This window comes from Mirounga angustirostris, unplaced genomic scaffold (genome assembly GCF_029215605.1).
Source record: "Mirounga angustirostris isolate CCGP_5_RB_7025 unplaced genomic scaffold, mMirAng1.0.hap1 SCAF_2, whole genome shotgun sequence".
Classification (NCBI taxonomy): domain Eukaryota; kingdom Metazoa; phylum Chordata; class Mammalia; order Carnivora; family Phocidae; genus Mirounga; species Mirounga angustirostris.
In genome coordinates this window covers 110,399,655-110,976,370 of record NW_026991710.1, presented here as the reverse complement: position 1 = coordinate 110,976,370, position 576,716 = coordinate 110,399,655, and the positions used below count along the sequence as shown (strand labels likewise).

Here is a 576,716-nt window from a genome sequence, read left to right as displayed (position 1 = left end):
CTCTGGGGAGCAGGAATACCAAAGGGTTAAACAATGAAAAGTGGATCAGTACAAATGCCATGGAGATCCTGGTGGAGTTGAAGGATTATTGGAATGAGGTTACAAGAAGTAAGCTAGAAGAATAGGTTATTGAAGGCATGAAGGTGAGATTATGGATGGATTACTATTACTGTATTTAGGACAGATTCTTTTGCATATCTGGATATCTCTTCAATAAGTCCTCAGTTTTTCATTAGCCTCCAATCCTAGTTCCTCCCACAAGTGACCAATGATCTACTTCAAATAATATGCCATTACATAATGATTCTACACAAAACTCCCCTTGTTCTCTATTCTTTCTGTTTAACAGCTTTCATCTAATTGCTTCCAAATTTATACAACCAATACTTTAGAAAATTTGAGCATTCGATCATTTTCAAACTCACTGTCATAGTTCTACCATTCCCATCTTCTTTGCAAAGATTTATAGCCCTTGTTCAAGACCAAACTCAACATGTTTCACTTTTAAGAATAATTCCTGTCCACTTCATTGCTCTTATTTTCTCATGACTCTTATACCAAGACTTTGTTAGATCACATTTTCCATATGACATTTTGTAAATATTCATCAAATCATATAAATGAACATGCTTTTTAAATTCTTAAATTATATTGTTAACTCAAGTGTATCTTTGGTCCCTAGAAGAACTTAATTCTAGTTTAAGCAAATAGACATCAAAAGAGTGCTTCATAAGTGACAGAAAAACTCTAGAAATAAAATTAACAAAGTATTCTACTAATATCTAACGTTATAAGGTTTTTTACTCTCTTTTTAACTCAGTCTATTCTTCACTGTGATTTTGATTATGGTTAATCATAAAATACATTATACGGACGTCAACTTGTCAACTGGCTAAAGAGCTAAACACAACAATTTCCTTTTTTAGATGGAGTGTGGAGAATTACCCATTAATAAAAGGAATAAGAAGTGAGAAGCGCTACATCCCCACTATTGTTGCTCATTTATTTATTAGGAGTATACAAATCACTTTGCACCTTCATATTTTGTGCTAAGTCCCAACACTGATTACTTAGGGAACTGGTAAATAATAATGTTTTCATGTAAGAGCAAACTGATTTACCATTGTTTGGCATAAAGAAGCTTTGACACATCTTTTTGTTAAGATTATTTGAATGTTTATTTGGACATAACCTGAAAAAAATTAGTAACATACATTTACACACTTTTACAACTTGTTTTTGTGTTGATATGCTTCTTATTTGAGTTTTAGAGTAGTTCATATTCCTAATTACCTGTTTTCATTTTTATTCTTTAGTGCCTTGTACTATGTCCTCTCATCCATATATATTTTTCCCTCTCTTTTTCCTTCAATTTCCTGAACCAACTCTACTCTCCTCTAAGATTCATGCCCTTAAGGTATTGTCATTAACCTCAGATATGGGACATTGTCAAAAATGCTTTCTAGAAAGGAAACAACTTTGTCATTTCATTAGAAAATGTTCAAGTGTGTTTTGAAAGTTTTCTTACTTTAATCTTCAAGGTTATTTTATCTTTGGGAGTGTAAATATTCTATTTCAGGATGAAATTGTACAGATTTCCTCTGCAAGGAATTTCAGCTTTGATTGCTGGTTATGTACTTAGGTTGATAATTCTCTATACCAGAAAAAATGTTAATCATAAAAAAATTAGGAGGATATAAATCTTCAAACTGGCAATGATTTTTCAGAAAGCTTTAGATATTATACCATTCTCTTTCTTCTTACCATTATTTTCCCCTCTTATTGTGACCGTATCATTTCTGCTTACTGGTAAGAACTATCATGTTACTATCGTGTCCTCACAAATTGAGCTGTTGAAAAGATGGCTTTATTTGCCATTCATAGCAAGCCAAATGTATCCCAATTAAAATATAGCTGCACATGTTCTGTCTGTGTTCTAAATTTTGGGAATTATTTGATATATTTCATCAATGATGACAAGAAAATTAAAATGCTTAAATCTTGTGTAAATGAATCTGTAGGATGAGATATTTAAAAATAAAACTTCAATGAATTGGCACAAATTAAGAAGCTGGAAATAGCAATATAAATATAGCATGTGCTATATTGAGAAATATATATAGTGTTAGGTAAAATATCTTCTCTTCAAAAAGTCTGTGTTGTTAAAATATACCAGGGAAGCCTTTCAGTTAGTAGAGTCCACATATTTATTTAATTTAAATGGAAGAAGCTCCACTTTAAGCATTCTAGATCAAAGTATGTGTCTTGGATTAAACAAAATACTAGCTCATGGAAGGAAAATAACATTTATTCAATAATTATGCCAGATTTTCAATACTCACAGCAATCCAACAATATTAGACATTCTCTAGCTAAGATTAAATTTGAGTTTGACTAACCAACATCATCATGCTTACTCCAGTGTTCTAGCTTTCTATAAAGTACTGATCCAGCAACCTGCATCAAAATCCTCTGGGAATTCAGGTTAAAATATGTATCCCTCAACCTTACCACAACAGTCTGAATCACAATCTCTGGAGGTAGGGAATGTTTTAATAAGCCCTGGGGGTGACTCTGTATATCCAATGTCTAAATATCACTGCACCATAGCATGCTTCTGCAATATTACCTGATTTTGTGTCCAATAAATAAAAGTTCTCACTCTCGATTGGTACAAAGATCTTGGAAAATTAAATCCTACACATTATCTATTTTTAGGCCAGTACTTGGGTGCTGCCAAAATCAATGGAATAATTGGAAAACTGAACTGAGAAAGACTTTCCCTAGAGAAGCTAAGAGAGTGCAGCATAAATAAAATATCAGCCTGTTCAAGGTAGACTGTTCTAGTTTACTGATACACAGGACTCTCTTGTCAAGCATCACATTCTGTTACTAAAGTAGTTTCAATGGAGTCCACCATAGTCACTGTTGATATCTAATGGAAAGAAAACATGCTATGCAAGGGCCACCAGTTCATCTCGTTCCCAGAAGTTCATTTTATTTTTTTTAAATTTTATTTTATTTTATTATGTTATGTTATGTTAGTCACCATACAGTACATCATTAGTTTTTGATGTAGCGTTCCATGATTCATTGTTCATTTTAATGACAATGTTCAGTCAGTCTGGTGTGAATCCAGCTAAAGTCCAGTGCCATTATAAGATGTGCCATAAACACATTATAAGAGCATACACAAAAGCACAATAAAAAAAAAATGTTGATTTGGGGGAAACAAGAGAAATGGAGAGATGCTATGGCTCTGCCCTCCTTGAACCTAACTATGTTTTTTATCCAGGTGGTAAAAATATAAATAATATCAAGAAGAACAAGGTTTTGGGATAAAAGAATATCAGATATAATCTCTTTTAGCTTTGTACACAGAGACAGCAGAACATTCAGAGAAAAATTTGTCAAAAATGAAGCATAATGCAAGGTCATAGGATTTAAAGATACAATAAAAATGCATCTTTATTATACAATTTCTACAAAATATTCAAAAACACTAAAATAATAAATATTTTCCCAAATGTAGAAGCTTTTTCACAGGACAATCATTGATGCCTATAATTATTCAGTAAGTCTAGAAACACTATCAGGTGAAAAAATATTTAAAAAGAATCTATATACCAGAAAATGCAAGATTTTTAAAATTTAGGTTTCTAATATATTTATAGAATTTTATTTTACTGTAGTTTATTCTACCATCATATTAACTAGGTGATTCAAAGATCATCATCATTTTTTTCAATGCTTAAAAATTTCTGTCCCCATCATCTTTTAAGTGATAAAAATGACTACTTTGATCTAAGATTAAATTACACAGCCAGAATACCGGTGTTTTATATGTGCACCAAAAAATTTTGAGAAAACAAAAATATAAATAAGATCACATTTTTTTCATTTGTAAGCTAAGTCATCATCACACATATATAATACTTAACAAAATTCTGGCTTCTAATCACAGTTATGATTGTTTCCTGGGTGCAACAGAATCCAAGAAAGAAGATCTATTTACTTAGGTTCCATCCCACCATGTATCACCTAGATACAAGGTCCTGTGGCAGAAAAAGATCAGTAAATGTTAGGGAATAAAAAAAAAAAATGAGTGAGATCAGATAATGAGCTAAATAATATTTCATCATGATTCCAAAAAGAATCAAAATATTTTTTCATCAATTTATAAAGTGAATTGGCAGAGAGCAGAAAAAAATCCCGGAGCTTGAACTTCCTTCTCTTATAATTACCTTCTACTTATAAGAAAATACAAAGAATGAAAAAAGTACTGGAGAAAGGAAAAGTAGGGTGGTAACTGCCCATGCCTTGGAAGAGTAGTTTTAAAACAAAATGCTGGGCACCTGGGTGGCTCAGTTGTTAAGCGTTTGCCTTCGGCTCAGGCCATGGTCCTGGGTTCCTGGGATTGAGTCCCACATGAGGCTCCCTACTCAGCAGGAAGCCTGCTTCTCCCTCTTGCACTCCCACTCCCCCTGCTTGTGTTCCCTCTCTCGCTGTGTCTCTCTCTGTCAAATAAATAAAATCTTAAAAATAAATAAATAAATAAAACAAAATGCTCTCCATCCTCTCTTTCCTTTTTAAAAGGGAAGATAGAAGAAACAAATATCTCTATCCCAGTCTTGTTTGGATCCAGTTAAACATGTGACTATTTTCTCAGTTATTGACTGTGGTTATTGAATTTTGAATCTAAAATTAAAATATTCAGAATTAGGTTAGTAGAATTCCTAAACTATATTTATAACTACCTTAATTCAATAAGGCTGCTATAACAAAATACCATCAATCGGATGGCTCGAGTAACAGACATTTACTTTTCACATGTGATCAAAGTGTCAGCCAATTCCCTTCCCGGTGAGAACCCTTTTCCTGGTTTGTGGGTGGTCACCACCTTCCTCCTATGTCCTCACATGGTTGAAGAGAGAAAAGTCTTTCTCCTTTTTTTATAAAGCCACTAATTCCATCATGAGGGCTCTGCCGCCATTACCTCATCTAATTTTAATTACTTAACAAGAGACCACTTCCAAATACAGTCACATTGGAGGTTAAGGGCTTCAACATAACTTCATGTATCCTAACTATAGATTCTACCCCCTATATTTGCTATAAATGGAGTCATTACTACTATTATGATTTGCTTGTATCTATTCTGCTATAACCCAACCTCAGTACAGTTTATGCTGCAAAATTACACTTCACATCCACTAACCAGTATCTTTGTGGCCAAGTTTCTATTTATTTAGTATTTATGGTAAGACCTGTCGTTAGATACCAACTCAGTTGTTGTCTTTTAAATTTTATCCAGAATATCTACATCTTTCATTCCCTCTGCCCCTAATATTATAATTCAACAAACTGTTCTATGCAGCAGAGTATAGTTCATGGATGATTTTCCTTCCTGCATACTGCTTATCTACCTGAACTTTCTCCTCTTGCCTCAGACTCAGACATTCTCTAGTAAGACTACTCTGCTTCAGGGCACTGTCATGTATCTAGATCTAATAATCTCTGGTCTTGGTTTTCTTTGCTATGAAGTTTGTTCTGAACTTCAGCTAAATATTATTTGCTTAACATTCTTGATATGAAAACCCCTATATTATTAATAGACTGCAACTTATAATAATCGTTGCTATTATAAGCCACAACTCATAATGGTAAATACTGATTTTCACTTTGTGGCAGCATCATGATTCCAGAGGCACAATTATATGGAGACAAAAAGTATTGGTTGAACTTAATCACTCAGAGTAACATAGGTAGGTTAAAATCTTCATATAAAGCCAAAAAATGATCCTTATAATCATTAATTAATCTCTGCAAAAACTACCGCAACTTCTAATCCTTCGATACCATCTTTTCATGGATATCATCTCCATTAGAGCACACACACAAGAGTTTAATTTTTTTTTTTCCTCCTTTCATTCTTTTTCTTAGATTTGATATTAACACTGCCCTATGGTATGTTTGAGAGTTGCTAAGAGAGAAGATCCTAAAATTCCCATTACTAGGAAATAAAAAAAACTAGTATCTATGTGAGGAAATGGATATTAACTTATTGTTAACCTATTTTGCAATATATGTATGTCAATATATCAATAGATGTATGTCAAGTCATTATGTGATACACAAACTTATACAGGACTGCAGGTCAATTATATCAATATCAGCAAAACCCTTAGAAATGGTAATACCTCACAAAACATTATGGAGCCTTTACTAATATAATCTTTCTAATAGTCATGGATGGGCAGACTTTGGAACAATTCCAAAGAATTCTTTGGAACTTCTTTGAAGTTATTTTTCTTAGCAACTGTATCTTATTTAGGCCTTTTTATCAGTTCTTCCAAAGAAGACCTGAGTGCAATATCTAATATAATACTAGTAAATCGTCATTTATCCAGAGTCTATTTTGACTTTCAACATTTATTGGCAGCACCCTTGATACGGATTTATCACTAGTCAAATGAATCTAAACAAACTAAAAAACATTAACTGTATACCCAAAAGAGATCTTCAGAATCAGCTACTGCAGGCCACAAAAGCTGTGGCAAGATTACTTCAGGTCAGTTACCTAACTGTACTTCAGTAGTTTGTGAAATGATAATATTAACCAGAGTTACTATATGAATGAAACATAATAATGAAAATCTATAAACTGAGTTTTGAGAATTTTATACATTTCGTGATCCCTTCAGGGCCGTATCTTTCATGATCAGCTTCAGCGTTGTGAACATGACTTTTTCCCAGGTACTAATGTTTACTGAAATATTCTGAATTGACCAAAAATTAATTTATGCCGATATCAGTTGTTTGTTTTCAGCTGCCGAGCCTTTGATTTAACTGATCCCTTCCTTATCAGCCGAATCCCTAATTGTAGTCTGGTTTGATGCCTCAAGTTGTAGTTCACATTAGTTCACATTTAGTTCCCAACTCATGCCACTTAGTTGTCTCCTTATTTTTTGCAAGTTCTCCAGTTTCTCTACTCATCCTATTATCAGATAACATTATCTGATTTTTATAAATTCTAAACCTCATATTCTCGTATCATTTTTCATGTCAAAGTAATTTTTATGTTCTACACTTAACAAGTACCAATTTTTTTTTTTTCAAGTACCGTATTGTCAGAACTCTTGCTTGAAAGATATGTAAAGGAATTCTGAGGTAAATAGGACAGGAATTTATTAAAAAGGATATGTATAAACTTCCATACTTCCAGCTTCTACTCAGGATGCAGTGAGTTGAAAAGGGTTTCAATCTCAAACTGAAACAAATAAACCAACAAAAATTCAGCCAAACCAAAAAATGCACTTACTTTTTGAACTCACTAATTCATTACGATCATAGGCTGACCCACTGATATGTAATGTAAGCAGAGTCCGGGAGGTAAAGCCCTGGTTCACCTGGGCTGTTAGTAAGAAGTATTTAGAAAAATTCAGCTAAGGTAAATAGTAACTTGGTAAAACCAGTTGAATGCACAATGGTGAAAGAAAGTGTAGCCTCTGAGGGAGAGTCCCCAGTGTCTTCTAGGCTTTTACTTCATGAATCTTAATGGGGCATACAGAAAATATTGGGGAACTGCTAAGAAAATGTCCTTTCTGTCATGGATCTGAGGAAGAGGAACATTAGCTCTTTGTAGCAGATGCATGAAGCAGTGCAATATTATTTAAAGTTATGTTCAGACCTTAAATGGACTAAACTAGAAATCGATAACAAAAAGATATCTGAAGTGCTCCAAATATTGGAAAATTAAACACAATTTTTAAAAAATTGTGGATCAAAAAGTAGGCTTCAAGGAAAGTTAATAAATATATTGAGCAGGATAAAACTTAAATTCAACATATAAACATTTGTGCGATGCAGTTAATGTAGTGGTTAGACGGAAATGAAAACTATAAATTACAAACACTAGATTCAAATTGGTATATTTGTTTCTCACAGAAGTAAGGCTTTAGCAATTTTAAAACTGCTTTACATGATTTAAATTAACTAAACAAGGAGACTAATAGATTGAGGTGACTCTAAGGCCATGGCAGAATATGTAAGCAAACCAAAAGCTAAGCCTGTCAGTGACTCAAGGGTACTAAATTGAAACCTCAGGAAAACCGTAAACAGCTTAGTACAGCTTAAAGTTACAGCTGATCAATAATTTTCTTACTTCACTTCCACCTTTTCTCTATAAAATCTCTCTGAGCTCCTGTCCATGGAGCTCCTAGCCACTTCCACTTTGGCACTGGAATCGATTTTTTGCTCAAATAAACTCTTCAAATTTTTAACATGCCTCAGTTTACCTTATATATATATATATATATATATATATAGTGGATAAGTAAATATAGACCGTGAAAACCAAATTTCTTTTTTTTTTTTTAAGGATTTTATTTATTTATCCATGAGAGACAGAGAGAGAGAAGCAGAGGGGGAAGCAGGTCCCAAGGAGCAGGGAGCCCGATGCGGGACTCGATCCCAGGACCCCGGGATCATGACCTGAGCCGAAGGCAGACGCCCAACCATCTGAGCCACCCAGGCGCCCGGAAACCAAATTTCTAACCCTCAGAAAATGAAGTTACAAATGAGCTATGAGGAATGCTGAGATGAAGCCTGTGCCACTGAATGAGAAACAGAACACAGTTTCCTAAAGAAATCGATGATGGACTGTTTTTGCATGTGAAATGTAGTATATATGTTATGAAAGGATTCTTTAAATAGAATAGATTTGCTGGGTGCCTGGGTGGCTCAGTTGGTTAAGCGACTGCCTTCGGCTCAGGTCATGATCCTGGAGTCCCGGGATCGAGTCCCGCATCGGGCTCCCTGCTCAGCAGGGAGTCTGCTTCTCCCTCTGACCCTCCCCCCTCTCATGTGCTCTCTGTCTCTCTCATTCTCTCTGTCTCAAATAAATAAATAAAATCTTTAAAAAAAAAGAATAGACTTGCTACCAGAAAACTTAATAATAGTATGGAAAACTATAAATTACATTCACTAATTCTAAAGAGGCCAAGAAATCCAAGATTATATTTATAGGCTTCCTTGTTGTGTAGCTTTCCATTGTTTTTGGCCAATGGAGGTGCCTAGCAGGAAACTGGAGGGAGTGATGAGTCCATTCAGAGTATGGATTCACCTGAATTCTCTCTGTAAATTCCCATTATCTAGCTGTGGGTATCCGATGACCAGATGATACTGCTTCTCTGAAGGAAGCTATCTTTTTATTTGTCTCCTTATCAGGGCTCTGGCTAGCTTTCTCTTTCGCTTGGTTTTGGGCCCTAGGGAATATTAATAGTTTCTCAGTTACTATCTCAGAGTTAGTTGCCACAGAACTAGGAGATAACTATTAAGAGATTTCAGGAAAACAAGCAAAACTCTGAAGTTAGAATAATGTTTAAATTAGGCACTAGAAAATTTCTTGGCTTCTGTGATATTAAGGACCTTAACTTATCAATAAAATCTCCTAATGTTAAATGTATGTGTTTGTAGCAAGTACCTAAGGCTAGTAAATGAATGAGAGCTATTAATATACAGAAAGAATTAACAATATTTTTCAGACAGAGGACAAACGTTTATTAGTTAAAATATGGTCTATGGAAAGATGCCAGAGGGCATTAAAAGAATAAAGAATGAGAATGAAATAATTTTGTAAAGAGTGGTATAATATTAACAGATATTTTTTATGTTAAAATCAGACTCATCCAAGCTCTCTTTATAATTTTCCCTTCTGGGTATTTTATAAAATGTCAGATTGGAATACATCCTGGTTTTCCTTGTCATAGCCCTTTCTCAGAGATCCTCTTCAACCCAAAGTTCCCGAAGAACGGGCAGTAACCACATGACTCTGTCCCTAACCTTTTAGCCACAGTGGTTAGAATGCTCATTCCCTTGATGGGAGGGAATAGGCAACATCATTTTTTCCATTGAACTTTTTTTTTTTTAATATTTTATTTATTTATTTGTCAGAGAGAGAGAGAGAACACAAGCACCGGGAGCGGCAGAGGGGAGGGAGAAGGAGACTCCCCACTGAGCAAGCCTGACACAGGACTTGATCCCAGGACCCAGGATCATGACCTGAGCCGAAGGAAGACACTTATCCGGTTGAGCCACCCAGATGTCCCTCTCCATTGAACTTTTAATTAGGACTCAAATAGGCTGTGTCATTTGTCAACATGACAGAAAGAAACAGATATGTAGAGTAACTTATGGACACCAGAGTGGAAAACTCCCTGCACACTGAGTGTTGTTTGCTTTAGAGCTTTCCTGGTTCTTGCCATTCCTCAGACTTGACTATTAAGTTGCTCTGAGTTCCTTGAGAACTTTTGCAACAACCCTTCCCCCAAATTCTCTGTTCGTCGGAATTAATTTAAGCAGTCTTCTGTTTCTAACTATATTAAATATATATACACATAGAATTTAAAATTGACTTTATTTATATTTAGAATTGCATTGGGGCACCTGGGTGGCTCAGTCAGTTAAGCTTGATTTCAGCTCAGATCTTGATCTCAGGGTCGTGAGTTCAAGCCCCACACGGAGCTCCACACTGGGCATGGAGTGTACTTAAAAAAAAATTTAAAAAAGTAAGAAAATATTTAGAATTACATCTAAATTGTAACTTTAAAATATTGCATAATATTTCATAAACTGGTATCTCATATTTTATTTGTACCATGGATACACAGTCTGATACCTACTTGTGTTATTTTAGATATTGTATTTTTAATAGAGTCTGTTAATCTTTTCAATCATTTTCTCCACGTAGCTCTTAAGAGTAGGATCCCTGAATTGAAGGACTATAGCTTACTTTTACTTTGTTTATATTATCATTCTGATTTCCATTTTTACACAAATTAAACACACCATTTTTCTATTCAGGCTTATGTTATAATAATATAAAGAAATATAAATGATCTTTTAAAAGTCAGGGACGCCTGGGTGGCTCAGTCGGTTAAGAGTCTGCCTTCAGCTCAGGTCATGATCCCAGGGTCCTGGGATCGAGCCCCGCATTGGGCTCCCTGCTCAGCGGGAAGCCTGCTTCTCCCTCTGCCTCTCTCTCTATCTCTCATGAATAAATAAATAAAATCTTAAAAAAAAATAAAAATAAATAAATAAATAAATAAATAAAAGTCAGTTATTAAGTTTGGAAAAGGGGTGTTTAAATTTTGGCAAAACATTCCAGATTGATGTTATAATATTAAGAATATAAAATCTGTTTTATCCTCAAGTACTTACAGTAAAAAGTGACCTTATTTGATAGCTGTGCATACTAAAAACCTAGAAATGCTTGGGATGTGAAATACATGTCTTTTTCATTTCTTTATATTGTATCTATATCATTGGAAACTTAAAATTTTGTTTTTATCTGGAAGGTTAACCGACTTGAAGCATTATGTGACATTTTTCCCCACATAATTAGAAGTTTAGGAGATACTTAAACTTGTCAGTGTCCCCCATCTTAAAGATCTGTATTTTAAAAGATCTTATATTCCTCTCTATTTATTAAAACATATTCTATCAGTTGAGAGAACAATAAATGTCTGTTCTAGTTAGGCATAATAAGACTGGATGAAGATATAACGTTATTTGAATCAAATTTGTATCCTCTCAATTATTTTTATTTTGTAGAATGGTTCAAGAAGGGCTGGATTTCTGCCAAGAGTTGATATTCATTAGAATTTTAAGACATGTTCGATATGTATTTCTGGCAACTAAGAATATAGCCATGTTTGATCCAAAATGGTTTTAAAATAAAAGTAATTTGTGGGACACCTGGGTGGCTCAGACGGTTAACGTCTGCCTTTGGCTCAGGTCATGATCCCAGGGTGCTGGGATCGAGCCCCGCATCGGGCTCCCTGCTCAGTGGAGAGCCTGCTTCTCCCTTCACCTCTGCTGCTCCCCCCGCTTGTGCTCTCTCTCTCTCTCAAATGAATAAATAGATCTTAAAAAAATAAATAAATAAAATTTATTTGTTTAGTAATGATAAATATGACTTCTACTTTTAACTTCTGAACATCACTAAAGTCATCAAACATTCTCATATTGATTTTTGATATACACTAGAAGCTAGTCTAAGTAAGTCACAAAATAACTCAGACTACATATTCCATTTAGAGTTGAGGATGTTAAGGTCCTCCTTATCTACCTAAAAGGAGAGACAGCAGGGATTCAGAGACTTATGTTCAGTTTCTGAGAATCTGACTCTTTACGCTGTGTAATAAAATGGAAATACCGTGCTCATATCAGTCAAGTTATGAATGTAAAGATAATAACATGACAGTGTTAATGAAATTTGGGTCTCCTCCAACAGAGCTGTTGATTCATGATTGTTTGTAAAGTCATCAACAGGTATGCTGAATTGGAAAATGCATTATTGTATTTACATACCAAGAAAAATAGGACTGAGAGAAAACGTCTTTAAAAAAATCATGATTGTAAAAATAACGTATATTAAAACCACACTCTTTATAGCATCTTTTAGTGGAATTTTCCCTACTCAGATTTTTGTCTACTATAAAAGCTTTATTGATGTTCCATATGAGATTATAACTCACATCAATGAGCAGTATTTGGAAGGAAAACAACTGTAAGTTGAACCAAAAGGGATCAGGGTCTCTGTTCAATTTCTGTACTCTAATTAGTTAATGAATTTCATTTGAATTGTTAGAGGCTTTATAAGTACAGTATTTGAAGACATCAGAGGCTAAATTCTCCCATTACACACTCATCTGTAACTATCTCTAATTTCAGTGGAAGTTTCCATATAAATAACTTGGAGTAGAATTTAGATCTAGCAAATCGGATCTAGGAAAATTCAGTAAATTGTTTCTTTGGGTGTGTGTGTGTGTGTATGTGTGTGTGTGTTTAGTAAATGTTATGTTTTTTCTAACTAATTACTTTTGTAATGAATTTATCTAACAGTGTTTTATTACAAAATGTCTGTTTCCTGATGTCAGTGGATTATTACAAAACAGAGATAACCTTACGTCTTTGATCTTGATTAATTATCAAATATTTGGAAATAATATCTTTTTACCTAAAGTTAGTGGAAGAGTGAAAAAAAACTATGTTAAATGTATTTAATGGCTTCAAATTGTGGAAATAAAGTCTTTCTTGGGATACACTTACTAAAGCAATTTACACACATTGGGTCTAATTCAGGACAGGGCAAGTATCTTTCCATATAAAGTGTTCAGCTATATATGGGATTAAAATTGACTAGTTCAGAGATGTGGATTACTTCAGTGATCTAAGTGATAATTAGAGGTTGATTGAGATTTGTTGAAAGCCATAACTAAGGGTATGACATCAGAGAACTTCTGTTGCATTTTGCTTCTTTTATAATGATAATTAGCATTTTTTCTCCATAGAGTAATTTTTTTAACCTGGAACTGTGTCATGTATTATTCTTGATCATTCCATTCTCCATATTTTTCAAGCTGTTAGTTTTACTTGAGGTAAATTGAGGGTATACAAAGAAATAAAGAAAAAGAGAAGCACATGTGGTAAAGACCAGCATGGTTACCTACTTTTAACACACCACACTTTGGGTAGTATTAATTAATTATCATTTATTTTTATGTTTCCATTAAGGACGTAAAATATTGTTGTTATCATTACTTTGCTTTAAAAACAGAAATATTAAGTTAGAGTTACTTTAATTGCATACAAAATATGGGGATTACTGTCTCTCTTCTAAAGATATAGACAAATTTCCTTTATAACAGTTAAAATAAAAATAATTACAGGGGCGCCTGTGTGGCTCAGTCAGTTAAGCATCTGCCTTTGGCTCAGGTCATGATCTCAGGGTCCTGGGATTGAGCCCCATGTCTAGCTCCCTGCTCAGCGGGGAGTCTGCTTCTCCCTCTGCACCCCTCCCCACTCATGCTCTTTCTCTGTGTCTTGCTCTCTCAAGTAAATAAATAAAATTAAAAAAATAATAATAATAGGGGCGCTTGGGTGGCTCAGTTGTTAAGCGTCTGCCTTCGGCTCAGGTCATGATCCTAGGGTCCTGGGGTCGAGCCCCGCATCGGGCTCCCTGCTCCGCAGGAAGCCTGCTTCTCCCTCTCCCACTCCCCCTGCTTATGTTCCCTCTCTCTCTGTGTCTCTCTCTGTCAAATAAATAAAATCTTTAAAAAAAAATAAAAATAAAAAATAATAATAATTACATGTTTCATGCTTTCAGTATTTCATAGAAATTTGAAAATTATTCAGTGACATTTTTAAACATTTACTTTTTATTATGAAATATAATGCACAATAACAAATGTACCACAACAATTATGTACAGCTTAACAAATATTTATACAGTGAGCATCCATATAAACATAGCTCAGGAAAAGAAATGGAATTTTGGTTCCTTGTGTCAAAGAGATGTTCCTTGTTCACAATCTTCTCTTATTCTCATTATGCTTACTTTTGTTCTGCTTTCATTATAAATATTTCATTGCATTACTTAGTTTTCCACCTATATAAAAATCCAAAGTGTATTTTTTCTATTTAAAAAATATAAACATAGTGATAAATCTGAATGTATGCTTTTGCCTTTTGCTTCCATAGTTTAACATTATGTTCCAGAAAATCACGTTGTTGCAGGAAAGAATGTAGCTGCAACTTGTTTATTTTATTCTAATGTAATTGTCAGTGCTCTACTGTACAGCTCTTTATTTATTGTTTCCAGGTCTTGGATAGTACCAACATTGTTATTATAAGAATTCTTATACAAGTACATTGTATATATATGCACACATTTCTCAAATATACGTGCGTGCACACATATATATAGACATATATGTGCGTGTGTTTGTAGAGAGAGAGAGAAAGAGGGAGAGAAAGACGGAGACAGACAAAGGGAGAGAGAGAGAAGCTGGTATGTGGAGCATGTGATAAATTGCCACCACACAGCACTTTTATAGTATGCCTGTGATCCATGTATGACCTGACTTTAAAAATAGGGAAATATCAGAAGAACACAAATTAAGGGACATTCTACAACATAATTGATCTATAGTTTACAAGAAAATAATTTGGTTTTTGCATGTTAAGTTTTATAAGTTATTATATATTTTGGATACTGAATCATTTATCCAATATGTCATTTGCTAGTATCTTCCCCCATTCTATGGGCTGCCTTTTAGTTTTGTTGATTATTTTCTTTGCTGTGCAGAAACTTTTTATTTTGATGAGTCCCAATAGTTCATTTTTGCTTTTGTTTCCCTTGCCTTAAGAGATGTATCTAGAAAAAAAGTTGCTACGACTGATGTCAAAGATTTTACTGCCTGTGTTCTCTAGGATTTTTATGGTTTCAGGTCTCATATTTAGGTCTTTAATTCATTTTGAGTTTATTTTTGCTTATAGTGTAAGAAAGTGGCCCAGAGTTTCTTTCTTTTGCTTATTTCTGTCCAGTTACTCCAACACCATTTGTTGAAGAAACTGCCCTTTACCTATTGGATATTCTTTCCTTCTTTGTCAAAGATTAATTGACCATATAGTTATGGGTTTATTTCTGGATTTTCTGTTTCATTGATCTATGTGTTTATTTTTGTGTGAGTACCATGCTGTTTTGATCACTACAGCTTTGTAATAAAACTTGGAAGTCTGGAGTTGTGATGCCTCCAGCTTTGCATTTTTTTTTTTTTCAACATTGCTTTGGCTATTCAGGGTCTTTTGTGGTCCACACAAATTTTATAATTGTTTGTTCTAGTTTTGTGAAAAATGTTGTTCGTATTTTGATAGGGATTGCATTAATGCATAGATTGCTTTGGGTAGTATAGACATTTTAACAATATTTGTTCTTTTTTTTTTTTTTTAAAGATTTTATTTATTTATTTGACAGAGAGAGACACAGCGAGAGAGAGAACACAAGCAGGGGGAGTGGGAGAGGGAGAAGCAGGCTCCCAGCTGAGCAGGGAGCCCGATGCAGGGCTCGATCCCAGGACCCTGGGATCATGACCCGAGCCAAAGGCAGACGCTTAACGACTGAGCCACCCAGGCGCCCAATATTTGTTCTTCTAATCCGTGAGCATGGAATGTCTTTTCATTTCTTTCTGTCATCTTTAATTCTTTCACCAGTATTTGCTAGTTTTCAGAGTGCAGGTCTTTCACCTCTTAGGTTAGGTTTATTCCTAGGTATCGTATATTTTTGGTGTAATTGTAAATGGGATTATTTTCTTAATTTCTCTTTCTGTTGTTTCATCATTGGTGTGTAGAAATACAACAGACTTCTGTATGTTGATTTTGCATGTGTGACTACTGAATTTGTGTATCAGTTCTAGCAAATTTTTGGTAGAGTCCTTTGGGTTTTCTAAATAGAGTATCATGTCTTCTGCAAATAGTTAAAGTTTGACTTCTTCCTTACCAATTTAGATGCCTTTTATTTCTTTTTGTTTTCTCATTGCTGTGGGTAAAAATTCTAGTACTATGTTGAATAAAAGTGGTGCAAGTGGACACTCTTCTCTTGATTCCTGACCTTAGGGGAAAAGCTCTCAGTTTTTCCCCATTGAGGATGATGTTAGCTATGGGTTTTTCATATATGGCCTTTATTATGTTGAGGTATGCTCCCTCTAAACCTACTTTGCTGAGGGTTTTTATCATGAATGAATGTACTTGTCAAATGCTTTTTCTGTGTCTACTGAAATGATTATATGGTTCTTACCTTTTCTCTTCTTCATGTGATGTATCATGTTGATTGACCTGTGAATATTGAATCACCCTTGCAACCCAGGAATAAATCCCAGTTGACTGTGGTGAATAATTTTTTTACTGTATTGTTGAATTTGGTTTGCTAGTATCCATGCTCATCAGGGATATTGACCTGTAGTTCTGTTTTTTAGTGGTATCGTTATCTGGTTTTGGTATCAGGGTAATGCTGGCCTCACAGAATGAATTTGGAAGTTTTACTTCTTTTTCTATTTTTTTGGAATATTTGAGAAGAATACGTCTTAATTATTATTTAAATATTTGGTAGAATTGGCCTGGGAAGCCATTTAGCCCTGGACTTTTGTTTGTTGGGAGGTTTTTAATTGCTGATTTAATTTCTTCACTGGTTATTGGTCTGTTCAAAGTTTCTATTTCTTCCTGTTTCAGTTTTGGTAGTTTATATGTTTCTAGGAATTTATCCATTTCTTCCAGGTTGTCCAATTTTTTTGTCCTATAGTTTTTCATAATATTCTCTTATAATTGTTTATATTTCTGTGGTGCTGGTTGTGATTTCTCCACTCTCATTTATGATTTTATTTATTTCAGTACTTTCTCTTATTTTCTTGATAGAGGCTTATCAATTCTATTGATTTTTTCAAAGAACCAGCTCCTGGTTTCATTGATCTATTATTATTTTTTTTAGTTTCTATATCATTTATTTCTTTTTTCCTTTTTTAAAAGATTTTATTTATTTATCTGACAGAGAGAGAGAGAGCACAAGCAGGGGGAGTGACAGGCAGAGAGAGAAGCAGGCTCCCTGCAGAGCAGAGACCCTGACACAGGGCTTTATCCCAGGACCCCAGGATCATGACCTGAACAGAAGGCAGATACTTAACTGACTGAGCAACCCAGGCATCTTTCTATATCATTTATTTCTGCTCTAAACTAATTTATTACTTCCTTCCTTCTACTGTTTGAGGTTTTGTTTGTTGTTCTTTTTCTACCTCCTTTAAGTGAAGGTTAGGTTGTTTACTTGAAATTTTTCTTGCTTCTTGAGATAGATCTGTATTGCTATAAAGAAAAAAATATCTTTAATTTGATAAAGAACATTGTACATATCTTAGAAAGTGATTAAGACAAGCAGATTAAGTAAAATACATTTATATCCAAATAAATAAAATAGCTATTATTTTCATGGAATATAATTTTGTATGAAAAATATACAAATCATCTAGAGAATATAAATAATATTAAGAAGTGAATTTTAAAAGATTGTTGATACAAGATTAATATAGAAATATATTTCTATATAGTAGCAACAAATTAAAATAGAAGTTAAAAACATGATGTATATTAATACTATGTTATATAAAATACTTATAAATATATTTAACAAGAGCTATGACAGATTTCTGTACGCAACATTAAAAAAGTATTCTTGAGATAGTTTATAGAGGATCTAAATAAATGAAGAATACAACATGTTCATATGTTGGATGACTTGATATTTGTAAAACAGTGTTGTCTTCTCATATTATCTGGATTTATTGCAAATCCAATTGAGTATCAGAAAGATTTTTTAATGTGAAAATTGACAAGCTGACTCTAAAATGTTTTCGAAATACAAAGGACCAAGCAGCAAAGGAATCCTGAAGAGCGTAGCTGGAGTATGTACACTGTCAGATATACCAATAGCCCTTATAAAACTACAATAATTAAGACACTGTAGTATCAGCTGAAAGACATAGAAGTAGGTTAATAGAGCAGAATGGAAAATCATAAGCAGATTCATTCAAATGCAGTCATCTGATATATGACAAGGTTCACCATGATATGCAGTAGAGAAATGTGAGACTGTTTAATAAATGAATTGGTTAAGTGAAAGCAATATCAGAACAACAGTGAGTTTGCAGTGAATTCTAGATCTACATATAGAAGATAAACAGGATATGTTATGTTAGTAGAAAATATAGGAAGTCAATTCACATTAACTGCACAATTAGACACTAATCCATACCCAACTGAATGATTAAAATGAAGAAGAAAATACCGGGTTTGAGAGAGGAGCAGAGCAACTGGATTCATAAGCTTTGGGATAATTACTTTGTAAAGCTATTTGACAGTATTTACCACAATAATGAGAATGAACATCATGAATGAATCTGTCAAAAATGACATTGAGCAGAAGTCAGGCACAAAAAGGTATGTTCTGTATGAATCTCTTTATATTAATTATGGAACAAATAAAACTTACCTGTGGTCTTGAGAGTCAGGATGAAGTTTTCCAGTGAGTGGGCAGGTTAAGAATCGGAAATATGTGTGAGGATGGTGGGTTCTTCTGAGATGGCAATAGAGTTCTGTTTACTGTTTACATTGGTATATACACTTTGCATAAATTTATTGTAGTCTTGTGATTTGTGAATGTATCTGTATGTATGTTATACTTTTATAAAGAGTTTGCTTAAAATTTTCATTTTTTTATTCCTAATAATGGTCATATTATTATTTTGTTTTGCGTCTCTTATATATTTGTTATATTGTAGGCATTAAGCTCATATTTTTATAATATTTTAGAATTATGATTATAAACATGAGTACACAGGACATCATATTGAACCAAAACAAGATTGGTAAACTTTTTACTACAAAAATTTAATCAGTAAATGGTAAACTAATAAAGTATTAGAATTATATGTGATTATGTATATCTGCATTTCTCTATATGTATATCTACATCTCTATCCCTATGTTTTAATTTACCAACCAACTTCTATCATCTACCTATCATCTATTTATATTTTTAATTGTTATATATCTTTTAATAAATGTGAAAAAATCATTAAGCCATTTTATGAATTTAGGGGCTGTGTCAATAGAAACTGGATTTCAGAAGCTCATTTATAAACATCTGAATTACATCCATAAATAAAGTAGTTTCAATATCGGGTAGAAAGTACACTGGGTACAGAGCAGATGCTCAATAAGTGTTTGTTAAATATTGAGAGAAGGAAAGATAACAAACTTTCATCTCCATATAACTATTATGTATTCAAAAAGCAGTGTTTTAAAAAGTCCAAGAAGAAATTCAGAGAAGGTACAGTAGAATCACAAACCTGACAACAACAACAAAAAAACAAACAAATGTTTTTTTGGTAAATCCTGAGATCTTTACATAGAAATAAAGTAAATTGAATTATAATATGCATATGGTATTTTAATCAAAATGTAGATGGAAAAGAATGTCTTGGGGCCACAAATAGAACAATGTGAGCAGATCAACACAAAGGAATTTTTGAATATAATATAATATGTTCACTCTTTCTCCCTTGGGGTTCTAAAATACTCATTAAATTTCTCTTAAAATAAATTGAAACTGGGGCACCTGGGTGGCTCAGTCAGTTGAGTGCCTGGCTCTTGATTTCAGCTCAGGTCAAGATCTCAGGGTCCTGGGATCAAATCCCATGTTGGGCTCTGCACTTGGCAAGGAGTCCCCTTGAGGATTTCTCTCCCTCTCCTTTTACCCTCTCCCCACAACCCGCTCATACTGTCTCTCTCTCTCAAATCAATCAATCAATCATAAATAAATCATAAATAAATAAATTGAAACTTTTAGAGACATTTTAAAGGCTATTTCAAACTTTTAAAAATTCTTCTGAATCTTCTTTTGCCTTTACTTTAGATGCGATATATAAGGTGGCAGATGATTTTAATCATATCATTTTGTTTATTATTGACTGTAGAATAATCTATTCCTTGACAATACCTTTGCCATTTGATTCTTGCATTATTCAAAGAATGAAAAGTTTTATAATTAGATAACCTATGGTAGAGTTACTCTGAAAATTGATGACCTCAGAGCTCATCTTGAGATATGGAGTTGAGTTGATCACTGGACAGATTTTCTCATTAGTCAAACATCAGTGGAACTGCATCTAATCATGGTAATACATCATGTACATCTGTGTTCTTTGTATAATTTTGAAGTTTCGAAGTACTTAGGATGTTCAGGTATATGTGCCAATTATTCTTTTACTTTGATTTAATCACCTCTGTTTCTGGCATATACTAACTAGATTTTTGAAATTTACTAAAGTGTTAATTTAAGCTAAATGAATCTTTAGCATTAATAAAAAAGGAATAAATTTCATTATCCTGAGTTTTTATGTTATAGAGTACATTCAAATCATCTGAAATATTTATTTAGAATGTACATAACAGGGGCGCCTGGGTGGCTCAATCGGTTAAGCGTCTGCCTTTGGCTCAGGTCATGATCCCAGGGTCCTGGGATTGAGTCCCGCGTTGGGCTCCCTGCTTAGCGGGGAGTCTGCTTCTCCCTCTGCCTCTGTCTGCTCCTCCGCCTGCTTGTGCTCTCTCTGTCTCTGACAAATAAATAAAATCTTTAAAAAGAAAATAAAATGTACATAACAACATATTTTATTACAGTGGTCTCCTGGAGAGAAAATGTTGAACCAAAGGTGATATACATCTGGTATTCTTATGACCACTGAATTATATGAAGTAAACTGAAAATTCCTTTACTGTATTAAAATTTTTTAATTTGATTTTTTCTTCGGCAATTCATAACCCCTTGTAAGATATATGAAAAATTTGCTTATATTTCTGCTCTGATTCTTATGAAATTACAAAATAGTCATTAATATTTCCTTATGCTCTAGGATGGTTGCTTTTCCTTAGATTAGAATTACAGTATTTCTCTTTACTCCAAGTTTTAAATATGTTTTATTTTGACCTTCATACTACATATTAATATATAAAATTTGTTCCTTTCATCTACATAATGCATTACATCCTATAATTACACACTTATATGATCCTTGTGGAAACTTAATTTTTGATACTTTGAGTCCTAACATGAGCTAAAAAGATAAAAAAAAAAATAGGAAAGATCTATCTCTGCAATGATATCTTATGTTTGAGTTAATATTTACAGCTTTGTTAATGTGACAAGGTATAATGAAATTATAAAAAGTCAAGTACAGACTTGAAATATATCAAAGTTATGAAGCATGGTATCATAATGTTCAATTCATTTGTGTATTATTATAATTCTGATTGCTCTCTCTTATGACAAGCAGTATAATGAGAAGGAAAAATGCACAAAATTGATTTATTCTGAAGACAAAGATAATAATGAAATGAGATGAGAACATACACTTAAAATTTCTAACTTTGTCATTGTGTAGGTTGTACAATTCTGTACTTCATGACTTTATAAAATAAAATATTCTGACTATTTTTTTATTGTGATATGATTCAAAAACAGAAATTGGTAGGATCAAGAATTGGTACCTCTAATGGAGTACATCTCATTGATATTTTTTTTCCTACAGAATTAAGAATTTTTTTTGCAAAGTAATGCTATAGATATTCACATACATACAGTATTTAAGACATGGAATTTTACTATAGTCTGGGTTGGTGATTGTATTTAAACTCTAAACATATTTATATACCTGGAAATATTTTGTTACTTGATAATAGATTTTTTATATCTTTCTTTTATATTTTCATGGAATCAGTATTCTCCAAAAATATTTATTTATATGAGTAAGAGGAGTAATAGCTAATGATTTTAATGCACTAGACATTATTTTAATTGCTTACTTAATCCTCAAAAACAGTCTAGAGGGTGGGTTGTAATATAATCCCTATTTTACTTAGCTACAGAGAGGTTCTTTTTTTAATGAAAATTATATAATTTTAATTTTAATTCTTTTTTTTTTAATTTAATTTTATTATGTTATGTTAGTCACCATACAGTACAGAGAGGTTCTTAAACTAGGTCACAGAGCTGTTTGACAGATCCAGGATTCAAACCAGAAATTAGAGTTTCAGAGTCCATATGCTCAGCCACTCTCGTATACTCCTTGCAGTGAGCAAGGATTCATATCAATGGTCTTTTCACAGGCACTTTATCATATGTTGAGATCTGTGATTACCCATGCTGAATTATTTCAAAATTCTCTACCTTTATTTTACTTTTTAGTATTAGGATGAGCTATGATGACCATGGAATGAAATGTCTCTTACTACATTTCTATAAGAGAAATGACATCACAGATATTTAGATTATCCTCTAATGGCTCTCACTTGCCTTAGAGATGTTCAGAAGATAGAATAGATGGGTATTTCTCTACTTTTCAGGCCTATTAACAAAATGCAATTCTGAGCCATTGTAGACACTGTAATAGACATATTGTTAACCATCTTTTTTTTTTTTTTCCCCACGAGTGTGAGTTCATCATTTATATGGTGACTCCTAGGAGTTGTTACAGTTTATATTTGAGCAAGGTGTGCTTGGAAAAAAAAAAAAAAGAAGAGATTGAGGTTATAAAAGCTCATTTTGGAAGCAATGTATTGAATCATTTTGGAATTTATCAGAATAAGATGCGAAAAGCATTCTCTAACCATATAGATGTCACCTTTTGTAGAGAGAGATTTTTTCCATATTAATTCATGCAAATTTTGAGTCAGAAAGTCTTTTCAACTGCTGTGTGTGTGTGTGTGTGTAAAACACAGGGGTTAAGGGCACTGACCCCTGCACAATTTGCATATAACAAAATTTTGACTCCCTCAGAACTTAACTACTAATGGCCTACTATTGACCAGAAGCCTTACCATAAACATAAACAGTTGATTAACATATATTTTGTATGTTACATGTATTATATATTCTATTCTCACAGTAAAATAAGCTAGAGAAAAGAAAATTTATGAAGAAAATGATAAGGAAGAAAAAGAACATTTATAGTACTGTATTATATTTATAAAAAAATCCATGTGTGGGACAGCTGGGTGTTCAGTCAGTTAAGCGTCTGCCTTTGGCTCAGGCCATGATCCCCGGGGTCCTGGGATGGAGTCCCACATCGGGCTCCTTGCCTAGCGAGGAGCCTGCTTCTCCCTCTGCTGCCACTGCCCCTGCCTGTGCTCTCTCTCTCTCTAACAAAAAAATAAATAAATAAATCTTTAAAAAAATATATCCATGTGTAAGTGGAGTTGGCAGTTCACACCCATATTATTCAAGGGTCACCTACATATATATGTTATGACAAGTTATATGTTCTCCATAAATTTGTCGTAGAAGAAAGTGGCATGGAATTTGTTTAAAAAAAAAAAAGAAAATATTGTGATTAAACAAATGCTATAACTAATCCATGGTGCTTTATATGGGTAGTCAAGAGTCTTCATTTCTTACTATTTTGTTATTATTATCTGTAGAGACTAATATATGAGTCACTACTAAATTAAAACTATTCTGTATTAGTTCAACACTTATATTGACAGGTATACAGGCATACCTCAGAGATATTGTGGTTTAGTTCCTGATCACCACAATAATGCAAATATCACAATGAAGCCAGGCAAATGGATTTTTTGGTTTCCCAATGCTTGCAAAAGTTATGTTCACACTATACCGTAGTCTGTTAAGGGTATGATATCATTATGTCTAAAAAAAAAAAAAAAAAAAAAAAAAGGGCATACCTTAATTAAAAAATACTTTATTGCTAAGAAATGCTAACCACCATCTGAGCTTTTAGTGAGTCATAATCACTAATCACAGACTACCATAACAAATGTAATAATAATGGAAAAGCTTGATATATTGTGAGAATTACCAAAATGTGACAGAGACATGAAGTGAACAAATGCTGATGGAAAAATGGCATCCAAAGATTTGCTCTTTGCAGGATTGCCACAAGCCTTCTATTCAGAGAAAATGCAGTATCTGTGAAGTGCAATAAATACATTAGACAATATTTCCTGAAACATTACACAGTAAAAGAGTATTTGTTCACTGTTATGGTGCAAATGGCCAAGCAGGTATCAGTCCTCTAAGCCCTTGAGAAATGTGCATTACTAATAGAAGTGTGACAGTCCAAATCTCCATGCCAGCTTCACCTCTATAAAAATGTATGAAAATGCATTTATAGTATTTTAAACTTGTTTCTGAGGGGACTGAAAAAGAGGATATGTGACTTACAATTTCATCTTTTTGAGTTATTTAAAAAAGCCAATAGACTTCACACTATTTTGTCTGCATGCACAATAGCATTCACGTACTTATTTATCAAAAATGTTTTAGAAAGAAAAGAATTGAAAATCTAGAGAGCAGACTTTTAACAATGATTTAAAGCAGGCCTTTGCCTACCAAATTTCTCTTATACTTTCATAATCAATTCTTGTGATCGTGACAAAAATGATATTGATATAGAAAGAGTTTTAGGCATTTTGGAGAGATTCTTTTAATTAAGGTACCGTTATTTATTAATTTCAACAAGAATATTATTTTGCATTATACAAAAAAATCTCAAAAATTACCTAGAAGTTCTTAAGACTATGGATTTGGATTTGATATGATTAAAGTTAGAAAGTATATAATGTGACTTTGGTTAAGGTTTAACTCAATCGCCCTTAAACTATTTATGCTTCAGCTACTGGGAAGGAAAGATTTAACTCTAAGCTGCTTAGCATTTGTTTTAAACATTTAAAGGATGTCATTGGTTTCTTGTCTAATGACAGCAGAGCTTCAAATAATTTAAGCATGAATACAGTGTTGTAATTAAGAACACAGGATATTAGCACAACTGCATAAATTACAATAATGGTAATTTATATAAAGTTGTCATGCCTTAGTTTATTAATTTTTAAACTGTTGATTATAACACCTATGTAGTATGTCTATGACTATTACATGAATTAGTCATGCAAAATACTTAAGGCAGAATCCAACACACAAAATTTTATTTATTCTGCCTGAGACTTTAGATTCTCTGTGCTATTTATTGTAGTTTCTTTAGTATTATCCTCTTACCAACTGAGTGACCCACACAAATTTTTGCATATTATCTACTATTTGTAATCTCTAGGCCTGGAGGGAGTTAAAGTGAATAACCAAATATATAGGACAATAATTTTGAAATCCAAATCTTTGTAATTTTATGAGAAAAACAGGTATATAATAAAATTAAAAAAAAATTTCCTCTTGATCACATTAAAGTATTGCGGAAATCACATTTTGTTTAATTTCTTCTTTTTTGTATTTTTATACTCTAATTGCTGACTAATATTATGTGGATATTTCTAGAAAATGCAGAGTTAACAGCCTGTATTTCCAGAATATAACTGTGGTTCTTTTCATCTCTCTCTGTCTCTATGTCTCTCCCTCTCTCTATTTTTTTTTAGTGTGTTTAGTGGTTTATTGTCCTTTTGGACATATATTTTCTGAAAATAAGTCTTTTGCTTATTTTTATATTAAGTCAAATTTTTTAACATGGAGGAGTTTTACTTTGTTTTGTTTTGTTTTTGAGGTATAATGGACATATTATATTATTTTCAAGTATCCAGCATAATGATTGGATATTTTCATACACTGAAATGATCACTACAATAAGTCTAGTTACCATCCATCACTATACAAAGTTGTAAGATTATGTGTGTGTGTGTGTGTGTGTGTGAGATGAAAACTTTTAGGATTTACTCCCTTGGCATCTTTCATCTCTAGAGTATTACTGACTGTAGTCATCATGCTGTACATTGCATCCCCATGACTTACTTATTTTATAATTGGAATTTGCACCTCTTGAACTGCTTCACACATTTCACCCATCTTGCAACTCCCCCCTTCTAGCAACAACTTCTGTTTTCTGTATCTGTGACTTCTACCATTTTGTTTGTGTATTTTGATTTTTAGATTCCACATTTAAGTGAATATATGGTATTTGTCTTCCTCTGCCTTATTTCACGTAGAATAATTCCCTCAAGGTCTATGCATGTTGTCCCAAAAACAAGATTTCATTCTTTTTTATGGCTAAGTAGTATTCCATTATATATATACGTATATATGCCACAAACTCTTTATCCATTCCTCCATTGATAGACACTTAGGTTGTTTCCATATCTTGGCTATTGTAGATAATGCTGCAATGAACCTACGGGAGCATATATCCTTTCAAATCGGTGTTTTTTGTTTTCTTTGAACAAATATCTAGTAGTAGAAATGGTACAGTGGCTGCACCAATTTACATTTCCACCAATAATGCATAAGTCCCAGGGCTGGGGTGCCTGTTGTGGGGCACACAGCACCTTGCTCGTCAGAGAGAAGCAACTGCTTAGTGAAATCCTCCCAATTATGGGTTGCTGCTCTGTGAGTGGGGTTTGGGGGCTACTGTACCTCTGCCTCTCCTACCTGTTTCAGTGTGCCCCTTTTATCGTGGAGGAGCTGTTCAGCTAGTTTTTGGGTCCTTTTCAGAGGGAATTTTTTCATATGTAGCAGTGTATTCAGTATCTCCATGGGAAGTGAGTTCAGGATCTTCCTATGCCATCATCTTGGACCCTTCATTACTTTTATAGGCAGGAAGTTTGTGATCCTCTGACCACATATCGCCAAGCACATCCAATCTGTTACTTTTGCTAATACTATGGTGTTCCTCACATCATTTCAACTTAACACATATTCATACACATTTTTTAGCATTATTCATCAGTGATAGACATAATGCTGCAAATTCTGCAAATTAATTTTCTATACCTTACTATAAAGCATGCACTAGAAGTATCTTCAACAATCAGCTAAAATTACAAAATTGTAAGGACATATCAAGGTAATACTTAACTGATGTTAAATTCAGGGTAAGAATATACACCTTTTATTCCCTTATAAAATTATTCTTAATAATTTTAACTCAAATTGTAATAATTGTTCATATGGTAAACTTTCAATTGTCAATTTTCAATTTTTATATCCTTGCAAAATTTAAAAAACTAAGCAAAACCCTTTATAATGTTCATTATTTATGTTAACTTATTTTTTTATAAACACTTATAACTAAAAGTTTTTATCAAGACATTTTAACAAGCAAGTGACAGGCAAATCTGTCTCCCACGAAATGCTTTTTATACATACTTGGAAATGTGGAACTGTATTAAATAGTATTTTTCAAATTTAAATTCAGGACTTAAGACAAGTTAATTCTCTAGAGAGATTGGAGGGGGAAAGTAACATTTGGAAGCAGCAAATATCAGGAGTTGGATAAAAAGATTAAGAAAATAAGGTTGCATATGAGTTAGAAATACGATTTTTCTGAAATAAATGATCTTAAGTTATGTTTAAGTCATAGTATTTTTATTTTGTGGGGAGATAACTCTTTAGAAGTAAAGAAAACAAGTTCTAAACAGTCCATTAGCCACCCAACTAAGTGGCTTTACTTCATCATTGACAGGAAGTATTCCGTGATTTTTATTCTACCTGTAGGCATGCACTTTACTAGCATTGCACCTTAAAAAAAAAAAAAAAAAAAATCTACTATAACCTAACTTGTAATAATTGTCTGTCATAATGCAGCATTGATAGTTTCTATTGTTAAAATATTTTTAATAAAAGTACTACATATACTATGGGAAATAAAAGCACCAAATGACCAGTAATCATAGGTAATACATTCATTCATTCATTTAGCAACTTGCAATATGGTATCACCATGAACTTTAATAATTAATAAATGCCCAGGAATACCAAAACAAACAAAACATGTTCTTCAATAGTTTATGATCAAATAAGTCAGAGTTCTACAAATAATCACAACAAAATAGTAAGAACTAATATATATATATATATATATATTCATTCTAGGTGCCCTGAAAGGACTCAGTTTAACAAATATTATAACACTTACAAAATAACAGGATATATAAATCCAGGTTTATTTATTTATTATCTTCTTTTTCCTATGTCTCTTTCTCTCTCTAGATATATAGGTATAGAGAAATAGATTATATGAAAAAGGAAGTTTTTAATTTTTTTTTTACATATCTTTTGCATGCTTATTTAATCTGATTCTCTTGTCTCTATTCTTCATCTAGTTAGTTTTCATTTATTTAAATTGAAAAAGATTTAATTCCTTCTCCTGGTAAGCTAATAGACTTGCAGGGATACACATAAATACAGTACAATAAATGTGTTACAAGAAATGTGTTGCTGGTAAAGCTCTCAGAAACAGATACTATGTTAGATTTTGTATCAATTTGTCTAAAATAGGGGAGGAAGCAGGACTGGGCAGAAGACTAAGTAGAAATGTAAATACATTTAGTTTGAAGAGTCTGGGAGACATGTAGGTTTACCTTAACGTAAAGCTCAACATAAAGATATTTATAATCAGTTTAATACTAAAAAATGAAGTGGGAGTCTAAGGAAAAGGACACAGGTAGCTCTGTGAAATGAGTTACAACAAGCTAAAAAGAGCATTTCAAAGTTTAAGAGAAACAGACAGCCTGGAAGAATCTTCCTAGGATCCCAGCCAATACCGGGGTTTGGGAAGGCTGTGTATGCACACCAGGCTGTCCCTACAGGGGCCAGCAGGGTATGGGCAGATGTGAAAGCACAGATTCATCAGCAAAAGGTAGAAGACTCACCATCACTAGGGACTTAAGCACAACTTGACCAAATACTGGCTGAACGTTCCGATACTCTGAGGTAGGGACAATGCCTAGGACTTAAAATCCCACATATCCCTGAATCCGTAAGTCAGTGTGAATAATCAAGACAGGCTTCTCAGGAGTAATCAAACAGGGGAAATTGAATCTACTAATAGACATTAGAGTGGAAGAGAGAGAGGAAGAGGGAGAAGGAGATGGAGAAAGAGAGAGAGAGAAAAGTAAAAGCCCTGAACTGTGATAGCAGACTCCCAAGTTATCACATACCCACTGGTCAAAGGCCAAAATCTAACCGGTAAAAGGGGCTTATGGACAAGAATCTTTGATCAATAAATGGCTTAGCTGTTCCAGAGCTAAAATATAAAAACAAGAAACATCTGAGGAAGTGCCTCAGAGGCTTTACACTGTGGGGGAAAAAGGCTTTCAGAAAGTTACTTCAGCCAAGTCACTAAACAAACAAGTCACCAGAAAGACAGCAACATTAACACAAAACCCGAAGGAGGAGAGAACCTACGGAATTATTATCCAGAGATGCTAAAATATGTTATCTAAAAAAATTAGTTTTCAAGTGAAAATTGAGACATACAAAAAACAGTAAAGTGTCATCTACATAGGAAAAAAAATGAAGTCTATGAACACTGCTCATGAAGCAGGCCAGATGTTAGATGTAGCAGACAAAAACTTCAGAGGCATAATAAAGGCAAAGTTGTCCCATGTTTATGGATGATGAGAATGTTTAATATTATGAAGATGTCAACAGTTCCCAAACTGGCCTTCAGATTCAAGGCAATCACTGTCAAAATCCCAGCTGGCTTTCCACCCCCCCACCCACCACCACCACACACACAGAAATGTACAAGCTGATCCTAAAACTCATGTAGAATTACAATGGACTAGAATGGGCAAAAGAATCTTGAAAAAGAACTCACTGGAGGACTCACACTTTGCAATTGCACAACTACTACAAAGCTATGGTAATCAGGTTAGTGTGATACTGGTATAAAGACAGACAAGGGGATCAATGCAATAGAATTGAAAGGCCAGAAATAAACTCTTTTGTTTATGATGACTTGATTTTTGACAAAGATGCCAATAAAATTCAATGGGAGAAAATTGAATTTTCCACAAATGGTGTTGGAACAATTGAATAGTCAAACGCTAAAGAATGAAGTTTGAATTCTATCTCACAGCATTTATGAAAATTAATTCAAAATAGAGCATAGGCATAAATGTTAGACCTGAAAAAAACTGTTAAGACTCTTAGGGGAAAACATAGGAGAAAATATTTGTGACCTTGAGTCAAGTAATATTTTCTTAGATATAACATCAAAAGCACAAGTGAAAAAGTAAAAAAAATAAAATAAAATAAAATGGACTTCATAGAAATGAATAGTATTTTTAATAATAAAAATAATAAACTACGATTAAGAAAGTGAAAACACAACCCACAGAATGGGAAAAAATTATGAATCATATATCTCATAAGGGACTTGTATCCAGCATATATAAAGTACTCCTACAATTCAATAATAAAAGACAACCTAATTTTTAAAATAGACAAAGGATTTAAATAAACATTTCTTCTAAGAATATGTTTTAAAAGCCATTCAGTACATGAAAAGATGCTGAAATCAGAGAAATACAAATCAGAATCATAATGACATACTACTTCACACCCGCTAGGATGGCTATAATAATAAACAGAATACATGTTGGTATAAAATTTGAGAATTTTGAACCCTCATTCACTTCTGGTTGGAACATAAAGTGGCACAGCCACTTTGGAAAGCAAGTTGGGAGTTCCTCAAAACCACGTGACCTAGTAATTCCATTCATTTTTATATATCCAGTAAGTATAAATGTATGTCCACATAAAACCTTGCACATGAATGATCATAGTCGCATGTTTACAATAGCAAAAAATTAGAAACAGCCCAGTTGTCCTTTAACTGATGAGTGAAATAATACAAGTGATGTATATCTACACAATAGGATATTACTGAGCAGTAAAAAGAAATGGAGCACTGATACGTATTAAATACAGATGAACCCAGAATACATGCAAGAAGCTGCTCACAAGAGATCATGTATTTTCTAATTCTATTTCTATGGAACCAAGGCAATGATGACTTCATAGAATGAGTTAGTTATTCATATTCTCATTTTGTTCATATATCATTTTCCTGCCTATGTTAAAATCTTCTTTTAGCTCTTTTAGCATGTTTAAAACACTTTTTTTTTTTTTAAAGTTGTCTAGTAAGTCTAGTCTAGTCAAGTCTAATGTCTTGGCCTCCTTAAGGATAGCTTCTATTGATTTATTTTATTCCTTTGAATGGGCCGTACTTTCCTGTTTCATCATACGCCTTTGATTTTTTCGTTGAAAACAAGGTATTTAAATTTGTAGTGTGGTAACTTTAGAAATCAGATTCCCACCCTACCCAGAGTTTTCTTGTTTTCTGTTTGTTTGTTTGTTTGTTTGTTTGTTTGTTTGTTTTGCGGGGGGGTATTGATGAAAGGTGTCTCTGTGCTTTGGGTCATCCTAATGTGAAACCTTAAGGATTTTTCAGCTCTTCTCTGAGACTATGTTTTTGGTCTTGTGCCATTGCTTTTTAAATTCCACCATATATGTGGCTGCTTCTGTACATACTAGTCCTTAAATGTCTGGCTCCCAAAAGGAGAAAAAGAGAAAAAAAATAAAGGAAAAACAGATGATGCCCCTTTGTATTCATGGAAACTTTCAGCCAGTAGAGGGCTGAAACTATGGTGGCCAGCCTCTACAATTGCACTTAATAATCAAAAGCCATAATAGGCTATATTTGGAGGAGGACAAGGTCTTCATTGCTCAACCTGTCTCCAGCAAACACACGAGAGACATGGGCATGGCTACCTGTAGGGGGCTGGAGGGCATGGGATGGGTAAAGGCTACTATGCTGAAAGCTGAAATTGATGGAAATTAAACACAATTTGCCAGCCAAGTTTCGCCTGGAAGTTGCCAGTTACAAGTAAACTCCAGAGTTCCAAAATAGTCAATTTGACAGTTTCTGCCAGGATAATTGTTATCTAGGTGGGAAGATCAATTCTTGGTGCTTCCTACTATGCTATCTTCTTACATCACTCCCCTTGCCAACTTCTTGATTGTAGCTTTTTGTGACATGTGGAACCACAGGACCCAGCAAAGCTGTGCCTGGATTCCTAACCCACAAAAATGGGGAAGTACTAAATGGAATAAATGTTTGTTTCTTCAAGCATCAAAGTTCTAGATTAATTTGCTACCCAGAAAATAGATTATTAAAACACATGCTTCTGTTATACTTATATATGATAGTATATAAGTGTAATATACTTATTATAATTATTTTTATACTTAGTGTATTATATATACTTAGAATATGGTATGCAATTATAATATATATCATATAGTTATTAATATATATTATATATTTTATAATGTATTCAATATAATTAATATATAACACATAGTCCTCATTATATATAATGTTCTACCCCATTATTATATAACAATTAATATAATAAATATTTAATGTAATTACTAAATGTTAGTGATATATCATAGAAAAGTTGTTTAACTCTTATTTTTCTTTTTTAAATCAAAATTATTAAGCAAGTCTGATTTGCCCAAAGATTCACCTTAACTATGTGAACTTGGATGCTACACTGTATCTGAGGAAGCAATTAATGTAAAAAATTTTTTTCTTAAAAGTCTAGCACATTTGAAGCATAAAAAGTTCATTTTTCACATTTTCTTTTTATTTATATGATATTTTATTTATGTAGGTGCTTAGTTATCTCCACAAACCAGTCAGAACACATAATCTCATTTATTAATACCTATTAGAAGTAAGAAAATCTTCACACTCAGCCAAGCAGAGGTAAATACTTTTCTGAATTGCTGATATCACATACACAGAGAGCGAGCTTGTTGTAAACTTTAGCCATAGGTCAAAAGAAAACACGAAAGCTCACCTAACCAAATTTCAGAGTCGTTCTCCTTTCCAGTGAGCATGGACATCTTAACTGGTTTTTATTCACAGGTAGACAAATATCTCAACAAATGATAAGCCTAAAATACTTAGATTATCTTTTATCTCATCCATTAGAGACTCGATCTCCCCATTCAGTGAAAAGAACACCTAATCCTCATTACCCCAAACTCCCAATCACCACTGCCACAGATAGAAAATAACTTAGCACCAAATATTTGTGAATCGGGAAAACACACTCACACACAGAATCATTACAAAACACACAGACATAAACACACAAACAAAGCGGAGAATCAGCAAAGTCATAACTCTACTGCCACTTGGAATTCATTTTAAAAGCCAAGAAACAGCTTTATACATCAGTGAAGATATATAATGAATGTATGTCAAGTATTTTATTCAATTTGTAATGGGGAAACCAGTTAATGGTTAAAATCAGTACACATGAGAATTTGCCTTATGGAGATTTATATTCTTTGTTGGGCAAAATTGAGATCTACGAACAGGAATCATCTGCATTTTCTGTAGGCAGGAAAAATCTCCATTGTTTAAGTTTACGATAATTTAACTTTGACCTTACAGGGTTATAAAATAGCCTGGACACTAGCAAATCAATCTAAAATGTATACCCCTGTAGAATCATAATCTCTGGAGGATCTGCCAGAAAATGCTCAACATTCTTCTGAAAAGACACCCAACTATTTCTTTTGCCTATTTCCACATTTTTATCATGACTGATAATGAACGATTTAAATGGGTAAACTTTGATGAAATGAATTTGTATATTATTAAGAAACACCTAATGTGGAGAAACAAAGCTACCAAAAGGAAATGGAATTTGCCAACCCTTAATTAGCTCTTTGTTAGTTAAGAAACTATTTTGTCAGTATTAATTAAGAACATTCCCCTCATTTTCTCCCTACTAAGTTTTCCAAATACGTACGGTCAGTAGAGATGTGCACATGTTTGCTCTGGTAAGTTTAATAGCAAATAGGTACGCCCAGCACTCACATTGGTGCAAATACTGAAAATGTTTATTTGCTCTGGGAAGCACACTCTATAGGAAGAGGACAAAGGGTCTTAGAGCACTACAGACCCTCTTCTGTGACAGTTCTCTGCTCTATGAAACCGGATATCACCAACCTTGTATTAGAATCCCAAGGGTCAAAAGCTAGACCAAATAACTTGAATTTGATTCAAAGGGAGACAGACGCAGATAGTGAGACTACCGTGTTTGGCTAAGGCTTTAACTGATATATAAAGAACTTAATATAAAAAGAATAGCTGATACAAAGACAAATGTTAATGAAATATCACTATAGCTGGTAATCAGATATGACAAAAATCATAAAGGTGGAATATGGTGACTGAAACTAAGAAAATACCTGTTAGAGGAAGTTGCTTGTGAAAGAGAAAGAAGTAATCATTTGAATAACTACATATGTAGAGGACAAAAAAAAGTTGATTCTAAATTAACTATAGTGGGGGGTCCCTGGGTGACTCAGTTAGTTACACATCAGACTCTTGATTTCAACTCAGGTCATGATCTCAGGGTTGTGAGATCCAGCCCTGCTTGTTTGGGCTCTGTGTTGGGCAGGGATCCTGCTTGGGATTCTCTTTCTCTTTCTCTCTCCCTCTGCCCCTTCCCCCTCCCCACCCCACTTATGCACATGCATTCTCTCTCAAAAAAAGAAAGAAAGAAAGAAAGAAAGAAAGAAAGAAAGAAAGAAAGAAAGAAAGAAAGAAAGAAAGAAAGAAAGAAAGAAAGAAAGAGAAAGAAAGAAAGAAAGAAAGAAAGAAAGAAAGAAAGAAAGAAAGAAAGAAAGAAAGAAAGAAAGAAAGAAAGAAAAAATGAAAGAAAAAGAAAATTAATTCCAGGGGACAGGATATCTGATAACTCTACTATTTTTATTAATCTGAGAATATTTGCAAAATAAAAATAGTATTCCATTCCTCTAGGATTTAGAAACTTTGGAAACAGATGTAAACTTACACCCAGAATTATTTCTCAATATTCTTAAATAATAATTAGTTTATTTAAACTCAATGCTCTATGGTCCTGAAGACGCATGGTCCTAAACATTATTTAATATTTATATCAAATATTAAGTATTTAAATGATTCAACTGTATATACCATCCACATACTTTTCTTTCTTTCTTTCTTTCTTTTTTTTTTTAATAGGAAGAATGAAATATTTTGCAACCAGAATACATAATTTAATTCTGGTGATTTTTAATATAGTTGCCAAATTTGGCAAGTAGTTTACTATTTTGAAGTGACAAAAATTTTTTTTTTTCTGCAATGCAGTTTGAAAACATGTAAAAAACAAGAAATAAATAATATGTGCATGCCATAAACAAGAGACTGAATTCAGTTCCTAAAAGAGGTTTGCTTCATACAGATCAGGAATCTATTGATTTTTAATTTTAATTATTTTAGACTGTCACAGAAAAATAAGTCAGACTGGTGAGAAACCAAGCGACACTCGCAGAAGTGTGAGAACTCGGGTTTATTTTACGCCGCGGACCCAGACAAGCTCAAACTCGAAATTCTGGGCCGGGGTGAACGGGGTTGCAGAGCTTTTATAGGGCAGTGAAGGGGGTCAGGTTCCAAGGTCTGTGCTGACTGCTGGTAGGTGGGTTTAAATTGGGGAGAGGGGTTGCTTTAGGCGGGAACAACAGGGCAGCAGTTAAGGCAGTGCAGGAAGCTTGTGGCCAGAAACCTGGCTACAGAAGCAGAAAGGGCTGGTTATCTCTTGCTCAAGTGGGGCTTCTGGTTATCTCTTAGTATTGCTAATAACTTTCCATCTTCTGGGGCCTGCCGGCCTGGGCCTGCTCTGGGTAATTTTCCTCTTCAAGATTATGTATACATTCCCCAATATTCTAGTTTGAATCACTCCTTACTTCCTTAATTGTAATAAATTTCACTAGCTTGCATTTCCTTCTTGGACCCTATAATGGTTTGCATTTGATGCTTCTGCCTGAGGCACTTCTTTTCTGGAAGTAAATAATTACAAATAGATTTGGAGAATGAGAGTGTCATAGTGTCCCCATCCCACTCCCCGGCGATTACATAGATTTTTGAGTTAGGAAGACTGGTATGAACTTTCACTCCCCTCCAGATCACAGAATAATAATAGCAGTAATAACATCTAGTACATGCATATTCTCTACCAATCTTCTGTGCTGGGCTTTATTAGTAGTATGAATTTATAAATAAGGAAACTGAGACACTAATTACTTTTTCAAGTTATTAAGTCATACAGTCGTGATTCTAACATGGTTAACTGGACACAAAGGCCTTTGTTCTTCAGTACTTCTCTGTTTGACCCCAACAGATAAATCACCCAATGGTAAAAAGCAATCTTAGTAATAATTGCACATATATAGCATTTATGTTTTGGTGACTTAACTAAGTACTCTGCAAACATTATTTAACCATTATCCAAACTTATGAAGCATGTATTTTTTTTTTTTTTTTATTATCATTGTCTTTATTCTACTGATGAGAAAACTAAGGGACAAAGAAGTTGTGAGCTAGTTCAAGGTCATATAGCAGGTAAGAGACATAGCCAAAATTTTAATTCATCCAGTTTAGCTCTAGAGCCTATGTTCTGAGGGTTATCTTTATTTTAAGACATTGCAAATAGTTGTGAAGCAGGAATATGTCGTAACAGGAAGATGTCCTATAGGTTATTTATTACTTTAATCTCTGAAGATACTCATGTGCAAAAATAGGTTTTCTAGCCTAACAATGCTCTATTTGTTGCTGGAATGTGTAGCCTTTATTTAAATATGGAGTACTGTCTCACATTTCCACTTTAGAGGCATTTCTTTCATTCAAGGAGAAACTCACTTAAAAACGCAAAGCCTTTAATTTTAGAGGCACTATGGAATGTATCATCCAAGTGGGGAGTAGGTATCTGATAGAGTTAGGCAGGAGCATAGGTTTGTCTTGATATCCGCTTACTGTCTCTGGGCCCTGGAGAAATAGATAACATCACTGAGAACTATCAAGTTTACATTTTGTAAATAGAACAGAAAGGTGAACTCCCTCAGGCTTACATTATCTGTCTGGTCCAAGTGAATACAAGTAAGCAAGATTAGCGAAATTGGGTTAACCAACTCATCCCAGTTTGTTTGAGACTTTCCCTGTTGTACTGAAAATTCTCTGCCCCAAAAAGTCCCGCAGTACCGGGCAAAACCAATATGGTTTTTAACTAATGAATTGGGCTGTTCTGAAGGCAGGTAAGAATAATAGTGGAGTTTACTACTTTCCTAGCCAACCTCCTCAAAGTTTGTAACTATGGGGACTATGAGCAAATGCCTGTCAGGACTCGTAAACATGTACTAATGTGATTAGATGCACTGGAAATTGAAACAGAAATGTTCCTCCTCAGAACAACAATCAACGTGCTTTATTATCAAGTAGTCTTCATATGGGCCATTAAATGTTTTAACATTTCCACCAGCGTCCATGGCCAAGATAATTTGCTCACTAACACGATGAAAGAAATAACTTTATTTTTGAATTGTTGCTACCTTTATTTTTGTGTAATGTCTTATCATAAAGAGATAGAGGGGAATTAAAACCATTGCAAGTCTCACAATAAGCCTTAAAGGAAAGTGTAGATCATGCTTCCTATCCTTGGAAATGCAAAATTAACTATTCTTCACATTGCATAACATTATCATAATATTAACATTCTAGCCCCTTGTAAAGTATTTTGCTGATTTGAGGTCTTAAATTCCTTGCTAGATCTCTTTAATGACTTTAGTTATGTGTCTAGTAAATGCGTACTTCTTTATGGGGGTATTGCGTAGATCTCTATTTAACATACAGCTAACCTGAAAGGGCAATTGTTCAATGATTTATATCTGGGTGATTATTTTGCGGCTAATAACCTGCTTCTCTAAGGAATAAACCTGTACTTTGAACCATGATGATTCTTAAATCAAAAGTAGCAAAACCTGTGGGGGGAAATGACATTTATAGTTGAAAATATTGATTTATGTATGCCAGAACCGGGTTTCAGGTTATTACATTTCACATGTATGAAATAAGAAAATGAGTTCCCAACAGTAGACACTATTATTTGGAATGAATTGGACTTGGAGAATTAAAGGAAGATAGTCAATATACCTTACACCTCTACTGTGAATTTCAATCTTAGGTTTTCTTTTTAAAAAGAAACCATGAGATAATTTTCTGCAAATAATGATACAGCCTCTATAAATAATGTCTTCAAATGTTACATTGAAAGGTATGCAATACTAATGATAATCCCATGTCATATTTTATTTAATTCATTTCAGTTATCCCATGTAGCTATTACTGTCATTAAGCAAACCTGGTTATTAGGTTTTGGTTTTAGTTTGGTTTGGTTTTTTGGCCCAGGCATGAACTAAACACTAGCTGCTAGGGGCCAAAACCTCTATGTGAGGAAGCACAGATTATGGCTGGCTACTCAAGGATAGCATTTGCACATTTGAACTTGAACCCTGTTCTAAGCATAATATTGATGAGGGAACAGAAGGCAAGTTGAGGACAAAGCAGAAGCTGACACCCCACAACCTCCCTCCCCGCCCCCCCCGCCCCAGATGGGATATATGTGACATTCCTCATACATTCCTGGTGCCCTAAAGCTAAGGAGAGGAAAAAGAAATAGTTAACTTATAGAGATCACAATTCTGCAAGACTGGAGTCTCCCTCAGTTTACAGATGTCTTAGGAATCTACAAGAACAAAGCGTTTCTATCAACAACTTAGCTTCCAGAAGAAAATGTAGATACAATTAAATGTCCTTATAACCTGCAACCCATTGACAGATCCTTGAAGCAGGCAGAGTGTAATGTTCCTCCAGGAAGCTCCCAACTATCTTCATGTTAATGCTTTGCTAGAGGGAAAAACAACCTTAACTTGACATTGGCAAGGCCTCTGGTATCCTGTGAGTCTTCTTTAACATATGAAAATCCTTTAGAAAACCTCCCTTTTCCTTACCTCCCCCAACCCCATAGTATATAAAGTCACCCCTCACAACCCTGGTGCAGCAGATCTTTCTGCCCACGGGTCCTGTCCCCGTGCTTTAATAAACCACCTATTTGCACAAAAGACGTTTCAAGAACTGCTTCTTGGTCGTCGGCTTCAGACCTCACCCCACTGAACCTCGCCTATATTCCAAAACCCCATCAATATTAGCAAAGAAACCATCTTACCAGGGAGAAACCATTTTACCAGGGACAATTCAAATGTTTTAGGATACAGTTAACTATCATCTATACTTGAGAATTTCTGTTGTAGTTAAATGATTATTTAAGTAAATACAATAAAAAACTTGCTAGTCAAAGTCTGCTAATATTTTTACAGTTTGATAATATTCAACACAGTATAAATTTTCTAACAAAATTATGTGTAAGTCAGCAACCACGTTTCACTTAAGGAGGTCAATAAATTTATTTGAAGATGTTTTTCCATCTTTAGATGGATCTCTTAGCAAAAGATGTGCATAAACATCATCCTTAAAAAAGAAATAGATATCAATAGAAAGAAGTATATCACACTGATCCAGAGTTTTAAATTAATCACTCCTCCATTTCTGTGTAATTTATTATTAGAAAGGAATTAAAGACTTTTGTTTGTTTTTAAGTTTTCTGACTTTGAGGGGCATCTATTTCATTTAGGACAAATTGTAATATAATTAGTAGTTTAAAAGGAGTGAGGAAGGAAAAAAAGAAAATATAAATTTACTTTTTGAACACTTGTTAAGAGCCAAGATTTTTACATGTTTTCTTTAATGCTTAGAGAAACCAATAAATCAGACATAATATTTGTTACCTTTAAGTATGAGTAAGCATGCTTTAAAAGGGAAACTAACTTGCTAGAGGTCACATATTTTATACAAGACAAACAGGACTCAAAACATGTTTTTTCAGACTCCAGAGTCCAGTGTTTATTTCCCCAGCAACCAGCTACAGTCTTTGCATTGTCATGATTTCAAAGAATTAATCCAGATGTATACATTTGAATATGCGTCTCATTGCAAGAATTTAGAGCTATGTCTTAGAATGAAGTAGAGGATATGCAGTTCCAACCATTTTTCTTTCTTTTTTTTTTTAAGATTTTATTTACTTATTTGTTGTTTTTTTTTTAAGATTTTATTTATTTATTTATTTGAGAGAGAGAGAGAGAGAGAAACAGCATGAGAGGGGAGAGGGCCAGAGGGAGAAGCAGGCTTCCCGCTGAGCCGGGAGCCCGATGTGGGACTAGACCCCGGGACTCCGGGATCATGACCCGAGCCGAAGGCAGTCGCTTAACCAACTGAGCCACCCGGGCGCCCCTATTTACTTATTTGACAGAGAGAGACACAGCGAGAGAGGGAACACAAGCAGGGGGAGCAGGAGCGGGAGAGGGAGAAGCAGGCTTCCCGCGGAGCAGGGAGCCGGATGCGGAGCTCAATGCGGAGCTCGATCCCAGGACCCTGGGATCATGACCTGAGCAGAAGGCAGATGCTTAACAATTGAGGCACCCAGGCGCCCCTCCAACCATTTTTCAATGCAGGGAGTTTACATCTGCCAGTAAATCCATTTTCACTGGATTTATCAGATGCAACAATAAAGTTCAGTCATCAGAATTGCAGTTGTTGCCCCTCATCCATGGTTTCAGTTATTCCCCCCACCCCCCCAGTCAGCCATGGTCTGGAAGCAGATGACCCTCCTTCTGACATATCCTCAGCAGGTCAATAGTAGACTAATACTGTGTCACAATGTTTATGTCATTCACCTCACTTCATCTCATCATGTAGGCATTTTAGCATTTCATATCATCACAAGAAGGGTGAATATTGTACAATAAGATATTTGAGGGAGACCACATTCACATGACTTTTATTACAGTATATTGTTATAATTGCTGTATTTTATTATTAATTATTGTTAATCTCTTGCTGTGCCCAACATATAAGTTAAACTATCATAAATATGTATACATAGGAAAAACCATTATATGTACATTATATATATATTCAGTACTATAAAAACTGTGCGCTTATATATCTATATATCAAGATATAAATATATATGTATATTCAATACTATTCCCAGTTTCAGGCACCCGCTGGGGGTAAAGGAACTTACCCCCATACACATAGAGAAAGGGGGACGACTGCACTGGAGATTTCTTAAGGCTGAACTGGGAGGCACTGAAGTATCCCCTACTCTGCTACAAAACTGTCCTGTGCACTCCAAGCAAGGTGATCTCATAGAATAGAATGATGTGGAAACATTTAGTAGGTAAAGGCAAAATAGGCAAAGGCTCTTTTTGCATATTTTTTTCCCAGCAAACATAAAAAATTTGTATTTATTGATACATATTTTTGTGCTTGTAAAATATGAGCCAATACTACATGAATAAATTCAGTGTATATAGAGTAGATAAAAAAATATCTATGCTACTATATAAACTATTGTTTCTGGAATCAAAGAGGAAAGGAAATCCTACCCTTCTTTTAGTACTATTACCCAAAAAGATCAAACTTTTTTTTTTTTTTAAGATTTTATTTATTTGAGAGAGAGAGAGTGCACACAAGCTGGGGGAAGAGGCAGAGGGAGAGGGAGAAGCAAACTCCCCCCAAGCAGGGAGCCCGATGCGGAGCTCAATCCCAGGACCCTGAGATCATGACCTGAGCGAAGGCAGACGCTTAACCCACTGAGCCACTCAGGGGCCCCAAGATCAAACTTTTGAAGAAATTTCTATCACAGACATTTCTGTCTGCTACTAAGTTTTAAAGTTTCAAAGTCACAACCACCCCAAGCAGCTCTTGCCTTAGCACCTTGTCTTGTTAAATATACCTACAAAAAGTGTCAGAGAGACTGACAATATGTAAGTTTTCTTTCTTGACCCTGACTGAAGATAACAGGGTAGAGTTGAAATATGTTAAGAATTACTCTTAAGAAAAATGAGTGTGATTTTGTGTAAGCTACCTAAATCCTCTCAGCATCAGTATACTCATTTGTAAAATGAGCATTGATATATACCCTTCAAGAGTTTATTGTGAGACTGTAATGAAATAATTTATTACAGTATCGAGCCTAGAGGTTGTCACAGACTATTTCTGTCTTCTAATATAATTTTCTACCAACCAATTTATGCCTGCATTTCATTAAAATATACTGGCTACTTTAGGTTTTCAATTCAGATATTAAATATTTCAATGGTGAATGTTTGTAATTCATTTTTATAACTATTTTACATTGTAATATTCAAAATACATATAGCATAGTTATAACAAACTTATTAGATAATTTAAAATGATTCATTTAGGCGGTCAGTGAAACTGTTGTTACTTCACTTCTATACAATATAAACAAATAAAGAGGTTGATAATCAAAAACAATGAATTTTAATTTATAACAAATCTTATCATCTTAGGAAAAAATAGAGTGCAGCAACTTGCAATCATATATTTATGCTCTACCTTGCTTGTAAGTAATCAAGTTTATTTTCGTTTAAGTTACCAATGTAAGACTATAGTGTACCTGATTTATCTGTAAGAAGCCATTTGAGGAAGTCCTTATTCCACTCTCAAAATGAATCATGCTTGTAATATCTGAGGCAATGAAAGGTGATAAATTCCCAGATTTAACGCCCATGTCAGTATCTATGCTTATAGTCATTTCTATATTCACTGCATAAATTCTAAGAATCATAACCAGTAAGTATCTTCAATAAATCGACAATTTTCAGTTTTCACGTTTTATCATTTCACATTGTATTAATTTTTAAATTGTTTATTATTAGTATTTATTATTTATGGAATTATTTTTTTAAATCCCTCAGGATACCATTTGTTCTCATATCATCAATTGCTACTTACAGTTTATGATAATATATGCTTGGATTATACTTTATTTCATTCTCCCATTTATTCTTTCATCTATTCCTATCAAATAACATAGTAATAGAAACAAACTCCATAGAGAAAATTTGATGTCTATGTACCACACGCATTTGTAAGTATCTTACAAGTGCACAACAGCTTCAGAACTTTCCTTTGGGTTTGCTTCATTATTTATTTGAGGTTCTGTTATTAGATACTTAGACAAATTAGTTCATTATCTATCCTGCATGGATTGAGTCCTTTTCATTATGAAGTGTTCCACTGTATCCCTGGTAATATGTCTTGTTTTGAAATCTCGTTTACCTGATACAAACATTCTTGGGTGGTATTTGCCTGGTATATTTTTTCCCATCTTTACTTTTACATTATCTGTATCTGTATGTATTTAAGTCACTTTCTTGGAAAAACATGTAGTTTGGTCTTTTTTTTTTTTTCCTTTTATCTTAGAATGCTGTTCATATTCATGATGCCACTTTTTGTTGCTGTTTGGTCTTTTCTCTTATCATTACTATGACGTGTCTGTATTTTAACTAGTATGTTTATATTTGCACTCTTCGGGATGATAGCCACTAGCTACATGTGGCTGTTGAGCTTGGAAATGTTCCTGAATTAATTTCTGAGATACGTGCTATAAGTGTAAAATGCACTCCATACTTCAGTGATGGAGAATAAAATGCAATAATGTCATTCCTGATTTTTTATTGATTACATGTTGAGATAGTAATATTAAACAAAATTTTAAATATAAAAATTCGATTAACCTTTTCATTCCTAATGTGTATAACAGAAATATTTAAATTATATTAGTGGCTCCAATTATGTGCATATTCAATAGTTTTGGTTTAGGCTACTTATATTTAGGCAAATGATTTATCTTTCATGCTATTTTTGGCTTCATCTTACTTCTGTATATGCTATAAAACCCACAATAAAAGTCAGTTACCTTTTAAAGACATTAAAAATAAGGAACACCGTATCTTGTATAAACCCATATATTTGCCATTCATGGTATTCTTCATTCAATAATGTATATACAAATTTCCGTTTGGGACTATTTTCCTTTTGCTTGAAGGACCTTTTAAAACTCTGTGGGAGTGCAGGTCAACTAATAAATAATTCTCCCAGATTTCATTGCTTTAAACTCTTTTATTTGCCTTCATTTTTGAAAAAAACATTTTTTTTACTGGGTATAGAATTCTGAGTATGTACTTCTTATATCTTCTTCCTTCATATATAATGTTTGGTTTTAGTTTTGGTTTCTGACTGCTTTAGTAGATTCTTTTTATTAATTGTTTTCAGCCATTTCCTATGCTTGCTGTGGTTTATTTTATGTCTATTCTACCTAAAATTATTTTACCTTTTTGTATTTGGGATTTTATAGTTCCCACTATATATGGAAAATTTATGGTCATTATTTCTTTAAATTTTTTTTCTCCACCTCCTCATCTTTTATCCTGGAATTCCAATTATATGTATGAATCTCCCAGGTCACTACACGTCTATTTTCTTCGTTCTCAGTCTTGCTTTTTTATTTTGGATAATATCTATTTGTATGTCTTCAAACACACTGACATTTTCTTCAGAAATATCTATTTTTTCTGTTAATATTTCCTGTTCATTTTTTTGGGGGGGGGCGCAGAGGGAGAGAGAGAGAGAGAGACTCTTAAGCAGGCTCCACACTCAGCATGGGGATCCTGATGTGGGGCTTGATCTCACGACCCTGAGATCAAGGCCTGAGCGGAAATCAAGTCAGACGCTTAACTGACCAAGCCACCCAGGCGCACCATGTTCATTTTTTAAATAAGTTATTTTATTTTTCATATATAGAAGTTCCATCCATGTCTTTTCTTACCTTTTATTTCCCATCTCATTATGTTCAAGTTTTCCTTTACATCCCTGAGCACAGTAATAATATTTATAATAGAATTTTTAAGGTCTTCTCCTGCCTATTTCGTCTTCTCTGTAATTGCTATTAATTTTTTGTCTGTCTACAGACCAATTAAAATATAATTGCTATTAATTTTTTATCTGTTGGGTGCCTGGATGGCTCAGTCATTAAGTGTCTGCCTTCCGCTCAGGTCATGATCCCAGGGTCCTGGAATTGAGTCTCACATCGGGCTCCCTACTCAGCGGGAAGCCTGCTTCTCCTTCTTCCACTCCTGCTGCTTGTGTTCCTGCTCTTGCTATCTCTGTCTCTGTCAAATAAATAAATAAAATCTTTAAAAAATTTTTTATCTGTTTATATTTTATATTTTCCTGCATCTTTGCTTGCTGATTACTTTTGTTTGGATGTTATACATCATAGATTTTATATTTTGAGTGTTGTACTCACAAAGTATGGACTTTGTTCTTGCACACACATAAATTAGTGAAGATCAGTTTTATCTTTTAGAGACTTACTTTTCAGTATGTTTAGATGTGTCTATAGTACTCTTTACCCTAGGTCTAATCTAGCCCTGGTACTAGGGCATGGCCCTTTGTGGGTGTCTACTCAATGCCCTGTCTTTATGAGGTTTCTTGTTTCTTGCTGCTGGGAATAGAAACTCTCCCTAGCCCCACACATCTGAGAAAAGTTTGACCTACTATTCACGAGTGGTTCTTTCCTTGATCTTGGGGAATTTCAGGCCCTAGTTTTATGCACAGGAGAGTACTTAAAATGCAAGCAGACTCCTCCTCAAATCTCTGGCACTCATTCTGTGTTTAGCTGTCTCCTTTCTGGGACTGTGCCCAGAATACTCTAGCTTCTAGTCTTTATCAAAATAGGAGCTTTGTCTTTTCAACTTAGAGAGACTGCAGGGCTGTTGGGGTTTCCACTCCTCTGGCTATTGCCTCCAAACTGTCCCTAGACAGTTTCCCTTCTCAAAGCTCAGAAGCTTCTGCTACACATTGTCCATTCTGAAGACAGTTGTTTCCTATGTTTAATCCAGTTTTCTGAATAGTCTATTTGTGGTGGGAGAGCAATTCTTTTTGTCATTAATCCCTTATGAAAGAAATGAAATTTTTCAATTTTTCAACCATAAGATTTTCACTAACTCTATCATGAGATGACATCCGCATTTAAAAGAATGTTATGTGTATCTAACACTTTAAGTTACTTTGTAACAGGACGGTTTTAGAGATATTAAATCAACACATATCCAGACTACAGCAAATTTTCACATCAAATAGTGCTAATGATAATATGTGGTAAATTTATAACAGTGATTATCCAGTGGTGGTAGCCAGAATCAACAGAAGTTATTGAAAATTATTTTTATTTTGTTTTACATAAAAAGGCTTTGGACAATGCGTCTGTTGGTTCCTCCTACACCTACCTAATAGTCTTTCCTCACTTTTCCCTATTCTCAGTCCAAGTGATTTTATTCTCTAGGAAAAAGGAATATTATCAATATTTGTTTTAATTTTTTAAATAAGCCTGATGTTTTGCTTTTCTCAAACCTACTTTTTTTAATTTTCAAAACCCATTTTACGAAATAAATAATTTAAATTTCTTTAAATATTTATTTATTTATTTTAGAAAAAGAGAGAAAGAGAGAGAGCACGAGCAGGGAGAGTGGCAGAGGGAGAGAGAGGGAAAGCTGACTCCCCGCTGAGCAGGGAGCCTGATGCAGGGCTGGATCCCAAGACCCTGAAATCATGACCTGAACTAAAGCCAAGAGTCCAAGCCTTAATCAACTGAGCCACACAGGCACCCCTCAAATAATTTAATATTGACTGCTTCTTTATATTATCCCTCTACCTCTCCAGACAGTTTCTTCTCAAAGTACATTTCCTTGTCCCTTATAAATGAAATCAGTCTGACTTACCAATCACACCACTTTTTTTATTTCTTTTGTAACACATATACCAAGGCACAAATTTTGTTTATTTCTTATTGTGTATTTGCTGATTGCCTGCAGTCTACCCTTGATTATAAGCTTCCTGAAGACAAAGACTGGGTCCGTCTTCTTTACCATTGCATGCATAGTGGCTTTTATATTACCTGGACAATAATATGTACTCAACAATTATTAGTAACATAGGTTAATAAATGAATAGGAAGAATCATAACAGTGTAACTTATATAGCAGCCAAAGTGACTCTGCTCTTTAAGATATACATAAAGTTGACTTAATTCCCACTCATGCATTACTGGAAGCCACAGGACTTCCTGGACATTTCTAAAAATTCCCAAGGAGTAACATTATCAGAGTCTCACCTAGAAGGAGAAACCTCTTGCCTCTGCTGAATTAATTTAATTTAGGGCTATTCTCATTATTCCACATGCGTTATTATTTTATATTCACCATTGCCCATAGGGAGAAAAGCATTTATTTTTTTTTTAAAAGAAAGCATAAAATAGTATAAATTTTTAAATAGCACATGTATATACTTTTGCTGAAATAAATAATGTTTGTAAAAGGCACAAATCTTTGTGGATGGTTTTAGTGGATACATAGATGAGACCTATAGCTTGTCAACTACATAGGAAATTGAATATTACACATATCTGTTCTTAAAAATTTGCTCAGTGTTGGGGCGCCTGGGTGGCTCAGTTGGTTAAGCGACTGCCTTCGGCTCAGGTCATGATCCTGGAGTCCCGGGATCGAGTCCCGCATCGGGCTCCCCGCTCGGCAGGGAGTCTGCTTCTCCCTCTGACCCTCCTCCCTCTCATGCTCTCTGTCTCTCATTCTCTCTGTCTCAAATAAATAAATAAAATCTTAAAAAAAAAAAAATTTGCTCAGTGTTTTGCTCAAATCAACTTTTGCCCTCCCCTGTTGCTATATGTTGTTTTTCCTTGCTCTCTCAATCTTCATGTGTCTTCTCGGTCTTCTTCCAGTGCATCTTAGCCAGAAAACAACCAGCTAAACAACCAAATGACTAATCAGTCAACCAACTGAAAAACCCCAAATCCTCCTACGTTTTTAATTAAATGAAACTGACTAGTTCTAGTACACTGCTCTCAATTATAGTCCAGACTTCAGTCCTCTTTCCAGGTGTCCAAAGAATCTAAAATCTCTGCTATTACTGCTTAGCACATTACCAGATTTTAATTTTCTATACAAAGGCCATTCTTTTTTTTTTTTTCTTTTCAGAGACCATTCTTATATGCTTTTCCAATCTGAGTAATAGGGACTGACTCTTTATTCCTCTAAATTTAATGCAGAAGTGGCTACAGGCCACATCAGGCTTTTAACAAATAGATCATAGCACGTTTAAGGTAGCTATTATGGGAAAAAGCTTAAGGAATTTGTTAAGACAGGAACAGATAATTGCAAAATGTTACAGAACATTTAAAACTTAAAAAGGAAGGAATAAAGAAAGGATAGGAATAAGGAAGGAAGGAAAGAAGGGCAAAAGAAAGGAAGAAAGGCAGGATGAAAAGAACAGAAGGAAAAAAACAAATAATAAAATGTTCTCATATTGCCATGCAATTGAAGTGAGTTTAGCATTAGGTTTGGACAACAAAATGGTCAGGGCTCCATGATTGGATTTAGTATTCCATGTGAATTTAAATATTTATTTAAATAAATAAGAATGTAAGCATTTATCATTTGAATGGTGTTTGAATATAATTAGAAATCATTTTCATTTACATATTCATTCACATACTGATTCAAATAAACAACTATCCCATAAAGTATTAATTATATAAAGCGGAGTATAGCATATAATTAAGATGTATAATATTAAGATTTGCCATAGGGTTGGCTAGTGCTTTGAGGAACATACATGTATCATGAAAAGGTACAAATACTTTTTTTTTTTTCCAAAGAAATTAAACTGTACATGTACTATTCTCAAATTTTAGGGATTTTACCACTTGGAGCAGGAAGCTTGATTAATCAAAATTAGAAAATCTTTAAATTTATACCCAGCTTGAAAGCTTTGAATAGAATGAATGGTGTAGTTAATCAAAAAAGTCACATGTAAATAATACTCATAAATGATACTGGATGATACGGTGTGTCACCAGAAACACTCACCTCCCCCTCAGGACTGAGCTACCCTTTTGCTGGCTGCCAGGAGTATTGCCTGCTGATGGTCAATGGATCAGGCCCTCTTGGCCTGCCTTGGCTGAAGGGAGATGCTTTCCCAGATGCCAGCCATGGCAGCATGTAGATCAGTTTTGTTGAATGGCCATTCCAGTATTGGCATAGGACAAATAAAAAAAGTGACCATTGTGTCAGGATGGAGGTTTTTCGTGGACCCCACGTACGGGTCCCCATTACCAAGGCTGGTAGCTCTTTTCACTGCTGAATGTCCTGCTTGCCAGCAACTGAGCCCCTGATTATGCACAGTGCCTCAAGGAAATCACCCAAGCCCTTGGTGGCAAATTGATTATATTTTCTTATTCTACTCCAGAAGGGAAAGCAATTCACCTTGATCAGAATCCACATATATTCTTTTGCCTTTTTTGCCCATGGAGTCTTGGAAAGCACTACTATCAGAAGATATACAGAGATTTTGTTACATTGGAACAGACAGGATTCTGTCTAATATCACATGGGATCAAGAACACACTTAACACCACTCTCAGTGACTAACTTTGGAAGTATTATGTACTGAATGTTGCTGTTCCCCCAAAATTTATATATTGAAGCCCAATTCTCAGTATGGTTGTATTTGAAGATAGGGCCTCTAAGGAAGTAATTAAGACTAATAAAATCATTAGGGTAGGGCACTGATGTGATAGAATTAGTGTCCTTAAAAGAAAAGACACCGAAGAGCTAGCTTTCCCTCTCTGCATGCATCACTGAAGAAAGGCCATGTGAAAACAAAACGAGGAGGCAGCCGTCTACAGGCCAGGAGGAGAGTTCTCACCAGAAACTAAGCCCTGCCAGAACCTTGTTCTTGGACTTTCCACCGTCTAGAACTGTAAGAAAATAAACTTTTGTTGTTTAAACCACCCAGTCTGTGGTATTTTGTTATGGCAGCCCAAGATCACTAACATAGGTCATCCCTACATTTCTAGGCTCTGCAGTTTTAGAACTCCTGTTTACTATGGGGGGGTTATTTCAAGGTCCCTTTTAAAACTTTAGATAGGACCACCAATTATAACAAGAGCCCTGCGAGCAAGGAGGGTAGACATCATTCTGGTAGGGAAAATTAAGCTTGATCATCACAAGGAGGAAGGACTGAGGCTACACAATGGGATCTGGTAAAAATATGTTTGGCACCTTTACGATTCCTTGGATCATCTTTTGGAATTCTCTGCCCAGTTGTGATGTAAATGGACAAGTGCAACAATCACGCCTGGGTAGGGCATGGTGACTAGGGCCAAAGAACCCTCAGGAATAAGAGCCTGGGTAAACAAATAAGGTAAACCTTCTAGCCCATTGAAACTGCTAGTTAAGTGTGAAGGATATAGAAAGGGCAATAGAGAAGGGAGATTATGTGCCGGTTGCAACTTCCAGACTAGCTAACCATCCTCTTGTGAGTTTCCCCAGAAAAAGTGACCAACTAGAATCCTAAACTAGTTGTTCCCAGAAGGGATAAACTGATGATACGAAGTAAGTGAATGCTGTGGTTGACTACACGATTCCTTCTTCAGTCCCAAGGTACTAATTCCTTTTCTGAAGACTAAGATTTCTCCCTAGGGTGTGCCTGTATCGAATAACTGAAAGATGCCGGGATCAAAAGAGACGATTCAGGAAATCTCTTAAGGGTCATCGCAACTGCATAACTGCCCATGATATGATGAAGCCTATGTTGTACTCAGTTACAGTTCAACATCTTCTGGCTACTCCTGCTTCCTTCCCTCCTTCACAGGTATAGTTCCCTAGATAGTCCCTAATATTCTGGCTATGTAGAAATTTCCATCTCTAACAACCCAGAGTAAATAGTAAATAATTTACATGTTTGATGCCTTTAGATTTGGAAGAGCCCAATAAATAGTATCCATCTTCTCTCTCTGAGTTCTAAAGTGTCAAGAAGCAGAAATAGGACTCAGGCAGTTAGAGATCAAAATAGCATTTTCCTTTTGAACTGAAAATGACAAGTTTATAACTTAAATATTTGGCAGGAAAGGGCTTCCTCATGCAACATTCACAATTAAGCAGTTTTACCTTCTCATAAGTTGGTTGGATAATTACAGGCTTCTTATTTTAGATAGAGTTTTCACCATAATTTAAATTTATGCAAGAGAGGAACAGAGAAGAGTGTAACATCTTTGGAAGCAAATAACCTCAAAGAAGAAAAGGAATAGCTGAGCAAGCAGAGATAGTTTAAGCCCCTACATTTACGCAATTTTATAATTTGTTCCTTATCCCCTTAGAAAAACACAGGTAACTCTTACAATTTTTTGAAACAGAAAGCTTGACTTAGATGTAAGATAAAGAAGACAATTGTACTGACCCTGATTTTTCAGGTTTGGCAGGATCTGTGAATATAAGTGTTGACTCCCATAAATAGAAAAATCTTTAAAAATATTTTATTAACCTACTTATTTGAGCATAGGAGTTTCCCATGTGCATCTAGGGGTTATTCTAATCTTCCACTTCAATACACATAGTTATATAGCTTGGTTTTCTGTAATAAATTTGACCAAAGCTTATCACAATACAAGAAGATACTCTGACCTCAACCTACATCTTAGTTTCTCCCCACAGTAAGACATAGTAATGAAGTTCTAATGCCCTTTTTTTCCCTTGCCTCAGCTTTTTTCTTTTTCTTTTTATTATTACCTAGACTGCATTTTTAAAACAAACAAGCAATACTAACAATACTAATTCATTCATTCTACCTTTGTAATTTTTACTTCTTTTGGATTTAGTTCATATCCAAGTTATTCAAAATTTTAACTATTACTTGAATAAAAATAATATGTCAGTTCATAGTTGCCTTTATTTTTCTTGATGTCAATTAACATTTATTTGCAGCACTGTTTAATTTTTTTTTCACAATTTAGCTATCGTATTTAATCTTATTGCCTCCTCTGTATATTAAGGAAGCATGAACAGTGAGTGCCCAATCAAAACTTACTAAGTAACTGAATGTTGGTTGAATGTGTGATATTTCCTATGATCTTGAATTATTAAAGTCGAAGTATTTGCTGTTGTTTGGGGACATTAACTCTGTAATTAGGGAGACAAAGGGATTTCTAGGTGAATGGTATATTGGAAGGAGCCACAGTGTTACCACCAATATTTGCATATATGAAAAAGCATCAAACAAGAAAGTATATTTTATATAATATTCTTTGAGAAACTACTAAAAAGGAACCATTTAATTAATATAACTCAAAAAAGGACTTTCAAATATATATTATCTCTAAATAGTGGAATATTACAGTTAGGACGGACCAAAGGACACTATACTATAGTAAAAATAGTGTGAGCTTTGAAATCAGATGATTTATCTAGGAATTAGGTCTCAACTCTTCTCAGCTGTGTCACCTTGACAAGCTACTTAATTCTTTGTTATTTTGTTTGTTATTTTCAAAATGGTAATAATAACTAAAGAAGATATATGAATGGCAAATAAGTATATAAAAAGATGTCTTGCATCTAATGTCACCAGTGGGATGCAAATTAAAACAACAGTAAGATACCACTACACACCTAATGAAATCGTCAAATCCAGAGCTCTGACAAAAACCACATACTGGTGAATGTGTGGAGAAACAGGAACTCTCATTCAATACTGCTGGGAATGCAAAATGGCACAACCATCTCAGAAGACAGTCTGGCTGCTTCTTGTAAAATTGAACATACTCTATTATATGATCCAGCAATCATATTCCTTGGCATTTACTCAAATGAATCAAAACCTATGTCAAAAAAAAAAAGATAGAAAGAAGAAAGAAAAAGAAAGAAAGAAAGAAAGAAAGAAAGAAAGAAAGAAAGAAAGAAAGAAAAAGAAAGAAAGAAAGAAGAAAGAAAGAAAGAAAGAAAGAAAGAAGGAAGAAAGAAAGAAAGAAAGAAAGAAAGAAAGAAAGAAAGAAAGAAAGAAAGAAAGAAAGAAAGAAAGAAAGAAAGAAAGAAAGAAAGAAAGAAAGAAAGAAAGAAAGAAAGAAAGAAAGAAGAAAGAAACCAAAAAGCCAAACTGTACATGGGTGTTTCTATCAACTTTCTTCATAACTGCCCAAACTTGGAAGCAACCAATAGGTAAATGGATAAACCTGGTACATCCACACAATGAAATACTATTCAGCACTAAAAAGAAATGAACTATCAAGCCATGAAAAAGACATGGAAGAATCTTACATGCATGACACTCAGTGAAAGAAACCAATCTGAAAAGGATACATAATGTAATTCCAACTCTATGACATTCTGGAAGAAGTAAAACTGGAGAGACTAAAAAGACTAGTGATTACCAGGAGTTAGAGAGGGAGAGATGAATAGGTGGGGCATAGAGGATTTTTAGGGTAGTAAAATATACTCTGTATTATATATAATGGTAGATACATGTCATTATACATTGTCTAAACCGATAGTATATACAACACCAAGAGTAAACTGTGGACTTTGGGTAATAATGATGTGTTAATATAGATTTAATAAATGAACCACTACAATGGGGGATGTTGATATTGGGGGAGCCTATGCATGTGTTGGGGCAGAAGGTAAATAAAAAAATCTCAGTGCCTTCATTTTGCTTTGAACATAAAACTGCTGTAAATAAAATCTTACTAAAAAATGGTATTCAATGGGGCGCCTGGGTGGCTCAGTTGTTAAGCATCTGCCTCCGGCTCCAGTTGTGATCCCAGTACCCTGGGATCGAGCCCCGCATCTGGCTCTCTGCTCCGCGGGAGTCCTGCTTCTCCCTCTTCCACTCCCCCCTGCTTGTGTTCCCTCTCTTGCTGTTTCTCTCTCTGTCAAATAAATAAATAAAATCTTTAAAAAAATGGTATTCAAAATGCTGTTATAATAATTAGATGTAATCGTTTTAGTAAAATACCTGGCACAAATTAATTGCTCAATTCAAACTCAACTAAATTATTTTATATTCTAAATTAATATCCTGTGAAGAATAGGAAATATGTTGGTCACAATCTTTTTATATTTTTATTTCATTGCAGAAGTTTTACTCAAAATTCCTGAAGCCTTTCTATTTTAATCCTGTTATATGTAATACTCTTTGAATGGTCAATGTATTAGCTATTATTTTCTAAGTAAAAACAATTGTTATCATGAGCAACATGATAAGAAAAGTTTAAGGAATGTGTAAATTTTCTAAAATGAAACAGAAATCTTGAAGATTATTGAATTACATGTTATAAAGATCTATGTTATCAAGAGCTCTTTGGTATCAAACCAAAACTATCAATCTGAGAGAGTGGCTTCCTCTTTCAAAAATAATTGGAGATTAAATTTGTAATTCAGAATTAGTTCATTGTTTTGTGCTTGTTGTAAAGTTATTTTCAAACTTCGAAAGCTTTGGTAATATTTCCACATTTTCAGATGAGTAGGTTTGCTAAGGCTCAAACTGAGTTAGGTCTGGATTTTCTTCTTTCTAATGTTGTTTAAAGATGGAATAAGTCTTTTGTGTCTTTTAAATAAATATTTGTCACCTTAGAATTTAAATTATCATTACTCATGTTATTATGACATGAAGATATAAATACAGATATGTTTAAATATATATACTATATGTAATGTATATGTACAAAATTATTTTTCCAAACTTTAATATTGTAATAATATATTTTTTAAATTTTCCATTACTACTTTATTGCATCTTTCATTATAGATTGGGTTCTATTTCCAAGCTATGTATTTTCCCCTTATTCTTTATGACCAGTTGCTCTGAAAAGTGGCTTCAATTCATCAGAGCTGCATATACAAGACGTTTGCAATATCACTTTGCTGCTCCAGCTGTTATGGGGGTGGACTCTATTTTCCACCCCTTAAATTTAGGTTGGCCTGGTGACTTGATTTGGAAAATAGAATGGAAGAGAGTGTTTGGTGTGCCAAATTTCAGCCTAGGTCCAAAAAGTCTCTTGGGTCTCTACTTACTCTCTCAGACCTGCTTCCAAATTTGAATAAACCAATACTGGTTTGCTGGATTATCAGACAATGCTGTTAGCTCAGCCTATATCAGCTAATACAACCAAAGAAACAGCCAACCATTACACATATCAGTGAAGTTATCCTAGCATAGACATAGAGGGTTGACTCATCAAATACATTAGTGACCCCAGTCCAGATTATTTGAGCCTGTATAAGTTCAGTAGAACCATCCAGTTGACCTATAGACTCATGAGCAATGGCAAATGCTTATTCTTTTAATTCTCTAAGTCTCTGTCAGTTACAGTTCAAGAAATAATGGATGATGGGTATTAAAGAGGGTACGTTCTGCGTGGAGCACTGGGTGTTATATGCAAACAATGAATCATGGAACACTACATCAAAAACTGATGACGTAATGTATGGTGATTAACAACAATAATAAAAAAAAAGAAATCATGGGCAGGGTTTAGGTATTTTAAAATCGGAATAAACCTTTTAAGTAACTTTTGGTTAAACAAGTCTTGATACTTGGTAGGATTGGAACCTTATCTGGTACTCATTTTTCAAGATTGCTATAGGAAATTACTTATTTACTCATCAAAATAAATATTAGTTTAATTGTATTAAGTTATTTTATTTTAGGAGTGTATTTGTTTCAGGTTCTAAGAGGGAATCTATTGTAAACCAAGTTTGTTGGAATCAAAGATGAAATTATTTATTCCGGTTTGTTCAAAGATTTTAAATTCCTTTTTTAGAAGGAAAAGAGATCTATATAGGTGGCAGTTTCTATTATAATAAATTATTTAGAGACAGATACTATAGCATATATCTTAGTATTATCTAATTATATTTCAGTCATTCATTTATTCCCATCTATCTATCTTATCTTTATGAAGAAAAAAAAAAACACCATGATCTGGATTTTCATGCTATTACTATGACTGAAATAAAATTTTGAAGAATATCCAGTAATATAATTAATATGATCATAAAATTTTAGAAGTGAAACAAAGTTATAATCCATCTGCCTTAGTTTGCTGATAGTGAATTGTTCAGATGTCAATTGATTTGTATTAAGTTTAAGTAGCTATTTAGAAACAAAGTCATAACTAAAACTAAAAGCTTATACAGTTCACCTGATGTTCTATGTATAAATATAAGTGTTAAGAGAGCTACTCCAGGCAAAGTAAATCCATAACCAAGAGGTAAGAATGTCTCTTTAGCTAATTCATTAAACCAAAATCTAATACACAAATAAGTCCTTAATAAAATAAAACCCATTTAAAAAAGGAATACGTTATATGAACACAATTAGCAGCAGTGAAAAGAATTCATAGTCCTCTGAAGTAATTCTGGAAAATGAAAAAATGTGCTCATAATTTTCTTAGCACATATTACTTTAGTTAGATTATTTTTGTTAGTTATATACAAATCTTTTATCTCAAGAGTTTATTTCATATCACTCTAATCTCCTTTAAATGTACAAACGTAGTCTTTAAGACATATATATATATATATATATATATATATTACAATCACTCACAAATTGTCATTTTTGGTTTGTACGAGTATCTGATTTCATATATGCAATTCAAGTTGAAATTAATTTAAGGAATATTACTTTGAAGGCTACTAGTAATGTTACCTCATACATCAGCAACATATTTGATAATAACAAATAAGGAAATATTTAATAATCCCAATGGTTACTTAAATACTTTCAATTTAAAGTTATCTGGTATATATCATATCCCCAAATTTAAGATTGTCGGATCAGACAAAAGTTGTGGGTAGTAGCAACCATGTAAGCTTTTGTCTTTTTTTTTTTTTTGGTTGTTTTTAAATTCTATAATCTCTCTTTACGTGAAGAATTAATCATGTCCATTTGCAATATCAGAGTCATTTTTATTCGTAAACCTATCATGGTAGGACAGAGAGTAGACTAATAGCTTCAGCACACCCATAAGGTGATAACTGAAATTAACTCTTAATGATTAATAAAAAGAGAGTATCAGTGGTGTATCATCTACTTATATTGTTTAATCAGTACCCCATTTCAAGAAAGATGCAGTCAATAAATCAACTTGGATAGGTCATTGGCAATTTATCTATTTTGTGGGGGCACATTTCTCCTTAAAACCTGGCTAGTACTTGTCACACTTCCCATCTCCGACTGGGTCCTGCTATATTTGGACAACTCTCCATGAGAAATGTTCCTGCCTTCTGATTCTGAAGAGCTGTCTGCAATCTTTTTTTTTTCCTTCTTCTTCAGTTGCCATAACCCACTGTAGTTTTAAATTAATCTAGTATAAATGCCTGCTTTCATCTGAATATTTTTGTCCCCCCAAAATTCATATACTGAAATCCTAATGCCCATTGAGATGGTATTAGTCTGGGCTTTTGGAAGGTGTTTTTGTCATAAGGTGGAGCCCTCACGAATAGGCTTAGTGGTTTTATAAAAGAGATCCCACCGAGCTTTCTAATCCCCTTCCAGTATGTGAGAATACACTGACTAGTCTGTACCCCAGAAGAGGGCCCTCATCCCTACCATGCAGGTATCCTGATCCTGAACTTGCAGCCTCCAGAACTGTGAGAAATAAATGTCTGTTGTTTGTAAGCCACCCAGTCTGTGTTAATTTTGTGATAGCAACCTGGATGCACTATAAAAAAATGCCTGTGCAAATTGCATCTGAATTGGCCGTGTGCATTAGGTGACCGGATTGCTTTCCTAAGTTTCAACTTGCATTGCTAAATAAATTTTCAGAATGACAATTTCCTTCTTCCAAGGTCATTTTTCATCTTTTCCTTCTTTCTTCTACCTCTTCTAATCAAAATCTTATAAACTGAGGTTTATTGTGTGATAAGTTGAACTGATTAAAGCAAGTTAAACTATAATATTATGTCACATTTCACAAGGAGGACTTTAGAATGCAAATGAGTTGATCTTTGACATAATGCATAAAATAGACGATTTAAGCGCAAAAATCTAATGGCAGTTCTCAATCGACAGATACTACTTGCTGCATCGTTCAGTCAGGGTCACTGATGAAGTTGTATGCAGTCAATATTCATCATTCTCTAAATCAGTAAAACTGATTAATATCAGCCCTGTGCTGGAGACTGTACTAGATAATGAGATAAGAGCTTTAAAAAAATGCTCATTAGACATGATAGTTTAGTGGTAACAACCAACCAACCCACCATTATTACACAGCAACAGTAAGTATATAAAATATATGCAAACAGGGTATCTCAGGAGCTCAGAAATTATGCGCCAACTCAGAATTGCCCTCAGACAGTGAAGAATAAAAAATTTGGAGGTCTGTATACGAGTAGAGGTTTGAAAGGAAAATAGGGTTACATGAAATGATGTGAGGGATATGGTGGGGATGATATTCCAGGTAGCATTTTTGTAACACACTAGGATCTACATGACACACCACTTGCAACCCACTTTAGGAAGTTGCTCAGCAACCAACAGAGGCCCATTTAAAGCAGAAAAATTACTGACAGTAACTTTTGAAAAGCTACATAATCTAGTCATATAGAAAGCCCTTTGTATTTTCTAATAATCTGTGTATGTGTTAAATATAGTTCTAAAAAGTTATTTTATTACTACCTATACAAATGAATAAGGAAATTCCACAGTATCGTGCCACCATATATCTCTAGAATTTATTTTTACTTTGTTGCTTTCAATTTTGGAATAATTTCTGAATCTGAAGTTAACATAATTTATTTTATTACTGCCTATAATATCCCATTGCATGCTTTATTTCTAAGTATTCCTAAAGCTTAGAGCAATTGCAATCCTCCACATGCTTCACATAAGAGGACATGAATATAGTCCCATGAGAGCTAGTCTAATGCTTCTACTCATTTCAGTAGAGTTGCCTTTAGGCTATGATAAATACTTTTTTATTTCTAGCTTTTGACACCTGTGATAGTTATAGCAGGTTTCCTTCAGTCTTAACGAAAAATTATTGTGCTGAATTTTGAAAATAGTTAAAATGGAAGAAGTCCATAATTAATTATGAGACAGCTCTTTATTGTTCAAATAAATTTGTAAGTTTAGAATTACAGAAATAAAAATTTTCTGGGCTACACTGCATAACTAAGTCACTGCATAAAGCCTCTGCCATAGTCAGGAGGCTAGAATATCAGAAAGCTGCCTATAGCTACAACAGCAATAGGTTAAGAACATCAGTCCTGAATATGATCCCTACCATCAAAACTATTCCTTAAAAAAATCCTTTTTTTTTCCATGTATATCAACAGGAAATAAATTTTGAAAGGGTATTATGGAAGAGGATTGGAAAGAGATCAATAACATCTGAAATAGTAGCTGTAAAGGGCAATGGGAGATGTTGTTTATAAACTTACTCATTCTGTAAGGAAAGGAATTCTGGAAGGGCTAGGGGATCAGTATTAAGGACCAACACATGATCTCTCTACAGTCAACTGCTTTATTTATCCAATTTCATATATATCCCCTTTCCCCATATTTAATCTTCCTGATAAGAACAACAACAAAAATAAACAAGTATAATGCATTGCAGTTACATCACCTATAAATGAAACAGGCACCCAGAAGTCTCATAAGTCACTGTATCTTACCTTTAGGTGGTTTCTCTTCTGGTTCAGTCATAGTTCCATTTGATAGTTTATAACCTCTCCACTAAATTCATATTTAAACAAAACCGGCACATGTGATTAAAAAGAAAGAACCTTGGGGGGGTGGGGCAGGCAGGGGAGATAATAAAAGAAAAAACTTAGTCAATGTAAAGAGATATGCAAAAAAGCAAGGAAAAAATCATGAGTACCTCTGCCAGTCTTCATTTCTTTCCACCATTACCACATTACCTCTGTCAGCAACCAGCATATTGAGCTGATTCTTCAACACTTGGAGTGAGTCAGATCTTTGCCCTTGCAGTGCTTGCTGGGTCTGCATGCATTGTATGTCGCTGCTCTCCATTAATATCTATCAGGGGACATTGATAATTGAAGCAATTAGAAGCACTTTAAGAAATAATTGAATTCCATAAATATACCTCCATTCCCATCTTGGCAACGATATCATTATTTCCCCTTGATTATCAGGATCCATTTCCCAAGCCAACCCCTTCCTCTTCCTGTTTTATTATGATCATTTGGAGTCCAAAAAGGCCACATGACTATATCAACAACTCCTTCAATGTAACAATTGTTTTACACCTTCACATAATTGTGTCCCCTTTGGCCAAGACCTCCAAATAAACTAAGTCCAAAACAGTAGAAATAGAAAACAACAACAAGAAAATTCAAATAGCTCATCAGGTGTAATACATGAGATGCCTCTCCCATTTCCTTGGTTTGGGAATCATATACATTGACTACAAAAGAAAGATCATTCTATGTTAGCTGTTAGTTTGAACAAACAGTGTATCTCCGAACAGCGCTGTTAACTTGCAAGATGTTTCTGAGTGCTGACACTGTAAGAGAATTTTCAAGAGACTGTGCTACCATTCCGTAATGGTAGTTGCTTCGAGGTTAGTGTGGTACATGGTACAGTGAATCTTGTGAATACAAGCTCATTTTCTATATAAAATAAAGCCCACCTTTGGGACACTATTGTGTGGAATATAAGGATGGTGTGTTAAGTATTTATAAGGTCTGTATTTGTTAATTCCAGGAGAATTGTGTTGGTGAGGAAGACTAATAAAAATAAAGAACAAGGGGGGCGCCTGGGTGGCTCAGTTGGTTAAGCGACTGCCTTTGGCTCAGGTCATGATCCTGGAGTCACGGGATCGAGTCCCGCATCAGGCTCCCTGCTAAGCAGGGAGTCTGCTTCTCCCTCTGACCCTCCCCCCTCTCATGCTATCTCTATGTCATTCTCTCTCTCAAATAAATAAATAAAATCTTTAAAAAAAATAAAATAAAGAACAAGGGAAAATTACTGTGTCTGCCTTAGTAGAAAGAGACCAATATACTTGACTTGGCACTCAATGACAGTCTAGTCTTCTTGAAATATGTCATTTGGGGAATTTATCATTTGTCAGAGCTAGCAGATTAGACACTTAGCAGTAGTAATAGACTGATCACCAATGAGAGAGAAAAATCATCAGAATGTTGATCCAGTGCATAATCTCTATTCCTGTCACTACAGAAAATTGCATGAGCCATTTGACCAGGCATTGAGATGGCTGGAGAAATATGATTTCTATCAAGAAATCATACTGTTCACCTGATTATTGAGATGTTCTTCAAGATATGAAACAAAGATATTAAGCATTCATATGGAAACAAGCATTTTCATAGCCTGGATGCATTTTTGTGAGGTTCTTCTGAATATATCTACCTGCATTTTCTTATTTTTTTAAAGATTTTATTTATTTATTTGACAGAGAGAGACACAGCAAGAGAGGGAACACAAGCAAGGGGAGTGGGAGAGGGAGAAGCAAGCTTCCCACGGAGCAGAGAGCCCGATGCGGGGCTCGATCCCCAGACCCCGGGATCATGACCTGAGCTGAAGGCAGACACTTAACGACTGAGCCACCCAGGCGCCCCTCTACCTGCGTTTTCTGTTACTGATTTAGGCAAGTATCTGATAATTCACGAAGACAACTAACCAACATCCAAAAATCACCATAGATCTAAACGACCAATTATAATATTTCTTTCCTGGTAATGAGGACACCCAATATACTCTCTGAAGTCCCTTACTCACTTGTCATTCAGGATTGCCTTAAAATGGGACTGACTGACAAGTAGTAGTCACTTTACATCAAGGAATTTCTGGAATTTCAATCTCATTTTTATGAAACCAGCATTGAATTTGTTTTTCATCTACTGCTTTGATCATTAGAGCCACTCTCAGAAAAGCAAGATAGTATTTTAATATGTCTAGTATATGCACTCATATTGGTGGATTTATTCTGCTCTAAAATTGTCATTCCCTGTTCTAGAAACCTCAGAATCGATTCCCAAACACATTGTTCTCTTTATTCCCCTAATAGACAATGAAATCTTGCATCTCTGTAGTAAGTAAGCCTTTCATTCAAGGTACGACTTAATAATTAGCCCTGTGTACTATTTTGATTTCTGGCCTCTAATTTAAATCTGGAACAAATGAAGGGTGACATAGGAAGACCTGACTTGCTCTTGCAAAGCAGTATCTTGGATGATTCATCAGTCGGAGAGGAAGGTTGGCTTATTCCAGCAGGAGATCCTTGGTGGGAGTTGCATATTTCAATGTACTCTGAGTCATCTACATTTCCTAAATGCCATTATTACAATATTGGGATCCATTTACCTCCCTACATTTTCTAACTTTCAGTGAAGATACCTGGCCAATGGAATCTACATCAAAGTTCACCAGCCCACAGAATGAGACTTGGAATCTCATTTTCAGGGACAGCAATCCTTTTGTTATAAGAGATAAGATAAATCTTTTATGTTAGTCATAAAAACCCTCCATCTTTTGGTTTTTGGCTTTGAGATAAAGAATTAAAAACTGGTATACTTCATTGTCTTTTTTCTTTTAAATGATTTTCCTGATTAATTAAAGAATCCAGACTTCCCATAGTCTTTTATTCCTTATTCAACACCCCTAATTTTTTTTTTTTTTTTCAGCAAAGATCTGGTCCTAAATCTTGCTTTCAACACCTTATATTACTTAATGATAGGTGCCCATCAATGATAATAGTAACTAAACACAGGGTTTAATGGACTAACTTTTCCCTCACTTTTATCCTGCAAACCTAACAGCAAATTCCAACTTCACATTTTCGTGAGAACCTGTGATTGACAGCTGTTATTGATATCAGTTATTTAATTATTGAATGCTTTTAGTTGTTAGCAACAGTACTATCTTAGCTATTTAAAACTGTAGCTACCTTATGAAATCACTGCGAAGGTGTAAGCCCCAGAACAACTACCAATCCACGCTGCAGAAGAGGACCGCCAAGAGTACTGACGGCCGGCCCATGATCAGGAAGTTGCACATCTATAAAGTGCTGTTTGTAACACCAATTCTCCTTTGCCAAGAAGAAGAAGCTGCCAAATTTGAAGCAATCTCTAGGATCAAGACGTCAGTATATGTGATCCAAAATCACATTTGTCTTCCGTAATCAACATCTTCAAAATGGTTACTTCATTCTACCTGGAACGTAATCCTTTCTCAAAATTTGATGGCTGAATCTAAACCCCACTGAAAATCTTAATTAGGAAAAGGTCAAGGAAATATAGTTTTACCCTTGCATACTCTACTCCTGTACTACAGGTTATGTTCAAAAGGGATCAAAGTAAATATTGATTGAACCAATCCATAAATTAGTGTCACTTATTGTATCTTTTATAAGTTTTGTCATTTATATGCACACATTTTAAAGTTTGTTTATTTTGTGGAATAGTATATAGTTTGTGAATAAAAGGAAAAAAGAAAAGAGTAAATGTATCTTTCTAGAGATTAATAAAAACTATTTTTAGGTAGGTCTTTGTTAATTACTTAAAGAAAATGGAAATAATGATATGTGGTCAGTTAGAAGAATTTGTAAATAGGAGACTATTACTTTTTAACCTGATTCATAATTTGATATAAACAAAAGTCCAGGATAAAAAATTGTCATATTTTATAATTTCTAGTATTTTAATATTTTATACTTGCAATTTTTATTACATCACTAATAATTACTCAAAATTATTTTATTTGTTAACTATAAAAGGTGAAGAAATCTGTCTACAGTGTCATAGTCTATAAACTTTAGCAAAGTATTGCCAAAGGCATATATGATAAAAATGCTGTTTCAGTTTGTTGGAGGAGAAGATGGAAAAAGAAGTCAAGGGTAAATAAGGGTCATAAAAGAGATAAAATATAAAATTCATAGAATAACCAAAACAGAATACAAAACTAAGTTTCAGAAAATATTAGGGGAAAAAAGATAATAAAAGTGAAAGGGAAAAGATAATAACAACAGATAATAAGGAAGGACAATAGTTTGAGAAAAGGCTTTCAAGTACTGTAAATGTGGCCTTGATAATTTATCAAACAGGAAGAAAGTAAGCAATATTTGCTTGAAGACAGAAGGAAAATATACCTTATGAAAGAATAATTAAGAGGGTTTTTTGAACTTAACAAATTATATATATAAAACAAAAAAAAGGAAAGTATCAATAAATATATATTACAGAAGGAGAAATGGGTGAGATTTCTTAATTTATAACAGGAAATATTGGGAACTAGTATTGTCCTAAGGAAACACAGTATCTAAGTTCAGAGCAATCTACTACTCTTCCCACCTTCCACCACTTTGTTAGCAAGACTTTATTAGGAAAGAACTACTTCATTTGAGGTTGGGATATATTATTAGCCTACATATAGAGAGTTTGCATGTAGAGGTTTATAATTTTAAATAGGAAACTAGTATTTGCGTAGGAATGATATTAGTGAACACTTACCATTGTCTTCAGAGTGTCTCTAATTATTAATTGTATGAAGGACCACAGATCATGTGATGATTATTAATGATACTTTACATTGATACAATCCCTTTCAAAAAATACTTTCCCATAAATTATCATATTCAGTTCTCACAACAATCATGTCTTTTTATTCCATTTACCAAAATCAAAGGTAATCTCTAGGACATTTCTTACTCTCTAATATTTATTAATAACAAAACATTGTACTGAGTTATGTTTTCAAAATTTTGTTTTCAAGAAGTCCAACCCCCTTCTGTTTGACCAGAGTTCCAAATTAAGGTTAATGGCTTTTCCTCAACTATTCTTTTGCTGCTAAATTTTCAGATTATTAGAGTTTATAAACATGTTTCATGTTATTGGCGGTTCTAACTAGTGGTTTAAAAAGCATTATTTTTAAATACTTTAAATTACATTTCATAAAAGTATTGTTTTTCACATGTGATCTAAATTGACTTGAAGACCTACTACTATCCTAACTGTAGAAGAAAAAAAATGAATAAATTCGAACATACTAAGATATAGTAATTTATTTTCATTCAGGCAAACTTAAGAGTCTTGTATAAGTGAAGGCAGAAGAGCAGAAGGGAAAAAAAAAAGAAAATATAGATAACTGAACTACAATTGTCATTCACTTACTAATTGCACTCCTTAATCTCACAATGTATTTTTTTGTTTTACCTCATTTATGCAGTAGTTGGAATCAACAAGGAGTACAAACTGTGTCAAGCGCTATAATCTTGAGGTTTGAGGATGCAGTTCTGATTTGAGGATGCAAAACACTTTGAAAATGAAAATACGATTAGGGTACTAAACCTGTTGAAAGAGTCCTGTGTATTTCAGTGTATCAGGCATTCCCTCAATTTTGACTGTTCTCTTAGCATCGAACATTTGTCTTGGGATTTTCATTTTTTTAACAAAGTATTTTATTAGTAAATAATCAAAATAAACTGCAAATTAATTTTTTTAGAACTCTGCTTTGCCCTGTGAATTTTGCCATATTCACAGTGAAGGTGGCATAAAACATATGTACAGTGAATAGAGTTCTCATTTTAAAACATGGTGAAGTTGGGGAGACACCAGCAGTAACTCATCACTCTTTTTCTCACACTTTACAACTAAAGTCACTCTTTCAAGGACAGAATGCAGAGTGCTCACTGGTAAAATGAACTACAGTTGGGTGTGAAGGGCCAAGGACAGCTGCCTTCACATGCTTTCAGGTAGTTTTGTGGGGGAATTGGGTATTATTGCCCTTTATCACTGGTGTACTGGACATTAGTGATGTGATTCATGCTATAACGTGGTGCATACATTAAGCCACAAGACAGGTGTCATTGGGGAAATAGGAGAAATCATTAGATGCAAATGTGAAACGTGTAGGAAATAGAGCTTGAATAGTCCTGTCATGCAGCCTGTGGAGACTAATCTGAACATCTCATGAAAATGGTTTTGCTTTACATCCCGGTCTGTGTGTGTGGATGTGTGCACATGTTTCTTTTCTCTCTGATGAATAAGAGAAGTAGAATAACTGGATCCCATAGTGACTAAATTCTAAGAGACTGCCAAACTCTTTCCCAAAGTCGTTGCACCATTTTACATTCCACCAGCAATGTGTGAAGTTCCAGTAACTCCACACCCTCGTCAGTACTTACTATGCTCAGTCCTTTTATTAGCCATTCTAGAAGGTGCATTGTAGTGTACTATTGTGGTTTTAATTTGCATTTCTGTAGTGACTAAGATGTTGAGCATCTCTTCATGTGATTTTCCATCCGTATATCATATTTTCATTTGTTGATTTGACATTCTTTTTTTTTTTTTTTGATTTGACATTCTTATATCAGATATTGGTGTACTTTCTGTTCAAGTATTTTGCCCATTTATATTGGATTGTTTTTCTCTTTATGGTGAGCTTTAACAGTTCTTTTTTATATTGTGGATACAAATTCTTTACCAGATATGTGCTATGTAAATATATGGTCCTACTTGTGGTTTGACTTTTTAATTCACTGACTAGAGAATGAAAGGGCGTTTTAAAAATTTGATGAAGACTATTTACTCATGATTTGTTTTATTGGCTTTGCCTTTGATATCATATCTAAGAAAATTCTGTTAACCCAAGAGCACACAAGTTTTCTCTGTTTACTTCTAGAAGATAATTTTGATGAAAATTGACATCTCATTAATATTGAATGTTCCTGGGCGCCTGGGTGGCTCAGTTGGTTAAGCGACTGCCTTCGGCTCAGGTCACGATCCTGGAGTCCCAGGATCGAGTCCCGCATCGGGCTCCCTGCTCGGCGGGGAGTCTGCTTCTCCCTCTGACCCTTCCCCCTCTCATGCTCTCTCTCTCAAATAAAAAAATAAAATCTCAAAAAAAAAAATATTGAATGTTCCTGCTTTCAAGGTGGGAGCTGTTTTGCTGGTTGCTTTTTCTCAACGTTTCTGCCTCATCCTCTGCTTTAAGGTTTGCCTGTGGGTCAGTGGCTCTGTGAGGGTTTTTTCCTTCACCCTTTGCCACTTTTCTAGCTGTGAAAGTCTATCACTGGTGCCTGAATGCTGGCTGGCTGTTGTTGGAGTAGGACTGTCTTGAACAAGTGTCAGTCTCATGTAGTCCCTGGTGCCCCGGGGATGCTGAGCTGGGGTTTTCTCAGTAGTTTTTCCTCCTCCTCAGTTGGTAGGACATCGTTTCTGGCCTGGGCTCAGGACCGTTTTCTGTCCTTCCCCCATGGAAGACAGTTTTGTCTTTCCTTTCCTTTCGCATCATCCAGTCTTCACTTGTGTCCTGGGGACAACAGTGTTTGCTATTCTTCCCCTGGCAGCTTAACTCGTAAGTCCTGGAGGGGAGAAGAATCTTCATCAAGCTTCCTGCCTTTCCCACGGTAGCACCCACATCCCTCTTTCCGGCCTACATGTGGTTGGAAAACTATCTCCAGTCTCCTGCCTTGTTCTCAGTCGTTCTCTTGAGTTCCCAGTAAAGATTTGTGAGGAAGGGCCCCTGGTGTCTGAGGCTCCCAGGGTCCCTGTACTTTCAGGCTAACCCCCTCTCAGCCTTTTGCCACTTGTTAAAAATTTACCTTAATGCATGTTAATCACTTGCATGGTGGTTCTTGCACACTATTTCTCTTTGGAAGTGCCTACTATTAAATCAATTTATATTACATGGTTTAATTTAACTTTGGGTATTTTTGTACATGAAGTTGATGTAAGTACAAAAAAATACTTTAGCATTACACTGCGTGCTTTCTTTCTCTGTTACCCATTATCAGTTGGGTACTGTGAATGCCTGAAATATTAAAGAACTAGATTAGATGCATAAGCATCCTAATATTGTCTTGATTTTTTAAAATTAACTAAGTCTTCTTATTTTCAAAAAAGTTAAAAATCTTTAATTAAATTATTTAATAAAATGAGCACTGACACTTCAACATCTGAAGCTTTTTTTTTCAGGTTTTATTTACTTATTTAAGAGAGAGAGTGTGTAAGAGAGAGATGGAACACAAGGGGGGGTTAGAGGGAGAGGGAGAAGCAGGCCCCCCACTGTGCAGGGAGCCCCATGGATCCCAGGACCAGCAGGATCCCAGGACCCCGAGATCATGACCTGAGATGCTTAACCGACTGAGCCACCCAGGTGCCCAACATCTGAAGCTTTTATCAAATTGTAGTGATTGAAAAAATAATTTTGAAAACAAAGACATTGAAATATATTGCTAAAAAAAAAAGACAAACTGAGTAAGATAAACAAAAAGTACGTAAGGTTTAATTTTGAAATTCCTTGAATACTTTGAAATATCTAGACTTGTGGAAAGAAAATTTTCACTGAACCCCAATTTTTTTTTATTTTTTTTTAAGATTTTATTTATTTTTTTTACAGAGAGAGACACAGCGAAAGAGGGAACACAAGCAGGGGGAGTGGGAGAGGGAGAAGCAGGCTTCCCGCGGAGCAGGAAGCCCGATGTGGGGCTTGATCCCAGGACCTTGGGATCATGACCTGAGCTGAAGGCAGTCGCTTAATGACTGAGCCACCCAGGCGCCCCTGAACCCCAATTTTTAATAAGATTAATTTGTAATTTGTTCCTGAATATCCTGACATCAAGGACGCCTATGATTTTCTAGCAACCCAATTCATGAAACATTCAATGGAGTCATAGAAACAAGTTATTTGATGAGTTTCAGGCCTCTAAAATATTTTTTCAATTAGGCTTTCACTAATAAAATATCTGAACAGAAATATTTATACACATTAATGTTAAAATATTAGAAATGAAATTATTCTCCATTTAGCAACACCACTATGAGTTTACTTGGTATTTTAGTATCTGTATACAAACATTATATCAATTAAAATACTGTGGTCAAAACAAGAAAGAACAGAGTCATAAGAAATTAAACATAATCGCACCTTTGAAAATTTCAGATGATTTTATTAAATATGAAACCTACTAAGACTATATTAAAAAACGTTCTTCAAATACATAGTAATTCAAGATGTTTGCAAAGTCATTGTATAAGAATCTGATTATAATATGTGAATAATACTAAAAGAAATTATTCTTATTACATTTAAATGCTCAGGTAATCAAACTAGGAAGTTCTATCTTATTCTGTTTAAGTATACATTATATATATTTTTTAATTTTTAATTTTAGAAAGTATTTTAATTTTAAAATCTTTTTAACAGAATAATGCCATATGTTCATTGAAAATATAAAACCACTTTTGCTCAGTTAATGAACATTGTTAAAATTACATAACTTAAATTATTTTTAACTTCCATTTCCCTCTCAGAATTTCTAGGTTTGAAAAATCAATACTTTACTGAATCTATTTATAGTTTCTTTGATAGATAGAACATATAAGTAAAGAAATGGTTTTATTATATCATGAGCTAAAGGTGTTACAAAAGACATGGGAAAGGACGATGGTTATAGATGTAAGTGGAGGAACAAGCAGAGTGTGTCTCAATTTTTACTATGTCTGAAATCAGACAGAATATAGCATCACCCCAGAGACTGCCATGTAGCCTAGCAGGATTATTTATTTATTTATTTTAACCAAAAGACCTGGGATTAAGCAATATTCAAATGGTCATGAATGAATGTGTTTTGCATTTATCATTTTCATAACCTAGATTCATCCAATTTATAATGTTTAATTCTAGATAACATAGTTATCCTATCTATCTATAAAATATCAGTGGACTTTAAAGAATATTTTGTATAGGGGGCACCTGGGTGGCTCGGTTGGTTAAGCGTCCAACTCTTGGTTTTGGCTCATGTCATGATCTCAGAGTCCTGGGATTGAGTCCAGCGTTAGACTCCACATTCAGTGTGGAGTCTACTTGTCCCTCTCCCTGTGCTCCTCTCAACCCTCTCTCTCTCAATTATATAAATAAAAAATCTTTTTAGAAAAAGAATATTTTGCATATATCATATGTATATCATATGTAGGTTGAAATAAAATCATTCGGTTAGAGATATATAATCCAAATTTTCTTAAATTCATCTTTCTAAGATTAAGGAGATTGAGTGTCATAATAGTCAAGTAATTTGCCACGGACTTATTTGGCTAGTAGAAAAAACGATTATATTTTAGGACTAATGGTCTTCTAGACCAAATTATTCACAATAGCTTGACATCATTTTCCTCTTCATATGTTTGCTTTTTAAGCCAAAAATTTCAAGGGAAAGAGTACTCTGGGACATAGTTATTTATATAATTTACCTCAAAGAGCATTTCATTCATATATACATATTTTATTATATATATAATGTATAAATTAACTTAAAGATTTAGAGGCAACCTCTTTTGAACAAACAACAATACCTATTTTAATATAATGTACACCATGAAAGAAGTATAAAAATAAGACAGATTTTGGGTGGGAAGGGGGCCAAGGCCAAAAGAAAAGAACTAATCTGAAAGGCCAAAGAATGTGAGCATAAATAATTTTTAAGTGGGTATTTGTAAGTTGAAAGTTAATTTAAGTAAAAGTCATTCAAATTGTATGAGAAGTGAATGAAAAATGAGAATAGGAATATAAAGGAAATAAGAAATTGAGTTATCCAATAAGAAAATGATTTATTCTTTTATTTGCATGTTCTCTTTCAAGAAAATAATGTTAATAAAAAACTGCATTTATTAAGGTCATATTAGAGTATAATTAAACAGTTCTTCTGTGAGGGGTTTTATAGTGCTAGCAGATAAGCAGAATATACTATATGCCTGCATAGTAATTTAATTTAAAAATTTTGAAGGAAAATATAATGAACTCTCATATATATGTTTAACTTATTGGTAATGAAAAGAGAATTGTTTTTCTTTGGTAAGTCAGTACTAAAGCAATAAGTAAAGACTTAAATATTTATACTCTATTTGCAATAACTTCATTGAAATAGAATTCTTTTATTGATAAACAGACATAATCTTAAAAGGTAGATATCTCCGGGCGCCTGGGTGGCTCAGTCGTTAAGCGTCTGCCTTCGGCTCAGGTCATGATCCCAGGGTCCTGGGATCGAACCCCGCATGGGGCTCCCTGCTCCGTGGGAAGCCTGCTTCTCCCTCTCCCACTCCCCCTGCTTGTGTTCCCTCTCTCGCTGTCTCTCTCTCTGTCAAATAAATAAATAAAATCTTAAAAAAAAAGAGGTAGATATCTCAGGTTCAGTGTTGGGCAGGTATATGTACACCTGTTTCCTACTAAACAATATTGTAAACTTTCACACAACAAAATATTATATAGTGAAATACATTTATTTTTCTCCCAAATAAATTTATCTCTATGGCATAGGACATCATTTTAAGAATGGAAAATGTAGCTCTTGCCAGATGAGCCATGTAGCATATAATGTAGGTTTTGTAAAACATAAAACATTAACTGAAAAGCTTTATAATGAAAGATGGCTGCATTTATAGCAAACATCAATATACAAAATGGACTTAAAATATATGGTAGACAGGTGTGTGGCTGACTTGATAAATAGCAGCTGTGATCTATGTGGTTTTTTAATTAAAGGATTAAAGAAAACCTTTTCAGTTCTAACATTTCTATTTTTTTGACTTATACATTAACTAAAAATAGCGGTGATTTAGCAAAATTGTTAATTCAGTTATTTCTTGATTAGCCATGATAATTGGCTATAGATATCACACCAATAGAAAAAAGTCATGGAAAATATCTAAAACAGGCCACCTTTCTTAAAAGAGCTTTTCTTTTTGCTATGAATAAGAACTGAATAGAATTTAAGTATTTGAGGCACAATGCTAATTAACAATAACATATCCCCCAAATTAAGATCAATATGAAAATGAATCTAAAATGTCTCAGTTGATAACCAGTCAACAGCTACCATTTGGGGCCTGTTTATTATATCCAGTCACTAAGCTAAGTGCTTTCAATGGATGACCTCATTTAACTCTCAAAACAATGCTGTTGCACATGCTATTACAGTCCCCAGCAGGGAGACTGAAGCTTAGAATACTGAATGTTATGCTCCAGGTCATGTGGCTAGTAGGTTGAAATGCCAGGATAAATATCCTGGCCCTGTGGCCCTATGATTTCACAGTTCTACCCTCTTAACCACCACTATCTGCTGCCACCCATTATTCTCACAGGTTCCTAATGTGGTGTGTGGTGGAGTCATGCAGTTCCAAGAGAATGGAATGATGCCTTTGTTTAATAAGAATACTAGTCTCACTGGGGAGGGTGTGTGCTCTGGTAAGCGCTGTGAATTGTGCAAGACTGTTGAATCTCAGATCTGTACCTCTGAAACAAATAATGCAATATATGTTAAGGAAAAAAAAAAAGAAGAAGAAGAAGGTAGCGGGAGGGGAAGAATGAAGGGGGGGAAATCGGAGGGGTAGACGAACCATAAGAGATGATGGACTCTGAAAAACAAACTGAGGGTTCTAGAGGGGAGGGGGTGGGAGGATGGGTTAGCCTGGTGGTGGGTATTGAGGAGGGCACATTCTGCATGGAGCACTGGGTGTTATGCACAAACAATGAATCATGGAACACTTCATCTAAAACTAATGATGTAATGTACGGGGATTAACATAAGAATAAAAAAATAAAAAATAAAAAATAAAAAAATAAAAAAAAAAGAATACTAGTCTCTATCTGTCTCATTGGTAGGTCTGCAATATTGAGGACAAGATTTTGGGCTTATTCTCGTCATATTCTAGGCACAGGCCCTTTCAGCAGATGATGTACTTCCAAAATATCTCGCATGAAATGTGAGTATGTTCAACATGACTCTGGGATACATACATATATAATTAGATTAGTAAAACTACCACTCAAAATATGAAGCAGATTATGATAATGATGGGGTGGGCAGGGTTTGTGAATGGAAGGAGATACCTTTGCTATTTTTTTTTTTTTTAAGATTTTATTTATTTATTTGACAAAGAGAGAGACACAGCGAGAGAGGGAACACAAGCAGGGGGAGTGGGGGAGGGAGAAGCAGGCTTCCCACCAAGCAGGGAGCCCGATGCGGGGCTCGATCCCAGGACCCTGAGACCATGACCTGAGCTGAAGGCAGACGCTTAACGACTGAGCCACCCAGGCGCCCCGATACCTTTGCTATTAAAATTAGGGTCTTCCAGGGCGCCTGGGTGGCTCAGTTGGTTGAGCGACTGCCTTCGGCTCAGGTCATGATCCTGGAGTCCCGGGATCGAGTCCCACGTCGGGCTCCCTGCTCAGCAGGGAGTCTGCTTCTCCCTCTGATCCTCCCCCCTCTCATGTGCTCTCTCCCTCTCATTCTCTCTGTCTCAAATAAATAAATAAAATCTTTAAAAAATAAAATAAAATAAAATTAGGGTCTTCCTTGTAAAATGAGGATAATAATAGTATTAACTCAGAATTTGAAGTATAAAATGAGATACTATATATATATATATAAATATTATTTATGATGGGGAGGATTTTTTAAGTTGTGGACATTTTTATGAACTGAGGTTTTAATGTGTTTTTTTTTGTTTTGTTTTGTTTTTTATCCCTACCTCTCATGTATCACTTTAAAATCTGACCAAGTGAAACATTTTTACATGTATTTTTATTTCAGGAAGAAAATGCTATTGTGGTGACTGTTATCACCAGGAAGAATCATAAACAAAAGATGTTTTTAGAAAACAATCATACACTGCATTTTAATTTTTATTTAGCTATCAAATATTATAAGGATAATAGGTATTATAGACATGATTTTGTAAACAATTTCTTACCAATTCAAAATGATCTTTTTATTATTGAATTTTAATTTACTGTGATTCTAGGATAATATTTCGGTCTTACAGTCTGTTTTATTTTTATTTTATTTTTTAAAGATTTATTTATTAATTTTAGAGGGAGAGAGTGCACGTGAATGGGGAGGGGGGAGGAGAGGGAAAGAGAGAATCTCAAGCCGACTCCTCCCTGAATGTGGAGCCCGATATGGGGCTTGATCTCACAACCCTGAGATCATGACCTGAGCCGAAATCAAAAGTTGGACACTCGGGGCGCCTGGGTGGCTCAGTTGGTTAAGCGACTGCCTTCGGCTCAGGTCATGATCCTGGAGTCCCGGGATCAAGTCCCGCATCGGGCTCCCTGCTCGGCGGGGAGTCTGCTTCTCCCTCTGAGCCTCCCCCCTCTCATGTGCTCGCTCTCATTCTCTCTCTCTCAAATAAATAAATAAATAAATAAAATCTTTAAAAACAAACAAACAAACAAACAAAAACAAATAGAGATCCTATAGAAATTAGTATGAGACCCTCAATACCTAAACTAGGGAACTTAGTAACAGTGTGAAAATATAACTGTTAGTCTTCATCTGCTTGAGGTACCAAACTAAAAACTACCCAAACATCCATCAAGAGTAGAATAAATAAATATATTGTAATATAATATATTCATAAAACAACATATTAAACAGTAATGGCGATAGAAAACTACAACAATATACAACAAATTAATCTCACAAATGAAATAGAGAAAGAAGTCAGACACAGGAGAATATATACTGAACTATTATATCTATATAAAGTTTTCAAACAAACAAACATAATCAATACTGCTAGAAGACAAATTATCATTAGGAGAAAGAGTAACTGGAAGAGTATTTTGGCAGGCTTCCGAGTTCTTGTCAAATTCTATTTATGGGTCTGGGTTCTGGTTACACAGGTGGGTAGATTATCTTTAAAATGATGTTTAATGGGGCGCGTGGGTGGCTCAGTTGGTTAAGCCACTGCCTTCGGCTCAGGTCATGATCCTGGAGTCCCTGGATCAAGTCCCGCATCGGGCTCCCTGCTCGGCAGGGAGTCTGCTTCTCCCTCTGACCCTCCTCCCTCTCATGCTCTCTGTCTCTCATTCTCTCTGTCTCAAATAAATAAATAAAATCTTTAAAAAAAAAAAAAAAAGAAGGGCGCCTGGGTGGCTCAGTTGGTTAAGCGACTGCCTTCGGCTCAGGTCATGATCCTGGAGTCCCAGGATCGAGTCCCGCATCGGGCTCCCAGCTCAGCGGGGAGTCTGCTTCTCCCTCTGACCCTCCTCCCTCTCATGCTCTCTGTCTCTCATTCTCTCTGTCTCAAATAAATAAATAAAATCTTTAAAAAAAAAAAAAAAAGTTGGACACTTAACCAACTGAGCCACCCCAGCACCCAGTTTTACAGTCTTTGGAGTCACACTTCATGCTGCAAGCACACAAGTGCTCATTAAGCTAGCCAGCTGGTTGATCGGCCACAGGACACCAGTTCAAAAGAGACACTCAACACATAAAAACCAATGCAGTAGAAATAACGTTTGTTTTACGATTAATCTGAAGTTTTAAAATTACATTTGAGTGCATTTTAGAAAGGCCATTTATCTATGTACACCTATTTAAGAAAGTTACATTGTTGCATTAAAGCATTGTGATACTCTAAGACTGGTTAATTAAAAGAGTTTTAAATTTCAAAACACCTTTGCCAGTACGTTTTAGTATGTTTTCCCCCAAAATTTAGAAGTGAAATTTAACTGATGCTACAGGCTGATTTTCTATCCAAAAAATCCGCTTTCATTTTGCAATTCAGAAAAACCTGCTATTGTGCACTGCAGTGACAACTGACTAGATTCTGATTTCTAATTCTGAGGCAGTCGAGACTTGAACTTGCCACAAGTCTCTTCCCTGGATGGAGGAAGTTACCACTGCCCTCACTACTTCTTAGCTCTACCATCTTCGCCTTCTCTCCTGGGACTCCGCTCAGGCATGATCATCAAGGGATAGAAGAGGCAAGGTCATTAAGTAAAAGCACTCATCACTCTCACCACATTTCGCAATCTCGTATTTCTACAAGGAAAAAGTATGCCTTTACGTTGTCCTCCATAGCGGTATCTGTCAAAGGAAGAAAGACATTCCTTTGTGGTGGTTCGATTACAGGAAGCTCCACAACTACAAATATTTTATATTGTCCTTTGTTTAGCACCCCAGCATTTTTGCAGCCCTTATACACCGCAGAAGCACTCCTCATAAAGTTGGAAAGGACAACAGGAAGAAGGCCTTGGGATAGGAGGAATGGGAAGGAAACACCTAATGAAACATTGCCTACAGGTACAGTCTCCTGAAAGTCAGTTTTAGAAAAAAGTCTATATGGAAGTTAAGGACCTGGAAAGTTATTCCCACAAAATTCTGTGCCAATGTACTATTCTCCTGCTCCCCAGGAGGGTATATATCATAATTTGTAAATCGTTGCATGATCCTGTATTGACCACTGAATAACTTGAGATCAATAACTTGAGACAGTGTGAAAATAGAGCTATACTCAGTTGATTCCCTAGAAGTTCTGTTTTTAATTGCATTTAATGTAACTCAGTTCAGTGTTGTTAGTAACTAAAAAATGGATTGTGATTAATATAATCAAAAACTTAAAATTTTTAAAAACAAGTTGATACATTATTTTAATGTTTATTTTGTTTTCTGGGAATTATTTTTATTTCCGAAAATTAAGTTTAAATGAAAATATGAGGCAGAGTTTGCGCTTGAATTCAAAAGATGTCTGGCTTTAAGAAGGCTGGCTATATCAATAATAGAAGTTTTGCTGGGAAAAAATATCAATATATGAGTCTATATGTATCATTGTTTCATTTTTGAAATCAAATGAACACATGTAACCATTTATATAGAACTACAAAAAGGAATATATTTCATAACTTGTATTTAAACTAAAGTAAATTTCAATATTCACGTATTCAATAAACTAGCCAATAGCAAAAGTTTAAAAATATGGTTGAATGAATATAAATAGTCTTTTTTTTTTAAAGATTTTATTTATTTATTTGAGAGAGAGAGAATGAGAGACAGAGAGCACGAGAGGGAAGAGGGCAGAGGGAGAAGCAGACCCCCTGCTGAGCAGGGAGCCCGATGCGGGACTCGATCCCGGGACTCCAGGATCATGACCTGAGCCGAAGGCAGTTGCTTAACCAACTGAGCCACCCAGGCGCCCTGAATATAAATAGTCTTGCTTGGTTACATCAAGACAAGTTTACGAGCACTCACGGTATTGTAACTGTCCATCTTTTTTTCAGAGCAAATTTTAAATTAATTAAGAAAAAGTAACATGTTCAAGATCATGACACGAAGGGGAAGGGTAAAATTTATACCCTTTATAATCTTCATTTAAACTAAAGGTCGATACAGAGTTGACAATACAAAAACAACTAGAGCCACAGGGAGAACAGAAACCCCAAGGGTTTGCTTTGAACACAGGGCAGTTTATGCTTATCTAGTTTTATTTTGATATGATTTTTGTAGTCACTCACGGAAATAGTATAGTAATCACAATGTCTAATTTAAAACTGAAATCATATTTAAATAATTCATAAAGCAATGCTTTTAAGTTAGTTTGAAAGATAATCAAGTTTCAACACCACTTGAAATGCTTTCCTGTCCCTTAAGTCATCTCAGTCTCAGTCTGCACTGTTCCTGACCAAGCCTAGAAACACAACGATGAATGGTGTTTTGCTGTTGGTGTGAGGAAAATGCAGCCGAGAAAATAAGGGGAAGCATTCTTTCTCACAAGGAAAATAAGTGTAAACACTGTCTCATCGGTGTGGGTATTTGATAGCTCACCTCTGTCAGATTTTTAAAGATTTTTCTCATAAATGGATTTAATTTGTTTTTGAAAAGTAAGTGGGATTTGCTGTTTCTCTTGAAATGATTATTATTTTTCCCCGTGTGCAGTTTTTCCACAGGGGAATGCACAAGATGACCTCTGAATTCTGTAAGATATTGCTGTATGCTCTTAATCAATTCCTTTCAAAATGTGGTTTAGGTTGAGAACCATTTGAGAACTTTTAAAATGAAATCAAGTCACCTGAGAATTTAACATACATGGGAACGTAAGATGTGACAATGAAAAGCTATATATAATAGAATAAAGTTAATTATTTTGGTCAACTCGTTTGTTCAAACTAAAATGATAGTATTTTCACTCACTTTCCAATAAATGATTCTCCCTTTTTATGGTTCTTATTTGTAAACTCAAGGAGTGAATAAACATTTGTTCTATCTTAATTTCAAAAACAAAATAATCTAAATCTTTGGTGCATTGTTTACTTGGATTTTAAGCATATGTTCCACAGAAAAGGTTTAAAACCTTTACATGATAGATTCTTTTCAGTTGTATGATTATAACTATTAAGCTTTCATTAGCTCCTCCTTATTGATTTATCTTCAGCTATTTTTTTAGATAGTTATATGGCTTTTCAACTGAAAGTTATTTTGTGATCTAAGGAAACATCAAGTTAAAAATGTTCTTTTTTTTTGAAGATTTTATTTATTTATTTGACAGAGAGAAACACAGCAAGAGAGGGAACACAAGCAGGGGGAGTGGGAGAGGGAGAAGCAGGCTCCCCGCTGAGCAGAGAGCCCTATGTGGGCCTCGATCCCAGGACCCTGGGATCATGACCTGAGCCGAAGGCAGACGCTTAACGACTGAGCCACCCATGTACCCCAAGTTAAAAATGTTCTTTAGGGCGCCTGGGTGGCTCAGTTGGTTGAGCGACCTGCCTTTGGCTCAGGTCATGATCCTGGAGTTCTGGGATCGAGTCCCGCATCGGGCTCCCTGCTCAGCAGGGAGTCTGCTTCTCCTTCTGACCCTCTTCCCTCTCGTGCTCTCTATCTCTCATTCTCTCTCAAATAAATAAATAAAATCTTTAAAAAAATAAAAAAATAAAAATCTTCTTTATACCTCCTCTCTGAGAATTTAATCTGCTGAAATTTTATCTTGTTTTAATTCATTGTTTTAATTATTTTGTAGTTCAGACCTTCTTGTTTTTATTTGCCTTATATACTTTCAAACACTTAAATGTATCTGAAGTATATAATGCTTAAGAAATTATTATATTCAATAAATAATTGCAGCCATATACAAACCTTGATATGAGTTACCGCATATTGAAATTGTGATGGTTAAATTTATATGTCAGCTTGGCTTGGTTATGGTCCCCAGCTGTTTGGTCAAACAGTAGATGTTGCTGTGGTGGTATTTTGTCGATGGAATTAACATCTACAATTGGTTTACTTTAAGTAAAAGAGATTATACTCCATAATATGGGTGGGCCTCATCCAGTTAGTTGAAGGCCTTAAGAACAAAAACTCAGATTTCTCTGAGAAGAAGAAATTCTGCCTTAAGACTGTAACATGGAAATCTTGCCTGGATTTCCAATCTGCCTGTCCATTTTACCAATTGTAGACTTAAGACGACAACATCAACTTTTGTCTGACTTCCCATCCTGCTGACCTGTCTTACAAATTTTAGGTTTGCCAGCCCCCTCAGTCAAGTGAGGCAATCTTTAAAATAATGTATTTTTAAAATAAAATAAATCAATATATGTACATATGCCTTTACAGGTTCTGTTTTGTCTGGAGAATCCTGACTGATACAGAAGTTATAAATATACATAATGAATATTAGAAGTTGAGACTTAATGTTGCATTTGTATGCAATTCATCTTTGTTATGCAAATTTCTTATAAATTCTTACATATCACAAGCTAAAATATGATATGGATTTCATTTCTATAGACAATAGGTGGATCACATTCAAGTCTCCTTGCTCCCACGGCATCGTCTTTTAGCTCAGTCAACTTCTAGCTGAGATGGATCAGCACCATTTCCTGTTAACAGTAAAGATTAAATAAGTGCTTATACCTATCTGGTACAACTTTAATCTCATTTTCCAGCATAAGGTGGAAGCCATTGCAAGAAGACATCATTTGCTATATTTCTAGAATGTAACCAGAGAAAAATGTGAATGAAATGTTTTAAGCTTTTCCAGGAAAACAGAAATATTCAAAAAAGAAAAAGAAAATGTACTTTACAACAGTTAAAGATCCTGGAACCCCATTGTTCTTGCTTTGGTCTTGAGTTTTGTAAATGTTAACCTTGTATATATATATATATTCAAGTAAATTGGTGGGCTAATTATATAACATTAGATTGGCATTTTTAAAGCAAATTTACATATAATGCCAAAGGATATCTCTAGAAGAGATATGGATTTATTTTTTTCCAATCCTGCTATAATGTAAAGCATGTACTATACCTGAGGAGGGGGGGAAATCATAAAGAGCATACTTTTACAGTACTGACTAAATCAACGTGGGTGAAATTCATTCTAAGACTACTTAGAAAAAGCTAAATCCTGATGTTATTCTTTAACTGTACATAATCTAAATTTTCTAAAAAAAAATAATTATTTTCTAAAAAAAATAATTATTTTCTAAAATAAAATTTCCTGGCCAAAATATTAGCCTTTTGTTAGTCTCAGTTATACCAAGTACTATCAAGACCCTTAAATATGATCTCCAACTTGTTTTTTGCCTTAAGTCTAAATACTGTCTTCTGTGTACCCTGCATGTTTGGAGAATAGTATGCATATCTTTTTTTTTTTTTTTCTCATGCTTTTCTTTGTTGTGTATTCAAGTTCTAAATCAGTGCCTTACAGGGTTGTTGTGGAACACAAAGTGCTTAGAAGAACTTTTCACATACTAAGCACTACAAAATTGCTTTCAATTATTATTATTTAATTATCTCCCTACTAAACGTAATGTGCATTGGTACTAATTAAAATTGTAACCAGACTTCTGGTTTCTGGTCCAGCATGTAGAGAGCTTGGGAGTCAGCACTCTGTCCTATTTGATAAGTAAAAGCTGAACAAACTAAAAAGTCAACAGCCCTTCCTAGATCCATTAGTGAAGTGATGTCGCATGGCAATCTGCTGCCCCAAAATTGGAGAGACAGACAGATGATACAGAGAATCATAAATTACCCGAGCAGAAATCCCCACAGGAACCAATACTGGGTTAGGAAAACCTGAACTATAATTGACAAATTGTTGTAGGCTCAGTGAAGACAAACCTGAGGGTTAAAAAATTCAAGGAAGATGAGTCATAGGGGCTTCTCACACTTTTGTGAGCTTTACCTCCAGAAACCTAAACTGGTTCTCATACAGACTGTCATAGAAAAATCCCCTCATGCTTCCAGTAGGAGAAAGGAAAAAAAGAATGATTTTGAAATGCACCAGACTATTCTGTTCTTTTAACAAGGCTTGCCTTTAAAAGAAACTGTTTTACCAGAACCTAGATTATTGGGATTTAACTGATCTGGAAGGAGGCAAGTACCAAATTCTAGTCACCTCTAGCTATCCTGCCCCACATGAGGGGATGGAGGGAAACTGAAAAGTGCTTGTGAAATTCAAAGTCAGGAAGGGGCATAAACTCATCAAAACACAGTGACCTGGTCATAGGATTGTAACTGTTTCCCACCAAATAAAGGCTTATTTACTGTATTTCCTTTACCCAGTACATTTTGTCTGGCTCTCAAAAAAAAAAAAAAAAATTGCAAGCATATTAAGGTGGAAAACAGACTGAAGAGATAGCAAACATCAGAATCAGACTCACACATGGCAGAGATGTTGGAATTATCAGACTGGGGATTTAAAACAACTATGATTACTATACTAAAGATTGTAGTGAATAAAGTAGACAATATGCAAGAACAGATGGGCAAAATAAGCAGAGATGTGGAAATTCTAAGAAAGACTCAAAAAGATATACTAGAAATTAAAAACACTATAAAAAATGGAGGATGTCTTTGATGGGCTCATACATAGATTGGACATGGCAATGAGGAATGACTCTCTGAGCTTGAGCATATATCAAAAGAAATGTCCAAAATGGGAAGAAAAAGAGAAAAAAGAGTGGAAAAAAACCCCACCAACAACAGAATATTTAAAAACTGTGGAACAATTACACAAGGTGTAACATATATGTAACAAAAATACCAGAGAGAGGAAAAAAAGAAAGCAGAAATGTGTGAAGCAATAATAACTGAAAAATTCCCCAAGTTAATGCCAGATACTTAAAGCACAGATCCTAGAAGCTTAGGCAACACCAAGCAGAAAAGTAGCAAAAAAAAAAAAAAAAAGAAGAAAGAAAGAAAGAAAGAGAAAGAAGAAAGAAAGAAAGAAGAAAGAAAGAAAGAAAGAAAGAAAGAAAGAAAGAAAGAAAGAAAGAAAGAAAGAAAGAAAGAAAAAGAAAAAGAAAGGAAAGAAAGAAAGGAAGGGAGAGGAGGAGGGAGGGAGGGAAGAAGGAAGGAAAGAAAGAGAGAGAGAAAGAAGAAAGAAAGAAAGAAAGAAAGAAAGAAAGAAAGAAAGAAAGAAAGAAAGAAAGGAACCTAGTCATATCATATTCAAACTGCAGAAAATCAAAGAAAAAGAAAAAAATCTTTATTTTTAGTTATTCCTTATTTTTTATTTTTAGTCCATTTTTAATTGAAGTATAGTTGACATATAATATTACGTTATTTTTAGTTATACAATATAGTAATTCAGCAATTATATACATTGTGAAATGCCTACCACAATAAATGCAGTTATCATCTGTCACCAAAGTTATTACACCATTATTAACTATCATTCCCATGTTATACTTTTCATTCCTGCGACTTATTTATTTTATAACTGGAAGACTATATCCCTCAATTCTTTTCACCTATGTCACCTATCCTCCCAACTCTCTCCCCTTTGGTAGCCCTCAGTTTGTTGCCTGTATTGATGAGTCTGTTTCTCTCTTGTTGTTATTGCTGTTGTTTGTTTTGTTCTGTAGATTCCACATATGAATGAAATCATATGGTATTTGTCTGTTTCTGTCTGACTTTTTCATTTGACATAATACCCTCTAGGTCCATTCATGTTTTTGTGAACAGCAAAATTTCATTATTTTTAATGGCTGAGTAATATTCTATTGTGTATATATATCACATTTTCATTACCTATTCATTGATCACTGGACACTTAGGTTGCTTCCATATTGTGGCTATTGCAAATAATGCTGAAATAAACATAGAGGTGCACATTTTTTTTTTCAAATTAGTGTTTATGTTTTCTTTGAGTAAATACCCAGCAGTGCAATTATTGGATCTTATGATATTTCTATTTTTATTTTTTTGAGGTATCTCCATACTGCCTTCCCAATGTCAAAAGTTTTGAAGGTGTGGCTTTGCTTCTCCTTTCTGCTGTATTTTAAAATGTGAGAGGAGAGAGATAAATTGAAGACGTTGTTAAGCAGAAAGGAATCAGAACTTGAAGATTTGGAAAATTCTCTGCACATATCCATACTGCAAAAAAATGAGAAAGCTTTTTTCTGAAGAAAATAGTAAGAATGTTATTGAACAACCATTTGGTAAGGAGATTAGTATGAGTGTGAATGAGAGATCTAATCAGCCATCACAATAGAAGTCAACAATAGAGATGAGATTATGGCAGCCAAGATACTATCAGTTTGGACCAAAAGGAACAGAGATAGGAAGGCTTTCATACTTCTGGGATTCTACAGTACTGGACAATAGAGATACTTGGCTAAGATGGTGCACTATTCTTCAAGAACAGGGGGGAATGGCACCATAGGTGATTCGGAAATTATCAGGGCTGCCTCCTCAGTTTTAAAGGATGGGGCCTCTTGCTTCCTTTCAGCAGGCCAGGCTACCACCACCAGAAGCGCGAGGGTTGGGTTGCCCAGCAGCACCACAGGGGAGGGAACTCCCAGCGGAGCTGTGGGAATAGAGCCATCACATAAGGCCCCAGGAGTGATGTTACTGCCCACTGCCCATTAGAGGGCACAACATCTAATCAAAGAGGATTATTTTCCATATTTAAAATTGAATTTGCCTTGCTTATTTTGGATTTCCATGAGACTGATCCATCATCCCTTTTTTCCTTCCAATTTCTCCTTTTTATAATAGGAATACATATGTTATGCCTGCCCTACCGTTTTATTTTGGAAGCACCTAACTTGTCCAATTTCATAGGTTTGCAGCTGGAGAGGAATTCTGCCTCTGGATGAATTGTATCTCCAATCTCACCAATGCCTGATTTAGATGATATTTAGAGACTTCGCACTTAGACTTTACAGTTGAAGCTGGAATGAGTTAAGACTTTTGTGACTGTTGGAATGGAATGAATGTATCTTGCAAAGAAAACAACATGAATTTGGGGGGATCAGGACTAGAATTCTATGGATTGAATTATGTTCTCCACAAATTCCTATGTTGAAGCCTTAACCTTTAATATGATTGTATTAAGACCTAGAGTACAGGAGGTAATTAAGTTTCAATAAGATCATAAGAGTGGGGTTCTAGTCTAATAAGACTGTTGGCCTTATTAAGAATCTCTCTATTTTTTTTTAAGATTTTATTCATTTATTTGACAGAGAGAGAGAGAGAACAAGTAGGCAGAGAGGCAGGCAGAGGGAGAGGGAGAAGCAGGCTTCCCGCTGAGCGGGGAGCCCGATGCGGGGCTCGATCCCAGGACCCCGGGATCATGACCTGAGCCGAAGGCAGCGGCTTAACCGACTGAGCCACCCAGGCGCTCCAAGAATCTATTTTTCTCTCTCTTTCAATCTCTTGCTCTCCATGTACACTCAGAGAAAAGACCATGCAAGGACAAAGCATCTGTAAACCAGTAAGAGAGTCCTTATCAAAAATTGAACCCTGACAGAGCCTTGACCTTGAACTTTCTGGTCTCCAGAACTGTGAGAAAATAAATTTCCTATTGTTTAAGCCACACGATATGTGATATTTTGCTATGGCAGCTTGGACAGACTAATGTAAAAGGAAATGATACCAATCAGAAACTCAGATCTAAATAAAGAAGTGAAAAGCATAAGAGAAGGAATAAGCACAGGTTTAATAAAATCTTTTATTTTTCTTATTCTTAATTGATCTAACAGATAACAGTTTCTTCAAAATAATAGCAACAATGTATTTTACTATATATTAATAGGCAGTATACATATAATATACAATATATTACATATAATAATTATTATATATATTATGTGTATAATATGTAATATAATGAAAGTGAAATGAATGACAGCAATGATACAGAGATAGAAGGGAAAGTTTAGGATTATTTTGTTACTAAAAGTACTTGCAGTTACTCCAAGGTGGTATAGTGTTATTTCAAAGTAGTCTTGATTAGTTGTAAATATGTATTGCAGATTCCAAGACAACTCCTAAAAAAAGTTTAAATGTATAACTGAAATAGTAAGGAGAGAAAGTGGAATCATATGAAATGCTCAGTTAAAACCACAAAATGCAGAAAAGAGTGGAAGAGAAAAATAGTAATAAAGAACAAGAACAGCAAATAGAATACAGTACCAAATATGGTAGAACTATAGATGAATGTTTGCGTCTTCTCAGAATTCATATGTTGAAACCTAATAATGTGATGATATAGGGAGATGTGGCCATTGGGAAGTGATTGGATCATTAGGAGGGGATTAATGCCCCTTGAAAAAGAGAGCAAAGAGAGCTTCCTAGCCTATTCCAACTTGTAAGGACACAGTGAGAAGCCAGCAATCTATGAACCAAGAAGCAGGCTTTCACAATATGCTGAAGCTTGGTACTTGAGCTTGGTGAAGTGTGAGAAATAAATGTTCGTGATTTAGGTTATTTAGTATATGGTATTATTTAATATAGCAACCTGAGTAGACTAAGACAGGTAGATATAAATGTTGTTATATCAATAATCATTTTAAAAGTCAGTGTCTAAAAGCATAATTAAAAAACATTGTCAGAATGGATCAAAAAAGAAAACCTAACTGTATGCTGTCTATAAGAAACCCACTTTAAATATAAAGATACATATAGACTAAGAGTAAAGAGAACTATAATATATATCATGCTGAAAGTAATCAAAAGAAAGTGGGAGTGACTACAGTAATTTGAGCCAGAACAGACTTCAGAACAAGGTAAATGATCAGGGGTAAGGAGAGGCTTAGAAAATATATTGGCCAGTTCTCCAAGAAGACATAATTCTCAATGTGTATGCATGTAACAACAGAGCATCAAAGTATTTCAGGCAAAAACTGATTGGAAAACTGATTGAAAGCAACGAGAAACAATCTTAACTATTCTCTAAAACCTATCATAAATGGCATTTTACCCACAAATATTTTCTTCTTCATGCTTCTTTTCCAACTATATGTGGCCTTACTACTTTTGTTTCTCATGTATGTATCTCATTTTCTTGTATTGACACAGTGAGAATAGTTATCTAAGAGTAGCTTCTTGAGACCTAGATGTATGTCCCATAAAAATGCTACATATTTGTAGGGTTCTAGCTATAAGAAACAGCTTATAGTTGAGAATGAGGTAGCAGTGTAGTAAAAGATATAAGTAGGCAGTGGGGATAATCCTCAAGTAGCTGGCTAGGTAAGCATTTGATCTGAGACCTCTTTGTCTCCAAAGGTGGATCCCTCTGTCCATATTTGAGGGAGAGATTCCAAATTGTCTGCAGCTTTATCAAATTCAACAATCGCCTTACAAAGTTTATATTTTAATCTTCATCTATCTTTAGATTAGAATTCCTCAATTCCTCACTAGTTCTTTGATTTAGTAGGTTTATTAAACCTTTGACTGAAGTTTATCTTTTTTCTCAGATGATTATACAAATTTTTATATAGACTATTACATGTTGAACGATTTTTAGATGTTTTATATAATCAAATTTATATTGTCTATATTTTCCATATTTTATAACATACTTAGCTAGATCTTCTTACTCTTTACTATATGAGGTCACTTATTTTTCATATTATTTATTTATTTATTTATTTTTAAAGATTTTTATTTATTTATTTGACAGAGAGAGAGATAGCGAGAGCAGGAACACAAGCAGGGGGAGTGAGAGAGGGAGAGGCAGGCTTCCTGCCGAGCCAGGAGCCCGATGTGGGACTCGATTCCAGGACCCTGGGATCATGACCTGAGCCGAAGGCAGACACTTAACGACTGAGCCACCCAGGCGCCCTATTTTTCATATTATTTTACATTTTCATTTTTTACACTTTAATTATGGATTTATTTATAAACATTTTAGAGGCAAGGTTATTCTCTAATGATACTATCTCACACATATATACTGAGGATTCTTCGAGCTGTGTTGTCATCAATTATTATTTATCAAATTGTCTAATTCTTCTTTTTTAAAACCAAAGATATTTATCTATGACAATGTTTTCAATGTAGACTGCCAGGTAGGAATGTTTCATGATGTACTGTGGAGCAGAATTCATTTAGTTGTAAATAATGGGTAAAGCATTTCAGAAAGCTAGGATTCAAGAAGTATATGCACACGGGGGGCTCCTGGGTGGCTCAGTCGTTAAACATCTGCCTTCGGCTGAGGTCATGATCCCAGGGTCCTGGGATCGAGCCCCGCATCAGGCTCCCTGCTCAGCGGGAAGCCTGCTTCTCCCTCTCCCACTCCCCCTGCTTGTGCTCCCTCTCTCGCTGTGTCTCTCTCTGTCAAATAAATAAAATCTTTAAAAAAAAAAGAAGTATATGCACATTAAAATATGTAGAAATGCTATTTAATAAATATAAAAACAGAGCACAGTCAGAGTACAAAGCAATGAGGAAGTATTTTTGAAGGCTGACTATGTCAATCATGTTCTTAGTGAGTATGCTTTTATAGGTTTTGAAAATGTATGGTACTCTAATAGATCATTTTGCAATTAATATAGACTTTGTTGTTTGTAGTTTGTTTTTGTCATGTATTAGAAAACTAAAAAAAAAAAAAAAAAAAAGTTTTGAAAGTTGAGTTCCATTTCCAGGCTGACAGTTAGCAGCTCACCAGTCCATTCCCCCCAAAAAACAAAGTGGAAAAAAACCATTAAAAGCAAAACAAAAATCCAAACTATTCTAAATCTCTGGAAATTCCCCAAAGGCATATAGTTAATGAAAAAGTGTTTTTTCCAGAAAATCTACTAAAACCTGATATGGTCAATGAGATATTTGAGCCACCACCCACTCCAATCTGCCCTTTCCCATCCCAACATCTCAGCTTGATGGAGGCTTCACTCAGGGTAGAAATGTCTGAGAAAATGAAGATAGCCCTTGATCTCCCCTCATGCTCCAATCCAGGCTCACTGTATCTCTCCATGAGTGGCAGGTCTCCAGCATTTCTAACTCAAAGTTGAAGAGGCTACATTCTTGGTGAGTACAGCTCAGAGGACAGGGTGTTCCTTCTTCCACCCAGGCCCTACCCATAGGACAAAATCCCTCCCCAGGCAAAGCAGTTCAAGTATACTGGGGCCTCACCTGATCTCCTCCCAGCTCACTCATAGAGTGACTCTCCACACCGAGAGAGGCAGGGGGAGGGAAGCCAAAAGGAACAGAGGCTACGCCTGGCCCAGAACCTGTAATAGTGACTCAGATAATTTGCCTAGGACAAGAAATCTTTTATAAAACAAAGGCTCTCCACAAAAGAGTGGTTATTTGAAGCAGAGTGTGGAAAGTGCAACCTAAATGCACTCTTGAAGGCAATAGCTCCTTGCCGTTAAGAGCAAAATGTTATACCATAAGCCATCCAGTTCACCAGAGAAAACTAGGGAAAGAGACTGCAAAGAAGAGCCCTCCTGGCGTTAAAATGTCAAAGACACCTCAAAAACAACTTCTGCCAAAATATAATTGGCTCAGACTACCGAGCAATTTATGTCCTAGGGTATTGTCAGTAGTTCAATCAGTGAGAAGTGGAAGAGCCTAAGGGGCAAGGGTATAACACCAAATAAAGTAGACAGCTCACCAGAGAGATCAGGAAAAGAGAAAGTCAATATTTGACTTCTAAAACCACTGCCATCTGGGCGCCTGGGTGGCTCAGTTGGTTAAGCGACTGCCTTCAGCTCAGGTCATGATCCTGGAGTCCCAGGATCGAGTCCCGCATCGGGCTCCCTGCTCAGCAGGGAGTCTGCTTCTCTCTCTGACCCTCACCCCTCTCATGCTCTATCTCTCATTCTCTTTCTCAAATAAATAAATAAAATCTTTAAAAAAATAAAAAATAATAAATAATAAATAAATAAATAAATAAATAAATAAATAAATAAATAAAACCGCTGCCATCTCCAACCTAAGCCATTAGCAAACCTAAGTCTGCTTTCTCTAAGTAATATCAAAATCTTCACACTACAGGGAAATAGCAAAATAGTCTAGCTAAGTCACAAAACAAACAAACAAACAACAACACAAAGAATGGCAGAGGGAAATAACTATCCAGAGTTTCTATAATATATTATCTAAAATGTCGTTTTTAAAAATAAATTATAGGACATGCAAGAAACAGCAGCCATGCATTAAAAGAAAAAAAAAATGGCAATAGAAATTGCCAGTAGTAGGGACCAGACATCAGATATAACAGAGATTTCAAATTAACCATTGTAAATATTTTTAAATTGGAATATACCCAAATGAAAACTCTGGAATGAAAAGTACAATAATTGACTTAAGAATTTGTTAGAGGGGCTTACAGTAGATGAACTGGCAGAAAAAAGAATTAGTGAATTGGGATTTAGGTCAATAAATAGTAAGCAATCTGAAGAACAGAGAGAAAATAAATGAAGAAAAATAAACAGAATCTCAGAGAAATGTGGGACATCTTTAAGTGCACCAACATATGCATAATGGGAGTACTAGAAGGAGAGGGGAAAAAAAAAAAGACCAAGAACAGATACTAGAAAAATAATGACTGATGAAAAACAATTTACACATCCAACAAGCTCAGTGAACATCAATTAGGATAAATGCAGAAAAGATTCACACTCAGACATATCATAGTAAACATGCTGGAGGTCAAAAACAACAACAACAACAAATCTTGAAAGTAACAAGAGAAAATCTACTATGTATAAGGGAAACCCAGTAAGATAAAGACCTGATTTCTCATCAAAAACAATAGAGATCAGAAGACAGTGGGATGACATAGTCAAAGTGCTGAAAGAAAAAAACAAAACAAAAAACAAAAAAAACAAGTCAACCAAAAATCTTATATACAGCAAAATACCTCTCAACAATGAATGCAAAATGAATCCATTCACAGATGAAAGCTAAAAGAATTTGTTGCTATTATATCTGCCTTATAAAAAATACTAAAGGAAGTTCTTTAGGCTATTAGCCAGTATATCCAAATGGAAATTTGAATCATTACAAAATCAAGGATCACTTCTAAAGATAATTATTCATAAAGACAGTACAAATGCATATTTGTTGTTCTTTCCTTAACTGATTTAAACAGGAATTGTATAAACATAAGGGTAGAAAGGCGCCTGGGTGGCTCAGTCGTTAAGCGTCTGCCTTCGGCTCAGGTCATGATCCCAGGGTCTTGGGATCAAGCCCCGCATCGGGCTCCCTGCTCCGCGGGAAGCCTGCTTCTCCCTCTCCCACTCCCCCTGCTTGTGTTCCTGCTCTCGCTGTGTCTCTCTCTGTCAAATAAATAAATAAATAAATAAAATCTTTGGGACGCCTGGGTGGCTCAGTCGGTTAAGCGTCTGCCTTTGGCTCAGGTCATGATCCCAGGGTGCTGGGATCGAGTCCCACATCGGGCTCCCCGCTCTGCAGGGAGCCTGCTTCTCCCTCCGCCTCTGTCTCTCTCTCTGTCTCTCATGAATAAATAAATAAATTCTTTAAAAAAGAAAAAAACATAAGGGTAGAATTATAATGTTGGCCCTATAACATAAAGAAAATGCAATATATTTGACAATATGGGAACAGAGGAGGTTAGTGGGAGTAGAGTTGTAATTGGAGTAATGAAATGACACCAGATGGTATTTTTAACCCAAATAAATAAATAAATAGAATCAGAAATGGTAAACAAAGTAAATATAACAATTTCTATAAATATATACTTGCTTCCCTTTTATTTTTCAACCTCTTTAATAAAAATATTCAGAGTAGTAACTATAACAATGTATTATAGAATTTGTAACATATATATAAGGTATATACAATATATATTATATACATGTAAATGTATTCATGTATATATACATATACAAATTTTATATGTATATTATTTATATGTAAGAATTATATGTGTGAATACACACACACATGCACACACACACAAATATCATTGAAAGAGAATTCAGCAGACAGCTATATAGGAATAACATTTCCACATCTCACCGGAATTAAGTTAGCAGAAATCTGAAGTAGATTATGATGAATTAAGATGTACTTAGTAAGTCTTGAAGCAACCACTAAGAAAATAACTGAGAACATAATGGAAAATAAAGGGTTAAGAGAAAGAATTAGATTGGGATTGAGTATTTTTTTCCAAAAAATGTTCATTCAGTTTTTGTTTTCCATAGTACATATCATATAAAACATTCACATTTAAAATTTAAATAGAATTAGCAGAAATGTTCGTAAAGAGTGAATTTTGTTTTTAAATATTTAAAGTTTGGATGATGTTTTGTATCTAATATAGTTCATTCTGCACTTCTAATTATGTTAAGCTGATGCAGTAACCATCAACCGTCAGTTCCCCTACAATTTTCTTATCACAAAATTTTATTTTAATTAATTTATTATTTCATGCCTTGCATCTCTAAGTAGAATTTGTGGGAAGTCATGTAGCTGTTAGCATGATCTTTGAGTACTTACATGGTTGAGAATGTTTTTGGGGGGTTTGTGTTGGGGGGTAATAATGGTGATGGGTTTTGTTTTGTTTCATATTTTTTAGGTAAATCATAATCCTGAAATTATCAAACTTTAGGGTAAATATATATTTTATCCTATTATAAACTTGTAGTTTTCAGGGGCACCTGGGTGGCTCAGTCGGTTAAGTGTCTGCCTTGGCTCAGGTCATGATCCCAGGGTCCTGGGATCAGGCCCCACATCAGGCTCCCTGCTCACCAGGGAGCCCGCTTCTCCCTCTCCCTCTGCTGCTCCCCCTGCTTGTGTGCTCTCCCTCTCGGTCAAATGAATAAAAAAAATCTTAAAAAAAAAAAAAAAAAGAAACTTGTAGTTTTCAGTGGAGAGGGCTTGTTCCTCTTTTATTAAATTTTTTCCTAAGAATTTTATAGTTAATGATGCTATTATGAATGTTTTTATTTCGTTTTCAACGTATTTATTTCTGGTTATGGACTGCAGTTGATCTTTCTATATAGACCACATATTCTGTATCATTTTAAAAAGTATTTATTATTTTTCATATAATTACTGTAAATTTCTTAGAATTCTTAGAATTTTCTGCCTACATCATCATAAAAAGACACTAGAGACAGTTTCTAGATATATGTTCTTAAACTTCCAAGTATTTGGAGTTTTAAAAATATTTGCTATTGATTTCTACTTTAGTTTAATATTAAAATGTAGGTTTTTGTTTTTGGAGTGCTTTTGTCTGGCTTTAATATCAGGGTATGCTAGCATCATTATATATAGTGGGAAATAATTCTCTTCTGAAAGAGACTGTGCAGAATTGGTGCTGATTCTTCTTTAAACATTTGGTCATAATCTCCTGCAAAACCATGTGGGCCTCTTGATTTCTGTTTTGGAGTGTTTTATTAAAGATTTAATTTACTTAAAAGTTGTAAGATTACTCACAGTATCCCTTTCCTATTGAGTGAATTGTGATAGTTTGTGTACAAGGAATTGCCCCATTTTGCCTAATTTGTCAAATGCATATGTGTAGCATTATTTGTAGTATTCCCATATTGTTGTCATGTATGCAGGGTGTGTACTAATTCCTCTGTCTCATTCCCGAAAATGGAAAATTTGTTTTCTCCCTTGTTTTCTTTTCAGTCTTGCTGGAGGTTTCTCACTGTTATTAATCTCGAAAATATACCTATTTTATGGATTTTATCTATTGTATTTCTGTTTTCAATTTCACTGATTTCTGCTCTTTATTATTTCCTTCCTTCTGCTTGATTTGAGTTTATTTTGCCCCTCTTTTGCTAGGATCTTGAGGTGAGAACTTCAATTATTGATTTGATTCTTTTCTAGTGTAAGCATTTGGTGTTAAGAATTTCCCTCTCAGCACTCGTTAAGCTATGTTCCACAAATCTATTTAGTGCAGTGGATTGTTTTTAATATCCCTGAAACTTTCTTTTCAACCCACAGGCCATCTAAGTATGTGTTGTTTAGTTTCCATGTGTTTGGATATTTTCTTGTTATCTACAGTAACAGATTTCTATATTTTCATGGTGTTTGGAGAACATACTCTGCCTGATTTTATTTAACTTTGTTTTTTACATTTGTTTAGGTTTGTTTTATGGTCCAGGATATGGTCTGTTTTAATATATGCCCTGTAGGCACTTGAAATGAATGTGTGTTCTCCAGTACAATGGAATGTTTGATAAAAATCAATCTGTATTCTATACATATCAATTAGATTCTCTTTTTTTGATGGTGTTGCTAAATTCTTCTATATCGTTCATGATTTTGTGTCCAGCTAGTCTAACTCCTCAGAAAGGGGTGTTGATGTCTACCATTATAATTATCTACTTGTCTATTTCTTCATTCAGTTTTTGCTTCATGTATTTTGTAGCTCTGTCATTTGGTACATATTCATTTGGAATTGTTATGTCTTTTATGGATTAACCCTTTTATCAGTGTACAGTATCCATCTGTCTCTGGTATTTGATTTGCTCTGTATCTACTTTACCTGATATTGATATAGCCTCTCCTGTTTTCATCAATGTTTATATGATATATATCTTTTTCTATTGCTTTACTTTTAATTTGCCTATCCATATTTGAAGCAAGTTTCATGCAGATGGCATATATTTGGGTTATAGAGTTTAACCCATTTTGACAATATCTGTCTTTAATTGGTATATTTAGACAATTTGCCTTTAAAAATATTAACTACAATGTTGAAAATAAAATTGAAAAGACAAGTATTGTTCTATAATTTTAAAATCAATTTTACATTGATACTCATTTTTTTATTAATAGCATAAAATTTTCATTTGTTGGAAACAGAGTCACTAACTTGATTTGAATGAAGCAGCATTCTGTAATTGAAAACATATGGGATAAGAAACCAGACCTGAGTTCAATTGAATGTTTTGTTAGTATAATGTTTTATCACATTTATATGTATTATTTAACATCCTAAATCTCAATTTGTTTTTTCCTAACTAGTGTGTTTTAAAGACCAAATGCAATGTTTGAAAGAGTTTGTAAACTGTAAAACACTGAATATATTACAAGTTACTATTAAGCCTAACAATCTGTCCAAAGTCAAAGAAAACAGTGTCTCAGTCTGGTCTAGAACATGGGGCTTTGCCTTCTCAGCTTTTACTGTGAAAGCTGTTTTTCCATTTGAAATTATGAAACACTTCTGCATTTGTTTTAAGGTACATTTTAGCTATTTCAATTATGCAGTATGTAATTTTAAAAAAGAATTCATCATTGATTAATATTACTTAAGTTTACTTATATTTACATAGAATTACTGAAAAAATCATAAAATAGCATGGCTTATTATTTTTAAAACCTCAAGAAGACATATCAAAAGTGCATTAGGTAAATTGTTTACAATCTTACCATTTTTATTAAAACCCAAATTAACTAAATCCCATTGTTTCAAATTCAAAAGTACAACTGCATAGAAATAAATGTGTACTATATGTTTAATATTATATATCCATATGTCAAAGATTAAAAAGATAAAAGACAAGTTACCAAGTGGAAAACTTGAATTTGAGAAAAAAGAATAATAAGTCCCATGATAACATAAAGAAGACAAAAAAATGTCAATCTAGTTTAGTGATAGGATATTTCATTTTCTCCACAAAAACCATAAAACTTTTGAAAGGTGTAGGACAATAAAATATAAAATTATGGGTGAAATAAAGAATTATTGACCTTCTGTGTCAGAAATCCTAATAGGACTGGTTCTATCCAATTTCAGAGAAGATGTGCAGTTAGTAGATTAGAAACAGCAAAGCTACTTGGTTCAAGTGACCCCATGATTAAATTCAATATAACTTAGAATAGTGACCTAACTGCTATATCGAACTAAAGTTTGAATTCTCAAAGGCATATTTTCAAGGTGTAAGAAAAGGAATGGAGAAAGTGGTCTAGGAAATAACAAGATAAATCTGTAACGAGTGAGAATAGCTGGAAAAAAAAAATTCAATATCAGCCAAAGGAGCTAAAACATACAATGAAAAAGAAAGAAAGAAAGGAAAGAAAGGAAGAAAGAAAGAAAGAAAGAAAGAAAGAAAGAAAGAAAGAAAGAAAGAAAGAAGAAAGCAAGCAAGCAAGAAAGAAAGAAAGAAAGAAAGAAAGAAAGAAAGAAAGAAAGAAAGAGAGAAAGAAAGACAATACAGGCACAATAACTTTACCTGTGCAACCACTTGCAACTTACATATTACTTTAAGGTGAATGAAGTGTTCCTCTGTTTTTTTTTTTTTTCCTTTTTGTTATCCAATGATTTATTCTCTTTGTGGTCATCACATATTTATGCTAGCAATAATTAAATTCCATATTAAATCAGGCCGTATGCTCTTTCCCTGAAGAATAAATGCAGGTTAACAATAATTCTTATTGGATCGTAAAGCTCTTCCTTAGGAAATGGAACAAAGAAATTATTCCCTAAAGCCTATCCAAAGGATAAACCTCACAAGTTTTATTAAGTTGTTAAATAAAACAGTAGGCAGAATTGGGAAACTCAGTAAATGAAATAAAAAAAATTTAGAAATGTAAAAATATTAAATTTTTATTGAAGGTAAAATCGCATTATGATGTGCAATGATGCCTGACTTAACCAATACCTGTCCGAGCAAGTATCCATCAAGTAACTGCTGTTGCCATATAACTAGAAGTCCTAAGTAGAAGTGAGAATGGCTGGAGAATGCTCAGAAGTCCCACAAAACACAACTTTATTACCCTGCTTGAAATACTAAAGCAAAGGGTATGTGCTCACATAATCTAAACTCATCAAGAATCAAATAGTAGGGAACCTATAGGGTATCCTTTTCAACAATACAGATCAGCTAAACTAAAAACTTAAATTCATCTGATTATTTATCAATTCCTAAGAACAACTGAAGGTTTTTTTTTTTTTTTACTCTAGTGTACCAATATTATGAAAACCTATTTAGCCCTTTGATTCTAATTACTGTAACACCTGTGTTCAAATGTCAGTGTCCAACTTCAGAGCTTACCTATTAAAACCAGTTTTGTCATTTCTACTGAATTCCTTTTTTTTTTAATTTCTTAATTAAATTTTGGGAAACATTTATATTTTTCTTCACAACTTTATTCTCTTTTCTTTTTCTTTCTTTCTTTCTTTTTTTTTTTTTTTACAACTTTAGTCTCTTTAGGAGTAGTGAACAGCAAGTCATGACTTTGTAATTTTACAGATTTTTTTTCAAAGTCCACTGAAGGTATACTTGATGATTTCTTAACTAAACACAATTGTAAATGATTGTGTTCATAGAGATGAATTAGTGATAATTGATCTACAAATGAAAGATGATTTTATAGTTTCAGGGCTAAGAATAATCAGAAATGTTCTTCTTGTAGTAGTTCCATTACATAAATAATAGAATCTGAATTTGTGGGGGAATTTTGCTAATCAGAACACATCATTCTACGCCATGCTTATGAATACTCACTATTCAAGAACTATTTATTTGCAGTCTCAAAGCAATGTATAATTTTGTCCACATTACAATCTTATTGTATTGGGATGATTATTACATTTACTCACAGCATAATAATCTGAGAATATTACCCACAGAATAAATTGAGAGAGAAAGAGAGAGTCTAAATCACACAGTGTTGGCAAAGAATATAGATAGACCTTATTTGTTTAAGCAGATTCTTGCTAGGAAGTATTAACATTCTGAAAGTCCTTCTTGCAGTATCATTTGCATGCCACCTTCATGATTTTTGCTCTATCTATGTATCATCTATATGGTTACTTATTCAATATTATTATTTAGGTTGACCCACTTTTTACTCCCAAGAAAATCCACATATGAAAATTCCACATCACTATCATGAAAGACAAAGCAATATGCCTTGATGTAAAATGAGGATCACAGTAACATAAACATAATAAAAGTGTTATTAAACTTAAAATTGTAAAATTATATTTTAAAAAACTCTTATGCTAAAAGTAACTTATTTTTTGTAAAATGATCCACTGTCAATATTTCTTTTTTTTATTATTATGTTCAGTTAACCAGCATATAGTACATATTTCTAATTAAAAATGAAAATATTTATGATTGTTTAATATCAGCTTTACACTACTTAGTTAGAAAAAATATAAGAGGTTTCATTTTATTAATTAGCATACTACCTAAGCTGTGTTATTAGAAAAATAAGACACCTTAAAATGATCTAAAAAGAGAAAAGTTTATCTAACTCTATCTCAGTGCAGGTCCAGGGCAGATAGTGCAATTGGCTTCTATCTTTGGCTCCAAGATTCCTGTTATACTTGTCAATCAACTAATGAGAAATAACAGGTATAGAGAACATCCACATGCTTTTAAATCCACGTACCTGAAGTGGCACACATCATTTCAGAATCTCACATCTTATTGGGTAGAACTTAAATTGTTAAGGGAACCTTGGAAAAGTATTTTTTTTTTCAGTTTTTTTTTTTTAAGGTTTTATATATTTATTTGAGAGAGAGAGAGAGCACAAGTGGGGGAGAGAGAGAGGGGGAGAAGCAGACTCCACGCTGAGCAGGGACCCTGATGCAGGGCTCAAGGCCAGGACCCTGGGATCATGACCTGAGGCGAAGGCAGACGCTTAACCAATTGAGGCACCCAGGTGTCCCTGGAAAAATATTTCTAGCCTGACGACCACCTGCCCAACTAAAACTCAAAAGAACCACTGATGGACAACTAGGCAGTTAGACTGAATAATAATTAAGGCAGTTAGACTTAATAATAATTAAATAATAAAATAATTTTGTTATTATAGTCATGAACAACACAAACTCACACGTCAACAGAAAGGGTAAAATATAGTAAGTACTTTTTCTAAAAAGTCACATATTGAGAATTAAAGTTTTGAGGAAAAATCATTCCATTGTACATTTTTTTCAAGATTTTTTCTGAATCAGTCTCCAAAACCTGATCTTTTGAATGTGCTCAAGTATTTAGTTATATTTTTAAAGTGGAAGGAATGAAGTTCTTTTACTCACTGTTGCCATGATGTTTGGGAAACATTTTAAAATGCCTTTTAGGCACTCTCAAATGTTCCTTCATAAAATTCAAATATTCTTCAGAGGAAAATAACCTTGTCATTTAGAAGAAAACTTTACTTTAGAAAGAGACCAGCTTAATATAATTAAGGTTTATAAGCTGTGGTTCCATATTTCTATCATTCCATTCTTACTTGGAGAGCCAACACAGAGAGATTGCTTTGTATGGACACATTAGGACTTTCAAATGGGCAACTATATTTAAAAATATACAGGCTTCAAAGTCAGTTCTACTTAAGCAGGTAGTCTTGCATAATGAATATTTTTCCAGGGAAAATTGAAGTTCTTCTCTCAATTAGAAAATATAAATGAAAAATTTAGAATACTACGCATAGTAGCTTCAGTTTGAAAAATAGATATTTGCAGTCACTGACGGAGTCTTTATAAACTGAGAAAAGATTCAAGAATGCTGTCACCTGCACCAAAATTAAAAGCTGGAAAGATTTATCTGCTTAATTGGAGACAATGATATTAATGCAACAGAAAAACATATACATACAATGCCTATAGGAAATTAGACGTACTGAATGTTCCTATTTATTTACAGATCACTTATTACATAGTGCTAGGTTATGCAACAGGGACACAATAAAAATCTTAAGAAACAGTTCCTGACCTGAAAGGTGGTAGTTTTTGTGGGTGAGTGTCATTAATCAAATAAACAAACTAATTTATGTAAAATTACAAATGCAAAGATAAAAAGGCTAACGGTGCTATACGAAACTGTATTATTTCCAGGAATGTTTGACTTGAGAAGGACACAAGGCATCCCTCATTGTGTAATGAATGAGGTTAGATATAAAGAATCAAATAAAGAACTAGGTGAAGTTAGAAGGTGAGAACACTCCAGACACAATAGTGTCTCTCAAGTTCTATAATATTTGGCTTTCAAGTACTATAATCTAGATGTAGGTCAGATTTTAAATCATGATGAAACAAAAGTTCTGATTTGATAATTCTAGACCAACCACTTTGGCTAGATAAATGAGATTGAACTATTTTTTACCAATCAGTCTCCATTGCTAGACATGAGTGTAGGATCAATACCACAGAAAATTCATAAATGTTATCTACTGATTAGTGGCTGGTTCTGCCAAAGAAAATATGGGTATGTTATAAAGGGAAAAAGAGGAATAATGGAGGCTACAGGGTCAACCATTTATTCATCACTACAATTTCTTCAAGTCTTTAAAAAAAGTTAGATTTCTCTCTCATTTTGCTCCCTTACCACTTTGAACATTCTATGGCACTAGAACATTGCTAAAATTACTTGTCTTTTACATTAGAATGTAGATTTCTCAAATGGAGGAAACTATTGATGATGATGATGATGATGATGATGATGATTTACCTCTTATTTATTTTCCTATTTGCAAATGAGAATAGATTTTTATGCATATGATATGTAGACCTCAAAAGTTAATCAAAGACTGTTATTAACGGAAAGGAATGTTTTACAAAGCTGGGTAGGCTTTTTCTAGCAAAATCAAATGCCAATCATTTACATAGGAAACAAAGATATTTATAGAGACTGTGCAGCATGAATACAGTATTTTTTATGCAGCAATATAGATCATTATAATCTAAATTTAAGATTTTCTCAATGTATTATACTTATGCTGTATGAACTAGCTGGAAATCATGAAAATTGCCTTAGAAACTGAAATGTATTAATTCAATTTTTTTCATCAATATGCTAATATATTAGCTCTTTTGGAAAACACTAAGAAATTGTTACAAAACCATTTTACAGAGCCATAACATTTTCAGGAAATGTTTGTTGGCTTTTGTTTCTACTTTCTATCAGGGATACTGAATATAGCATTTTTAAAAAACGACCAGGCAGTGTAAATTGAACCTATGCAAAGACATATGATTCACTGAGTTTAATAGAATTTCTGTTGAAAAAATAGACAGATATGACTTATAGCACACTAGAAATTATGTAATACCTTATGATATTAACAATCACAAACATAATGTAGCTCAGGAGATACAGCCAAAAAAAAAAGGTATTACTAATACTTTTATGATTATGTGCAACCAAGTTAATAAGTAGAAGGTAATACTTTTTATATTACAGAATGGTTTCTTTTCTTATTTTTTTTGAACTAGATATTTACACTCTAGAAAATCATATTCCCTCAAAGAAAAGAGCAAATATTTACATTTATAGAACTCTTTTCTCTCTCAATCTATTAAAATTTTAAAAAATAAACTAAATATATTAATATATACTTTAAACAGAATTATATTGAAACATAGAAATTAGAAAATTGACACTTTAAAATTAACTTTCAGTTCTATATGTGCTTTGTAATATACCTAAGTTTTTTGGTTTATTTTGTTTTTCCAGTGTGTATGTATGTGTGGGTGTGTTTTGTCATCTTTATGTTAACTCAAGAACCATGAGGCCATCAATCAATCTAAATTAGTATTTTACCATCTTTAAATTGTCTCCCTCTAGATAGATAGTTGATAAGTAGGTAGATAGATAGATAGATGATAGATAGATGGTACATGATAGATAGATGATAGAGATAGAGATTTGCAGATATATCCATACATATATATATGCACATACATATAGATTACAGGCGCCTGGGTGGCTCAGATGGTTAAGCGTCTGCCTTCGGCTCGGGTCGTAATCCCAGGGTCCTCAGATCAAGTCCCGCATCAGGCTCCCTGCTCAGCGGGGAGCCTGTTTCTCCCTCTGCCTCTCTCTCTTTCTCTCTGTCTCTCATGAATAAATAAAAATATTTAAAAAAATTAAAAAATAAATAAATATATGGATTGCATATGTATACATAATTACATGTGTAATACATAAATACATGTATATATACATACAAATAAATGTATTGCATATGTAATGCATGTAGTTAGGTATTATGTGTACATATGTATATATGCACATATAATGTATGTGTATATTAATACATACTATTAATACACATAAACCTTTTTTTAAACATTGCAATTAGTTATTTATTTATCTGCCTTACATTAATCCAATAGCATGATGTGGATTGATACTAAAACTAAAAACACTTTACTGTTATAAGACAAAAAAATTATTTCAGCCCAGTAGCTATAGTGTCAAGTGAAATGACCTCTTTATTTTTTGTACTTAATAGATATATATGTTTTTTAACTTTCTGAGACTAAAGAGTTAGATTATCCTAATCCATAATGGGATCATTTTCTCATAGTAGCTATGCCAAAAATGCATGAAGACTGAGACATAGGATAATATATGCATTTTGAAAGGTGACATGAGAAATCTGGCCATTTGTACAAGAGCTTACCCCATACTTGATTTCATGACCAGCTTTCTTTTTTTGCTACAATTCCTTAGGTAAAAGAGCAGGAAACAAATGAGAATATATGCTTTCATCACAGCACCTTAGCATGTGCTAAATTTCTGTTGGCATGTGACTTAGACCTACAATTTCAATGTAGGTGTTGGGTTGGTAAAGAATAAGCAAGAGAAAAGTAAAGCATATTCTCTAAAGATGAGTTGTCAGGATGCAGAAATACATATAAGTAAATAAACAGTGGACTGTAATGTTGTCCAAGGGCAGGGAGAGCAGCCTGGGAAGTAGGAGCCCCAACTGTGCGCAGTGGAGGTGCGGCTGGACCACAGACACTCTAGTGGGGACATAACTTTAGAAACTTTGAGTTTCAAAATTTAAATGCATATTACTTGAGTTAAAAATCAGTTTACTTCCTGATTTTCTTCTAAGAAAAATCAGTCCAGAAAAGGAATATTAGATTTGGTAATGCCAAGCAGGCACAAATAAAGTAAATTCATTGCAAAACAAAATAAAACAAAGAAACGAAAAAAACTCACACGCAAAGAACCTAGAAGATAAGGCAGTTTCTTTACAGTTATAAAACTCATTGTGGTGACCTTATACCCTATTTCCTCATTTTCTGTATTTTTCTGAAAGGCACAGAGACCTCTTGTACTGCTCCCTAGCTTTGCTTCCAGCACTGCCACACTCAAAGGCTATTTGTACCCTCTTCAAACCCATTACTTTATGTTTTGTTTTTTTTTTCTTATCTCTCACCATGGCTTTGCTAGGTTAGTGTGACTAAGAATGTAATAATTTCCATTTTACCAGAGTACTACTGAAAAAGGTAGAAGTATAATTTAAGTCTCATTACAGGTTGAAAAAGATTTATGTAAATGCAATTCTGTACATATTTTCAATTGTTTATCAAACACATTCTGAAATGCTAGGAGCCCCTCTAACACTTAGAAATCCCCCGCTTAAAATTGCTGGTGAAGTTGGTTGAAGTATCAGCTTGGCAGTCTTGACAGATGTCTTTTATGTGTACTTGTGGCAAACATTATTCTTATCACTGTAATATCATTCTGAACTAATTCACTTCATTGTTGAATATGTTTCTTAAATTGTTGTATAGTTATAGTTGAAATGAAAGTAGTGACAAAATTTGAAGATTTATAAAATACATGATTGTCAAATTTAAAAAAGGGACATCAAAGAGCATTTTCTCTGCCAGTCCTCACATAATTTCTTTATTTACTTGCTCTCACAGCAATGAAAAAGCATTAGAGGGTTTTAATTAGAGGCGTAATTAGGCATAATTTTGTACTTAAGACTACCTTTCAGACTTGTTTTTAGAGATGGACAGAGATTGGACTGCAGGGGAGAAAGAGTGGAGGTGGGTATAGCATTCGGCCATCTGAAGAAAATAGCCCAGGTGAGTGATAATGAATGAATAGTGGCCTGAATGAAGGTTGTGGCAATGGCGGTAATGAAGAAATTCTATATTTTAAGAAATATTTAAGAGGTAGGACAAATATATCTTTCATATTAATTTTATATGATTTATTTGGGGGGATGACAAGAATTATATCTAAGCCTAAATAACTGGATAGATGAATCTAGCATTTAGTAATGTAAGAAGGAATTGGGTAGAAGCAAAGTTGGGGGTGGAATGTAGAAACCGAGGTTCTATTTATATCATGTTAGTTTTTAGATACTTTTGGACACACAAATGGAGGTTTTATTTTTTTATTTTTTTTAAGATTTTATTTATTCATTCAAGACACAGAGATACAGAGAGAGAGAGAGAGAGAGCACAAGCAGGGGGAGAGGCAGAGGGAAAAGCAGGCTCCCCGCTGAGCAGGGAGCCGGATGCAGGGCTCAATCCCAGGACCCTGGGATCATGACCTGAGCCGAACGCAGATGCTTAACCATCTGAGCCACCCAGGCACGCCTCAAATGGAGGTTTTACATGGGCAGTTATTTATGAGTCAGATTCCCTAATCAATATCTGTGTTAAAAATAGAGATTCTGCAGTTAATATGTATAAAACTGGCATGTTAATTCATGGGACAAATGAGCTCTAATAGGGAGAAGATGGAGAATAAAAAATAATAAAGATGAAGTTTCAAGAATATCAAGGGTAATGAGAGGCTGAGTTATATGCAAATTGAAAATAAGTCAAGGGCATTAGTGAGACTGTAATGAAATTTTTCAGTAGAATTATGAGAAGGAAAGTCTGCTTGGAAAAACTAGGGAAGATAATATGAGCTAAAATTTAGGAAAATTGTCCAATCATTAGATAAGCTAACAGAATAGAGATTTCAGTGGCTACATATGAGAAAGAATACATACTCTATAAAATTATTCCAGGGAATTTATTAAAGAAGCAACAAATAAGTGAGCAGCAACAGCAAACTCTGCAGAGAAGGGAAAATCTGATTTCTGGAGTTGCCACATTATAATATTCAAAATGTCCAGAATTCAACAAAAAATGATTAAACACACAAAGAAATAAGATATGACCCATACACAAGAAAAAAGTGATCAAAACAAATTGAGGAACCATAGACACTGGATTAACTAGATAAAGAGTTTAAAGCAACTATTTTTAATAGATTCAAAGAGTTTAAAGAAACCTGTCTAAAGTACTAAAAGGACACATTAAAATACTATCTCGCCAAATACAGAATATTAATAAATAGATATAAATTATAAAGAAATACCAAACAGAAATTGTGGAAGTGAAAATATAATGGAAATGAAAAATCCTTCAGAGGGACTAAACTTTCTGTGAATATGCCAAAGAAAAAAAATCATTGCACTTGCAGATAGGTCAATTGAGATTATCCAATTTGAGGAAAATAGAGAAAGAAAAATGAAGAAAAATGAACAAAACCTCACTGATCTGAGGGCTATCATCAAGTATACATAATGGGATTCCCTGAAGGAAGTCAGAGAAAGAGACAGAAAAATATTTGAAGAAATAATGACAAATCTTCCAAATTTGATGAAAGATAGTCTTTACTTGATACTTCCAAAATGTTCAACAAACTACAAGTAGAATTTAAAAAAAAAAAAGGTATGCCTGAACACATCATAATCAATCTGATGAAGTCCCCAAACAGAGAGAGGATATTGAAATTAAGAAAACAGTGACTTCTTACATACAATACATACAATACGATTTGCATCGGATATCTCATAAGAAATCATGCAAGCTAGAAGTCAATATGGAATGATATGTTCAAACTGCTTAGAGAAAAAGAAAAATCTGTGAAACCATAAATTCTATATTTGTAAAAACTATCTTTCAAAAATATTGAGAAATTAAAAAAAAAAAAAAAACTTTTACTAACGCAACAAACTGTCCAAAACAGTCTGAGATTCATTTAATGTTTTTCTTCACACCTGGAAACAAATAGTTTATCTTGGAGAAAATGGGTCAGCATTTATCTTAATGTTGCCTCATCAATGGTTGACTTGATGAGAGATTTTGCCTCTCAAAAAAGAGTGAGAGAGATAGAGAAAGAGACAGAGAGAGAGAGAAAGCAAGAAAGTAAAAGAAAGAGCAAGAAAAAAAAGCAAAAAGAAAAAGAAAGATTATCTTTTTTATTATATTTACATATTTATATTACCTTTATTCTCTCCATTTATTAATTTCTCCTTTCTACTATATCAGCAATTTTAATATACAAAGATGTATTAGTATTGAATATATTGAATTGAATACATTTTACTGTAAGTAAAGTTAACATTCCTATCATGTAACTCCTTTATTCCTTTCAAATCAGATTTTATCAAAAACAAGTCATCTGTTTTATTTGTCTTCTAAATGCTTTGAACCAGAAAAAACTCCCAATTCTATGTGTGAATTTGCAGAGTGGTTCTGTGTTAGGGCATACCTTTAAAACTCAACCAAGAAGCTTATAACTCTACCTTAGCCTTCACATTCTGCTTGTGTAGTCTTAAGCTCAGTCAGAGGTTAGGGCTTTTCAGGTCTTTCCTAAGCATGTGCACAGCCCTGGGCATGTGCATGTTCTTCCAGTTTTTCAGGAATATGTCAAAGCTTTTATTTTTTTATTTTTTGTTTATTTTTTCTTTTTTTTTAATTTTCTTTTTATTTTTAATTATGTTCAGTTAACCAGCATATAGTACTTCATTAGTTTTTGATGTAGTGTTCAACAATTCATTAGTTGAATTAACATCCAGTGCTCATCACAACACATGCCTTCCTTAATACCCATTAGCCTGTTACCCCCTCCCCCCATCCCCTCTTTCCTCTGTAACCCTCAGTTTGTTTCCCGGAGTCCAGAGTCTCTCATGGTTTGTCTCCCTCTCTGATTTCTTCCCGTTCAGTTTTCCCTCCCTTCCCCTATGGTCCTCCGTGAAACCACATGATAATTGTCTTTCTCTGCTTGATTTATTTCACTTAGCATAATCCCCTCCAGTTCCATCCATGTCAGTGCAAATGGTGGGTATTCATCCTTTCTGATGGATGAGTAATATTCCATTGTGTATATGGACCACATCTTCTTTATCCATTCATCTGTTGAAGGGCATCTCGGCTCCTTCCACAGTTTGGCTATTGTGGACATTGTTACTATGAACACTGGGGTGCACGTGCCTCTTCTTTTCACTATGTCTGTATCTTTGGGGTAAATACCTAGTAGTGCAATTGCTAAGTCATAGAGTAGCTCTATTTTTAATGTCTTGAAGAACCTCCATACTGTTTTCCAGAGTGGCTGTACCAGCTTGCATTCTTGTCCACAGAGACCTGGCAAGCCAGAAAGGGCTGGCAGGACATATTCAGGGTATTAAATGAAAAGAACATTCAACCAAGAATACTTTACCCAGCAAGACTGCCATTCAGAATAGATGGAGAGATAAAGAGCTTTCAGGACAGGCAAAATCAAGTTCCGGTTTGGTGAAGTAAAGACAAGCCTTTTGAGTGGGAATTTTATGAAGCCAGTAGACGTATCAACTAAAACAATCTGTGAATGAGTTCCAATCTTCTCATTCCTATACCAGGACTGGGAATATAGGCTGTTATTTTCAAGGTTACCACTGAGCTGGGGAGCAGATATGAATCTAGGGTAAATTAAAATGCCACAGAACTCACTGTTATTAATGAGATTCAGTGTTTTGATTTTTCCCCCCAAAGAAGTGTTCCCAAAACTTTTGATTAGTTTCCAGGGTTCTGGTGATGTTGATTCTGACAGTTCTGTAATTTTTTTTTTTATTGCTTTTATTATGGCTAGCTTTTGGGGTTTCTTACTCAAAAGTAGGGACATAACTGACATCACTCTATTAGTACACTTGTAAAAGAAATGTTAATGAATATTTTAGGGAATTATTATTTTTTTATTTTTCCACATGTAAATAATCTTACTGAAATTATACAAAGCATCTTAGTATTATAGATATAAATGTTTTTAATTATGATTGAGCCTGTAAATAAAGATTACTTTCATGGTTTAGGGCTAACCTGAACTTTCTTCCATTCCTTTCTTATAACTTGGCTCAATTTATTTTCAAACTGGCTTTGATACAGAGACAGGTCTACCATATTTAGGCCGCGTAAATTGTACTCATGATAACCATACCAAGATCTAAGACACATATTGTTATTGGCTGCCTTATACTGTGTTTATATGGATGGTTCTACTCCAAGTAACTCTGAGCCCAATTTTGGGAAATTATGTAAAATTTATGATGAAATTATGCAAATTTATGAACACAAAAATAATATATTTGTGTTTTTTATCAAGAAACCATACTTAGGATTATTAGGTGTCTAAGAGACTACAATATTTTTTATTTTATTTTTGAAAAGGATTAAAGATTTTTTACCAATATTGTGCAGAGTTCCTGGAAGAATAAATCATCATATATTTAACAGAAGGCTACTTACAATGGTTCATTGGACTTTTAGTGAAATAGCCAGAAAGTATTAAAAAAAATATATTTTAATGGTTATTTCTTGAAGATAATTTATCAGTTATTACAAAAATATGTTGCTTCCTTCATCACCATTATCACTACTGTCATTATTATGATATTCATCATATTCATCATCATAAATTACATATGTAATAGTTGTAGCATCAGTCTGTATCCTTTTTATTTCATTTGTTTTCCTAAAACTCTTGGACAGTGGCAAGGCAATCATATCAATGATTTGGTTATTATTTCAGAACAAGATTTTAAAATGCAAAATACTTGCTTAGAGTTACATGTCAAAAAAAAAAAACAAGCAAACCTGTAGAGACAACACTAGAAACGTGTTCTTTCAAATCTTAGTCCATGACTCAGTTTAATGTACTACACTGCATTGACATTCCTAAATTTGTAGTGTAATGCAAAATGGTGCATGGGAATATCAATTCATGGATTGAATTATGTGGAAAAGAAAGCAAGCGTTACTTAGCCATTAGAACATAAGGACGTCTATAGAATGCATGGACTGTTCTTGGAAAAATTTGGGCTTTTAAAAACTGATCTAATCTCACTCTGTTGTCAGTATTTCCAACGGTGAAATGGATATACCTGTTTCTAACTGTGAAACAAATTTTCCTGAGAACAGTATTTTTCCATTTATTTTTAATTGCTTAGAGATACTCTGACAAGATGCACTATAGAAAGAGATATATTATCTTTTGAAGAGATATTATCAGACTTTCTTCAACACTGAAACGGCACAGCTTACTCCTGTGTACAAGTGGGGTTCATAATGCACATTGTTGATGATGGAAATCATTATATTCAATAAAGATACATGGAGATGTTCAGAAAATTCTCCAGGATACTGCAAGAAGAAAATCTATTATAACAAATTAAAATTAAAATACATTCTTGTTATTTACCTTCATTTTCTATTAAAATGTTATTTTAAAATTTAATAGACCTGAGATTGTTGAGAGCATTTAAAGGGAAAAATAGATATAATGAAAACATCAGTTCTCATTCTTTTTTGCATTTTTTTATTGAAAATTTTTTCTGATTAAGTTCAGAAAAGTTGATTAACTCAAAAATCAAAATGCTTAGAGAATAAAAGTGTTCAAAAGCAATTTAAACAAGGAGCTTCACGTGGGAAGGGATTGTTTACTGACAGTTTGGTTAGGTTGGCACACGTCTATTCACACACCTTTCTACTGAAGAGAAAAGTTGTAGGATCAGCTATGTTGTTAGTGGGGAAAAAAACTGCCAAATGTTAACTTATTCTATAAAAAAAATAAGAAAAGTCAGAAATAAGCAACCTGCCCTAAGTGAAAAGGAATCTTATCACATTTATTGCCTTAAAAGGACAGATAAGAGTAAAGGTCTATTTTCTCTGTTCACAGATAAGTGCACTTCTGATGATTCCAGAGTGAAAACTCTAAAGTTTGATAACAAAAACCACCATGTATGGCAATTCCAGTAGGTTTCTGGGACTTCCTTTGCTAATATAAAATGTTACTGGGGTAACAGAAAAGTTTCTGATCCAGCACAAGACAGTAACTATGCTGAATTGCCAGGAAGCAGCTTTGCATCGTGGTTACCAGGGCGGTGCGCTTAGGTTTGACAGTGCCGCTCGGCTACCCACTCGCTGTGTAACTGGAGAGCGACTTTGATAGCATCTGGGCCTCTGTTTCTTCATTTTGTATACGGAGAAAATAACCTATCTGTAAGTATTATTATACAAGTTAAATTAGTCAGTGCATGTAAATTTTTTAGAACAATGCCCATAAGTCAGGGTAGTAGTTTATCTAAAATCCGATTGACTATTGTAGCTTGAAAGAATATTTTACTGGGGCGCCTGGGTGGCTCAGTCGTTAAGCGTCTGCCTTCGGCTCAGGTCATGATCCCAGGGTCCTGGGATGGAGCCCTGCATAGGGTTCCTGCTCGACGGAGAGCCTGCTTCTCCCTGTCCCACTCCCCCTGCTTGTGTTCCCTCTCTTGCTGTGTCTCTCTCTGTCAAATAAATAAATAAAATCTTAAAAAAGAAAAAAAAAAAAAGAAAGAATATTTTACTTCTCTCATGTATGTAATTCTTATTACACTAAACTCCTCAGTCTCGAAATAGGGTTTTTATTAAGAATCATATTTCATGTAAGAAGACTGACTTAAGGATTTAATGTCAAGGAGGTCTGAAGGTCACAAATATCCAACATCTAACAGCTCTCTTTTCAAAAGAAATATATTGGTTGGAGAAAAAGGTCTGTCAATTTTCCGGTTCTTAAAGTTCAGTATTAGATATTCATTTCTTTGTGTGAAAGTTTTTATTCTTTGATTAAATGCAAATATCTCAGGAAAATATAATATATTGAGTTATCAGTAAAGCATGCTTTAATGAAAATGAATTTATCATCTTTTGTCTATATACTAGAATTCATCTGTTTGTTATTTATTTCATGTAGAGAGATATTATTCTTTTCCTTCTTTTCTTTTCCCTTCTCTTTGCCAACAGTGAGACTGGGACAACACAAGGCTGGCTCATGTCAGGTGTTGGGCAGCAGAAATGCTTCCAGAGTGAAGTACCAGAGCTCCAGCAGAATAAGGAAGGCATCCACTCAATTTTTCAGGGAGATGAGGCAACATGTTGGTTATTTAATATCAAGTAGTAATGATTTTACTTGGCCTTTGATGGGAAGACTAAAAGCAAAGAAATATGAAAAGTGAATAGATGAAGAAAAAATAAATAATAAGATTTTGTGAATTTATATACAGTAGTCTATTTATTATCTATTTATTTCTTTATTCCACATAACTTGGAGAGCAATGGTCCTACTTAATCTTAACAACCAATATGTATATACAATGTATAGATTACAACATTTTTTTCCTAAATATTGTGTAATGTCATCTTTTTCATTAATTGAAAGGTCAATATTATTTCAACTGTTTAAAAAAAGTAGAAAAGTTCAGCTAGGAAACACTGGGAAGTGTCAGAGAAGACTAATGTCTGATCTGAACACTTCTCATGCCATTTTCCCTTATTTAAATCACCAATATACAGCACAATAAAGAAGCATGAGGAATTTAAAAATACCTCATGATATGATAAAATACTGAATTTAAGAAAAAAATAATCGTAGTATGTCACATTACTGGTCTACTTAAGATGAAGGAGTAATATTTATGCATTTGTGAACTGAAGTAAAACTACCTGAATTTATATCCCAATTCTCATATTTTCTTATCCAATTTGGGATGATTAACTTAAACTTTCTAAGACTCAGTTTTGTAAGAGACACTTTTGTAAGAGAAAGATAATAGTAATATTCCATTCATAGGATTGTGGTAAGGATTAAATAAATTAACACAGTTAAAGAATTTAGCTCAAGACCCAGGAAATGGTGTATGCCAAATAAATATATATGTTAGTATCATTATTAAAGTTGTAATTAAGATAGATATTTATGTAATGAATACATAATGTGTACTTCTAGATCTTACTGTTGAGAAATTATAAAGTGAGTTATTCCAAAAGAGAAACACTATGAGACGATTAACAAGTGAACTGATATAAGGGGAAAATCTGTTAAGGTAATTTTGCGCTTGCCTCTGCATAAATGAGAAAAAACAAATGATATAACCCAATTTTAAGATTAATTGGTAATTTACACTGCCTAGATTTCAATTACTTAAACTTTTATTATATTTCAGGAGCAGAAATAATCAAGATGCTAAATGTAGTACATTCATGTATTTCTTTCTTTCTTTCTTTTTTAAAGATTTTATTTATTTATCTGAGACAGAGAGAATGAGAGAGACAGAGAGCACATGAGAGGTGGGAGGGTCAGAGGGAAAAGCAGACTCTCCGCCGAGCAGGGAGCCCGATGCGGGACTTGATCCCGGGACTCCAGGATCATGACCTGAGCCGAAGGCAGTCGCTTAACCAACTGAGCCACCCAGGCGCCCATACATTCATGTATTTTCAATAAAATTCTATAGATGCAGTTTTCCTGATTGTCTTTGAGAAGTCATTCATAGTAAGACTTTGTAAAAGAATTGTTGTATCAGTAATTTTTCATACTTTCAAAGATTCTTTGTTTTGACATTAGAATTTTTGATGTGGTGAGTTGAAAAACAATAAAAGTATATGTGCACGCATGCACACACACACACACACACAGGCATTATTCTCACCAAGAAGTTATGTTACTAGGATTTGAGCTCATCAAAACAACATGGGCTCCATGTCTGAAGCTGAGGTCAAATTTTTCAGGACTAGAATTTCTTTTTTTTATTGTCAAATGTAACTTCCTTTCTGGGAAAAATCATGGCCAGAAGGCCTCATAATAAAAGACTCTGCAGGCTTTCTAGACATCAAATAGCTCTTATACAAAGAACACCTTTACCATTTAAAAGTGAATAAATTGGAGGTTGTCTTTTAGCATATAAAAGCTAATACAAATAAAAAGACTAGTAACCATTTGATACTTTTTCAGAATTTTGATAAGCAAATATGGTCAATAAATATCTATGTGTGTATATATATATAATCAACAAAATAATAATGGCACAATGAAATAAATGATATGCATAGCTTACCCTAAATAACCTAAAGTACCAATTAATTAGCTTATATAAACAGTTAAACTCAGAAAGCAGAGATTTGAAAGTATGAGAGTTAGGATACTGCATTTAAATGGTATGATAGTTTGAGACATATTTGATAGAAGTACATTAAAAGAAGTTAATCCAAATTTATACAAAGATCCTAAAAAAAAGGTGAGGGTATGGCTACCAGAAACAGATCAAAAGGCAGGGAACACTGAATGAATGTTTTCCTTTTTTCTGTAAAAGTCTTTGATGACACACAATAGAAAACAGTATATTATTATACTGATTATGGAATGAAAACTCCGCTTAATTAAGCTCTTCCACTAATCTATGCCCCCTCTCTGGACGTTAATTTTCTTTGTTGGAAATATTAGGTGCTAAATAGAACTCTAGCACTATCTCGTCACTAAAGGAATAGCTCTCTTCCTTTTTGGCCCAAGGATTTTTGTGATTTATGTTTCCTAAATTTATCTTTACTGGGTCTTTTATTCTAATTGGGTAATGGCACTTTTTGTAACCAATAAGGGATTATTAGGCATCACTGAACAGAGTGGAATAGAAATTTCCTGGTGAGAGGCCAAAGATCAAACTATTATTTTAGGAATAAAAAAAGAGAATGTGGGAAATCTGATTTTTATTTCTATTTCTTCCATCGTATCACCCTGTTAGACTCCAGTGATCCAATTTATAGTATGAAATTCTAATACTCAAAAAAACACTCAACATACATAACACATTGGTGATATAATATATTCCATAATTGTTCTAAAAATGAATTTAAAAGGTTGCATAAAATGTGGCATGACTACTTATTTCAATCTGTAATTTTTTTTTTTTAAGATTATTTATTTATTTATTTGAGAGAGAGAAAGAGATAGAAGGAGCATGAGACGGGGGAAGGTCAGAGGGAGAAGCAGACTCCCCGCCGAGCAGGGAGCCTGATGCGGGACTCGATCCTGGGACTCCAGGACCATGACCTGAGCCGAAGGCAGTCGCTTAACCAACTGAGCCACCCAGGCGCCCCTCAATCTGTAAATTTTAATGCCATTTTTATAGAGTGATAATATGAATTATGTATTTTATACATTACATTTAAAAAATTTATACTTTATAATATTTTAAACACCAAAATCCAGGGGCTTTATATTATGATCATGATGATAAACATTTTTCAAATAAAATTATCTGTGGGCCAACAAATACTTTTGGGGTTGAAAAATAATAATAGGGCTTAGTATGTCTACTCATGGTTCTTCCTTCCAACATTATCCCTTAAAATATTCCCTTTAAGATAAAGGAATAAGATAGAAATTGTTCACGCCTTTAGATTTGGAGCTTCACATCCAGACTGTGCTTATTTTTGGTGAGTCTAACGAAATCCATTGTATCAGACATAGAAACTGAAACCAGGTAAGTGGGACTTAGGCCCCATCCCAACACTTCAGAAAGAATGGAAGTTGTTTAGGGTTCAAAACTATTAAATAAGCCTCCCCAGATATTTATGAAGCACTTTATCAAAACAGTAAGGTTGAGCACAAAAAGAAAAACTCCCAGCCCCCTTCAGGCCTGACTGGCTGGGTAGCCACCAGAATCACTCTTTGTAGCTTGCTTACTTTCATCCCTGAAGATCAAGGAGAAATGAGATTCTAGCTACAGCTGAATTTAGAGTAGCCTATTTATACCATCCCGAGGACACTGTTCAGTGTTAGCCTGGCAAACAGCTAAGTATGTTAAGACTCTCTTGCTCATTTCTTCAGTCTCAACATAAATTTCAAGCCCACTGTCCCCACTGTGGTATCTTATACTGTCTCCTGTCATCTTGTTACATTGTTCTTGCTTTTTCTCTGACCAGAATCCTTAGTCTCCCTTTCTTTCCTTTATGGCCTCTTAAGTCCCTTATTAATGAAGCATAAAATCACCTACTTCTCTAACCTTTTCGTGCTTGAAATGAAATCTATCTTTCTATTAAGGACTTTGTCTTCCCAATAGCCCCAGAAAACGAGGCTGCCCTTGATCACACCAAAAATAGCTCAGTTTTGGTGAACAATTCTTCGGCCTTTAATCACTCTTCCCTTAGCCTTAAGACCCCATCTGGCAATCTGATTACTACTTTCTTTAAAAACAAAATAAAACGAAACCATCAAGCAAAACTATCATGTTGAACTCTTGTCATTTAGTTGTGCTTCTCTCTCCTTTTAAAAAATATATTTTACCTAACAGTAAGATCTCTAAATAGACATGCCAGTAACAATGATTAATGATCTTGAAACCTGGATCACAGACTCTCTCTCTCTCTGTCTCCCCATCCCCAAACTAGAGACCTGATCCATATGAATCACCAATCCCTAAGAGGTATTATCATTTTCTAGATCTGCTCATCTCTTTGACTCTGTATTTACCTACCATGCTCCAGTTATCACTCCAGACTGTTAAGCTTCTAAATGTTTTAATAATTTCCCATCCACAGCGTTTTGAAACTACTACACTCTTTCCCCTCTTCCTTTTAGCTTAATGTTCCACTTTGCAGTCTGAAGTCCCTGGTCAATTTATTAACTATCATTTTACTGAGACATTTATCATTTTTCTCAGATCCTCATTGTATTGTTATAGAATTTCCCCCTAAAAATCCTACTATAAATAAGCTGGGATTCCAGACTCTTCAATATTTCTGCAGGGGATCAATGAAAATGGTAGACTGATTTCATTATAATGCATACCAATCTACCATATACAATGTACATCACTGTATATTTCTCAATAAGTCTACTTTGCTTATTCAGCTCTTCTCAATGCTCTACAACTATTTCAATTATTTTACACTTTATTTAGAAGTTTGGTTTTCCAATACCCAGCTAATTCTGAGAGTATGACCAAAGTAAACAGAGAACACAAGAAACTTTCTTTTTTTTTTTTTTTAATTTTTATTTATTTATTTATTTGACAGAGAGAGAGACAGCGAGAACAGGAACACAAGGAGGTGGCGTCAGAGAGGGAGAAGCAGGCTTCCCGCGGAGCAGGGAGCCGGACGTGGGGCTCGATCCCAGGACCCTGGGATCATGACCTGAGCCGAAGACAGACGCTTAATGACTGAGCCACCCAGGCGCCCCACAAGAAACTTTCAAATGGGAAATTACTTTGACATCTAGACACTAAATCTGTAAACTTATATGCATCCATAAACATTCAATTTTTCCCCATCCTCTCATTCAAATAGAATGGCCCTCCTTTCTAATGTCGTTTATCTGTACTCTGCAAGTAACAATTTTTCATATCTCTAGATATTTAATTTTGACATGACCTCTCCCTCCCTTCTTTTCAAACCTTTTCGTGTATTGACACCACTTCCATTACATTTTATTTATTATCTTAAAAACATAGTTATCAATATCAATAAAAATTGCTTGACCACATATTCAATTACTCAAAAAATACTTATTTGATGGTTATTATCTGCTAAAAAATAACCTACATCATGGGATACAGCAATCAACATAGTAAACAAAAATATCTGCCTTCTTGGAAAAAAGAAACAAACTATGCAGCAATTGATAAGGTGGTAAGGTGTATTGTGAAAAAAATAAGCTGTTAAAGAGGATAGTGAGTAAGAAAGGTAAAAGAAGAATGCAATTTTTATGTAAGATCACTGAGAATGCTTCTCTGAGTAAATAACTTTTGAATAAAGTCTTTAAAAGGGTGAGCCAAGAAGCCAGGAGGATATCTTGGGAAGTGAATGGAATAGCAAGTACAAAGATTCTGAGGAGCACTCTTGATAAATGTAAGGAACAGCAAAGAGGTCAGTGTAGCTAGAGAAGGGTGGGCAAGAAGGAGGGATGTAGGGGCACCTGGGTGGCTCAGTCATTAGGCATCTGCCTTCAGCTCAGGTCATGATCCCAGGGTCCTGGCATCGAGCCCCGCATCAGGCTCCCCACTCTGCGGGAGGCCTGCTTCTCCCTCTCCCACTCCCCCTGCTTGTGTTCCCTCTCTCACTGTGTCTCTCTCTGTCAAATAAATAAATAAAATATAAAAAAAAAAAAGAAGAAGGAGGGATGTAGGAAATGGAGTCAAAAAAGAAAAGGGGGACAGGATCTTGTAGACCATGGTGAGGATGTTAGCTTTTGCTTTGAGTGAAATGGGGAATCATTGGAGATTTTGAGCAGAGAAGTGGTGTGATCTAAATATATTTAAAAGGATCCCTCAGGCTTCTATGTAGAGAACAGAATGAAAATGTTCAGTAGTGAAAGCCAGAAGAACAGTAATGAGGGTGCAACAATAATACAGCCAAAAGATAATAAAGACTGAGACCCAGAGATAGATAGTGGTAGTAATTGGACTTTAGATTTTGTAAGTGTGTCAAAATGATGGATGATTTGGATATGAAATTCATAAGTAAAAGATAAGTTAAGGATAACACTCAAATTTGGAGCCTAAGCATTTCTAAGACAGAGTTATCATAAACCAAAATGTAGACAGTCGCTACAGAGGAAATTGATGAGTGATGTTTGGAGTTCACTTTTGAGTATTTTGAGGTCACAACTGGTCACCAAGAGGAAATTTTCAGTAAGCAGTTGGAATACATGGACACATGACACATGTATTATATTCAAAAGAAATATAAATTGAGACTTTCCAGTATATAGATGGCATTTGAAACCATTAGAGTGAATTAGATCACTATAAGAGTAGGTGTTGGAATAAAACAAAAGAGTTTCAAGCAACCAGCACTAGGTGACTCCAAGGATAAAAATGAAAAAAACAAAGAAGACTGAGAAGAAGAGAATAATAAGGCAGGAAGAAAATTTCTTAAAGAGTGTATTGTTCCAGAAGCAAAATGAAAAAGAAAAATATTAAGGAGGAGGGAAGAGTAATCAATTGTGCAAAAGCCACTAATAAGTTAGCATGATTAGAACTCATAATTGACCATTAGATTTAACAGCATAGAGGATCTATGACTTTGATGAAAGCATTTGTGTTGGGAGATAGGAAAAATCCCAAATGGAGTAAATTATAAGACAGTATTGGAGGAAAGGAATCAGGCAGTGAATATAGCCAACTCTTTTTGAGAAGTTTTGCTGCAAAGAAATGAAGAAATAGGATGGCAACTATTAGAATAGAAACTGTCCCGTGGCCATGATAACAAATATCTACCAGAATTGATTTTTAAACCAATTTAAGTGATCAAGGACACCTCACTCAAGGAATAGGCTTTTGCAAGCCATTCAATCTGTACTATCCCACTGCTTCTGAATTTCCTCCAGTCAAGACTGTATCTCTCCAATAAACTTGCCAATAAGTGACAACCAATCAAGAACAGTCATCTGTATGAGACTTCTCCTATAGATACCCACCAACTGGACTTAGATTTCAGACAGTCCACCAAATCTTGATCACTAACATATCACGTATTATCAACTCAGCAATCTTCTCTGCTCAAAGAGACTGTCCCTATGAGCATAGATCTTTATTACTATAGTAAGCAATAAATTCAGCATTGTGATTTTCTATTTCAGATATAGGATAGTGGTCTCAGCACCTTTTGAAACTATTCTTCTTACATATATTTCTATTCTCTATTCATAGCCAACATGCTTGGAAAAATGTTATCCACCCTTGAGGTTTTCATGTTCTTATATCCTCTTTTCACTAGTGTTCTAATATGTACTAGGCTTTGTTTCCAGCTACCACATTTTCAATTAAATTTCTTTTGTTCTTTATACGTGTCCTTCAAACTGGGTTAGGGAGAACCCCTGGGGTACAAAAAGACCTTCCAAAGAGTTTATCCCAGCATGAAGTGCTTTAAGGGAATCAATGTTCAGATCATCAACTTCTGTTTGTACTTACTCTTTCCTAAATTGTTCTGCTAGAGAAGGCCCTGAGGAGTAACCCTATCTCCACCTTACTAAAGAAAGCCTTACCTCTCACTCGTCCTGAGATTTAATTTGGTACATTTCTCAAGAGGTAAAACCTTCAAAAAAGGGGACATTTTTAAAATATCAGTGTATGAGAAGCCTACTCTTCCAAGCCAACATGAACTAGTGTGAGGCTCAATCATTCCCTGTGTTATACATATAACTATTAAAACAGAAGCATGACATTAGAGATGGGATGTTTTAACCCGTGTTTGAGTATTTTGAGTATAGACAGACAATAGATTAAGGAAACAGGAACAATTTTTATGGCATTTTTCATGTAATGATCTCGCCTTTTCCAACCTCCAATATTCCAAAAGATTTTATTGACTCCTGAGGGGTAATTCTGAAGTTGACCATATGATAAGAGATACTGATAGCAGCTTTCACTCAACAACTACTTCTCTTCACTTTTTTATTTTTTTTGGAAGATTTATTTATTTATTTTAGAGAGAGAGAGAAAGAGCATGTGTGAGCTGGGGTAGGGGCAGAGGGGGGAGAGAGAGAATCCCAAGCAGACTCCCCATGGAGCACAGAGCCTGAAACAGTGGGGCTCAGTCTCAGGACGCTGAGATCATGACCTGAGCCCAAACCAAGAGCTGGACACTCAACCAACTGAGCCACCCAGGCACCCCTTTCATTTCACTTTTTTATTCATTTACTATTTACTAGAATAGCCCTAACAGAATATGTTCTTTGTGGTAACTAATACATCAAATAGGAATCATTAAATTAGTTTCTATAGAACGTACATTTACTCGAAGCCCCATACTCTCTGTTCGTTGGTGCCGGAATTTCTGCGAACTAATGTCGTTCTAGTTACAAGGAGAATCCTCCATAGATACATTAAATCACTGAAAGAAAGCAGTTCCATTAAGCCCATTTACTGATATATTTCCCATATAATTTTATTATTTTAGTCAGCTTGAAATAGAGTTATTTTCATTAGCTTTTAAAAATAATATAATGATAATTAAATTCTGAAGACGTTTCAATACTTAGAAGTTTATAGTCCAAGGAAAACTTTAAAATACATTAAATTTCAATTTGCATATGTTTTTATAAAACAGTGTGATAGCGTGGTCTGAAATACTGTATGTGAGAGTAATGTAATTAGGAGTTCATGGGGAAAATGAATAATCCAAAATTTCTGACTTAAGGAAAATTCATTCATATGTTTTTAAAAATGAGTTGTGCCAAGAACATAAAATCAAAAATTACTTACATATTAGTTTATATCTTTTTAAACACATTTTATATTTTAGAACATTTTAAGTTCAAAAGAAAATTGAGCAGAAAATACAGAGTAGCCATATATCTCCATATTATTTTTATTATGCAACATTTTAAATAGAAAACAGAAAATATCATAACATATATATACTATAAAAGCAGAGAAAATACAGGAGATTAACCACATTTCATATCCTTCAGAGAAAACTACTGTTAAAACTGCATTTTTCAGGATCTTTTTCTGTATTTATATAAACATAGATTTATATTTTACAAAATTGATATCATATTTTACATAATATGGCCTAGAATTTTTTAGTTAACAGTAACCTTTTCCATGTCAATACTTTTTCATTTTCCAATACCAATTCCATATTCACATTTCCCCAATTCTCCTAAAAATGTCAGGAATGCCTGTGTGGCTCGTTGGTTAAGGGACTGCCTTCAGCTCAGGTCATGATCCCAGGGTCCTGGGATTGAATCCTGCATCGGGCTCCTTGCTCAGCAGGGAGCCTGCTTCTCCCTCTGCCTGCAGCTCTCACTGCTTGTACTCTCGCTCACTCTCTCTCGCCTATGCTCTCTCTCTCTCTCTAGCAAATAAATAAATAAAATCTTTAAAAACAAATAAAAATAAAAATGTCAACAGCTTTTTTTTGTTCCAAACAGGATCCAAGTCAGTATCATGTTTTATGTTGTTATGTTTCTTTGAATTTCCAGCAAATACACCTTTCCCAATAAGATTGCCAAATAAAATTAGGATGTCCACTTAAATTTGATAACTATTACTTTGTTAGTATAAGTATGTCCCAAATATAAAAATGAAACACTTTATGGAAACACTTAAGAAGTTAGAATTGTTTTTGTTGTGTTTATTATCATTTGTGGCTAATATTATTACTATTACCATTTTGCTGTGTAAGTACAGAAAGCATGTTTACAATTTTAACTCAAAATTTTATTATTTATGTTATCAAAGCAATTATATTACATATCACAGCCTAATGATTATTGTCTATCTTTAGTTTTTAAATGTCTTAAATGCCATACCAGCTAATTTAATAAGGTGTTCCATTTCCATATTTTTTGTTGTGATTGCGCTCTTGCTTTGCTAGATTTTGTCATTAGTAGCCTTTTTTTGAAAAATCAAAATTTACTCAAGGTCCATATATTTCCTAAATTCTTACTTGATTCAAAAATTTCTATCAGTTGCTCTTATGACTTATTATTTGGACGACTACTTGAGTAGACACCAATGTCACATGTCATATTTGTCCACCCTCAAAATTTTGTAGAACTTGCTTCACAGTTTTCTGAACTGAATGTGCTATGAGATGTTTTTCTGTTTAAGAACAGGATTCTTGGGGCACCTGGGTGGCTCAGTCGTTAAGCGTCTGCCTTCAGCTCAGGTCATGATCCCAGGGTCCTGGGATCGAGCCCTACGTAGGGCTCCCTGCTGGGTGGGAAGCCTGCTTCTCCCTCTCCCACTCCCCCGCTTGTGTTCCCTCTCTTGCTGTGTCTCTCTCTGTCACATAAATAAATAAAATCTTAAAAAAAAAAAAAAAAAACAAAAAAAAAACAGGATTCTTACCTGTACATCAAAATTCAGTGAACAGACTAAGCTTTTCCTTGGTGTTTACAAGTTAAATACAGAAGTACCCGTCAAAGTAATTAATGTGTAATGGTGTGGAAGAGGCCAGAGGTAATCTGAAACTTCACCAATTTTAATTTGTTGCCCTAACCTCTAGTGAATCCATCCATTACATCTTTTGTTCCAAATGGACCATCTTCACTTATTTTTCCTCATTTATTAGGTCAATGTGGTTCACAGAAGAAAACCTTCTGTCTGAATCCCCAGTATTGTGTTGTGATCGGTGCTCTCTCTTCCTTCTATACTTCTATCAGTTAGAGAAAGTACAATATACTTGGAATGTCTTCTATTTGGACAATAAAGAGTCCTCTAGATTTGCAATTGCAATTCTGCCATGTGCTTTTTTGCACATTTTTTCCTGTTCCCTAGATTATTCATCTAAAAATCAAATTTTGTGGAAGCTATTATCATTTTTCAGTTTTCACACAAAATTTGGTCTGAACTTCTGGATTTTAGAAGATTCTCTTAGTTAATAGGGGCCATTTCATTTTTAAACTGAAGTTAGTATTTTTAACCCATTTTATTTCTTTTAAGAATATTTTCGGGGGCGCCTGGGTGGCTCGGTCGTTAAGCGTCTGCCTTCGGCTCAGGTCATGATCCCGGGGTCCTGGGATCGAGCCCCGCATCGGGCTCCCTGCTCGGCAGGAAGCCTGCTCTCCCTCTCCCACTCCCCCTGCTTGTGTTCCTGCCCTCGCCATCTCTGTCTCTGTCAAATAAATAAATAAAATCTTTAATTTTTTTTTTTTTTAAATTAAGAAAAGAGTATTTTCGGGGCGCCTGGGTGGCTCAGTCGTTAAGCGCCTGCCTTAGGCTCAGGTCAGGATCCCAGGGTCCTGGGATCGAGCCCCGCATCGGGCTCCCTGCTCAGCGGGAAGCCTGCTTCTCCCTCTCCCACTCCCCCTGCTTGTGTTCCCTCTCTCGCTGCGTCTCTCTCTGTCAAATAAATAAAATCTTTAAAAAAAAAAAAAGAGTATTTTCCGTGTTTTTTTTTTTTTTTAAGATTTATTTATTTTATTTTTTGAGAGAGAGAGGGGGGGGAGGGGAGGAAGGAGAGGGATAGAGAATCTCAAGCAGATTCCCTGTTGAGTGCAGAGCCCAAAGAGGGGCTCTATCTCACAACTCTGAGATCATGACCTGAGCTGAAATCAAGAGCTGGGCGCTTAACTGACTGAGCCACACAAATGCCCTATTTTCAGTGGTTTTTAAAGACATAAAATGGTGCAAAATAGTCATACTGAATTTTTACTGTATTTTCTTTTGGTATTATTAGTAATTTCTTTATCATTCTTAATTGTATGAGCAATGGGGAATAATTTTGAAAAGATAAATCAGCAAAATGTATAAAAATTAATATTCTCATCTTCAATCTGGTTCTTCTAACCTACCCTCACCATTGTTTTTTCTTTCATCATAAACAAAATTAAAGTTTGGCCCTTTTCCATACCTATAATTCCTAAGACTCATACACATATAAAACATGTGACTACAAATATTTTAAACATGCTTTAAAAAAAGGTCAGAATTTAGAGAATACTCTGTAAGTTGCAGATCATAAACATAGACATACATATATGTTATACCTTCATGTTATTATATGTCCATATATCCAATTATTTTAATAACCTTATGTTATCTCATTGTAGAATTATTAACTGACTTCTGCAGCAAAAACAAATAACCTCTGAACCTCTGTGTACAGCAACAACAAAATTTTTTTTCTGACTCATTTTTCATGAAAACTACAGCCAGCTGAACTCTGCTTCAGGCTATATATAGGTCACTTACATTTAATGTTCCCTGTGTATTCTCATTCTGTGACTGAGGCTGAAGGTTGAGTCCCTGAAATATGCTGTCCTCATAGCAAAGGGCAGATTCACAAGATGCAGAGCCAAAACACACATCACCAAATCCAACAATGGGGCACATACAGATATAGCATAATTATTCTAATAATTTCTCTAGTACTGTGTATTTAATTTGTTTGGGAGTTTTTTTTCTTTCTCTCTCTCTCTTTCTTTCTTTCTTTCTTTTGTTTTTGAACATGAAGACATGTTTAATGCCAAGTAATAGATTTACAAGAGTATGATTACCTGGTAATGGCTTTGGAAAGCATAAAATTGAAGAGGTGATTCCAAATTCCAAAAGTTTGGATCAGCAATTTCATCCTTTAATGTTGCCAATCTAATCAAAAAGAATTTGTTTCTACATTACCTTCTCTCTCAATTGTTGGCTTAAATGCCCTTTGCTCACTTTTCCAAGTTTTCTTTCTTAAAGATTTGTAAGAACTCTGTATATTGATGATACTTATAAGTTAGAAGAATTAACTGTTGTTGAATATTTGCCATCTGCAATTATATGTCAACACCGATATATAATTTCAAACAAAACTATAAGCTATGTATATGTGACCTATTATCCTCATTCTCCAATGAGAAACCTGACAGGAATTTGTATATATCACAAAACTAATAAATTACTCCATGATATAAACCTATGCGGACTATCCTAGAGTCCAACTTTTAAATTAAATGTTATATGTTGGTATATAACTTTACTGGCATTGTAATCCAACTTCAGACTAATGTTATCATTATTTTCGCCTAGCTTAGATATATGTTTCAGATTATACATCTTGATTTTACTTAGTTCCTATAGTTATAAATAACTTGTTAGTTTGTTGACACTTAAGTTGTATACAAATTTTAAATGTACCATAGTAGTCTTGTGGCTATGCTCTGTGTTTCATTTCAGATATACACCAAATAATCCAAAGCATTTTTATATAAACTATCATTTTTAAATTCAATTGAAATGTCATTTTTATCATATACTGTAATTTTTTTTAATGTGTACTGAGTTCCTTCATTGTATATCTTAATGAATTAGGGTATGTTTTTCATTTTTTATTCTATTTAAATATTTTTCTTGGAAATTACTATGTTCCTTCTTATGAACTATAAGTTATTCGGCCCACTTTTATCATATTTTCTTAAGTTTTGTGCAAACATAATTATGTTAATTTGAGGAAAACTAAACATTTTGATGATATGATATCATGATCTAGGAACATGATGTGTTTCTAAATTTATTCAAATGTAGTTACCTACACTTCAACATAATGGTTTCATGGTGATTTTATTTGTTTATTTTGTTTATAAATTCTATCTTGATATTTTGTAATCTATAGACTAAAAACACCATTGACATATTTTATAAAAATTTGTACAACAAAATAGGAAAATATGGCTAATTTGGTCAGTTTGCCTTTCCAGCTTAGTTAGAAGACTGTAGTTCATTATTTATAACTTTTTTTTCCTACTACTTCTAAATCAGCCTTTTCTTTATCCAGTACCACTGCTGGTTGGATTTTGAATCATAACTCAAGAATAAGTATTTTAGAGATATCCAAAATATTTTAAGAAATAATTATGGACAGGGCGCCTGGGTGGCTCAGTTGGTTAAGCGACTGCCTTCGGCTCAGGTCATGATCCTGGAGTCCCGGGATCGAGTCCCGCATCGGGCTCCCTGCTCAGCAGGGAGTCTGCTTCTCCCTCTCCCACTCCCTGTTTGTGTTCCCTCTCTCGCTGTGTCTTTCTCTGTCAAATAAATAAATAAAATCTTAAAAAAAAAAAGAAATAATTATGGACATAATCATTGGCTTCATTTTGTCATTTGGTAGTTTTATTAGTTAATATAAACAGATTTGCATGTATATATGATTTATCTTTGTCAATACTCACATTTGCATTTTTAATTGATAGTAATTCCAAGGAATATACTTCCTTTGCATTTAAAACAGATTCTGTTTAAAAGCATAATCAACTTTTATCCCTATGCAATATTTTTTTCTGGAATTCTTACAAATAGAATTTTTTTTTTTTTTTTTCCTGTAGAATGAAGGTAAACTGTGGCCCTGGCATTTCCAGACATTTAGGAAGAGACTATGGAGAAGAGGGATCTATGAAACAGGTTGATAGGTGAATGAAGTAGAGTAGATACAACATTTTCCTTTCATTTTCTTTAACCAATTTAAAAAATTACACAGTTTGATTTTTTGCATGCCTTAGGAAGAATAAGCTGTCATGTTAGAGAACACTGTTGACAGCAATGCTAACCAGACTGATTCTTCAAAAGGTGAAAAAATGATGAAAAACTAGAGAAACAATAAGTAGTGTAAAATGAACTTGAATCAGCAGTGGGGAAAACTGGGAAATAGGTTATGCCTGCAAGAATTTAACTCATTGGGTATTCATTCTTTGTATTTAACATGAGATAAGAGGCTAACAAAATTTTATCAATGTATTTTTTCTTTCATTTCATTGAAGAGTTTAGAAAATAAAAATATGTGAATAAAATAGACATTCGGAAATCTAATTTTTTTAATTATTTTAATTAAACAAAGAAAAAAAGAATAGCATTTCAATTTGCAGGCACCTTTGTAAATGACTTACTTTATATTTTATATAAGAACTCTAAAAATATAGCATAAAAAATTTCAAGGAGATAAATTTTCTGTTTTTCCCCCAATAAATATTTAATGCCATGTCTGTATTCTCATTATTTCAATTACTTCAATTACTTCAATTACTTCCATTTTTAATAAGAATTTTTATTATAATCCCTTTTCTCATTTCAGTTGTGTTTTCTAAGCTACGATGCATGCACACACACACACACATAAATATGGTGTCAAATATGCAATGAACTCCATTAATGTGGCTTTAAAATGACATTATCTAGGGGCGCCTGGGTGTCTCGGTTGGTTAAGCATTTTCCTTTGACTCAGGTCATGATTCCAGGGTCCTGAGGTCAGGACCTGACACTCCCCTTGCTTGTGCGCTTGCTCTCTGTGGAATAAGTAAATAAAATCTTTAAAAATTAATAAATAAAATGGCATTATCTACACTAAATTAACCAAAAAGTATAGACCACTCTAATTATTAGTTTTGATCTAGATTATGATAATACTACATGTATACAATTTAAATAAAATAGGCAGTGCAGTTTTTATTGGAAAAATTCATATGATAAACTTATTATAAAGAAAATCTATTCAAATTATCCACAGTGACCTAATAGTGAAGTAATTTACTCTAAAGTGTTTAACTTAGCTTCTGCATAGTTTACACAATTAAATATGGGTGGCCTTGAAAAGATTTGAAGAGAAAACATGATTATATATAAATCTGACAAGATTATTATAAAATAACTGATAGGGAAGTTGCACTATATACATCTAGATGTTGAATGAGAGACTGCATAGAACACTTAGTTGTTACCATAATAATTGGTAGAATTTTACCATTTGGTTGACTCACTGAGACTACTAAAAAATGTAATGGTACTAAAGAATGTGGACAGTGTAGCTTTTTATATTGATTTTTCTCTATATCTATAGATAGAAATCTATTACTCATTGCTATTTAAACAAAGTGATGTGAAAATTAATGCCATGATTAAGAAACTCTGATATCTTTTTTTTTTTTTTTGCCATAAAGGTAAATGATAGAATGATATGAAATTCTATTAATACACAGTTTCTTTTTAAACTTGTTTCTGTTAGGTAACTTTCTGTGATAAGTTGCTTTTATTTAGAAAATTATTCTATTAAGAAATATCAATCCTTTGGGCACCTGAGTGGCTCAACTGGTTAAGCATCTGACTCTTGATATAGGCTCAGGTTATGATCTTAGGGTCCTGAGATCAAGTCCCGAGTCAGGGTCTATGCCCAGTGGGGAGTCTGCTTGAGATTCTCTCTCTCTCCCTCTGCCCCTTCCCCCCCGCCCCTCTCAGATAACTAAATCAGTCTTTAAAAAAATTTATCAATTCGTCAAGCACTGTAAGATTGTTTTAGTAATTTTAAAACTACAAATGATTCCTTTTCTGTTTGGGACTTTAAAATATTTCTCTGAATTCTTGTGTTCCAATACTCCCTAGTTGTATTGTTTTTAATAAGTGCAAGTTTTTCCAGGATTTCTAGATGTTTTTGATGATGCACTGTTAAATATACATTCTTTAATTAATGAAGTCTGTATTTCCCCATTTCAAAACCTTAATTTTAGTAAACTGCTTTTAATGCAAATTACCTGTACTGCACTAAAAATTTTAACCCTATGAACAATTTTTTAAAAGATAAATTTGAAGTTAATAATTTAAAATGATTGGATATTCTGACATTTGAAAATAGACCATAACAAAATTTATCCATAAGCATCAATTTTACGTTATATAAGGGCAGCTTTTAGACTCTAAGAATGGAGAATGATAAATGATGAAATTTTTTATGTTGTTTTTACACAATTATCAAATCCCAAAACAATCAGTAAGGCTGCAGTTTGCTATACAGCTTAAAAGTATACTACTACTGAAAAGCCGTAATTTGTTTTGTTGTTTTTATTCCATTTACCAAGTTTCTAAAGCTTCCTTTAAAACAGCATATTTAAAATCTTATAATAATGTTTTAAATGAATTTAATAAGCAGTGATTTTTTTTCAGACAATAATTGCCCTTGGAAAAAAAAAAATCCCAGCTCTGTTTTTAGTGGAAAGCCATTTTTATTTATTTATTTATTTATTTATTTATTTATTTATTTATTTATTTATTTATTTGAGAGACAGAGAGCAGGAGAGGGGGAGGGTCAGAGGGAAAAGCAGACTCCCTGCTGAGCAGGGAGCCCGAAGCGGAACTCGATCCCAGGACTCCAGGATCGTGACCTGAGCCGAAGGCAGTCGCTTAACCAACTGAGCCATCCAGGCGCCCTGGAAAGCCATTTTTAAGAGTGATTTTGTAGGCGCCTGGGTACATCTATCTTTTCCTTCAATTTGTAAGGATTGCATACTTAATTCTGAAAATAATATTATGAGTTAGGTAGTAATGTCTTTCTCTTACAAATGAGAAAATAGGGGCTCAAAAAAAGTGAAGTAACTTGCTGACATCAAAGATAATAAATATTGGAACCAGGAGTTGAAGTGATGCAGTTTACTCTAGAACAAAACCATTTAAACATACGAACATGAATTCTGAAACTAGTAATATGGATGACACTGAAAAAATTACAGAAACTAATTTCAAAGTAAATAAATTTAAAGTAAACTAATTAAAATTAGCAATCTGGATGACACTATGGAAATGCTTTTTTTATTTATTTTGTTGACATATTAAGACTAGATTCATCAGTCAGGTATGTCCTTGGGTCCAGAAAGTGCCAATGAAGCATGTTTGTAAAGTTAACAACACAAAGTAGATCTGGCTTACAGCAGGAATATTCAACAGTAAGTAAACTTGGAGATACAGAGTAGAATCAAATTCTAGAACCAAGATCAAAATCTAGGGGCTCAAGTCCACAGCACAAAAATAGCTAAGATGGAAAGGTAAATCATCTTAAGAGAGCATTTATGTGTTTTTTAATACTTATTTTCATTTTAAACAAGCAACTTCTTAATTTTCCTTACTAATTATTTTATTTAGCAGAAAGAATGAATAACCGAGTGGTTTACTACTATCTAAACAAGGAGTTAATTTTTGAACAAAGGGAACTGTTGGAGGCCTTAGGCAAAACTCATCTGCCATTCTAGAATTTCTAATGGCCAGAGAGAGACTTGGGCAGACCAGATATATGGATTTTTCCAAGGTATGGTGTGAAAAAGTTTATATAAACGAAAGAGATGCCATTCCATGGTTGATGCTCTGACTAAAATGATGAGAGTCTGTGCTCAAAGGCATGAAGGGATTTTCTACAAATTTGAATATATAAGTCATAGGGATAGATAAAATAGTCAACTTTCAACTTATAGTGTTTTCAGTTATAGCAGTTGGAAGTTGAGCTGACTCAATTTTCTCACTTCAAACAAAGAAAAATGATCAATAAAATAGCTTTTGTAGAGACTCAAAGACATTGAACGTTGGAAAGATAGTTTCCTCATGAACACTTGTAGCCAGAGATAAACTTCATATGTTAACCAGAACTTACCATATGTACCCACAGCATGTGCCCAGCTTTGGTTTCATATTCTGGTTTCTTGACCTAAAAGGAATAGAATTAATACCCAGATTGAAGAAATGGGGAATCTTCTAAGTGATTGCTAAGGGTATGCTGCTACCCTCTGCAGGCCCTCATGCCACTTATTGTGCAGGATTCTCTAGCTCCCACTCCCTCTGCATCCTTGAAAAGCTTTCCTGCTGACCCCAGGCTTTCCACTACCGGTTGCTGATAGGGAGCTACCCTCTTGAACTCCAGGAATTGATTACATTCTTAGGAATTGCTGACTGTTGTCATTTTAAACTTTTTTCCCTCTTTTTAACATTACATAGTTGAACTAGATTTTTTCCTACAGCTATTTTCTATAAAACTGTTTTTGAAAACATTTAAAAAACTTTTGAGAGACATTTAAACTAAATCAGATAAAGGGCTAGTATCCAGAATCTCTTAAGAACTTATTAAAGTCAACACCCAAAGAACAAATGATCCAATCAAGAAATGGAAAGAAGACATGAACAGACATTTCTGGAAGAAGACATCCAAATGGCCAACAGACACATGAAAAAGTGCTCAAATCACTTGGCATCAGGGAAATCCAAATCAAAACCTCAATGAGAAACCACCTCACACCAGTCAGAATGGCTAAAATTAACAAGTCAGGGAACAACAGATGTTGGCAGGGATGCGGAGAAAGGGGAACCCTTCTACACTGTTGGTGGGAATGCAATCTGGTGCAGCCACTCTGGAAAACATTATGGAGCTTCCTCAAAAAGTTGAAAATGGAGCTACCAGACGATCCAGCAATTGCACTACTGGGTATTTACCCCAAAGATACAAATGTAGGGATCCAAAGGGGTACATGCACCCCGATGTTTATAGAAGCAATGTCCACAATAGCCAAACTCTGGAAAGAGCCAAGATGTCCATCGACAGATGAATAGATAAAGAAGAGGTGGTATATATATACAATGGGATATTTTTTTTTTTAAGATTTTATTTATTTGCGAGAGAGACAATGAGAGACAGAAAGCATGAGAGGGAGGAGGGTCAGAGGGAGAAGCAGACTCCCTGCTGAGCAGGGAGCCCATTGTGGGACTCGATCCAGGGACTCCAGGATCATGACCTGAGCTGAAGGCAGTCGCTTAACCAACTGAGCCACCCAGGTGCCCATATAAACAATGGAATATTATGCAGCCATCAAAAGGAATGAACTCTTGCCATTTGCAACGGCGTGGATGGAACTGGAGGGTATTATGGTGAGTGAAATAAGTCAGAGAAAGACATGTATCATATGACCTCACTGATAATGAGGAATTCTTAATCTCAGGAAGCAAACTGAGGGTTGCTGGATTGGTGGGGGGTGGGAGGGGTGGGGTGGCTGGGTGATGGACATTGGGGAGGGTATGTGCTATGGTAAGCACTGTGAATTGTGTAAGACTGATCAATCACAGACCTGTACTTCTGAAACAAATAATACATTATATGTTAAAAAAAAAAAGAAGAAGAAGAAGATAGCAGAAAGGGAAAAATGAATGGCAGGAATCAAAGGGGAAGAAGAACCATGAGAGACTCTGGACTTTGAGAAACAAACTGGGAGTTCTAGAGGGGAGGGGGTGGGAGGATGGGTTAGCCTGGTGGTGGGTATTAAAGAGGGCATGTACTGCATGGAGCACTGGGTATTATATGCAAACAATGAATCATAGAACACTACATCAAAACCTACTGATGTAATGTATGGTGATTAACATAACATAATAAAAAAATACCAATTAAAAAAAAAAACATATTGTTGTAGCCTGAAAGTTGCTGGTGAAATCATAAAAAATCAGACTGTAGGAAAAAAAAGATGATATATAAACAACAACAAAAACAGCCACAAAGGTGTTTATAAATCTTGTAAAGATTGATGGAAAAATTTTCAACAACCTTCCCAACTTACCTCTTTACAGTCTTTTGGTGTCTCCTTGCAATCCAAGGCTTACAATTTCATTGTCACCTGCAATTGTTACTGCCCTCATCTCTCTTTCCTCCTACTCTGACTTTTCCTCGAGTTGATTCCTGTGTGAGGCAGGCAGGAGTGTTGTGAGAGAATGAATGAAGGTAGCAAGCTGTGAACAGGATGTAGCTGTGCAAGTTGATGGCTGTCAAGTGCAGATTTGGGACAACTGGTCAAAGACTATCTCGGTTTGTCTAGGATAACAATATGGAGGAGAAAGTTGTACTTTTCAGCTCCATTCAGGCACTTGCCCCTCAAAGCGTAAGTGAAAGTTGAGAACTGCCTGGCCATGTGACTTGGATTTTCTGTGTAGCAGAGAACAGGCTTTGAGCCCAAGAGAAGCTGAATTACATAGATGTACTTTCCTTGATGCCAGGGTAACAGGCGGAGAGCTGTAGGAGCTGCTGACTGTTGGCTTTCATTACAAGCTATTACAGCAAGAGTGAAGGTTTTCATCACTAACAGAGTGCACTGAATCTGAATGAGTTCAGAAAATGTTTGCTATGTTTTAGTTTATGCAATTGGAACCTAATGTGTTATATCTATTTGCATAATTCTCACGTCATACATAATGTGTTCCTGAAAATATGTATGAAATTATGTGTTGATTTCAAACTAGAGAGAAATTTATCATAATATTTGGCTCTTTCACCTCTATAAGTCTGCTTACAAATGTAGTCAGTAACTTGGATAATATTGGCATCAATTTTTAGGACACAGAAAAAGTCATAGAATAATACCTATTTTAGATGACTGAATTAGAATTCCAAAAAGATTTTGGCCCTTTGGGGTGACACAATGGACCATATAAGGTGACATTTAGCAAGACTGAAACTTTAAGCTCCACGCTAGACTATAATCAACAAAAAAGAAAAGAAGAGAGAGAGAGAAGAAGAGGAGGAAGGGGAGGAGGAAGGGGAGGAGGAAGAGGAAACAGCAGGAAGGAAAAGGAAGGAATGAACAAATGAATGAAGGAACCAAGGAATGAAGGAGGGAAGGAAGGAAGGAAACATTAGATTATAGGTAATATTAAAATAAGGATGAGATCTAGAACAAAAACGCTTAGAACCCTGATTTATAACATTTTTCAAGTTACAGCGTTATTGCAATCACATCTCTGAGCCAGCATATGTAGTATGATTATTGAATTCTGAGGGAAGAAACTAGTATAATGAATATGCTCAACACTTCTCACAAAAATTATCTTTGTAAAAGAACTCTTTCTGATTGAGATGTGAAGAATTTCCTATCACTCACTTTAAAATTAATTAAATGTCCCTTGGCCAAGATATTTTTTAAAATCCTATTATGCTTTAATTTTAAGCTAAATTTAGAACTTTGGAACATATTAGAATTCTGATAATAAAGTTATGATTCATTCATTCATCAAAGTGTACAGATTCTTTGCAGATATGTAGTTACTTTCATTAATTAGTTCTTCATTTATTCAACAGTTATTTATTGGGAACCTACTTCGAGTATGTACTTTTCCAGTCCCAGTCAATACAGAGTAAATAAAAAAGACAAGGTGCCTGTTCTTACTGTGCTAACATTCTAGTGGAGGAAGAAAAAAAATATTTATATAAACAAGATAATTCTAAAGAGTAGTGTCATAAAGGGAAAGATAGACATAAAATAAAATATGTTTATCCTCTGTGGGGAGTAGGTAGCAAATTTAAATAGCATTTCTACATGTTTCCTGAAAAGATGAAATTTAAGGCGTGGGGGATTTTATTAACTGATTTTCTTTTCTTTTTCTTTCTTTCTTTCTTTTTTTTTTTTTAATCCACAAGGTCACTTAGCATGCTTCTGAATTTAAAACTTGTCATTGGGTTTTTCTTATAGCAGCTTAAGTCTGAGAGCTTTTCTGTTAAGAGATGGCAGTAAACACATACTAGGCCATGTTCTATTGTTGCTTTTTTATTCATGAATCCATTAAATATGCTTTACCTCCCTTGTTGAGTAATTGTTCCCTTAAGATCTTTTTAAAGCTAAGCTCAGGCTTCTATTTATCTGAAACCTGGAAGTTGTCCATATTTCCTGTGCCTGTTGTCACCATCTGTCCTTACTGAATGGCCACTTCCCAACAATAGTTTGATAGCAGTTCTCAGGACATGGGTAACATCTTGATAGCAACAGATAATAGAATCTTCTCTTACCCTCTATAATTACCAGAACAACTACTTCAGGCAGAGGAGGCATGTTTAGTAAGTTTCAACATCTTTGCTAGAGGCAAATCTCCCTCTGCTCCTCGGGTGGAGCCTCTACATATGATCACAAATCCATCAGCAAAATCAACTTGCAAAAATTTTAGAACAAAAATTATAGAACAAAATTATAGAACAAACATTATGAATTTATCGGATGGCAGTCTCCTATAGTTTTTGAAACAATCTGCCACCAAATAGCAGTGATCGTATCCAACTTTATTATAGTTTCTGATGATGTTGGGACTAACAACACCTAACAGGAAGAAATATGAGAGTGAAAAAATTAATATAATCAAATTTTTAAGGGCACCAAAAATTTTACCCATCCAAGAAATGTTGATTGCCTATTGTACCACGAAGCTCATAGAAAATTTTTAAAAGGGTAAATAAAAATATGAAAATTGAATTTATTCTTAAAAATTTTTAAATTTGAAATATATGGCCTTCTACATAGTTTAATTACTTTTTATTTAAAAGCATTTTTGAGGATATATTTGTAAAAAATCTGAAATATATGTTCTTCTACCTAGTTTAATTACCCTTTATTTAAATTCACTTTTGAGGATGAATTTATAATTAATAACAATCTTAGTAGCAATGTGGCATAACTAGGTTTTATTGAAGTTGTTTTACCTTGGTGACACAATTCAAGCTAATGTGCCAAACAAAATGCAGCCTAATTAGTACAAATGAAGGAAAGGAGGCAATTAGCCAAAGGGGGATAATGAGCAAAGGGAGCTGGTAATGTGAATCTAGACAATCCTGAAAACTTCCAGCCAGGAAGCAGATAGCTAGATGCACTCACCTATTATTCAAAATACACCTTGGAAAATGAGGGTTTTAATTCAATCCTTAGCTTGATTTTAACGTGGATGTATTTACTCAGGATTATAAGCTTGAGTTGATGTTTTTTATTAGTAATTGGTATGATTAAAGACCACACAGATTTTAGTAGAAATATAATATGCATGTTATCACAATTTCATTAAATATCGGATAAAGAAACATCACAGTGTTTTAAGGGGTATTAGCACAAATTAAGATTACAAATGCCTGACACAACAGAAACATATTATTTATCATGCTGTGATCTATATTTAAAGAAAACAGAACAAAAATATGGAGTTTAGCTCATTTCACATTTTTAAAAAAACTAGAATATTAACTCTTCAAAAAAGAATATATTAGAATGGTATACTCAATGTATTCGAAGAAAAGATCTCCTGTTGGTCTTTTTCTTCACGGTTAATGATGTTGGAAGTCTTCAGTTGTGAGAATATTTGGAGGCAAGAGTAGAGAATGAGAAAGGTGTAAATATTTATTTGGGTTTTCCCTCTACACATTATATGAAGCCTGCCTATTTGTGTGTGAGATATCAAAGAATATCAAAGAGATGAGACACCAGGACAGGATAGACACTGAAAACTCTCAGTGCTGTTTTTTATAGTGTTAGGAGAAAGATGGAATTGGTGACAGACTTTAAAATACATTGAGGTCTATAAAATCTGAGAAGTGTTCATTAACTATGGTTCAGAGTAGGATGTTGCTGGACTCCTACAGCATGGGGAATGTCATGCCATCAATGCATTTCTGTGGCTTTGCTGCAAGTGAGCTTTGCTGGAAGTGAGCTTTGCTTACTGTATGTTATCACTGGATCTTAAAAGGCCAGTACCACTTGGAGTTTGAGTTAATTCTAAAACCTCTTGTCTTAGTTGACAGTCCTAGAAGTTGAGAATTTATGATTTTTGACTCAAATGTGTGGGAATGTTCATGAGGAAGTCACACTTTTTATTTTTTTAAGATTTTATTTATTTATTTGAGAGAGAGAATGAGAGAGAGAGAGCATGGGGGGGGAGGGTCAGAGGGAGAAGCTGACTTCCTGCTGAGCAGGGAGCATGATGCGGGACTTGATCCCGGGACTCCAGGTTCATGACCTGAGCTGAAGGCAGTTGCTTAAACAACTGAGCCACCCAGGCGCCCCCACAATTTTTTATACCAGAAAACACATGAGAAATTATTATTTCTCATCATTTCCTGTTTTGCACTTGTGGAAAATCACGGCCATGTGAAAGACAATAAAGATAATAATAATAATAACAGTAACTACCAGAGGAAGCAGGACTACCCATTTAACTTATCCACTGAGAAAAAGAAAACTGGGCATGTTTGGTCAAAACCTTTTCCTTTTTCTCTTCTGGAACCCACTGTGTACACTGGGAAAAGGAATGCTTTTGTTGAGAAGTCTTCAAGGGGAGTAGCCCCCAAGTCTAAGGTGCATAAATCTGCCTTTCTGGGAAGCAGTTGTTCCATTTGGCTTAGGCTTTATCCATAAGAAAACTGATGGTTTGGCTTCCATATGCTAGTCTTAATTCCCATTTTCTTTATCAGAATTTAGGTAAAAGAGTGACCTCAGGGACCCTAATATTTGGTGCATAGTCTTGACACATTTATAAAATAAGAGTGGGTATTAGGAGAGCAAGTTAGACGCATGGAGAAGCTTTGAGTAAGTCTAGGACATGTGGCTCTGGGGTTTGGAATTCCATGTATGGGTGGGAGGTTTTTGCCTAGGCAGTTGGTAAGAGCTAATATATGAGGAGCTGAGGATCACACAAGGTGTGCGGTAGACTTTTAATTGCTGTGTACTCAGGAGAGTTGAGAGGGTAATTACAATCCGTAGTGACTTTGCCCTGATTTGAAAGGTGCCTTCTGGAGAGGGCAGACTGCAGTGGCTGGCTACAAACAAATGAAACCTGGGCTCCAATGACCTAAAACAAGGGTGCACAGGTCCCCAAAGCGTTGAGTTTCAGAAGATTCTTAGGCCTTAGCAGAGTCTTGGAGCTCAAGAGAGATTGGACCTTGTGAGAGTCTGGATGGCTGTAAGGGCAACCTTAGCAGACATGGTCTGTAATTCTCAGCCACACATCCTTCAGCAAAAGCACAGGTCTCTAGCAGGAGCAGATCATCCGAAGGCATCTGGCTGTTGAAGCTTAACTTGCACTATGTTGGATATATGCGTTTGGATAGCAAGGGCCTCAGCAGGTATGTGGAGCCTCAGAATACAGCTTCAGCTTTAGTGAATAGATGTAGCTGAGCAATATTTTGATTATAGAAAAATGTAAACTTTCCACACACAGGACTTTTTAGCTCTGGGTGATATTGCAATATTCTTTGCTATTAAACTACAAGGCAGCTGGGTTCCTTGTAGCCAGAGAGCACAAGCGCTCTCTTTAAATTGTTATTTCCAGTGCTGACTGGGAAGCACTGGTTCAATAGCCCTCAAATCCCACATTGTATCCCCATTGTGTATTCAGGGCCAAAGAGAGAACTGTGGAAGGAATAACTGAATTCATGTGGCTTCTTCAGGCTCCGGACTGGAAAATATTGTGGTAACCCCCCTCACTTAGGCTTCTCAAGTTTCTAGGTTCTTTCAACACTACGAATCAGCCTTGTCACACTCTCTAAAATTTATGAGCGCTATATTTCATCTACCTGGATAAAATATTTTCTATCATTTAAACATGGATAAGATTCCTAAAGTCTTTTCTACTGACATTCCACAGTGGAAAGAATTTTATCATATAACTGCTACTTATCCAGACCACATGATACCTTATTCCATATATGCCTTAGAATAAAACTTTTAAGTACAAATATTCAGGCACACAAAATTCTTTTTATGAATTGAAATATAAGATAAATATAATTTTACATTAGTAGAGCAAAAGAGTTAAAGTACATCTCTAATTGCTTAAGATATCACTAGAGAATGACATGTATTTGAGCTATTATCAGAAACATGAAATTGTAGGAGATGAACATTAACTTGAAAGAACTGAAACTAAGTTAAATCCAAATATTTTCTTTTGATCTCACTACCAATGGATAAATATGAGTTGACGGAGTCATTCCTGAAAGTAAATGCACATTTGTAAATTGGAACAAGCCAGAATATGAATAAATTTCCTGAAACATTCTCAACTATTGTTCTATTTGAGTCCTAGAATATTATATAAATATTTTTTTAAAGATTTCATTTATTTATTTATTTGACACAGAGCACGAGCGGGGGGAGGGGGTGAGGAGGGGCAGAGAGAGCAGCAGACTCCCCCCTGAGCAGGGAGCCAGATGCGGGGCTAGATCCCAGGACCTTGAGATCATGACCTAAGCTGAAGGTGGGCACTTAACCAACTAAGCCACCCAGATGCCCCTATATAAATATTTTTAAAGTATACCAAAATGTTTTGGTTGAGATGTGGTAAACCAAATCCTAATATATTAATGACCTATTTGCCAATTTAATACAGAAACACTGAAATACCTGAGTGTTCAGAAAGCCTTTAATCAAATGTAGATATTTAGAACATATTGCATGTACATTGTATTAATATATTATTCAGAGAAATAGAATTTTCAAATTTTTATATTGCATATTTGGAGAATAGGAAAGCGCATTTGCTATTATAAAGTACTTTCTGTACCCATTTTTCACAGAAGTTAATATTTAACCAAAAGCTGCTTTACTTCTATTTGTAGAGAAGTAAACATTTTGGTGATAGCATGTCTGAAAATAAAGACTATTTACAGCTGTTATTATAGTCTTTGTTCTCAGATTAGTAGTTGCTGGTAAGTTTGTCTTACTTCCCCCCCCCCCCCCAGTACTTACAAATGCTGGTTATTTGTCTAAGTGAACTCCTGCTGTTCTGTAAAGACAAACAATTAATTATTCCCAACCCCAACACTTCATTGTCACTATAAAAATACACAGTACTTTCTACTTCCATTCCTTATACTTAAGCCAGATTTTATTTTATTTTATTTTATTTTTTAAAGGATTTTATTTATTTATTCATGAGAGACAGAGAGAGGCAGAGGGAGAAGCAGGCTCCCAAGGAGCAGGGAGCCCGATGCGGGACTCGATCGCAGGACCCTGAGATCATGACCTGAGCCGAAGGCAGACGCTCAACCATCTGAGCCACCCAGGCGCCTGCCAGATTTTAATAAATTCTTTTTTACACTGAAGGGAACCAATGTGCCAACTGAAAATTATAACAACTTCCCATATTCTGCTCCATCTTGACATAGTGTCACATTCATACAGGATAGAAAACATCTCTATTAAATGGGTCCTTTTCTTTATTAAGTTGACAAGGAAAGACTATCATAACTGTTTAAACTGTCTCCCTTAAATATTCAATAATATCAAGACAGACAAAAATATGATTTGTATATTACAATTTTCCTCTTCAGTTAGATAATGCAGTGGTGTGGTGAATAAACCTTTACTCCTGGAAAAACAGAAGGTGTAATTTTATTTAGGCATATTCATGTCCAGTTATATCTATGCATTTATTGAATTTGCCTCGTGATACCACTTCTTTACTATAGCAGCTTTTCTATGGTTAAACAAGAGGATTGAACAGAAAAGTATATAGGCAAATGAAATTTTACCATATGACCATGGAAAATGCACTTACTCCAAATTTAGATTTTAATAATTGCCTATGCAAAAGACAGAAATAGCTGGAACAACATAGATGTGCTTATACAATGATCACAAAATATAGAAATTACTAAGTTAAATTGTATATTTACTAATTTACAGAAACTACCATGAATTAATGTTTCTTGTAAAAACCAGGATGTTCCCATATGCTTTGTTCCTTAAAAAAATTCCAAGTTGGATGATACAAATCAAGAAATGGTGAATCCAGATCTATGAATTTACTGACAATTTAACATAGGAGAAAAAAAATGCATATCAACTGTTGCATATAAAAATATATTTCACTCATATGTGGAATTTAAGAAACAAAACAGATGAACATAAGTGATGGGAAAGAAAAATGAAATAAGATAAAAACAGAGAGGGAGGCAAACCATAAGAGACTCCTAACTATAGGGAACAAAATGAGGATTGCTGGAGGAGAGGTGTGTCAGAGGATGGGGTAACTGGGCAATGGGTGTTAAGGAGGGCACTTGATTTAATGAGCACTGGGTATTATATGCAACTGATAAACCACTAAATTCTACCTCTGAAACTAATAATGCACTGTATGTTAACTACCTTGAATTTAAATAAAATCTAAAAACAATACAAATTTTTGATCCATGGGATATACACATATTAATTGCATATCTGGATAACTAACATTTACTAATATGAAAAAAAACCCAGCACATCTTATATTCTGTACATTTTTTCATATGGCATATATAGTTCTTAAATACATGCTAGGAAAGTCACTGAAATCACACATGTGTATTATTGTGGTACAAGCAGATGTGAGAGGTTATAAAAGTACCAGCCCCCGCCCCCCTCAACCTGTCCTACATACCCAGGACCTGACTGTGCGTATGTGAGGTTACAGCAGATGTATCAGGAAATGTGAAAGCACATTAGAGATATTCAAAAGAAACAAATCTTTGGTTGTAGTATGCCAAGCCCTCGAATATTATTTTGGTGCCTGACTGAGTTGCTAATACTGCTATATATTTTTCTTTCTTCTTTAAGATAACATAATGAAAGGAAAGAGAATAGTATTTATAATGGAAGAAAAAAATATCTGTGCTGATCTCAACCTTTTGGAACAAAAAATCTTAATAATACCTGAGTTCTCATTTGGTAGGGCAACAGCAAAAAATTAATTTCGGTTCCCACTCAATAAAGGGGCTTTCTATGCAGTATACAGAAATAGAAGTTTGCTGTCAGAAAAAAAGTGCCATATACGTCAAAGCAAGCGGGTGGGAGAATTATGAATGGTTCCAGTAAAGGAACTGACTTGAATACAATGCATCTTTTATTAATGATAATAGAAGTGGAAAAGAATTGTATGTATATGGGTGTTTCTAACAATAAAACTATTTTAAAGGCAAAAATCACTTGGGAGAAAGAACTCAGAGGTCAGATCATCAAAGATAACTGACCTGGATGAGTCAAGGAAAAGTCATAAAAAACAACCAAAAGTTATAAATAAACTGTATATTTTAAAAGACAAAAGTAAAATTGCAACTAAATATATTATGTAAAATTAGATTGGGTCCCAGACTGAGAGGAGGGACAATTATTGGGGAAATTGAAATAAATTATTCACTATTAGTATTAATAATTACATAAATTATTATTAGTGGTATACATATAAAATGAAATACATTATTATATGAGATAAGATTGAATTATAATTTAGGTATTATATTTTAGGGTTATTATTACATTGTAGTTCTGTAAGAAGATGTTCTCTTTCTTAGATGTGAACTGAAGCGTTTAGAAGTGAAGAGTCATGATGTCCACAATTTGCTTTCTATTGGTATATATAAATAGACGCACACATACACACACACAGAGGCAGTCCTTATTTTGCACAGTATCATATTAATTGAACACATGCAGATCAGAATGGAATCCATGCTTTCCAAGCTCCAGTGATAATTGAAATTAAATTCCAGTTACCCTGTGAGGGTGCAAAGTGAGGGCTACCTAAATATCAAAAGTAGCAAAGTATTAGCAAAATATTAATAAATGTTAGTCCAGTTGGTGCATACACAGGTGCTTAATTTATTATTTTTCAATTTTTCTGTATTTGTAAAAATTCAATATATAAATTAATTCCTTTTACTTATCTGTGTTCTGATAAAATCTGAAAAAGTATCTCTGTGGTAGGATCCCCTTTCCCCCAACATGCACACTCTTATATAGGAGGATAAAAAGTTAAACAGGGATTAGAGAAAGCATGATTATAATTACAAACTTAGTGGAAATATATCTAAAATTTCATGAAATTGCTATTACAATAATTTGCATTGGTGGATGTAGATAATTTGACTTAATTAGAATTACATATAAATTAAACTTGCTAGAAAAGTACTTGCTCAGGGAGTCATTTCCATGTAAATATTTATGAGTTAGTTTGAAATATGTCACTGTCAGGGCTGTATTTTCATGATCATTCAAACCAGGGAATCGAATCTAAAAATTTAGAAATTGTGTAGATAATAGTATCCATGAATTCTTATCCTAAATATATCTATCTACTTATAATGCATTACTCTCACCCTCTTACTTTCATGAAACCCCACATAAACACATGCACATATTTGTATATGACAGAATAATGGTACTGAAGTTAAAAAACAAAACAAAACTGTAGGGCTTGCATAATTGCTAAAGATAATGAAAACTGTAGAATATATAGAGTGGTCATAAGTGATTTTATATAACTAAATGTGTCAAATTTTGAGAGAATAGTTAATATGCTAGAGAATATCAAATGCTAGCATAAAGAATATGCTAGTTATATACTAGAAAACATTAACAGGTAAAACGGTTACATATCAGCCTAGTCCAACTAAATATGGAAATGCCCAGCAAAATTAGAAGGAGAGGAATAAAACTGTGAAATTGAATCACAGAAAGCTCATGTTGTAGGTTAGGTTCCCTGAGGTATAGATCTTGAGATGGAGTTGAGTGTGCAGGATAAATATTCAGGATTGCCCCTGAGACAAAACCTATAGAAGCGAAGGGGAAGGAGCAGGCTTGGACAAACAAAACACAGAGTTGTCCTGCAGGCCCAGTAGTCATGGGCATACCCATAATGAGCTACAAAGTTAACTTGACCTCAGAGTTGACCTCAAGGTCAGACAGAGGAAGTGTAAAATTCCTAGGTGAGTTATTGGGAGTGAAGGCAAATGAGGCCACTCCTATTTCAACTTGGCTCCCAGACCCATGACAGAAGATGTTCATATAGCAAATTTATCTTTTTTTTTTTTAAGATTTTATTTATTTATTTGAGAGAGAGAGAGTGAGAGAGAGCACATGAGAGCGGGGAGGGTCAGAGGGAGAAGTAGACTCCCTGCCGAGCAGGGAGCCCGACACGGGACTCGATCCAGGGACTCCAGGATCATGACCTGAGCTGAAGGCAGTCGCCTAACCAACTGAGCCACCCAGGCGCCCAGTGAATTTATCTTTATGTAACCATTTGGTGTGATCAAGGGATGTGACAATGGGGACTAAGCACTGGTTTTTGTTGTTAGCAGGTTGGACACTTGCAGCTATATGAGTCTTGGTAAGTGGAAGCTTATTTTTCTGGGCCCCTGAATAGTCTATTTCTGCCAGCATCATGATGGCCAGTAAGAGGCAAGCTGATGTCAACTGGATGAGTCACTTTATCTGCTTGTTTATTGCCTTTTTCATGATAGAAGCTCTCTGGTCATCGTTAACATGTGATATGAAAATCTTCATACTTTGTGCCTACTCTCACATATAATACTGTTTCCTCTAACCCAGACTTCCCTTTCGTGACCTTCCTTTGCTTTTCCTTCTATTTGCTAGTGTCTATTAGTAAGCATAGATTTCAAACTAGCACCATGTCTCTTTCCACACAAAGTGTTTGGCAAGATGCTCTGCTCATTAAGGGAATTTTCTCTTGACTTTCAAGGTCACTACTGCATGAATTTATAGAGGATTTCCATCCACTTTTGGCTTATATGCATACACTGAATTTTCTCTTTCTCCTCTTCCATCAGGTAGTCGTTAGTATCCTTGTATACTACCGTAAGCGTGAGCCAAGGGAGGGGAGCAGGTGCAGTAATGGTTGACGACATGGGAGCCAGCCTGTGCAACTTGTTCTCGCTCTCCCATTCTGTGTGTACTTGAAGGATGAATTCCTGCCTTCTAATGATAGATTATTGCTTGGGTCACCAAGCTTGGGTATTTATGACTTGAGGCATCTGACAGAAGTCAGTTCTTGATAGGCAGTCATGACCACATGGCCACTGGGTGCCCATAGTTAGATGCTCAACCTCTGCTGTACCCCACTGGACCCCCAGTAATTGTGTTTAGAGGTGTATGGCTTTCCGCTGCAGGTGGCACAGCCATACTCCAGAATGCTACGGGCCTACGCTATGATTTTACTATTAGGGCTTGCCATAATTTTTACGAGGCATCTCTTTCAATTACTGCTGCCTCTCATACTAACGGGCCTCTTAAGTCATGAGGCCTAAGAGACAGAATTGCTGTAACCACAGTCTCAATATGATTCAGAACCCTTTTTTGTTCTGAGCTGCACTGAAAGTTGGCAGCATTTCATGTCACCCGGTCGATTTTCAGACCAGTAATTCCGGGGTTGAAATATGCTGTATCTACTTTCTTGGACCATGGCTGGTGCAACTGTTTCCAGCTTAACTCCCCAGAAAGCAGACTCAATTGAGATGAAGTTTGAGGTACTAAATATGTGCTCAGAGTGCCTTTCTGTGGAATCAATACATGTGAAAGAGAGAAGGAAGAGGAAGTTTGGGCAAAGGGGGAAGTCTCACTGCAATGCAGGTGCAATGAACACATTGCCAAACCCACAAGGAAATATGGAAAGAAAGGGTCCCTCAGAATCTTTCCAATTTGAATTGAAATTGCCAGGACTTGATCAGTGATGGAACGTATGCCACCTCAGAAAGGAGCATGACCTCGAGAGAGGAGACTCTCTTCAGCTGAGACAATCCCTAGAGGGAAATAGAAGACTCTGCCACCGGCACTCCTAGGAACGACAGCAACAAACCTTCCAGTTGGAGACTTGACACATGGCAGAATCCAGTACAGATTCATGATCGGCTAAATATTTAGCCTTTACAAAATTAAAGTAGAAGTGGGAAAAAGGGAGATGTTACATCGTTAAAATGTTGCATAATTCTAAAGGTGATTTAAAGAACTCTTTGTGGGCATAACCTTGATGGTGTAATAACATCAGCAACATTTTCTGATATAGTGAGAAGGGTGAGTAATTGGAGCATGAACTCTGAACTGAAAGTTCATCTCTGAGGTGCCTGGGTGGCTCAGTCGTTAAGTGTCTGCCTTCGGCTCAGGTCACGATCCCAGGGTCCTGGGATCGAGTCCCGCATCCGGCTCCCTGCTCGGCGGGAAGCCTGCTTCTCGCTCTCCCACTCTCCCTGCTTGTGTTCCCTCTCTTGCTGTGTGTCTCTCTCTCTGTCAAATAAATAAATAAAATCTTTAAAAAAAAAAAAAAGAAACTTCATCTTTACCACTTTTTAGGTACTTAGTCTTAAGCAAATCTCTTAAACTTGTTTGAGGATCATTTTCCTTCTCTGTGAGAAGTAAAGGGATATCTCCTCATAGCTGTTTTGAATGTACTGCATGCCTCGGAAAGCATTTAGAATAGAATCTATGATACTATTAACTATTTAATACTTTTAAAAGCAAATTACAAATTTTTTCAACTCAGCATATTAAAGAACATTTTAATAAGAAATTTTTATAGACTAAAATTGTTACTTTATTTTATTTTATTTTTAAAGATTTTATTTATTTATTCATGACAGACAGAGAGAGAGAGAGAGAGAGAGAGGCAGAGGGAGAAGCAGGCTCCCAAGGAGCAGAGAGCCCGATGCGGGACTCGATCCCAGGACCCTGGGATCATGACCTGAGCTGAAGGGAGACACTTAACCATCTGAGCTACCCAGGTGCCCTAGCCTAAAAATTTAATTACATGTGGTTTTCTTACTTTCAAAAATATATACTAGGGGCACCTGGGTGGCTCAGTTGGTTAAGCGTCTGCCTTCGGCTCAGGTCATGATCCCAGGATCCTGGGATCGAGCCCCGCATCGGGTTCCTTGCTCGGCGGGACGCCTGCTTCTCCCTCTCCCACTCCCCCTGCTTGTGTTTCCTCTCTCGCTGTCTCTCTGTGTCAAATAAATAAATAAAATCTTTAAATATATATATATATATATATATATACTATAATTATACAAATTAAGGCATGCGTATAAAAAGTATACACATACAAACACACAAAGATAAAGATGATAATATTAGCAGGTGCAAACACTAGTGGAAATTTTGGAATAATTTCCTCAGTATATCGAAAGTATATATTTGAAAATAAATACTTTTTTTTTTAAGATTTTATTTATTTATTTGAGAGAGAATGAGATAGAGGGAGAGCATGGGGGGGAGGGTCAGAGAGAGAAGCAGACTCCCTGCTGAGCAGGGACCCCCCCCCCCGCCCCGATATGGGACTTGATCCTGGGACTCCACGATCATGACCTGAGTGGAAGGCAGTCGCTTTACCAACTAAGCCACCCAGGTGCCCCTGATAATAAATACTTCTTACATATTTCAAGTATTACTTCTCCTGTAATCTGAGTTTGTTCTGAATTTCTTCTCAAATTTATTTTAATTATCTTAATAGCTATCTTTCTGTTAGACTTTATGATGGATTTCATGCTAGAGATCTCTCATGTTCAGTGTTTTGAGCCTGATGCATAATAATTTAATAAATTAATATTGAATGAGAAGACGAAAGAATAAGTGAATAAGTAAGATAATTTATTAAAAATTAGGGCGCCTGGGTGGCTCGGTCGGTTAAGCATCTGCCTTCGGCTCGGGTCATGATCCCAGGGTCCTGGGATCGACTCCCACATTGGGCTCCCTGCTCTGTGGGGAGGCTGTTTCTCCCTCTCCTCCCCACTTGTGCTCTCTCACTATCTCTGTCTCTCTCTCTCAAATAAATAAAATCTAAAGAAAAAAATTATTAAAAATTAATCATTCAAATGTCACGAAATCCAAAAAAAAAACAATCCCAGCAATTAAGATAATTGTAGATAACAGGGATCCAGGAAGCAATGCAGATGATAAACAAGGCATTATTTGATTAATATCTACCTTCCCCACCACACTATAGGTCAGTAGGGTCAAGAAAGAATATGATTTTGTACAACTGCCTGTGTCTGACGGTTGGTATTCTAAATATTTCTTGAAGGAAAGGGTGAATGAATAAATTGATAAACTGAGTCAGGAACTAAGACTAATACGTAAGAATGCAAACAGAACTTGAGAGGTTAACTGCAATGACTAGTTATTGCCAGAAGGGGGAAGCAAAGGGAAACAGAGCAGCTGGCTTGGTTAAGCAAAAGTTACCCCTCAGAAAGCCTTCAAAAGAGGAGGACTATTCCAGTGGCAAGGTGTGGTCAACAATTAGAAGAGTGGTTTCTGTGGCAGGGACTATGTAGAAATCACAGAGGAAGCTACTCCCGAAAGCGAAGTCAAGCCTTTAGTCAAGACCAAAGAGCACTGTGTCAAACTGGAAGGGGAAAACTAAAATATGATACACTGAAAAAAAGCCAAACATCAGACTATAAAGCAAGGAATAACAAGGCTTCAGACGTAGACAGGTGGAAAATCTCTTTTGACAGGTCTTGAGTTCCTTGGTGCATCTTCAAACCTCTTGATCTGCTCTTGGGACTAAAATCTCTGCTTCTTAAAATGACCCAAGTCCAGACTTATATCTGGGGTTTATTACCTAAAAATCGAGTATATAGTTTGCTTTTTAAAAGTTGTTAAATACTGAAGAATTGAGAGTTAATCAGCACCCCTTGATCTCAGAGTCAAGAAATTATGCAAGAGAGAGAAGTTGGTGAATGTTAACCATCAAAAACCAATGATGAAATTTTAGGTCAAAAATCTAGAAAAAAAAATATTTCACCTAACAATCCTTATCTCTTATAGTTGTTCTCAAATGAATAAATGGAACCCACTATCTTTTTCCGGGTGTAGTGATGACTATGAACATGGGAAATGGGTTTGTAGAAGGTCTTGTTTCAGTACAGACTTTCCCCATAACCTTGGCTATGCTTCCCAATTTAAATAGATGCCATTCTGATTTAATTTTCTGTTATTTACTTCAGTTCTCCTTAGTTTTAGAATCCCGATTGAACTTCAAAATGCATTTTAGCCTTATTATGCACTCAGTGTATGAATAGGTACGTGTATGAATTAGGAAAATGATGCAGACTATGAGCTGGCTTCTCACATCAAAAGACATGCTTTTAACCGGGGGTTATAGACAAAATTGTTCTTGATATTGCGTACCATTTTCCTGATTAAACCTTGATTGTATCACTTCACTGTGGATTCTGATTTAAACCTCGTTCAGTTCAACATTCCTGAATTATAAACCCAGTTCCGTTAATGATTACTATAACTTTGGGTGAATCACATAGCCTCTTTTTGCCAGTTACATTATCTTTAATTTCAATAGTTAGAGTAGGTCACACTCAGGAGGGTCATCAATATCCATATTAGAAGTGATGGTATTAGTTATAGCATGGAAAGTATTTTCCTATTTCTACATTCGGAAAGCAAGCAAACAAGCATGCTTGTATATATAGATACACACAAATATATCTCAAAGTCTTAAAACTCATTTGAATTTTGAAGACAGAAACATAGTATGAAAACACATAATTTATTTCAATTTATTTTACAGGTAAAGATCGATTCACAAGTTAGTACAGGTTTTTATTTGGTTAAATTACTACAGTATAAATTAGAAAGGTATTAAGAATTATGGGGGGAGTGATACCATAAAAAGGGTGGAAAATATTCATTTTTGTCTTCGAATCAGAAAATCATAGAAAGAGATTGATTTAACCAAATAAGCCAGCTTACTGTAGGTAGGAGCTCAAGAAGCATACAGCAATGAGAATTCCTAAATCTGCAGCAACAAATTAATATTTCAGTGAGAACGGTTCTAGGGAGTGTGTGTTGGTGGACAGTCGGTGGGAACATGCCACACAGCTGCAACAGGATACAATTCTGATCATCTAGACTCAGATAGCCCATAATTTCCCCCATTCTCTGTTCAAGTTTGAATAGGTTAATGACATCCCTGTAACATAAATACTAGGTGGGAAACTTAAAGTAACGTTTTCTAATCTTCTATACTTAGATTTTTGTTGGAAGATTTGCTCTTTGCCTGAAGATACTACTTCTAATAGCCAATTCTCTAACTTTCCTAGTTGTCCCTTTTTACTGTGGTTTGATTTTCCTGTGCAGTTATAGGGCATAGAGATTTCTTCTTACATCCAAAGAAAGTGTCCTGGATCTGTTCCTGATTTCTTGTCTATATATAATTTGTTTTGCAGCTATCTTACCCTTACTGTCTGATAAGTCCTTCAACTGATGGTTTGAAAGTCTAAATCCTTTGATCTCTTATTTTGACTTTTACATTATAAATAAATCTCAGTCTCCCCTAACCAGATTTATTAATGGTACAACATCACTGTCATTTTCATCTTAACTTGTCATTTTTCATTATTCATTATTATGCATTATTATTTTTGCTCCTTCCAGAAGTTGATGGCTAATGTCTTTTAAACTTTTCTCCTTTGTAGATTAATCTAAGTTCTTAGGTGAATTTTCTTCACCCAATTGCTCAGCAATCCAAATCAAGAGGAGATTTAGTTGAGAAAGGAATTAGACTTCCCAAGTATTCTGAAATACACATTCATATCTCCTTTTCTGATGTGTATTTGTATAAAATGTGATTTCCCCCTTTTCCCCACTCTAGATTAGACCTGTCTGTTCTCTCAATTTAGGAGGACTATGGCTCTTTAAGTAAATATAACACTACTTTAGATCAGTGAATCTTTCTAGAAACAAGATATTCGTGTCAGACACCAAAATCAAGGTATTTTACAAGCAGGAACCTTTTATTTGGGGTTAAAAAGATCTATAGAATATTTATCTTTATTTTATATATAAATTTATATAATTAATCTCCCAAAAGGGTTTTTTTTTTTTTTAAAGATTTTATTTATTTATTTGACAGAGAAAGACACAGCGAGAGAGGGAACACAAAGGGGGAGTGGGAGAGGGAGAAGCAGACCCCCCGCCGAGCAGGGAGCCCGATGAGGGACTCGATCCAGGGACTCCAGGATCATGACCTGAGCCGAAGGCAGTCGCTTAAACAACTGAGCCACCCAGGCGCCCCCAAAAGGGTTTTAATCATTGTTGTAGCCATTAAACCTTTTTACTTCAGCTGATTCTCCCATATAATAATATTGAATGTAGTAGATGGGGCTTTTTGTTATCCATGTAGCATTATGCAATGAATAAATATATTTTTAGGTTAGAAATGCATCGCGTGAGAAATACAGCTGAATCAGCAGTCTGAATGTTGTTTTATCAGTGCAAATAAAACTGACTCAAAAGATGAAGGCTGGGGGCGCCTGGGTGGCTCAGTCGTTAAGCGTCTGCCTTTGGATCAGGTCATGATCCCGGGGTCCTGGGATTGAGTCCCGCATCGGGCTCCCTGCTCAGGGGGAGCCTGCTTCTCCCTCTCCCACTCCCCCTGCTTGTGTTCCCCTTCTCGCTGTGTCTCTGTCAAATAAATAAATAAAATCTTAAAAAAAAAAAAAAAAAGATGAAGGCTGTTGGGGCGCCTGGGTGGCTCAGTTGGTTGGGCGACTGCCTTCCGCTAGGGTCGTGATCCTGGAGTCCCGGGATCGAGTCCCGCATCGGGCTCCCTGCTCGGCAGGGAGTCTGCTTCTCCCTCCGACCCTCCCCCCTCTCATGTGCTCGCTCTCATTCTCTCTCAAATAAATAAATAAAATCTTTAAAATAAATAAATAAATAAATAAATAAATAAATAAATAAATAAATAAATAAAATCTTCAAAAAAAAAAAACCTTGTTAAAAATGAGCCGAGGGCGCCTGGGTGGCTCAGTTGGTTAAGCGACTGTCTTCGGCTCAGGTCATGATCCGGGAGTCCCGGGATCGAGTCCCGCATCGGGTTCCCTGCTTGGCAGGGAGCCTGCTTCTCCCTCTGACCCTCCCCCCCTCATGCTGTTTCTCTCTCGCTCGCTCTCTAAAAAATAAATAAAATCTTTAAAAAAAAAAAAAGATGAAGGCTGAGACTTCAGTATCATGATACATAGGATACTGTTCTGCATAAGATAGTCCATGAAGAAATGCTTCCTTTTCTGCGTTTCAGAACTGATAGCTGAAATGTGCTCCAAATGTGATTATTTAGTAGTTACATTTGTTTTATACTTAAGACCATTCTAGTCTATTAATAATAGTAATGGGCACTTAGCAGATTTATTTTCACCTATTATCACAGAGTGTAAGTATTTTTCTTATAAAACATTACAAATAACATTGTAATATTTTCATAGCACTTTATTGATTATACTTTTTAAAGAAATTATACAATATTATCCGTAGCATTCACTTAGGAGATTGTATAATATATACAAAATAATTTTTTTTTTAAAGATTTTATTTATTTATTTGACAGAGAGAGAGAGCACAAGCAGGGTGAGTGGCAGGCAGAGGCAGAGGGAGAAGCAGGCTCCCCGCCGAGCAGGGAACCCGATGCGGGACTCGATCCCGGGACCCTGGGATCATGACCTGAGCCGAAGGCAGTCGCCTAACCGACTGAGCCACCCAGGCGCCCCTATATCCAAAATAATTTTTAGTTATTTAATAGCCTGTAAGGATAACAAACAAAGAAATCCTTTCCTTCCATCACCCACTTTTGCCTCTTAGGGAGATACAGAAACTTACCCAGAATGGAAAAGAATAAGGGTGGGGGGGGGGGGGGGAAATCATTTGTGCTTGTAGTTCCAAGAGATCTCCACCAGGTGGCAGATGTTCATAGGCATCTTTATCATACTTTTTCATTTATAGTCTAAAATGACTCAACCAGAAAAGTGTACATAGAAGAGGCTTATAAATGATTTATTTTATCTGACAATTCCAGTAAAGTGTACTTTACTAAATTACTTTTATTTTATCTCTAATGTGCAGTGTAGTGGTCAACTCTAAAAAAAAGTAAATGTTGTTACATTTTTATTATCACTTTTAAAGCAGTGGTATATGTCCTCCTAATAACAGAATTTATTTTCTTGTATATCCACAAGACAAGCACAAATATTTCTGAAATTCTGACTCTAAATTATATCAAATACAACAAAATTTTATTATTCAAGAGCCTAATACAAATCAGTTGCATTTTACTAAATTGTATGCTCAATTGTATTATTTAAAAATTGATATCCCCTATGTCATTTTTAACCACATTCCCCTATCCTCCTGTACTCCAGAGACAACCATTTCCATGATTTTTATAGTTATTATTCCTATGAATTTCCTTAGAGTTTTCTATAAATTCTGTCCCTAAATAATGTATTGCTTAGTTTTGCATGTTGTTCACTTATTTTAATGTAAATAATCTGTCTTTTTTTTCTCAACATTAAGTTCCATCTGAGTTTCGTCTAAGCCAGTATATATCACTGCAGTCCATTCCTTTATGTTAATGTAGAACACTGTGTGAATATTTATCCATTTTACTTTTGATGGGTGCTTGCATTATTTTCAGTTTCTTGGCTAATACAACAAAGCTTTTAATGAACATCCTCATACGTATCTTTTGGTGCACATATATGCATTTTTGAGTCATAGAATATGCATAAATTCAATGTTCTGAGATAACAACAAAGTATTTCCCAAGGTAGTTGTGCAGATATATGCACATATGAACAGTTTACCAGTTTGTTTCCTATTTTAACCAATACATGTTATCAGACTTTTAATTATTGTTGACCTAATGACTTTAATTTTGCACCAATATTGCTAATAAAAGCTAGCTTCCTTTGTTCCCCAAATCTCTTTATATTCTACTGGATGATTTGTCTTTATTTATTTAATTTTTATGTATTCCAGTTATTAATACTTAATGTTAATTGCATGCATTTCAAATATCTTCCAGTTTTTGCCCTTTGCCCTCTTTCTTTCTGAACATGACAATAAGCATTCTCCAGAAAACAGCTCTAAGGTAAGGGATCTTCGATTATCTGGCAATGAGCAGGTTGGAACTGGGGGGCCCTACCCTCAGCCCAGCAGGAGAGTCTGCTGTCATTTTCACGCCACCTGAAGGCTCCCACAGCCAGCAAAGGGGACTGCAGCTCTCCATAGACCCAGTTCTTTTCCACCAGTTTTACCAAGCTATTCTGTAAACTCTGGTTCACTAAGCTCAGATTACCCGACTTTTGAGCAGTCTGCTTGAAACCAGGCCACTCCCGCTCTCACCCATAGACAGAGAAAGCCTTGGGGATGGAGCTTCTGGGAAGAGGCCAGTAGGGACTGCTTTCTGTAGCAGAGCACTTCCAGCTCTGTTCACTCATGCTCAGCATCACAGCCATACAGAACATCTAGAAATCGGGGTATCCCCAGATAACATTAGCGGTGTTTATCACACATACATCATCCTCTTCCCTAGTGGTGTTTAATATTTCCCTAACGTCAATCACTGTCTTCTCTCTCACAAACAGGGTTTTTCATATATTCTTGAACCTATTTCAGCCTCTCTTTTTCCTTCCTGTTGCAATTTGCTTAATTAGCACAAATCTATGTTGTATCCAATTTTAGAACAATATGCGATTTTATACCTGATATACGACAAATTACTTTTTTTATTTCCTTTATTTATTTTTTCTTTTGCTCTCTCTCTCCTCTCTCTCTCTCATGGAAATTGCCCTCCTTGAGGTTTGTTGGTTTTGATGAAATTAGAAACAAGTAATAGAAATTTGAAAATTTTAGTATAAAGCGATGGTAGTTGAAGGGAACATACTGAATAGGATCTCTCCTCAGGTTAGAGGAGCCTGTTGCAGACTCATTCCTGAGAAGGAGGCCTAAACAGCCAATGTGAGGTTAATGTAAGTTTGAGACTCACTTCCTGCCAAAAAAAAAAGTGCTGATACCTGCTGAAAAATCCTTTCCTTGTACTGGAACAACGCATAAGATCGAACTATAATAAGAAGAATATGGCAGACCTAGAACACTTCCAATGAAGCCACATATTTTATCTAATCTACACTTATAGTCTACCATTTTCTGCCCACAATTGTTTTTTTTTTTTTTTTCACTATGCAGACTTTATTCAAATTTAATTGACTACGTACTATGCTGTTAAATGTCTGATACTAAAATGCCTTCAGAGGTTAGGTGAGCAAAATAAATGTTAGAAGTATGCAAAGGTGACTGAGGGTAGGTGTTCCACCTGAATGCATAAAATGTCTTTTGAAAATGTTGTTAGGCTAGTTTAATACCAAGGAGGTTAGGAGCTGCCACTGAGCAACACTTTTCTTTCCTTTTTCCTGTACTTTACACTCTATATGCTGTTGCTGGGTGGTGCATTTTTTTCTTGCCCGAATGACTTTACTTCCAACTGTACATGCCCAAATAGAAATTGAATCAGGTTTGACTTGGCTGTATAAAAGTTAAAAATAAAAAGAATATTTAAGCCAAGCAGAAGTTTGCTTTTCTTTTACACACACATGCATGCACACACACACACACACACATACATCAGAGGGAGTACCCAGTCAGTCTGGTAGCCCTATGCTCATGAGCAACCAAGTCTCCTTTTAATTGTTCACTACCTTTAACAGCATGTAGCTTCAAGTTCAAAGTTGCTTCCTAGTATAGTTGTCCACATACTTGTCAGAGAAGGAATAAAGAGAGGTCATAAAAACAATGCCCTTTCATCTGAAGCAGAGCATGCTCAGATAATGTCACTGTAAGACTCATCCTAACTCTAATGGAGGCTGCAGAATATAGCCCTTAATGTTGCCACTTTGCTGCCTGGAACAGAATTGCAGTTCCACCTTTAAAAAAGAAAGGGAGACTGCACATTCCTTAGGCAACTAGCAGTCTCTGCCACAGCATCCATGTACACACTTCTGCTTTCTGGAATTCCTTACACCCAACACTTCAGGTACATCCATTCTTGTTCTAAGTGGTCTACAGCTTCTTTCAGCTAACCAACAACAACAACAACAACAACAACAAATCTTAGCTCTATCATTTGAAACTATCTAAAAATCTGCACCTGGCCATTATTGGTATTTGAGTATGCGATATATCCCATCCATTTTCCTGGGTACTATTTCATATTCAACTTTCTGTTTTAAAGAGTGCCATGTACATGAAGGTGTGACAAAAATATTTTTCAACTATAACTAACCACTTCTGGAGATTTAAAGTGGCTTGAAATAGTACTTGTTGATCTAGTAGATATAATCACAGCATAGTGCTTTTATACAGAACAGGAACATGAGGGAGGGAGGGAGTTCTTTATAGTTTTGTTTCATTTTTGTATTTGTTTCTTTTCTTCTTTATTTTATTTTATTTTATTTTATTTTATTTTATCATTTTATTTTATTTTTACTTTGGGGGGCTTAATGACTTAGAATTTACCAGTTTTGACTTAGGAAACTGTGCACTGTTATGGTATTACACTCCTACCTTTGCCAATCAAAATATAGATGACATGCTTGGATATCATCACTTCAACATGAGTAAAGTCGCACAAGCTCCCGACAAATCACACTGTTATCTCATGATTCCAAGATCGGCTGTATTACTAGGGAAAAAAGAAAACACATAGAAGGGTGAATGGAATGAGGGCACCTGGATGCGGTCATCTAATAGCTCGGATTTTTATATGCTTACTTTATATACAAGATGTCATTTTACTGGATTCAAATAAAGAGGCCGGAAATGCTGGGCTATTGAAGCAAATCTATTGCCACTAGCTATAAGCAGCTGTCCATACTCTTAATCCCATTTTTTTTTTTTTTATTCTGCCAGTATCTAAAGATCCATTAGCCTGAGGTGGTGGCATTTACTGGGTGCCAATAGAGCTTATGAACTAAACTGCCTCCCTGCATTTTGATCCTGCGTGCCATTCTCTTTTCCAGCATGGCCACTCAACCCTAAGTTGTAGCTGACAATTGAATTAAGCTTTATTTTCTTGTTTGTCCCTTGCCTTTTCTCTAAGAAACATTTTGTTGCTGTTGTTCTGGTAAGTGTAAAAGTAGATCATTCTTACTAATGTTATCAGAATAAATTTATTTCCATTTTATCTTTTAAAAATCATATAAATACTCTTAAGATTTCCTCTGAGAAAATCCTCTTCCCATTCTATGATTTTGGCCTTAAAAAAAAATTGATTGATTGATTGATTTTTAAGAACTGCTTTGGTGATACAAATTTGCCATGAATTTAGGAAAGAGAAACATAAACAACTAAATGCCTATGCTACAATGTTATACTGGTTAATGGTTTGACATAAAATGTATTCTTTGGGCATTTAAGATATCTACATATATCTTAGTGAAGTCAAATAATAATCAGCTCAGATGCAAATGTAGCTTTCATTTCACTTTACAATGTATCAAGGTAGTATTAAATTTAATGGCTGCGGGTGCCTGGGTGGCTCAGTTGGTTAAGTGACTGCCTTCTGCTCAGGTCATGATCCTGGAGTCCTGGGATCGAGTCCCGCATCGGGCTCCCTGCTCGGCAGGGAGTCTGCTTCTCCCTCTGACACTCCCCCCTCTCATGTGCTCTCTCTCTCTCTCTCAAATAGATAAAAATAAAATCTTTAAAAAAAATTTAATGGCTAATTTATTTTAGAGTTTAACCAACTAAATAATATATTTCTTTTCTAGAATTCTAATAAAGGCACTTTCTTTTATGTAAAATAAAAGACATTTAATAACAATCAATAATTTTGTCTCATATATATATACACATGTGTGATCTCACCAAATACAACATATATTATGTATAAGGTAAGATAAATATCTCCATAGTATGAAACCAAGTTATTGATTTCATATATTTTTTTATACACTATTATGGAGGTAGTTTATAGAACCGTGTGAATTTTCTAATAAACATGCAGTGGCATATCTGGTTTAAAATACAGCGCATTTTAGTATCAAGGTATAATGACATCAAGTGAAAATAATTTCACTGATTTAAGACCATTGCAATATTTCCTAATAGGATAAAGATTTAACTGGACTTTATAAGATGATTTTAATAAAGAGAGTAATGCTTTGGTTGGTTCATGACAAAAAAAAAAATTCTTAATGATTCCTTTTTTTCTCATCCTTTCCAATTTCTCTTTTCTTATGTAACCTCTTCCTTGTTATCTGCCCATGGCAATTTTGATTTAACCTCAATAATTCTCACAAAACAGCTCTCTAGAGTTAGCAATTATGTTAAAATTGAAAAATTATGTGAGATTTCTGTTACAGTCCTCTTATAACTTTCAACGTTATTCAACCTTCTTAGCTACTCCTTTATTTCTTGAACTACTTTCTTTGTCTGTTTTCTTTGATTTTGCCTTCATCTGATTTTTCCTCCTTGTGAATCCATCCTTCTTCTCATTTTCCCTTTTTGGCTTATTTCATCTGCAGACAAATGTGCATGTTCCTAAAAATTTACTAGTAGTCCTTTTTTTCATTCTATCTTCTTGTAGATGGTGTTACTTGTGTCGGTGACTCTGGGGGCCATCTACTCCTATATGAATCACAGGGCTATTATCTTCAACCCAAACTTCTCCTCCAAGGTCCACATCCCTGTATCCAACTTCTTATGTGAAAGCTCTTAAAATCTCTAATCGTCTTCTCCAAAGCTGATCTTCTTCAACTATGTTCTTACTGAGTTGAGTCGTTTAAATCAAAACCTAGAATTCACTCTTTACACTATCGTCTCTCTCTTCTTGAATAAATTCAGCTCTTCATCATGACACTCTGTCATCCTAATCTAAGTGCCTTTTCGGTCCTCTCTTCATTTTAATCATCACGACTCTAAACCAAATTACTATCTTGTCCCATATCAAACCTATGACCCCGAAAAAACATAGTTGGTGCTCACATACTCATTCTTGTTTCACTCAAATTTTATTCTCCATCCTGAAAACAGAATGGTGTTTATAAAGCTGAAATCTGTTTATGTCACACTTAAATTTTCATATTTTTTAAAGATTTTATTTATTTGACAGAGAGACACAGCCAGAGGGAACACAAGCAGGGGGAGTGGGAGAGGGAGAAGCAGGCTTCCCGCTGAGCTGGGAGCCCGATGTGGGGCTCAATCCCAGGATCCTGGGACCATGACCTGAGTCGAAGGCAGACGCCCAATGACTGATGAGCCACCCAGGTGCCCCCACACTTAAATTTTCATATTAGGTAAATAGACCAATCTCCAAGCTTAAAATGCTGGAGACTTTAGGAAAAAGACCAAACTTCCTAACACCACTCCCCTTCTCCCCACCTAGCATCATCGTACACTAATTTTCCTCTTTGCTCTAGTTTTCTTCAATTTCTTTTGCTTGACATGCATCACTCAGTAAGAGGTATTTACACATACTCTAGCTCGGATTGGAATGTTCTTTACACCTATCCATGCCCACTATACAAATAGGAGGGTTTTTGGACAGTAAATCAATAATTATTCTCTGCTACTTTTCTTGGTTTTATTATATCCTAGCAAAATAGAATCTGAATATTGTCAATTTTTATATCAGGTGACCTTTGCATTATCCCAAATTTGGGGGGAAATGAATACATAATACTACAGGTTAAAATTCCCTAATTAAAATGCAGAAGAGGATTACTTCATAGTAGTTGTTACATGTGAAATGACTATTATAGTAACACACAACCACTTTGAAAAATATGACTAGCTAAAAGGTCACCTTTGCATATCACATCTGCAGAACAAGCTATTTAAACGTGAAAATAATTATATATCTTGCATTTTTTATTCATGGATTTTCTCTCAAACAGTTTGGAGTGAACACTATTTTTTTTTAAGATTTTATTTATTATATTTGAGAGAGAATGAGATAGAGAGAGAGCATGAGGGGGGGAGGGTCAGAGGGAGAAGCAGACTCCCTGCTGAGCAGGAAGTCTGATGCGGGACTTGATCCTGGGACTCCAGGATCATGACCTGAGCCGAAGGCAGTCGTTCAACCAACTGAGCCACCCAGGTGCCCCAGATTTTTTTTTTTTTTAACAGGCCAATATGCTTAGATTTGAAAATATAGAAGAACATGCATATGATGGACTAAATGTTTGTCTCCCCAAAACTCATATATTGAAATTCTAGCCCCAATGGAATAATGGTTTTAGGAAGTAGAGCCTTCAGGAGGTAATTAGGTTATGAGGCTCCAGTCTTCAGGAATAAGATTAGTTCCCTTGGGCGCCTGGGTGGCTCAGTTGTTATGCGTCTGCCTTTGGCTCAGGTCATGACCCCAGGGTCCTGGGATGGAGCCCCGCATTGGGCTCCTTGCTCCGCGGGAAGCCTGCTTCTCCTTCTCCCACTCCCCTTGCTTGTGTTCCCTCTCTCACTGTGTCTCTCTCTCTGTCAAAAAATGAATAAAATCTTAAAAAAAAAAAAAAAGATTAGTTCCCTTATAAAGGGAATGTCAGAAAGATCTCTCTCCCTCTTTTGCCATATGAAGAAACAAGAAGACACCAGTCTGCTTCCCAAAAGGCTCTCAAGAGAACCCAACCATACTGGCATCCTGATCTTGGGCTTCCAGTCTCCAAAACTGTGAGAAATAAATTTCTGTTGTTTATAAGCCACTTAGTCTACAGTACTTTGTTATAGCAGCCTAAACTGACAAAGACAATGGGAAAACCTACAAAGAAAAAAAAAAAAAAGATGCATAAGTTTATTGATCTAGTGGTTAGAAATTTGAAAAAAAAAGTGTCACTCAAATGGAAAGAATAAAACACTATCCAAAATGACTTAAGATTTTCAGTAATAATTTCAATTTTTTAACGGAAGTGTAGCAAATTAAATATTTTGAATTTCTGTAGTAAGAAGTATCTATCAGTTAGCTGTTTTGATTGTAATGTAAATGCCTGACATTAAGCTTTGGATTGCTGAAGCACTCGGACCTCAAAGACATCCACCTCAAATAAACATACTGTCTGTCAGCTACACAACTAAAGAAAGAGCCAGGCTGCCCCATTCATGAAGGTCCTATTTTAGAAAGCCCAGATAACTGACATTTGCTTTTCCCTCCTGGACTTTAATTCCCAGTCTTGTTTTAAATTCATCTCTCTCTCTCTCTCCCTGAGATCTAGCTATAACCCTAGGGCATGCTGTTTACCCTCCAGAACTTGTGAGTAATAAACCTTATTTTTTTAAAGCTCTTGACTGGTTCTTCCTTCTGTGTATCTTGCTAATCATAATAAGAACCAGTCTAACCACAGCACTGGGTCCAATCAGAGGAATGTCTGTGGGAATTTCCCAAAAGTAGTAGGAGCTAAGGTGAGTATTCTAATGAATTTCTAGCTGACAACATAACTATGGATCAACACAACGATTTATCTTGGTGAAATAGTGTCAGTAAATAATTTAGAATACATGTGTGCTGTTGAAATAATTTATAATATTTTGGCAGTAACAGTTCTATTTTATATAGGTATTTTCAGGGTATAAACATTGCTTTTTTTTTTCCAAGTCACTTATGCCTTTTAAATAATTCTCATTTAAACATTGTCTCCCTGTGCCAAAAACAAGACCTGTGGATTTTGCATTCTTTGATGTGGTAGAAAACAGATTTAAAGAAAATACTTTGGGGGCACTTGGGTGGTGCAATCAGTTAAGCATTGAACTCTTGGTTTTGGTTCAGGTTGTGATCTCAGGGTCATGAGATAGAGCCCCCTGTTGGGCTCCACGCTCAGCACAGACTCTCCTAAAGTTTCTCTCTCCTTCTCCCTCTGCTCATGCTCTCAGAAAGAAAGAAAGAAAGAAAGAAAGAAAGAAAGAAAGAAAGAAAGAAAGAAAGAAGGAAAAAAGGAAGGAAGAAAGAAAGAAAGAAGGAAAGGAAATACTTTGTTAAAATGAAGAAAGTGAAGAGGAAAATTACCCAGAGCAGGCCCAGGCCAGGAGGCCCCAGAAGATGGAAAGTTACTAACAATAAGCTAGAGATAACCAGAAGCCCTACTGGGAGCAAGAGATAACCAGACATTTCTGCTTTTGTAAATAGGCTTCCCTCCACAGGCTCCCGGCACTCCTGTCCCCGCCTAAAGCAGCCCCCGCTCCCCCAGTTTAAACCCGCCTACCAGCAGTCAGCCTAGCCCTTGGAACCTGACTGCCTGCAGTCCCCTATAAAAGCCCTAGAACCCCGTTGCCCAGGGCCCAGAACTTCGAGCACGAGCTCATCTGGGTCCACCTGCGTAAAATAAATCCGAGTTCTCCTACTTCCCTGAGGGTCACTTGGTCTCTGGCCCGTCTGATTTTTATTTTTCCGCAACAAAAGTACAACTAGAAATTGTAAGCCTTAAATCATTTCTCCAGATATTAATTAAGTGATGTCAGAAGACCACATATTAGGAAAGTTATATATAAATGTATATAGTTTTAGGTTATGAAACATTATTATTAAATATTGAAGGCATTGTTATTTTATATGAAAAATAAATATATTTTTCCCAAATAGCTAATATGTCATTAGCTAAAAAACAAAACCTTTCAAAACAAAAAGCACCAGACCAAGATGGGTTCAGAAGGGAATTCTACCAACATTTAAGGAAAAAATTAAACCAATTATCTAATGTCTTCCAGAAAATAGAAACTTTTCTTAACTCATTCTATATGGCCAGCATCACCCTAATACTAAGCCAGGTAAAGGCATTTTATGAAAAGAAAACTAAAGTTTAATATCTCTCATGAACACAGCTATAAATACTCTCAACAAAATATTAACAAATTAAATCCAACAATGTATGAAAATAATTATACCTGATGATTAAGTGGAATTTTTTCCAAGCATGCAACACTATTTTAACATTCAAATGCCAATTAATGTAATCTGTCACATCAAGAAGCCAAAGAAAAATGATATGATCATATCATTAGATGCAGAAAAAGCATATGACAAAATCCAACACTCATTAATGACAAAAACTCTTTGCAAACTAGCAATAGAGGGGAACTTCCTCAACTTGATAAAGACTATCTACAAAACAATCTACAGCTAAAATCATACTTAACGTTGAGGAACCAGTTTCTTTCCTGTTAAGACCAGGAAGAATGCAAAGTTGTCTTCTGTCACCACTCCTATTAAACATGCAGAAGTCCTAGCTAATGCAATAATTTCAGAAAAGGAAATTAAATATACAGGCTGGAAAAAAGAAATTAAATGTTCTTTGATTGTAAATGACAAGACTGTCTATGTAGAAAATCCCGAAGACTCAACAATAACAATCACAACAAAACTGGAAATAAAAAATGATTATAGCAAGGTTGCATAATGCAAGGTTCATATGCAAAAGTAAATGTCTTTCCCATATACCAGCAATAAACAAATGGAAATTGAAATTAAAAATACAATAACATTACACTGGCATCCCCAAAATGAATTACTTACATGTAAATCTAACAAAATATGTTTAAGAACTAAATAAGACAACCTGTAAAGTTATGATGAGAGAAATAAAAGAAGTTCTAAATAAATGGGGAGATATTGCAAGGTTCAGGATAGAAGAACTTAGTATTGTCGAGATGTCATTTCTTCTAATATGGGTCTTCAGTGAAATCACAAAAAAATCCTCAGCATCTTATATTGTCGATATCAACAAACTGATCCTGAAGATGATACAGAGAGGCAAAAGATCCAGATTAGCAAACACAGTATCAAAGAACAAAATCAGAATACTCACATAACTTAACTTCAAAACTTACTATATAGTTACAGTAACCAAGGTAGTGTGGTATTGATGAACAAAAGACAAAAATAGATCACTAGAACAGAATAGAGGGCTCAGAAATATACCAAAATACATGTAGTCAAATGATCATTGACAATGACCAAAAGAAATACAATAGAAAAAGTGTAGACTTCAACAGATAATACTTGACAACTGGACATTCACATGGGAAGAAAAAAAAAATGTAGACACAAACCTAGCACTTTTCACAAAAATTAACTCAAATTGGATCATAGACCTAAATGTAGAATCCAAAATTTTAAATTTTTAGTAGATAACAGGCAAATCTAGAAGACTTCAGTGTTAGTGTTGTCTTTTAGATACAACTTCAGAAGCGTAATCCATGAAAGAAAAGATTGATATGTTGGATATTATTAAAATTAAAAACTTCTGCTCTGCAACAGAAAATGTTAAGAGAATGAAAAGACAAGCCACACACTGGGGTTAAATATTTGCAAAACAAAGGTCTGTCAAGGAACTGGTACCCAAAATATATGAAGAACACTTAAAATTCAACCATAGGAAAACCAGCATTGCCTGACAATAAAGCATGGGTGAAGGTCTGAAGAGAGGCCACCAAAATAGATACACAGATGGCACATACACTTATGAAAAGATGCTCCACATCATATGTTATTAGAAAATTGCAAATTAAACACAATAAGGTACCATTGCAGACCTATTACAACTGTTAAAATCCAAAGCATTGAAAACACTAAATGCTTACAAGAATATGGAACCATAGGAACTCTCATTTATTGCTGGTCATAATGAAGCATGGCATACACTTTGGAAGACAGTTTGACAGTTTCCTACAAAACTAACTATATCACACTTTTTGATATTTACCTTAATGAGTTAAAATTTTATGTCCATTAAAAAACCTACATACAATGTTCATAGCAGCTTTTTTTTTTTTTAAGGAAGTATTTATTTATTTGAGAGAGTGTGAGTGTGAATGGGGGGAGGGGTGGAAGGAGGGATTCTCAAGTAGAGTCCACACTTAGCAGGGATCCCGACGTGGGGCTCAGTCTCACACCCATGAGATCATGACCTGAGCCAAAGCCAAGAGGTGGACACTTAGCCAGTGGAGCCACCCAGGCGCCCCTATTTATAGCTGCTTTATTCATAATTGCCAAAACTTTGAAGCAATCAAGATGCCCTTAAATAGGTGAGTGGGTAATCAACCTGGGGTACATTAAAAAAATGGAATATTCGTGATACAACGAAGTAAACTTTCCAGCCATGAAAAATCATAGAGGACATTTCAATGTATTGCTAAATAAAAGAAGCCAATCTAAAACGACTATGTACTGTGTGATTTCATCTACATGACGACATTCCAAAAAAGGCAAAACTATGGAGAGAGTAAAATGATCAGGGGCTTCCCAGGGCTCACTGGAGAGGGACACATGAATAGGTGGAACACAGAACAGTGGACGGTGGGAACTATTTAATATGAAGTTCTCTAATGGTGGATATATGTCACTATATGTTTGTCAGAATTCATAGAATGTACAACAGAGAGCAAACTCTAATGTAATCGACAAACTTTAGTTAATGATAATTTATCAATATCAGCTCATCAATTGTAACAAATGTACTACACTACTCTGAGATTCTAACAATAGAGGAACTATGTGTGAAGGGGTAGGGGGTTATTTAGGACTCTCTGTACTTTCTGCTAAATTTTTCTATAAACCTAAAATTGCTCTAAATATAGTCTGTTAATGAAAAATATTATAGTCAATAAAGGAATTGATGATTCTACACATTTTTCTTCAAGTAATTGTCAATATAGGAATGTATGTCAATAAACCTATATAATATTTGAATCAAAATATTTGAAGCTTAAGCAAATAATGCATTTTAAAATCTGTCATTCAAATTATCAAGCTATATTGTTTTAAATAACAACCTGAAGTTCTCTACAATATGTAAGGACATAATCTTTCCTACTATGTATATATGTATATATATATATATATATATATATATATATATATATATATATATACACACACACACACACACACACACTGAAATTTATTATATGAGATTATTGTATTTTCTTTGGTAATTTAAGGATAGAGTTACAGAAACCACAACAATTTTCTTTTAACTAAATAAGACATTATCGTGTATATTCCCTAAGTATGATTATTTTTTTATCACTGTTAACATTTTCCCCAACATCATTTCATTTACCTTCTCTGAGAATCTACTGTTTCAAATGTTATTTTTGTTTCCAGGATCATCAATTATTTTTTTTTTCCATTGGCTTTTTTTATTTGAATAGCCATAGGTTGACTTGTTTTGGATGTGGAAAAGGCTTATTTTTTTTAAAAAAGCCTCTTTTAATTTCCCATACTTCCCTTTCACCTCATATACTCAAAATATTTACTCATATTTCCTTCTTGTCATGCAATCTATTTTTAATTCCTTATAACCTATATGGGAGTCCCTTATATCCACATATCCCAATAGTTCTCTCCAAAATAATACATAAAAAGAAAAAAAATCTACATAAAGTGAAGGCATAGAATGATACATATCTAACTAACTGTGATTTAAAAGAAATTAAAACCACTAACATACAATTAAAATAAGAACACAATAGGGGCGCCTGGGTGGCTCAGTCGGTTAAGCGGCTGCCTTCGGCTCAGGTCATGGTCCCAGGGTCCTGGGATCAAGCCCCTCATCGGGCTCCCTGCTCGGCGGGAAGTCTGTTTCTCCCTCTCCCACTCCCCCTGCTTGTGTTCCCTCTCTCCCCGTGTCTCTCTCTGTCAAATAAATAAATAAAAATCTTAAAAAAAAAAAAAAAAGAAAGAAAGCTGCCATAAAAATCCAGGTACAGGTTTTTGTGTGGACATAAGTTTTCAGTTCACTTAGGTAAATACTAAGGAGCATGATTGCTGGATCACATGGTGTCCCGTGTTTTTGAACATAAATTCCAAGACCTCCATGTTTTCATGTTTTATTTTCCAGCTCATTAAATAATTAAAAGCCAAAAAAAATTGGTGCTTTCTGTATTGGCTAAGTTTTTAAAAATTTCCAACTGATTCTGAAGAAATAATATTTACATATATTTCTGCTATCTCGATGTTTAATTTGTAAGAATATTACTAAAATTATTATGTTATTCTTATGTTTATTACAACAAATAGTTTCAAAAGCACCTTCATTTTCAACTTTCATCAAATAAATTCCAAAACTTCACTTTTTTCCATTTACTAGGTGAAAAACTCAAAAATTAAGCACTGAACCTAAACTGTCTTTTTATTTGAAGCATCTTTTGATATAAAGCCAACATTATATAAATTAACTTTAGCTGTGAAATTCTCCTGTTATAGGACTCAAACTTTAAAAGCTCATCTCACATTTCCTACATGCACAAGAAATCTGGCAATTAAAAGTTATTAAAGATAATTAGAAAAATAGTAATTTAATTAAAATAAAAACTAAAGGGCAAAGAGTTATATAAAAATGTGCTTTCTGAAATTGTATGGGTTAAGTTATCACATGGGATACACTTTAATAACTAAAATACAAACTTGCTTTTCAAGTTGTTGCTGATGCTTCTTTAGGAATTTTGCTTTCTGATTCTTTTTTGATCATTGGTACCAATATGTCCTCCATGTTGATGGCATCATAGAAATCAACAAACATTTTGGTAGACTGCATGATCATTAATTCACTATTTTTCTTAAATATATAATTTACTTCTGTATACTCATTCCCATTAAAAGAATTTATTGTAAAATAAAAACTCAAACTTTATAATAAATGAATTGTTATAGATTTCCACTATATGATAAATCAAAAACAACCACAGCTAGAATATATGTTCTGAGATAGGATTCCTTAGTGTCTCCTTTCTACACAGATTGCCTGGGTAGCCAATCTGTTAAGTTCCCACCTTTCCCACTGATTCCCGGTGACTGACCGTCTTGAGACTCCATGCCCATTTTCAGCCATAGCACTGGCCAAAGCATGACTAGCTGTCAGGGCAGGAGCATTATCCCAGCTCCATCTGATATCTGAAAGAACTGTTAGCAGCACTAGATCCTTTCAATACCGCTCAGCTTAGTGGCCTTAGAAGGGAAGCATTAGACAAGGGAACATTGTCTCAGGAAAGGGGAGAGTAAAAAAAAAAAGGAAGGATTACAATCAAATTGATGATATCTTAAAGTAAAACTTTAGTTCACTGCATGTACATCTTACCCATTGTAAGACCAAAAAAAAGGGGGGGGGGGAAACTGGAAATGCAAATAGTAGTTCAATGAAATCCTCAGACATTTATTTTATCATAAAATAAATTGATTGATAATGATACTCCATTACAAAATTGAACATCTAGTACAAATGATAATGGGACTGGATACTAGGATATCGAGTATAAATCAGAACCATACCAGGCAAACAGGTTATATGGTCACCTTCCATCTATGTATGCATTCCTGCAGTGTCCAGATTGTTTAAATTGATTGTACTACATAGTTTGTACAGGCCATTCATTCACCCTATTTAATTCTGTTAGGGCAGTGGTTCTCAACTGAATGCAATTTTCCTTGCAGGTGACAATTGGTTATGTCTGGAGATATTTTTGAATGTCAGCACTGGAGATACTTATTGGCATCTAGTGGGGAAAGGTCAAAGATGTTGCTAAACATCCTACAATGCACAGAACAGTTCCCCCATAACAAATCATAGGTCCACTCTGTTAGTAGTGCAGAGGTTCAGTAACCCTTCTTTAGATAGATCACAGCAGGCTTCGTCTTCTAACCATTGGATCAAAGAGTAACATGAAGGGGTGCCTGGGTGGCTCAGTGGGTTAAGTGTCTGCCTTCAGCTCAGGTCATGATCTCAGGGTCCTGGGATCGAGCCCTGAGTGTGGCTCCCTGCTCAGCGGGGAGCCTGTTTCTTCCTCTCCCTCTGCCTGCCACTCCCCCTGCTTGTGCTCTCTCTGTCAAATAAATAAATAAAATCTTTAAAAAAAAGTAACATGAAAATTTTTAAATATTTCAATTTTAGAAAGCAAGATGACTTTCTCAAAAGGATGTTCATCCTAAAATAGACATACAAAATTATTGTTTATTTCAGTTATCATTGCCGTTTTCAACTAGGTCTCTGTTAGTAATATTTCAACCTAAATTTTCTTAAAAAATATTTTTAAAGCATTTGGACTTTGGATGTATATGATGAAAATAAAACAAGTAGACTGGAACAGTAAGATGTTATAAAATGCTTTTCAAGGAACTCACTTTTAGAAATTACCTCATTAATTCTCACACTATGCCCATAGGGTAGGCAATAATAATTATTGTATCTGTTTTACAGATGAGCAAACTTGGTCACACAGAGGTTAATTACTTTCAAAAGTTTAATTTGAGAGTCGGTTATAGGACTGGGAATGTTAAAATTCCAAACTATACCTTTTTACTCTATAGCAGACCTAGTCCAAATATCTTTTTCATTATTGTATTAGCAATTACATTTTACCATGAACACTAGGAGTGATGTTAAACTCTTATTCAACATCTTATTTATTTATCAATTTAATATATTTAGATTAAATGGCTATTAAATTGAGAGCATTTTGCTAAGTACTATGAAGATTGTGTAAGTAGTGACCGGAGGAAGGGTCTTGCAGGTCAAGATGGGATTGTTCTCCAGATTCATCTTGCCTTAAAGGAAAAACCCTCACATTCAGTAAGGCAGCCCTGCATATGATCTCCACAGATCTAAGTCTCTGGAAAAGTCAATGCTTGAAATTATTTTTTTCTCTTGCCAATAAGCATAGTTATTCACTTGATGGTTCTAATTTTTAGAATACTTCCTCTTTATACATTTCATCCCTTTATAAGTAGAATTTTGACTGGGGAAATGATGTCTTTCCAGAAGTATATCCTAAGAGAGCCTCTCCAATACTGAATATATGATAGTGGCCAATAATTAAGATAACCCTGTTGCTTAGTAAGTGTGGAGTACATGCTAATTATTGGTATTATCAAAACTCCCTAGACGAGGAATTAGATAAACACTTAATGAATTAAATTTCAGCAACTAAAGTTATCACTACCCCTCTGAGAGCTTTTTTTGTAATGGTGGAACTTTAGGCAAATGACAAGTCCACTATGATGAAGGAAGGTGAACGCAGCTGAACTTTTAAGCAACTTTCAATATCTGTCTCTGGGCTGGCATGGCAGATTAAAATCCCACAGTCTCAGACACAAAGTGAATTTGCACCCACCTACTTCCTCTTGTTCATAGGTGTCTTCTAAATATTCATTGGAAATACATCAAAAGCTGGGGCAGAAAAAGAGAGTTGAGCAGTCGCCTATGTTATAGAGACTCAATCAGTCAAATACAAGGTAGCTATTCTCAGAAGGCATCTGAGCAGAGCAGGAGAGCTGAGGAAATTCAATCAGAGAAACTCCAGGCTTTCAGGAAAAAAAAAAAAAATCTGAGAGTGAGGCAGGAGTGCTAACGGAAAGTATTCTTTTTTTTTTTTTTTTTAAGATTTTATTTATTTATTTGAGACAGAGAGAATGAGAGGGAGGAGGGTCAGAGGGAGAAGCAGACTCCCTGCCGAGCAGGGAGCCCGATGTGGGACTCGATCCCGGGACTCCAGGATCATGACCTGAGCCGAAGGCAGTCGCTGAACCAACTGAGCCACCCAGGCGCCCCCTAAGGGAAAGTATTCTAGGAGTTCATGAACTCCTGCCCTCTAAGTCTAAGGGATCTGAAGGCCAAAAGGGGTCCAAGTATGTGGAAGCACTAGACTGCAAAGAGACTACCCCAGTGACCCAAACCTGGCAATTTATTCTGAAAAACAGGGAGAAATGTTGCACAATTCTGCAAACTGGTAGTTTGGCTGTTACAGGTTTGTTTGTTTGTTTGTTTGTTTGTTTTAATTTAAATTCAATTAGCCAACATAGAGTACATCATTAGTTTCAGATATAGAGTTCAGTAATTCATCAGTTGCATATAACACCCAGTCGTCAACTGGAATCTCCTCAGTTCCTCAGTGCTCAGTTCCCTGGCCTGGTGAGGGGAACGTCCCAATTTCACCATTAAGATATCCAAAATCAGAGCAAGGACCTCTTTATGTTTAGGATATAGAAATCTGCAATTTTGCTCTCAACCTAAAAATAAAAAAGCCAATAAGATACAAAATTATATATTTTCCTGAACTTATCAAAAAGCTGAAGTCATAAGGCAATTAAGTAAATCATTATCATGGAGGAACCCCAAATTATCATATGAAATGTCCTTGACTTTCCATCAAAAAATTTCTATTTGTATGAAACCCACATCCATGTTTTATTCTTTTCTCTCGTAACTGTGAAGCACCACTCCTCTTCTGCCAGCAACCTTATAACACCATCCAGCTACCATTTTGTTTCCCTACTCCTTATATGTGAAAGACTTCTCAAAATACATATTTGGGCTTGATACAAAAAACATATTTGGGTCAAAAATGGTATTTTAAGGAAATCAGTTTATCTTTGGTAAATAAATTGCAGAAGCGAAAGAAAGAAAGAAGTCAGAGAGCTAAGAGTTATTCCATGACCTGAACTATGCCTCAGAGAAAGGGAAGCTATAGAGATTTTTGAGCAAAATTTTCCAATAAACTAGCACAGATGTCCAGTGTTATTTAGATTATTACATCACAGATATAGATCAGTTTATAGAATTGTTTAAAATATCTTTTTACATATTCTAAAAATAAAGATGACTTTTCTACTTTCATGTAGCAAAACATTTTTTAATTCTAATTACTAGCAGCATAAAAATATTGACATTTTAAAATGTTAATCTTTTAAATTCTTACATGCATAAAATCTCTATTATTCAATTGCATACATCTCTAAATAAATTGCATCTCCTGAAAACATAACTAGAGTTGCTTGAAGTTATGTAAACTGGTAACTTTCAGTGTTTATTTAGCATAAAGTAGACGACTAGGTCATAATTGCTCAAACCTGGAAGTAACCAAGATATTTTTCAGTTGGTTAATGGATACATAAACTGTGGTACATCCAGACAATAAAATATTCAGCGCTAACAAAGAAATGAGCTATCAAGCCATGAAAAAACATAGAGGAAGCTTAAATGCATATTACTAAGTAAAATAAATCAATTACACTTATTGTTTTATTCCAACTCTATGACATTCTGGAAAAGGCAAACCTATGGAGACAGTAAAAAGATCAGTGATTGGCTGGAGTTCGGAGAGAGAGAGGGATGACAAGTAGAGTCCAGAGGGTAATTAGGACCGTTAAACTACTCTGCTGGATACCGTAGTGGTGGACAGATATCATTTTACATTTGTCCAAACCTATAGAACATACAACACCAAGAGTGAAGAGTAATATAAACTACAACTTTGGGTGATTATAATGTTTTGATGTAGGTTCATCAGTTATAACAAATGTATCATTCTGGTGGGGACACAGATAATGGGGGAGGTTAGGCATGTAGGGGGCCGGAGATATATGAGAATTCAGTACTTTAGATTTGGTTTTGCTGTGAACCTAAAATTGACCTAAAAATAAAATCCATTAAAAATAATGACAAGTAAAATTTTAAAAAGAGGAGATAACTGAGGAACTCCTTAGAGTACTTTATGTTCAGATTATGTCACACATAAGGTCATTTGATAAAGAGAAAAGGCATCTTAATACCCACCTTACTGGCAATTGACAGACCTTATTTCCTTGCCATGTTATCCTCTCCACAAATTTGCCTGAATGTTTTTTATGATGTGGCTTTTGACTTCCCCCACAGCAAGTGATTTGAGAGAGAGTAAGAAGGAAGCACAAGGCCTTTAATGAGCTAATAATAATCATTTCTAACATAATCTATTGAGCACACAGACCAATCTTGATATAGAATAGGAGCAAACTATACATGGTTGTGAATACTAAGAGGCACAGATCACTGGGGATCATCTTGGATCTGGCTACCCCAGCATAACGTAACAAATATCATGTAAAAGCATATTTTTTATTTTGCTTGCTATTCACATGGTTCCACTCTCTCAAATGCCAAGAAATATCCCTGCTTAGTTTGCACAGAATTGTTAGATTTATTTTATAGTTTTATTGAGAAATAATTGACTTATTTCACTTAGCATAAGGCCCTCAAGATCTATGCAGGTGATCACAAATGGCAGGATAACCCTCCTTTTTTATGGCTGAATAGTATTCCTCTGTGTGTGTGTGTGTGTGTATCACAGTAAAATCACCTCACACCTGTTAGAATGGCTACCATCAAAAGAACAAGAAATAAACGCTGTGGAAAAAATGTGGAGAAAAGGGAACCCTCTTGCACTGTTGGTAGGATTAGAAACTGATACAGCTACTATGGAAAACTTTATGAAAGTTCCTCAGAAAATTAAAAATGGAACTACCATATGATCTAGTAACTCTACTTTTGGAAATATATCTGAAGGAGATGAAAGCACTATGTTGAAGAGGTATCTGCACTCCCATGTTCATTGAAGCATGATTTGCAATACCCAAGACATGGGTATCTATCTATCAATAGATGAATGGATTCAAATGTTTTTAATCAATTCATTTTTTATAGATTTTATTTATTTGAGAGTGAGAGAGAGCACACAAGCAGGGGGAGTGGCAGAGAGAGAGGGAGAAGCAGACTCCCCACTGAGCAGGAAGCCAGACCCTGGCTGATCCCAGGACCCTGGGATCATGATCTGAGCCAAAGGCAGATGCTTAATGGACTGAGCCACCCAGGTGCCCCTAACCAATGTATTTTGAAGATGAGTCACCTTGAAAGAATTTTGTGTTTATTGTTTTACATTGTATAATAATAGAAAATCTCCTACCTGCTTTTAAATTCTGTATTGTTTCTTAAAAATTGACAATATATTGTCTTGATAATACATTCCCTTATCAACAAAGCTATTAATAAAGTTTCTGCTATTGTAAAAGATTATTTTATCCAACATTTTCTATATTTAGAATAATTACAGGTACCTACTAATACACATTATAAATGCATTTCAACATTTCGTTTTTAAACCCACATGAGAACCAAGTTTTCAGTTTAAGAAAGAGCTCCTACAGTGTTAATCTACATTAATGATGCACAATTTTCTGATAAGCACCATTAATGAATCTTAATGTCATTAAGTCTATAGTGAGATTTTGACTTAATTATATAACTTGACAAAAGAATCTGAAAGGACACTAAACAAAATTTCTAGTTAAGACAGCATAAATGTCTGCATCTGAAAACAAATGTTCCATAATTTATAATTAATTATAATTATAATAAAAATTATAATGTAATTAGTATAATTACACATATACTATTTGAAGTCCTTACAATTGATATCCTAGAAAATAGTTATATTAGAAAAAAATCTCACTAGGAAAGAAAACTTTGATAGAGCTTTTATGTATAATTTTGTTACTTTTAAATGAAATAAGACTCCTAACTCTCAGGTTTGTGTTTCTGAAATAATAAATATTGCTCATTTGTAAACTTGTGTTAACAATTTCATTCATAATCAACAGTATGACAGTTAAACTTGAAAAGATCATTTGTGACCTGATCAGTTGAGAAAGCATTAGGCAGTTTGAAACTTATTGGTCCTTTTTGATTTTTACAATCACTAAGATGACACCACTTATACCAGATTCTTGATGTCTTCCAATGCAGGGAGTGGCCAACAAACCTCTGGTCCCCATTCTGCACATGGTTTGAATATCCTATCAACCATTCTTATGTGTGAAAAAACATCTATTAATTATCTTCACCTAGAACCTCCCTCTGACATTAGGTACAGGATTTTAACACAGACAGAATTATCCAGGAATTCAATCCCTTTATAAATTGAGGGAACATTATACTTTCCTTGCTTGGGAATGTTACCAAATATTGTTCACCACTTAGCTATATCACAGATCACACTATTCATGGTATTTGAATTAACAGGAAAATCTTTCTTTATTGGTCTGCATTTGTAGCGTTTACATTTAGAGTTAATCCACATGTGGATCCAAGCACCTGACTACCTTATCATTTATGTAGTTCAGTCTAGATATTTACACACTGAAATATAAATTATTTCCCTTTCATTTCTCCTTTTTGTTAAAATTAGGGCATCATAATGATTTTTAAAAATATAGTTGCAGTTAGGTTATAACCTCTGTACGTTTAAGTGTAGTAAAAGGAACACTAAATATTACTGTTATAAGGAGGAGACACTGGGTCTGATAGGATTGAGAACTAATTTGAAAGTTGTTTTCATGCAATATGAAATTAACACAAGCTCTTTTCTGGAAATGTTAAATGGAGCAAATAAATGCTACTGTGTTGAAGTTTCCGTTTTCTGTTTTTTTTTTTTTAATATACATATTTAAACATAAAAATAGTTACTATACAAAATGCACCAAATTGCTCTTTTTAGTTTCTTAGGTTGGCCTACAAGATTGACTTAAAACATAGGACAAAAGAATTTTCTATTATTATTTTTTTTTTGTACATTGTAAGCTCAAGTCACCACATGCCAATCCCCCGAAATTTCCCAGTTTCTTTTTCACTCTGATTGCCCACATTTCAATACTAACAACAATATGCTTTTTTTCTATGCAGAGCTTTCAAAATTAATTCAAATCTCCTCTTAGACAATAAGCCAGTTTATTTTTACATCTGATATTAAAATAATATTCCATCATATAAAATTGTCTCATTATTTTGAAACTAAGGCAAATCTGGACCTCTAAGGAATCAAAGAATAAATGAACAGCAGGTCACCTAATTCTTGCTATTCAAACTGTGGCCCTTAGACCAAGACCCTTGGCATTACCTGGACGTTGTTAGAAATACAGGATCTCAAGTCCCATCCCAGATCTACCAAATCAAAAAATGCATTTTAACAAGACACTTAGCATACATGTATCATATATTAATACTTGAGAAGCGTTCCAGTTCACTTTAATCAATTTGCATATAAAGATCCTATGTCTTTAGAGATTCATGAACTTCTTCAAGACCACCAGCATCTTTTACATAGACTTTAACATACAGGTATTAAATTGAAAGGCTATTATAAAAATTATCAATAGCATTATCATTCTTAAATAATAGAAAGTGCTTTAAAATTGACTCTATTAATGTCTCTTCACAATATTTAATTTATATCTAATTTGCTTATTTAAATTTTAGGTTGTAGTGATAGTTAGATAATCATAATAATTGGATTTCTTTCTCTCAAATTCTAATACATACCAGCTCACTTAAGAATGTCTCTTTTTGGGACGCCTGGGTAGCTCAGTCGTTAAACATCTGCCTTCAACTCAGGTCAGGATCCCAGCGTCCTGGGATCCTGGGATGGAGCCCCACATGTCTCTTTTTTAAACTTTTCTTCTCTTTTTTTCTTAAAGATTTTATTTTATTTATTTATTTATCATTTATTTTTTTCTTAAAGATTTTATTTATTTATTTGACAGAGAGACAGCGAGAGAGGGAACACAAGCAGGGGGAGTGGGCGAGGGAGAAGCAGGCTCCCCGCTGAGCAGGGAGCCAGATGTGGGGCTTGATCCCAGGACTCTGGAATCCTGACCTGAGCTGAAGGCAGATGCTCAACCAACTGAGCCACTCAAGCACCCCAAGAATGTTTCAGTATCTTTTTGGAACATCATGAAATGTTTGAATTTTTCATTAAATCAATTAAAATCAACAAAATTTAGTAAATTCTAATTAATTCTTATAATTTGAAACAAACATTCTCTAGATTTAAATATTTTTTCAATGTGTATTTGATTGCTTATATCATCTTACTATAGAAAACATTAAAGTTGTGTTGGTAAGGATGTTTTAATTACCACTAGATGAATTACGTATATGTGAGACCTACGTTTGTGTTAAAACAAAAGAATGATGAGACATGTCTTTTGCTGTAAATGAATATAATAATTTAAAATAATTACTCAGATTTATAATAGCTTGAATATAGGCACCTGAAAAGGTGTTTTTTTGTTGTTTTTTTTTTAATAGGACGCTAACATGACTTCACAGTCCTTTTGAGCTGTGTAATTTTGTTTTTAGTAATATTTGGGGAGTAGTGAATAGAAAATTAAATAGTGACAAGAGGATTAAACTGCTAGGAAAGTACTCATCTCTATTTAAAAAAAATCAATTCTATTTAGTATCAAGAGAAGCTGAACTGCAACCACTTTCGGTTTAGTTCATTAAAGATACAGTGAAAATTCAACTATCGTTTTATGTAACAAAGAAGAAAACCAATGAAACAAATAATAAAATGAAAACTATTATATTTTATGTTTTTTTGGCCATAAACTTTCTGGGGCTATGCTTTCTCACAAAAAACACACCCCTCTTGTTTAAAGCATGATTTTTCTTGAGTTATTTTGCCTTAATATGCTCCCTATTCTAGAATTTTCTCTAAAAATGAACTGAATAACCTTTTGAAACCAAAACAAGGTAACAGTAACCAAAGAAAAGCTAAATCAGTTCTTATATTCTTTTTTAAAGCTTATCTAAGTCATGGTGCCCTAAGGGCAAGGAAGTAATTGAGCCTTAAAAGTCCTTTTCAAACAATTTCTGCTCTGAAGGTATAAACAAAATTGTTATTCCAATGAATAAATAGCAAACAACATAGTTATCAACAATATCTGTATTGCATAAATAAACAAAAGATGTAATTGAAAATATGCATAAATCATATTATCATACTTTAATTGTGTAGATGTATCTCTAAGCTAATATATAATAAAATATGAATTGCATTAATAAATTCATATTAAAAAATAGACCACTATCTGTTATTTTTTGTGTTCACTTATAGTACCACACCTTTTGCTGCTGCATTTCTATTTCCACATCTCTGCTGAAGGCATGGCCACTGACTGATCCATAATACCTACATATTACTTTTAAAGTATGTGCCCCAAATTAAAACTATTAAAGTTTAATAGGTGTTCATATGATAGAAGATTCATTGACATCATTACAATCAATATTCTGAGGCACATTATACCAAATACATATTAAATACTTACTAAAAGCAAAGACTCAGGTGTCAGTTTTGCCTAATGTCTAATGAATGCCTAATGATTTTTTTCGAATGATCAAGTTTTCTCAATTTCTCAATTTTATTTTATAAAATAAAATCACATTATGGATTTTGACTTCATAAAATAAAGAGTGCTTTATCACATAAGGCCCTCATTATGGTGTCTAGAATATAGAAATCACTCAATTGTTAGCTATATTTCAAGTTAATTTCCAATTTTATGGACGTCATTATTAACCTGCTAATAACTGATTTTTAAAACAGCCTTTGTAACCTTAAATTTATATGTATTAGAATCAAATGAGTTGATAAATAAGGCTGGGCATAAAATTATATTGGGCTGGGAGAGCCCAAGACCATGCATAACTCCTACAATTACAAGAAGTTTGTAAGAGAAACAGTTATACTCATGTCATGGTTTATTACAATAAAACGATGCAAATTAAAATTAGCAAAGAGAAAGTTGCATGGGACAAATTCCAAGAGAAGCAAGGTGCAAACAACCAGCTGTCCTATTCTAGTAGAGTCATCTTGAAGAATTTACTTCTTCCAACAACTCTGTATGACAACATGTGCTAGGTATTGCCAACCAGAAAAGTTCACCTAAGCCTCGGTGTCTAGAACATTTATTGGGGTCAGACATGTAGGCATATACCACATGCATGACTGATTTCAACTTCTCCCATTCCAGCCCGCCAGAATAAAAATAGGTGTTTAAGTCACAATTTAGCATTAACTCTCAGATCACATTGATATCTCTGAGCCCAAGGCCTCACACATACAAAAAAGATCGCATCAGGCCCTATAGTCAAGGGTTTAGAGCTGATCACCCAGGAGTCAGCCAAAGAGCAGTCCTGAAGAAGGCTGTTCTTGGTGACCTGCAGGTTTGGAGCCCCTTAGGTCTGATGAGTTAATCCTTTCCTGCGCAATGCTTACTACATTTCATGAAGGATGGTAAAATGGGAGAGAAGAAATATTTGAGGAGATAATGATAGAGACTGTTTTAAGTGATGGGCATATATTCACGGTTTCAAGGAATTCAATACACTTCAAGTAAGACAAAGACAATTAGGTTTAGACACATGAAGGAAACGCTTCTGAAAACCAAAGACAAAGAGACTCTTAAAAATGGATGGGGAGGGCGCCTGGGTGGCTCAGTTGGTTAAGCAACTGCCTTCGGCTCAGGTCATGATCCTGGAGTCCCGGGATCGAGTCCCGCATCGGGCTCCCTGCTCGGCAGGGAGTCTGCTTCTCCCTCTGATCCTCCCCCTCTCATGCTCTCTGTCTCCCATTCTCTCTCTCAGATAAATAAATAAAAAATCTTAAAAAAAAAAAAAATGGATGGGGAAAGGCATACTAAATTCGGAAATCAATAATAAAAAAATATTACTGACATCTGATCTGAAGCAATGGAAGCTAGAGAAATGAATTACACCTTCAAAGAAATAAAAGGGAAAAATATAAAATTAAATAACATGGAAGAATGTCACTCAAAAATAAAAATAATGAAATGTATTTTCCAAAGGAACAATAGTTGAGAGGATTTATTTTCAACAGATCTATATTACAAGAAATGTAATGTACACTTCCATTTATACAAAATACAAAAACTGGGGTGCCTGGGTGGCTCAGTCAGTTAAGCGTCCCACTCTTGATTTCAGCTCCAGTCTTGATCTCAGGGTCGTGAGTTGGAGCCCTGCATTGGGCTTTGCGCTGGGCATGGAGCCTACTTAAGATTCTCTCTCTCTCTCCCTGTCCCTCTGCCTCTCTCCCCTCCCCCATTCTCTCTCTCAAAAAAATACAAAATACAAAAACTGGTGCAAACATTATACCTAAAGATACACAAGGAGATCATGTAAGTAGAAATATATGCAGAAAGTTATTATAATAAAAACAGGAAAAACTGAGGGGATCACAATTTGGAAAGAGAACGAGAGTACTTGGGGATCCTGGAGTGTTGACATTGCTCTATTTCTACACTCTAAGTTGTGAAATAGATTGTCTAATTTATAATAATTTATTAATATGTGCATTATGCTTATGTATATTTCTGCATACGTGTTATGATCTATAATAAAATAGAAATTTTATTTGTGAGAGGCCTACTAATGAAAAAACTAATATCAAAAAGACTATTCATCAATTATTGATTTATTTAAGTTGTTCACTTTATTTCAAGAGAACTGAAGTGGCATAATAAAAATCAGAGAAAACGATAAGATTTGTGTATTTGTGTGGGCCTTTTTTTTCATTTTTTAAAGTTTTGCCTTTTTTATTGATAAAGATATAAGGGGAAAATGTTATTGACATGATAATATGAACACAGGTATCTTACTGCCTCCTCAAAAAAATTTTAAAACCAGCTCATGTAATATTAAAAATAATGTACTGCTTGGGTCTATATAGTTTACTTAAGGACTTCACATACATACCATAATTCTTCAGGAATCTCTGGGAGAAAAAAAAAAAGTACACTGCAGGAAGTACCAGACAATGAATGAGCCAAGTTGACAGGCTTACTAACATCTTCTAAGCTAGAAGGTACCATCTGGAGGCAAAGAGTAAACCATGAAGCAGATGTGCCACATACTATTGGGAATCCATTTCATATATGCTGATTTCCAGGATGTGAAAGCCGGAGCACCATGGGGGCTACAAAGTTCATGTCCAATGCCAACAGCTATGGCAAGGAGAAAGATGACCCCTTATTAGATTTATGCCCTTCATGCAGCAGGTAGGATCAGCTAAAATGAAGGTGTACGCTGCCAGAAAGCTGGGTATTTTAAGGGTTTCCCCAGCAAAGGCACCAAACAAAGAGAAAAAAAAAAAAGGTTTCAGAGAAAAAATTGTTTAGAGTGCTCAAAGCCTAGCCAATTCCCCCAAGATTCAAATTTTTTAACTAAGGATTGTGAAATAGCAATGAAACCACTTTTTTACCATTTCTGCACCTAATCCAGAGAACTGCAAAAAGGGCAGTATTTTTTTTTTTTTTAAGATTTTATTTATTTATTTGAGACAGAGATAATGAGATACAGAGAGCATGAGAGGGGGGAGGGTCAGAGGGAGAAGCAGGGAGCCCGATGCGGGACTCGATCCCGGGACTCCAGGACCATGACCTGAGCCGAAGGCAGTCGCTTAACCAACTGAGCCATCCAGGCGCCCCTGGAAAAAAGGGCAGTTTTATAACATTTTCATATTTTGTGTGATAAGAATTCAAATTTTTAAGGAATTTCTTGGCCGATTTTACACGGTTTTCTTTCTAGATTAAGTTTAAAATAAACTTTTAAAATTCCATTGATACCTTCTAGGACTTTAATCAGGGCTGATTTATACTTACAGTTCAATTAAGAGTAGAACTATCATTTTTAAAATATTGAGTTTTCCCACAGAGAAACGTAGTATATCTCACCATATTTTCAGAGACAAGTATTTTGAGAAGTCAAACAGACTTAAGAATTACAAAAAAAAATTCACGTATTAATATATCCAACTCTCCCTTAACATCTCCACCTGTCAAAAGTACATCACTAATGTATATTCATATTGGAACTCCCTCCTCAAGTTTCTCCCTCTACCAACACTTCTCATCAGTCTATGGTGCTTCTATTCTTCCGATAGTTTACACAAATGTCCTTGAAGTCACCCTTACTTTTTCCTTCCCACATCACTACTAACATCTTATGACCAAGGCCTTTGAACAGCCTTGGCACATATAAAGTACTCAATAAATATTTGCTGAAGGAATAAATAAATGAAGCCGTCTAAGATTCCTATAGCTTTTCCCTCAAGAGTTACCCTAAAGTCATACACTATTTCAGATTCATTGTTTCCATAAAGTATTAGATTACAAATATAGACATAAATACAGATGATGTCACCCCACTGCTTAAACCACCCCATAATACCCCTTTTGTATTTTATTTATTAACTCTGCATGTTCTTAGCATCTTTAATATATATATATATATATATAATGCAACCATATGAGTCAAATTAAAAGTTAAAAATGCTAAACAATGAATATGTGTTCTTATCATATTTCTACCTCATCGTCTGTCCGCATGCCTTCATAGATTCCTTTCAATCTGCCCGCATTTGCTTTACCTATGTACAAGTAAACAAGTACAGATCTGACTCCCTCCTTATTTTCTAACAAAGATAATCATTATATATACTATTCAGCACTTCTTTTTCTTTCACTTATAAATATTTTAAAAAGTTCTCCTATTTTAGGATGTAGATTTGTCAACACTTTTTGGGCCTACAAAATTTTCAAAAAAAAAAAAAGGCGCCTGGGTGGCTCAGTCGTTAAGCGTCTGCCTTAGGCTCAGGTCAGGATCCCAGGGTCCTGGGATCGAGCCCCGCATCGGGCTCCCTGCTCCGCGGGAAGCCTGCTTCTCCCTCTCCCACTCCCCCTGCTTGTGTTCCCTCTCTCGCTGTGTCTCTCTCTGTCAAAGAAATAAAATCTTAAAAAAAAAAAAAAAAAAAGATTTCCACTGTTTGCATGTGTAAAACTTTATTTAATCCATGTAATTGTTTGGATTTTACTACTTTACCATCACAATACAGGTTATAATGAATAGTACTCAAGCAAGTATAATGCATCATAATATATAATATATAATAAATTTTGAAACAAACTTTTTTGGTTAAAGGGTACATTATTTTGTAACTGATCAAATTTTATATATATGATATTCCTATCCAAAGCTGTTGTATCAATTTGTACTCCTACCAATAAAATATAAAATGTGATTTTCCCCGGGCCTCTTAAAAATGTATTGCCACTGGGCGCCTGGGTGGCTCAGTCGGTTAAGCAACTGCCTTGGGCTCAGGTCATGATCCTACAGTCCCAGGATCGAGTCCCACATCGGGCTCCCTGCTCCGCAGGGAGTCTGCTTCTCCCTCTGACCACCCCCCCCATGTGCTCTCTCTCATTCTCTCTCTCTGAAATAAATACATAAAATCTTTAAAAAAAAAAAAAAGTATTGCCATTTAAAATCCTGGAACCTCTGGCAAAGAAGGCTGTCTGCTGATACCTGGTGAGACCTGTACCGTCTCTGAACCTACAGCACCGTAAGATAATAAATTTATGTTGTTTGTGGTAATTTGTTGCTGCAGCTATAGAGAACTAAGGCACCAAGTAACAAATACTATCAGGAAATCCCATTAGAAGGATACAGTGGAAATAAACTATAGCAGGGATTTACATAGTCAGAGACCAGCTTTCCAAAACCTTAGAAGCAGATGCAGTATGTCTTCGGCGTGTTTTCCTGAGAATGCCTGTGACATATGTACTCTCTGTGCACGTCTACTGATGGTTTTCAAGTGCAGGCAACAGGACGTCCTGCGAGTGTTTTCCATGGCGGGCTTGTTGCTAACTCCTACTTTTGAGCACATTCTAAGATATTAATTTGCACATTGTCATTTCACTGTTTGTAACAGAGTGGCGACTATAGTTTAATTGTAAATATTTTTAATTGTTAAAAAAGTCAACCTTGTAGCCAGAACTGATTTTTCCCATAATAATAGAGATATGAAAAAAATAATAATAAGTAAGAAAATCTTGATCATTTCCTGTAAAAAAATTTTAAAAATAAAACCTTTTTTTCCAAATTAATTTTGACTGCATGTTAATTAATTTTCTCATTTTCATTCTTCAAGTCACGGCTGTATGTCCTCCGATGGATTTCTCCCTGGTATCACTTCTAATTTTGTCTTCATTTGCCTAATGATTTTATTTTTCCCTTCAAGTTTTACATTTTCCCTGACTTTTTACACTTCCGCTTTGTGATCTCCTTTCAGAAGAGTAATTGCAAACCTAAGCATGTGTGTTCATGATCTCATGATAGAAGAGTTTCTTTCCACTTGCTCTAAAATACTTCTATCTACATAACTCTTTGAAATAGAAAAGTTTATTTTCTTTTCTTCAAATTATCCTAATAATATAATAACAATGGTGTAACATTTCCTATATTATAACTTATTATTGAATATATTGGTTTTTATTAGACTATTTGTTTGCAAGGATTTCCTGTTTGGGATGAAAAAGTCAAAGCTCTGAATTATTCTTCTGGCCCAGAGACTGATCGCTTCCTACAAATAAGCCATCTCTGTGTGCTCTTTGAAAATCCATCTCTGGTGTTTCTTTCGTACAAAGTTGATTCTGGAGTACTTCTCCTGACAACTCTGGACTTCCCAGTTTTATCAGAAATCGCTGCAAAACAGATTTCTTCAATTCATGGTAAACACATTCAATTCAGGACATGCATTTTCCTGACACTGGAAATCCTTTTCTGCCCAGGTCCCTGGATGCTCTCCACTCTGCATGCCTCCTCTCTTCATCTCTCTGGACATATATTCTACCTAGGCTCAACCCATTGAAGTTACATATCTGGCTATTGCAAATAAGAGATTTTAGTGTTTACCCTTCAAAGTGATTCCTCTATCTGTGGGAAGGATGTTTTTGCAGTACATCCTGCGACCTGCCACCGACAGGCCAAACAAATAACCTCCACACTTAACTCCTGCATGACATCTGTAGAGACTCGATTGATTTCTTACAATCTTTACCCTCTCGAACCTGTAAATCATATCTGACTCCACGTTTCAGTGAACATGGAGAATGTGATTCTTTTTTTTTTTCTTATTACTTTTTATGATTTCTAGAAGTAGAGGAGAAAGATGATAATCTTTACAACTACCATATCATATCAAAACTCCCTAATACAGGGCGCCTGGGTGGCTCAGATGGTTGAGCGTCTGCCTTCGGCTCAGGTCATGATCCCAGGGTCCTGGGATCGAGTCCCGCATCAGGCTCCCTGCTCCTTGGGAGCCTGCTTCTCCCTCTGCCTCTCTCTCTCTCTCTCTGTCTCTCATGAATAAATAAATAAAATCTTTAAAAAAAAAAAAAAAAAAAAACCTCCCTAATACAGATGGCCCCAAATTTATGATGGTTCAACGTAAGATTTTTTGAATTTATGGTGGTGTAAACCATCATATGGTAGAAACCATAGTTTGAGTTTTGATCTTTTCCCAGGGTAGAGTATTATACTGTCTCTTGATTCTGGGCAGGAGCAGTGAGCCACAGGTCCCAGTCAGTCATGGGATCATGAGGGTGAACAACCAATACACTTACAACCTTTCTGTATCCTTATAACTGTTCTGTTTTCACTCCCAGTATGGTATTCAATAAATTACATGGGATAGTCAACACTTCATTATAAAGCAGGCTTTGTGTTATATGACTGTGCCCAACTGTAGGTTGATGTAAATGTTCTGAGCACGTTTAAGGTAGCATAGGCCAAGCTAGGATGTTCAGTAGGTTAGGTGTAGTAAATGCATTTTCAACTTCCAATATTTTCAATTTATGATAGGTTTATCAGGATGGAACACCATCATACATTGGGGAAGATCTGTATACATTGTATCACTTAGTTCTGCCTATACATATTTCTCTCAATCACTTCTGAGGCATACACAGATATTAATGGTTTTAATAAGCATCCGTGACAAGTTCTTACTTTCAATTGGATTCCTTTCAGGGCTTTGCCATTTAGAATAATAGTTGCTAATGTCTTCTAGTAAATGCATTTTATTATATGTGATATAACTAACCTCTTTCTATTCTGTGTCTTGATTAGAAATGGCTTTGAAACTTCATCAAATGCATTTTCAGCATCTATTGATGTGAGTATATGGTAACTCACTTTGTTGGTGAAATGGATTACACTGGTAAATTTCTTGCCTTCTTAGAATAAACCCTAATTTGACATAATATATATTTGACTTTTATACATTGTGATATTATAGAAATAGCAAAGATTCTAAGAAAAATGATATTGTATATAAATCTTGCATTCCCGTTGTGTCAGTTTGGGATGTCTGAGAAGAAGTCACCAAGACACAAGATTTATTGCAGGAAATGCTCTGTGAAGGATAAAGGGAAGGTTGTAGGAGTAGGCGGGAAAGCCTTCAGACTACTAAATGGGTCTGGCCCTTGTGAACACGTAGGAAGAATCTCTGACAAAAGTATAGTTCTAAGAAAACTTTGGAGCAGTGGACTTGAGTATGAAGCCAAATGTGGCCATTAGAGACCAGTTTCCTGAAGGAGTAGGCTTATGCTACTAGATCCCCAAGCCATGCTCATTCATAAGCGTCTGCCTTCGGCTCGGGTCATGATCCCAGGGTCCTGGGATCGAGCCCCACGTCGGGCTCTCTGCTCAGTGGGGAGCCTGCTTCTCCCTCTCCCACTCCCCTGCTTGTGTTCCCTCTCTCACTGTCTCTCTCTCTGTCAAATAAATAAATAAAATCTTTTTAAAATAAAAAGATGACAATTGCGGTATGCAACAGTAATGCTTTTTTAATTTTTTAAATTCAATGCCTCACAGTCTGGGGTAGAATGGGGAAGTGTGGCATGCAGAAAGGTGATGGTGGATTCACAAGGGCAGTAACTGTGCTCAGTGACCTGTGCTCCCTCAGGTAGGATATGTGAGCTGTGTGTTTCTATGAGTGTCAGACTCATCTCCGTCATTCTTCTACCTTTCCTAAGGCATGTTGCATTGTGCTTTGCAGACAGTACGTTGAAATAAGGCTCATGGTGAGCTTAGGGAAGATGGCTGTGAAGACTTTTCTGCCCTGTAAGATATGCAGGAGCTTGGAGATCAGCACCAGAAAACATCAGGGTCATCAGCTATGCCGATGCCCAGAAAAATTTTGATAGGGACAAATCTGTAAACTCCTGTTTGTGAAGATCACATCAGACCCATAGGATAGTTCTTGTCTTTCTTCTGCTGTAAATATCTGAAAAGGAGCTTGATATATGTCTTCCAAAGGTCTGAAGGAAGGAGAGTGTAAGAAAATCAGATACAGAGTATCTTTATTATGGTCCACTGGAAAGGTAATGCATAGCTTGATGACTGCTATATCAACAATCAACTGTGGTAGAAATATTTGCTCTCAGTTAAATGCTAAGCCTATAGCACAGAGTGCGGACCGACTGCCAATATTAAGCTTCAGTGAAACAAATAATAACAACAATAATAAAGACAAATATAAATGACCTAGTAGGTAGAAAGAAGTAGGGCAAATCCATCAACGAGTAAATTAGAATTGCCAGAAGGAAAAGATGACACACTGGACAAAATATTTTGAAATCATTTACAGTGATTCAGCCAGAGCAAATACACATATAATTCTTTCTGGAAATAGTATTGTGTCTTCTTACTTTATTTTATTTAATTGTTTTGTTATGATTATTTTTCCCATATATACGCACATTTGAATAATTCTTAATCTTTGTTTCATAACACTATTGTCATTGAGTCATACCTGGCCTTCTTTTACATATTCATTTTTTAAATTTAGTTTTTTAAATCCTATTTTTCTAAATGTAAAGAGCACCCATGAAGCCACCCCACAAAACAAAATCTCCGATCAAGATAATGACTCATATAAACACGTGACCACTCTGGTCCAACCACCTGGCATTCCAGTAACTAAGTCACCACCTTTCTGAATCCCATATTATCATCCCTTCATCTTAATTTTTAAAAATAAAGCTTTATTGCTTTTGTACGGATTTCTAAATTTTCTTTTCTTTTTATATTAATTTAACTCAATGTGTTTTCTTGTTGTCCATAATTTTTGAGAAACATGTTTTTAAGTCAGCATAGTAAATGTTAGATGTAACATTTACCTCTTGGAAATTCACAGTGTACTTCATCTTATTAAGATGACGACAACTTCAGGGGCACCTGGGTGGCTCGGTCGTTAAGCGTCTGCCTTCGGCTCAGGTCATGGTCCCAGGGTCCCGGGATCGAGCCCCTCATCGGGCTCCCTGCTCTGCGGGAAGCCTGCTTCTCCCTCTCCCACTCCCCCTGCTTGTGTTCCTTCTCTCACTGTGTCTCTTTCTGTCAAATAAACAAATGAATAAAATCTTTTTTAAATAAAAAGATGACAATTGCGGTATGCAGCAGTAATGCCTTTTTAATTTTTAAAATTCAATGCCTCACAGTCTTATTCCCCTACAAACCTCACCTTGTATAACAATTCCCATTGCAAAGGGCTGGGCAATAACTTTAGTATTTGCTGCCATATACAAGGCTCTGCCTATTCTTTATGGCTTTTATTTCAGATTTTTTCCACCAACTTCTAAATTCCTACTTTAATACTCTCCCCTCACTCAAGCAGAAAAATCTCACCTCCTACTTCCAAATAAAAATAAATTTATTAAATATGAATCTCTTAAACTATTCCCCTTCTCTCTTCTATTTGATTAGACTTGTCTTTAATTAGAAAAATTCTCCCTCCCCCCCTTTTTTTGTACTATTGATAACATTTCTTCCATCATGAACTATATTCTTCAGTTTAACCATAACCCATCATAACTTTACCTTTCCCCACTGGTTACTCCACAATAATATTTAAATAAATATATCGTTACCTCACATCTGTAAAGTTCTATTTCAACTTCATAATTCTTTAGCCAGGCAGCGAATATTTTTGGATTTCCACGTTGGGTTCCACAGACACATATATAAATAAAAAAGATATGGTTCTTGTCTTCATGGAATTTAATTAGGCACTAAAAATTAATTTAAAAAATTGCAAAATATATTTGTGCAAAACACTAATAAACATTTATGATGTTATAGGAATACATTCAAAGGAAATTTATTGGTCTTTGCATACAAATAGTCTTTTATGAAGAACTGAATTAATTGTTAATTAGACTTGGATCAAATTAGGTGTTTGGATGCTGAATGGACTCTGGAACTCCACCAGCTTATACACCTGGAGCAGCGTTATTACAAAGTACAAATTTTAACAATGGAAGAATATGTGTTAGAAGGAAACCTGAGAACTCAGGAATAAGCTTCTTTGTGTTTCTACCACTGCACATTGTTTGTCTCCAAGTCTTTAGCCACTGTCAGCATCTCAAAGGGAGTCTCAAAGTCAGCTTGTGGTAGTTTTCACCATGAGCTGATGTGCAGGTGCATTCTAGCAACATAGAGGGCCTTCATCCTGGAACTCGCCCCCTCCCCACCAACCCCTAGACTCCTCCAAATTCAAGTGCAAACATAAATCCAATTACAAAACAATACCAAGCAATGCTGACAGGCTGGTATATCCTATTCCTAAATAACTCACAGACCCATAGATACAAGATATAATTTTAGTTTGGCTTCAAAGACAATGAAGAGGAAGATAATCGTGATTCTACAAATGCCAACAAACCTCCAGGCCAAGCATCCTGTGTACCATGCCTGTGATGCAGATGGAAAATGCTACATAAAATGAGGAGGTTGACTTATGGAAGAAGTCGAGAGATTGAGAAAGAATCAACTGTTAGAAGGAAAACCATTCTTCTGTTCGTGAAATTTCTTTAGAAAGACCTGCTAATCCATTGGAGTATCTGCATGCTACATTTAGCACTTGCTGCAAGTTGTTAAGCAATAAGTTATTGTCCTAATAACCTTCAAGTAGAAATTGTACAAATAGAAATCAAACACTGTAAGAAAGTTAATAATCCTAAAAAGAGGCATCCAGCTCTATCCAGCCTTGTTTGTAAAGATATTCTATGATTTATGCAATTTACGAGTCTAGAAAGGATGAACACGAATGAAACAAATTGGTTAGAGGGCAATTTATGAGAAAATGCAAGGATAAGGAGGAAAAAAAAATGTGAAGGAAAAGGCCACCCTGAATGTTAATGCGTTGTTCCTTTGTTTGTTGACTATTTTAAGAATGTTTGCTTAAATATGTGACTCAGAAACATGAAATAATTATTCCAAAGCTCTTGTAAGATGTCCAGTTTCTCAGATGTTGCCAAGCTTTTGTAAAAATAGAATTTCGCTTTGAACTTGAGTTGTTTCCCAAATGAGGTGCTAGTAAAACCAGAGTCTATAAGGCTGATTCGGATAATTCTAATCTCTACTTTTCTCATAGGACAGAAAGGATACACAGCATGTGGCAGAGGGTGGGCAGGTAAACTGACAACAAAGACAGATTGATACTGTGAAAATCATTAGGCAGTAGAAGTGGCAAGTTGAACACTGTAACTGTTTTATGTTCCTGTAACTCCTGAGGATGGAATGCTAACTCCTGAGGATGTTTCTTTCAGTGTCAAAATGGTTGATTAACAATTGGAGTATTTTTTCAATGAATATATAGCCTCATGACTCATATTCTACTTCATGAAAGAAAGCATTTCATAAGATGACAATAAATACAGTAAAGAGATTCAAGGTGATAATGATGAAGAGGTGGAAGAAACAGGTGTGGGAGAAGATGATAATATAGCCAACCATTTTTAGGGCGCCTGGGTGGCTCAGTTGGTTCAGCGACTGCCTTCAGCTCAGGTCATGATCCTGGAGTCCCTGGATCGAGTCCCGCATCGGGCTCCCTGCTCGGCAGGGAGCCTGCTTCTCCCTCTGACCCTCCCCCCTCTCATGTGCTCTCTCTCTCTCATTCTCTCTGTCTCAAATAAATAAATAAAATCTTTAAAAAAAATATATATATAGCAAACCATTTTTAACAACATCAGTATCTGGCAGATTACAAACTGCAGTGACTCTGGCTATATATAGCTTAGAAAATAATCTGCAGTGTGAAGGCCTAGACATAAATATTAATAACTTACAGTTTTAGATTGTTTAATTTAATTATACATATTTTAAAAATAAATTCACTGGATTTAGAATTTTATAGTAAAATTTTGTATGAGATATATAGGATGCAGTAAAGTAGCTAATGCACATTCATTCACTACTATAGACATTGGGTCCTGTGAACTACTTCATATAGCAGGTGTGAAATGTATCAGAATTGTAGCTAAGAGATATAAATGTTTAGAAAATTTTCTTAGAAGAACAACTAAGGTAATTTTCAAGTCAGCTTGCAAAACTGATTCTTTTATCACTTTGTACCAGAAACGTTATCTCTTCGTATTAACTGAGAATGCTTTTTACATATTGACTTCCAAGAGTTAAAAATATCCACATGACTTACAATTGGTGCTAACATTCCAATTGTGTTTGGCGATTGTTATAAGACATGACAGTTAAAACAATTGCTGATATAAAGATAGTTTATCCCTGGGCCACTAATAGAATCTTAACTTCACCTGAAAAGAAAAAAAAGATTCTCAATCTGAGAGTATCACTATAGAACTGAGCACTGGCATACATGGTCTCCACTCATATTCACTTGGTTTTCTCCCTTTGTTTTGAGCAGTTGTTATTAATACCCAGCGTGCATCAGGACCCCAGGCATACTCTTAAAAAGTACTAATATCCAAGCTCGAGCCCAGGTAACCAGAATCAAAATCCCTGGATATTGAGTCTGAGGACTCTTCTATTGGTGTCTACTATCTATTTGGGTGATTTTGATGTGTGGTGGAGATTGAAAACTAGAGACATAAAGAAGTTAAATGCATTCATCTTTAAAAGGGAAAATACCTTCTTTCAAATTCATATTTGAAATCAAGCTTTCCATTTTTACCATGTGTGTGAGTTCCTCATTTACAAAGAGACTTACCAAGTCATTTTGGAAAATATGTGTGACTTGATGATGCTGCCATGATAAGATTATATAGTAAACTTGTATTTTCAAAGAATGTAGCATCTAATTTTTTTAAAGAATTAGGCTCTCAATAAAGTATTTATTTACAGAAATAGTAACTTAGCTACAGTGGTATAGATTTAACAAAATAAGTACTGTTGTTTTCATAACTGAAGAAATATGTCATCCTAAAACTAGTTTGTGCAAATTGTTATTGAATTTCAAATATAAATAAACCCTACATAGTGCAAAAAACATATCTATATTCTTTATTTCAAGTTTTAGTTTAATGTAATAAGCCATAAAGTGTTCCCAAATATTTCATAGCAACAATTCCCTACACAGAACCATATTAATAGGAAAGCATTTGGGGCTTCCCCTAATTTAATGGGGCATTTTATTATGTTTAAATAAAGGGTTCTTTACAAAAGAGATCTCCTGCTGAATAGAATCATATCCAAAAAGCAGCAGAAAGCTGTCAATAATGCCCATGAGCCCTATAAAATGTTTTTATTTTTCATGGTATGTTATGCTTCATCAGATTCCTTAATCCGAGCTGCAGTTCACGTTGCCATTCTGAAACAGCTCGCTGATCAGTAATTTCTCTTCTAGCTGTGGCATAACAACCACAAATACAGGTTAGTCTGGGAACTGGGATTTGTTTTGCATAAACCATATTTTAAAAGTCATTTCCAAATGAGATTAATTTATGATAGGAAAATTATTCTTCGAAGAGAGGTGAAACTGAGCTTTGAGTATTTTTTCTAGGTATAAGACCAAATTTGTCATTTGGTGGTTAGGGATTTCTTTGAGGAAAAAAAAAAAAAATGACACCACAAGAGAAATAAGATGCTTTCCACGTTGGCTTTAATACCTCTTTAAAATGGTATTAGAAAAGAGAATGAAAGATTACATTTTCACTGAATTTTTTGGTTGTGCTTTAGATGACTTGTATTTCTTTTCAGTTAGACTGAATGGTTTAGCACAACAGAATATAACTGAGTCTGCTGTCTGAAAGGTATTAATACTGAAGTGGAAGAGGGAGGGGTAGCATCTTCTAGAAGATTACTGCAATTCTTTTTCCGAGGACAAAGGTTTTACTTTGTACCTTGTTTTCACATGTTTTTCATTAAAGAACTCTGTGTGTGAGTTGAAATGATTTGGTTATCATTGTTTCAACAAGATTTAAATGTTCGTATACAGAATAATTATAGAGTCTCTGAAGTATTGCTTGGCTTTAAAATTATATTTTTAAAAAGTTTTGTAGTCTTTTATTAAGTGGCACACACTGTTTGTACTGAGAATTCAAATATTTCCTAAAGTACTAAAGGGAAGAGAAAACAGCAAGTAATTTTGATTATTTTTTTTCTTTATTGCACTGTTATTTCTCATGCGAATCAAATATATTCATCTACTTTTCTGACTAGATTTTACTTAGCTAAACTTTAAATTTATAATTCAATTTTCTAAATTTCTGCCGTGGATAAAAAGAGTCATCTTTAAAAGATTATGACTTTTTAGAAATACGTAGAGTTATACAAATAATCCTGCTAAGTTAAATAACCATGGTGTAGCTAAGATTGAATATTTTACATTTAAGAATTTCTAGCAGGGAAAAAAAAAAAGAGTTTCTAGCAGATACTTTCAAGTTAAAAGGCAAAATAGCAAAAGACTCATATAGGTTATAAAATTAGACAGTTTTTTCTAAGGTGTCAAAATTCAGGTTTGTGTATATGCTGGGGCATTAAGTAACTTATTTTATTTGTCTCTTGGTTCCCTGACACCTTTTCTGCTCCTCCCCCTGTTCCCCTAATACCTCACTTTCCCCAACCCAATCTTCCCTTAGAGAAGACTAATTCTTAAAAATTTTTGGTCCTAGAATCTGAAAAGCTAATGTTATATTGATATATATTATGTGCTTGCTATATGTTATATTTTATTAATTTGAAGGCTAAAAATTTCCAGGTAGTAGCTGTTACCTTTGAAAAGGAGAATAGTTCAAAATAAAATTCTGAATGTATTAATGCCAATTTTCTCACAGAAACACAAGTACAATCATCATGGAATAGCCCAAATAGTAGTGGGGCTTACTGATTTACTAAAAACAAACAAACAAAACCAGTGTGAATGTGTGTAAATTACCTCAAAAGTTAGCAAAAACTTGTTAGGACTTATAAATATTGATCTAAGAAAGTTTATTTTCCTACTCATATTTTAAACATAAGTTTAGTTTTCTTCATAAAGGAAACCAGAAACATTTTTCTAAAAAGCAACTAGTTCTAGTGGGTTTAAAAATGTTATGGGAAGTCTTCATAAAGCAACACAAAGATATTTTAATGCTCTCTGGGACACTATAGGAAAGTATATAAGAATACAATGCACTATAATTATGTTTATTTGTATTTATTTATTTTTATTGCTTTGGCAACAAAATATACTAGGTAATAGAAGGTGAGCTTTGTTCTTTTTGCTAATTTTCAGCTTTAAATGCATTTATAAATCTTCCCATGCATCTGTGCTTTTCAAATAAAGGCATTTAATGGCTCTACTTAATTAATCGATATCTAGCAGTTGAATTAAATTGAATTAATAAATATGAATATATAATCATATGTATATAATATCAATATGAACATATATGTATTCATATTGATTTTAAGTAGGAAGTACAGTAGTTTCTCCTTATCCACAGTTTCAGTTACCCACAGTCAACTGGGATCCAGAAGCAGATGATCCTCCTTTTGACATGTCATCGGAAGATCAAAGAGTAGCCTACCGCTATGTCACAAAGTCCATGCTATCCCCCTCACTTACCTCACCACGTAGGCATTTTATCACCTTGCATCAACACAAGAAAAAGGGTGATTACAGTACAGTAAGATATTTTGAGAGAGAGAGACCATATTCACATAACTTTTATTACAGTATATTTTATTATTGGTTGTTATTGTTAATCTCTGCCTGATTTATAAATTAAACTTTATAGAAGTATGTATGTATAGGGGAAACGATATTATATAGCATTCAAACATCTACTGGGGGTCTTAGAATGTATCTCCCATGGATAAAGGAGGACAACCATGTATCATTGATGATTCTGTCATTCTAATAGCTAATTTGTTTCCATATAATGTCTGTTTTAAGAAGGAAAGATACTTGGTTTACTTTATTGTGTATTTTTTGTTTTGTCAAATATATTCATATTTTTAGGCCAAAAGTTTATATAATTCAACTCATTTATTTTTATCCAAGTTTCGAAACCGAATCTTGAGGTTATTGTCTTGATTCCAAAAATACTCCAATATTTCTTCTGGTCTTAAACAAAACAAAATAAAACAAAACTTCAGATTATAAATTTGCCCATTTGCCAAATCAGTCGCATGGAAGGCTAGGGAAGGTAGAGGAAACTTTTGAGTGTATTATCATTCTCTCTGCCACATTTAGTGTAAATGAAATCACACTGGTCATGCCATCAAAAGAACATGTGTTAAAAGATAAACCGAGGTCTATTAAGCATTTTAAGAGTTTATTTGAACAAAAGCCAATTCAAATAGGGTGTTGCCAAACTGGGAGTTGTTAGGAGCTCCACCACAGGAACTTGGAGGAGAGATTTTTATACAGTAAAGGAAGAAGCAAAATAAGGAGATTATTGACCAAGTTTAAAGCCTAGTTGGCTGTTTGTAATCGGTTGTCCTTAGGTTTCAATTTCATAACCTTAAAATGTTTATAGGCTTAGGTTTTGGTTTGCTTACATAAGCTACCACGGCATCAAAGCCACATCAGTCTAATGGGCTCCTTTTTAAATTAGATTAACACAGATAATGCTTGTCTACCTTCCCCTTCTGCTTTCACTATTGCTGACAAGTTGTTATTGATTTTCTGAAAACCTTATATGGTTGTAATATGATATAAATTAAACAGGCACATCTGAATTCATTTTAGTGATTTTTCTCTAAGTTACACATAATGTAATTAATTTGTGTTTTATTTGCAAAATACAGAAAAGCATCCAGACTCTTTTCTTTCTTTCCTTCTTTATTTTTTGGCTATCTTACTATCCTGAGTTCACTATTATTATTTTGGCGTCTCACTTTTTAGTCTTAAATATATAGGTACATGGCAACATGAGAGAAAGAGACATAGAGGAAGGGAGAAAGTGAGAGAGCAAACACATGTGCATGAGACGTAAACTAAAAGCCATCTAGCAAAGCTTAGGTGAATTCCTATTGCTACTGAATCAGGCAGCTAAATAATGTTGTTCATGTAAGAAGCAACTAGGTTAAACAGAAAAGGATGCAATTAAAAACAATTGCTTTTAGGAAGTCAGAGAAAGATAAATACCATATGACCTCATTTATATATGGAATCTAAAAACAAACAAAAAATAAGATCATAAATAGAACAGATTAATAGTTGCCAATGGCAGGTGGGTGAGATGGGCCAAAGGGGTCAAAACGTACAAATTTCCAGTTATAAAATAAATAACTCCGAAGGGCGCCTGGGTGGCTCAGTTGGTTAAGCAACTGCCTTCGGCTCAGGTCATGATCCTGGAGTCCTGGGATCGAGTCCCACATCGGGCTCCCTGCTCGGCAGGGAGTCTGCTTCTCCCTCTGACCCTCCCCCCTCTCATGCTCTCTCTCTCTCATTCTTTCTCTCAAATAAATAAATAAAAATCTTTAAAAAAATAAAATAAAATAAAATAAATAACTCAGAGAAAATAAGTCATTTTCTAGCATTCCACGTGATTAATCTGGCAAACGGGATACAGGCATACATCAGAGATGTTGTGGGTTTGGTTCCAGACCACTGCAATAAAACAAATACTGCAATAAAGTGAGTATGTAATGTATAATGTGGTGACTATAGTAAAAAACCCTGTACTGTGGTTTTAAAAGTTGCTAATCAGATCTTAAAATTTCTCATCACAAGAAAAAAGAAATTTGTAACTGTCTGTGGTGACAGTGGTAACTAGATTTATTGTGGTGATCGTTTTGTGATATAGACAAATAACAAATCATTACACTGTATACCTGAAGCTAATATAATGTTATGTGTCAATTATACCTCAAGCAGAAAAAGCAATTGCTTATATAATTTTAAATGTAGTGGTCATATGATTCACTGGTATTTGATCATTCCTTAATGTCGTATAAAAATATGTAGCCTGCCTCATAATGTCAGCTATCACAAAGGAATCTCCTGGTTTGGATTATTACTCCTAAAATATTACCTGTCCCTTAAAAGTATCAGCAATGTGATTTTTAAATATTCTATGTGTCACAGAGACAATACCATGTATTCACTAAATCCCTCTTCCTGGGCATAGCCTTCCATATGATTAATCTAGCATACTTCAGAGATATTGTGGGTTTGGTTCCAGGCCACTGCAATGAAACAAATATTACAATAAAGTTAGTCAAATTTTTTTTTTTTGGTTTTTGTAGTGCATATAAAAGTTATTACACTGCACTCTAGTCTATTAGGTGTATAATAGCATAATGCCTTCACAAAGCAATGCACGTACCCTAATTGAAATTTTTTTTTTTTAATTGCGGAAAAATGCTATCAACTGCACTTTTAGTGAGTCATCAACTTTTTGCTGGTGGAAACCTCGATGTGGATGGCTGCTGATTGATCAGGGTGGTGCTTGGTGATGGTCGGGCTGGCTGTGGCAATTTCTTAAAATAAGACAACAGTGAGATTTATTACATTAATTGACTATTTTTCACAATTTCTCTGTTCTATGTGATGTTATTTGGTAGTAGAACTTTCAAAATCAGAGTCAATCCTTTCAGACCCTGCTGCTGCTTTATTAACTAAGTGTATGTAAGAATCTAAATCTTCTTTTTTTTATTCTTATGTTAATCCCCATACATTACAACATTAGTTTAAGAATCTAAATCTTTCATTGTCATTTTAACCATCTTCACAGCATCTTCATCAGGAGTAGATTCCATTGCAAGAGACCCCTTCCTGTGCTAATCCATTGTCGGGTTTGGCCAGCAAACCCTGAGACAGCGAATGAAAAGATTACTCTCGACACCTCCATAGGAGAAAGGAAAGGCCTGGGGACCAGATGCTCTACTGGTGAAAGATCCCAGGACAGACTCTGCCTCCACCTTTATTGTGAACATTGTCCATACAACAATGGAATAAGAAAAAGAAGAAGGAATGTGAAAGGAATGTGAAGCTGTAATAATCAAGACGGTTGCATAGGGAGTATCGTGTGAACAGAACAAGCTGTGCTCATGACAGATGTGCAGACGGAGTGCGTGGAGTACGTGAGCTCCAAAGATAGATGTTTCTCTGAAGTCAAGCATTTACTCCCTGGATGAGTGCATTGAGCCGCAATGAGGATCTGGTTGTTTTCAGCCCAGAAACCTTAAAGGGGGCCCAGTTTTCTGGGCACTCCTTCTTCGCTTTTCAACTAGTGTCATCCAGGGAAGCATGTGTTTATTAAATCTTCTCTAGCCAGGCACTAAGAATCCCCACAATCCATAAGAAGCAACTCCTCATTCATTAAAGTGTTATCATGAGATTGCAGCAATTCAATCACATCTTTGGGCTCCATTTCAAATTCTAGTTCTCTTCTTATTTCCACCACATCTGCAGTTACTTCCTCCACTGAGGTCTTGAACCCCTCAAAGTCATCCAGGAGGATTGGAATCACCTTCTTCCAAATGCCTCTTCCCATGAATCACAAATGTTCTCAATGGCATCTATAATGGTGAATCCTTTCCAGGTTTTCAATTTACTTTACCCAGTGCCATCATAGGAATCACTCTCTGTGGTAGTGATACCCTTACAACATGTATTTTTTAAATAAGAAAACTTAAAGTTGAAAAGATTCCTTGATCCATGGGCTGCAGAATGGATGCTGCGTTAGCAGGCCTGAAAACAACATTAATCTCATTAATATACATCTCCATCAGAGCTCTTGGGTGACAAGGTGCATTGTCAACGAGTGGTCGTATTTTGGAAGGAATCTTTTTTCTGAGAAGTAGGTCTCAACAATGGACTTAAAGTATTCAGGAATCAATGTTGTAAACAGATGTGCTGTCATCCAAGTTTTGTTGTTCCACTGATGGAGCACAGGCAGAGTTGATCTAGCATAATTCTCCAGGGCTCTAGGATGTTCAGAATGGTCAATGAACATTGGCTTCAACTTAAAGTCACCAGCTGCAGTAGTACCTACCAAAAGAGTCAGCCTGTCCTTTGAAGCTTTGAAGCCCAGCATTAACTTCTCTTCTCCAGCTATGAAAGTCCTAGATGAAATCTTCTCCCAATAGAGGTCTGTTTTGTCTAAATTAAACATCTATTGTTTAGTTTGGCCACCTGCATTAATGATTTTCACTAGATCTTCTGGAGAACCTGCTGCACTTTTTACATCAGCACTTGCTGCTTCTTCTTACACTTTTATATTCTGGAGATAGTATGGTTCTTTAAATCTCATGAACCAACCTCTGCTAGCTTTAAGCTTTTCTTCTGTGGCTTCCTTATCTGTCTCAGCCTTCATGGCATTGAAGCATTAGGGCCTTCCTCTGGGTGAGGCATTTGTTTAAGGGAATGTTGTGGCTGGTTTGATCTATCCAGCCTCCATATGGGCAATGAGGCTGTTTCACTTTCTTACCATTTGTGTGTTCACTAGAGTAACACTTCTAATTTCCTTCAAGAACTTTAACTTTGCACTCACTACTTGGCTGTTTGGTGAAAGAGGCCTATTTCTCACCCTGTCTTGGTTTCCAATATGCTTTCCTCACTAAGCTTAGTCATTGAAAGACATACAACTTTCTTTTCACTTGAGCACTTAGAGGTCAGTGTAGGGCTATTAACTGGCTTAATTTGAGTATTGTGCTGTCTCAGGTAGTAGGGAGAAGAAGAAGGAGAGAGACAGAGGAACAGCTGGTCAGTGGAGCAGTCAAAACATACATACCATTTATTAAGTTTGCTGTCTCACATGGGCATGATTTGGGACACCCCAAAACAATTATAATAGTACCATCAAAGCTCACTGATCACGGATCACCATTACAAATATAATAATAATGAAAAGTTTGAAATATTGTGAGAATTACCTAAATGTGATACAGAGACAAGAAGTGAGAAAATGCTATCAGAAAAATGACACCACACCAATAAGACTTACTTGATGTTGGGTTACCACAACCTTCAATTTGTAAAAAAACACAATATCTGGGAAGTGCATTATAGAGAAATGCAGTAAAACCTGATATGCCTGTATGATCAAAATTGAACAAAGGGATGATTCCTACAGAGCTCTGTTCTCTGTAACAGTGGCCACAGACTGTGATTTGAAATGTCAGAGAATTCTACAATATCCTGTGTTTTTGAGTGACCATGTGGAATAGAATGCAATTTCACTTATCAACTGGGATGAAATCTATGGAGTGAGCAAGAAATAAACTTTTCTTGTGTTAAGCAACTGAGAATAAGGTTTAACTAGTTATCAGAGCATAAACTAGCCTACTTAATTTATATAGCAGGCAGCCCACATATATTCCCTAGATTGAAAAAAAGCCAGCTAACAGCATTTTTTTATATTTAAACAAACAAACAAAAGCATTGATGTTGGGTGATAATAATGTGTCAATGTTGGTTCCTCAATTGTAATAAACGTGCCTCTCTGGTGGGGGATATTGATAATGGGGACGACTGGGCATGCATAGGGCCAGTGGGTATAAGAACAATCTCTGTACCTTCCACCCAATCTTGCTGTGAACTTAAAACTGCTTTAAAAAATAAAGTCTACTAAAAAATTGAACAGCGAGAACACCCATATTATTAATTTATTAATATTTTTATATTTTTGTTATATATAATATGTTCATATAACAGATTTATTCAGGTTTATAAATATTAAATTTAGAAAATATATATAGTATCTTTCAATTTTTTTTCTTTTTTTTTAGAGAGTGGAAGAGGAGGGTCAGGGGAAGGAGAGAGAGAATCTTAAGCAGGCTCCACACCCAGCATGGAGCCCAATGTGGGACTTGATCTGAACGACAGTGACTGAGATCATGACCCTGAGATCATGACCTGAACAGAAATCAAGAGTTGGACACTTAACCGACTGAGCCACCCAGACACTCCATTTTTCAATGATTTTTATACTTAACTATATAATTACAAAATTCCCATGTCATTAAATATTCTCATAAAATACAAACTTTATTATTGCATAGTGTTTTTTAAATTATATTTATGTACTAAAATCTCCTATTGATGAACATTTAACTTGACTAAAATTTCTTGCTGATTTAGACAATGCTGAGATCTAGCAGTGGATATCTTCTCTGAATACACATGCCATTTTATCTATAGTAAGAGTGATTACTATAAAATTTAAGAAGCAGTTTAGTACTTACTTTTTCTTAGGCAAATATGCTCACTGTGTTTGTTGTTTTTATGATTGACTGTAGTATACTTATGCTTCAGTAATATGCACCTAGTCTATATATATGTTTTGAGAAATATTATATGACTCACGTCTTTACTATTAATTCCATATTACCACTAATAGCATTTGAATTAACTCAATGTGACTTTTATCCCCCTGAAATTTTTTTCTGAAGAAATAAAGATATAAAACAACATTCATCTTCAGTGACATTATCATTACCAACAAACTTTGAAACTTAATTGACAAATATTTTGAAATGTAGAATAAAGTGAAGATAATTGATGAAAATTGGCATCTGGTTTTTAAAAACCCCAAAACAGAGATTTTTCTAAATATACATTTTTATAATACCGAAAACTCCTTTCAAATGATGTTTTGACTAGAGCAATGATATTCAGGGGAGATAAAACCATGGATGAAACCAATAATGCTCTTGTAGAGATAATATTCAACAAGTTGGAGTGGCTGGGAGATTAAGCTGCTATTTTATTGTTTTCACCTAACTTCCTACCTAAGGAAAACTGTTGGATGAGAAGCGGGATGAAGCAGGAAGAAGTGTCAACGTAAAACACTGGTGACTGAATGGGCTAGCTGTTGGCCATAACTTCATTTTCAATGTTGTTGAAAACGAAGGGAAGATGGGCCCACCCATGGCACTTAAACTGTGTAGTTTTGTCTAAAATGTGCTCAAGATTAAAATAAAAGCTAAAAGTAAAACACAAACAAAAAATCTGAATTGAAGTTTCTAAATTCTGTTTCCTATTACTCTCCAAAAACATTCTGTTCATGCAATTCTTCATCAAAAAGCAGACCACAATAAAACAAGGTGTAATAACCACAAAGGAGCTGCATGGTTGAGTTCAATGTGTTCCCCAAATAGTTATGTTCAAGTCCTAACCTCTAGGATGTCAGAAGGTGATTCTGTTGGGAGATAGAACCATTCAGATACACTTAGTTATGATGAGGTTGGAGTGGGTTACCAATATGACTGGTATCCTCCAAAGAGGAAATGGCATATTAAGACACAGAGACACCAGGGGAGAACGTCAAGTGATGATGGACCCAGAGATGAAAGCACTGTGGCTGTGAGCCAAGGTATGCCAAGGATTGATGACTACCACCAAAAGCTTCATGAAAGCAGGGAAGGCAGGGTGTGTGGGTGGCTCAGTCAGTTAAGTGACTGCCTTTGGATCCTGGTATCCAGTCCTGTGTTGGGCTCCCTCCTCTACCTCTCCTCTGCCCCCTCACTGTGCTTTCTCTCTCACTCTCTCCTGTGCTCTCAAATAAATAAATAAAAAAAATTAAAAATTAATTTTTAATTAAAAAATTAAAAAAATTAAAAATTAAAAAAAATTAAAAATTAATTTTTTAATTAAAAAATTAAAAAAAAAGAAGTAGGGAAAGATTCTCCCCTACACTTTTCAGATAGAGTGTAGCCCCATTGACACCTTTTTGGACTTCTAACCTCAGAACTGTGAGAAAATAAATTTCTTTTTCTTTTAAAGATTTTATTTATTTGAAAGAGAGAGAGAGAGAGCACAAGTAGGCAGAGCGACAGGCAGAGGAAGAGGGAGAAGTAGGCTCCCTCCTGAGCAGAGAGCCTGACACAGGGTCCGATCCCAGGACCCCAGGATTATGACTTGAGCCGAAGGCAGAGGATTAACCAACTGAGCCACCCAGGTAACCCAAGAAAAAAACTTTCTGGGTTTTTTTTAGCTACTCAGTTTGTGGTACTTTATTACAACAGCCCTAGACAACTCATAAGGGACCTATATGTATTTTTTTGTGTGTGCAAAATGAGAAAAGAATTATAACATAAAAATATATTTTGAAGAATTAGCAATAGCTAATTAATATTAATTATACATCTCCATTTTCTCAAATGTGCTTGAAAGAGATTGTCTCAATGAATTAAAAGCAGAAATTATAAAACAACAGACATATATGAATATTTAAAATCAGCTAAATTATACTTTCAGTCTTGAGGAAATGAGACAGGAGAGAAGAAAGATGGATTATACTCAGTGAAATCTATTTCTTCTTGAGGCATTAAATAGAAGGTGCTTATGGAAATATAAAGACAGGAGAAAGATTTCACCTAAGATCCTGTATAGTATTTCTGGAATGACAGAAGTCTTGAAAGTAAGGTTTTATTGTAGAATGCATCACTTATGTTTTTAAGCACAGTTGATTAAATCACAAGCACTTTGGTAACATCATGTAAAAGAGAAAAAAGAGACAGTATTTTCTTTCTGAGATTCTTTTGGAGGACTTTCTAAAAATGGTGCTCTGGTCAAAAAAGCAGGAGGCCGGGCCACACTACCATTGTCATAGATAATATTGTTAGAAGACTAACTGATTCTCCAAAAACACAGGGTAGTGGTATAACCTTACCCCTTGTCTATAAAATCAATACAACATTTAAGGAAAAACATCATAAAAACTTATTTCTCATAAACATATTAATAACTATAGTAATAACACTGCTACTGCTCCTACTATTTGGTAACATTTCTGTCCCTGTGCTAGACAACGTAATAACCATTGTATGATATTTTGAAAATATGTATTATTAGAATTTACTAAACTTACACCTGCCATTTATCTGTATATGTTGACCATATGTTCATCTAGCAATTTTCTTGCAACAAAGAAGTCATTAGTCCTAAAATATGAACTTATTCCATTGATCTTGGGTGGTCTTGTGAGCACATTCTTCAGGTGAGCTTTATCATTCTCTAAATGTGATGAACTACATTATAGTTAGTCTCTGGGTCTACAGGCATGCTGTAACAGCGTTGTGTCAATGGGATGTAGCACATGTTTGAGGTTTAAGAAACAAGTGTTGTTAAAACAAAATATTAAGTATATGTTGTATAAGATAAGAGAGAATACAGATAAAACAAAGAAAGTATAACAACAATTTGATTAGTGGAGAAATAAATAAAGTAGAATATGGAAGTATCAAAGCTTCACTTCTGTACCTGAAAATGGCTAGAGCAAAGCAGATTTTAAAATTAATGATCACTATCTTTAAGTTGTCTCCCAGGAGTCATTCTTCATTTCCCTGAATCAGTGACCCTCCCACTCTCTTAGAGAGCGATTTTACATCTCCACAATGTTTGCAATTCTCTTTCCCACCCTCACTCTCACTGAATGGCCTTGCCTTATATTTAACTGAGAAAAAAATGGATTTGATCAAAAGAGAATTTCCACAAGTTGCCTCTAGCTTCATGTATTTAGTCCCTTCTGTTACTGTAATGGTAAGAGTTTTCTGTGCTCTCGCATACGACAGCTTCCACCCGCACTCATAGGCTCAATGGATATTATTTTAGCTCCTCTCCTCTTCTGTTCCTGCATTCCCTGTGATTCTTTATCTCTAAGATTTTTTCCAATCATAAGAATATTTCTATTTTCCACTAAAAACTAAAATCACAAAAGCTCTCTCTTAAACTCTTTCACAGATTCTCCTCTTTTCTTTTGGATAAAGCCAAATACCTCAGAAAAGATGCCTACAGTCAATGTTTTCATTTGCTCTCATCTGATTCTGTTGAGTCATCTCTAAGCATTCTTTTTAATTTTGATACTCCCTCACGGTGTCTTTGCCAGTGCCACAAACCCCAGCTTTCAATCATTAGTCTAAATCAGTCTTATTATAGTAAATAACACGGTTGGTTATGTGTTTCTTGCTTTAACTGTAAAGTACATTCATACTGTTTGCTTTGGATTGATCTCATTGTCTATCGCCTTTGCAAAACAAACAGTTTATCTCTGGACCTTGAATTTTTTGAGTGTCCCAAGGATCTTTTCCTGATTTCTTTTTACTCTACATTTGCTTTCTTATTGACCTCAACCTCTATCATGGACCATTTCCTTACACCACACACAAAAATAGACTCAAAATGGTTGAAAGACCTAAATGTGAGACAGGAGTCCGTCAAAATCCTAAAGGAGAACACAGGCAGCAACCTCTTCGACCTCAGCTGCAGCAACTTCTTCCAAGAAACATCGCCAAAGGCAAGGGAAGCAAGGGCAAAATTGACTCCAAATACCATCCTTATAGACTTCTCTTTGGTCATTCATATAACTGCCTAAATTTCATCTCCCCTTGGATTCTAATAGGCATTCTAAACTTAAAATGTTTAAAAACAAGGCCCTAGGTCTACCTCTAGTTCTTACTCTGAATAAATAAAACTTTGCTTCTCTTATATTCTTCCTCTTTGTTAAAGCTAACCCTTTCCTGGGCGCCTGGGTGGCTCAGTTGGTTAAGCGACTGCCTTCGGCTCAGGTCATGATCCTGGAGTCCCGGGATCGAGTCCCGCATCAGGCTCCTTGCTCAGCGGGGAGTCTGCTTCTCCCTCTGACTCTCCCCCCCCTCTCATGTGCTCTCTCTCTCTCTCTCAAAAAAATAAATAAAATCTTTAAGAAAAAAAAAAAAAAAAGCTAACCCTTTCCTTTCCTTCCTATTGCTTAGGCCAAGAATTAGAATCATCACTGTTTCGTTTTTTTTTTTTTTTTTTTTTCTTTTTCTCACATCCAACATCCAATTCCTCTACAATTCTATAGGAACTTACTGCAAACGTATCTAGAATCTGCTACTTCTTTCTTCTAAGCTTCCACTTTGCCCAGCAACATTCATCTCTTGCTTCTGTTATTTAATATATCCTAATTAATCTTTTTAGTTTCATCTTAGCCTTTCTCTTGTTTCTTTTCTTTTTTTTTTAAAAGATTTTATTTATTTATTTGACAGAGAGAGACACAGCGAGAGAGGGAACATAAGCAGGGGGAGTGGGGGAGGGAGAAGCAGGCTTCCCGCCGAGCAGGGAGCCCGATGTGGGGCTCGATCCCAGGACCCTGGGATCATGACCTGAGCCGAAGGCAGATGCTTAACGACTGAGCCACCCAGGCGCCCTCTCTTGTTTATTTTCACAAAGCAGCTAGAGGGATCTTGTTATAATTGGGACAGATCCTATCACTATTCTGATCAAAACTTCCTAAAAGTTTCTCATTTTCTCAATGTAAGAGCAAAATTCTTACAATGCTCTTCACAGCTCTATAGGAGCTGGTCCTGGGATTATGTATGCTGCCTTCTTGCTCTTCTTAAGCACAGCACTGATGCTGCTTGTTCAGGCTGTGTGTGCTTTCATGTTCATCCACCTGAAAATTCTTGTTTCAGGTTTATACAAGATACACTTCCTCATTTTCCAGTCCATACTTACACATTATCTTCTCAACGAGGGTAAACTTTTGGACAACTCTGTATGAAATTGAAATCTTTCTTCCATCCCCTAATATTTCACAACTATCTTCCCTGCTTTATTTTTCTTCTTCACATATATCACTATCTTTTTAAAAAAGATTTTATTTATTTATTTGAGAGAGAAAGAGAGAGACAGAGAAAGAGAGAGAGTGCATGAGTAGGGGGGAGGGGCAGAGGGAGAGGAAGAAGCAGACTCCCTGCTGAGCAGGAAGCCTGAGTCTCTGGGCTGATACCAGGACCTGAGGATCATAGCCTGAGTGGAAGGCAGGCGCTTAACCAACTGAGTCACCCAGGCGCACCATCACTTGCTTAGTACATGTTTTAGTTATTTTGCTTTATTTTATTGTCTATCTCTGCCCTCTAAGGGCAGAGATCCCTGTCTCTCACATTTGCTGCCCTATACTTGGTATCTATGTTAGTCTTCCCATAGAGAACACACTTAATATATATTTGTTAAATGACTGTATGCCTACATACATTAGGAAATATTTTAAGTTTGAGAATGTAATTATACAGCTTGTTCTTAAGTGACATTATCAAATTCAATTCTAAAATCTGTCCTCCTTATAAATATAAAAGAAAGAGAAACACAGAAAAGAAGAAAGGAAAAATAAAAGGGAGAAAACACAAAGGAAAAAAAAAATGGGAAAGAGAATAGGCCTTCATTATTGGGCTAACTTCAGTAAGTGTGTTCTTTCCAAATATTAAGTACAACATCACTTAACCTGAAAATCTTCACTTGCATATCAGCACATGTAGATTAAAACTCAAACCCCACATCCTGAGTTTGCAAATCTATACAGAAGTGCCTCCTCCTAAAAAAAAAAAAAAAAAAGAAGTGCCTCCTCCTGATATGCTATCACTTCACCTCTTGTCACTAGGCTTAAGCCACAACCCTTTAGTTCCACAGATACACTTAGTTTATATACTTAGTCAAGTCCTTCTTGTCTTCCTCGCCCAAGCTTAAATGTCATTTCCTGAAAAAGTTCTTTCCTCACCATTCAATTTTAAAAATTCACCTAACATCTCTGTGCCTCATCACCTTGACCTTTTTCTATCAAGATCTGCTACTTTATCATATTGGTATTTATTGTCTGTGTCATTGAGCAGAATTTGAGCTCTAAGAGCATCCATGGTACCAATTAATGCTTGGACCCATTTGAGCTGGGTGGGAATTCAACATAATCAGTTGAAAGAATCAATGTCCTGCATCCACTTGAAAGTGACAGCCTACTCATCAGCCCACCTTCCACCCTTGCTCAATCACCTTGATGATTAGAGGAAGCTGGAGTACCTTGCTGAAAGATAAAGGGGAGTGGGGACACAGGGGAAATCTTGTTCCCCTGAGAGAGTACATATTTCTGATCATAAATCCTGGTGTGACAAAAATTTCACTTTTAGTGTCCTCAAATCAGCTATGATGCTTAACTGCTATTTTTGTAAGAAAATGCATTCTTATTTCCACCCACCTGATTTTAAAGTGGCTGTTTGGAACATGACCGGTTTGTAAGTTAAAAGAATTCAAACATTTAGTTTTGTACTTACAATAAAAGAAAGCATCAAAAAGAGTTTCCCATTGTTGCACCTTTAATTTTGATATAAAGCATATAAATCATTTTGGCCTAGGAAAATCTAGACATATGAGAATGAAGAGCATTATGCTTTGTTGATTAAGTGGTTATACTGCAGTTCTAGTGTTGACTATTTGCAATATAAATGGAAAATGAACACAATTCATGTATATTCATGATAATTGCCCCCCCCAAAAAAACTGGCTTTGAGTTTATAAAGTGGATTCTGTTCACAGCAAAAATAATGATGAAGTATTTTAGATACTCAATTTGTGCCTATTTCTTATAATACCAGTTATTTTAAAACACAAGTGTTTTAGTATGTCTGGGATCTGCCTAAAAGCATAAGGGAAATTTCAGAAATATCAAATAATACTATACATTTTGAATAAAAGAATTCTCTCATACAAAGCATTTACCATTCAGCCCAGGAATACAAAAGAATTTTTGAGATTTCAAATAGAAGTCTGTTTGAATGGGAAGAGAAATCAGACAAGTATATTTTTTCCTCAATAATAGGTATACAGTATAAATACACTTTGCTCTATTTATGGATTCACTTAGATGACAGTTTGTATTTCTTCCTTTTAGGTTCAATTTTTCTTTCATGGCTATGCTGAGTTTTCTGTTTAGAATGCTTAATTGTTGATTTTGAACTGTTTTTAAATGCATGCTTTAATAACAGAACACTGAATCACCTAATAGAGATAGTGATCATATTAATGAAAGAATGCTTTCACTTTCTTATGAAGGAATGCTCTGAGAGAAAATGGTACAAGAGAACTTGTGAATTTGAGTTAGAAGATCAGTTGATGCATGCTACATCTATCTGTTGTGTCACATAGAGAAAGGCCAGTTACAGACTATACACAAGATTCCTAAGCCCCTGAACGAGGCTCTCAGATTCTTTTCTATCCACAGCTCTTTGTAGGTAAGTTTCTATTAGAAGTTATGGGTTCAGACACTCTTGTTGGGTTTATGAATTGCATAAGGTCACTTCCAACTAGAAGCAAAAATTCCAAGAATATGTCTAAATACCACTCTAACCCACCACTCACAATATCACCTACTGCCTTTCTCATCTGCTCCATTATGGCCCAGCACAGAAAATTTGATCTCATCCTGTTTTTCATCTTTCATTCTGATTACCTCATTTTGTACTGGATTTTCCTCCTCAAACATTCATGAAACTCCTTCATCCCAATTGTAGTCCATCACTGACAAATAATCCGTTTGAATTTGTCCCTGATATTCCAGCATTCAGTTTGGTACCATCCACTTCCTTAGCTTATGGCAACGTTTATGTTACATATGAATAAGTGTTTTAGATTTTTTGCAGACTTGATGTTTTACTATTATGCAGAATTCATTTGAGTACTGTTTCTGAATTGGAACTGACACTACTGCACCCCAAACTCCCCACCTCATACACACACACACACACACACACACGCACGCACATGCACAATGAATTGCTCATTTAAAAGGTAGCAGCTATTGAATGAATGGTCAGGGTTTTTCCCCAAACATTGCTCTAACCCAAAGGAAAACACTCACTTCTAGTGTCAATCCACTCTTTTTCATCCATTCTGTCAAAGTTTGATAATTAAATCTAAATCTCCCTGAATTGCAACACAATTAGAATTTCCATGCAAAAACTCAAAGATTAGGCTTGAAATACGTATTTTTTCACATCCTTTTTTTGTATTGTCTAGGCTAACGTTGCAGGAAAATGTAATAATCAGCAAATATGACAGGAACATCTCAGGCAGAGATTTTTTTCAGGGTGGTAAAAAAAGGTGACATATACAATCTGGTCTCTATTTCATAAGTCAGATAAAGAGACATTCAGCATATAGTTCAGTTGATTTAACTTTCATTTGCAAGTAATAATAACTCTTAATGATTACATAATTGAAGCCCCATAACAGAGGCCCCAGGGTTGGTTCAGTGGCTTAATAATGTCATCAATGACTCAAACATTTTTATTTGAATACTCTCTCTCATAGTTGACCCTAGAACAACATAAGTTTGAACTGCACAGGTCCACTTATATGCAGATTTCTTTCAATAAATACATTGCAGTGGTGTAAATATATTTTCTCTTCCTCACAATTTACTTAATGATATTTTCTTCTCTCTAGCTTACTTTGTTTAAACACACATTATATAATATATATACTGTGGGGGGGGCAGGGAGTTTGGATGAGTTTTAGGCTTCGAAGAGTACAAAGAGAAATGCCCACTCCTAATGGAAGTGGGACTGAACACAGCTAGATGGGATTTTTTTCTAAGAGCTAGTGGTGAACTCACTGCCAGTATTATGTTTTGGACACTGTATGGAGTATATATCTGGGTCACTGTATGTGTTGCCATTGCCATAGGTATAAAAATATCTTTATAACCCCCTAAGCATAATTTGAGATGGTTAGAAATATTGCTAGAGATACTCACCTATTATGATTGGTAGGGAGTACATTGGAGACATTCTTAAAATTAGAGAATTAGAATCTTTAGAAGCATATACAGTGTGAAATCAGGTGTAAGAGCAATATAGTTGTTCTTTTATGATGTTTAATAATGTCCCTTGGAGAATGATGATAGAGAATCCCCAAAGACTTTGATGATGAATGTAATAACTGGAAGGTAAGTCACAAGTTCATCTTCATTCTAAGGTGAATCTTAAAAAATCGCTTTACTTATTAGTCAAGATGACCTGAGCCTGGTTGATCTGCCCATTTTTATGAAGGAATCCTGCTCAGAATTAGCCTAAAAAATGGATCCAATCTTCAATCAAACACAGGGAATTGATTTTTTCTTATTGAGGAAGCTTTATTCTGAGACTGTTGTCACTATCTGAGACTATCCAGCACTTAGTAATGCACTTTTGCATCATAGTAGACAACACTCAAGCATCATTGAATCTAAGAATCTAAGAACCACAGAATCTAATAATGATTCTGTGTTGATAGACTCTCAGACCTGTGATGTTCAGGATCAGGGATGTTCAGATTTGGGATAACTAGTATCTACTCACAACTCAATTTTCCACTTAGGTTGACCATTAAAGTCATCAGTTTATATACATGACTTAATCAATCATACCTATGTAATAAAAAGCCAAAAAATACATAAATAAAAGAAGGGGTTCAGAGTGTGTACAGGTTGGTAAGCATGTGCATATGTCGGAGGATAGTGCGCTCACAGAGGACATGGAAGCTCTGCACCCTTTCCTCCTACCTTGCCACATGCATCTATTCCATCTGGCTGTTCCTGAGTTACATCCTTTTGTAACAAACCTGTAATCTGGTAAATAAAATGTTTCTCTGAAAACTGTGAGCCACGCTAGCAAATTAATAGAACCCAGGATGGGAGTCATTGGAACCACTGATCAGTAGGTCAAAACCAGAGGTGACAAGGTCTACTTGCTACTGGCGCATGAAATTGTGTGTGGGAGCAGTTTGCTGGAACCAGACCCTTAAGCTGTGGGATCTGAAGCTATCTCCAGGGAGATAGTTGTCAGAATTGAGTTGAATTGTAGGACATCCATTTGGTGTCCTGGAGAATTGCTTGGTGTGGGGAAAACACACACACACACACACACACACACATATTTGGTGACCAGAAGTGTCAGAAATAAAGTGTCTTATAAAAGTAAAGAAGAAATACAGGTGGGGGATCATTATTTGGTTGTTTTGTTTTGTATTATTTTTGTTGTTGTTCTGTTTTTGTTTTTATAAAGACAGAGTGAATTTTAAAAATTCGGAATGATTTCAGAATATTTTAAGGAAAAAAGTACTACTATTGTCTACTCTTTCTTTTGGTATGCAAAATATCAAGAGACAATTTGAGGAAAAGTGATTCTCTAAATAAATAAGTCTGAGATGCTGAATGATAATGAAGTTAAAAGATAAAGATAATGAGGTAAAAAGATAAATAATGGTAAAAAGATAAATAATGAGGACATACAAAATCCTAACTCTTGTCTGTATTAGATTCTGTTGCCCCTAGAATGAAGGGCTTTTGTGCAGGTAAGCATGGGCAAGTATCAGTTTGCAAAGCTAGACATGGCTTTGACTCTAGAAAAAAAGTTATGAGGTTCACCTTTGGATTGGATAGAAACTTCTTCACATTATTTTTTCTAGATTTTGTTGTTTTGAGGACTCATCTGCAAAAAGGTTACTGAAGATTCTTCTCTATATTTTGTGGCCTAACTTCTGACCTTCTTGCAGATTTTCTCCATTTACATTGATGAAAGTGATGTAAAACCATATCTGCTAACCAGTGACCACCTTGAATCAGAAAAGAGATTTTCAGAAATTTTTTTCTTTTTCTTTTTTTAAGTGATTTTGAGTCTCAAATATTACTGCTTAGAAAATAGTCCCTTTATCAAATAACTACGCAATCTATTTTTCTTAAATATTTTAAGAATATCATGATTATTTATTAAAGTGCTGTACTAATACTGAGTGCCGCACATGTATATTCCCACTCTTCTATATTTCTAGACTTTTAAAAATTGTTGTTAGTCAAGTTTCCTCCAAAGTTTGGTAATGTGTGTCTTATGGTTAATATTGTCAGATAAATGCTCTATGGAAAAATGAATTGTTACCTTGCTAGTTTTTTTCTTAATTAATATTTAATTTGAAATTTTAGATAATTTAGGCAGAGTAAAGCTATTTTTCTTTGTGTAGTGTTACAAAAGCATTTTTAAGTAAATATATAATATTATTATAATGATAATGACCTTTTTTTTTAAGATTTTATTTATTTATTTGACAGAGAGAGACACAGGGAGAGAGGGAACACAAGCGGGGGAGTGGGAGAGGGAGAAGCAGGCTTCCCACGGAGCAGGGAGCCCTATGTGGGGCTTGATCCCAGGACCCTGGGATCATGACCTGAGACGAAGGCAGACGCTTAACGACTGAGCCACGCAGGCACCCCTGAATTTGTTTTCCTAATTTCCTTATTAACTATATTATCTTTTCAGAATTTAGGATGTATCTAGCTACCTATGATTTATATACTAATTATTTGCAATGCTACAATATATACGTATGTATCGAGTAAGATACGTACATTTCTTTCTGTTAACACACGTACATTTCTTTCTGTTAACACTGCCTTGTGTTGCAATTCTCTTTCTTAGAGAAAAACTGGATTTTATTTTTTTATTTCTGGAAAAAAGCTATGTATAATAGCTAGATTTTCTTAATAAGAATATTCATTTTCAGTCAAATTGACCTCTGGATGCCAATCTAAGAAATCATGAAAACAATACAACCTGGACATAACGCAAAATATTTGTTAAACATAATAAACCTATACCTTTCTCTATGTTCTGCCTTTAGAACCATGAAAGGTAACATTTGAAATTCTGAATTCTCTGTAAAGAACTATTTGACAAAGGGTTATTTGAGATGTACTTTCTCGTAAATGTTTACTCTTTAGAGCACGAAAATAACATTAAATGCTAACATTTGTATGTATGTGTGCATAAATATGTATTTTTTAATAGTATGGAAACAATAGTACGCCACAGAGGAAACATTTGCTACTAGTAAATAATGAAAAGCTATGCTTGAGACATTACAAAAGTAAATGAAAGAAATCAATGAATTGTTTAGACAAGGAATAAGGAAAATCTCCTGAACTAAGATAATCAATCACCACAGAGCCTTGATGAAACGATTTCATTACTTGGAATCCACAAAAGGTTTCTTTCTATAAAAAATAAATCCTTTGGGAAGACGCTAATCATTAATTATAAAAATAAATTGTCTCTTTAGTAACAGAAGCTACAAATAACATTTCAAATACAAAATAATGTTAAACTTATCTGATTTGGATGCAACTCTTTGCTTTCACATTTCACTGGGAGGACTTGAAATCAACTTATTTTAGCAGGAATATTCTTGACAGTATTCTCTTGTTTGTATACTAATATAATTTTACTTTTCTGTGGCATCAGTATATGGGAAATATCTAAAAAGAGAAAGACAAACATAAGATAAGCACCAAACCAGGAATTGTCTATTGTGCAATTAATTAGGATGTAAGATAGCTTAACAGATTTAATAGCAGAAGGAATGGTGTTTTATAGTTTCTAAGTTAACTTAATTGATCAGAGTACATAAATAATGGGTATATCATGATAATTTTTCTCTCTTTTCTAACTGCAGAGATCAATTACTGTCAATTATTTAACGTTTAACATATGCATACTTTTTGATCTAGTGAAAGATATGGCATTCATTCATGTATTTATTCAATCATTTATCCATCTAAATATTTATTGACCATAAGTTGTCAGGCACTAGGACTGCAATGGCAAGAACAAACAGATATCGGTTGCAGTAATGACATTTATAATATGGTGGGATAAACCATAACATGAATGCATTATAAATGTAAAATTACAACTCAATAGAGTGTTAAGTAATTGCTATGGAAAAAAGTTATATGATAAAGAGTCTGGAAAGATTTGATCTTAGAAAGGAAGAGTTAATAAGAATTTGAATAAACACAAGATAAACACACACGTTTACACACACGATGTAATAGGGTTTAAATTTAAATTACCCTTAATTCATATTTAAATGTAAATTCCATACTTTTAAGTATACGATGAAAATCAAACTATCTGCACATGTCTTAGTTCAGGCTGCTAAACAAATTAGACTGGGGAACTTAAACAATAAACATTTCTCACAGCTCTGGAGACTAGAAGTCCAAGGTCAGATGCTTGTATGACCGGGTTCTTGCTGAGGACCCTATCCTGGTTTATTGTCAGGTGTCTTGCTGTGTCCTCACATGGCAGAAGGAGATTTAGCTAGCTCTCTGGCCTCTTCTTATAAGGACACTTATCCCATTCATGAACATTCATCCTCGTGACATGATTACCGCACAAAGGCCCCAAACTCCACATTGCCATCACATTGGAATTAAGTTTTCAACATATGAATTTCAGGGGGACACAAACAGTCCATAACAGTGCATAGTATGTAATATGTACTAAATATAACAAACATATACTTTTCTCTTTCCTTATGTTCTGCCATTATAACCATATAAAACAACCTTTTGAATTCTCAAATATCTTAAAAAGAAAACTATTTGGCAAATAGCACTTTAAATATAAACATATGTGTGTGTACATATGTATATAAATTCTAAATCTAAGCTTTAAACATAATTACATGTAATTTTAACAATATCCATATACATAAATATAAAAAATTATCAGAAGGACCAAATGGGTGAATGTCTCTATAGCATAAGACACAATTATACATTCAAGGAATCAAGGAAGAGAATGTGGTGGTATTATATAATTTCAGTATCTGTCTAAGGCACTTTAGAAATGTTGTCTCCAGGGCGCCTGGGTGGCTCAGTTGGTTAAGCGACTGCCTTCGGCTCAGGTCATGATCCTGGAGTCCCGGGATCGAGTCCCACGTTGGGCTCCCTGCTCAGCAGGGAGTCTGCCTCTCTCTCTGACCCTCCCCCCTCTCATGCTCTCTATCTCATTCTCTCTCTCAAATAAATAAATAAAATCTTAAAAAAAAAAAAAAAAGAAATGTTGTCTCCAAAATAAGAACAATGAGTAACTGCTGAAATATTTTACAGGAGTTACACTAACAGCTTGAATGCTTGAAAGAAGACAACTTAAGCTGAAATTTAGAGGATGAATTGGATTAGATCAAAATAAGAGTAAAAAAGAGATAGCTATGAATTGAATTTGGAAAATGGCACTTGATTTGAACTTAAGAGATAGGAAAAAAATCATAATGTTCTTAGTGACTGGATATGGAAGAGGGAGGGACAAAGATTTGTCAAAAGATGTCTTAATTCTGGGGCTCCTGGCTGGCTCAGTCAGAAGATTATGCAACTCTTGATCTTAGGGTCATGGGTTTGAGCCCCACATTGGGTGTAGGGACTACTGAAAATTTTTTTTTTAAATCTTAAAAGTAGATGTCTTATATATATTACATATATATTCAATGTTATAGCCTTTTTTAAAAAAACTCATTTTGTTATGTAAAAATAATATTACAATATTTTATGTAGAAATGTGACTGTTCCGTGTTTCCCCAGCTCTCTGGCCCTATGACCAGATAGATGATAGTAGTCATTGTTGCAAAACTAGGTAATACAAACTAAAATACTTACTGGACTGGAGTGCTGAATTACATTACTCAGATATATTTATAAACCATATATGCAACTTTGTTACATAAACTAGTTCATTTTGTTTCATAACTGTTGTGGATCCATCCAGTGTTTACTGATATGCAAGATTAAAATATTAAAAATTAACATTTCTTAAATGTCAAGCTGTTTCACCTGAAAGCCTGTATTCATGTCTGAATGTCAGTGTAGCAAAAGAGCTTAAATTGAAAATTCCGAAGCCAAACTGTATGTGTTTGAATCATGGCCACCAGTTATTAGCTGAGTGATCTTTGCAAGTAACTTAAAATTCTTAGCTCCATTTTTTGAACTTAATAAATTAATATGTACATGAGTCATAGCTGAATCCATCACTGGTATCATAATGTTCTTCTAGAAGGGTTCTTCAATAGATAATAGTTTAAACAAAAACAAGCAACTATTAATTTTGTTTAATATTTATTTTAATTTGTTCTTTGAAAAATAGGACCACATGACCTCTATAATGAAATTAAAACTAATGTTATCTCAGATCATTTCTTAGCACATACATTACATTAGGTTGGATCAGTATACTCAAGTAAGCCAAATACCACGAGAAAACACTTTCTGGGCATCGTTGGTATTAAGTAGTGTGACAAGCATTGCTTGCTAAGGATCTATTGTATTTGACACTGGCTGATGATTCAGAACAATGATGTAGGTCTCCTTTAACTTTAGTTCAGCATTTCAGTATTTGAATCTTCTTGATATCTTTCTTCTTTTTTTAGTATCTCAAGTTGAACGTCAAAATATCTTGTTTTGAATATTTTATGTTTTTCTTTCCAAGTCAATGTAACTGAATACTTAAATTTCTCTATAACATGTGCTAGATTCAGAAATTCATTGCTGCGATTTCTAAGGATTTCTTATTTTCCTTTCATAATATAAATGTATTTAGTATATAATTTATTTTCCAAAGAGTATTTTTTTAGCTATCATTTTGTTAATAAGCTTTTTAAATTGATTATGTCAGAAAACATGGTGTAATATTCATTCTCTGCAATTTCAGAAGCCTCTCATAGTTTATTTCAGTTCTAAAATTGAATATATGTTCTTTGCTTTTCAGGGTATTAAGGCTGAATTTATATGATGTAAATTGAGCTCATTAATTATGTTATAAATTTATTTTTTATCTACTTAACTTATTATTTTATAAACTGTGTGTTAATGTCACTAGCTAAAAATTCTGATTCACTTCTTCCTGAAGTTATATTAGTTTTTGCTTTACCTTATTTAATCTTGATTGCTGAATTTCTATATTTAAAATGTTTAATTTTGCTCTATTGTTGCATTAACCAGCATATGATGTCCTTTAATGACATTTTGAACATTTTCCTTATATTTTATTTTGTCAGATGTTGACAGTATTGCCCTTCATCCTTATAGTTCATTTTTATATGATAAATACTTTTTAATTCATTTATTTAGATATTCTTCATATATTTTGATATATGTATCCTTTATATGTAATATACTGTTAGAACTATTATTTTATCATACCTCACAGACTTATAGTTGATTTTAGAACTTTCATTTTATTATAATTACCTATGACATTTATATTATTTATTTTACTTTTCTTTCTGTCTTTCATGATTTCTTCTGGATAGATCATTATTTTTGTTATATTTTACTTTTGTTATTTTGATATTTGACTTTAAGTTTGAGGCCCTACTAATGCTTCTTTGTCTTTATGAATCTCTTGATTTTATCAGTATTTAATATTTCCCCATACAAGACAAATACTTAAGTATATGACTCTAACATCTCTCCTATTTAAATTTGTAACCCTGCTTAAATTGTCTAGATTGTTAGTTTTGGATTCTTATGGAAATACTTTTTTCCCTTTTCTCTTTATTAAACTTTTCTTTTTCTTTTCTTTAGATGATAGTAAACTTGTAGTCCCTAACTTCAGGTGTGCCCTGTATTTCTGTTCCCTTTACTTGCCCATTTAAATAACTCACCTACAACTTCTCTTTCCTCTAACCTTCAAAATTTTCTGTTCTACTTTCATTCTCAGGCAATGACCTAGTTTTCAATTTCACCACTTCATTGAAAAAAGTGAAGTAACATGATTTTGACAGGAATTGCAGTGAAACTATAAATCAATCTACGAAAAATTGGCATCTTAAAAACATTGACTATTTCAATCCATATACACGGTTTATATCTCCATTTGTATAGGTTTATTTGATTTATTTCAGCAGTGTTTTGCGGATTTCAACACACAAATATTGCACATCTTTTCCTAGATGTATCCTTGAGTATTTTGCAGGCTTTAATGCTTTTGTATGTTATTTTTCATTTAATTTCAACTTCCAATTGTGTGGTGATATTATACACAAGTAAAATTAATTTTAGTATTTTGACTTTGTATGTTGCAGCCTTATTTAAGTCAATTATTGATTTTAGTAGCTTATTTTGTAGATCACTTAAGAATTATTTTTTGTAGATTTTCTGGGATCCACAACCACATCATCTGTAAATAAAGGCATTTATTTTTCCCTTTCAAAACTGCATGTCCTTTATTTTTCGTTATGGCCTTGTTGAACTAGGTCATCCATATCGTGTTGAATAGAACTGATGAAAACAGACCTGGTTGCCTTGCTTCAGATCTTGGTAGGAAAACATTGAGTTTTTCACCATTGTGTATAATATTGGGTATAGGTTTTTACGATATTTTTTATCATTTCAGGGAGGTTTCTTCTACTAGTTTGCTGAGGGTTTTGCATTTTGTTGTGCTTATCATCAATGGATAAAGTTTATCACTGCTTTTTCTGCATCTATTGAGAGCGTTTAGAGTTCTCTACCTTTTTGGATCAATTGTTTGTTGTTTCTCATTATTGTTTTTGAAAATGTCAACTAAAATCCCTTCAAACATATCTTACACTCATTCTCTCTCTCTCTCTCTCTCTTTTTTTTTTTTGTAGGACTGCACATACATTAGGCCATTTGATTTTGTCTCAAAGCTCTTTAATGCTATTTTATTTTAAATTTATTTTATCTTAATTCTTTATTTTAACATAGAAAATTTATACTGAATGATATTTAAGGTTATTGATTTTTTTCCTGCTGTTCTACCTGTTGATAAACTCACTGAACAGCAGCTTCATCTCTGACACCATGTCTTTTTATCTGAAACATTCTGTTTGCCTCTTTATGTACTTTCCTTATCGCTAGTGGAAATTCCCATTTGTTCATACACATTCACCTTTTCTATCAGACATTTTATTATATGAATCATAGTTACATTAAAATCCTTATCTGATAGTTTCAACATCTTACTAGTTTGTGTTTCTTTTTCTCTTTTTTTAAGATTTTATTTATTTATTTGACAGAAAGAGAGTTAGCGAGAGCTGGAACACAAGCAGGGGGAGTGGGAGAGGGAGAAGCAGGCTTCCCGTGGAGCAGGGAGCCCGATGCGGGACTCGATCCCAGGACCCTGGGATCATGACCTGAGCTGAAGGCAGACACTTAATGGCTGAGCCACCCAGGTGCCCCAACTAGTTCGTGTTTCTTGTTCTGTTGAGTATTTGATGTCTTTTTTTTTTTTAAAGATTTTTATTTATTTATTTAACAGAGATATAGAGAAAGCACGAGTAGGCAGAGCGGCAGACAGAGGGAGGAGGAGAAGCAGGCTCTCCGCCGAGCAGGGACCTGGGATCATGACCCGAGCTGAAGGCAGCCACTTAACCGACTGAGCCACTCAGGCGCCCCGAATATTTGATGTCTTGACAGGATTCTTTTTTGTTTGTTTATTATGTGTCTTGTAGTTGAATGCCAGATAGTCAAAACCTGGTAAGGGGGAGGAATAGAAGTAGAAAAGTACTAAGAAAAGTATCCTCAAAGTTTCCCCTTTCTGTCTGTCCCACTGTTCCCACCCCGAACACATACACACAAGGAGGCCTGTGCAGAGGCACTAGGAAGACCTTGGTTGAACAGTGTCTGACCTACGAATGTGAAGGTATTTTAGAGCATGACCAGACTGAGTGCCTGTCGGCAGCTCTTCGGAGACTGCAAAGCCCTAGTTATGGTGTGGAGAAGGCGTATATTCCTCATGAGGTCTGCCAGCTAATGTCTTTGTATTTGCCTATGGTTGGGCCTGGAAAATCACACCTCAGTTTCTTGTCACGAGCTAGACCTTTCATATGTATCATGCTTATTTTTAACCATTTGTCTCATTTACTTGTATTGTTCTGTCTATTAGAGAAGTCTGCATTATTCAGGTGGTTTGAAATATTTCATGGAATCTGAATAATATAAACTTTTATTTAATCTTGTTGTTCAGGCAAAATTATTGAGGAAGCAACACATAATTTTGAGGTCAAACAGTTTCGTATTCTGCATTTTGCCATCCCTGGACCAAAACCAACTCTGATTAGGGGTTTTCTTTTACATTTTTAAGAGGCATCAGCATTGAGAAGAGGTAGTTATCTTAGTTTCAAAACTCACTGGTTTTGGAGGAAGAACAGGAGGAGATGGGAATGCTAAAGATGACTAATCATCCGTCCTCTGTTTTCATCAGCTCAACACACTCTGAGACGTTGTGATAAGTATCACCACACCTGAAACAATAGGCTTATGTTATTGCTACACATTTTATTAAGGGAAAGATACTGAAGTGGAAGAAGGTGAGAAGAGAAATTAAAAGCTATCCTCTAATCTAATCTTCTCTCCCCTCAAGCTTTCATTTCTGCACTCCAAGTTTAAATCATGATATGTATTCAGTAGTTTTCTGGAGAGCCTTCCTATTCTCCAGGAATTTCTCATTTTTTTTTCTGAATTAATAAAATTTACCTCTCTCTTCCTTAAATCGCTCTTCCAAATTACTTGAAAACAGACAGCAGCCTGCATTTTTTCCACTGTATATCTATAATATTTAGTGATATGAGCCTTTATACAGCTCTCATACCCAAAGCTCCCTGGATATCAACGTGTTTTTAAGTTATTTCTGCAAATTTCTGGGGTTGTTTTTTCTAGAATGCCTGAAATTCATCCTTGAAAGAAATGCCCCCTTGAATACGGCTTCAGCTTAACTAAACATCATCAACATTAGAAAAATGGAAGGAAAAAGAGAGGAGAAGGAAAAGGGAAAGGAGAAAGAAGAGCAAGAGAATGAAGAAAGAAGGAGAAGCAGAAAAAGAAGGGGGAGGAATAGGAGGATCAGGAGGAGGACAAATTATTTGTGTGGAGTTTGTGGAGAGGTATAATATGGGGAACCATTTCCTAAATTTAGCTGCTGCCCTTCTGGTCCCAGGTCAGTGGGGCTGGGATCCCTGCTAGTTGCTTCAGTTCCATTTATCTGAAATATCTGTACATATGTAGGAGGAAAGGATAAGCCAGAACCAACTAGGCCTTGTTGTATCTGTCACTTTATTGGACTGATTAATGACCTTCAAATCTTGCATAATTTTCCAAGTTGGCCAACACTAATTAGAAAAGACAGAGAAGGGTATTCTGTGAAATTAATTCTCAGTTGAGCCTGAGTGACAAAGCACAGTCTATCCCTTGTCAACTAAGCATTTAGACACATCTTTTTTAACCGTACTTCTCATTCATGACAACACTTTATATTTGGCATTCTGGGACATTTATTTTTTAACATATTTAAATTTAAAATAAGAAATTAGTAAAATAATGTTTTCCCCAAACATAATATAATTATCTCTCGTACATACATACACATATTAACTCTCCCTTCAGAGAAGATATGTCACATCTTTAGGTGATATTCATGCCTTTTTTAGCTGAGTCACACTCCTTTTTGTTACCCCCTAAATTAAACAGTGAGAAATAAGATTAACCATTAATTAACACTTTGGGTCCATGGAAAATGATTCCGTTTCTATTAGGAACCTATAGCAATCCATACACTTTTACTCAAAAGGACAATACCTGCAGAAGACAGAAGAATTTTACTCCAAATTCTAAAGGAATATAATAATTTACTTAAAGGTTCTGTGAGACTTTCTCCTGAAACTGTTGTTTTTTTTCTTTTGGTTTTTACAAAGTTAGAGAATGCGAGTGAGCTTTCTTTTTAATTTGCAATCTGATGTCCAATTAATATTTATTGAATCATGGATCCCATGATGCAATAATTATGCCTTGAATTTTATGCATTGAAAATATAAGTATATTGTCCAAATTCTTTGCTCTTAAATGAAAAGATAATAATAATAATAACAGTAACAGGTTTTATTTTTATTTTGAAATGTTTTATTACTATTTTGTATTGTTAGTAGTAGTAGTAGGTTAGAATAATAATGAAACCATGAACTGAGCACATACTAAAAATGTAAGTACTATTATTTCATTTTATTTATAATACTATTTAGTCCAAATTCAAATAAATTTTCCAGACAACTCACAGTTGGTAGAATGTTCCAGAACAATACTTTTATCTTCTGCATGGAGAAGAGCATCCTGACAGACCCCGACAACTACATCATCTCTTGTGACTGGCTCAACTTTCACTCCAGTTACAGTATCAACAAACTGTCCATCTATAATTGAGGAGAGCTGGAAAAATCTTCTCCAGGGGCCTTCTCCTGACTCCAGCAGTGCCCAGCTGGAGAATCATTATCCTGATCCTTCATAATTGGCCCAGTGGTAAAGAAACATACTTCACTGCTTCTCTTGAAAATATTTTTCTCTCCAGATTAGGAAAATATGCAAATGGAGCTATGATGTCTTACTTTCTCTATTTTAATCTAAGATGGAAAAGATGATAGTAGCTTGACTTTCCATTAAACATGTTGCCATGGGCGCCTGGGTGGCTCAGTTGGTTAAGCGACTGCCTTTGGCTCAGGTCATGATCCTGGAGTCCCTGGATCAAGTCCCATATCGGGCTCCCTGCTCGGCAGGGAGTCTGCTTCTCCCTCTGACCCTCTTCCCTCTCATGCTCTCTGTATCTCATTCTCTCTGTCTCAAATAAATAAATAAAATCTTTAAAAAAACAAAACAAAACATGTTGCCATGTCCTGAAAACAAAAGGCAGTGAAAGGGTAATTTGCGGTAAGAGAGGAGGTAGATAAAAATGACACTATACAATAGAATTTGGCATTCTCCAAGGTTGTTTTTTTTTTTTTTTTTTGAAGTTTTTCTGTTGGTCACATTCCACTTGAGGTGTTGGCACAAATACATTGAATGATGGAAAGGGGGATTTAACACTAAAGAAAAGTGATTGAAATAAGCTGGGACAATCACTGAGTTACCCACACTTAACTATTTCTGTTTTTGTCAAGCCACGTTTTCCTGAAATGTTCTTTACTACATTGGCAATGAATGTCTGTGTAGCCTTTTCTGATGCTTCCCTCTGTAACGATTCTTCACAATGTGTGCCACGTGATGCTTTACTCACCAAGTTTCAATTTTCACTTTCTATTTTTCCACTTCTCATAATCAATCTGGATAGTCTGAGTTCAAGTTTATTACCAGAAAAATAAATATGATAAAAAACTCAATTACTGGCATTTTATTTTTCTATTTGATAGAAATTGAGCCTGCCTTATCATTTTCTAATTTATTAAAGCAAAATGTATTCAAATATTTCTAAAGCAAAACTTATTCAAATACCTTATTCAAATACCTTATTCAAATATTCAAATAGAAATATTATATAAGCAACTTCTCTTTTGGTAAATTGTATCTGGGGTCTGAGTGATCCCATATTAAATGAATTGAAGCCATTTAATCTTTTACCTGATTCCACATGATTTACAGAAATGTATGTGGGTGAAACTAGGGGCAAATAAAATAAATGAAATTAACTTGGATTGATATTATGTAACTGTATACTAGAAGCTGAGATGAATGCCTCTTTCTAAGTTTAGACCCTTATGAACATTTTATTTGGATGAGAAAGAACCATTGTGTGTCCCCTTTGATTTTCCACATAATCTAATTTTCTTTGAAAAAATTCAGAATATCATATAGGTATCTCATGTATCTAGGCTGATGCAAAGCATCTAATATTTTTTGTTATACCATAGAGTTATTTAAAGGAGCAAGAACATTTTGTGAATTTTCTACAAAATGTAATAACGTATAGGCATATTCGGAAAATACTTACATTTTACTACTTGTTGTTTATTTTGTATTATTTATTTGTTAAGAAAATTGCACACGACAAAAAAGGAAAAATGGACTTTTGTACTTTTTGTTTTTCTTTTTTTTTTTTTAAAGATTTTATTTATTCATTTGAGACACAGAGATACAGAGAGAGAGAGAGAGCATGAGCAGTGGGAGAGGCAGAGGGAGAGGAAGAAGCAGACTCCCCGCTGAGTCAGGAGCCCGATGTGGGACTCGATCCCAGGACCCTGGGATCATGACCTGAGCCGAAGGCAGACACTTAACCATCTGAGCCACCCAGGCGCCCCTGGACTTTTGTACTTTTTGTTTTTCAAATATAATCTTGTATGGTGTTGAACTGAGAAAGGTAGAGAAATCACTTTTCAGAGAAGACCAAAGGCTAGCCTTTCTATTGCTTAAGTATTGAGATTTCCACTACAAAGCTATCCCATCAAGGGTCTTATAATTACAGACATCCCTTTTCTTTGATGGTGATTCAGGTACAGTTTACAGATATTATTTGTCAAAAAATGAAATCTAGTATTTTAAGCCTTTTTTTGAGCCGTTATAGGCTCAGAACAAAATTGAGTGAAAAGTACAGAGATATCCCATATACACTATGCCTGCACAAATATAAAGCCTTTTCAAATGATCAACATTTCCTATCATTAATATAATTGTGACATATAATAATCATCTGAAGTCCATAGTTCACATTATGAGTCACTCTTGGTGTTGTACATTCTATGGGTTTTGAGAAATGTATAATGATATATATTCATCATTATAGTATCATGCAGAATATATTCATTGCCCTAAAGATTTTCTGTGTTCCACCCATTCATTTCTCTTCCCCATGCCCAACTTTTAATGGAAAACACTGATCTTTTTATGACATCCATAGTTTTGCCTTTTCCAGAATGTCATGCAGTTGAAATCACACAGTATGTACCCTTTTCAGACTAGCTTCTTCCACTTACTTCCCATATCTTTCCATGGCTTGATAGCTCACTTATTTTTAGTGCACATTGTCTGAATGTACCACAGCTTATTTATCCACTTACCTAATGAAGGACATCTTGATTGCTTCCAAATGTTGGCAATTATGAATAAAGTTGCTATAAACATCCATGTGCAAGTTTTCTGCAAACATAAATTTCAACTCCTTTGGGTAAATATCAAGCAATATCAATTGCTGAATCACATGGTAAGAATACGTTTAGTTTTGTAAGAAACTGCAGAACTATCTACCAAAGTGGCATTTCCATCAGCAATGAATGAGAATTTCTTTTGCTCCATGTCCTCACTAGCATTTGGTGTTATTGGTATTTCATATTTTTCCATTATGATAGGTGTGTAGTTGTATCTCATTGTTGCTTTCATTTGCATTTTCCTGATGACATATGCTGTGGAATATCTTTTCATAAGTTATTTGCCATCTCTGTATCTCCTTCTGTGAGGTGTCTGTTAAGATTATTGCAGAGATTTTTAAATCAGATGGACCTTCGTGAATCTGCTTGAATCTGCTGCTAATTAATTGTATGAGGTTGGGAAAATCATTTAATGTCTCTAGGCATATTTTTCTAACTATTATATTAATATGTAATTACATATAATATTAGAATAACTGCTACATAAAGTAGTCATAAAATTAAATATAATGATGCTTGTAAAGCATTTAGAAATGTATGCATAATATTGAAAAGTGCTCAGTAAGTATTAGTTAATAATAGTTATTGCATTATTTTGTATTGTATTTTAGTAAATTTTAATATTAATTCAATGTGGATAATAGATAAATGGATAAATGAATTTGTTAATGGATACATGTCTATGCTTTCTTGAATAGACTGCTTTTTATTTTTCCATCCATGCTGCAAATGATTCTTATCTTTATATTATTTTGGTGGTAATAGATATCTAAACTCTCTTTTGATTCCTAATTCATGTTTTTAAGCTTTACATAATTTTTATGAAATACAAATTTTATTAGCACCACACTTTAACCAGCTGAGCTAACTGGCCAGCATGTGTGAAATACAAATTTTAAATAGTGAAAACTGCCTGCATCATATCACTTTTTAAGAATGATTATTGGCAGGCTAATGTACTTGAAAGGTCCCTTGGGTGTTAACTAGTCTAAACTCATTAGTTTCTTACTCAACTAGATAATTTATTGGTGAAATAGGCAGCATATATAGTAATAAAAAAAGATAAAAATATATTAAATTGAGTATTTTTTTATTCAGACTCAATTTTCACTTAGCTGTCATCACCCTAAGCCCAAGCCCTCATTTGTTTAGATGATCTATGCCATAATGTCTAAGAAAACTTCTAACATTTTAGGTGGTGGAGAGAAAACAGAAAGACATTCTAGACCATAGAACATTGTGACAAAAGCCACAGTATGATGAACAATATATATTCCAGGCCTAATGATGAATCTGGGATTCTGAATTGCATGATTGACTAGTAATTAGTAGGAAAGATAAATAGAATCAGATTGTGGAAAATTGCCTAAATGCTCACTTGATTAATAACATTTGTATTGGGCGCCTGGGTGGCTCAGACGGTTAAGCGTCTGCCTTCGGCTCAGGTCATGATCCCAGGGTCCTGGGATCGAGTCCCACATCGGGCTCCCTGCTCCTTGGGAGCCTGCTTCTCTCTCTCTCCCTCTCTCTGTCTCTCATGAATAAATAAATAAAATCTTTAAAAAAAAAAATTTTTGTATTAAGATGATATAAAGGAGAGGTGGCAAAACAAAACATAGATTTCAGAATAGGTGCTAGAATTGGTTTCACAATGCTTGGGCCCCAAGCCTAGGTACCCTTGATAAGGATCAAAACTACAAAAATGTAGAGAAGGTAAATGGAGAGAGGGCTTCCAGAGGAAATTCTCAGATAAGAGCTCTTACTGTGTTGTGAAGACCCTTGGCATGACCTGTAGTCACACTGTATTTCTCTGCATATATATGATGTCTGTCTGCACTGGGAAGTTTGTGGACTTGTGACTAAACAAACCCCAAGATCAGGATGATGGGAGAGGGGGATTGGTTACCTACTTGGATTAGTAATTAAACATAAAATTTCTTTGTTCCCCTTTCCCTCTTTTCAGTCCCTGTACTCTAACATAGGTATCTCAGAAGATGTATTTGGCAAATGTTAGAAGTGAGTGAGAAAGACTATGAAACTTCTTCCTCAAATAACCAGCCAGACCACTAGGTCTATGTTTGGGACTGTTTGTTAACTAAGAGTAACTAGGGAAGTCATAATTGCTCCATTTTCCGCCCTGGGCAGAGGAAATCTTTCCACTGATTAAATATGAAGGGAAGATAAGAGATAAACTAGGTTGTACTTTATGTCCTCTGAGTAATGCTTTCTCAATATTTCAGTTAAACCCCAAAGGGGAATCAAGTCCAGATCTATTATACCCATTTTGCTTGGCTCCCCCAATTGTGTGTCAACTCTATGGCTTTGTCAGCTACTTCCTGTACCTTCAAGTCCACCTCATTTGTCTTGTCAACCTGGATCAAAGTCTCTAGCTGAGTAGATACCACCATTCTAGCTGGGTAGAAGGATGAATGTTCATAACACAAGATGAACCCAATGTGACAATCTGAAACACCATTTGTAATATATACAGTGATCTTTATAGCACAATCACTTTGTGAGATAATCTCAAGTAACTAGAAAGATACAAGAGAGATAATATATTTGAGTGGTTTCAAGTTTTATTTAATGGAAGTAAGAATGAAAAGAAAGTACTAAATGCATTGTACTACAGTTACTGCAAGTGAATATAGGAAAAAAGCCATTGCTTGTGAGTATGTGTTAGATGGACTCATCCCTACTATGTTGAAGTTTAAGCTCAGTAAAACATATATTTATACAAAAGAAAAAATTCATAGCAATGATAAAACTCTTACTATTGCAATGTAGGAAAAGATGACTTTCTTTCTGAGGATATAAAACTTTAACTACTGTCCTAATTTTTTCTATTGGAATGAATGTTTTTATAATATAGCTTTGATAATCTAAGGAAATACAACAGACTACTGTAAAATGACAGGCTAAACCACTTTAATGGTGACAGGGCAATAGAAATACAATTTTATGCTTACATTTTTATTAAAAGCAAATTCTTTTCTAATGAAAAAATGAGGTGTGTAGTAGAGTAGAAAGGGACATTGGCTCTACGGAGAGGGCTTTACCTAAAATTGCTACAAAAGTGTTTTAGTAGTTGATTTACCAACTCAATGTAATTCTGTGATCAAAAGACATTTTTATATAGTTTTTCTAAAATTGTGATAAAAGAACCGCATAATGTGACACCATACATGTTTTTATCAGAATCAGATACAAAATTGGCATATTGCCAAATGATAAATTTCCCCCTAGAAAAGGTCAGATTTATTGTTAATTAATTTCAGCTCAATCCAAGGATATAAATACATGTTTAGCAAGGCATGTGAATTTATATTGATGTTTCAATCTAAGGATTATAAAGATATGCCTAATAATTCTCATATAGCCCTGTGTGGGAATTTTCTCTCTCTCTAAGAAACAGATTTAAAATGTATTAATCCATATATGCATAGCTGTAACCAATCTGTTAATTTACAGTATCAAGGCAAACATTTTTTTTCCCCTATTTTATAAGACTGTGTGGAATACCATCTGCTACTGGAAAGTCTTATCCTTAAAATTAGATGGGTATTCCAAGTATAGAATCCTGGGTTTATTTCTGTTTTGTGTAAACCCAACATCTGTTGCATCAAAAAAGATAAGCTTGCACAGTGTTGTTTTAAGTAAGCTATCTATTAAAAATCAATGAAGATATGCATTATTTAGCACCATAATGATATATGAGGGATTTTTTTTTTTCTCTTAGTAATTATGCTCAGGAAAATAAACAATCTGTGGCACATTTGATGTCATCTAAACTGAGGTGTGGAATTTCATTAGCTGTGGGGTGTATCTAATGCACTCATTTATCAAAGTCTGCAAAGTCAGAGACTGCCATTACCCTAATCAGAAGTGTCTTTACTTATAATGGAATAAATTGGTGAAACAGGTAAACAAAGTTAGCTATACAGATTTTGAAAAGTTAATCTCACATTAAGATGATCTTAAGTAGGGAATCCAGGGTGGCAGAGTCAGTTAACCATCTGATTCTTGGTTTCGGCTCAGGTCATGATCTCAGAGTCCTGAGATTGAGCCCGACACTGGGCTCCATGCAGAGCATGGAGTCGGCTTTGGGATTCTCTCTTCCTCCCCATCTGCCCCTCCTGCTTGTGCACTCTCTGTCTCTCTCTCTCTCAAATAAATAAATCTTAAAAAAAAAGAGATGATTTTAAGGAAATAATGTTATGGAAAATCAAGTCAAATTAGAATGGTTTTAAAATAGCTAATTAATGATGTCCTCTAATGTGTTGCATGATAATGTGTTTAATGTGTTGTAAATCCCTCCTTACATGCTCACCTGCCAAAGCACTTGAAAATATTTGGCAAAGAATCACTTTATGGAAAATGTATTTTGACAATTCCAATACAAGTATTCTTTTCCAATATCATATCCAGTATTTTATTTGGTGTTTACAGCTCTCTGATATCACTGAACCATACATTGTACCTACCTCTAACACTGGCCTTTGGGAAAAGATAAACAAATATTAGCTTAATAAATAAATATTTCACTTTCCTCTTTTTTAGTTACCCATGACCAATCAACAGTGGTCCAGAAACAAATGACTCTTCTGATGTATCATTAGAAGGTCAACAGTAGCCTAACCCTATGTCTCAATGCCTATGTTATTTACCTCACTTTGTCTCATCATGAAGTTGTTTTATCATTCCACGTCATCACAAGAGGGGTGAATGTAGTACAATAAGATATTTTGAGACAAAAAGAGATCACATTCACATAACTTTTTTATAGTATACTATTATAATTGTTCTATTTTATTATTAGTTATTATTGTTACTCTCTTACTGTGCCTAATTCATGAATTAAACTCTCTCATAGGTATATATGTATAGGAGAAAACATAGTATATGTAATATTTGGTATTATCTGTGATTTCAAGCATCCACTGGGGCCCTGCAATGTATCCCTCATGGATAAGGAGGGACTACTATACATAGAAGTGAGTCATCATGACTTTGGGTTTTGCAATGGATATGAGATAGGACACCAAAAGTATAAGTAACAAAATTAAAAAAAAAAATAGATCAATGGACTTTATCAAAATTAAAAACTTTTGTGTATCAAAGGATATATCAAGAAAGTAAAAAACCCACAGGATAGAAGAAAATAAGGGTAAATCACATTTATTGGGAGAGACAATGTGATTGGGAGAAATTGAAACCTTTGCCCATTGCTGGTAGAAATGTAAAATGATGTAGCCACTGTGGAAAAATAGTTTGGTGGCTCTTCAAAGTTAAACATAGAACTACCATATGGCTGAACAGTTCCACTCTGAAGTATATACTTACAGGTATTCAAACAAATATGTATGTACAAATGTCCATAGCAGCACTTTTCACAATGTCCAAAAGGTGGAGACAACCCAAAGGCCTATCAATGAATGAATGGATGAAGAAAATGTGGTACATACATGCAATAGAATATTATTCACCTGTAAAAAGGAATGGTGTACTGATACAGACTGCAATGTGGATGGTCCTTTTAAACATCATGCTAAGTAAAGAAAAAAAAAGAAAGAAAGTTCACATATTGCATGAGTCCATTTATATGAAATATTCAAAACAGGTAAATACATGGAGACTGAAAACTGTTTGGTGGTTGCACTGAGGTTGGAGAAGGTAGTGAGGAATGAGAGTCAACTACTTAATGTGTATGAAGTTTCCTTTTGGGGGATGGAAATTTTTGGATCTTGATACATGCAGTGGTTACATAACAATGTGAATGTACTAAGTGCCACTGAAGTTCACAAATTAAAATGGTTAATTTTATGCTATACAAATTTCACTTCAATTAAAAAATACTTAGCTATCTGGCAGGGGAGAATGTTAAGGGGGAAACAGGTTGTGAAGAATAGTCATATTGTGTATTTTAGACTTGAAGACTATCCAGATAGATACTTTAAGATGCCAAAAGATTAAAAAAATGTATTTTAAAAAATTATGCATGCACTTCATCATGCAGCACATTTTTTTGAGCAGTTATAATGTGCAAAGCACTGTGCTAGATCTGATAATGCCTGAATGCTTTTTTCTTAATGAAACTTGATTTGTAACAGAGAAGACAGTAATAAACACCTAAATATTGGGCATCTGGGGGGGTCAGTCAGTTAATTGTCTGACTCTTGATATCAGCTCAGGTCACGATCTCAAGGTTGTGAGATCAAGCCCTCCATGGGGCTGCACATTCAGCATGGAGTCTGCTTGAGATTCTCTCCCTCTCCCTCTGTCCTTCCCCCCTGCTTGTGTGCTCTCTCTTTATCTCTCTAAAATAAATAAATAAAATAAAATCTTTAAAAAAAACCCAAAAAATGGGCGCCTGGGTGGCTCAGATGGTTAAGCGTCTGCCTTCGGCTCAGGTCATGATCCCAGGGTCCTGGGATCAAGTCCCACATCAGCTCCCTGCTCCTTGGGAGCCTGCTTCTCCCTCTGCCTCTGTCTCTCTCTCTGTCTCTCATGAATAAATAAATAAAATCTTTAAAAAAAATAAAATTTAAAAAAAAACAAAAAAACAAAATAAAATTAAAAAAAAAAACAAAAAAACAAAATAAAAACCAAACACCTAAATATGTTTGTATTGGGCTACATAGAGATATGGCGTATTTTACAAAATCATGTACCTGGAAGAGTTTGGGAAGACAGTTCTGAATTAGTGACATTATCTCCACTCTGCAAGATCCATATATGATGGATAGGTAATGTACAGTGAGAAGTTGAAAGAGATGGGAAAATACAAACAGACCAAGGTCAATATTTTGAATTGTATGAGACTACAGTTAGTTTGTGAATATTGAAAATAATTAGAATGGAAAACTAAGAGGGAATGAAAAGGTATGTATTTTACATGGTAATGGTTACATATGTATTTGTGTGTTTCTGAGTAATTCTATATATATACTTAAGCGATATATGCTTTATCCACATCAAATTAACTAAATGGGCCATATTAAAAATCTTAACATAATTATAATTATTAAATTGGGCATTTATTCATGACTTTATTAATGTAGCAGATTAGTAGTTGCCAAAGGCTGGGAGAGAGATTCAGTGGGGACTGAATATATATATATATATGTATAACAGAGACAGAAGTGAGGATGAGAATGAGAGAGAACTCAACAAGATGTTATGTTCAAATGTAGTCTGTAAGGTTAAATTGATAGAACTGAATAGAAAATTACTGAATAAATACTAAAAAAGAGACTTCTTATTTCCATTTTATGTGTTAGTAAATGCTAATAAATTGGATTTCATCTAAACACCTTATTTAAAATATTTGTAAAACAGATTTCATTCATTGGATATTGGAATTCAGATAATTATTTCATGAGGACTGCATTCTGATTTGTTTCTTCTTTTCTAAAAAATAACATCACAGAGAGCTAGATCGAATGCTTGTATAATTCTGTATATTTCTGTTTAATAACTATGAATCAAAATTCAAGAACTAACTCTGGCAGGATCAATATATTAAATTTAATTAAGTCACTACCATTATGATCCTTAGCACTCTCAGGATTAGTGCCAGTTTTCAGATGAAAGAAAAAATAACAACAGTAATTGTAAGCTGATGTAGCACTTGTCTTCATGTAGCTCAATGGTAATACAATTCATACCAAATTTGGCCAAGTATTCTTTTAATACAGACATGGATTACATATATTAAGAACAAGACAATATAATACAAAAGCACATAAAAGTGTAACCAAAAGCTAAAAAAAAAAAAAAAGCTTGAAAATATCCAAAACAGCTGTTAAATATTTGCAAATTAATTTTTCTTATTATCCAAAGAGCTTTATCAAAGCAGAGAGAAGGATAAAAAATACTGGCAGAAAAAAAATCAGCAAGATCATGATAATTAGGTTTAATTTATGTATTTTAAATATTTTCATTAAATCTTCCTAATTGTAAAATAGACTGATTTGTGGAGAAATAAAATAGATATAACTAAAATTCTGTTGGAATATTCATATTTATCTATACAACATTTTCATAGAAGGAACACTCTTGTATACACAGCAGAAATAATTACTCCAATAATTTAGTCATTGACTTACTTGTGAATAATTTCTAATCTAAAACTTGTATTCCTTATATTCATAAATGCAAAATTAAGAATGACAAAAATTTCAAGCAATTTTCAGAGTAGAAAACTTTTATTTTATAAATTAGCATGTTTTAAGATCAGTAAATGTTAATAGTTTATAATTCCTCTGGGAACCTGGATGGCTCAGTCATTAAGTGTCTGCCTTAGGCTCAGGTCATGTTCCCAGGGTCCTGGGATCGAGCCCCGCATCGGGCTCCCTGCTCGGCGGGAAGCCTGCTTCTCCCTCTCCCACTCCCCCTGCTTGTGTTCCCTCTCTCACTGTGTCTCTCTCTGTCAAATAAATAAATAAAATCTTTAAAAAAAAGTTTATAATTCCTCAACCTAGTTAATAAATAAACAAGCCTATTTGGGAATTGCTCTATAAGCCAAATTCAGCAGGTAGATGAATTTTTAGCCTCATGGAAGTCGCTACTACCGACTGTAACCAAAATGGGCAAAACCCTCTTGCAAAGGAAAATTTCAGTTATACATTTTCCAGAGTTACAAGGTACTAGTCATATGAAATTAAGATGGTTCTGCTCAATCTGCCTTTACTAGTACCTGATACTGCTTTGGTCTTGAGTGTTGTGCTATGTCTACAAGGTGGAGTGATTTTTCTGAAATATTCTGTAGTATAAGATCTAGAAAAGGAAAATGTAACTTTATTGGATAAGAGTAATATATAGAAAGTACTTAGTATACAAGAAAGTATTAACCTGTAAATCAAGATTTATTCTCATGAGAGTGATTAGTATATTTTAGAAACTTTTGAGAACACAGGGGAACACTATGAAATGGACATGCATAAAAGTTGGATAAAATGATAAGAATAGATAAGAAGAAGAAACTTACACCAGAAAAGAGAAGAAAAAAATAAAAAAGTGTGCAAACCCAAGAATGAGTATGATGCCGACATGTAACCACAGGCTTATTTGTTGAGTGACTAAAAAGGCAGTGAAGGCAGTGAGACAATTATGAAGGGATCCAAATTACAAAAGGAGCAATAAACAAGGAAGTTCTAGGTAAACAGGTAAAGAGATTTACCCCAAGTCATACTGAAGCTAAGATGTTTACCCCAATAAACCTCACTATATTGTACTTATATTTTTTCATCACAGTAAAATGCATTATAAACAAAACTTGACAGCATTTTCTATTGTGCTACTTGGTTAAAAATTCAAAATATAGAAAATAAGTATTAAATTTGAGTACAAATATTTGAGGTTCTCACTGCCCAAAAAAGGACACTAATTATGTAGAACACAAATATGCTAATTTAAATTTTTTTCTGAAGTTCTTATAAATGTGACATTTTTTTTTCTTCATAGATATTCTGATAGTGTGTCTGATATGTAAACTTGGCTAGATGACAATCCCATTATTCAATTAAACCCTAACCTAGGTGTTACTGTGAAGATATTTTGTAGATATGATTAAAATCTATAACCAATGATTTTAACAATGTCAACTAGAAGTAAGGAATATTATTCTGAATAATCTGGATAATCCCATCACACTCTGCCTGTTTCTAGTGGTAAAGAAAAAAACTTAAAGTCCATGGCATGGTGTGGCAATAGAAATTCTAATCAAATACTTATAAACAGCAAAATTTTGGGTCGTCACTTGTTTGCTAATCTAAAATGTTTTAGTTAAATAGGGAGTATAATTAGAGTGCTTGCCTCAAACAACACTGAGAAAGTGGGCAAAGAAAAGAATGAACTCAGGGTTCTAAATTCCAAGTTCAATCTCCACATAAATTACTTGAAACTTTCTGTATCTGCCTTGACAAAACCCGTTATCTCCTGTAGCTGCAGCCCATTATTTTTGAAAACGAACCTCAAAGTTTAGTTCTTTGAGTGGCTAAATTACAATACAGATTTCTGTTAATATGAAGACATGATTGGTAAGAAATAGGAACCTGAAAATTGGAATAGGAATATATGGGGCAATCCTCATGAAGTTGGAGACATTGATCGTCTGAATTCTGATGAGTATTCTTTGCTCTATCACCCATCCTTGAGGAGTCTCGTCTTCCTTTGCCTGAAGAGTTTATAATGGCCTTGCAAGGCATTGCTGATTCCCCTCAGGACCTACCCTAATACTTTCTTTGTTTTTAGACATATAACTAGATTCATGTTCCAGCATGCCCGAAAGGCTGAGGCACAAAGTGTGATTTCATGATGAGTTGCATGACTTTTCAAATTTATACAGACAGAAATCTTGTAATATGTGTGAGAATGAATCCTAAGAATGTGGAATTATGGTAGAAAGAACATAAGGTTGGATCAGTATGAATTTATCGATAGAGTCCTCTTAAACCGAGATTCTGGATGCATTCTTTCAATTCAAGGGATTAGAAGGGGCTCTAATAGTTTGATGGGCTGAAACATGCATTCAAGTTAGCTGACAGTAAATGAATTTGAGCTAGAGCTGCCTTTGTTTACCATAGTGAAAGATATACAGAGACTTATGGATATTGGAATATTGGAACAAAATTATTATATAAGACCTCCTATTATGCCCTGTAAAGGTCCAGGGGACACCACGGTTTTTGGAAATAAATTTGTGAGGTGAGCTCCATCATCTTTAAGAATGGTGTCGTTGCTTTCTTTACAGGCTGGGAATTACAATGGCTACTGCTACCATTGCACTGGGATTCCTTTTTTTTTTTTTTTTTCATTGCAGTGGGATTCCTAAATGCAATAGGAACGATAGAGGGTGATGAGGGCCAAATGTTGGCACTTATTGCCAAAGAGAAGGAATGTCTGGTTACTACATTTGACAAGGGAGTCAAAGATCTAACATGGATTAGCTGACTTTAGAGACCTATGACATTAACTATTTGATCATGGTCATGGTATCCCTAGAAAAGAAAAAGATGGATGGTCTACACAATTTTTTTTTTCATAATTTCTTCTTTATAAGCAGAAGATTTCTAGGTCTAGCGAACAGAATTCTAATTTTAATCATCAAAACAGAGAGTGACAGCCCTCAATCAATTCCCAGATTTGAGCCAGTTTATAGACTTGGAACCCTTTGAATGAAGGAGAGGCCATGTCCCTTTGAGAAAGGACCCTGGTACCTTGTCAAAAAATGTATTCTGTTAATCTTACTCTTAGATTTCCCCAAAGAGATTTATGCCCATTTACTAAGGTGACTGTGCATAGAGAAAAGGGAAATAATCAGAAATTTTAGGAATTACTGAACAAATGGCTCTGAACCAACAGTAATTCCTGAAGATACCAATTATTACTGTTACCTGCCAGTCTGAATACAGTCTATGGCGGTCAGGTGATAAGTGGAGTTTCAGCTCAGGTCTATCTTGCATGGACTATGGCCAATGATTTGGCTGGAAAGTCAAGGACTTGGGAAGAGTAATTATAAAATTGATGATAAGCAAATATGGGGAAATAATTTATAGATAGACTTCTCTGAATGAGCAAAGAATATGAAGATATTTATATATCATCTAAGTGTTCATCAAAAGATGGTTTTAATAAAGAGTGATTTTTAATAATATAAGCCTGTATAACCCATTCTACAGACACCAATCAGCCTCCGTTCCCCAGACACTGCTATCATTGCTCAATGGCCTTATGAACAAGGTGGCCATGGTGACAGGGATGGAGGCTTTGTATGGACTCTAGAACTTGATTTCGACTAACCAAGGTCAACTTGGCTATAGCCCTGCTGTTTGTCCAATCTCCCAACAGCAGATAATAGCAATGAGTCTTTGATTTATAACCATTTCCAGGGGTGAACAGCCAACTACTTGTTTGCTGGCTGATTACTTTGGGCTACTACTATCATGGAAAAGACAGTGCTTTGTTCTCCTGGAATAGATACACTGGATATTGCCTTCTGCCAAAACCACCATCCATGGGCTTAGAGAATGCTTTATTCATCATCTTGATATTCTACATTGCTTTTAATTGAGCAATTTGCTTCACATTAAATGCAACGTGGCAATGGGCCCATGAATGTAGTTTGCTGGTATTACCACGCTCTCAGTCATGAAATACTTGTCTACACTGAAGGCTGAATTGGCCTACACAGAGAGAGAGGGAACACAAGCAGGGGGAATGGGAGAGGGAGAAGCAGGCTTCCCGCCGAGCAGGGAGCCCGATGCGGGACTCGATCCCAGGACCCCGGGACCATGACCTGAGCCGAAGGCAGTCGCTTAACCAACTGAGCCACCCAGGCGCCCCTGAATTGGCCTTTTAAAATCTGAGTTACAACACTAGTTTAGGTAGCAATACTTTTCAGAGCTGGAGCACTCTCCTCTGGGTTGCTGTATATGCTGTAAATCAGTGTCCACTAAATAGTGCTATTTCTCCCATAAAATGATTTACTGGTTCAGGAACCAAACAATGGAAAGAGCAGTGGCTCCCCTCACTAGTACCCCTAGATAATCCACTATCAAAATTTTTGTTTCTGGGCGCCTGGGTGGCTCAGTTGGTTAAGCGACTGCCTTCGGCTCAGGTCATGATCCCAGGGTCCTGGGATCGAGTCCCGCATCGGGCTCCCCGCTCTGCGGGGAGTCTGCTTCTCCCTCTCCCACTCCCCCTGCTTGTGTTCCCTCTCTCGCTGTGTCTCTCTCTGTCAAATAAATAAATAAAATCTTTAAAAAAAAAAAAAAAAAAAAAAAAAAAAAAAAAAAATTTTTGTTTCTTTGTCTCTAAGTTTAGGCCATGTTGGTCTAGAGGTCTTATTTCAAAAAAGGAGGAAAGCTTCTACCAAGAATCAGTAACCATCAGGGATCACAAAAATGATTCCATTAAACTGCAAGTTGAAAGTGCCACCTGGCCACTTTGGGCTCCTCATGCATCTGAATCAATAGGCAAAGAAGTGGGTTAGTGTACTGTCTGCGATGATTGATTCTGATTACTAATGGGACATTTCACTGCTACAGTACAGTGAAGGTAAGAACGGATATGTTTGGAATACAGCAGATCCTTTAAGGTACTCTCTGAGTACTACCATATACTGTGGTTAAAGTCAGTGGAAAACTATAGTAATCCACTTCAGACAGGACTGCTAATAGCCCAAAACTTTAAGGAATTATGGTTTGGATCACCTCACCTAGGAAAGAACCATAATCAGCTGAGTTTCTTTCTAATGACAAAGGGAATATGAAACAGGTGATGAAAAAAAGGTACTATGTCTGTGACCATTTTAGAAGTGAGAACCAGAAGGTTATAGTAGTTATAAGTATTTCTTCATTATTCTGTTATGAATTTGGGTCACACGTGCACACACTGTCACAGATAGCTAAGTAGATGATAGAGATGATAGATACACAGATATATTTCTGTGTGAAAGAAAAATTTTTAAAAAATACATAAATATTTGTTTGTATCATAAAATCATTAAGTTTATAATCAAATGTAACCATGATGAAATGACAAAGTTTATCTTACAGTTTCAAAATGCCTAGATTTTAAATATATGGTATTAGAAGTCACAATAGTAAATAAAAGTAGACATATGTTTACTTTGCACTCCCTCAAAAAGGACAGTTTCCCTAGGTACTGCATTTTATAAAGCTGGTGGCTGTTAGTTCTTTCAACCTACTGAAGAACATTCCACTTGCTGCTGACGTCCAGCTAATCTCCTCTCATTTGAAGGTAATTTGTTTTTGTCACCATTGCTCTTGCCTGCTTTTCAAATCTTCTTCTTTTTTTTTTTTTATATTCTCTTTTTTCTTAAGGATAGATTATCCTGTTTTTAAACTGCCTGGAGGCAGGGTGGTTGTTGGTCATGTGAAATTTTGTACTGATACCTTTCATCATATTTGAAAAATTCCCAGCCATCATTTTCCAAATATCACTTCAAACCAAATTTTGCAGTCTTTCCTTCTGGAAATGTGGTTAAATATATTTTAGAACTTATTCTAACCTTTATGTCCATCTCTTTGCCTCTCAGCACTACATTCTGAGTAGAATAGTTTCTTCTGTCATATTCACTTCACTAATGCTTTCTCCATTTGTATCTAATCTGTTTTAGATCACTCCTTGAAGTTTTAGTTACATTTTGTTCCCATTCTGCTCTTATACATTTGCTTATTTTTTTTCATTTCCACTAAGTAATTTTACTTTTGTTCTCACTGCAGATATGTTTAAGCTAGACATTAATTTCTTCAAACATAGTAATCAGTCTCAAAATGTCTAGAATTTAAATATATCTAATTAGCAACAGCATTTGATGTTGTCAGCATGTATAAAGTGATTCATAACTGAGAATGTTATTATCTGAAATGTTTGCAGGTCTATAACTAAATGGTTACCAACTCGGAGCCTAATCCTCTTGCATTACTTATATTTAATTCTCTCATGTTCAATTGGCCTTGAAAATATTTCTGTAGAATGTTTTTAAATCCTAGGGTGAATGGGCTTTTCTCCACAGAAGAAGTGAATTTGTTTGTGCCAGAGACATGAAAATTCTGTTATGTTATGACTACTGTACTCCACATTTGTGGCTTGATGGCTTTTTCCCAGCACCAGGCAATTCTTCTTGTCATCCCTGAGATTTGGGGGACAGTGGGATAGTAGGAAAATTCATTTGGGTGTACCCTTACCTTAATAATTGGTTTTTTAATAATCCAAAATGTGTACTCTGTGTGTGTGTGTGTGTGTGTGTGTGTGTGTGTGTGTGTGTGGCTGAGTAGGTTCATAGTTTAAAGTCAGGCCCTGAAATTGTAACTCTTGTCTTACAAGACTGAAGCAAATGCTGAGGTATGGAAGATTCAGTAATATGTTGAAATACTCTATATTTGCTTTCATTTATATCTGTCTGGTATTTCCTTATTATTTTGCAATTAATATTTCAAGGAAGATTTAATATTTATTATGTTCTGCATCTGCATAGATTTTATTGGGAATATCACAGCATATTGTAAATGGCAAATTTTTATAGGCAAATAACCAGATGGCACAGGCAAGCCAGTCATTTGGGGCGATCAATGTAAATTTGACTTGACAATAGAAATTATTTTTCTCAAGTCGGATATTGTGTAGAATGTCATTTATTATATTTCAATAATAAATTAATGTTAATTTTTCCATGAAAGTTATATTCATGGTATATTGAATGTTTAGGTGAGAAAATGCAAATTTAAGCGAAGAAAATAGTACAGGGAAATAATTTTACTTATACTGAGTAAGGAGAAGTTTGAAAGGGTAAATGAGGAACAAAATTTCTGGAGTATATTCATTGATCCAATCACTATATATTTGTTCAATTTTCCACCTTAAATTATCTAGATATATATTACCGGGAACTGTGAATAACAGATTTTTGAAAGTCCTATCTTTTATTTTAAAGTTTAGGTGAATTCAACAAACTGCTAATTCAATTATAGTACTATTTACTGCTGAAACAAAACCTATAAACCTGGGATGCCTTCTGAAGAGCATCATTTACTGTGTACATTAAATAAGTAATGGCACATGCTTTGTCACTACCTAAAAAAATTATAACCAGTTGTTCTGTATGTGGAATTATCTTGCTAAATAACATTAAATAAAATCATTTTTTCAAAGGCAATGCTTATACACACACACACATTTTTCAGACTGTTTTTGTACTCATTCCATATAATCTACTAAAAGACAAAATTAACATTAACATATTTGTGATGACTAAGGAGATAGTCTTGCCATTTTTTCATTTTAAACCCAGTTCAGAGTTTTCTATTGACCAGTGAATACTTGTTTCCAAGTCACGTTCAAGCAAAATCCTGCTTTTCTCTAGCTTTAAAAAAAAAAAAAAGTATGAACAGTTAGAGACAACTTGTGAAAACAAAATAAAAAAATCTCTTTGAAATGTTTATCTTAGTAATTTACATAAATAATTTATTGTTTAAATTACAGTTTTCATGCTTCCTAGGTGCCTCAGAGATATGTGATGTATCACATTGGGTTTATTCTATTATCTTGTGCTTTCACATCAAGCAGTGAAGTTTTTAAAAGATGTTTCAATAAAGCACTTTGACATAAACTTTTTCTTTACTAATTAAGAACATATCCGTTGTTACAATACATTTAGATAGAAATAGATGTGGAGGGTATGTGGTATGGTGAGTGCCGTGAATTGTGCAAGACTGTTGAATCACAGATCTGTACCTCTGAAACAAATAATACATTATATGTTAAAAAAAAAAAAAAGAAGATAGCAGGAGGGGAAGAATGAAGGGGGGGAACCGGAGGGGGAGATGAACCATGAGAGACGATGGGCTCTGAAAAACAAACTGAGGGTTCTAGAGGGGAGAGGGTGGGAGGGATGGATTAGCCTGGTGATGGGTATTAAAGAGGGCACGTTCTGCATGGAGCACTGGGTGTTATACGCAAACAATGAATCATGGAACACTACATCAAAAACTAATGATGTAATGTATGGTGATTAACATAATATAATAATAAAAAATAAAAAATATATGTGGAATATTTGCAAGATAAACAGTATATTGATTGAACAATATTTGAAAAATTTCTTAATAGACTCTTTGCCTGGAGGCAACAAAGTTCCATTAAGGATTTCTCAACTATTGACAGTTCTTTTAAAAAAGGATTGTGACAATTGGTAGTGACAACTTGCAAGATTCTAATAAAGGGGGATGTAATACAGTTAGTCATAGAAATTGGAAATCCTTTTTTAGACTTTAGCCACTGTATTTATTATGTAAATATGTATGTACTAGTTTTCTGTCATTAAGCTGAGGCTGTTATTCACTTCAGTATTTCTCTTTATAAAATATAAATATTTTATGTAGAATATATCTTTTTTTTTAACAATTAGTTACTTCTTTTAGAATTTAGACATTGAAATTCAAGGTAGAGTTAAATACTTCATGCTCCCCCACCCCTGCCCAAAAATAGCAAAAAAAAAAAAAAAAACAAGCATGAATTCAGACACTTTAAATTCCAATTCAACACCACAGGGTTATTCTCGTCTTCCTGTTTTCATATTTGTAACTGATGACAGAAATTTTGCTTTCATCATCTACAACATATTTACTTAGGCGCTTAATCTTAAAATGTAGAAAATTATTTTAGGAATTGCTAATCTATGCTTTTGCAAAAAAGAAGCATTCTAACCATGCTTCATTATTTGCTTAAAGACCTTTACTTATCTAGCCTTAGGGCATAGAGTCTAATTACTATGTTCCTGAGTTCATTGATTTAGTTCTTTCTGTTCATCTTCACAGTGTGGTTGTTTCACTACTGAAGTATTGCAAGTCATTTGATTTTAGCATTTCTCCCCACATGTGGATCTTACTTATTTTCATTAGTCATGTTGCTTGTTTCTCTAGTCATCACTTGTTTGGAAGAGATTCTTCTTGTGGTAGATCTTTTTTTTTTTTTTTTTTATGTTATGTTAATCACCATACATTACATCATTAGTTTTTGTTGTAGTGTTCCATGATTCATTGTTTGTGTATAACACCCAGTGCTCCATGCAGAACGTGCCCTCTTTAATACCCATCACCAGGCTAACCCATCCTCTCACCCCCCTCCCCTCTAGAACCCTCAGTTTGTTTCTCAGAGTCCATAGTCTCTCATGGTTCATCTCCCCCTCTGATTTACCCCCCTTTGTTTTTCCCTTCCTACTATCTTCTTCTTTTTTTGACATATAATGTATTATTTGTTTCAGAGGTACAGGTCTGTGATTCATCAGTCTTACACAATTCACAATGCTCACCATAGCACATACCCTCCCCAATATCTATCACCTGGCCACCCCATCCCTCCCAGCCCCCACCACTCCAGCAACCCTCAGTTTGTTTCCTGAGATTAAGAATTCCTCATATCAGTGAGATCATATGATACATGTCTTTCTCTGATTGACTTATTTCGCTCAGCATAATACTTGTGGTAGATCTTAATGCTTCACTGATATAAAATATACCACACTCTTGATATTTAAAACTTACTCTGTAGTTTTGCTAAAGGAAGGACAGCTTCATGGATATAAGATCCTAGGTTAAACGGTTCTTTCCCTTTGTTTCCTATAGTTTTGAAAACATAGCTCCATTTTTTACTTGATTTATGTGTTGATTTTGAGAATCCTGATGCCAGCCTAATTTTATTACACATGTAAATTACTCTATCTATCTGCCTAGAGGACCTAAATGTTTATTCCTTATTTTTAAAGTATAATTGTTCTATCAGGATTTATCATGAGGTTGATCACTACAGGGCGATTTTTTACTAATTCCCTGTGGAGCAAGTATGTATGTATTTGAATCTACATAGGAGTAGATGTATTTGAATCTATCTATACATAGATTCAAATATTTTTGTATTTTCAGAAAATCCCATAGTTTTATTTTTATTCTTCAGGAAGTCCAACTCTAAGTCAATTAGACTATCTTAGTTTGTCTTTCATTTCAACCAATCACTCTTTCTTTATCACATTTTTGTTAACTTAGTGGTTTTCCTTTTCTTCAATTCCTCTCATTACATTTTTATTTGAACCTATAAGCCTCTGCCAACTTGATATTTAGTCTTTACTACTAATGTTATTTTTCTTTTCCATTTCTTTTTATAATGTCAGTCAATCCTGGTTTCATTTATCATTTTTGCCCATTCTGTTTGAATTTGTTATTCAAGTTTTTTTTTTTTTTTTTTTTTTTTTGCTGTTGTTGTTCCAAATACTTGTTGCAGGGAATTTAAAGTGTTGTTACAACTTTCTTTGGCTTCAGCGTTTTTGTCAGCTGAATTCTGTGGACTCCCATTTTCACTCTTCTTTTTATAAATGTTTTGTATACACGCTGACTGTGCTTCTGAGGACAAAGCTGGTGGTATGGAGTTAAGCACAGGGTTTCAAATTCAGAAATGCCTCTTTTTTTTCAGGGAAGAAAGAATAATTCATTTACTGAATGTTTTTTTGGGGGAAGGAGATATTTTCTGTGTTTAAGTTTTAGATATACTTCATCTTCAAGCGTTTAAAAGCCCCTGTCTTTTGTGTTTCATCAGTTTTCAGCGGTTGCCTCTTCCTTCTTCCGTTGAATCTTCTCCCCGCCAGAAGCATTGTTTTCCCACAGCTACTACCTCAGGTCCTGCTCTTATGTCTAAGTTTTTCCCCTTCAGTCGTGTTCTGAGCTACCACTGTACCTTCCTCGTATTTTCACACTTAGGGTAGATTTCTCTTTCAGGCTATGATTGTAGATTAATTGTAGGATTTCTGATAACTCCCTTTCTCTCTTTCCTGCAAAGTTTGTTTGTTTGTTTTTGTGTTGCTTTCATTCACAAACTGCACTTGCTGTTTGAGGAGGTTTGGGGTTGGGGTGCAAAATAGAATACTGTTCTCTGGAATTTGGTGGTTATTTTTCTAATTTACAGTAATCTTAAATTTGGATAGGCTGTCTTCTTGTTTTGTTCAGGGCATGCATTTTATTCATATATCTTTTTTTTAAATTTTATTATGTTATGTTAGTTGTATAGTTCTTCTTGTTCTTTGGTGTACTTTTATTAAAGTATAAGTTAGGAAGTGGTGATTTATACCCTTTTTACCTCAGACAACTTGTAAGTTTTGAATTTATTTTATAAATTAATAATTATTCCTGGCTATTACATGTTGTGTATTGTATGTACTTATACAAAATGGATATAATAAGATATGTAAGAAATAGTAGTGTAATATGATATTTCAATTTATAGCACATAATATATTAACTGCTCAAAGTACATTATAGAATATATACTATACAATACATAATGTAATAGATAAAAAATAAACTACACTATTGCATATAATATATTTAGATATTTACTCTGATATATTTACATTCATCAAATGTTTTACAGTTAATATTGTAAATATATTACATATATTTTATAACATACATATATGGCATATATAATTAATATTATGTATCTATATTATAAAACATATATATGTAGCTATTTATGCATATATATGCAAAATGTGTATTTATGTAGACTATTAAATGTGCCATTCCAATAAAAACTTTTCATTTTTGTATATTTTAATATATTTTAATTTTCTATTGAGACGATCTTCCTTCATTACAATGTTGTTTCAAAAAAGGTCCTAGAATATCCCAGGTTTTTATCTGGATAAATATGGAATCATTTTATCAGTTCAATTCCCATAATATAAAAAAATTAACTTGTAACAACATATATCATTTTGATATTATTTTATTTCTAGAAAACAATGTTTGCTACTCATTCAAATTTTCTTACATAGCTCTCAGTAAGTTTTTCTATCAGGCTCTTGTTAATATTACATGCTGAATTATCATACATGTCTAGGAAATATATATTTCAAAGTTATTGTCAGTGTAAACTCTTAGTTTATGTTCTAATGATTTTTTTGCCAATAATAAAAATTTTATTTATTCAAGTTTTTCTTGTATTTGCCTCTTTGTTCAGCATTAATTAATTATAATAATGTTGCAACATTGACCTTTCTACTGTGATTGTTTATCTTCTTAAAATACATCCTTTAGAATTTCTTTCAATAGACGTTGGTAGCTGGTAACTTCTTTGAGTTTTAATTTGTCTGATTATATTTTATTTTACCCTTATCTTGAAAGATAACTTCCATGGGTTTACAATTCAAAATGCCTATTTCTCTCACTAATTTAAAAGTCTTATTTCAGGGTCTTCTGGCTGAAATTGATGCCATGGAGAAGCCGAACCTCCAGTCTTATGATCATTCCATTTTAGCTGCTATGTTGTTTCCCTCCTGCTCTTTTTGGTGTTCTCTGGCTTTGTCAAAATTATGATTGTATTTCTATTTTCTTTATTTTTATTAAAATTTTAGGTCTCCAGAATGTGAAATTTGGTGTTTTTCAGAAAGTTCACAAGCATTTTCTTTCAAATACTACCCCTATCTTCATTCTTTCTTTAATGTAATTATCATCCTCTAGAGCTCTAAGTGAACACACATCAGATCTTTTCCCTTTATCTTCCATGTTTCTTAAGATGTATGCAACATATTCCTTTATTTGTGCTGTATGGTACACATTTTTTTCAGATCTATTTTAAATTAATGTTGTGGTTCCATTAATTAATCATTTTCCTTTATAATCTATACTTCAGAATGCATGCAAATATTCCCTTTCCTCTTACTCTTTTTATCTCCTCTAGAATAAAAAGAGCCAGTAGTTGTAAATGTATAGAATGGGTGGTTGCTGTTACATTCCTCACAATTTCTTATTGTTATTAAAAGCCCCTTTTAAGTCTTCCACTAAAGTGAATTAAATGAGATAATCCATGTTTCTAGATATTATATTTTTTTCATGTTTGCCATTTTGATTAATTTTTGTTTCTAGCTTATATTTTACTTCTTAATATATAGTATATATAGTAAATATTTTATATTCTGTTCTTGATAGGTCTAATGTCTGAAATGAATGCTGATCTGACTCAGGTACCTGCTTTCTTCTGCAGTCTCTCTTTCATGGTTCCTTGTTTTGACAATTTGGACTATCAACCCATGTTCTAGGTATTTTTTCCTTGGGAAACATTTAAGTCCTGGAAGAAGCTATGACAAGATTTGCATTTGCTTCTCCCAATCATTGGAGTAACTGTTTATCTCAAATCACTGTAGTTTGACTACTAAACTTAAACCATACAGGTAGTGTGAATATTATATTTAATTTCACATGATCCCTGGATTGTGCTTATGAATATTCAAGGATTGTGTATGTGTGTGTGTGTTGTACATTAGCCACAAATTCAAGACAAGAAAATTTCTTGCTGAGCCCTTCTGAGGAGCAGAATCATATCTTCTTTTCACCTTTGCACCATAAGTGTTCTCATTTAAGGTTAGATTAATGGAAAAGTGTTTTTTTTTAAACTCCCGATTGCTGGAGAAGGGACTTAAACTTTAGCTCCTGTCTCTACCCATCCAGTCATCAAAAAAATGACTCATGTTAATATGATTTTCCCTGTTATCCTGAGGGTGAAGATGTTTAGAGTATGTGCTTACTCAAGAGAGTTATTACTTTCACTTTGATTTTGGCTTCTGTGATTCCATATTCCTAGGTAGGTGATTAATTTAAACCATTTATTACTTATTTCCAATTCTTAAGTTCATTTTTCCCTCAATGGAGTGGTACTTTGAGTACTTTAATCCACCATAATGCTTCATATGGAGTCCAACATGTTTTTAAAATGATTTTGTAAATGCAGTCATTAATTATTTTTATGATCTTTTCTTTTGGAGTGCATATGGATCTTCCTTTTACTTATTTCTTTATGTCTCCTGGTATAAGCAGAGCTCTATAAGGAGAAAGTGCTTACAAATGAACAAGGTATATGTCTAGTCTTAATTTCAGCTAATAGTCAAATTTTCAAATTGTAGCAAGAATTCCACTATGATATTTTGGACTTAGGAATTTAGATGTTTTTCTAGTTCCTCTACTTGCTTCTTATTCTTAATTCAAGATAGAGTGAAAATTACTTATCTTAATATTCACTTCATTGGAACTTGAGTAGGAAGATATAAATGATTATGCTCACATTGTAGCATAAATCAATAGTATCATAACATATAAAGCTTTGAGAGTATGGAGCTTAAATATATATAGACGCACATATATATACATATGCTATATATATATATATATATATATATATATGATATTATTTGGATCTTTTTGAGGGTGAGGGATGAGAATGAATTCAGGGCACAGTTCTGAAGAAGTGTTGTATTAAAGCAAAGCTGGGTGTTCTTCTGCCCTTCCATACATGGTGAATTAGTTACAGACCTCTGATGACTCAAAGCTCCTTTTGATCTGCAAGATATTAGCAAAGGCAGGTAAGAGTGCATTTGAACAAACATGTAGTTGTCAAGTGTTTATTCTGGTGATTACAACAGATTGACATCAAGTTCTTTGAGATTCTGCTCTGCTTGCCGTTTGTAAATGTAGAGGACTTCGGGTTGTGGCAAATGTCTATTGCATAAATAAAGTGATAGATGAGGGCAGGAGGTTATTGACAGGTGAGGATAGTTATTCTGTGACATATTCTTCTTAGAAATAACTATTATTTTATAGAACTGATACTTGGAGTGTTCCAGCCATGTTTAATTCAAATGTGATCTACTCATTAGTGGGCCTAATACCAAACATATCATTTTTTCTGAAAATTTGGTTTGGACATGAAAACTAAGTCCATTAAATAACACTGAGGGCTTAAGCTTTGATATCAGAGAGACTCAGTGAGTATAGGTTCATGCTGGTTCCTATGCAATTCAGAATAATGGTCTTCAATAGATGGGGCAGAGATAATGGGAAATGAATCAAATGAATCAAAAGAAAAATAGTGCCAAGGCAAAGATTGTATGTAATCCAGTTCTTATGAGATGTAATTCTACTTGTTTTTTTTTTTTTTTTCGTATTAGTTGATTTCAATATATTTCACTTTCAAGCAGCTCAAAATTCACTAGAAATCCTTCCATGGCTATGTTTACTTACACTCTATCTTTTATTCTTCAGCTTCTGAATTTTCTACTACTTCAGTGAATAGCTGATTAAAAATTTCATTTTGGGGGCGCCTGGGTGGCTCAGTTGGTTAAGCGACTGCCTTTGGCTCAGGTCATGATCCTGGAGTCCCGGGATCGAGTCCCGCATCGGGCTCCCTGCTCGGCAGGGAGTCTGCTTCTCCCTCTGACCCTCCTCCTTCTCATGCTCTCTGTCTCTCATTCTCTCTCTCTCAAATAAATAAATAAAATCATTAAACAAAATTCATTTTGTTTGGAAATTGTTTCAGTTTTGTTGTTTTAAATGCAGTACCTGTTTGTGTTTTTTCCCCTTTAGATACAAGTTTCATAAGAAAAAGAACCATATTCTCTCATTCTCTATTCACTCTGTACTTCCACCAGTACAGGATAGTATTCTGTATACACTGATACTATATGTATATATTATATATGATATTTATATGTAATATAATGTTTATGAATATTGTATATAATATATGCATTATATAATATATAATAGAGAATATTTGATTAAAGAAACATAATAAGATGGTCAAAATATGAGTAACAGGGTTTTAAAGAATAAAAGAGAAAGCTTTTCTTTAAGGCTGTCACTTGCAAATAAATTGTCATATTTAAGGGTTTGCATGAAAACACCATTTCAAATTTAATGTTACCTTGCTAAGATAAGAAGGAGGTATTTTACTCTCAGCCATATGCCTAAAATACATTAAAAAATAATGCGGCCTCATAGAGAAGAAACATCTATTTTCACCTGAATGTATTAGAAAATATATTTCGCCATGTGTGAGGAGTATAGTTTGTGGTTAACTATGTATTTTTCTTGCAGATGACAGTATCTGTCCTCATAGGACATGATTCAATTTGCAAGAGACACTTAAAATGAGATTACAGAATCACAAATGTACAAGTAGTACCTAGTGAGAGAAAAACTGAGTGATACTTTTCATATTTCCCTCTAAGGAGACATCCCCACAATGCGACAGGACAAGCATATAATAGAACAGCACATCAGGTGAGCCACTACCATGAGTGCTATCTTGACTTCACTGCCCTTACAATTTGTTAGGTGAACTATAATAAAGCCCCCAAATGGCATATGTCACCTTTGATGCATGCTGCATTTTACATAATATAGAAATAACTTATGATCCTACGGGGTAATAGATAACTCGGCAGGGGAATTATGATATACATGAAGCTCCTAAAATGAAGTTGCCTATCCTGTTAGGAAGTATTGAGTCAGAAATCCACTTCTCAAATATTACTGAGAGAAATGTCAAACTACACAATTTTAAATTAAGTCTTATATTGACTGAAACTAAATGAGAAACCAAAGTAAAACTAATAAATTGGGTTTTAAATAATTTTGTGAAATGTTGAGAAAAATCACTTTTTTAGTGAACTTTTGTATTTTTTTGAAGATTTATTTATTTTAGAAAGTGAGAGCATGAGTGGAGGGGAGGGGCAGAGGGAGGGAGGGGGAGAGAGAGAGAGAGAAGCAAACTCCTCACTGAGCACAGACCCTGAGGTAGGGCTCAATCTCTTGATCCTGAGATCATGACCTGAGCCAAAACCAAGAGTTGGGCGCTTAACCGACTGAGCCACCCAGGTGCCTCAAACGTTTTTAGTTTTATTACCCAAAAGAGAAAGATGAGTGAAATCAAATATTGCATCACTGAAAGAAAATCAGACATTGAAAGAAAACAGCTATTTAATAAATAGCTAAATATGAACTAGAATTTTCAAGGATGTATGCAAATACTTTAAAAATCAATGTTAAGATCATAGGATGATTTGCTATGATGTACAATTTGTAAAGGCATATATTTTGGTCTCTTTTTTCTGTAAGTTTCTTTTTTAATCACCATTTAAAAAATATGGCACTTTTTGGGCGCCTGCGTGGCTCAGTTGGTTAGGCGACTGCCTTCGGCTCAGGTCATGATCCCGGAGTCCCTGGATCGAGTCCCACATCGGGCTCCCTGCTCAGCAAGGAACCTGCTTCTCCCTCTGACCCTCCCCCCTCTCATGTGCTCTCTCTCTCTCTCTCGTTCTCTCTGTCTCAAATAAAAAAAAAATATATATATATGGCACTTTTTTCCATATGAAAGGGTAAAATGTATTTTAGCCAAATAATGTGATTGTGGAAAAACACTGCTGATAATTATCTGTAAATTAGAATCACAGAGAAATTCCCCTTAATACAGGTTAACAGTGTCTACAGTATTTGGAACAATGGTCCTGAAAATGTAACCTCTGAAAATGTTACTGAATGCTTAGTAAAAAAGCAAATATCTGCACTCCTATCCCAGAGGTTGATTTATTTGTTCCTAGGGGGTTCATGTAATACCCAATACCTTTTTTTTTTAATTTCTACTTTTTTTTTTTTTTTTAATCCCTGTAAAGTTGTATTGGCCCAAGGAGATCTCTTCCGTGGAAGTCTGAAATGAAATTTACCCAGAATATTGCAGGACATTTGTTGGCAATAGCCTTAGAACATCAAGGGTCTCTCAGAATCTTCCAGGAATCATTTGGCTCTTTAGGAAGAACATTGCTACATTACTTTCCACATAACAAATGGGCCGTGAAAATTGCCATGTTTTAATTGTCAAAGGGAGATAGATTGAGGTGCATTTACTCTCTAGTCTGATATAAAACAGACTCCATTTCTAGGATTTTTCTAGACATAAAAGGAAGAAATGAGGTGATTCTAATATATCCTGGTATTAAAGAAGAGAGGTAAAGGTGAGGTTAGATTCAAAGCACAAGGTTTGAATATTTAAGGGGCTATTGCTGGCTTTGAAGAGAGAAGGAGCCATATGCCGAGAAATATGGGCAGACTTGAGCTGGGAGCAGACCACTGGCTGACAGCTAACAAGGAACCTGGGATATAGGTCGACAACCACTGGGGATAAAATTCTACCAAAAACCTGAATGGAGGGATTCTTTGTCAGCGCTTCCAGGTAAGTGCCCAGACTGTCTGAGAGTTGGGTTTTGGCCATAGATATATTTTTTCTTTTTTAAAAGATTTTATTTATTTATTTGAGAGAGCGTGCATGAGCAAGAGAGCATAAGCAAGGGAAGCAGCAGAGGGGGAGGAAGAAGCAGACTCCCCTCTGAGCAGGGAGCCAGATGTTGGGCTTGATCTCAGGACCCCAAGATCATGACCTGAGCCAAAGGCAGCCACTTAACCCCCTGAGCCACCCAGGTGCCCCTAAATAGATATTGTTTGAAGGTGAAAAGCCTGTGGTAATTTTTATGCTCTAATAGCAAATAAATACGCTTTTATAAATGCGTCCAGGGCCTATTGAAGACCATGGAATCTCCCTCACTGGACATCTATGGATTTTCCACGTGAGGTTTCTTTGATCTTTACATACAATGACTATATTAAAATGCCAGCAGAATCTTGGCTGACATCTGAATACTGGCACTAGGAAAATTAATATAGAGTGAATACAAATGTCCAGGATTTAAAGACTGTGCATTTAATGAAGCAGAATATCTATTTTTTAAACTCGTCTGCTAGTGGCAGCCCCAGCAGCAGCCTCTAAAGTAGCTACCAACAAGACCTCCAACAGACGTACCTACTAGCTCCCAGTTCACTAAATCCGAAGAAGAAAGTTTGATATCCTGGGGTAGAGGAGGGGAGGTTTGAATTCAGAGAGTAACACAGGAGCAAGCAAAAGGACTTCAATTTCCAACCACACACGTGTGGAACTCTATCTCTAAATACCAATAAATGTTTCATTTTTTCCTTGACCTTAACATAAGCCAAATTAAAAGATCGGCAATCTATCTTTCCCCTCTCACCCAAAAGGGAGAATAAAGAAGCATGTAAATATTTTATAATTCTATATGTAGCATAGTAAATGAATGTCTATTATATTATAAATTTTGATAATTTTCATTCTTTCAATTAATTTACAGGGCCTACATGAACGAAACAGATATAGCTGCTTCTCTGTCTACACAGAATGTAGAATGATACACCATAAATGGTTAAAAGTAACAATAAAAACAACTAGCTTGACTTCCTCTATTAATCAGACAACAACAGCTAAACCAAAAAGATGTGCCCTTTCCAATTTAGGCATGATGTTCTCTAGACAGCGAGAGTGACTTTGAAGCATAAAAAGTCATTAACCTTCCTGGCATGATGCTGTAAAAGGTGTCTTCTTATATCTATCTACTTCCACAATCATTTGGATCAAAGAAAGGTGCCACTGGTCTGGTTTTCTCTTGTGACTCAGACTTCCATTTCAGGGGAAGTAGCAACGTGTTGCTTATTTTGAATCAATTAATCGTTTCACCTGCTACTGTAGAGTTGTGCTTTGTTGCACTCTGAGGAAAAGAAACTCAGACACGTGGTTTCAGACAGGGCACCTTTCTAGCTTACAGCAATTACTGCCATTTGCTTTCACTTCGTAACCGTTCCACATTCTTATTAGTTTCTTTCCTCATAAAAATGACAGCATCTCAAAAATATTAGGAAATAGATGTCGTAGGATTATATATTAAATGTGAAAATAATGAGGCAGAGATGGTAACACAGGTTGATTATCTGACCAAGAACAAAATTAAAATTTGAGTAAGCAAAGTTGATAACAATAGATAAAATACTAGAGTCAATTTTTACTGATACTTTAGTATTATTATTGGGCTGAGTGATGGAATTTCTGCGCAAGACTGTTAAGACACAGATACTTCACAACTGGCTTGCCTGAGAGCAGGGGAAAAGTAGTTGGTGAAATTCTAAAAAGTAGCTTGAAAATGGCCTTAAATTGACTTCTTATTGGTTGTTAACCGAGGTCCCTTCCACAACCGAGGTCCCTTCCCCGTGTCTGTTTCAGAGTGGATAGACTTGATGTAGTCGTGGCTATGCATACAAAAGTAGTGGAAGGAGAAAGCACTCAGGACAATGAAGCAATAGAAAGAGGGAATGGTATCATGCGTACTTGCAGCTGGAGTTGGTAAGATTATTTTGTTTGATTTGACATTTTATTTAACAGCAGCCTGAGGTTTTAGAGATTTTATAATGGCCAAATGACATATTAAGATGGAAGAACTTCAAAAAATGTTTTCAATGAATAAAATAAGAAGCATTGTCAACCTAACTTTTTCACTGCCAAAGTTAGCAGTGACCTGCTATAAAGATTCAGAATGGCAGCCGCAACGAGAGATCCAGGCCTTGGGTTGTGGAGGTTGAACATTTGATAAAGGAAAGACGTTGAGATAAAACAGGGTGATTAAGGGAGACTAAGTTAAAGAGAAATTTCTTTTTAAAGATTTTATGTATTTGAGAGAGAGAGAGAGAGCGTGAGAGAGAGAGCATGAGCAGGGGGAGCGGCAGAGGCAGAGGGAGAAGCAGGCTTCCCGCCGAGCAGGGATCCCAATGTGGGCTTGATCCCAGGACCCTGGGATCATGACCTGAGCTGAAAGCAGAAGTTAAATGACTGAGCCACCCAGGTGACCCTAAAGAGAAATTTTAATGGACCTTAGATCTAGGTACTCAGGGTCTATTAAAAAAAGAAAAGGCAGGAATCTATTTCTGGGGCAAATAACAAAGCCATACATATCGCAGTTTGTCACTTACCAGATTGGTAAAGGTCAAAATGTGATGTAAATAGAAAAGCCTAGTGTTAGTAGGATGACACTTTAATACATTTTTGGTGGAAATGTAAACTTTTAAACACCATGAATGACAACTTAAATCCTTGTCGACAATTTAAAACGTACACACTGTTTTTCAAAACAATACAGATCCTAGGAAATTTTCTCACAAATGTCTTTACATATATGCTGTTAAACACAAGTGCAAATGTAATCATTAAAAAATTGTTTGTATTAGGGGCACCTGGGTGTCTCAGTCGTTAAGTGTCTGCCTTCGGCTCAGATCATGATCTCGGGGTCCTGGGATCGAGGCCCACATTGGGCTCCCTGTTCAGAGGGAAGCCTGCTTCTCCCTCTCCCACACCCCTTGTTTGTGTTCCCTCTCTCGCTGTGTCTCTCTCTGTCAAATAAATAAATAAAAATCTTTAAAAAAAATTGTATTAGTTAAAGATTGAAAAAAATATAAATGTTGAGCAGCATAAAACATGTTAAGTAATATGCACTCATATCACAGTATGCAGCCATCTTATTTATTTATTGCAGCCATTTTAAAGAATGGGACAGCTCTATGAGTGCTTATCAAAAACTCCAAGACAGGGACCCCTGGCTGGCTCAGTCGGTTAAGCATCTGACTCTTTGATTTTGGCTCAGGTCATGATCTCAGGGTCGTGAGATAGAGCCCTGTTTTGAGCTCAGCGTTCAGCACAGAGTTTGCTCGAGATTCTCTCTCTCTCTCTCTGCCCCTCTCCATGCTTTTGTGCTATAAAATAAATAAATAAATAAATAAATAAATAAATAAATAAATAAATAAATAAAATCTTCAAAAAACAAAAACAAAAAACCCTCCAAGAATATATAATTAAATGAAAGAATCAAACTGCTGAATATATAGACATGTTATCATTTGCAAAGTTTTGGTCCTTCCAGTTCTTCCTGTCTGATCAAGACACGGTTAGAACAATAGGCATATTCCCGAAAAAGCAGAGCACATAGATAAAAAATGTCGGGCTTCCTGTTGACATTATTAAACCTCTGCGCTTGCTTCAACGTGCTTTCATCAGATGGGAAATAGAATCCCATTTCCATTCTATTCCATGTACTCTTCTATCAACAAGAAAGTTTTTAGAAATGAACTTCCAGCTGAAGCATATATTTATCATATTTTTATTGTTAGTATTAGTGGATTGGAAAGGGTAAAATAATGGAGAAAATTAATGATTTATTATGTTCTCTTAAGGGAATATAAAAAGAATAATAATAACTATATGTATATATTCCCTTAAGGAATATGAAAATATATTTAGTATATATTTGTTAAATATATAATATATAAAATTAACATATACTTATATTCTATTTTATTTTTTAAGGAATATTCACATATATTTCCTTAGAGAGAATGGAATAGGTTAATATTAGGGAAAAAAGAGGGAAGACTATTTCTATGAATTGCCTTAAAATATTTTAAATTCTATGAAGTTTTACCTAAATCTTATAATTATGGATTATAGAGTATGAATTTTTTATGTTAGTGGTTTAAAAGTTATTATTAGTGCTATTATGTTGTTGAGTAGTAAGAAAGCCAAAACCTATTTTCTTCATGATCAGAAATATATTTCTTAACAATATTCTGAAAGAAAGTAACTATTATGTCTTGAGATGGTGGGTTGGCTACAGTTTTTGTTAACATCCAATATTTTATTTAGAATTTTAGCTATACTACTTCTGTTTCAACACTTAAGATGTGCACAGATTTAGGTTCTGGTAGAAGTGTTCACCAGGACTGTATATTGGCCTATAGGATTAAATATAGAGTTGACATAAGAATGTGCTGTTGGGATTAAGATATTACATAAACATATATTTCAATTTTTCCACATATATTTTACTAATATAATGGTTGAGATCATAAGGACATACAGTAAAGTCTCTAAGAAAATAGATCTTTTTTTTTTTTTTTTTTTTTTTTTTTAAGAAAATAGATCTTAACAATTGGTGCAACCGCAGCATAATTTCCTTGTGGGCAGGCAGTTTGGTTGTGAGACAAGTAATCCCCTGGGTAATCAGAATTGCAAAAGGCACTGATGATCATTTAGATAAAATAGTAAAATACCAGAAGTAAATCTGGGTGAGATGTCCAGCCCATGTCACACAAACAGCACAGATGTGAATTAAAAACAGATTTATTTAGAATCCTGCAGGAAAGGAGAAATATTCCATCAGTAGAACGAGTGCAGGAAATATGTCATCTACCCTTTGATATAATCTGATCTTTACACAGAAAAATACTTCAAAAGTAAAGTTAGTAATGCTAAATGTTATGTCAAATGATACAAAATAAGACTTTATAAACTCTGGCAGGAAAATCATCAATAATGCTGCTTCATAGCAACTGTTCAAAACAAAGGGCTTGCATATTTTTAGCATGAACCTGAGGGAAACGGAACTTTTGAGGCTCATATTTTGAGGACACCACCTAACCTCTGCTTTCAACAATAGAGAGAAATATTAAACCGGAGGAACCTTGCATTGACTGTGCAGCATTAGAGAAAACTATCATTCGTTGTCATAAACTTTGTCGGATACAGTGCAGGACCACAGATAAATAATACAATAATGGCTCAGAAATAGCTTCTTGATAAAGTAGTTTGGGGGGATACAAAAAGATTTGTATCTATATTCCATGACTTGGGAGTGTCTGGAGAGAGTTAAGAGTGGGACTAGAAAACATTTCAGACCAAGTTCCACAATGCACTTGTCATAGAAGAGGGTTGAGCAGTAACAGATATTGAAAGGTGGCCCAAGTATGTTGGCTTGAACAATCAAACAAAAGACAGAAAAACAAAACAAAATTGTTAAAAACAAATACCTCTTTTTGGAATTACTGAAAATCCCAGATCTCTCCCAAATTCCCCAGGGTGTCAAACAAATTAGCAAACAGCAACAACAACAACAACAACAACAACAACAACAACAAAACCCCACAAAACAAACAAAACAAAAAAACCCAGATCTATGTAAATAATTATCTCAGCTATAGAGCTATAAGAAATGTGTGAAAAGTCTTCCAAAGAACAGAGAAGACGTAAAAGAATATTATTTCACAGTGTTGGTAGTAAACAAATAAGAAAGATGGCTCAAACATTAGTAAATGGTACAAAAACAATACCAGGAACAAAAAAGAAAATGAGATCTTTGGAAAGATTCTGTAACTCAACTAAGAAGAAAAACACAGCATTTATTAACTCAAGAACATAGTCTAGAACAGATATTAGATTTATAAACGTTAAACTTTATTGTTGTTAGTAAATGGTTTCAAACTGTTGAAAGCAAAGACTTAAATAAGAGGTGAAAGATAAGAAGTTAACTAACAAGTAATTTTGATATACAACATTGATATAGATGAAGTCAATAATATTAATTGTATTATCCACTTCTCTGTATTATTTTAATGTTTTGCCAAATTGATGTGAGTAAATGAGACAGATTAAATATTCCAATGCTAATGTGTACTGTCAATTTTTCTTTTGCAGGTATAACTAGATGGTAAATTACTGGATTTATGAATGCTGATGATAATGTTTCCTTTACTTTGCATCTTATCTTCCATCAATGCAGAGAATATAATCCTTTAGTTTTGCAATTATACAAGATCCTTTCTTTAATGGCCACCTATTAAAATTCTCAAAAAAATTGAACAGATTTCAAAAACATCATAGAGATTATAGGTCATGTTGCTGGGCAACAATTCAATAAAGCTGGATATTAAACTGAAAATAAATAGATTCTGCTTAGAATTAAAGAAAATATATTAGATTAATATAACTTGAGTTAAAGAAAATATTAAAATTCCAGTTGCAGGCCATTTTGAAATTAAGTATTATAAGCATAAATGTTATTAAAAAATAGTTGCATTAAAATATATGGGATTTCTTTGAAAAAAGTGGATGGTATTTTGATGGGGATTGCATTGAATGTGTAGATTGCTCTAGGTAGCATTGACATCTTCACAATATTTATTCTTCCAATCCATGAGATGGAACGTTTTTCCATTTCTTTGTGTCTTCCTCAATTTCTTTCATGAGTATTTTATAGTTTTCTGAGTACAGATCCTTTGTCTCTTTGGTTAGATTTATTCCTAGGTATCTTATGGTTTTGGGTGCAATTGTAAATGGGATCGACTCCTTAATTTCTCTTTCTTCTGTCTTGTTGTTGGTGTATAGGAATGCCACTGACTTCTGTGAATTGATTTTCTATCCTGCCACTTTGCTGAATTCCTGTATGAGTTCTAGCAGTTTTGGGGTGGAGTCTTTTGGGTTTTCCACATAAAGTATCATATCATCTGCAAAGAGTGAGAGTTTGACTTCTTCTTTGCCAATTTGGATGCCTTTGATTTCTTTTTGTTGTCTGATTGCTGTGGCTAGGACTTCCAATACTATGTTGAATAGCAGTGGTAATAGTGGACATCCCTGCCGCGTTCCTGACCTTAGGGGGAAAGCTCTCAGTTTTTCCCCATTGAGAATGCTATTCGCTGTGGGTTTTTCATAGATGGCTTTTATGATATTGAGTTATGTACCCTTTATCCCTATACTCTGAAGAGTTTTGATCAAGAAAGGATGCTGTACTTTGTCAAAAGCTTTTTCTGCATCTATTGAGAGGATCATATGATTCTTGTTCTTTCTTTTGTTAATGTATTGTATCACATTGATTGATTTGCGGATGTTGAACCAACCTTGCAGCCCAGGGATACATCCCACTTGGTCATGGTGAATAATCCTTTTAATGTACTGTTGGATCCTATTGGCTAGTATTTTGGTGAGAATTTTTGCATCCATGTTCATCAGGGATATTGGTCTGTAATTCTCCTTTTTGATGGGGTCTTTGTCTGGTTTTGGGATCAAGGTAATGCTGGCCTCATAAAATGAGTTTGGAAGTTTTCCTTCCATTTCTGTTTTTTGGAACAGTTTCAGAAGGATAGGTATTAATTCTTCTTGAAATGTTTGGTAGAATTCCCCTGGGAAGCCATCTGGCCCTGGGCTTTTGTTTGTTGGGAGATTTTTGATGACTGCTTCAATTTCCTTATTGGTTATAGGTCTGTTCAGGTTTTCTATTTCATCCTGGTTCAGTTTTGGTAGTTGATACATCTCTAGGAATGCATCCATTTCTTCCAGGTTATCTAATTGGCTGGCATAGAGTTGCTCATAATATGTTCTTATAATTGTTTGTATTTCTTTGGTGTTAGTTGTGATCTCTCCTCTTTCATTCATGATTTTGTTGATTTGGGTCATTCCTCTTCTCTTTTTGATAAGTCTGGCCAGGGGTTTATCAACCTTGTTAATTCTTTCAAAGAACCAGCTCCTAGTTTCGTTGATCTGTTCTACTGTTCTTTTAGTTTCTATTTCATTGATTTCTGCTCTAATCCTAAAATTTGTATGGAACCAGAAAAGACCCCGCATAGCCAGAGGAATGTTGAAAAAGAAAAGCAAAGCCGGCGGCATCACAATTCCGGACTTCAAGCTCTATTACAAAGCTATCATCATCAAGACAGCATGGTACTGGCACAAAAACAGACACATAGATCAATGGAACAGAATAGAGAGCCCAGAAATGGACCCTCCACTCTATGGTGAACTCATCTTTGACAAAGCAGGAAAGAATGTCCAGTGGAACAAAGACAGTCTATTCAACAAATGGTGTTGGGAAAATTGGATAGCCACATGCAGAAGAATGAAACTGGACCATTTCCTTACACCACACACAAAAATAGACTCCAAATGGTTGAAAGACCTCAGTGTGAGACAGGAGTCCATCAAAATCCTAAAGGAGAACACAGGCAGCAACCTCTTCGACCTCAGCCAAAGCAACTTCTTCCTAGACACATCGCCAAAGGCAAGGGAAGCAAGGGCAAAAATGAACTATTGGGACTTCATCAAGATAAAAAGCTTTTGCAAAGCAAAGGAAACAGTCAACAAAACCAAAAGACAACTGACAGAATGGGAGAAGATATTTGCAAATGACATATCAGATAAAGGGCTAGTATCCAAAATCTATAACGAACTCATCAAACTCAACACCCAAAGAACAAAGAATCCAATCAAGAAATGGGCAGAAGACATGAACAGACATTTTTCCAAAGAAGACATCCAAATGGCCAACAGACACATGAAAAAGTGTTCAATATCGCTCGGCATCAGGGAAATCCAAATCAAAACCTCAATGAGATACCACCTCACACCTGTCAGAATGGCTAAAATTAACAAGTCAGGAAACGACAGATGTTGGCGGGGATGCGGAGAAAGGGGAACCCTCCTACAGTGTTGGTGGGAATGCAAGCTGGTGCAGCCACTCTGGAAAACAGTATGGAGGTTCCTCAAAAAGTTGAAAATAGAGCTACCATATGACCCAGCAATTGCACTACTGGGTATTTACCCCAAAGATACAAAAGTAGGGATCCGAAGTGCTACGTGCACCCCGATGTTTATAGCAGCAATGTCCACAATAGCCAAACTGTGGAAAGAGCCAAGATGTCCATCGACAGATGAATGGATAAAGAAGAAGTGGTATATATATACAATGGAATATTATGCAGCCATCAAAAGGAATGAGATCTTGCCATTTGCAACGACGTGGATGGAACTGGAGGGTATTATGTTGAGCGAAATAAATCAAACAGAGAAAGACATGTATCATATGATCTCACTGATATGAGGAATTCTTAATTGCAGGAAACAAACTGAGGGTTGCTGGAGTGGGAGGTGGGGTGGGAGGGATGGGGTGATTGGGTGATAGACACTGGGGAGGGTATGTGCTCTGGTGAGTGCTGTGAATTTTGCAAGACTGTTGAATCTCAGATCTGTACCTCTGAAACAAATACTGCAATATATGTTAAGAAAAAAAAAGAAGAAGAAGAAGGTAGCGGGAGGGGAAGAATGAAGCGGGGGAAATCAGAGGGGTAGACGAACCATGAGAGACAATGGACTCTGAAAAACAAACAGGGTTCTAGAGGGGAGGGGGGTGGGAGGATGGGTTAGCCTGGTGGTAGGTATTGAGGAGGGCACATTCTGCATGGAGCACTGGGTGATATGCACAAACAATGAATCATGGAACACTTCATCTAAAACTAATGATGTAATGTATGGGGATTAACATAAGGATAAAAAAAAGTAAAAAAAAAAAAGTAAAATTTATCATAAAAAAAATAATAAAAAATATGGGATGCAGCCAAAACTATATTCATAGAGTAATTAAATGGTTTACCTTTCAACAGGAAATATAAATAGTATAAAAGTGCAATATAATTGTTAGAAGAACATCAACAGAATCTAAGAAAATCAAAAGGAAGAAATAGTAAAATAAAAACAATTTAGTTGATAAATATCTTCTAGAATGTTCTTTAAAAAAATCATCAAAATGAATAAAACAGCAGCTGGTATAACCATTGGGATAAGTGAGAACATCTTGTTTAATACATATATGTACTTCTGCATTTCGACGTGTTTGAAGATATTATTAAATATGTAGATTCCAGAAAATCATACATGAGCAGATATGATTCAAGGATATAGAAAATTTACCTAGAAGATTCTCCATGAATTAAAGTTTTGGTATTGCCAAAGAATTTTAAAAAGAAAAGTCCCCACAGACTTGCATGTTTCTTTTTGAAGTCTTAAAATCCTAAGGGGAAAAAAAAAAATCCTAAGGAAAATTAATTAAAATATTTTAATCTATCTATCTATGATGAATATTGGACATTATGAAAAGCTTATTAAAAATGAAAGTTATTGGGGCACCTGGGTGGCTCAGTCATTAAGTGTCTGCCTTCGGCTCAGGTCATGATCCCAGGGTCCTGGGATCGAGCCCGACACTGGGCTCCCTGTTCAGAGGGAAGCCTGCTTCTCCCTCTCCCACTCCCCTTGCTTGTGTTCCCTCTCTCTCTGTGTCTCTCTGTCAAATAAATAAAAAAATCTTTAAAAAAAAAGAAAGTTATTAGAAAATACTGAGGATTAATGTAGTTTAGTTAAGTACTACCCAAACAATAACAACAGTGAAATATTTGAATAATACATAATAAAATATTAGGTGTTATTTCAGAAATGAAGAAAGCATGGTTGGTTGGAAATTGAGTAATGATATTTATCATGCCACTCATAAGAAGTAAAACTATTAAAACTCATAAAGACATGAAACTAAAATAATATGACATCATTAACATTAATGGCATATAATTACTATATATTTGTACGCTGTGTAACTGTATGTTGTTAACTGATGGCATAGAAAATTATCTATACTTGATTTTATATTAAGAGGCAGTTTTAAAACAATGTTTTAAATGCAATGTGATACCTCTTTAGATATATACTATATGTAGACATACTTTATTGGCTAAAGGGAGTAAAAATAATATTCTAAGCATACTGAAATAAAGAGATGAAATAATTTTATATTAAATAAGTCATGCTTTAGTAAAGTATAAACTGCGTGCCTATTTTTTTTTTTTTAAGATTTTATTTATTTGCGAGAGAGACAATGAGAGACAGCATGAGAGGGAGGAGGGTCAGAGGGAGAAGCAGACTCCCTGCTGAGCAGGGAGCCCATTGTGGGACTCGATCCCGGGACTCCAGGGTCATGACCTGAGCCGAAGGCAGTCGCTTAACCAACTGAGCCACCCAGGCGCCCAAACTGCATGCCTATTTAACAGCCCTGTTTTTCAGAGAGAAATTACAAAGTTTGGCCACTATGTACTAAGAGAAATAGAAGGTAGTTGGAGTTTATACCATATACGCTTTCACCCTTTTTTAAAATCCTAGCTTTTCTGCCTTGATCATTAACATCTACCAGTACTAAGATCTCTTAGCCCATGTAATGACCAAAGTGAAGAAAATCAGGCTGAAGCTTCAAGAAGATTTTGTCATTATGAATACTTAAGATGGAGGTAATCTGTGTGTGTGTGTGTGTGTGTATGTATACATATATACACACACATACATAGTCACTATATATATGTATGTATATATATATATATAGTCACAATATATATATTCCACTATGTAGTTATATAGCATACACATATATAAAATTCCAATGTTATGTATATGCCAATTTTATATATGTACTTAATATACAAATATAAATTTAATAATATAAATTACATATATAAAAATATCAGCATATGTTATATATGTAGGTATTTACATATACCAATGTTAATAAAAATATATTTGGGTTCAATGCTAGAAATATATGTAAGCTTCATCTGTTTGTGCTTTTCTAAATTTTTCACTTGTTTATGCATTTAGTGATTTCATAATTTAGGGAAATAACACATTTGAAAATGTAGAAGTTTAAACAACATGAGTAAAATAAATCTAGGCCAGGGGCCCCTGGACTGTGCAGTTGGTTAAACACTGGACTCTCGGTTGGCTCAGGTCATGATCTCAGGGTCTGTGAAATCAAGCCCTGCAGCATGCTCCCAGCTTAGCACAGAGTCTGCTTGAGATTCTCTGTCCTTCTCCCTCTGCCCCACCTGTTCATGTTCTCACTCCTTCTTTCTCTCTCTAAAATAAATAAATAAACCTTAAAAAAAATAAATTCGGGCCATTGAAGAAAAAGGTACATTAGAGACAAAACACTGTAATTCATAAATGCAAATTACAATGCAATACATAATACAATAATAAAATTTCCATATATGTGAGGCAAAGATATCATTAGAATGGACTAGAATGGATGGCGATAAGATAATAGGTTGACCAGCAAATAGAATTTCCACAAACTAGAAATAGAAATGTTGAAGGAATGAGGGCGACAAAGGACCAAGTGCGAAGGCTATCAGATAAGAAATGGAGATGGTAGACTGTGCTGATGGTAGAAGGAGAGAGATATGTTGCAGACCAGTTTAAAATATAAAGTTACAAAGGACAGAAACATAGCTACACTTGAGAATAAGTTGAGCTAATTGTTGTATTTTTGTATTGAGTGTATTCATCTATGTGCACAAGAAAGGAATATAAACTAAAACATTTAAACTTATTAAATGCTTTTTTTTTTTTTTTTTTTTTTTGAGACAGATTGAGAAAGAGAGAGTGAGCCAGCAGGGAGAGGGGCAGAGGGAGAGGGAGACAGAGAATCTTAAGCAGGCTCTACTCCCAGCATGAAGCCTGCTGCAGGACTCGATCTGGGGACACTGAGATCATGACCTGAACCTAAATTGAGAGCTGGATGCTTAACTGAATGAGGCACCCAGGCGCCCCACAGTGCCTTCTTAAACTAATGGATACATTAAAATGTGAAAATGTGTTCATTAGAGATTGCTAACAATATGGTTTGATTTATTTACAGCATTGATTTTATCTTATATATACATGGTCAAATTCAGTTAATGCAAATAGTAAGAATAGTAAGAAAATTCACACTTTCTTTTATTATTTTTCATATATTCTATTTTATTTTTTACTTTTTTGTTATTTCTATAAAGATTTTATTTATTTATTTGAGAGAGAGTGTGCACATGTGGGAGGGAGGGGCAGAGGGGGAGAAAGAAGCAGACTCCCTGCTGGACGCTCCCTCCAAATGGGGCTCGAACCCAGGACCCTGAGCTCATGACCTGACAGACGCTTAACTAACTGAGCCACCCAGGCAGTCCTATTCTATTTTAAAGAAGAAATAATTTCAAGTTGTTTAATAAAAGTAGATAAGTACTGTGGTTAGTTTTTTCTAGATATTGGGTGGCAAATTTCTATTTTCTGCTTTCTATCTTTCCTGATATGTATTCATCTTGTTATGAATCAACAGTTTGATGTAAGCATCAATGACTTATTTTCTATATACATATATGTAATTCAATAAATAGGATGATATAAATAATAATAAAAATCATTAATATTTACTATGTGCCAGGCACTGTTCTTACTGTTTTATCTGTAATAACTCATTTAATCTTCCATAACCCTAGTATTTAGGCATTATTATTATCCATATTTGCAGAGACTTAGTCTTGTGTGGATGATGCACATTTCCAAAGATTGTCCAGCCATTGCATGGCAGAGCTGAAATTCTAACCTAGGAGGTGTGGCTCCAGAATCAGCTCTCTTAAACATCAAGTTATACTACCTGTTAATAGGTAAAATATATTTCATCAATATTAATATACAAATTCCATCTTATATTCCCAAACAGCTTCTATTGCATCAAGCAGCTTTATACAAATATCAATTATATCTGTTTAGTAGACCCTGGCCAAAAATAATTATCTTCCAGTGCTATCTTTTTCCAACAACGAGACCTTTTATTTAAAAAAACAACAACACCAAAATCTCTCTCCACTTATATTATCAGAAAGTCCTCTGGATCATGGCTTTGTATAACCATGAACAAATCATCTCAGTTCGATTTCCTAAGCTGCTAATTACATGTGGCACATTAAATCAAGTCCACTTGGGGAAAGACCACTTAATTAATTAATTTAATTAGCAGTAAGCCAGATGAGAGGATATGGTTATCATATGATAATCACTCCTTTGGGATATTTTTTCTGGCATGATGTTTTCCATATTTGAGTGGTAAAAGAATAGACACTCTTTATTAGTTTTATTAAGTTGCACCTAGATGAACTTCTGAACACAAATCATGGGATAATGTATTTGCATTTAGAATTCAGACAGAAAGAATTTTTATAGAATCTCAAAATATTTAAAAGCCTTTAATTTTAGTATTTGTGAGTAGAGGTTACTGATAAATACTGCGAGTCGCTACCAGGAAATATTTGCATACAGTTGAAAATACACTTCTAACTAGTCAAGTTCAAATGTAGAGTTAATACTACCTGGATTTTAGAATGTTCAACAAAATACTGGGGAGATATATGTATTTAAAGATTTTATTTATTTATTTGAAAGAGAGAGAGAGAGAACATGCACGAGAACAAGCAGGGAAGCAGCAGAGGGAGAGGGAGAGGGAGAAGCAGACCCCCGCTGAGCAGGGAGCCAGATGTGGGGCTCAGTCACAGGACCCCAGGATCATGGCTTGAACCGAAAGCAGATGCTTAACTGACTGAGCCACCCAGGCGCCCCTTGGAGTTATATTTGTATCGGTTTGCTACAAATTCAGCTAAAAAACATTTCCTTATTACTTAGAAAATGGAAACTATAAAATGTGATCTTTTAAAATTGAATGTAGTCATGGAGATTGGCTAATAAACTAGAGGTGGAGTAGATCCCTCCTCCCTTATCAATGCTGGATACATTCCAAGATCCCCAGGGCATGGATGACTGAAACCACAAATAGTACCAAACCATATATATATATACTATGTTTTATATATATAGATACATATCTGCGATAAAGTTTAATTTATAAATTAGGCACAGTAAAAAATTAACAATAATAACTAATAATGAAACAATTATAACAATATACTGTAATAAAATTTTGTGAATGTGGTCTCTCTCTCAAAAATATTGTACTACACTCACCCTTCTTGTGATGATGTGAGATGATAAAATGTCTACATAATGAGATGAAGTGAAGTGAATGATATAAGCCTAGGTTATGACATAGGTTAGGCTACTGTTGACCTGACAATACATCAGAAGGAGAACCATCTACTTCCAGATTGCAGTTGGCCACAAGTAACAGAAACGGCAGAAAATAAAACCGTGGATATCTTTTATCTATTTACTTACTTATGTGTGTGCGTGAGAGAGAGAGAGAGAGAAAGAGTGAGATGGGGCAGAGGGAAAGAGAGCATCTTAAACAAGCTCCATGCCCAGCACAGAGCCCAACGCAAGGCTCAATGCCTTGACCCTGAGATCATGACCTGAGCCAAAACTAAGAATCTGATATTTAACCGACTGAGCCCCCTGGGTTTTGTTATTTTTTTATTTGTTTTAGTGTGGTAAAATATACATAACATAAAATACATCATATTAACCATTTTCAGTGTACAGTTTTGTGGAATTAAGTGCATTCACATTGTCCTGCAAACATCACTACCATCCATTTTCAGAATGTTTTCATTTTCCCAAAATGAAACTGTGTACCCATTGAACACTAATTCCCCATAGCTTCCTCTCCCTGACAACCACCATTCTGACAGTGGTTTGACTACTCTAGGTATTCCACGTAAGTGAAATAATGTGGTGTTTCTCCTTTTATGACAGGCTTATTTAACTTAGCATGATGTCTTCAAGGTTTATCCATGTTGCAGAATGTGTCAGAATTTTCTTCTTTTTTAATGTTGAATAATATTCCATTGTATGTATAGATCACATTTTATCCATCCATTCACTGAGGGACAATTGATTTGGTTTCTCCTTTTTGATATTGTGAATAATATTGCTATAAAAGTGGGTATACAAGCAGCTGTTTGAGTGCCTGCTTCCGATACTTTTGGGTACATACCAGAATTAGAATTGCAGGCCTTATGACAACTCTGTATTGAATTTTTGAGGCATTGCCATGTTTTCCATAGTAGCTGCTTTGTTTTACATTCCCATCAGCAATACACATGGGTTCTAATTTCTCTACATCTTTGTCAACACTTGTATTCTTTTTTGTTTGCTTATTTTGTTTTGTTTTTATTTATTTTTAAGATATTTTTTATTTAATTTATTCATTTCAGAGAGAGAGAGAGAAAGAGAGAGAGAGCACAAGCAGGGGGGAGGGTCAGAGGGAGAGGGAGAAGCACTCCCTGCCCAGCACAGAGCCCGATGCTGGACTCCATCCCAGGACCCTGGGATTATGACCAGACACGAAAGCAGAAGCTTAACCGACTGAGCTACCCAGGAACCCCTTGTTTTGTTTTATAATAACCATCCTAATGGGTGTGAAATGGTATCTCATTGTGGTTTTGATTTGCATTTCCCTAATGGTCGGTAATGTTGAGCACCTTTTCATGTGCTTATTAGTCATTTGCATTATCTTTCTTTGAGAGATAACTGTTCAAGTTCTTTGCTTGCTTTTAATTCATTTTATTTTTTTCTTTCCCTATTTTTAAATCAGGTTAATTTGTTGTTATTGAGTTGTAGAGGTACTTTATACATTCTGGATATGAAGACTTATCAGATACAGGATTTACAAGTGTTTTCTCCAATTTCATGGGTTGCCTTTAAACTCTGTGCATAGTGTTTAGTGCATAGGATCCTAGTACTATGTTAAATACAAATGAGAAAGTGGGCACCCTTGCCTTGTTTCTTTTTTTTTTTTATTTTAAAGATTTTATTTATTTTAGAGAGAGAGAGAGCATACGAGCAGTGGGGAGATGAGTAGGGGGAGAGATATACAGGGGGAAGAGGAGGGAGGTGGAAAGAATCTCAAACAGACTCCCTGCTGAATGAGGAGCCCAACACAGGGCTTGATCTCACAACCCTCAGATCATGACCTGAGCTGAAACCAAGTGTTGGACACTTAACCAACTGAGCCACCCAGGCACCCCTATTGTCTTGCTTCTGATATTAGAGGAAAATTTTTCACTTTTTCACGATTGACTATGTGTGGTTTTTCCTATATAGCTTTTATTATATTGAGATTATTTCCTTCTAGTTTGTTGAGTATTTCATCATTAAAATTTATCATTTTATCATTAAGTATTTTATCATTAGATTTTGTCAAATGCCCTTTCTACATTAATTAAAATGATGATACGTTTTCCTTCATTCTGTTAATAAATAGATAATAAAACAGGCTATTTCGCTATTTTAAAGTTATTAAAGCAATATTTTGGTTTTGTTTGCCAAATAAAACAAGGAAAATTTGCACACAACAGCTTAATCTATCAAAGGTTAAAGTAAATTTAAAATTGTTTCTTGCTTGCTATCTTTAAAAAAGGAAGAAAGAAAACTGTCTGAGCCTATTGTTAGCCAATTTAAATGATTTGTCTGATAATTATTGACAATGACCTATAATATTCTACAGAATAAGGCCAAGTTTTCTTTTAATTGCCTTCAAAAAGCTTATGCAACATTTGCAAATGTTAGCACCATTCTTTGAATACACATCCCAATTTGTTCACTACTTGAGATCTTCCAATTCATCCTTCCAATATAGTTTAAATGTTACATCTTCTAAGTTGCATGAGCACATTTTATATTAATGCATCATCAGATATTACTCTTTAAGATTTCAAATTTTTATGTTTCACAATAAACTAACAATTTTTTTTAATTTTTTTTTTTAAGATTTTATTTACTTATTTGTCAGAGAGAGAGAGCACAAGCAGAGGGAGAAGCAGGCTTCCCGCTGAGCAGGGAGCCCGATGTGGGACTCGATCCTGGGACTCCAGGATCATGACCTGAGCAGAAGGCAGTCGTTTAACCAACTGAGCCACCCAGGCGCCCCATAAACTAACAATTTTAAGGTCATCTTCGGCTTCTGAGTAAAGTACCTGGCACGAAATGGGCTCCCCATTATTTGTTGAATTGAATGAGTATATAACTATTAAACAGCAAGAATTGTTTTTCCCAGGGGCGCCTGGGTGGCTCAGTCGTTAAGCGGCTGCCTTCGGCTCAGGTCATGATCCCAGGGTCCTGGCATCGAGCCCCGCATCAGGCTCCCCACTCTGCGGGAGGCCTGCTTCTCCCTCTCCCCCCCCCCCACCCCCCGCTTGTGTTCCCTCTCTCTCTGTGTCTCTTTCTGTTAAATATATAAAATCTTTAAATATATATATATATATTTTTTTCCCAGATCTTGGTATTTCCATTAGAAAAAAGTTCCTGTTTGGGCTATTTTATTTTGACTTATATATATATGCTCATATGACTGTCTTTATTACTAAAAGCCCCTCATGGGAGTGGGCAGAGTCTTAACTTTATGTCTATAGCATCTAGCATACATACTAACTGAATCTATCATAGACGTTTATAATTTTTCAGTTTGTTTTTTAATCACAGACCATTTATTCTTCTAACTTAAGGCAAATGAGATATTTGAGTTATAGAATATTTTCCTAAAATAAAATTGTAAATATAAATTAATCTTAAAACATTTTGAAACTTTCAAAACAATAGCAGATATGTAAGATCAGCCCATTGGGGCCAAAGTAGCTTTAGTCTTCAGCAGCAACACACAATGGAGATACTGGAAAAAAACATATGATATATCTGAAGCTGTATATTAAAACTCAGATAAATGGGGTGCCTGGGTTGCTCAGTTGGTTAAGTGTCTGCCTTCGCTCAAGTCATGATCCCAGGGTCCTGGGATAGAGCCCCGTGTCAGGTTCTTTGCTCTGCAGAGAGCATGCTTTTCCCTCTCCCTTTGCCTCTCCCCCCTGCTTGTGCTCTCTCACTCTCTCTCTCTGTCAAATAAATAAATAAAATCTTAAAAAAAAAAAAAAACTCAGATAAAAAGTACTGAATTTTATATGGGGACTCAATCTGCAAAATATCATAAGAACACTTTGAATTTTTGAGGGTCAAAGAGTTTTTATTTTTAGTATAATTGAAATCTTCTCAATATGCATTTATACACAATAATGGATTTCATAATCTTCAAGAATTTCTTACTGTGAAAGGACTTTCAATATGTAAATTATAGTCTAATATAATTCAGCAGTTCAATCAAATGAATAAATAATTGATAAATTAACATGTTCAGTTTGCAGGGGTTTAGTGAGATATCTGGAAATCTTAGTATTTAAATTGCCTGATTGTTTCCTTCTCTTAACTCCATTTTATTCTGTTAGTGTTCTTTATTTTGAAGATATGTTTGACCAACCTAAATAGTATAATTTGAGTTTAAGTTAAGTTTAAGTTCATTATGCATTTAAAATTATAATCCAGAAACTAAAGGTAATTTCTTGTAATGGTTGTTGAAATGTGTTTGTAGCTGTGCTCTGGTCATAGCAGAAACTTTGTCAAAATCTGTTGGATGAGTAAATGAGTAAATGAATGAATTTGAAATAGAATAGAGGCTTATGAAACTAAAAAGGACAGAATTTGTAGTTAGATCTGTAATATTAAAAGTTGTTCATATCTAATTTTTTTCTTTTTCCATTTTAACAATTGAAGCCTGGAGATTTAAATGATGTGTTCTGATCACAATGAGAACAGGGATTTAAGTCATCAAAATTTAAATCCAGTATTATTTTTAATCCATGTGCAAGTGTGAAATTAAAGATTAAATACTCTCTTCTGCCACACTTCTAGTTCCATATTATGGAAACTACTCCTGTGCTATATTCTAGGTGGAATGATAAGAAAACCAGAGCTCCCTCTACCCACCAGTAGCTCTTCTTCTAGGACTATAGTTTCACTCAGTAAGGGCAGGTGAAAAGTTTCCAATCCCAAGCAAGGCCTGTGTTGGAGAAGTTCCGTTCCATGCAGGTACAATTGAAAAGACCCAGGCTCCCTTTCCCAGCTGAAACTTGTACACCTAGGGGCAAAGGGAGAGAGAAATGGTGCATAAGTTTTTTGGTCTTGTCAGCTTGCCCCTCTTAGTATGGAAATTCTGCTCTGCAAATGGGCTGGAGCAGAGGCAGGGACGATCATTGTCCAGTACGTTAGCCTGCTGTTCCTAAGGCAATGCTTCCATTCTAGGTGAAATGGTGCAGAGATTCTACCTAATGTGGGAGGCTGGCCATAAGGACAAGAAGCTGCATAGCTATATTAGAGGAGATTGACTTTATATGGACCACAGCTTGAAGAATTCCATGCCTAAGAGCATTATTGAAAAGAATGGAGACATTGGTGGAGAACAAATAAAAGCATTACATCTAGGAGTTTAACAGAGACAACCAGGGGAAGAGACATCCATGGAGAATGCTTCTGGGTCTACATTCGACCTTGAGTTTGGGAATCCTCTGTTTGCACCAGACTGAAACTATTCAGGAACAATCAAAGAAGAACAGGGGGCAACTTGAAAGCATTACCAAGCTGCACACACACCTATCAACAAAAGATAAAATCTTGCTGGCATAAGGGATTTAAGCAAAAAAACCTCTGGCCAAATACTGGCTGAACAATAAGCTACAGTGATCCAAGCGCACATTTTAAGAAACCAGGTTTAAACATAAAATCACAAATTTCCCTGGCTATCTGGAAGACCGTATGCTTGGCTAAGGGCCTAATTTCTCAGAAGCAATCAGAGAGAAATTCCAAGCTGCAAGGTCTGGCTAAATGTCAGAAAACATAAACATTCCGAATTGTAATAACAACTTATTCACATGTAGATACCCAATAAATAAGAAAGGGGGGGTAGAGTGGATACTGTGGAGACAGTCCTACCTTAGATCCTTTGGCCAATATGCCATTGATTTACATTTTCCTTTTTAAATGAAAACTTTTAATATACTTCTATCTGTATGAAACTTACTTTCATCCTTTCCAACATGTGGAAATCCAAAGCGCCATCCAGTTGGTATAAGTAGGTTCAAGTGCAATACCTCTGGGTAACATGCTGTCCTCTTCCTTGTGCCTGAGCAATGTTCTTCACAGCAAGGAATACTTCACTCAGTTTGGGATCACAGTGTATAATCCTTGTTCTAAAAAGCTAAATTTTTTTTTTTTTAGATTTTATTTATTTATTTGACAGAGAGAGAGACAGCTAGAGAGGGAACACAAGCAGGGGGACTGGGAGAGGGGGAGAGAAGCAGGCTTCCCACTGAGCAGGGAACCCGAAGACGTGGAGCTAGATCCCAGGACCATCATGACCTGAGCCGAAAGCAGAGGCTTTACGGACTGAGCCACCCAGGCACCCGGAAAAAGCTAACTTTTAAAATTTGCAAGTAAAAAGTTGAAGTTTCAAAATCACTTAAAAATAAATTCTTTAATATTAGTTACCAGACAAAGGTATTCCTAATAAGTTCATTAATGTTAAAAACAGGCATTTTATTTATTCCTAATTAATTTGATAATAAATATATAGCTTTACATTATACACATGCTATTCATTGTCACATCTTTCAAATAAGTGAAATGGCACATGACTTGATGAGCAGTATGGTGTAGGAGTTAAAACAAAGCACATTATAATCCTATTACTTCAGTTAAAACTTTAGTTCTCTCAGCTACTAGCAATGTAAACTCTGTGTCACAGTTCTTCCACCAAAAAACTGAGGAACTATTTGTATTAAATGTCATAATATATGAAAAAGCTTAGAAGAATACCTGACATACACTAAAAGTTCAAATTTGTTAGCTTTTATTGAAGGTAAAAATTTATTGGTACTTTACTAAGTTGAGTGAAGACAATGAAATAATACTTACATTAAACTCTCACCCTGACACCTAAATCTTAGCCTAGAAGTATGAATAGAATGTTGACACATTTCTACAAGATCTGCTGGATTCAAGATTTAAATATAGAGTTTTAATTTATTATATTGCTGAAAGTTAGATAGCTTGAAGTTTGAATGGTGCTTATTGAAATAACAGAAAGTGAGGATTTAACATATAGGTTCATATTCCTTGACTCTCAATCACAAGCATATACCTATTTTTACCAATTGCTCTTTAAATTGTGTCTGATTATTTTTGCTCTTGAATATTTCGGCTTCTTAACAAATGCAAAAATCAATGAAAATCAAATATTATTCAGACCAATAATTCAGATTGTCTAGTGTTATTTCAGGCATCATTTAAATTACCTTGATACCATTTCACTTTTTTAACAAGCATACCTATTTGAATATGAATTCATTCTGTAAATTAACACATTAAAATTCTACATCAATCACTTTGAAAAGTTAGTGAAAATGAAATGTAACACTCATTTCATATCAGTTCATAAAGTATACTATGCTTTTAGAACCAAAAACTTTTTGATTTATATAAATAAATGCTGAATCCAATTAGTCCATTGTCACAAACCTGTATGCAATGGCAATGTCCCACATCAGGACTTTTTTCACATGTCAAGGAGGTGTTTCTAAAGTAAGATACTCTTGTATGGAATTGTTGAATTACTATATTGTACCCTTGAGTGTAATATACACTGTTAACTATACTGGAATTAAAATGTTTAAAGGTAAAAAAAAAAATGAAATATTCTAAATTGAGATAATTTAGAATACCATTGCTTCTCGACCCTTCTTTTTTTTTTTTTTTTTAAAGATTTTATTTATTTATTTGAAGAGAGAGAGAACACAAGCAGGGGGAGGGGGAGAGGGAGAAGCAGGCTTCCCGCAGAGCAGAGAGCCCGATGCGGGGCTTGATCCCAGGACGCTGGGATCATGACCTGAGCTGAAGGCAGACGCTTAACGACTGAACCACCCAGGCGCCCCCCCCCCTTTTTTTTTACGAACGTATCAGCGTGCATTGGTGTGCTGGCAACTGTTAACTGGTACTCTGTGAAAACAGTAATGGTTTGTAGGATTTTCCATTTTCATGATGTAATTTCTCCTGTGGTGGCTGATTTCTCCCTACCAATGTGATGCCACTAAATGCAGAGCAGAGAAGATATGCACACAACGCCTCTTGCGTGCAGGGGACAGACAGGAGCCAACTCAAGCACACCACTGCTGGGGAATATTCAGCAGTCACTTTCATTATAGTGGTTTTCAGAGAATGCTTTTCTGGAAAGTGTCAGAATGAAAGTCTAGGAGTAGTGAAGCTATTGTGTAGCTGATTCTGTATATGCTGTACATAAAATATATGTAGTTTATTGAATATCAAGTTTTGTTTAATTAATATCATATCTGCTTTTATCCTAAAGTAATCACAGCATTTTTATTTAGGTTCACATGACACTTTCCAGTTTTTAAGAATTGTTTTTGGATTGACTCTTTTAGTAAGATGAGCTTTTATAAGAAAGGAAGTATAATAGCTTAGAGATTCTTTTTTTTTTTTAAGATTTTATTAATTTATTTGCCAGAGAGAGAGAGCACAAGCAGGGGGAGTGGCAGGCAGAGGGAGAAGCAGACTCCCTGCTGAGCAAGGAGCCGGATAGGAGACTTGATCCCAGCACCCTGGGATCACTACTCCAGCCGAAGGCAGACGCTTAACCTACTGAGCCACTCAGGTGTCCTAGGGGCTGCTGCTGCTTCTTTCCTCCTCCTTCTCCTTCTCCTTCTCCCTCTCCTTCTCCTTCTCCCTCTCCCTCTCCCTCTCCCTCTCCCTCTCCTTCTCCTTCTCCTTCTCCTTCTCCTTCTCCTTCTCCTTCTTCTTCTTCTTCTTCTTCTTCTTCTTCTTCTTCTTCTTCTTCTTCTTCTTCTTTTCTTCTTCTTCTTTCTCCTTCTTCTTCTCCTTCCTCCTCTTCATCTTTTTAAGGTTTATTTATTTATTTTAGAGAGAGAGCACACAGCAGGGGGTGCCCAAGAGGGAGAGAGAATCTCAAGCAGACTTTGCACTGAGCCCAGAGACCATTGCTGGGCTCGATCTCAGAACCCTGAGATCACGACCTTGAGATCATGGCCCTGAGATTACAACCTGAACTGAAACCAAGAGTTAGTTGCTTAACCAACTGCACCACCCAGGTATCCCTACTAAAGGGATTCCATTAAGGAGCTCCAAAAGTAGTAAATGATCTTTTAGCTCTTTCACTTACTTGGTTTCCTTTTAAGATTTTTCTCAGACAAAACAAAAACAAAAACACAAAACACACAAAAAATCCCTCCAAAACAAAAAAAGCACAAAACACAAAAATCAGTCAATCAAGCAATCAATCAATATAGAATCTGTTGTTTAAAATGGACAAGACCTGAGGCACCTCGGTGGCTCCGTTGGTCAAGCGACTGACTCTTAATTTTGTCTCAGGTCATGATCTCAGGGTCTGAGATGGAACCCCGACTCAAGCTGTGCATGCAACCCAGTGTGAAGCCTGCTTGGGATTCTCTCTGCCCAATGCCCCCAGTGTCCCTCCAAAAAAAAAAAAAAAAAAAAAAAAAAAAAAGATAAGACCTAATAGAATGTTAATAGACCACAGAATTGGAAATCAGATGGATAAGATTTCAAGTCCCAGCTGTATAAAATCATATGACCTCAGTTAAAAAATTTGACTTCTCTGGGCACTAGCTGTAAAGATTATAAAAATAAAAATACCCACCAACTGTGCAATAGATTTTAGTTACACAATTTTACTAGGTGTGGTGAATTTCAAGTAATTATTAAACTATCAGGAATTTCGCTGTGGTGTTAACATATAACAATTGTGAAATAGTTCAAATTTTATTTTATTTAACTCGAGAGTGATAATGAAGAATTTTCGTATATATTTAATTATTGGAAACCATCATAACTGTACTGAACTTCTTTTAGTTCTCCTTCATGGGAAAACTGCTTTTTCCTTAGCTAATTCTGTATCTCCATACAAACCACAACAAACAAAAGTCTTCTTAACTTATTATCCTATTTTTTTCTTTAAGTTACATTTCCTATTTTAACAGTGAGTTTCAAAGCCTCTCTTGCTTTCTGGTCTACTGCATTCATCTCTCAACCTTAAATTTTCCATTTTCTCCCATTAAATAATTTTGTTCTCAACCTATTTCATAAATTCAAAAGTTTATCAAATCCCTTGCCGATCTAACAACAAACTTGTAGGGTCTTATGAGTGTTAAATGAATTTGTATATGTAACACAATTAGAATAGTGTCTGCCCAACAGAAAACACTTAATAAATGTCAGCTATTAATAAGACATACTTATTGAGCACTGGGTGTTATGCACAAACAATGAATCATGGAACACTTTATCTAAAACCAATGATGTAATGTATGGGGATTAACATAAGAATAAAAAAAATAAAAAAAATAAGACATACTTATTGAGTTTCTACTATATCCTGTGCTTTGTGAAAGGTGCTAATGATTAAATAGCTAACATAATTGATGCCTCTTGCTCTGAAAGAATACTGATATCTAAAGAAAGATAAAGAAAAGTAAACTGAAAGTTGTTTAAAGGATACATGAGATTGTTGCAGAAAACAAAGCTTTGAGACTGAGGAAAAGCCCTTTGAAGAAGTGGAATCTAAGCTGATATTAGTGAATATCAAGATTTTCATGCATTTTATTCATCAAATTTGTCCTACAAAAAAAGTACCACCTTTTAAAAATATTATTTAGTACTATTTAGTATGCATGTAAATTGAAGGAATATCTAGTTCTTTTATCACAGCAATGAGAAGAATCAGACTCAAAGAGGCTAAATATGTTTGTGGTTTCAGCTAATGTTTCAAATAGTTTATTGTGGAAACAATAGAGTAGTTCACTATTGAAAAACAGAGGAAGACTAGAAAATATTTTTTTTTTTTGTATAAAATAACTTGATAGTAATCATGTAGTCATTTTACCCTATGATGGAAAACTGCTAATGAATGGAATGGAAATCTTTGTTAATCCATTCAACAAATATTTTTTGAGTACAAACAATGTATTATAGTTTAACTAGCGGAAAAAAAATAAAAATAAAAATAAACAAAACACAGTCTACTTGCTCCTGACTGCTTATATTTACACAGAAGAGGACAAATCATATAAACATTACTGAGAAGAAATAGTAGGAATAAGAATAAATAGTAAGACAGATGGTGATAAGGGCTTTGGAGAAAAATAAGGTAGCCAGCGAAGACAGAATGTTGAGTGGGGTTATTTTAAAATAATAATATTGTCACAGAAAGCCTCACTTTTAAAGGGGACATATGATCAGAGATCTGAAGGAGATGAGTGAACAAACCAGGAAACAGGTTTTCCACACAGAAGGAAGATCAAGGACAAATACATTGTTTTTAAGAGTCTTTGGTTGATTTGAATAAAAGCAATGAAACCATTATCTCTGCAGTGAAGTAAAAAAAGAAAAGAGAAGAGAGGAGGTGATGACAGTAGCTAGAAAATCTGGTAGGCTATGGTAAAAGTAAAGAGTTTGAGGATGTGTGTCAGGAATTATTTCTGATGAACACTGAAATATAAACTGAAAAAGAATAGAAATGAAGACATGTTAGATTTTAAAATAGACTAATTATATATCAGGATCTGACATTTCAGTATGAAGGACAGTGATATATAGACATATATATGATGATTCTCAATCCATGAAGTAACTATACTGTAGTAACACAAGATTCCAGAAGAAAAGTATCAAGAAATCTCTTCTACTAAACAAACAAGCACCTTGTCAAATTTATCATCATTATTGAACCATGAATGTTTTATACCAGATATGCCCATAGCAGTTTGGGTTTATAAGGTTCAAATAAAACACCACTATATCAAAGTTATTCTATCCTAAAGAGAAACACACATATAATAAAATATTAGAATAATGAAACCTATACTCTCAACTATCAATCCCCCTGATTTTGAGATAAATTAAAGAAATACTTGAGTGTTCAAGACATTAAAATCTTCAGTTGTGATTGAATAAGCAGAAAGAGAAAGAAAATCATTACTCAAGAAACAATGAAAATAAATAGGGAATTATATTGAGTTAGTATATTGAATTAATTGGAACAAAAATATTTTCTAGTTTAGAAGATTGATTTTCATGCAAATTCTTAGAGTAAATTTAGTATTCATATTACATGATACTGTTAAATTATTCCAAAGTATTTTGGTTTTAATGGAGGGGAATAACAAGAGTCAACTTTTCAGTAGCTTTAAAATGTTTTATCATAATTTGTGGGTGGTTTAGGTAAGCCTATTATGTGAGCATTAGATGGTGAGTTTTATGTTACTTGATGTCCAGAAGGAAATTAAAACAGATTATTTCACTTTCTTGACATAGCTGATTTGAAAGTACATTTTCTTCAATGACTGAATAAATTTCAGTGTTAAAAATTATAAGAGAATTTCATTTTTCCTATATGTAGTATGATTTTGTTTATGCTAATAAAAGAAACTGTCATTAATTAACATTTTAATCACTGTAGGTATTTCTGGTAATTGCGTGTTTTCAATGCTGTCATATTCTCTTCCAAAAAGATTCTAATTCATAAATATTCAATCACTTGGGTTCATTTTCATCATAAAAGCATCAATCCCTATGTTATTTATAGGAAAAGTAATATAATTACAGCTACTGCTTCAAAACTTAAATGTCTTCAATTGCTATTATTAGTGCATGAAAGTATGATAGATAGTTAATATAGGAAAAAAAGGATAAAAAGAGCCAAGAAGTATCAAAATGAAGGATAGATCACTCTATCAGATTTAGGAAATTTCCACTTAAATTGTGTACTTATACAAAAAATTTTAAATAAAAAGCTGAATAATAATTAGTGTATGAATTTAATCAGTATAGTTGGTTAAACATGCTATTCTTTACAAAAATCCCTATTTCAAGGCCACCTGTGTCTTATAATAATAGTCATGGAATTTACGGAGTATTTATTTAGGTTCACAGTTTGGTGGCCCTTCAAAGGTGGTTCTCAACCCAGGTAAAAAAGAATGCCCTCAGCTGTTCTGAATCATTTGATTAGGGGGGAGTCCAGAAATTCTTCTGTCAAATGGCTATTCTGGGTGGGTCAAACATAGAGATGTCTATGTCCATTCCTTGAGAAACACTGTAGTAGAGGAATTACTTGCTTCATTTTTTTTGGGGGGGGGGGGCTTCAATGACTTCTTATAGGGTCTGTCTTCAAGTTTGGTATGAAATTGTTTTTAATACCTAGATTTCATATTCCAGACTTTCATATTTTGCTTTAGTGAAGCAAGTTTCTCTGGATATATATTTTAAAAATACAACAGCAACCACAACAACAAAAACAAACCACATGGTGCTTTTTTGCTTTCTCAGATTGTCTATAGTTTTAGGTTATCTATTCTAGGTGTAATCAGAACTTTTGTATTATATGTTTTTAGTCAGAAACATATCAATTTTCTCTTTGTTGGCATTACCAAGGGAAAACCATATCTGGACAGTAATTAAAGCAGTAAAACCAGGACTATTTATTCAGAACTACTGCTATAAGGATAAAGAGATATTAGTAGAGGGCCACACTCAATTTCAAATACAGCAAGACTGAGTGGGGATTTATAGTCAAGGAGCAGGGTCAGTGTTCAGAAAATTACTAAGGGGAAACATCAGGGGTAAGTAAGGTGGGACTGGGACAACACTACTTGAAAGAACTTATGCTGGAAGCTGGCCAAGTTAATCAGATACTAAGAGTGGAGAACATCGAAATATCTGATATTTTGATCAGATACTGAGGGTGGGGATTCTTGCTAAGTTGTTCAGCAGAAATTTTGTTAAAATTGGGTGATGCAAAGATGAACACAGAAGTTCAAATGTAGAAGCCTAGTTGAGAAGGCCACTCAGAGAAACCTGACTAAAGTTTGCTCAAGGAAGCTGTCTTGTCAGCAACATGGGGTTTCTAATTTGAATTGTAATTGTTAAAACTTTCAAATTTAATTTAATATGCAGAAAACTTGATTCTTGCAAGATTTGTTTTCCATTTTTTAATTTCTTCTCCAGGTCATCAGTTCTTTTTTTTATGAGAGGCTTTGTGAATTTCAAATTATTTTAGTTCTGAAACATGAGTTTTTATGATTTACTTCGAATAATTATTGTTTATTTAATGAAAACTAATTTAAGTCAGTTAAATACATACCATGCTGTGGCACTGTTTATTAGCAAAGATTATCAAAAAGACTAAGGCATTCTGCCATTGAAGTTTTCAAATTCCTGATTGCATATCCTATCCTTTATCCCCAGTAAAGTAGTGTATTTCTTGCTTTGTACTTAATTTATATAATAATACATTCAAAAGGAGTAACATTGGCTCTCCTGATTACTATATATTATTTTTTCCTTTTTTGTACCGTACTTTGTGGAAGGAAGTCAAGACACACTAAAGAGTGGGTTCTTGAGGCACCTGGGTGGCTCAGTCGGTTAGGCATTTACCTTTGGCTTGGATCATGATCTCGGGGTCCTGGGATCAACCCTGCATTGGGCTCCCTACTCGGTGAGAAGTCTGCTTCTCTCTCTCCCTCTGCTCTTCCACTTGTGTTTTCTCTCTCTCTCTCACTCTCTCTTTCTCAAATAAATAAAATCTTAAAAAAAAGAGTGGGTTCTTATGCTCTCCTGCAGTTAGGATGGTCTCCACATAATTAATTTAGAATTCTGAATAGGATATTTATTTCCTCGCCCTCATTTATTGATTCATTCAATCATTTATTTATAACAGCATATACTAAAGGACATGTATTTTATGCTTTGGGTTACAATCCAACAGTTCGTTTTTTTTATTTTCTTGCTTAAATTTCAACTTTAGGCTTTGGGGCCACTTTCATTTGGCTCTTACCACTTTGACATACTCCCATGTAAATTTGTTCATTGATTAGTTGGTTTTAAGCACTTTGCTTTCTGGCACTTTAAGATACTCCAGTCTCATCTTGTATATTTCTTGTTCCTTGATCGAGTTCTAGAATCAATAATTTCTCCAAGGGAATCCTCTTTTTTTTTTTTTTTTTTTTTTTTTTTTAAATTTGAGAATGGTATTAGAAATCAAAAGCTAAGCAATGAATGTGTTTATTGTTACTGGGGCATCATTGTTTCAAAAACTTCTTAGCTGACAGAAAAAAAAATGTATGTATCATACTATACATACACATTCATGTCTTTCTGTTGCTTGTTAGGTCTTTTTAAAAAAAAATGTTAAATAATATTTCATTGTATGTATATACCACAGTTTGTTTATCCATTCACCTACTGAAGGACTTCTTGGTTGCTTCTCATTTTTGTTAATTATGAAGAAAAATGCTATAAACATTTATGTGTGAAGGTTTTTAAAGGTCATACATTTTCAAATCAATTGTGTAAATGCCTAGGCTGGCTTCATAGAAAGATTTAGGAAGTATTGACTCTGATTTTATTTTCCAGAAGGAATTATAGATAATTGGTATGATTTTTTTTCTTCAAAGTTTTATAGAATGCACTAGTGAAACTATCTAGGCTATCTTTTCTTAAAGATTATACATTATTGATGCAATTTCTTTAATACTTGTAGGCTTACTGAGATAATTTATTTCTCCTTGCTTGAGTTTTAATAGATTGTGTATTTTAAGAAATTAGTTTATTTCATCTTATCAAATTTGTGTGCATAGGGTTGTTCATGGTATTTCTTTGTTAGCCTTTTAAGGCCTGTGGGATCAATAATTATGACTTATCTTTCATTTCTGATATTGATACATTTTGTCTTCTCTTTTTTTCTTGGTTAGTTTAGCTAGAATTTTTTATCAATTATATTCATTTTTCAAGGAACCGACTTTTTGCTTTATGGATTTTTAAAATTGTTTTCCTTTTTCAAATTTCATGACTTCTGCTCTCATTTTTATTATTTACTTCTGCTTAACTTAGGCACGGATTACTTTTGTCTACCTTTTTAAGGTAGCTATATTATATGTCATAACAAGTAACTGTCTAAATTTCTTTTTAGAAAGAAAACTTTCTAAAAGACTTTTGTTTTATAATAGTACATGGGCTGGGACTGATGGGAAAGACTTTTGTTTTATAATAGTACATGGGCTGGGACTGATGGGAAGGAGTAGCTGTAATGGGCAATCACTGTCCTGATTAGCATCAGATGCCCAGCCTGATGGCCAGAACGTGCCAAAGGTGCCATTAGTCTGCATCATGGTTTCCCAATGCCGTCCATCAGCTCCTGACCCTGCCTTCTGATCAGGAAACAGGAAAAGGTGCGGAAGAGTGCCCTGGCTGCCATGCCCCCCTGAGCAGCCCATCGCAAAGCCCATCTTTCTGCGGTGTAAGCAGCTGGCTGGTACTGTCTGTAGTGACCCATGGCTGCGGGCATCTTGTTAGCAGCTTCAGTGGCTCAGGTCTATTTTTTTTTTTTTAATTGTGTAAGTTTCCCTGACACTAAGTTATCAGAAGTTTATACTCTTCACTCTCTTTAGTGTCAAGGGGAAGTTTTCTATTAAAGCATGCAAATGGGTATTTGTAATAAAACTTCTAGCTCTAAGACCTACATGTTTATTCAGTTTGGTGGACATAAAAAATTTGTCTTAGTTTTTGGACTTTGGAAGAAGAAAATGCCAAAATCTGTATTATTAAATTAAAAACAGCACAACCAAGCAATTATCACTTTAAATGCATGGACACTAATGGGGACTTTATATATATCTTAGTATTTCTCATAAATCCTATCTATGAGAATTATTAAAGGCATAAATGATTATATGTATATCCCAATGATATTTAGGTAGATATTCATCATATTTAGTCCATTTCAGGTTTTGGATTTGAAGCAGAATAATTATCTTTATGTATGAGTCCTAAAACATAAATAATAGTGAACTCATCATATACCATTTTTTTAAAAATATGTCTTTGACATGGCAAATACAGGGATGCAACTTACCTGTTATACTATTACATCTCAAATGGGAAATGAAGCAATGCCAAAATATCCATCCTCTCCAAGTTAATCTAAAAATTTAAAGCATTTATCAAAGAATTTGATTATTTCATCACTTAATAAAAAAATTTTTAAATGTTGTTTACCAAAGAGGCTGGAACACTGAGGGACCTTCTAATGGAGACCATAATATGAACCAAAGCTCTCCTTGAGAAAACTATTAAATTGGGTGTGGGAGGTCAACTTTTGCAACATCTGTTTTATAATATTAGAGAGCAAATGTATAGAAGATAAAGAAAACCCAGGGAGGTAAGCCTACAAATAAAACTTTTTTTTTTTTTAAAGAGAGATTTGATGATAGTTAAATATTATCAGATAAAATGAACCCTTGGTAGATCAGCACATTTCAAGTTTACCATCCAGGAATAAAGTTGAATAGAAAATAGTCGAATTCAAATAGGAATGGAAGCCCAGTTCAAATGATCTCATTCTCAGAAAAATGTTCTATGTTTATCTGGGATTGCTTGTGGCTATGGCCACCCGCAGAAAGCCAACAAAAGACTTCTGAAGGAAGGTAACATCATTTTATTCACCAAATTTTACTACAATTTTTTTCACATACAATACCAAGTACACAACTTAAAAAAACAACAAAACAAAAAACAAAAAAATATAATTATTGATATTGTAAGTCAAGAAAATATCACTAAAAAGCAAAAGAAATATTAGACAACGGAAAGAGACACAAGAGCAATCCAGTTAATGGAATTTTTAGACAAGTATTTTAAAACAATGTCCTGAACAAATGCAGGACAATATAAACAAAGATTAAGAAAATACAGCCAAGAACTAGGAGCCATTGTATATGTACTTAAATTTTGAACACTTGATAGTTAATCAAAGTTTAAAACCATAATATTAGCAAGCAATCAGGTAAAATATGCTGCTACTTGAGGTAAATGTTGAATACATTCAAAACTGACGTTAGTGGATGCAGTAAGTATTTTGATGGCTAATGTAATTCTTTTAATAATACAATCAAAACAAATTTTGTATTATATTTTCTGTTACCCAATGTGAAATGAAAGGTAATTTGTTCCTTGACCTACTATGTGGTTAGAGTTTGACTAAGTTCTAAATGAATAGTTCATTCTTACACTTACTAATTTAGATAAACGGCTTTTAAAACTTCACATCACTTTTAACATGATGCAGTATTAAAAAGTCAATTTCCTTCTTGGAGTAAGTGTGGATTTTAAAACTTGAATGGAAGTGGGAGGCCTAGACAAGGTAAGAAGTCAGTTCCCTTATTATAATTTTTAATTTCCTGATGTCATCAGCAACTTAGCTATTCAGGCACCTACTTAATCCCTTTAGAACTTTCTTCTGATTTTCAAAATTTAGCCTGAAAACTTTATTTTGAATTATTATGTAAATCGCTTTATGAGAGAATATAACCTTATGTCCTCCTGATGGAAACAGAAATTGAAAGAGACAATCCTGAATTAATGATTCTATCCCTGATGAGTCTCAAGTAGGAAAAGCTCACAAGGGAGGGTTATGAATTTTATTCTATTCACGTCCACTTTTGACTCTCAACTAGTGTAGAATAAGGGTTATATAAGAACACTTTAATTCTTTGTTTCTGCCAATTTAAAATGAGAACAATTGTTATTTTCTATGGGAAGTTGCAAAATGTTATCAAGATTAATCTATTAATGAGAATTACTAATGACAGAAAGAGGAAATATGGATTCTATAATATCCAAATATTTTAATTAAAATTGTGTATTTTTGCCATGACATACAAAGAAGAAAATATATTATTTCTGATGGGCAAATCTGCAACCTGCAATGCCCAGTTTATGATAATATGTAAAGTACAAATACATTTCAGAGAAATTTTATGGAAATTATTGAAGACTATATTTAGAGAATACTCAAAATAATTGCTGGATACTAATGGCTAAAGTTCTATCTGCTAGATAAAGATTATACTTCTTATTAGGAAGAAACCTAGTTCATACTTTTAGGCTTGATGTTTTTCGTTTCCCTTATCTTCCTGACCGTGTGAGCATTTCTATTAAGGCCCACTTAAGTGGCTCAATACAAATCCTAATCACAAGGATACCACTGGAAGTTATGGAAAGGGTTAACTAAGTAAGTCACCATTCCATTTTCTGCATCTAGTTTACCTGACATCTTTTAATACATATCTCTGGGATGCAGAGAAAATAGTTTCTCAAAAGGAAGAAAGCCACGCTGCCTTAGTTTTCTGGTTTTAACCACAGGAAATAAATAAATTATATGTACATATATATATTTATATATAAAATTTCCTATTTTCCTATTCATAGTAAAAAAATACAGCTGATAACCAAATCTACAATTAAATTATTGTCTACATATCTACATGCTTATTGAGGGAAGATTCTTATACTGGTCAAAGCATCAGTGATATATTCAATGAAATCTTGCCATTGTTTTTGCTTGTGTTTGCACAGTCTGTGATTCAAAATACTCCTGTATACTTTTTGTTGCTTTTTGAGGTATTGTAATTCTAGGACCCCCTCAATTGATAATGTGTGTGTCAATTTTACTGTGGAGCACTGCCCCCTCTCAGTATAGATCATAACAAATTACTGTTTTATCCTTACACCATTCTCAATGAGTGCTAGTGTCAAGTCTAAAAAACTCTCTCTTTTCCATCCCTCCTATATTGAAGAAGTATTTATTCAGAAGCAGGAAGTCCTTATCTTACTTCCTCTAATTTCTGATTCATTCAATTTGATCCTCAACACAAGAGAAGGGAAGTACAGCAGAGTCCTGACTGGAAGTACCTATAAAGTGAGTGGAAGCTCAAGGGAGGAAAAGCTTCCAAATTTTCTTCTTTTCATTAATATGAAAAAATAATTTATGCTGTGAGGATATAAACCTGACACATGGAAAGAAGGCAAAATTGATAAATGTATGGGTATTGTAATACCAAAAATTTACCACCTTTTCTTCTATGCTTCTAGAACATAGTCCCAAAGTGAGTGCTATCTTAAGGCATTTTCTCATGGTAATTCATGCATTTTTTTCTCAAGGATGGATATATGCACATTTAAATAGTAGGTTGATGTAACACCTGAAAGATTTGTAATTTTAAAGATACTGCTTATACATTTTTATCATAATAAAATGGAAAAATTAAAATAGAAAATGTCCTACATTTTATGATTTTTAAAAGTATTTTATTGTTAAAATGTGTATTGCATTGTAAATTTATAATTTTTAAGCCTGTAGTCAGCTGGTTCATATTATTTCATTTAAATATTAAATATTAAATATCAAATATTCAAACTTAAAGTCCACATTGATTTTGTATATTATTCATATAACTAGTTTCACATTGTTGAATGACATTTTCTCTGCTGCTTAAAAACAGAAAGAGGCATTGTGATTTAAATCTTGTGGGTTACTATTATGCAAAAAATATTTTTAAACATTCATATTTTATTGAAGTATATTGAGGAATTTTCTTGACATGCGATATTACCAAATAATTGAAATTTAACTCTCAAAAGATTAAAAATTTTGAGGTGTCTGGGTGACTTAGTCATTTAGGCAGCTGGCTCTTGATTTCAGCACAGGTCATCATCTCAGGGTCCTGGGATGCAGCCCGGGGTCAGGCTCCGCACTCAGTGGGGAGTCTACTTGAGGATTCTCTCTCTCCCTTTCCCTCCCCCTTCTTGCACATTCTCTCTCTCTCAAATAAAAATAAGTACATCTTTAAAAAGATTAAAGAGATCAAAAATTTCTAAATTCTATTATACATTATGGGTGTGTTTCCTCCTAACTTACTCACTTTCTTAAAAGGGAAGTATATTATGCTGATTCTTATTTGATACTGCGGCATTACTTGTTTAAAATATTACAGTAATAAACATGGTCACGTTTATTACATACATGAAGATCACTTTAAGTGCACTTACATTTAATATTTTATGTAATTTGGATTACACATTGAGGAAGGTACCAATATCATCCTCGTTTTACAGATAAGAAAACAGAGTTAATAGTACCTCTTTGGAGGTAAAAAAAAGAAAACATGTGTCTTGAAGCGAATTTGTGTTTATACTCTGGACTCATCAATAATACACTCTACCAAGTAATAATCATCATTATAATACTGTGGTAATGTCAGAAAATGTTAAAATATGTGGTATTTTTCTCTGTGCTATCTATATACAAATAGATTTCACTTTTGGAATTTCTTTCTTTTTACTTTAGTGTCATCCACCTTAATGCCAGCTATCGATTTCTTAATACCAATTATTCCTCAAGCTGTGTCAAACTTCCCTTATTTTCTACTTGTTCTTCTGCATATTGTGTAAATTCCATCCAAAATTCTAAGTCAGAGTAACTATCTTGAGGTTGGCCTGATGTCACTTTGAATGCATAGAAATGTTCTATTTTAACATATACTAAAATAATATTTTATAAGATTTCACATTTATTTTTTTTCACATTCATTTTTGATGTGACCATAGAGGCAGAGTGATGCAGCCGCAAGCTAAAAAATGCTGGCAGCCACCAGAAAAAGGGGGAAGCAAGACATGGATTTCCCCCTAGAGCTCTGGAGGGAGTGTGGCCCTGATAACACCTTTATTTCAGCCCAGTGATACTGATTTTGGATTTCTGTTCTCTAGGATTGTAAGAAAATACATTTCTGCAGATTTCACTGCTAAGTTTGTGGTAATGTGTTAGAACAACCATAGATAACTCATACACACTTTCACTCTCACTATTCTGTCTTGATTATCTTAAAGATTATACAATGCATCTATGATTTATTGTCAGTAAATATTTGTATGTTATCCACTTTTAGACAATGTAATACTTGGCGATATTGTTGTCATATGTATTAACTATGTGCATATATAATTCATTTCTATTTTATTTAGACTCACAAGTGGCTATTGATTTGTAGTTGTCTCATGTTAGCATTCTCTTTGTTCTTTATCACTTCCTGCAATGCCATGATTTCATCTACATGTAGTTTTCCTTCGTTATGAATTTTATCTTAGCACAAGACTTCTGTGAAAGAATTATTTCAATTGCTATTTGTCAGAAAATGTCTTAATTTCTTCTTGGTTCTTGAGCAATATTTTTATTGGGTATCAAAATCTGGTTTTTCAGTACATTCTTTTTTTAAAGATTTTGTTTATTTATTTGTTAGAGAGAAAGAGGGAGCACGCACACAAGCAGGGGGAACGGTAGGAAGAGGGAGAAGCAGGCTCCCCACTGAACAAGGAGCCCAATGCGGGACTTGATCCCAGGACCCTGGGATCATGACCTGAGCCAAAGGCAGACACTTAACCGACTGAGCCACCCAGGCAACCCTGTCAGTTATATTCTTTGTGTATTTTCAAGACATTGTTCCATTTGTTTTCCGGTTCCCACTATTTCTTAAGAAGTCATCTGTAAATCTCTTATTGTTTCTTCTTTGAAGACAATGCATATTCTTCCTCTGACTAAAGATTTTCTCCTTCTTTTTAGTGTGCTGTGGTCTGAAGGCACAGGTTATATTGTACCTAGATGTGTTTTATTACAGTGACACATCTGTAGTGTTTTTTTTTTTTTTTAATGATTTTATTTATTTATTTGAGACAGAGAGAATGAGAGACAGAGAGCATGAGAGGGGGGAAGGGCAGAGGGAGAAGCAGACTCCCCGCTGAGCAGGGAGCCCGATGCGGGACTCGATCCCGGGACTCCAGGATCATGACCTGAGCCGAAGGCAGCCGCCCAACCAACTGAGCCACCCAGGCGCCCTGTAGTGTTTCTTAATAATGTATACTGATGTCATTTTCTTAACTTTGAAAATTCTCAGTCATTAATACTACATATTTTACTTTACCTCATTCTATTTTGTATTTCTATAAGATTCCATTTACCATATGTCAGGACTTTGGGTTCTATGTTGTCTGTCATGTGTATAATGCTCTTTTATGTAGTTTCTATCTGTTTTCACATCTATGCTTACTTGTGGAATAGTTTATACCTGTGTTCCGTTGTGATCTATTATTAAACAAATATTTTGGTTTTATAATTTTATTTATTTATAATATTTAATTATCTCCTGAAAATCTCTATCTTTTCTCATTTTGTTATCTTACTGATCACAATTATTTAAAATCTTCTACTCTAGGGCGCCTGGGTGGCTCAGTCGGTTAAGCGACTGCCTTCGGCTCAGGTCATGATCCTGGAGTCCCGGGATCGAGTCCCACATCGGGCTCCCTGCTCGGCAGGGAGCCTGCTTCTCCCTCTGACCCTCCCCCATCTCGTGCTCTCTCTCTCTGTCTCATTCTCTCTCTCAAGTAAATAAATAAAATCTTTAAAAAAAATAAAAAAATAAAAAAAATAAAATCTTCTACTCTAAAATTTCCAATAATTGGTTCTACTCTATTTATATTACTTATTCTTTCTTTCTTTTTCTTTTTTTTTTTTTTTTTGGTTTCCAGTTATGTCAGTTGTTTGTTAGTGTGTCTGATCATTTTATTTCATTTTACAATAAAATACAAGCTACTGTGTGCAGAAAAAATAGAGAACTTTTGGGGTTATCAATAATGTTATTTTTTTCCTTAGATATAGTTTGGATTTGCTTCTGGGAAGGGAACTAGAAGGAGGAAAGAGCACATTAGATTGTTAATATATTTTAAACTAGGCTTTAATTTTAATGATGGCTGTATATTTCTGGTTCACTCTTATTTCCATACTAGCAAATTTTCTGGTTTTTCAAGTAGAAATCTAGTGTGTAGTAGTGTTCCATTCTTTGGGGAGCTCTAAACTCCAATATTTACACTCAAGCCTAACATACTGACATAAATTCCATTTAATTCCTCAGTATCTCAGAAGCAGTTTTTACTCAGGTTTAAGCTTTCCACATACTTTCTTTTCTTGAATTAGCATGTGTTTTAAAGAGAAACTAGTACCAACTGTCAGACTCACTTTCTGCCTTCTCTTCTTTGTTGGATTTTGTTTTCTCAAGATATTGGTACTTTGGTAGCTTTTCTATTTCATCAAACTAATCTCCAGACATCAATATCATTAGAGAGGGAGAGAGAGAGAAAAACAAACAAACAAACAAACATGTTAAGTTCTTTGCAGGTTAATTAGCGATAAAATAGCTTTCCATCACTGTAAAAGGAAATGAAAATGTATTCTTCTAGGGCGCCTGGGTGGCTCAGTTGGTTAAGCGACTGCCTTCAGCTCAGGTCATGATCCCGGGGTCCTGGGATCGAGCCCCACATCGGGCTCCCTGCTCCGCGGGGAGCCTGCTTCTCCCTCTCCCACTCCCCCTGCTTGTGTTCCCTCTCTCGCTGTGTCTCTCTCTGTCAAATAAATAAATAAAATCTTTAAAAAAAAAAAAAGATTAAGAAAATGTATTCTTCTAAGCATAAAAGCTTCAGCTCTACAATTGTAAATAATGTAAAATTTAATCTTTTCAGGATAAATGTCATAAAAGAATAGATATTAAGCATCCATGAATTTCAATATAATTTTTCTCTGTAAATAATGTCTATTATAGAAATAGACCTTTAGAAGTAAGCAATTTAAATCATGAATTTATTTAGCAAATATTTATTGGGCAACTGCAATGAGCTAGCCTTTGTGCAATGTTCACTACCCCTGGACTTTCTTAGCTCAGAATTAAGCACATACCTTTCATAGTACTGGAGTAGGTATGGGCAGATCACACGCCTCAGATCATATTTAGGCTGCCACCTGTTTTAGTATTGGACATGAGCTAAAAATGCTTTCAACATTTTTAAATATTTGAAAATGTAACCAAAAAAAAAAATTGTGACTTGTGAAAAATTACATGAAATTCAAATTTCAGTGACCGTAAATAAAATTTCATTGGAACATAGCCATACTCATTTATTTCCACATTTTTCTATGGTGGCCTTTACAGGATAGTGGCAGATTTGAGTGACAGAAATCATCTTACCTTGAAAGCCTAAAATATTTACAATCTGGCCCATTACAGAAAATATCTGCTAACTCTTTATTGAGCTACTGATTTTGTTTTTTGACCCCCAAAAAATGGATTCTATTTAGAACTTGATATATATTTAGAACTTGATTTTCCTGTTTAGCATACAAAAACATAATCTTATTTTATAAACCTTTATGAGGTTTATATTTAAAAAAACTTCTATATTTTGATTTTCTCTTACCAACAAAAACTCAGAAAGCATATTTTCATTTTCATCTTCTTTGGTTATATGTTGGCAATGGGCCTTTACATTTTACCATTGTTTAAATAATATCCCTTAAGGTTCACCTTTAATAAATCTAGAATTTCTAATTTGTAGGAAACGTTATTTTCAAATATGTGTGACATGTCAACTCCAGCTCATTGATTCTCTTGGGTTTGTAGAATATATTAATCTTATTTTGCAAGGATATGTAACAGATCTTTTAAAATACATTAAGAATTATATGTGTTATTTTTCAATATAAAATGCCACACCTATTTGAACATGTATATTTGCTTCTCAGTTATTTAGAAATTGATTTATTTTTATTTTTTAAAAACAATAAGCCATGGAAAAATGCCTTGATAGCAACTTCCAGAAATAGCTGCAAATAAGTATAGCTTAAGACACTTTAGCTGGTGGGAAACTAGATAAAAAACTCTTATTTATTTCTTATAGTTTACCTAGTGCAAGACAAAAGTTTGGGTTTTTTTCAACCTACTTTTCTCTAGTGTGGCATTAAGTTCTAGAAATTAAATTTACTGGGCAACTTAAATATTTTCAACCAAATGATTTGTGAATCAGATCCAAGTGTTAATCCAAGCTTTAATATTTCTAATTAATTAACCTTGGCTACAGCAGCTATAAGCTGCAAAGCAACGGATTACTGGGTGACTTATCTGAGAATAAAACAAATCCATTATTTGAACAAAATATCTTTAAAATGGTTGCCTGAAACCTACAGAAGCTTTGAAGCATGTTGATATAAAAATCACTTTCAAAAGCCACTTAATTCCCTCATGATACTAAAACCTACTCAGCGTTACAAAAAAAAACCCCCCAAAAAACAAAAAACAAATCCAAAAAAACAAACAAAAAATACCCACCTTAAACTTTAAATACTTGAAGATTAATCCCGTTGTCTTTAAACTAAAATCCAACCATTCTAGTGTTTGAATAGCAATTGAAGTAGAACACTTATGCAAACCAGAGGAGACATTACTTTCTAGAAAAAAAAAGTATGTTAATTGTGTTGAGGCTTCTCTATTTTTTTAGCTATCTTTCTAGAAAATCTTGAGTTAGTCTGTGAAATAAATTTATATTTAAACAAAAGCAAATTAATGCAAAGTTCAGAGAAGTTTGCTTTTATGAAGCTATAAATAAGCTCATTAATCTTACAATTTTATGTTGACTTGAAACATAATTGTGTAAATTGACTTTACACAAAATGGAAATGAAAATTTAAAATAAACATGTACAAAACAAGGTTAATTCTCAAAATATATATTTTTAATTATCAAACATTCTTTAGGCCTTGAGAAGTATAAATGCAGTGAAAATGAATCTGAATTCCTATTCTGCCTTATTGTATTACTTCAATATAGCTGTAATTGACTTTAACACATTTGTGGTATTATATTCTTGCTATAATCGTAAGTTCACAAAACCTAGAGAAATATTAGAGGGAACCATATTCACTTTTAAATTAGTGGCAGTTTATAGGCAATCACAAGCCCTGTAATATATACAACCCAAAGTACTTTTTTAAATTTGGTTTAGAGAACATTACGAAAAAAAATGGAAAGTTTTTGGTATAAATGACATACTAAACACAACTATTTTTGCTTCATTTTGAAATCATTGAGTATATTTTAAAATCACAAGCCCATGAAGATGAGGCAAACAAAAAGAAAGAAAAAAAACAAAAAGTAAATTTTGGTGGACATAGAGTAAATTAATGAATGGTAACTAAGTTGCAGACCAGAGAATGATGAATTCTAAGCAGACAGTAAAGAATTAAAAATTCCCAGGATTCATACCTTAGAATCCTCAACTGTTTTAGGGTTGAGAATTTTGAGTCAAATTGCCCCTGGGAGTAAGGGCTTAATGGAGTGTCACTAAAATAAGGCAGATAAAATTTGTAAAGCAAATGGATTCTCTAGATGCTCTTTCTAACATTATGTAAGCAAACAATCGTCTTTCTCCCATGGCAGCACAAAGCTGCACAGAAAAAGTGTTTTTTTTGTTTTGTTTTGTTTTGTTTTTTCCTGAGCCTAAAACAGAAAGTTAATGGCCTAGATGCTGAGCACTACAGACCACTTTTGCTATTCAGATCCCAGTATTCTGAATTATAAGAGATCAACATCAAAGTGAGATGGGGGAACTCTTTATTAGAAAATCCAAACACCTTGATAAGATTGAAAAAGAAATAATATCAACATATATTCCCCTGAGAACACCTATCTGGATATGCTAGAATAAATTCTACATTTGGTAAACCATATCTCCTAATGTATCTTCCAAGCAGTTTTTTTTTTTTATATATTTTATTTATTTGACAGAGAGAGCACAAGCAGACGGAGAGAGAGGGAGAAGCAGGTTCCCTGCTGAGCAAGGAGCCTGATGTGGGACTCGATCCCAGGACCCTGGGATCATGACCTGGGCCGAAGGCAGCTGCTTAACCAACTGAGCCACCCAGGTGTCCCCCAAGCAGTTTTTTTAACCCCTAACTCTTAATTATGATCAGGCAACCAAAGATACCTATGAAAACCCTATAACCTGAAAAATAGAGACAAAAACTAGCAGACAGGAAAACTCAACTTGGAGAATACGGTGAATATTCATGGCAAGGGAAATATTAATATGTGTCCTTATCCCTTGCATATCATTTGGATCAATTATAACTAATATTTTGATTGGACAGTTAATTCTATTAAAAAAATAGTATTTTGAGTATTTCTAATTGTATGGAAAAATAATATATTCAGACTTTTATTCTTTTTCAGAGGTCTTCCAGGAAAGAGAACCAAATATACCTATTTTTAAAAAATAAAATAATACTCATTCTTTTAATTACCATATGGGCCATTGGATACTTTCATAAATCTAAGATACATTATAGAATCTTAATAATCTTTTTCTTACAAAAATATTTTGTTACTTCATTAATCTAGGAATTCTTTTTTTAGTCATCAATTATTCCCAAATAAAGAATCAAATAATAAAGGGAAGAATTCTGGAGATGCATAGAATAATGATGAAACAATTAAATAAATAATTACCCTTTAGTTTTTATATGTGTAAGGAATGTATTGCATTATCGCTCACTAAGTATTAACAGAAAAGAAGGGAATCCTTCTCTGTAGTGTGCTTTTAGATTTCTTCAACTGAGAAATAAGATTTTTAGTCTTTGGCGCATGATAGGAGGAGAAAATTGACAGAGGATTATATTTCACAATTACTAGATGAATCAGAAGATGATCTGATGAGACTGATCATAACCTAGAATTTGATTGTGATGCTAAAATTGATCATAAAAGTGAAATCTCAGACTATTATAATAGTCTTTAGATGATGATATCCTACTTGGTTTTTCTCAACCTCACAAATTAATGAGTGAACAGTATATTTCTAAAGACAAAAAATAAAAATATATTCTCGGGCGCCTGGGTGGCTCAGTCGGTTAAGCGACTGCCTTCGGCTCAGGTCATGATCCTGCAGTCCCGGGATCGAGTCCCACATTGGGCTCCCTGCTCGGCGGGGAGTCTGCTTCTCCCTCTGACCCTCCCCCCTCTCATGCTCTCTGTCTCTCATTCTCTCTCTCGCAAATAAATAAAATCTTAAAAAAAAAAAAAAATTAAAAAAAAAATATATATTCTCATGTAGTTAGTAACTCAATAGGAAGAACTTAATGGTACAATATTTCTGGTTAAAACCTAGTCTAAGCCAGTTTTGTGAAAAAAGGTATGATAGCAGTTTTTATCTTTTATAATGTTTGCATAGCAAAAGTTACTGATGTAAAAAGATTTACAATGTTTAAGTTATTCTTCTGTTTGTTTTTTGTTGTTTGTTTAAGATATTCTTAAAATTTTTTAAAAATTTAGTATCTCTTTATAATTATCCCATTTTTACTTATTATAGTTTACTGTTCCTTTATTCTTATATTTGTAAATTAAAATCACTTAATTCATTTTAAACATACAAAGCATTAAAAGGGTTAATTGGAATCAGGTAGTAAATGATGAGGATGTTTTCTGAGGGATAATATTTTCAGAGAGAAGGCAATGCATCCATGAAGAAATAATACACCATTAATAGGAATATCAAAGTAAAAGATATGGTATTTGTCTTTCTCTGACTGACTTATCTCACTTAGCATAATCCTCTCTAGTTCCATCCACATTGTAAATAACCAGATTTCATTCTTCCTTGTGGCTGAGTAATATTCCATTACACACACACACACACACACACACACACACCCCACCTTTTCTTTATCCATTCATCAGTTGATGGACATTTGGGCTGCTTCCATATCTTGGCTATTATAGATAATGCCACTATAAAAATTGGGATACATGTATCCCTTTGAATTAGTATTTTTGTATTCATTGGGTAAATACCTAGTAGTGCAATTGCTGGATCATAGGAGAGTTCTATTTTTAACTTTTTGAGGAACCTTCCACTCATATGTGGAATTTAAGAAACAAAATAAATGAACAAAGGGAAAAAAAGATATAGAGAGGGAGAGACAAACCAAGAAACAAACTCTTAACTAGAGAGAATAAACTGATGGTTACCAGAGGGGAGGTGAGAGGGAGGATGAGTAAAATAGATGATGGGGATTAAGGAGTGCACTTGCTGTGATGAACAGTGCGTGTTGTATGGAGGTGTTGAATCACTATATTGTACACCTGGAACTAATATTATACTGAATGTTAACTAACTGGAATTTAAATAAAAACTTAAAAAACACAAAGTAACAAATAAGTGCTCTCAGAAAACACAAATGTGTAACAAAAACGACCAAAAAAATCCAAAGAAAAAGTGGAAAATAAAGATAAATGTCTAACCAAAAATTGAATTAAAAGACAAGAATTGGAAAATAGGAGGAAAAAAATAAAATCAGAAATATTTCCAGAAGATTCAATATGGAGTTTTGAAGAGTTCTAGAAAAAGAGAAGAGGAAATTGATAAAAGGATACCATTATTTTTTATTTTTAAGATTTTTATTTATTTATTCATGAGAGACAGAGAGAGAGAGAGAGGCAGAGGGAGAAGCAGGCTCCCAAGGAGCAGAGAGCAGATGCGGGACTCGATCCCAGGACCCTGGGATCATGACCTGAGCCGAAGGCAGACGCTTAACCATCTGAGCCACCCAGGCGCCCAAAAGGATACCATTATTGAAAAAATTCAAGAAAACTTTGAAAAATTAAAAGACATTGACTCTACAAACTGGAAGAGTTCACTTAACTCCCAATACAACCTACGAAAAAAAAACATGCCCCAGTTGATTGTTGTTTAATTTCAAAATTGTGGAAACAAGATCACTGCGAGGTTTCAGAGAAAATAAAAGCAGCACACAGAGGATCAAGAGTAGTATCAGCATTAAACTTCACAACATTAGGGGCTGAAAATATGCCTTTACAGTTTTGAAGAGAAATGGTTTCCAACCTAGAATTCTATACTTAACCCAGCTGTCAATCAAATGCAAGGGAAAAATTTATACATAAGTTATACAAGTGGTTAACAATGACAAAAATTATACATATATATTTTTTTTCAATAAATTAATGCAGGATGTAGCCATCAAAAGAAGATAGTAAGCTAGGAACAAGAAAAAAATATGAGATCCTTTAAACAGAAGACCCAGTGGAAAAAACAAAACTGTGAAGAACTCACCAGTATAATGATGAAATAAGATCCCAGGTGTACACTGATACAGAACAGCTATAGGTTAAAAAAGTGGAACTTACAAAATAGGAATATTAAAATCCTCGTTGCTGAAGTATCTTCTCTGATTTTTCACTAATTTAAATCTGATTTAAGTAAAGTCATATTTACTAAGGAAAGAGATTATATTTTACTATAAAGACTAGCTCCCCAAAGTACTTAAAGCATCACATCCTTCTAATGAAATTGGTGCCTTGCTTCAGTGATTTAAAATCAGTTGCATTGTCATCTTGGTTAGTTTTCCTTGTCTTTGGTTATAAACCAAGCTCAGTTCATGAATAAATAAACTTTATACAATTAAGGTATTCCCTTGAAAAATTTTCTCTAATGTTAATAAACAATGAATGCTTCAGCACTAATTTAGCTTAAGTTCAGTTTATTATAGGTGTATAACTAGAGAGAAGCAATCAAGTAAGGCCCTTCTTTAGTGTTTGCTATATTTTGATATTTTTGGATGATTTTGAAAAACTCCTTGCTGTTGCCATTATTTGACAAAAATCTAGAAACTAAATGTAAGTTGTGTTACACTTACACTAAATGTGTTATGGAGACTTTTGTGAGGGGGGACTAAAAAAATTACAGGTTTCCTGTGATATAAACATATCCACTAACCTCTCTCTCTGAGAGTATGCCAGAAAATCTGCATGTACCCCCAGGGATTTTGATGAATACATACATTTTAGATTAACTGCCTTAAGAAATTATTGTTAGCATGATTATTTTGCATTGTTTATTCTTCAAAAAAGAATAATTGTATAAAATTCCATTAGAGTTTAGAACATGGCGCAATTACAATTGCTTGTTGAATGTAGAGTGATGGTATAAGTAAGGTAAATAGACTGGGTATAATACAATTGGGAATTTGTGGAGATGGGGCAAACTGAAGAGAAAATGCCCCATCAAAAGAGAATAATGTGTTGCCAGCTGATGGTTGCCATATAAGAAATTGATCTTGGTGATGCCAGATCTGATTTTTCAAGGAATGATGAAAATAGACATTTTTAAATTTGAAGTCTCTTGACTTAAATCTAGGCAATCACTTCTTTTTACACACTGATGGGCATCAACATCGAAGCCAAATATACCAAATTGTGAGCTACCTCTATAGAGCAGGCTGACAATTTGCAACAACTTACATCTTGCCATTCCCATGTGGTAAGATGCTAATTGTATAAGGAAATGCATTCTTTTATTGCTCATCCTTTGTAGGATGAAAAATAAGAATACTGCAACTCTCTCTTTTTTCCCTATAGCATTTTAATAAATGTGTACATAAATATATGTGTATATATATATATATATATATATATATATATATATATATAATTCCCCAAATTATTTATAAGCCCAGCACTCTATGATTAGAGGAGAAAATTGAAGTTCTAATAAACAGATGTTTTGAGCTCTTAAGTGATTGTGTGCTGAACAAAAGTCTGACCTAGGAGTTCAAAACTGTTAGGATGCAATTTTTCTAAATGAAGGACCAAGCTCATTGTCACAAGGTAACAGTGGATCAGGAATGACTAAGATTAGAGATTCAAAGTACTAGAAATTCACTATAAGTACATACCAGAGACATAAGCCAGGGAGCCATGCTAGTTGTTTCCATTCCACTCACATTTTAGACCTTCCCAATCCCTACCTGCACCCTGCCATCCTACCTCTCAACAAAAAGTTTCTATAACTAGGTAGGAGTGTGAATATATAATCAGTATTGCAAAATTTAATATTATATAAACAAATATACTAACAAAAATTCTATAGAGCCCAGATCCAACATACTTCAACTTCCCCTCTCCATTCAACCTCACTATAATATAAATTTCATGAAAGAAGGACACAAATTCAATTCTGTATCCCAAGTGTAGAGAAAATAGTCTTTCACATGGCAAATTATCAAAAAACATACAATATTTGTTTAATGACAGAATTATAGTACACATAGCAATATGTATGTACTTTACACATAACACATATATACGATTCTTTGGGATTTTTAGAAATATTTGGATTTGTTTTGTGTAGACATTCCTATACTTCCCTTGAAAGGTTGTATTGGAAATGAAAGCATTAATTATGATAGATTACTGTTTCCTAGCTGCTGAATTTGTGTTACCAACATGTGAGAGGCTGTAATGGTGAATACATTTTTTTAAGCCATAGCCTTATAAAATTATTACTGGGGGAATACTGATGAATCTAATAGTCATTAAACACAGTGTGATACTTGCTACAATAAGATTAGAGAACACAAGGTGAATGGTTTACTTGTATCAGAGTTGAAGATCAGAGATTCCCTGGAAGAAATCACTTTTAAACTAAGACTTGGGGGGCACCTGGGTGGCTCAGTCGTTAAGCATCTGCCTTCGGCTCAGGTCATGATCCCTGGGATCGAGCCCCGCATCAGGCTCCCTGCTCAGCGGGAAGCCTGCTTCTCTCTCTCCCACTCCCCCTGCTTGTGTTCCCTCTCTCGCTGTGTCTCTCTCTGTCAAATAAATAAATAAAATCTTAAAAAAATAATAAACTAAGACTTGAAAGATGAATAATAGTTGGCTAAAAGAAAGTTTTCTGTGGCTAAAGTTAACATAGAGGGAAAGAGTGGAAATACTCGAGGTTGAAACAATCAAGAACTAGATTACTTAAAAACCCTATAGCCATGACATAATGAACTTGATTTTCACCCATGAAAAACCCGACGGCAATGCAGAGCATTTGGAGACACTGTATTGTATTATACCAATCTATATTGTAATACCAGAGCAGTTTTATTGAGACAATTAGAATTGGAGAAATGGTTTTGGTTACAAATCACCAGAACAGCAGTGATGGAAGGAACAGAACTAGAGAGATTTGAACCCAATGAAGTTGCTGTGTGCTAGGTAAAGTAGGTTGAATACTAATGATTTCATGGGGTTTAACACGTAGAATTGATAAAACATTGATTTACTGACAGAATTGGGAAGATAGAAAGAACTATCTATAACGCTCAAGTTTCTGGCTAGTGAGTTGCTGGTAGCAATATGATTACAGAGGACATTTTATGATTAATAAAGCCTTAAAAATAATTATTTGTTTGCTCTATTAAACTTTCCAATTAAAACTAATGAACTGACAAGATATTCAATCTTTTTCTTTCTCTGTAAAATATGTGGCATCTACAGATTGAGTTTTTTCTGATTTCATGTTTGTGTGAATATATATGGTTGCTAAGAAATGGGGTTTGAAGAGCTCTCTTACCTTGTTTAGATAAAATCTACCTTATGAAGAGTAAAGTCAGGAATTATTGCTATACACACACATACACACACACACACAGAGGCCAGTGATCACTACTTTATGGATAACCAGTAACAATAACATATTTATTTTTAAAACATATTTTTCAATTAAATATTCATATGAGACATTTTTTCCTAGGTCATTTGTATTTTCAAAGCTATTAAGCAAAATTCAGAGAAAAAATAAAGAGCACATTAACAGAAATGGCAATAAAATACATATGTATTGTTTTATATTGATCTATCCTATATTGTCAATATCTAATTTCTTCAGTCTGGGGTGAATTGGGCTGTTTCATCTATCATTATCATTATTATTGTAAAATAAAGATTGGGGCCTGTAGAGATTTTATATTTTTATTAATTTTAAAAATATTAAAATATAGGGCAATTTCATAGCATTGTAAAATCCATATTGAAAATATTTCAAGCATATACTAATTTTAACAGTTTATTTAATGTTTTGCTTAATAGAATTTAGCTCATTATAGGTAATTCGGTTTCCATAGTACTTCTCTTTTAACACAGAACCAAAAATGGTATCACTTACTCATTGGAACTTGCTGAGTGCTATAGTTAAATCTCTATGTATCTGTCAAGCTGTCTTTCCTTCACTGGAGAGCCTGTCAGAAATAATCACTTTATGGTTTCACATTTATAAAGGTGCAAACCCCAGTTATTCTTGCCTTTTGTATGTCAAAAATTGTGAACACATGAAATGTTTAATGAAACTACTATGGACACACAAGTAAGCACCCCCCCTCCCTTTTTGTTTTCTGTGTTTCCTTTTGTTGTGTTTTATTCAAGAATACGTCCTGCAACTTAATCTCCAGGTTTTGTTTTTTTATAAGGATTTTATTTATTTATTTGACAGAGACACAGAGAGAGAGGGAACACAAGCAGGGGGAGTGGGAGAGGGAGAAGCAGGCTTCCTGCCTAACAGGGAGCCCGATGCGGGGCTTGATCCGAGGACCCTGTGATCATGACCTGAGCCGAAGGCAGACGCTTAACGACTGAGCCACCCAGGCGCCCCAATCTCCAGGTTTTAAAAGAGGTAGCCAGAAAAATTTACTAGTTTATTAAAATATATTTATAAAATATGAAATTCTTGTACTACATCAAAGGATATTTTATAAATAGAATTCCTAATATAAAGTTATTGGAAATGTTTATTTATAAGATCTATCACCCTCAACTTTTTTTTTCTTTTTTTATTGAAGTATAATTGACATACGGCATTATATTAGTTTCAGATGTACAGCATAATGGTGATTCAATATCTGTATACATTGTGAAATGATCACTGCAGTAAGTCTACTTATCATTCATCAATATAGAGAGTTACAGAATTATCTTTCTTATGATGAGAACTTTCAAGATCCACTCTCTTAGTAACTTTTAAATATGCAAGACAGCATCATTAACGATCATCACCAAGCTTTACATTATCAAAGTTCTTTGTTTCAATAAGAAATCTAGCATAGATCTATTAACTTCAAGCATGTTGTTAAAGATGAAATGACAATAATGCTTCTATGATTCAATAAGAAAGCAAGAAAATATGCAAACCCTACAGAAAACAGAGATGTCAGTTTACATATTATTACAAGTCATATGTAATTAAAACAAACCATTGAAAGAAATCACAGGGATTTTAGAGATTAAATACTATTTTATGTTATCTAAAATCCAGGTATCCCACAAACTCTTTTATTAGAAATAGCGTTTACAAGGGGCACCTGGGTGGCTCAATTGGTTAAGTGTCCAACGCTTAATTTTGGCTCCGGTCATGATCTCAAGGTTGTGGGATTGAGCCCCGGGTTAGGTTCCATGCTATCCGCTATCCGGGAGTCTACTTGGGATTCTTTCTCTCCCTTTGCCCCTCCCCCAGCTTGCATGGGCTCTCTCTCTCTCTGTCTTGCTCTCTAAAATAAATAGATAAATCTTTAAAAAAAAGAAACAGTATTTACAAGAATGTGGAATTGTATCTGCTGTTCTGTTGCTGCAAGGAAAAAAAAATAAATTTTTTCATTTTTTTTACCTTATATTTTCTACCAGCATTTAGTAGACTTTAGTTTCAAGACAAAATACTATAGTTCTGATTGTTAGAATTGTGAAACATGTTCCTTTAGATCTACAAGATAATTTCCAACATATTAATTCCAAAAAATATTGATAAAACTTCCAGTGGTGCAATGTTCAAATCAGTATGGAAATATGATTTTATTGAGAAAAATTCTAATTTCTATGCTAATTTCATGAGATTGCCCAACAGATGTTCATTTAGGATATAGCCTTAATGGAAATTATAAAGAGATCTACCAGCAGATTTTACCTCTGTTACTGACTCCTAAAGTATTTGTTAAAAATATGGATACCTTGTTTTTGCAGGGCTGAAATTTGATTCTGGAACTTCAGAGCAGGCCAGAAAGTCTTATTTTTTCTTTCATCAGTTATTGAATTTATTTAACCTCTTATTTTTAGCAAACTTCTTCGTCTTTGTTAAATCTGATGATCACTTAAGGTGCAGAACCACTGTTTGAGAAAAGAAAAAGAAATTTCCTAGTTTTGTTTCAGAATATCAGATTTTACCCCTGGGTAATCTCCTTTATTCTAACCCAATGGAGTGGATAAATGGCCAGATCACTGAAAGGTAAATGTCAGAAGAAGGTTTTATGTGTAGCTCTCATGACAAGTTTCCTCCTGGATGAACTTCACCCACCATTAGAGTGCTTAGGTTGCAATACAGACTCCACTCCAGGCTACCTATGAGTTTAAATAAACTACTCACCCATAGTTAGTCTCATTTTCTTTATCAATAAAATAGAATAAAAATTATAATGATATCTATTAGTTGGGGAGAGGATTAACAGATCAATACATCTTATAATATTTAGAATAATGTGTGGTATATATAGTTCATTTTTTACCTTTACTATGTTTATTTTAATTATTACAGTTATTATCATGTTAATGTTGACATTGAAAAGCATACTCAATAATCCAGAAAATTCCTCTAGAAGAAGAATGATAATTCTTTGGCATATTCAAAACCCTGCATTGTAAAAGCAGTGTCAATATATTGTCATATAATAAAACATCAGCAAGTTATTCTTGTTGGAATAAGTAGTAGACATTCGGGTCATTTCATACAAAAGCAAAAACAAGCACAACAAAACAAAACAAGAACAAAAACACATCTTTCCTTGCTCACACATTTTTTTCCCAATGAGACATATGCATGAATAGAACAACGCTTCTATCTTTTATTTTCAGTTACTATTAATTGTCAAAAGTAAGTTTTAATTTGGCACACAACTTGCTTAAAAGTGTGAAGATCTTTAAGCAAAGAAAAAAAATAGTAACAGAGTTTTGTTACAGTAGATGATGAACATGTCTTTTACCTATGAAAGAAAGTGACTTGTTTAAGGACTTAACACCTGGTTAAGGTGGTATTACAATCCAAGTCTCTTAACTCTTAGTCCAAAGATATGCCTTTCAATAAATGTTTTCTTTTTCATGGCTTCAATTACTGAAGCCAGTCAAAATTTTTAACGTAGGCTGTTTGTTTTTATCACTTATTATGTATTCTTCCTATCCATCTATATTTAAAATTTAATATTCTATAACCTCCCACTTACCAACTGCCAATCTTCACCCTTTCATTCAATTAATATTCATCCTTACATCTCATCTCTTTCAAAATATGTTTTTGTACTGCCCAGGAAGGTAGATCACGATTATAAAAATCTAAAGCAAATGGTTATTTATATTAAATTTACCAAAGACAGAAGTAATTTACAACAGATAAGAAAGGTGTTACATTTGTGTTGAAAGTTCAGTTAAAAAGGTTAATGAATAAAATGTAAAAATGTAAGAAATTTTCTGCCTAAAAGTGTACTTAAAATATTAAATAGAAATAAGATAAGCAATATCAATTTTAGAATAACAATAACCAAACACAAAGAAATGATAAGATTTTCATATATGTATTGTTAATTGCTGCCATAACGATTCACCACAAACTTAGAGGCTTAATACAAGATGAATTTACTATCTTAGAGTTCTGTAGTTCTGAAGTTTGGTGGTTTGGGCTGGTATTTCTGCTTCAAATTTCACAAGTTTGAAATGAAGTTATCAGAAGGGCTGGTCTCTGGGGATGAATCCACTTCCAGACTCAATCGGATTGTTGCCAGAATTTAGTTGGTAAAATGGAGGTCCTCGTTTGCTTATTGGCTTTTGGCTGATGGTCATTCTTTACTTTTAGAGACTGTGTGCATTCCCTGGCTCATGACTGTCTTCATTTTCAAAATAAGTAAGGGTGAAGTAAGTTCCTCTTTTTAAAATATCTCCTGTGTTTCTTCCTCCTCATCTCTAACTGATACTTCTGCCTCTTTCTTCCACTTTTAAGGGCCCATGTGATTATATCAGACACAGACAGATAATTCAGGATAATTTCCCTACATTAAGTTTTGTGTAACCTTGACACTATCTGTAAAGTCCCTTCTGCAGTATAATATAACATACTGTCAAGTTCTAGAGATTGTAACATGGACATCTGTGGCAAGGCCATGGGAAGGTTGGAAGGGTAGGCATTATCTATTCATCTCAACATAGTTAAAAGGAGTTTTGTTGTTCATTACAATAAATATTTTTTTATTGTTCATTACAATAAATATTTTCATTTCTCTTGATCTTTTCTGAAAAGGTACAAACCATATTTTGGGGCCTACTTCACTGTGAAACCCTGAACTTTTACTGATTTATTCAATAAGCATTTATTGGGCCTGTGTTAGGCCCTATTCCAAGCATCAGGACTAGAGGTAAGAATAACAAATAATTTCCCTGCACTCATGGAACTTACAATCTAGTGAAGAAAACAATCAATAAATTTTTATTATAATCTAAGATCATGTCAATTTTAATGAATACATTTAAAAAATGGTAAGAAGTTAGATATTGAAGTGGGACCAAGGGTATAACTTAGGAAATGGGTCAATCAAAATCTGGGGAAAGAGAATTCCAGAAGGAGGTAGCAGAATAAGCAAGGGTGATGGCATGAAGAAGTTTGAGTTATTCAAGGAAGAGCCAAAGGGCAAGAGTGGATAAAGCAAAAGAACAAGGACAATGGGAGGGACAGTAAGTTACAGAAGCAGAACATAGTGAATAATTTGAATATTAGTCTTGGGATGATAAGAAGAAGGTTTTGAACAAAAGGTTAATGTTGATATAGATCACATATATTTCACTCTTTTTATTATTTTTGTCTTGGGGTTTCCTTTAGACTCTATTTTTATAACATCTCAGCTAAAGAAATTTTAGAATTGTTAAAATCACATTTTATCATGACAAAACATTCATTATTATCACTAAGTAAAAATTTATAAGTTTCGGGCGCCTGGGTGGCTCAGTTGGTTAAGCGACTGCCTTCAGCTCAGCTCATGGTCCTGGAGTCCCTGGATCGAGTCCCGCATGGGGCTCCCTGCTCGGCAGGGAGTCTGCTTCTCCCTCTGACCCTCCCCCCTCATGTGCTCTCTCATTCTCTCTCTGTCAAATAAATAAATAAAATCTTAAAAAAAAAAATTTCAAAGTTTCTTTTTTTAACTCGAAAGATATAGCAAATGTTCTGATATAACACAACAAAAACAACAAAAATAGTCAATGCTTTAGATTTACAGAATTTAAAAGTGATTTTCCAATATGGCCCCATGAACACAAAAGTAGATTTCTTGAGATTTTGATTTGATATAAAAATAAAAGAGTTAGGTTTGTAAGTGTGTAAAAATGATGCACAGAGAAACAACAAAAAGAAAGCAAATAACTGTATTGAATGTCTTCTTTAGCCAAAGTAAATTTTGATTCATATTTTACCTTTTTATGACTAAATTTCTTCAGACATCTCATAAATGTCACACAGAATAATTTTAATATCAAGGTCCTTGTTCCATTTGGTAGGGTTTTCAGGAATTGTAGGTTCTGGGCTAATGGACTATTTGTTAGCTATGTTCTGAGCAGGCAGTGTGGCCAAAAGTACTATTAAAAAAGAGGGAAGTGGGCGCCTGGGTGGCTCAGTTGGTTAAGCAACTGCCTTCGGCTCAGGTCATGATCCTGGAGTCCCGGGATCGAGTCCCACATCAGGCTCCCTGCTCAGCGAGGAGCCTGCTTCTCCCTCTGGCCCTCCCCCCTCTCATGTACTCTCTCTCATTCTCGCTCTCTCAAATAAATAAATATTTTTTTTTTAAAAAAAAAGAGGGAAGTATTTTCTTTTGAGAGATATTTACAGAAAACACAAACAATGCAACTTGGGCTCAATTCAAATAAAGTAATAATTTATTACAGAATTGGCAGTTTTAATACATATATTACAAAAAATGTTTAGGATAATATGCTATTCCATAGCAATTTAGGTTATTCTACTTTACTAATTTAAGGAAATGCTGTATATATTTAAAATAATGTGTACAAAATAAGTTTGAACATATTTAAAGATTCGGAAGCATGTGGGAGTGAAATTGTTCAAAGTATTTCTATTTTTTCTAGAAATTTTTTTGTTTATGTTGTTTTATTAGATTTTCTCCACAAGTGAAGTTTGATTATAGGACAATATAAAGCTATTAAATTAAAATTATACTTACTATTATACCAAACTTGTGTTTGCCAAGATTAAAGCATCTATAATGCGCCCATACTAGAGAAGGTCCCCAGCTGATATTTTTCATGGAAAAAAAAAATCCATTGAAAATGAGAGCATGTTAATAGATTATGATCAATTGTTAAGATAAATCTAAATTATAGAACATTGCTTGCAGCAGTAGGAGAAAGAGTTTTGAATAATTGTCCAGATCATAAAAAATTGTGTCTTAAGATAAATTGGGCTTGGAATTTTGATTCTCAACTTTCCCAATGGCATTACCTGTCTCATCCCCCAAATACATATTAGCTCATGATTCTATATTATTTTGTGGCATTGTATTTCATTTGTTTTTATGGATTTCCAATTTGATTTAATTATTTCAATACATCATTTAGCAAAATTTAATAACAGTCCAGTAAATATATAGCTAGAAAATATCAAATTAATCTTTATCAGTTATTCCAACTATAATTTGCTATAGTGGAAAAGCAGAATATCTTAATGTATTATTAATAATATGTAGATCACTAATATATTAGTCATATATACTTAGTAATATATAGCAACAATATAGCATATTTGTATAGATAGTATTATATCATTAATCTACACACAATTTATTTTTTGGATACCCCAGTTCTCTACTTAAGATTAAAGGAATAACCAAAAACAAATTATATATTATTACTAAAAAATAAATTATATATTAATATTACAAAAATAACATGAAGTAAAAACTGAAGTGAAAATCGTAGTCTGTGCTTACATAATTGATCAATGAAAAGGAAGTTATTTTCAATGCACCTTGTGTTTTTCTTATTCTTTTTTTTTTTAAAGATTTTATTTATTTATTTGAGACAGAGAATGAGATAGAGCATGAGAGGGTCAGAGGGAGAAGCAGACTCCCCGCCGAGCAGGGAGCCCGACGCAGGACTCGATCCAGGGACTCCAGGATCATGACCTGAGCCGAAGGCAGTCGCTTAACCAACTGAGCCACCCAGGCGCCCGTGTTTTTCTTATTATGTAAAACTGTTATTGGCAATATTTGTCTTAGGAAATGTTCTAGAATTCAATACTTAAAAATTTTTTCGAATTTATAGATTTAATTCATCATTTAAAGAGAATCTTAAAATGTTAACATTCTCTATTCACATGCTAACATATAAATCTGCAATGGCATTGGACTGATTGATGAAATCCAAGGGTGATGCTAATTGTGTTTTTTATAAAAGTAAATAGGAAATCCATGACAAGTGACATACTAAAATATGTTGAGATGCTGCCACTATCAGGTAGATTTAGAGTTGGCTACATATCTTTGTTCCAATTAATTACAAAATACTAAAAAAGAAAAAAGTCCTACTACATTTTGTAGCAGCATTTTAAAAAGTTATTTTTCTTTTCTGCCTTTCTCCTCTGTGGCTCATTTAGAAGGAATGAAGGATGATAGTCTCACTAAAGATATGGGATATGAAATAACAGACTATATCTTAAGTCAAATAAAAGCATAACAGTAGTGGAGTCCTCATGATAAAAAGAAATTTAAATCATATTTATCAACCTGCAGTTAAATAACTTAAGTTGCTATATGGTTCATATGATAAGGATTTAGAAATTCTATCTAAATTACTGTAAAACCATTATAATATGAAAGATCAACATTAAAATATAGAAATAAATGAGGTTTACATCTGAGTCACACATGCATATTGCCACATTTGAAAAGTCATTGTTAATATTTTAAATCTGTGACTTATTCAATTACATGAAAATATATGAACTCACATACAAATTATGTCTTCCTTCATTTGCAGCAACCACATTCACTGATAACAATGTTAACTCTATCAAGTCTTTCCACAATTGCTAAGGCTACATTTTTAACTCTATCTGAATCAATGGCACAGAAGATTTCAAAATTTTGTATTATGTATCTTCTTGAAATACTCAAATTAATTCATGATGGATATTACATACTCCCCAGCCTGAATCCATTCTAACTATCCTATCATATCCCCTGACATAAACTTTATACTCAATGCAAACTAAGTTGCTTACTATTACTCTAAAACATTTCACACATTTTTTATTTATCAAAATATTTTTCCTTGTTCAAAAATATCTTCACTTTTGCATGTTTGCCTGTAATAGACACCACTAGTTTTTAAGAAATATGTAAAATTCAGGGCGCCTGGGTGGCTCAGTTGGTTAAGCGACTGCCTTCGGCTCAGGTCATGGTCCTGGAGTCCCGGGATCGAGTCCCGCATCAGGCTCCCTGCTCGGCAGGGAGTCTGCTTCTGCCTCTGACCCTCCCCCCTCTCATGTGCTCTCTCTCATTCTCTCTGTCTCAAATAAATAAGTAAAATCTTTAAAGAAAAAAAAAGAAAAAGAAATATGTAAAATTCCTCAACTTATATGAGATCTTCTTACTGTTTACCCTATTCTTTGCTAGTATTGAAATTTCTCTTTGTCCCCCATATTTCCTATTTTGAAATCTTTATAACCATGCCTTTTAAGTTACTCATTTTTTCCACATTCTTTTTTTTTTTTTTTTTAAAGATTTTATTTATTTGACAGAGAGAGACACCGCGAGAGAGGGAACACAAGCGGGGGGTGGGGGGGGGATAGGGAGAAGCAGGCTTCCCACCAAGCAGGGAGCCCGATGCGGGGCTCAATCCCAGGACCCTGGGATCATGACCTGAGCTGAAGGCAGACGCTTAACCGCTGTGCCACCCAGGTGCCCCTTTTCCACATTTTATCATTGCTCGTGATAAATTGTATTTTGGGTGTACTCTTCTGTACCCTAAGCTTTTTCAGGGCAGGAATTGAAAATCATTTATAAAATAATATGATAATATCATACGATATTATTCACAATATCTTGAATAACATAGACAAAAACCGGAGTGAGCTAAGGAGTTTGCTTAGAAGATATTACTTAGTTGATTTTTTCTGTTCTCCACACAAATAATCATAAAAGTTTCACTGTATTCGGTTATCTATCCATAAAAATGCCAACATCTTTTGTCTTTGAATACTGGGAACATGACTAGAAGTTTCAAAGTGGAAGACTGAACACAAATTCTGGAAGAAAAGCTGTATATATCCTTGCTGTCTTGTGAGTATAGACCTATTCATATTCTGCACATTATAAGTGATACTCACTGGAGCTCTGCTCTGTATTTTCCATGTCTCACTTTGCTAGAACTACTGATTATCAATGAATCCCATTTAAGATACCTAGTCTTATTTACTTTATTATTGCAGTCATCCCAAATTCTAACTATATCAACTACTTGCTTAAAATATATAATTGTTCATTTTGACAAGAGAACTAAAATTAGAAATCCTCTGAATGTGCATTTACCAAATACAATTCATAACACCACAGATCCACATATTTGACTTATTTCCAGGTAAAGAAATAATAGCAAAGGCTTCTGCTGTCTTTAGGGGCTTTTTTTTTTTTAAGATTTTATTTTTATTTATGAGAGAGAGAGAGAGCATGAGTGGAGCGGAGTGGCAGAGAGAGAGGGAGAAGCAGACTCCCCAATGAGCAGGGAGTCTGACACGGGGCTCAATCCCAAGATACCAAGATCATGACCTGAGCCAAAGGTAGACACTTAACTGACTGAGCCGCCCTGATGCCCCTGTCCTCAGGGTTTGAAGACAGCTCACTTTACTGTCCTCATTGCATCTATATGAAGAAATCTGCATGGTTTTCCTATTTGCAAAAAGAGACTACCAAGGCTGTGCACTGGCCAGGTCCATAGTGAGGTTGGAGCTGGGGGAATTCTGGTTGCACTGGTTTCTGGGTGACAAATCTGGGGAAATCACGGTCCCTCAGGACATACTTTGAATAATGGGAGACTAAGAAACAAAGGGTGTTGGATGATGAGTTCTTATATATATATATATATATTTTTTTTTTTTTTTTTTTTTTTTTTTTTTTTGAGAGAGAGAGAGAATGAGAGACAGAGAGCATGAGAGGGAGGAGGGTCAGAGGGAGAAGCAGACTCCCTGCCGAGCAGGGAGCCTGATGCGGGACTCGATCCCAGGACTCCAGGATCATGACCCGAGCGAAGGCAGTCGCTCAACCAACTGAGCCACCCAGGTGCCCCGGATGATGAGTTCTTATATATAGTCTGTGTGAGGTATGTTGAAAAACCTTTGTTCTGGTGTGCTGAAAGTAATTTTTTATCACTGTGATTGCTTAGAATTGGTGGAGAATGATGGTACTAAAATGCAGTTCATCCTTCCTACCTGGAAATGGGGCAGAGGGATGCCCTTCCCATCACTGACAGCCACGACAAGGAGACCACGCCATCATTTCTGTTTGTTAATCTGTAATCAGCCAGATGATTGACTCCTATTTGCTCATCGGTTTCCCCTAACTCATGCTCCTTTACTCTTACTTCTGGGATTGCACTCCCTCGTAAGGAGTCATATACAATATTTTGCTTCATCATCTATTGTCTGGAAAGCTGAGGCTAAACTATCAACAATATCATTTACCCAAACCTGCATTTGTTTATAGCTTCACCTGCTACCCTTCTTCATATGTACAAAGTCTCTCCATTAACCCTGAATTAACACCTTTTCTATGAATGCATCATTCCTATTTTAATATTTTATGTCTTTCTGGAATTCTCTGTTTTTTCTGGTCACCTGAGAGCCATCTATTCTGTGCAAATAACTTGGCTGATGTGCTCTTGAGTATGGTGGGAATGGAGGAGTAAGAATGAACAGAAATCCTCTTCCCTCTCATGCTCTCTGTCTTTCATTCTCTCTCTCAAATAAATAAATAAAATCTTAAAAAAAAAAAAAAGACAGAGAGTTGGATACTTACCTACTGAGCCACCCAGGCACCCCAGGGCGCCTGGGTGGCTCAGTTGGTTAAGCAACTGCCTTCGGCTCAGGTCATGATCTTGGAGTCCCAGGATGAAGTCCCACATCAGGCTCCCTGCTCAGCAGGGACCCTCTTCCCTCTCATGCTCTCTGTCTCTCATTGTCTCTCTCAAATAAATAAATAAAATCTTAAAAAAAAAAAAAGAACAGAAATCTATGAGCATAGGATATTAAAAAAAATACGATGATTTACTTTGGCCTACTATAAAGAATAGGGATAAAATATGACTACAGAGAGAATGAAAATGGCCATGTACTATTGTACTGAATTTAACTGATAAAGTGTACATTTCTGTGATGCTCTGCATTTAAAAGATAACCTCATGTTTCTCTGACGTGAAGAAGCAATTTCCCAAGAAGAGTAGCTTAGAGGATAGAAATGTGATGTCTCCCAACACCAAAGGCATGCTATCCAAAGGTAAGGAACATAAGTTGGAATAATGTCAGGTCCTAGCTTGCTTTCACAAACTAAAGAACATATTGGGTGTATGAGATGGTGTAGGCTTGTAGGCCCCTTGCAGGCCCAGATCATTTGAGGACTGCACTGAGGTTAAGGACGGCCAGGCAGGCCTGGGCCAGGAGGAGAAAATGTTCTCTTCCCCTTATCTCATGTTGCAAGTCCTAAATGCCTGGATCAGCAGGAAGTGGCTCTTGCCTAGCTTAAAGTGTATCTTTCTAAACAGAAGTGTTCTTTCTAAAGACAAAGAACATGTTGTCTCCAAAGGAAGGATGGCTAAGAGAATTCTTTATTCTGCAAGCATAAACAGGATGTATTTTGTTCTTATTGAATTTCGTGTATCTTACTTCACGGATGTTGGGTTGATACTTTAAGTACACATTGTTATGTTTATCTGATCACTGCGAGTATATAGCTATGTGAGAAATAAAAGGCAGTATGCAGTTGCAAGTGCTGCCTTTGCTCTGCATCCCCTGTGTCCTGGTGATTTCGTAGACCCTTACCCAGGGACCCCAACGCACTAGACGTTGACAGGTGTATTTTCAAAAATGAGTTTTTTTTTTTTTTTAAGATTTTATTTATTTATTTGAGACAGAGAAAATGAGAGACAGAGAGCATGAGAGGGAGGAGGGTCAGAGGGAGAAGCAGACTCCCTGTCGAGCAGGGGGAGCCCGATGCGGGACTCGATCCCAGGACTCCAGGATCATGACCTGAGCCGAAGGCAGTTGCTCAACCAACTGAGCCACCCAGGCGCCCTCAAAAATGAGTTTTGAATAAACATGCTTACGTGGGTTTTTTCATGCTCTACACATCCACCATGAGTGTTTCTGGGTACTAATGATTTCATCTACCACTATAGGATAGCATCTCATTAAATGCTGTGGAGCTCCTTGCCACAAATAGCTAATATTCAAATACCAATATTTCAGCGACAGGGAGGCAGTTTGGAAACCTGATTCTTCTATGGGAAAATTTAATTTAGAAAATGTAAGTCAAGGAAAATATAGTTAGCAATATAACTTATACATTTTCTAAATGATTTTTGTATTTTATTTATAATATTGTCAGCCTAAGTAAAATTTCCTGTATTATAAATGAAAGCACATTTTTCATTTTTGTTGTGAAATTTTCACCAATCACGTGGCCCTTAATTGACTTCCTTCCTTAATAATAATTAAGGTTTTTGAAAGGTAGGGAAGAAAATCATGAAAAAGTATAAGAATGATGATTCAAAAAAAATCTGTCTTGATTATGTTGTTCTTAGATTTTTAGAAGATGAAATCCAAAGAACTTGGTGAAGGACTCAAAACTAGAGATGGAAAAGAACTGTCAAGAATGATCTCCAGTTTTCTGCTTCCATTATGGATGTGGAAAGCTACAGAGATCACTCCAATTTTAACAAGAATAAACCAAATAAATTACAAATTTGTAACTTCACTTGTGTCCATCAAAGACCAGAGAACAACCAAGTAACCTGAATTTCTGAAACCAAAAAAGGACAAGAAAGCCAAATAACCTGAATTCTGAAGAAAGAGCCCCATCAAGAAGAAACAGAACATGCAAACCGTCTCCCTTATTAAAGAGTGTAGGAGTAAGAGGAACCAGTCACCAGACACACTGGTAAGTCTTTCCCAAAACTAAAGACCAAGTGTAGGTATCGTATCAGTCTGTAATTGTTGTTTGCCCTAGACACAAGGCTTTTTTCAGTGGCCCCCACCATTTGCTCACAAGAAAGATTGGGGAGGAGGGATCCAGAGAAAGCCTTGCTCAGTGCCACAAAAATGCAGGAGATGATTGTTGGTTTTTGCGATGAGCAGAAAATAAGTATCACCAGCTTTCCTACTCTCTTCCAAATCAAATCCTTAAGCTCCGGGAGAAGACAGAAAACATTCTAAACAATAGGTAAAAACTTATTGTGGAGTAAGGGTAGAAGGAGAAACTCTTTCACTGGGAGATATCCAGGAAACCACACTGGCCTTGGATCCTATATCAATACCAAGCTTAGATAAGCTGCGGATGAGAGACGAGACAGGCAGAAAACTCCCCTCCAAGTACACCTCAGACATAAGGCAAAGTTTAGAGGACTGAGAAATCCCACCCTCCTAAGGCTCAGGAGTAGAGCGCTATCTAACATTTAGGCAGGAACTGTCCAAATGAGACCACAGCACACACGCTTAACGTAAAGTAAAGAATGAAGTAATAAAAAAAAGAAGTTGGCCACCAGGAGGGAGGATAAAGAGCATAGAGATTGACCCATCTAAAGTGCAGCTATTTAGGGGTGCCTGGGTGGCTCAGTCAGTTAAGCGTCTGCCTTTGGCTCAGATCATGGTCTCAGGGTTCTGGGATCAAGCCCCACATCGGGCTCCCTGCTCAGCGGAGAGCCTGCTTCTCCCTCTCCCTCTGCCTGCCTGTCTGCCTACTTGTGATCTCTCTCTCTGTCAAATGAATATATGAAATCTTAAAAAAAAATAAATAAATAAAGTGTAGCTATTTAAACTTGTTTGAAAACGAAGAGTGTGGAACAATCACTGAGGAAAGCCCTCATTATGGGGCAGCTTCACCCCACCATTATAGAAATGTGAAGACTGAGGTACACTGATGATAACAATATCAACAACAAAACCCAAATCCAGGTGAACTCACGGATAGATGAATTTCTTCACATTAATGGCCAAATGGAGGAAGCATTTCCAGGATAAATTAGCAGTTATCTCAATTACTACTGCCCTACTTACGATGTTTATCATTTAATGCAAAGTATCAAATACACCGAAAAAGAAAAGAAAAGAAACTTTGTCAAATATAAAGTAATTATGAAAACAAGCCATGACAATGATGTATATGTTGGAATTATCAGAAAGGGTCTTTAAAATAGCTACAATTAATATGTCATGGAAGGTAGTGAAGGTAGGGGGTGACATAAAAAAGGGGGTATATAATTTTAGCAGAGAGATGAAAGATATATGAAGGGATCCCATGAATGAAGATAGGCCAATATAAAGTATTCAAATTTTTAAAAAGAAAAGAAAGTAAGAAATTAAAAAAAAGATAAACTGCATCTAAAAGTTGTGGTAAAACATTCATGGATTTCAAATCTAAAAGAAGAAAGAAGAATACAGATAAAATACTTAAAGACTAAAATATTCCAATTACTTAAAAATTATTTTAAAAAATCAAATCATATATTAGCTCAGAGAATACTAATCAGCATAAATTCTAATTTGAGTCATATATAATATTCATGGACTTTCTAAAGAATCAATATCTATAATTTTTTAGTTTCCCAAAACTCACCTAGATATACAGGATTATAAAAATAAAATCACATTATGCTCTTATTGTTTTGTTGGTAAACATCAACAAAGTGATTCTAAAATTTATGAAAGAGCAAAGGACCTTGAGTTGCCAAGCAATTTTGAAAAAGAAGGACGTGTCTGTTGAATTTGAACTACCTGGTCTAAGACTGGCAAACAAAGCTACAATCCAGCTAAACACTGCAGTAAAAACAACAGTGTGTTTTAGCATAAGGACAAACCTATAGATCTATTAGCCAGAATAGAAAGTTCATGGGGTGAAGGAGGGTGTGGGGGCACTGGGACCTCAGCTTGTTTTTCTAAATAAAGTTGGAAAAACAGGAAAAAACAAAGAATAGAGAGCTCAAATATAGATACATACATATATGTTTGTTTGTTTTAACAAAGATGCTGAGACCATTCATTGTTAAAAGGATATTCTGCAATATATGGTGTGGGAAAAAAAAAATTGGATATCCATATTTATTTATTTATTTTCAAGATTTTTATTTATTTATTTGACAGAGAGATAGAGAGAGAGAACAAGTGGGCAGAGAGGCAGGCAGAGGGAGAGGGAGAAGCAGGCTGCCCGCTGAGCAGGGAGCCCGACGCGGGGCTCGATCCCAGGACACTGGAATCACGACCTGAGCCGAAGGCAGCCGCTTAACCAACTGAGCCACCAGGCGCCCCTGGCTATCCATATTTAAAGCAATAATAACCTTCAACCCAAATTTCTCACCATATCCAAAAATTAACTCCAAGTGAATTATAAAACAAAATGTAAAACCTGAAACTATAAAATTTTTGTGAGAAGTTAAAGAAGACCAATTTTGTGATATAGGATTATGCAAAGATTTCTTAGGACATCAAATGCATAATACAATAGGTAAAACAATTTGTACATTGGACTTTATTGAAATTAAAAATATGTGCTATGTGAAAGGTGGTCTATTAAAACAAGAAAAGACAAGCGACAGGCTGGGAGAAAAATGTTTGCAAAATACATAAATGATAAATGTCCACTCTCCAGAGACTATAAAGAGCTCTCAAAATGCAGTAATAGGACACATACAACAGAAAATTTGAACAATTTAGCCCAAAAGGTATAAAGATGGCATAAGAACATGAAAAGATTCTTAACATAATCACTCACTTGGCAAATTCAAATTTAAATCACAAAGGGATACCACTACTAACATAATAGAATGACTAAACTTCAAACAAACAAACAAAAACACTGAAAGTAGCAAGTTCTGGCAATGGAAAAGAATTTAAATCATCTGGAACTCTCACACACAGTTGATGATTTTTTAAATGGTACTGATACTGAGGAAAATCATTAGGTAGTTTTTTGTAAAATTAAATCAGTACCATATGACCCAACTATCCCACCCCTAAGTGTTTTACCCGAGATGATTATTACATATATTTGCATAATGATCGGTACATGTGTATAAGAGCTTTATTTATAAATGGAAAACTAGGAATGATCCAAAGTCCACATCTGGAAGATGGATAAACAAATGTGGCACATCTGTTCAGTATACAACTCAGTAATAAAAGGAACATGCTACTCATACCTGCAGTGATACAGATAATTTTAAAACATTATACTAAATAAAGACTACATTCTCTACACATACATAGGATTTTTTGGGGAAGGCAAAACCACAGGGACAAATAGCAGGTTGTAGGTTATCAGGGTCTGGAGTGAAAGGGGATATGATAATAAAGGGTAAAGGGAACTTTTGAAATGATAAATGTTTTCAGTTGACCTAAATTACCAGAAAATCCTTATAGATTTAGTTACTTCTTTTTTTTTTTTTTTAAGATTTATTTATTTATTTGAGAGAGCGAGAAAGTACATGAGAGGGGGGAGGGTTAGAGGGAGAAGCAGGCTCCTCGCGGAGCAGGGACCCCGATGTGGGACTTGATCCAGGGACTCCAGAATCATGACCTGAGCCGAAGGCAGTCGTTCAACCAACTGAGCCACCCAGGCGCCCGATTTAGTTACTTCTTAACTTTAATTAAAAAAAAAAAAATATATATATATATATATATAATTGTGATTTTTTTGTCTGTTATTTATATATTTCGTATTATGCTCTTAACATCAATGTTGCATCAAGTGTTACTTCTAGAATAGTGGATACTCCTTCCTTTCTAAAATCTGTTAGATACTTCAGATATATACTCCTATAATATTTTTCTATCCTTGTTTTATATTCTATTTCATTGGCTAATGTAATTATCTATTTCTTTCTCTACACTTAATTTTTTGAGGGTACACACTGTGAATGCCTTATTCTTTATTGATGTTCTTCACTCAGCCCATAAAACTTCACTTAGATAATCATTTTGTTGGCTGGGTATGTTTCAAGTGATAACAAGAAATTTAGATTTTTACTTCTAATAAAAAAAAAATCTAGCAAAGTAAGAAATTGAATGCTTTGTGTAGGAATTTATGACCATTTATTTAACTAAAGGCAACTTGAATAAAGTGTCAAAGATTAAATACCTGGATCTCTCCAAGATCCAACAGTCCTACAAGTTATATATAATTTTTACTGAAGACTAACCATTAAAAGACATTGATTAATAAAATGTATCTATATCACACTCCATAGTCCACCCAAAACTGATTCAAAATTATGAAGTGAGCTGAAAGTATAATGTGGTAAAATGGAGTCTTCAAAAGGAATATTGTTGAGAATATTTAAATAAAAAAAGATACTAAACCTGAAGTTTTTTCTAGCTTCACTAAGGATCGATCTTTATGATTCTAAATTACTTCTGAACCTCTGTATGTGTGCCTCTGTGCATGTGTATGTATGCACACATGTACAATTCTGTATACATTAATATCCATTATAATGATTTTTTGACAAAAATTCATAAAAGCTTTATAGCTTTGTCACTAAAGATAAAGACAATGGAGATAAATGGACTGGAATTGAGCCATGACCCTCACGCTTGTTAATTAGGTGGTCTTGAATTTCCATACCTTAATTTCATCATTGTACAGTAAGAATGGCATTAATTGACTAGGCTTATAAAATTATTTTCAAAATTAAGTAATTTAGTATATTTAATTTTAATTAAATGTTTACTATGTTAGCTAAGACTTTAAAACCCGAGTATAAGCATTGACTTGTCATATCATCTCTAATTTTATATTTGTTTACTATGTTATTTACATTTTCATATGTGTCTCAATATATTACAAATAATATAATTATAAAATTTAAAAATGACAATTAGGCTTATGAGATCCAAAATATACAGATGTGCTTGCCTTTGCTAAAATCTAAAGATATAATATTTAAAGAAAATATGGCATTGTAATCAACAAATTAGCAAATTTTTCTAATAGACAATTACTTTTCTTAAGAATAGGACTGTCTTTGAAATATATACTACCTCTATGAATTTGAATTAAAGAATTTTGGAAAAATATTGCAGCATAAACCTAAAGTTATCTATATAATGAGTCACAGTGAAAGATAAGGCTGTAAAACAAACCAATTTATGAACAAGTAAAATGTACATTTCTGCATTAAGATATTTCTCCTTGGTCTCAAAAGACTAGAAACAATCTAAATGATAATTGCCTTTATGCACAAGACCCAAAGAAAAATAGGTAGGTGGCAAGGGAAATCAATATTATTTGAAGAAAATATTATTGGGTATTTAGAATGCTCCATTTGAATACAAGTGTTTCATTTGTAATACTTATGATTATTCTCTTATTTCTTTTGATGTTACTTATGCTGATTTTGCTTTGTACCCCATTATTAAAATTTTGTCGGATAATCCACCTTCTGAGGAACTTTCAGAGGTGTGAACTATGAACACCAATCATTCCTGGGTTATGTTAGTATGTATATGTAAGTCTTATGTCATCAGGCCAATTTCTTCACTGCATATCCAGCTATATGAATTTTTTTTTAAGATTTTTATTTATTTATTGAGAGAGAGAGAATGATAGAGAGAGAGCATGGGAGGGAGGAAGGTCAGGGAGAAGCAGACTCCCTGCTGAGCAGGGAGCCAGATGTGGGACTCGATCCTGAGACTCCAGGATCCTGACCTGAGCCGAAGGCAGTCGCTTAACCAACTGAGCCACCCAGGCGCCCCCAGCTATATGTATTATGCAAAGTTTGTACTCTTGAAACTGTGCCAAATAAGGAAAGTTAGAGTTGGAAAAATCTTTACTTATAGCAAGTATGATGAAATGTAATTATTTCATATCTGACTGGGGAGTTAATCTGGTACAATATGATAACTCCTAATATCTCATTTTTAGAAAGTTTTCTCTTTAGCACTTATCCTTATTTCCAGTATGTCTAGCATTTATAGAGTGCTGTTGTGACATAGAACAACCTTACATGTTTGGCCAATGGTAAATATTTTAAATGCTGATTTAAAAAGCAGAATCCATGGCCTTAAATGATTTTTTTAAAGATTATTTATTTATTTGATAGAGAGAAAGAGAGCACAGCAAGAGAGAACATGAGTGGGGAGAGGGTAGGGGAAGGGAGAAGCAGACTCCACGCTGAGCAGGGAGCCCAATGCAGGGCTTGATCCTAGGGCCTGAGATCATGACCTGAGCCAAAGGTAGGCACTAAACTGACTGAGCCGCCCATGCGCCCTGGATTTAAATGATTTACATTCACTTTGGTTTCATCTCAGGAATATATAGAGTTGGAAAGAGCATCACTCCACTCTTACGCAAAGAAAAAATCCAGACAAAAAGCAGATTGGTGACTACTTAAAATCATCAGAAAGCTGATATTTCAGAGCAACCAAATAAGCCTAAATCTAAGAAGTCATAGGCTCCTGTAGGGAGGCATAGGATCAAACACTATATTAGAAAGGCAAAGGATGTAGGAAGCTGGGTAAGAAGAATAGCTAGAATAGTTGGTGAATTGGCAGTGGCCAACAAAAGACTGGCAGAAGTGTATGAAGCACAAAGTGGCCACAGATGTAGGGAGGTATAGCACCTTCTTGCTGGCCTTTCTGCCATGAACCCCCACAAAATCTCACAGAAATATTGCATGCTGAGTAAATTTGCCTCCTAAAAATGGCTTGAGGTAGGGGGATAATAGCTGTTGTGGGAGGGGCAAAAACTGCACAAGAATCTTTCTCCAGGATCATCTATGGAGGAAAAACGCTTTCATCCATGGGGAGAATAACAAAAACTGTCACCATTGAGGTACTGGGAACAACCATTATAAATGGGAAATGGGGGTGTGCGTGATTTCTACCTCTGAGGGAGGAGAAGAAATACCTCCTGGGACCAGAACTGCAGCTGGTAGAGAAAGGGTATAATTTTGAACCACACACTCGGACACCTAGGGGCACAGTGACAGATTGAGAGTTAATCAGAACATCGGAGAACACCCCTGCCCTGTCCCCCGATCCTAGCCTACCAAGTATGGAATAAAGGTAACAGTGGAATACTGCTGAGATTTGATAGAGACAAACTGCATTAGTCAGCGTTCTCCAGAGAAACAGAACAAATAAGATATATAGAGAGATATATGAGGGATTTATGATAGGAATTGGCTCCCACAGGTACCAAGGCTGAAAATTCTTATGATCTACATCTGACAGTTGGAGAACCAAAAATGCCAATTACATAATTCTGTTCGAGTCCGAAGACCTGAATTCTGAATTCAGGGTTCTCACCTAACTAAAACTAGAAGCATTTTCCAACAGCAAAATGACATTGAAGAAATGTTAAAGCAAATTCTTCAGACTAAAAGAATATGATAACGGACAAAATTCTGACTTTATAGCAAGGAATCAAGAGCACTGGGAATGGAATAAGTAATAAATGAGGTTAATAAAATAAAATTAGTTTCCTCTTTTTAAATTATTTATCTAAAGCAAAATCATTACACTGTATTAATTGTTCACAGCATATATAAAATATATGGTAACAGTATTATAAAAGAAAGAATTGAGAAATTGAGAATATATTGTTATAAATTCCTTATAGTATACATGAAGCTGTAAAATATTATATAGTAAAAATATTATTATTTAATATTATTAAAATATTATTTGTTAACTGAAGATGAATATTGAAAACCTCAGGGCAATCACTAAAAACATAACTTAATAGTGAACATGAAATAGAATGGTTAAAATGACCAGTTTGCTCCAGAGAATCCAGAAAATGAAGAGAAAAAAAGAAAGAACAGAGGGAACCAAATAGAAAACAGCCTGCAAAATGACAGTTTAATTCAGACATACCAACAACCAAACTAAATGTGAATGACGTAAATGCAGCAACAACAGCCGAAAGGCAGAGGCTGTTACATTGGGTACAAAAGCAAGAATTATCAATAAGCTTTCTACAAGAAAAACACTTTAAATAGGAAGACATAAGTTAAAGTGAAAGGGTAGAAATGAAGGAACACATGACCCAAAAGTAAGTTGGAGTGTCAAAGCACTTCATTATTAGAAATGAAAAGAGATTTACATAATGAAAAAGGGTCAATTTCCCCAAAGTCATAACAATCCAAAATGTGCATGTTCTTAACGACAGAGCTAGAAACACAAAAAACCAAAAACTAATAAAACTGAGAAGACATGGACAAACACATAGCTGAAAACGTCAATGCTACTCCTAACTGATAAAACCAGAAATCAGAAAATCAGTAAGAATATAGAAGAAGGCCAAGGAAGATGGCATCCTGACAATCTCTCAGCTTCTGTGGGAGGAAAGAGCCTAATTTTTTTCTCTAGGAGACTGACATTGTTAATGAACTATGACTTTACATTGTAATTTGATTATTTTCGATTCAGTTATTTCCATGCTAATCCCTTTACAAAAATATGAAACCTGTGAGGAAGGATGGATAGATGTAGAGAGATATAATATTTGTTTGATCCCTAATGACTAGGACATTGAAGAAACCAAAACTCTTTCTAAGACTGCACATAGGAAATCTACATTCATTTCATGTGATACATATGGAAAATTGATGAAAGTAGTCTTATTTTTAATGTGTACGTTTTAAGTGTAATATTTGCTGCCTGTAAGCATAATCTCCATTTATCATTTTCAGAGTGAGTTTATGATGCTTTTACCTGGAAATGTAACATAAATGTATTCTATCGTATTGAGTTTGGTTGTTCTCCTTGTTACAAGTTAGAATAAATACTGGTCACTTAATCTATATTGAATTATCATCTCTTCTTTTCCTCCAAACATTCAATTTGATGAATTAAATGTAAAGTTCCCAAATGTGTTATAATTGAAAGTAAGTGTAAATATAAAAATAAAAGAGGATGAAAGTTAACTTCCACAGATATTTCATACCAAGAAAATAGATTATTTGCTTAAAATAAAGATTAAATTGTATATAAATTATAATTGCTGATGGCCAATAACATCGTGTATTATGCTACCCTGAGGTTTAACAATAAATGTAGGGCTAGTAGTCATATTCTTTTGCTAATTCTTCATACATGTTACTTCTGGGGAGAAACCTTATTTTTCTAATAAGTAGAGTAAAATAGAGAACATACTGTTGTTTCCCCCATTTAGCACTAAAAAGTTGGAATTCAACCATCTTGTTTTTTAATCCATCTTTATATTCAAAATAAACAGACTGTCATTTTATGAAATATCCACTTTCTTTCAGAATCACTCATTTTTATTTTATCTAATTACTTTGGCTCAATAAAGAAATATGCACTAATATTAATATAAGAACTTTATTATACTTGTTGGAAAACATGACTTTTTATGAAAGAATACCTTGATATTTTAATTATAAATATAATTATGAAAGATTTAGCATTTATTTATTGAATTTATGACATTTCAATCTATTAAAAGATATGAAGTAAAGTAGAAAAAAAAATGATTATTGTAGCTATCCATACAGACCTGACTGGTTCAGATATCTTATCAAGGATGTATCTATCTATGTATCTATGTATCTATGTATCTATGTATCTATGTATCTATCTATGTATCTATGTATCTATCTATCTATCTATCTATCATCTATCTATCTATCTATATCTATCTATCTATCATCTATCTATATATATAGAGAGAGAAATAGAGGCAGAGAGAGATGGAGGGAGGTCAGCTGCAAAAACAAAACCCTTAAAGCAGAATCTGTACCATTTCCTTAATCTGCTGAAAAATTCTAACAAATGTCATTCAACTAAAGTGTAAAAATTCCAATTGTAAAAGAAAAAAAAAGAAATACCTTAAGAGTCAAATATCTTAAAAAACTATACCCCTGTTATCTCAATTGGTATATAGAATGAACAAAGCCTGCCTAAGCAACATTCCTTTAGATATTTTGTTAGCCAAGATTATTCTAGGTGTTGTAATCTTTATTTGGTTAAATCTTTGATTTAACCAAAAATTAAGATATATTCATTGTAGGTAATATGAAAAATATCAACTGATCCCCCCCCACAGAATACTGTATTATGTGTATCTACCAATGTGATATTTTTGTTTATAAAGTTCCAATGGTTTTTAAAAATTGTTACTACCATAAATATGGAGCAAAAATATACATAGATGATAGATAGATACATAGATACATAGATATATAGATAGATACATAGAAAGAATCTTTAGGATTCTGAAATAAACTTCCAATTCCTCTTCACTTAAAGTAAGATGAAATGCTTATTGTGTTATGGTTAAATATATAGTCTCAAAGAAAGTTTGTCTGGTTCAACAAGAACTATTTTTGTTTAACATGGCCAGATCTGCAGCATTCTGTGTTAATCAAGCTGTGGTCGCCCTATACCCATGCATACTGACCTTGTCAACAACTGAGATCAGTATCTTTGTCATAGGTTGAGGTAAAGCTTAATTTAGTTTATATACTTGCTAAAAGTTCCCTTTAAATACAATGCCTTCTTTGACTCTCGCATTGCAAAAGAGGCTTTACTTTCCAATGTGCACTATAAAATACTGCCTTTTTACTTATTTATTAACCTACAAATATTTTTTCTCTCTTTTTACAAGGTACTGCTGCTGCTCATCCCATCTTTTTTTTTTTTTTTTAAAGATTTTATTTATTTATTTGACACAGAGAGAGAGAGAGAGAGAGCATAAGCAGGGGGAGTGGCAGGCAGGCAGAGGGAGAGGCAGGCTCTGTACTGAGCAAGGAGCCGATGCGCTGCTCATCCCATCTTTTTACTAAGATCTTTGTGTCTGCTCTCAATGTCCTTTCTTATATCTTCAATAGAGAGGTTAATTTATGTTTATTTTTGTGGAAGAGATTCAGTTAATGGAAATATAGATGTTATGTCATTTTCCTGCAGCACCATTAAATACCAAACCTTTCCACAGACAGGACATGATCGTTTTTAACTTACAGTAGACTTTTTTTTTTAATTGAAGAATAGTTGACATACATGTTATATTAGTTTTAAGTGTACAACATAGTGATTTGACAATTCTATAGGTTACTCAATACTCACCACAATAAATGTCGTCATAGTAAACATTTTTAAGTTAATTACGGGTTTTTATTTCCATACATTCCCCTTCCTTATTCTAAGTATACTTGTCAATTCTTTCAATAAGTTCTACCAATATGTCAAATTAAATTAGAAAGACAAATATCATATGATTTCATTTATATGTGGGATCTAAAAAACAAAACAAATGAATAAACAAAAGTAAAATAAGACATAAATACAGAGAATAAACTTGTTCAGAGGGGTGGGACTGGAGGGATGGGCTAATGGGGAAAAGGAAGTGGGAGGCACAGGCTTCTAATTATGGAATGTATAAATGATGGAAATAAAAGGTGCAGCATAGGGAATATACCCGATGGTATTGTAATAGTGTTGCATGGTGACAAATGGTGGCTACACCTGTGGTGAGCATAACAACATATAGACTTATCTCTATATTGTACAACTGAAACTAATATAATATTGTATGTCAACTATGCTCAAATTTAAAAAAAAATAAATTTCTTTTTCCTTAAATTTATAACAATAGTGAGGGAATAAAAATGTGCTCAAATCAATTCATTGTGGAAGTTGAACACACAAGTACTTTTCATGTAGAAAATAGACAAAGGGGAGGAAAATGGCCATATGTTCTCATATATTTCCCCCTGAATTCTACAGAGGCATCAAATGGCCATCTCTAAATTTGCATGCCTCATTTCCTGATAAACACCTCTGATAGAACACTGATTGTCTCTAAGGCATGGTTTTAGGAAAGAAAAATTGTGTAAACAAGTTTATATGGAAGACTTCATTTTCTTCTCTAACTTGTAGGATTTGAAACCTGATATGGGAGAAGAATTGAGTCAAAGCACAGTCTGAGATATGCATGCTCATCAAGGCACTCATTTTCTCAAAACTTGTAGGCTCTTAATTGAATTCCCTTCCCATCATTTCATCTATTTCTATAACAACATATTTTAATAATAAAAAAGTTGATAAAATTGTGCTAATAGCTCAAAATATTATGGGTACTAATTTTTTAAATTTATCTACTTATTTTATTCATTAACAGTGGACATAAAGTAATTAAAATTTAATCTCACTGTATGAGTATGGAGGCAGTATTACAATAAATTATATATAGTTTTGATTATGTAATTATGATACAGGATCAAGCCATTCTCACTGATTCACAGAGGAATTATCTTCAAGAGGAAGAGAAAGTGATATTTTAAAATTAGTGTTTTTATAATTTTATTTTTCATGGAATGCAGGCGTGTCTTGTCTGGATTCTGTTAGTGTGAAGTTTGACATTTGTTGGGTGTGAAATGCATGATGCAGTTCATTATTCATTTATTATCATCATCAAGTAATTTCCTCACCAGGGAGCAGTAAAATGCTTCCTTTTTTATCAATTACATTCAGCTGTGTCGAAAATAAGAATTTCACAGCAACTTTTTACCAATACTAAATCTAGTAAGAGCAAGTAAATGTTCTAAATGTCATGGTCACTGTATATATACTTTAATCATGTCTTTAAATATTCTTTCAGTTTTCTTTTCAGACAAGTTTATTTCCCCTGAAAAAATTGATGTGCTTAGAATTAGTCAATGCAATAAATTGAACTGGCCCCTCTTGGTTCATAAAATACTTACCGTGTCCTGAAATGTCAAAATACTTTAGCCTAGTATTTTCAAGAACTATGATTTATCATGCTGTCAGAGGTGAAGAATTAGGTTTCCTTCCTGAAGCAGATAATAAGAACAAACTGATATTTTAAAATTTGCGTATCTTAAAAGCCATGAAACCAAATTTCATTTCATGTTTTCAGCTATATTACATAACGTATTTTGTATTAATAAAAACTATCCCTGACACACCTTTTAGTCCTGAAAAAATAAATGAAAACACAGTTGAAATGTTAAGCTTCGCTAAAGAGAAGTCATTCTAATTTGTAGAAATTCCACATTTCCTTACATTTACTAGAAAGTCCCTCCACACTCAGAAGGCCACGTGCCATGATTATAGACCACAGTGGGGAATAAACTTTTCCTCACACTCCACTACCATTTCATATATATTTTTTCTTTGACCCACTTATTTATAATAGGCTTAAAGGAAGAATGGCTTTTCAGATATCAAAAGGCAGTGAAGCAGCTAACATTGAATTTCATAAGGTTTTTGCTGGGTGGCAGAGCTGGGAGAGTGGCATAAGGGGAAGCACTGCTGGGTGCACTTGACATTTATCACTAAGTCCAGTGAGCAGTTCTTTTTGGTGCATGGCCAGCTTTAGCATCAGGAGATGACAGTAAACTGCATAATGTTGATTTTAATGATCATTTTAGGAGAATGAAGGACTTGTGTTTATCATCTTAATATTTAATGATGAAATATAAATGATCATGCATACTTCTCTTAGAAATATATTTGAAATTCTGGTTTCAGGTCTCTCTAATAAGCAAATTAAGAAATATTTTGTTGTTACAGAAGAAACATGAGGCATACTTTTCCAGAGACATCTTCAAAATGGAGATAAATCATGTCAATACTATAAACAAATTTAATTAAATATAGGTATATAATCTCAAATGGATTTGTAAATATTATATTCACTGTACATCATGTTTTTTTTGACTAAATAAAAAATGTGCTTACCAGCCACTGATGTTTTAATTTTAAAAAATAATTAAATTCAGTAATATGCTTATATATTAACATATCTATAATTTTCAATTATGGTTTTATGAAAATACTTTATTTCAATGAAAGAGTCACCATAATAAATTTTGGAAAGATTTATTTCAGCCATAAAAATAGTAAATTTGGATTATACATTAAAAGTAATTATATAATCTGCAAACACATGTTGAAGTAAGAATATGATATTTCTTGAAATCACCTTTCTGTTTAAATGACAAGTTCATCTTTTTTAAAAACTTTTTCCATGAGTAAGTTTGTAAAGTTATTTTCGCTGAGTCAGTATATGTTTGACAGTTACATCGTCTATCCATATATGATTGAAATTCCATCACTTGATTCTCATTGTTCTCACTTGTAGTTGGACTTGTCAATATTACTTACAGACCCATCAAAAATTAACCCAATGATCTTGAGTAAGATATGTAATCTGAGTCTCAGTTTTTTTATCCCTAGATCAAGGGTGTTGGAATATATGAAATATGTAGACACTGCATGCTCTCCCCGTTCTATATGCCGGTAATTCTTTACATCTGTGAATTTCAGGTTGTATTAGAAATGAGAAACATGGTGAGACTAAAAGCATACTTATTTTGTCAAGTTCGTCATTTTATTTTGAAACTTCACATTACTATTTAAACACTCAAAATAGATACTGTGTCTAAAACAAATATGAGGAAATTAGTTAACAATAGTGACTTATTTTTAAAAATACAAACATGGAATTATATTATTTAAAAGAGGTTCCGTGTCTTCTCCTCTTCTAACCAAATGCACACACACACATGCGCACACACCCCACATGCACAGAAACGTGTCTTCACACGATACACACTTATAAGCCTATCTCCCACTGTAAATTTTACTTTGTGACTAGAGCAAGAACTCCAAAGTGTAAAAGCTAAGAGGTATTTTCTTTTCATTTATTTTGCTTCATTTTTTGTTTTTTTCTTTAATGATTCTTTAAGATTTAAAAATGTTAAGTGACCATGCTGTAGGTGTTGGGAAAAAGGGAGCACTTTTGTTTTATTAACCTCAGGCAAATTAAGAATCTCTTTTTTTCTATATATATTTAGATAGTATAAACAATATCTAAAGCTCTAAATGTCCATTTTTGTGTCATAAACTCTTACAATGCTATATATTTCCAAATGTACATGTTTTTAACTTGACTTTATGTCTTTGCTCACTCTCCTTCAAATTTTCCATGTTTCTTAAAGCTGTATATTGTTTTGTGGTTTAATTTTTAAAATATAACCATAGTACTCCATGCAACATGATTCTTAAATATCAAATATCATATAACAGTGTCATTATGAAAATCAAGAGTTCCCTTCACCATTCATCCTCTCCAGAAACCGCTTTACTTATTTCTGTGTTTAAATCTTTGCTGGCTTTCTCCTGTGGCAGACTTTAATTGTCCTCCATTCCCTCTTCCCTCCTTATTCCATTTAGCCATAGGACTCTATGCAAAGGCAGAAACTTCCTTTTCCAGCCTCTCTTACTGCTATAAGTGGCCATGTGACTAAATTCAAACCAAAGGAATAGAAGGAGCTTCTGGTTATAAATTTTAAAAATTAATATGATGGTCCTCTATTTCTCTTTTTTCTTTATTCCCAAGGAAAGCAAATATGGTGCTAGTGAGCCAGCAGATAAGGGAGATACCCTGTAGGTGATCAAAACAATAAAATATCCTGGATATCCTCATTGAAAATAACCACTTATGTGGCTTGGCTGTCCACCTGCAGTAGACTGTTCTGAGAGAGAGAAATGCACTTCCGTCATATATAAATGTCATTTAAGTGTATGAATTTTAAGGTCTTATTGTTATAGCAAATTAGCGCATATCCTAATTAATACAGAAAAGCCATTTCATTTTTTTAATGTTAAGGCATTTTATTTATTCTATAGCACAAAGAAGAGATCCAAGGTAATAAAAATGATAATATAATAAAACAAAACTAACACACATTGTTTTATTCTATGACATAGTAAGTGGGATATTGCCGTAACAAATAAGTTAATTAGAAAGAAAGAAAGAAAGAAAGAAAGAAAGAAAGAAAGAAAGAAAGAAAGAAAGAAAAAAGAAAAAAAGAAAAAGAAAGAAAGAAAGAAAGAAAAAAAGAAAAAAAGAAAAAGAAAGAAAGAAAGAAAGAAAGAAAGAAAGAAAGAAAGAAAGAAAGAAAGAAAGAAAGAAAGCCTGAATTGATTCAATAACCAGATAGTGGACTGTAGCAACATATTTGGTGAAAATGGGCCCATGGGGTGCCGGGGTGGCTCAGTTGTTAAGTGCCTGCCTTCAGCTCAGTCATGATCCCAGTATCCTGGGATCCAGCCCAGCATCAGGCTCCCTGCTCAGTGGGGAGCCTGCTTCTTCCTCTCTTCTGCCACTCCCCCTGCTTGTGCTCTCACACTCTCTCTCTCTCAAATAAAGAAATAAAATCTTAAAAAAAGAAAAAATGTTAAAAAACAAAAGAAATGTTGCCTGTGATGACCTAAACCAGAGATCCTGCTCTTTGAGGTAAGAGGAGACTTGTAAGTTTCTCTTGTTGAAAGAGTGGGAACGGTGTGTTTCTAGGAAGGAGAATGTGTTTAGACACTGAGTGGTAGGAAAGTGGATTGGAGAGGACACAACTGACTGTTCCCAGTATCATTTCCCCCCCTTTTAAAATAGTAAAAACACTTGTGTTTTAGAAGATATAAACCACCGCAGATAGAAACTGCATTGCCCAGCCTCTTACAACCATACATGTCAGGAAATTAATATTTTGTCCACTGGAGCCTGAGTTAAGTTCTCAGGGCATGTTATTTAAAAAGGAAGTTATCTGCCTTCCGCATCCTTTCTTTCCCTACCCATATGTTAGTATACCGTCAAGTCAGCCCTAATTAAAGAAATTAGCAGGATAACATCCCATGATGACTGGAAATAGAGATATGAGGAACTTGGGTTCTTGGAAGACTTAAGTTGAGTAAAAAAACTCACTTAGTTTCAAACACCTTCCTACTTTTCAACTGAGAAGTGGGACAAAATAAGTATTTCATCTGAGCAGGTATATATTTTTATGATAGCTTGGCATGTATTCTTACTAATACATAAATGCTTCCCTAAGTATTATGTTTTAAACAGATTTTTAAAAAAATTATCATCTGGAAATTTATTCTCTTTCCTTCCTCCTTTGATAGATAATGACATAATCTACATACCTTTTTCATTCCTCCCACTACTTCGGTGGTTAACTCTATATTTCAAATAGCACATTTCTTTTTCTATTTCATATTCCACTGCCCACAACAGTATTCCTGCTCCAATTTTATAAGCTAAAGAGATTAGTCCTCCCCACCTGCTGTTCACTTCCCCTCCCAAATTTCAATTCTCAAACCTACAAATTATGTCTTTTATATCTTCAATGAGGATAATGATTTCATCTCTTTGTAACATTACTTTAATCTTTCATTTCAATTTGGCTTTCAATTTTGTGACTTCAGTTGATTGTAGGAGTTGAGACTAATAATTAAACTTTAGAATCCTATGACAATGTAAGTACATTCACTTTTGAGGAAAATACTGCTCTAGCATTGGATTTCTCTTGTGTGTGGGTCTGATGACATAACCCCAGTGTCACTCAAACAATGTTCCTAGCAACAGTTTGGGACTTCTTTTTCTTAGAGATCTCTTTCCTGGTGAATAGATTTACAACATAAATTATTTGATAAGACTTCCTTTATCACTGTCACGAGGTGAGCCCACTCTGTCCTTTGATCTTTGTTCTTATTCCCTAGTTGCACTGGAAAAAAAAAAATCCTGAAGTTATGATCAAAAAAATGTTACATGGGAATAAAATTACGCATTCAAAATTATTTTCTATTAAACTTTGAAGAAGTTTCCCCATTATCTTTTAATAATAGTGAGTTGAATTAATTTCTTAACAGTTTGGTTCTTGTTCCATTAGACTTATTATGTGTTTTAGTTTGTCTTGTTTTCAGCTTGCTGGAATATTTAGATTTGTATCTTTTTACTTAGTGTATCAATATATTTTTTGATATATCTAAAAGGTTTCTTTAAAGATGAATATTTTTTCATTGACTTTGTTAAACATTGTAATTCTTTCTATTTTAAGTCTTACACCGTTCAGCTCTGGGATATCTTTTACTATTATATTCCTGGTATTTTTTTCTCCATATTTTCTTTCAATGCCTTTGAAATGTCTAACATCTAATTCAGATCCCATTTGCTACTTGAAGTCACTCCAGACAAGTACAGCCCACCTTAGTTTCTTTTAACCTCTGAACATCAAGAGCATGGAATTGGATATGTGTCTCTCTCTCTATGTGGAGAGATGTGGGTGTACATTTCAAATTCTGACTATAGTTTTACTTCCATAACTGAATTACAAGATCCTTGAGACATTCATATCTTACTCTTGTGCTTACTTTTAATTTCCTCTGCTAAATCCCTTATGATATATAGTGACTAAAAAAAAATGTAGGTAATAAAAAAATACCTACTTCACAGTTGATATAAATGGTTTATGATTCTTTATATTACATTAGAGATGCACAATCATACTATATTTTGCTTGGCATATAGCTGACCTAGGAAGTATTAAATACAGATGTTGTCAATATTATGTTGAACAACGTTTCTCTTGTACACCCAACAACATTTTTCTCTGTATATACCCTCTAATCTCCTGTGCATCCTTCAAGATATTTAGTCTTTGTTTTCTCTCTCAAAGTGCAAATACAGATTTTCTCGATGATATAATCTTTGACTAATATACCACTCAATTTATTAGTAATGCTGCTTCATTTAAATCCATCCTTTTGAATATATATTCAGGGTGGTTACTTGGTTTTCTATTTTGTTCTTCACTCATTAGTACCACTAGTTTCTTAGCAGCATTAGGTCCTTAGCAGCAATTCAAGACATGCATTTGGAATGAAATTATTTAATAAAGAGAAAACAATTTAGCAAAGAGTGAGCAGGAGATGGCTTATTAATTGTGTAAAATGTCATATTTTAAATGTTCCCAGTTTTCTCCACATAAAACGTACTGATTATACACAGGCTAGTTTTCCGGTCACAAGCACCCATTTTCTATGTTCTGTCTTCTATAGTCAGCATTATCTTACCCAGAGTACAGACCCTCTAAGTTCATTCAGGCAGTGTTGATAAGTTCTACCTTTGCTCCTGTGATTTAGTTTCCTAGTGTTGTCCTAACGAATTAACACAAATTTGGTAGATTAAAACACAGAATTTTATCCTCTCATACATCTGGAGACCTGAAATTTAAACTCAAGGTATTGGCAGGGCTATGTTTTCTCCAGATTGTCTAGGGAATATTTTTTCTTTTCCCTTTATATCTTCTGGTGGTTGTTAGCATTCCTTCACTGGCAGCTACTTTAATCTTTGCCTCCGTGATCACAATGCTCGTTGCTTCTCTTTTTCTGTGTCCATTATAAGGAAACTTGACATTGGATTTAAGGCTAATCTGAATAATCCAAGGTGATCTCTTTATCTAAGACCCTTAACTATATTTACCAATACACCTTTTCCAAATAAAGTAACATTCACATATTCCAGGGATTAGGGATTAGGGTTATCCCTAACCCTAGGTTAGGGTTAGGTTATTAGGTTATTAGGCAAAAACTTTAGAAGCTGGCAATTCTGTCTCCTTCAGGGTCAGAGGGAAAATAGGAAACTTAACCAGGATAGTAAAGATAATGTCTCTCTTTAGAGGGAAGGATGGGCTTGTTTGCCTGCAGCAGCTTTATAAGATTGTTTTGTTTAGTTTTGTTTTGTTTGATGCTCAGTGTTTCTCATCTGTGACACAGCATTGTCCTGGGTCCACCTCCACATTGCCCCTCTGAGACTTGAGGGGCAAGGGACCTGATGAGAACATGAAGTTCATGCTATTTTTTGTACCATAAGTAATATATTGACTAAATTGATCTTGGCTCATATCTCCTTAATGGCCAAATTTTTAGAAGGATGACAAGCCAACCTAGCAGTTGCCACCACCCTGTTGCTTAAGAGTTGCTTAACACCTAAGAAGTGGCTCTTTGTTATGCAATTATTCAGATACTCAGATTTCTTCCATATAGTTGCTCTACCGTATTCTAGCCCTAACAGCTGTTTGTTTGTTTTGTCCAACCAGCAGATTAAAGAAAGTAAAAGAGAGAATGGGAGGGGAAGATCTAGACGAAAATCTTTAAAGTAAGTACGTTGCTTCCATCAACATTTTACTGAACAAAATACAGTCACATAGTTTCATTTGCATATATGGGAACTGAAATATATTATCTAGTGATAAATATGACAGAGAGAAGAATACATATTTGAAAGTACTAGCAGTCTATCACAGTCACTATTAGACAGTATCAGAAATAGCCTCTTCCAAGATTTTATGTTGCAAAATTTGCCAATCCTGTGGTAAAATCCCAATGAATTATCTATATTTGTAGTTTTGATTCAATTGTAATTTGAAGAATACATGTCTGTTAAATATTGCCTTAAATTGTTTGAACTTTTTAAAAATTTTTGTTGGGTTATAATTGCCATGTTATATTAGTTTTAAATGTACAGCATATTTCAATATTTGTATGTATTGCAAAAAGAACATCACAATAAGTCTAGTCAACATTTGTTGCCATACATTGTTATAATTTTTTTTCTTGTGATGAGGAAAATCTTTTGATTTTTTAAATCTTGTCTTTCATTTTTCTAGGCCACTCAAACTTAGTCCTAGACTACGATAATCCTTAAACTTCAATGGCACCTTCAGTCCATTGATTCTATGATCTTTTCACCTTCTTTATCTGCCCCCCCTCACCCCACAATCTATTTCAGCTCCTGGAAATTTTCTCTTCTCCCCATTAGAGTAAAACTATTTTAAAAACCATTTTTTTTTTAAACTCTCTGCCCATACTCACTTTTCTTTTATGACATGCCAATGTAGGACAGTTTCACCCTTATGCTCACTCAACCACACAAGAATTTGTTAAGATTATGAATAATCTCCAGATTTGAAAACCCATGGCCATGTCTCATTTCTAAACTTTTCAAACTTTTATCAACATTTGACATTTTTCTTCACTTCTTTCTCCTTGAATCAGTCTTCTCTTAGCTTTCAAGATATTCTCAGCACTTTCTTCACTAGCCATTCCTTTCTAGCCTACATTTATAACTTTTTGTAATATCACTAACCTCTAAATATTGGAAAGCCTGTTATTCAGTTTTTGACCCTCTTCTCTTTTCTCATTACATTTATTTACTGGCCATTTTACCTAATCTTATGGCTTCAAATATGCAACCTCCACACTGATGATTTGCAAATTTATATTTCAAGCCTGGATCACTCTCCTGAGTCACTAACTCGTATATACAATATCTGCAATCGATCTCTACCCTTGAATGTGTAATGGACATTCTTCTCCTGCGTTCTTTCTAATCCATGTAAGTAGCAACTCCACTCTTCCAGTTTTTCAAGCCCTGAGTCATGAAGAGTTATCTTTGACTATTCTCTTTCTCTCACATTACACATACAATTTAAAAGTAAATTTTCTTGGGGCACGGGGTGGCCCAGTAGGTTGAGCTTGGTTTCGGCTCAGGTCATGATCTCAGGATCGTGGGATTGAGCCCTGAATTGGAGTTGAATTGTGCTGACCTTGCAGCCTATTTAAGATTTTCTCTCCCTCTCTCCCTCCCCCACCAAAATAAATAAGTAAATTAAAAAAATAAATAAAAGCAAATTTTCTTGTTTAGTGTTCTCAAAATATTTCTAGAATTAAACTTCTTTTCTAATTAATTTCCAATATTCTTGTCCCTAATGTTGGACCACACCCAATCTGGGTCTTACTGGATAACTGAAATTACTGTTTACTTATCTCTCTCTCTCTCTCTGTCTTTGTTCCTCTAGAGTTAATTCTTAATGACACAACTGGTGTGATGTTTTATAACATTTTTTTTCATTTTTTTTTTACTCAGAATCCTCCACTGGATTCCTATTTTATCTATTAAAAATCATAATCCTAAAAATGGCCTACAAATCTCCTCACAATCCCACAATTATCTCACTCCATTTCCATTTTTCTGTGAGCCTTATTCTTCTCAAGCTATACTGCTCTAGGCCATGCCTTATTGTTTCTTGACCATGCCAGACATTCTACTGTCTGAGGGACTTGGCTCTTTCCTCTTATTAGAACAATATTCCTTCCATTAGCTGCATTACTCCTATCTTCTACCTTATTAAGTCTTTGCTCAAATATCACCTTCTCAAAGATGCTCTCCCTGATATCTTGTTTAAGATTTAGCTTATTCCTACACTTTTATTTTCCTTTTCACTGCTCTGTTTTTATCCATAGCACTAATCACCATCTGAATTATATATATACATCTGAATTATTATGTATTTGCTTATTTTTATCCTGTACTAAAATATAACCTCAATGAGATCAGAAATATGATTTGTTCACATCTATACTTGACATATACATAGTGAGCGCTAAAAATATGTTGAATGGAAGAATATTTTAAATGCTCATAATACATTTATTTGAAAATAATTTCCCATTATTTTTTTTCTCTCTTGAATAAAAACCAATGAATTTATATAGAAAGAAATAGATGACTGGTTAACAACAACAACAACAAAAAAGTAGGAATATAACCCTAATGTTAGCACATTTTTAATTAGAATTGAGAAACAAATTTATGACCTCTAAGTGAACTTATACATTTCTAAAGATGATAACTTTTTTTGCAGGTCAACAACCTTGTTTTTAATTGTCACAGATTTCATAACTATAAACAATTGAGATTCATCATGAACAATTTACTTTATTATTTTCATGGCTTTGTGTTTTTACTGTTGCAAAATGTATACATTTTGGTTTCTATAATCCTTAAGAAAAAAAACTATTTTGCCTATCAGTGAACTCTAGAGAAAAGAGATTTAAAAATTTTAAAATGAATAATGTGTAATTTTGATCATCACTGTATGGATTTTAAAAGTGAAATTAACTTACAAGGGAATGAAAGGAATTAACGCATGGAAAATTCAGATTAAAAAAAACATTGGAGATAAACAAGTCTGGCAAGTGTTCAAAGTTTCATCATTCACTGTATAAAGTATACCTATGAATAAAAAGTTTATTTAATTTTGTTCATAAAGTATTTAAAGGCAATCTTATTTTAAGCAAATAAAGTAATTCACATATTTGTGACCTCTAGCTTTATGAACAAAATACAGTGAAGTATAGAGTTGAAGTTATGTCCAATTATCTTAATGAAATGTTGATGCTTATTCCTTTTTACAGAGGTATATATTTGTTGTTGATGGATTTTTTTGCTTAAATAATCCACATAATTGTCTCCCAAACTCCAATCTTTACTCATAGCTATTATCACTCACTCCATATTTTCTTATACCTTGAAATACCTTCCTTACCAATTTTTTTTCTTTTTTTTTTTAAGATTTTATTTATTTATTTGAGAGAGAGAGAAAGCACAAGAGAGGGGGGAGGGTCAGAGGGAGAAGCAGACTCCCTGACAAGCAGGGAGCCTGATGCGGGACTCGATCCAGGGACTCCAAGATCATGACCTGAGCCGAAGGCAGTCGCTTAACCAACTGAGCCACCCAGGTGCCCCAATTTTTTTTTCTTATGAAAAGATTTTTTTGTGAAACTTCAGTGTACATAAATATAATTATGATGTAAGGATTTTCTCCCTTCTAAGATAATTTTCCCCACATATGCCTCTTCTAAGAAAATCACCTCTTCTAAGAAAATCAGGTTCACCTGACCCCCAGAGCTCTTAGGATAAACCTAAGTTGGCATATTATATTAAAGGTGACTGTGCCCTTTTTTTTTTTTTTTCTTTGCACACATTTAGAGCCAAGAGTAGAAACCTAGCGAGAGTTTCATTTCTGGAATTTGTAATTGGGTCACTGAGTAAATGAATCATTGATATTTGGATTGACTTGCTATGATAACTTGTAAGGTCAAAATGACTTGAGAAGTTTGAAAACCAAAGCTGTTTTTATGGTTTAGTTTTGTGGAAATAGCAACAGAGAGTACTGATCTTCATAACATTAGGAATCAGATGTATGCAGAAATAATAAACTATAGAGCCACTAAGAAGGAATATTTAATTATCTGATTTTCCATTTTCTATTTGGCCTGGCTAAACTTCCTGAATTTGAATTTATGAGATTACTTTGTATGTTATAATACACATTCTTCTTTAATAGGGCACATTTGAGTGAATTTTTGTCCCTTGATTAAGAATCTGTCAATGAAAACTTGTGATGGATGTTAGGTTATAACTTACCTTAAACATTTCTTTATTCCCAATGCATAACATAGTGCCAAATAATTAGTAGATGTTAATAAACACTATGTAACAAATGAATGAAAGAATGGGCTAATGGTACAGCAAATATTGTTGGCTACACCTTTGTGCTAAAAACAATTTATGCACCTCACAAGATTCACTAGCATTGGTCTTCTGTTTGATGATACTGAAGATCTTCCATAAAGATGTTGAAACTCACCACAGCCTTGTAAGCTCAGAGGGAGAGGTTCTAATCTTTATTGGAGGGAGTTTTTTTTAGCTCTGTTGCCATCTTATGATAAGAACTGCATCAGTTTAAAAGGTTTACCTGCTCAGCTCTCACGAACTTTTGACCCAGTTTTTCCTTATGCTTCATTCCTCTTGAGAATAAGCTTTAACAGCCCTTTGTGACAGCCTTGTACACCAAGCTTCTTGCTTTCTACCCAGGAGTTGCCTTGTTGGTGCTGAAGGGAGAAAAGTAGTGGTAGACTGTTGGCATATATTCATTCATCTGGCTTGCCTGAACATACCTTTGGCTTCCATTGAGGAGGCTTCCACTGTTGTATTCAGTTGTTGTTTGGAGGCAGTGGAGACAGTAACTCCTAAAAGTGCAGAGGGATTGAGGACTCAGGTGATCTTTGAGCAAAGGTAAGTTGGAGGAATGGAGACATTCTTCTGCTTGTCTTCACAATTTAATACTATTTCAAGAAACAAGAATAATGCTTCCTCTCTGCAGACCTCCAGTGAAACCAAACACTCAAGTTACAAAGCTACGCACTATTTTTACCCTTTCCCAACCTCACTTTTTTCATCCTCCCTTCCTGTTTCCCTGAGCTTATACCACCCAATAAAGTGCTAGCATATATGGAGTCTGGGTGGCTCAGTTGTTGGGCGTCTGCCTTCGTCTCAGGTCATGATCCCAGGGTCCTGGAATCAAGCCCCACCTCAGGCTTTCTCGCTGTGTCTTTCTCTGTCAGATAAATAAATAAATAAATCTTAAAAAAAAAAAAAGTGCTAGCATATACAATTTTTGGCTCAGGTTTTGTTTTCTAAGGAAATTGAAAAAAATGTATTAAACAAAATTCATATCACATGGGTGAACCTTAATGTAAACCATGGACTTTGAGTGATAATGAGGTATCATTGTAGGTTCATCAATTATAACGAATGTGCCACACTGATAGGGGGTGTTGATATTGGAAAGGCTATGTAAATGGGGTTAGGGGACATATGGGAAATCTCTGTGTACCTTCAACACAGTTTTGCTCTAAACCAGAAACTATTCAAAAATAGATTCTATTTTAAAAATTCACATTGCTAAGGTGGTAAATTGAGTGGCTTTTCACTATCTATTATTTGTTGCCACTCCAGGAACATAAGATATCTTCTTCACCTTTTTGAATTAAGGAATGTCCATATCATTTGCTTTCACAACTGAAATATGAGTAAAAGTGAAATACACAATTTCTGGAAGAAGCTGGGAGAGCTAGAACATATTTCAGCATGTTCTCCTTCATCTCTGCATGAAAGCAGGCAATGTTTCAGGTGCATGTTACTTTGCCAGTTTGGAACCAAAACCAAATACACTACAGGTCAGAACCAGGACCAAACTGCAATGAATCATTAATATGAGAAGAAAATAAACTTCTGTTTTATCAGCCTCTGAGAATTTTTTAGACTGTATAACACCAAAAATCTGTTTTACCTTAACATAAACCTTTAACTAAGGCATGTGGAATTGGTTTTGAAGCCAGGTAATCAGGACACAGTTATGGAAGGGAGGAGGAGAACAATTTATGATATACCATGGTTATGTGTGAAAAAGCCTGATGTCCTATATAACTTGGAAGGTAGATAGTATTCTCATAAGTGCTTAATTTCAAGTGAAGAATAGGAAACAAACAGCAGGAAAACAATCAAGGGTATGGCCACCATACCTATGGTTAAAATGTCATAAAAAATTAGGATGGTACCTATTATTACTGACACATAAGCAAAATGCTTTAGGAAAACTTGACTATGATAAGAACAAGGGAAAATAGCTATTTCACCACAAAGGGGAACAAAGTCTCCAGTGTTTTCTTCAGATGTAGCCAAGAGAGAAAATGAGAAAAAGAAACAGTTTACAGAGGATGAAAATAAAAATCACAAAGAGGAAATAAGTACAGGAAACACTTCTAGTTGGTGAAATCAGGGTCAAATCAAGGAACATTTCCTACTCCCAGGGTTGGGTTGCTTTTTTATATCTGGACAACAAAATTTCATAATTTCCACAAGTAAAAGAATACTGTATGCCTTCCATTTGTCTTTAGTCTGAATGAATTGTTTATTGTGATTATCTTATCCCTGTCTTACTTTTGTTCATTGAACATATAGAATGGGATGAATATTTTTTTTTTAATTCATCAAGTTATGGATCAAGATAGCACTCTCAAACTTGAAGAAATTATTGTGATCTATCCTTATATCTTTTGCTTTTAGGTCAAAGATTTTAATGGCTCAGTACAAGCCTGGTTGTAAGTAGAGGTGATATTCTGCCTATAGGAGGGGGAAGGAACCAAATATTTGGTGACCCAAAATATGCACTTTTATAAACTTCATATTCTTCAAAAATATCTGATCCACCTTCCTCTTGAAATATCAAATATCTGTACTATGTTAAATTCAGTTTATTCAAGGAAGTGATACATGTCACTTTCAGTCAGAGGCTTTAAGCTCTAACATATAGATTTCCATATTCTTTCTCTCTTTCTCTTTCTCTCCTGCCTCTGTGATCGTGGAAGCACTTAATGGAATATGGCCTTCTTAGTCCCCATCCGTAAGTGTCCTAGATGAATAGAGGCCCATGTATTGACATGTAGCATAAGTGAGAAATGTACGTTACTGTTTGAAATGTTTGAGATTTTTAGGTTCTTTTTTTTTTTGTGACATAATTTAGCCAATCCTAACTGCTATTCCATCCCTCCCCTACTCCTGTGTGCCTTATTAAAATAATAAAAGCCAATTTAATTGAATAAACACTCCTCAGAGGATGTCATTAAACTCTGGTCAGGGGTAAATCTAATTATTGTAAACCAAACAGAGCGATCTTATTACTCTCATCAATGATTGCTTTTTTTCTTGGCATTTGACAACATTCTGGAAAATGAGTTGTTAGGGAATTTGGCTCATGTTTCTGAGAAAAGTTTCCTCTTTTAAAAATGAGATATATATAATCTAGATATATGCTGGATATTCTTCTAGGTACTTTCTTTACTAAATAGGATGTTTAAAACTGCAGCAGTCATCTTGCAAACATGAGCAGAACTAGTGAAAATTCAAAGCCGACACTGATCAATAAAGTAGAGCAAAAGATGGAAGGGTACTGGATCCTTTGTAATGTAATTGACTCATTTTATTTATTCACCAACTCAAGAGCTGTTCCACCATGAGCCTTTTTGTTATGTGAATTAATAATTGTATGTTGATTAAACTAGGTAAATTAAGATTTAGTTGATCTTGACAGACATACGTTAGATGAGATAAAGAGAGCATTCCCATTGAGTTATATATATTTTTTTGAAAAAGTATTTTAGGGGTGCTTGGGTGGCTCAGTCGTTAAGTGTCTGCCTTTGGCTCAGGTCATGATCCCAGGGTCCTGGGATCGAGTCCCACATCGGGCTCCCTGCTATGCGGGAAGCCTGCTTCTCCCTCTCCCACTCCCCCTGCCTGTGTTCTGTCTCTTGCAGTCTCTGTCAAATAAATAAATAAAATCTTAAAAAAAAAAAAAGAAAAAGTATTTTAACTAGCTTATAGTCTTATCAAATGTAAATGCATGATTCTTAACTGATATATTGAAAAATACCATACAAAATTCATTTTTATTATCATATTATTCAAAGTAAATTGGTACTTAAATCTAGGAACCACCAAATTAATGTTAAGTAGTAACTACATATTTTGAAACTATTATGTACTTAGAGATTTCACATTACAAATTCCATGAATTTAGAGGTTCCTTAGTTTAAAATAAGTCAGACATTTTTAAAAACTACAGGGAAAATTTTTTGATATTTGACAGTTAAAACAACCTGGACGGGCTCTAGTGTGTAATTTAAATTGATGTCTCTCAGTAGCTCTTTGACTATATAAATATTAAGAATTATTAAATATTAAGAATCTTTGGTTAATGGTCCCATTCACCCATCTGCAAAGCCAGAAAGTCACTCAGGTCCTTCCCATGTTACATCTTTTCACTCAGTCTTCTGCCTTCCATTTCTGATTCTAAGAATTCATGTTAGATTAGATTGGGTCCATTTAGAAAATCCAGCATAATTTCCCTATGTTAAGGTTTTAAACTCAGCTGATTATCAATCCTAACTCCGTATGCCAACTTTATTCCTTTTTGTGAATATGTAAGTAAGATATATAAGGTAACATATTCGCAGATCTTGGGATTAGAACATAGACATCTCTTGGGCACCTGGGTGGCTCAGTTGGTTAAGCGACTGCCTTCGGCTCGGGTCATGATCTTGGAGTTCTGGGATCGAGTCCCGCATCGGGCTCCCTGCTCAACGGGGAGTCTGCTTCTCCCTCTGACCCTCTTCCCTCTCATGCTTTCTGTCTCTCATTCTCTCTCTCTCAAATAAATAAATAAATCTTTAAAAAAAAAAGAAAAAAAAGAACATAGACATCTCTGGAGAGTTATTTTGCCTAATACAAAACACAAAAATTGTAATTTAGGAAACCGTAGAACACAACATTTTGTTTATTTATACTTAGTATAAAATATTCCAAAAACAAATACCTATAAATAAACCTTAATTTTCATTCTTTCTTCATATTATTAGTCATGTTGTTGCTACCATTATATGCAAACTATTCTACACATATTTTTATACATGCATATATTTTATACATATTTATATAATAAAGAAGCAATTATATGTATGTTTTTAACTACAAAGATTTTGTAGAAGAGATAACTATAAAAATTAGGAAGTTTAAGTGAGGCTGAGAAGCCAGTAAGTCCCAGGCTCTGTCCTCTTGGCCTCCTGCCATTATGGAGTACCTCAAGTTCTGTTGGAAATAGGACCAAGCTTTCCTTTTCCTTTTTTTTTTTTTTTAATATTCTATTTGTTTATTTATTTATTTCTTATTATTTTTTAATTTTTTCTTTGGAATCAGGCTTATAGTTTTTTGTTCGTTTGTTGGTCTGCTTGTTTTTATTCCTTTTCTCATTTTTTGGATCAGCATTTCTTTTTTCTTTTATTTTTTCCTTCTTTCTTTCTTTTCTTTGGAATCAGGTTTATTGTGTTTTATTTGTCTGTTTGTTTCATTTTTTGTTCCTTTTCCTTTTCTCTTTTCTTAGATCAGGCTTTTTTTTTTTTTTTTTTAATTAGGCTTATCTTTACAAACAAATCAAAGCACACCTAGTTAAAAATCCAAGCATTCGCTACTATAAGTAAGGAGGAACTCTTCAGAGGACTGACCTGTGGAAAAGAGCAACCAAACCAAAACAGCAGAGTGCACATAGCGTACACCAGAAATAGTTCCTGAAGCACCAGGCCCTGGACAGTGTATAACCCCTTCTTCATATAGCATTACTCTCAGGAACAGGAAACACAAGAAGCTTTCATAACATGCAAAGACAGAAACCTAGACATAATGACAAGACAGAGGAATTCTCCCCAAAAAAGAGGTCAAGAAGAGGTCACAGCCAGGGATTTGCTAAAAACAGATATAAGCAATGTATCTGAATAAGAATTTAGAACACCAGTCATAAGAATACTAGCTGGGCTTCAAAGAAGGATAGAAGACACCAGAAAAATCCTGGCTGCGGAGATAAAAGACCTAAAAACTTGTCAGGCCAAAATAAAAAATGCTAAAAGTGAGATGCTAAACCAACTGGATATAATCACAACGAGGATGGAAGAAGCAGAGGATCGAACAGGTGATATAGAAGATAAAATTATAGAAAATAATGAAGCTGAAAAGGGGAGGGAAGAAAACAATTAGATCACAGATACAGAGTTAGGGAACTCAGAGATTTCATGAAGCACAATAATGTCTGTATCATAGGAAGTTCAGAAGAAGAAGAGTAGAAAAAGGGGCAGAAGGTTTATTTGAACAAATTATAGATGAGAACTTCTCTAATCTGGGGAATGAAACAAGCATTCAAGTCCAAGGAACACAAAGAATTCCCCTCAAAATCAACAAAACCGGTCAACACCAAGACATATCATAGTGATACTTGCAAAATACAAAGATAAAGAGTAAATTCTGAAAGCAGCTAGGAATAAAAAGTCCTTAACCTACAAGAGTAGACACATAAGGTTAGCAGCAGACCTGTCCACAGAAATTTGACAGGTCAGAAGAGAGTGGCATGATATATTCAATGTGCTGAATGGGAAAAATATGCAGCCAAGAACACTATATCCATCAAGGTTGTCATTCAGAATAGAAGGAAAAATAAAGGGTTTCCAAGGCAAGCAAAAACTAAAGGAGTTCATGAACACTAACCCAGTTTTTTAGGAAATATTAAAGGGGACACTTTGAGTGGGAAAGAAAGACCAAAATCATCAAAGATTAGAAAAGAATAGAGACAATCTACAAGAACAGTGACTTTACAAGTAACACAATGGCACTAAATTCATATCTATCAATAATCACTTTGAATGTAAATGGACTAAATGCTCCAATCAAAAAACAACGAATATCAGAATGGATTTAAAAAAATAAGACTCATCAATATGCTACTTACAAGAGACTCATTTTAGATCCAAAGACACCTCTAGATTGAAAGTGAAGAGATGGATAACCATCTCTCATGCTAATGGACATCAAAAGAGACCTGGAGTGGCCATATTTATATCAGACAAACTAGATTTTTAAGCCAAAGACTGTATTGAGAGATGAAGAAGGGCACTATATCATAATAAAGGGGTCTATCCAACAAGACGGTCTCCCAATTTGGGAGTACCCAAGTATATAAATCAATTAATAATTAATAACAAACATAAAGAAACTCATTGATAATAGTACAATAATAATAGGGGACTTTAGTACCCCACTCACAGTATTAGAAATATCATCTAAGCAGAAGATCAACAAGGAAATAAGGGCTTTGAATAATACACTGGACTAGATGGACTTAACAGGTATATTCAGAGCATTTCATCCTAAAACAGTAGAATACACATTCTTTTCAAGTGCACATAGAACATTCTCCAGAATAGATCGCATACTGAGTCACAAATCAGGCTTTGACCAGTACAAAAAGATGGAGATCATACCAAGCATATTTTTAGACCACAATCTATGAAACTTGAAGTCAACCATAAGGAAAAAAATAATTGGAAAGACTACAAATACATGGAAGTTAAAGAATACCCTACTAAAGAATAAATGGGCTAAGCAGGAAATAAAGAATGTTTATAGGAACACTATCAACAGTAGCCAAATTATGGAAAGAACCTAAATGTCCATCGACTGATGAGTGGATAAAGAAGATGTGGTATATATAGAGAATGGAATATTACTCAGCCATCAAAAATGAAATCTTGCCATTTGCAACAAGACGGATGGAACTAGAGTGTATTATGCTGAGTGAAATAAGTCAGTCAGAGAAAGACAAATATCATATATTTCATTCATAATGGAATTTAAGAAACAAAACAGATGAACATAGAGGAAGGGAAGATAAAAACAGAGAGGAAAGCAAACCATAACAGACCCTTAACTATAGAGAACTAATGGTTGGTGGAGGGAGGGGCTAAATGGGGTAATGGGCATTAAGAAGGTCACTTGTTCAAATGAGCAGTGGGTATTATATAAGTGATGAATCACTAAATTTTACTCTTGAAACCGATATTACACCATATGTTAACTAACTTGAATTTAAAATAAAAAAAATCAAGAAGTTACATTACAAACACTGTAATGTTAGAAATAATTGGAAATAAATTCATGATTTTATAATATTAATAATACAAATTCATGAATACACACACATATATATCAACTGCTGCTTGTCTACTAAAAAACAATTAAGCAATAACAAACCCAAGTAGCAATGATTACCCTAATTCTTTGATTGTAATTACTAAATATCATTGTCCATTAAAAAACAAAAATAAATAAATAAATAAATAAAGGAATTGCTAATTTCAAGTCAGGTACAAGAGGCACACAAAAGGAGCCTAAGATATTTTCTTGTGCCAGAAAATAAAAAAAGCCATTAAAAATAATTTGGTTTTATCAGAAAGACATGGGAAACAATATAAAGAGGATACTATTGACGCTCAAAAAGAAAAATGTCTCGGGTCGCCTGGATGGCTCAGTGGGTTCAGCGTTTGCCTTCGGCTCAGGTCATGATCCCAGTATCTGGGATCGAGCCCTGCACTGGGCTCCCTGCTCGGCGGGAAGCCTGCTTCTCCCTCTCCCACTCCCCCTGCTGTGTTCCCTCTCTCTTTTTCTTTCTCTCTCTGTCAAATAAATAAATAAAACCTCTAAAAAAAAAAAAAGAAAAATGTCTCACTGATTGAACTCACTAAAATTCATTTAACATATTTATAAAAATGAGGGTTTTTTTTTTTTTTTAAGATTTTATTTATTTGACAGAGAGAACACAAGCAGAGGGAGAGAGGGAAAAACAGGCTCCCTGCTGAGCAAGGAGCCCGATGTGGCACTCGATCCCTGGACCTTGGGATCATGACCCAGACTGAAGGCAGCCACTTAACTGACTGAGCCACCCAGGCATTCCTAAAAATTAGTTCTTAATGTTATAGTAGACAGAAAAATAGAGATAATAAAAAAATGGACATATTTTGATGTAATTAGTCTTCTTTGAAAATTAATTAGAAATTTTCCCTATGTTTTCTGTATAAAGTGTATTTCAAAGTAAATATATAGTCATGGGGTTCATGAGAGAGAAAAAAAATCTTCATTACAGAATAATTTTAATTAATAATTTTGCAAGTAAATATTATATTAGAAAAATCATGATTTTTAAACCTCTAAATAATTTATTGATTCAAGATAAGATTAAACCACTAAATGTACAATTGTTGAAACAATGCAGGCATGAGGCTGACATTCCCTGAACCGCTTGTTTAGTCACAGTAAATATTCTGTGTTCCTGGATGTGACATGATATGAAAATCACAAAACCATGTATGAATATTCTAGAAAAAAATGAAACACAATTAAATCTCATTAAGCATCTGGAGTTAATATCTTCTTTACTGGGAATACAAAAGCAGGAGAACCAGTTAAGTGATAGCACAAGTGAAGAAACAGATGGATCCAGAAAGTTAGACATTCAACAGAAAAAATGATCCAGTTTCTTCAGTAAGTTGATGGCATCATAAAAAAAACACAAATAGGGACGCCTGGGTGGCTCAGATGGTTAAGCATCTGCCTTCGGCTCAGGTCACGATCCCAGGGTCCTGGATTCAAGTCCCGCATCAGGCTCCCGGCTAGGCGGGGAGCCTACTTCTCCCTCTGCCGCTGCCTCTCTCTATCTCTCTCTCTGACTCTCATGAATAAATAAATTTAAAAAAAAATAAAAAAAATAAAAAACACAAATAGAGGGACGCCCTGGTGGCTCAGATGGTTAAGTGTCTGCCTTCAGCTCATGATCTTAGGGTCCTGGGATTGAGCCCTGCGTCAGGCTCCCTGCTGGGTGGGGAGCCTGCTTCTCCCTCTCCCTCTGCCATCCCCTCCACCTGTGCTCTCTGGCTCTATTTCTCTGTCAAATAAATAAATAAAATCTTAAAAAAAATACAAGTAGAGATTGTTTTTGTTTAGGAGAGACTTAAAAGACATAACAAGTAAAAAAAAAAACATGAAAATGAGCTAGATGAAAGATATTAAGAATTATTATTAATTTGGGTATGTTAGTGGCTTGGTGCTTGGGAGTAACAAATATCCAAATTGTTCAGAGATGCATAATGTCTGGGACTTGGTTTGAAATATGGGGCAAAAAGATGACGTGAGTTTATAAGTGAGTATATCAAAATACAGAAGCATGATATGTACAGATGATTCTAAAAGATTTGAGAATGTATTTAATAATTTCCTAGAAAAATACAACTTTCCAAATAAGAAAAACAAATAAATACATAACTCTTATGACCTACAACCATCAATGTTATTTCCTACAGAGAAAACAACTGGCTTAGTCCATTTTCCTGGATAGTTCTATAAAACATTCAATGAACATATAACTTCACTTTTATACAAAATCTTCTACAGAAAAGAATGAGATAGAACACTGCCTACTTTTAAAAAAAATCATGCTAGCAAAACTTTGAAAGTAAACAAGGCAAGACAAATGTAAGAAATGAAAATTATGGGCAGCCTCACTTAAAAATACACGTTCAAAAATTATAAATACGTGCAAATATTTGTAAATGGAATTTGGCAATGCAAGAATGTTAAAACCATTAGCGTGTAAACTTCTCAGGCTCTCCATTTTAAAACATTTGTGCTAAGTTGCTACTCCCATGATACATGAAATCAACTACACTGTATTAGACTTTACTGTGAATAGAAAAAATAAATGTAAAAGAAATAAGATAAAATCATTATAATGTAACTTTGTAATAGTTTGTGATAATTATAGGACTGATTAATATAATATCACATACTGGGGCGCCTGGGTGGCTCAGTTGGTTAAGCGACTGCCTTCGGCTCAGATCGTGATCCTGGAGTCCTGGGATCGAGTCCTGCATTGGGCTCCCTGCTCGGCAGGGAGTCTGCTTCTCCCTCTGACCCTCCTCCCTCTCATGCTCTCTGTCTCTCATTCTCTCTCTCTCAAATAAATAAATAAAATCTTTAAAAATATATATATATAATATCACATACTAACTTAGCATAGAAAGTACTTCTTTAACAAGATAGAAAAGCAGAAAATATAAGGGAAAATATTAATGTATATATCTACATTGAAATTACAGCCTTCCAGTCACCCAAGGATCCCAGACGTACAATGAAAACTCACCTACAGAGTTAGAGAAGATAGCTTAAACACATAACAGCAATAAGTTATTAGCTCCTAGAATCTACACAGAAAGCCTAAAACCAAAAAGAGAAAAGATAACCAATAAATGGGCAAAATACCTGAACAGACACTTCACATATATAAATATAAAAAACATGCTCAATTACACCAGTATTCAGGGAAATGCAAATTAAATCACCATTTGCTATTCAAGTTACTAGAAATTAAAAATTTTGACAATATCAAAAGAGCACATGCAACAACTAAAATGCTTATAAAAAATTGGAAGGCATGTTCATTTTTACAGCTGCTTTGGGAAACGCCTAAAATTATCTAGAGTAGCAAAATACATGCAGATCCTAAAAACTTTACTCCAAAGGGGATATCTGTAGAAACTTTTCTATGTGACGCAAGGAGACATGTAAAAGAAGGATGGTCAGAGTTCCATTATTTTTAATTCTGAAAACCTGGAAACAACATGTCTTTCCACAAGAAAGTGAATTAAATAAATTTTGATATATTTATAAAATTTGTTAACTTATGGCAGTAAAAATCAGGTGTTAACTGATGAGCTTCCTAAGACAGTGATCAAAATGGTAAGATTTAAATTCATGAAATCTGTGAATAATTGAGAGGGAGGGAGAAGTTGATAGTAATTTGAAGGATTGAACTACATCAGGAAAGTTATTTTTATTTAATCTTTTATTCATACCTTTACTTATTAAAATATATTCTTGAACATATAACTTGAAGGAAATATAGTGAAAGAATTTTTAGAAAGTGCATAATATATGAGGCAATTTCATAAGATTAAAGAGGGTTATATTTCTCAGAATGTTTTTGTCTCAAGAACTTGATTGCTCCTTGAGTATTTATTTCTTAAGTGTTCAGTTGTTTTCATGTTCAAATACTTTAAAAGAAGATTAATAACATGAAATAGTTTTAATGGTAGTATCTTTTGTATTTATGCAATTTTTCTCCTTCTGTTAAACGTAATCAAACACTTTAAAGTATCTTCCTTATTGCATAGCTGGGCGTTGTATTGGCATGGTCTAGCACCCAATTCTAAATGGCTTACCTCATACATACTTGGCAGTTCCAATGCTTGTACTGTAAGAAAGTATCAAATTGTTGGGGTTTGGGTTAGGAAGGGAGTTGGACGTTGAGCAGTGATCTGCTTGCTGTAGCATAAACCCATAGTATCCTCAGCAAGATTCTACCCCTGGTGCATGTAAGCAGCTGGGAGCCGTGTTCCTTCCCACTGCCTTTTTTTTTTTTTTTTAATTTTATTTATTTTTGAGAGAGAGAGAGAATGAGTGGGAGGAGAGGGAGAGAGTATGAGCAGGGGGTGAGGGAGAAGCAGACTCCTCACTGAACAGTGAGCCAGATCCAGGACTCAGTCCCAGGACCCTGGGATCATGACCTGAGCCAAAGGCAGATGTTTAAGCAACTGAGCCACCCAGGCACCCCTAATTGCCTTTTTAATAGCAAAACAGGATGCCCTTTTCAGCAAAAATTTTAAGTAAAATTTATTTCTCTGATTTTAACAACACAGAGACTAATTGTGTAAGTCAGGGTTCAACCAGAAAAACAGAACCAGTACAAAAGATATGTTAAGAGATTTGTTGCAAGGAACTGGTTTTCCTGATTGGGGTGATGACTAGGCAAGTCTGAGATTCACAGAGTGAGCGGTGCAGAGGAGTCATAAGCAACAGTAAACAAATAAACAAATATGACTATGGTCTAACACAATTTACTTATGGGCATTGAAAGTGGACTTTCATGTAATTTTAACATATCATATATTCTACTTTTGATTTTTTTTTTCTCTTTAAAATAGTAGAAACCACTAAGTGCATGAGTCATACAAAAACAGGTGATATGTCAGATTTGGCCTATGGGTTAGTTTGCTGTCCTGTGGTCTATACCAAGAGTTTTCAAACTTGATGGTCTCAGTATTCACTTAAATGTTTAAAATTGTCAGAGGACTTTGTTCGTGTGGTTAATATCTATTGATGCTTGCCATATTAATATTAAAACGGGAAATTTTAAAGTATTTAATCATTAATTCAACTTGCAACAATAAATCTGCTACATGTTAATATATTTTTAAATTAAACACTAACTCTATTTTCTAAAACAACAAAAAACAATGGGAGTGGCATTGTTCAGTATTTTTGCAGATTTCTCTGATCCTAGTTTTATAGAAGACAGCTGGATTTTCTTATCTACTTCTGCATTCCGTCTATTGCACTATCACATTCCGTGTAGCCTCCATACAGCTGAACTGTACACTCATGAGAGAGTAAGAGTCAAAAAGGTGAATAGCACGTTAACATTATTGTGAAAGTAGCTTTGACCTGTTGTTCCTCTGAAAGCATGTAGTATATGTTCGACTGCCTTGCTAAAACAAAGCAGCAAATGTTAATATTGAAAAATGATCTTGCCATGTTAACATTTGCCTTTCATTCTTCCTTCATTTCAGGACCCATATTTTCCAAGAAAATAACACTTTCACACTGACTGCCAGTCTAGCTATTCCTTCTCCCATTTCTGACCGCATTCACCACCACAATTACTCAAATAATATTTTGTGCTCCACCTTTTATATCCTTCTCCTTTATTGAGAAATAGAATCATGTAATAGAAAATTTATATTTTTCTTCCCTTTAATTGTGTTCCAAAATCCTTAAAATTTTTTTGATTAACCATCTTTCCATTTCTTCCCCTCATTTTGAGAAATCTGAAGAGTTTTCTTCATTTCCAAGGCCAATCCTTTCAGGCTTTCATGAAGTTCATATTCTGTCATTTATTTCTTTTTCTCTTCAGATTTATCTCTTTTTTTCTCCATCAGTGTTTTTTCACCATTTGTAAACTAATTTCCTAATATTTTTTCACTACCAGACCTAAAAACAAAACAAAACAAAACAAATAGCATGCATTTCTTTAGTATCACATTTTCTGTAGTAGCTTGTGTTCCTTTTTTTTTTTTTTTCTTAAGACTTTATTTTTAAGTAATTTGTACACCCAACATGGGGCTCAAACTCACAGTCCAAAGAGGAAAAATCACAAGCTCTACTGACTGAGCCAGCCAGGCATTCCTTGTTTTCTAATATAGATTAATATCTCCAACCAAAATGTCAAAAATCACCAAAGATCCCCTACTGTATTCACTCATCTATTAAGACAGTAAAGATTTAGAGATTGCCAGTTATATACTGGGCAATTTCTAGTTGGTAGAGATGAAGTATCAAAAAACTGTAATTCTGCTCTTCATAATTTGAGGCCTAGTTGAGACAAAGTAAATATTAATTAATTTGGGGAAGTTCACTAATAGAGATACTGAAGGTATGTATTTGACCCACAGAGTCAAATTTTAATTTCTTAACTCCTTCCTCTTTGACTGTCCAGAATGAAGTATCCAGATTTGTCTTCTATTGCTATTGCAGTGTTTTCTCTCTGTTTTCTATCAACTCTTATATCTTCTGTTGCCTCCAGAGTCATTCATTCAAGCTTCCCGGGAATTTTTTTTTTCTCTGTCTTTCTTTTTGACTTCTGATGCAAATTGACCTAAATGAGTTTGGACTTTTTTTTTTTTTAAGATTTTTATTTATTTATTTGAGAGAGAGTGAGAATGAGAGGGATCACAGGGCAAGAGGGAAAAGCAGACTCCCCGCTTTGTAATATTATTTAAATTATTTATGTAGCTATCTCTGAAGTATGGATTGCTATTTAGATTATTTAATATAGTAAGTAGATACTCAGAGTGTGGGTTGCTGATTAGGCTATTTCAGATATTAACTCTATTTTGAATGGACTTTATGTTGTTACACATATATATTTATTTATATTGCATTATTTATTATGTCATATTTTATAGTAAATGATGTATATCTTATAGCAATATACTTCTGTAAATATCTTTTTTTATGTCAAGATCTCATCTATTAAATCTGGTTTTACCCCTCATGTAAAAGATATCATTTAATGCTTTACTTACGGGATAGATAGTAGTTAAGAGTTCAGGTCTTGGAATCCAGCACATTGAGTGGACTCCAAACTCATTTAGATTTTTGTGTTACAAACACCTTAAAGCTTATTTTTTATAAAATTAGTAATATAGCCATTTATATGATTATAGAATATATCCACTAAATGGTACCTCTTAAGAACTATATTTTTTAACTGGATGGATATAAATATGAAAATTCTATATTAATATTATAACACTGCCTTAAATATTAATAATAAGTAATACTATACTGACATCACTTCTGTGTAAACAAAAAAAGTTTTAATTCTGACTAATGAAATTTACTTTTTGTTTTTGGTTTGAAAGTAATAAAGTCTAAAGCCTGAGCCACATTTTAATAAAGTATAAATAATTTTTACATTGAGTTTGTGCATTTTTTGTAAAAAGAGTGTATTTATAGTTAACCAATTGCAAGTTCACACAATTTTAGGAGATGATTATCTTTTATGTACCTATATAGAACAGTCTCATTTTGAAAGAAGATACAATTTAATGAAAGGGACTTTGCTCTGATATTTATAAGACCTACCTGACCTTCTATCTCATTTATAACCTTATGTTAACTTTCATAAGGTAATTAACCTTTTGATCTGTGAAGAAAATATATCATGCTATAAACAGAAATATTATGTAGTGATCCAAAATAACAACTGACCTACGAAAGCTATATTTCCTTTTCATATGAAAATATAAGCCTTATGGGAAGAATTAGAAAGCAATATGTTTTGCTCTCCCAAATGTACTGCATGCTATGAATAACAAACCTTTCGTAGTTTCAAATAATGCCTTTTGGGACATATTCTATGATGCTTATGTAAGATATCTTGCAGATGCTTTATTCCTTTAACATTTGCAAAATTTGTGTTTCATCCTCCTGAGTCTTCTGTTTTGTTTAAGGCCGGATAGGGTAAATGTTGGTGCAAACTCATTAACATCAAAAAATACCAGATTAATCAGATAGCAATTCAAAAGCAAATACACATGGTCATGTTATAGAGTTACTTAGATTTTACTTTAATACTCAACAGATGAAAAACATATTCTACAATATGTGTTCAAATTGGTTTTCTTAACTCTGTTTAGAAATATATAATTCTTTTATCATATTTAATTAATTTATTTGACATATTTCCAGTAACTTTCACTTAATTTGAAAGTGATCTCTGGTTTCTGTTTTCTAGAAAAAGAACATTTTTTATTGAAGTGCTTGAAATACAAGGAACTATTAACATGTATGTATTTTTATTTTGTCAATTTCATTAATATCAGCTTAATAAAATGACAAGAATAAAACAATATTTTCATGTAAATATCAATATTAGAAAAACATCTCCATTGATCTTTTGCCTCCTGTGAGTGTGTTTTATTTGGCATTAAAAACAAACATATATTTCTAATTCTACATATCACCAAGAAGCATTGTCATTAAAAACCAAGCTAAAATATGTGACATTATTAAGTGTCTTTAAAACCAGTTCTTTTCACTTTATCTGCAGATATATCCTGATGAGCAGCAGAGACTTGAGCTTTTGGAGTAGCACTGTTGTAAAGAATGGTAAGGAACCATGAAGTCTTGAAGTCTGAATTTGAAGACAGGCCCTGTTAGTTGCAAGCTGCATGAAGTTTGCATATCATCGAATATCCTTAAATCCCAGTGACCTCATCTGACAAAAGCAGATGATGTCTACCTTGATGAATTATTTTCACGTTTAACTATCAAAATTTAGGTAACATATCTAATATATTACTTAGTAAGTAAGTATTCAATATTGTTACATGGTATTGCATACTTAACTTATTTTTTTTTTTTAAGATTTTATTTATTTGAGAGAGAGAGTACATGAGAGAGAGAGAGAGCACAAGCAGGAGAGAGAGGTGAGGGAGAAGCAAACTCCCCCCTGAGCAGGGAGACTGATATAAGACTCAATCCCAGGACCCAGGGATCATGACCTGAGCCAAAGGCAGACACTTAACTGACTGAGCCACCCAGGTGCCTGCACACTTTGTTTATACCCTTTAGCTTTTATAGAAAAATCAGCAGTAATACCCAGAATGTTTGACAGAAATTAAAACTTATTTTATTATTCTGGTAGCACTGGTAACATATACTTCTCTTTTTTTCCTCTACATACGCTACTCAGTTGTAAATATTGTATTTGTATATTTGTAATATATTTGTATATGTATAATAATATACAATAATATTTATATTGTATATGTAATGATATTTGTAGACTGTTTCAATTTTAATTTATATAATAAACATATATCCATTCTTGGACAGAGTTGTATTTTTCACAGTTCCATAGTATTTATTCAGATGGGGAGATCTGGGGCGCCTGGGTGGCTCAGTTGGTTGAGCAACTGCCTTCAGCTCAGGTCATGATCCTGGAGTCCCTGGATCGAGTCCCGCGTTGGGCTCCCTGCTCTGTAGGGAGCCTGCTTCTCCCTCTCCCACTCCCCCTGCTTGTGTTCCTGCTCTCGCTATCTCTTTCAAATAAATAAATAAAATCTTTAAAAAAAAAAATCAGATGGGGAGATCAAATTTCAAGTTGTATGATTTGAAAAGAGTGGTTTGTATACAGGTGTTTAATACCTCTCATCTTGAAAACACACAAATACACACACATACACACACAAATAAAAGTGAGCAAAGAGAAATGAAAAACAGGACTGGGGATATCCAACAGAAGAAACCTGAATATAGTCTTCCACAATCTGAAAAATTCCCATTAGGCATACTGAAGATATTGAGGAGAAAGTTGTGATATATTAAGAAAACAGGTATACAATGAAAAACCTGCAACTCCCTAATTCAGAGGGGCAAGCGTTAATGAATCTAGAACATTGGTGAGGCAGAATGACTTCATCTGGAAGTCCTTTTAATGTGATGGAATCATAGATTTCAAAACAGACCCTGTCACTTGGCACTGATGACCATGTAAAGACACAATGGGCAGAAAAAGCCTGTCAATGCCAGAAAGCCACATTGACTTTTTTTTTTTTTAATATCCTTTGCTTTATTGAATCTTCTTAACATCTGAGAAATTCATTACACCAAGGAGGACAAAAGGAAACTTGAGGCAAAGCCAATGTAGGGTCTTGGGGCCAAATGTAGAATTATATTAGAATTCTGGAGATTGGGTATTTAATATGTTGCCTACAGCAAAAGGCAGAAAAGCACTCTGGAGGGAACAGGTCATTTGTCCCCATGAACAGGGACACCTCAACAATCTCCTGGTGGTTCTAATCCAAGACCATCTCATGGTGAAGCCATGGCATCTCCTCACTAGATCACCACCACCATTTGTCCTCAAGGTCATTGAAATCCCATTTACACTTGACTCTTAGAAAAGACCCCCTCTCCTGCAATTCCTGCAGCTCCCCTTTCACTATGTTGTACAACTGAATTGTCCCTAATTTTCTGGACTTATCGTGGTTGATAGAGTACTTTGCTGACTTGGAAGCAGTTTCCAAGGACCTGGCAGGATCTTGACATGTTATTGCATATCTCTGTAAAGTAACAGAAACACCCCAGCATTGAGGCTAGACATAGTCACATTATGGACTATGCCCCAAAAGAGCATTGAATTTAGAAATATGGTCCTTAACACAGTAGATTCAACAAATACAGAGTAGTAATCTAGCAGAAAATTCCTTTTATATATTTTTAAAAGTTTATTTATTTATTTGAGAGAGAGAGAGCATGCATGGGGAGGGGGTAGAGGGAAAGGAAGAGAGAGAGAGAAAGAAGCAGACTTCCCACTAAGTGCAGAGCCCAACATGGAGCTCAATCCCATGACCCATGAGATCATGACCTGAGCCCAAATCAAGAGTCGGATGCTTAACTGACTAAGCCACCCAGGCACTCCAGAAATAAATTTCATCAAGTCACCCCCGTATCAATTTATATGCTGAATCATATAAATGTTAATATTTGCATCATTCAGCATTTCAGCTAAAAATAAGAGTTTGTTTCTTACAGATCAATAATAGGAGGAAGCAATAAGACACATGCATAATTTATGTAAAAATATCTAACCAAGAAAGATTTCTCCATTCAATGACAAAAGGAAACAACACAGGTCCTATGAAAACATGAAATAGATTAAGTCAGCTATATTTTGAAGTGAGACTGAAAGAATATCATCACATCTCACTTCAGTTAGAGAATTTGTGATTATTAAATTTTAAAATTCTCAAATTTTATAATCTTTGACATAATATCTTAATAATTTAGAAGATTTAAACCAAATATATATATGTGTAAATACACATATTTTTTCATGTATTTTTATTTGATTCAGGTTCCCAGAAGGCCTTAGGAAGCCAAGAGTGACTTCAGCTAACATTTCATATGCATTATATCCTTAAATCTACTCTTTTTTTTCTAAAGATTTTATTTATTTGACAGAGAGAGACCCAGAGCGAGAGAGGGAACACAAGCGGGGGAGTGGGAGAGGGAGAAGCAGGCCTCCTGCAGAGCAGAGAGCCCGATGCGGGGCTTGATCCCAGGACCCTGAGATCATGACCTGAGCCGAAGGCAGACGCTTAACGACTGAGCCACCCAGGCGCCCTTAAATCTACTCTTAAACAAAGTTTCATTTAATAAAAATGTTTTGTGCAGTAATGTATAGCTCAAGATGGCTCCTGAGTTTTCTGGAATATAAGTCCAGAAATGAGAAACATAAATTTTTCCTCAAAGAAAAGAATTTTACATAAATACGTATGAAGGTATTCTTGCAAAGATGATATTGACACACCTCTCCATAATCCATGCACATGAAATATTCAAAATTAGCATCTGTAGTAAGTGTATTAGTTTCCTAAGACTGTCATAACAAAGAACCACTAACTGGGTGGCTTAAAATACAAAGGAAATTTATTCTCAGAGTTTTGGAGATTTAGAAGTCCAAAATCAAGGGGTCACATGGTTGATTTATCCTGAGGGCTCTGTGGGACCAAAGACAATGTCATATTTAACTGTACATAAGGAATATGGGTAAACTCAAATATTACTAAAGTGGTTTCAATCTGGGTATTGTATAACAAAAGCTTAAAGTATGAAAATACATACTGTTTACATGTGCTTCAATTAGAATGGAGAAAATTGTTGCTTTGTCATCATAGAAGAAATTACCAAGATATAACACTACCAGTTTGCACATTCTATGTGTTGATGACTTAAAACCCTATACAAGGGACAAATTTTCCTTATAGTAATTTGGACCAAATTTCACATTAAGCAACTTTGTTTTAGGAAATTCAGAAAGATTTATTTCATGGCATTTCTAGAATTTTCTGTGTATGGGCAAACTGTCTCACAAGAAATTGCTTTTAACTGCATTATGAATTCTTTCTATAAATGTTCTCAAGAGCACATTTTATGGAAATTTTTTGTTTATTTTACCATAATTATTAATATTGATTGAAATTCAAACATTGAAGTCTATTTAACTAGAGACAGAGATACTTCAAATGAAACACTATAAGAATGTGTATTTTATAAAGAAAAAGCATACCAAATATCTACATGAATTTATTGATTATTATATTGTCAAGTGTACATGATAAGTTTATTGACAAAATTCAAACCTTTAATGGGGATAAAAAGTAATGATTGAGCAACTAAAAACACTGTTAGAGTAATTTGGTCTACAAAGCATCATATTGGAGTTCATATCTAAATAAGCCATAAAATTATTGAGGAGCACTTGTCAGTTACCAAAATGGAGTAATCATACAGATGGTAATAAATGAGGATGGCCTTCAATTACATGGCATCCTATGGACACCAACCACCACAAAGTGAAGCAAACAAATTTAACAGTAATTCCACTCAAGATTTAACCTGTTCCTGTTAACTTAAATTCATAATCACATTGGCTGCCAGGGCAGTAAGCATGTCTCTTTCACCACAAAGAATATGAAGGATCATATTTTAAAGTCATTATGAGTAGTCTTTTAAAAAGATAGTGAATGTAAATTCATCATTTTTTTTTTTTAAGATTTTATTTTTATTTATTTGACAGAGAGAGACACAGTGAGAGAGGGAACACAAGCAGGGGGAGTGGGAGAGGGAGAAGCAGGCTTCCCGCTGAGCAGGGAGCCCAATGTGGGGCTCAGTCCCAGGACCCTGGGATCATGACCCGAGCCGAAGGCAGACGCTTAACGACTGAGCCACCCAGGTGCCCCATAAATTCATCATTTTTAAGATACTAATTTATGTTGAAAGTATTTTAGTTTTTGTTATGGTTATTGTACAGTCTTAGTTTTCTTCCTCTTTCTGGAACAATTATGATAAATTGAGCACTGTTTAAAAACCAACCATTTGGGAACTCAGGCAAGATGGCAGAGGAGTTGGAGACCTAAATTTCTTCTGGTCCCAGGAATTCAGCTAGATAGGGATCAAACTATTCTGAATACCTATGAACTCAACAGGAGGTTGAAGAAAAAAATAGCAGCAACTCTCTGAACAGAAAAGAGAGCACTTTCTGGAAGGTAGGACATGCAGATAAGTGAATCCGAAGCGATATATGGGAAGATAGACCACGGGGAGAGGGAGCCTCTGTCAACCAGATACTGGCAAGTGATAGAGCCACAGAGCACAAAATCGGAACTTTTAGAAGTCGGGTCTGCTGAGGGATGTCGCTCCAGTGGCTAAGCAGGGCATGGAACCCTTGCTAGGACACTGTGGTCTCAAGACCCTTGGGGTCACAGAAAGACCGGGGGTGCCTGACTGCATCAGTGCTCCCAGGTATCAGAGAGGGGAAGCCAGCTGCAGAGACGGAGCCGAGCAGTGGGCTTTCAGCTCCGGGTTGCCATAAACTGTGATCTGCTGCACAGTCGGGCCACTGCTCCTCCAGCAGGGACCCAACAAGTGGCAGATCTTGGGAGACTCCCCTTCCTCCCCAGGGAGAAGTGGTGTAGGAGGGCACTGCAGGAATCTGCTGGGTTTGGAGACTCCAAATGGGGTCATGTGCCAGAGATAGAAATGCTCAGTCCAGGCCAGGTGAGCACAGAGTATGGCCAGAGACTGGGAGATGAGTGATTGACTGCTTTTCTCTGGGGCGGCTCTGAGGAGTGGGGCCCCTAGTTCTCGGCTCCTCCTGGGCGGAGATTGGAGGCCACCATTTTCACTCTCATACTCCAAAGCTCTATGGAAAGCTTGCAGGGAACAAAAGCTACTGAGAGCAAACAGGAGCAGATTACTTAGGCTGGTCCCCAGCAAGGGTGGGGTAATACCACCTCAGGTAAAGGCACTTGAGAATCACTGCAACAGGCCCTCCCCCAGAAGATCAGCAAGAACAGCCAGCCAAGACCAAGTTTACTATCAATGAGAACGGCAGAATGCCAGCACTAGGGGAATACAGCACATAGAATTCATGGCATTTTTCCCTATGATTCTTTAGTCTTTCAAAGTTAATCTTTTTCTTTTTCTATTTATTTTGATTTTTCTTTTTCCTTTTTTCAACCAACATCTTATCAATCCCTTATTTAAAAATCTTTTTTTTTTATTTTTCATTTTTAGAGTCATATTCTATCCCTTCATTGTAGTTAATCTTACTTTTTGTATATATATATATAAGTTGTTCTTTCTTTAAAATTTTGGGATACAGTTTCTTCTAAGAGATCAAAATATACCTTAAAATTCTAGTGTATGGCTTTGTTCTAGTCTCCTGCCTGATCACATTCTCCCCCCCCATTTTTTTAAATTTCTCCTCTTTCTTTTTTCAACCAAGTTCTTATCCTATGAGTTCCTTTTATAAAATCATTTATAATTTTCATCTTTACAGTCATATTCCATCCCTTCATCGTATTTGCCTTTATTTTTGTACATTTGTAAGTTTTTCTTTCTTTAAAATTTTGGGACTCAGTTTCTTCTGACAGACAAAAATTTATGCCTAAAACCTAGTGTGTGGCACTGATCTATTCACCAGCCTGATCATATTTGTTCATATTCATTTTTTTTTCTTTTTCTTTTTCCTTTCTTTTCCTTTCTGTTCCTGGTTTCAGGTCTCTTCTGATTTGTTTAGCGTATATTTTTCTGGGGTCATTGTAACCCTGTTAGCATTTTGTTCTCTCATTCATCTATTCTCCTCTGGACAAAATGAAGAGATGGAAAAAATCACCTCAAAAAAAAAAGAACAAGAGGCAGTACTGACTGCCAGGGACCTAATCAATACAGACATTAGTAGGATGTCAGAACTAGAGTTCAGAATGACGATTATAAAGATACAAGCTGGGCTTGAAAACAGCATGGAAGATACTAAAGAAGTCCATTCTGGAGAAATAAAAGAACTCAAATCTAACCAAGTCGAAATAAAAAAGGCTATTAATGATGTGCAATAAAAAATGGAGGCTCTAACTGCTAGGGTAAATGACGCAGAAGAGAGAATTAGTGATATAGAAGACTAAATGATGGAGAATAAAGAAACTGAGAAAAAGAGAGACAAACAACTGCTGGATCATGAGGGGAGAATTTGAGAGATAAGTGATTCCATAAGATGAAACAATATTAGAATAATTGGGATCCCAGAAGAAGAAGAGACAGAGGGGCAGAAGCTATATTGGAGCAGATTATAGCAGAGAACTTCCCTAATTTGGGAAGGAAACAAGCATCAAAATCCCAGAGGCACAGAGAACCCCCCTCAAAATCAATAAAAATAGGCCAACACCCCGACATCTAATAGTAAAACTCACAAGTCTCAGAGACAAAGAAAAAATCCTGAAAGCAGCTCAGGACAAGAGGTCTATAACCTACAATGGTAGAAACATTAGATTGGCAGCAGACTTATCCAAAGAGACCTGGCAGGCCAGAAAGGACTGGCAAGATATATTCAGAGCACTAAATGAAAAAAATATGCAGCCAAGAATACTATATCCAGATAGGCTGTCATTGAAAATAGAAGGAGAGATAAAAAGCTTCCAGGACAAACAAAAACTAAAGGATTTGCAAATATGAAACCAGCCCTACAAGAAATATTGAAAAGGGTCCTCTAAGCAAAGAGAGAGCCTAAAAGTAACATAGACCAGAAAGGAACACAGACAATATACAGTAACAGTCACCTTACAGGCAATACAATGGCACTAAATTCATATCTTTCAATAGTTACCCTGAATGTAAATGGGATAAATGCCCCAATCAAAAGACACAGGGTATCAGATTGGATTAAAAAAAAAAAAAAAAAGACCCATGGATATGCTATCTGCAAGGGACTCATTTTAGACCCAAAGACACATCCAGATTGAAAGTGAGGGGGTGGAAAACAATTTATCATGCTAATGGACATCAAAAGATCTGGGTTGGTGATTCTTATATCAGACAAAATAGATTTTAAACCAAAAAGTATAATGAGAGATGAGGAAGGAAGCTGTATCATACTTAAAGGGTCTATCCAACAAGAAGATCTAACGATTGTAAATATCTATGCCCCTAACATGGGAGCAGCCAATTATATCAGCCAATTAATAACAAAATCAAAGAAACACATCAACAACAATACAATAATAGTTGGGGTCTTTAACACCCCCCTCACTGAAATGGACAGATCATCTAAGCAATAGATCAACAAGGAAATAAAGACTTTAAATGACACACTGGACCAAATGGACTTCAGAGATATATTCAGAAAATTCTATCCCAAAGCAACAGAATACATATTCTTCTCTAGTGCCCATGGAACATTCTCCAGAATAGATCACATACTAGGTCACAAATCAGGTCTCAACTGGTACCAAAAGATTGGGATCATTCCCTGCATATCTTTGTACCACAGTGGATTGAAACTAGAACTCAGTCCCAAGAGGAAAGTTGGAAAGAACTCAAATACATGGAAGTTAAAGGGCATCCTACTAAAGAATGAATGAGTCAACAAGGAAATTAAAGAAGAATTAAAAAAAAATTCATGGAAACAAATGAAAATGAAAACACAACTGTTCAAAATCTTTGGAATGCAGCAAAGGCGTTCCTAAGAGGAAAGTATATAACAATACAAGCCTTTCTCAAGAAACAAGAAAGGTCTCACGTACACAACCTAACCCTACACATAAAGAGCTGGAGAAAGAACAACAAATAAAGCCTAAACCCAGCAGGAGAAGATAAATAATAAAGATCAGAGCAGAAATCAATGAAATAGCAACCAAAAGAACAGAAGAACAGATCAACAAAACTAGGAGCTGGTTCTTTGAAAGAATTAATAAGATTGATAAACCCCTGGCCAGACTTACCAAAAAGAAAAGAGAAATGACCCAAAAAAAAAAAAAAATCATGAATAAAGAGGAGGGATCACAACCAACACCAAAGAAATACAAACAATTATAAGAACACATTATGAACAACTATATGCCAGCAAATTAAATAATCTGGAAGAAATGGACACATTCCTAGATGTGTATCAACTACCAAAACTGAATCAGGAAGAAATAGAAAAACTGAACAGACCCATAACCACTAAGGAAATGGAAGAAGTAATCAAAAATCTCCCAAGAAACAAGAGCCCAGGGCCAGATGGCTTTCCAGGGGAATTCCACCAAACATTTAAAGAAGAATTAATACTTATTCTTCTGAAACTGTTCCAAAAATAAAAATGGAGAGAAAACTTCCAAACTCATTTTATGAGGCCAGCATTACCTCGATCTCCAAATCAGACAAAGACCCCATCAAAAAGGAGAATTACAGACCAATATCCCTGATTAACATGGATGCAAAAATTCTCACCAAAATACTAGCCAATAGGATCCATCAGTACATTAAAAGGATGATTCACCACGACCATGTGGGATTTATCCCTGTGGTGCAAGGTTGGTTCAACATTCGCAAAACAATCAATATGATACAATACATTAATAAAAGAAAGAACAAGAACCATATGATCTTCTCAAGAGATGCAGAAAAAGCATTTGACAAAGCACAGCATCCTTTCTTGATTAAAACTCATCAGAGTGTAGGGATAGAGGGTACACACCTTAATATCATAAAAGCCATGTATGAAAAACCCACAGTGAATATCATTCTCAATGGGGAAAAACTGAGAGCTTTCCCCCTAAGGTCAGGAACACAGCAGGGATGTCCACTATCATCACTGCTATTCAACATAGTACTAGAAGTCCTAGCCACAGCAATCAGACAAGAAAAAGAAATATAAGGCATCTGAATCATCAAGAAGAAGTCAAACTCTTACTCTTTGCAGCTGATATGATACTTTTATGTGGAAAACCCAAAAGACTCCACCCCAAAACTGCGAGAACTCACACAGGAATTAGGTAAAGTGGCAGGCTATAAAATCAATGCACAGGGGGCGCCTGGGTGGCTCAGTTGGTTGAGCAACTGCCTTCGGCCCAGGTCATGATCCCAGGGTCCTGGGATCGAGTCCCACATTGGGCTCCCTGCTCTGCGAGGAGCCTGCTTCTCCCTCTCCCACTCCCCTGCTTGTGTTCCCTCTCTCGCTGTGTCTCTCTCTGTCAAATAAATAAATAAAATCTTTAAAAAAAAATCAATGCACAGAAGTCAGTGGCATTCCTATACACCAACAACAAGATGGAAGAAAGAGAAATTATGGAGTTGATCCCAGTTACATTTGTAACCAAAACCATAAGATACCTAGGAATAAATCTAACCTAAAGGCAAAGAATCTGTACTCAGAAAACTATAAAATAGTCATTAAAGAAATTGAAGAAGACACAAAAAAATGGAAAAACATTCCATTCTCATGGATTGGAAGAAAAATATTGTGAAGATGTCAATGCTACCTAGAGCAATCTACACATTTAAAACAATCCCTATCAAAATACCATTAACTTTTTTCAAAGAAATGGAACAAATAATCCTAAAATATGTATGGAACCAGAAAAGACCCCGAATAGCCAGAGGGATGTTGAAAAAGGAAAGCAAAGCTGATAGCATCACAATTCTGGACTTCAAGCTCTATTATAGAGCTGTCATCATCAAGACAGTATTGTACTGGCACAAAAACAGACACATACATCAATGGAACTGAATAGAGAGCCCAGAAATGGACCCTCAACTCTATGGTCAAGTAATCTTCAACAAAGCAGGAAAGAATGTCCAATGGAGAAAAGACAGTCTCTTCAGAAATGGTGTTGGGAAAATTGGACAGCCATATGCAGAAGAATGAAACTGGACCATTTCCTTACACCACACACAAAAATAGACTCAAAATGGTTGAAAGACCTCAATGTGAGACAGGAGTCCATCAAAATCCTAAAGGAGAACACAGGCAGCAACCTCTTCGACCTCAGCTATAGCAACTTCTTCCTAGAAACTTTGCCAAAGGCAAAGGAAGCAAGGGCAAAAATGAACTATTGGGACTTCATCAAAATAAATAGCTTTTGCAAAGCAAAGGAAACAGTCAACAAACCCAAAAGACAACCAACAGAATGGGAGAAGATATTTGCAAATGACATATCAGATAAAGGGCTGGTATCCAAAATCTATAAAGAACTTATCAAACTCAACACCCAAAGAACAAATAATCTAATCAAGAAATGGGCAGAAGACAAGAAAAGACATTTTTCCAAAGAAGACATCCAAATGGCCAACAGACACATGTAAAAGTGCTCAACATGACTCAACATCAGGGAAATCCAAATCAAAACCTCAATGAGAAACCATCTCACACCAGTCAGAATGGCTAAAATTAACAAGTCAGGAAACAACAGATGTTGGAGAAAGGGGAACCGTCCTGCACTGTTGGTGGGAATGCAAGCTTGTACAGTCACTCTGGAAAACAGTATGGAGGTTCCTCAAAAAGTTGAAAATAGAGCTACCGTATGACCCAGCAAATGCACTACTGGGTATTTACCCCAAAGATACAAATGTAGTGATCCAAAGGGGCACGTGTAGCCCAATGTTCATAGCAGCAATGTCCACAATAGCCAAACTATGGAAAGAGCCAAGATGTCCTTCAACAGATGACTGGATAAAGAAGACGTATAGGTGCGCCTGGGTAGCTCAGTCGTTAAACATCTGCCTTCAGCTCAGGTCACGATCCCAGGGTCCTGGAATCAAGTGCTGCATCAGGCTCTCTGCTCAGCAGGAAGCCTGCTTTTCCCTCCCCTACTCCCCCTGCTGTGTTCCCTCTCTTGCCGTCTCTCTCACTGTCAAAAAATAAAGAAAATCTTTTAAAATAAATAAAGTTGTACACACACACACACACACACACACACATTGGAATATTATGCAGCCATCAAAAAACCCCCAAAATCTTGCCATTTGCAATGACGTGGATGGAACTAGAGGGTATTATGCTAAGCGAAATACGTCAATCAGAGAAAGACATGTATCACATGATCTCACTGATATGAGGAATTCTTTTTTTTTTAAGATTTTATTTATTTATTTGACAGAGAGATAGAAAGAGAGAACAAGTAGGCAGAGAGGCAGGCAGAGGGAGAGGGAGAAGCAGGCTCCCCACTGAGCAGGGAGCCCAATGCGGGGCTCCATCCCAGGACCCTGGGATCATGACCTGAGCCGAAGGCAGCCACTTAACTGACTGAACCACCCACGTGTCCCATGATATGAGGATTTCTTAATCTCAGGAAACAAACTGAGTGTTGTTGGAGTGCTGGGGGGGTGACAGGTATGGGGTGGCTGGGTGATAGACATTGGGGAGGGTATGTGCTATTTTGAGCTCTGTGAATTGTGTAAGACTGATGAATCACAGACCTGTACCTCTGAAACAATAATACATTATATGTTAAAAAAAAAAAAAGAAGATAGTAGGAAGGGAAAAGTGAAGGGAGGGAATTGGAGAGGGAGACGAACCATGATGGACTATGGACTCTGAGAAACAAACTGAGGGTTCTAGGGTGGGGGGTGGAGGTGATGGTTTAGTCTGGTGATGGATATTAAAGAGGGCATATATTGAATGGAGTACTGGGTGTTATATGCAAAAAATGAATCATGGAACACTATATCAAAAACTAATGATGTAATGTATGGTGATTGACATAACATAAAATAAAATTTAAAAAATATTACCAACCATTTGAAGTATATGTGAATATTTTATTACCATGGAGTTGTGCAAAGCTTTGGTTAATTAGTGTTATTCTCCTATGTGTTATCAACTTCTTTATCATTTCTATTTTTGTGTAATATTCCTATCTCTGACTTACATTTTATAATTGACATTGAATACTATTTACCTCTTTTATTGAAAAATCAGCTCCTAGATTTATCTATTATTTTCAAACTCATTGACTTCTGCCTTTCTCAATATTGCTTTCTTCCTTCTCCTTACTTTTGCTTTGTATTGCTATAATTTTTCATATTTCATGAATTAAATCGTGATTCACATTTTTTTCTTGATTAATAGGGAATGTATTTAAACACTACACTATTTCTGATTACCCCCTTTTACCACAGCCAGTTTCAATGAGACATACAATTCACACCACTTGAGACAATATTGTAATTTAGGAAACAACTTAAATGGTTAAAGTTGTATTATATAACAATGAAAGTTAAATAATAGTATTGATTGCTTACACTGGCCTAAGTATTTAAGTGCCCTGTATATACCTATATCATTTAGGGTATCCCCACAAGGCAGTTACTGTCCTACAGTTATTGTATAGTTTACATAACTAAAGCATAGACATGTCAATACCTTACCCAGTGTCACCAGTTATGAAACAGCAAAACCATGATTTGTACCCAGTGTGATGATTAGTCTTATGTGTCAACATGGCTAGGCTATGGTGCCTGGTTGTTTGGTCCAACACTAATCTAGATGTCATTATGAAGATAGTTTGTAGATGTTATTAATATTTGCAATAAGTTCATATAATTAAAAGTGATTACCCTCAATAAAGTCGGTGGGTGTCATTCAGTCAGGTGAAGGCCTTAAGAACAAAAACAGATTACACAAAGAAGAAGCAATTCTGCCTTGAGACTGTAACAGAAATCCTGGCCTGAGTTTTTGGCTTGCTGGCTTGCCCTATATACTTACTAGCTTCTATAGTTCCATTAGCCAATTGGTCAAAATAAATCTCATTCTTTCTCTCTCTCTTTCCCTCCCTCTCTCTTCCTCTGTCTCCCTCCTTCTCGCCTTCCTTTCCATTCTCTGATCTATCATCTATCTGTATCTATTTATCATCTATCATCTATCTATTATCTATCATCTATCTATCATCTATAGCTATCTATCATCTACCTATCATCTATCTATCTATCATCTATCTATCTATCTTCATTATCTATCATCTATCTATATCTATCATCATCTACCTATCTATTATCTATCATTCTATCATCTATCATCTATCCATCTATATGTATCTATCATCTATTATCTATCTATCTATCTATCATCTATCATCATCTATCTATCATCTATCTATCATCTATCTTCTATCTATCATCATCATCATCATCATCTATCATCTATCATCTATCATCATCTATCTATCATCTATCTATCATCTATCTATCTATCTAATCTATCTATCATTTATCTATCTATCATCTGTCATTTTACTCTGGAGAACACTCACTGATAAACTCAGCTAACATTTTTCTTCAGGATCATCAACTGCTTTGTTAGAAAGCTATGCTATTTATATTACTTCTGTTAACTAACAAGATCACAAATGCCTTGCTCCAGGTAGCTAGAAATCACATATTATACTCCACCATCACTCTCAAGTGTTCATACTCCTTATCCATTCACTCAACATTAAGACATAAATCAATTTGGAATTTCATTTAAAAACTGCTGTTTCCTGTGCATCACCCCATGATTTTAAAAGAGAGGTTTTGCTTATTTTTATACTTACTGCTTTTTGATTTGTCAGTGTTTTTGTTTTTGTTTTTTTTTTAAATCTCACTCAAATTCTGTATATATCCCTGAGTCATATACTGAGTAAGAGATCAGAATCTTGTCATGGCACCCTCACATTGGGTCATTTGTCCTGGCCTTAGTATTGGCTTACTTCCAGGTCATTTTTTCCAATCCATGCTCATTCTTTCCATGAACTGTGATAAAAGGCAATAGATAACCCACCCTTCCTCAGTCCATAGACTGATATTCCTATGAACTCTACCTGGGGGGAAAAAAAAATATGACAGAAGTCACACTGTCTCTTAAATGACCTCTGTGAAATTTGATATATCTGACCATTTTTTCCTTATTGAAACTTGCTTCTCTCGATATCCATGAACCAGTCAGGACACACTGTATTAGGTTTTTTGAGACCTTCTTCTGTCCACCTCTAAAATAATCATGTACTTTCTTCTCTATCAGGACAATTTTATGTATTAACATGGCTTCAAATACTTCTTATATCCTAATATCTTCAAGCAAAACTGAAACTGAAATACTTGCCTCAATGTATATGACTTGTTGACTTATACATGTCCAACTCTATAATCTGTACAACTGTATGGCTCAGTCATGAATATATACATTTTACTAGTCATTTTCAAATGATCAGTCACTTTAAGCTATGTAAAAAACTAATTCACCATCTTCCCTCCATCTCTAGTTCATTTCAATCTTGTTCTCTCATGTTCCATATCTCAGAAACTATCTATTGTCTACCAATTTGATAAGCCAGAAATCTATGAGGGAGAAAAATCCAAGAAGAAAAGTAATCTTCCTTCTCTTGTTTTCCTCACACCCACTGAATCACAAAATCATACCTAATTCACATCCTAATAATTTGTAACTGTTTTGATTCCTCTATGTCCACTGTTCTTAATATAGACTAAATATTTATCATATTGTGATTGGGACCTTGCAAATCTTTTGTCAGTTTCACATTCTCTAATCATACCTATTATGTCTTCTCTTCCACTGCCTCAAGTGATTATTCTAACATGCTTATACTAACCTGGGCTTAAAAACATTTAATGCTAAAAGATAACATTTAAATTCAAGATAAAATCTAAATTTAAGAGTTACAAGATACCATCTAAACTTTTATTATGATCGGATTCCTCACTCCCATCCTTGGTCTTTAGACCTAAATGATACTATAAATTATGGTTTATATTAGTTTCCTATCACTGCCATTTTTTAAAATTTGCTTTAAGAAATGGACTCTTCATGGTCTCTTAAAACCGCAAAAAAGATCGAATTTTATTTATTTTATTTTGTTTCATGATGAATGAAAGTTATCCAGAAACCAAATTTTACTTGATGGGAATTAATTGTAATAAAAAAACCCAAGGATTCTGTGATCATTTATTTCACTTGCTTATTATTTGGAAGCTTGATTTACATAGAATTCTTGACATTCTTATCTTTTTAATGTGCTAGGAAATCATTACTATTTAGACTCTTTTCCTAGAATGCGACATTTTTAAATGTAAGACCAATTTAGCTGTCAGAGAAAATAAGTGGACAAGAAATTAGTTGATAGGTCTAGGAGAGAAAGCTCCCCTAATTTAGAGACTAAAAGGATAAGTAATTGTAATTTTGGAAGCTCTTCTTTTAGTTATGATGAAAATTGACAAATGAATGGGATTTCTAATCACTTTATTATAATAATGTAGAAGTCCAAAACCCAGGATAGTTTAGTAGTTTAATTCATCCACTTAAAGGAAAAACAACAACAACAACATTGAGCGTGAACAAAATTATATTTGGATATGAACAGGTTTAATGTAATGGCCTTGCGTTTTCAAGAGAATAAAAATATTAGAGAGTTGTCTACTCCTATCAAAGGCCAGAATGTACACATTTTGTGTTTTTAAAAATATTTATAAAAACATTTGGGTAAACATTACTGAAGGCTAATGTGCCATCAAGGCCAAGATTTTCTGATGATCAATACAAGGTAATAGCTGTCACCATGATGGACTGTGATTGCTAAAGACCTTCAGGAACCCAAAGCCATTGAGGATGCAATTAAAAAAAAAAAATAGCTTGGAAGAAAACACACTATAATGATAATTAGGGAAAAAAATATAGAAATGTTTTATTCCCTTTATGTTTTATTTTTTCTAATTCATTGTATGATTTATAAACATTAAGGAACAAAATATGCAATACTATAAATAACTTCTATATTAAACAACATTTTATCTTAAAAATATGTAGTTTAAAAACTGTTATGAAATAGAAGGCAGATGATATGCTGCAAGGGTGTTTACAATATATCAAATGTATATTTATAAAATATACATAAAATGATATTCCTGTGTGCCCAGATATTTAATCTTTTTAATTCATTAAAACATGAATTTAAAATATCAGTTGCATTGTATAAAAAATGTTTCATTATTTTGACGTAGAATTATGTCTTCCAAATATGGAGAAGGTATGCATTTTAAAAATGTAAGCTTTTATTAAGAGCTAAATTAACTGATGAAGGAACTTGCCTCTGTAGGAAAATTAACAAACTATTTCCTTTAGGATTTAGCTGTGAATTTTAAAATACAGACACACACACACACACACACATGTATACACATACATAGAGAGAGAGAGACAAAAAATTTACATATACTTTTTTATTCAATCAACAAAACAATTTAAAGCTTGGATGTTAGTGGTTATTTTAAATTGTTGTGATAAAGTTATTATTTGGAAGCTTGGAAGAGAATTCAGTTCTATATAAAAAAAAAATTCTAAAGAAGTTCACTTCTTGGTAAGGAAATTTGTAGACAAGTCCCATAAATGAGCATGACACAACAACTGACTTACATATCTGTTTTAACAGCTTTGAAAAATGTCTTGTTTAATAGTTTAGAATTTGTGACATCACCATACCAGGTGAGGCTTTGCTTTTTTTTTTTTCCCTAATCTATTTTTAAAAATTGCATTTGAATATACCTGGATCCTTGAAGATCTTTAGCAAAATATGTAATTCTTCTTACATATTTGGTAGCTACCATCTTGTGAATGCTGTTAAATTATGGTTTATAAGAATGTGTCCCTTCTCCATTTCTTAAACTATACTCTCTTAAAAATATTATTCAAAATATTATTTGTTTAATAAATGATTACTCACTCCCCAGGACTAAATTACTCTTCTTTCTCTCTTTTACATTTTGTATACTACTCACACTTTATCGTATTTATATGCCCTAGCCATGCTTGTCCTACACTTACATATTCAGTAATTATCTAACTGAATGAAATTTCAGGGTTCCCAAAATAGATACTTCTGCTTGAAACTGGAGGTAGCAGTTAGCACATAATTCTTGTTCTTACAATAAATGTTATTTATAAACTATTTCTACAAACTATTTATACATTGGTCTTATATTTGCTCATAAGTTTATCTGGTGAATTAGGTTTTCTGATCATAAATCGAGTTCATTATATGCTATAAATTAAGAATTACATATTTCAATGAGGGTACAAATTATATCTCAAGTGTAATAGCTTTGAATATTGTAAGTGCTAAATGAATAAATTAATTAAAATCGTTTCCACTATCTAATATAAATTATGGTATAATCTAGCTTTGGATTTTCTTTTTGTGTTTCCTAAAGATTTACTCTACGGTTTTGAACTTATCTTTTCATAGAAATTTACACATGGCAGGAACTTTCAAAATCCCCAGTATCTCTTTGTACTCATTTTTTGAGTTTTTGATGGCAAGGCCATCAGAATGACACTGGGGGGAAGATTTTACTAATGAATTACTTAATCCTATGAAAGAAATAAGAGCAAAACAACAGTATCTTATTACAGATTAAGATAAACCTGATTTTATCTGGTATATATTATTCAATGTAGCTTTTTGTGTCTGTTGATATAGAAATACTAATTCAATATTTTATATCAATTTGGGAAATGAAATACTAAATATAGTGCAGATAGAAAACAACTGTGTAACAATAGAGCATGAACTGAATGGCAAGTGGGGTGCCTGGGTGGCTCAGTTGGTTAAGTGTCTGCCTTGGGCTGTCTCAGGTCATGATTCCAGCATCCTAGGATAGAGCCCTGCTCAGTGGGGAGTCTGCTTCTCCCTCTTCCTTTTGGCCCCCCAAATAAAAAAAAAATTGAATGGCAAGTAAAACAACATATTAACCTTGTATTTCAAACACAGTGATCAAATTTTTCAATTCTATTAACTGCTCTAAATATATATTTTTATTAACCCCGCCTTTGATTTCAGCTTTATAGTCTAGAAATAAAATGGCACAATTAACTAGATGTATTTTACAAGACCTTTAAAATTATAACTTCATCATTTATCTGTTCAGAAATTCCTCCCAAATTATGTTTTGTTTCATCAAATTACATTTATTTACTACATGAAACTTAAACAAGTGATGGCAAAAACTATTAAATCAGTTTTAGCTTCAAAATTCTGGCTGATAAATTAATACAATTTTGTAGAATATAAAAATTTGTATAACTTATATGGGCACCACTCCCACTGTCCTCTTATGTTAGACTTTTATCATTTTGAAAAATGGTAAATAACAAGTGCTTTCTGAAAAACTTTCTCTTTTAGGTAGAGGCTTAAGTTCAGTAACTACCTTTCTTCCTCAGGATTAGAAATAGAAAAAAATGCGGTAAATCTCAGATGCATATCTTTCTCCCAATCTTTTTAAAATGTCCATTCAACTTGAATATAATATCCTTCAATTGATAAAATTAACTAATTTGCTGTTCTCAATGATGAATTATTTCATCCTGTCAATATTGAAATATAAATGTAGGCATAAATTTCTGATATTTGTTGGTTCTTTTGTAATCTTAACCTGTCTTGATTTATTATTTTGTGATTTTAATTTTAGATTTTGAACCTAGATTTCTTTTAGTGAAGTGACTTTTTCCCCCCAGATAATATTGTATGTTGTGATGTAGTACTACCATCAAAATGATCTAATTTTCTATAAATACAGCAACATTGTTTTGATGTTTTTTTCATATTGTTATTCATTCTTATATTTTTATTTGTTCCTCATTGCCTTTTCTGTTTCTTACTTAGGGAAGAATTTTAAGGATTTATTTTATGCTCATATCTTGTGTTTTTACAGACAAAATAATGCATATTTGTTTTCTCTTTGGTTTATGTGATTTAATTCTTCTTCTACCTTTCTAAATTAATTATGATCTGTTAACTGAGCTTCGCTTATATCTGCATTCTAATATGACCTTTTGATTCATCTTAATAAGACTGATATTACTGACTTTGTCATAAAAAGATAGTGACATTTGCCACAAAAACTTATAAATGTACTCACAAATCACTAGTAAATATATTCATAGATCAGAATGCTAACATAAGTAAGTTTATCATCTTAAAAAGAGTGAATAGGAAATTTTAATCCTCTGAAAATGATTCTTTTCTTTGCCTCTATTATCTACTTTAAAGGCAATTTTGAGGGTCCATCCTGAAAATTTACTCTTTAGAAGGTTTCTGGATTGAACCCTAAAGGAATGCTTTTCTCTGCAATTACCCTTGTTTATCATCCCTTTGATTTTATTTAACACATTATCTGACAACAAGAAAAGATCCATGACCTTAATCTTACTGAACCTCCTTTCTCCATTAGGCAAATGCCTAATTTAACAAATGAGCTTTCTGCTTGCCCTAAAACCAGAAAACTCATTTTTCCTAAAACTAATCAATGAAATAAGTTTAGAGAATTAATCCTTTTTTTTTTTGAGGGGAAAAAACATTAAAAAAAGAAAAAAGGAAAATCATTACATAAGGGCCATGTTTAAACATGAAAAACATATTTTAAAACTATGAATCTAGAGCATATAAATATTCTGAATGATATTATAGTATTGGTACATCAGCACCTGCCATTGGAGTTCCTACACTTATTGCCTGAATTTTATTTTTATTATTTGAAGTTTAACAAACCAGTAGACAATGGGCACCTGGGTGGCTCAGTTGGTTAAGCGACTGCCTCTGGTTTAGGTCATGATCCTGGAGTCCTGGGATTGAGTCCCGCATCAGGCTACCTGCTCAGCAGGGAGTCTGCTTCTCCCTCTGACCCTTCCCCCTCTCATGTACTCTCTCTCTCAAATAAATAAAATCTTAAAAAAAAAAAAAACAGTAGACAATATATATACTTACAATGGTGTCTGAGATATTATACATTTTTCATAGAGGCATGTTAAATTAACATTACATACTGTCACCTTGATGTTACATGTATGATGTATGCTTGACAAAAACTTTCTTGCTCCTACTCTTTCAATTTTAAAAGTCCGAAGAAAAATTATGGTTATATCTTGAATGAGATTCACATATCAATTTGTTTTTATATTCTCTAAATAATCACTGACTTCATTGGCTCACAAAAACAAAGAAACAAACAAATAAAAAGAAAATAAACCCTACTTTTACAGAAATTTAAATTTAAACAATACAACAATCATTGAAACACTATGTAAAAATTTTACCTCGGATGTCATTAATACAGGAAGGTGATCAAGTCATGATCCCACTTCTCATGAAATTTATAGTTTTGTTAGAAATTGTAAGCATATATATAAACTACCATTTAATAATGAAATTCAGAGTTTCCATTAAGAATTAAAGACAAATTTTCTAAAACCTCTAGAAATCCATAGACTAAAACAGCACTTTCTAACAATTTTTGTACTCTTTCACTAACCATTTCTAATTCTCATTCTTTCCAACAAAGCCTTTCTTATGTTCATTAAGTATTTTTAGTTGCTCAACAAATAAAGGTTGAGAGAGGCATTTATTTTACTGATACATACAAAAAAGGGAAAACAAGAATTTCTTTCACAAGACTAAACTTCACTAAGTACTAAAAACAGACCTAATGGGAAAAGGAGACACCGGATGCACTGATTCTTATGAAGATTGGAACTGGAAACGTATTCATGATCAAATGTACCTCCATAGAGTAGGTTATTATTTTAACTATATACCTTCCTGTTAAACATAATAACATTAAGGATAATAGTTACAATAAACTATAATAACAACAACAAATAGTAGTTCATGGATTTCTACTACAGAACCTCATCTTTACAAAGAGTTCTGTCTGAATTTCCACTCACCCATCCTGCCCCACAAATCAAAGCAGAACAAGTACAACAAAAAGCTGCTCACTTCCCCTTGAGTTTTATGTTGACACTCTGTAAGAAACTTGGATTGAGCTGTTTCTTCCCTCTGAAATTTTCATGTCCTTGCTGGGCAAGAATCTTGTGACACAGTCATTTACCAACCTATGGATTGACTTTTCAGGTCACTTCTCCTGATAATCTACTGTGAGTATGATGAAGGGCCTATGTGGTAGAGAAAGTTTTAGGGCTATAGGCAGAACAGATTTACAAGAGGAATCAAATCAATGTCTGCATCCCACCAGTGCCCAGGCTTTTAAATATTATGCTACATTCTGTCTTTGGGAGTGATAATGTCATTCTCATTCAAGATTCCATCCAATAATTGGAAGAAATGATCCCTACAATTAGCATCTTGATCTCCTTCAAATGGTACTCTGTATATTTTAAAAGGCTTATTTAGGTGCTCCCATAATACACTATTTATAGGTGTTTTGGAAGTTTAATTTTTTCTAATCATTCCCTCACACTTATGTTTTCCAACAGACCACTCCTCGAAGGGAATTAATTTTATAGTATATGTATACCAGTATGTATACTCTGTATATTTACATCTCCAATACTTAGCCCAGGTCTGTAGTTGCTAGTTAAGTGTTTGGTGAATTACTTAAAATTTAATTTATTTAAGGGGGAAATGTTTTAAAAGATCTTGTTCAAAATAAATATTTTATAGACTGTAAATTTAGAGCTTTATTCCTACATAAATAGAACTTCCCCAATACTTGAAACATAGCATCTATTCCATGTGCACCTTTAAGCCAATGTGCCGAGAATGGTAATATTTGAAGGGAAAAGGGTAATTTATGCCTATCATGTAACTTGAAAATGGCATGGTAAACATGACTCAACTATTTGCTTTTATAGCTTCCTATATTGAGGGGACTGTGCATTGACACTGTGTCAGTTAACATAGCAGATATTCCTCCTAGGTTAAGTGTCAGACATATTGACTTTCCACAAGGAATAAAATTATATTTTATTCATATGTATTATTCCTATTGTGCAAATATTTGTAAAATTTATTGTCTCCTAATTAAAGATTTACATACATGTTGTTTATTCATTTGTTGTACTGGAATTGTACTCTGTTTAATAAATTTAAAAATAAATCTCTTGGTGAGAATTAATCTTGATAAATAGGGCCTTAGTTGTCTTATAACTAAAGAGTGTAATCTTGAACTTGACATTTAATGGCTTTTCCTTTGAAACACAGTGATTTTGTATTATAAGCCATGCTATTTTCATTTTCTCATCGAGATATTTAAATTTTAGTGATTTTGTGTAGGCAAAAAAAGTTAAGGGCTATAGGCAGAACAGATTTACAAGAGTAATCATCTCCCCCTCCAATTTCCCCCCCTTCATTCTTCCCTTCCTACTATCTTCTTTTTTTTTTTAACATATAATGTATTTTTTGTTTCAGAGGTACAGGTCTGTGATTCAACAGTCTTACACAGATAAAAAGCTTTTGCACAACAAAAGAAGCAGTCAACAAAACCAAAAGAAATCCGACAGAATGGGAGAAGATATTTGAAAATGACATATCAGATAAAGGGCTAGTATCCAAAATCTATAAAGAACTTATCAAACTCAACACCCAAAGAACAAATGATCTAATCAAGAAATGGAAAGAAGACATGAACAGACATTTTTCCAAAGAAGACATCCAAATGGCCAAGAGACATATGAAAAAGTGCTCAACATTGCTCGGCATCAGGGAAATCCAAATCAAAACCTCAATGAGATACCACCTCACACCAGTCAGAATGGCTAAAATGAACAAGTAAGGAAATGACAGATGTTGGCAGGGATGTGGAGAAAGGGGAACCCTCCGACACTGTTGGTGGGAATGCAGGCTGGTGCAGCCACTCTGGAAAACAGTATAGAGGTTCCTCAAAAAGTTGAAAATAGAGCTACCATATGACCCAGCATTTGCACTACTGGGTATTTACCCCAAAGATACAAATGTAGGGATCTGAAGGGGCACGTGCACCCCAATGTTTATAGCAGCAATGTTCACAATAGCCAAACTATGGAAAAAGCCAAGATGTCCATCGACAGATGAATGGATAAAGAAGATGTGGTGTATATATACAATGGAATATTATGCAACCATCAAAAGGAATAAAATCTTGCCATTTGCGATGACGTGGATGGAACTGGAGGGTATTACGCTGAGCAAAATAAGTCAGTCAGAGAAAGACATGTATCATATGACGTCACTGATATGAGGAATGATTAATCTCAGGAAACAAACTGAGCGTTGCTGGAGTGGTGGGGGATGGGAGGGATGGGGTGGCTGGGCGCTGTGAATTGTCATCTCTCGATTCTATATTCAACATAGAATAACCATACAATAAATGATTGTTATTTACATAACTTTACATCTGGATACCACTAAGATGGGGAGAAATACATACTTTCAGGCAAAATGCCTGACTGAAACTTCAAATGGGGTTGACACCCTATTTTATAGCTCTTGAAAAAGAGTCAACAAAAGTAATATTTTAAGAAATGTTTTTAGGTAGTGTAATTTTATAAACTAAATATTTTTAAAAGTGTTTGTTACTTAAGGATAATCATTAAGGGAAATTTGTAGTTAAAATTTGTAGTTAAAACAAATGTGGCATCATTTATTGATTTGAACAGAGTCAGAGAAAGTTGATCAAGAGAAACTTAAGCTAAGTGCTGCTATTTTCCTGTGTATTTCAACCAAGTAAGGGAATGGAAGTAAGACTGGTTTAGGTACATGTTGATGAGTATATGGCTGGAAAGTTGCTACGATGTAAGTTTAGTATGACTTATATATTAACAAGAATACAGTCTTTTTAATTTTTAACAAATACCTCTTTTCCATCGTTTAGTCTTTGCTATTTTGTGACTTCGCTTCATTATTGTTGATTCTCTTTTTTCTTACTTTATTGCTTACTTTCTCATTTTGTTGATATTATTATTATTTTTTTAGTTAATTAATTTATTTATTTGACAGAGAGAGACACAGTGAGAGAGGGAACATAAGCAGGGGGAGTGGGAGAGGAAGAAGCAGGCCTCCTGCTGAGCAGAGAGCCCAATGTGGGGCTCGATCCCAGGATCCTGGAACCATGCCCTAAGCTGAAGGCAGACGCCTAACGACTGAGCCACCCAGGCACCCCGTGTTGATATTATTCTTTTGCTCTATTTAAAATAAACAAGAATATCACACTGGGGTGTCTGGGTAGCTCAATCAGTTAAGTGTCTGCCTTTGGCTCAGGTCAGAATCCTGGAGTCCTGGGATGTAGCCTGCATGGGGCTCCCTGCTGAGCGGGGAGCCTGATTCCCCCTCTCCCTCTGCAGCAATAAATTGGCAAGGATATGTTTGTTAGTTTTCTAATTCTGCAATAGATAGCCATATTGACTTTTCTCCACCTATGAAGAGTATAGTAGCTATTAGGCATAAATTGCTATTAGCTATTATCATGAGCTGTTACTCATGTGGTGAGAAATAATTGCTTTGTTTATGATTGAACATAATGATTCAGGAAACTTAGCTATTTTATTTTTTACAATCCCAAAATACCACTTCTCTTACATCAATTATAATATTTTTTCACATTAGAAGAGACACTACTGATAACGGAAATTTTAAAATTAAAGCTTTTATTTTTAGAAGACACATTTGAAAAAGTTTAACCTTAAGGAAATTTAAAGGAAAATAAATCATTGATGCTGAACAACAAAGTATGAGTATTTTAAAATTCGAAGTACTATCAATAGAAACAGATGAGACTGACTAATGAATTAAACTATTGAGTATATTTCAAATATTAACTAATCTAGTCATTATCAATTTAATTACAAGGGCAAATCATACACATACAATCTGACAATCTCAAATATACATTCTAAAATTCATCTTCCGATTTTTGCATTCCTTAAAGACAAACAACACTTTTTTTTGTTATAGCTCCATAATAGCTGGTACTAAATTTTAAAAGCGTTTTAAATTTTTTTTTATTTTTTTTTAATTTTATGCCTAAAGGCAAAGTGTGACTTAACTAATTATCTGAATTGAAGAAATCACTAACAGTCAGCAAATATCCAACTTCGTTCTAGGTGTATGTAGCAGAAACTACTAAAAATATTCATAAATCCCTATGAAGCAGAACTAAAACAGTTTGAGGATAGAAAACAATGATTAAGAGAATTAATAGGGAATATATGTTATGGGGACAAGTTTAAGAATAGTTAAGGTGTAGAAAAATGAGATCAATTAATAGATACATGAGATCTATTACTTTAACTTTGCTCTCAGTTATGAATTTTTTATCATAGTAAACATTAACAGACTGTTAAACTTGAAAATGATATATGACTTTACAAAGACCACTGGGAAAAACTTTCTAGAGCCAACACATTTCACAAAATGAAGAACTCTCAAATTCACTGACCTGTGTCCATTGAACTGCAAATGACAAAACTTAAAAAACTTAAGCATGACTTGAAAAAGAATAGCGCTATATAAACACTGTTTGAAAAAGGTACATTGGAATGAGGCATCAATAGCAATAATAAGCTATTTATACAAGGTTTTTATATAAGAACTGTTATAATAATTGGAACTGTCATCCTCAACTTTAAGACATATCGATATTTTATATTAAATGTTAAAATTAGTAATCAAGCAGACAACTATAACATAAACTTTACTTTTGCCTAGAATATCCTCAGTAAAATCATTGGTTAAGTCTGTATTACTCACTGTTTTTGTTTGTATTCTTACCCCATCTGGTTTTGTGCATAATTTTATACTTAAGAAAATAAGATGGGATGATGTGTTCAATATAAATGATAACATTTTTATGTATTTCCCAATCATTGTTTTGAATTTAAAGTTAAATACGTGTTTGAATACTTTAGTGACTAAATTAACATAGGAGTTGACTGATCAGATATGCCTGTCATGAGATACCAGTTGTGAAAATCAATATATTTGCAAAATATAAATCCCTTTGTCTAGCAGGCACAGACTAGGTTAGTCTTTCTGTTGAGTTCCCATCACTCTGAGACTTATCTTTATCTTTCTCACAAAAGATTGTAAATATGCATGTTGGGAAGAGAAAGAATAAACTTTCATTAGTTTTGGAATTTATTATTTCATTAATTTATAAAATGTTTTAAGAAATATGTTTATTTACTTTCTTTGGATATTAATAAGGATTAAGTAATCATAAAATAAAAATATGTTTATATATAGATATATATACAAATAAGTGTGTATATATAATCATATGTATTAAAGTTGTGATAGAGTATAAAATAAAATTTAATATGTTTATATAAACTATTCACTTCTTTAAATTACTTAAGGTCCTAATATACTTTTTTAGAAACATTTTATTTATTGATTTGACAGAGAGAAAGAAAGCGCAAGAGACAGAACAGAGGGAGAGGGAGAAGCAGGCTCCTTGCTGAGCGGGGAGCCTGATGCAGGGGTCAAACCCAGGACACTGGGATCATGACCTGTCTTCAACTCAGGGTCCTGGGTTTGAGCCCAAGGCAGACTGCTTAACTAACTGAGCCACACAGACACCCCACTTGAAGTCCTAATAAATTGTTAGTAGATTCATGCCTATAAATCCTCAGTTGTTCAAATATTTTATTCTCTACATTTTCATGCTACTTTTTAAAAAAAATAAGTGAAATTGCAGAGTGATATTAATTTAAGTTTCTAGTTTTCACACTAGAGCAACAGAAAAAATTAAAACAAATTTATAAACAGAATTTTTTGATTACTTTGAATTATTTCCCTAAATTCATTGTAGAAGACAGTTCCCACAAATATTTTGGGAGTGTGTTTTCATAGTAGTGTTGTTACACTGTCATTTTCTTGTGTTCAATGTAAATTAAAACAGTATAAAAATGATGAAGCCACATAATTAACACTACCATGGCTAATATTTGATACTCATTTTCTTAAAATAAATTATTGTATTTTTTTATTAGAATTGTCCATACAGACGCTGCAGCAATCACTTTCTCCCAAATAGGGCTCTTGAAGGAAGAAGTATATTCAAAATCAAAAACTAATGATATACTATGTGTTAGCTAGTTGAATTTAAATTAAAAAAATAAAATCAGTGACTATAATCTAATGCTACCAGAGTCTTAAGTTATATCTCTTTCTTAATTACAAATTTATTTTGAAACATTTAAAAACAGGAAGTTGAGGGCGCCCGGGTGGCTCCGTTGGTTAAGAGACTGCCTTCGGCTCAGGTCATGATCCTGGAGTCCCAGGATCGAGTCCTGCATCAGGTGCCCTGCTCAGCGGGGAGCCTGCTTCTCCCTCTGACCCTCCCCCCTCTCATGCTTTCTGTCTCTCATTCTCTCTCTCTCAAATAAATAAATAAATAAAATCTTAAAAAAAAAATAATAAAAAAATAAAAACAGGAAGTTGTTTAGATTGTATGACTAGGTGTCATACAGAAAATTGTGTTTATATTAAATACTAACATAAGAAATTTTAAATGATTAACTATCTCAGCCTGACTATAGGTCATAAACATTAATAAACTTTAAATTTAAAAATGCTTAATGTTAGGAAAAGTAAATGGAAAATATATAAATTTTAAGACACATTTATTATAGTTTTTCATGGATGTAGTACAATCTATTCATTTTAATGATTTCTTTAATTGATGATGTCATCAATTAATTTTGGAAAAATATATGTTTAGAACTTTGCCATAGGATTTTACATGTTTGCCAACAGTTTATTGTAAGGAATTTTGTCAATGATTTAAAGTCAGAACAGTTAAATAAGGTCAACTACCTGATATCCTATTATGTGAGTTAGGATATCTATGCAGGATGTGCTACAAAATTATAAAAGATATTCTATTTGATTTAGTGAACACCAGTCATTAACTTTTCAAATGACCTAGGTTGAAAAAATTAAGAGAGAGAGAGTTCCTTTGGAACAGTTCCAAGGTATCTTTCACCATGTAAGGGAGAAGTCCAGGCAGAGGCCTATTCTTTCCTGAGGTCAAAAGACAGGATTACTTGAGTGCATAAGCAATAATGTGGGGAACTGAAGCCAGCTCAGCCTGAGGTGATAGAACAGCAGAAGACAGAGGGCTGTGCTGGGGGCAAGCTTCAAATCCAAATAAACATTGGGGCTGAAAGGGGAGGAGCAAGATGGTGGAGGAGTGGGAGACCTAAATTTCATCTGGTCCCAAAATACAGCTAGATAGTTATCAAACCATTCAGAACATCTACAAACTCAAGAGGAGATCAAAGAAAAGAATAGCAGCAATTCTATGAACACAAAGGCGACCACTTTCTGGAAGGTAGGACATGCAGAGAAGTGAACCCAAGGCAATATTTGGGAAGATAGACCTGTGGGGGAGGGAGCCTCCATCAGCCAACTACTGGCAAGTGATAGAGCAGCGGAGAACAAAATCAGAAGTTTTAGAAGTCTGCTCTGCTGAGGGACGTCACTCCAGTGGCTACGTGAGGGGAGGAGCACTCGTTAGGACAGTGTGGTCTCAAGACCTTTGGGGACACAGAAAGATCAGGGGTGCCTGAGTGCAGCAGAGCTCTCAGGTATCAGAGCAGGGAAGCTGGCTGCAAAGACAGCTCTCAGCTCAGAGGTTGCCATGAACTGTGATCTAAAGGCACAATCAGTCCACTGCTCTTCAAGCAGGGACCTACCAAGCAGCAGATCCGGGGAGACCTCCCATCTTGCCCCTGGGGGAATGGCACAGGAGTGCACCGCAGGAATCTGCTGGGTTTGGAGACTCCAAATGGGGTCCTGTGCCAGAGATAAAAACACTCGGTCATTGGCCGGGTGAGCACGGAGTGAGCCGGAGACCAGGGAGACAGCAGTGATCAACAGTTTTTCTCTGAGGGCTTATTGAGGAGTGGGGCCCTGAGTTCTTGGTTCCTCCAGGGCCAGAGATTGGGAGGTCGCCATTTTCATTCTCAACCTCTAAAGCTATATGGAAAGCTTTCAGGGAACAAAAGCTACCGAGAGCAAACCTGAGCAGATTACTTAGCCTGGCCCCTGGCAAGGGCGGTGCATTTCCACCTTGGGCAAAAACATTTGAGAATCAAAGCAACAGGCCCCTCCCCCAAATGATCAGCAAGCATATCCAGCCAAGACCAAGTATACTGATCAATGAGAAAGGCAAAACCCCAGGACTAGCGGAATACAGCACATAGAATTCATGGCCTTTTTTCCCCAAGATTTTTTAGTCTTTCAAAGTGAATTTTTAAAATTTTCTTTGTTTTGGGGCGCCTGGGTGGCTCAGTCATTAAGCGTCTGCCTTCAGCTCGGGTCATGAACATTAGATTGGCAGCAGACCTATCCACAGAGACCTGGGAGGCCAGAAAGTACTGGCATGATATATTCAGAGCACTAAATGAGAAAAATATGCAAACAAGATGCTGGGATCGAGTCCCACATTGGGCTCCCTGCTCGGCAGGAAGCCCGCTTCTCCCTCTCCCACTTCCCCTGTTTGTGTTCCTGCTCTCGCTATCTCTCTGTCAAATAAATAAATAAAATCTTTATAAAAAAAATTCTTTGTTTTTATTTTCTTTTTCTATGTTTTTTAGTTGAAATTTTCTTCTTTCCTTTTTCAACCAACATCTTATCAATTCCTTTTTTAAAATCTTTTTTAATTTTAATTTTTACAGTCATATTCTATCCCTTCATTGTATTTAACCTTATTTTTTGTATATATATGTTTTTCTTTCTTTAAAATTTTGGGATACAGTTTCTTCTAACAGACCAAAATAACCCTAAATCTAGTGTATGATGTTGTCGTAGACTCCTGCCTGATCACATTCTCTCTCTTTTTTTTTTAATTTTTTTCATTCTTTTTTCAACCAACTTCTTATCAATTCCTTTTTTTAAATAGTTTTTAATGTTCATCTTTACAGTTATATTCCATCCCTTCGTATTTACCCTTATTTTTGTATATATATATAAGTTTTCTTTCTTTAAAATTTTGGGAGACAATTTCTTCTAACAGACCAAAATACATGCAAAATCTAATGTGTGGCTCTGTTCTATTCACCAGCCTGATCATATTTTCTTTTTTTCCCTTTCTTTTCCCCCTGGTTTGTGTCTCTTCTAACTTGTTTTGTGTATATTTTTCTGGTGTTGTTGTTACCCTTTTAGCATTTTGTTCTCTCATTCATCTATTCTCCTCTGGACAAAAAACAAGATGCAAAAACTCACCTCAAAAAAAAGAACAAGAGGCAGTACCAACTGCCAGAGACCTAATCAATACGGACATTAGTAAGATGTCAGAATTAGAGTTCAGAATGATGATTATAAAGATACTATCTGAGCTTAGAAAAAGCATAGAAGACACTAGAGAATCCCTTTCTGGAGAAATAAAAGAACTAAAATCTAACCAAGTCGAATACAAAAAGGCTATTAATGAGGTGCAATCAAAAATGGAAGCTCTAACTGCTAGGATAAATGACACAGAAGAGAGAATTAGTGATATAGAAGACCAAATGATGGAGAATAAAGAAGCTGAGCAAAACAGAGATAAACAACTACTGGATCACGAGGGGAGAATTCGAGAGATAAGTGATACCATAAGATGAAACAATATTAGAATAATTGGGATCCCAGAAGACGAAGAAGAAGAGAGAGAGAGGGGCAGAAGGTATATTGGAGGAAATTATAGCAGAGAACTTCCTTAATTTGGGGAAGGAAACAGGCATCAAAATCCAGGAGGAACAGAGAAGCTCCCTCAAAATCAATAAAAATAGGCCAACACCCCAACATCTAAGAGTAAAACTCACAAGTCTCAGAGACAAAGAGAAAATCCTGAAAGCACCTCAGGACAAGAGGTCTGTAACCTACAGGGGTAAGAACATTAGATTGGCAGCAGACCTATCTGCAGAGACCTGGGAGGCCAGAAAGGACTGGCATGATATATTCAGAGCACTAAATGAGAAAAATATGTAAACAAGAATACTATATCTAGCAAGGCTGTCATTGAAAATAGAAGGAGAGATTAAAAACTTCAAGGACAAACAAAAACTAGAAAAAATTGCGAACACCAAACCAACCCTACAAGAAATACTGAGAGGGGGTCCTCTAAGCATAGAGAGAGTCTAAAAGTAACATAAAGAAAAATATACAGTATCTACAGAATATACAATATATACAAATCTACAGAAAAGAAAAGAGACAATATACAGTAACAGTTAACTTACAGGCAATACAATGGCACTAAATTTATGTATTTCGATAGTTACCCTAAATGTAAATGGGCTAAATGCCCCAATCAAAAGAAGCAGAGTATCAGATTGGATAAAAACAACAACAACAACAACAACAAAAAAACAAGACCCATCCATATGATGTCTGCAAGAGACTCACTTTAGACCCAAAGACACCTCCAGATCGAAAGTGAGGGGGTGGAAAACCATTTACCATGCTAATGGACATCAAAAGAAACCTGGGGTGGCAATCCTTATATCAGACAAATTAGATTTTAAACCAAAGACTATAATAAGAGATGAGGAAGGACACTACATCACATTTAAAGGGTCCATTCAACAAGAAATTCTAACAATTTTAAGTATCTATGCCCCTAACATGGGAGCAGCCAATTACATAAGCCAATTAATAACAAAATCAAAGAAACACATCGACAGCAATATAATAATAGTAGGCAACTTTAACACCCCCTCACTGAAATGAACAGATCAACTAAGCAAAAGATCATCAAGGAAATAAAGGTTTTAAATGACACAGTGGACCAAATGGACTTCACAGATAGATTCAGAACATTCCATCCCAAAGCAACAGAGTACACATTCTTCTCTAGTGCCCATGGAACATTCTCCAGAATAGATCACATCCTGGTCAAATCAGGTCTCAACTAGTACCAGAAGATTGGGCTCATTCCCTGCATATGTTTGGACCACAGTGGATTCAAACTAGAACTCAGTCCCAAGAGGAAAGTTGGAAAGAACTCAAATACATGGAGGTTAAAGGGCACCCTACTAAAGAATGAATGGGCCAACCAGGAAATTAAAGAAGAATTTAAAAAGTTCATGGAAATAAATGAAAATGAAAACACAACTATTCAAAATCTTTGGAATGCAGCAAAGGCATTCCTAAGAGGAAAGTATATAGCAATACAAGCCTTTCTCAAGAAACAAGAAAGGTCTCAAATACACAACCTAAACCTGTACCAAAAGGAGCTGGAGAAAGACAAATATTGATAAACCCCTGGCCAGACATATTAAAAAGAAAAGAGAAAGGACCCAAATAAATAAAATCATGAATGAAAGAGGAGCGATCACAACCAACACCAAAGAAATACAAACAATTATAAGAACACATTATGAGCAACTATATGCCAGCAAATTAGAGAATCTGGAGGAAATGGATGCATTCCTAGAGATGGATAAACTACCAAAACTGAACCAGGAAGAAATAGAAAACCTGAACAGACCCATAACCAGTAAAGAAATTGAAGCGGTCATCAAAAATCTCCCAACAAATAAGAGCCCAGGGCCAGGTGGCTTCCCAGGGGAATTCTACCAAATTTTTAAAGAAGAGTTAATACCTATTTTTCTGAAACTGTTCCAAAAAATAGAAATGGAAAGAAAACTTCCAAACTCATTTTATGAGGCCAGCATTTCCTTGATCCCAAAACCAAAAATCCCTATCAAAAAGAACTACAGACCAATATCCTGGTGAACATGGATGCAAAAATTCTCACCAAAATACTAGCCAATAGGATCCAACAGTACATTAAAAGGATTATTCACCATGACCAAGTGGGATTTATTCCTGCACTGCGAGGTTGGTTCAGCATCTACAAGTCATTCAATGTGAAACAATACATTAATAAATGAAAGAACAGAGAACCATATAATCCTCTCAATAGATGCAGAAAAAGCATTAGACAAAGTACAGCATCCTTTCTTGATTAAAACTCTTCACAGTGTAGGGATAGAAAGTACATACCTCAATATCATAAAAGCCATGTATGAAAAACCCACAGCGAATATCATTCTCAATCGGGAAAAACTGAGAGCTTTTCCCCTAAGGTCAGGAACATGGCAGGGATGTCCACCATCACGACTGCTATTCAACATAGTACTAGAAGTCCTAGCCACAGCAATCAGGCAACAAAAAGAAATAAAAGGCAAAAGAATCAGCAAAGAAGAAGTCAAACTCTCACTCTTTGCAGATGTTATGATACTTTAGGAGGAAAACTCAAAAGACTCCACCCCAAAACTGCTAAAACTCATACAAGAATTCAGTAAAGTGGCAGGATATAAAATCAATACACAGAAATCAATGGCATTTCTATACACCAATTACAAGACCAAAGACAAATAAATTAAGGAGTCGATCTCATTTATAATTGTACCCAAAACCAGAAGATAACTAGGAATAAATCTAACCAAAGAGGCAAAGAATTTGTACTCAGAAAACTATAGAATACTCATGAAAGTAATTGAGGAAGACACAAAGAAATGGAAAAACGTTCCATGCTCATGGATTGGAAGAACAAATATTGTGAAAATGTCTATGCTACCTAAAATTTGTATGGAACCAGAAAAGACCCCAAATAGCCAGAGGAATGTTGGAAAAGAAAAGCAAAGTTGGTGGCATCACAATTCCAAACTTCAAATTCTCTTATATAGTTTTAATCATCAAGACAGTATGGTACTGGCATAAAAACAGACACATAGATCAATGGAACAGAATAGAGAGTCCAGAAATGGACCCTCAACTCTATGGTCAACTAATCTTGACAAAGCAGAAAAGAATGTCCAATGAAAAAAAGACAGTCTCTTCAACAAATGGTGTTGGGAAAATTGGACAGCCACATGCAGAAGAATGAAACTGGACCATTTCCTTACACCATACACAAAAATAGACTCAAAATGGATGGAAGACCTAAATGTGAGACAGGAGTCCATCAAAATCCTTGAGGAGAACACAGACAGCAACTTATTTGACCTCAGCTGCAGCAACTTCTTGCTAGACATGTCTCCAAAGGCAAGGGAAACAAAGGCAAAAATGAACTATTGGGACTTCATCAAGATAAAAAGCTTTTGCACAGCAAAGGAAACAGTCAACAAAACCAAAAGACAACTGACAGAATGGGAGAAGATATTTGAAAATGATATATCAGATAAAGGGCTAGTATCCAAAATCTATAAAGAACTTATCAAACTCAATACCCAAAGAACAAATAATGCAATCAAGAAATGGAAAGAAGACATGAACAGACATTTTTCCAAAGAAGACATCCAAATGGCCAAGAGACACATGAAAAAGTGCTCAACATCACTCAGCATCAGGAAAATCCAAATCAAAACCTCAATGAGATACCACCTCACACCAGTCAGAATGGCTAAAATTAACAAGTCAGGAAATGACAGATGTTGGCAGGAATGCGGAGAAAAGGGCAACCCTCCTAGACTGTTGTTGGGAATATAAGCTGGTGAAGCCACTCTGGAAAACAGTATGGAGGTTCCTCAAAAAGTTGAAAAAGGAGCTACCATATGACCCAGCAATTGCACTACTGGGTATCTACCCCAAAGATACAAATGTAGTGATCTGAGGGTGTACGTGCACCCCAATGTTTATAGCTGCAATGTCCATAATAGCCAAACTATGGAAAGAGCCAAGATGTCCATCAACAGATGAATGGATAAAGAAGATGTGGTATGTATATACAACGGACTATTATGCAGCCATCAAAAAAAAAAAAAAGCAAAATCTTGCCATTTGCAATGACGTGGATAGAACTAGAGGGTATTATGCTAAGTGAAATAAGTCAATCAGAGAAAGACAAGTATCATATTATCTCACTGATATGAGGAATTTGGGAAACAAGACAGAGGATCATAGGGGAAGGGAGGGAGAAATGAAACAAGATGGCACCACAGAGGGAGACAAACCATAAGAGACTCATAATCTCAGGAACCAGACTTAGGGTTGCTGGAGTGGAGGGTGGTGGGAGGGATGGGGTGGTTGGGTGATGGAGATTGGGGAGGTTATGTGTTATGGTGAGCACTGTGAATTGTGTAAGACTGATGAATCACAGACCTGTACCTCTGAAACAAATAATAGATTATATGTAAATAAAAAAAATTAAAAAAAAAAAGGTGGTACTGAGGAGGAGGGAACAAGGAAGTTTGTCTTCTGTATACCAGATGTAGGAAATGGTGGAGAGAGCTTTCCTGGAGCTGCCTTGATAGACCGCCACCCCAGGCTTCCCTGGACAGTGAAAGTGGCTGAGCAGGAAGCCAGGAGAAGGCCAGGTGCGGTGTAGAAGCTGAGAGTGGCAGTTGCAGAAGGAAACAAGTCCAGTTCCTGGAAATGCGTTCCTACAGTTCTTGGGCTCTGGCAGAAATACCTCGTAATCATTATTTGACACTGAAAAAAAGAAAAGGAAAAAACCACCCAGCACAGTAAGCAGTATATATTATTATACTTTAATGTTTAGATAGAGCATTAGGTTATCTTTTCTCATTTGTAAAATTGTTTGAGTATAAAATTCAAAAGTAAAACACACAAATCTGAAAGTTAACTAAAGTATGAGATTTTATAAACTCATTTTATTGATGGGTAGTTTTTTTAAAACAAACAAACAAGATTTTCAACAAAAAACATAGTCACATATTTCTTTTTGTCCTAATTTTCTATGTACTGAGGACTCACAGCCACAGATACATGATGAAACACATATGTATGAATGTTTGCCTCATGAATTTAACTAAGCCAGAAGTTAGTTTCTCCTTTTAAAAACAAATTCCAAGTAACTAATAAAACAAGAGAGCATAGATATGATTGTGTATATGACTCATTCACCCTTGAATGAACCAAGCAATTGAAGAGGCTGGAGACATTTAACATTCAACAATTTCTAAAAAAACTTTGTAACTGCTAATGATTTTATTGTCACTAAATTTAATTCACCTAGGGCAATGCCCTTTTGACCGTCACAGTCTTTACATTTTCCTTCATCAAGCTGAGTAAGTTTTTATGAATATTATGCCTAGTGTAAAGCTCCTTAAGTTTTGTGTGTGTGTGTGTGTTTTGTTTTCTTTTGTTTTACAAAGGACTAAAGCATGTTTTTATACATTGGGGATTTTTCAAAAGTTCTTTCCTAAATTTCATCTTTGGTAGACCAAACTGCAATGAAGCTTTTATAGATCATTTTCTTTAAACAATATATTAGGACTGAAAAATTGTATTCAGAACAGAACAGAACATTCTATCACAAGTTTTACAAAGACAAATTGGGTTACCTATAATCATATAACTTATTTATGTTTTTATATCATAACAATATACGTCAGAGATATTTTCTTCAAACTGAGATTTCTTCAGAATATAAGAGAAACTTAAGGGGAAAATATCACCATTGAGATAATAAAAAACATTTTATAATTCAGAGTTGAAATATTACTCTAAAAAAGTATGATTAATTTTGCCTTCAAAATCTTCATTAAATTTTTCTTATGGGGGCACCTGGGTGGCTCAGTCATTAAGTGTCTGCCTTCGGCTCTGGTCATGGTCCCAGGGTCCTGGGATCGAGCCCCACCTCGGGCTCCCTGCTCAGCGGGAAGCCTGCTTCTCCCTCTGATCCTCCCCCTGCTTGTGTTCCTTTCTCGCTGTGTCTCTCTCTGTCAAATAAATAAATAAAATCTTAAAAAAAAAAAAAAAATTCTTATGAAGTAAATTGTCACTTGACATATCCAACTTCTTGTACTTTTTCCAAAATATAGCCCATTTTCTTGGAGAAAACAAAAAAAGGCTTTGAAAAACATGTTAGAGTGAGGTTAGTTAATTTAATTATAACACAAATGGTATTAGTTTGATAAAACTTAATTATTTAAAACTTACTCTTTATTTTATATCAGAAACATAGGAAAATTTTATATGGTTATTGCACTGCTTTATCTCATTTCCACACTGTTTAACTTAGGAAATACAAGGAAATCTTTACTACTCTAATCTATTAATCTAATCTATACTACTCTATTAGTCATAACAATCATCATGCATTACTACTATATGTAGGGCAGTCACTTAGGCTTATGTATATGGCCTTCATGTTGATTCCTTTATTTTTTAATATTGGTTTTTATAATTAAAACTAGTATAAATATTTATCCAAATCGGTGGAATGTACAACACTAAGATTGAATCTTCATAGGTGATAATGATGTATCAATGTAGATCATTAATTGCAGCAGATGTACCACACTGGTGAGGGACATTATCAGGTGGGGAGGCTCGGCAGGAGTGAGGGCAGGAACTGTCTGGGGAAGTCTCCATACTTTTTGCTGAATTTTGCTGTGAATCTAAACTTGCTCCAAAAAAGAAAGTCTCTCTTTTAAATCGAATGTAAATACAGTTTAATATAGTGTAAGTATGAAATGAAGTTAATCACATAGAAATAGTTATTTTAAGTTTTACATGAAAAGTATAATACCCTCTGTACAAATATATGCAGGAAATGGACTCCTTCAGATTCCAGTAGATTCATTTTTTTTTTTTTTAATGGAAGCCATGCATTTACTGTCCTTTCAGTATTTGTCTATTATCTAAAAGTATAAGCAAAAGGACGTATGCATTTGGCCTTAAAAACTAAATCCTCCTAATGCTTTCAACATAGTGTTTTCCAAAAGAACGTTGTCACATAAGCTCAAGCTGCCATTATATATTCAATTGCAGTCGAGGTTTTTCAGTCAGCAGAACAACATCTTGTCGGCAACCTTGTGATCTGTATAAAAGCCAATAAATACTGAATGTAGTGGTATTATCTGAGAAGAGCAATCTTGCCCAGGACACAGAGGGATCGTTCCTATCTTCCTTCAAGTGCTTTCATGAAATATTTATGGTGCCGATATACCAGAAGTGGATTTCAGTTTAATATCTACTCTCAAGTATAACTGTGTTGAAGCAGGCATTAGTCTTTCCGTGTGGGTTTTGAAAATATGATTTCAGCTTGTAATGATAAATCAAGACATAAAACTATTAATTATTTGTAATGAATGGGAAAAACAAACACTGACATAAACAGTTCTAATTAAATAATTAATAATATATATGTCCAATTCATTTTTACATGATTTGACATTACTTAAAAAGAGAACCCCCCATCTCCAGACCATAATGGACTCAGTAACAGAGTGATCACAGACCCTGGTTAAGTAATGCAAAACAAATGCAGACACAGATTGAAAAATAGATAAAACCTTCATGAAATGTGAAGTTTATCTTGAAAAACTAAAAGTATGTAAAAGATAAACAGAACCAGACAACTCTGAAACCTCTTACATAAAACTAAGGAAAACATGTATTCATGTATTATACATTTTAATAAACCAATTAGTTCTAAACTAAAACAAACAAAAATACCTTACAATTTGGCACTCCATGTTGATACAGTCTAATACCCTTTTTAATCTCCCACAGAAACTCTTGAGATGTGTTCCAACAACAAATCCAAAAAAAGTCATAGTTTATATTTACAGATAGATAATTTTCTTTCTGTTACATCAATGACTATATTTCGACATTTCACTACCTTCTAAGCCATTTTGTTCTACTTTGAGGAAAAGTGACAGGTCTTATTCTATCTTTTTTCACTGGTTCCTCTTTTCTGTAAACTTTTTCTGCTAAAATTTGTGTGTGTGGGTGGTGGTGTGTGTGTGGGGGGCATTACAAAGCACAAAATAAGTCTAAGAGAGGACAATACAACAAACAAAACAACATATACTTTGGAACTACATATCTTTACTTGCCTTTTTATCTAAAGAATATCTGAATTCTAAGTTATGTTGATTGTTTTACCACCACCACCCCACCTTGTGTCATTCCATTTGATATCTATGTATTATGACCTCTTTCAGAAAGATGACATTAAAAAGCCATACAGGAAAATGAGCTTGAGAGTTGAGACAGCAGCGTTTTTGTCTGAAATGAACAGCGGACTGGCAGTGTGACTTGGGACGAGACAAGTTACTGTGGCTAGGCTTTATCATCTGTTAAAAGAAACAGAGTGGAACTAGATAATAATTCAGATATTCTAGCTATTGGTATCTTTGAAATATATATTTTCCATTCTTATTCTATCAAGGACATGTTAAAAAAACTCCTCCATCAGTTATTTCTTCACACACACAGACACACTCACACATAGACACCCTCATCACGACTTTTAAAGTACTTACACTGCAGCCTTTGGATCAGTAGTCTACTATTGATATACTTCATTTTTTGACTTGTTAGAACTCTGGTGTAATATAATTTGTGATATTGTTATGGTTATAAAAAAGAAAAGAACTGGTCATATTTTCTTTTAAATTATAATACTATTTTTTTATTAATAATTCATACAGGCAAGAACAAAAACTGCAAGCATTTTTTTTTTACCAAGCATTTTTCTTTGGGAGAAGTTCAAAAATATAGATTCAGTTGTATTTTCCCTCTTGCTTAGGACATATTTTCGTTTGAATTTACATGTAAGGTTTCAGCAGTGCATATAGAACATAGCTTAAAGAGGAAGAACACTTATGTTGAGGCATAATTTCAATTTGTATACCATTATTACAAAACTTACTTGATATTCTTCAGCCAGTAATGTTCTCCCAAATCCATAAAATTTAGGTTTATTTATGAATAGCTTCCTACACAGACTAGGCACAGTCTCGTAAATGCATTGAGTAGATAAGGATTCCCTGTTATTCTCCTGCTAGTAAATACTGAGTCTGTTTACCAGAATACTGTTTTTCCTGATAAAGATAAGGAATAGGCTAAAGGCCTGCTGAGCCATTTTCTTTCAGTCACCAATTTGTCAGGGAACAAGACTGATTCTGAGAGAAAATTATAAGGATGGACTTTCAGAGCGGGCTGAGGATCTGAGACAGCTTGTGCCCCATCTCATGTTCACTGAGGACAACCATTACTAGTAAGGATCTCCATCATCAAGTAAACAATATGACTTGTTTTGTGGGTACCAATAAGTCATCCAAGTGCGTGCTGAAAGTCTCTGAAAATATGTGGCCATATGGCGATGACGAAGTTCCTCAAAATTCAAAAACATGCATGTCTTTTTATTAACAGACACAAATAAACTGATACAGAAAAGTGCCCAATCTGTTAGCAGTGGAAACCAGCACTGACTTCCAGTGCAGTGCCCTACCATAGAAGAATTAGTCCTCAAAAAGAAAGGAGGGGGGCGCCTGGGTGGCTCAGTCGTTAAGCATCTGCCTTTGGCTCAGGTCATGATCCCAGGATCCTGGGATCGAGCCCTACATCGGGTTCCCTCCTCGGCGGGAAGCCTCCTTCTCCCTCTCCCACTCCCCCTGCTTGTGTTCCTGCTCTCACTATCTCTCTCTCTGTCAAATAAATAAATGAAATCTTAAAAAAAAAAAAAAAAGGATTTTACTGAACCTTATTCATCATAGCAAGGGACAGCAATTTGTTTTAATTGGGCTGAAACTGATTCTGGGTGTTGGTTTCCTTTTCCTAGATAACATATTTGGAGAGCAGAAAAGAAAAAGTTCTTACTAAATGTTATATCAACTTTAGAGGTATGCCATTTAATTTTGCTTCTGAACAAAGAACTCCTTTTACAGCATAAAGATAAAAACGGAAACAAAAACGTGGCACTGGGCTATGATCCATGGGCCTCCGCCACATTGACACATGCACCTGGTACATAAATAAGTGATACATCTAACTATCTTCAAAGCAGCTAGCCCAGTAGGATAATGCGAATGGCTTATTGAAGACATTTCCTGTGCTGATTGGGGCCACTACTGGGATATGGGAACTATGGGCTTTATCATGTATATTCTAAATGAGCTGCATTTATAAGGTACTATTTCTTCCATAGTCAGAATATAAGGATCCAAAGACAATCTGTAAAAGGTGCTTTCTTGCAAAATACCCTGTTTTCCATCCCTGTTACTTTGAGATCTGCTTCCTGAAAGTCTCACTATTCACATGGAGGAATGTTTCCAAAAGGTGGTGCAGTCTAAACGACCTGTTCATTTTGGACATGTCACTGAGCCAGTAGGCAAAAAAGAATCAAACTGATGGGCGCCTGGGTGGCTCAGTTACTTAAGCGACTGCCTTTGGCTCAGGTCATGATCCTGGAGTCCCAGGATCGAGTCCCACATCGGGCTCCCTGCTTGGCGGGGAGTCTGCTTCTCCCTCTGCCCTTCCCCCCTCTCATGCTCTCTCTCTCTAATAAATACATAAATAAATAAATCTTAAGTGTCAAACTGTTGCCTAACGTGATCAATTCCCAGGTGACCAAGTGGGACAAAAATAAGTGGTTAAGTATATGAACTCAGGAGCCAAACTGCATGAGTTCAAAATCCCAGGTAAATAACTGTTGGCAAAGTTATTTAAGATATCTGTCACGGGGCACCTGGGTGGCTCAGTCCTTAAGCGTCTGCCTTCGGCTCAGGTCATGGTCCCAGGGTCCTGGGATCGAGTCCCACATCCGGCTCCCTGCTCCGCGGGAAGCTTGCTTCTCCCTCTCCCACTCACCCTGCTTGTGTTCCTGCTCTCACTATCTCTCTGTCAAATAAATAAATAAAAAATCTAAAAAAAAAAAAAGATATGTCACAATTTTCTTCTTTATAAAGTGAAGCTATCAATAGTTAAATTTGCAAATCTCTGAAAAGTGCCTGGCACATAATAAATTATACATACATATTTACTTACGACATTAGCATAAATATTAAAGTAAAATAATACTGCCTCAGTTGGGGAAGTAAGGGGTATGTATGAAACCAAAACAGTTTCCTGTGGTGCACCAAATAATGGTAAAATTATTGCAATCTTATACAGACAGGACCACCAAAGTTCAGACTATTCAAGAATAAAGGGATTATTTTCACAGGGGATACAATACATTAACATCTGAGAATTAGAAGGAATTTTAATGGGTAGAGTGAGAATGGAGGAAGAAAACTGTTAATTTTCATTATGAACTCATGATCCATTTTGGATAAAAATCTCAACTATTCTTTCCTTCTTTCTCTCTCTCTCTCTCTCCCTCTCTCCCTCCCTGCCTCCTTCTTTCTCTTTCTTGCCCATGCATATCCTGTCTCTAGTGCACTCTCACTCTCTTTCTGTTTCTCTTTCATAATATCATCATCATCATCAACAAAATCATCATCCCTTCTTTTTCATCACCTCTACCAATTAATTTTCTTCTCTCTTATTTTCCCTTCTAATTTTATAGAGAGTATGTTATTTATGGCTTAATTCACAATGTAATACACTTGCTAAATCATATCAAGAGGTGTATCTGTTTAAAACAGAGGGGGAATGGTAGTGTTGCCCTTGTCAAAGACATTAAGCATGGGAAGAGAAGAATGTGGATTGAACACAGCACTCTAGATGTATTTTGAAAAGTGCGATGTAGAAAAAAAAACAAATGATGTCTATTTCTATAGACATGTTGAGGCAGAAAAGTAACTAACCTTATGAGTATCTTCTTTGCCAGGACGTCCAAAGTATTATCTCTTTTAACTCTCAGAAACATTCCTACCAAGAATAGAAAAATATATTTCTTTTGTTATCAATATCAATATTTCTTTGTTATCAAGTCAAATATTTAGCCGAGTGTTTATTATCCCACTTAGGGAAAACTTATGACAACTCTTTGTAATGTGTTTTCATTCTCATTTATAATGGATGAAAAGAAGTGGTTCCTAGAGTGTGTAACATAATTTGCCCAATGTCACATAGCTACAGACTGGTAGGATTTGTTTTGCAAACAAATTCAGGTTGCATTCAAGGCCCACCTGTCATTTTTCTACTATTCCATACCTCCTCGAATGATGTGAAATTAGTGTTAAGCACCATATTACAGGAATAGTATAATTATTTTGTAATTTTTCTTGTAGAAAATTTACAAGAAAAGCATCTTAAGGCAGAATAAATATTATGGAGAAAGGCAAACAATTTTGAAACTTTCCAAATAGTCAAGGAGAAGTGAAAAGGTATTTATGGTTGGAGTTTAGAAACATGAAAGGCGATGAATCTGAAGATAGGTTTTGGCAATTGTCAAGGGGCAATGGGCTTAGTGTTAATGAATTTATTCTGGTACTGGTATCCTGGTTGATAGTGGGGAATCAGCAGAGTTTTTAAGCTTAACCCCAGCTGTGTAAACATAGTCTTTAATCATACTGTAGGAAAGAGCATGGATAAGAATATAGCTTTGTAGTTAGAAATCTAGATTGCATGTGATGGAAAAGCAGATGGCATGTCCTATTACACAAGAGAAAAACAAAAATATCTTATTTTCAAACTGGACATGTAATAAAAATGTTTTAAAAATAGGTCATAAGTGCATCACATTACTTCCTACCAGATAAATCAGTTCATTGGAGAAAGCAACAGGCTCACATCTCTTGATTTTAGTCAAATGAGAGCAGTTTCTTTTCTAAATATGTTACCAAACATTTCCATCTATTATTAAAAAGGGAGGCTACCTTGGGCAGATGTCAAAGAATTATAAATATAAAAGAGATTTACTATTATTATGTATATCTGACTTAATTTCATTTACTTTAAATATCATCAACTCTTTTTCTTCTTTTCATTATAGGAGTAGAAAGAAAAATGAGGGGGAATAACTCCTTGAATTTTAAATTCAAATGTAGAAGCATTTGTGCATTTAAGCTCTTTTTTGTTTTCTTTTTTGAGATTTTTTAAATAATATGCATATAAATAACACTAAGAATTTTAACAAGAAAAAGGCAAGTTAAATGGATATATATATTTGCTTTTTCAGATTAAACTGTAAAAGAACTTAAGAAAAAAACTGTCTTTTGATGAGGGAGTTGGCCCCTTTAGTAAGTTTGTACCATTTGGGTAGAATGCGGGATTTCCCTAAAAGGCAAATGGGGTGGAGTTGGAGCCTTCAGGAGGCACTATGTGGCTTCAGGTGTGTGGCAGGAGTAAGTGCTTGTCCTGATGGAGGGGCAGGGAGAGGATGGAATGCGCTAGGCCTCAGAAGAAGCTTGGAGAATGACAGAATCAAGCCAAGGTGCTGCTGCCACCCCCACTCTTTCCAGAGGAAGCCTGATCTCACAGGGTCTCCAGAGTTGTATGGAGGCAACAGAGGTGTCTTAGGATGAACAGGACCTGGATGCCCAGGTGCCAGAGGCCCCTCATCACAGACTCATCCCTAAGGAGTCTGGCTCATGCTACTTATCAGGCAAACCCCAATCGTCCTCAATGCCTAATCATTCCCAACTCACCCAAATTAGTGTGGGGACACCTAACCCCGGGGAAGACTCAGGAGTAGGAACTACCTGAGGCCAGAATGGAAGAGTGTACAGTGCATGCACAGGTCCCAAATCTATAACCTTCTAGAAGGCTTTAGTCCAGTGAAACTCATACTGGACTGCTGACATACAGAACCATAGATAATAAATTGTATTCTTTTAAGATACTAAATGTATAGTAATTTGTTCTAACAGCAATAGAAAGTCATGTTAACAGTCCAGACTTTATTAAGTTTAGGCAAGAAAGAGACTTTGAGGTTTTTAGGAAAATAAAACAATATAATCCAAGCTCTTTTTAGGAAATGTGAGATATTTTTATTTCCCTAACCAGCATGCATTACACCCATGTCTTCCCAAACAAACTTATTTTTGTTCATGTATCCTTTTCCTTCTTCTTTCTAGTCCATTAACCTTCACTTCAGGGTCATCTGAATAAGGTAAGAGTAATCTTATTACATTTTCTCATGATTGATTTATGTGAGTGAGCAGAAAACCCAGTTCTTTTAGTGAGGTAGTAAGAGGTATGTTGTAGGCTTCTAAGGAGATTCATCTTGATCTTTGGGGAGAGAAACCTTTTCTATACTGAAAGTGAAAGGGGCAGGAATAACTTTATTTCATGCTCTTTATAACTTTGAGTTAATAAATAAACTATTTTATTTGTAATTGAGTTTTGCTTTTATTTAGACTTCTGTTTTCCAGCTTTAAATATCCTAAGGAAGGAATATTCATAAAAACTATACTGGGAAAACTAAGTAATGACCAAATTAGATATACATACCATTTTATCTTAGTGAGACACATCACAATGGCTCTAATCACATATTTAAAATATTGTCTGCTATGAATATTTGTAAATTTCCACATAAACATATTATTCCCACCAATTTCTCCTTTATAATAAGTACAGTAGTGTTAGTTTAAGCAGTTGTATCTGTTATAGATTTCTGTTGTTATAGAATTCTGCTATTATCTTCCTTTGTCCCACAGAGTTAATGCTGTTCTAAAAACATTTTTTGATAGCTTCTACAATTTTTTCTGACAAGGAAAAGATAATTACAATTTTTTGGTATTCCAAAATACTATTTTAAATTTTGCTAATGTGGTCATTTTGAGAAATATACATATTTAAAACAGTTTATACAATTTGCCTAGTTGTCCTCTAACTCAATATTAGGAATCTTAAGTCTTGTATCTGTCCTTGAACTGCAAGTATATCAGCTTTATTAGATCAATTAATTTTAGGACAACCTGGAAACTCACCATCCTTCAGTCTAAAGTCCATATATAACTGCACTAAAATACAATTGTAAGCAAATACATATTTAAGTGTTCCAGTATGAAATACTAAATAGGTGTTACATTTTCTCGTTAGCATATTTACTCCTTAAAACATTCATTAAGTGGTATAAAACATTATTGATCTTTTTACATTTAATATATTTATATTCTTATAATTCTCAATTATATTTTATAATATAGATAATTAAGATAATTCTCAAATTATATTTTAGTGTGTTTAGAATCTGGGAGATATAACAGGGAAGGAAAATTTTTAAAAAACGTATATAGGGGCACCTGGGTGGCTCAGTTGGTTAAGCGACTGCCTTCGGCTCAGGTCATGATCCTGGAGTCCTGGGATCGAGTCCCGCATCGGACTCCCTGCTCGGCGGGGAGTCTGCTTCTCCCTCTGACCCTCCTCCTTCTCATGCTCTCTGTCTCTCATTCTCTCTCTCTCAAATAAATAAATAAAATCTTTAAAAAAAATGTATATAGAAGATATCTTAAGAGAATTATAAGGAGTGGAGGATCCTGAGAAGTTTTGAAATTCAATTGATGCTAGACTTTAAAAGTCTATGCTTTTTTTTTTTATCAAAATGACTTTGCATCCATAACCCAATTTGAGTAAGAGAAGGAAGAAATTTTATAGAGCTATAGAAAGTGAGAGAAATATAGATAAGAAGAGAGAGAGAAAGAGGAAGGAAAGAAAAAAAAACAGAAAGAAAGAAGAAAAAGAAAAATGCATGACTTTATCTGATTTCTTGACTGAAGATTTTAAGTAAGAGAGCCTTTTTTCTTTTCCTTTTCACTCCTAATTAGAACTACCTCTCATACAATTAAAATTATATATTTTATTTTTATTGCAGCCTATATTGGCTAATCTGATATTTGCAAATTTAACTTCCAGATTTGCAAAAACATTTTCATTTGTTCTGGTCTCATTGTATTTCTGTGCTCACAAAGTCAATAAATTCTTCAGCTGTGGTATTATTAAAAAATGATAGCATATAATTTTTTGGAAGAATCTGAATATCTGTGTTTGTTTATCTCTTTGGAAATTAATGAGGGATTCATTTCCTCCCAAAATGATGGTCTTGTAACCTAGAGCTTGAGAAAATTATCAATATCTTATCTAAATTAAAATCTAAATTAAATCTTTTTTTTCCTCTATGATCCAACTTCTTCTTACTGAGTATTCAATTATTGTAGTGGATTTACTGTTGTTCTGAAGACTGAGAAAACATTAAAAACATTGAAAATATTATTCAAAACAAAGTCATTTAACATCCTATCAAAGAAAAAAAATTGTAAGAAATGGCATAAGGATGGAACAAAGGTGAGAATGAGAATTAGAAACTCATGTGGGTTGCACAGCAAAGACCATTAATATAACGAAAAGGTAACCAACAGAATGGGAGAAAATATTTGTAAATCATAAATCTGACAAGGGCTTAATATCCAAAAATATATAGAGAAATCATACATCTCAATGGAAATAAAAAATATTTTAAAGTATCCAATGTAAAACATAGGTAGAAGAATGATGGAATAGACATTTTTCCAAAAAAGTCGTACAAATAGCCAGATACATGAAAAAATGTTCAATGTCACTAATCATCAGGGAAATGCAAACCAAAACCACAATGAAGAGATCACCTCACACCTGTTAGAGCAGCTATCATCAAAAAGACAAGATAACAAGTGTTAGCAAGGATATAGAAAAAAAATAAAAAGAAAAGAAAACCCGTATAACTGTTGGTGGGGATGTAAATTGATGCAGCCAGTATGAACAACAGTATGGGGGTTCCTCAACAAATTAAAATTAGAACTAGTATATGACCCAGAAATCCTATTTCTGAGTATATATATCCAAAGAAAATGAAAACAGGATCTTGAAAAGATATCTGCATCCCCATGCTCATTGCTGCATTATTCACATTAGCCAAGATATGGAAACAAAGTCTGTTCATCAATGGATGAATGGATAAAAAATAAATTGTATGTATATACACACATACACAATAGAATATTATTCTGTCATGAGAAATAAGGGCATTTTGCCCATTGTGACAACATGAATAGAACTTAAAATCATTGTGTTAAATGAAATAAGTCAGAAACACAAATACTGTATCGTGTCACTTATATGTGGAAATTTAAAAAGCCAAACTTGTAGGAACAGAGACTTGAATCGTGGTTACCAGGGGTTGATGGGTGAAGGATAAGGGGATAGTTGGTCAAAAAGTACAAACTTGCAGTTATAAGACAAATAAGTCCTGGAGATATAATGTATAGTTTGGTGACTATAACTATACTGTGTTGTATGAAGTTGCTAAGACAGTAATCTTAAAAGTTCTCATCACAAGAAATATTTGTAATAGGTGAGGTAATGGATGTTAACTAACCTTATTGTAGTGATCATTTCACAGTATATACACATATACACATGTCAATTCATTATGTTGTACACCTTAAACTAATATAATGTTATATGTCAATTATATCTCAATTACAAAAAGGCATGATAAAAAAGACATGATAACTCATGAAGTTTTGAACTTCAATTGATGTTAAACTTCAAAATTCTATACATTTTTTTTCCAAATGACTTTGCATCCATAACCCAATTTGAGTAAGAGAAGGAAATTTATAGAGCTATATAAAGAAAGAGAGTGAGAGAAATATGTATGTTTTTTGGTGAGTAAAATTATCATTTAAATATTCTCAGAATTGTGGACTGAAGCAATCCAGCATTGTTTGATACCAGGTTACTTATTTAACGCATGGTTCTAAATGCTCTCCTCTAATCATGTGACCCTTAACTGAAACATGACCAAGAGTATATATTTTTTTTTTTTTTTTTTTTTTTTTTTTTTTTATTCATGAGAGACAGAGCGAGAGAGAAAGGCAGAGGGAGAAGCAGGCTCCCAAGGAGCAGGGAGCCCGATGCGGGACTCGATCCCAGGACCCTGAGATCATGACCTGAGCAGAAGGCAGATGCTTAACCATCTGAGCCACCCAGGCGCCCAAGAGTATATTGTTTTTGAAATTAAAAAAAAAAGAATAAAGTTTAGCTTTTATACTCTTTTTTTTTTTTTTAACTGGCACTTAGTACTTATTAGGGAATCATTTACCACCTTTTGAAAATCAGTTTTAAATATTTGAGTAGTGTCAGACACTTCCTTTCTTCCAAATTTATCCTTAAGACTACAAGTTTGCCCCTGTATATTTTATCTTTGTATACAGCCAACTGTATCAATTTCTACATGAGAATGTGCACATGTCAATAATAAACTATGAAGCCTACGATAATGCAATTAGAAATTCTGATAAGATTATAAACGGACTTTTTCATTCTAACTAATTTGTTAATTAACAGCTTTAATACTTTCTACTGCCTCCAGAATAAGACTATTAGATATAGATAGATATAGATATAGATAGATATGAAAGAAAGTTACCTATCTTCCATCCATTCCTTTACAAATTACTGTGAGAGGGAAATAAGTCTCCAGATTATAAAAACAAAACAAATCAAAACAAATATGTCTCTTTATAATTATCCTTAACAAAAATGAAATCATAAAAACAACAGACATTTTCTTAAGTAAATCTAACATTTTACATAACCCAAAATGACAAAGAGGCAAACACATTTTAGTGATATAAAGTTTTCAATATCCATGATCAAGTGATGTATATTTTCATAACTCCACACATTAAAATCCTATGGTGACATAATATTCTTAATTGCTATTCAATGCAGAATATTCCTATTATTCAAAATCATAGTGAAAATTATACAAACAGTTAAGAATAAATGTAAGTTTACTTCTTCAACTATTCCTACAGAAAAAAATACCAGAACACATAAAACATTTCAAATTTTAGAATTTTTTTGTAGACATTCTGTGTATTTGGAGATTGCATTTTATGATGCAGCTAGTTTGAAATGGATAGCTACATTTCCAACAGCTGTATCAGTATGGAGAATAGCTGGTGATAAAAGGACTTCTTGGCAAGCCACTTCTCCTATTAAATGGAGAATGCAATGTGCTTGGCATCTATATTTTAAGTAATTTGTAAGAAAACACATTACTTAGCCAGCTGTAGATTCTACTATTCAAGACCAAGATTACAAGTCATTAATCAATTTATAGACATAAATACATTATTGTTCAAAAATAAATAAGTATTTAAACACACTGGAATCAATAAATATAATTAAAACAATAGTTTACTACATTCATTTATTTGTCTTCCAGCTGTTTGGTGAAATTACTGAAGCACGGAGCCAAACAGCTAATACCATATTTAGTTTTGTTTACTGAAATAATGAAAGTGTGTTAATGACAAAGTGCAAAAATACATAATAGAAATTAATGTACTGTGAAATAAAATTTTGTTTGAAAATCAAGAGTACAGTAAAAGCTTGTCTTTAAATGAACGTTGCATAATGTACATTTAACAATTATTAAATCATTTTTATTGAAGTGTATCTGCAAATTATACCCCATGAAAAATGACAGCAATATGCTCAAGACAGACACAGTCTAGTGTATGGAACTAAATTAATTTTAAACAGTATTCAAAAGTTATTTCATATAGTCATAGAAAACAGGAGTTTATAAACGTCTTCATATATATATATTCTTTTCAGTGTTTATATCCATGTATCACTTAATCTCATTCTAGTATAGTACTTATGCATAATAATTCCTTCATAAAATTATTATTTTGATTCAAATGAAAATAAATCCTGACTATCTCCTATATAGTATATATATCATAGACATATATAGTACAAACACATATAGAGAAACTTGGGGGCACATAATATCATTAGGTTTTGTATATGAAAGTATTGATAAAGAATATCAGAAATTACTAATTTTAACATATTTGAGATATTATCTAAGGTATAAACAACTTTATAAATCTTTGAAAATACACTGTCATATACATATGGGCTACCATTTAAAAATATGTTAACATACCACCAGAGAAATCTTAAATAAACAAAGTATACATCTTTATCAGTATTGGTTAAAAATATTATTTAATAAAGACTTTCAAGTGAAGTACTCTGTAATTTTAAACATCAAAAATATACTTCTAATCTTACCATTTTTTTCTAGTGATCTGAAGAATTAACAAACATCAACATTTTAAAGGGTTCATTGGTATCAAATTATGGAATATATCCATAGTCAATTCACTTCTATTAAATGTCCAAATAGAGCAAATAGAAATAAATGTTTATTATCCTAAAATTTGTATGGAACCTCAAAAGACCCCAAATAGCCAAAGCAACCTTGAAAAAGAGAAGCAAAGAAGCTGGAAGCATCACAATTCTGTACTTCAAGTTATATTACAAAGCTGTAGTGATCAAAACAGCATGGTACTGACACAAAAATAGACACATAGATCAATGGAAGAGAATAGAAAACCCAGAAATGAACCCACAACTATATAGTCAATCTTGGACAAAGCAGGAAGGATTATCCAATAGGAAAAAGACAGTCTCTTCAACACATGGAGTTGGGAATACTGGATAGCAACATGAATGAAACTGGACCATTCTCTTATATCATATACAGAAATAAATTCAAAATGAATGGAAGACCTAAATGTGAGACAGGAAGGCATCATTAGCTTTAGTCCCATTTTATTCTAGATATGTCTCCTGAGGCAAGGGAAAAAAAGCAAAAATAAACTATTGGAACTTCATCAAAATAAAAAGCTTCTGTACAGTGAAGGAAACAATAAACAAAACTAAAAGGCAACCTATGGAGTGGGAGAAAATGACATATCTGATAAAGGGTTAGTATCCAAAAATCTATAAAGAACACCCCCCCACAAAACCCACAAATAATCTGGTTAAAAAATGAGTAGAAGACATGAATACACATTTTTCCAAAACAAAACAAACAGCCACATGAAGGTACACTCAACATCACTCATAATCAAGTAAATATAAATCAAAATTACAATGAGATATAACCTCACACCTGTCAGAATGGTTAAAATCAACAACACAAGAACCAACAGGTGTTGGCAAGTTCGTAGAGAAATAGGAACCCTCCTACACTGTTGATGGGAATGAAAACTGGTGCAGCACAATCACACACAAGCTTATGGATAGAGAACAGACTGGTGGTTGCCAGAGGCAGGGGGCAGAGACTAGGAGAAATGGGTGAAGGGGGTAAGAAAAAAGAAAACACAATACCATTTATACATATTACTCAAAAAACAAATGAGAGATCTTTCCATTTGATGGAAATATATCTTGACTGTATCAATGTGAATATCCTGGTGTTTTATTGCACTAAGTTTTGCAAAATTTTACCATTGGAGAAACTGAGTAAAGGTTTTAATAGTATCTCTCTGTATTATTTCTCACAATTGCATGTGATTCTACAATTACATCAATAAACATTTTTTAAAGAATTATTGATTTATTTTAGAAAGAAAGAGAGCATGTGGTGGGGAGGGGCAGAGGGAGAGGGAGAGAGAAACTCAAGTATGGAGCCTTACACGGGGCTTGATCTCACAACCATGAGATAACAACCTGAACCGAAACCAAGAGTCCTGACACCCAACTAACTGCACAACCCAGGTACCCCTATCTAATAAAAATTTTAAGTAAAGAATGACATAATAAGAAAACAGTAAGTGATCCACAGACTATGACAAACTATTTACAGAATTTGTGTCTGGGAAATGACTCATAAAAATAATAACAACAACAAAACATCAGCATTTTGACATCTGGTTCATTCTTTTAAAAATTATTATTAGTATTATTATTATTATTATTAGAGAGAAAGCATTAGTGTGGGGTACGGGGAATGGACAGAGGGAGAGAGAGAATCTTAAGCAGGCTCCATGTCCAATGCTGGCTTGATCTCAGGACCCTGAGATCATGACCTGAGCCAAAATCAAGAGTCAGATGCTTAACTAACGGAGCCACCCAGGTGTCCCCTGGTTCATACTTCATTTTAAAATTTTTTTTAAAGATTTTATTTATTTATTTGACAGAGAGAGACACAGCAAGAGAGGGAACACAAGCAGGGGGAGAGGGAGAAGCAAGCTTCCCGCGGAGCAGGGCCCTGGGATCATGACCTGATCTGAAGGCAGACGCTTAACGACTGAGCCACCCAGGAGCCCTGGTTCATAGTTTAAATGGAAAACTAATCAGTAATCTTCATCACCAACTTTAAAATAAGTAATGGACTCACATTGTACATTCAAAGAATGACTGTAACAAAACCTTGAATCTTTGAGTAAATATCACAGACAATATTCTTTTTTGAAAAATACATTTTAAAATATTATCTTTAAAATAAGAATTAGCCAACCTCTACCATTCCATAAGTCTATACTTGAACTTTCAACACATGTTCACATTAATCCAGTTGAATATATTTTCTGAGTCTGGAAGGTGTTAAGAGTTAACAGATTAACAGCCTAGTTGAAAAAGTGTATTAGGAGAATGAAATTTTTTTATTTTTATTTTTTTAGTGACTATAAAATATATATTGTTTTACAGGACCCATTAAATAACATGTAAAAATTATGAGAATAAAAAAATAGAAAAAAGATGTTATTTAAATGAAAATTTATGAATGAACAGGAAATGTATTTTTCATTTTGTGAAATCCATCTACATTGACAAAATAGCCTGTGTTCCTTTAATATTATAACTCTTAACTGCTATTTTTATTGTTTAATTGCTTTCTAACATTCCAAACTTATTTTTATCATTTTGCAATATAATGCTATGAAAGTGCTTTTCAATGTCCTTGATATAAATTAGTATTATTAAAATATTAATGTCACATGAACATTTCAGAATATGAAAACAAATTAAAATTAGAGAGGAAATATTTTATTTGCATTAGTCAATCATCTTTGTATCTCTTCTTTACTGTTATTGTTGCCATAATGTAAAATCCCCATCTCAATTTTGCTTATAATATTCTAAAATAAATGATTGGTGAGAGGTCTTTCATTATATTGACACCTCTGAGAGTGAGTCTAGGCATCAGTTACAAGACATGACTAAAGCCAGGGTGCTCCCTAGTTAGATTTTTTTCCTGTTAACAGGAATTTGTCTGTCCTCCTTCTCCCAAACATGGGTCCAACTATTGGAAATGGGGTTGGGGTAGAGGATTGCTCTGTAAAGATTCCAGTCAGAGAATAGAATATACCATTACTTGATCTTTAGAGCTACAAAATAAACAGCGAAGACACAGACGGAACACTTTTCTCTTACTTGCTTTTTGAGAACTTTTTCAGGGACACTGGAAACTTGAAAGCCCAAGAGAGGCAAAGAGGGAAAAGGGAGGCAAGAAGGTGCTCCTTCTTGCACATACATGGTACCCTTGGCTGGTAACTATACCCAGATTTTCTTTGCCCAATTTTCCAGTTCCCACACCCCTTCTAAAGTTAATTTGGAATTGCGTTCTTCCCGGCAGCTTCTTACTATGCTGACCAGAAGATGGCAGCCCAGCAGCTGCCCTTCTACAACATGTTCATGGTCCTATGATTAGACCTACCATACTGATTACATTTACTTGTTTATCCCCAGTAGGCTTTCTTTCAGAGACATCTCATTTGAGTCCCCAGGGACTAGAACTGGATGAAAATTGCTGTAAGAACTCAATAAATATCTACTGGTTGAATTGATGAACCAAAGAATTTCTTTTGACTTCAAAGAATAGATGAAGGAGCTCTAAGAGAAGCTCATTGGTCCAAAGGAAAACATCGTACACAAAAGTCTAATTGAATTAAGCATTTCATGCAGGCTAGAACCATTAAAAGTTTAAAAGTTTAAAACACTGTTGAAAATAATTAGATACAATAGTATCTAAAAGCTATACCATTGTGTTGGTAGTTTTCAACACCATCTCAAACAGGTTAGTTTAATTAAATCATACAATTTTTCAACGTTTCAAATTTGATTATGATAAAAACATATCTGCAATAAGAGCTTTAAGATCAGTTGACTGGGGGGTGGGGCTGGGTGGCTCAGTCGGTTAAGCGACTGCCTTTGGCTCAGGTCATGATCCCAGGGTCCTGGGATTGAGCCCCACATCGGGCTCCCTGTTTAGTGGGAACCCTGCTTCTCCCTCTCCCTCTGCTTCTCCCCCCGCCTGGGCTCTCTCTGTCTGTCAAATAAATACATAAAATCTTAAAACAAACAAACAAAAAGATCAGTTGACAAGGATTTTATAGTCCATCACCCCAGAGAAATAACACACACAGTTTGTGGAAAGCTACTCTAATTTTTTGAAAGGGTATTTTTCCAATTTTTTTTATTATGTTCAGTTAGCCAGCATATAGTACATCATTAGTTTTTGATGTAGTGTTCAACGATTCATTACTTGCATATAACACCAAATAAGAAGAACCAGCGATTATGAGACGTAACTTTCAATAAGTTTGATGAAGCTGATATGGATTTTATTTCTATGGCACCCATTTTCAGTAAGTGAAAATAACAATAAGAAGCTAATGTATATTTGCAGGTGGAGGAGTTTGCTGCAAGTGTGTGTGAGACTTTCTGAGGACACAGAAAATCTTAGCATTCAAGATGAATATGTCCTTGACTCAGCATTTAATTACAGAAAGGAGAAGAGAAAGAGGAAAAGAAAGAAGTCTTATTATGACCATAAGAAAAAAGAAAGATTTATCTTCATCAGTAAAACCAAATGCATTTAAAGGAGGCCAGTGACCTACATTCAGTTAGACTGAAAGAAACAAGACTATGTTCACAATAGAGCACATTAAATCCAGATAAAAGATGAGTCTTTAAAAACCAAACTGACATTATTCCATAAAAAAATTCATATTGAAAATATAGTTTTATAAGGGCAAATATAGCTTTAAATATGATTTAAAAGATATAAAATTATATAACAAAACTATACGCAGATAAAATTTATAAATCTGGGGGCGCCTGGGTGGCTCAGTCGTTTAGCGTCTGCCTTCGACTCAGGTCATGATCCCAGTGTCCTGGGATCGAGCCCCGCATCGGGCTTCCCGTTCTGCAAGGAAGCCTGCTTCTCCTTCTCCCATTCCCCCTGCTTGTGTTCCCTCTCTTGCTGTGTCTCTCTCTCTGTCAAATAAATAAATAAAATCTTTAAAAAAATTTATAAGTTTGTTGGACATTTTGAGCTTTACTTAAAAATGTACACATGCTCATATATTATAGGTCATTTGTCTCAGCTCTGAATTCTCTGTAACACATATCTTGTAACTGCCTTTTGGCATACCTCAATCTGATTATATTTCGTATATTTCATATAATCAGATGGGAGACACACATTAGATAACCACTACCCTATGTTTGGAGATTAACCTACACTTTTATTACAATACAAGTATATATTGTAGATTGTCTTCTCTCATACTATAAATAAACCACATTTTAATTTCATATGGATATGAATAAACCAATATATGGTAAAGATGTGATTGAAAAAATTGAAAATACTTAAAACTTGATGTAATTTATTTTTGTTATTACTTTCAATAAATTATAATTCATTAAACAGAGAATCTATTATTACTTTTACTTCATTCATGTAAGATTATATAAATTATAAACATAAAAATGTTAGAGAATAGATGCAGAAACAAATATCAAAAATGCTTTGTCTTTTTCTCTCTTCTATCACTTTAACCTGTCTTTTACTCGCTCCTTCCCAGAATTTATACATGTTTATCAGCCCTTAATTAAACAAGAAGAAACAGAAGCGGAAAATTCAACCTCTTAACCCTATGTCCTCTTCATATACTCCCTGATCTTTCTCTTTCCTTTAAAGTTAAACTTATTGAAAAATATATTTACAATCAATTCAAGTAAACAAATTTTTAGCCCTTACTTTGCTTAAATAACTGCTATAAAGATCTTAATGCTTGTCATTTAAAAACACAGACAAAAATATATAGCTTCCATCTAGAGGGAAAACCAAAGATAGTAAATACACCAGTAAATAGTTACATAGTATATTTGACGGTAGCAATTGCAACAGAGGATAAGGAGTTGGGTGCTTCTGAAGGCAGTCTGAAATTTGCAATGAGGAGTCACAATAGGCTTTGTAAAGATGCAATATTTGAATAAATATTTTAAGGAGATGAGAGGTTTAGCTGTGTGGATCATTTTTGGGAAGAACATTCTAGGCAGAGAGAATCCCTTGCACAAAGGTTGAAAGCATGATTTTGGTTGGAGACTTAAGGGTAACAAAGAGTCCAGAGTGCTTAGGATGGAATGGATCATGAGACAAGAAAAATAATAAGCAAGGGAAGTGCAGAATAAGATAATGTAGGCCTTTTTGAGACTGGTAAAGTCCTTAGCTTTCACTTTGAATGAAATAGGACCTCTTGAAATGTTTTGAGCAAAGAAGTTACATGATCTGATTCCATCTGTGACTGATGAAGCTGAGCATTTAATTGTATGGTAGAATAAAAGAAGTCAGCAAGAAGGCTTTAGGCAATCACATCTATAGATATGTTTGCCAGAAGCATGGTAGTAGCTGTGAGGAGATGGGAAGTGGTCCGATTTGGGAATTATTTTGAAGGTAGAACAAATAGAATTGGTGGATTGATAGGCTGTTATAGATGTGAAAGAAAAAGGAGACTCAGGAATGTCTCCGAAACTTCTTCTCTAAACAATGATTAGGAAAAAATTTCTATCAGCCAAGTGGAGGGAAACTGTGGTAAAACAGATTTGGGGTGAAAGATGATGAATTCATTATTGAATATGTTAATTTGGAGATGTAAAACCGGAAGCTGAAATTACATGTGTAAAATTCTGGAGTAGTATTGGAGTTAGAGATTGCTAGACAACTGCAAATAGGAATATAAATATTATTTAACAACTGGATTCCCATAACATTATTTCTAATTTCTTCCCTCCAAGTAGTTCTCAGCTTATTAAGGTCACTCTGTCCTCATCAAACCCACATTTCATTTAAGTCATTAATATTCTCTTGGCTCCAATTTTCAAAGATCAGTATTTCTTCTTAATCTTATTTAACATCTAGGCAGCATTCCCACAGCTGAACGCATTGTCCTTTTTCAAACCTTCTCCTTCCTTGTTGTCAACAAACTCTCCAGTGTTCTCTTCTACCTCCCAGACTGCTCATTCCCATTCTCTTGTGCAGTATCTTAATGCTTTATCATCACCTACCTATTGGGCTTTCCCACAGAGCTATCCAGGATCTTTTTTCTTCTCACATGATGTAGTCTTACCAGGTAATTTTATTAGTCTGGATTCTTGATTGCCAGCAACAAAAAGAGATTTTGATTATCATAAGCAAACAGTGACTATTTTGGACTCAATGGAAGATTAGAAGGCCAAAGAAGATGGAGGGCTTGCAGGGGAAGCACCTCTTATTTACACTGCTGTTTCTCTGTACTCTCTGTGTCCTTCCATTTTATTCCATCAACTTTATTCAATCTTATTCCATTAATATTCTATCTTATTCTATCCATATTCCCTTTTGGATCCCTCATTAAAGATTCAAAAACTGTGAACATGTGACTCACCAGGCTTATGTTATATGTAGCTTAGATCTAGCTTAAAAACTTTGAAGGCATATTGTTACTTTTAAGAACATCTTCAAAGTCTCAAAAAAATTGAGCAGGTTTCTTATTTTCTGTCCTTTGCCTAACTAATCACTTGCTATCTCTTGCCTACTTCAGTGTTTCCCTGTTCTTTATTCCAGTCATTTTGAACCTCTTTCAGCTCTTCTGAGGTAACACACATTGATATTAGGCATATGCCTGTTACATATCACATGGCTAAAATGTAATTAACCTCTTCTGCTTTAATGTTGTTGTTTTGTGTGTGTGGAAAGTAATCCTGGACACTGCCCCCCCTCCCATCTAGATAGTTGTCTCTACATTGGATTTTCATGAAAATCTTTATTTTTCCATATGAGGACACTTGATAAAGCTTACTTATATTCTAATTGTTTATTTTTCTCTCTAAATTCTTGAAGACTAGACCTTGCTTATTGTACTTACCATTATATCCCCATAAGAATACCACAGTAGATGTTAAATATTTATTAGATAAAGATATAGTTTGGAAAGATTATCCTGCTCAGTGAAATTTTGTACTCTTATTTTCAGAATAGATGTATCTATTGTTTTTATTTATTTTTATTTATTTTAAGGATTTTATTTATTTATTTGACAGAGAGAGACACAGCAAGAGAGGGAACACAAGCAGGGGGAGCGGGAGAGGGAGAAGCAGGCTCCCCACGGGGCAGGGAGCCTGACATGGGGCTCGATCTCAGGACCCTGGGATCATGACCTGAGCTGAAAGCAGACGCTTAATGACTGAACCACCCAGGCGCCCTGTATCTATGCTTTTAATTATATAACTAACTCATCTGTTTATGAACCTTTTGTTTTTCAAGAATAACCATCATGTTATAATGTGGTCACCCAATTACCTTCCCTATTTGAGCCAGTGAATGCATTAATATATTGATAAGCATTCTGTTCTACTAGATATGTCCATTTTTAAAATCTACTAAAGTGGAGTTTTTTTTATTGAGGTTTATGAAAAGTTAGTTCATTGCACAATTTTCTCAATAATAATAATAATAATAATAATAATAATAATAGCAACAGCAAATTCTTGCTGAGTTCTGTGTACGAAGAAACATTCTAGTCACTTTAGATTAATTAAATAATGTATTCCTCACATACCTTTATGAAATAGAAATTAAATTATTCCCATTTGACAGCTGAGAAACTGAGGTGCAAGGGAGATGATTTTGTGACTCACCAAGATCACAAAGCTAGTAGGTGTCAGGATTGATATTTGAATAGAAAGAGTCTGGTTCCACACTTCATGGTCATGACCCACTGCAGGTTATCAAACAAGTGGGTAATAGAGAAAACTGAGATGAAAAGCAAAGGATCAGCTTTATAAAACTGGATCAGAATTACATCTTGGCCTGAGGCAAGAGAGGTGACCTACGACAGAACTGGGACTGATTCACCATCAAGACCCAAAAAGAGTATCAGAATGATCATAGATCCCTGTAGGCTCTCTCTCTTTCCCATATTCTTTGTGGAAAAGTACAAACTACCCTACTGGGCCAGAGGGAAAAAGGAAAGAAATATTAACTGCCTTAAGTTAAAGAAAAATACTCCAGTGATGATTTGTATTGTTGAATTCACTGTCAGATGTCTGGACTAGACTGGCCAATGATTAAAACTAGTATAGCATTTCAAACTTCTAGTAAGTTAATTAACTCCACTTTGGTACAGCATTCTTGTCTCTTGTGAAAGTGACAAAGTAATGAACGCTTTAATTATTTTTCAAGTTTTTATTTTAATTCCAGTTAACATCCAGTGCAATATTAGTTTCAGGTGTAGTATTTAGTGATTCATCACTTACATACAACACCCAGCGCTCATCACTACAAGTGCCCTTCTTAACCCATTTAGCCCATCTCCCCAGCCACCTCCCTTCCAGCAACCCTCAGTTTGTTCTCTATAATTAAAGGTCTGTTTCCTGGCTTGCCTCTCTTTTTTTTCCCCCATATGTTCATCTGTTTTGTTTCTTCTTCTTCTTCTTCTTTTTTTTTTAATCTGTTTTGTTTCTTAAATTCCACATATGAGTGTAATCATATGGTATTAGTCTTGCTCTGACTGACGTATTTCACTTATCATAATACTCTGTAGCTTTATCCACATTATTGCAAATGGCAATATTTCATTTTTTCTTATAGCTGGATAATATTCCATTATATGTATACATCTTCTTTATCCATTCACCAGTTGATGGACACGGGGGCTCTTTCCATAGTTTGGCTACTGTAGATAATGCTGCCATAAGCATTGGGGAGCATGTTTCCCTTCAAATTAGTGTTTTTGTATTCTTTGGGTAAATACCTAGTAGTGAAATTGCTGGTTCGTAGGGTAGTTTTATTTTTAACTTTTGGGGGAAACGCCATACTGTTTTCCGGAGTGGCTGCACCAGTGTGCATTCCTACCAACAGTGTAAGAGGATTCCCCTTTTTCTGCATCCTGACAAATACCTGTTGTTTCCTGGGTTGTTAATTTTAGCCATTCTGCCCGGTGTGAGGAGATATCTCATTGTAGTTTTGACTTCTATTTCCCTGATGATGAGTCATGTTGAGCATCTGTTTGTTTGTCTATTGCTATCTGTATGTCTTTTTGGAAAAATGTCTATTAATGTCTTCTGCCCATTTTTTAACCAAATTGTTTGTTTTTTGGGTGTTGAGTTTTATAAGTTCTCTATATATTTTGGATACTAACCCTTTATGAGATATATAATTTGCAAATATCTTCCCCCATTCCCTAGACTGCCTTTCAGTTTTGTTGATTGTTTCCTTCACTGTGCAGAAGCTTTTTATGTTGATGAAGTCCGAATAGTTTATTTTTGCTTTTGTTTCCCTTGCCTCAGGAGACATATCTAGTAAGAAGTTGCTACAGCGATGTCAAAAATGTTACTGCCTGTGTTCTCCTCTAGGATTTTTATGGTTTCAGTTCTCACATTTAGGTCTTTCATCCATTTTACATTTATTTTTTGTGTCTGGTGTATGAAAGTGGTCCAGTTTCATTCTTCTGCATGTTGTTGTCCAACTTTCTCAATACTATTTGTTGAAAGACTGTCTTTTTCCCATTGGATATTCTTTCCTGCTTTGTCAAATATTAGTTGACCATATAGTTGTGGGTTCATTTCTGAGTTTTCTATTCTGTTCCATAGTATTGAACCCTTTATATTCCACTGAATTGCAAGTGAATATTGCCACTTCCTGCTAAGTTGCTGTTTGCGGAATATTAATAACTACACACTAGTGCTTTTCTAATCTGTGCACTGGAATCATGATGAAGATTAAAAAAAGAAATTCAAATGCACAAACACCTCCACAGGGCTCCTGGTTCAGAATCTCCAGTTAGAGTTCTGTCTGCACCTGATCCCCAGGCGTAGCCAGAGTTGTTAATGACTGTCTTAAATAGCTAAGACTGCTAGCATGGACTGATAAATAATCTTAGAACAAAGATGATAATTGGTAAAAGTGTTTCTTGTTATGAAAAGAAGTAACAGATTAAATAAAAACAAAAATAAGATGTATAATCTACATACCAGAAAACAGTTTTAATTAATTGGGTATGAGAAGGTTTGGCACCTGTGTGGAAAATGACCATGGCTAAACTAAAAGTGAATTAAGAAAAAGGAACGAGTCAGAGAAGTTAGCATAATTATAAATAGAAATTAAAATCCCAAATGTTGTTTTGATTAAGTCAGACTTGAGAGGTTGGAAGTGCAAATCAACAATAAGCCCTCATGCAAAGCATGTAATTTTGATGTATACACTTGGATCCAAAATATGAAGGACAAGCATATATTTTAGTTGATCTCTGCTCTTCTTTCCCCCCCGAATGTCTTTTATTAGCTGTTGTGACCCCTTGCAATCCTGAATAAGCTATCATAATAGTTTCCTTCTCAAGTATAAAATGAAAATGAATTATAAATACAATTGTAAATATATAAATCTTGTTTTTTATCTACTTTCCTTTAATATTCTGAGTTTTTACTTAAGTTAAATTTAGATTTTTTCAACCTCTTGGAGGAAAATCCCCATTCAATTAAAAAGCATTCTCACCATTATCTTTCTCTGCTTTACATTTGTTTGGCTTGAAAGCCAATGCAATTTTGATGTTATATACTAAGTTTTTATGCCTAGTATCAAGGCTTTTAAATCATATTCACATTATTTCTGACTTGAAACTAAGGTTTTAATCTTTATTACCTTCATATGATTCAATCAGTGTTTTCCTTATCTTGTTTTTCTGTTAATATAGGTACTTTCCACTTCTGATGGAGCAAGTTTACTTATAATTACAAATCTAATAAATCTAATGTAATGAAATACACATTTCAATTATGAAGGTATATACAGTGAGGATAATATAATACATTATTTATCCTTGTTTCATTAATGCTTGGGTCGGTTCATATAAAAGTGTTCAGTGCTTCTTGTTCATAAGAAATGCAAGACACAGATGACATTACTAAAAAAATTAAAAATAAATCCCACACAAACAAACAAACAAAAACTTTCATTCTTTCCTTTCAGTTCAAAGGATCAGTGAGGTTCTGCCACTTTTTCACACCATGAAATCATAGAAGAATGAATATAACTTCGTGTTGTCTCATGTCACTAAGTATCAGTTGTTTGTAAATGGATGAGTCAAAGATATATCCTTCCTTCATTAAAAGTTATTTTTGGGGTATTGAAGAAGATAAAATACACAACATATCTTTCTTATTTTAAATTGCTCGAAACATCTGTATCAGTAATGAATATTCCGAAAAATGGGAAGCACTGCTGTGTTAGTTGATCTTGTAAAAAATCAGAGTAAGTCTGACCCCAATCTTCCACACCATTTACCTAATAGGTAATTAAGCTGTTATTTGCCTATGCCACTGGCTAGTATAAAGGTCTTGGCAGAATAAGGGCGAAAGCCCCTGTGGTCTTCCAATCATATTGGAAGGCTATTGCAGTTCTACTGCTTCTCTGCTAAGAATAATCACAGACTGCCAGGCATCTTTTTGAAATGGTAGTCTTAATATATAACGTCCAAACTCCGAAAGTGTACCATGAAATCATTTCTTACCTCTCCTGAATGATTCTGGGAGGCAAGCACAGGTATACACCCCACAGAGAACCAACTACCTCCTTCCTCACTTGAGGAAAATGTTTGCTTCTTTCTCTTCCTAACATATCTATATTGAAACGTCAGCCTCCACCTTCATATCCCATGCCCCGCAAACATCCCACTTTTCACAACTCTTAGGACAATCTTTTAAGATGTTTATGCTTTCTGAAACAAAAGACAGGAAGGTATGTGCTTCGAATATAAAAAAGACTCAATGTACAAAAGTATTTTAAAATTGTTGTTACTGTTACTGTCATTGTTATAGCGAATCTCCAGTACGAGTTCTAGTATGTAAAATGTGTAAGAAAACACATCTTGCTGGTATTAATGTGGTGTTAGGTTCAGTTTTCATGTGACCTTATCTTTTCTGTGAAAGCGGTATCTTTTTATTTTACAATTTTTTTAAACTCAAGATTATGAGCAAACCACTTAACCGATTCTGAAGAGGTGAAAAGGATGCAAACAAAATTAATTTAGCTTAGAAAAGTGTAAGCAAAAAGATTTAGAAGGTTGTAAGTAAAACGTATTTCCCTTATGCTTAATCTTAATTTTTATCCTCTTAAATACCTGCTTACTTAATGCAACTGTGAATAGTCAAAGAAGAAAATGCTTTTGTGCTGTTTATAAAATGTAAAAGATGATTTAGCATATATTTATAAATGACCTTTGACGTCTTAGAAAGTTGTTCAGTTTATGCTCACCATACTGTATGACTGAACTTCTAAAATTATCATATTTGTGTGATGAACCAAGTGAATGCTTGCAGACATATGAAGAGAAGATCAGAGTACTGGAACACTCTAATTCAAACCTGATGTCTGCTGATCTTGTTTTAAAAATGTGTCTACTGTAAGAGAAAAACTAGAAGCTGCCTTGTTGTGGTCCTAAAAGCAATATCACTTATTTTTTATTTTTGGATTGAATTGTTCATTATGGGAATTTATGAATGTGATAAGATTTTTTTTAGCGTTTGTAATTCTTTAAGTCTTTTTGCCTGTTGATGTGGGCAACAGCAGAAAACTAGGAATGACTAGGACATGGTTAGCTAAAGACAGGGATTAAAAATTAATAGATTAAATACTTTTTTAAACTGCTTATAAATTTATAGGGACATGCATTTATGCACATGCATGTGTGCGCACCTACACACACCCTCAAACAAAATAGTACATATATGTGTACACACATATATATTACATATTCATTGATAAGTATGTCTCAAAGGTATTCATTTCCGCCTCATATAATTTTAGCAATCCCATTTCATATAACCACATTATTGATCTTAATTACTTCATAATTTTCACTTGCTTATCGCTTGGGAATTTTCAAGCATACTTAATTATTTATTAAACATACAACTGAAGGAGGTGCAACCTGTTTCAAACACTGATTTAATGTCTCCTGGATGGAGACTTTGACAAAAAGATCCATTTAAAATTATCTCCTTCAGGCACAGAGAAGCTGTGTTCAAATGTTTATCAGCATCCACAGAGCTCACCGCATGCACAGTGATGTGATCATTTAGAAGTTCAGTTATGGAGTGGGAGCCAGAACAGCACGTTCAGTAGGTCCAATGTTGCGCGGAACTGGCACAGCCTGATATCCATCAGCAAGCTCTGTGTCTAACTCTCTGTTACAGCAGCTTCTGTTACTCTACATTTAAAGACAATATCAGGGCGCCAGGGTGGCTCAGTTGGTTAAGCGACTGCCTTCGGCTCAGGTCATGATCCTGGAGTCCAGGGATCGAGTCCCACGTCGGGCTCCCTGCTCAGCAGGGAGTCTGCCTCTCTCTCTGACCCTCCCCCCTCGCATGCTCTCTATCTCATTCTCTCTCTCAAATAAATAAATAAAATCTTTAAAAAAAAATAAAGACAATATCAAATAAAGTCCATATGCATATTTAAATATTTAGGATGCTATTTTGCTGGTAAAATTGCCCTTATGATACTACAAATACTTCGATTTTTATAAGAATCCAAATGGTATTGTAAAAGCAAGTACTGCTTTAACTTTGAAGCAATAAAAATTGTGAAACTTTTGATGTTGGATTACTGCGATAAACTATTATGTAGTACCTAGGGCTAGTGTGGTTGATTTTAAGATGTCATCATGTTTATACAGTTTCAACAAAAGAAAACATGTTTTTTTATTCAGAGTATGTAGTAAGCGTATGATACTGGCAATATAATATACCAAAGGAACAGAAGATACAAAGCAAATATAGCTTTATCACAGTAGTATATACATACTTAGAAATTTACATACAAATTTAAAATTTACTCGTTAATGTCTATAAAATATCATGGAATTCCACATTTCAGGAATATAACATGATTAACTGTAGACATTTAAATTATTTGGCTAAACATAAGGATAGACTATGTAGCTATCAGTAGAAATCAAAGGGAGACATGTGAGTTAGCAAACTCAAAATGCTACATTGCAAAAATCATTACACACATATAATAATACTAATGTATTTGCTCTATTTTGGATTGAATTTTTATATATTCAAACATAGATTTTCATAAAAATCTTTTACATCATCTTTTACAAGACCTACATCACACCAGTATTTCTTATTCCGTGAAATATTCTAGCTACCATAAAGTAGATCACTTAGATTCTACGGAATATTCCATTTGATTTCCTTTTTGACACAGCAGCTAGTTGATGTTATGTGATGTGGGAAACAAAGACAGATGAAAAATTATTAAATTTCCTATTACTTAGCCCATTGACAAGTCCTTGAAACAGGTAGAGTGATATATCTCTAGAGACTCAACTGCCTTGATGATAATACTTTGCTAAGGGCCAAAGGCAATCTTAGCCCGACCCTCCAGGATCCTGTAAGTCTACTTAAACATACAAAAATTCCTTCGGAATCTTCCTTTATCTCTACCCCCCAAGATAAATGTTGGCAATCATCCTACAAGCATATGAATCACCGATATACATCTGAAGAGTCTCATGACTAAGGTTTTATTAGACAGTAATAAATGACCTCTTCCCAATAATAGCTAATCCTCTCAGGGTCCCGGAAACCTTGCTTTCCAAAATTCCTTAGAGACTTACACTATCCCTAACCCTCTCCCAACTTGAAAGTATATAATGGGCCACCCCTCATGACCCCAGTGGATCTCTTTCTGCCCAAGGGTCCTGTCCCCATGCTTTAATAACATCACTTTTTTGCACCAAAGACATCTCAAGAATTCTTTCTTGGCCGTTGGCTTTGAACCCTAACATTTTTCCTACATCATTATGTATTTTAAAAGTCCTTTATATTCTAGTCTTCTCAGTGTACTAATGGATTGATCAATAGGTTTAATAAGCTCTAAGAATATAAGATGTGGCAGATGTAAAGAAATTTGTTACCATGAATATTCTAACATATTCTCCTAAAATAGGGGCTTCCACTGTAAGTGGGAATACAAATTGTTCACATTTTTAGGGAAAAGTCTGTACACAACAATTTCACTGCTAGAAATTATCCACCACTATATTTGAAAAAGCACACCAGTGTATATGTAAGGGGTTATTCATTGTATTATTTGTACTGGAGCGGAGGTAGGACTAAACCAACAAATGTTTGTTCATGGAGAATCAGTTATCAAATTTTGTTACAATCATACAACAAATTACTCTGGAAATGTCAAAAAAAATGAGGTGGAACAAATTTAGAGTAGGCATGGAAACCATCTTATAAACACAATATAAGTAGATAAAAATACTTTTCTGGAAAAATAGGCAAGAAAATATTTTCAATAATATGGGGGAGAAGTACTAATGTGGTTAAAAAGCTCTGGGGTGACTTTCATTTTCATGTCATACCTTAGTGGATTGCTTGATTATTCTTACCTTTCCATGCATTCAATCTAATACTATTTGTTTTTAATTTCCAGAGTGATTATCAAGGAAAATGAATCATTTTAATATTCTCCTTCATATTATTATTTTTAAAATAAATATTATGTTTAAAAGCTAACAACTAAGATGCCAATCTAGAACACAAATTTATTTTATATAAAAGAAAAAAATCACTATAAAACCAGTTTGCCTCTTATGGAATTTTTAATTCAGCTCTAGAAGTTTGAAAACCTGAATCTCCCATTTCTTCATATATTAATTTTCAAAAACCTTGCAAAATAAGAAAAAAATATTTGCTTAACATTTCAGTACTATTGTCTAGGGAAAAATGATTATGAATATTGAAAAAGTCACTATCTTGCAGAACTACAATAATTTTACAGATTAGAATAATAAAAATAACAATTTTCACACGGTGCTGATTAACATTTCAATTCATGAATTTCATCATTTGCATAAGCCTTACAGAATTATGAATTCAGACTTTTGTTTCACGAATTAAGTACTTTTTAACATTTAAGAAAGAAATTGAGGCTATTTTTGCAATTGGTGTCACATTAACATAATTATGTGAAACCGAACTTTTTGTACAACTGTATTTTTACGACTTTCAGTAATTGTTAAAGGTATTTATAACATCCTGTTAAAGTTATTCTATTCCAATTTTGAATTGGTAACAACTAATATGAATTAATTTTTGGTTTCAATAGATATATTTCTTTAATAAATAAATATTAATGAAATTACATAGGTACTTGATTAAATAAAACTGAATTAGCTATGAACATTTATCCAAACTGCCAACATCTAGCTCTCTTTTTTTTTTAAGATTTTATTTATTTATTTGACAGAGAGAGACACAGCGAGAGAGGGAACACAAGCAGGGGGAGTGGGAGAGGGAGAAGCAGGCTTCCCACTGAGCAGGGAGCCCGAAGTGGGGCTCGATCCCAAGACCCTGGGTTCACGACCTGAGCTGAAGGCAGAACACTTAATGACTGAGCCACCCAGGTACCCCAAGCTCTCAATTATTTTTTAACAAATATCCTTTATACAGAACACTGAAAGAGCTAGGATTTTGCCATAATTATAAGCTAAAAATTGGTTGGTTAATTTTCAGGGATGCTGTCATAAGACACAACACACCTGGATCAGAGACAAGTGACTTCACTGTTCACAGCAAAAGTTGTAGCAAGAGTTTCTTTTTGGTGCTGTTTCCAATCCCCAAGGGACAGCACAGGTGGGATGAGATAAATGACTGCACACCCAGAGGGTTACATTATAGGAAAGAAGCACTGGGAGCTGAGGTCATCTACTACATTTATTGTAAACCTATTCTCTGTCTGGAAGGGAGGCATTACATCAAGATTGCATACGGCAAGCACTTTTCCTGAGAAATGGCCCTATAAAGAGTAGCCAAGGCTTTGCATTCTTTTTTTTTTCTTTTTTATGAATGCTTATACTTTATTCATAATAACAAAATATGGACACAAGCCACACATTCTTTAACATGTGAATAGGCTTCTCTGGTATAACCAAATCATGGAATACCATCCAGCAATAAATACAAAAGTGCTTTTAAGAGACACAAAAACGAGGGCACCTGGGTGGCTCAGTTGGTTAAGCGACTGCCTTCAGCTCAGCTCATAATCCTGGAGTCCCATGATTGAGTCCTGCCTCACAGGTTCCTTGCTCAGAGGGGAGTCTGCTTCCCCCTCTAACCCTCCCTCCTCTTGGGCTCTCTCTCTCAATATCTCTTTCTCAAATAAATAAATAAAATTAAAAAAAATAAGAGACACAAAAACCTGTATGAATCTCTGGAGAACTATACTGAGTAAAAAAATAAATCTGGGGGTGCCTGTGTAGCTCAGTCAGGTAAGCATCTGCCCTCCGCTCAGGTCATGATCTCAGAGTCCTGGGATTGAGCCCCATGTGGGACTCCCTGCTCAACAGTGAGTCTGCTTCTCTCTCTCTCTCTGCCCCTCCCCTTGCTTGTGCTCTCTCTATCACTGTCTCAAATAAATAAATAAAATGTTTAAGAAAAAAATAAATCCTAAAAAGTTACAGACAGTATGATTCCATTTATATAATATTCTTAAAATGACAAGTTATAGAAATGGTTAGTAGTTTCTAGAAGTTAAAGAGAAGGTAGGTAAGAAGGAAGAGGTATGGGTATAAATGGGCAACATGAGGAATCCAGCCGCTGATAGAAATGGTCTGTATCTTGACTATATCAATGTCAATACCCTCCCTGTGATACTGTCGTATAGTTTTGTAAATGTCATCTTAGGGGGAATTGAGTAAAGGGTACATGGAATTTTTCTGTATCATCTTTTACAATGGCATGTGAATCTATAATTATCTTAAAATAAAGAGTTTGATTTAAAAGGCAATGTGTGACATTCCATTGTATATATAGACCACATCTTCTTTACTCAGCCATCAGAAAGGATGAATACCCAACTTTTACATCAATATGGATGGGACTGGAGGAGATTATGCTAAGTGAAATAAGTCAAGCAGAGAAAGTCAATTATCATATGGTTTCACTTATTTGTGGAACATAAGCAATAGCATGGAGGACACTAGGAGAAGGAAGGGAAAAATGAGGGAGGGGGGTATTGGAGGGAGAGATGAACCATGAGAGACTATGGACTCTGAGAAACAAACAGGGTTTTAGAGGGCAGGTGGGAGGGGGGATTGGTTAGCCTGGTGATGGGTATTAAGGAAGGCACGTACTGCATGGAGCACTGGGTGTTATACGAAAACAATGGATCGTGGATCACCACATCAAAAACTAATGATGTATTGTATGATGACTAACATAACATAATAAAATTAAAAAAAAAATAAAAGGCAATGTGTGCCTTTTTTTTTTCTAATTTTGGGTAATTCTCCAAAAATAGAGGTTAATATTTTTATCCCCTTGTATAACTTTCACTAAAGAAATGGTGAGAGGAGCAAAGAAAGGGACACGTAAGACTTTGCATTCTATTCTCAACATAATAGTAAGAACTCACAGGACCTTTGGAAGATCGTCTATCACTGCAATTATTAACAATTTTTATTTAAATTAAGAATGTTTTATTATACAATCCACAGAATGTTTAAACTGTGTCTCTGCCATAAAACATGATTGACATATGATGAATTTCAGTTTTTTGTGGGGTCTTCTGGAAGCTGTTTTAATGTATGACTGTAAAAAATGTATAGAGTGTAGAAAAATGTCAGTGATACGGAGCTCAATTCTTTTATAAATTCATTAGGAACAGGTTGGAAAAAAATGCCACAAAAGGGAATCACAAACCGATAAGTATTAGAAGTAGCATGAATAACCTAGCAAAAAGCAACTGAAAGTAGCAGCAACCTTTTTTAAAAACTAAAGATGGCCAGGACCAAGGAAGGATGTGTTATGCCTAGCGATGTTAGAAGATTCACACATATCAGTTACACCTAGAGTTTGGAATAAATATACAAGTCTGAAATGAAAATTACAAGCCTCAAATAAAGTCACCCTACGTTCAACCCAAGAAACTTAATGACCCCAAAATCAGAAAAAAAAATAGATCTCTAATAGTGGATTGATGGTTGGATGTCCGCAAATGTGTTGAGGATGGAAAAAAGACAAGATGTAGAAAGAGATAAAAACGAAGGGGTGAAAGGCTATAAATAGAGATTACATGAAACATCAGTTCAAGATTCAGTGATCTGTTGCCCTTGATCAGGCACATGTGGTTTTTATTTCAGTACTTTATGAAGAGAAGGGAATATAAAAAACGTATCTCATTCAAAATGTTACTTGTCTAGCAGCTGTCATTGCATCTCTCAATCCTTTATGAAAATGCTTATTAAATATTAAAAATATAAAGCGCCACAACACTGGAAAATAAAACTAACAGGAAACATAATGCCAAAGTCTGTATGATATTATCATTGAGCAAAACGCAGAAGTACTTGATTAATGTAAATTTACTGAGGGCTTACCTAGTGAAACAGATACCAATAAAGAGTAGAAAGATCCTTTAAACTTTCCCCATGTTTGCTAAATGATACAGAAACACAATGCTTATACCACCTACATCTGTCCAATTACCTCCCTTTATTTTTAAGTGCAGTGTTCATGAGACACTCCTCTGCTATTTCATTTCCATATTTCTATTTTCAGATGAAAAAATTGGGCTTAAGTGACATTTTTTTGTTTGTTTGTTTTTTCGTTTTTTTGTTGTTGTTGTTTTTTAATTTTTTATTGTTATGTTAATCCCCATACATTACATCATTAGTTTTAGATGTAGTGTTCCATGATTCATTGTGGGCTTAAGTGACATTTAAGAGGATGCAAAAAACACAAATTATGTTTAGGACAGGTGCCGGCTCTTGATCTAATAAAGCCAAAAACAAACACACAAATAAATAAAAATGTAAGAATAGTTACCTGCCAAATGGAATACCCTGTATTGGGGAACAGGAAGCAATTTTCCATTGTGATTCTACACCCCTTGTGACATTTGTTTATCCTAGACTATCATTTCAAAGATGTCTGTATCACAGTCTTGGAAGATAGAGGAGTGTCTCTTTTGGGAGAAGCAGCAGCTATCTCTCCTGAGCAAGATAATAATAGGTCTTTCTGAGGCAAATGCCAGGCATATTTGCTAGCAACCTTCTTACAAGACGTGGGATTTTCTGATCTTGGGGTTCCTCGGGTGGAACACAAACATATTCACCTGGATTTGCCCTGTGTTGCCCTCGTGCAGGGCCATGGAAACCTATCTGGACCTCAAGCAAAAGCTGCCTGCGGTGCTGTGAGAAATAAATTATTGTGTCTTTGACCCAGAAGTTTCCTGCGTTTTGTAAGCATTTATGAAACGGTGGCAAGCTAATTTATTAACTTGAAAGTAGGTAAATTTCAGGCCCTTTAGAGTTCTAAACACCTAGAAAAGCATGAGGCCCATCTCTTCGCACCTCCCACCCCTTTGTCCATCTTGCCAGGCTCCAAAGCCTTTTTATGTGTCTGAACAAATGATCAAAACGCAAGTAAGAGGGAGGCATGTCATCTGAATTGTGACACCTGTTTTTCTACAAGCGAAGGAGATGTAATAACATCTTTTTGTCTAATTTGAATCCCTTTCAGCGCAAAAGAAAGAAAATGCAATGTACTCTGTAATTCCTACCCCATCTCCAACATTTGGGCCCATGGTTGGGAGCTGGGAGAGGGGAATGTAAGTATTCCCGGTGATGGGAGGGATTTACATAGGAAGCAATCCTGGCTCTTTGCTGGAGATGAATGTCTACACCCTCCCCCACTTCCATCCTACTCCATAGTAAGGGGTCTGAAGCACTCCTGGACAGGCCTAGCTTTGAAGTCCCTTTCTCAACTTGAACTCAGTGTCTTGGGTTCGGGACCTTAGGACAGGACAATACATGTCTGGATTAAGCATCGCCCTTCCTTCAGGGATCTCCTTTTGGAAACGGAGAAAAGAAACAATGCAACTGCGAGTGGGGCCTGACACTCCTTTGACATTATGAAAATAGGGAGAGAAGACATGCGTCAAATCTCCAAGGGTGGATCTTAGCCCCTGTGACTGGAGGAGTGGGAAGGGAGATGCTTTCTCCCAAGGGCCCCCGCCCCTCACACACAGGCTCTACCCTTCCTCCTTTGAATCTCTTTTACCAATGAGCTCAGGATGGACACTTCACAGTGGACAAGAAATGAGGCATAGCTTAGCTTTGGAGTGAAACTGGAAGTGGCTAGAGAGAAGTGGGTACATTGTTGCCACTTTCCCAGTCCCCTTGAGGTCCTCCTGAGTCCAGGAGAAAGAGCTCTTAAGTCCCTAAACAGTTTTGGACAGAAGAATAGACTGTATGACTCACCTTCAATTTCCCAGGAGTTATCCTAGAAAATTTTTTCAATAATAGAAATAATCATTTTTAACAATGTTAAATGATACTACCAGTGTTTTTTAAGATACAAAAAATGATTTGGTGATGTATTTTTTAAAAAAGATATATTTATTTATTTTAAAGAGAGAGCACATGTGAGTGGTGGGGTGAGGAGGGTAGAGGGAGAGAGAGAAGTGGAATCTGTGCTGAGTGGGGAGGCCCATGCAGGGATCGATCTCAGGACACTGAGATCACGACCTGAGCAGAAATCAAGAGTTGGATGCTCGACTGACTGAACTACCCAGGCGCACCAGTGATTTTCTTTTAAGTAAAACTTTCCTGGACAGGGGTGCCTGGGTGCCTCAGTTGGTTAAGATTCCAACTCTTGATTTCTGCTCAGCTCATGATCTCAGGGTCATGAGATGGAGCCCCGTGTTGGGCTCTGCTCTGGGCATGGAGCCTGCTTAAAATTCTCTCCCTCTCCCACTGCCCCTCCCCGCCCCCGCTCTCTCTCTCTCACTCTCTCTCTCTCTGTCTTAAAAAAATATATATATAGATATAGATATATCTATATAGATATCTATATATATATCTTTCCTGAGCAGTCACATAGAAACTTCTCAATCTATGTTAACAAATGTAGCCTGACTCTATCAATTAAGCTGATCTATATAGCACCTGTCAAAGAAAACTAAAGGACTAACTCATTCAAAAACATAGATGCAAAACTACCAACTGAAAACTGGCAATCCCTTTGCTACTAGTCCAGCAGATCTTAAAAGAAAATTCATCATGACCAAATAGGTTTTAACTCAGATATAATTTATATTAGGAAAGGTATTGTGATTATGTTTTGTATAAATACATAAACGGAAAATGGAAACAAAACAATTATGATTAACTCAATAAATAAAGCACTGGGAAAAGGCACATCCCTTCCTTATCATTATAGGAGTTGAAGTAAATATAAATAAATAAATATCGGGAAAAAATACCTCTAACCAAATTCTAACAGCATTGCTCCTATTTTATTGAAAAAAGAAAGGGTTCATTCCCTTCAGCATACAAATATTCTGTAATATCTTTCATTTTAAAATAAACAAAGGCCATCCTTAATCCTACTTCCCTTGACAACTGTAATTCACTTTTTCCTGTCCTTTATAGCAAAGATCCTCCAAAATTTGTATCTCACTGCTCATTCTCTTTTGGCCTGTTTTTAATTAGCTTTTGGTACTATTCATTCCATGGATACTGCTCTGTACAAAGTCACAAATGACAAAGTACCATTGTCAATCTTCATTATTTTTCTTCCTTAATTTCTGTAACATGTATTCATCTTTCTTACGACACTCATACTTCACTTCGGATACCATACTTCCCAATGTTTCTCTCACTTCAGTGACTGATATTTTTTGCTCATTAATCTTTCTACTTATGTCTCCTGAATCCTGGAATGTTCCAGGATCTAGTTTTTTATCTTCTTTTGTGTACTCAGGCTTTGACTGACACGACTTGATTTCAAGTCTTTAACAACCATGTGGTAATAATACTCAGTTTTATATATCCAGACCCAGGCCCTCTTCCAGACTAGATTCCTATATCCATCTGCTTACAAGGTATTTTCACTTAAGGTCTAATATATCATCTTAATCTCAGTATGACCAAAATCATAATCTTGGTTTTCCATCCACAACCTCCATCAGCTTCTATATCCCATTATCTCAGTTTGTGGCACTCAGATGCTGAAGAAAATTGTTTAAAGTTGATGGTGACTCCCTCGCAACTTAAGTCAAATCTAGTATCAAAGCCCATTTTTTTACCTTCTACATATGTCTCAAGGTATTCTCACAACTTCAACCAGTATCTATCACCTTTTTCTAAACCACTGTCATCGTACAATAATTTCTTAACCACTATTGCCTTCCCGTTATTCTTGGAAGAAAATCCAAATCTCTTACCTTGGTGTAAGGAGGCCCTTTGTGATCTGTCCTGGATCTATGTTCCTAACTCATCTCTTATTCTCTCTGCCTTGGTGCTCCCCAGCTACCATCTTGCGAGTCCTCAGATACATCAGGCACTGTGTATTGGCTGTGACTCTCAGTGTTCCCTCCACCTGTCCCCTCCTGTCTAAATATACAGCTTTTCTTCAGATCGTTCCCCAATTCCGGTTACAGCTTTCCGGTTAGCTCACCACCTGAACCTATAACACATACAATTTTACTTAGTACCTTGTCCATTCATTTATTCACTTATTCATTTACATATGCCCACACCACTGAAACGTAAGCAGCGTTGACACAGGAAACGTGTCCGTTTTCTTCCCTATTCTATTATTATTACTCAGACAGTGATGAACATGATATTAATCGCTCCCAAAAATGTCAAAAAAATAAATGAAGTAGGGAATTTAGACAATGGTCACATCATGCAGGGCCCTGATATGGAACTTGGATTTGATTTTGAATGTAATGAAAATTTTGAAGAGGTTTCAGGCATGGTTTGATTTATAATTTTTGAAGCTCATTCTCATATCCTTTGAGAACTGACTATCTGGAAGAAAAAATGGATACAGGGGACCTATTTAGAATGTTCATTTAGTGACTTGGAATATTTGTTTTCTTACTTGGAAAAATAAGTGTTTACAATATTCTTATACCACAGTGATTTCTAAATAGATTAAATAATTAAATATTAAAAATAAAACCATAAAATAGAAAAAATATGTAAACATTTTTATAAAGTCACAATATGATGTGGCTCTCTAAGTAAGACATCAAAGATTGGAAAAGTAAAAGATTTTGCCAAATAGAATTACAAAAATTTTAAAACTTCTATGATTAAATTATCATAAGGGAAGATGAAAGGTAAAGAGCAATCTATCTGAGAACAACTGGAATGCGTCTTAAATAAAAGAAGTTAATTTTATAAATATTTTAAAATCTCTTATTAATTATACCAATTACTTATATACGGAAGGGAAATGATTGGGGCAGACAATAAAGGCAATTCAAAATTTTTTAAATTTTTAATGAGGGATACCTGAGTGGCTCAGTTGGTTAAGCCTCTGCCTTCGGCTTGGGTCATGAGCCCAGAATCTTGGGATCAACTCCCACACTGGGCTCCTTGCTCAGCAGGGAGCCAGCTACCTTCCCCCCACCCCCGCTTGTGTGCTCTCCCTCTCTCTCTGACAAATAAATAAATAAAAATCTTAAAAAAATAAATAAATTTTTAATGAACATGTACAAATAATGTTAACCTTACTACTAATTAAGATACACATTAAGATAGTAAATTGATGCTATTCCTAACTTAACATTAATAAAACAAAAATTTACTCAAATTATATCATTTGTTGACAAGGGAAAGTGAAATTAAAAATGACTTATTTACAATATGAATATAAATTGGTGCAAATATTCTGGAAAAACCATTAGTAATAAAGAAATTAGTAATCAAAATTAATTATAAATTTTTAAATTGCAGACAATTTTGAACATCCAGACAATATGCTTCATCTTTTTATAGAAAACCTTTCTAAGGAAAAACACCCCAGAAGAATGAAAAATACATGTGTAAGAGGACATTTATCACAACAGTCTAATGGGAAAAAGTGGAAAATTAATGTCTGAATAAATTATATTAAAATTAAAGTACATATTTTATAAATACAGTATGGTATATTATAGAAGGGGATTGCATTCAAACAATAATGCTTTAAAGATGAATCTCTATGTATATGAGGATAATATTCTACTCCAACCTTTATTCATTTACAAATAATATATTTTGGGTGTCTTAAAGGGAATACCTTATAAGTTTATGATCTATACTATTTTTTAAAATTCAAGTATGATTAACTTATAAAGTGTTATATTAATTTCAGGTGTACAATCTACTGTTTTTTGATGTTCTGCTGTTCAATTTATTCTACTCTTCTGTACGTAGAAAGTTCCTTTTATTTAATGGACTTTATTTTTTAGAACAGTTTTAGGGTTGCAGCAGAATTGAGAGGAAAGTATAGAGATTTCCCATCTGCCTGTTGCACCCACACATGAATAGCCTTGCCATTATTAATATTCCCCATCAGGTGGTACGCTTGTCCCTGCACAGATTTTTGTGTGGAAATAAGTTTTCAAGTCTTGTGGGAAAGTACCAAGAGGCCCAAGTGCACTGGTATATCATTATTGTTATAATTTGCTTTTCCCTAATGACATATGATGTGGAGCATCTTTTCATATGCTTATTTGCCATCTGTATGTCTTCTTTGGTGAGGTGCCTGTTAATGTCTTTGGCCCATTTTTAAATCAGGTTGTTTGATTTCTTATTGTTGAGTTTAAGAATTCCTTTTATGCTTTTTTATTTTTTTAAAGATGTTATTTATTTATTTGACAGAGAGAGACACAGCGAGAGAGGGAACACAAGCAGGCGGAGGGGGAGAGGGAGAAGCAGGCTCCTTGCCGAGCAGGGAGCCTGATGTGGGCCTCGATCCCAGGACTCTGGGATCATGACCTGAGGCGAAGGCAGAGGCTTAACGACTGAGCCACCCAGGCGCCCCTCATTGTTTTTTTTGTTTTTTTTTTTAATTCTTTTTTTTTTTTTTAAGATTTTATTTATTTATTCATGAGAGACAGAGACAGAGAGAGAGAGGCAGAGGGAGAAGCAGGCCCCCAAGGAGCAGGGAGCCCGATGCGGGACTCGATCCCAGGACCCTGAGATCATGACCTGAGCCGAAGGCAGACGCTCAACCATCTGAGCCACCCAGGCGCCCTCATTGTTGTTTTTTTTAAAGAAGAGTTCTTTTTATGTTTTGAATAGCAGTCTTTTATCAGATATTTCTTTTCTTTTTTTTTTTTTTTTAAGATTTCACCCATTTTTTAGAGACCGAGCGAGGGAGAAACAGCATGAGAGGGGAGAGGGTCAGAGGGAGAAGCAGGCTCCCCGCCGAGCAGGGAGCCCGATGCGGGACTCAATCCCCGGGACTCCAGGATCATGACCCGAGCCGAAGGCAGACGCTCAACCATCTGAGCCACCCAGGCGCCCTATCAGATATTTCTTCCACAGATTTTCTTGCAGTCTGTGGCTGTTTTTATATTAATGTATAAGCGATTACTGACACATGTTGAAAATAAAATGGAATATGTCATTATTAGTACATTAAAGGCAGCAAACATGACAGTTACAATATGCTCTAAGAAAAATAAAAAATATTTACATTTAATTTTGAATAATGGGCTGAGCTTCGTTTTGATTGGTGACAGGTATTCTCTTGGTGGATGGGGTTTGAGATAAGGTAGAGGTGAATATTCTGGTTATATATTTATATATATATGTATGTGTATATACACATTTTTGTCTCTAAATCATCTTAGTGCTAATAAAATTGTATCACTACAACATTCTGATTTATGTTCTAAATGTATTTATAAATTGATATAAAAATATACAGTGGACAGAGACCTGTAAAGAAGGGTCGAATCTTATGGAAACATGCGTTAAATTTAAGAATCCATTTTGTTTTATTTTTGAAACTTTGGTTAGCATATTGAAGAGAATATCAGTATTAGTTATCTATCTTGTAAGTGTCATAGTGGTTAAGAAATTTTGTTAACTTTCTTGTTTAAGATAATTGTCTTAATGCTTTCGTGAAGAACAGGATGTCATTTCTAGTGATATTTTGGTGACAGCAGTATTCTATAGGCAGAAACTAAAATTTTGATAAAAGCTATTGAGGAGTTTAAGAACTATTGTTTTAGCCTCTCTGATTTTAATAAGAATGCATTTGGACTCACAGCACGAAATGATAGAAAATGTATATTAATCTTTCTTTGGAAATAATATAGCAAATTGAACAAATTCTTACTCCATTAAAGTAAATTTTACTTCTCATCCCAAGGTGACCTCATTCTCTCCCCACCTGACTCACCCTTCTTAATCATCCTGAACAGCTCCTTTATCAAAAGTTCTGTTTATTCTGTCTCCTCCATATCTCATATGTCAATTTTTTTTCTTCCCAATATCACTGTGTTGCTAGTGGTGCTCATCTTTCCTCAAAAAAAGGCGGGGGGAAGAAATAACAAAATAACCTCCTCTAGTCTAGCCTACTTCAGAAACCCTATGAGGTGACTTTTCTCGGGATAATACAACATAAACTCCCCACTGAAGTAAAAAATGCTTTTAAGTAGAAATCATTAGGATTTTATGGACAACAATGATTTGTGTGTTCCAAAAATGGTATTTGAAATTTAAATTTAACATGGAAAAATCATCTTGGAATAAGTTATACTACTTTAATTAGGTAAATTTCCAAATAAGGTACCTATATTTCTATAGAAGAGTATTTTGGAGAATTGCTTAATATTAAGTATAACAGGTGATTTACTCAATTATTTTATAAATAAACTGCCAACTATGCTAAGAAGACATTATCTCCAGCAAATATCCATACCTGAGAGCTTCCTTTAAGGTTACTAAAATTTGTTTATGTGCAAACACATTACCAAATAAATTAATGCAATCATTTAAGTACACAAAACCCCTAAGCATTCTCCCATGCATTTTGGATTTGATAAAATAAAAATTCAGTTATTACATATGTAATGGAAATTTGATGGGGATAGGGAGAAATAATACTTGAAAAGTATTGCTTCGGAATTTGGTAAAATAAGGATATTACTCAAATGGAGAAACTGGTGAAATAATTCTAATCCCCTAAAAGTAACCAAAGCTCCAGAAAACTGGTAAGCTGGGGAAAGACAAGTTCTGCTATTTTTTAATCAAACAATTCACATTATTAAAAGATGTTACCATTATTTAAATTCACTGTACTTGAATGTATGAAATATAAAAGGCACGATTGTTCATTTATGTCTTAAGAATTTTCAATGCAGTGAATTAATTTAAAGCAGCTTTTTATGAATATGGAATAGAGGTACTACCTTGAACATTAATTTGTTCTTCTTACCTATAACGGTTTTAGGTAAATTGAAAAGATGTATTTGAAATGTATACTATTGTTTTCCCTTTTATTTTTAAACCAAGAGTTGCATTGCAGCAATTTCCCCCATATAATGTTCCAAATCTCAGGTTGTGGAGTTCACTTTTCTCATTTAAAGGTGTGAATATTACTGCTATAAATGCCTTAGCCATCTGTAGATCATAACACAGCTGTCTGAATTCCACCTATGGTGGTAAGTAGCTGTCTTTCTGAATCAGCTCTTATTACTGACTGTGGTGACCTCAACTTTGTATTGATTTGGCCACCATTAAATGAAGAAGACTTCTATTACCTGCTGTCTTGCCCATTACTATGAGTTTTCAAAAAATTTTCTACAATATTGGTAGCAAATAATTTCATTCTCTAAAGAATCATTTATCTTGACAGAAAGTATTTCAGAATGCAATAGGTCAAGAGATGGATTCTTGGTTCGCAAATACATTTTAGAAAGACAAAGCATTTGTCTAGGTTGACTGCCTCTTCTAGCAGAATAATTAATGTATTAACTATATTAAAATGTGTTTTATGAAGATATTTAACAAAGAAGATAAGTATAATTATTGAAATATTTTCCATTGATATTATTTTAACTGCATTCCCATGTATTAGAAAATATCACTGTTATTATTTTAATTTATATATTATAAAAAATCACTTTTTAAATGTACGGTTATTTGTATCTTTATATAGGCATGGAGTCTTGTAACCACAACTACAGGCAAAAAAACAGAACATTTCCAACACCCAAAAGAATTCTCTCATTCTGTCCCCACACTTTTCCCTTTTCTAGAATGCCAATCATATAGGATTATAGAGTATGTCACCTTATGAGTGTGGATTCTTTGACTTAGCATAATGCTATCAAGAATTGTTTATGTCACAGCTACATGATACTCCAATGAATGATGTAATTCAGTTTGTTGATTCATTTATCCATTAGTGCATATTTAGATTGTTTCCAGGTATTGGCAATTACCAATAATTGCACTCTAAAACATTTGTGTTTAGGTTTTCACTTGAACATAAGTTTTCATTTCTTTGGAATAAATACCTAGAAGAAATGCAAATCCCAAGTGATTCGATAGTATTTTTAAGTTTAAAAACAAAAACTCCCACACCACATTTCAGAGAAACTGTAATTTTTTTCCCTTTATTGTTTTCTTTCCTTTCTCTCTTTTCTGACTCTAAGCACTGGGCCTGGCAGATTTCAGGTGCTAAATACATGATTGTTGAATGTAAATTAAATAAACCTTTACAAAATTTTAGTTTTCCTATCATGGTGTATTTTGCTTAATAACAAAACAGCAACCAAAAGACTTGCTTTTAAGAAATTCTGTTTAAATAGGAACTAAAGGATTTAAAAGAGTCACCATTGTGAATATACCATGAAAAGGAGACTGCTAAAAATCACGTTAATCTGTTAAATATTGAGAACTTCAACACAGTGTTTTACGTTCTCAGTCTGAGTGGCTTATCTTGGATTTTTATTACACTCTCTAACAATCCGCCAATTTGCCATTTTGAGGAAAAAAGGGCTCTAGCCCTAAAAACTAATATTTTTCTCCTGCAATTGCAACTAATTATATAGATGACTTTGGCCTCTGTTTGTTTATCCAGAAATAGGTGATTTCAACTAAATCATTTTTATTCCTCTTTAGTATTCTAAGTAGGTATAAGGTTTGATGCTTTTTATATACTTGGCAAATAAATTCCAGTCAATGAATAAAATATTATGATCTTAAAATATAACAGAATATTGTTAAATGACTGCAGAACAATGAGGTATTGTTATGAGGAAAGTAAAATGATAGCTTTGGTGGAAAGAAAATAATCTTTGGAATTAAATATGAAATTGAATGACCTGTTTGCTTCTTATTAGCCACAAGAGCTTAGATAAGTTTATTAAGATTTTGAAGATTTAGATATTCTATATATAAAATGGAGACAATGTGACATAAATTGTGTTGGCTACCACTGAAATGAAACAATGTTAGTTTTCTTACATTATATTTGCCTGCTAATTAGTGTAATGTATTTTTCTGTGCATGATCCCAACAACTATTTCAATGTGACATAAGTCTATGCCTTCCAGATATATTGCTACCAGGTAGTTTCTAAGGCTGCTCAGTTCCTCTTAAGAGTTATCTATATGGTTCTTGGCCCCTTAGGTGCCAGGTGATTTATTTTCACTCTCACCACTAGGAATACCGGACTGTTTAAGGCTGTCCTTTCTAGCTCAGACCTTTTGCAAAATAGCTTCAAGTTCTGGAGAGAAAAATCTAGAAGCATGTCTTTGCTACACCCTATTTTGTCACATGTTTCTTTTCCACAGTTTATTTCTGCTTACTCTGAGGCAAAACATAGTGCCGATACTCCCTGTGATCAGGTTTAAGCCTCAAACACTTAGATTTTTTTTCTTTCTTGTCTGTCAACTGTTATAAAATACGTCCCCATGGGCAATTTCGCAACTCAGGTATGCAGAGGACTTGAAAACATCCCCAGAGGCCATTCAGTTTCCCAAACAAAGCTCATAAGCCGTGAGGAAAAGCAGAGTCCAGCCAGACAAGATCTGGGCATCCCATAGGTCTTTCATGCAAATATTCAGACTAATCTCTAATAATTACATGTATATTTACGGTTATTGCACCGATTACATTTAATATACCTGTGCTCACCATCTGCTATACCTCTTGGGGGAATTGACACTGAACAGTTGGGAATTCTTTTTTGAAAGCAATAGAATTTTATAGCTCATAAAGTATGAATGAAATAAACCCTTTTAATTTTAATTACATATGAGAAATTTATATTATACTAGTTCTGGGAAAGTTATGAGTCCCTTGTTTAAGGGTGACAAATTATGGCGACAAGGACTACACACAAGTGTGCACACCCCCAAATCTACTGCCTTTCAGTAAATTATTTTATTTTTTCTGACTTAGTTAAAGAACAAAAATTATTAAAAAAAAAATATGTAGCACCAATTCGGGCAGAAGAAAGACAGGAATTCCATCTTCCCACGCAGATGTCAAAAACATTTAAACAGCTGTCAGACCAGTTCAAACTGTCATCAGAAGTGACCTTAAACCAAGTTTAGTTTTTAAATGTTATTAAAAAAAAAGTGAAAAAACAACACAGTGCTGTTATGCAGCTGTCTGAAATATTAAATGAAAGAATGAACATCTGTTCAGTTGCTCTTCAAACTTTAATGGTTTGGAGAGAAATTCTGTTGTCTCAGATCTTTAAGAACATCTGAGGCCCATACAGCTTCAACACCTGTGAAAGATCCTCTCTGAAATCATACATTCCCACTTCAAAGTCTTTGACTACTATTCCTTGCCAAACATATGCCAACAAATAACAGAACAAATTATTAATAACATTTATGATATTTAAGACCTCCTTGCAGTGAGAGTAAAATGCTTTGGACTTTTATTCACCAAAAAATATACATTTTCTTTTTAATGTAAAATACTACTAAAGGAGCAATCGGGTAGCAAATGATGAAGATACCGGTTTCAGTTTCTGAACACTAGATATTTAAAATTACTTGTTTTAAAAAATAAAAATAAAAAATCTAAATAAAATTGTTTTCAGAATTAGCTATACATATGGTGCAATAGTTTTAAGATGCAATCCTCATCAATATGATTATTTCATACAGCATTTTTAAGAAAATTATTCATTTTAGAATTGAAGAAAAATCCTGTGAAAGAAGTATTAGGTTTATGTTGAAGTATTATCTGATAAAATTTACCTTGCTAATATAAATAAAAATGCTTCCTGACCTACATTTGCCTAGAAATGTGAACATGTATTTCCTGTTAATGTCTTTTTCAAACATATGCATTTATTTGAGTGAGCATACATACACATATATTGGTGTGTGGATTATGGATTTTTCTATAGTGTAGCTGGAGATACAATACTACAAATTTAAAATGCAAAATCTACAATAATCCCTGGTCAAAGAGATTCCATTAGATCTACTTGTTATCTTATGGAGAAATTCCTATTTCCAGGTGCTTCTTCTAACACAAAAGTACCTTCAGTTTTCCCATTGATCTTTTGCATCTTTGATGAGAAATCATTCAAGGGAGTATTTAAAGCCAGAATTGCGTTAGGCTAAATTGGAAGTTAGGCCCTTGTACACCAACACACATGACAGTTCTGCAAATAAAATATAAGTATTTCTCTTAAGTATATAAATAAGATTTTAAATGTCTACCCATTGAAAAATACTAGTGAAAACAGGGAAGGTTTTATAGGGAAATTGTACCTTTAATGTCTGGACACATGAGGAATATTTCTTTACACTAATGTGAGACTGCAAAATTAGATTTCTCCATGCTCCTGGAGATGCAAGTCCATGGCTCTAAACTCTGGCTTTACATTAAAAATAGCAGGAAACAGGGCTCCTGGGTGGCTCAGTCGTTAAGCGTCTGCCTTCGGCTCAGGTCATGATCCCAGGGTCCTGGGATCGAGCCCCGCATCGGGCTCCCTGCTCCGCAGGAAGACTGCTTCTCCCTCTCCCACTCCCCCTGCTTGTGTTCCTACTCTCGCTATGTCTCTCTCTGTCAAATAAGTAAATAAAAAATCTTTAAAAAAAAATAATAAAAATAAAAATAGCAGGAAACATTTCTAAAATCCAAGTACCAATTAAAGTGCTTCCGACCAATTAAATTAGAATCTCTAGGTTGGCATGTAGCTTCAGGGGTTCTTAAAGCTTCAAACGTAGTTATAATATACATCTAAGTTTGGGAACAATATGTAAAAAATGTAAATAAAAAATCATGTATCAAGTGTAACCAAAACCGCAAAAAATATGTTTTTAATTCATGGATATCTACTTAGTTTTAATTTCTTGAGATCTATTTATTCTTGGCTGATATTTTATTTTATAATTATACTTGTATAATATTTAATAAAGTTTAGAATAACATTTCCATCTAACTGTTAGTAAAATTTCCTCATAAAAGTATTTATCACAAAACATCACTAGTGAGTTCTAAAATTAAATCTAAGAATTAGAGAACTGAAAAAATTGTGAAAACCAACTGAGACACCCTCAATACCAAGAGCTTTTAAATTCACATTTGTATTAAATTCACATTTGTATGGTATATGCATAGGTATGTTTATTTTTTTATTTTTTTTATTTTTTAAAGATTTTACTTATTTATTTGACAGAGAGAGACACAGTGAGAGAGGGAACACAAGCACGGGGAGTGGGAGAGGGAGAAGCAGGCTCTTCGCCGAGCAGGGAGCCTGATGTGGGGCTCGATCCCAGGACTCTGGGATCATGACCTGAGGCGAAGGCAGTCGCTTAACGACTGAGCCACCCAGGCCCCTCATAGGTATGTTTATAATGGCACAAGTAACTCTTTTATTTTATTTTATATTTATATTTTATTTTATTTAGTTTTTTGGAGAGAGAAAGAGCACACACGCATGTGCACAGTGGGGAGGAGGACGGGCAGAGGGAGAGAGAGAAAATCTTAAACAAGCTCCATGCCCTGCACAGAACCTCACTGAGATCCTGAGCTGTGCTGAAATCTAGTTAGTCGGTGACTTAACCGACTGAGCCGCCCAGGTGCCTCAACAAGTAACTCTTTTAAATACATTGTTCTATAATGTATTTATGTTAATTACATATGTACATGAGAAATATACAGAAATATTTTGAGTATATAATTACATAAAATCTTAATAATCAGTATGCATGAGAGGTTGGATTTTTGGATAGTAGTTTTTCTTCTTCATTTTATAATTTTCTAACATAAATATGCATTTGTTTTGCTTTAAGGTGATATTTTACATTTCACAAAATTTCAAATATTGAGTGCTTTATATCTGCAATATGAACTGCCAATTATAGCATTTTAAATCCTCAGTAATTCAGTTAATTTTGCCTATTTTAACCTAATTTTTTTTCAGTAAATGCAGACTGTCCAAGGGCAGATTGGCTTAAAATAATAATAATAGATGATTATTGTTTCATGTCAGCCCCTTCAGATTACTCCATTTCACTAAACCTCTGTCTGAAAGTCAGAAGTTTGTTGTTCTTTATTATATTCTTTACATTTTGTTGCATGGACACAGGTAGATTGTCAAAGATATAGAGAAATTTAAATTGCTTAAAAGGATATAAATGCCCTTGAATAATGTGTGCAGTATTTTTGCTATAGTACTTTCTCTTAGGTTGTTGGAAAAGATTATGGTTTTACATTTATGATCTTGTTATCTGAGCCACTGTATCTCATACCATATTATTGTAACGTTCTGCTGTTTTTTTCTTCCTAAAAGATGTATCTCTATGAAATTCCTTGATTATTTTCCTAGTCATATTTTAAACCATTTAAAAAGTCAATATACAAAACTTCATTTTATTCTTAGATTAAGAGGGAGAAAGCTATATTTTCTTCATGAACTTACAGATATTTAGAAGACTTTGGTAATACTATATTTCATATATTTCATATACGAAAGTATATAGTAATTGTCTGGGTGGCTCAGATAGTTAAGCGTCTGCCTTCGGCTCAGGTCATGATCTCCAGGTCCTGAGATGGAGCCCCATGTTGGGCTCCCAGCTCAGTGGGGAGTCTGCTTCTCCCTCTCCCTCTGCCTCTCCCCCTGCTTGCGCGCGCTGTGTGTGTGTTTCTCTCAAATGAATAAATAAAATCTTTAAAAAAATACAGTATGCAGTAATTTTAATATATTTCTTAATTAATTGAGCAGTTTATTAAGAAGCATAATTCCTAATTAATTAAAAACATTTTATTAATGTTAAATGTGGTGCTCATCTATATATAGGATTTTAGTAACACTATCCTACCATCTCAGAGACAACCAACCAACATATCAAGCAAAAATTAAACAAAACATACTTACATAAATGTGACATGTTTCTATTAAAAAAAATCCTGTCTCTTTTTAAATTATTTACTGCAGTAGAGTAGATAGGGTCTCTTGAATTACATATTTACAGTTAAAATTCTTAATGATTCTACATAGAACAGCTAAATATTTAGGAATGCTAGGAAATATTTTCATAGGTGATATTTTCAAGTTCTATTATGTTTTCTATATGAGTAATTGAGTAATGAATTATTGAATAATAATTATTCTCCTTCTTACATGGTTTTATTAACCCTTAAAAATTAAACAAATTTTCTAAATTAAAGAGTCTATGACAATTGATAACATTTTAAAAGTGGTTTGCAGGGGCGCCTGGGTGGCTCAGTCGTTAAGCGTCTGCCTTCGGCTCAGGTCATGATCCCAGGGTCCTGGGATCTAGCCCCGCATCCGGCTCCCCGCTCAGCGGGGAGTCTGCTTCTCTTTCTCCCTCTCCCCCTGCTTGTGTTCCCTCTCTAGCTGTGTCTCTCTCTGTCAAATAAATAAATAAATAAAAATCTTAAAAAAAAAAAAGTGGTTTGCATTTTTGTCTTTCATAATCAAAATTTGCATACTTAAATAAAACAGAAAAAATTGTGCATCTTTTATAAAGAGATACAAAGCTAGAAGTTCTATCAGAAAACATAGTGAACTCTGTTTTGAATTTGAACTCCCCCCACATTCAGTATATTTGGGTTAATATTTTTACATGTTTCTCAGAAAAGGGAAACAATCCCAACAACTAGTATTCTAAAGAGCTGCTTAATTTTACATATCACTTGCAAATATGTTTTTACAATTGCTTAATTGTATTGCTTTATGTTTATAGTTGCAGTATTTAAGTTCACTCTGTCATACAAGGAGACAAAAAGCATTGAAAATTAATTTCGTATACCTACAAACCATGATTCCAATTTCTAAAAACCTCTTGAATATTTGGTCCATATTTTTTAAACTATTTTTTTTTTTACAACTCAGACCCTCCCTTAAATTTGGTTCAGTTACAGTGTAAAGACTAAAGATTAATATTATCAAAGAATAAGATGCTGAATCTTCAACCTCAATTACACTGTTTAAGTCTGTTTAATTTAATCATAATGGTATTAATAAAAAAGGGAACATCAGCTAGATACTGGGTGAAATACCTAAGGATTTCACAGTTCTTTTTTTTTTTTTTTTTTTTTAATCTGACAACTTAAAAGATACTATGTCATGTTTGGAGTAATAGATGTATCCTTTTCTTCTTTGTGCAATGAAGTTTGAAATACTATACTGGCTTGTTTGTTTTATTCTCTTATTGGAATATAGATTAAGGACACACATACTTAATAATTGCTTATATGAAAATTTCAAAATATTGGGGCACCTGGGTGGCTCAGTCGGTTAAGCACCTGCTTTCGGCTCAGGTCATGGTCCCAGGGTCCTGGGATCAAGCTCTGCATTGGGCTCCCGGCTCAGCTGGGAGCCTGCTTCTCCCTCTCCTTCTCTCACTCCCCCTGCTTGTGCTCTCTCTCTCTCTGTGTCAAATAAATAAATAAAATCTTAAAAAAAAATTCAAAATATCCAAATACTAAGGCAACACACATACACACACACACTAACATGTATGCATGTATGTATATAAGTTAATGTGTCTATTTACATATAAATTTAGCCAAACATCATCAATAAGTAAATATAAATCTATCATCTATCCCTCTTTAGGGCTCTAAGTTTATGTGTCTGTATGTGTGCATACACACGCACACACCCTCACATACATAGGTATATGTGCTTGACTGTGTTTTTCTTTTTGTCCTGCACAGTTTGTTGCCTTCCAAACATTTTTGAATAAAGTTTTATGATTATAGTCATATATTTAAAACCGAATACATGGAAAAAAGAAACCTTCCTTTTCCTTAGCTAGAAACAACACAAGTATATAATAAAGTGGATTCCTAGTGAAAACTCTCCCCTAATTTCTGTTATGACACATCTGTTTGACCTTAATCTTGTAGTATTAAACTAGTTTTTCTTTTTTTTAAGATTATATTTATTTATTTGAGACAGAGAGAGAGTGAGAGAAAGCGAGCGAGTGAGAGAGAGGGTGAGAGAGAGAGTGGGGGGAGGCGAAGAGGGAGAGGAGAAGCAGACTCCCTGCTGAGCAAGGAGCCCAATGTGGAGCTCGATCCCAGGACTCTGAGATCATGACCTGAGCTGAAGGCAGACACTTAACAATCTGAGCCACCCAGGTGCCCCTAAGTTAGTTTTCCTTTCACATTTTTTTCTAGTTAAGGTACTATTTGCCAAAATATTTAGGTAGTAAAAAATTCGACAGCTCATTAGCAGATGATCTAATGTCTGCACATAGAGCACAGTGTGGATTAATTGTTGGCACCTGTGATTAAATGCCATTTGGAACACATTTCCACAAGGACACCTTGGGAGAAATTGTTTTATGTAAATTGAATATATGTACTATTTAAGGGAAATTGTGGATTAGGATCACAGAATGGCAGTACAAAAATATTTGATAATTGCTTACTATGTATTTGCAAATACTGTTTTATTGAAACCAGTAGTATTTGGCTCTCTGCGTTGTTGTCAGTTATTCCTGGCACTTCATATTTGTTGGCAGAGTTTAAGGTTTGAATGGGAAAACAATTTAGAAAACTGTCCCATCAAATTGGAGAGAATTATCTAAACATAATCTAGTTAGAGCAAAAAGTTGCAACAATTAAAAAAAATATGTGGCAGCATAGCTCTCAAGTAAGAAGAAAATGGTTTGCCTTCAATGGACTTTTACGAGAAGGCAAATCTTTGCCTCGGTGACAATGGTGCTTTATGGAGGGAAGCGGCATTTCATCCCAGTAATTAAAGGGAATGAAAATGGAGGGCTAGGAGAATAAGATGTGTAGAAATAAAAATATACTAAACATATGGGTATTAGGCACAATTTGAGGTGTTAAATTGATGATAAATTATTAAAGGAAATGTACCTAATCCGAGAAACTTGAAATTCTTACTGATTGTACTGTACTTCTTACTTTTATACATTAATGTTTTTTCAAGATTTAATCTTAAGACTTTGATTTTATATGATATTAAAGTGAATTAAAATGCTGACTATGTAAAAAAAAACAATGCCTGAATTTTTATTGAAAATACCAAATCCCCTTCAGTTTAATTCCCATGAAATCTGATTACTTGAAAGCAGTTATGTGTGCGATTGAGAGCTCTTGTTGTTATTTAAAAACTGCAAAATTATAGGATTTCCACAGGTGATTTCCAAATTATCCAATTATCTTCTGAACGTTGACTGTTAGGCGATGTTCCAAGGTGTACTGGAGGTAGCATGCTTTCATCACATTAAGGGCTCCTAAATGGTGTTTTTTTTTTATATACAGAATTAAACAGTGATACTATGAAGGAAGAGCTAACATCTCCTGTGCAGTAAAAAAAAAAAAAAAAAAAAGAGAGAGAGAGAGAAAGAGAGAGAGAAATCTCATAAAACATTTTTTAAGACTCTACCAATAATATTGATTTGTTTCAAGAATTAAATTTTTTTGGCTATTATTTTTTTATTCAGTATAAATACAAATTGAGTGATTATTTCCCTTTCTCTGCTTCTTTTGAGGATTGAACCACTGTTGTGGTGGTGGTGGTGGTGGTTTTGAACATCCCCTATCCTACTTTGAGAGTACACACATAACTTGAGTCATATACAAGGGACTTAAGTGTATTTTGATGAAACAAATACAACTAGGAAGATATTTGGTTGAGAGAATGCAACTTCTAGATAGGAAATTTTCACATTATTCTTTTAAAGTAAAAGTCATCAAATATATATTGGAAAGGAAAACCATTATGTAAGCTGTCTTGTATGCAAATTTTTTTGCATCTGGGTATTAGGTTCACTGAAAGAGTTTGAGGGCTGGGAAAACAATGAAATGACACAACGGTAACTTGGGCATTAATGTTATATTTTACTAGAATTTATAAGAATCAAGAAGAAGGAAAGGGTTGAACAATACCAGGGAGGCAGACTGCAGATAGGCAGGGGAACAAAAACAATTGAATTACTTCAAAAATTTAAATCTTGGATGATTAGGACAATATTAATGCCATTCAAAAATAAACATATGAAGAGAAAAAGCATTTCAGAAAAGAGAAGATGAGTTCAGTATTGGATGTGATTTTGAGACCTTCAGGTAAAGACTTCGATCAGCCTAAAAAATGATCATTTTGAGAGTAAGTCATAGTTGTAGTAAATATGGGAGTCATGCACACTTTGGTAGATTTAAAGCCCTGAAGTTGGGTAACATAGTCAAGGGGGAATACAGAGTAGCAAAGAAGACATTAGGAGAATAATGCCTTAGGGAAAATCAACTTTAAAATATATGAAAAAATATAGATAAAGGTGTTTTGAATTCATAAACCCATATATTTTCCTGAGAATTTTACACACTCATGAAACTTCAGATCATATATATTTCATGTTTGTTTTTAATTGCAACTTTCAGAGTCAATATATTTTGGTAAAAATCAGTTTATAAGAACAGCACCATCTTTTTATTAAGTTTAATATTAAGGCAGTTATAAAAAGCTACTAAATTGGACTTAGCACAATTTTCCCCAAACAACAAGAAAATATTTTCATTACAAGTTCTTATGCTATGACATGAATGTTATAAGATATAGTTTTGTGTTATTTTAAAAATAAGTAGCAGCTATGGAGTAATAATACATAACAAATGCTCATATTTCTCAAATTAACTGACCTATAAAAATAAAAGCATGGTTAAGAATTTATTCAAAAGTTTAATTGGAAATTAAACACAAAATGAGAAATCATAATATAATTTTTACTCACAAGAATCATAATCCTATTACCATGACTTTGAGATATGCCAAAACCACAGTTGTTACACAAATTATTAAAAGATCATATTACCAAGAAACTGAACTTGTCCCAAGAAAATATAATTTCTATGGAGAAAATGTGCAATAGTAATACAGCTAGTAATATAAAATTCCCCCTACCATTAGGGGTTATAACTTTAAGACATTACTGAGTTTCTATTTTAGTAATAAAAAATCAACTAGGAATAAATTTAACCAAAAAGTCAAAAGATTTGTACTTTGAAAATTCTGACACTGGGTGTTATATGTAACTAATGACTAACTGAACTCCACATCAAATCTAATGATGTACTCTACAGTGGTAACTGAACATAATAATAAAAAATAAAATAACTAAAAAAAGAAAATTCTTTTTTTTTAAAGATTTTATTTATTTATTTGAGAGAGCGAGAATGAGAGAGAGCACATGAGAGGGGGGAGGGTCAGAGGGAGAAGCAGACTCCCTGCCGAGCAGGGAGCCCGACGTGGGACTCGATCCCAGGACTCCGGGATCATGACCTGAGCCGAAGGCAGTCGCTTAACCAACTGAGCCACCCAGGCGCCCCAAAAGAAAATTCTAAGACATCGATAAAAGCAATTGAAGATTATGGGAATAAATGGAGCAGTATACCATGCTCATTGATTGGAAGAATTAATATCATTAAAATGTCCATACCACCCAAAGCGATTACAGACTGAATGTAATCCCTATCAAAATACCAATGGAATTTTTTTATTGAACTAGAAAAAGGAATCCTAAAATTTGTAGGGAATCACAAAAGACCCCAAGTAGCTAAGTCAATCTTGAGAGAGAAAAGCAAAGCTGGAGGTATCACTCTGCTTGATTTCAAACGATCTTGCAAAGCTATATTAAACAAAACAGTATAGTACTGGCACTATGCTGACACAGACACATAAATTAATGGAATAAAATAGAGAATTCAGAGATAAACCCACACATATATGGTGAATTAATCTATGACAAAGGAGGCAAGAATATACACTGTGGAAAAGACAGTCTTTTCAATAGTGTTGAAAAAACTGTTGACAGCGAAAGAATGAAACTGGACCACGATCTTACACCATATATAAAAATAAATTCAAAATAGATTAAAGGCTTGAATGTAAGACCTACAACTAGTAAACCCCTAAAAGAAAGCACAGGCAGTAATCTCTTTTACATCAGTCATAGCAATATTTTTTTGGACCTGTCTCCTCAGGCAAGGGGAACAACAGTTAAAATAAAAGGGATTATATCAAACTAAAAAGCTTTTACACGGCGGAAAAAAAAAAAAAAAAGTCAACAAAACTAAAAGGCAACCTACTGAATGGGAGAAAATTTTGCAAATCATATATCTGATAAGGGGTTAATATCCAAACTATATAAAGAATTTATACAACTTAATACAAACAACCCAATTTTAAAAAATGGGCAGAAAACTTGAATAGACAATTTTTCCAAAGAAGACATGCAGATGGCCACATAGAAAAATGCTCAAAATCACTAATCATCAGGGAAACATAAATGAAAACCACAATAAAATACCAATTTACATCTGTCAGAATGGCTATTATAAAAAAGACAAAAAAAAATAGTAAGAATGAGGAAAAGGAACCCTCATACAGTGTTAGTGGAAATGTAAAGTAGTGCAGCCACTATCAAAAATAGTATGGAATTTCCTCAAAAAATTTAAAATAGAACTACCACCATACATTCTAGCAATTCCACTTCTGGGTATTTTTCCAAAGAAACTGAACACTAATTTGAAAAGATATATTTATCCTTATGTTTATTGCAGATTATTTACAATAACCAAGATATGGAAGCAATCTACAAATAGATGAATTATGCATTTATAGACGAATGGACAAAGAAGACATATATACATACATACATACATACATACATACATACAGTGGAATATTACTTAGCCAATTAAAAAAAGGATAAGATCTTGCCATTTATGACAACATGGATGGACCTAGAGGGTATTATGTTAAGTGAAATAAGTCAGAAAATGACAAAATACCATATGATTTTTGCCTATATGTGGAACCTATAATAAGAAACAAATTAACAAACAAAACAAAAAGAGACAGACTCCTAGATATAGGAAACTGTTGGTTTTTGGTGGGGGGAGAGGTTGTGGGATGGGCAAAATAGGTGAAGGGGATTAAGAGGAACAAACTTTTGGTTATAAAATAAATAAATTATGGAGATGTAATATAAAGCATAGGGAATATAGTCAATAATTTTGTAATATGTATGGTGATGGAAGGGAATTAGACTTACTATGGGGATTATTTAATAATGTACAAAAATTTCAAATCACTATGCTGTACATCTATAACTAATAAATTATATTTAAATAAAAAAGAATAGTCATCTTCAAGCATTAAAAAAAATAAAAACAAACCCTGGAACTATTTAGTATCTGATTTGCTTTTTTTTTAATGTATTTTTTTATTATGTTATGTTAATCACCATACATTACATCATTAGTTTTTGATGTAGTGTTCCATGATTCATTGTTTGTGTATAACACCCAGTGCTCCATGCAGAATGTGCCCTCTTTAATACCCATCAGCAGGCTAACCCATCTCCCCACCCACTCCCCTCTAGAACCCTCAGTTTGTTTTTCAGAGTCCATAGTCTCTCATGGTTCGTCTCCCCCTCCGATTTCCCCCCCTTCATTCTTCCCCTCCTGCTATCTTCTTCTACTTCTTTATTTAAAAAACATATAATGTATTATTTATTTCAGAGGTACAGGTCTGTGATTCAACAGTCTTACACAATTCACAGCGCTCACCATGGCTGGGTGATAGACACTGGGGAGGGTATGTGCTCTGGTTTGCTTTTAAGCTATAAGGCTTACAAAGCCTTTATTGAGTTCTGTAGCTGAAAATGCCATTTCACATTTAATAGCCATGATGGAAGTCCTGTACGACATTTATTCCACCATGGATACCCTCGAGTCATATTTATTCTACTGTCAAAAAATATTTATTTTTATCATAAGCTTGTCATTCTACTGTATTAAATGTATGAAAATAGTTTAGAAATCATGAAGTCTTTTGTAAATATAATAGCCCTTGATAACTTGTAACTACTTTGTAGTAAAATATTTTTAAACCAAATACTGATTCTAAAATATTGTGAAACAAGAAAAGTGAAAGAAGGGAAATCTAAATTTGAAGGTAGCAGGTTTCTCTTGCTCATTGACAAGACAATTCATCTTGACACTAGTCAGGTTTACAAGCTAGGTTACATAGTTGATGTAACTGTCTCTTTGACAGGGTCAGAATTAGCCCTAGTACATAGAATATTTCTTTTATAAACTATAAATACCAGAAGAAAAACTCTTTATAATGGAAATAACTACTTGAAAGAATGACCCTGAGAATCTAGAAGGGTAACAGTCTTAGCTGTGCGCTCTTGATCTAGGTGTAGTCTGCTTTTCAACAAATAAATAATTAGGGGAAGACATGTAACAATGAGAAAAGTGAGAGGGGCTTAGCCAACCAGATGGGCCAAATGAGTCTGTTAATGAAAACATTAAACGAATATTGTCCTGTATACCCATTTAACCTGGCTTGCCTCAGAACAAATCATATACCTGATGTTTTGAACTTTGGTATTTTTTTCTAGTTTCATTGAGAAATAATTGACATGCATCACTGTATAAGCTTAAGGCATATTGCACGATGGTTTGATTTACATATATTGTGAAATGATTATTTAAGTAGGTTTAGCTAACATCCATCACCTCATATAGATAAAATAAGAAGGCAGGAAAGAAGAGAAAAAAAATTCCATGTTATGAGAACTCTTAGGAATTATTCTCTTAACTTTCCTTAACTCATCATACAGCAATGTTAACAATAGTCATTATGTAGTACATTACATGCCCAGTATTAACTACCTTATAACTGGAAACTTCTACCTTTTGACCACCTCCTCCAGTTGCCCTTACACCATCTTCTGCTATCTTGTAATCACATGTCTGATCTCTTTCTCTGAGTTTTTCTTTTACTATGTTTTAGATTCTACATATAAGTGAGATCATAAAATATATGTCTTACTCTGACTTATTTTACTTAGCAAGGTTCATCAATGTTGCCACAGATGGTAGGATTCCTTATTTTTTTATGGCTGGATAATAGTCCAATGTATATATATGACACAACTTCTTTATCCATTCATCCATCAGTGGACATTCATATTGTTTCCATGTCTTGTCTATTGTAAATAATGCTGTTATGAACATAGGAATGCAGCTATCTTTTTGACATAGTGCTTTCATTTCCTTTGGATATATTCCCAGAAGTCCATTTATTTGTCTTCCTCTATTTCTTTCATCAATGTCTTACAGTTTTCAGAGTAAAGATCTTTTACCTCCTTGTTTAAACTTATTCCTAAGTATTTTATTGTTTTTGACGCTAATGTAAAGGGGATTAATTTTTTCAGAAAATTAATTCTTAGTGTGTAGAAATGCTGCTGATTTTTGTATGCTAATTTTGTGTGCTGCACTTTACTGAATTCATTGATTAGATCTAAAAGTTGTTTGGTTATGTCTTTAGGATTTTCTATATAAAAAAATCATGTTGACTGCAAATAGAAACAATTTTACTTCTTCCTTGCTGATTCTGATACCTTCTATTACTTCTTTCTTTCCTTCCTCCCTCCCTCCCCCCCTCCCTCCCTCCCTCCCTTCCTCCCTTCCTTTTTTTTTTTTGTCTGATGGCTCTAGCAAGAATTTTTAGTACTATGTTGAGTAGGAATGATGAGAGTGGACACACTTGTCTTGTTGCTGATCTTAGAGGAAGAGCTTTAAGCCTTTTACTATGAAATGTTATGTTAGCTGTGTGCTTTCACATATAGCTTTTATTATGTTGATATACATTTCATCTATTATTCACTTTGTTGAGAGTTTTTATCACAAATGGTTGTTGAATTTTGTCAAATGCTTTTTCTGCATCTATTTAGATGATCATATGATCTTTGTGCTTCACTTTGTTTCTGTGTTGTATCACATTGACTGATTTGCAGATGTTGAACCATGCTTGCATACCTGGAATAAATCCCACTTGATCATGGTGTATGATCTTTTTAATGTACTGCTGAATTTGGTTTGCTAATATTTTGTGGAAGATCTTTACATCTATATTCATCAGGAATATCGTCCTATATATATATATATTTTTATTTGTAACATCTTTCTCTGGTTTTGGAATCAAGGTAATGCTGGCTTCATAAAATGAGTTTGAGACTGTTCCTCTCTATTCAATTTTTTGGAGGAATTTTAAAAAGATTGGCATAAATTCTTCTTTAAAAGCTTGGTAAAATTTTTCAGCAAAGGCATTGGTTCTGGGCTTTTCTTTATTAGGATGCTTTTAAAAAAAGAAAAAAAAAGAAAGAAAGAAAAAAGAAAGGTGAGAAAGAAAAGAAAGAAAGAAAGAAAGAAAGAAAGAAGAAAGAAAGAAAGAAAGAAAGAAAGAAAGAAAGAAAGAAAGAAAGAGAAAGAAAGAAAAAAGAAATTTTTGATTACTGAGTCTATCTCCTTTAGTAATTGGTCTTCAGATTTTCTATTTCTCCCTGTTTCAGTCTTGGCAAGTTGTAACTTTTTAAGATTTTTTTTTCATTTCTCCTAGGTTGTCTAATTCATTAGCATGTAGTTTTCTTGGTTAGTCTAGGTAAAATTTTGTTTATCTTCTCAAAAAACCAACTCAATTTGGTCAAGCATCTTTATTGGTTTTCTGTTTGCTATTTTGCTTATTTCTCATCTATCTTTATTATTTCCTTTCTTCAGCCAATTTTGGGCTGTTTGTTCTTTTTTTCTAGTTTCTTAAGACATAGAGTTATGTTGTTTATTTGGGATCTTTCTTGCTTCTTAGTATTGGTATCCATTGCTATGAACTTCCCTCATAGAACTGTTTTGCTGCATCCCATAAATTCTGATAAGTTGCATTTCCATTTTCATTTGTCTCAAGAATCTATTTTATTTCTCTTTTAATTTTTTTGATTTATTAGTTATTCAGGAGAGTGTTTAAATTCCATGCATTTGTGAATTTTCCAGTTTTCCTGTTAACTGATTTCTAGTTTCATACTGTTGTGGTCAGGGAAGATACTTGATATGATTTCAAACTTCTTGAATAAGGCTTTGCTAGGCCTAATGAATGGTTTTGTGGCCTAATATATAGTCTATCCTAGAAAATGTTCCATGTGCTTTTGAAAAGTGTATACTGTGCTTATTGTTGGATAGAATGTTTAGTTTATCTCTGTTGGGTCCATTTGGTGTATATTGTTGTTCACATCTGCTGTTCCTTACTGATTCTCTGCTTGGATGATATGGCCATTGTTGAGAGTAAGATATAAGCCCCCTACTATTATTGTATTACTGTTTATTTCTCTTCTCAGCTCTGTTAGTTTTTGTTTTATATACTTAGGTGCCCTGGATGTTGGTCACATAAATATTTATAATTGTCAGATCTTCCTGATGGACTGACCGTATTATTATTATTATTATGTAATGACCATTGTCTCTTTTTACTATTTTTTTTAAAGATTTTATTTATTTATTCATGAGAAACAGAGAGAGAGAGAGAGGCAGAGGGAGAAGCAGGCTCCCAAGGAGCAGGGAGCCTGATGTGGGACTCGATCCCAGGACCCTGGGATCATGACCTGAGCCGAAGGCAGACGCTTAACCATCTGAGCCACCCAGGCGCCCTCTTTTTACTATTTTTGAAGTCTATTTTATCTAACATAAATACAGCTACCCCTGCTTTTTGTTGTTGTGGTTACCATTTGCTTGAAATAAATTTTCCATCCCTTCACTCTCAGTCTGTGTGTCTGTAAGGCTAAAGTGAGTCTCTTGTAGGCAGAATATCATTGTATCTTTTTTGTTGTTGTTGTTTAATCTATTCAGTCATATTGTGTCTTTTGATTGGAGAATTTAATCCACTTACACTTAAGTAATTATTGGTAGGCAAGGATATATTATTGCCATTTTGTTAATTGTTTTTGGGTTGTTTTTTAGGTCCTTCATTTCTTGATTCTTATCCTGCTGTGTTTTGTTTTGTTTTGTTTCAGTGTCTTTTAGTATCAGTATATTTTGACTTCTTCATCATGTTCTTTTTGTGTAATTGTTACTGGTTTTTCCCTAGTTGTTACCATGAAGCTTACATAAAATATCTTAAAATTATAACCCCATATTTTAAGCTGATAACAATTTAACTTCAATAAAATTCTTAAACTTAAAATTTTCACCTCTCCTCCCCCTCACATTTTATGTTATTGCTGTTATAATTTGCATATTTTATATTGTGTAACTAATAGTAGATTACTGGAGTTACAGCTACTTTGTGTTAATTTTTTAAAGATTTATTTATTTTCTTGAGAGAGAGAGAGAAAGAGAGCACCCATGCACGTGTGAGTAGGAAGAGGGGTAGAGGGAGAAAATCTCAGGCAGACTCCCTGCTGAGCCTGGACCCCCCCCGCCCCCCCAATGCAGGGCTTGATCCCACAACCCATAAGATCACGACCTGAGCCAAAACCAAGAGTCAGACAGTCAACTGACTGAGCCAACCAGGTACCCCCTGTGTTAATTTTTATAAACTTTTAAACTAGAGTTATAAGTGAATTATACCGGTACCTAGTTACAGAATCTATTTGACTATATATTTGCCATTAACAGAGTTTCATGCTACCTTTTTTTTTCCTGTTTTTATGACATTAACTATTGGATAGGACTACTGGCTTTTCCCTACTCAAGTGAGGGTGTAGGAAGTGCTCCACGATTCCCTGGATTCTCCAGTCAGCCTTACTAGATGGTTGGGACTGGGTACCCTATTCAGTTGTGAATGGGGCTATAAATTAGCTTCCCTGCCCTAGCAGGGCAGTGGAAGAGAACCCAGGGTCTGTACATTTTGTTGTTTTAGGATTTGAATCAAGCAAGAGTATACACTTAATTCCCTGGTCAGATAAGGCTACCAGTTTTACTCTACAAATAAAGAAAGCCACAGGCCAGGCTCTCTGTTCAAATGTAATTCTATATAGCCCCACTGTTGAATGGGCTTCTCAACTTCCTCTGTACCCTGGCTAGGTTTCCTAGTTGGAGTGGCTGAAGGTTGTATTCAGTGATGAGTAGGGTTATGAATTAGAGTCCCTGCTCAGGCATAGCTAGAGAAGCAGCTCTGAAATTGTTGAAACTCCTGGTTTGCTGTCCTAAGTCACACCCAGTTCTGTGACTAGACAGGGTAACTGGCTTTGGTCTGCAAACTTTTGGTTCTGCCTGCCTTTCCTGCAGGTTGAACACTGCTGGGCTGCATAGATTTCAAATTTTTTTGCCAGACTTTCTAGTCAGATGGGATAAGGAACCATAGTGTGTGCAGAGTTATGGCCAAGTCCTTTTGCCTGGATGAGAAGAGAAAGGGCTACTTCAGGCTACTCTCAATTTCTCAAACAGGATGTCCCCTTGGGAGGGATTGGGAACTACCTTCAACCTTGGCTATGAATTAACCTCTCTGCCTGTGCATAGCATGGAAAGTCTCCATACCTGGTACTAACTTTGCTCTGGGAACTATCACTTCTATCTGCCTGTCTCCTGGCTGGAGCACTGCTGGGACACACAACTTCCAAGAGTTATTGCCAGCTTTTAGGGATCAGTGGTGTAGGGAAGGCATTCTCTACAACCATAGGTCTGTGACTCACCACCTTGCTTGGGTGTGGCTGTTGAAGAACAGAAATTCAACCAGGAAATTTAAAGATTGAATTGGCTTTATTCAATGATTCATGAATCAGGCAGCATCCCACCTAACAAATAGGAGGCACTTAAGAATTGTACGAATGGAAGGCCTTTATAAGCAGCAGTGGTGTGGGACAAGAAAGTGATTAGAAAAAAAGGGATTGTTTCAGGAATGGTCACCTTCTCTTAGGGGGAAAGGACAGGGGTTCCTAGGCAGATTACATCACTAGTGCTGATCAGGAAATTCCAGACTAATTGGTTTAAATTCCTCTGCTGGAGAGGCTGAAACTGCAATTTGGTTAGGTATTATATCTTAACATAAATTACTCTTTTCTGGTTTTGTGGTTTCTTTTTAACATGGGCAAACCTCCCTCTAAGGTCAACAAAACTCCACTGAGGATCCAAATCAGGCTGATCTGCACTCTGCCAAGTTCTTTCATCAAAGTATGCCCTCAACTTGGTTCTTTAGATAAGGAAAACTAATGGTTGGGATTACTATTTAGTACTACAAGTGTGAATCCAGTCTGTCAAGATCCATGTGCTGGTTGTTGCAAGGCCTTTTCCCTTTCTCCATTATAGTCAGACTGTCAGTGATTGAGCTCCATAGACTTCCCTGAAATCCTCATAGTATTAGATCAGAGTAGGGACTCCTAGAAAGTGACCAACAATGCTGGGGTTGAGGGGCAGAGCAGAGATTCTGGTTGTCCCTCTGGATTCTCTTTCTACCCTGAAAGAATAAGAGGCTCAGAGGGAACATCTCCACATGGTAGTGCTACACTGTCCTGGGGGGAGAGGCAATGCTGTTAATGTGTAGCTGTTTTTGTTACCCTTCTAGAACAGTTTACCTTGGTCTCTGTGGTGCTTCAGCCTCACCCATATATGTTGGGATTCACTCAGTGGTACCATGTTCTTGAATAAGCATTAGTTTTCTTCTTTTGGGGGGGATCAAGTTCAGAAAGGACCCATGTTGCCATCTAGGTGATGTTGCCTCCTGGGACCAATTTCCTAAACTCTGGTAAATTTATATGGCATAAAATAAAGCTAAAATTTGAAGGTACAGATAGCCAACAGGGTATCTCTCAAAGAAGAGAAATTCCAATTTGAAAGCTTTTAATGTTATAGTTGTCAACATTTTTTTAAGGTTTTATTTATTTATTTGAGAGATAGAGCAAGAGAGCACAAGCAGGGGAAGTGGCAGGAGAGGGAGAAACAGGCTCCCTGCTGAGCAGGGAGCCCGATGTGGGACTCTATCCCAGGACCCTGAGATCATGACCTGAGCTGAAGGCAGACGCTCAACTGACTGAGCCACCCAGGTGCCCCTGCCAATATATATATATATATTTAATTCAAGCCAGATAAATATAATTTTAGGATTTTAGGAAGACAAGGACTGATGTAGTGAATTGTGTGTTTGTTTGTTTGTTTTTTGATAGAGAGAGCACATGAGCAAGGGAGTGAGGGAGGAGCAGAGGGAGAGAGAGCAAATCTTAAGCAGATTCTATGCCCACAACCCTGAGATAATGACCTGAGCAGAAATCAAGAGTTGAATGCTTAACAGACTGAACTACCTAGGCACCCCAAGAAGACTAACATAGTGAGTTTTTAAACTTATGCACACAGAATTTTGAAAAAGAAGAATTTTTAACAATGGTGACATTCCAAATTTAAAAAGTACTCCTGTACTATCTATGTGGGTCTTAAGAGATTTTCTTTTATCTTTTTTTTTTTTTTTTATTTTCATGTGACACATTCCTCCCTAGACACAGCCACATTCCATAGTTATTTGGTGGCTCACAAATAATATAAATTTCTCTTTCCTTGACATTTTCACTGAGCTCTAGTCCTTTTTATTTTAGTGTATTCTTAACATGAATATTCCCAGGCTTCTTTAATTTAACATGCTCAAAACAAGTATTCATTGCTATGGCTCTTTTAAATATATTCTCTGTCTTGATTAGTTCTGAGGTCATTCATTCAGTCATATAAACATACTTCATACAGGACATTTCTTCTCCCATCTCACATTCAATGTTTCAATAAATTTTATTGATTCAACCCCAGAAAGTGTTCTGTAATATACATCTTTCCTCTCCAAGGTAATTTTAATGCCTTATATCAAGATCTCTTTGTTTCTCATTTTAAAAAATCACTACAAAAATATTAAAGCAAGTCTGTAAGTAAGAAAATGGTAAAAATTTCACAGAATGATAGAATACATCATAACATATTTGGCAAAGAGTTCAATTGAACTGTATGTACAAACTATGCTGATTAAAATACCTTTGTATATGTCCACTTAGAAAAAAATAAAATTAAAATATTAAAATCTTGTACTGATATTGATACATTTAGACAACATTGGCACATCATATATTTTTTCAATTTACTTGAAGTTTTGTGCAGCAACAAATCTGAAGAGCTAAACAAATTCAGATCTTTTAACATAGTGAGCTCTTCTCACTCTCATTAATATATTCCTAGGATGTGTTCAAGATAGGGAAGAATATATATCCAAAGAGATGTTCACTTATCATTCTTTATAAATGTGAAACAATAAGAGATAAACTATAAATAATATTAAATTTTCAAGAATAAGAGAGTAGCATACTTTTTCTAGCTGTGTTTATAAATGGGACATATGAATATTTACCTATGGATAAGCATAGCAAAAGAAGAAGAAGAAGAAGAAGAAGAAGAAGAAGAAGAAGGAGAAGGAGAAGGAGAAGGAGAAGGAGAAGGAGAAGGAGAAGGAGAAGGAGAAGGAGAAGGAGAAGGAGAAGGAGGAGAAGGAGAAGAAGAAGAAAGAAAACAAGTTCTCTTAGAAATGGCGAATTCAAGACGATAGAGTCCAAGGTTAATTAGACTAATTAGATTTATTTTATCTTCTAAAACAGAATGCATAAAATTACATACTTTTTTTTTTCAAATTTTACTTTTCTATGAGCTGAGTACTTATGTTTAAGAAATAATTACCAGTTAAATGCTTTTTCAATACATGTAACTCTTTCATGTATTTTTTGATCATTCATCACTAAAGGAAATTTAACATTATTAAACTTATGGTAAAAGGAGTTTATATTGATATTATATGAATGTTCTTTATTATTTAAACTAACAACTCAATTTATAGGAAAAATAGTTTTCCCTCTACCTGAGTTGTTTCTAACTGCAAAACATTGGAAAGTATATATTCCATAATATAAAAAGCTCAGATCATCCCATTTTCTTTTTATTCAAAGGCTTCTGAAGTTATGAACAAAGTTAGATAAGTCTAAAATACTTAAATTACACTTGAACTATAATTTCAAGTGCGAGAGCTCTTGAAAAATACAATATTTCACTTTTCACCTAAAATTAGTTGCACCGTAGATTGGAGTCTTTCTACTTTTGATGCCACAGTTTTCGAGTGGTTAACACCACCCTAACGTACACCAGTAATTAAGTTCTTTTCTCCATCTGACTAGTGACTGTTCTACTTTCAGAATCTCATCTTGAGAGTCTACTTTCTATATTTCTTATATGAAGCATCAAAATGTTTCTTCCTAAAACAGGGATGAGAAAAGGAATTGGCTGTAGTGAGTTAATTTGTCAGATGATCCCCAAAAGCAAGATTTAAGGAACAGGCAGATTGGGAAAGGAAAAGGCAAACTAAAGGTCCATTATCGAGGGCATTGCTGTAGGCATTGTTAACTATCACTACTGCTGGTTTGTTATTATCCTTAAGATGTCTATCAAATGCAACAAGAATTGTTGACCTAAAGCAGAAAACTATGAAGCATTTATGACATCCGTCCCATTGTTGAAAGTTTCTCTCCTTTGTGATCCCTGCATTTTTCTGCCTGCCCTTGGCCATGGATTAGACTCATGCTGATCTAAAGTTGGCTATGAATCAGAAATTGGAAGTCATGGTTCAAACTTGAGATAAGTTAGTACCATGAAGTAAATCCGATCTCTCAAAAGACCAACCACCACATCTGAAACTGAAATTAGATTAGACTGGAAGGCTGTAACAGCCACTATAACCAATGGCATCTGCTCCAACTCACTTTTAGTATTCTAAGGTTGTTTTTGTTTGTTTGTTTTTTTATACACTAGTCTCTTTTTAGCTCCTCTCCCATTCTTGTTTTTTCTGGGTTAATGCCATTTGATTCCTTTAATTTTATTTTATTTTATTTTATTTTATTTTATTTTATTTTATTTTATTATTTTATTCTTATGTTAATCCCCATACATTACATCATTAGTTTTAGATGAAGTGTTCCATGATTCATTGTTTGTGCACAACACCCAGTGCTCCATGCAGAATGTGCCCTCCTCAATACCCACCACCAGGCTAACCCATCCTCCCACCCCCCTCCCCTCTAGAACCCTCAGTTTGTTTTTCAGAGTCTATCGTCTCTCATGGTTCGTCTACCCCTCCGATTTCCCCCGCTTCATTCTTCCCCTCCCGCTACCTTCTTCTTCTTCTTCTTTTTTTTTTCTTAACATATATTGCATTATTTGTTTCAGAGGTACAGATCTGAGATTCAACAGTCTTGCACAATTCACAGCCCGATCTCGTCTGATTCCTTTACTTTTGTATTACATGGTGTTTTGGAATGAAGAGAGGTAATTGCTTGTTTAACTAGAGATAACAGAGAAGAATAGATCTCACTGTATGTTTTGGGAAAGGTCCTAGAGCAAAATCTTCAGGTTTTTAACCCATTTCTTCAGAAGCCTTTTATAGTGTGCTAGAAAATATTATGTTCAAATACAGTTAATTATCAAATACTAATATTTACAACCTAAATTCTGCAGTCTAAAAAAAAAAAAAATCAAATAGTTCATTCTATTTGCTCACAAATACAACCTGAATATACATTACCTTTCGCTATAAAAACACACAGAAAATAATTTAGATCTTACACTGATGGATTTATCTTTCTGGAAACAAAGTGCCATTTTATAAAGGTAAATGCAAATTCAAAATAAAACCCAACTAAATGTATAAAAGTTTTTAAATGATTGTTCTAATTTTGTCTTATATAAAAATATATTTTGTAACTGTTAAAAATGTTATTTTGCTTAAAATGTTATTTTTGCTTAAAATCACTATGACCTAGTTCATTGTACTGTGAGAGGAGCATTTTTCAGAAATATAAAATATATTTCTATGAGCTATAAAGTTAAATTTGTGGAAATGATTTGTAATTTATTGAAATACATTTGACACTGTACTTTGTTAAACATCAGAAATATTTTTCTTTACATTGTTTTATTTATTTATTTATTTATTTATTTATTTATTTATTTATTTATTTTTTATTCTTATGTTAATTCCCATACATTGCATCATTAGTTTTTGATGTAGTGTTCCATGATTCATTGTTTGTGCATAATACCCAGTGCTCCATGCAGAACGTGCCCTCCTCAATAACCACCACCAGGCTAACCCATCCTCCCACCTCCCTCCCCTCTAGAACCCTCAGTTTGTTTTTCAGAGTCCATCGTCTCTCATGGTTCGTCCACCCCTCCGATTTTTCTTTACATTGTTTTAGAACAGAGTAAATGCCTCAGGGGAATTGCCAAGCTTTCTCTCTTCAACTGACAAATAATTTTATGGCAATAGTTATTAAATTTCTTAAAAACAACAATTTTATATCAAGCCCTATCAAGAAGACAATTTTAATGAACTGTTTACTGATATTTTTGTTTCTAAAGGCCATAAAACTCAAATAATATGAAACAAAACAAAAGAATTGTGTTGCTAACAAAACTGAATAATTTCACTGAACTGTCTTATTAAATATCTTGGGCTTGACACATTGTTGGTTATAATGATAGGTTACATGGAATTAGAATACATGCTCATTTGGCTGATATTACATATGATCAGAATGTTTCAAGCAAGAGAATGTTAAAAATTCATGCTGAACTAAATGTTGTATGGAAAGAAATATATTAAGAGCTGCACTACCATTTTTAATATTTGGAAATGCTGTTAATTATGGAAATATACTTTGTATAATCTTACTTTGCTAAGGATTTCAAAATACTAAACAAGTACATCAGAAATAAAACTGTCTGTTTGAGGGGTGCCCGGGTGGCACAGTCAGTTAAGCCTCTGACTCCTGGTTTCTGCTCAGGTCCTGATCTCAACATCATGGGATCAGACCTGTGTGGGCTCCACACTCAGTGTGGTCTGCTTGAGATTCGCTCTCCCTCTACCCTTCCTGCTCATGATCTCTCTTTCTCTCTTTCTGTCTCTCTCTCTATATATATCAAGTAAATAAATAAATCTTTAAAAAATAAAAAAAAGTGTTGGGGTGCCTGGGTGGTTCAGTCAGTTAAGCATCTGCCTTCAGCTCGGGTTGGGATCCCAGTGTCCTGGGATTGAGCCTCACATTGGGCTCTCTGCTCAAGGGAGAGTCTGCTTTTCCTTCTCACTCTCCCTCTGTGCTTTCTCTCTCTCTCAAATAAATAAATAAAATCCTAAAAAAATAAAAAAGTATCTGAATTCATGACCTATTGTTACCTGTTGTGTCAGGTTGGGTTCTCCAGGTAGCAAACTTGGAGATAGAAAATGACACATGGAAGTTTATTCAGGAATATTCTTGAGGTAAAAATCTCTGGAGGTGAAGGAAAAGAAGCAGGATTGCGCAGTAGGGGAAGTTAGGTTGTGATGCACTCTTTACAAAAGCCTCCATCAGTTGCAGGGGTATTGCTGAGACTGGGATGGCCCACTCAGAATAATTTGAACTGGGGTGAGAGGGCTAGCCCTTTGTGTACTCATCTAAAGTTGCCATTGGTACTCATTTAGAGGCACCATAACCTTAAGCAAAGCTACTTTCTTTAAGTGAGACAAATTGGAGTGCTCCGAAGAATGTAAGGGGGGAAATGCCATTTTATTCCTGTAGAGGAATCTGGTAGTGCATCACACAATCCACTACAATTTACCCCCCGCCCCTTTGCTACACTGGAGTAGAACATATAGGAGTTCCAGAATTGCAGTGTGCTATTTTCATAAGACAGCAAGGTTAGTGGGAACAATCGTGTCCCCTGCTACTGTAATTGGGCTCTGGGCTTAACTGGCATGCCTCCTTTCCTACTATCTCTCTCCCTATTATCTATTCTAGGTTCCTGTCGAACTCAAGTAACAATTCTGATAGTATCAGTGGTTAACTGGTAGCGTGATCCAGAATCTCATTCATCAGTAGAAGAATATAATATTTGTAGCATGTCCAGCTGGTTCTGGTCTTTTTGGATGATGTTAAGACAGACGGTGGAAGAATCAACATAGCCCCAGGCAAAATTATAAATGAATACTGAGGTCTGTCCCAAGTAAATACAAACTGTCTCAGATCCTCTTTCTGATAGAAATGGAAAAGAACCAATTTGCCAGATCAATGGCTACATACCATGTACCAGAGGCTATGTTAATTTTCCCTAGTGAATATATCACATCTGGCAGAGCAGCTGCAATTGGGTTATTACCTGGTTGAGTTTGCAGTTATCCACTGTAATCTTCCATCCATTTTATGTTTTGTTTTGTTTTGTTGTTTTGTTTTGTTTCTGGAGCCAGATGGTAAATTAAATGGAAAAACAAAGAATTTTTGGATCCTTTAGGTCTTTAAGAGTTGTACTAATTTCTATTTCCCTGGGATTCAATATTGTTATTTATTTATTTTATTGGTTGGGGGCTAGTATGTTTTTAATATCTCCATTTATTTATCTTGTCCTGAAAACAAAGAGGAAGTTTCTGAATTAGAAATCAGACATTATTACAGCACCGATTACTTGTACCACAGTCCTCCTAGGATGAGTCAATGAGGACGGCTGTCACCTGCACAGTTAGAGGAAAGGAGCCCGGAAATCATACATCTGAGAGCTATACAGGAACTACTTTATACCACCCCTCCTGCACTCCCCAAAAAACACACCCCTCAGAAAGGGAGACCTTCTTTTTAAAGATTTTTTTTTAATGTATTTATTCATTTGAGACACAGAGATACAGAGAGAGAGAGAGAACATGAGCAGGGGGAGAAGCAGAGGGAGGGGGAGAAGCAGGCTCCCTGCTGAGCAGGGAGCCTGACATGGGACTTGATCCCAGGACCCCGGGATCATGACCTGAGTGGAAGGCAGACGCTTAACCATCTGAGCCACCCAGGAGCCCCAGGGAGACCTTCTTTTTAATGTAAACAAATCCTCCCTTAGAAAAGAAGAGAGTTGGCTCAGGGTTGTATTACCTTTAAAATGTAATAACATACCTAGAGATATAATACCCTTAGAATGAGAAGAACAAGTAGTTCCGGGGGAAATGGCACATTCTTTGTCTTAATAGCATTTCGATCGTCTTTCCTCAGAAAGTCCTGACAATGCAGAAACATGAAAATATCTTCCCCACAGGCATTAGCAATTTTAGTGTTGCACTTTGGCTTCACTATGAAAGCTCTTACCCCACAAGGCAAGGAACAAGTAGAAAATCCTTCCAATTACACTGTGTCTATTCCAATTACATACTTGGGGATTGGAGAGATAGCCATGTGATGGTTTTGCAGACCCAGTAGATTCACTGTTAGCCTAACCCACACTATATGCTTATATATCCATATGCTTCATATATGTCTCCACTCTAACTGGAACTCACCATAACATTCTGGAGTGATGCATATCATTGTAAACTTGAAATTTGAACAAATAGTCATAGTTGTTCTGAGAAAGGAATGGTGGAATTACTACCAAGCACAGGAGTCATGGTGTAGTTTTTCCCCCAGACATTTCCTCAATCACCATATCCGATGTATGAATATTGGCTCAAACTTGAAAATTAAGCAAGGAGTCATGGCACTTTATTAAGTAATTGCCCTTACTCATCTGATTGTTTTTCAGTATATAAACTGAGCATTCTCCCTGGTGACTGTCCACTTATTTTTTCCCATAGAGAAGCTGTGTTTTATTCAACAATTTCATGATACTGATGGATCAGTCTCCCACATTGCCACTTCTACATTGCCACTTATGACAATGTTCTTTACTTGACTTCTGAAGATTAAGGATTGACAGCAGTTGGGAGGCACCAGCTCTTACTAGAAAGGATTGGAACTCTACTGTAAATTCATAGAGTTTAGGAAAATCTGGAGAATCAAAATTTGGGAGCAAATCAATGCAAAGACTCCAATCCCATGTGGCAGGACCTCATTCTTCCTCAGCAAGGTGCTGATCTTGTCATTTCAGATATATATATAATTTGGAAGAGGAAACCTCTATGGAGCTCGGCCACTTCAGTTATTAAGTTCTCAGGTTTTTCTTCCTTCTGGCTACAGAAATTGAGAGTCTTTTTATATACTAACAAGAGGTCCTTTTGGCTTTCATATTAAAGAATTAATTGTTAATCACTTTTATTTATTTCTTCTCTTTTTTCAAAGCATCAATTTTGCTGAGCAATAGCAACTCAATTCCAAAGTCTTCATAGTTACTAATTCTTCTTTATTCTTCTTTAGTATTTTCTCAAAAGCTTCTTATTTTGTATCTGCTAGTAAATCCCCTAGCAGAATATCATTCTAGTTGACTGCCCAAAAAACGTGTTGAAATTTTACTATTAAATATTACCTAATGCCAGGAGTTATCCTTTTTGCCTTCTAATAGTGGTGGTGAATGCATTGCCAGCTAAACAGCAGTTGATACAAAATCTTACCTCAGTGTCTGCTTTCTCAAACCAGTACTCTTGATTTCAACAGGAAGCATATTCTGTATATCCCTTGAAAGCAGAATCTGAAATGGAGATTAACATGTAGAATGTTTATTACAGAGTGTTATTGGTATTCTCATTTACTGAAGGAGAAGTTATGATGCAATATTGGGCAAATAGAGAACTAGAACTGTGACACCACTTCAGTGAAGATTTCAGATGGCCCCAAGGGAAGTTCTGCAGATAGGAATTATTCTGAGTTGTGGGCAAAAGGAATTGACATCCATACCCGTGGTATCAACTATTCACTATTTTGAGTTATTATTTCAAGAGGGCATGATCTTGGGTGAGGCAACTCTTTTTATTTTTTTATTTTTATTTTTTAAGATTTTATCTATTTATTCATGAGAGACAGAGAGAGAGAGAGAGGCAGAGGGAGAAGCAGGCTCCCAAGGAGCAAGGAACCCGATGCGGGACTCGATCCCAGGACCCTGGGACCATGACCTGAGCCGAAGGCAGACGCTTAACCATCTGAGCCACCCAGGCACCCGAGGCAACTCTTTTTAGATGAAGCATTTCTGCAAGAAAGCTGAGAGCCATGGACTGTCTGCCAACAGCACACCCAGCAGGTAGGGGGAGAAATTCTGAAGAAGGATTTGGTTGATGCAACCTAGCAGTCATCATATCTGCTAACATAGAACAGGTTTTTCCTTTTTCATCTTTTTAAAATAATACATTTGATATTTACTCCTGGGGGTCAGGCATGGTCAGCGTGGACCTTGTTATGGGTTACATTGAGTTCCCTCAAAAAGTATGTTGAAATCCTAATCCTCAATACCTCAGATTCTGACCTACTTGGAGATAAAGTCTTTATAGAGGCAATCAAATTAAGATGATGTCATTAGGGTGGGCTTTAATCCAATATGACGTGTGTCTTTATAAAGAGAAGAAATGTGGACATAGAGAAAAGCACAAGAGAAGATGAGGTGAGAGGATGCTGGGAGAAAGCCATATGAGGAGAGAGGATTGGAGTGATGCACCTGCAATCCAAGGAGCCCCAAAGATTCCAGCAAACCACCAGAAGCTAGGAAGAGGCAAGGAAGGATGCTTCTACTGGTTTCAGAAGGATCATGGCCTTGCCAGCACTATGATTTGGGGCTTCTAGCCTCTGGAACTGGAAGACAATAATTTTTATCCTAAGCCACCCAGTTTGTGTTAATTTGCTGTTGCAAGTACATGGGAAACTAATACAGACTCCAAAATAAATGACATAACAATGCACTGAGACTGTCTCTTAGTTTAGTTAATTACATTCTCTACTAAAAATTGTTCCTTTAGATAGATGATATATAATAAAGATATAATTGAGGAAAAATTATAAAATATTTATGAGATCAGTGATTTGTGATGCAATCAGTGATCAGTGATTTGTAACATTAGAACATTAAGGATTAATGACAAATCCAAAGAAAAGTGATTTCATGTATTTATCATTAAACAAGGTAAGAACAGGTTGCAATATTAACTTACATGCTCTGGGTAGTCCTCACTGAAAAGACAGTGTTTGAGCAAAGAAAGTAGCAACCGCCTTAAGTTGGGACCAGGCCTGATGAGCTACAGGAAAATTAATGAGTCCAAAGTGACTAGGGTGGGTGACATTATGGGTTGAGTAGCAAGAGAGGGATTCAGAAAGCCAGATCACAAAGAAATGTAAAGGTCAGTGCAGAAAACTTATGCTGAGTGAAATGGAATTGTGTTGCAGGGCTTTAGATAGAGGAGTGACATAGTCTGATTATCATTTTGACAGCATCACCTAAGTTGCTTGTTAATAGATATTAAAATGGTAAAAGGATAGAAGCAGGGCCAAAAATTAGGGGACTACAACCCTCCAGGTGAGAAATAATGATTTGGATCAGAGTGGTAGCACCCTGATAGATATGACAGATTTAACCTGATTTAATTGTAGAGTCAATTAAGATGTCTCTGGGTGACTGTTGCCTTGAATCTGGTGGTGAGATTGCAGTTGCCATAGGTCAACAGGGGCAGCAGTTGGGAAGAAAAAATGGGTATGAATCAAGAGCCAATGAGAACAAACTGAAACCTCTGAGGGCAAACTGGATCCCTTGGGAACAAATGGAGACCCACAGGGACAAGTTGAAGTCTACATTTGTCTTTTATCAACTCCAGCTTCAGTAATGCATATTACCTCCAGATGAAACTGGCACTTTTCACCATGGAGCTGTATATTCACCTGACACCAGAACTTGAAGAAACTTGAGGAAGAAATCTCAGGAAGCTAGAAGAGCTGTGGGCCTGGCTGTTGGCCTACACCAACCAGATATGCCAGCATATCAGTGACCATATGAGATATAGTGGCACCCGATGCCCTACACAAACCCTTACAGTGAAATGGCTGCTTCTTTGGTTCCACCTTCCAGAATGACACTCATATACAGCTTGTGCCCATCCCTAGCCTGTAATCATGCAGAAAAGAAATTTTAATAAGCTTTGTTGCACATTGCTAAATTGACACAGTACAAAAACCACCAACATTTACCCTTTTTCAACTAGGTATCCCCATACAACTCTTTTAAGCATATTTAACTCTTAAAAGTCAAGAGCAAAAACATACTTTCACTTATATGATGCAAGCAACTCTCGTAGATCTTAAAACTTACTAATTCTTTGTCTATATCTCATATATATACCTCCCTCTCATAAAACACCCTATCCATCTTAGGGTGATGGTCATTATTCTTCTAGCTGAATAATAACCACCTTTAGATATCCTGCAACTTAAATGTTTAAGCACTACTGACTTATGTTAGATGGATGGTATGAGATTGATAGAGGGAAAAACAAACAAAAACTGGTTAACATACAAACATATATATTCATATCAAAATAAAAGGGAAATATTTTATTATGGTCTTTGTTTCTGCCACTGGTCACATGGTCATAGCTGGTATTTATAACATCTTCCACAACCCCTTCTTTAAACTATCCTTCCCCCATTAAATTAGTACAGTATTTCATTGAATTGCATCAAAAAACGTGACCAAACTGAGGGACTATCTAGGGGATACCATGCATTTAACTTCCATTTTAATGAAATGTCTTTGGTGACAGATTGGGAACCCTTACTGATCTCTAGAACAACAGGGCCTAACTTTGACGTGATTGGAAGTAAAAATTTTACTAAGAAATTACTAACAGTAATAGCAACAGAAAAGATTTTCCCAATGTACCTGTGGCTCCACACTTTGATTCCCAAACTCATCAATTCTAGATAAAGGAGAAATATCACTGGATTTTGGTGTATGATTGAGAACATACATATCCCATGTTCTGGAGGGCACTATCTCAGTACCACAAGATGCTGCTAGCTGATGTCTTAACTGACTCTCTAAAACACCTTTCATTTTTTTTTTTTTTTTAAGTCAGAGTAGGTACTTCAGTGTGAAGGGAATGCATTAAGACCAGAAAATTTCATAGGCATGAGGGCATTTCCACATTTTATTTGCTATAAAATGAATTATTTTATAGGAAGCTGTGCAATGTAATATACCATGATGGGGAATAAAACATTTTGTAAGTCCAAAGATAGTGGTTTTGTCAAAAGCTCTCTGAACAGGAAAGGGAATCTCATATTCAAAATAAGTGCCTATTCCCATGGGTAAAAGCGTTGCTCCTTTCTATGACAAAAGTGATGCAGTCAGCATCTGGTTGTTCCATCTAGAAAATGGTGTCAAATCTGGGACTCAGGTTCAATAGCAGACGTTGAAAAATGAACTACTCAGTAGTGCCAATAACCAGGTATGTCCTGGTCAGAAGTCTGTGTATAATATATATTTGATAGACAAAGCTCAATGCTGCTATTACTATACTGTATCCTTAATACTAAAGATTGTAGCTTCCAAGAAAGTTTTGGACTTTAAAACTGTAGGGGTTTTTAAGGTTTACTAAGATTATTTTTTTAGTTTTTGATATTTTAATGTCAGATTTTCTCTTTACTAACAATTATAATCATTTACACTTAACCCTCCTACAAGTCTCTGCCCTGACCTCCTGCCCATCACACACAGAGATACGCACACACAGAAATGTGCACACAATTCACATACTCCTAAATCCACTCCTTCCATCCTAGATGGAATTCATTTTTTATGACATCACTAATCACTATGTGTATCATAGTGTATAAGTAGCTAAATATTATTTACAATTAATTCACTTAGTATTCTGTTTGTTCATAATCTTTCTTATTTTTGTTTCTCTTGAAATATTGATTGCACTTTTTTATATTTGCTAATTTAAAAAAATGTGTTTTACTTTTAATGTAACATTTTGTTTTAGAGATTTTATTAAAATGCAATATTATAAAATGATATAATGAATATTCTATGTAATATAATGAAATATATTCCTAGGAATGATTATTTAAATAATACCATCACAACTAGGATCCCGTTTGTCAGAGATAGTCTTTGCTAACAATTTAGTGTGTATGCTTAATAGAATTGTTCCCATGCACACATGCATATATGTGAATTATGTATTTCTTGTATTCCAAACTATGAACAATAAATATACAAACAGAAGTAGCACAACATGATTATGGGTACAATTCTGAAGCCAAAATGCTTAGGTTTAAATCATACTTGTCCCTCTTTCTTTATCTGTAAAATGAGAGAGACAATAACTGCATATAGTTTTGAAACACACATATAATTTTATATATTGTAATTATATAATGTATATTTAATATATAATATGCATACATATATATATATCACTAAATCAGTGCTTAGAACATAGTAACTATAAATTATAGTGAATCTTTTATTCTGGACACTTGCTTTCTTAATATCATGGACAACTTTCTATGGCAAAATGTATAAATGTACCTAAAAATAAATAATCTTAACTATCTCATCCTGAAAATCACCCCAAAATAGATAATGTTCATATAAAAATTACCAGGAAATTATATAAAATCAAAGGCAATGTGCCTTTGAGATTTTTTGGTTTTCTTTGTGAAAGTACACTTGATTCACTGTTAAAGGAAAGTACACCTGACCCACTGTTAAGGAGCACTCTTTTCGGATAATGAGTCAACAAAAATAGTGATGGGTTCTGTTAGATGGGTAACAGAATTCGTGAGGCAGAATATTAAAAATTCTAAGCTTCAACATTAGCCATTCACATAGTAAGTAAACACATGGGGAACATACCACAGTGTAAGTAAATCTCTTCTAAAACATAGAGATTTGGAGAATTAAGGTAGATTTGTCTCCAGCTGAGTGCCTGGTATGGGCCGTTTCTGTGTCTCTCCAAGGCTTGGGTGCTGGACCTGCCTTCCTTACCACCTGGCCATAGTCTTGAAGCTTGGGGATAGGTAGATATAGATAGATAGATGATAGATAGAGAGATAGATAGATAGATAGACACTAATATTAATATCTAATCTATATCTATATCATCTATCATCTATCTATCTATTGAGAGAAAAGGATTTATAAAGAATTGGCTCGTACTGAATGGAGTGCTGGGTGTTATACGCAAATAATGAATCATCATCTTATGACAGAATGGGACAGTTAACATAACTCTGGTGCAAAACAGATCATATAAATTGCTGGCCTTATTTTTATCTTCTTTATTGAAATGTATTGAAACACATGCATTATCCAAATCAATAACCTCATAAAAATTTCCAAAGGCTGTATTTTTCTTTCAGTGCAGATATCATAAAAGCTGTGATGAAGACTACTGCTTGGTTGAGTGATAATTGGGGCCACTATTTGGTTAAGTTCTCTGGCATCATTTGTCACTTTGGATGGTGGTGGAAATCTGAAATAAATGTGGACCTGATGGACACCACTAGTCATATATTTTTAAGTTTTTAAAGGTGAAGAGGATGGGAGCAGATAGTTATAGAAGGTTCTAATTCCCTTCCTTTCAAATCGTTCTTAAATGAAGGGGTCAGGGGCCAAAGTGTCAATTACTAATATATGTCTCCTAATCAGCTACATGGCAATTCAAGGAATGAAAAAAGTGAGAGCTTGTGGGAATTTTGTTTGCAGAAATAGACAATAGATAGACTAGGATTCCATTTATCATCTAGTTTCCCTATACTTATTATCTTCAAAGAAGTCTATTATTTATTCCCAGATGTCAGTGTCATCTCATAGCTTCTGCTCTAAAACCTTCAAAAGGTCTAGATATTTCTCCTCCCACCCCATCATATAAATTACTCTGATAGATAATTCAAACCCATTTGGAAGAATAAGGGAAATACTGGCCTTATTTGTAGCTTTGTTTCAGGGCCATTCTCAAAGAAACCATGCCTCCATTCCAATCTACAAGCACTGGGCTCAAGAGTTGCTCATATTTGGTAACTAGATGAGGAATCATGATTCTTCATTTTGACAATTGACCTGAGCCTTCTATTCATCAGATTTCGATTTGATTTTCCTGTTCTAAGAGTCAGACAACAACCATGCCGCCTGCTAATTTTCTCACTCCTTGAAAAACTGTGGTCTGTTAGCCATGACTACAGATCCCTACAGACAGGGGGACTTTGGCTGCCACTTAGTCTTTACTGCCTATTACAGCAGTTATTTCTGCCTTGCATTGCATGCTTAAATGTCACTTTCTGGTCTTCACTAATCAAGAATCCTCTCATTCCCGTTAACAAAAATGTCCAGTTACATGGCTGTCAATGTCAATCCTGGCCTTCTGAGGAAATCAACCACTTAGCTACTAGTACTCTTCTTTTGCAATAATAAGGTGAATATCTTCTTAGCCCTTCTGGGGAACATCATCAGTTTGTGTATTCCCTGGTTATATGTTATAAATTCACTTTAACCACACCATATCCCTGTATATTCTAATGTCTTTCTCATACTCTACAGGATAGTTTTGGCATCTTCACTTCATTACTTTAGGCCAGTGACATGCAAATCTTCAAAGAGCCATCCCACCAGAGTATTACAATATGTAATATTACTCTTGCCAGGATTTAAACCCTATGTCATGCTGCCACTTTAATAACCTTTTCTCTATCCAGCCTTATATTATACTTCTTTGTTCAGTGGCCTCAAACATCACTCCCATATGTGTTATCAATCAGCTTTAACTATTAATGTGTTGAGTAAGTTCTGTTTCTCCCAGAGCAATGACTGTCTTGCCCAACTCAAACTATTCTGTGCCCTCGACCTTGTTAGTGGAATAGAAGCAATTCGGGGAAGAAAAGGGAGGTATTGAGGAAGATAATATTTATCACATTATGAAGTATCCACAGAAGATGAGTTTGTTTGTTTGTTTTGTGTGACATTCAGACAAAAAAGAAAGACTTTTCTGCCCAATAGGGACAAGTTGCATATGCTGGCCCAAAGGCTGTAAGACTGTTAAGGTTTCTCACATGTATCCATACAAATGTCTTCATCAATGGTTTCAGAAACTCAGCCCCATATCCAGTGGGGATTGACTTTGACATGCAATGTTCTATGTGTATCTATTAACTCCATCTGTTCTAAACTGTTATTTAAAGCTGATATTTCTTTATTGGTTTCTGTCTGGATAATTAACCCAAATGATGTAAGTGGGTTATTAAAATCCCCTACTATTATTGTATTGCTGTCTATTTCTCCCTTTAGTCTGTTAATTTTTGTTTTATACATTTAGGTGCTCCTATGTTGGGTGCATGAATATTTACAAATGCTATATCCTATTGGATATATTCTTTATCATTATGTAACTATTTCTTTGTGTGTTTTTCTTCAGTCTACCTCATTGCAACATAAATTTCTCAAGGACAGAATCTTTGTTTCTTCTCTTCACTGCTATATCCCCAGTTCGTAGAAGAGAAGTGGCATATATTCAGCACTCAGTAAACACTGAGCCTAACCCCCACAATTTAACTGAATCCTATATAAGAAAATAATAGATAATTAGGGACACCTGGTTGGCTCAGTCGTTAAGCATCTGCCTTCGGCTCAGGTCATGATCTCAGGGTCCTGGGATCGAGCCCCACATCAGGCTCCCTGCTTAGTGGGGAGCCTGCTTCTTCCTTTCCCTTTGCCGCTCCCCCTGCTTGGGCTCTCTCTCTCTCTCATATGAATAAATAAAATCTGTAAAAAAAATAATGGATAATTAAAGGAGCTGTAATTAAGCAAAGCAGGATACAAAATATCTGAGCATCAATATCAAATTCTATAGAAAAATATGTATTCATTTACATATAGAATTATATATGGAAAAAATTTCCACCAAATTCTTGCCAGTATTTCTATTATAGTCATGTATTTAAGTTAACTTTTCTCATTTTATGTATATATCTTATCTTTTCTACTTCTGGAATATCTTATTAATTAAAAAGATACAATATATTTTTAAATTAATCTCCAAATCTGATGTTATAATTAATTTGAAAGATAAATTAAGTGTTAAGCTACATCTGACATATTGTTTAAAGAAGAGCACAAATATGAAACTTAGACATTCTTATGTATGATTGATTATTTTGATGGTCAGGAAAATATTTATAAAACAAACCATAATCAAATCCCATAAAATCAACTTACATATTCAAGACAAAATGGAATATTAGAGTATTAAGTTTTTCATGTTATTTTTGAGAAATGAGTATAATTCACTTCTATAAAAATACTAGATTAAAGTTCTTTATAAATTGTTTCTCTTTATCTTATAGTATTAGATATTATACTTTAAGAAGGACAAAAGACTAGTGAACATTTTATCCTCAGTTTTGAGTGAGATTTTAATAATCAAATCAAGATTATTATTAGTTCATTACTTTAAGTCTAAATTTTTAATGGAAAATATTATATTTAAAAAATGTTTTATTTATTTATTTGAGAGAAAGAGAACAGAGGGAGAATGAGAGGGAGAAGCAGACTCCGCTCTGAGCAGAGAGCCTGATATGGGACTCAATCCCAGGACCCTGAGATCATGACCTGAGTTGAAGGCAGATGCTCAACCAACTGAGCCACCCAGATGCCCCGAAAGTATTGTATTTTTTTATTGTAAATATATATTACTTGTCTGAGTCTAAAATGTTCTTGATTTGTTTAGTAGGCACAAAACTTCCATACTTTAAATAAAAAATAAAATTATGAAAGGAGTGATTATGCATACCATCACCACGGTTCCCTCTCTTTATGGTAATAATTTAAAGGTTGATTTAGTTGTTTTATATCTTCCTTTAATAAGATGAATAAAAAGAAACATTTCATTCATACAACTATCAATTTATGTAAAAATAAGGTATATTTAAGTATCTTTAAATAGTGGCATGCAAAGATTACAACTTTCCTTGATATCTCCAGTGCCTGTTAAATTATTTTTGATAAATTAAAATTAGGCATTTTGATTAATTCCTCCTTTCCTGGAAACACATATCATACTGCATTCAGGATTAAGTTGCACTTTTAGAATTTAATTAACTCATTTTAAATGCATATAACCACTAGTAGCACATAATGGAATGTATATACATATATAAGAAAGAGTAGATCCTTCTGGCCTTTGGAATTTGAATAACTCAGTTGAGTAAGCACTACTTGTTATTTCTGGTACAAATACCTATATCTCTTTCACTTGGAAAATCAAACATAATTGCCATGCTAATATAATGAGGTACTATATCTATTAAATCAAACACTTTAGTATGGATACCCAAAATGTTAGATAATTTAATTATAAATGTTCAACTCTAAGTGATTTTTTGAAATATTAATAATGTTAATTTAAATATGTGTGAACCAATACTGTTCTGGTGGGTGGCATGTTTCTTCTAATAAAAGTTTAGTAGAATTATACATGACTATGAGTGATTTCATATACAAATATAGAACTCATATTTTTAATTAATTCAGAAAAAGTAGAGAAATTTTAATAATATTTTGGATATGAGATAATTGACTCTAGTTTTTGAAATTCTACTCTTTGCAGTTGGAAAAATTATATAATCATCATAGGAAAATTGAACTTGCTAAGCCTATAACATTTCATTTTATAAAATAGTCTATTATGACAGCAGGCACAGTATGTATGTATGTGTGTGCATATATATATATATATACATATATATGAGGGAGCCCTAGAAGAGAAAATAAGTATAAAAACATCATTAAAGAGATTTTAGGGAACTTAAGGAATGTATTAGAAGTAATGTACAACCTACTATTAAAAGATATTTATTCATTCCAGAATTACTTATTGAGGGCCTATTCTGGATCAGGCAATGAAGACCCAACAGCAAATATAAAAATAAAATAAAATAAAATAAAATAAAATAAAATAAAATAAAATAAATTGGTAAGATATTCCTTCTTCATTCTTTGTTATAAGATCTGATTTGGGCATCAAATGAGAGGAAAAAGAAGTACAATAATTTCAACTATGGTAAAGCCTACAATTTTTAAGAACAAGGTGTTGTGGTTGTAATTTCTGTTAGGAGAGGGAAGGAGAAACCTCTATTCTCCAGGGACTTTATTAGGCTTTGAAGTATTCAATTATTTAAAAATTGAAAATGCCAAAGTCATAGACAGGGAAAAGGAAAAAAAAAGTTATTAGAATTAGAATTTGTTAGTTCATTTAACTTAACATTATATTTTCAACCTATTTCAGTATCTTTATCTTATCTTCATTCATGAAATTTCAGTTATTTGAGGACAGGTTCTATATCTCCTTTATAGCCATAAATTTGCATAGTATCCACACTAAGAATGCCCTAAATACATATTTGTTGGAAGGGGTAAAATAACGAACAAATAGTTTTATTGCTTTCATATAAAAAATGCCACATTATTTTTGCATGTAAGAAATTTTGTGTATTTAGATATGTTCTTTTTTAAGAGGTTCTGATTCTAATTATAACATAATTCTCCAGGATACTGGGTGCCTTGACAATAAATATTATGTATTTTAGGATTTATATAATTTATTCCATAAGTTATATATTATATTATATATGTGCCAAGTGTATGTAAACATTTTATTTACTCAAAACATGTGTAAAAGTGCTAATTACTAAGTGACCAGGAAACTGTATTTCTCAGTACACATCATTTAAGGTGATGCCTTAAACTGATACTGCTAATTATTGTTCTATCTGTTGCAATCAACTGACCTCAAAAAAATCTGTTTTTTAGAGTCACTGTTATGAGGACATGGAAGGATGCTGTTATAGACTGTTTGTGTCCTTTCAAAATTCATGTATTAAAATTGTGCTACCCAATGCGATGGTATTAAGAGGCAGGGCCTTTGGCAGATAATTAGGAGAAATGAGGTTACAAAGATGGAGCCCTTAATGAATGAAATTAGTGCATTTATGAGTCACAAGAGATCTTGCTTCCCCTCTCTTTGTTCTATGTCTTGTGAGAATAGAACAAGGAGATGGTCATCTATAAATTCAGAAGAGAGCTCTCATCAGATCCTGACTGTGTGGCACCCTGATCTCAGATTTCCAGCCTTCAGAACTTGTGAGAAATAAATTTCTGGTGTTTACAAGCCATCCAGGTTTGGTACTTTGTCATAGCAACTTGAAGTGACTAAGACAGATACATTATACACAGAAATATGTGGTCTTTTGATTCTCATTAATGGTCTCTGGAAGAGCAACACTGACTTGAAGTAAAATTCCATTTTCTATATTGTGAAATCATAACACTACTATAAATATGAATTTTATGACTCAAAGGCAAAATTACCCATGGCAATTATAAATGCATTTTATTATTATTTATGGCATTGTAGCATTGGATTGAATTATAAACAATTTATAATTAAAATATACCTTTATATCACTAAAACACATTGCTCTAATACCCATTTAACCCTATACCCTAAACTATTCTTCATATTATAAGTTAATTAAGATTTCATACTAATTTCTTACTTACTGTTCTCTTACTCAGTTTCTGTCTGAATTTTCCCATAGTAAATTTTTTTTTAAAGATTTTATTTATTTATTTGACAGAGAGAGAGATAGTGAGAGCAGGAACAAGCAGGGGGAGTGGGAGAGGGAGAAGAAGGCTTCCAGCCGAGCAGGGAGCCTGATGTGGAACTCGATCCCAGAACCCTGGGATCATGACCTGAGTGGAAGGCAAACACTTAATGACTGAGCCACCCAGGCACCCCCATAGTCAAAACTTTTGCAAGTTGAGTTTGAATCAATTTTTAAAAATCTGAAACCTGCACAAACACATTTTAACTACATATTTCTACTCACTTTTTTTTTTTTGCATTTTCTCCCTTCCCAGCATCCTGGTATACTTAATGTAATGGAAGAAAATGTTCCCAAAGATAATATTAAGAAAATATTAATATATTAACACTCCGATTTAACAGAATATATTATATTTATTTATTTATTTATTTATTTATTTATTTATTTATTTACTTACTTACTTACTTACTTACTTTTAAGATTTTATTTATTTATTTGACAGAGAGAGACACAGCAAGAGAGGGAACACAAGCAGGGGCAGTGGGAGAGGGAGAAGCAGGCTCCCCGCTGAGCAGAGAGCCCGATGTGGAGCTCAATCCCAGGACCCTGGAATCATGACCTGAGCTGAAGGCAGCCACTTAACCGACTGAGCCACCCAGGCTTCCTTATTATCCGTATTTAAAAATCCATGGACCACTTAAATTAGTCATTAGTGTGGAGAATTGTAGGTTTTCTAGTTTTCTAGGACATTCATAATTCTACCCTTTCCATGAAACCATACTAGGTATCCAATTATCCCAGTTGTTTTTCAGGTGACTTGAATGTGCCCCAAATAAAGAGACACTTTTATTTAAAGAAATATACACTGCAATGTCCTAAATGCCTTGAAGATTATTTCTACCAATGTGGCTAATTAGTCTTTGGATAGAAAGACCTTCTTCAGCTTCCCACATGCAGAGAGCTCTGTGCATCACATTTTTTTACACTCAAGCTCCAACCATCATCTGTGCTCCCTCCTCCCCCTTTGCTACCTTACACATTGTCAAGTCTTTGGGAGAAGAAGAAGAGTTCTGTCTTTTTTTTTTTTTCTCCTTTTGCACTGGAGTGATTGTTTCCACATTGGTAAAGGATAGATGGAAATGAGAGGGGTAAGAAAGAATGGAAATAAATGGATCATGAAGCAATTAATACTTGGAGAAATATGACAGAGAAATAAGTAAGAATTGCTGGGGGACCATAGTATTTAACAATCCATTAAACTCACACTAAACCTTTAAAAATACTTGCTTTGTGTTCTTGATAACTCCAATGTTGGGCTTGTCTCCTTTTTTGTTCAAGCTGCACTGAATATACTCTTCTGGCTGTCTATCTACATCAGGGAACATTTCTCTTCATCTGACATGCACATTTAGCTTTCCCTTAAATGAATTTATAACTCATAGACTCCCCAAAAAGCATTTCTCACTGAGTTTCTATTTCCCCCGACCAAACTGCTCAGCCCACTTGTGGTCTTTGCTGATCCCACTTGCTTTGATAACAGTCTCTCTCTGTCTTTTTTTTTTTTTTTAAGTTTTCAGGATTCCATAGATTACAGAATAATTTCTACCTACTACTGTATTTTTAAATATTTTATTTCTATACATTATGAATTTTTCTTTGCTCCTCATAAAACTATCTTTGGTCTCTTTATCTGTTTGGAATGTTGTTATAAAGATGGAGATGATACATATATTTAATCGGATGGGCTCTACTGACACAGAATTAAGAAGAAGGGCACGTGCACCCCGATGTTCATAGCAGTGATGTCCACAATAGCCAAACTGTGGAAAGAGCCAAGATGTCCATCGACAGATGAATGGATAAAGAAGATGTGGTATATATATACAATGGAATATTATGCAGCCATCAAAAGGAATTAAATCTTGCCATTTGCAATGATGTGGATGGAACTGGAGGGTGTTATGCTGAGCGAAATAAGTCAATCAGAGAAAGACATGTATCACATGACCTCACTGATATGAGGGATTCTTTTTTTTTTTTAAGATTTTATTTATTTATTTGAGAGAGAGAGAATGAGAGAGAGCACATGAGAGGGGGGAGGGCCAGAGGGAGAAGTAGACTCCCTGCTGAGCAGGGACCCCGATGTGGGACTCGATCCCGGGACTCCAGGATCATGACCTGAGCCGAAGGCAGTCGCTTAACCAACTGAGCCACCCAGGCGCCCCAGATATGAGGAATTCTTAATCTCAGGAAACAAACTGAGGGTTGCTGGAATGGTGGAGGATGGGAGGGATGGGGTGGCTGGGTGATAGACATTGGGGAGGGTATGTATTATGGTGAGCGCTGTGAATTGTGTAAGACTGATGAATCACAGACTTGTACCTCTGAAACAAATAAGACATTATATATTAAGAAGAAGAAGAAGAAGAAGAAGAAGAAGGAGAAGAAGAAGAAGAAGAAGAAGAAGAAGAAGAAGAAGAAGAAGAAGAAGAAGAAGAAGAAGAAGAAGGAGAAGGAGAAGAAGATAGCAGGAAGGGAAGAATGAAGGGGGGGAATCGGAGGGGGAGATGAACCATGAGAGACTATGGACTCTGAGAAACAAACTGAGGGTTGTAGGGGGGAGGGGGGATGGGTTAGCCTGGTGATGGGTATTAAAGAGGGTATCTACTGCATGGAGCACTGGGTGTTATACGCAAACAATGAATCATGGAACATTACATCAAAAACTAATGATGTAATGTATGGTGATTAACATAACATAATATTTTTTTTTTAAAGTAAAAAAAAAAAAAGAAGAAAGGAGATCTCAAAACTGCTCTTCCAATGTGCTTTTAATTGATTTCACTCTCCTCCTCCTGGAGATTGTCTTTTTGTTATAAAATAGTGCTCTCAAACATCCCACATGTCTTTGAGATGATGTTTCTTAGTGAAGCCCTATATTCCCTGATGTTTAGAATGCTCCCTTACCTATTTTTTTTTTAAGATTTTATTTATTTATTTGAGAAAGAGAGAATGAGAGACAGAGAGCAGGAGAGGGAGGAGGGTCAGAGGGAGAAGCAGACTCCCTGCTGAGCAGGGAGCCTGATGCGGAACTCGATCCCGGGACTCCAGGATCATGACCTGAGCCGAAGGCAGTCGCTTAACCAACTGAGCCACCCAGGCACCCCTTACCTATTTTTTTTTATAACTTAGATATAGTTAACTTGTTAGACTTGAAAGTAAGTTCTCTATATTTTCCCAGAAGTATTTATATAATTTGATCTTTGCCTTATGGATGGGAAATGACATATATAATTCCCTTTTACAGATGTTATGTATCTTATAAATTATCCCAAGCAAAAATCAAGAAAAAGATCAACTCTCATCTTCTAGAAACTTATGTGTTAGATTGATGTTTATTTTGAATTACCTTGGTAACCCTTAATATGCTGGGAGAAATGTGAAGTTTTCTGATACTTGAAAATCACCATTTTCCTTGTTCTCAGTATTCCATGGATCTTTCTCAACAGTCACCAACATACCCAGAGGGAAAAAAAAAAAAAAAAAAGATTACTAATATTTCCAAGACTTAACACATAAATCGATACCTCCCACAATGCACCAACTTTCCTTTTAAAAAGATACAACTGAGTCATAGATATTTTCATATCTACATATGTATGGCCATATAAATATGTTCTGTGAGATTTTCACCTTATACACAGTTCATAATAAAGTATAGCCAGGGCTATTACTACGATGACAATTACTTAATTTTTGTGTATTTTCATTCTAAGACCACATCTTTTTTGACATTTCTTTTATATTTATTATTAAAAATGTAAACTTCAATATTTTGACCTCCGTTGATCTCAAAGGTTTTCTCAGATAACTTAAAAATTATATAATCATTACACATAATAAGGAGAAGTGACTATATTATCAAATCAATGTAAAATATGTTTATTATTGTAATGGTAAAAATATTGGATTGGGGCGCCTGGGTGGCTCAGTCATTAAGCATCTGCCTTCGGCTCAGGTCATGATCCTAGGGTCCTGGGATCGAGTCCCACATCGGGCTCCCTGCTCAGCGGGAAGCCTGCTTCTCCCTCTCCCACTCCCCCTGCTTGTGTTCCTTCTCTTGCTTTGTATCTCTCTCAAATAAATAAATAAAATCTTCAAAAAAAAAATTGGATTGTAGAGAGTTGGAGTTTTAAAAAATAAAGCATTTATTGAGTATTCCTTTCAATTTTCAAAGTAAATGTACAAAAATTACATTTTTTGTACACATACATATATACACATACATGTGCACATTTACATAAATATGTGTGAGTATATATTTTCATATAGATGTAATAACATGGATATCTGTATATATATTATCTTACTCCATTGTATCTGATGAATAATAACATGTACAATAAAAGTGCAGGTCACTGTGTTCTAAATTATTTTCTTAAAAGTCACACTAAAAAAAAAATCACACTAAAATAGCATGGGAAAAAGAGGCTAATTTTTTTTTTGAATTTTTAAAAGATTTCATTTAATTATTTGACAGAGAGAGACACAGCAAGGGAGGGAACACAAGCAGGGGGAGTGGGAGAGGGAGAAGCAGGCTTCCCGCGGAGCAGGGAGCCCGATGTGGGACTCGATCCCAGGACCCTGGGATCACGACCTGAGCCGAAGGCAGATGCTTAATGACTGAGCCACCCAGGTGCCCCAAGAGGCTAAAATTCTTATTGGTTGAACTTGTCACTCTAAAATATGTGCTTCAAAAACATTGGTCAGGATGCCTGGGTGGCTCAGTTGGTTAAAGATCTGCCTTCGGCCCAGGTCATGATCCTAAGGTCCTGGAATCAAGCCCTGCATTGGACTCCCTGTTCAGCAGGGAGTCTGCTTCTCCCTTTCCCTTTGTCCCTACCCCACTCATGCTCGTTCTCTTTCTTTATCTCTCTCAAATAAAGAAGTTTTAAAGAAGTCACATTAAAATAGATATTCTATTACCAGCAAAAAAAAAAAAAAAAAGAAAAACACTTTAAAAGCTCAAATTATAATTAAACACAGAGAGATTTTATTGAACAAGAAATTCCCATACAGCAGCAGAATATTACATCTAACATGTACATTAGTTATGTAATATTGATATTTTATTTTTCTATTTCTTTTCTTTAGGTTTTGAAATAGCATTGCATCAAAATATAGCTAACCTTTTATACCCACACTGATCACATGCTAAAAAAGTAAATTGTAGTTTATTTTTAAAGTTTCTGAGTGTTCACATCTACGACATGTTGACTTGCTGTTCAGAGAGATTTTTATTAGTGACATGGATGAGATACTATACTTTGAGGAAAATAGTCAATAAAATTTTAGCTTTTCTCACATGAGAAAAATTTGAGTTCATATTCTGAATCCTATCTCATTTGCCCTTCTCTTTTTTATTTTTTTTAATTAAACAAACCTTTTGCTGTAAACTGGGGTCATAATACGGTTTTAACTTTAAGCTCTTCACTGTTTCAGGTTTTCACTCTAGTCTTTAAAAAAATAACATTACAAAAATTCTAGAACATATATTAATGTTTTGCTTTCTTACAAAATATATATTGAAAATATATCTTTGCACAAATATATGTATATACTATATTTGCCAATATGCTACATGTATCAATCTATCTTGGAATAGGAAGGAATCATATAGTTCTTCTAACTTTCAATCCCCCCACCATACTCTTTTATCATTGTAGAATATTCTTTTTTTAAAAATATTTATTTGAGAGAGGGAGTATGTGCACAAGTGGGGGAAAACAGAGGGAGAATGGGAAGGGAGAGATTCTCAAGCAGACTCCCCGGTGAGCACAGAGCCCAATGCAGGGCTCAATCCCAGGACTCCGAGATCAGGACCTGAGCCAAAACCAGGAATTGGGTGCTTAACTGACTGAGTTACCTTGGTGCCCCCATTGTAGAATATTCTTGTTTTATCAAACTATTACTGCTCAAGAATGTGCTAAATTATAAGGGATTTAATTAAAATATATATGTGTATGTCTATATGCGTGTGTGTGTTCGTGTGTGTGTGCATGTAGTTAGTGCTTTCCCTGAGTCCCTCCTTAATTATATATCCTTTGGTTTGTAAATGGCATGGCCTCGTAGAATGTTGAATCACATTGGATTATTGAAAACATTTCCTTTTATCTCATCAGCAGCTCTTAGCTCTATCCTCAAATAATTGGATTTTGAACTCATTTAGGGCAGGACTTTTTCTTTCCTCTTGTTCTGACTGTGCTCCATGCAGTAGGGTAGGCTGTCATTTAACAGAACATGCACACTGCAAAGGACAGTATGAGCTATCATACACAATATATGGTGCATACTTGTAGCCAAGGATTTTCTTCCCATCTCCCTATCTTTTCATTGCTCTACATTTCCCTTAACACAGGATGCATCGATTGCCATTCACTCTACAAAACAGTAGAAGGAGCTGCAGTACAAAAATGGGTGGCAAATTTGACCAAAGTTCTAGTCAGCATTATTCTCCAAAATTATTAGCTAGGATCTCTATAGAAACCTTTCTCCAACATGTCAGTGACTCAGTGGAGTCAACTAACTCTTTTTCCATGGAAATAAAGCCCACTCATTTTCTCATTCCAAATTTTAAAACTATGCCTACCCCAAATATTACTGACAATAGGAAAATTAAAAAAGAAAAGAAAAATTGCATTTGATATAATTACTACAAAATATAATGAAGCACTAGACTCTGCCAAATTCAAAGCACAACTTGAAGGAGGGGTGATTTTTAAGATTTTCCTTAAAAAATAGTAAAGCTATTTTCACTTGATGCAAATGTATACTTAATTCTACAATGAAACATTCATAAGGTGATTGTAAAAAGGTATTAATCATAGTCTGAAAGGACAGTATGATAAAATAATAATTCTTGTGTAGTATGCTATTTTCCTTAACTATAAAAAAAATTCCCCACAGCTATGTCCAGATATAATACTTTTGTAGAAAAGATGCTTTAAAATTTCAATAAACCCAGATAATATTTGCTTTTCTATTACAGAAGTGGAATTCCATTTCTATCTTGTAGCAGTAAGCTATTACCTTAAAAACTATGCTGAGTTCTTCATGCATAATTACCTTCTGTTCTTGACATTCATACTGACTTCTAGTGTTTGGTCCAAATTAAGTATAGAAATTATACCCCCGAAATCATAGATAATTCAGGCTTTTCTACTATCATATTAAAACTAATACTCCATTAATTTTCTGTACTCACACACACTCAGTGTATATATTAGCCTTGGCTAAAATTGATTGTTCTTTATTACTGTTAAAATTATAAATAATCGGGGCACATGGGTGGCTCAGATGATTAAGCGTCTGCCTTCGCTCAAGTCATGATCCCAGGGTCCTGGGATCGAGCTCTGCTTCGGGGTCCCTGCTCAGCAGGGAGCCTGCCTCTCCCCCTCCCTCTCCTTCTCTCCCTGCTCATGTTCTCTCTCTCTCTGTATCTCTGTGTCTCAAATGAATAAACAAAATCTCTAAATAAAATAAAATAAAACTATAAATAATCTTTGAGTTAAATGAATGATTTTTTAAAAATGTATTTGCTATGATTTAGGGATTAAGATAATAAAGGCAATATGACATATCTAGAGGGTGCTGAAATACTCTTAAGACTGAGGATTTTCAAAGATCAAGTGGGGAAAGAGAAAATGAGCTACCAGAGATGCTTCATTAAATCTCTATTCACAGGAAAACTTGTTTTATTTGTACATAAGTGTAGAATCAGCAGACTTTTTTTTTTTTTTTTTTTTTTTTTTTTACCAGCACAAGTTGGGTTTATTCAGGAATAAAAGATGGGGCGCCTGGGTGGCTCAGTCAGATAAGCATCTGCCTTTGGCTCAGGTCATGATCTCAGGGTCCTGGGATTGAGTCCCATATCCAGCTCTCGGCTCAGCGGGGAGTCTGCTTCTCCCTCTCACTCTCACTCTGTGCTCTCTTTCTCTTGCTCTCTCTTAAATAAATAAATACAATCTTAAGAAAAAAGAAATAAAGGAGAATTGTAATCTGGGGCAAACAAGCTGTGGAAAAAAACATACATAAGTCTGGGGGGAAAGGAGAGGTACTCTTTTTTTAAGGAGGAAAGTTGTAAGTTGGGAAGGCTGTTATAAACTAAAAATCCATTGGAGTAAACTGGGAGTTTAAATATGGTGGCTTTTCATTGGCTGAATGAGCAGACATTTCTAAAAATGTAGTTGCAGACTCCATTTTGGTGTACATGAATCTAGTAAGATTTATTGGTTTAGACATAAACCAATAAATATTCCAGTGATATACTTTTTTTAACACAGACATTCAGTTATATTTTCTATTAAAATTGAATATGTTCTAGTTACTACTCATTTCAGTTTCTACAAATTTAGCATCCCATAAAAATATTACAGGTTAAATATATATCCTTTTAGGGGTCAAAATGATTCCATAGGAATCGACTGTTTTATTATATTTTATTTAAGATCTTATTTATTTATTTGACTGAGAGAGACACAGCGAGAGAGGGAACACAAGCAGGGGGAGTGGGAGAGGGAGAAGCAGGCTTCCCGCAGAGCAGGGAGCCCGATGCGGGGCTTGATCCCAGGACCCTGAGATCATGACCTGAGCCGAAGGCAGCGCTCAATGACTGAGCCACCCAGGAGTCCGGGCCTCATACTTTTTAAAAAATTATTAAAAAAATTAATTCTGGTGTAGTTGATATAGAGCGTTATATTAGTTTCAAGTGTACAATATAGTGATTTAAAAATTCATATATAACTCAGTGCTCCTCAAGATAAGTGTACTCTTAATCCCCTTCACCTACTTTACCCATCTCTCCAACCCACCTCCCCTCTGGTAACCACTAGTTTATTCTCTATAGTTAAGAGTCTGTTTTTTTATCTGTCTCTCTTTGTTCTTTTTTTCCCCCTTGTTTTTTTCTTAAATTTCACACGAGTGAAATCATATGGTATTTGTCTTTCTCTTTTCTCTTTTCTCTGACTGGCTTATTTCGCTTAACATTATACTCTCTAGATCCACCCATGTTGTTGCAAATGGCAAGATTTCATTATTTCATTATTTTTTATGCCTGAAGAATATATATATATATATATATATATATATATATACCACATCTTCTTTATCCATTCACCTATTGATGAACACTTGGGTTGTTTCCATAATTTGGCTATTGTAAATAATGCTGCAATAAACATAGGGGTGCATATATCCCTTTGAACTAGTGTTTTCATATTCTTTGTGTAAAACCTGGTAGTGAAATTACTGGATCATATGATAGTTCTATTTTTAATTTTCTGAGGAACCTCTATACTGTCTTTAACAGTGGCTACGTCAGTTTGTATTTCCAGCAACAGTACCTCTGGGTTCCTTTTTCTCCTTGCCAACACTTGTTGTTCCTTGTGTTTTTGATTTTAGCCATTCTGACAGGTATGAGGTGACATTTCATTGTGGTTTTGATTTGCATTTCCCTGATGATGAGTGACGTTGAGCATCTTCTCACGTTTCTGTGGTGTATGTCCTCAGACTTTCAATTATTTTCACCATAGATTCTTTTTTCCATTTCAAAAAATTTATGACAGCCTCTTATTTGACTGTCTTTAAGTCAGCACCATATTCTGTTATCTATTTTTGGGATTCTACAGAATGCAAAAGAATAAAATAAATTTGTAATAAAAGAATGCATAAATATGTGTAACGGGATGTTAAATTGGAATTTTGTATCAGTTTGTGCTCCAGTCTAAAAATAGGAGGTGTCAACCACTCCCACATTCCAAACTTAGGTTCTAAACTACTTTTTTGGGACTTACAAAGGAGCTATCCAAAAGTCAAATCAGAGAAAAGTAAGTAACCAACAACTTCCAGTCTAGGATATCTGAGAGGGAAGCACAGGATTAAGAGGATTTTATTGGCACTAGTTACAAATTTGTGCTGTGAGTCCACTTTTACTGGCACATAGGAACTTAGCATGGATTTTCCTTTACTTCTAGGAGACTCCTTAGAAATTTAATATGAATTTTCTACAGTTTGGGAAATAGTGTGTATTATTAGGTAAGTTATCCTTAAGCAGTCTCAAAGTCAAAAGGCTGAGTAAAGTGACCTGTGGGTTGTAGGCTGGAAATAACTACAAACCCATTTATAATAGGACAAATTTCTGTAATATCATCACATTAGATGAGAAAATCACCCTGGCATTCTTTTAGATGACAGCTGCCTGAAGAGGTAAGAATTCAGCAGAAATAAATTGGGCTTATTCATTTACATCCCATGAGAGGAAACAGCTATCCAAAGAGGCCAAATAAAGGGGATTCTCAATGGCCTCTAAAGGCATCCCAGAAGACAATCATTTTTCAATCCCTGACAAGCTCAAACTAATCACAGGACCAATAACGTAAGATATACCTTGATTCCTTAATCTTTCTTCCTTATCCTGCTTTGATGTAAGGGGTTATGATAGATGTTTAGCATAGTAAAGGGACAGAAATACAAAGCAGAAAATTGAAGAAGCCATCCATACTCCTTATTTTCATTAAAGGCTTCTAGAGTTAGTTCTGAACTACAGAAAAAGACATAAAAAAAAAAAAAAAGAAAAAGACATGTATCATTTTTAAATAAAGTGAAAAATTTTGACTGTTTAATGGGACTGCATGTTTAATGACAATTCTAATTTTTTTGACTTGAAGTGAATAGAGGATTGTCATTATCTGAGTGAAGAGATAAGTCAGAGTCTGTCTTGGCTCTCATCCAAGTCATGGGGAATTAGACATCTAGCCTCACAGAGCATGTTGAAACAAGTAGAAAGGTGAAAAAAATAAGGTTGTTCCTGTTATTTCTTGGGTTCACTTATTCAATGTGAAATTCCTCAAATCAAAGCTATTAGGATGATTATTAAGGACTCAGTTGTCAACTTAAATATTTATTATTCTAGGTAATTTTATAATTAGAGGCAAAGAGTTGATTAATAGCGATAATTCTACAACAAATATTTCATCATAGCTTTGATGATCTACTACTAGCATTGTAATTTCATGGAATTATGTCTTTTTAAGATTTTTATGTCTCCTAAAATATTTTCTTAACATTCTAATATTTCAAACAATTGGCTGTCCATTCTAATATTTATATTTTGCTATTAGAAATTTTCCCAAAGTTAATTTTATTTATTTTAACAAAGCTATGATTTCTTTTAACCTTATAGCTATTTAATTTATTATACCTATTTTTATCCTCTTGTAGTTGTTCAACATAACACATTATAGTTAATGAATTAATCTTGTCAGTAGATAATGAGGATTAATTATCTTCATTTTTAAAATTTGATTTATCTATATTTGGCATTATTATAGGCAGAAAAAAAACATTGTGTACATTATGTTACATGTTTGGTAATCAAATTAGTATTTACAAAGCATATAACTAGAAATGTCAGCATGGCTTAAATTGTGTCAAACTTACAGGGTTTTTTTTTTTTTTTTTTTTTTTTTAAGAGGGAGAGACTAGAGGGAAGGACAGAAAGAGAGGGAGAGAGAGAATCCTAAGCAGACTTTACGCTCAGCCCAACATGGGGCTCGATCTCACAACCCTGAAATCATGACCTGAGCCAAAATCAAGAGTCAGTCACTTGACCTGATGAGCCACCTAGGCACCCCTAGAGTGAATATTCTTATTTGAATAGAGCCTTGTTAGTTTCAATGAATTTTATTTCTGTTTTATTATTCTTACATAAGTTTCCTGATTGTCTATTAATTAATTATTCTTTTATTAATTAGTTAACTCATAATGAAGGGCAAGTTATTGACATTTTGATGAATTATTTTAATTCTACTAGTTTGCAACCAACAACTTAATCAACCAACAGCTATCTCAAATACTTATAAACATAAGAACCAAGAACATATGTAGAGGAAAAAGAGGAATAAGGCTGTAGATATAAATTTTTAGACTTCTGAGTTCAGAAATTAGAATTAGAAAAATTGATTCCTGATTTTAAAAGATTAATAAATGCATTCCATTTCTTTTGCTGGAATAATAAATGTTAGATACAACTATGTTTATGTGATTATGCTACTGAAGATAAATTAAATACTAATAGGAGAGCCTTCTAGAAATAATCTAAGGACTTCTTACTCTGTGAACAAGCCTCATTCAATTGAATTAGATCACTCTCAGAAACACTTTTTGAAGGATTGGTCATTCTGTGCAATTATGGGAGGATGTGTTTTATATCTTGTTTTTAGTCTGTCTGTGCCTGCCCAAATGTTCTGTCCTGTCTACACCTCTCCTTGTCTCATTCCATGCCATTAATTGCTGACTATGCAACATAAACTTGTATTAAAAGAAATATTCAAAAGCCATTTAAGTCTTATTTTTTTGTAAGTCTTTTGATAGGTTAAAAAATTACAAAGCAGTTGAAGCCTTATAAATTATAGGGGAAGGAAAGGAGGAAGAGGAGGAGGGAGCGGGAAAAGAGGAGGGGGGGTGAAGAGAAGTAGTCCAGGGACTACAACTTGAGAAACACCCACACATAATTTAAAAAAAAGAAAGAAAGAAAGAAAGAAAAAGACAGATGGTTAGAAACCAGTACAAAAGAATAAAAGTTTGGTTATTTCAGGTGCACTAAAAACAGCACAATTGGTTTTATTTATTTATTTTTTCCTCTTTCACTGCAAGAGGCAGAGATGGGCCTCTGTTGCCTCATTGAAAAAAATCTTTCATGCTTTCCTACCTCTTAAAGAAACCATAAACCTCACACAGATCATCATAAGAGAATGTAACATCTAAGTTTGGGAGTATAATAGGGAAAAAATTGGCTTTTGGAGAACTTTATTCCAAGTTGAAACTGGCTTTAAAAAGCAGCAGAGTGTAAGACTTAGTTACTGTCACAGCTGAGATTTATATTTGGATGGACATCACTCTTTCACACCTAATGAGAATGTCGCTGTTTGTATCTTAAAGGAACTGGGTCTAATGACAAAATTTATCGATATTTCATTATCCATTCCTATTTTTATGATATGCAGGATTTTTAAATATGTTGCCACAGAAATGAGACTCCAGAAAAAAAATCCCTTTAGTTATACTTCACTCACTCTTTAAATGACACAGAATTGACATTTATGCTTTGGCCTCCATTTGCTACATATCATAATTTGTAGTTTCCTATAATTATATTTTGCTAAGAATAGTCTTTCATTTTCATGGCTTGGGAGACCAAAGGTTGAACTATTCTCATTTTGAGTTTTTTTTTTTTTTTAATTTTATTTTGTTATGTTAGTCACCATAAAATACATCATTGGTTTTTGATGTGGTGATCCACGATCCATTGTTTTCGTATAACATCCAGTGCTCCATGCAGTACGTGCCCTCCTTAATATCCATCACCCGGCTAACAAATCCCCCCTCCCCCCTCCCCTCTAAAACCCTGTTTGTTTCTCAGAGTCAATAGTCTCTCATGGTTCATCTCTCCCTCCGATTCCCCCACCCCCATTTTTCCCTTCCTTCTCCTAATGTCCTCCATGCTATTCCTTATGTTCCACAAATAAGTGAAACCATATGATAATTGACTTTCTCTGCTTGACTTATTTCACTTAGCATAATCTCCTCCAGTCCCATCCATGTTGATGTAAAAGTTGGGTATCCATCCTTTCTGATGGTTAAGTGATATTCCATTGTGTATATGGACCACATCTTCTTTATCCATTCATCTGTTGAAGGGCATCTCGGCTCTTTCTACAGTTTGGCTATTGCAGACATTGCTGCTATGAACATTGGGGTGCCTATGGCCCTTCTTTTCACTATATCTGTGTCTTTGTGGTAAATACCCAGGAGTGCAACTGCTGGATCATAGGGCAGCTCTATTTTTAAATTTTTGAGGAACCTCCACACTGTTTTCCAAAGTGGCTGTACCAACTTGCATTCCCACCAACAGTGTAAGAGGGTTCCCCTTTCTCCACAACCTCTCCAACATTTGTTGTTTCTTTCCCTGTCCATTTTGGCCATTCTAACTGGTATAAGGTGGTATCTCAGTGTGGTTTTGATTTGGATTTCCCTGATGGCTAATGATGATGAACATTTTTTTCATGTGTCTGTTAGTCATTTGTATGTCTTCTTCAGAGAAGTGTCTGTACATATCTTCTGCCCACTTTTTGACTTGATTATTTGTTTTTTGGGTGTTGAGTTTGAGAAGTTCTTTATAGATCTTGGATACCAGCCCTTTATCTGTAGTGTCATTTGCAAATATCTTCTCCCATTCTGTGGGATGCCTCTTTGTTTTGTTGACTGTTTCCTTTGCTGTGCAGAAGATTTTTATCTTGATGAAGTCCCAAAAGTTCATTTTTGCTTTTGTTTCACTAGCTTTTAGAGATGTATCTTGAAAGAAGTTGCTGTGGGCAATGTCAAAGAGGTTATTGCCTATGTTCTCCTCTAGGATTTTGATGGATTCCTGTCTCACATTGAGGTCTTTCATCCACTTTGAGTTTATCTTTGTGAATGGTGTTAGAGAATGGTCGAGTTTCATTCTTCTGCATGTGGCTGTCCAATTTTCCCAGCACCATTTATTGAGGAGACTGTCTTTTTTCCATTGCATGTTTTCTCCTGCTTTGTCAAAGATTATTTCACCATGAGTTGAGGGTCCATATCTGGGTTCTCTATTCTGTTCCATTGGTCTGTATGTCTGTTTTTGTGCCAGTACCATTCTGTCTTGGTGATCACAGCTTTGTAATATAGCTTGAAATCAGGCAACGTGATGCCTCCAGCTTTGTTTTTCTTTTTCAACATTTCCTTGGTGATTCGGGGTCTCTTCTGATTCCATAAAAATTTTTGGATTGTTTGTTCCAGCACTTTGAAAAATTTCATTGGAATTTTGATCGGGATGGCATTGAAGGTATAGATTGCTCTGGGTAGCGTAGACATTTTAACAATGTTTATTTTTCCGATCCATGAGCATGGAATATTTTTTCCATCTTTTTGTGTCTTCTTCAATTTCTTTCATGAGTGTTTTGTAGTTCCTAGAGTATAGATCCTTTACCTCTTTGGTTAGGTTTATTCCGACGTATCTTATGGGTTTTGGTGCTATTGTAAATGGAATCTTTTCTCTAATTTCTCTTTCTACAGTTGTGTTGTTAGTGTATAAGAAAGCAACTGATTTCTGTGCATTGATTTTGTATCCTGCCACATTACTGAATTGCTGTATGAGTTCTAGTAATTTGGGGGTGGAGTCTCTTGGGTTTTCCACATAAAGTATCATGTTGTCTGTGAAAAGAGAGTTTGAATTCTTCTTTGCAATTTGAATGCTTTTTATTTCTTTTTGTTGTCTGATTGCTGTTGCTAGGACTTCTAGTACTATGTTGAACAATAGTGGCAGGAGTGGGCATCCTTGACATGTTCCTGATCTTAAGGGAAAGGCTCTCAGTTTTTCCCCATTGAGGATGATATTCGCTGTGGGTTTTTCATAGATGGATTTTATGAGCATGAGGAATGTTCCCTCTATCCCTATACTCTGAAGAGTTTTAATCAGGAAAGGATGTTGTATTTTGTCAAATGCTTTTTCTGCATAAATTGAGAGGACCATATGGTTCTTCTCCCTCCTCTTATTAATGTGTTCTATCACATTGATTGATTTGCGAATGTTGAACCATCCTTGCATCCTGGGGATAAATCCCACTTGGTCATGGTGGATGATCCTTTTAATGTATTAATCCTATTAGCTAGAATTTTTGTTGAGGATTTTGGAATCCATATTCATCAGGGATATCGGTCTGAAATTCTCCTTTTTGATGGGGTCTTTGCCTGGTTTGGGGATTAAGGTAATGCTGGCCTCATAGAATGAATTTGGAAGTTTTCCTTCTGTTTCTATTTTTTGAAACAGCTTCAGTAGAATAGGTATTATTTCTTCTTTGAATGTTTGGTAGAATTCCCCAGGGAATCCATCAGGCCCTGGACTCTTGTTTTTTGGGAGGATTTGATCACAGCTTCAATCTCATTACTGGGTATTGGCCTATTCAGGTTGTCAATTTCTTCCTGTTTCAGTCTAGGCAGCTTATAGGTTTCCAGGAAGGCCTCCATTTCATCCAGATTGCTCAGTTTATTGGCATATAGTTGTTGATAATAATTTCTAATAATTGTTTCTATTTCCTTGGTGTTAGTCGTGATCTCTCCCCTTTCATTCATAATTTTATTAATTTGGGTCCTTTCTCTTTTCTTTTGGATAAGTCTGGCCAGTGGTTTATTGATCTTATTAATTCTTTCAAAGAACCAACTTCTAGTTTCGTTGATCTGATCTACTGTGTTTCTGGTTTCTAATTCATTGATTTCTGCTCTAATTTTAATTATTTCTCTTCTAATGCACGGCTTAGGCATCGTTTGTTGCTTTTTCTCTAGTTCTTTAAGGTGTAGAGTTAGTTGGTGAATTCGGGAGTGGAGTATTGAGGTCTCCTACAATTAATATATTGTTATCAATATTACTCTTTATTTTGGTTAACAGTTCGCTTATGTAGATGGCTGCTCCCGTGTTGGGGGTGTAGATATTTACAATTGTTAGATCTTCTTGCTGGATAGACCCTTAGAATTATATAGGGTCCTTCTGTGTCTTTAACTACAGACTTTAGTTTAAAATCTAATTTGTCTGAAAGAAGAATTGCTCCCCCAGCTTTCTTTTGAGGTCCGCTGGCATGAAAGATGGGTCTCCATCCCTTCTGTTTCAGTCTGGATGTATCTTTAGGTTCCAAATGAGTCTCTTGTAGCCAGCATATGGATGGGTCTTGTCTTTTTATCCAATGTGCAACCCTGTGCTGTTTTATGGGAGCATTCAGGCCATTCACGTTGAGAGTGATTATTGAAAGATATGAATTAATTGTCATCATGTTCCCTGTGAAGACGTTGTTTTTATAAATTGTCCCTGTAAATTTCTATTGTATATCATTCTTGGGGTCTTTCTCCTTTTATAGAACCCCCCTTAATATTTCTTGCAGGGCCGGCTTAGTGATCACATATTCTTTCAGTTTCTGCCAGTCATGGAAGCTCTGCATCTCTCCAACCATTCTAAATGACAGCCTTGCCAGATAAAGTATTCTTGGCTGCATATTCTTCTCATTTAGTACCCTGAATATGTCTTGCCAGCCTGTCTGGCTTGCCAAGTCTCTGTGGATAGGTCTGATGTTATTCTGTTGTTCCTCCCTCTGTACATAAGGAATCTCTTCCCCCTAACTGCCCTTAAGATGGTTTCCTTCGTTCTAAGATTTGCAAGTTTTACTATTACATGCCGGGTGTTGGCCTGTTTTCCTTCATCTTAGGAGGGGTCCTCTGCCTCTAGGACTTGAATGTCTGTTTCATTCCCCAGATTAAGGAAGTTCTCAGCTACGATTTGCTCAAATACATCTTCTAGTCTTCTCTTTCTCTCCACTCCCTCCAGGATTCCAATTATTCTGACATTGGAATGCTTCATGGTGCCACTTATTTCTCTGATTCTATTTTCATGGATTCTGAGTTGTTTTTCCCTGGCCTCCTCTTTTCCCTTTTTATCTATTATATTGTCTTCCAGGTCGCTTATTCTCTCTTCTGCCTCAGTTACCCTAGCTGTTAGATTATCTAGATTGGATTGGATCTCATTGATACCATTTCTAAGTTCTGCCAATTCACCTTTTATTTCTGCCCTTAGAGACTCTATGTTGCCATTAATTGATTTCTCCATTCTAGCCATTGTCTTCACAATTGCTAGCCTGAATTCCATCTCCAACATCTTGGTTATATCTGCATCCATTTGTAAATCTGTGGCATAAATCATAATCTCTGAATCTTTTCTGTTTTGGGGGCTCCTCCTCCTAGTCATTCTGTTGATGGGTGTTTGACGGAACGTATAGAGTCCAAATTATTGACCAGAACCCAAGCAAGATGCACCTGTTTTCTTGGGACCTTAGGGTTGCTGGCCTCTTGTTTCCCCAGCCTGTCTTCTGGGGGAGGGGCCTGCCACGCTGTTACTCAGGCAACCCTGTTTGGGCGGAGTTGCCCTGCGCCCCTGTGGTGGGGGATGGGCTCAGTGGGAATCAGTCTTTGGGGCTTTTGTTTTCTGGTGGCTTTCCCTGGAGGCTCTCTGTGTCTCTTCCATGAGTCAGAGCAGAAGTGACCATTTCCAACCCTCTGCCTCCCAGCCCTCTGCCTCAGAGCAGAGAGATCGCAGTCTGTTCTTCAGTGAGTTCTCCAGGCCTGTCTGTGTTCTCCGTTTCTGTCTGTGCTGCTATAAACTGCAGCGTCCTGGGTTGTGTGCCCCTCTGCAGCTCTCCCAGTCCTGCCTCCAGGTCAGAGCACGTCTCTGCCCTTTGTGCTTCTAAAACTGCCAGCCACTCCCAGTTCGCGCACGCAGGACCCTGCCATTCTGGGTTTCCGTCCTGGGGACTGCCCTAAAGTCCTTTCCCCACCGCTACTGGTCTGTGAGTCTGTGCCCCGTCGCCAGCGCACGAGCCTGTCGCTCACCAGTGGTGTAGGATCCCCACGGCCAGGCACCCTCCCGCTGCCATTTATCCTCCAATATCTGCCTGCAGAATCACGGCTCCCCACTTGGTACCTCAAAACCAACTGCCTGCGATATTCTGTTTGTAGAGATCCAGATCTTCTTACATCTCAGGCTGGTTTCGTGTGTGTTCAGAGTAGTCTGGTAGATATCCAGCTCAATTCCAGGGACCAGTTGAAATAGGGTCCCCTACTCCTCTGCAATCTTTCCCCCAAATCTCTTTTTGAGTTTTTAAATGAAATAACCAAATTTTTTAATCCAAATGGATTTTCTCTTCGAGTAAACTTATGAAACTGGCTGATATGTACAAGACCATTATATTAAATAGAATTGCCTCATTTAAAATTCATCTTCTCTTTATAAATTTTGATTTGTTATTATTTTATTTATTATTTGCAGTGATTGTATTGATTAATATCTGTTATTTACATTATTTGTCCTTGTCAATTTTCTGAGGTTAGTATTAACATTGACTTGACTTATTCTATTTAACATTATAAATATCAGAAAACAATTGGCTCTTTTCTGTAGTTGTCTTCTCTACTGTTACCCAACAGCACCACCAATTCTGGACTCCCAAAAATATATTTAAGATTTTATTTTGTCGTATATTTGCTTGGCATCAAAGAAACTGCACAAGTTACCTGTTCACATGCAAGATCACCATTAGTAAGCTCACACAAAACATTAAAATATTATTTTCAGCTTTACAGATTGCATTTTATTACAAGTTGTTGTTCAAATTTACCATACATTTTATAGGTGGGAAATAAATAAACATGGACAACTGAAGCCTTTTAGGAAAGATTTTACATTCTACATTTTTAAGTAGACTCATTTCCATTCATCATTTTGATGATGGACACATATGAAAAAAGAGAAGAGATATTTCTTTTCATGTTGAAGACCATAATTTAATCCTATGAATTCATCTCTGTTCAAGATTAACAGTTATAACATTTTTCTAAGATTTTATTTATTTATTTGACAGAGAGAGAGCACAGGCATGGGGAGCCTTAGGCAGAGAGAGAGGAAGAATCAGGCTTCCAGCTGAATGGGGAGCCCAATGCTGGACTCCATCCCAGGACCCTGAGATCATGACCCAAGCAGAAGGCAGATGCTTAAACAACTGAGCCACCCAGGTGCCCATCAGTTATAACTTTTTTAGATAGCTATAAAATTTAGATTATGTAACATATATATCAAAATGAATAATTTTAAAATTTAAATATATTATTAGATTTAATCAATTATTTTAAAAAGAAAAACAACTTGACACAATGAATGGAAAGGAAACCTAGGTTTGTCTTGCTGTGCCTTATTTCTTCCTATTTTCCCAGAGATATTTCTCTAATCTTACATTTCTAGAATATCTTGTATCCAAAGGGTGACTGGTGTCTTTATACAATGAACTTGTTTTTCTATACATTTTATAATTTGAGTGAACACAAAAAATACAAAAAGTGTTATTTGTTAAGTGATGATATTTCATAGCTATTAAATCTATTTAACCCATAGTGTAAAATAAATATTTGTTTTTGTTTCTATTATTTTTATAATTCTATTTTTCTTTAAATTATAATCAAGATTATCAACATTAATAGGGCTGTATATATTTAAAGCTTAAAAAGCCTTTCAAAAACACTTGCTAAAATTTACACAATAATAGAATATCTCAAATAGTCATGCTAATCAGAGGATATTTCTGTAACAGGTCGACGTGATAAACCATTACTCAACTCTTACTGGAATAGCTTCACCATAGCATTGTTGTTTACTTACTAGGGGTGGTTCCCATCCTCCCTTGGAAACACTTAACATCTAGCTAATGCACTATTTGTTGAGTAAGAATTAGAAACATTTCAGAGTTTAATTTGGAAATCACTACTCACACACAAAACCATACTTAATGGTAGATATTTACTATTTACCAATTTCAAAAAATGCTGTATGATAACATCCAGAGACACATACTGCCAACTTCTTTTAGAGGTCTGATTTTTATTTAAGAATATAATCCTTTATCAGAAATGACATAAAATTGATGGAAACAATCTCATCACTGAGGAAAAGATGACACCATTCTTCCCACCTCACCCTCACCGAAAACTGAGAGATACAAATATATGGTTTCATGTGTGTTCTACAGAAGTGTCCTATCTTACAAACACCATATACTGAACTGCAGGAGAAGTATTCTGCCTTCAGAGATATGTTAAGTGTTACACTGCCTTTGTATCAATAACAATGATAAGAACAATTAATATGAGGGTAAAAAAGTGGATACTTTAAACATCATTCTTAGGTTAAGATTTCGGGGACTAAATTTAATCATCTCCTTGGTGGATTAATCAGTTTGTGCCCTAAATGTATTGGTTATGGAGATGTGTTTTTTTCTTTTATTTATTGACAATGTGTACAGATACAAAAGCAAGTCCTGGGGCTTCTATAAATGAGTATAGAGCATGTGGTGATACTGCTGTGGGATCAGAACACAATGTATACACATAGTTGATACATTCTTGCTCAATAATTAATATTCAACAACAATGTGAATCCTAATTCTATACAAAATACCATATAGGGATAATAAAATCAATTCATATAGTGTTTTTTTCATCAAGAAATACAATATATATGAATTTAAAGCATGACATGATGCACCATATGAATGATACAGACATAAGTATTAAAGTAGGTAAGGTATTTAGAAAACATTTCATGAGAATGATGGGGAAAAGTAGATATTTTATAGTGCATTTTTAGAATCTGTAAAGGGTTATGAAATGCATTATGTCAGAAGTCAACAAACTTCTGTCTCCAAGTCAAATCCACTGCATCATTTATTTTTATAAATCAATTTTATTAGAAAACAGTCATACCCCTTTATTTATATATTATTTATGGCTGCTGAGTTGAGTAGTACAACAGAGACCATATAGTCTGCAAAGCCTACAATATTTACTATCTAGCCCTTTATAGAAAAAATTTTGTTTTGTTTTATGTCATTAGAATATGTATTGAATTATTTTACAAAAGAAAAACATAGAAGAGGCTTTACAGTTTGACAAAGTAGTAGCATGAGTTGACACTATTCGTTTCTACTATTAAAGAGAAATCCTGGATAAAATATTTCAAAATACATAATCAAAGTTATTTTTTTAGAATCAAAGCTTTTAAAACAAAAGAAAAATCCACAGATTCTTCAAAGAGTGAAGGAATTGCAAATCAAACTAAAAATATGCAAGCTGATATTGCACAAGCTCTGGAGAAGAAGGTTCCAGTACCAGACGTGAACATATATCACCATGCAGTAGTCGGGTTTTACAGGAAATTTGGCACAGGTGATGAAATGTGCCTTTGTGTTTATTACAGGCAAAGAGTTAAGTCTGTGACCAGTTTTGTAAAACCATTGACCTTCACTGGGAAATCAATACTAATTAAAATAACAGTAAAGTTATGTAATATATAAATAACTGTATAAATGAATGGGTCAACCAGGCAATTAAAGAATAATTTAAACGAATCATGGAAACAAATGGAAATGAAAACACAACTGTTCGAAATCTGTGTGATACAGCAAAGGCGGTCCTAAGAGCAAAATATACAGCAATACAAGTCTTTCTCAAGAAAGAATAAAGATCTCAAATATACAACCTAGCCCTTCACCTAAAGGAGCTGGAGAAAGAACAGCAAATAAAGCCTAACCCCAGCAGAAGAAGAGAAATGATAAAGATCGGAGCAGAAATCAATGAAATAGAAACTAAAAGAACAGTAGAACAGATCAACGAAACTAGAAGATGGTTCTTTGAAAGAATTAATAAGATTGATAAACTCCTGGCCAGACTTATCAAAAAGAGAAGAGAAAGGACCCAAATAAATAAAATCATGAATGAGAGAGAAGAGATCACAACCAGCACTAAAGAAATACAAGCAATTATAAGAACATGTTATGAGCAACTATATCCCAGCAAATTAGATAATCTGAAAAAAAATGGATGCATTCCTAGAGAACTATAAGCTACCAAAACTGAAGCAGGACGAAATAGAAAACCTGAACAGACCTATAACCACTAAGGAAATTGAAGCAGTAATCAAAAATCTCCCAACAAACTGGATCCCAGAGCCAGATGACTTCCCGGGGGAATTCTACAAAACATTTAAAGAAAAATTAATACCTATTCTTCTGAAACTGTTCCAAAAAATGAAAATGGAAAGAAAACTTCCAAAATCATTTTATGAGGCCAGCATTGCATTGATCCTAAAACCAGACAAAGATCCCATCAAAAAGGAGAATTACAGACCAATATCCCTGATGAACGTGGATGCAAAAATTCACACCAAAATATTAGCCAAGAGGCTCCTACAGTGCATTAAAAGGATTATTATCCATGACCTAGTGGGATTTATTCCTGGGCTGCAAGGTTGGTTCAACATCTGCAAATCAACGTGATATAATACATTAATAAAAGAAAGAACAAGAACCAGATGATCCTCTCAATAGATGCAGAAAAAGCATTTGACAAAGTACAGCATCCTTTCTTGATTAAAACTCTTCACAGTGTAGAGATAGAGGGTATATACCTCAATATCATAAAAGCCATCTATGAAAAACCCACAGCAAATATCATTCTCAATAGGGAAAAACTGAGAGCTTTTCCCCTAAGGTCAGGAACATGGCAGGGATGTCCACTATCACCACTGCTATTCAACATACTATTAGAAGTCCAAGAATCAGCAATCAGAAAACAAAAAGAAATAAAAGGCATCTGAATTGGCAAAGAAGAAGTCAAACTCTTACTCTTTGCAGATGATATGATACTTTATGTGGAAAACCCAAAAGACTCCACCCCAAAACTTCTAGTACTCATACAGGAATTTAGTAAAGTGGCAGGATATAAAATCAATGTACAAAAATCAGTTGCATTTCTATACACCAACAACAAGACAGAAGAAGGAGAAATTAAGGACTTGATCCCATTTACAATTGCACCCAAAACCATAAGATACCTGGGAATAAATCTAATGAAAGAGGCAAAGAATTTGTACTCAGAAAACTATAAAATACTCATGAAAGAAATTGAGGAAGACACAAAGAAATGGAAAAATGTTCCATGCTCATGGATTGGAAGAACAAATATTGTGAAGATGTCAATACTACCTAGAACAATCTACACATTTAATGCAATCCCTATCACAATACCATCAACTTTTTTTCAAAGAAATGGAACAAATAATCCTAAAATTTATTTGGAACCAGAAAAGAGCCTGAATAGCCAGAGGAATGTTGAGAAAGAAAAGCAAAGCTGGTGTCATCGCAATTCCAGACTTCCAGCTCTATTACAAAGCTGTCATCATCAAGACAGTATGGTACTGGCACAAAAACAGACACATAGATCAATGGAACAGAAAAAGAACCCAGAAATGGACCCTCAGCTCTGTGGTCAACTCATCTTTGACAAAGCAGGAAAGAATGTCCAATGGAAAAAAGACAATCTCTTCAACAAATGGTGTTGGGAAAATTGGGCAGCCACATGCAGGAGAATGAAACAACCATTTCTTACACCACACACAAAAAATAGGCTCAAAATGGTTGAAAGACCTAAATGTGAGACAGGAACCCATCAAAATCCTAGGGGAGAACACGGGTGGGAACCCCTTCGACCTCAGCCGCAGCAATTTCTTCCTAGAAACATCGTCAAAGGGAAGAGAAGCAAGGGCAAAAATGAACTATTGGGACTTCATCAGAATAAAAAGCTTTTGCACAGCAAAAGAAACAGTCAACAAAACCAAAAGACAACTGACGGAATGGGAGAAGATATTTGCAAATGATGTATCAGATAAAGGGCTAGTATTCAAAATCTATAAAGAACTTATCAAACTCAACACCCAAAGAACAAATAATCCAATCACGAAATAGACAGAAGAAATGAGCAGACATTTCTGCTAAGAAGACATCTAAATGTCCAACAGACACATGAAAAAGTGCTCAACATCACTCGGCATCAGGGAAATCCAAATCAAAACCTCAATGAGATACCACCTCACACCTGTCAGAATGGTTAAAATTAACAAGTCAGGAAATGACAGATGTTGGTGGGGATGCAGAGAAAGGGGAACCCTCCTACACTGTTGGTGGGAATGTAAGCTGATGAAGCCACTCTGGAAAACAGTATGGAAGTTCCTCAAAAAGTTGAAAATAGAGCCACCCTATGACCCAGCATTTGTACTACTGGGTATTTACCCCAAAGATACAAATGTAGTGATCCAAAGTGGTATGTGCACCCAGATGTTTATAGCAGCAATATTCACTATAGCCAAAGTATGGAAAGAGCCAAGATGTCCATCAACATATGAATGGATGAAGAAGATGTGGTACACACACACACACACACACACACACACACTATGGAATATTATGCAGCCATCAAATAAATGAAATCTTGCTATTTGCAACAACGTGTATGGACCTAGAGGGTATTATTCTAAGCAAAAACCGTCAATCAGAGAAAGACAAGTATCATATGATCGCACTGATAGGAGGAGTTTAAGAAACAGTACAGAGGAGCATAGGGGAAGGGAGTAAAAAATTAAACAAAATGACACCAGAGAGGGAGACAAGCCATAAGAGACTGAATCTCAGGAAACAAACTGAGGGCGCTGGAGTGGTGGAGGGTGGGAGGAATGGGGTGGCTGTGTGATGGACATTGGAGAGGGTATGTGCTATGGTGAGTGCTGTGAATTGTGTAAGACTGATGAATCACAGACCTGTACCTCTGAAACAAATAATGCATTATATGTTAAAAAAAAGAAAATAAGAAGATAGTAGGAAGGGAAAAATGAAGGATGAACTATGAGAGACTAGGGACTCTGAGAAACAAACTCAGGGTTTTAGAGGGGAGGGGAGTGGGGGAATGGTTAGTCCTGTGATGGGTATTAAGGAGGGAACGTATTGCATGGAGCACTGGGTGTTATATGCAAACAATGAATCATGGAACACTACATCAAAAACTAATGATGTAATGTATGGTGACTAACATAATAAAATAAAAGTAAAAATCAACACGTACATAAATGTAAAGAAGTATTGCTTATGAGAATGTGGGAGGTTTACAAAAATGTAAGGAAGGGCATGTGTAACAACATTTAAATAATATAATAAGACTAAATCTAAACACAACATAATCACAATAAAGATAAATGAATTACAATGACACCAAAAACAATCTGGATTTAGAAAATCACACACAACTCAATGCTTACAAAAAAAACACAGTGAAACATAATTACATGAGAAGAATAAAAATAAAAGAATAGATAAAGACATGCCAGATGAGTAGTCAAAGAAATCTGGTATGGCTACACTAATTTCAGTTAAATAGAATATAAAGCAATCAGGGTAGAAGTTTGTTGTTTTTTTTTTTCTCTCACGCACGTTAAGTGCAAGTGCAGTCCATGGGTGTTGAGACATGAGATAAACTATTATGGAAGAACAAATAGAAAGTTAATATGCTCTTTAAGAACTCCTCCCAAAGTGGCACATAGTGCTCTCTTTTGTATCCCTCAACCAGATATTAGTCATATAGCCCCACATACATGTGGGAGAGGTTGGGAAATGTACTCATATTCTGGAAAGCCATCGCCCAGTTGGATGTCATTCAAGGTTTCTCTTACTATGGAGTGTTAGGTAAACTGATAACTTTAAGAAAACAAGGAAACTGTTACAGTCACAACAACATATTAAGACAGAAACAATAACGTATTAAAACACTTAAATTGCCAGAAATCAAAGCCTTTGAAAACTCACTTTATCAGTAGCAGAATATACATTAAATCATGCCTCTTCAGTTCATTTGCCCTAATGAAAACTGCATTGTTTTCATAGTTTGGTATATACATCTCTTTGGGTGCCAAAAACACTCTTTTTCCTAATACACTAATTTTTAATTTATTGTTATTCTAGTATATTAACAGCTAATAAAAGTATAAGACATACATACAAAAAGTTGACACAGTTGCCAAGACCAGTGTTAAAAAAAACAGATTGATGTTTCTAGAAACATTATCTAAATATTTTAAACAGAGAGATGTTGCTTCCTGGTCCCCCTTTCCTCTTTACCCACCTTCAGGGAGGGGAAAGAAAAGTGTTAATTGCTTTAAAACTTACCTTGAATATCTGTTTGTTGTTAGGACCTACACATAAATGAGGCCTTAGAATATTGAAGATTACTTTCTACCTTTTCATTTGTAACTTCCTATTATAAGGAATCACATATTGAAAAATACTTGAATCTGTACTAGTATCAATTAGTACATAAAGAGAAGGTAATAATAGATGGAAATGTCCTAGCAAGTTTAAAGTATGTCCATATGTGAATGAATGTGTCTCTGTAAGTTTGTATGTAATATTATTGTCTGGAAAACATACACATCTTAGTCCTTGTTTCCAGAACAATGTGATTAGAATGCTGTTAATGTGCTCACAACTTCAGTTGAAAATATAATATCTCTTGCAAATAATAAAGCCATTCAATTTAGAAATAGCGTTTTTGTCATTTCAATAACTCCTAAAATACTTTTTCATTTTCTGTTGTAATAAAAGAGGTATCTCAAAATATTAAAAAATTTAGCTGGAGGGACAAAATGTACTGTGAATATATGTGACAAATTTTATTTTTCTAAGATATGTATTGGCTAGCTGCTGTCATTATTAGAATCTCCAAGTATAATATTTTCAGTTATTACTTTTACTGACACATATTATGGAAACCGAGGAGACCTACACCGCAGGACTTGGTAAAATGAGATATACTTCAAAGAAATCATAATATCGAACTTTAAAAAATAACATATCAGGTTAAAATATAAATGTGCTATTAACCAAGAGTTATTCCCTTACTATGCAACACCATCCCAAATTTAATTTATGGCTGGTTTACTTTATGCCACTGAATGAACTTTACTTTGTATCTTTTTCATGGCTTCATTATTACCCAATTTGACTAAAGCAGCAGCATTATCTATATAATGTGTTAAAGCATATAACTAAAATACAGCCCAGGTCTTTCTCATTAAGAACAAGCTCTTGACCCCTTCTACATAAGCAACATGGGGTAGTCTTTAAGGTCCTTGGTTGTGGATTAGATTTTCTGACTGTCCTGACACTGTGAAATTAAAGTTATTAAAATGCTCTGAGCATTATAAATGAGCTCATTATAAATGAGCTCATTATAAATGAGCAAACATTTACTCATCTGTAAAATGGGGATAAGAAAGTTCTCTTCATAGGGATAAATGATAATCACATGAGATTGTACATTCAAATCTCCTATTCAGGATCTTATAAAATAGAAGAGGCTTAATAAATGCTAAACCTCTATTAATATTCAAAATATTAATCTAATTTACTGATCACTTTCTCATTTTTGATGTGTTTGCATCAATATTGAAATATATTTGGTTATGGTATCATATATAGTGTTTAGGAGAACACAACCAAAAATAAAGTTAGCACTACTGAATGAACTCTTTCATAAATAACAAGATGTTGTCTATTATATAGTAGACAATATTTAATATTGTACCTATTGCATAATGAACTTAAAATAAGTAGAAATATTGTAAGATACTGGAAAATTATTATGGGTTTTATAGTAAAAGTATGTATTTAAAATGAAACAAGATTAAAGGTAAACATTTAATTAGCTTTGATGCAGATGGGTATTTATGCATTAAACATGAAATATAGAAAATACAGAAAATCTGTATACAGAAATATATGGATACATTAATTATAACTCAAGGAGGTTAAAAAAAACAAAAATGAATTCAAGCAAAATTTCAAATTATGAAGAATATTTTCACCATAACTAATATTAACACCCATGGTAGAGAAACACTCTTATTAATTAATATAAAAAATGGATAATTCAAAAGAAAAAAAGGTCAGTGTATGTTTAGAAAATTCACAAAAATTGTTCAAAAAATAGAAAAAATAGAAAAAATTCATTCTACCTGTATTCATAGAAATGTAATCTAAAATAATGTTATGTAATAATGTTAAATATAGAAAATGTTAAAATAATGTTAGAAATATTATTTTGTATATGATGAGGTATATTAATAGTGACAAGGGCCAGGTTCAATGAACTCTTCTTTCAAGTTTGTGATAGCAATCACATTTCAGAAGTGTACCTTTTCAGTTCAAGACTATGCAGGACTAGTTTTACAAAATGTCCATATCTTTGACATTGTATTGTGGTCAGCATGAAATATTGATATATTGGTCTTATTTTGTAAATAATTATAGACACCCACACAAACTGCCTATACAGATACACATGTTCAGATATAAATTGTAAAAAGATGCACCCCAATACAAAATGGTAATTATTTTATTTAGGTGTTAGTGATTTTGGTCCTTTTATGCATTTTGCAATGGCAGAAAATTATTTGGCACAATAACATATATTCTTAATTTTGTAATTATTACTAAACAGTAAATATATTTTCATTTGGATAAAAATAAAGTTAAGGAGTCATATATAAGAAATATTTAAGTTTAAAAAAAGGAAATATTTAAGTTTATTAAAACTTCCTGCTTTAGAAATCCAAGTCTAATGACACATAAAAATTTTGTGATTCTTGGTAAGACTGAGACAAATGCATGTATATTTATCTTTTAATAGATTTTAAGTTTGATTTAATGAAGTTTTTTTTTTAAGATTTTATTTATTTATTTGAGAGAGAGAATGAGATAGAGACAGAGAGAGCATGAGAGGGGGGAGCGTCAGAGGGAGAAGCAGACTTCCCGCTGAGTGGGGAGCCTGATGCGGGACTCGATCCGGGGACTCCAGGATCATGACCTGAGCTGAAGGCAGTCGCTTAACCAACTGAGCCACTCAGGCGCCCAGTGTTCTACTATTTCGTAATAAAAGTTGTGCTGCTGCTAAATCTTTTAATTTGTGGAGACTGCATTTTAATTAGATTTTATAATGATAATTCACAGAAATTATCTAGTAAAATCTCTTAGTTGTTTTTGTTTCCCTTTAGAAAAGGGCTATTAATTATTGAATCTATCAAATTCTAATCTGTACAAAAAGGCTAGTTACTTTGGTGACTTAATAATTATAAGAAGTGACATGAAACTCTTACTATAATTTTAAAACTGAAACATACATTTGATGTATAAATATAGCATAATATGATTAACATTATTGTTGGAAAACTTTTTTTTCAAAGACTAATTCTTCAAAAACATCAATAATACAGATAGTTGCAAAAAGAGGAAAAAAATTAGATGCAAAGTGTCTAATAAATATGTGAATAGAAATAAAAAATTAAGTTTTCAAATTGTGTCAACTTCTAAAATATTAATATATTGATAACAAAATGATATCAAGGATGGTGGGAAAACAATAAATTGATTGTTTTGCTTGTAAGAGGTCAGAACAGTATTCTAGAAGATCATTTCAGAATATATATGAGAAACAGTAAAGTTTTGTATTTTTACTTATAGAAATTTTTCCATAAAATTATAACTGATTATATATTAATTTAACCTGATGCCTATTTGTCATCACACTGGTTATTAAAATGAAAAGATAGACATATCCAAAGATGAGAAGACTGGTTTATAAAAAATTAAGTTAAATCTTTCTGATGGTCAGTCATATTGTCAATCATTAATCATTATGCACCCCAGGGGTGCCTAGGTGACAGTCAGTTGAGCGTTCAACTCTTGATTTTGGCTTAGGTCATGGTCTCAGGGTCATGATATTGAGCCCCGCGTCAGGCTTCACACTGGGCGTGGAACCTGCTTAAGATTCTCTCTCTCCTTCTGCCCCTCCTCTGCTCATGCACTCTTTTCTCTCTCTTTCTCTTGAAAAAAAATTATGCACCCTATGCACCTTTATGTTCATTGCAGCATCATTTACAATAGCCAAGATATGGAAGCAACCAAAGTGCCCATTGATGGATGAATGAATAAAGAAAATGTGGTATACATATTGAATGAAATATTACTGATACGTAAAAAGAATACAATCTTGCCATTTGCGATGACATGGATGGACCTAGAGGATAGTATGCTAAGTGAATAAGTCAGTAAGAAAAAGACAGATACCATATGATTTGACTAATAGTGGAACCTAAAACAAACAATAAACAAACTCATAAATACAGAGAATAAACTGGTAGTTGCCAGAGGGGAAGGGAGTGGGGGAAATGGGCAAAATAGATGATGGAAATTAAGACATCGAAACTTCCAGTTAGAAAACAAGTAATTCACCGAGATAATAAGTACAAGAAATATAATTAACAATATTGTAATAACGTTGTATGGGGCCTGATGGTAAATACACATATCATGGTGAACACTGTGTAATGTATAGAACTGTTGAACTACTCTGTTATGCACCCGAACCTAATATAGCATTCTATATTAGCTATATTTAAATAATATTTTTTGAATTCTTAAAAATACAATCTCAGTGGAATGTTTAAAAAAATGAATAAAATAAAATTGTGGTAATTGGAAATTTTTGTTCAATATTTGTTTTATTTTTGTATCAATAATTAAAATTTATACAATTATAAAAATATTTAATAATATATAAAGATACCTACTACACATTGAATATGTGAACTCCTAGCTTACAAAATAACATACACTTTTTTTACAATGTATATGTGTACAGATATGCTTTATTTAAAAAAAGAAAATATATCCTTTTGCCTGTGCCTATCATAAATAAAAATATAAACATAAGAAATAAAAACTAAACATAATAGTTTTGTTAAAGTGGTAAGTGACTTTTTTCATTTTATTCCCTGGATCAAAGTATCTATATTTGAATTATCTTTAATATTTTGTTATTTGTATGCAAAATTTACTTATTTAGGGTAAACATTTGCTTATAATCACAGAATAGCATTAAAATAATAAATTGCTTTATTTTAATTCTTAGGTATTAGTAAACAATAGCTTAAGTAAAATTAAGTTTCATGTGCCATTAAGTTCAGTTTTGGCATGGTGGGTGTGGGCAGAGTTCTAATATTTCTAAATATTACCAGAATAATCTACAGGCTAGAAATAGTTACTTTTGCCAGGATGGCTATGATAATAGCACCTGTGGGTGGTGGATTAAAACATTTTTTCAAAGTTGAGAAATTACCACGGAATTACATTTTCTCTTGGACAGTATATCTTTCCATAAACAAGACTACTGAAAATAGGAGAAAGTCCAAGAAAATGCAGCACAGAAATAGTAATCATAATTTTATATGTCTTCTCTCCATCCTATTACTCTTTTTGTCTTCATATTTCATTTTCCATAGACATTGCATTATTTTCATATTAACTGTTGCACAAAGTGAAAGGTTGGTGTGTGTGTGCACGCACACACGTGTATATCCATGATTGTAATTTAAGACTTTTTTAGGTACAGAAATCAGTGATCTGTAAAACATAAGTGACCCAGATTACTGCAGGGAGTCTTGCCTGCTGCCATTAACACTTACCTCCATAAAGCAAACCTATGAGTAAAGAAAGATTCTCACAGCAGTCTGTGACCAACATCAATGGGAGCAGAGAAGAATTATAAATAGATACTAGATAAAATGAAGACAAAAATTGGGATCAGGAAGCCTGAAAACTAAATATCAAATACATCATTTTTTTAAATAATAATTGAAATCAAGTTTTAGCATCACCTTTTAAATTTAGTTGATTCCTGAATATGGAGAGTAATCATTCATCTACACAGTAGTAAGGTTCATACAAAAGCAGTTTTAGATATTGTAAACATAAACTCTTGGAAGTAAATATGATTGTTTAATGAGGCTTGATCTAGAGTGAAATAGTATTAAGAAAATACTTGAGCATGCTCTGTATGCATTTACATTGTCCTATAAACCTCATCATTTCTCAACTAGCATAGGAACGAAATCCTCCTAAGACTATTACAGTCCAAAATTTCAAGGTAGATTTAATTCCTTGCTTATTCTCTGATATCATAAGTGCTGCTTTTACATTTTTGAGAATTAAGATAAATCCCTTCAACATATAGAATTTCCTTGGTATTTAAAATGATATTAAAGAATACATATTTTATTTGACTAATCTCACAAAGAAGAATAAAACTTACTGTCATAAATATAGAATTTTTTCTTAATGTCTGAGGCTCTGAGAAAGGAAGTCAACCTTTCTGCAAAGGCCACTGAACTAATTTTTAAGTGATCAGCCATCCAAGATATCTAAAAAGTTCTGGTTTTATTTATTCACTGAAAGTAGATAGAGCTTCCCATATTTATTTCACATTCGTAACATATGACAAGGAATTCTTTATTCATAATGTAACTAAAATTGCATACTTCCAACTTCATAGACCAATAATGCTAGTTTTCCTCTATATTACCTGTTCAAAGTTTGAATACTTTTACTCAGTCTAATAACCTGAAATCAGTGGAATCAATACAATCATAAAAGTGGTTTCTACAGTAACTGGTTTATCTTGACGATAATTCACATTTTTAATGACCTTTATATCTACTTGTTAAGAAGAACAGAAAAATTGTATATAATCATAATATAGATGGGCTTGTGAGTCTTCAAATACCATCTTTTAGAATGCTCTCAACCTACAGATGTGAAAAAATGGGGCTGCAGGTGGTTTAGTGACTTAAAGGTCTTAGAATGACAGCCAAGTTAAGGCTAGTGCCAAAGACTGACTTTCAATCATTCAATTAGTATTCATTATTATTTCAGGATCTACCTTAAAAAACAAACAAACAAACAAATATTTTTAGAATTGGCTATTACATTGACAATGCTGTGCAACTCTCATTGTTATTTGTTTCCAAAATTTTTATCACACTAAACAGAAATTGAGTATCCATTAAGCAATAATTCACCATTCCCCCCTCCTTAGTCCCTGGTAAATTCTTAATCTATACTATCTCTATGAATTTATTTATTCTAGATATCTCATATAAGTGGAATCATAACATATTTGTCCTTTTGATCTGGTTCATTTAACTTCACATAATGTTTTCAGTTCCATCCATATTGTAGCATGTGTCAGAAAGATGCATTCATTTCTTTTATGGCTGAATAATATTCCTGTGTGTGTGTGTGTGTGTGTGTTTTGTTTATGTATTCATCAGTTGATGGTGATGGACACATGTGTCTACCTTTTTTGCTAGTGTGAATAATTTTGCAATAAACTTTTTTTATAAATATCTGTTTAAATCCCTATTTTCAATTTTTTGTGTATATACCTGAAAGTCAAATTGCTGGATCATATGCTAATTTCATGCTTTACTTTTGAGGAACCAACAAATTGTTTTCCACAGCAGCTACACAAACTTACAGTAGTACCAACAATGCACCAGGGTTCTAATTTCTTCAGATCCTTGCCAGTACTTCTTGTTTTCTATCTTTCTTAGTCATCAATATTACAGGCATCCTAGTAGATGTGAAGTGGTATCTCATTGATTTCAGTTCCCATAATGACTAATTATGTTGAGCACCTTTTCATGTGCTATTGGTCAGTTGTATATATTCTTTGGAGAAATATCTATTAAAGCCTTTTGCCCATTTTTTAACTGACTTCTCTTTTTGACATTGAATTGTTCTTTATGTAGTCTGGATATTAAATTCTTATCAAATATATATGATTTATACATATTGTCTCTAATACTGTAAGTTGCTATGTTTTGATTACAATTTTAATGTATTTTTATAAAGTAATTCATATGAGATTTTTTCTTTAAAAATGACATATTTAAAAAAATAAAACTACCAAAGTAACAGTAAAATTAACTAAATAAACAAGCTAATATAATTTTTAGAATTACTAATGGGAGTACAAGCGTATTTGAAAAAATTCTTCCTGGATCTCCTTCTGTTAGAGACTATTCTTATTTGCCTGAGATATATTTCATATTCAGTATTCCAATAAATGTTATGAGTCATGTAAGTCAGCTGTTTTTTATGGAAATTCTCCTTAAAGAAAGAGATACTCAGTAAGTATACAGACCATGAAAAATTCTGGCACAAGTATTTAGCAAACAATACATAAAAATTACCTTCCTTAATATGATGATTAATCTATTAGAAAATTATCACAAAAATATTATGTTAAACAAACAAAATTATGCTAAACTTTAGAAGTATTACTATTAAATACAGAAGGAGATAGTGTGGCTATTGATCACTTGATGTTCAACATTTAGCAGAGCATACTAAGCAAAACTCTAAGAATAAAAAAAAAATAACAGTATATAATATAAATTACCAGGTAAATAATGTTATGCATAAGGACTCCCAAATGAAAAGTTTGCAGAGAAAAGTATCTACCTTCATATGTTCAGATGCTCATTTCACCATTTCAGCCATCTCTTTGACAAAAACAAAACAAAATAAACATCACAACATATATGCTGACATTTCCCAAGTCTGGATTGGATAGTTTTTCATTGTTTAAGTGATTAAAGCAGAAGTTCTCAAGGTCAGAAAATATTCTTGTTTTAGTTTTAAAGGGTTCATGGATTTAATCTGCCCAAGAATAAAACATAATTAAATATTTGCATAATAAGGATAAGTATTCTTTTCAGAGCATTCTGATGATCTAAATAGTTTTGCATTGATCTAAATGCTCCTTTGTAATTATATAGAGTAAATATATTCTATCCAAAGGTGCGCCCTGTGCCATGAATATATTTGCTAATCTAGAAAAACAGAAAATACTTTCTGTAGAAATGACCTTCTACAATAGGTTGGTTTCCTGGGAACTTTGGGAACAAAGAGAATTTTAAAACAATATTTACAGGGGCGCCTGGGTGGCTCAGTCAGTTAAGCGTTTGCCTTCCGCTCAGGTCATGATCCCAGGGTCCTGCATCGGGCTCCCTGCTCAGTAGGGAGCCTGCTTCTCCCTCTCCCTCTGCTGCTCCCCGCTCCCCCGCTTGTGCTTTCTCTCACTCTGTCTCCCACTCTCTGTCAAATAAATAAAATCTTAAAAAAAAACCACAATATTTATAAAACTGATCCAATAGTACAATGAAGAAATTACTATCATGGTATACAGTCAAAAATAATTCAAATGAAAACAAGCCTACTTCTCCTCACAGTCAATGTTTCTATAGATTTCATTTCTTTGCACCAATTAAGGACATAAAACAGGTTTTGAGAGATAAGGGCTCATTGAAGATTTCTTGTGCCAGAATAAAAACAGACAGAGATAGATATGCTAGATGGATAGATAGATAGATGATGGATAGACAATTTGTTGTATGCGTACTTCAAGCCACAGTTACTGAACTCATTGTCTTAAATAGAATATTATTAAGTATTTGGGTATTTTTGAAAATAAAATTGAGTAAGATAAGAGAGGATAAAAATGAAAAATGTGTTGTAAGCACATAAACGTATTTACAATTGATATGCCTTGTCTATACCAGTATTGAGTATTATTCATTAACTTCCTTCCTGTTTAAAGTTTAATATATGTGTATTCTTTGATGCATATACTAAAGATTGTATTTTTTCATTCACAAGTGACTGATGCATATATGGGATGATTAGAAAGCTTTTATATAAGTGACTGAAAATAATTAGCTTCTAGATTTTTTCTAGAAATATTTTTTGAATATCAAATAGAATTTTACAAACTCTGCTTTATAATATCTACAACAATTATATTTGAAATGTTTTAAAATTGTAAATCCTAATTATTTTATTTTGAAGAAGAGCTTACAGTGAAAATTAGGACAACTGGAAAATGCACATCCAGGGCAGAGAAAATTAAAATAATGATAGTAATAGTAGTAATAATAATAGTAAAAATAAAGAAGGAAAGATGCAAATCAGTTTTATTGGGAACCTCACTGTAGCGACTACTACTTAATAAACCCACTTAGCTCTCAGGACTACTGGTAGGGCAATGAGGAAGAAACAATACTAACATTTTAAAAAATTCAGAAGATAGGTGAAGAGAGAACATTTTCCAATTCATTCTATGAGGCCAGCCTTACACTAATACCAAAATTAGACAAAGACATTGCAAGGAAACAAACAAGCAAACAAACACAACTACAGACCAATATCTTTTATGAACATAGATACAAAAATTCTCAATGAAATAGTAAATAAAATCCAACAATATATAAGAAGAATTATACACCACAACTAAGTGGTTTTATTCCAAATATGTAAAGCTTGTTCAGCATTCAGAAATAAGTAATATAATTAATCAGATCATTAGGCTAAAGAAAAATCATGTGTTCATATGAATCGATACAGAAAAAAACATTTGACAAAATCCAACACCCATTCATGACACGAAGGCAAAAACAAAACAAAATAAAACAAACAACCAAAAGCAACCTCTCAGCAAACTAAGAATAGTGGGGGACTTCCACATTTCAACTGTGAGGGAATGTCATTCAGATTTATCAAGGTTTCTGTGGTGTTTCTCAAAACAGAACTGTCCTTTGCACTCATGAACAAGAAACCTATAGTACGAGAACATGTCCTTGTGTGTTCCCTTCAGCCAGTGGAGCTTTTCTGAGATCTGGGTACCGATGAAGTGGCCAACTTGTTTCAAACAACCCAGAGAGTCAGACGGTGGTGGGGAAGCTTTTCCAGGGGACTTCTTTCACCTTTTCCACACAGGATGGCCCCAAAGCAAGACGGACTGTAAAGCACGTTCACATCCACATTCTTCTCAGGAAGGCTAGAGATTTCCACAGGAGGACCGCGTCCATGATGAGCTCCAGCACCATGATGAAGAGGAGGGAAACAGGCAACTCTGAGGTGACCAGAGGAGGAAATGGCAGCAGAAGCTGAGGCTCTGTGGTTAGCTTTCAGTGAGGCACACGGAAAGTAGCTCCCACAAATCCTAAGGCAGAAGGAGATGGCCCTCATTCTCTAAGGTTCTGCCGCACTGGAAATGCTAAGCAGACTTATTACACCCTACATTTCTGCAAACTTTTGTGAACTACTGTATTATACTTGTGGAAGCCATGGTGGTTATGTTTCAGTCAAGATGACTGACAGGCTAACCTGAAAAGGACATAGGCAGCTCTTTTGCACTTCCTTGGTTGGACACTTCAAGTAAAACCCCTTCTAAATTGTCCCTTTGCCTGGGTGGAAATACAATGGTGGTTAAAATACATTTTTAAAACATTTTTATTAATTTTTTTTTTATAAATATAGTGAATACCATATGTAATGCTGAAAAACTAAATGCCTTGGCCCTACGATTGGGAAACAAATCAAAATATCCCTGTCATCACTTTTATTTAATACCAGACTGATGGAAAAAAGTTAAGAAAAGAAAAGATACACGTGCTGGGCAGGAAGAAATAAAACTGTCCCTATTCATGGATGATGTGGATGATATGGTGATATGGTATCTATGGTGTCTATGTAGAAATCTGCAAGAATCAACACAAAAACTCCTGGCACTACTGAGTATCACAGGGTTGCAGCATACAAGGCTTTCCTTTGTACTAGCAATAAAAAAAAAAAAAAATTGAATTTGAAATTCAAAACACAACATTATTTACATTACCACAAAATATAAATTACTTAAGTAAAAAACTTTGAAAATGTGTACAAAGTTTATAAGAGGAAAACTACAAAATTCTGATGACAGATATCAAAGATCTCACTACAAAGAGGGGTATTGTGTGATCATGGATACAAAAACTTTGTATTGTTAAGATGTTAGCTCTTCCCAACTTGATCTGTAGATTCTACACAATCCTCTACAAAATCCTAGCAAGTTGTTTCGTAGATGTCAACAAATTGATTCTAAGATTTATATGAAAAGCCCCCAACAATATTTAACAGAATCCTGAAAAAGAAGAAAAAGTCAGAGAATTGACATTATCAGGCTTCAAAGCTACCGTAACCAGCACAATGTGGTATTGAGTAAGAACAGACAAATAGATCCATGAAATAAAATAAAAAGCACAGAAATAGACTGACACAAATACAGTCAACTGATCTTCGATAAGAGAGCAAAGACAAATCCATGGAGAAGACTTTTCAGCATATGGTGCTGGAGTAGCTGGATATCCACATGCAAAAAAATAATAATAATCTGTACAGACATTACATATTGCATAAAAATTACCTTAAAATGAATCAGAGAACTAAAATGTAAAATGCAAAACTATAAAACTTCTAGATGATAAAAGAAAACCCAAGTGGCTTTGAATGTGACAATAACTTTTTAGATACAACATTAAATCATTATCCATGAATGGAACAATTAGCAAGTTGGACTTCATTAAAACAAAAACTTCTGCTTGCAAAAGACACCGTAAAGAGAATTAATTAATTAAGAGACATAACGGACTATTAGGAGAAAACATTTGCAAAACACATGCCTGATAAAAGACAGTTATCCAAAATATACAATGAACACTTAAAACTCAACAATAAGGAAACAAAAAAATCCAATTAAAACTGGGCAAGAGATCTGAACAAAGACCTCAGCAAAAAAGATGTACAGAAAACAAGCATAGGAAAAGAAGCTCAGTATCATATATCATTAGAGAATTACCACTAGACACTCAGAATGGCTAAAATCCAAAAACAAGCAACACCAAATGCTGACAAGAATGTGAAGCACCAGGAAATCTCCTTCATTGCTGGAGGAGTGTAAGCAGTACAGTGACTTTGGGAGATGGTTTAGTAGTTTCTTACAAAGCCAAACAGACTTATCGGGTGACTGCAATCATGTGCCAATTTAGTTGAAAATTCATAGCACATTACCAAGTGAAAGAAAACAATCTGAAAAGGCTACATACATAGGAATAAAAGACAACTAGTTGTCAGCAACTCAGGGTTCAGGGAGAGGATGAACGATCTATTATGGTAACGGATTTAACTTTGATCTAATTGTAGATTGCATCATAATACAACATAAAGAACTATTTACAGATACGAGTACATATATACAAAGCTTAGTCTATACACACATATTCCTTTATTCTGTCAGCTGAGAAGTCCTGAAGAAAATGACACCCAGTAATAATAAACATGCCTAATGCCCAGATCTTGATTTTTAGTATCATTAGCTAATAAAAAGAATGAAGGCATTGTGGAGAAACACTGAATTTAGGACTGGGATAGGACATATACAAGATAAGCCTTGAGCATGCTGTAGTGCCAGAGAGTAAGGAAGTGCCCCAAGCACACACACACACACACACACACACACACACACACACGGGTTATGTCAAAGAGGCACAGGATCCAACTGAAAGAGCACCTAACGGCCAAAGTGAGAACAATTTGTGCAACAAAATAAATATAGCATTATTGGATTTTAATCCAAAGTAAAAAATAAATATCCACATGCTCATACTTACATAAATAATGATTCATTAAGTTAGTTACTAAGTGAGAAGAGAAAATACCCCATGCAGAATTCCAAAAATAATTATGTAGACCTTCACTCTAAATGAAAGAAAGCATATTCCCTATTCCTTAGGTGCGGGCTGCACATAGTGACTTTCTTCCAAAAGTATAGTGTAAAAGTACAGTGGAGAGATCCGGAAGACACTACTTTGTTCAGGCGATCAAGGAACAAGTTGATAATATGCGCACCTGATCTGATGTGTTGAAAATTGTACTTTATCTCTGTGTCCTCCCAACAACCCATAATCACAGTCTACTTATGAGAAAAACACCAGTAAATTCCAACAGAAAACTATCCTAGAATACACTTAATAATCCTCAAAACTGTTAAAGTCAATCAATGCGGTTCTGAGAAGATTTCATAGCCAAGACAGCCTAAGGAGACAAGAGAAATAATGATACGTTGCATCCTGGATGGGATAATGGAATGACAACAAAAAAATACATGAGCTAAAATCTAAGGAGATATGAATAAGCTCTGAACGTTAGTTAATAATGATGTACCGATATTTGTTTAATTATAGCAAATGTACCATACGAATATAAGATGTCAATAATAGGGAAAATTGTGTATGTGTGTATGGGGGGGCATATGTGGGGACTCTCTACTACCTTCTTAAATTTTTTGTAGAGTACTGATCTAAAAAATAAATCTATTAATAAAAAAACCTACCCTTATTCCACACCTTCACGCAAGTACAGCTTATTTTCTTTCCCAACCATAATTTACTATATAGTTCATAAGGATACAGTGGGAACAAAATTTTTAAAATACACAGAACTTAATTTTTAATGAATCTCCAAATACTAGTTTTATTACTAGGGGAAATCTGTATTGGCAAGATGAAACAGAAAGTTTACATTGTAACAGATCAGTTGGCAAATGCACAAATCAACATGGCAAAAGAACATTGCATGTTTTTCCTGGGGGAGCACACCATTATTTGAGGGCTTTGGGGAAATTTGGAAATATATTCATACATATATAAATTAAATCATATTACATTATACAAATATATATTGTGTTGATATTCAAGATACATATATAGTTGGTGTATATTATAGATGAGATGTTTTTTGTAATTTATATTAATCCTCTCCAGAAAACAACTAAAATTGTCAAAGATGTGGGTTTATTTCCTAACTTATTTCATATTACAAAGATCAATCATCCATTGTAATAAACTTCAGCTTATATAGCTCTTTGCACATAATATATGAATTTTCTTAATCTGTGTATGTAAATCAATAATATATTTTAAAGTCTTTTGTTCTGATTTGAATTTAATAGCAATAACAATTTAATTTTTACTTGCTTACAAATAATGAGTTATTCTTTCAAGAACGTTTTTCTTCGTTATCAGTCTGTCAAAAACTCTATGTAGAACCTCTTAAAAAATCATTTCATTAAAAAAATCATTTCAATGTAGTACACTAAGTCAGTAATTTAACTCAACTGCATTACCCTAATTTTTTCTAATGAAAATGTGTTTTCCTTTCTCTATTATCAGAGCACTGTGAGTTCATATATTAGGAGGTAGGCTTAATAAATCCTCTCTCCTTAAAAACCCTCTGCAGACCAACCGTTAAGAAACCGTGGCTTTTCTTTTCAGTTCAATACAACATTTTGTGTATATAACATATTACTTTAGCATATATAATGATAAATTTCATATGGAGAATGCTAGTCTAGGGGGGAAGATGATAAATCTTGAATGAGGAGCTTTTAACATAAATTTGCAGTAGTTTATGCCTAATAGTAAAGGTCTCTACATTGATAAATAAGTAAATATATACATAATATTCATATATTAATAGATATATTTTAAGTTTACTGTGTAGTTAAATATTGTAATGCAATTATCCTTAATGATTAGAGATCATGTTTTCATACTTGAAATAATTCATATGTTTTATATATTCATCAATCACTTAAATGTGTTATATAATAAGTGTACTATTAATGTAAATATGTAATATGTGGTAAAAATAGTGTTATAGTTGGGTACCTTTAAATTGCATGACTGATGGGCGCCTGGGTGGCTCAGTTGGTTAAGCAACTGCCTTCGGCTCAGGTCATGATCCTGGAGTCCCAGGATCGAGTCCCGCATCGGGCTCCCTGCTCAGCGAGGAGCCTGCTTCTCCCTCTGACCCTCCCCCCTCTCATGTACTCTCTCCCATTCTCGCTCTCTCAAATAAATAAATAAAATCTTTTAAATAAATAAATAAATAAATAAATAAATAAATTGTATGACTGAGATATTTTAAAAGCAAATTTATGCTAGCCACATTTTATATATCTCTGGATATTCAAGATGTATTATATCTATCAAAAATTCATATTCACTGGGGAAATTATCTATTTTATATACTCTTCAGGAACTTTTGACTGAATATTTATAAACATACATGAACACTAATACAGACACCCATATATAAACACATATGTATTCAAATCAATCATTTAGTTATTTATGAAAATATGAACTTACTCTCCCTGACAGAAACTGTGGTTGACTTATATTGATAAAATATTACTTTGAGTCCTCAGCAAGGCGCGAGAAGATGTCTTCACTTACCAAACACTCTAGTTGAGATTTCAGCTCTGAGGACTGTGAAGGAAGCATGGTGATGATTCCATTCTGAAGAGGGCAGGGAGATTGGCAAAGAGACCCCCCCGCCCCAGCTTTCAGAGGCAGTAGAGGCAGGAGCGATATAGCTCAGGACAGATTCTTCCATGACTGTCAGTTGTGGGTTCCAGTGCCTGTGTCCCAAGATAACCATGGTAGGGGCTCCGCTGAGCAGTGTGGCAATGTGATACCTGTACTCTTCTTTATGTAGGCTCCAGGCTGGATACTATAGCTCAGCTAGAGGTTCTTTGGACTATATAATACCCTTTAATAAATTCATTTCCTTCTTGGGGAAAAAAAAAAAAGAAATGAGTGAGAAGGGGAACTGGAGAAAACACTGTATATTTGAAAAGTACATATATTTTCTTTTTAAATATTCTTTTCCTAGTCCAATGCTTTGCAACAAGAGAAGTAGGGCTCCCTGGGGGGTTAGGTGACAATGGCAGCAACATTTTTGGTTGTCCTAACTTGATGGGTGCTGCAACTGCCATCTAGATGGTAGTGGGCAGGGACGCTACTAAGCATGTTGCGATGCACAAGTGAAACTCCTATAACAAGAGAATTATTGGGCCCAAATTTTAATGGCACAATGTTGGGGAAGTCTGTTGTCTAGAAAAAATAAGGGGGGGGGGAGGATAAAAAAAAATATAGCAGGCAGAGTGTGTCAAATGGCACCCAAACATTTTTGGAAACAATACATCCGGTATTCAATTTTTAGTTTTGTGCAATAAGCAGCCTGTTGCCTCCACAAAGCTTAGGTAAAATCTACTATAGACGTGATTAATAGATGACAGCTTTTCTGACACGGAACCAAATAGCAGAAGGACAATGGAGTCTTTAAACTCATAGGTAGATGTGCTCATGAGACCGTAAAAACTCAGAAATGGCAAGACTTGGGACAGCGTTAAGCTTTCTAATGTCTATGGAATGGGCATTTAGTTCATTTATAAATGTAAAGGTCAGTGTGATCTCTGCAGGCTTATACTGATGTGCCTGAAAAATGAGAGGAATCAAAGCAACGAACCAGGAATCATGTGAAGTAAGAGGACCTCCATTTACTGCATTAAAATGGTCAATTGTCAGCCTTTAGCTTTTCATATATTTAAACAAATCCAAATTATAGAATATTAAAATATGATAGTAACAAATGAAATGCATATTTGAATATCAATTTAGCAATACGGAGACATTTGTTTTTAAAATCACCAAAATGTCAATTAAACTTGGAAAACTATGTAACTAGCATATATTGGTTTAAAAGCGTATCAAAGAATGAATGTCTGTTGTTTATATGATTTAGATAACATCCAATGCTTTATAGTTATCATACAAATGTAGACCCAGAAAAATTAACTTATTTTTTCATTAGTCATTTTTTATAAAGTGAACTATCACAGAGTTTTAAATCCTATAATCTTCTTATTCTTAAAATGTCCTTTCTTGCAGTGCCAAAAAAGAGTAATGAGATGGAAAAAGGATAATACAGTATAAAATATATCCATACCAGTAATGCAATGAACTCAGAAAGGTAGTAAAAAAAAACAATTAATTTTTATGGGTGTTTTAAGATTTCAATCTTAAATGGTTATTTCAGAGCTACGTGTAAATGTTAAGATAACACAGTGTAAAAGGCAGATGGTCTCTTTTAAAGCATATAATCTACATATAGATTCAATAGTATTTTGATAATATTCACATAACAAAATGCTTTGTAACCATTGGAAGTCTAAACATAGTTTAACCAGAGATGCACAAAACGCATATGCCTCAAACAATTAATTTGAAAATTACATTTCTTATCTATCTCTAATTGTTCCAGCCAATGCATCACAGATACACAGTTCAATGATAACATCCAGATTTTAAAACAGAATGCAGGTTAGATTATTTTCATTTTTTTTCTTTAAAAATAGTAATAATCTGCAGGCATTTTTTAGTGTAGGACCTAAAAGAATAAAAAAAATCCAATAAGTGTGGTATCCATCCAAATACTAAAGAAGGCATTTGATTTTTGTGCGTACAGGTACCTAATTTTTGCATTCCTTTAGTCAATACTGAAGAAAAAATAAAATGAAAATATCATATAGTGTGTCTACATTGTACCATTTTGAACACATTGCTCATGTATCTGAGAGGGCTCTCAGATACGACTTCAATCATTTAGTTATTTGAATTGATAATTTTGACTACCAAGAGACTGTGCAAGACAAGTCATCAAGATCAGGTGGATTTTTTATTAATCTTTTGAGGCAATTTTCTCCTCAATCATAAGATTCCATCTATCTGTGTGATCTTGAGTCTTTGAGATGTAAGCCAATCTTCTCAAACTTTAATATGCACAAACATCACTTGAGGACTTTGTTAAAGTACAGATTCTGATTTAATAGGTTGGGAGTAGGGATTGAAATTGTCTATTTCAACACACTCCTGACTGATGATGACTATGCTGGTCCTTCATGTTGACACTGCATTTTTGTGAGGAGAAATAGCAAAATGAAATGCATGTAAGCTACTTAGCACCATGTCTGAGATACGGGACAAAATGATATGTATAAACTGCTAGCTAGCTATCATTCTTTCAAAAGAATGTATAAATAGTGGATGCTAGTTCACTTGTTATCAAAAAATAATTACTGTACCTGTTATCATTTTGCATATGCATCTTCTCTTTTTCTCTGATCCTGTTTGTTTTTCTCCATAGTTATTATGTTAAGTCTTAACTGAACAATTTACTTCTTTTCCTATGTATTACATATTAAGAAAGTCAAATTAATTTGTGGGGAATTTGATTTTTCTCTGTTCTTAGGAAACGTATTACTCAAAGTGTCATCATTTTATTTCTGAAGCTATGATATGAAAATATGGATTGCTTCTTCAATACCATCTTTCATATCTCCTTCATTCCTACAGACACTTCCTGGATTTTTTTTTTTTTTTTTTTTTTTTTTTTTGGTTCTAGTGATTGTCACCAGGAAAATTGGAAGGAGTGTGAGTTGGTTACTAGGTTCAATAAGCTTTGACATTCGCTACATCAATGTAGATGTCATGGATTTTTTAATAAATAATAAACTTTATTTCTAGAGAAGTTCTAGGTTCACAGCAAAACTGAGTGGAAAGTACAGACAGATCCCATATACCCTGCACCCCCACACATGCATAACAACCCCCACTATCAACATCTCTCACCAGAATGGAGCATTTGTAACAATCCATCGACCTATATTGATACATCGTTATCACCCAAAATTCATCATTTACATTAGGATCACTCCTGAGACTGTACATTCTGTGGTTTTGGACAAATGTATACTGACATACGTCAAGCACTGTAGCATCACACAGAATAGTCTCCTGCTTTAAAAATTCTCTGTGTTCTGCCTATTCATCCCTCCCTCCCACCAACACCTGATAACCACTGATCTTTTACGGTCTCCAAAGTTTTGTCTTTTCCAAACTGTCATATAGTTGAATGGCTATATTGTGTATAGCCTTTTCAGATTGGATTTTTGACTTAGTAATATGCATTTATGGTTTCTCTGTGTCTTTCCATGGCTTGCTAGCTCATTTCCTTTTAGCACTGAATAGTACTCCAATGTCTGGTTGTACATTGTGCATTGATGTACATGTACTTATTCATTAACCTCCTGAAGGACTTCTTGGTTGCTTCCAAGTTTTAGCAATTATCTATAAAGCTACTGTGAACATCATGTACAGATTTGCGTGTGGACATAAGTTTTTAATACCTTTGGGTAAATACCAAAGAACATGTTTGCTAGATCATATGGTATGAATATGTTTAGTTCTGTAAGAAATCACCAAATTATTGGGGTGCCTGATGGCTCAGTCAGTTACACATCTGACTCGTGGTTTAGGCTCAGGTCATAATCTCAGAGTTGTGAGATTGAGCCCTGCGTGGGGCTCCATGCTCAGTGCGGAATCTGCTCAGGATTCTGCCCCTCTCCCCACTCATGCTTGTGCCCTCTCTCAAATTAATAAATAAAATCTTTAATAAAAAAATCACCAAGTTATTTTCCAAACTCGTTGTACCATTTTGCATTCCCACCAGCAATGAATGAGAGTTTCTGTTGCTCGACATTCTCACAAGCATTTGCTGTTTTCATTGTTCTGGATTTTGAGCCATTTTTTTTTAAAGATTTTATTTATTTATTTGACAGAGAAAGACACAGCAAGAGAGGGAACACAAATGGGGAGTGGGAGAGGGAGAAGCAGACTCCCTGCCGAGCAGGGAGCCCGATGCGGGACTCGATCCCGGGACTCCAGGATCATGACCTGAGCCGAAGGCAGTCGCTTAACCAACTGAGCCACCCAGGCGCCTGGATTTTGGGCCATTTTAATAGGTGTGTAATGGTATCTCATTGTTTTAATTTCCATTTCCCTGATGACATGTGATATGAAGCATCTTTTCATATGCTTATTTTCTATCTGTATATATTCTTTGATAAGCTATCTGTTGAAATCTTTACTTGATTTTTTAACTGGGCTGTTTGTTTTATTACTGAGTTTAAAGAGTTATTTGTATATTTTGGATAACAGTCTTTTATCAGATGTGTCTTTTGCAACTATTTTCTCCTACTCTGTGGCTTGTCTTCTCCTTTTCTTGACATTGTCTCTTGCAGAGAAGAAGTTTTCAATTTTAATGAGGTCTAGCTTATCAATTATTTCTTTCATAGATTGGGCCTTTGGTGTTACATCTAGAAAGTCTTTGCCATACCCAAGGTAATTTAGGCTTTTTTCTTATGTTATCTTCCAATAGTTTTATACTTCCATGTTTTACTACTAGGTCTGTCATCCATTTTGAGTTAATTTTTGTGAAAGATGTAAAGTCGTTGTCTAGATATTTTTTTTGCATGTGGATATCCAGTTTTTCACACACCATTTGTTGGAGAGACTATATTTGTTCCATTGTATTGCCTTTGTTCCTTTGTCAAAATCCAGTTTACTGTATTTATCTCTGAACTCTCTATTCATGTTTAATTGATCTTCTTATCTACTATTTTGCCAATACCACACTGTCTTGATTATTGTAGCTGGTTTTATTATAAGTCTTATACTTGGGAAATAGATTTTTATAAAACTAACTCCTTTACATTTTGTATGATTGTATAAGTTTGTATTCGTTTTCTACAGTAGAGTAATAAATTACCAAAAAATTAGCATCTTAGGAGCACCTGGGCGGCTCAGTAGGTTAGCATCTGCCTTCAGCTCAGGTCATGATTCCAGGGTCCTGGGATCGAGTCCCACATCGGGCTCCCTGCTCAGCGGAAGGCTGCTTCTCCCTCTCCCACTCCCCCTGCTTGTGCTCTCTTTCTCTCTGTAAAATAAATAAGTAAAATCTATAAAAAAAAATAGCATCTTAAAACAATATGCATTTATTACCTCTCAATTTTGTAGGTCAGAAGTGTAGGCAAGTGCAGATAAATGAATCCTCTGCTTAGGGTCTCACAGGCTGAAGACACGGTATTGGTAGACCCGGGTTCTTTTCTGGAAGCTCTTGGAGAGAATCAGCTTCTTAGCTCATTCAAGTTGGCAGAATCTAGCTCCTTGTGGTTGTATGTCTCTAAGTCCTTCCTCCCTGCTGGCGGGGGATTGATCCAGGCTCCCAGAATCCATATTTCCTCTTATGTGGCCCCTCTGTTTCACAGCCAGCAAAGCCAGCAATGGAATCTCTCTCTCATTTCAAATCTTTCCCATGCTTTGAATCGATGTGACTTTCCTTCTGGAGAAAAGCTTCTAATTTTGAAATGCTGACCTGATTAGGTCAGACCCACTAAGATAATCTCCTACCTGAGAGTCAGCTGACTTGCAAAATTCCATCTTAGCAGCAGCTTAAAAACAAAGGGATGGCATTTTGGGAAGGCTTTTTTTTTTAGAGTTCTGCCTACTGTAAACTTTATCTACAATTACAACATACATACACATCTATATCTTTTTTTGCTTTTTGTCCCCCCAACACACACATACCCAGGGCAACGGTGGAATTGTGTCTATCCCTATAGGATTTTTATATATTCTTTCAACTTTATACTTCTTTCTCAGAAAAAGAGCTAATTAGAAGATATTTCATTTTTGTTTTGTATATCCAATATACGTTATTTTCTTTTTTTTCCTTTGGGTATTACTTCACTCTTCATCTTTGTAATACTTGTGATTTCCCACTGCCTTCCCATTACTGTTTAGAAGAATGCAGAAATCCTATTCTTGTTTAGACAATCAACCTTGGTAGCAGGGAAAGGGCTTATACAAGATTGAAAACCTTCAAAAATTCACAATTTCTTCTTAATGTTGTGTCATCCTTGCACCATTAATCTCAGACTACTAAATTTAAGTTCGTTAAGCCTACTAAGAACATGCAGCAGGAAGTACCATACATATATTTATTTTAAGAGTATTGATTAATTAAAACACTATTAACTCTTGATTAAAACAAAGGCTCTCAAATTTTAATAATTTTCAGAATCATTTGAAAAGCTCATTAGCAATGTAGATTTTTGGGGTGCCTGGGTGGCTCAGTCGGTTAAGCGTCTGCCTTCAGCTCAGGTCATGATCCCAGGCTCCTGGAATTGAGTCCCCCATCGGGCTCCCTGCTCAGCGGGAAGCCTGTTTCTCCCTCTCAATCTGCCCCTACCCCATTGATGCTCTTTCTCCCTGTCTGTCAAATAGATAAATCAAATCTTAAAAAAGAAAAAAAGAAAGAAAAAAAAGAAATGTAGATTCTTTGGCTCCGATTCACAAAGATTTCCACTTAAAATGTGTAGAGTGAGGACAATAAAACTACACTGATGCTAATGCAAGTGATAAACACACATAGAAACAATACCCTGGCCTCCATGTGCTCACACACACACACACCACACTCACACATACCCATTGATGCAGCACTAGAACACATGTATGCAGTCATATCAAGTGACAACCTTATCACAATTCTCAAGTGAAATGATAGTTTTATTCTACATATTTTATGTTGCAAATTTCCTCAGCCAGGTGCATGGAACTTTTGTTCTGATCCCTGAAAGCAGGACTGTAGACCCCACAGTTATTATTAACTCCTGTCCAGCCTCCAGTATTCCTCCATTAGGCTAGGCACTATCAGTGTTCAGGGAGTATGGTGTTCAAAAGATAGATGACACTGGGAATTAAAGATAAAGCTAAATGTACATTCATGAAAGGCTTGTGTGCTTCACAAAGAAGTTTAGACTTCAATCCACAAAGAGAAAGAAGCTTCAGTTGGTTGAGCAAAAGCCACTCCCTATAGGCCTGATGTGTAGGATTTAATATATAACGAATGGCTTGCATGTCTCTAGGAAAAGTTGGTAGGCCAAAGGTTAGGGAAGCTGCCAACAAAGGCCAGGCTGACAGTAAAAATCTTCCTCTGATGTGGTAGCAGGTGGCTCTCAGAACTTGCCACAACTCCTGCAATTCTCATGAATAGCTGTAAAGCTCCAATGACTTCCTCTGATAGAGCTAAGCAAGTGTTTTGTAAGAACTCACCAGTAAAGCACACTGAATCTCATGTCTGGCCACCTTTCTGGTAACTGATGGGGCCCGTGTAATGTGAGCTCCTGGTCTTTCTTCTCAGCTTTCTCTTAGGTTTCCTGGAGTAGAATACATTGTTGGTTTCCTTAAATCCTCCCCTATTTTAAGTGGTTTCTCCATTACATTTTTTTTTTCTTTAAATGCCCAATGTTAATGGTCAATCTCCCCTTGCCACCCACCCCAGGGCCCTGACTGATGGCCTTACATTTTTATCTAATGCCTTGCATTATATTTGAACATCAGGAGTGATCTATTACTGTTACTTATACAATTAAATTATCTCATTAATATATTAATTGAAAAGCTCCAATTAACCCAGTAGACATCAAAATATAATCATCTTAAGGAAATTGTTTCACATGGTCTTTATATATTAGAAGCATAGCTCTAAAACTTCAACAGTGTTTTGTTTTTTTAAATAATAAACCCTCAAGGATACCCTTTGCATGCTCCCAATAAATAATGAAGATCTATAAATCCAATTTTTAAAAACAATCTTGACTAAAAATTTTGAAATTACTAAATATCCCTTTCATTTTTCACTGATTTTATAATATAATGCTTTGATAAACTAGAAAAATGTGTGAAAACCGCTATAGACAATGTATATATTAGTGTATTTTTCATTTTTAATGTATAAAATGTCCTCTAACATAAGAATTTCTTCTGTTATTGTTTAAAAAAATGGAATAGTGACAAATTTCTGTGGCAATTTCTTGAGTTTAGATTTTTATATTTGCTTTGTCTATGTGGATAAAAAGGACGAAAAGCAAAGAATAGACACTCAGAAAAAATAAATCACATTTTCTTTTCCTAATATATGTATAATGCTAGGAGAATCAAAGATAGAATCTGACGAGCCAGAACTTTATCCGTGTTCATTGCACAAGTAGCTATTTTAAAAGTTTTTGGTCATAATCTGGCACAAATTTACACAAATCATGAAAAGCCTCTAATGCCATTATCAGTTAGAAAGGACATACTAATAAGGCCTAAGAAAAATTACAAAAATTAATCCATACTTAACTACATAATGACAGCTTTGAAAGACAGTCCAATTTTATTAGTTTCAGATGGTTGACTGTAACAAACCATCACCAATTTGATAGTGAAAACAACAGAAACTTGTTTTATCACATTCTGGAGGTCAAAAGTTTGAAATCAGTCTCACTAGACTGAAATCAAAGTGTTGACTAGGCCATACTCCCTCTCATGTGGCCTTAGCAGATAATCCGTTTTTTGACTCCCCCAGCTTCTGTTGGCCGCCAACAGTCCTAAACTGAGCCACTCCAGTCTTCCAGGGCAGCGTCCTCAAATCTCTATTTCCACTTTATATGGTGTTACTCTCGGTGTGGGAAATCTTCCCTTTATAAAGATACATGTGGTTACATTTAGGACCATCCAAGGAATCCTAGATAACCTTCCTGTCTCAAGATCTTTAAAAGTCAATCACAGCTGCAAAGTCCTATTGTTTGTTTGTTACCATATATAGTAGCTTTTGCACATTCCAGGGATTAGGATGTGTGCATATTTTGTATACTTATCATTGTATACTTTACCATTGTATGCTTTTGTCTTTGAATTCTTAGTGTCTATCAGAGAACCGGACAATAGTTACACAAGAGTTGGAGTTTAACAAGTGTTTTCACAAAAATGAATAAACAGAGAGATTTAATAATTATTATTAAGAATTTCAGGCATTTATATAAAACACTTTGACATTAGCTTTATGAGCCTCTATTTTTAACATTTATAGGGGCACCTGGGTGGCTCAGTCATTAACCATCTGCCCTTGGCGCAGGTCATGATCCCAGGGTCCTGGGATTGAGCCCTGCATTGGGCTCCCTGCTCAGTGGGGAGTCTGCTTCTCCCTCTCCCACTCCCCCTGCTTGTGTTCCCTCTCTTGCTATCTCTCTCTCTGTCAAATAAAAAAATAAAATCTTAAAAACAAAATAAAACAAAACAAAACCTTTATATAAAGCTACTTAATGTATCCTTTTTTTTTGGAAAGTCTACAGGTCAAAAATAAATCACAGAATTCAATACAGAAACTCATTCTTAAATAGTTACAGCAGTTGTATTTTATTTTTTATGGTTTTTTTTTTTTTTTTTTAAAGATTTTACTTATGTATTTGAGAGAATGAGAGAGAGCACGGTAGGGGAGAGGGTCAGAGGGAAAAGCAGACTCCTCGCTGGGTAGGGAGCCCAATGTGGGACTCGATCCCAGGACTCCAGGATCACGACCTGAGCTGAAGGTAGCCACCCAACCAACTGAGCCTCCCAGGCACCCCAGCAGTGGTATTTTAAAACATCCTATCTTATTACAGATAATATATTGTACTAAATTTTTTCCATGATATTTTGTATTGGGTAAACATTTTGTCTGTTGTTATGTTTTCTTTGGGGCCAGTTTTTCTTTTCTTTTCTTTTTTTTTTTAAATTTATATGTGTGGAAATCAATACAAAGAGATCAATTCACATGGATATGCTAAGCTTACCTACAAAGCTCTCTGACTTATCTATACCACTTATGTTAAATTTTGTCCCCTATAAAAATATGTGAGGTCTCTTCTCTGCCACCAGTTTCAAATCTTTGATAACAATTTTAATAAAGTGTTAAATTTGGAATAATTATCATCTTGTGTTACTCTTCAATTTTTAAAAAGACCTATTACTTTGTCAAGCTATATTTGAAAGCTCAATTTTTTAATTTATATATTCCTTATATAACTTTCACATTTTAAAACACAAACGGCAATATTTTTCTAACTGTACACATAAATGCAAAATTATATGAAAAGTCTCTGGTATAGTGCTAAGTTCAAAGAATACCAGTTTTCTTTTCTGCTTTCTTTGTTAGCCACTTAAAGTGTATAAGAACTGTGTCCTATATTTGCTATTATTAATACATTAGAATAAAATATCTTATTGGGAAGTTTAAATGTTACTGAAGTATTTCAATATAATTCTCCTTCTGGAATATTTAAGAATCAGAGAAATTTTAATCAAAATACACTGCATTCTTAGCATATGAAATCTTTCCCTTTCATTGCAGAAGTATGTGTATGTATATATATAGAGAGAGAGAGAGAGTTATTGAAGAAATAGTTTTTGTCTCCCTACCCCTGCCCCAATTCCTTGGACTGAGCTGAAGCCCCACACTGTCCCTGACTTTCTGTGTCATCCACTATTAGCATTGAGAAAGACTCTTGACATTCATGATTACATTATTGTGGCAGTCTCTCCATGTCCCGAGGCAGGTTCAGGAGATGCAAAAACCAGACTCACCTTGAACTATTTGTATTTTCTAAATTATCTATTTACTACCTAATATGGACAAATGTTAGAAAGTAAAAATAAACACTAAAGTAATCTTTAAAAATGCATACATAACATTGTGTACAAACTGTTCATATATTCAGGTCCTTCATAATATATCTAAGATCCGATATACTGAAAATAAAATTGGAGTTTTATTATAGGGCAAATAATGGAAAATGCCCATGTGGCTCATTTATTATACCTTCTTTAACATCATTCATTGGGAGAAATTTAAAGGAACAGTTCCTCATTGTCCCATCATATGTGGCTCAGAATCTGGAAAAATCGCAGACTAGATGTCAGAACACAGGAGAGGGTCATAGCCTCTACTCTGTTCGACTTCAAGTTGCCCAACTGAGGGATCATTGGCCTTTCACCTTGTATAATTAGAGACTTACATAAAATAGTAATAAAATATGCTGTAACACTTGCTTTTGTCAGCTTACTATCCATGGTTGGTTAAACAGAGACGGAAGGACAGGTTGTTTTTTTGTTTTGTTTTGTTTTGTTTTTTAAGATTTCATTTATTTATTTGACAGAGAGATATTGCCAGAGAGGGAACACAAGCAGGGGGAGAGGGAGAAGCAGGCTTCCGGCTGAGCAGGGAGCCCGATGCGGGGCTTGATCCCAGGACTCTGGGATCATGACCTGAGCCGAAGGCAGACGCTTAACGACTGGGCCACTCAGGCGCCCCTGAAGGACAGGTTTTGAAATGACCTGTATTGTTTCTCTGAAGCACTGAAACTTAGCTGGATTCCAGGAACTTTTGCAGGAGGCTAACTCTTTATCTGATAAACTGACATACAGTACTCAGTCTTAAATGAAATAAATATTACTTCACATCAATATTCCAGAAACACGTAGAATAATAATAACACTGAAAAAGAGAGTGAGAAAAAAAACTATCAGTGGGTCCAAGCTTGGATTCCATATGAAAGGGACAATAGTTAGTTGGTTTGGGACAATGGGAAATTAAATGGGTGTATAAAAATAACGATTCACTAGGTATTAAAGAGTTATATTGAGATAAGCATGAGAAACATAACAAAAATAAATAGTTATACAAAAAATAATAAATATCATATGAATGTTTTAAACTTACTGGTAATGATAAATACGTTGTCAAAGTCAGATTCTCTAACATTGTAATGGTGGTGCATAATTCACTTACAACTTTAGTTTAAAATTAAAGAAAACAAATATATTAAAAATAACCATAACTAAAATATCATCTCTGGATGCAAAATATTAAAAAGATGTGAATTATAGTATTAATAACCTAAAATGTGTGGGAATGAGAAGTAAAGATATAAAGTCTGCACATTATCAAAGTTAAGTTGGTATCAATTTAAAATAAAATTTCATAAATAAGATATTTTATGTAAACCTCATGGTAGCCACAAAGGACAAGCCTATAGTTGATACACAAAAGAAGATGATGAAGGAATCAAATTAGATTACAGACCCATGAATGAATCCAAATAAGATCAGCTGAGCAAAGCCTACATCAGCAGAAGTCCTCCACTGAGGCTGGCCAAATCGCCAACCAATAAAATTGTGAAGTAAAAAATTAGATATGTTTTATGGTATTAATTTGAGGATGGTTTATAGTATTCCAAATCTAATTGAAATATGCAACCAAATATGGGCAATACCTGTGCAAAGAAAACTATAAAACATTTTTGAGGGAAATGAAAAATCTAAATAAACTGAGGTATATATGCATAAATACTAAGGTCACATATAGGGAGATATAAAGATGTGGATGCTTCACAAATTGGTCTATAAATTCAATGTATTCCCAAACACAACCCTACCAGAATTTTGAATAGAAAACGAAAAGCTAATTATACAAAATTGATGGGAAAACAAATGGCTAGGAATCACCAAGAATTCTCAAATATAAACAAGCAACCAAAGTTTGTGGAATTACTTAAAATCAATCAGTTATTAACATTTATTATACAATAATTAGGACAAACACAGCAATCAGGACAGTGTTATACTAGCATAAAGAAAAATGAAGAGGTACAGCAGAATAAATAGTCTAGGACTATACATACACATAAATACACACCTGATTTTAGTAGTCTTACATTTGGGAAGGATCACTTTTCAATAATGGTGATGTCAAGTGAATATTGACGTGGAAGAGAATTATTCATGATCCCTACCAAACATTATACACAAAAATTAATACTTAATCTAAATGTAAACGTTCATCATTAAAAATTATATATTTAAACATGAAAAAATAATTACATGACAGGTTTTGCTCATATAAGAACACCATTTTTAGTGTAAAGTCAAAGGCTAGATAAATTATTTGAAATACAACTTGCAAAGTTCTCATATCCAAAATGTACAAATATGTAAGAAAATATAAAAATTAGTAAGAGAATGAGAGATGAAATGAAACTTGAAGATAATTTCACAGAGATATTCAGATAGTCAATAACAACACAAATAGCTATAGTACTTTATTGTTCATCCAAAACAATACAAAATAATACAAGAACTACATACTCATTGGAATGGCTAATAAGAGAAAATGGTCAATAATTTGTGCTGGAGACATTCTCAAACAAAGGAACTCTCATACATTGCTTGTGAGTGTGTAAATTTATATAACCACTTAAAAAAACTAGGAGGATCTACTGAAGATGAAAAAAAATATTTCCTAATGACCCAGGAATCCCACTCTAGATTTATCCTACCCTTATCTTATATGAAATCGTATTTTCTAAAAAAGATGTGTATAAGTATATTCATTGATGCTTTATTTGTAATAGCAAAACTTGGAAGCTAAATGAATTGTGGTATATTTATTCAACAAAATATTACATGATGATGAAAATAAATGAATTTCTGTTACACAAAATAACAGGATGAATCTTTTATATACAATGCCCAGTAGAAGAAGCCAACACAAAAAAGCATACAAACTTTAGGATTTTATTTAATTAAAATTCATAAAAATCATGTAAGATAATTAGGATTGTTTTATTAGCATGTATTATAATTTACAGGAGAATTGATAGTTTTATTTTACCAGAGATGGTTTGCAAAAGAGATTGCCTTTGATTCTTGTTTAAACAGAATTGAGAGGGACGCCTGGGTGGCTCAGCCGGTTAAGCATCTGCCTTTGGTTCAGGTCATGATCCCAGGATTCTGGGATCGAGTCCCATGCCTGCCACTCCCTCTGCTTGTGCTCTCTCTCCCCCCCTTTCTTTCTGACAAATAAAAAAATAAAATCTTTAAAAAAAATAAAGAAAAATGAGAAACATATGAATTATGGGAAAGTTAAATTATAGTTGGAGCTTCATTTGATAACTAGAGTTAACTTGTTTGAAATAACTTTCAAACAATAACAGAAGAAACTTTCTTTTTTCCTTCTGTTGTCCAAGATTATATAGTATAAATGTTATTAAAACTATAAAATAGGGGCACCTGGATGGCTCAGTTGTTAAGCGTCTGTCTTCGGCTCAGGTCATGATCCCAGGGTCATGGGATCGAGCTCCACATTGGGCTCCCTGCTCAGTGAGGAGTCTGCTTCTCTCTCTCTGACCCTCCCCCTGCTTGTGTTCCCTCTCTCGCTGTGTCTCTCGCTGTTAAATAAATAAATAAAATCTTTTAAAAAATACAATAAAACTGGAAAATAAAATAAATAAGAAAAAAAAAGAAGAGAAAAGAAAAGAAAAGAAAAAAGAAAAGAAAGGTGTGCTTGCCAGGTTGCGATTTCTTATTCTTTGTTTTATAGATAGCAGCAATACCAATATATCAAATGTAAAAAGGAAAAAAAATAAGAATATTTGTACCAGAATATTTTCAGTAATTTGACCAATAATATTTCCACACTCTGAATTGGTATTTTAGTACCATTCATTATTTTTTTTCCACTTCTCCACATTTTGCCTGCATCCACTCTGCTCTAACTTACTTGCAGCAGCTGCTAATATAATCCAAGTACATTCATCTTTTGAACATGATCAGCCTTGTAGAGCTGGGTTCCAACTAACATGACATCAATGCTGATAGATTGCCTGCATTTCACTACCTCTCTGATGTTGATCATGTCTTGCCTTACTATGTAAAGTCTGGTTCATAGATTACTGATGAGACTACACAGGAAACCGGATGGATGTCGGTGGCAAGTTCAACTATCAGAGTCATAAAGAGCAAGGACAACACCATTACTCTGAAGATCTGGACATTGATGACACATCAATGAAAATTATTGGTTCATGTATTTTTCTAAAGTAGGAGACCTATTTTATTTCAAAGATGGTATTTACCAAATTGTACTAATACAATAATTGTACCTGTTTGTTTGTACATATATCAAAGTCCTATGGTACATAGAGCAGATATTTGTTTTAGGTATGATACTACTATTTTGAAGATCAGTCCATTTATAAGAAAGTTTCTTTTAACTTGTACATTTGCAAGACATAGTTGAGCTGAATTCTTTTTCACTGTGCATTCTAAAGAATTCCACTATTGCCTATTTCCCACTGAGTTTGAAAAGAATAGTCTTTTGTTATGATAAAATGCTCTTGATTCTGTGTAGAAAAGGATGGTACAATTTTATGGCAATGCAATTTATGTTAACGACATAGATGAGCCTGTCACTGCTCTCCCATTAACATTGTTGTTTTTCTCTGTTCACCGTTTTCTAAAAAGTCCACCTTTAAGGTTGGAATATTTCATACTTGTCTCCAAACAAAATGTGTCTTTTATTTATAAAAATTCACTTATGTCAGTTGAGCTGTTATTCTGGGTAAGGAGATGGGGAGAAAAAAGTCATTTCTATTTTCCCCTAAAGGCATTTTATTCATGAACAAAGTCTAAATAGCAAAATCTTATTTCTTCTACAAATTTGTTCATGAGGATAAATGTTACTTCACTTATAAGAAGTAGCATATGATAGTGAAAGTGCTGACTAATTTAGTCCAAAATAAAAAAAGTCCAATCGAAATAAAGTAGGGTTTTCTCTTTTCTTAAGGAGAATAATACAAAAAGTCACTTATTTAAAACTAATTAACTATAAAACTATAAAATAATTTTACTGTGCCTGTGTTATTCATGTATGTAACCTTAAAAATAAAATAGATTTTAAGATATTTTAATAGATTTAGGGAAATAAGACATATATACTGTAAAATCAATGCATATGCAGTCTATATATGTATGTTTATATGTATAGACTGTATATGCATTGATTTTACAGTAGTCTCTATACAGTTTATATGTGTGTGTATATATACACACATACAGTCAGTTAGATTAGAAAGAAGATGGCTTGAATAGGTTTTAAAGTGATAGAATTAAATTAACATATAATGTAATTCCAGGAGGCAATTGAGAAAGAAGGTGATCAGGTGAATGGGATATAGTTAGTGACCAAGATGCCCTTAATATGCCTTTCAATTTGGCTAAACATTACATAAGTTTCTTCCTGACTATAGGCTCCTGACCTACCTCTTCTTGGAGCATTTACTTCTGGTGACTTGTCATTGCAAATTTTTTCTCTGACCCCCTTTGAAATGTATATAAATCCCTTCTTGCTAGGTTTAGGACCTAAGGAATGTCTTTCTTAAGGACCTGAGAACTTCCCTTTGAAATGCAATTATCAAGAAAGATAGAGCCCCATCTCCTAGTCTCTGCGGGAGGCATAAGCCTAACTTCCCTGGGTGCCAGGTAGCAAACAGAGATAGCATAACCATAGAAAGCAGCATTTGCCAACTCAGAAATAACTGAAAGTGTTCAGTGCATTCCATCGATCCATCTCTACCTCCACAGTACTTTTCTGCTAGCTTAGCCCCATGCTTAGAACCCTCCTGACTTTGTGTCAGTGGAGTTGAATTAAATCTGTCTCCCTTATTGCAACAGCCTTAAATAGTCTCCCTTGCTTATTTAATTCTGTCTGATGAAAATTTTCTTTGACATTAGCTATACAGGAGATTCAGAGAGAAGCAGTATGTTTTTTTTGGTTTTGTTTTTGTTTTTTTCCTTTCTATGGTAGTGAGTAGATGGAAAGCTTATTTCCTATAACAAATGTCATCTATTCAGTTAGTGAGAGGGATTGTGGTAGATTAATTGCAAAATTTCCCACAATTATGTATCCCTGTATCAGGGTCCTATCCAATGTGTATTTGCAGCTTCCTCTCTTAAAAAGAAAAGTCTAATTCCATACTCTCTAAGTCCGGGCTTGCTTTGTGACGTGCTTTTGCCAAAGCAATGTGGTGGAAGTGATCTTTTGCAAGTTCTGAGATTAGGCTTAAAGAGTCATCCACATTGTTTTAGGACGATGAAACTGCCATGGAAAATAGCCTGAATCAGCCTGTTGAAAAATAAGACATCATTTGGAAGAAAGCTCATTTTCCCCACCCTTGGCTTCCTGAACAGTCTAGAGAAGCCATTTCCTAAACAAGTGAGAAAAACCAGCCAAGACAAACAGAGCATCCTACGTGACCCACAGCTGACCATGGGCTCCTGGGTGAACCCAGATGAGACCAGATAACCATTTTAAAAATCAGCATCTAAATATGATTTTTTAACTTGATATATTTATCTTGAATTTTGTAAAAATAAGTATGAAATAAATGTGATCTGATATATGCATGATTTTATCTTTATCGGTTCAATTAACTATTATTTTCTATTTGAATATGTTTGTGAGTTTAGATAGAAGCATGAAGAAAATACTTGAGTCACCTTTGTCAGATTATCGTCTAAAATTTTCATGTGTTCTCCTGGGTAGGCAATGTTTACATTTTCTTAAATAAGAAATTAGAAAATTAAGTGTGTGTGTGTGTGTGTGTGTGTGTCTGCCCATGCCCATGCATTTGTAAAATAAGTTATTGGTCAACTGCGCCAAAGACTTGAAATTATGTTTGCATAACTGTGTCTTTCTTACATGTATCCAACCTCCTAAAAATACTTATTTCCCACCCACTGACTCTAGAAATATTTATTTAGTGCCTAATATATGTCATGTTCAGTGTTACTTACTGAGGATACATTTGAAGAAGATATATGTAGACATTGCCAATTTTATGGAGGAGATTGACAATAAACAAATATGCATGAGCACTTTAATTGTGATAATTTAATTGTGATAAATATTATGTGAAATACAACATGCTGTAAGATTATATAACCTTGCAGGTCAAGTGGTGTAAGAAAAGCTATATATATGTTTTTATATTATATTATATTATATTATATTATATTATATTATATTATATTATATTATATTATAATTTTAATTATATGCTATATTTATGTTTATATAATACATAAAACATCTGAACAAAGAAAGAATTATGATTTTAAGGGTGTGAAGGGAGTATTCCTGGAAAAGGCAATGGCATGCTTAAGAATTCTGAGTGGGAAGGGACATTTAATGAGCTTAAGGGAAGAACATAAGGGGTAGAGAAAGGAGACACATATCAATGATTTACACTGGAGAGGTAAACAGGTAACAGATCACACTGGACTGTATATATGACTTAAAGGACCAGTGGCTTTACACTTGAGCCACCTGTTTTTCAAGCTGGGGAAATGATATGAGTTTAAGATTTGCCAATCTTGTGATATAAAGACTTTAAGGCTTAACTCTTACCTTTAAAGAGCTAATAGTCTCATTGGGGAGATGTACATATTTCCATTTTATTTATCATCAGTGTTTAATGGTGAATATATTCAGGCACATACATATATATAATATATATATCTTTTCTAAAGGGGGGGTGGAAACAAGTTCACTTTAAAAAAATTTACTTTAGCAAATTTACCTTTAATATAGAGAAGATTAATAGTCCTAGTTTCTTTTTTTTTTTTAAGATTTTATTTATTTATTTGAGAGAGAGAATGAGAGAGAGAGCAGGAGAGGGGGGAGGGTCAGAGGGAGAAGCAGACTCCCTGCCGAGCAGGGAGCCCGATGCGGGACTCTATCCTGGGACTACAGGATCATGACCTGAGCCGAAGGCAGTCGTTTAACCAACTGAGCCACCCAGGCGCCCAATAGTCCAGTATGGATCTGGAAGCAGGATGGGATTAATGCTTGCCTGAAAATAAAGATAGGTTGGTGATCACTAGAAGCAAATGCTGATGTAGGAGTAGCGCTCATGTTGGCATTTTACATAGAGATTGGTGTTGAATTTGCAATTCTACCACACTACCAAATGTATACCCCATAAAATAATTCAATAAGCAACTAGGCAGTGTTAGGCAAGTCTATTTGTGAGTTTGCCAAGAAACTGGCACAATGTTATGAATTTCCTAGACACATTTTATTATCTTCATGGACATGGAGATAAACTACATTTTTCAGCTTTACTAACATATAAAGATATTCATGAGACTGAATTTTGACCAAAGAAACATGGGTACAAGTGATGGTCCCAGGCTACATGCCTAAGGCCTGTTGTGAAGTCCTGCGTTCTTGGATTTTTGCTGGCCGAATACAGTGTATCCAATGGAGAACCCTGAAGCCTAATGGATGGGAGACCCACTTAACATGCTTGGATTGTGATATGATAGAGAAATGAACCGTTTATTGTGGCATAACCCTGACATATTGGCATTTATTTGCTACCACAGCATAGCCTACTCCAACCTAACTTTTCTAGGTTGCACAAGTAGAAGGATTTGATAAAAATGTGTTTTTGTTTGGTTTTTGTTTGTTGTTTTTTTGCTTAAGGAACCCATATTTTACATAGCTCATGGTTGTCTGTATCTATATGCTATTTCTCAGAATTCTCATGAGAAATTTACATTCAGAACCTCACAGATTCAAAATTTGGGGAGTATTGGGAGGAATGGATAAATTAATGAGAATTTAGTGGATTTGCACTAAGTTCTTAAGTGTGAATGATATATGATTATGTTTAATTGTTTATTTGTTTAATATGTTTAATATGTTTAAATTGCATGTTGTTATTTTACACAACTACAGTTAAAATTATGATGTATTGTATATTGTCTGCGATAAGTATAAATGTGAAACTTAACATTTTTCCAAGTGTTTTACCAGCTTACAAAACTGTCTCTTGAAGCAATATTTCCTCAAGAGAATTGTGAAAGATTCATTAGGTAATTAAGCATTCTGGATGGCTAAGTAACATAATATTTAAATTGATTTTTCTGGTTTAATTAACTTCAAATTTGGAAAAAAAATGTTTTTATTTAATAGAAAATTCATAACCACTCTCCCTATAAATTAATGTTGAAATAGAACAGTAAGTTTGTATTCAAATAGAATAAAAAAGGATAGTAAAAATATACTTGAGTTGGAAATATTTTATGTGTAATAGTGTATTAAAAGAGGATTTATTGCAATTTTTAATTAAAGTGAGAAAAGTACATTGTTTTTGCACCTGGCACATAGACTGTATAATGACTGTCCTTTAATGACATTGTATTACAAATGGTGTCATCCTGACTGCGTTTAAACGCAAAGCATTTATTTTGAATTTAATTGCGATTTTAAATTTAATAACTGCACTTAATATGAAATAATTAACTATTACTATCAAGAACATGTTTCATTTATTATTGATTATATACTCATTTTAAAGAAAATGTGTGTGTGTGCTTGTGTTATTTAGGAACATGTATTTAAAATATGGTGAAATCACTGGGAGAATTGAGAAGTAATAAAACTGTTTTCTCTCAATCCACACATTCTTGGTGTGGTACAGCTTTCACAGGATGCTGTACATATTCAGAAAAAGGAGAATTTGATAGGTTTTTGCTATGTAGAAAAATAAATGAAGATAATATTATAAAATAACTTTGACAAAAAATAATTAAACCTGACTTTGTTTCTACGATGGCTATAGATCCATAATGAATGCAAATACCTGATTTATAATATAAATAATTGTAATCAGGGTCATTTCAATGTCAAATGGTTAACATAGGATGGTATACAACATGTATTGTGAAGTATTTAGAAAAACTGTCAAAGGTAAAGAGTAACATTAATCTCCCCTATTTTTTTATTTTTATTTTTTTGAAGATGTATTTATTTGTTTTAGAGAGAGAGAGCATGCACAAGCATTAGGGGCAGAGGGAGAAGGAGAGAGAATTTCAAACGGACTTCAAGCTGAGTGCAGAGCCGGATGTGGGGCTTGATCTAATGACCAGAGCTGAAACCAAGAGTCGGCTGCTTAAACGACTGTGCCACCCAGGCGCACTTCCCTTATTATTTTTAAAAATTTGTTAGCCAATACTGTTATTTAAGTATTTCTTGGATACAGACCTTGACTTTTCATGAAGCTAGTACACCCCAGCACCATTAGCGCGAGTTACTATATTCCTTTTAACACCAGCATATTTGTCCAGGACTTACAGAAATATACAAAGATTCAGCCCTCCGAATTGGTTAACAAATCAGGGGCAGCTGGATGGCTCAGTCCCTTAAGCATCTGCCTTTGGCTCAGGTCGATCCCAGGGTCCTGGGGTGAGCCCCACATCAAGCTCCCTGCTCTGTGAGGAGCCTACTTCTCCCTCTCCCTCTGCCACTCCCCCTGCTTGTGTGCTCTCTCTCTCTCTGTCAAATAAATAAAATCTTAAAAAAAAATGAATTGGTTTAACAAATCAGAATATTTGGGATAGAGTAGTATTAACTAAGATACATTTCTATTTCACTTTTAAGGACAACTGAAAATATCAACATTTATAGGAAGTTAGTTTCGACAACTAAGTAAGAAAGACCAACCACTATAATTACTATCAAAGGTCCTGAGGGGATATATAATGAAGCATTATATTACACATAATATTATATCTTCATCATAGACAGTAATAATTGTTATGTTATGGCTTTTTCAAATAATGTGCAACATTGTCCCCTGCTTTCTATGACTTCACTACTGGTTATAAGAACTAATTGAAACTGCAAAATAAAGAAACAGAAACTGTACTCGTTTTTAAAAGAGACCCACCCCTCATTATTTCAATTTAGGCAACTTTTAAAACAACATCACTCTTACAATCCATGTAGTTGATTTCTTTTCAATTTATGTTTCTAAAGTTGGGAAGTTAAGTAGAAAGGCACTTATGGGGCGCCTGGGTGGCTCAGTTGGTTAAGCGACTGCCTTCGGCTCAGGTCATGATCCTGGAGTCCCGGGATCGAGTCCCGCATCAGGCTCCCTGCTCCGCGGGGAGTCTGCTTCTCCCTCTCCCACTCCCCCTGCTTGTGTCCCCTCTCTCACTGTGTCTTTCTCTGTCAAATAAATAAATAAAATATTAAAAAAAAAAAAAGAAAGGCACTTATGCCTCATGCTGTTCTGTTTTTTTCTTTTTTAATGAATCTGATTTTTTTTTTTTAAGGGACAGTAACAAAATCTCCAGAGTGTCAAATTCCATTTGACAGTGTTTCATTTTGCTCATCAATTGGAAAAACCACAATATACTATAGATTGCAATCGTTTTTCCTGAAGAAGGGATACAACATAGTGACTGATTTAAATTTTAGATAGGTGGAACAGGCAGCTAAACTAAAAGTCTGGAAATTCAAAACTCCTCATTTAGAATGTAATGCTTTGCCAAGTTGCCAGGCAACCAATATGCCAATTGTTGAGTACAACTGAAGGCAGTTTAAGGTAAAGATAAATAGCACCTTCTAATAATTCTTGTTTTCTAAGGATACTCCATAAGAAACTTTTTGTATCTTAGAACACATATATTTCATAGCATATAGAAGAATTAACAATCTAAATTCTGATTATATTAGTGTGAATTATGTTATTAGTTGTAGATCTTCTAAATGATAGATCTTTTATTTTTTTTTAAGATTGTATTTATTTGAGAGGGAGAGCGAGAGAGCACAAGCAGAGGGAGTGGCAGAGGGAGAGGGAGAAGCAGACTCCCCACTGAGCAAGGAGCCTGATGTGGGGCTCCATCCCTGGACCCTAAGACCATGACCTGAGCTGAAGGCAGACTCTTAACCGACTAAGCCACCCAGGTGCCCCATGATAGATTTTTTAAATGGTAGATCTTTTTTATAGACCCACAGGTCTCTGAAGCCTTGTCTTTTTTTTCCCCCAGTCTATTTTCTCTCCTGCTTAGATTGGATAATTTCTTTCTTATATATTTCAGTTCACAATTTGATATTCTCTCTTTCCCCATTCTGATGTTGAGACTCCCCATTGATTTAGTTCAGTGGCTTTTTTTTTTTTTTAATTTGCCTATGGTATGTTTCACTTTTCAATTTTCCATTTGGTTCTTCATTATTATCTTTTATTTTTCTACTGAGACTTTGCTTTATTTGCCAAGATTTTTAAATTGATCTTATTTGTGTTCATAATTGTGCATAAAACCATTTTCATGAACGCTGACTTACAATTTTTATCAGGTAATTCATCTTAGTGTTTGCATCTACTGATTTTTTGTTTGTTTGTTTTCATACATTTTGAGGTCTTCATGGTTCTTGCTATACCAATTGATTAAAATTGAATCCTGGGGGCGCCTGGGTGGCTCAGTTGGTTAAGCGACTGCCTTCGGCTCGGGTCATGATCCTGGAGTCCCGGGATCGAGTCCCACATCAGGCTCCCTGCTCAGCAGGGAGTCTGCTTCTCCCTCTGACCCTCCTCCCTCTCATGCTCTCTGTCTCTCATTCTCTCTCTCTCAAATAAATAAATAAATAAATCTTTAAAATTGAATCCTGGACACTTTGGCTATTATTTTATGAGTATTTGGATCTTATTTATGCCTTCTGTTTTAGCTGACTTCCTCTGACACCTCTCAGGCAGGAGGAGTGTTGCCCTCTCATTTCTGCCAACTTCTTTCTGCCAGATGTCCATGTGTCCCTCTTAGCTTACTTTTTCTATCTTTCAGTCTTTTAATTATTATTCTTTTTTATAATAAATGTAATCTCTGGGCTTTTTACTTGTATTTGATGAGAAGAAGAGGGTAGAGGATGTCTACTGCGTCTTACCAAATTTGGAAGTCTTCACTGTTGGCTTTTTCATGACAGAGGCAGCAGAAGAATTTGTACAACCAGAACTCAGACACCAAGGCAAATATTCTGTCATTTGGGGTAGAAGATAATATGGAAAATCTGTCATTTGGAAAAAAAAAAGGTACTAATCCAGAAAAATATTTTATTCTATAGAAATAAAATAAACCATCAAGAAGATATGAGACGTGACTCTTTATGTACCTATGAACATGGTTTCAAAATATATAAAGCATATACCTTTGTAAAAGTTGCTGTTACCAAATTCAAAGTTAAAATAGGAGACATATATTCATCTCTTTAAAATATTTTAAGTACGGAAAATCTCTTGATTTCTAGGACTTCAATAACAATTAACATTTAATTTTAAAACAAATACACAATGTTTTACAGAACAAAGAGTAAATATGTTTCTTGTATCTTTAGTTCTATAATATTTATGAAACATGACATATCTTGGGCAGAAAGCACTAAATTATTATTACATTTTTGCATTCAAAATGATTTTAAAGACGATATTCCCCAAGTTAAGCCTTGAGATGATTTAGAGCCCCGGCAGCCAGCTGAGCCCGAAACCCTCAGCTAAGCCACACCTAGCTTCCTGACCCACAGCAACTGTGAGATGAAATGTTTATTGTTTCAGCTGTTGAATTTTAGGGTTATTGTTCCGCCACAATAGCCAACTAATTCAATTGCCTGTATCCTAATTAAAAGAAGTGTTTAATATCAGTTGAGAATAATACAAATAGAGATTTTTTTTTTTCTTAATCCAAGTTTATAGATCTCTGAATAACATGAACACATCCCTTTGGACTCCCGATTAAGAATTCTTATTTTAGGCCTACTCACTTGGAATGAAATAATTTCACCCATTTAAACCATTTAAATGTGGCTAATGTAACTACCTTTAAATACTTTAACTTCTCAAAACAAATTAAGCAATTTACACAATGTCAGAAGGTAACTAAGATGGATTTGATCATGCTGCATCCTACTTTACCATTTCCTTAATAAGATGAATTTCTTTTTAACAGAACTTTTCATTGAAAAACACTTCCTCTTGATATCACAAATGCCACTTAAGTAGGTTACCAACAATGAGCAAAATTTTTGAGAGGATGCATATATAAGCTAAGGAGGTGATAATGACCTAAGTTTCTTTGAAGTCACCAGTGTTGTGATTTGATTGCAGAGACGACTGGTAGCTATCAGCTTAAGGTTGAAACTCAGCCATTTGATTGCAGAGACGACTGGTAGCTATCAGCTTAAAGATGAAACTCAGCCAAAAACAAAGTACCTAAGTACCAGATATGTTTCAGATAAAAATACATGTGATTAAAAATTTGATCAGTTTTTAAAATATTTTAGTTAAGCCCAATTTTGGTGCTTCCTATGCTGAAGCAAGTCATGATATTAATTCCTGTTCCTCTCATGATAATAACGAACACAGAAATTTATCAGACAATGCTGCAAGTATTGAAATCAATAAAAAAATTTTAAATTATTTAGATCAATGGTGAGCAAATGTTGAAGTCCTCTTTGTAGGAAGTTAAAAATCAATTTGATTTCATTGAAAATAAATCAAATAGCCTGGCAAATCACAATCAAAATATCTTAATTTCTTACTATTTTCAAGGACTAGTTAACTTGATCTAAAAAAGCAAAACACATAAATTACATACAATTTACACAAACAAAGATTAGTACTTAACTTTGTATCTCCACTTATATCTGCCCTTTGGTATGTCAGGCAAAATATAAAGTTGAGTCAATTTATTCATATAATATAGCCAAAAACTATCCTAGACACTGATAATTATGTGAGAGGAAATTGTCATTAAAAACAATGTCTTACACTATTTTCCAATAATATATTCCCTTTAAGAAAATCCTAAGTATCTCAGCAGAAATTCCTGTAACTCTGATAAAGATGATATACACTAAGCCAAGAGAGACAAATCCAATATTTGCTCTTGTTGAATAACTGCATGACCACAGAGGGGGAAATTTTGTTTTGTTTCTCACTCTTTTATTTATTTATTTATTTTTAAAATATTTTACTATTTTTATTTTTATTTATTTATTTTTTATTTTTTTAAGATTTTATCTAGGGGCACCTGGGTGGCTCAGTCGTTAAGCGTCTGCCTTCGGCTCGGGTCATGATCCCAGGGTCCTGGGATGGAGTCCCGCATTGGGCTCCCTGGTCAGCGGGAAGCCTGCTTCTCCCTCTCCCTCTCTCCCCTGCTTGTGTTCCCTCTCTCGCTGTGTCTCTCTCTCTGTCAAATATATAAATAAAATCTTAAAAAAAAAAAAGATTATATGTGCCATTTTAAAGAAATTTTTTGTTAATGATAGGCAAAACAAAGAAACAAAAAACTTCATCGGTCTGTTTATCCTGACCATTTTCCTGACATCATGCTAAATTTGAACTGCCATTATTTAATGTATATAAAATCTTCATTGTTTTTAACTTATATGAACTGATAAAAATATACAGACTATAGACTATATATAGGCTGTAACTGTTATACAATTGCTTTATTTCAGAATTGAAAGAGAGTTACTTTGCATGTACAGTGTGGTGTAAAATGTCAGCCTGGTAGCAATTATGATTTTGCTTACTTTGACAACAGAAGCAAATATTCAGTTACAATAGAAAAATAAATGCAGTAATCTTATAATTCAAGATATGTAACACATTTGACAATTTCAATTAATTTAAAAATAAGTATAACGTATACTTAGAAGTATGTTTACACTATCATTATCTATTTTTCATTTCAAAGCTATTTACATTTATTCACACATGGCATATAGACAGGGTCCAACATATATTTAAATTAATTATCTCTTAAACATTGTTAAAACATTCACATAGTCTATCTTGGAAAAGGGTATTTGGAGTATTTCATTGAAACCTGCTCTCAACTGAGAAGAGTGAAAAAGAATAAAATAAAAAATAATTAGCAAGTGATTAGGTTACTGCACAAAAAAATACATGCTACACAATATACAATTGATACTTTAGAACTGTGATATCTTTTAAGCTTTTATTTTTTTAAGCAATCTCTACACCCAACCTGGGGCTTGAACTCACAACCCCAAGATAAGATCAAGAGTTGCATGCTCTACCAACTGAGCCAGCCAGGCTCCCCCAGAACTATGATTTTAGATATCATCTTCTGAGAAAAATCTTATGTGATAAACAATGACAACAATTCCTTTTCTGGAGAACCCAAACTACTTTTGATATTAAAACCAGAGGGAGGAAAATTCTTCCTGTGAGTCTTTATAAAAGAAAAAATGTATATTGTAGTGACTTATGTGTTCAACCGCATTTATGATAAATAATCTTCAAGGGGTATTTCTTGTAATATTTCTTAATTTGAACCAACAGCATAGTGCCAAAGTATGGTTCAGTTCAAACAATTCTATATAACATCAATATATACTGGCCATGGAATTTGCTGAGGGATTTGCTTAGGTCAGAGATAACAAGCATATCAAGAACAATGAATGGACTAAATATTCTTCCATTAAATTTCTATATTTTCCCAACTGAAATTTTATAAATGGTCATCAAGAAATTTCTGTTAAACACCTAGTATGTGCCTAGAAATCATTCCAGGTTAGGTAGTGAACTTGAAACACAAGTCCTTGCTTCCAAGAAGCTCATGTTAAAATAAAAGTGTGAATGGGAGCACTTGGGTGGCTCAGTCAGTTACACGTTCACCTCTTAATTTTGACTCATGTCATGATCTCAGGGTCATGAGATCAAACCCTGCATGGAGCTCCTCGCAGGTGTGGAGCTTGCTTAAGATTCTCTCCCTCTGGGCGCCTGGGTGGCTCAGTTGGTTAAGCGACTGCCTTCAGCTCAGGTCGTGATCCTGGAGTTCCTGGATCGAGTCTCGCATCGGGCTCCCTGCTCAGCAGGGAGTCTGCTTCTCCCTCTGACCCTCCCCCCTCTCGTGCTCTCTCTCAAATGAATAAATAAAATTAAAAAAAAAAAGATTCTCTCCCTTTCTCTGCCCCTCCCTGCCCCCTCGTGCTCTCTCTCTCCCTCTAAAAATTAATTAATTAATTAAAAAATGAAAGTGTCAATGGAACAAAAAACCAAACAGATGGATCAATAAGAAAAGTAACAGGAAATGACCAATACTAGACAGAGAATTAAAAGAGGGAAATATGATTCATAGTGACCTGATGGTTGGTTTTTACTTAGTAATTATAGTGGGTCTCTCTGAGTGTGAGACCTATATGAACTAGAAATTTGAATAATAAGAAAGTTCTAGAAATATAGCAACACAGAAAGAACAATCTAGAGAGCAGAACGTCTACTTGGCTAAGTGAGAAATAAATTTGACATATCACGAATCAGAGAGGTTGGAGTAAAAGCTAAGTGGGAGAATGGCACAAGAAAATCACAGACATGTGGTTTGTGGGCAGATCCTTTAGGACTTTATCTACTAGGTTAAGGAATTTATATTTTATTCTCTGCCATTAAAGAATTTTAACCAGAAAAGGAAACTAGCCTAAGACTCTAATCACCATGTGTAACAGTGGTGCTAACTTCTAAAACTATTGTTGCATAAATGTACTTATTTAGTATATCGAGGGCACACATGTATGGTAATAATCAGTGATCTTCAGATATTCTTTCATGCTTTATATCTTTATTTAACAAACATTTTTCAACCTATACATTCTTCTGTGAGCAGAACAGTATGAAGGATACAGCAAACACCGTCCCCTGCCTGATAGTATTTCCAGTTTATTAAGGATGATAAGAAGAGACATAAGTGTAGCTTGCCAGAAGGTTGAAAAAAATACTATGTAATTCCAGAAAAAAAAGATACTATTTTGTTTTCTGTAGGGCATCCATAGAAGAAATATATAAATCTCAATATATATTTGAGTGGGCATCAATCTTATCCTTCATTCATAACATAAGTTGATTAACATTTCCCTGAGCAGATATCTGGGGGAAAAAAAAAAAACAAACAAACAGTAGGAAAATAGAAAAAAAAAAATTAGAAAAGAACTAAGTTGAAAGGTATACAACAGCACACTGAAAACACAGAAAACAATTGATAGAAAATACATGATGTGAAATTAAATAGTAAACTGAAAAATAAAATAAAAAATATTACAAAAGGACTCAAGAGAAAGTCATATAGGAGTCAGGCAAAGGAGATCGATTATGCATGCAATAGAAGTAGCTGTTGAGCGAAACTAAATTCATATCACAGAAAATATTTAAAATTATACTTCATATTTCTTTAATAAATATTTAATATACATGTTGAAGGAGCATATCATGTATCAATTGCAGAAAAAAGAGAGGAAGGACTCTCTGAGTTAAAAAGAGACAAGTGATCTAATGAACAACTATAATGTGTAGATTTTGGATCTTAATAATGAGAAAAAAAATAAAACCTAAAAAGGCATCCTTAATAGAGTGGGAGATATTTGAATATAAACTAGCTATAAGAAAAAACACATTTAATTAATTAATTAATTAATTAATTAATTTAATTTATTTATTTAATGAATATTTAATTTAATTTTGTTAAGTATGGTAGTATCACTGTAGTTTTGTAGAAAATCCATGACATTTTTTTAGATATATACTAGACTGCATAGGTATGTAATGACATGATGTCTGAGATTATATTAAAAATTTAGCTAAAAAAAGAAGAAAAAAGATGATAAAAGACATATGGTAAATATCTTGAAAACATTTAATACTAAGTTTCAGTGTATTAATCTCTCCAATTGATAGCTGATGAACCAACTTGAAACATCATAAACACTCAAAGTCCATAGTTTACACTGGTATTGTGCATTTTATAGGTTTGGACAAATACCTAATATGAATTCACTAGTGTAGTATCATTCAGAATATTTTCACTGTCCTAAAAATCCTGTGTTTTGCCTATTCATCCCTTCCTCCCCCAAATACATATATGTGGTATATATAAATATATATTTTTAAAAAGAAGAACTATATATATAGTTTATATATAAATATACATGTTTTTAAACAAATGCACATACTTATATATATTTACATACATGTTTTAAAAAGAAGAACTAGGAACAATAATCCTCATGAACATAAACACAGAATACCTTGACAAAATTTTAGCAAATTTATTCAAGATAATATAAAAATTATCGTACATCTTTACCAAATGGATTTTTTGAAGCAATATGAGATTGTTTTAACATTTAAAAAATCAAACAATATAATTCACCATGTTGAGAGGAAAATTACCAAAAAAACCGATCATTTCAATAGATGCGGAAATCATTTAACAAAATTGGGTTATACAAAAGGCCAATATACAAAAATATGTAAGGAATTAGAAAATGAAAATAAATTTAATAAAAACTTCCATTTCTAATAGCATAAACAAAAAACCTTCAGAATAAATTTAGCAAAAGTGTACAGTATCTGTCTACTGAAAAAGATAAACACTCGTAAGGAAAATTAAACCAGAATATTTGAAGCAATGTACCCATACCATGGATCGGAAGAAACTTACCTGTTAATATAGAAATTCTCCACAAATTGATCCATAGTTTACAGATTAAAAGTAAGCCGATTCAAAATTCTATCATATGAGCTTTTGCTTCCAGCCATAATGGAAAAACAGGGACTTGATTTGCCCTCATACTTGGAAAAAAAATAAAAAAGAAAATTATGTGAAGCAATGTTTTTATATCACTGGACATAAGACAACAAAGGGCAGTGATCCTGAGAGACAGGAAGCAAATGTGCCCTACCATTGCTTCAGCTTACTTACTCTAACCTTTGAGTGTAGATGAGCCTAGGCAGAACCTGGCATGCCCCTGAGTAGTGGAGACTGAGCTGAAAATGCAGAGACCAAAGCCACTATTTGTAAAACAGAATACCAGAGAGGAGAGACAAACCCAGAAATTCAGAAATATGAATCTTCAGCTTAGCTTCTACTAAGCTTAATCTTCAGCTTAGCTTCTACTCAGCACATGTTATGAGAACCTCCTGGATAACAGGAAAAGAACTACCCAAAGGCCAGAGACACATATTCACACAAGGTTGGGAATAGTGCCTGTTCCCACTTGCGTGATTGGAAAAGTCTCATTGTTCACTGGGCATAGAGTAGAGTGTAAGAAGCATCCTGCCTCAATAATGGGAAGTTATTAAGTCCTAGAAAAGTTAAAGAAAATACTTCAGGCAAAAGGAACAGGACTTCAGAGGGAAATCTGGATCTACACAAAGCAGGAACTTTGAGAATAGTAACTACAAGGATAAATATGTACAATTTTTAAAAATTTAAATCTCATAAAAGATAATTGAATATTTAAACAGAAATAGTAACAGTATATTGAGTGATTTTGTAGCATATTTCTCTTCTCTGGGCTATTTGTGCCTGATCCCATATGTACCATTTTCATTTTATGACAATCCATTGCAGGGACCACTTGACATTATGACTTAATAGATGTGACAATATTCAGCTCACTATAGGCTGTTCTGGCTGCAAGATTACATGATGTCCCACCATTAGGTTCTCCATCTCTGCCAGAGCTCAGCAGCACATAAGGAGCTGTTTTCTAGTGGTGTATAATTAACTGTTGCAGGTAGCAGGAACTTGCCTCAAAATACTGCTGGCATCCCTCTTATTAAGAATTGCCATAAAATTCATGTGATTTCTGCTATTTTGTTTTCTGCAATCTAGGCATAAGAAAACTTTCCTGCTCTAGATCCAAATCAAAGCTACCAGATTTTTGTTATTTAGTAAATAGATTAAGGGTAGAATATACTATCTTCAGCCCTCAAAGAGGCATTTTTTGTTGTTTCTAATGATGGGAAGTGTACAATGTAATAATTTGTACTATGCAAGTATTGCCCCAGCATTCCCATATTTAATAGGCCACCCCCCAAAAATCTTCACTGATGTGGTAGACGCCTACAGCTTTTTTGGTTTTTATCCCTTCTCTGTGTAGCATGTGTCTTACCAAAGTGTCCATTGTTTTGATGCTTTTTAAAATCCAGTACATTAACATGTTGGAGTAATCATAGTGGATTATATAATATATAATGACATTCTGCTTAAAATCCAAATGTTTTATGTCCTTTCAGAACACATTATGATGGGGAATGGGGGAGTTAAATAAAAACCCTATAGAAAACTGTAAGTGTATATTGTTATCCAAAACCTTTGAATAGGAACTATTTTTGGTCTTCATTTTTGATGGAGATGGAAAACAACACATTTGTGGACACACAATGTAACTGAGTATCAATCTAACAAAGATATCACATGTGGCAACAGTTACAAATATGGCTACTACTTGATTGAGTTTCTAGTAGTCTTCTGTCATCCTTTAAAATACAATTTTTTTTCTTTCTTCCTTTTTTAAGGATCAGAATGATGAAATACATGGGAATAGGATGCGGACTTTCTTTTGAACTCTTTAAGGTTTTAGGAATGGTAGTGAACTCTACCACCCTTCACAGAATATGATATTCTATTTACATCCTTGACCAGAGTGGGACAATTTCAGGGTCTTTTCTTTGGCTTTCCATTATAATAGTGTTTAATTCCACAATCTAAGGATAAATGTAGCTTCTGCCAACTACTAAGTATGTTGTATTATATATTTTGGTAATGTTAATATGATCATTGGATGCAGTGAAAAAATCTGTGAGCCACATTTGACTTAGTAATCCATTTTTTTTGCATTGTCTGTATATACTCCTAAAAACAGAATCATCAGGATGCTTTTGGCTTCAGGTATTCATGTGAACTCAGACTCTGTATCTAAAGGTCTTAAGCATGTTGAGATATTTTATTTTGTCATTTTAACTGAGTAACAATGTTGATACCTAAGAGAAAGGATGTGGTAAGTCGTTATTGCATATAATTGCCTTAGAAGTCCAGCATTTTTACTTATGGAGACCCATCTTCTCCTTGAGATGATGGAATCCACATCTGAAAACTGGCTCAAGTACTGTAACAAATGAAGAAGGTCTTTGATGTGCTTATCAATAGACTGGAGACAGCTGAGGAAGGAATCTCTGAGTTTGAGGATATCTTAATAGAAACTGCCAAAACATAAAGAAAACAAAGACAAGAAAAAGAATAAAATATTCAAGTACTGAATGACAATTATAAAAGGTATAACATACACATGCAATATTATTTATGTTAGCACCCCAAAAATGAAGCACGGATAGCTATAACAAAATATATATAAGATCTATAAGAAGGAAACTATAAAAACTCTGATGAGTGAAAACAAAGAATAGAATAAACATGGAGATACTCCACATTCACATATAGGAAGACTCAGTATTGTTAAGACATCAGTTCTTCCCAATTTGATCTATAGATTCAACGTAATTCTAATCAAAATTCCAGCAAGTTATTTTGTGGCTATCAACAAACTGATTCTAAAGCCTAAATAGAGAGGCGAAAAACCCAGAATAACCAATACAATATTGAAGGAGAAGAACAAAGTTGGAGGATCAACACTGTCTGATTTTAAGACTTAAAGACTATAAAGCTACAGTAATCAAGACAATGTGGTACTGATGAAAGAATAGACCTACACATTAATGGAACAGAATAGAGGCCCAGAAATAACCCCATGCATACGTGGTCAATTCATTTATGACAAAAGAGCCAAGAATATACAATGGGGAAAGGAGAGTTGCTTCAGTAAATGGTGTTGGGGAAACTGGGCTGTCATAAGCAAAAATGTAACTGTATCACTATCTTACGTCATTCCCAAAAATCAACTCAAAAGGGATTAAGGACTTGAACATAAGACCTGAAATGGTAAAATTCCTAGAAGAAACATAAGGAATAAGCTCATTGATAACAGTCTTGGCAATGATTTTTTTGGATTTGCCACCAAAAGCAAAAATAAACAAGATGATTACATCAAACTAAAAAAAACCATTGTTCAGCAAAGGAAATTATCAACAAAATGAAAAGGCATCTATGAAATGGCAGAAAATATTTGCAAACCACATATCTGATAAGTGATTAATATCCAAAGTATATCAGAAACTCATACAACTCAATAACAGAACAATAAATATCCTAGTTAAAAAATAGGCAGAGGATTTGAATAGACATTTTTTTTCCAGAAAAGACATTAAAACGCCAAAATGTATGTGAAATGGATTATCTTCTCATAAAGTAAGAAGCACAAAGATAAAAACACTTGGAAATCACTTGCAATGAGAAAATTCTGGTCTATGAGCACTTTTTGATCATTTTCTTTGTATGTGACAGTGCAATTCTAAAGAATAGAAGTGTAAGAAAACATCAAGTAGGAAAGTCATTCATATATAATGCAGTAATTGCAAAATTAATTGCTAATTCTCATTGTTGTGATTCATTCAGAGAAAATATCAGAGAGGATAAGTAAAATTTCAGATCTCTGAAATAGTAAGGATGGCCGCGTAAAGTAATCTTATGGTTTTGAACCAGAAGACCATGTTTCACATACAGTAAGTAAAAGAAGAAATAAGAAAGCAGGAGATAGGGAAGTTCCATAGACTGGGAAATTTGAATGAGTTTAAGGAGAATAAAGAACTGAGATATTAGGAATTCAGAATTTGTGGTTTGAAAGCGGTCTACTATTTTTACACTAACATTTTATATACACTATATTTAATTGTCAGACATATATTTTATTATATTCTTTTTATAAATAAGAGTCAGTGCCTTTTGGTTCTTTGGCTAATTAAGCTACCTGGCTAATTTACCAGGTGAAGTTTCTAAGAATCTGTTTTTTCTGACTCTAATCTCTATTAGATATTATTGCTGTAGTTCTGTTTACTTTGTTTCTCCCTACTCAGTATTTTCAGGATTGATTTGCATTCTGAAGTACTTAAAATACTATGTTCTATTAGGTCATTTTTTTATAGATAATAATATTTATCCACCTCCCCACTTTTTTCTTTCTGTTCTTATTGGTAATTAACATATCAATTTTAATGTTAATTAGTAGCATGTATATCCATATTTCTAAAGTTGCAAGACATACTTGGAAATATGGAAACCTTTTTATACCATCACATTTATTCATTACTACTCTGGATGTTACCACTTCGGGTGTTATAAAAATGGCTTGTTACAGTGCATTGTTTTATTTCTCCACTACAATTGTTTCCAGACTTGAACTGTAATTAATATTTCACTATGGATGTCTCACATTACTCTGTTTGCTTTTGAATATCTGCAGGTTAAAAGATTTCCTTTGCAGACAGAGAGGGGAATATAAATCACAAATACTTAAGGAAGGCTTCACTTCAAGAAAACATTAAAGAAAAATTGAGAAAACAAAGCATTTCTTGCTGAGAGATTTCAAGTAGTTGTGTATTGGAGAAGATGAAAATATTTGACAACTTAGCAACTTCTAATTATGCTCTTATTCTTGTTGTTATATTGTATCAAATGAGTTTCCAGATCTTCAACACTTCCACATTCTATTATCAATTCAAACATTCTCTATAGATGAATACAAATTGATTTGGGATTATTCGTAGCTGCTTCCTGCGTTAGTACGAGTAACTGAGGACTGAATTTCTTGTTATTGAATTAACATTGCAAGTCATATTTTATTACACTATGGAGTTTTCAGAAGAAATATGTTGACTCAGTCAATTTACCCTAAAAATTGGGGATATAGATGTAGATATATGCAGGAATTTAAAAACAAGAAATAATTTTTGTTACTTAATTTTAATAAGAGTTAGAACCTGAGACAAAGCACACTCTAAGACATTTACATAGGAAACCACAGAAATTTGCCAACAAGAAATTCATATTGTAACTTTATTCTTTAATAGAAAGCCTTGCTCTTTGTGAATACCCCTATGAGATTTTATTTAAAGTGAACCTAAAATATACTTAGATATTTTAATATATATTTTAGGTATGGGAATAATTGTGTTAGAACATATCAGTGTGGGGTGCCTGGGTGGCTCAGTTGGTTAAGCGACTGCCTTCAGCTCAGGTCATGATCCTGGAGTCCCGGGATCGAGTCCCGCATCGGGCTCCCTGCTCGGCAGGGAGTCTGCTTCGTCCTCTGACCCTATCCCCTCAGGCGTTCTCTCTCTCTCTCAAATAAATAAATAAAATCTTAAAAAAAAGAACACATCAGTGTGTATATGTGTATGTGCATGCGCATATATTTAAGTATATAGATACAGCTGTATGTGCATGTTTATGTTTTATATGTGTATATATATTTATGATCCATTTTATATATGTATATATATTTATGATCCATCTATGATGTAAAAATCTATTTCTCTATGTGTACATACAGATAATATAAAAATAATATATAATTTTCTTATACAAGCTATTGTAAAATACAGTCTTTTTTTTTTTTTTTTTTTTTAAAGATTTTATTTATTTATTTGAGACAGAGAGAATGAGAGACAGAGAGCAGGAGAGGGAGGAAGGTCAGAGGGAGAAGCAGACTCCCTGCCGAGCAGAGAGCCCGATGCGGGACTCGATCCCGGGACTCCAGGATCATGACCTGAGCCGAAGGCAGTCGCTTAACCAACTGAGCCACCCAGGCGCCCGTAAAATACAGTCTTATGATATGACACAATCCTTAGTATTGTCTGGTATATATGTTTTATTTTTTTATTTTTTTTTTGTATATATGTTTTAAATTACTTTTAAATGCATTAAAAGATGCAAATCATAGCAATTATAATTTATCTTTTAGAAATAAAAAGAAATGCCAAATTGAAAGATTCAGTCTACTCAGTTATTTAGAATACCGTGATGAAAACAATAGTGGTCCTTAGTATTATAATTTTTTTTTTTTAGATTTTATTTATTTATTTGACAGAGAGAGACACAGTGAGAGAGGGAACACAAGCAGGGGAATGGGAGAGGGAGAAGCAGGCTTCCCACCGAGCAGGGAGCCCGATGCGGGGCTCGATCCCAGGATCCCGGGATCATGACCTGAGCCGAAGGCAGACGCTTAACGACTGAGCCACCCAGGCGCCCCGATATTATAAATTTTTAAGGAAAATATCGAGGTTTATGAAATATTTATATAAATAACTATTTAAAGAAAATACTGCCTAGTTTTTTGTGTTCATTTTCAAATATTTTTTGCTTCCCCACATGGCTTGCTTTCAAAAAATGTACAATATATATCACTAACAAAGTAAGTAAAGATGAAATATTGTAGTCCATATACAGGAAAAACTCACTATAGTCAATGGAGATTTTCCATTTAAAGATTATAGGATTGCTCTTAGAAACAGAACAATTTAGTGTAATATATTCCATGAATACGTAATTTTCACCAGGTCAGCCCCTTCTTTTTTTATTCTCTCTACAATGCCCAAATGAGCTCTTTGCTTTCTATTTTGCATCAAAGACAAATTACTTCCTTGCTGTACTCAGAAATAGAAGAAAATAATGAAACTCAATGTCATTTAGCTAGGCATCAGATTACAAAGATGGGTCACTCCCTAGCTTCAGAAAACTTTCTGAGCAGATAAAGAGCACCTGTTTTTTTTTTTTCCTATTTTTTTATTATGTTATGTTAATCACCATACATTACATCATTAGTTTTTGTTGTAGTGTTCCATGATTTATTATTTGCTTATAACACCCAGTGCTCCATGCAGAACGTGCCCTCTTTAATACCCATCATCAGACTAACCCATCCTCCCACCCCCCTCCCCTCTAGAACCCTCAGTTTGTTTTTCATAGTCCATCATCTCTCATGGTTCATCTCCCCCTCCTATCTGCCCCCCTTCGTTCTTCCCTTCCTGCTATCTTCTACTTCTTCTTTTTTTTTAAACATATAATGTATTATTTGTTTCAGAGGTACAGATCTGTGATTCAACAGTCTTACACACTTCACAGCGCTCACCATAGCCCATACCCTCCCCAATGTCTATCACCCAGGCACTCCATCCCTTCCACCCCCCACCACTCCAGCAACCCTCAGTTTGTTTCCTGAGATTAAGAATTCCTCATATCAGTGAGATCATATGATACATGTCTTTCTCTGATTGACTTATTTCGCTCAGCATAACACTCTCCAGTTCCATCCATGTCATTGCAAATGGCAAGATCTCATTCCTTTTGATGGCTGCATAATATTCCATTGTATATATATATACCACCTCTTCTTTATCCATTCATCTGTCGATGGACATCTTGGCTCTTTCCACAGTTTGGCTATTGTGGACATTGCTGCTATAAGCATTGGGGTGCACGTACCCTTTTGGATCCCTACTTTTGTATCTTTGGGGTAAATACCCAGTAGTGCAATTGCTGGATCGTCTGGTAGCTAAAGAGCCCTGTTTTATTCCTTTCTTGGCTGGAAGTGGCATGAGAGGTGATGAAATTACAAGAAATTGCCAAACAGATAATTTTTGTAAACATCTAGGAAATTAATTCTCAAATGTTTTTGATATTGCTGCCCATTTATACAGGACAAAAATCTACTAATCTTTTTAAGTGATAGAAATATTGATTTTCATAAGTTAGAACGTTAAAATATATGCCAGATGTCACTGAGATTTTAAGTTTAGGAATTTAGTCAAATTTATCTCTGTCATATAATATTGCAGGACTCCCACGTAGTGCATTTATTCTAAAAATAGATTGGAGTCCCAAAGATTTTCTGGGAGAATGAAGCCATCTTTAAGCTTACCTTGGGCTCTCCAGGTTTTTCAGTTGCTAATATTAATTGCTTTTTTTTCTTAAATAAATAACTATTGACTTAGATTTATTGTTGTTATCTTTTTTACTAGGTTTTTAGGAATTAGATAAGTTAATGTCTTAAAATTATTTTGGCTTCTAGTTTCCTAGAGATTTATACATGAAAGTACAGTCTTCTGACATAAAGATGCCATATTTTTGCATTCAATAGTTATAATATGTATCCCAGCAGATCTTTTTATCATGCCAATTTATTAGTTATCTGCTGCTTGTCATTTTGGATCACGTTTCTTTAAATACATTGCCTGTTAATTCAAAAGAGGCTTTACTTTTGGTAGTCTAGTGTAATTCCTGTTCTTTGTAACTATGCCTACTACAGTTAAGCTGATGTTACCAGTTGGACCTCCATGATTTTTTTTTAAACATTTTATTTATTTATTTGAGAGAGAGAATGAGATAGAGAGAGCATGAGAGGGGGGAGGGTCAGAGGGAGAAGAAGACTCCTTGCTGAGCAGGGAGCCCGATGTGGGACTCGATCCCAGGACTCCAGGATCATGACCCGAGCCGAAGGCAGTCGATTAACCAACTGAGCCACCCAGGCGCCCTGGACCTCCATGATTTTGTGCAACTTTCACTCTGATAGCTTTCTGACCCATGCTCTGATAAAGAGAGGTAGATATTCATTTTCCATTGGTCAAGCGATTCTTTCCTAAGTAAACTTTGAACTAAAACCAATTTCCATTATTCAGAATATTTCATCTATTTTGCTTATGCTGTTATAGTCAAAATAATGATTTTGTATATGATCGTTAGTTTTTTCACTCATTTGGCTTTTGGTGCAGACTGTTGAGCAAGGATGAAATTAATTGTTCTTTTCATATCTCTCACCATTCTTATTGACAAATTATTATTTTTTTGCACATTCTTCTCTTCTAACCATTCTTATTGACAAGCTATTTTTTTTTTTGCACATCCTTCTTTCTATCTGAAGCCTTATCTATGTATTTTCTTTTTGAAGATGTGATTATATATAAATATACATATATATATGTTCATTTGTGCCACATTTCATGACTTGGGGTTTCATGCAGTACATAGATTAATTTCAGTAAATAAAATTAAGTTTTCTCATAATAATACCAAGATTAATAATATATATAATGTATTGAATGAATCTATGAATGATTCTTGTTCTGTGACTCAAGCACAGTGATATCTTTATTATACATATCGACTAATTAAATCTTTATAATAGAGAAAGAAAAATCAATGATGTAACTTTAAAACTGACAGCCTGGAGAGAAACATTTTTCTTGAAGCACATGGCCAAGTTTGTTTTACTTATTTAACATTTATATAGAATCTGTCATGTATCAGACACTATTTGCTTTACAAATATTTATTCATTTATTCCACATGACAATTATAAGAGGTAAGCCATTTTTATCACTGTGCATTTTTTACAGATAAGGAAAATGAAGCACTGAGAAGTCAAATAAGTTGTCCAAGATCTTATAACTACTATGTGGTAAAGCATGGATCTAAACCTGGACAGGTTTGCTACTAAGTACACATTCTCACTCATAATGCTATGCAGCCTCTCTTGGCTTAGTCCTGATAGAGCATATATGCACACAAATACCACTGGCTGGTATGTTTCAAAGCAAATAATGGCACCAAAGAGACCTTGCAAGCATTTGGACACTATAGCTATACAAGCTATACGGAGGTCAAAGGCCTATTTACAGTTTCTTTTACAAATAACTGTGATTTCCCAAAAGAGAGAAGCCTGTGTTAGATGGTGCAAATAAAAATACTTGGCCACCAGGGGCCCCTAGGTGGCGCAGTCGGGTAAGCAGCAGACTTGGTTTCACCTCAGGCCATGATCTCAGGGTCCTGAGATGGAGCCCCAGGTCAGGTTCAACACTCAGCATGGAGTCTGAGTAAGATTCTCTCTCCCTTTCTGCCCCTCGCGCTCATGCTCTCTCTCTCTCTCTCTCAAATACATAAAATAAAATAAAATAATAAAATAAAATAAAATAACTACTGCAAGAATTCAAACAAACACATGGTATGGGAAAAAAGAAATTGATTTTGCACTGGAATTAGCTGGCCTTCTCATTTGCCTCTAAACCAGAGAGAACTTGATCTGATATATCTATGAATTCAACTATTACATGAAAAGAAAAGCAACAGCAAAGGGAGTTTTCACAGAAAATAATAAAAGGCAAGTGGCTCAAACTGAAGTCCCACAGCTTGGCTGGGAAATGTCATTCACATGGAATGTTCTCCTCATGGGAGCACACAAAAAGAATCTGTCTATTGGGAAGTTTTTCCTATTAGACATTTATTTCTGCACTTCTTAGCTGGACTGCCTTACTCTTTTTATATAATACTTTGTTGGATATTGCCTTATAATTTTCTAATTATTTTTGTTTTCTCCTAACTCCTCCTTACTTATATTTCAAGACCCATTTTCAATTCCTTCTAAAGTCCTCTCATACTGTCTTGATCCAATTTATATATTTTTCCTGTCTGAATTCTTAACAGAAATAATATTTATAATTTAGCTGCATAAATAATGATGTACATTTATATGATAAATTGTTCAGAATAACTACTTGAATATTTTAATTTTATCAGGTCCATTTTCTTAAGCTACCTGTATCTTTGGATCAACGTGAAGTACCCACAATACATTCTTGAGAAATATATATTTTTTATCTGATAGTGTGACTACACATGCTACAGATATTCTAAAAGGTATGCTACAGTGTACTTCTAAGTGCTTGGACAACATATTTAGCCTAACAAAACAGTACTTTTATCTACAATTTCTCAAAATCTAGGTACTATTTTGGTAGGCAGATTAATAGACTCCAAGGATGGCCACTTCCTAATCTTCAGAACTTGTGAGTATATCTTACATGTCTATGATTCTGACACCAATTCCAATGTGTGGGTTTTTCTCCCACATCAAGTATATCTTTGATACTAGATATGGATGTCCTACCATTCAATTCAATTCTGACTCCATCTACATGAAGATAGTGTGAGATCCCCCAGGTTAACGGCTCAGTCCTATAAGACTGTTCTCCACTTCAGATGCTAATTTCAAGTTCAGGTTACACCTGCACTTCTTTTATTTTTTTTAATTTTTCATTGTTATGTTAATCACCATACATTACATCATTAGTTTTTGATGTAGTGTTCCATGATTCATTGTTTGTGTATAACACCCAGTGCTCCATGCAGAACGTGCGCTTCTTATCTATGGGCTATAGCTTCCAATGACCCATCCTTGGGCTGAATTAATTTGCCATAGTAGCTTACCAGAACTCAGAGAAACATTTTATTTATTATATTATCAGTTTATTATAAAAGGCTATAATTCAGGAATAGCCAGATGGAAGAGAAACATAGGGCAAGGTATGTAGGAAGGGTACAGCGGTCTCAGAAGCCTATCTTTTGGGTTTTTATGGAACCTTCATTGTAGAGGTATGATTGATTAAATCATTGGGCCTGGTAATTCTCCAGTGCCTCTCCTCTCCCTGGAGGTCCTGGGATGAACTGAAAGTTTCAACCCTCTGATCACATTGTTGGGTCACAGGCAACCAACCGCTATCCTTAGATAACCTAGGGGCTTTCCAGAAGTCACCTCATTAATATAACAAAAGGTACTTTTCCTCCCAGCCCCTTCACTAAATAACTTCCAAGAGCTTTAAGAGTATTGTGCCTGGGGCACCTGGGTGGCTCAGTCATTGAGCGTCTGCCTTTGGCTCAGGTCATGATCCCAGGGTCCTGGGATCAGGCCCTGCATCGGGCTCCCTGTTCCACGGTAAGCCTGCTTCTCCCTCTCCCACTCCCCCTGCTTGTGTTCCCTCTCTCGCTGTGTCTCTTTCCGTCAAATAAATAAATAAAATCTTAAAGAAAAAAAAAGAGTGTTGTGGCCTGGGACAAGGAAAAAAATGCATATTTCTTATTATAAATCACAATATCACAATGTCAAAAAAAGACTTTGCAAGGACAATTAAATAAAGGACCTTGAGATGCAGATTTAATACTGGATTATCTGGATGGGTCCAATCTAATCACATGTTTGTAAAAGCTGAGAAACTTTTCCTACCTATGGTCAAAAGGAAACAATTGTCTGAAAGATGCATTGTTACTGGCATGGAAGAAGTAAGAAGACAATATAGTCAAGGAATATGGATGGCCACTAGAATTTGAAAAAGGCCAGGGACAGATTTTTCCTGTGTCCTCCAAAAGAAACAGAATCCAGCCTATACTTTGACTTTAACCCATTGAGAACCTTATCAGACTTCTGACCTTCAAGAACTGTGAAATAATAATGTGTTGGTTCAAGCCACTAAATTTGTTGTAATTTGTTATGACAGCAATAAAAATTCAATACAACCATGATGATGACAAAAATGTTTATCATAGGGCACCTGGGTGGCTCAGATGGTTGAGCGTCTGCCTTCGGCTCAGGTCATGATCCCAGGGTCCTGGGATCGAGTCCCGCATTGGGCTCCCTGTTAGGTGGGGAGCCTGCTTCTCCCTCTGCCTCTCTCTCTCTGTCTCTAATGAATAAATAAATAAAATCTTTTAAAAAAAAATGTTTATCATACCGAAGAATGCAAATACTGTGTGGTTCCATTTATATAGGTATTTTTTCATATCATATCATTACTTCAATCTTTTTATGGTACTTACCTAATGCAAAGTCTCATAAAATTTTATCATCTGTATTTGGAGCAGGGTAAGCTGAAAGGAGGGGGTGTGACATTTGAAAAACATTTCTTCCAAATTTTGCTTAAGGGGCAGTACATCGCATGGCAAGTAATTCCATGAATTTTCCTGGACATTTTCATGAAATGTATCTTTATTTCTGCCAATCTATCTATCATCTATCTATCTATCTATCTATCTATCTATCTATCATCTATCATCTATTTATCATCTATCATCATCATCTATCATTATCATCTATCTATCATCTATTTATCATCTATCATCATCATCTATCATTATCTATCATCTATCTATCATCTATCATCTATCATCTATCATCATCATCTATCATCTATCTATCTATCTATCATCTATTTATCATCTATCATCATCTATCATTATCTATCATCTATCTATCATCTATCTATCTATCTATCTATCTCTTATCTATCTATCATCTATCTATCATCTATTTGTCATCTATCATCATCATCTATCATTATCTATCATCTATCTATCTATCATCTATTTGTCATCTATCATCATCTATCATTTTCTATCATCTATCTATCATCTATCTACCTATCTCTTTATCCATCATCTATCTATACATACATTTCTATTGACCTGATGATGGTATCTTGACACCTGTACAATTTTGAGGATTTAAATCGATTCATGTTTTAACTGAAATAAGTTTTATATAGACAGTGAACTTTCTAGTTTTGATACTCTTATTTATTACCTTTTATATACTTTTTCCTATATAAGTAACCAAATCTTTATCTCTTTCATTTACTTAATATCTTCTCTTTTTTCAGAGATGTCACTTTTCTGAAATAGGTCACACAAAGCAATTTCTTATGTTCTCTGTCAGAATTTCTTATATTCTCAGTCAAATATGACTAAACTCTAGCACATACAAAGCTGAATACATTCTTGCTAATAATCATGTCATCTCATGTATCTATTACAAATGCTGACTCTGACCAAACAAAAGTGACTAGCTCTTTTTTATCCATGTTTTTTCTCGTTTTAATCTTTGTATGTCTCTCTTCTCTTTTGAAGGTCTTACACTTCCCCCACCCCTTGTCCTATCTATTATCTATCTATCATCTATCTATCTATCATCTATCTATCATCTATTTATGTAATTTACATGACTTCATTCTCATTTAATACTATTTATTTATTTATTTATTTTTAAAGATTTTATTTATTTATTTGACAGAGAGAGCACAAGTAGGCAGAGAGGCAGGCAGAGGGAGAGGGAGAAGCAGGCTCTCCGCTGAGCAGGGAGCCTGACATGGGGCTCAATCCCAGGACTCTGGGATCATGCCCTGAGTCAAAGGCTTAACTGACTGAACCACCCAGGCACCCCTCATTTAATACTATTTAAGAATTAGTCTAGAGGGGCGCCTGGGTGGCTCAGTCGTTAAGCGTGTGCCTTCGGCTCAGGTCACGATCCCGGGGTCCTGGGATCGAGCCCCGCATCGGGCTCCCTGCTCGGCGGGGGGCCTGCTTCTCCCTCTCCCACTCCCCCTGCTTGTGTTCCTGCTCTCGCTGTCGCTGTCTCTGTCTCTGTCAAATAAATAAATAAAATCTTTAAAAAAAAAAAAAAAAGAATTAGTCTAGAAAGAAAGTTATGGAAATAAAATAAATTATTTTTAAGCTAAAAAGTATTTGGAGCTATCTTTGACTTTTCTATTCACTTTTACATACTCAAGCAAAAAACAAACAACATTATTTCTTTGTACTATATTATGTAATATACTACTATTTAAGTGTACTCATAGTCACAAAAGAAAAAAACAAATGGCAAAAATATACTAAAGGAAATATTCAAGAATATTCTTTAAAATTTCTAAATAACGAAATTTTAATGTGTAGTTTTATTTTATGTATAAAACGCAAACACAAATGTTCAGTCACTAAATTCACTCCTTAAAAAGTGTTCATCTAGAGAGTGTCCATTAGTGATTAGAAACACAGACACTAGTGAGAGACTATTAGGTTAAAATCTTGGTCCTGATATTGACTTGCTCTATGGTCTAGTATAAGCTTCTATGTATTGGCTCCATAACTTGGTTCCTTGCTGAGTTACTAGAAGAATTAAGTGAGTTAATGCACATTAAGTCTTCAGTATAAACATACAATAAACACAAACTATTATGAGCTATTCTGTAAGAGAAAATGAAAATAACACGAAATAGCAGTTGAATAGCAGTGGGGGTGGCTGGGTGATAGACATTTGGGAGGGATTGTGCTACGGTGAACACTGTAAATTGTGTAAGACTGTTGAATCACAGACCTGTACCTCTGAAATAAATAATACATTACATGTTTAAAAAAAAAAAAAAGGTAGTAGGAAGGGAAAAATGAAGGGGGGGAATCGGAGGGGGAGATGAACCATGAGAGACTATGGACTCTGAGAAACAAACTGAAGGTTCTAGAAGTGAGGGGGCTGGCGGGATGGGTTAGCCTGGTGATGGGTATTAAAGAAGGCATGTACTGAATGGAGCACTGGGTGTTATATGCAAACAATGAAGCATGGAACACTACATCAAACTAATGATGTAATGTATGGTGATTAACATAACATAATAAAATAAAATAAAATAAAATAAAATAAATCATATTTTCTGCACTAGAATGGCATGTGAAACAAATATGATGTGGTGTAATACATTAATCTGCCTTAATATCATAAGTATTATTTTGCCACTTACTATCAATAAAGAACCACCACAAATTCCCTAGAAAGAGTGAAAATTCAAAACCTATCCAGATAAAAATTACTTTTATATTGATGCTACCTCTGGAGATGTGTTTGGAATTGAAATTCTTGTTTTTGATCACCCTGACATTACTGTTCATTGGAATGAACATGAGAAATTGCTCATCAATGACATATAAAATTTTTTAAAAGATTGGAATTTAAAACCCATCCCTGGAGCTTTTCTTACTATTGAAGCAATTTTATAGCCAGGGTTTGAATTTAAGTCCTCATGGATTTCAAATGAGAATTTGTTTTCACATTGCTTACACAATAAAATAGGACCAAATATATTTCTATACTGATACAGAGACTCTGTGAAATTCATATTTTCCTGATAAACTTTATTTTTATTTTACTGTTCAAGTTTATAATAAGAATTAATAATAGAATTAAAGATAAACATATGTGTTTTATGAAATGTTAGATTTTTAAAACATGTTATATCTAGTTTCTCATATATTCCATTTTCCAATCTTATTTTTGTCTCAAATTGCCTAATTTTAAGAAACTATATAAAATGTCTGAGGGAGATCATTGAATCTAAGATGACATTTCACATTAACATTGCACGACTTATATATAGATTATATTTAAAATGGACATAACAGTTGTGAAAAAATGAAACTCTAATCTTTCTGCAGACATGAAAACGATATTAGGGCAATACTTATGTGTTCCTTTTTAAAAATTTTAAGTGGCCTATTTGATAATGCATAATACATATATGTGGTTGCATAATATATTCATATATAATGTATAAAAACATATCATTATTGGTATATTAAATTGTTGTATTTTCTAAGATCACTGTCCTTAACACTAAATTAGTAAGACTGAATAAAAAAATCTCAAAAATACAGACTAGAAATAGCTATGAATATGTTTCTTTTATTTATATAGCTACAAGTTTTATAGTAGACACCATGTGTTCAATGTGTCCTTCTAAGAAAAGAGCTTGAGGCACTAATGCCTCAGGCCATTCAAATGGACTCAAGGTTAATAATCATTAACTTGGGGTGCCTGGGTAGCTCAGATGGTTAAGCGTCTGCCTTCGGCCCAGGTCATGATCCCAGGGTCCTGGAATCAAGCCCCACATCGGGCTCCTGGCTCAGCAGGGAGCTTGCTTCTCCCTCTCCCTTTCTCCCTGCTCATGTTCTCTCTCTGTCTCTCTGTCTGTCTGTCTCTCTCTCTGTGTCTCTTTGTCTCAAATGAATAAATAAAATCTTAAAAAAAAATAATCATTAACTCAATAAATATATTTTTTACCACATGCCAGACACATTTATTGTCATAGCTATTATAAATGAAACTAACACTCAAATAGATAACATAATACCATTTCTCAACACATTTTACAATGAATAAAAACAGAATGAAAAGGGATATAAGCACTACTCATGGAAGTACTTTTCAGGAAGAGATAAGGGCCATACACTGGCTAAAAAAGGAATAATTAAAAAAAAAAGTCAAACCAATGAGGTCTGTTTAGACTGAAACACAGCATGAGAGAAAAAGAAAGTTCAGAAAGGATAACGTGGACCAGTTGTCCTTACACAGAAAGACATATTACATTTACACCCAAAGCTCATGGTACAATTGCACTCAAGTTACATGAGGAAGGCATGAGGAGAAGGTTTTAAGCAAGTACATTACTTGATTTAATTTACATTTTAGGAAAAGTTTTGTAACTAATCTGTGTGCATAGTCTATTAGGAGTTTGTGGACTGAGGGAAGACAGTTAAAGGGCTATTGAAGTATCCAGAGGAAAGAGAAAGTAAAATCATGAAAAATAAAATTTGTTTCTATTGGATTAGAACCCAACTGACAGCCTTTTTGAGAAAATATAACCTTGGTAAGAGTACAGCTAAGAATTGTGACACCAACTTCCAATATTCAACCCAAAAAGACATTTTTTCCTGCTATGCTGAAAAATACCTGTCTTTTGTTTTGTTTCTGATTCTGATTTCCTTCTTCTGAATGATCAAAATAGTTGAATACATGGGTTTCTAAGAGAAACAGTTTCAAAATTCTAGAAGAGTTTTTAGGAAGATAGATCAATAATGAATCACAAGTGTAATTTATCAGAATTCTCCCATGAAAGTGAAGTAAAAAGGTCAACATGTTAATGTTTGTGAAGTCATTTCAAATTTGTAAAATATCCAATTCTGACTCTATAAAGTGGTTATGATTTATTTACACTTCTAGAATAGATCAAATAATGTTCAGGTTAGTACAGCACAATAAATAGAAAGGCACGATGCTTCCGTTCAAATATTGACCCTGCTATTGGGCAATTGTGTTAAATGGGGGAAGTCCCTGGGGCAGTTGGGCCTCTCTCAGCTTCCATTTCCTTACCTAAGAAACTGAGATAATAAGAGTTCTTTTTCTCAGTGGGTAAAAATGGTAAGGACTCACCACAGAGGATCACATGCAGGAATGACAATAAGGATCAATGAATACTTTGTTATTATTTACAGGTTTTATATCACTTATACCCCTGTTTTGCCATGCAAGTTAATGCATTTACAGCCTCTGCGAATTAAGATGTGGACAACTTTGGGGAGTTATTATAGTAAATTACTCATATCAATGTGGAGTTTTATCATGATTCTGATAATGATAATCTCTCTTATGATAGTTATGCCATTTAAAAATAATTTCAGTCCTACTCTTCCTTTTGTTTCTTGAAAGACTATGACAAATATCCTCATGAAAAACAATGTATCTCAGTGTATCAGGAGATATTGTAATGTTTTGAGGGAAAGATATTGGAAATTATCTTCATTACTTTGGTGATATGCAAATGTTTATTTATCAGGATAAGGAAAAGGTAAATCATTTTAATATGTAATTTTATAACATGCTTAACATTGTTTTCAATAATCATAAATTATATGAAATGACAACTATATGAATTATCATAAAATATAACTTCTTTTGATAAAATTCAAAAAGGTCCTGCATTTTATATGCCAAATATCATAATAATTTGGTGTTGATTCTGTTAAAAGGACTCACAAGAATTCTGGGACGTATTTGTTAAGTAATGTATACAAATGCAGACTGATACACCTTTATTATATTTGAGATTCCAACTGACCATAAGTAGCATTATTGTTGGATGGTATGATTTTTTCCAAAATAGTGAGTTATTCTTGGCAAATATATTTTTAAAAATAATTTTCATGTTAGGTGTAATTCTGAAAATACCAATGAATATTAAAACTATTCAAAATATGCTGTTTGGATCCAGGAACAAAGCTAAATTTTAGGCTCAGATAATTTGTTCAGGGTACAGGGCAATTTTTCATTATGTGGAATTGTCCCAGACACAGGACATCTAATATTTCAAGGATAAAAAACCACCAGAATAAATATAATTTGGGCCCCTTCAATCACTAGGACAAGAAAATACCAACTCACCAATTTCCAAATGCTCCACAGGACATGAAAACTCCCTATCTCCCCACACACATACTGAGAATCACTGTCTTTAGGGCTATTTTAGGTCAATTTTCAAGAGGCTGAAGTATCTTCATTTTTCAATCATCATCCTTTAATCTCCTCTCAAATTCAATTATTTAGAAAAATTTTTAGATGTATATTGAAAGTATGGCCTCATTCAAAACAATTACTAATCATCACCACTAGAATTAAGATCTTTCCACTTAGGCTACCAAAGTAACTACTGATTCCTTGTTTCTGCTTTTGTCTAATCCCCCACTGGATCCCCAGAACAATTCTCCAAAACCAGAGGAAGCTGCTGCTTCTTCTTCTTCTTCTTCTTCTTCTTCTTCTTCTTCTTCTTCTTCTTCTTCTTCTTCTTCTTTTAATTACATGGTGTCCCTTCTCTGCTCTCCTCTTTTGAAAGTCTTTCCTTCCACTTAGAATAAAATTATAAATTCTTCATTTGACCTGCAAGTGACACAATAACTAACCTCTGTCTACTTATGTCAAACCTTGTGTTCTACCATTCTTCCACTCATTACCCACAGGCACATTGCCCTTCATATTCTCCATGCAGACATGAGACTCAGGAATCTTGGGATGCTCCCCTCCTTTCCAGATTCCTAAAATGTGCCTCCCTAAGTTATGCACATGGGTAGATGCCTTGTTTGTTTCAAGTCAGGTCAAATGACATCTCTTCTGTCTAAACGAGCACTCAATCCATTTAGCAAGCATAATTTTTCTCCACAGAACCTATTAATAACAGACATTATATTATGTATTTATTTATTCATCTGTTATATTCTGTATTATCCTCTAGATGCAATCTTCAAAAGGCAGAAAACTGGTCTGATTGTAATCTGCTATATCGCTGATACCTAAAATACTACCAAGAAATGATGTGCATTTAATAAATGTTAAGCCCTGGGATAAATAATCTACTAGTCTCCTTTCCCTAAACTTTAGGAAAAATAGTTTAATTCAATGAATATTGAAGGTATAGGATATTTTCTTTGAAATGATTGCCAATCTTTCTGTTAAGAGAAATGTTCTTTCTTTCTCTTTTCCCACTTGACTACACAATATATCATTTTATGAAATCATAAAGTAATATATATTTTTGGTTGCAAGAAGAATTTATCCATCCTGAAACCTTCAGTCCGATACCTATTGTTTTAATATTTGCTAAAGCAAATCTTCTAAGCTTCTTCTAATGGAATTTTTTTTTAATACTTTATTTGTATTCTTCTTTAAATGAGCAAAGGGAATAATCTGTCCACAAAAGTCTTACAGTAATTCTGATGCCAGTGGGAAATTGAATATTTTTTTAATAAAATATTGAGGTATGTTATTTTACATTTCATGTTATGTGATCTGTAATATAAAAATGCCTGTCTGCGTATTAAGAAATAAGAACACCCTGAAAATATCCTTCGGGTCATATACAGGTAATGAAAAGTCAATAAAATTGCTTCGCTAATAATTTTGAGACTTCCCAAAGGTTTTGGCACAGAGTTATTTTTTCATAAGATGAGAGAATATGTCCAATGCAGAGAAATTGAATCTATGAATCAGAAGTGTGTGGTTTCAGAAGCTTGTAGTATTCTAATCATGACTTCATCATTTCACTTAGTAGAATTGTCACAGATCTATAATTTAATCTTCCAATCATTGAGCTATCTTACCTCTAAACAATACAATTCTGCTTTTCCACGGAGATATATAAGAATAAGAGCTTTTAAAATAGAGAAATAAAAAAGAGAGCGAGAAACAATGTAGATGATACCATCTGTCAATCTATAAACTTTGGGTAGAGAAGTCCATAACTCAATACTCATTCACTAATGAGGATATTTATTATTTTATTATTATTATTACTGAAGACCTGAAAAGATATGCCTGTATGTGTACTTAATTTAAAATAACTGACTTGAAAAATAAATTCTCTTAATAATTTTAACATGTAGTGCAGCGTAAATTTTCTTTTCTTTTCTGATTTTTACATAACTTCCCTGAAGATACCGACTTCCTTAATGGAAACTGAATAACTTCATTTACTTAAACCACCACAGGGAACAACAGGAGAATGGTGATTTCAGATTTTCATAGTTTTTTATTGTTGGTTCATTGCTTACAATTAGCATGTCTGTGCTTTATGCCAAAAGTTATTTGTCCATTTGTTTGTATTTTTGTCGGTGAGTAGCTGAAATTCAGAAATACATACATAACATTTATTGTAATTCTATTAAAAATATGAGTCCAGGGGCGCCTGGGTGGCTCAGAGGGTTAAGCGTCTGCCTTCGGCTCAGGTCACAATCCCAGGGTCCTGGATTCGAGTCCCGCATCGGGCTCCCTGCTAGGCGGGGAGCCTGCTTCTTCCTCTGCCTCTGCCTCTCTCTCTCTCTCTCTCTCTGACTCTCATGAATAAATAAAGAAAAAACATTAAAAATATGAGTCCAAACCTTACAAATTAAACTATTATTTTCTCAAGAGATAAACACCTACAGTGGGTGCTCATACTTTACTCATGATATGTGTGTGTTTGCATCATTACCTACTTTGACTCATTTTCTTTTTATATTATATGTCAAATAAAGTTGAAATTATGTAGCAAGTTACATTTTAATGTTCAATTTTAATGCACAGTAAGAAAAATATTCCTTCGAAGATACACTCATCAACTATAACTTAATAGTAAATCATGTATAGCATTTGTGAATATGCATGTATTATTAATTTGTATAAATTAATATGTTCTTATTACTATATATTAATTATTATATATCAATTATTTGTTAAAACTGCTCAGAGACTGAGACAAGTATGGATTTATTTTTAATGAATTATTTAATATAATTTAATAAATTTTTTATGTTTAGTAAATGTTGCTTTAGTTTATAAATAAATTAATTTTATTTAATTTTTTTTTTAAGATTTTATTTATTTATATGAGACAGAGCACAAGCAGGGAGGAGGTCAGAGGGAGAGGGAGAAGAAGACTCCCCGCTGAGCAGCCTGATGCGGGGAATGATCCCAGGACTCTGAGATCGTGACTTAAGCTGAAGGCAGCTGCTTAATGGACTGAGCCACCCACGTGCCCCTATAAATTAATTTAAATGCTTAGTGTCTATAAAACCTTAGAAAGAGTTATTGGTGGGAAAAATCCATAATTCTTATTTAGTTTCATATATATTAGCTACATTTATTTTTGACTTCCTAGAAATTGACTCCACATCACAAATCTAAAGATTTAAGGTATAACTACAAATATACTAACAAATTTCGGGAAAGTAACATTTAGTCAATTTTTCATACACCAAAAAAATTTGTCTGAATTATTTTTATTTTAGCTTAGTTGATTTGAAACTATTTATGATCTAAGTATTAAATAATTGCTATGTATTTAAATTATTATCGTGTGCAATCTGCAATGAAGAATAATTATTAAGACTGGATACTGTCCTTCCTAAGATTACTATTTAGTTAGTAGGCCAGAATACACACTTAAAACAGTTAATACATTAAAAGTTGTATGAAAAACACACCTAATTAGAAAATATGCATCTAAAAATGTTATCTTAACTCACTTTTAGGGACTTTTAAGAAACTTCCTTTGACAATCCAAATTTCTGGATAGCAAGGATATTTGATAACTGCTTTGTAAAGTTGCTCTTATAACAAGCACATTGTCAGTGGCGAAGGCTTTGGTCAGCATCCCTGCCTCCCATTACACATTCTCTCACACAAAAAGAGAAAAATGCAAGTTTATATCAACATATCTCAAATCTGTTTCCAGTGCTAAGATGATAAACCTTTAATTTTATTCCCCATTTGGGTTTAAAGCTTCATTTAGTTTCTAAGTAACGAAAAGTCTGTATTTTAGTGCCTGAAGTATGCAATGAAGTGGTAAAATATCTAAACTTCCACCTTAGATACAACTGTAAGAAGCAGAAAAAAATTAGAGTAAAGGATGGAAAAATCCCAGCACAGGCAGGAATATAACACAAATGTGGATGAAGGGCTCAGCCTGAGAAAGGTTCAACTCTATCATATAGGCCACAGTCCTCTTTGTCACTATTAATTTAGTATTGAACTTCAGCTCTCTTAGAAGAAATTATTCTTAAACATTGTTTGAAGTCTTTATGGAATTTTAAAGTTTTCAACAAATGAAAATATAAATATATTTATATAACATAATATATATGACTATATCAAATGATAATACATTATTTTAAGGAGATTTTTTCCTTAAATTATTAAATTCTTTTATATGTGCATAAAGATTTTTTGCCTATACAATCTATGTATAGGAGATTCCCCAAATTATTATTTATTTGTTTAATTTTTCTACAATGTTTTTGAACAGTTTATATTCTTGGACTGTCAAAAAAATGTGACACTGTTGAGAAAGAAATATTTTTATTATTTGAAGAAGAAATTATTTAATTTTTTGCAAAATTTGTTAAATATTATAGCTCAAAAATAAGCTTTCAATTTCCTCCCAATTTTTTTTTTTTTATATTTTATTTATTTGACAGAGAGAGAGATAGCGAGAGCAGGAACACAAGCAGGGGGAGTGGCAAAGGGAGAAGCAGGCTTCCCGCTGAGCAGGGAGCCCGACGCGGGACTCGATCCCGGGACTCCGGGACCATGACCAGAGCCCAAGGCAGACGCCCAACGACCGAGCCACCCAGGCGCCCCAATTTCCTCCCAATTTTGAAAAATTGAGGAGTGATTTTCTTGAAGTATAATTATAAATAACAAAATATATAAGTAGAGTATAATTGAAAAGCTTGAAGACCCTTAATTATAGTGGTGCAAATGTGGCATTATAAAACTTGAATTGCAGCCTAATTATTACTTCATTTCATCTTAAGAAACTACTGACAAATGGTTTATAGTTTTAACTTAAGAAACTAGAATAAAATTTAGAAATAAAGATGTGTTGGCTCAAAAAACATGTTGATGTATACTATCTACTTGCCTCTGAAACATATTATGAAATTAAAAAAAATAAGGACAACATAAATTTGTACTTGAAGTATATATGTAGATCACAGTAAGGAAGAACACATTTTTATTCATTAAATAGGACATTTGCACATTCTGATTTTGCTTTCTATGGGATCTCTTTCTCATGAGTATTTGTATATTGGTGTGTGTGTATATAAATGTAAATTATATTTATGCAATTTCTAATAAGTATGTTATATACTGCTATATATGACCTATATACATATTAACTGAATATATTATGAATGGCATTATATCAGATACATTTAGTACTATATAACAAAGTGGTTTATGCAGATAGAAAATCTAACCCTGTAATTTTTCACATGATATTTATTGAAATATGTATGCATGTACACACACATACACACACATACAGCACAGATTTGGTCAATTTTGTAAAGTACTTAACCATTTCCTCAATCAAAATATACAATCTTCTTATCACCCTGGATAGTTCTTTCAACAAAAATATTGCAGATGTAAAAAAAAAAAAATATTGCAGATGTATGTTGTATGACTTTAGATATTTGTCTTTGTGATTCTATATCAATTTTTCTGCACTGAAGTAGTAGACTTCTGCATTTGTACAGATAGACTGGTACTTTACTATCTACTCACATTTGGGTTGTCCTTTACTGTTAATTCTCAGTAAAAGACTGATCTGACTTTTTCTGTAGATGCTGAAAATTCTAGATATTTACTTTCCCAGTCTGCCCTGTATTTAGTGCATAAGCACTTGTGATCTAGGCCCAGATGATTGACAGCTTCAGTGCCAGACTTTAAATTGAGAGCTACTGTAGCAAAAAAGTATGATAAAGAACCCATGGTGGGCACCTGGGTGGCTCAGTTGGTTATGCGACTGCCTTCGGCTCAGGTCATGATCCGGGAGTCCCGGGATTGAGTCCCGCATCGGTCTCCCTGCTTGGCAGGGAGTCTGCTTCTCCCTCTGACCCTCCTCCCTCTCATGCTCTCTGTCTCTCATTCTCTCTGTCTCAAATAAATAAAATAAAATCTTAAAAAAAAAGAACCCATGGTGATAGCTGTAGTGAAAGCAACCAAATCCATTTTCTAGAGACAGCCATCTAGCCACCATGATTTAAGTGCTGGTAGTACTTGGTGGGCAATCAGGATGACTTTTACTCAGAATGTTTTCTGCCCTATGATTTTGCCTTAAGTCTGGCTTTATGGCTTCCTTTTATTTCTATCTCCCAACAGATTTCCTCTTTCCTTCTGGATGACTCTCTAAGCTTACCAAAGTCTATGACATATTTTTGATTCAGATCAGCCAGTCATTTATGTTGTTTGCATCTAAGGACACTGAATAGTATAAATAAACATTTCTCTGTCGTAGGGGAAAAAGAGAAATGGGAGTCAACACATGTTTCAGGAAATAGGGAGAAAATATCTGGTCTGTAAATGACAAACTACCCCAGAAGAAAAAGATTTGTTCTTTATATGCAAATATTATGGAGACATAAGAACAAGCGAAGGAGAGAAAGAAAGGAACAATAATTGATCATACAGCACAACTGAAGAGACAAAATAGATTAATTTCCTTGGGGAGAAATCATGAGGGCCAACATATTAGCTTCAAGACAAGTTGGAATCATGTGTGCAAGAAAGAGCCAACTGAAGAGACACAATGCATTTCTTCAGTCTGACGCTGGGGGAAAAAGTGCTCCTGGCTAGTCATGTATTTTGGGCAGATGTGAGGCATCTGTTGCTTACACCTGAGAAAGCTAACTAGCTAATTAAATTCTTAGGAGGAGTAGGGAAACAAGCCTGAGGTACAAAATTCGCCCCAGCTGAGTTGTATGCTATAGTAGCAGAATGAATGAGAATTTTAAAGTCTCTGACAAGGAGGAAGGAAAACAAGTGAGGATTTGATTTCAAGCCAGAAGAATTACAGAAGTTAAGTAAATAAAAGAAAAAGGATACTCTATTATCAACAAGGGAAAGAATGCACAATTCCAGAGTTTTCTATTAATTGACATTATTTTAAATAAACATATCTATTCATGGCAATGTTACTTTTTAATATTAGGTAAATTTTATTATATATTAGATTTTACTTACTGTATATAATATTGTGTATATACAATATTATATACAATATTGTATATTGTATATAAATTACTATATATTGGACAACTTTATTATATAAAAATCTAAATGCATGCCCCTCAAGGATATCCATACCTAAAAAGTAAAGTTGCCTTTGATTCCCTTACATTAGAGCACAGGGTCAGCTGTTAATTTAGGCCACCAAGGTTAACATCTCTATGTTGCTATTAGGTTTTGTCTGCTCACTCTATAGAAGGCATATTGACATGAAACACATTTTTTACTCATAATTCACATGATTAGGGTGAACTCAGAATGCTAAAATTACCTAAGTTACAAAATCGAACTCTGTTTTACACTAAAGTTCTTGACTGGATACCTTGTTAATGTGATTTTCTCTTTATACATTAAATATAAAAACATATCGTTGTAAACACCATGGAGCCAACACTTAGCACTATGCAGAATGCAGAGATTGGAGAAGATTGAACTGTAATTTGAATTAACTAAGTTTTGAAATATTGAACATGTGAAAGTTAATTTTAAGTGTCAACTTGACTGGGCCACAGGATGCCCAGGTATCTACTTAAAAATTATTTCTGAATGTGTCTATGAGGGGGTTTCAGGAAGACATTACATTTGAATCTGTAGACTGAATATAGCAGATGGCCCTCCTCAAGGTGGGTGAGCATCATCCAATCCACTGAGGGCCTGAATAAAACAAAAAGGTGGACAAAGGGAGAATTCACTCTACGACTGACTTCTGAGCTGGGATATGGGTCTTCTGCCTTTGAACAGGACTGATTCCGTCAGCTCTCAAGGTTCTCAGCCTTTCAAACTCAGACTGGAGCTACACAACCTGCTTTCCTGGGTCTCTGGCTTGTAGATAGCAGATCATGGAACTTCTCAGCCTCCATAATTGTGTGAATCAATTCCTCATATATATGTATATGTATACATATATATACACATACACACACATATATATAATGCATGTATGTATGTGTATTGATATACCATCTATTTGCCTGCCCTCTATCTATATCTTACTGGTTCTGTTTTTCTGGAGAAACTTGAATAATACAGAACATGTATAATTTTGTTTAAAAAATATAATCTAACATTCAGAAGTGTGGTACAGAACTAGCTCTCAACAAGTGAAGCTTTAAAAAGGCACATGTTAGTACTTCTGTGTTTTGATCGCAATAGAAGTTTTAGAACTGAAGTAAGCCATCTGTATCCAAGATGAATTTAAGGAATTCTATTTTATATTAGGTTATATTGACTCACTACAATTTGTGAGAGAGTGAGATAATCTCATTTGCAAACTAAAAAAAAAAAATGCATTAAAGACACCTACACCTTAGGGGAAAAGAAATGTGTAATTACCTTATAAATAAAACTGAAGTTTTTCGTTGTTTTTTGTTCATTACCATATTTTTAAATTTTCACTTAATGTTTCTTGAAAGGGAAATATCTATTCAATTTTTTGCTTAAAATAAACTGCCCTTTCATTCTAATTCTGATCATGAAATTTCCGAGAATATTTACATAATAAAGGGAAAAGAATACCACCACTAAGTGAGGATGACTGCTTTTGTCATTAAAATAATATGTTCTTGTAAAATGTATTGTAAAATTACCCACGGTGCCCTTTAAAATGCTTAGGCCTAATGCAGTATACAGCAGTGCATTTCATTTGCAAGGTCAATAGAACTGGTATAGAAAGATATTTTGATTTTAGTAACCTCTTAAATATCACATAAACATTACACTGAAACACAACATTAAATAACTATAATTTTCTGTAATTTATAGTTTTTCATAAAATATACATATTTAAAGACATATCTTTTAAAGTGGGCCAGAAATTATTGTTTCTGTGTCTCCTTAACAGGTAGCAATTAAACAATAATGTGAATATTCTTCAAACTTCAAATATGTTACAAGGAATACTTGAAAAAACTTAATAATTTTGAGAAGTTTATGTTTATTTTATTTATTCATTTTTAAAGATTTTATTTATTTATTTGACAGAGAGAGAGACAGTGAGAGAGAGAACGCAAGCAAGGGTAGCGGGAGAGGGAGAAGCAGGCTTCCTGCTGATCAGGGAGCCCAATGCGGGGCTTGATCCCAGGACCCTGAGATCACTACCCGAGCCCAAGGCAGACGCTTAACAACTGGGCCACCCAGGCGCCCTGAAAAGTTTATGTTTAATAATGTGAAAATCAAAAATGCTATATTGATTTGTGATTTTTAAGCTAACTCCAATATCTGGATAAAATTTACACTTTGAAATATAAATACTACAAATTGTACTAACAGGGCAACCAAAATTGCAATGTAATTTACAAGATAGTACAATCTGAGTAAGTATTG

The 576,716-nt window shown here is 34.5% G+C and overlaps 1 pseudogene; it reads left to right on the top strand.

The window, feature by feature from the left end:
• The first annotated feature begins 512,112 nt into the window (after positions 1-512,112).
• On the top strand, positions 512,113-512,562 carry LOC123848854 (bis(5'-adenosyl)-triphosphatase-like; annotated as a pseudogene).
• The last annotated feature ends 64,154 nt before the right edge of the window (positions 512,563-576,716 follow it).